Source organism: Suillus fuscotomentosus (assembly GCF_016647785.1).
Source record: "Suillus fuscotomentosus strain FC203 chromosome Unknown F5891scaffold_1, whole genome shotgun sequence".
Taxonomy (NCBI): domain Eukaryota; kingdom Fungi; phylum Basidiomycota; class Agaricomycetes; order Boletales; family Suillaceae; genus Suillus; species Suillus fuscotomentosus.
The window spans coordinates 2,142,439-2,678,463 of record NW_024539513.1 but is presented as its reverse complement, the minus strand read 5'-3'; the positions used below and the strand labels follow the sequence as shown (position 1 = coordinate 2,678,463).

Here is a 536,025-nt window from a genome sequence, read left to right as displayed (position 1 = left end):
CTCGAGCCCGTTCTCAATACGTTCGAGACACATTTGCTAATTCGAATTTCCACTATGCTTGGTCATTTCTGGAGTCTATTTTGGAACAGTAAGGGGACCAGTAATAAACTGTGCGCGTCCAGGCCATGACATTATGGAATCAAAAGTGATATCAAGCAGCGGGCAACAATATGATAAAAGTCTAGTGTAAAGAGTGGGTGATGGCAGTCTTGCAAAGTTTTCTTGCCATGTCGCAGTCTCGGTCAGGCGCTCGACAGGAAACTTGTCGCTCTCCTACTAGTCCTAACAATCCACTCTCTTCTACTCGTCAGCGCACTCGTGCACAGACTGCTGCGTATCTGCTTGGTATCCGTCCAGAACTACCCGATGTCAATGATGAAGGGGCCAATCGCATGAATGCAGTTCAAATATTTTACGAAGGAATGGCCGACCAGCCAATAAAATAACTTACCGCAGGACAGTACCAGGACACTAAGCTCGACAAAAGTAAGTGAAGCATATATCTTGGCAGATGGGCCCGATACTCACAGCGGAGTTGTATAGTCGAGTTCCAAGTGCCGTTACATACAACGAATGCGAACAAACCAACCACATATGTGGACAGGTTGCATTCTGAATCAGAGTCTTGGCGGGACATTTTTGATTCCATTAAAGCGACCATGGATGTTCCAGATAAATATGAACACTTAGGCTGGCGGTTGTCTACCGCCCGCCGCACGGATCCCCCCCACTGGCTTTTGACTGTCTATGATATCGATAGTGCATTCAGGGATGCGAGGGCGGCCCAGACCTCTGGGAGACAATGTAAGAAGATCACTATTGTAATCATCAATACGGTATGTGTTTAGATGTATGCAAGTAATCTGCAAGATATGACGTTACCTTACAGAAACCCACACCAAAAGAAAAACCAACTAAACAAAGCGCAGGCATATCTTCTGCAAGCAAGCAGGGGCTTTTACCGCCCAGGATACTTGTGATCTCCGACGAGGCACTTGTCGAACGACAAGGACACTCTGTCCCTCAATCGCTGAAGAGGACGTATGCACTTTACCTGGATAGCGATGAGGAATCCAGTAACGATGAACCGTCGCAAAATATCACGGACGTCATGACGAGTATCCACTCTCGCTATCCTGCCATGAACTTCCGTCAATATGATGGCAAATTGAAAGATCGTGGCATATTGTACCTGTCGACTGCAGCTCATTTTGATGTAAGTTTCTACAAGGAAAAGATTGGTATGTCAGAAGGCGCTACACATACTTTTCAGAGTTTTGTTGCAAAAGCTTACCGGAAGGTGGAACACACGAAGGGGAGAAGGAATGCTAAGGGGAAAAAGAAGGCACGATCTAAATTAGCCTGACGATGAGGACTCGCATGATCCGAATATCTCACCTTAGTAGTAGTACTTAGCGTCTGATCGACATGACTATCACACAGTCACTTAGCGCGTGGCCTGTATATACTTTGAATCAGTTACAGCTCAAAATGTTCGGGTTGAAATTACAGGCGCACGTATTTCCCTGCCAATATCATTGATGGAGTTCATCAAGTGCAGCTGCCAGGAGGAGAAAGTATTTGAGAATCTCGTTCGGGTATTCACTGCAACATAACACACGTACATGGCTACCGACAATGGGCATTCTCCCACCCTGATGCGGCCATTGTGGAGTGTCACGAGCAGCAGTGAGGGAAAGGGTGAAAAAGCTAGCGCCCCTCAGAAATGGTTTTCGCTCGACCTTGATAATGTACATTTATGAACGAGGCAGCACCAAGTAGCTCTCTGATGGAAAGATCTCCTGAGTCTGTAGACATACTAGTAGGAAAAGTACGAACACGAGTCGGGGGACGCACTTCCGAATGCGGGAACAGTGACAGCCTGAGGATCTGGGCAGCAACATTCTCAACGCCAAGTTTGGAGTGAAGAAAACAGATGTAGATATTCCAAGGGTGCTGAATAGAAACAGGAACAAAAGCAATCAGAGGTCGGAAAGGGTGCGGGGGCACACAAGTGTCCCATGGTAGGTCAAGGACATAACTATTAACACACACGACTCGGAAAGGTCCAAATAGGATGCCCGTGATCTCGATATTAGTCAAGTTCATCCGGGCTTTTCACTAGAACTGGTACGAGAGTCCTGAGGTCTTGCAATACGGCTTCACCAGCAAGGGAAGCTGGTCTTTGTTCTCTGATATCCTCTGGTTTTCGGGGATATCGGTTGCCATATTGGCATGAACAAGTAAACTAAGTAAATTGCGCCCTTGAAGACAACTCTTCTCAATGGAACCACCTTTTTCAGTGCTGTGAGAGGATATGACGGCGGCTTTAGCATCATGCAGGAGCTGGCTGCCGATGCGACCCATCGTCTTTTGGGCTGCATCTATCTTGCGATCGCGATCAGAGGGCTGAGGGGAGTTAGCAGCAATTTATGTCAGGTGGCGATGGTAAACTTACGATCCATCGGAGCAAAGGAATATGCCTTAAGTATGGGGATGATGCTAATCTGCTGACTGGCAGAAAACATGACTGAGAAGGCTTGGTTAAGTTCATTTGGTTTATCGGTTGCATTCAGGGCGTCGAACTCATAGTTGAAACCTACGACACTCATTCGGTATTGCTAGGAAGCTTCTTCGGAAAGGACATACCTACAAGCCCGATGTAGAAACAACAATACAATGAGGAACAAAAGAAGCTCCTGACTGTATCTGTAAAAGTTGTAAGGTCGCGCGCTGCCTAGTCTGCGTTACTTGAGAAGCAAGTGCGTTCGACCCTATAGGGGAAGTGAGTGCAGCAAGGATCTAGAAGTGTGCGCTTAAGCGAAGCGCGAGAAAGCGCAGGTGCGCGCAAGGTACGAAGGCGCGGGAACGCGCGCGCGTATTAGCGCAAAGCGCGGGAAAGTGCGCGCGTGTAAGCGGAAATAAGAGAGACTAAACTTATGTGAAGATATAAGCAAGATAAGAGATATAAGAGTGCAAAATGTAAAGGAATAGCTTTCTACTATATTCTGCTAAGTAGTAAGTGGGTAGTAACTAGTAAGTGAAAAGTAGGAAAAGTAGGTAAGTAATAGTATGTACTGCTGGCGCTTATATAGCGCGCCTAAGCGCGGTCAAGCGGAGCCGAAGCGCTACCGAGTAGGTATGTAAATATATATATGAGTGAGAATGCATGATAAAAATAAAGGTGGAACTATGCTAATAAAGGAAATGGAAATATACGCACTAGGGAGCTTGGTGGACAGTGGATGGATGCTTCTGGATGGCTGGCGCCATAGGGCGCGCAAGCGCGGGAACGCGCGCGCGCGTATACATCGCGAAGCGCGGGAATGGTGCGCGCATGGCGCGCGTTGCGCGGGAAAGCTGCGCGTCATATAGAGATAGCTGTGGGTAGTGCACAGAGTGACGCTACAAGTTCGTGCTATGTACTTCCTAGTGTAAAGCACCATATCACGCCATGAGAGGCATAATTCTCTACATCTCCCAGGGACTTAAATTCTGAGTGTCCCCACTCAGTGCGTGTGTGGTGAGGGTTTCGCGTGATAGTATGCATGTGCGATGCATGTACGATGCTTTGGTTGTTGGGCGATGAATGCGTGATCATAAGAATGGTATGTGTGAAGCGCGGGAAGTTGCGCGCATGTTACGCGCGAGGCGCGAGAATGCGCGCGCGCTATGCGTGAAGGCGCGGGAATGAAGCGTAGCATGGTGGATTGCGAGGGTGACTCTGATGTGATTAATGTGCCATGGGTGTGGGGCGATGATGCAAGGGTGATATGGATGTGGCGCGCAAAGCGTGGGCGAGATGCGCGCATATCCATATAGCGCGGGAAAGTGCGCGCGCGCAAGGCGCGAGAACGCGCATGAGTGTCGCATGTGTTGTATTCTGTGGGGATGGCGCGAAGTGGCGCAGTCCAGGAGCAATCCAATCCATGTCCAAACCAAGTCCTACTAGGCGTGCTAAATATTAGTTGCTAAAGGTTTGAACAGCATGAGTAAAACTATAAGTGAAAATATGAAGGGAAAATGGTAAACTTTGCGGATGTCCTATCCGACTTGTCTTCTTCGTGCAGCTGTCAACATCTACACCTTCCTATGAGAAAGGCGCGGGAAGCGCGCACGCGCGCGCGTGAAGCGTATGTGCGCGTATATGCGCGTGAGCGTGGGAAGACTGCGCGCATATGTGCGCGTTCTAAGGTAAAAAGGAGCATGGTGCCGCGTCATGCGTGCGAAGAGGAAATATACTATTGAGCTAGGCGGGCACGATCTATGGTTGTTTTTCTTCTAGGTGATTCCTATATGCATATATCAGTGTGTTATTAGTCTTTTGGACAGTGTTATAATGAGAGAAAATGAAATGAAAGAGCACTGGACGAAACCCAGGGTAAAACAAACAATATCCTATGAAACAGTGTTGGTATATGTTCCTCCTTTGATGCGCCGCTGAAGCGCTCGATCCTCCTCCTTGAGCACGTGCGAGCGCGCGTGACTAGCGCGCTTCGCGTCTCTTGCGAGCTGACGCTTTACCCAAGGTAGGGTTGGAATGCGCAAGGCTGGCGTATTTGGGGGGGGCTTGTAACTGGCAGAATGAATTCCTGCACAACGCGCTGCAGGTTGAAGGCGCGCCAATGGGAGGCGCTGCAAGGGGTGTAGGGGCGCCCTACAAGCTGATAGGATGCGCGCGATGTGCGCGCCTTGGTGCGATTTCGCGCGAATTTAATTATATTGGCCGAACACGCGAGGAACGGCCATTTCTCTGCAAATGCATTAGCGAGAGACATGTATAGTGAAGAATTAGGCGCAAATGTTGCGCCAATGGGCTGTAAGGGTGGTATATCAAGGCGCAATAGGCGCATAGGTGAAGGAGAATAGTGCGCATCAAGGCGCGCAGGAATGAAATTGACATGGTAAGCAAAAGCGCGCAGAATGTGAATAAATGTGGGAAGTGCAAAGTTAAAGATGATGATAGGGGAGTTAGGCGCATATGTATGTGTCAGGTGCGCGCCTAAGTCGCGCCTGGATGGCTGATTGAAATATACTTTGTGTTGAATGATAGAAATGCGGTTTAGAAGGGGAGAAGCGATAGAAATGCGGTAGCGTGAAAACTCTGCTAAAATTATGAGTGCGCGAGGCGCGGGAACGCGCGCGCATATTGCGCGATGTGCGTGATCATGGCGCGTGAACAAGGGGTAGTGCAAGGATGAAATTAAAGTGTTTGGAATGGTCATATAGCTCCTTAAGAGCTTTAAACATGAAAGAGACAAAAAGCGCGAAATGAGATGAGGGTAAATATACAATACCTCTAGGCGCGCGCATTGCGCGTCCTCAGGCGCAATATGGTGCGCCTGAGTTGCGCCAGGGTCGCCTGAGACATGCTCTGCTTGGTGGTTAGGTGGTATGATGCATGGATGCTTTACCGGCGCGCGATAGTCACTGGAAGCAAAATGTGCGATGTGCGCGTGATCGCGAGTGACATCTGGAATTTCCAGAGACAAACTCTGGTTGATGCAAGGTGCAACTTGAGCCTCTGATGCGGCAGAAGGCTCCTCTATAGGCGCGCCAAGGTGCAATGGATGTTTAGGGTCATCCCTGACCTCTAATGATGCGAGTGGTGATAGCGGTGATGGCGATGGTGCGATTGGCGAGGTTTCTTCCGTAAGCGATGCAATAGCGAGGGGCGAGCATGTTTCTAGTGGTGCGTTAGTGTGCAATGGATGTTTAGAGTCATCCCTGACTTCTGGTGATTCGATAGCGGTAGGCGCGTGCGATGCGATAGCGATAGGCGCGCGCGATTCGAGCGATGGCGCGTTAGTGTGCAATGGATGTTTAGAGTCATCCCTGACTACTAATGATGCGATTGATGGTGATGATGATGCGGATTGTGAAGGAGATGGTGCTGATGAGGATGATGGTGAAGAGGCGCCTGCAGTGCGCGTCTGGTTGCGCTTCGCGAGCGCACGCTCGAGTTCGTGATCTAGAGTGATACAGTCTGGTATAGTTTTGCATGCTGGCATAGTTGATGGTGGAGGTGTGTGTGAATTGCGCGAAGGCGCGGGAAAGGCGCGCGCGCGAGGCGCAAGAATAGGAACTGGTGGCCTTTTGTCAAGTGCAACTTCTGAGGGTGCGCAATAGAAGAGTCCTGCTGTCGCATTAGTACTGGTGGTCGTATCCTGGGTTGTGTGGCTCGCGTGATAGCGATCTTGGCACTTAGCCACTGGTGCGCTAACTGGCGTGTTTGGCGCTATAGTGGGCGCGCTAATTGGTGCGCTTACTGGTGCGCTTGGCGCGGGAAAAGCGCGCCCAGATAATAGGAACTGCGCAGCTGCAAAGACGTCCATAAATGGGTATGGGTCGTATGGGTGGTGGTCAGGGAACTTGATCATAAGGCGCAAGCGGATTTGCGCCTGAGCATCGCTAGGGATTCCTTCCATGAATAAGTGGTCGCGTTCGGCCTTTCCAATACGGTCTTCGTCCATGAGTGGCTGCATAATCTTCCTGAATGCGCGCAGGTAACTGCTTAGTTCTGTGCAAGAGGGCATTGGTTTGTTAGCGTATTCGCGCGCGATGGCGCGCAAGTCCGCGAGCGCGTAGCGTCTTTTACCATCCCATCCAGGATACATTACCTTCACCTCATCTAAAAAGGCGCTGTAATTATCTACTGCCGCTTCTGGCATGCCTCCCCATAGTTCTCGATCATCGCGCGCAAGGTAGCGGATGATACCTTTGATGCGGTCGAGTCCTTGGAGTCCTGCTTCATCAGCAAGCTGCTCATATGCGTCAATAAATTCGGCGAGGTTGTCTGTAGTGCCGTCGAACTTGGGCGCGTTTGCTGTGCCGCGGATGGGCAATCTATAAGGCATTTAGGCGCATGAAAGGTGCGCGCGCAAGGCGCACAGGCGTGGGAAAGCGCGCGCACAAGGCGCGAGAATGCGTGACTAGAAATTGGTTAGCTTTTGAATATGCAAAGAGATTGACCTTTATGCGTTAAATAGCGTGAAGTGTGAAGATGCGCAAAACTAGATCTTGCTGACTGCTCCCCTCGCGGTGGGCTCCAGTTGTAGAAACAACAATACAATGAGGAACAAAAGAAGCTCCTGACTGTATCTGTAAAAGTTGTAAGGTCGCGCGCTGCCTAGTCTGCGTTACTTGAGAAGCAAGTGCGTTCGACCCTATAGGGGAAGTGAGTGCAGCAAGGATCTAGAAGTGTGCGCTTAAGCGAAGCGCGAGAAAGCGCAGGTGCGCGCAAGGTACGAAGGCGCGGGAACGCGCGCGCGTATTAGCGCAAAGCGCGGGAAAGTGCGCGCGTGTAAGCGGAAATAAGAGAGACTAAACTTATGTGAAGATATAAGCAAGATAAGAGATATAAGAGTGCAAAATGTAAAGGAATAGCTTTCTACTATATTCTGCTAAGTAGTAAGTGGGTAGTAACTAGTAAGTGAAAAGTAGGAAAAGTAGGTAAGTAATAGTATGTACTGCTGGCGCTTATATAGCGCGCCTAAGCGCGGTCAAGCGGAGCCGAAGCGCTACCGAGTAGGTATGTAAATATATATATGAGTGAGAATGCATGATAAAAATAAAGGTGGAACTATGCTAATAAAGGAAATGGAAATATACGCACTAGGGAGCTTGGTGGACAGTGGATGGATGCTTCTGGATGGCTGGCGCCATAGGGCGCGCAAGCGCGGGAACGCGCGCGCGCGTATACATCGCGAAGCGCGGGAATGGTGCGCGCATGGCGCGCGTTGCGCGGGAAAGCTGCGCGTCATATAGAGATAGCTGTGGGTAGTGCACAGAGTGACGCTACAAGTTCGTGCTATGTACTTCCTAGTGTAAAGCACCATATCACGCCATGAGAGGCATAATTCTCTACACCGATGACGTCCAACGTCATTTTGCTCAGCCAGGGCATGATATCCATCCGAGCCGCGTGTTCACTGGCAACGGTCATGGTAGACCAGATGTCTCGAAGCTGAAAGACAGCAGCGTCGACATCTATATCCATATCTAGTAAGAAACAAGCCAAGCTTACCTTGATCGATTTGCTCAAGAAGATGTCCGTTAGTGCGCGGATCTGGGCGGGTCCAAAGGCGGGGTTCTTCGAAAGACATGATTTATTGATCCAAGGCAAACAAAGGCGAATCGTACCATGATCCTTCTCTGAGACATGGCATCAGTATGATAACACAGAGATGCATGTCAAAACAGACCTGCTGACGATGTTGAGCCCCTTGAGACCGGCATTAATGGAAGTGTAAATATTATGCAGCCGAGATCGCACCTTCAACAAACAGGACACCTGAGATGATTTCAGATGTGACTCTGGGATAACAGTAGACACACTGGCACGCACCTTCACCCAAAATTCTAGAGAGATTATACCGGACTTGTGACGGTTTCTGATAATCGCTACTATGGGTGAGAACATGGTTCAGTGCGCGGGTGTCCATCGTGAACAATCGGTCTGACTGAGAAAGAATTTCAGACGTGGTAAGTTTTGTAATGCAGGAGAAATTGAACATACAAAGAAGAACCCTTTGTATTTCAGGGTCGTCCCATATTGCTCCACCCATTGCTCGTGAAGGACTGAATTTTCCTGCAAGTCTTCAATGAGGACAGCGCAATGGTGAGTTCGATGGATAACTATACCGCCTTGAAAATGTCCTTCAAGTTTCCATATAGCCAGCTTGTTCCTTTTGGGCCTTGTAGTATGCGCAGTGGGGACCTAAGATTGTGCCATACTCGCTCTCCTAACTTCCAACACCCGAACGCAACGAGTGCGGAGCTTGCTGAAAGAACAAGTTTCGAAAGGATATGGGTAATTGGCATGCTAGGTAGATGAAGTTGCTCTTCACAAATGTTTAATCTGCTTATAATGTGTAAAGCTGTCCGTGCGCGAACGAATCTGTACGGATGTCCAGAACCGCATTTTCGAGCGTGAGTCCTTGACTCATCCGTTGAATGTGGTGGCATAAGCACGCACAGGTGGAGGAGTATGTAGTTAGGAGGACAATGATCGATAGACGTCAAGCGCACATGGCGCTAGACCAATTGAGAGGACAGGTGGAGCTCAGCACGAGCACAGGTGGAGCACAGACAGGAGAGTCACATGAATTGGTTCCGCGGGATCAACCGTTTCGTACTTATATATTGTAGATGTGGCAGCGCCACCTAATAGCAGTAGAGATAGAAGTATAGCTCTGTCCGGGCAGAAAAATATACGGCCATACAAATACGGCTTGCCTCTAAAACTTCATTGATGTCTGATTTCTGATATACTGCATGCATTTCAAACATAGTCATTCTCGTGGTTATTTGTTGCATGATATAGCGGTCACCTAGCACATCGAATCAGATCCGTAACATATGTACAATATCAACAGCATGTTACATAAACATACACTTGATAAATATCCGACTCCAGAAGGGTTCTGTATTATGATCAGGATTATACACAACGTCGATGTGATGATAACTCACCTCAGCTATCAAATTCAACCTCGGAGTCTGAGTCAGGGGAGCCCCCCTCCATATGGGCATCGTCCTCGGACAGGCTTGAGTCATCGTCCTCGGGAAGACTGGAGTCGCGCACGAGACATTCCATGTGATCGAGTTGGACATCAGCCACAACGAACGATGTGAGATCGCGGCTAAATGCGCCGATATTAAAATCAACCTCGCCTTCGAGGTCTGGCAAGGTACGTCCAACCAACATCTTTTTGAAAGATGAAGCTTCTTCGGCACTTTGGGCATACTCTAGAGCATCCTGCTCGAGAATCTTTTCAAAAAGCTTGGTATGTTGAACTGACGATTCAATCTCCCAAGCCGTCGTCAGGGCACGTAAGCGCTTGCATTCGCGAGTAGCTTGCATTGCAACGACAGCTTGATTGGTGGCCTCGAGAGACATACCTCTCATGCCACGCTCGAAGAGCTCTTTGCCCTGATATCAAATGCTTATCAGTGTGAAGTTATATCATTAAAGCCCAACATACCTCTTGAACATCAACCAAACTCAGTTCAGTCTTGCCGGAGTACTTCCTGACGGTCCTTTGAAAAAAACGAAGCTCTATTGCATTGGGCCCGTGGCCGCGGCGCCTGTCATAAGGCTTGAACTGTCTCTTGGCGCGTTGCACATAATGAGACAAATTTTTCAGGTGAGGGAGGCGTGGAAGGGCATGAAGCTCATCTTCTGACGACTCAGAGGTGTCTGATGATGGTGATAATGGTGGACGACGAGTGAAACGCCCGGATGATGCGTTCGTGTGATGGGACAATTTTCTCTCAGCGAGATTTGGGGAGTTGGAGCCAGGTGTCTTAACATTGCAAGACATAAGTCGATAAGATTCTACACTGTCCTCAAGAGCGGGACTAAGCTCTCTGATAGAGCTTGGAGGAATAAGACAGGCAAGCATACTTGACACGGCAGCAGTCATCTGTGCGTTGGGTGATTAATATCAGGAAACAAGAACTCCAGGACTGAAAGTTCAACAAAAGGATAGGCACTCAGGTCCCAGTTTAAGCCGCTTTGGGATTGAAATACCGTCCTGTTTGGGTACCTGCGGTCAGCAACGATGTATTAATTTCAAGAATGGATAGAAGTTACTCGCCTCATTTTGCTGGAGAATCTCCGCTGAAATAGTACTGTGGGCCGCCACCGCAATGATATGGTAATACCAGTATGGGATTGAAATATTCCTCTCATTAGGAAATGGCTGTGTCAGCCCTACAAATACGTTAGATAATTTCAAACCTTTGTGTCACACATGATTATCTGACGGTCAGAGTTCCAATTCTCATTGAGGCTTGCCGAAGGGCTTCCTGGAGGCAGTGATTAGTGACCATGCTATCAGGCCTTGTATCGGATTATAGGTTTCATGACTACCATATCATGGATCCATGAATTCACTGATCGGCACAGCCCCTTCTGCCACCAGTTCGAGTGTAGAGAGCAGACTGCGAGTGAGGTCATGGCAGGCCACAGTTAGAGAGCACGGCATGATGCTGACATATACATGACTACGTTGTAGTATGAACTTCAAGCTTCATGCCCGGTGAGTGTTGAGTAATACCCACAAAAAGTCCGAACACCCGGCCTCTTTAGCCCTGGGATGGACGCTGCGTTGGCAGTTACGTAAGTCAAATACTTCTATTCTATTTTCTTTTTCCTCGTCGTCATCCATGATGACAGCCTCCTCTTCACCCTCGGTTGTACTACGCATGTGTAAACTTGCACAATGCACTCAGATCATATTTTTACTGCTGACAATGTTTTAAGCAGGAACTCTCGTTGCTCGTTGCTCCCGCATTCAACTCCCAAACATCTGGTGCAGGGCCGCCCTCAACCAATTATCTGTACCCTGGGGAAACCTTCTGTCACCTCCCACTGTACGCCAACACACCCAACCAGGGCCCCTTCCCACCTTTTATTATCCTGCTGTTCCTTCCATTGCCCCACATATCCAACCAAGACCTTCCTCGTGCTCGCACTGACCCGGTGCTGCCGTCATGACATACTACAGCCCCCTGATTCCCACTTCGACTCCCTGCGCCTTGTCGCCTTTGCGCAGTTGCTCGGACCCTCAACTTATACTTCGACAGCACCCATGCTCCCAGGGCAACATCCTGCAACCTTTCACTACCCTGGTACGCCAACACCAAGCCTTCCTCGCCCTTCCATAAACCTGATATTGCGCACCCGACCACGACATTTCTCGTGCTACCGCTAACCTGGCGCTGCCGCCGTCCTACCTCACTTCGACCTTCCATACCTTGTGCCTCGCGCAGCCACCTGCAATATCTCGTTCTTGCCTGGTTAGCGTCTTGATTCTACGTTCGTCATCTCATTGAGTCATTCTCCTCACTACCCCCATACATTTGATCTATTTTATTGGATATATTACATATCATATATCATATAGTGTGACTTTTTTTTTTGAAAACAATGACTTGGGCATTGACTGGAATCAAATGTCGAGTGCTTGCTCATCATAAGTACAACCGCTCTTGAATGATACACACATTCTTCACCAAGGTATTCAATAGGCTGAAATGTATAGTAGTGCATATATATATATTGCCTGTATAACGATATACAAAAGTAATAGACGAAAAAAGCATATAGAAGAAGAATGACGCACGGCGGAACTTGAAATGGTGACTGACCCGGATATCTTGAGCAAATCGCGGAAATCAATTCGACGTGGTGTCGGGGAGCAAATTGGGGCGCAATTGGCACTGTTACAGTATTTTACTCAGCTACCTTACACTCACGCAAGCTCATGGTGTAGAATATTACGTGCAGCCTAATTTAAAGTTACAACTTTGAACGTAAAGAAGATGGCACCACAAAACCCAAAGGCTATCCTGCCATATTGGAAAAGATCTAGTCATTGATGATTAAGTGGCACTTCGTCGAAGGCGTGCTCAATTCTAAAAAGTTTAGTTCGTTTCATCTCCGAATATAGGAACAACACTGATTACCGACGCTTGTTGCCAGTTGTTATGGTATTCACGGGGCCAGAGGCCGGCTGTTGCTCTAAACTTGTCCTACTGAATCGGATTAGCATTGTACCAGTAAGTGTTCCCATAGGTTTCTCCGTGTCGCTGTTGCTGATGCGAGCGTGTTATGTGACCTGTATGGTGTATCGTGTTGTTGATGCCTGGACTTGGTTCTGGAACTGGCAGGGAATGTGTTGTTTGTCACTGTCAGCATGATAGTTCATTGCCGACTCTGAGAATGTTAACAAGTATGTTTGACCGGGAGACAGGTCCTTTTTCCGGCCTCGGAAATAATGTACGGAGCCGAAATGAAACTGTCTACTAACGTCAAATGAAACGAACTGAACTTGATGTTTTAGAATTGAGCATGCCTCGATGCGCATGAGTCACTCAACCTCGTTCAGATTGAAATACTCTCCGTATTTGGTAAGGTCACTTTAATGCTGTGATCCCTATGATGTCGTATCAATTTATTTCCCATTCGAACTTAGAAGAATAGCCGATGCGGACTGACTTTTCCCCCGCATCTGAAATCGAGGTCGCCGTGATGAGGATACGACAATTCGGAACCTTTCAGAGTTCACTAATGTTCACTGTCGATGGGGCTAGACCCACCAGAATCAGAAGCAGTGCTCGAAAAAAAATGTCTTGTTATCATTGGAGGAGCCTGACCACATAATGTCACAAGACCATCAGGCATGTAAGTACATAATACTACACCTCGTTTATGAGTCATAAAGAAGGCAGTATTACATGTTTAGTTGCAGCCCCAGCGACCGTGAACTTGGCCCCCAGTGCCGAGGGTCAGACACGGATTCGGACTCAGGGGGGCGATCGCACACTCGTTGAGGGCTGTATACGGATAATTAATCTTGAACTCGTGCTAAATACTAAGTTATCATCAGGCTGGTGCTCATAGTACTACTGGTACTGGTACTAAAGCCTACCTTCCGAGTCGCACCCTGCAGGCCAAATCCTGCCCAAGATCGCCTCCCTCAGACTGAATATCGCTATGATTCCTTCGAGCGACTTGGAAGTGGAAGATCGTGGCCATGAAGATGATGACGGCCGCGACAATTTTCTATCATCTCAAGCTGCCATGGACTGTGACTTACTAGACTTCGAACTGTGGTATGAGGCGACCTGTGCTTCTATAGATCAGGCTCCAAGTCCACTGCCGCAGCATCTGAGTCCAAGCGATTGGGAGGTGCTCCTCAGTATGTTTGACACACCTGGTGCCACTGGCAGTGCTGCCACTGCGGCTTGCCGTGAGATGGCTGGTGGTCACCGTAGTCAGGGCCTGGGCCAGGACATTGTAGCCTCGCTGCAGCATTCTACACAGACACAACTCGGAGCCACGAGTGATCATATTCACGATGTACACTCTTCCGGGTCATCATCTGTACCGTTACAATCATCGAGTCGATATTCCCCTTACAATTTCTCCGCCAGGCTTAATGCTCCTCGCAACCGTAGCCGCAGGGCACACCTTTTCGCAGCTGCTGATGGTGATCTTATGATGGAGCATGATCACAACCTAACAGCGGATGTACCAACTATGTCAGCATCACTACTTCTGCCTGCTCCGCCATCACTGCTGCCCACCCCAGCATCGCTACCACCTGCTCCAGCATCGCTACCACCTGCTTCAGCATCGCTACCACCTGTTCCAGCGTCACTACCACCACCTCCTACTATAGGATTGTTGACTACTAGTGCAATAGAATCCTCATCCTCCCTTGCGGGGAGGTTCGGTCTCGAAGACCTACCACAGGTGAAATTGGAGGCGAAAGATATTCTGAAACGGTCAACTTTTGACAATTCCTTTTTGCTTTCAACGAAAGCAAGAACAAAGAAGGTGCTCGAAAGCCTTGCTACCGTTGTTGCAGAATATAATAGTCGTAAGTCACAATATTCTTTCAAAAATTCTGATAACTGAAATTACGACCAGCCGAACTTACCCAATGGGCGAATGGGTCCGAAGCGTCGAAGGATGCTGAAACTATCGCTCATACCATCAAGAACCTGAGGAAAAAAATACAGGATATTGTCAGGATCGCAGTTGTATACGGCTACAATTTACACGAGGCTTTGGCCACTCAACCCCAGGCTGAGATAGTGCGTATCATCGACCAGCTTTTGGATAACGATGCTTTCCTGAATGGATCGATCAATGTAAGTCATACACCCTATTGTTCTAAGTTGAATGCTTATGGATTCATGGATCAGGTGGGGGGACAAATGATAGTTGTACCATTTGGCCACAGTGCATTGCGATACTTTATCAAGCACATCCTCTTCTACAACCTCAATTTCCAACAGTAGGTCAATGACACCAACCAAAATATTGGGCCGTTACTAGCTTTCGTTGGGACATTGTTTCGGTGGGCACTTCAGGAACTGTCCACAGGTACTTTTTTGCAGAGCGCCTTTGATTTGTCCCCAGCCAGGATAGCTGTGGACGAAGGGTTGTATAATGTCTACACAGCATTGTCGAGCGAAGTACGTGACACCTTGATTGCTGATATTTACTCGGGGCAATAGGGGAGCGTCCGAAAGTCTGGTATTGCCGCTTCAGCGAGCCATCTCAATGTATTACAATGTGTATCGTGACAGGACATGATTGAATTCCCCGACTCCCACTTTAGTGGGAACGGAGGGTTTTGATCCTTGCTGATTGATATTGATGAATGATAACTTGAATGTGCTGCAGAACACGATAATGATTTTGATAGTTTGGTAACTAGACTTCATGCACTGCTTCACACAAGTTCCCTTCAACGAACTTGGAAGCACTGAGAACGTTCAGGTTATAAATCTAGTAGTACGGTATGACCCGGCACCACGTGCTTCACAACTTTGACTTGGCAAGTCTTTGCCTGTGAGTTTGCAAGATCTACTACTACTACTAACACCACCACTGGCACCCTGGGCCAATCATCGAGTCAGCCTGGCGCGCACCTGAGTCGCTGAGAGCTGGTAGCACTGGTCCGACGAATGCACAAAAAACTTCTATGCCTTGTTCTTCTTTTGCTCTTTATTGATTATATGGTGATATCCTGCAACGCTCCAGGATGCACGTGGGAGAAAGTGGCCAGCGACAGTCGAGGACTTAGTAGGCACCGTGCAACATGCAAACCCTACCGCCTGTCCAGCGTCATGATCAGCCAGAAAAGACACGAGAGGGCAAAAGAGGCAGCTATGACTCTGGCATGACCGTTGCCAGCAGCAACAAACCGAGGCTCAGGCAACTCTTCGGTGAGCAACCTTTTGTATATAATTCGGAGCAGCGGGTCGAAGTTATCATAATGACAACTCAATTGTGTTTCTAGAGCATATCACCCATCCGGCTCCATATGGGGAGCGTCCGCATTAAACCCATCGTTCCGTGCCCTGGCAGACCATCAAGCAGATACTGGATTGAGGCTGGCATGTCTAGTGTCGGCTCAGCGGGTCCTGAGCATGGCCAGCAACCCGAGTCAAACTCGGACCTGGAGCGGCAGCAGTCTGATACTGACAACAATGTACTCAATACCAATGTTTTGGGTGTGTCATGACCCTTCCAAGTCAGTCACCTGAGTCGACTGATAACTTGTTTTTCTTTTCGCTTGTCAGAAGAACCTTGGCGCCCTCTGGGACGAATACCCAGATGTTTTGAGGATGTCCCTCTTTCTGATGAGGATACCAATGACTTGGAAAATACCGATGTTTCGCCTTCTCGACACCCAGAGCCACCTCAATATAGAATCCAGGGAGTTTTATTGACGTTACGAGATACATTTCAGACCACCTTCAACTCTCTTGGACTTTGCCGACTCTACCCTCGTCGCCCATCCTTCGAGCCAGATAAATTTGTCGCGTCCTCGCTACTTTCAACTATGTGCCCAATGGCTGTGCAAGAGACTGATTCAGGCATTCTCCCACCTCCGTATCCTTTCCCTAATATGTCCGTCTATCGACTCATGGCTTGGATGAATTCCGGCAGCAACAAGAAATCGGAGACTGAAGTTGCTCGTCTTGTTGAAGAGGTGATGCTGGCGGAAGATTTTGATCCAAAGCACTTGGAGGACTTCTCAGTGAGGAGCAGTTTGTGAGAGTTAGATCATGACCCTGGCAAAAGCAAAATTGAGTTTCCAGATGACTGGATCCAGGCCAGCGTCACCATCAAGATCCCTACAAAATCGAAGGAGGACGATGCGAGATCTTTTTCCGTTTCTGGATTTCATTTTCGCCCCCTCATTGAAGTCATTCGGTCAGCTTTCATGGACATCCAAGCAAGTGCATTTCACCTGTCGCCTTTTAGATGTCTGTGGAGGGATCCATTGGACAACCATCAAGAGCGAGTGTTTGACGAGCTGTATACTTCTGACTCTTGGCTGGATGCCCAAGACGACCTGCAAAAGCTCCCGAGGGAGCCTGGATGTAAACTGGAACGCGTGATCGCTGGTCTCATGTTTTTTTCGGATGCCACGCATCTGGCAAGCTTCGGAATGGCAAAGGCGTGGCCCCTGTATATGTACTTCAGAAATCTGACAAAGTACGCTCGCTCGGCACCAAAGTCTGGCGCCTGTCACCTTGTGGGATTTTTACCATCGGTGAGTTCTCCCCCTATATTTGTAATGATCTCTCAAACAACTGTTCATCAGCTGCCCGATAAAGTCAAAGATGTGCTCAGTGCCTTGCCTCGCATGTCCAAAAGTGGCATGGCTGCCCTTCAAACACACTGTCGACGTGAATTATTTCACACATGCTGGGACGTTTTACTAGACCAAGATTTTGTTCACGCATACCGCCATGGTATTGTGTTGAAATGTGCCGATGGTGTGTTGTGGAGAATATTTCCGCGTATATTCACATACTCAGCTGATTACCCTGAAAAGTGCGTTTTGTCCGTAAAACTTGGCAGATTACTCAACAACTTTTAGGGTTTTAATTGCCACCATCAAGGACATGGGCTCATGCCCGTGTCCCCGTTGTCTTACACCAAAAAACATGTTTCCTTTTCTAGGCCTCCTGAAAGACATGAAGAGCCGTGTCACCAATATTCGAATCTACGTCTCGGCTAATATTATCAAGGCACGGGAATATATCTACAATGGGGGTAACACCGTGGATGGCGTGAAGGTTGATGAGACGCTGAGAGAAGGTTCATGGGTGCCTATTCTGGTAAGCGCAAATTGTTTGTTGCCCTGGCGCACCTGCTCAAAGTGACTTGCAGAATACATTTGTCGAGAAGCTGGGAGCACTGGGTCTTGACCCATTTCGTATGCTGGTAGTGGACTTTATGCATGAGTGCGAGTTGGGCACCTGGAAGGCATTATTCAAGCACCTCGTTCGGATCCTTTATGCGCTTCCGGGGGGAAACCAGCTGGTTGCAACATTAGATGCAAGGTAGGCAGAGTTTATGTAGTACTAGTAACCATGACAAGTCACTAAGTCTATCTCATTACAGATTTCGTCTGGTTCCTACTTTCGGTGACGGGGTAATTCGAATGTTCGCAAACAACACGTCTGAGATGAAGAGGCTGGCGGCGCGAGACTTCGAAGATATCCTACAGGTTTCTTCTCGCTTTATTTGACTCCTATACCCAGTTTGCTGATGGCCTCTTATCAGTGTGCGATACCTGTCTTTGAAGGGCTATTTCCCACTAGCCATGATAAGATCATACAGTCTCTTTTATATAGGTTCACTCAGTGGCATGCACTCGCCAAGTTAAGAATTCATTCAGATTCGACGCTGAGTTTCCTCAAGGAAACATTCAAAAAACTCTCTAAGCAGTTGCGGAACTTCTGCGACTCAACCTGCGCTGTTTTCAATACAGTGGAATTACCAAAAGAAAGGGCAGCTCGCCAACAAAAATTGGCGCAGCGTGTTGGACCTAATGGCATTGCTTTGGAACCAAGTGTACCGAGGGTGAAAAGGTTCAATTTGAGCACCTACAAGTTTCACGCCATGGGTGATTATGTACGAACCATCAAGCTCTTTGGTATGACAGATTCTTTCACCACTCAAATTGTAAGCATCATCTCTTATCTCAAGGATGGTTCTGAAGTTATATTCACTAGGGGGAGCTGGCGCACAGAGCCTTGAAAGCATTTTATCCACTTACTAGCAAGGTGGATACTCCTGCACAGCTAGTGAAACACGAACGGAGGCGGCGTGTACTTCGGCGAGTCGCAGAAGCAGCAGGTGTTTCCTCCTCAAATATCCAATCACCAGCTGATTCTCCTGCTCCATCAATATCCAAAGATCATCATTTTATTGCGATCAGTCGAAATGTGCCGGTCCCTTTGTTCGCGTTTCTCCAGGAACATGATGGCAATACTGCTACTAAGGTAACGCTAATACTTTCGCCCAGTTGACTGCCGGTTCGCTCATGATGGCTTTCAGAACTTCATCCCGAAACTGAAGGACCACATTTTATATAGGTTGAAGAAGTTGGACGTTAGTTGTTGTGACCATATATTCACAGATGAGGAGCGTAACCTGGTCATAATTCCTAATAATACAATCTACTCTGTCCAGACGATGCAGGTACACTATACGACTTACGATATGAGGCGCGGATACGACACTATCAACCCCAGAACACACGCTGACATTATGGTGCTTTCAGGAGAAACCTCACCTTCCCACCCATACTGGTACGCTCGCGTACTGGGTATTTATCACATGGACACGTGGCTTGAAGGTGATGGTTCAGCCCGTGAACAGCACCTCGAGGTCTTGCACGTCAGATGGCTTGTGCCATTAATATCGTCAGGCTATCAGTCAGGCATACAGTGTGCTCGCCTTCCCAAGGTGGCATTTGTGGAGGAGTCAGATTACAACGCATTTGGATTTCTTGATCCTGGGCAAGTGATTCGAGGAGCCCATTTGATCCCTGTGTTCACTACTAAGCGCGGTGTGACTTCACTTCGCCATGGAAAATCGTTAGGACGTGCCCAGGACGAATTGGATGACTGGGAAGCATTTTATGTCGGCATGTAAGTGCAGCATGTCTTCTTGTGAATTGGTGACTGATATGTTAGAGCTAGCTTTGCTGATCGTGACATGTTCTTGCGTTATACGCATTTAGGTGTAGGCCACCCAGTGGCTTCGCGGAGGGTCGTCAGAGGCTGTCTTGGCCTCCGGTCAACAACAACGGTGAGCTCAGGAGGTATGGATGTTGATCAAGGCCGAGACGACGGTGAGTGCCGCGAAGAAGATAATGATGGCTCGAATGACGAACAGATGGATGTCGACCAAGTTTGTGAGGAGGTTTCAGACGACGAAAGTGATGAAGAGGAATTTGACTTGGGAGATGACCAAGATCTTGGCGATGAGTTTGATGCAGAGATGCTCGAGGAAATCTCTAATGACCTTTCTTTTTAAAATCATACTAACGGTCATGATAGGTACTGCGTTTTAGTTCAACCAGCTTTCAAGTGTAGGTTGACATAACATACATGTTTTTAGCTGGTGCGACCTTACAGTCTGCCGAGTTAATGTCACTCTCAGTTGATCCTCTTACTGCCTGAGCTTCAATGTCTCCTGGTGGTAGGTGGCATTTTCAATATCATCATCATCAGTTAACGTGACGGTGGCAGCAGCCCCATAATGGGTGTTCTGCAATCATATATATGTCATTCAGTTCCGGAGTCTGGCGTTTGTCAAGTCGCTCTGATAGTTTGACTACAATGATACCCGGCTCTAGCTAGGGAGCCAGATATAACATTTCATATTTATTTATTAATAGTCTCTACTACCACATGATAATAGAGATAACCCCCCAACGTGCAGTCGACAGTATTCAACATGCAATCCCCAGCATGCAGTCGACGATGGTCGGCATGCAACGCCAAGTCCAGGTCTCGAGTCAATATCGCACATTATGATAAAAATAACTCGACGTACAGTCGACAATAGTCGACATGTAACGTCGAGCCCATGTCCAGGGTCAATGTTGCACATAGTAATAGAAAACCCCCCGGCGTGCTACCTGGTTATGATCCCCGTCCATTTCTCTATTTCCGTTCCTGTTTACCCAGTCTCTGAGTTCATTTCTGTAGTTTTGCATTGTGAAAGTTGGATGAATTGAAGTTTCTGACTGCGGTCACTGAATCTTCGAATATCGAGCAGTTGATGGTATGCTAATTGGATAATCAATTATGTGTAACATCGAGGTGACAACTACCGTGACATCAACACTACCCGGACCGATGGAGTGATTTCTTTCTTTGTAATCCGCGTTATTGTCACATAGTCGGGCGTAGTACTACATCACCAAAAGTCCCAAATCTAGATATGGCAAGCGCTTGCCATATCATACGACAACACTGGGGAACAGATCCATCAGACAGGCCAGGTACCACCAGATCGAATTTGTCCAGATAATGTCTGCTCCTAAAACTGACTTTCTGCTCGCTGGCCATCATCCTGCTGAATTTTCCGCCACACGCTGGCTATATCTAAGTCATGCTCACCTTTCGTTATCTAGATGTTGTAAAGCCCATAAACTGGTTTGATGCTCGATGTCGTATTGTCTGGTGGCTGCGTCTAAGTCATGCCAAACTAGATATTGCAAGACTTAGAAACTCGTTTGACTCTCAATCACCAGTCATCTCCTGAACATCCCATCATCTGTTGGCCAGCATCTAAGTCCTGCTGAACTTCCATCGTCTAGGTATTGTATGAACGAGACGCGCTCAGTTGCTGAACGTTCACCTATATGCTAGTTCCTGCTGATGCCTGATCAGATCTGTCATACAATATAAGCACATATCATTCTGCTCGTACAGTAGTAGTTGAACATGTAAAAACACTCATAACCAGGGAAGTAGTACAACTTGAACTGAGGATGGTCGCAGTGCGGCAGAAAGCAAGTAGGATTAATATTGAAGATGCTGAGCAAATATGAGACACTCTGAGAGTGATAGTAATGATGTGCAACGAACGAGAGGAGGGCATAATCATGTCAAAACTGCATTGTTCATTCAGACGAGTCACTAGGCACAATAGGAGTAAGAACCAACCTGAACGCATCACTTTCTGCCCTTGCGTGTCTTCTTTGAGGTTGTGGTAGTCTTGCAAGCCTTCCTAGCACGCTTTGATGGAGCAGGCATGTCAGTCTCATCTTCAGTGAGAGGATCGTCATCTTGAAACTCCCCCAACATTCATTTCAGAGACTCTGGGTCAATGGAACTAGGTGTCGCAGATGGAGATGCGAGGGGCGGAATTGGTGGGTCAGCAGCCTTGGATTGTCGCATAGAAGTTGGGGGCACAGCAGTGTCTTCAGCGACGGCAGCAGCTGGGGTAGCAGCTGCATTCTCGGGCAATCGTGTCTGAGTGTTAGAGGCAGTTAGTATTGGAGAATGATAGAGTAGATTCGAACCTTCTGATGCACAGCCACCATGCGCATTTCGTGCTGTCTCTGCATGACAACAAGGTCATCGTCTTCATCATCCTCGGTCAAATCAATCACGATGAGGCCATGCTTGTTACCAAATACCGTTCTTCACAAAATTAGTGCGATGCCAAGGTAAGAGCAAAAATGGTACTCAACTGGTTCCACCACTGAAGCAGCGACTCTGCCCATGTTTGATCAGGTGCCTCTCTGATTGCCTTGATGAAGCGGGTGTATGCTTCATTGTACTTATAGCAACCATCGGTTTCATGCCACTTGTCGCGCGTGGCAATACTGAATCGGCTCTATGACATTTGTTAGATAGTCATTGAAATATATTAGAGCACGTACCTGGACGAATGCATAGGCAATATGTTCAGGCTCAACCTTTTCCATGCCGTGTAACTTGGCATTACATCCACGACTCGGAATAATCTCTCCATCTGGAACGAGCGCAGATGATGGAGATGTAAATATGTGACGAAAAACCTAAATACTACATGAGATGTTGTTGATAAGGTAATAGTAAGCTTACCCGTTTCAAATAATAGCCCTTTGAAAATCCCTCCTGAACATTGTCTGGGTCGAAGTCTTTTCCTGGCGGAGTACCTTCATATATAAATGCAGGCCATGCAGCGGAGTGAATCCTGATAACCCCATTCTGAAGTTCGGCTTGTACCCTGAAAGTCGTCAATAAGATGATGAACAATCATAGAATTCATACGTACTTTTTAGGGTCCTCATGATATGCTTTTGCATGCTTGATAGGGCACAGCATTGCAGCGAGTTGAGGGTGGTTCACACCAAGTAATGCGCGGGATTTGTTGTCAGCGTAAATCGGAGGTTCCAGCCCCTTGTCTGAAGGGTCTGGGGCTGCATACTGCGCTACACAATTCTTAAGGTGGCTAGCGTCGTCAGAGCGTGCCTGACCCATAATGACTTGCATCTTCTTAGGTTTAGAGGTAAGATCACCAAGGGTACATCACCAGAGGCTTACCTCGGTAAGGATAGCGTGCAGCTCCGTCTGTTGTTTGACGTTTCCATGCGCAAGTTTGCGCAAGTATGGGGCTCCAAGTAAGATCTTTGAGTAATTTCTCATGTGTCGTTCTTGGGCATCTTTACCCCTGTAAACATGGTAGTTAGGAAGTGAAAATAATGGAATGTCTAAAGTCATACACGTAAGACAGGACTTGGTCTCGCTGCGCCTTGACATCTTCATCTTCTGAGTGACCCGACACCTTAGAAGCCTCTTCCTCTTCCATTAGCATCGCAATACGGAATGTATCAGTTAAGCTACAAAACATATCGATGGCACGAGGGATCCAGCGTGCAAAGTGCAAGCACTGTTCCCTCGCGGTGATGCTGCCTTTCCTATTGGTAAAAGGTGACGCAGTGCCTTTTGCATATCATCAAGTCAACTTACCTTTGGTTATTTACCGTGCTGCGAATATAATAGATCAGCTCAGTTAGTATACCAGGTTATTGTGCGACCACTTACTTGTTATGCTTTGCTTTAGACTTGGCCTTTGGATCTTGTGTTGGTGGCGACGAGGCATCTAAGCTGGAGGCCAACTCAGACTCAGAGCCGCTGTCCAATTCGGATGGTGTCAGTAAGCGAGTGGCCGCACTGGAAGATCTGTGAGCAGACATGAGAGAAAATGTCGGAAGACGTTTGCATCAAACGCTCACTGACCACCACACTAGTACTACTAGTAGCATTATCATAGTTGCGGTACCATCAGGTACGTCATACACTTAACCATTTTCGTCCCAGGTAAGGTCGCCGCTCCTGAAACGGGATTTTTTTCAGGGAAGGGAGGTGGGGTGCTAATCCGGATCATTACCTTACAATAAAAAGTGGGGAGTGACCAGACGCTAGTTATTAAGCAATGAATCAATAAATCTATATGGATATAATTCAGCTCACCATGCTCCACATACTTTGGGATCCGACAGAGTGACGCATTACAATGCAGGGTCAATAATGACCCAAAAGAATTTCTGAAATGGAGCACAAGTCAGGCTAAGTCCCAATAATTTAAAAGCCTTACACTTGACGGAGTAAGCAAGAAACATGTCATCTGACTGTGACACCCTTAGCAACGACTCCCGCCCCAGCGACTTCAATGATGGGCTTGAGGCAATCTTAGCGAACGCTGACTTATTTGAGAACCATTCAAACAGGTCTACTCCAGAAAGTCACCAGGGATGCACTAGGCATCCTGGCCATGGGCAAGGTGCTCCAGTATATTCATGTGGATGCTATAAGCATGATACGCTATCCGGAGGGTTCGAACCTGATGACTGGCCTCCTAACAATGAGCAGGCGTTTCAGCTTGTAGATGAATTTCAACTTGGAGCTGAACAGCACGAACAACCAGAGCCAGTATGTATCTATGGATTATAGTTAGCTGCTTTGACGACTCCGATTTCAGCAGCTAGAAGCTCCAAGTCAAGATGGTCTTGAAGACACTGATGAATCTCATCGAAAGCGAAAAAGATCTGAAGATAATGGTGTGAGTGTGCTGGCTCAATTTTTCAGCCGATGCACTCACAACTTACATGCAGACCCCATGCAACTTAGGCCGTGACGTTACTAACGCACGAGCAACGTCAGTACCTATCATCGAACTTCCGCCTGAGAAACGCAGGAAGATCGGAATATTTGAAGGCGGATTGGTGGCGAAGGTCATGCAGGAAGTTGTGGGAGTGCGTGAGGCTATGAGTAGGATCGAAACAATCATCAACAGGCAAAATGAAGTTCTTCATGAAATCTGTAACGCTATTGAAAACCATGGGATGTGAATTGTTGTATATAAACTCACCATACTAGTGTAACAACAATCAGTATTTTAACGAAGGTGCATGCTGTTGGGCTGATAACAATGGGTAATGTCGAAGATACAATCCTCAAATATTTTCGAGGCCTGGCCAGTGGATGAGCGTGACAGAAACGCCCTTGAAGAAGTTCTTCAACTGCCTGAACTGCGGCAAATCTGGGCAGAGGTCCAGTGCATGAAGGTCGTTCTGCTTGAGAACAGCAAGAGCGGCGGTCTGAAACCTGCCAGCCTGTGGATGAGCGTGACAGAAACGCCCTTGAAGAAGTTCTTCACCTGCCTGAACTGCGGCAAATCTGGGCAGAGGTCCAGTGCATGAACATTGTTCTGCTTGAGAACAGCAAGAGCGGCGGTCTGAAAGCTACCCTGCTTGAACCTGAGATTTAGATTTACATGAGTGTTAAGTGAGACAGGCTTGCTTACATGACCACTGTCGACACATCAATGTTCTTTCCAATGGTAGGGTGAACACTCCTGATAATTGTATGTTGGTCAAATGTGTGTCGCCACAGAGATCCTGAGCTTACTGGAAGTATCCGCGCCACAGTTCTAAACCTTCACCCAGGGTCTGTATCCCGGCATCTAACCTCTTACGAGTTCTTGAAGGTAAGGGGCGCCTGTAATGATCTTCTTGAACGTCCGGAGCATCTGGTCCTGCATGTCTTTGGATCTTGTCACTGTTAGCAGTAAATAAACACAAAAATATCACTTACATGTTAGCTAAGAGAGTACTGTGTGTCGTCTGCATTAGAATCATTGTCCAAGTGAGCATGTGCATCCTCGATGATAGGTGCAATGCGAAAGACATCTTTTGTATGGCTAATATGCAATATTAGTCAATATATGCGTGCATATAGGTGAAAAAAACTTACGATCATGGACATTTAGTAGTCCAGACAGTTGCTTTCGTCAGGCCAGGGTCGGCCCGTTCTACTTGCACCTGAGCAGATGGCACCCGTTGTGCAGGAGTGATAAACGGTCCGCTAAGACTCAAACTCAATTGATTAGAACAGACGGGACGGACGGGACAGGCCGGCATGGACGGACGGACACTGATTCCCTCATTATTTGTACATGTTGATGCATTTACTGCTTGACCGGCATTTGCCGGCGGACTTCTGAAAAGTCACATGCAACATTTCGGACTTCGTCAGAAACTCCATCCTCGACATCTACAATTCTTTGTTGGCGGCGGCGGCCTCCTCCTCCTGCTTGCGCGTCTCTTCAGCTTTTGCAGCCTCTTCCACCTCTCCGAGTATGCAGGAGCTCGTCTTCGAGCTGTTTCCTGTGGGCTGAGGGACAGAGCAGGGCGCTGGATATTGTAGTATCGGTGAGCGTCCTTTCTTTTCGGTTTGCTTAAACTCCCCTCCCTACGAAGCCCGGTATGGCCCATCCCCGCCCCAAGGCTGAGTAGTGGAGCGCTGCTTCCCCTTCCACCACATCCACCTATTTTGACCGTTTTCTTTCTTTCTTGCTCACTCTCTATCTAGATTACGTCCTGACCAGCGACTGCTGCTACCCAAGGTCGCGAGGTGAGATCGTCCCTTCAATTCATCTGCATCACCAACACTAACGTCGTCCTGTCCCTCAGTGTCATTTCAACGCCGACGCTCCGTTCAAATCCGGGTCGGATTTGCTCCGTGCATTCAAGCCTTCCTGCCATTCCTGTATCCCGCCCTCAAAGCACACGAAGATACCCGGTGAGTTTTTTTTTTATTCTTATTTTTATTATATTTGCACTTCACTTCCTGGTCCAACACGCCTCTAGGAGGCGACTTGGACCAGAGGCTGTCAGGCTGCGAGGACACGCCTCTAGGAGGCGACTCTGAGCATTTAAGCCTGACAGTTTTTAACTTTTATCATATCGATTCCTACTACCTACTATGTGTACTGACTTCGTTTCTTGTACTAGGCTATCTATCTTATTTCCAGCCTGACTTCTGGCCAACTTCCACTGGCAAGGCCCTTCGTCGCATCTCATAAGGCGCTGCTTCCGTCCGCACCAAGGGCGAGGCAGGCACAGGTAACGTTGTTGAGGCAGTCCGCCACCAGCGATCGGTCATGAGTGAGATCCGAAAGGCTAGCATTATGAACGCCGCTGGGGGTATTGCCACATTGAGAGCGAAGTGCTAAATATTATTTATCTTGGCTGACGCTTCCATATGATATATATATTTAATATTAATATTATCAGCTTTGATCCGACCCAGGACTAACATTGAATCTTATTCAATAGCTCCGAGTGGGCCGAAGTTCCTCAGCCGCTGTCCGAGTCGCATCGCTCCGAGTCTGAGCCTTTCAACTCTTCGGTCAAGATGGAGCAGCCCTGCCTTGCCTGTGGTAAGACCTTTCACACACAAAGATCGCTCTCTGGGCATCGTTCCCGCTGCTTGCAGAACAAAGCTCTGAAGCTCTCGGACATTTTACACCGTGCCATCAAACGGCACAAGTCTAACGATGGAAGGAGGTCAAAACGGCCTCGGATTGAACAGGAGGAGGTGATGCAGGAAGCGAGGGATGGTGAAGCAAGGGCAATGGATGATAGCGGGATGGATGTGGATGATGATACAGCCGTGGTAGATCAGGTATGTTTTGTCTGGATCGTTAGAGCCAAATCTTACAATGCACTTACCAATTCCAGAATATTGGTGATCCATCAAATGTACCTCCAGCCCCTACGATCACATCAAAATGTTCTGGACGCACTATTCGCATGCCACGTCGATTCGTTGACTATCTTCCGGGCACACGTACACACCTTGCACACATGCCTTCAATTGTTCAACAGCGACATGCAGGCATGTCGGGTAATGAGAACGAAGCTCCCCAAAGCTGCATTGCTTCATCACCCCAGCCGTCACCACCACCCTTTGATCTACCTGATCCTCCCCAGCCTATACCCTTCCAAACACAACCGGATACGTTCGGTCTGTACAGCATATATCCAATGCGCCCCACTCTGGCCCCAGAAGCTAACTGCACACTAGAGGGCGTCACAGATGCTCCGACCCTTGAGGGTGCATGCGCTACCCCTCACAGAGTGCACCCAGGAGTCTCCTCCCCCGAAATCAGTGATGACGATCTGTTTGGAGCATTCACAAATCTGTCATCAGCCCTCTTGATGGCCTGGCACTATTCTGGCAGTAATGCAAAATCAGCAACTGAACTCAATCGCCTTGCTGAGTTCCTTCGTGATCCCAGTTTTAAGCAGGCTGACTTAGTTGGTTTCAATCACACACGCGAGAGAAAACGGCTAGACAATTACCTTGATGGTAGATCCAATCCCTTCCACGAACATTACGGCTGGCAAAGGTCTACTGTCAAGATCCGCTTACCCAACGAGAAGGCTAAGTTCCCATCAGAGACCGACGCTCCTGAGCTCGCAATCCCTGGCGTTTACCACCGTTCTCTAGTTGATATCATCACGCGTGTGTTCGAGGATGATGTGTCACTGCATTTCAACATGACTCCATTCCGCCAGTACTGGAATACCCCAGATAATCGAACGCTGGAAGTTTTCTCTGAATCCTATGCCTCCCCTGAAATGGTGAACGCTTACAAAGAACTGAATGCTCTTCCCCGAGATCCTGATGACAAACTCGAGCGTGTCATTGCCTCACTAATGGTCTGGTCAGACGCCACCCACTTAGCAAGCTTTGGAGACGCATCTCTCTGGCCACTTTACTTATTCTTCGGTAATCAGTCCAAATATACACGAGGAAAGCCTACGGCTCGTGCGTGTCACCACTTGGCATATATTCCCAATGTATGTATACATCTCTTTACAAACATATTTTACTGAACCTACCTGCAGCTGCCACATAATTTACAAGACGTTTATGTGGATATATTTGGTGAACCAGCATCAAGTAGCACGTTCACGCACCTCAAACGCGAGTTGGTTCACGCAATTTGGGAGTTAATTCTTGATGGAAAGTTTGTGGAAGCATATAAGCACGGTATTGTTATTCACTGTAGTGATGGGATTACACGAAGGGTATTCCCTCGGTTTTTCTCATACTCCGCAGATTATCCAGAAAAGTGAGTCCTACCTGACATTACTTGGCTGATATTGATGCATTACTCGAGGATACTGCTCACTAGTATCAAATTTTTGGGGCAGCGTCCATGCCCTCGCTGCCTTGTTAAGAAGACCGACATTCATATGATGGGAATGGTACTAGACATGAGGCGCCGGGTCACACAGGAGCGCACTGATAGCCTACGACGACGGCAACGAGTGGAAGAGGCTCGGAAATTGATCTTCGAAATTGGAGCTCCAGTGGACGGCAGTCGTGTCAAGGCGATTCTTAACGAAGAATCATACGTGCCAATTCGTGTAAGTGCTACTATATGCCTATTAACATTCACACTGACTGATAATTATCATTAGAACACATTTTCTGCACGACTAGCAGACCATGGCATCGACATGTTTTCACTGTTTGTGATTGACCAACTGCATGAGTTCGAGATTGGCGCTTGGAAAGCACTTTTCACGCACCTGATGCGAATCTTGCATGCAGCTGGAGGAATGGCAGTGCAGAAGCTAAATGAACGGTAAGTCATTTTTTGATGTGGTGCATCGGTGCCAAAGGCACTCGCCCACTTGCAGATTATGTATGCTAATATCCTTTCTAGATACAGAGGAGTCCCTACATTTGGTAGAGGAACAATTCGCCGCTTTCACCATAACGCTTCAGCCATGAAAAAATTGGCCGCTCGAGACTTCGAGGATCTTCTGCAGGTCAGTAGCCATACCATTGATATCGCGTATCATCTGAATTTTCTGTCAGTGTGCTATGGCTGTATTTGAGAATCTATTGCCCGAGCCTCACAATACCATAATCCTTGACCTTCTCTTTGACCTAGCGTCATGGCACGCATATGCGAAGCTTCGGATGCATACCACCGACACACTGGATTTTTTCGATATTGCCACCGTCATACTTGGTCAATCCATTCGCAAGTTCTACAAGACTACATGCAATTACTACTTCACAACTGAACTTCCTGACGAGTATGCAGCACGAAGTCGTCGAGAGGCTGCATTAGCTGCGAAACAAAATGTAATGTCCACCGCTCCAGGGAAGAGAAAGGCTGGACCAAAGTACAAGTCCCTCAATATCTCGACATATAAATTTCATGCGCTAGGAGATTATGCTAACACAATTAGGCAAAGGGGCACGACGGACAATTATACTACACAGCCAGTATGTTTCATATTGATTATCTAGTATCATTCTCTTATATCCCTGCTTAGGGCGAACTCGAGCATTGACATGTCAAGAGATGGTACCCAAGGACATCAAAGAACAAGAAGACCATGGTTGCAACGATGACACGCCTGGAAGCTCGTGAACGACTTGTTGCAAAGGTGCTAAATCAATGTCAGAAGACCCTGGCATCTGTAACGCAGCAAGAAGCGCGCAAACGCACATCACCCTCAGCACACTATCACATATCAAAGTATCCGAAATGCTCACATGATATATTTGCATGGGTTGGTGAGCATGACGACCCGGCAATCAAGGTGAGTACCCAAAGTATTTTCACATCCCCTACTAACTTCATGGCCTTGTAGGACTTCATTCCACGTCTTAAGGATCACTTACTGGCACGACTCCGTGGCATAGATTACTCTGGTGACGAGCACAATTTCTCTGATGAGGACAGGAATCAGGTGATCATTGTCAACAACCAACTCCGCGAGCACAGCGTACTGCGGATCAACTATACAACTTATGATATGCGAAGAGAGCAAGACTCAATCAATCCTCAAACACATGCGGATGTCCTGATGCTCTCGCATGAGAACGACAATGACCGACACCCTTATTGGTATGCCCGCGTCGTCAAGATTTTTGATCTTGATGTCTGGTATCGTGCTCAGGGTGCCACCAGCGTATGGGCCCCAACTCGTATGAATGTGCTTTTTGTTCGTTGGTTCGGGCGTGACATTGAATACAAAGCTGGGTGGTCAGCCAAACGACTCTACCGCATTGGATTCTTCAAGCATGATGACCCTGAAGGCTTCGGTTTTGTAGACCCTGACCAAGTAATTCGGGGTGTACATCTGATTCCTGGATTTGAACACGGACACACTGACACTCGGCTTGGGCCTTTGTTTGGATGTGCTACGGATGATGACAATACAGACTTCAAGTATTTCTACATGAATCAGTATGTATTCTCTATATATTGATATCACTCTGCTAATACGTCTACCCAGTTTCGTTGACCGCGATATGTTCATGCGCTTCTGAGGAGGTGGTGTTGGTCACAAAGTAACACGAGAGTGGGATGAGTTTTTGCGGAACGACGGTGCTGTGCCATCACATGAGGAAGAAGACGTTCAGCTTGACCCGGAAGAGTCTGACATGGAGGATGAAGCTGTGGATGATCATGACAGTGATGGGAGCGCACATGAAGACCCAGGCGACGATGAAGAGAATGAAGTTTGGGTTGACGAGGAGCTAGATGATGATTTTCTTGCACATGAGGGATATGGCGCCTTATAAACTGGTGAGGATCATATCTGCTTTTCCTGTGTATCAATCCTCAACTTTCGTACCTGCATTCACAGAGTTGCTCCAATCTATACTGGCGAACTTGCTCACACCAACTTTGCTTCTCCACACTCATGTCAGGCACTCATAGGTTTTATCCTAGCTTCTGTATCTATCCCACAATCGTCATTGCATGGCCATCAAACATAGGGTGATGTCTTGCCAGTGGGCCTAAGTTCTTGCTGCATCTGCCGAGTCACTGGTGGCCTTACATTAGCTAGCTCCAGGTATATCAGGCATCAGTCGGGCTGCAGGTGGTATAGCATAGTAGATCATAGTGCATCATTAAAATTTCATTATGACAACTGACTTATCATGTACTCGTCAGCCTGAACATTCTCCATCTATTGCATGATTCAGCCTGATTGTGAATATGAAAGTGATATTTGGTGATCTGTGCTCGCCATACATGAGCTAGACAACCACGGGACCAGAATCCCTAATCAGGTGGCGTCAGGTTTTTGGACTTTTGGTGATGTAAGCATTCCTTCTCCCCTTCCTCCTCCCAATTTATCCTTGCGACTCGCAACATATGAGATAGTCCAAGTGCCTTCGGATACTTCTCCAATAGATGTCTGCGTACTCGGGCCTCAGGCCTGTACACTTCAACTCGGATGCCGCATCATTAGTAGTACTACTATGACTTGGAGGTGACCGTGACTACTAAGTACTAAGTAAGTCATCCAGTCAACTGTCGTGAAGTATCTAGTAGCATTTTGACAAATTGTCTGATGGCACGTCACGTCGGCGGCTGAGACTACTACTCTGAACGCCATTACCATAGTGCCCGTCCTGATCGCCCTTACCCCCGGGCCTATGATCTTATAACAACTTCCTGCCGCTTCTTTCGAGATGCTGATCCAAATCTTCAGAATTAAAACCAACTAATCCTCCTGCCGGTGTTAGTGCTATCCACGAATACCGCTCATCCGAGCCTCCACGCTAGTTGTAAGTGACGACCTATGACACATGTCCGATACATCTCAGCTGAATTCCTTGTTAGATTGACGCTGGCCCAGTGGGTCTGGTAGCAGCGCTGACGCTCCTCCAAAACGGTATCTCAGTTTGCATCATCGATAATCTGGTAGCAACGTTGACGCTCCTCCAAAACGGCGTCTTAGTTCGCATCATCGATAAAGACCCTACCCTCGTGTCGGACAGTGTAGTGCTGGAACATGGGTTTGTGCCACATCCACTTGTCATATCTCCCCATGGTCTCATTGAACGCATTCTCTATGTATATTGTACTAGCCGCGCTCCCTCGAACTCTACAACTTCCTGGGCATTTCGGAAGTCAACAGTCTAGGAACACCAGCCCCTGTCATGCGTGGATACAAGCCCGGGATGTTGGAAGTTCTGAAAGACTCATTGATGGTCCCGCATATCGAACCTACTCCAGCAATACCATTCGTGCGCAACACCGTCGCCTGATCAAACCTTCATGCTCATTCGATTTTTAGTATTGAAGGGTCAGTAGCTCCTAGATGTCGTTCTGCGACGCCATCTCGAAAAATTCTCTTGTTCTGTCGAGATGGGCACCGAACTCCCGTCACTGCTATTCTAGCAAAGAATGGCATATCAGAAATTTTTGATACTGAGTCGATCATCGGCGCTGATGGTGCTAAAGATGAGATGCAGCTAAATCTGTTGGGATGCGCCAGACTAAAAGTGGCTTGGCAGGCATCGTGCGCAAGCAACTTGGCCTCACATTTTCGGGCGAGATTAGAAAGGATACTCGGATTGTGACCGGAGACATCAGCTTGACGCGTTGGCCTCGATAGACTGGTATGTCTTGTTTTCTACATATCTCATGGAAAGCTATCCTGATGCAGCCTTGAAGCATTGGCACCGATTTGGAAACTTCCATGAACCAGGGTATGTTCAGTTGAGGCTTGGAGACATGTATATTGACGATATGCAACCTCTCATTGCGTCCAACAGATGAAGTTGGCAATGACGGTTGACAATTTTTCTTCTTTGGTCATGAACTAGATTTGGCAAAGATTGCTGCGAGCAAAAAGCTCATTTTCGAGACTATTGCGTTGTTAATACCAACGGAGATTTCATTCAACAAGGTGGTTTGGATGAGCAACTTCCGGTGCGTTTTGTGTTCTATCACGGTGTTGATGCATGTTTATCAGTTTGTTCCAGAGCTAATATCTGGGTGGTGAATAAGTTTAGCGAGGGTCGAGTGTTCATTACAGACGGTATGTGGTTCTGTTTCAAATGCATATGACTGTACTCACACATGTCGTCGTAGACGCTGCTCAGTATGCTATCTTTGAAAGCTTCTTTGTAAACTGCCGCTAACACATATCCAAGCGTCCATCATAGCCCAACGGGTGGTCGGGTATGGTTGATCCGATCATTGTTGCTAATACTTGCTCATATGTCTACGAACAGGAACTCAATTCAGGCGTACAAAATGCAGTAAGTCGGGTAGATGCAGCATGTGTGTTACAACTGACCGCGCCCTATACCAGTTCAATCTGAGATGGAAGCTTACACCAAGTTCGGTACCGTCCACGACAAATTTTTAGCGCGGTGTTCGTAACGGTCAGCTTGAACTAAGTGGGTAGTAAGTCTTATGTTCTACTGTTTCGTAATCTTTATATCTAACGTGTTGCTACAAGACATAGCAAAACTCTTTGAACCCCTCCATCAGCAGCAGCATCGAAGCCTTCGAAATGCAGCAGGCTCGAATAATAGTAAGTTGTCATTACTGTCAAATTCCGTATAAGCCCCAAGCTCATTCTACATGGCTTCCAGCGATAATGTCGATCTGTATTTAGGCAGAAAAGGAAGCAGGAGCACAGATGAGCGGAAGGATAGGTGGTCGTGGGTAGAGTCCCTAGCATGCCTAAGTCTTTGCAGCTAGACTTTTGGAAAAAGATGTCGTATGAAAGGCCGCAGCCCCATCATCGTTTCATACTGTCATTAGTTCCTCTGTGCAACTCACACATCACATCCGAGTTTTGTGCACAAATTTACTTTTCACTTTTCTTTCTCTAATTAGTGTATATGCTAGGCAATACGTGAACGTATATATTTTAATGCTAATAAAAATCCAAACTTTGCAGTTATCGGCATTGTGTCTGGAAAGCCATGAAAAGCTTATCAGAACAAGGAAGAATGAGAATGAACGGCAACTTTGAGAAGAGTGCGCTACCACACCTGTCGTGTTGCGATGGCGCCATATCACGACTTCATGGTGGACTTCAATGACATTATACATATATATATATATGTTTAGCAGTGCCAAAGTTACTTTTCGCGAGAAGGTCATGGATAACCTCGAATAGTATCTTAACCTGGAAGAAAAAAGTCAAAAGTAAACGACGTCGAGAGAAGCGCGCTAACCTACCTTGCGTGTTGCGATGGCACCATGTCACAACTTCGTGGTGGACTTGAATAGCATTATACATCTGTTGAGCAGTGCCAACGCTCCTTTTCACGATAATGTCTTGAATAATGTCGTAATTCAATATATAAATCAGGCAAAACGACAATGCTCAAAATAATTGGCATAAGTAAGCTATCACCCCCCATCTGTTGCAAAGGAGGAATGGGATGACCTCGTTGTGAAAAGCTCATGTCACTCTACATTTACAGGTGTCAATGGCTATGTATCTACAACTCCAATTTCTCGCAGTATATATGATATTATTTAGCAGGAGCAGAATTGTATCCTTCTATAGTTCTCACGGGTACAATATCAAGGACTCATCGGTTCTCTGATGAAGGGCATGACATTTCGTGACCACTGACCAGTGATTCGATACAGTGGTAAGTTCTCCTGTATGACTATCATCACACGAGGAATACTTGCCTGAACTTGAACTTATGCACCTTACAATCTTATCCCGTCCCGTTTGTCGTGGTGCTAGAAGCTCTGATGTGTCATTTTTCGGATACTGCCACGTCGCGAGTGCCAATTCTATGGGAAAATTTGCCATCTGTATTGTGAGCTCCCGAGTTATTCCCCGAGTGATGTTTACATACTGTGTTGCCAGCGAAATTGGTTCGGGCAATCCATAATTCCATAATCATGGTGTCTTCCTCAACGCAAGGCCTCGTCACACAAGTTGAGCTCGAGAGCACATATGAAGCACTTTCATTGGGGCCATTATTGCAGCGATCATGATGTAAGTGAAGTTCGAACTATCCGCTTGCTTTTCGGACGAAACTGACACCACCTGTGTATCTTTCTTATCAGTCTTTTTGATTTAACCAACGTTAAGTTTTACTACGATGTATGACCAAGATGGGGAGTTTGCAGCCAACTGGATAGATGTTGACAAAATCGAAAGTTTCGTAAACTTTTTCAAGCTTTCATGTCATTGAATTTCGCGCCAGCATCCAATATTTGACATTCGAAATTCTGTAAATACATATAGGCAATGTGAAAGAAAAACATCGATGCGAGATAACAAGGGGAACCCGATCGACATCAAAGTATTCAATCTTCGATCAATGTTCAATGTTTTAACACTGCAAATTCTGAAAATACACAAGCGACATGAACACAGCAGGATAACAAGACAGCGTGGCATTGGGTACATAAAATCGACAGTTTCAGGCCTGGGACTAAGATGACCCTGTAGCTTCGATGAGGCGTTCCTTTGTGCGTAGGTCAGGTGCCGAATACACGAAAATCATTGAAAACACACCTCTGCGAGTCTCTGCCCTTCGGATAACATAAGGACGCAGGACCGTAAACCCTTCAAACACCATTGCCTTTCAAGCCAGGAGAGGAGGCAGCGATTCCAGAAGAGCTTGAATACACAGTTGAGCCTGTGGTCCGTTGGACCCGGAGCTCGCGAGAGATGGAAGACCCAGTTTTGACATGCATACTTCAGGGCGTCGGAAGATAATCGACTTTGATCTCGTGATTCATTTGCGAAAATCGTGAACGCGGTCATAGTATGAATGACCTCGATGTCTGGACAATCTTGTAGGGATGCAGAGATAGAATGATCATGGGGCCTTAACGCCAGGAATGCCGGAAACATCAAGAAATCTGGTAAGCTCTTGAACTCCTGGATTACTTGAAAGGCTGGCGGGAAAGGTAATCGTGGGATGATTGCGCTGATTGCTTCCAATGTGCCCGAAAAGTCTTCCATTGTCACCCAGACAGACGCTGTAGGAGTTAACCGCCATGCTTTACCATGGGGGGTCTGGAGCCACTCTTGTCCTCTCTCGGTCTGCAGCCACTCTCGTCCGCCCATGGTCGGCAGCCACTCTCGTCCGCTCTGGGTCAGCAGCCACTTTTGCCCACTTTTTGTCTGTAGCCATTCGTGGCCATGTCCAGTCTGCAGCCCACCTGGGGTCCGCAGCCACTCTCGTCCGTCCAAAGTACCCAGCCATTTTTGCCCTCCTAGGGTCAGGAACCACTCTTGCGCGCTGTGAATCAGCAACCACTCTCGCCCACTCTGGGTTAGGAGCCATTCTCGCCCGCAAAAGGTGTCCAGCCATGCACGCCTGATTGGAGTCTGCAGTTCATTTAGGATCTGTAGGCGGTCGTACCCATTCTGTGTCTCAAGCCACTCAATCGCACTTTGTGTCTCCAGCCACGCCATCCCATGCTGTGTTTTCAGCCACTCCCTCGCGCTTGGTGTTTCCAGCCACACCATCCCGTGTCCCGTTTTAAGCCACTCCCTCGCGTCTAGTGTTTGCAGCCACTCCCTCCCGCTCGGTGTCTCCAACCACTCCCCCCCGCCCGGTGTCTCCAGCCACTCCCTCCCGTTCAGTATTTTCAGCCACTCCCTCCCATTCAGTGTTCGCAGCCACTCCCTCGCATTGGATGTTTGCAGCCACTCCCTCCCATTCGGTGTTTTCAGCCACTCCCTCGCGTTTGGTGTTTTCAGCCACTCCCTCCCGCTGGGTGTCTCCGGCCACTCCCTCCCGCTGGGTGTTTGCAGCCACTCCCTCCCATTCGGTGTTTTCAGCCACTCCCTTGCGTTTGGTGTTTGCAGCCACTCCCTCGCGTTTGGTGTTTGCACCCACTCCCTCCCATTCGGTGTTTTCAGCCACTGCTTCGCGTTCGGTGTTTGCAGCCACTCCCTTCCGCTCGATGTCTCCAACCACTCCCTCCCATTCGGTGTTTTCAGCCACTCCCTCGCGCTGGGTGTTTTCAGCCACTCCCTCGCGTTTGATGTTTGCAGCCACTCCCTCCCATTCGGTGTTTTCAGCCACTCCCTCGCGTTTGGTGTTTGCAGCCACTCCTTCCCATTCAGTGTTTTCAGCCACTCCCTCGCGTTCGGTGTTTTCAGCCACTCCCTCGCGTTTGGTGTTTGCAGCCACTCCCTCCCATTCGGTGTTTTCAGCCACTCCCTCGCCTTTGGGGTTTCTAGCCACTCCCTCCCGCTCGGTGTCTCCAACCACTCCCTCCCAGTGGGTGTCTCCAGCCACTCCCTCCCGCTCGGTGTGTCTAACCACCTCCTCCCGTTGGGTGTCTCCAGCCGCTCCCTCCCGCTGGATGTCTCCGGCCACTCTTTCGCGATGTATGTCTCCGGCCACGTCCTCCCCCTGCGTGTCTCCAGCCACTCCTGTATCTCCGACCACCTCCTCCCGCTGGGCGTCTTCAGCCACTCCCTCCCTCTAAGCGTCTTCAGCCACTCCCTCCCGCTGGGTGTCTCCAGCCACTCCCTCCCGCTAGGCGTCTTCAGCCACTCCTTCCCACTAGGCATCTTCAGCCACTCCTTCCCGCTGGGTGTCTCCAGCCACTCCCTTCCGCTGGGTGTCTCCAGCCACTCCTTCCCGCTGGGCGTTTCCAGCCACTCCCTCCCACTGAGCGTCTCCAGCCACTCCCTCCCGCTAAGCGTCTTCAGCCACTCCCTCCCGCTAAGCGTCTCCAGCCACTCCCTCCCGCTGTGTGTCTCTATCCACTCCCTCCCGCTAGGTGTCTCCAGCCACTCCCTCCCATTGGACGTCTCTATCCACTCTCTCGCGCTGGGTGTCTTCAGCCACTCCCTTGCGCTCTGAGCCTGTAACCACTCTCGTCCAGGCGTGGTCTGCAGCCACTCGCCATGTGTTTGCAGCCATTCTCGGCCACTCAGGGTCTGTAGCCATTCTTGGCCGCTCTGAGTTTGCAGCCACTCTCGTCCCCTCTGGGTCTGCAGCCATTCTCGACCACTCGGGGTCTGTTGCAGCCACACTTGTCCGGTCTGGGTCTGAAGCCACTCTTCCCCGCGTCGGCTCTGCAGCCACTCTCCTCCAGTCTGGGTCTGCAGCCACTCTCCCCCTTCCTGCGTCTGCAACCATTCTTGCCCGGTCTTGGTCTGTAGCCAGCCTTGCCCACCGATGGTCTTCAGCGAGGCTTTCCCTCTCCACGTCTCCAATGCTATATACTCGCCAGAGTCTCCAGCAACTTGTCCCCGTCTTTGAGTCCACAGCCACCCTGGCCCACTCTGCAGCCACCCCCGCCCTCTCTCTGTCTGCAACCAAGTTCGTCCCGCGTGGGTCTGCAACCAATCCCTTCCGGCTTGAGTCTGCAGCCAATCTTCCCCCTTTTGTGTCTGCAGATAGTCTTCCCCGCATTGTGTCTGCAGCCACGCACGTCCGTCCAGAGTCCCTAGCCAGGACCGCAAACCCGACCCGCGAGCTCCCCGAAGCCATAATAGTCCCATGAGAACCGTCAGCGGCTCTGGTGGCTCAACGATGAAGGCTAATGACTGTTGCAAGTTCCGGGGGTCATGGGGTTGCATAGCCTGATTCTGCGATTTCAATTCTAGGAGCGCGTTCATGAGAGCAGTGCGTGCTGGAATGTCTTGAATCATCAAGCGGAAAGATGAATAAGCGAGCAGGGAATGTGGTAAGATGGGTTGTAATCCAGGGAGGCGGCAGTTCGAGGAGTCTGAAGCATAGTCTCGAATGGACGGGTGGTGGATTTTCACGAGATCGCTGCTGTCAGTGGGGATACCGATGAAAGAACGTAGCTGTTTCAGCGTGGTCTCTGCATCGCTGCCTTGACCAGGACCAAGGAGCTTCGAAATCTGTGAGATTGGCAGAGGGTCTGCGAGGGCAGCAACAATAGACAAGTGCTGGTATGCCCGATTGGGGTTCGAACAGGTGGAGAGGATGCGATTGTATAGCTCATATACTTCTGTCCCAGGTAGCAGTTCATTGGTCAGCTCGAGCATGAGCTCAAGGCGATCTCGGGGGTCGTTGTATCCGTCATCTACGAACTTCATCATTGTAGATGCCACGATGAAACGTCTGCCAGCTCGGTTCGCCAGCCGCGCAAGTTTATCCGCAGTGGGCTGAGGGAAATCAGGATGGCGATTTCGCAACTCCATGAAGGAATGCTGAAAGAATGTACAGATGTCATTATCCACATCTTCGCCGTCTAATGAAATAGTGCCAGCAACGCCCTCCCCAGAAGTGTTCACCGGTATCTCGTACACCAGTGTGCGCATCTCTTCTTTTTGAATGGCTTTACGGATGTGCTCCTCCAAGCGACTCGTGAGCAGAATGTGGAACACGGGGAGTTCAGGATCACGAAGAGCCTCCCCGAGGAGGGAAATCAGATCGGCGACCGTTTCAGGTTGGCATTCATCGAGGGCATCAACAACAAGCACCGGAGGCGGAAACTCGCGCAGACGATATTGCAGGTGCCGGAGAGGTTGGCGAAATAACGCAATCATCTGTGCGCGAAGAGACTGACTGGAGCCTAGAACCGCAGGATTCTCGCGGATAGCTCTGCTCACGTCGGTCTTGACGCTGGGGAAATTGATCCCAAGTTGGTAAGCAAGGGTCACAAAGAAATGACCAGCTGTGCTGCGCTGGGTGTGATTGCGCGAGAAAAAGAATGTTCCCGCAAGCCTTGTTTCGATTGTCGTCGTCTCCGTCATCATCAGACCTTTCATCTCCTCGGCCACAGTAAATGCCACGGCAGATTTTCCGACGCCCGCAGTGCCATGCAACCAAATGATCTGACTTGTCTCTCGCTTGTCCAACAATTCACGGATGAATGTGCGAAGGTTCACTCGGGTCCCTTCCAAACATTTTGGATGGGGCTGGCGTTCAGGGGAGTCATATTGAGCACCCAGGACAGCAACCTGGGACAGCTCCTTCCAAGTTACTTCGGTCATTGCTAGAAGCTCTGTCCGTCGGGTCAGAGAGCGGGGGAGGCGATAAGGGAAGGAGATATTTACATCGATCTTGGTCGCTTATCGACAGAGGTTGATGACAGAGTGCGACACGAAATGGGAGTTGGAATAGGTCAAGTCGGGGAAGCACTACTTCAGTTCAACAGTGTAATTAGAGATCACGATGGGGATGGACATCTCAGAGGGGACGACATACGGCGTTGATTGAGGAGTCGATTGCGACGATGTCTAAGTTGTAACTTCGTTTGAAATCAAAAGCGTTTAAGTGGTGATGGTGGAACGATCAAGCGACAGAGATATCACAGGATGCTTGAGATAGAATGGACGGTTGATTGCGATCGTATTCAAAGTCGATAGATGGCTCGTGGTTGAATTTTGCAGTTGAGTTGAAAAGATAAGCGGGCGCTTGTCTGGCTGCAGGTCCGACCTTGAAAGGCACGAGGCTGTTACACAGGACATTTAGGGTAAGTATTAAACTAAAATTCAACTTGGAGAATGTCGAAGTTGGATTCCAGACCTATGGACGCGTATTGTCGATCATGTATTGTGTACCAATACCAATAGTACCCCAAGAAAGGATGTTGTCATATAAATGGAGGAAACAACCAAACGGAAAAAAAAAGACAACGGATGGTGTAATATCTACTCATCATCACTCAGCGTCAGGCAATCATTACATCATCGCTGATCACTTGTTTGCGACCAGCATTCCGAGCTCTGCTCTGCTGCGGTCGTCCAAAGGCGTCAGCCTTTGAGATGCGATTATATTGAGTATAATACGAATTGGTGCATGTAAAAGTAGGGAATTATGTCCATGCTCCACGACAAACGCGTTGCGACACTCACCGTATGAAATACCTTCCACCACCGCTAACATTTAAGTGTCCATATCCGAGGGGATGCCAGCCATGGCGGGGAGATGGTGTGTGCATCGAATGTTATATAAGTGATTGCATTGGATGCAAATCTGCAGGTGACCGAGGTGGAACTCGGTCTAGTGGTGACATCAGAGCATGGAGACACATGGGAGCATACTGAAGAAGAAGAAACGGCAACTATAGCACTTCCTGAACCTTCCCGGGTGTTGCCGAAATTCTTCTGTTGTGGCTAAATATACACTCGGACTCCACGGACCACGACACAACAATTGCAATCTCTTGTCTCCTGAGACGCTCCTGCATGTATACCTCTCTTGCCATCTACCTGCACCACCCAGCACATCTCTTCGCCCTCAATCTTCCAGCACCTGCCACCAGTAGCCGTAGAATTGATGTATCCGAGCGCAACAAAAAGTTGTACATCAATGTAGTCAATGGTCATTCTGCATAGTGAGGTGACTTACAGCACTTATCGGATGTATCGGAGTGGCAGCACTGCCATTTACACAGTGAAGATTAAGGCTCTCTACACCCACTGACTGGTTTAAAGTCTGGCCTTAAGTTTCATGTGGGTGCAAGCAGCTTGAAGCTGCAGGGTCGCACCAAAGGCATGACATTTCGTGACCAGTGATCCGATATAGTGGTAAGTTCTCTGGTATGACTATCATCACACGAGGAACACTTGCCTGAACTTGAACTTATGCACCTCAGAATCTTATCTCGTCTCGTTTGTCGTGGTGCTAGAAGCTCCGATGTGTCATTTTTCAGATACTGCTGCGTCACGGGTGCCAATTCTATGGGAAGTTTTGCCATCTGCATGGTGAGCTCCCGAGTTATTCCCCAAGTGATATTTACATACTGTGTTGCCAGCGAAATTGGTTCTGGCAATCCATAATCATGGTGTTTTCCTCAACGCAAGGCCCCGTTACACAAGTTGAGCTCGGGAGCACGTATGGAGCACTTTTCATTGGGGCCATTATTGCAGCGATGTGAGTGAAGTTCGAACTATCCGCTTGCTTTTCGGACGAAATTGACACCATCTGTGTGTCTTATCAGTCTTTTTGGTTTAACCAACGTTCAAGCTTTCATCTACTTTCAGACGCATAGGGACACAGGCAGGACATTCTTCAAGCTAGTCGTGCGTCCATGCTACCTTCTTTTCAGTTCTGCATTTCACGCTATATCAACAGGTCCTCTTATTGTGGTAAGTCTTCCTTCGAGTTTGACTTGTCGAGCGCTGACATTCATGCCACACCATGAACTTTTACAGGATACTTGATGCTTTTCACCTGATCTTCATCGTTCATTGCATCTACTATTATTTAGTGACCCACTTCGCGAACATTGGTGCACTCACAGAAATTGTATGGAGTTTCAAAGTGAGTTCTTTCATGTAGCTTCTGTTATCATATTGATAAACTCGTGCAGCTTCAGATAATATTTGATGTAGGTCGTGTTTCCTGAACTTTGTATCCGCCTCAAGTACGCACCCTACAGGTCCCCATCATCCATGGGGTACAACTGTACGTATGATATGCAGTATCACATACAATGTAATACTTCCTCATTTTATAGCCTGTATGCCCATCGTATATGGACAGGTATTTGTTCTCTTATCTATGGAGTGGATACACAATTTATGGACCTAGTTAGCAAGGGCCGATCAAGAGTTCTCCCGATTACAGCGGTGGGCTTTTTATAGACGTTCACGTCTTCATTTTGGAATTTGATAATGTTGCACTATTAGGGCATATTCGCGGTCCTAAGTTCAAGTGAGTTTATCACCCTGAAATATTTCTCAATCGTGAATCATGCCATTCAGGTTTATCCATCCGTAAGAGTTCGAAATTGCTCTTGTTGGCTCATCCTTTTTACTTTGAATGTTAACCCGGTGATAGCCCTTCTTTGGGCGCTGTGAGTAGAACAATGGACTCTCTTACTCCACGAAGTGTTGATTGCGAGTAGATTTCAGTGTCACCTGTTCTCTGACTTGATTAGAGTCGAATGGGCGACATACATGGCCTTGACCGTGATTAGTTGTGGTGATGTTCTTAATGCATCATTACTATGCTATCTCCTCGCTACCTCACGTACAGGGTTCTTTATGTAAGAGCTGGGCCGTTCGCTGTCGGAATCTGATAAGCCAACACAGCGTCTTAGCACCGATTCTTCTATACAAAAACTCATCGGTTTAATAATCGAAACTGGCTGTCTTACGAGGTGATTCTCCTTACATCCTGTTCCGTATCTTAACTCATATTTCGTGCAGTGTATGTTCGATGACAGCCATCATTACAGTGAGGTTCCAGTTCCTGTGCTGTCCCTCGCGTCTCTGAGAGTCACCTACAGTGCGCAGTGATGCCGAAGAACTACATCTTTCTCAGTTTTGAATGTTTATTGGCTAAATGTAAGATCAAAGCATTATCCGACGATCGTGCTGACCAATGATATGGTGTTAAGTATATGTCAACTCGTTCATCGCACTCCTGAACTCGCGATACTACCTGCAGGCCAAAAGAGATAGCACCATTTCTTTCAATTCCAATGTCAGACACAGCGTCTACCTCTCGGAGCGGTACTTTCCATCGTCACAAGACGAGAGACTCAAAGGAGAACATTTTGATCATGCAGACAATGAAGTGACAGTGCATCCCGCTCGACCTGTCCAAACTGGTAGTTGTGTTAGTGTCGATGAAACAGAAGCCACAGCGTCTACTTGCGGTGATAGTAGAAAGATATCATATCTTGAATTGGTATGATGGGATAGATGGATCGTGACCCGCTTATTGTTACCTATCTATGTATTGCTGTTCCGAGAACACGTCGAGCCAAATCAGCGTGAGCAGCTACTATATGTCTCAGGTTGTAGATGACTTGAATCAGCCCATCAATACAACAAAGGACCAGTACTACAGTAGTGCCAGGAAGACGAGATTTGATGGTCGCGGAACTACAATGTTGAACTTGAGGCTTGAGGCCCTGACCAAGTTGGACTCGCTATCTATGTAGTGGTCTCATCCGAACACACTTGGAATGCCATCACAAATTTACCTAAGTACACTCAGCCGGCCTAGGCTAACCCGGACATCAACATTCGATGACCGCATAATAATTTTGCAACTCCGAACCCGGTGACCGGTCATTACTTCCTTCAAGTTCAAGGCTTAGTCTGACAGCGGTAGCTAAGTACCTGCTGCGCACAACGAAATATTGCATTCATTTTCTATCATTATTCCTATCGTTGAAAATCTGATGTTGCTGGAAGACAATCTTGAATTATAGAAGAATGAACTTTGAAAACTGCGCACCACCTCGGGCCTCAACCGCTACCAAATTTACCGATCAGTTTCAAGTTGAAGGAAATCAAACCCGGATGGTGCCTTTACGGAAGATGCAGCGCCCAGTATATAACTAAGGTTACGAGGTCCTTGGCCCTTTGTCGGAATGCTGTCTACAAGGAGAGCCGTTTGGCTTTTTCTTGCCTTTGAACGGGTTCTGACTGCACAGATACCTCTGTCGAGCCATCCGCCTCTATCCTTCTACCCGGGGCTCGAAACCGATCTTGGACAGTGGGACCTTGATGAAGGACCTGCGGTGAATGCGACAGGACATCTAGTGTTCGAAACGGTCAATTCTCTGCTTCAAGCCTGGCCAAATACACGTCATCGTATCGGTAGGTCTGGAAATACTGAGCACCGCGCAGATGAGTCATGATTGATGATATATGTCCTGCAGGTCATACGATAGTCCCAGGAATCATCCCCGTGGGCACTCTTCTCTACCATGGAGCCACCGGTCCCCATTTACCGACTGCTTTGGATTGGGTGGCTGTAGAGCCAGAACACTCCATGCTTTTCTGTCAAGGGTCAATCGAAAAAGGATGCTGGCACCTCACTCTTACAGTCACTAGACCGATGAAAGTGCTCTATTTTGACGGAAGCAGTGCTGCGAAACTTCTTGAAGGCACCATGGACACCCAAGATCTCGTGGCATGGTCGGAAATGAAACCCGAGTGGGTGGGAAATGAAGAGCAGCGCATAAAGGATCTGTGTAAATGGGGTGATAGATATGGGGTGAATGGCTTTGTGAGGTTCGTTATGTTAAGATGCGTCAATACCGATGCTGATTTGCAAATTATAGGATGCAAATGAATTTGTGCGAACTCATATGTAGTTCCTTGGGAATTTTTTTATTAACAATAGTTACAGTGAGATCATGATCTGCAACTTCACTTCTCACATGGAGGCCGTTTCGTTCTCGAATCTCGAAAGCACTCGGCTCAAGGCAGGACATACAGATATGCCCGAGGACCCCAATACTAGTGAGCGACCGACCATGTGTATGTTTTGACGTAGGTCTGATTTATTCTCGGACACAAGTGCATTACGCTTTTGAATTAATGCATTCTTCTTCATGGCACGATCATTATCCAGGAGAAACTCGAATTATGCTTGATTTTTCTGGGCTCGTCTCTTTCTACGACACCGCTCTTGTTCCTTCCTTGGTGCCGCGCCGTGTAGGCGTGGAGCGCTGGGATCATCGAGTAGCAGGAATCTCATCGGAGGATATAGAACGTGTCCGAGACAGGCTAGCTCAAGCGTTAGCACGATCATCCGTGACAACCAGCGGTATTGACTGGAAAACGGTCTTGCGGGTGGTTGTTGATCGATATGCCAGCCGCCTCGAGTTTATGCACCACCTTTTGAACCTGACGTTGGACGATGAGTCAATCTTTAACCACTCACAACAAATTCAGAGACAGCTGCGAACCGTGCTTCTTCCCTACACTGTGTTTGCAGCTTTACCTCCCAATAACTCCTTCACTGCCAACGCGACAAATTCGTGGGCTGTCCCAGTTTTTCGGGAATGTGCTACGTCGCACACGGCGTCCATAGTGTATCGTGGAACGACACTGATGCCCTCCGAACGCTTGCTCCTGCAGGCGGTGCGGGAAACTACGCATGAAATATGCCGCGTCGTCACGAAGATGTGGGCTTCTGGAATGATTCTTGGAGTCGATCCCCTTTATCCTACAGAACTACGCCCTGAAGCTGATCACATACGCACTCTCGTGGGCGAATGGAAGGAGGATGTGACACAGTTGCGCTCCTGGTTAGATTGGAGCGTGTGGGTGAAGTGTCGACCGGCCTGTAGTTTCGAGGTAACAAAGTCGAGTTACTTGTTTGCGAAATGACTGACCTCATCGTGTAGGAGATGTGCTACTTGCCTACTTGGCCCATAGGGTTTTTCCCGACTCCCGGTGCACCACCTCAAGCTCAACGGGATAATGCTTCATTATGGCCAGACCCAAACAGTGGGGAATGGAGGAGACCACAGCCGAAGTGCATCAGACGGCTGGAGCCATATGGTTTTTAGGATATATGATTCGCACGTACTATTGCTAACATATAGATCTCTTTGTATGTCGTCTGACTTGTAAAACAATTGCCCTGGAGTTTAAGCGCGCCGCGCGCGTGACGTATGTACTTTAAAGAAGGCTACGGTTTGAATGTTTTGACGTGTTGGCTGTGTTTTGCAAGTGAAGTCCTAAGACACTGATTCAAACTTTCCCTCATTCGTCCGCCAACTCAACATGTATGACTTTCACAAAACTTCTCATCTCTATGACGCCATCTCAACGACCTTAAGTCTTCTTACAGATACCATTGACAGGAAGCCATCGCTGCTGGTGAGGGGCATAATAAACACCAGGACACCATGCATTTATCTCAACGCGAACCCTAGTTGATGACACCCGACATACAGCACACCTTCAAAAGCGTGAAATCATATTCTATCCTACGGGAAGTCACAATATACTTCACATGAACTTTTGTTCTCGTACGACCTCCTTGTAGGCCAGCCTGTATTATGGGCGCTGAGCAATATCCCGAACTTGATGAATCATTTAGACAGTGAATAGACAGATAACGTGTTAGATGCGTACCGACACTATCATTCTGGGTGATCCCCTGCAAACTTGGGTGCCCCTCTGCTTATAGATGCGTTCCTCCGAGGGTATAAGTCAATAACGTAGTTCATGCCGATAGAGTCTGGATGGTGGACACTGATATCGAGCGAAGCATACCGTCTGAGTTGTTGCCGTCTAAAGACACAAGAACAGAACGCACCGAGTCTACCAGGCAATCTATCTCTATCAATCTCCTTGGAGAAGCCGCTGATTCGGTGCATGCTGTGCATTTAGAAAGCTCTCTAGCTTTGCCTAGCGCACCCGCGAGGTCAGGCAACAGCGCTTGCTCTATTCGATTGGGCTGAAGAATATCTGAATATTTGGGAGCGTGCGGACTCCATTAGCTCGAGCGAAGGCCCATCGATGTGTGACAAGCGTGTAAACGCATCGTCCATTTATTTAACCACCCTATACATGGATCAGTTCAACGACGGTCTGAGAATGAACATTAATCCTACCCCCCAACAAAACCATCTCCTTTGCTTCTTCCAGTTGCGCGCGCCGCTAGATCGGGGCCGACGAAATCTCGGACTATTTTGAGGTTGTCTTGGTCCCCTGGTTCGAAACCTTTGCTATTGTGGAGAACAAACCTGTCGTTCTGAGATGAGATGACCTCATCGTCGATGTTGGCGTCGCCTGGCTTATTGTGCGCAACGATCTATTGACAGTACTAGTATGAGTAGTTGTGTGTTGAAGCGTCGTGTTTAGCTCACCTCTTTTCCCACTCTAAATGCGCTGCCGATCAGCGATGACTTGCCGACGCCAGTCTATTAAACGCACGTCGTCAACACTGGCCTGAGATTGGAGAAAGCCATATACCTTTCCTATCACCAGAATTCGGAATCTTGGGAGTATCAACCTCAAAAACGGCACTTTATGATCATCCTGACTCACCGAGGACAGCCCTGGGATATTCCGGAAGTGGTAGGGAGAAGCCCGGGGCTTTGGCCAGAAGGGACAGACCGCTCGGCCTGCTAATCTACGAATTAGACGGGTTGGATGCCAGACATGAATCCTTACCTCGGTTGTTGTCTTCCTGGAAAGGTTGACGACGATCCTGATTTCTTTATGAAGCTTGATGGATTCTATGAATGCGAGGTTGAGTTTGTGAGTGATCAAGGTGAGAATGGGATGATTATTGCTCGCCATGATACGCGCGGAAGATGTCTTCGTGTTTGGTCTTCGCCCCAAACCATCCCTTGTACCGCGTATGTAAGGAAAATGAATCCCCATGGGAAAGCATCCTGCGGCAAAAAAACACAGGTGAGAACATGTATTGGAGTCAGACGTCGAGTACTTGCATAGGTGGAGAAAACGTCCGTCGCAGACTCTTTCCTGCTTTGCGTTCGATTGACGAATGTAATTTACCAATCCGTACTTCAACAGACTCTATATTCGGTTTCGGCTCACTGAAATACTCAGCAGGTTGATGATACTACTTGACGACAAGAATTGAGTACCAAGGGGAGGTCGAGCGTGAAAAGAATTAGCCAAGTTGATTTGATGATTCAGGGAAGAGCGGTCCAGTGATAAACACGACTTGCTGTGTTGAGCGTTACGTGTATCTAGATTTAGTACGGAAACCAGGGCTAACATAGAAATTCTACTTCGAGGCACTTAAGGACGCATGGTACACGGCTATGGATTGGGTATTTGCCGGATTCACACACTGCAATGATTATAAGGCTACACCAACGCTTCTCCATCACGACTTTCCATGGATCCTTCAAAGATAAGAGAGAAATTCGGTCGCTTTCGAATCCTCGTTGTAGGAAGAGCGAATGCAGGAAAAACTACCATCTTGCAGAGAGTTTGCAACACACGGGACAACCCAGAAATATACAACAGCGCCGGGAAAAAGGTGGGCATCGCAATGCTAGTAGGAGGATGGTACTGACCCATCGACATCAGATCGATTTAATGGGATCCAGAGGGGTGAGTTGTGCTCTTAGTCGATGACATGAACTGACGTGTTCTCAGCGCGGACTGCACGACATTGATGACGAAATGGTGTTTCGAAGCCAGCCAGGCTTCGTGTTTCACGATTCACGCGGGTTTGAAGCAGGCGGCCAATCTGAATTTGACAAGGTCCAGGCATTTATCGCTGACCGTTCCAAGGAAACAAAAATAGCAAATCGACTTCATGTTATATGGTAATTGCTACCGATCGATCGCGACATGCGCTATCTCACGGTTTCAACATAGGTTTTGTATCCCAATGGACGAGGCACGCAGGTCGTTCACTGCAGGCGAAGAAAAGTTTTTCTCAGAGTGCGACACAGCAAGCAGTAAGCTTTTGCATCCCACCCTCATCGACGTTCGACTAATGCGCAGAAGTACCTGTGATCGTTTTGTTCACAAAGTTTGATGCCCTATACGACGCCGCATACACACAACTGAAAATGGAAGGAAAATCTCGGAAAGACGCTGCAACACTGGCCCCCAAACACGCCGAAGAGTCATTTGCAAACGGACCGCAATTGAAGTTTCTCAACGATGTCCGAAAACCTCCACCATGTCACGTATGCCTTTCCAGTAAGCCAGTTCATGGTCTAGTTGCGATACACGATGATCATTGTTCCATCAGATATGAACCAAGATGATGCAGATTGCGGCGCACTGATCGAACAGACGGCTGCAACTTTGGATGATGAAGTACTGAAGCGATTGTTCGTCACGACCCAACAGACCAACTTGGAGGTCTGCATGAGACGTGCAGTTGAGAGGTGACCGCCCGTGATCTCATCTACCTACCGCAAGCGTTAGCGACTGATATTGTCCAGAACACTCCCGGGACATTTTGCCTCTGCAGAGACAACAATGGCTGAGGGTCATCAGAAGATAATAGGGACATTGGCCGCCTGGTTTCCCCATATTTTGGTAAGACTATCGAAAAGTTGAAAGGTTGCTCTCATTTACGCTGAACGTTTACTTGCAGGTAGTACGTCTGTTAATCCTCCTTCGAGCGCGAGCTGTGCTGATCGAAGTCGTTGCCCACCATTCTCAGGGTGTGAGTGTGAGTGTGTCTATCCTCCTTCGAGCTCGAGCCATGCTGATCGAAGTCGTTGCCCACCGTTCGCAGCCCGTGAGTGTGTTGATCCTCGTTCGAGCTCGAGTCGTGCTGATTGAAGTCGTTGCCTACCGTTCGCAGCTTGTGAGTGTGTTGATCCTCATTCGAGCTCGAGTCATGCTAATTCAAGTCGTTGCCCACCGTTTGCAGGATGTGAGTGTGTCGATCCTCATTCCAGCTTGAGCCATGCTGATCGAAGTCGTTGTCCACCATTCACAGGATGTGAGTGTGTCGATCCTCCTTCGAGCTTGAACCATGCTGATCGAAGTCGTTGCCCACCATTCGCAGCTTGTGAGTTTATCGATCCTCTATTGAGTTCTAACTTTCCTGAATTAAGCCATCCCTTGCCGATCCGTTGACAGATCGTGAGCGCATTGTTTTTCTTCGAGTTCGAGCATTCCTGACCAACGCAATTGAAGATCTATCGGCAAGAGGTCGGTGTATTGACCCTCTACCGACCTTGAGCTACTGACCGAAGTATTCGTCGATCTGTTGACAGCTTGTGAGTGTGATCATTTTCTGTCGATCACCTGCCTTCCTCACCGATGTAATTGTTGATTTTTTGTTAGGATGTGGGTGTGTTGATCTTACATTGCCCTCACTGACAGAGCACATTGCCGCTCCATCAACAGATTGTGAGTTGCTCGATCCACCATCGAGCTCGAGCCATACTGACAAAAGACATCGTCCATCCATTCACAGGACGTAAGCGCATCGATCCACAGTCGAATTGGAGCATCACTGACCATTAGAATTGCTGATCCCTATTGACAGTTTGTGAGTGTATTCAGCTGCTATCGAGTTCGAGCTTTACTCACCGATGCCATTGCTCATCCATTGACAGAAAGTCAGTGTGCTGATCCTCGGTCGAGTTCGAGATTACTTACCACTGAAATCGCGCATCCTTCAATAGAACGTGAGTCTGGAGCCTTGTCAGCGAACGACATCGCTGATCCATCAATAGAACGTGAGTCTAGAACCTTGTTCGCCAACGATATCGCTGATCCACCAAAAGGATGAGCTTCGCGATCATCACCGTGTAGAGATACAGTCTAGGTTGCTCTCTGTGGTATGTCTAATTGGTTACGCATTGTACACACGTTTCTCATGTTGCAAATCTGCCAGGCATATGGCTCATCGCCCTTGGAAAACATTGTTCAGCTCATCTCTGGTGAATTTTGAGGTTACGTTGCGATGAATCTGCTCATTATTGACCATTTAGCTGTTGTGATTATCCTTGAACACTCTTTCTACGTCTTCGACAAGCTGCGCTATCTTCAGGACCAGCAAAAATCTATTCCCTCTTTTTACGTCTCTCTGGAGCAGTACATTGCCTCTCCGCATGCAACTGCTGTTAGGAAAGCTGTGAGCGTTGCCGTCCAGATATGCGAAGAATATTCGTCTACTTCGAAAGTCAAGCCATCGTTTGGACGCTTCCAGAAGAGAAAACAAGCTATTGGTGACTCCCAAAAGATGGAGTTGATCGAGACGATTGTTGAAATCACTTTAGAGCATCGCCTGCGTACGTTTAGCTGTGATGTTGTGGCAGCAATTCCGCTGATCCGTCGTCTTTAGCAAGACCTTAGCGTTAGGCAATGTAATGCAATACAACGTAGATGGTATTCCGCAGTGGAGCTGACGTGTCTTAGTGAAGCGCAGAGTGTTTAGATTGCGGGAACTTGTGCTGGTTAAGGTGTTTGGATATAGTTTGGTCGAGGCCGCGTGTATCAAGTCCTTTCCTTGGCGTTCATGCGTATATGTGTTTGGTCATGCCTACTGAGACTGTGGGAATAGTTTCAGCTCAGATCTATGGAATGCATAGAAGGATGTGATTTTGGAGTATCCTCAAAGTGCCATATAAGTGTCTGAAGGTCAGAGTCTTTATCCAATTGCCTGGCTTTGTTTTGGAAAGTGCCTTCCACTTCTATTTCAAGGATTTGAGCTGGTATTCAGAATATCGTTGAGGCTCGCATCGAAATTACAATCCCTACCGGTGACCCAGGACACAAGTGTCACGAGGCATCACCAGCACTTGCAGTTTATGTGAAGTAAGAACAATAAGGGACCGCATTAGCAGACTTAAGCTATTTTGACACAGCCAGCTAGTCACACTGCATTTGACGCGTCCAGCATCATGGAAATTGCATCCTTAGTAAGACTAGTCCACTCGAGGAGGTGGCGTAACAATAAACACTCCCGAAAAAGGTGCGAGAAGTACTACAGAAAGGATCCATGCATACAGCTACAGTAAATCTAGTATCCTAATGTCCATCAAGTAGTTAATAGAATCTATGTCTTTAACCTGTGCAATAATATCATGATCAGATGCGATCCTCTTAAATTCTCCTTCGTGCTGCCGCTCTAGCAGAAATACACTAAACGGCTGTCCAAGGTTGACAATCAACCGCAATGCTTGCGAGTAAGAGTCCGAATAAATCGACCCAGTTTGTGCAGCGGGAGAATCGTGCAACAAAGATTCGAACACGGACCAATTGTCCACGCTCTCCGTATCGTTTGCAGTGTCATCCAGCCCGAGGAGATGGCGACTCCATGGACGAACGAGCAACATCGTCTGCCAGACAAGCAGCGGCCTTGTCGGCGAGAACGGAGTGAACCTATCTTCTGTCGTGATCTGCAGGTTGCAAAGTCCGTCTGACTTGAGTTCATACGTATATGTATTTCGGTCATGACCTGACTTCCGCCTGGCTTCTCTGACCGGAAATACAATGCAAGGCAGATGCAACCGGCGGTGCTCGAAACTGGGAGCTTTCAGGGAGTCAAGTGTCTTATATAATTGCAAAGCCAACTCTACATCCACGACACCTCGCAGTGAGGAGACCGATGACTGGATCTTTTCTTCGGATAGAGACTCGGATGGCACCTTGCATGGTGGAGCTTTGTATGAAGTGATGTCGGCTGGTAGACAGCTGTTGAACTCTGATGCCTTTCCGACCCAGTCCAAGGCAGTAATATCGCCAGACCGGGATATGATTTCCTGCAGGAGCCGCCCGAGTGCGTTCTGCTTCTTCTCGCTATAATCAACATTTAGGCGGATACCAAAGACACCGAATAACGAGTATGCGATGTCTTCTGGCAATGTGGTAGTACGTGTTGATGCCCACTGAAGTTTCTCTCGGGAGTTTTTCATTCCGGGACGGAAGGGTACGACAGCTTGTCGATCTATGCCCGTCGCCTTCTCCAACTCCTGCATGATCGCGATGGAATTCTTGTGATTGGAAGTGCGATCGTCGAGATAAGGAGTCCAATCATTCTGAAAGAAGATAATGATTTCGGGAGCGAGGAATTCTTGTACCGTCCATCCGCGGGTGTTCCAAGCGCTCTTTTCCAGAGCACCAGACTTTGACAAAGCCGGAACATCCGAGAGGTATACGACTGTGAGCGCGGAGTGATGATACCAGTCGAACATCGACTTAATCGACTTTTGGTGCTCAGCATCGATGTCCTTGTTAATACAACATGTATCGCTCCATGCCCAGCGATACGTCAAATCCCGAGCAGTTTCGCAGAAGGACTGCAACTTCGCGATACCGCCGGATGGATACAACTTATACACATCCTTACCCTGGATATCCTGCAGCAGCGGCTCCCCGACTTCCCACCTGTGGGATAGCATGACGTATTGGAAGAATGTCATCACCACTTCTTTGATGCGCATCGTTTGGATATCTTGATGTGTGATTGTTGATGATATAAGCTCCTTGTACTCTACGCTCATTTTGAAGGTGCGTATCTGCGTCTCTCGATCGCACAAGAAACCGGTGGTGGTGTCGATTACACGCAGCGGAGTATTTTGAAGATGATTATCGACGACCTCTTGAATAGCAAGGCCCACTTTGTGTGGGCGGAGAAGATACTGCTGGCGCAACTCTGCAAAAACAGTCAAAGCATGCTGACGCACAAGCTCTCTGGGGCTTACTTTGTGTCTCCCTGTCAGGGGTATCATCCAATTTTGAGAGCATCGTTTCGAAGGCCGCAATAGCTTCATCATAGCGTTGTGCACCATGAAAGGCTGCATGCTTCAACTTGTATCCAATATGAGATGAAGGGTTGAGTTGTATGACCTGTGTATCGCCACAATAAGCATAAGTGAAGAAACAATAAATGTCATCGCACCTCTTGCGCGTCGAGAAGTGCATCCTCCCACAGCTCTTTCTCCAACTTTGCCTTACTACGATATGCCAAGACAGCATCGGATGGAGAAGTCAGGTCGATCGCGGCCGAATATAAGTCAATCGCCTTGTCAAAATCGCTTGCAGCGAAGGCAGCGTCCCCGTCGGTAACAAAGAGCGCGCTGCATTTTTCCGTGAAAGCTGAGTGAAATGGGGGTGAGGATTGTAGCCTACGCGACATTACGAACTCCAGACTTGCCGTTGGACCATTCAAGGCAGCTGGCCTTCGTTGTTTCATCGATGTTGTCCATCATGTATCGGTATGATTTAACGGCATCTTGAAGTTTGCCTGCCCGAAAGAGTGCACAACAACGTTTCTGATTCGCAGTGAGCCACAATGATTTGAGATCCCAGCCAAAGAGCTGGACAAGGGACTCAGTTATGAGAAGGATTTCGAATGTGCATTCACGCACCACCACAAAGTCCTCGTACATAAAATGAATAGGTGAACTCCATGAGAAAGCGCTGGAGTTGAGAACGGCGGTGAAATGGTCAGCGGCTTCTTCGTGACGTGCGCCATCCAAAGCCTTGATTCCAAGTTGAACATGCCAATATGCCTGATGTGCGAGTTGCAAAGATCAGTGTCGATGACCAAGTGCGGATGCTACTTACTTGCACGACACAACACCCGATAGTATCAGCATTCGGACAACCAGTAACTAGTTCTTTGAGGAGCAGGTTTGCCTCGTCATGTTGATCTGCATTGAAGAGGGCGATGGCCTGAAATACGCGATGAAGCAGAGAGTGCGTGAGGCAAATGTAACATACTTTGATCAAGAGCAGGAAATGAAGGATTTGTGAATCTTGATCAGTGTACATTGATGCAACATCAAATGCCGCCCTCGCATCCTGGACGCGGCCTTTTCCGCAGAGGGCGATACCCTTGGAGATGTAGCCTATTAATGAGGGCCGAATGCTGATGGACTATGTCGCCGTCGAGTTAACCTGTTACGAGGGGGCCATAATCAATGCGTATGACTCACTTTGATTGCATCCTGAAGGGCGGGGTTCCAGTTGTTTTGTCGGGCCATCACGAATGAGCGATGAGCATAGAAAGTATGGTTATTGACATCGGTGATGATATCTTGCGTGAGTAGGTCTTCAGCAGTAGATAAGTCTCCATCTATGCATGCATCGCGGGCTGTCGTGATGGTTAAGATCTGTACGAAACATGCTCGAATTATGGTATATGAGTCAAGAACGGAAACATGCCTTCAAGCGACGGGCGTAGGCAGCATGGGTATTTGCATCGATATTTGAATTGATGTCCTTGGGTACTGCCCACTCCGAGATCATCTTATCCTGACCTCCGCTGAAGATGTGCCTGCCGTTCACGGAGAAAGTGACACAGAACGGCGTATATGAGTGCTTGAAGATGGCAACGGTTTGTCGGTTTGAGAGCCGCCAGATACGGACATGATTGTCATAGGATGCGGATGCGATGAGTGTGCCAGTGGGATGAACAGCGATATCAATAGCACCGATAGAGTCAGTGTGACCGGTCCAGGGATCGCCAACCTGCTGCCAGGTTGTCGTATCCCATTCGCGTATGGTAGGATCAACAGCACTGCCACCTGTGAGAAGGCGTGTACCATCTGGCGTCCATGCGAGTGACAAATTGTATATGTGAGCTTTGAAGAATGCGACGCGATATTCCCTGGTGCCTGTATTATAAATTTGTATATTGTCTTTTGTTGCGATGGCAAGAAGTTCTCCAGAGGGCGAATATTGTACGCAGCGGACATAACGACATTCGATTAGGTCTCCTTGTTGCTCCCAGGTTTTGGTGTTCCACAGTTTTATCATTTTGTCGTGATATGCACTAGTGGCCAGCACTGTTCCATCGGGAGAAAAATCCAGCGAGTAGATATAGTTAGAGTGGGTTTCGATCTTGGTGAGTGATTCGCCAGTTTCTCCGCGCCAAACGATGACCTCTCCCTGCAGAGCACCGCTTGCTATCAATCGCCCATCTCGTGATACCACCAATACAAACACCTGCCAGCTATGCCCCTCCATCTTCTCCAATACAATACCTGTCTTCAAGTCCCACAAACGAAGAGTTCTGTCATTCGAGCCAGTAACCATCCGGCGTTTATCGGGGAACACTGCGACCACTGTTACGTCTTCTTTATGACCTCCGAACTCTCGCAGGGGTGTAGTGATTGGAATGGGCTCCGACATTTTACTGGAAGTTGATGGCGCTGGGTGCAGTCAAAGTGACTTTTGAAGGTTTGCCAGCGTCTTTCTTCAGAGGTGCGTGTATTTTGCGGATGGAAATGTGTGTGACTGCACCCAGCTGCCTCATTTCAATAGACGCCCAGGGGCCAGGACACGAGGCTGTCTTCACGCCACCATCTCATCACTACCTCAGTGAACCGGTGAACAAATGGGAAAACTGTTCAAAGCAATAGGGTACGTGACGTTGGGTTTATCCAGTTGAATATGTCTTTCCGTCCAAACGATGCTTCATTCCTCCTAGGATGTACTCCATAAGTGCGTTCCCACTTGCGCTAGGAACGTCAATCCCAGATCCACAGCTGGTGAGTTCTGTGTGGGGTTATTCAAGAGGAAATGTGTATCATACAAATCAACTCGCAAAACACCATGTACCAACTGTATGCGTGTCGCGCCACAGAAAATCTCTGTAATCAGACAACACAGATTAGACACCAAAGATGGGCTCCACAGCCTGAGATGAAGCTTGTTCTATGATCCAGGACCTTAGGCGAGAAATGTGAATATTATTGGCGGTAAGTACGGGCCACATCGCCAGGACGAATACGGCGACCCAGACTGGAGATGCAATTGAAATGACGACAACATTAGAAGTGCGGAAGATCAGGGTGGACAATGCTCCAGCAAAGAACGCCATTCTGTAAAAAGGTTGAGCCACTAATCTGTGAAATGTAACCCGGAGACTGACCCCCAAATCAGGAGTGCAAACGGTAGGCTGAGCATCAGGGCAAGGCTTTCGAGGCCGAACATAGACTGTGATATTCCTACCATGAAAGAGGCCTGTGGACATAATCAATGTAGGTGATATGATCAAACAAAAAAAAACTTACTACGTCTGCAGCAGAACCTCGCCGACTGTCATTAACTTGGCCAGCCAAGACCAGCGAGACCACTAAAGAGCCCAGGGCGCAGATGCAAGACAGATATGTTAGAGCGATCGCGGCCGTTTGAGTCGCGATAGCTGGGACCGCGAGAAAACTAATATCAACAGCGAGCATCACAGTAGACTGAGATGGTCGTTTATTGCATGAGAATTTTAAACGAAAACGCAACTCACAAATATTGTATATCCATTCCATTCGGTGGTCATCCTATCTATAAAATCCTTCCATCGCGGTTGAACGATGGTTTCATCGACCCATATCCTGTGAATTGCCCTGCTTTGAGCAACTGGAGATCCAAACAGAATAACATTCATGATATAAAGGATGGGTTTATTCGAGCGGGTGTCATGTTCTCCATATAGCGATTGATCTACGTCAAGTCGGGCACCTGGTTGTCCACAGAAATTCACAAACTTTGCGTTGCCTAGTAAAGCAATCAGGAAATGGAAATGGAAATCGCAGACTACTAGACGAAACTCACAGAAAAGCCTCATCAATCGAGCTGAAATCAGCAAACGTATCAGGAGCAATCAGCTGACATTCCATGATCACACTTACCAGCAATCCACACGGAGTGCTCACGCTCCTTGTTAGTACTACCTGAAAAGGCGATCAACAACAACTTTCCTGCATCAGGTCACAATTCACCCTTGAGATGATCCACAAGGCCTAGCATACTTGCAACTTCACTAGAGGCAAAAGGTGCTAGGCACGTTTCAGAAGTGATGTTTTCTATTACGATGTCAATCATGTACGACGTGAAACGCTTATTGATCTTCACTCACCTGCATGAGCATGCATGACAATTTCTTTGAGCGTCACGACAATGTCTTCTGGAAGGATGCGTTTGTTTGGAAACAGCTCAATATGCCTCCTGCCAATGTCACGGTATGTAAACCCTGGAAAGTAAAAGGGGCTGTAACAAATGGTGAGCGCATTTACTTTGGTCGAGTGATGGAACGTGCGTACATCTAAATCATACGAACCAATACTGTGAGTCCAATGCATACTCTAGTAGCGACACAATTACATGAGCTCGAAACGAAAGCTTCCCGTGAAAAGAACTCACTGATGTGGCTTTTGCGCTCTACACCTCGAACATTATTCATAAGGTGAGGAGATTCGTAGTCTTCGAACCAGAAAATGACACGTCTGTCGTGGTCGACAAAGTAATAGCCCCAATTTTTTTTGTTCGCCTCCGTGATAAGCTCCAATGCGAGCTCGACGGATGGATCCAAGACGATGTCTGCCTTCCGCGCACCTTTGCGCGCCGTCTCAACAGCTTTGTTTATTTCGATATTAATTTCAGGATCTCGAACATTGGCATCAGTGAAAACTCTCTGGTGTGACTTGAATAAAGTCATATACTGGGAGCAGGCGGCGGACACACTTTACGGGACTGATAGAAGAACAAGGCGCCTTCCGGGTGCGTGAGCGGCTCCCATCCTTCTAATGCAGCAAGCTCCCTACGGGGAGTGTTTTAATCTCATCACTGGCTCTTTCACCAGCATGCTTACTCTGAACAGTCCAAAAGACCTTTCTCAACCTTAAATGACTTGCGATCACCATTTCTGTGAGTACGGATTAAAACAGCAGCTCACTCGACATAGTATAATTTGCATACATGAGAACACGCCTGTCGTATCGTTTGACCTGTGGGCCGGGCACAATGGGAGTTAGAGAGATATCAACTATCTGTCCTGGCATCGTGGAAGACGATGACATCGCGACCGCCACGGGGACGTTGGGCTCGGGCATATAGATTGGCGTGAACGGCACAGCAGAACTCCCGGGAGATTGTATACCATGAGTTGTGACGTTGATATTTGTCCCTTCGTAGGGCTCCGGAATTGGCATATGAAGGTTCATTCCGGGTTGGGATTCTTGGGTTTGCAAAGCTGCCTCAGGTATTGATGGTACTGCAAGGCTCACAGAAGGCGCGGGCTCGGGTTTGCTGGCCACTGACTGAGAGCTCAATGCTAAACCGGGCCGCTCGCGAAAATCCCCTTCCTTTACATTCACGACAGATTGACAATGCCGGATCAGGCGCATGAGGATAGAGAGAAAAGTCCTGTATGATTGAAATGCAGTTGTTTTGATCATGGCCCTCAACCAGGAGATGAACATGCGAATGTATCCTTCCCGCATGACGACAGAGGTAAACGGACTCGTGCAAGAGCTATAGGTTTTTGCTCGAGACCCAAATCAGACACCACGTGATTTATGGCTCATTGTTGACACGTGCCGCATCAGGATTGTGCCCTCGAAGTGAAGGTAAAAAAAAAATTATAGCTGATGGGGCTGTCAGTCGCGTTGAAGACTACCGCAACCGGAACCATGACTGGGAAGCACACAATGAAACCCGTGTCAACTTTGAGAGCAAAAGTCTGCTTTTCGAGTTGGCCAGCTATTAGAAAAAGAAACCGCATGCCAGGTGATGGAGGAATAATTAAATGGTAAAAGGATAGCACTTCAGTACCATACTTCATTTTGTCCGGGGTCTGTCTGTAAACGGTTCACGATGAGCCACACAACCTGGAGAGTATCGCAGTGTATCTACTTGATGCGTGGTAACACTAAGGGGTACAAGTTCATGATCACAATGGTACCTGTTTGAAGATATACAAAGTTAGGTGGGACTATGAGTTTGAGTCGGGCGGACAACGAAAAGACTCCAAAGCGCAAGACAAACTCCTCTGCACGAAGATTCAAGTTTCTAGAATAAACACCTCTTATTTGCTTGGTGCGCATAGTTCCCTGATCACGTTCTCATCGATCCTCTTCGCAAAACATATCTCAAACGGGGCAGCATGTACGTTTGCAGTGTCTGAAAATGCAAGCGTGTCGATCTTCGCCGCAGGATTCTCCGAAAGGCGGAAAGCCCACAGAGTAAGAGCCGTGTTGATGAAGACAGACCGATTCGCAACATGTTGACCGGGACACACTCTGACATTGTTGAGTAAGGCATAAGAAATGATCGAGAGATGAACGATACAAACCGACGGCCAAAGCCAAAAGGGAAAAACCGGAGATCACCGCGCACACGACCTGCATCGTCGATCCAACGCTGGGGATTAAACGTCTGTGGTTCTGGAAACACTTCAGGATCGTTTGCGATAGCCCTAGAACACGAGCGTCAGACCCAAAAGTTAGAGGACAAAAATGTTTGCGTACTGACCAATGGTTGCCAATCACAGTCGCACCTGCAGGAATCAGGTAGTTATTCCAAATTATGTCCTTGATTGCGCGATGGGCAAAGCCTGTAGTGCAAGGTGGGCGTTCAATATCACGTCATCACAGCTCAAATAACACGTACCTCCGAGAGTGACAGGTCTCCACCTAAGACTCTCCAGCATGAACGCAGTGACCTGCGGCAGCATTGCCTGATCAGAAAACGTCGGCACTGGTCAGGAGTTATTTGAGTCAGTTGATGCACAAAGAAAAGGGAAACCTACGCCGCGTACGCCCCACGACGTTATCGAGCTCCTCTTGTACGCGAGTCTGCGCATCTGCATGAGTGGCAGCAGCCATCATCATAAATGTGATTGCGGATGCAGTCTACAAAAATTGTCGAGCGAAGACGCGACGCAATGCAAGAACTTACCGTATCAGCACCGGCCCCAAATATCGCTCCTGCGAGGAATGCCACTTCCTTATCTCCGAGCTGGTACTGTGTCTGGTGCTCTATCATGAACCTCGCAAACGATGGCCTTGCAGTCCCCTCACGCTTCACAGTGGTGAGCGAGCATATCTATCATCACGAGAAAATCACGAACCATTTGTCTTTGCACCGCGTCTAACTGCCCGATATAGAAAGCAAGTTCTTCTTTGTGCCATGCCTTCAGCTGACTCAGGTAGCCTGGGACGAAACGCAGGATTGGATACGCATCCACAAGATATGCTCCCGGCTTCATAGCTTGGCCAAAACGCGCAGAAAGCCTGTTGATGGCAACGACTTCAGGATCTGTATATGAAGTCGAAGTGATTTTTCCATAGGTGAAGGACATGATCACGGAAGCTGAATAACTGAAATCATCGGATTATCACCTGTACCGCGACTAAGAGCTGATGTTCATACCGCATGGCATGTTTCTGGTGGTTCGTTGGATCATTTAAGATATCTAGAACTACATTCTTCGCATGCCTGGTCTGCATGGGCTCATAGGTCACCGCGACCTTAGGTTGCAAGTTTGCATGCAAGACCCTGCTTTGCATTTAGTCTCACTGATCGCACCTAGGAGAGACAGGACGCGTACCTGCGCATCCGGCGCAATCTCTCAGTACTGCCTTCAAGGACTACTCTGAATCCGCCAGACAACGTCTCGTGCACTGCAATAGAACGTGGGCGGTCGGCAACATTTGCTCCCTCTCTTTCCATGATATCCACTGCAGCCTGTGACGTGATCCACCTCATGCCTGGCTAGACAATGTATTGTTTTATGCTGACCTGATGACGTCCTATAACTACGAAAATCCTATGGCCTTGTTTGAGCGAGAACACAGGTCCGTATTGTTCTGTCCATCTCGCGAATTGAAACGGCGCACTGCGTGAGGGGTTAGACAGAGATCATGTTGGTATCCCTCGGCAATGACGTACTATGACTTTGGCATCACATTTCCTAATAGCCAACGTCCAGGTGGTCCAGGGGGTAACGGCAACCGTCTTGCGGCCTGGTATCGTTGTTTCACGATCCAGATGCTGGCTAAGATGATGATGAGGGTGCATGCGGCAATGATAATCGCCATTGAAATGGTCGAGCTTGCTGATAGTCACGATTCAGACACCCCGCTACTTTGCAACACGTTAAGTACAAGTACTCCAGAACAGAGAAGTGGCGACTTACTGTGATGAGCGACGGGTACGGTGAGGTTAGTGTGCATGATTACGCTCACCTATACTTATACAAACAGTGATTGAACGCCTGCGGATAAATCGGACCTGTGCGAATCACGTATTGCGGTCTTCCTATAGTAAGAACCTGATGCCTGACCACCCTGGTCCCTGGCGATAAGTTAATAGTGGACGCGCGTGTTTCAAGACATTTAGACTCCACCTGAATATCAAGGTAGATCTCCATGTCGTTCTCGATGACCCATTGGATTGCTCGTGCCACAAGGACCGTCGACCGTTAGGTTTACAAATATTGTAATGGAGGTCAACTCGGGCCACTCGGCTGAAGTAAAGTGGGTCATCATTCTAAAAATAGAACTTTGTACTCCGACCTTACAAGTAGCTGTCTACGCACGCTCAGCTCAACACATCGGAGGCCTTAGTCCCGGCCGGTAGACACAGGGAACAAGTTCTGCACTCTATTCAACACGCCCCCATCAATGAATGTGCAACAAAGCATGTGCAACCACGACCTAGCCTTTGTCGCTATAGACTGGACAATGTCATTGACTCATTGTGGCTTCTTGGACTTGCCTTGACGGTATTTAAGTTGGACTTCGTTGGCCATTATTTTTCTTGTAACCGCTCTCTTCTCAACAGGCCAATCACTTTCGAATACTCGCAGCTTCTGTATTCTTCTTGACTTCAACTTGCTACCTAGAAAGATCCTTGGTAACATGCAAACTGCAGTGCTCGCTCCAAATAATGCACCACCCGCCGCGGCTCAGTACACGGAAGCGCTTGGCTTGCCAAACAATACACCCTTTAACGTCATAAATCGGGCTAGCAAACTACAGCCCGTGCGCAAGAGTCCAATCAATACCTTGCCTAACGAGATCATCCTGCACATATTCAAGTTGGGCGTGTCCTGTCGCGACTCCCAAGAACGTATCGATTTTGCGGTCACAGCATCGCAAGTTTGCTATACATGGCGCGACGTCGCTTTCAGCTGCTCCTCGTTGTGGTCGGACATCACCATCACGACCGATAACATGTATAATATTGACGGAGGGCGCGCTATCGTAAATACATCTCTTCTTCGTGCAAAGGAGTTCGCCTCGCGTTCTAGAGTCTTTCCGTTGTCTGTCCGACTCAAACTCCTCGTTACACCCAACTTCGTATATCTTCAAACAGGCACGGTTATAATAATGGATTGGCTCCGCCTGGTGTTTCCACGCATCAAATATCTCTCGATACACTGCGATACTCTCCTAATCGCGCGGCTGGTCACGAATCGTTTACAGACAGTCCCCATGGAGAATCTGGAGACCTACAAAATAAAGTTTGGCACTGAAGTCATATCCTTTTACCATTCAATTATTTTGCCACCACACGTGCGCTTTCTTTTTCTGGCTGGCCAAAAGGAGGAACAGACACAGACAGGCGGACAACTTGGATTTGCTCCCGAAGTTGACACGGGTTTCATTGTCCGGGTTCCCAGTCTCATGGTCTCGGTGGTCTTTAACGCGTCTGACATCCCTATCGATTAATTTCATGACCTTGCATGACCGACCTTCGATGGATGTGCTGAAATACGTCCTTACATTGAACGCAGAGACTCTGGAAAAGCTCGAGATCCAAGGCGCCATTCAGCGGTTTGGGAGGCTACCCTGTAACGCGGACGAGTTGCCGACGAACTTGCCGAGGCTCACAGATCTTACGCTCGGTTATCTATCCCAGTGGGAAGCCATAATTATTTTCCTTCACTTCGAGGCGCCTGCGCTGAAGCACCTCAAGTTATGTGATGTCTCTCGCTCAATTCTTACTCGGCACTTCAAAGACGGATTCGACTCGAACAGCCTGATCATCCAGAACATGCCTGCCCTTCAACCCTTTAACGAGTTTTCTTCTACGATCCTCCTCGAACATCTGGTTTATGTGTGTTCACTACTCGAACAAATTGAAACGCTCGCACTTGAAAATTTTAGTCTACCACCTTTGGTCTCCGATCTCTTCCGGCAAGACAACGACCCTCTGAAAAATTTGCACGAGGCTCCTGTTTTTCTGGCTTACCGCATGTTACAGAAATGCTTGCGACTTCGACACCTCGCTCTCATCGACCCGGAGCAGTGTTTCCTCGATGCACTCAATATGTATTCCGACGATCCAGAAACCAGCAGCCCGGCCCCTGTGCTTACCCACTTGTGTCTTGCTTCGTCTGATTGTGACCACCTGAAGCTCTTTTTGGAGCGAAGGGTGGAAAACCTTGCGAAGGAACATGGTCCACGTATTTTGGACTATCTTGAACTGGCGACAGCGAAAAAAGATCTGCATGTGTTGGAGGATATCGTATCGCAGCATATTGATATGAGCTGTATTGCAAAGAGTTCGCTGGCGGCTGAATGGCATGGAAGCTGCCCTTCCAAATGTACTTAGACCTAGTGACGAAAAGGGAATGCGTTGTATTTGGTTCCTAATACGGAACAATAGTTTGGACAATTCTTTTTGTTCTTCTTTACATAAGTACTGTGTTTGACATGGCCTCATGCTGGCAGCGCGCTGCTTATTGTTATGTAACAAGGTTCTTGCTTGAATTGTCTTTCGGCTTATATCAACTGACCTCTCAATTTCACTCCCTTCGTGTCCGTCTTTCAAGACAAGTACTGTGTACTTGGTTTTTCTTGTTTCGTTTTTGTGAATCTTATTGTCACATTGGTTACCGCGTGCTCCTAAACCGCTCACTTTAAGACTCCTTGTCTTCTCTAGTAATCTCCTGCTGCGCAATGTCTTCTACCGCGATCTCGACGATCATGTATCCATGTCCCCCACCTACTACAAATGTTCTTGACTCACAACAGCGCATGCGTCTCATACGTTCTGCCCGTAAATTGGAGGCAGTTATGGGTACCACACCCTACCTCCTCGAGGCAGACGTTCCTATCGCACTCCTCCCCATCGGTGTTAACAAAAAAACAGTAACGGGAAAAGCACTGAAGCGCCAGGGTTCCATATTCACCCATCACCACAAGGGCTCTCCCTCTGTGACATCATTTAGCTCAGCCTCAACGGCATCCTTCCACTCCCCATCCGCCTCGCTCGTCTCGCTACCTTTGAGCATGCGGAGCACAGACTCCCTCTCGGTGACACCGCCAGGCCTGCCCGTGCGTGGCAGAAAGTCGGCAGATAAACCCAGACCATTGTACCTTCGCATGAACACCATCCCTGTATCGCCCACTGATCACCACCGTACTACATCACTACCGCACACACCTTCCTCAGCTCGTACGTCTGCTTATTTCCCCCCTACGCCTCGTACACCAAGTTTCGACGCGGCAGAATTGCGGAGAAAGCGGATGGCAAAACTTGCCCGTCATCTAGGCGAGAACGTGCCTCCTGAACTAGTCACAGCACAAGTGCTGCCCACTCAATTACCTTCTAAAGAAGGCGTGCCCAATGGGAAACGACGCAGTATGTCCGTCACGAGCCCACGAAATATACCTTTCGCTCCAAGGCCTGAAGTTCTCCCGGAGACTCAGACAAAAAGCGATTGGGTTGGCGGGTGGAATCGATCTGATATCAGAGATGTTCAGAGGGAACTGAGAAACCTCAAGGCTGTACGATGGTGATGGTTTCGCGATTTGGATGGCCTTCTGTTACCCCATCACACGATTTTGTTCTACGCCCGTATTATGACATCCCACTGGCTGGCTGCAGGCAGCCAGCTGGACGACATGTAATTCATCATTATTAGTCACATCTACATATGTACCATGTTGCACCACATTAACACTCGTAAGTATGTATACTACTGTCATTTGTAAAACATAACAATACATACGTGGACATCGATCGCAATTAACTCGCCACCCAAGTGTTGCATGTATTTGGGGTGGTTCCGAGTCAAAGTAGCCCTAACTATGCGTAACCTATTTATGAGCCGGGTGACTGTTTAGGTAGAGTGATTAGGCGTCGCTATTTATAAGTTCGGGGTGTAGATATTTTTAGAATAGTGACCCACTATACTTCCGCCGCCGCGTCGAAATGTCTTGGCACTCGCGCGTCCACTACACCAGAGTGCTTCCTATCCTACTATGCGAAGACCGCACTCACACAGGTAGCACGATCAATCCGCGCAGGTGTTCGATTCGTGTCTGTATAAGTATAAATCAGTGTAATCATGGGCTCTAATCTCACCCTACTCGTCGCTCATCACAGTAAGTCACTACCTCTCTGTTCTAGAGTACTGAACGTGTTGCAAAGTAGTGGGGTGTCTGAATCGTGCCTAACAACAAGCCAGACCATTTCAATGGCGATTATCATTCCCGCATGCACCCTCATTATTATCTTAGCCAGCGTCTGGATAGTGCAACAGCGATATCAGGCCGCAAGGCGGTTGCCATTACCCCCTAGACCACCTGGACGTTGGCTATTAGGAAATACGATGCCAAAGTCATAGTAAGTCATTGTCGAGGGATACCAACATGATCTCTGTCTAACCCCTCGCGCAGTGCGCCGTTTCAATTCGCGAGATGGACAGAACAATACGGACCTGTGTTCTCGCTCAAACAAGGCAATAAGATTGTGGTGGTTATAGGGCGTCATCAGGTCAGCATCAAATAATTCATTGTCTAGCCAGGCCTGAAGTAGATCACGTCACAGGCTGCAGTAGATATCATGGAAAAAGAGGGAGCGAATGTCGCCGACCGCCCACGTTCTGTTTCGGTGCACGAGACGTTGTCTGGCGGGTTCAGAGTTATCCTTGAAGGCAGTACTGAGAGATTGCGCCGGATGCGCAGGTACGCGTCCTGTCTTTACTAGGTGCGATCAGTGAGACTAAATGTAAAGCAGGGTCTTGCATGCAAACTTGCAACCTAAGGTCGCGGTGACCTACGAGCCCATGCAGACCGGGCATGCGAAGAATGTGGTTCTAGATATCTTAAATGATCCAACGAACCACCAGAAACATGCCATGCGGTACGAACACCATTTCTTAGTCGCGCTACAGGTGATAATACGAGGATTTCAGTTTTGCAGCTTCCGTGATCATGTCCTTCACTTATGGGAAGATTACTTCGACTTCATATACAGATCCTGAAGTCGTTGCCATCCATAAGTTTTCTGCGCGTTTTGGTCAAGCTATGAAGCCGGGAGCATATCTTGTGGATGCGTATCCCATCCTGCGTTTCGTCCCAGGCTACCTGAGTCGGCTGAAGGCATGGCACAAAGAAGAACTTGCTTTCTATACCGGGCAATTAGACGCGGTGCGAAGACAGATGGTTCGTGATTTCCTCGTGATGATAGATATGCTCGCTCACCACTGTGAAGCGCGAGGGGACTGTACAGCCATCCTTTGCGAGGTTCATGATAGAGCATCAGACACAGTACCAGCTCGGAGATAAGGAAATGGCATTCCTTGCCGGAGTGATATTTGGGGCCGGTGCCGATACGGTAAGTTCTTGCATTGCTTCGCGTCTTCGCTCGACAATTTTTGTAGACTGCGTCCGCGATCACATTTATGATGATGGCCGCTGCCACTCATGCAGATGCGCAGGCTCGCGTACAAGAGGAACTCGACAACGTCGTGGGGCGTACGCGGCGTAGGTTTCCCTTTTCTTTGTGCATCAACTGACTCAAATAACTCCTGATCAGTGCCGACGTTTTCTGATCAGGCAATGCTGCCGCAGGTCACTGCGTTCATGCTGGAGAGTCTCAGGTGGAGACCTGTCACTCTCGGAGGTCCGTCTTATTTGAGTTGTGATGCCGCGATATTGAATGACCACTTTGCACTACAGGCATTGCGCATCGCGCGATCAAGGACATGATTTGGAACAACTACCTGATTCCTGCAGGTGCGACTGTTATTGGCAACCATTGGTCAGTAGGCAGTCATTTTCGTCCTCTAACTTTGGGGTCTGACGCTCGTGTTCCAGGGCTATCGCAAACGATCCTGAAGTATTTCCAGAACCACAGACGTTTAATCCTCAGCGTTGGATCGACGATGCAGGTCGTGTGCGCGGTGATCTCCGGTTTTTCCCTTTTGGCTTTGGCCGTCGGTGAGTAGCATCGTTCATCTCTCGACCATTTCTTATGCCTTACTTAACAATGTCAGAGTGTGTGCCGGTCAACATGTTGCGAATCGGTCTGTCTTCATCAACACGGCTCTTACTCTGTGGGCTTTCCGCCTTTCGGAGAATCCTGCGGCGAAGATCGACACGCTTGCATTCTCGGACACTACAAACGTACATATTGCTCCGTTTGAGATATGTTTTGCGAAGAGGATCGATGAGAACGTGATCAGGGAACTATGCGCACCGGGTAAATAAGAGGCGTTTATTCTAGAAACTTGAATCTTCGTGCAAAGGAGTTGGTCTTGCGTTTTGGAGTCCTTTCGTTGTCTGTCCAACTGAAATCCACCGTTACACCTAAATTTGTATATCTTCAGACAGGCACAATTGTAATCATCAACTGGCTTCCCTTGGTGCTAGCTATCACACATCAAATATTTCTCGATACACTGCGATACTCTTCAAGTTGCGTGGCTGATCGTGAACCGTTTACAGACAGTCCCTGGACAAAATGAGGTATGGTACTGAAGTGCTATCTTTTACCATTTAATTATTCCGCCGCCACCCATGCGCTTTCTTTTTCTAGCTGGCCAAAACGAAGAACAGGCAGCAGACAACTTGACTTTGCTCTCAAAGTTGTCGTGAGTTTCATTGTGTGCTCCCCAGTCATGGTTCCTGTCACGGTAGTCTTCAACGCGGCTGACAGCCCCATCAGCTATACTTTTTCTACCTTCACTTCGAGGCACCTCCGAAGCACCTGATGCGGCACGTGTCAACAATGAACCCTATATCACGCGGTGTCTGATTTGGTGATGATATTCTTGAGCGAAAACCTATAGCCTTTGCACGAGTTGGTCCCGTTTACCTCCGTCATCATGCGGGAACTATACACTCGTATCTCCATCTCCTGGTTGAGGGTCATTATCGAAACAACTGCATGTCAACCATACAGGACTCTTCTCTCTATTCTCATGCGACTGATCCGACACTCCGAGTCAATCTGTCGTGAATGGAAAGGAAGAAGATTTTCGCGAGCGGCCCGGTTTAGCATTGAGCTCTCAGTCAGTGGCCAGCCAACCCGAGCCGACGCCTTCTGTGAGCCTTGCAGTGCCATTACTACCTGAGGCAGCTTTGCAAACCCAAGAATCCCAACCTGGAATGAACCTTCATATGGCCCTACGAAGGGACAAATATCAACGTCACAACTCATGGTATGCAATCTTCCGGGAGCTCTGCTGTGCCGTTCACACCAATTTATATGCCCGAGCTCAGCATCCCCGTGACTGTCGCGATGTCATCGTCTTTCACGATGCTAGGACAGATCGTTGGCATATCTCTGACTCCCGTTGTGCCCGGCCCACAGGTTAAACGATACGATAGACATGTTCCCTTGCACGCAAATTATGCTGAGTATATCGAGTGAGCCGCTGTTTTAATCCATACTCACGGAAGTATTAGTGAGTACAAGTCATTCAAGGTGAAGAAAGATCTTTTGGACTGTTCAGAGTAAGCAAGCCGGTGAAAGAGCCAATGATAAGATTAAAATACTCCACGTAGGGAGCTTGCTGCAGTAGAAGGATAGGAGCCGCTCATGCACCCGGAAAGCGCCTCGTTGTTCTATCAGTCATGTAAAGTGTGTCAGCAGATTCCGATCGTACCATGGATACTTGAGAAGCACATCAAGCGCTCGCCACGGTCTTGGCTGAGGGTGATTGACATGATTCTCTAAACATGTATACCCCATACCAGACAAAGCGCTATATCGCATGATAATACAAATACAGTTCCACATCCTGAATCTACCTCGACAACATTTCAAGCAACCTTCACAGCCCAGGCACCTCCGCTCCTCTCCGAACCGGAGCATTATTGATCATGATGGTGTGTTGCACTGCGCAGCATTAAGGTCTAGCTGAAAACAAGCGGATCAGCTGGAGTGCTGCCTCAACGTGATGGTGAAACATACGCAGACGATGATTTAGAGCGATTTCAAGAACAGCTTCAATTAACTGCGCCTCCGCCCGAGAGCATAAAGATTCTTTTTCTTTTGCCTTCCTTTTGAAAGATCCAAATGGCAGCTTTGTTATCCAAGAAGGCAGTTTCCCTTGATATGGATAGATGGCAGTCCTCACAGCTTCTTCATATGCGTGGGCGGCAGTAGCCACAGCTTCTTCATATGCCGGGATGGCAGCACTCACAGCTTCCCTGACAGTAGCTGCATGCGGGAGATGCCATGTACTGCTCGAGAGCGACATGAAACAAGGGATCAGACTCCTTATCCTGAAGATAGCGCCGCTTGTCGAAAATGTAGAAAGAGTGTTCGAAGATAATGACACAAGCTTGATGGTCAATAATAATTCATCGCAGCGTAGCTTCAAAATTCACCAGAAATGAGCTGAACGATATTATCCAAAGGTGATGAGTGGGAGGCCTGACAGAGTCGCAACATAAGAAATGTGTGCACAATCTGTAACCAATTAGACATACCGCAGAGAGTAACCTAGACTGTATCTCTACACAGTGATCGACTCGAAGCTCCTCCTATCGATGGATCAGCGATGACGTTCGTTAGCAAGGCTTGAGACCCACTCTCTATTGAAGGATGCACGATTTTAGTGGTAAGCAAACTTCGAACTCGTTGGAGGATCAGCACACTGACTTTCTGGCAATGGATGAGCAATGCCATCGGCGAAGAAAGCTAGAGCTCGATTGAGGATGAGGATCGAGACTCACGAGCTATCAACAGATCAGCAATGTAGTGGGTGAGCAAGGCTCGAGCTCAATGGCAGATGAACACACTCACGAACTGTCAACAGGGATGAGCAGTTTCAATGGTCAGTGGGGCCCCAATTCGACTGTGGATCAATGCGCTTACATCCTGTGAATGGATGGTCGATGTCTTCAGTCAGCATGGCTCGCGTTCGATGGTAGATCGAGAAACTCACAATCTGTCAACGGAGCGGTAAAGTTGTGGTCGGTCAGTGAGGACGACGTAGAATCAATACACCCACATCCTAACAATAAATCAGCGATTGCATCGGTAAGAAACGCAGGAGGTCGACAAAGGATAATGATACTCACAAGCTGTCAACGAATAGACGATATCTTGGATCAGTAGCTGAAAGTCGCTGGAGGATCAATGTACTGACCTCCTGCCAATGGATGATCAATTGCGTTAGTCAGGAATGCTTGAACTCAACAAAGAGTCAATGGACTCACATGCTATCAACGGATCAGCAGCGATGACTTGAATCAGCATGGCTGTTGCTCGAACGAGGATCTACACACTCACATACTGCGAACAGTGGGCAACGACTTGGATCAGAATGGCTGTTGCTCTAACGAGGATCGACACACTCACATGCTATCAACGGATCAGCAACGATGACTTGGATCAGCATGGCCGTTGCTTGAACTAGGATCGACACACTCACCGCCTGCGAACGGTGGGCAACGACTTGGATCAGCATGGCTGTTGCTCGAACGAGGATCGACACACTCACCGCCTGTGAACGGTGGGCAACGACTTGGATCAGCATGGCTGTTGGTCGAACGAGGATCGACACACTCACATCCTGCGAACGGTTGGCAACGACTTGGATCAGCATGGCTCGAGTTCGAACAAGGATTGACACACGTACTGCCTGCAAGTAAACGCCCAACGTAAATGAGAGCAATGTTCGAACTTTACGATAGTCTTACACGAATGTGTGGAAACCAGGTGCCCAGTGACCCCATCATTCTCCGATAACCCTCAGATGTTGTTGTCTCTGCAGAGTCAAAATGGTTTGAGAGTGTTCTGTGCAATCAGTCGTTAACGCTTGCGGCAGGTGAATGAGACCATGGATAGTTACCGCTCAACTGCATATTTCATGCAGATCTCCAAGTTGGTTTGCTGGGTCGAGACGAATAATTGCTGAAGCACTTCATTATCCAGAGCTCCAGCCGTGCGCTCGATGAGTGTCTTGCAATCTGCATCATCCTTCTCCATGTCTAATAGATCAAAGGTCATCATGTATCGCGACTCGACCACGAACCGGCTTACTAGGAAGGCACACATAACATTTTGGAGGCCACCGCACATCCTTGAGAAACTTCAATTGTGGCCCGTTAGGGAATGACTCTTCGGCTCGTTTCGGGGCCAGTTCCTTGGCGTCTTTCCGAGATCTTCCTTTCTTCTTTAGCTTGGCGTATTCGACGTCGTATAGGGCATCAAATTTGGTGAACAATACGATCACTGGAACTGAGGATGGTGATTCTGCGTATCAGCTGAACGTCAAGGTGGGTGGAATGCGAAAGCTTACTGCTTCCTGTGTCGCATTGAGAGAAAAATTTATTTTCACCTGCAGTGAACGACCTGCTTGCTTCGTCCATGGGAATGCAGTACCTATGTTGAATCTGTGAGATAGCACATCGCCGCGATTGATGGGTTGTAATTACCAGATAGCATGTAGTTGATTTGTTATTTTCTGTTCCTTGGAGCGGCTCGCGATGAATTCCTTGACTTTTTCAAATTCGGATGCGCCGCCTGCCTCAAAACCGCGTGAATCATGGAAGACGAATCCCGGGTTACTCTTGAACACCATTTCGTTATCGATGTCGTGCAGTCCGCGCTGAGAGCACGTCAGTTCATGGCATCGACTAGGAGCACACCTTACCTCTCTAGATGCCATTAAAACTGTAAGGTCAATCTAATGTCGATGGGTCAGTACCATACTCCTACTAGCATTGTGATGCCCACCTTTTTCCCGGCGCCGTCGTATATTTCTGGATTATCCCGTGTGTTGCAAACTCTCTGCAGGATGGTGGTTTTTCCTGCGTTCGCTCTTCCTATAACGAGAATACGAAAGCGACCGATTTTCTCTCTTATCCTTGAGGGATCCATGAGGGGGGAAGTAGTAGTAAATGTGAGTCACGGAGAAGCGTTGGTGTAGCCTTATAATCATTGCAGGGTGTGAACCCGGCAAGTACACAACCCTAAGCCGGCATCTAGATTTAGCACTTGGGCAATGGGCAATATTATCAATATAGGAGAGCTGTGTACCATGAGGCGTACGAAGTGTGTTGGCACTTTAGGGTTTCGATTCATATTTGAAATTAGTTGACTGTCGCAAGCGTGGCAGCTTGTAGTACTTGCTCGGGCCTATGATCATAATCTGGCTACGCTCGTCACGCTAGCTGAACTTTTTGCCAGAGATGTTGCGTCTATCATTAGACTAGTTTGATGGTGAGCTGTTGTGCTGAGTCCAAGTCTTTGTTCGCCATCTGTTTGCGCAAGCTTCCAGTCAGGCCTTGCGACTAAAAGATAGACAATTCCTTCATTCACCCTTGAACTTGAAGAACCATGGGTCCTCATGCCAGTATACGTGAATCTCAATGAGTCTCCGACTCATATCACATACCATGCTTTCTATGAGTCCGACAGTCTGACTGCACAGTGTTGGCCAGAAGCCCGATGGGCGATATTGATATTGATATGGTTGTGTACCATGGGGCAACCTCGTGCAATGCTGAGGTGTACACGACAAGTCCTTGCAAACGATATTTGAAATTAGTTCGCAAGCGGAGTGTGGAGTTATGTAACAGAGAGCTTCGTGCAGTGGCTGTGCAGCATGTGGGTTCTCTTCTTTGCCTACTACGTACCCTACAGCGCCCATTGGCAGGTTAATTCTAGCAAGCTCCGGTGCCCTGTCCTCCTTTCCGATTTTCTTTTCTGCCACGAACTCCGGTAAGCTCCAACGGCCCAGATCGTTGTGTGCAACAAAGGCAGGTTCTGGTGTGGAAGCTGGCCACGAGTAGCACTGGCACACCGACTCTCTCAAGCTCACTCGTGTAGGAAGTTCACCGTTGTGAACTCTCGTCAGGTTCCTCACCGCAAAACCTGATATGGGGAGGAATCATCCACCCAGTCACTATGACACCTTCTACCAGTGGCGAGCGTGTTCACCGTCCTTGCAACGACCTGCTGCCGTGCGCATGTAGATTCCCGCACTTCCGTGGACGCGGATACTTGCGTTGACGCAGGCGCTTGCACTGACGCGAACTCCCGCATTGATGCGGATGCCCGCACTTATGCCCACACGGATGCCTTCTTACTACTTTTGCTACTAACTGTCTCATGTAGCCTCACCTCGATGCATCCCCTTGCGGGCTCCTACAATTTAGGGATTCAACTTTCACTTTGGTGCGTCGCATTCACTTCTACTAATGTGGAATAGCAGCTCACCTCGGCTCACTCTTGCACAGGTCGGGATCATCATCAGGGCCCTACTTGCAACCAAGCAGACATTTTTCTCGTTCTCAGCAACACAACCACATCAGAGCACCCGCGGTCTGTATATACTAGTAAGCACTCCGTTCATAAATCACGCGCACAGTTCGATTAAAGCTAACAAGTCACCATGCCCAACGAAGATGAAGCAGAAAAGTTTAGGCGATTCTCTCCTTCCATCCCCTCCAATCTCACTACCAGCACCTGTGAAGAGACAGGTAAAGCGGGAGCACAAGTTTCTAGGCTCGTGGAAGGTCCCGCATGTCGTTGCAGGTGTTGCAAGGGATTTTTGAGCCAATGATATCTCGTCATATGAGAAAATGGGTCTAGGATTGTAGGTTCTTGAATAATGACCATTTTTACCTCGAACGCATGCATGCAGCATCCGTTCCACCATCATGATATAGGGCATTGTGGACCCGGAAATCCTCATCACGAATATTGCAAGAGTCCTGTAGATGTGGTGATATCTTCAGACTCAGCCGCTCTCGCCGCGAGATCACACCTGAGGCCTGAAGCTTTGAAGACCTGAAAGGTCCATTTTTCGATTACTTACATTTCCGGATCGACAACATAGTTTTAACATACGGGGGGAGTAGGAGAAAAGATATATAAAACTGAGACACGCGAAAAGGTTGGTTCGGTCGGGGATGGCTTGACTGTGCCCGTCGTCCGACGTCACTCATCTCCGGGTACGTGCGTTCTCTCAGACTCCAACATGAACGTACATAAACCAGATGTTTGCGGAGGATCGTAGAAGATAAGTCGTTACAGGATTGAAGGACAAGGATGTTCCGCAGGAGCAGACTGCGCGAATTGAATTCACCTTTGAAGTGCCGAATAAGAATCAAGCCAGGGATGTCACATAGCTTGAGGTGCTTCAGCGTAGGTGCTTCGAACTGAAGGGAGAGAAAGTATAGTTGATGGGGCTGTCAGACGCGTTAAGACTACCGTGACCGGAACCATGAGACTGGGAAGCACACCATGAAACACGTATCAACTTTGAGAGCAAAGTCATACAAACACAGATTGAAGACCTGTGCGGAGTATTCAGATCTGTGTGAATGACGATGCGATCTTCCTATCATGGTATGAGAAACTGATGTGACCACCCTAGTAGCAATAAGTTAGTAGTACTTGGATGCGCGAGTGCCAAGACATTTGGACCCCACCTGAAGATCAAGGTAGATCTTCATGTCGTTCTCGATAACCCGTTGGATGTCCAGTCGCGGCACAGGACCGTCGTCCATCGGGCTTACAAAACATTGGAATGAAGGTGAACGGGTCGGCGGGGTCACCATTCCAAAAACAGAACTTTGCACTAAGTAAGTAGCTACGCCTACTTACCATCACAGTCGTTTGCATAAAGATTTTCAGAGAAACCGCGTAACACGTGTTTGTGCATATTTGTCACAGTACGAGAATTCAGAAACCCTAATCTGTCTGACACAATCTATCAATCTGTACAGCATCAGAACCTCTGTGTGTTTCGCCTCATTGCCTCTCATTGCTACCACGATCTCCACCAGTCGGAAAGCTCTGAATCACTGGGCCGTAGGGAATCGTAAGGCATCAAGCATCTTGCACTAGTAAGTGAGAACTGGAGTGTTTCGCACATGCTAGTAATTAGGTTATCAGCTCGGAGTACAAATTTCTATTTTAGAATGGTGACCCACTTAACTTCCGCCGAGTCGACTTCCATTGCAATGTTTTGTGAACCGACAGTCCTGTACCATGATCAATCTAACGGGTCATCGAGAACGACATGAAGATCTACCTCAAATCTTCAGGTGGAGTCGAAATGTCTTGTAACACGCGCGTCCACTACTAACATATCGCCAGGATGGTCAGCATCAGGTTCTTATACCATAGGAAGACCGCAATACGTGACTCGCACAGGTCCATCGGATTTATCCGCGCAGGTGTACAATCCGTGTTTGTATAAATATAAGTCAGCGTAATCATCCACACTAATCTCACCGTACCCGTCGCACTGACTTGCACATCACAGTAAGTCACCACCTCTCTGTTCTGGGGTACTTGACGTGTTGCAAAGTAGCGAGGTGTCTGAATCGTGACTATCAACAAGCCAGACCATTTCAATGGCGATTATCATCCCCGCATGCACCTTTATCATTATCTTAGCCAGCGTCTGGATAGTGAAACAACGATACCAGGCCGCAAGGCGGTTGCCGTTACCCCCTGGACCACCTGGACGTTGGCTATTAGGCAATGCGATGCCAAAGTCATCGTAAGTCATTTTCAAGGTACACCAGCACGATCTCTATCTAACCCCTCACGCAGTGTGCCGTTTCAATTCGCGAGGTGGACAGAACAATACGGACCTGTGTTCTCGCTCAAACAAGGCCATAGGATTTTCGTAGTTATAGGACGTCATCAGGTCAGCATCAAACAATACATTGTCTTAGTCTAGCCAGGTATGAAGCGGATCGCGTCACAGGCTGCAGTGGATATCATGGAAAAAGAGGGAGCAAATCTTGCCGACCGCCCACGTTCTATTGCAGTGCACGAGACGTTGTCTGGCGGGTTCAGAGTGCTCCTTGAGGGCACTGGTGAAAGGTTGCGCCGGCTCCGCAGGTACGCATCTTTCTCTACCAGGTGCGATCAGTGAGACTAAGTGTAAAGCAGGGTCTTGCATGCAAACTTGCAACCTAAGGTTGCGGAGACCTATGAGCCCATGCAGACCAGGCATGCGAAGAATGTGGTTCTAGATATCTTGAATGATCCAAAGAACCACCAGAGACATGCCATGCGGTACGAACACCAGCTCTTAGTCGCGGTACAGGTGGTAATCCGAGGATTTCAGTTTTTCAGCTTCCGTGATCATGTCCTTCACCTATGGAAAGATTACTTCAACTTCATATACAGATCCTGAAGTTGTTGACATCAATAGGTTTTCTACGCGTACAGGCCAAGCTATGAGGCCGGGAGCATACCTTGTGGATGCGTATCCCATCCTGCGTTTCGTACCAGGCTACCTCAGTCAGCTGAAGGCATGGCACAAAGAAGAACTTACTTTCTATGACGGGCAGTTAGACGCGGTGCGAAGACAAATGGTTCGTGATTTTGTTTTGATGATATATATCCTCACCACTGTGAAGCGTGAGGGGACTGCAAGGCCATCCTTTGCGAGATTCATGTTAGAGCACCAGAAACAGTACCAGCTCGGAGATGAGGAAGTGGCATACCTTGCAGGTGCGATATTTGGGGCCGGTTCTGATACGGTAAGTTCTTTCATTGCATCGCGTCTTCGCTCGCCAACCGTTGTAGACTGCGTCCGCAATCACATTCATGATGATGGCTGCTGCCACTCATACAGATGCGCAGGCTCGCGTACAAGAGGAACTCGATAGCATCGTGGGGCGTACGCGGCGTACGTTATGCCTTTTCTTTGTGCATCAACTGACTCAAATAACTCCTGTTCAGTGCCGACATTTGCTGATCAGGAAATGTTGCCGCAGGTCACTGCGTTCATGCTCGAGAGTCTCAGGTGGAGACCTGTCAGCATTGGAGGTACGTCTTATTTGAGATGTGAAGATGCGATAATGAATGACCACCTTGCACTACAGGCTTTGCGCATTGCACGATTAAGGACATGATTTGGAAAAACTACCTGATTCCTGCAGGTGCGACTGTTATTGGCAATCATTGGTCAGTACGCAATCATTTTCATCCTCTCACCTTTGTGTCTGATGCTCATGTTTCAGGGCTATCGCAAACGATCCGGAAGTCTTCCCGGAACCACACAGGTTTAACCCCCAGCGTTGGATCGATGATGCAGGTCGTGTGCGCAGTGATCTCCGATTTTTTACTTTTGGCTTTGGCCGCCGGTAAGTGGTATCATTCATCTCTTGACCATTTTTTATGCCTTACTTGAAAATATCAGAGTATGTCCCGGTCAACATGTCGCGAATCGGTCGGTTTTCATCAACACAGCTCTCATTCTGTGGGCTTTCCGCCTTTCGGAGAATCCGGCAGCGAAGATTGACACGTCTGCATTCTCGGACACTGCAAACATACATGCTGCTCCATTTGAGATATGTTTTGTAAAGAGGATCGATGAGAATGTGGTCAGGGAACTATGCGCACCGGGCAAATAAGTTTATTCCAGAAACTTGATTGTTCCTGCAAAAGAGTTTGCCTTGCGTTCTGGAGTCTTTTCGTTGTCTATCCGACTCAAACTTGCCGTTACACCTAACTTTGTATATCTTCAAACAGGCACAATTATAATAATGAACTTGCACCCCTTGGTGTTACCACGCATCAAGCATCTCTGGATACACTGCGATACTCTCCAAGTTGCGTGGCTGATCATGGCGCCGTTTACATACAGCCCTCGGACAAAATGAAGCATGGTCCTGAAGTCCTATCATTTTACAATTCAATCATTTCGCCACCCCGCATGCGCTTTCTTTTTCTAGCTGGCCGAATCAAAAAACAGGCAGTAGACAATTTGAATTTGCTCTCAAAGTTGACACGGTTTTCATTGTGTGCTTCCCAGTCTCACGGTAGTCTTTAACGCGGCCCATCAGCCATAATGTTTTACCTTCACTTTGAGGCGCCTCTGAAGCACCTTAAGCTATGTGACATCTCTCGTTCAGATCTCACTCAGCACTTCAAAGCCGAATTCAATTTGGACGACTTGATCTTCCCGAACATGCCTGTCCTTCAACCCTTTAACAATTTTCTTTCACGATCCTCCGCGAACACCTGGTTTATGCATGTTCGTGTTGGAGTCTGGGAGGACGGATGCACCTGGAGATGAGTGACGTCGGACGACGAGCGCAATCAAGCCATCACATCGGGGTGAACGATATTTAAAAGAGGTTTATATGTTGTACAAAATGTGAAGACAATATTTAATATTTAAACTAACATAAAGATGGGTGCACGACTTCAAATTTTGGTGGTGTTTTGTGTGTAATCCAAAATATCAAATATTCACAACCATATTCCCACAGACAATATGTCAACAAACATAAGAAATATAGTCAGATTTTTCATGTCTGCTTCAACTTAAAGTTCAATTTCCATGTAAAACTTTGGAGAAAACTTGAAGTTTTACAGATGACATGACATTAAAACTCGATTTAAATGTCAAGCTTTGGCAAAACTTCAAGTTTTCTCCAAAGTTTTATGTAAGAATCAAACTTTAAATTGAAGCAGACATGGAAAATCTGATTATATTTATTATATTTGTTGACATATTGTCTGTGGGAATATGGTTGTGAATATTTGATATTTTGGATGACGCACAAAACACCACCAAAATTTGAAGTCGTGCACCCATCTTTATGTTAGTTTAAATATCAAATATTGTTTTCACATTTTGTACAACATATAAACCTCTTTTAAATATCGTTCACCCCGATGTGCATCCTCGAGTCCAAGAGATAAAGAACAGCGCATCAAACGTGACCCCGGCGGACGGATCTGCACTTGGACGCACCCAGCCGGACGGACTCAAAAAATTCCATTTCCCGGTGTCCTCGAAGAGTTCGGGTCCGAACCGAGGATCAGATGTATGGCACTAGAACCACCGGTGTGTCTCGGTTATAAGTTTGGCGTACAAACTTCTATTTTTAGAATGGTGCCCCACTGTACACTTCCGCCTTGTTGACCTCCATTACAATGTTTTGTAAACTTATTAATGGTCGACTGTCCTGTGCCACGACAAATTCAACGGGTCATAGAATATTTGCCCTGATCTTAAGGTGGAGTCGAAATGTGTTCGCACTCGCACGTCCAAGTAATACTAACTTATCGCCAGGGCAGTCACATCAGGCACCAAGTGCTTGGCCTATACTATAGGAAGACTGCAATACGTGATTGGCTTCATCCGCGCATGGCCGCAGGTGTTCCATTTGTGTGTGTATAAGTATAAGTCAGTGTAATCATGCACTCTAATCTCACTGTACCCGCCGCTCATCATAGCACATCACTACCTCTCTGTTCTGGAATACTTAGGTTGCAAAGTAGCGGGGTGTCAGAATCGTGACTAGCCGGACCATTTCAATGGCGATCATCATTGCATGCACCCTTATCGTTATCTTAGCCAGTATCTGGACAGTGAAACGACGATATTAGGCTGCAAGGCGGTTGCCATTACCCCCTGGACCGCCTGGGCGTTGGCTATTTGGAAACATGATGCCAAAGTCACAGTAAGTCTTTTTCAAGGGACACCAATGAGATCTCTATCTAACCCCTCACGCAGTGCCCCGTTTCAATTCGCGAGATGGACAGAACAATATGGACCCGTGTTCTCGCTCAAACAAGGCCATATGATTTTCGTGATTATAGGACGTCATCAGGTCAGCATAATACAACACATTGTCTAGCCAGGGATGAAGCAGATCACGTCACAGGCTGCAGTGGATATCATGGAAAAAGAGGGAGCAAATGTTGCCGACCGTCCGCGTTCTATTGCAGCGCAAGAGACGTTGACTGACGGGTTTGGATTGCTCCTCGAGGGCACTGGTGAAAGATTGCGCCGGCTGCACAGGTACACATCTTGCTACCAGGTGCAATCAGTGAGACTGAATTTAAAGCAGGGTCTTGCATGCAGGCTTGCAACCCAAGGTTGCGGCAACCTACGAGCCCATCCAGACCAGGCATGCCAAGAATTTGGTTCTAGATATCTTAAATGATCCAAAGAACCACCAAGGTCATGCCATGCGGTACGAACTCTTGCTCTTGCTTGCGCGGTACAGGTGGTAATCCGAGTACTTAAGTTATTCAGCTTCGGTGGTCATGTCCTTCACCTATGGCAAAATTACTCCCACTTCATATGCAGATCCTGAAGTTGTTGCCGTCAATAAGGCTCTTGCGCGTTTTAGTCGAGCTATCCAGCCGGGAGCATACCTCGTGGAGACGTATCCAATCCTGCGTTTCGTCCCTGGCTACCTGAGTCAGCTGAAGGCATGGCACAAAGAAGAACATGCTCTCTATAACAGGCAGTTAGACGCGGTGCGAAGACAAATGGTTCATGATTTTCTTCTGATAATATATGTCCTTGCTCACCACTGTGAAGCGTGAGGGGAATACGAGGTCATCCTTCGCGAGGTTCATCGTAGAGCACCAGAAACAGTACCAGCTCGAAGACAAGGACCTGGCATACATTGCAGGAACGATGTTTGCGGCCGGTTCTGAAACGGTAAGCTCTTACATTCCATCGCGTCTTAAGTCGACAACTGTTGTAGACTGCGTTCACAATCACAATCATAATGATGGCTGCTGCCACTCATACAGATGCGCAGGCTCGCGTACAAGAGGAACTCGATAACGTCGTGGGGCGTACGCGGCGTAGGTTATCCCTTTTCTTTGTGCATCAACTGACTCAAATGACTCCTGATTAGTGCCGACGTTTGCTGATCAGGAAATGCTGCCGCAGGTTACCGCGTTCATCCTCGAGAGTCTCAGGTGGAGACCTGTCAGTATTGGAGGTACGTCTTATTTGAGTTTGGTGACGCGATGATGAACGACCACCTTTCACTACAGGCTTTGCGCATCGCGCGACGAAGGACATGATTTGGAGAGACTACCTGATTCCGGCAGGTGCGACTGTTATTGGGAACCATTGGTCAGTAGGCAATCATTTTCTTCCTCTCACCTTTACGTCTGACGCTCGTATTTCAGGGCTATCGCAAACGATCCGGAAGTCTTCCCGGAACCACACAAATTTAATCCTCAGCGTTGGATCGACGATGCAGGTCGTGTGCGCAGTGATCTCCGATTTTTCACTTTTGGCTTTGGCCGCCGGTGAGTGGTATCGTTCATCTCTCGACCATTTCTTATGCGTGACCAGAGTGTGTCCTGGTCAATATGTCGCGAATCGGTCGGTCTTTATCACCACGGCTCTTATGCTATGGGCTTTCCGCCTTTCGGAGAATCCTGCAGCGAAAATTGACACGCTTGCATTCTCGGACACTGCAAACATACGTGCTGCTCCGTTTGAGATATGTTTTGCGAAGAGGGTCGATGAGAATGTGCTCAGGGAACTATGCGCACCGGACAAATAACAAGCGTCTATTCCAGAAACTTATCTTTGTGCAAAGGAACTCTTCCCGTTGCGTTCTAGAGTCTTTTCGTTGTCTGTCCGACTCAAATTTCTTGTTACACCTAACTTTGTATGACTTCAAACAGGCATGATTATAATAATGAACTTGATCCCCTTGGTGTTACAACGCATCAAGTATCTCTCGATACACCGCAATACTCTCCAATTTGCGTGGCTGATAGTGAACCGTTTACAGACAGCTCCCGGGCAAACTGAGGTATGGTACTGAAATCCTATCATTTCGCCACCCCGCATGCGCTTTCTTTTTCTAGCTGGCCAAAACGAAGAACAGGCAGCAGACAACCTGAATTAAATGGCAATCGCGTTCGCTCTCCCTTTGAATGATACTCCTAGGATGTGGTACAGAAGCGCGGACTATTACATAATACCACGATGTCTCAGACGTCGGACGCGCCGCTTGAATCGTCTTCCAATCCCTTCGAACAGGACAGCTTCAGAGTCTTAATCACTTTACATTGACACGCTCTGTCGCCCATGTCAGGTTCATCAACATCACAGGATCTTCCCATAGCACTCCTGCCGCTCACATTGCAACAACGTGATGAGATCGATAGTAGAGTCTTACTTAAGGGCCAAGACCAGTCCCCCATCCTGAAGATTATCAGTGAAGATAAAGAGGACACCACATCGTATCTCTTGGACTACATGCTTGTCTCGATCATGGAAAGAACTCTTTTGGCAGCCAGTAGATTGCTCAAACGTAAACACTTGAAGGACATCTTGACCTGGACATGGCACAGGAGGAAACACTGCAGAAACACCCTCAACTACGGGAAATCATCCGCCACGCCTGTCAGACGCGCTCGTTCTATCACATAGCTGATCTCAGTGAGTGCTCATGTCATTTCCATAGACGTCCCTATGCTGACAGTCGCTGGAAACGCAGAAATATCTCAAATACACCAAGCTAGCGATACCGTGCGGCCGTCTCACGGCGAGAGACTTCTATCTTGTCACATCTACAGTCACATCTCAGGTCAGTTGTATCCTAGATGAGCACCGGTCAGACTTCCTCTACGATTCATTCGGCAGACCGTACGTTGGCAAGGCTGTGGACGGGTTCTACGAGTACCTGAAAATAACGACATGAAGTTCACGGGTGGCATGCATAGGCCATACTATGCTAAGTTCTGTTCGATCGTCCAAAGTTCTGGTACAGGAAAATCAAGACTAATGATCGAGGTCAGCGTTCCATGTTCGTATCAGGTGGCTAAAGCTTCGAATTTAGCTCCGGAACAAAAGTGTCATTGTTTTGTCCATGAACCTTCGTGATCCAAGTGATCTGGGCTTCCCTATGAGACTTTGCGACACTGGCATCGCACAAGCGCGGTCCAATGTTGTCATCTGCAGCCGCTCGTCGACAAGATGATTCCTATCTATTTTGATGATTCTGCCCTCGACTCTGATGATCTCAATCGCGTCTCACAGATGTTTATTTCCGACAAAAAGGGCAAGAATTGCCATGAGCATGACTTAGGGTTGGTCACTTGCACACATGATTCAATCCAGTGCCTATCGAATATCCCCTACATCGCTCTTGTTCTCGACCTGAATGTGAAACCGAAGTTTAACGCTACGTTCCCGGAGAAGGAGCTAAATCACACCGAAACAAACCGATGTCTGCGGATCTACGCTTCTGGAATAAGCAAAACCACATTTCCATTCTCGAGCCAACATCCCGAAGTTGCGAGCCAGCTGCTGCGTGGGCTTGTCTCTCGGCAGAAGGAAACACCATCCCAAACCACTCTCGAAGCCCTGGTCAAATTTGGGAGTACCGATAGGCTACTACGCAACTTGCAGTGGGAATTACAAGATGCATGACAATTCAATACAACTCGGATCGTACTGTACGATGGTAGTCAAGTGAAAAGCGATGCAGGGTGATTGCGCGCATGTTACTCAGGTTTATGATAAACAATGATTGTAGTAGCGCTGCTGCTCTGTTCGATTTGTCTCCACCCTTTGTAACCTTGCAGTCTTGCGATTTTTCAAGGAACTTTTTCGACCATTTTCTTTTTTGATTTCACGTTTTTGTTGATTAATCGACACTTGTGAACACACTACGGCGAGCGTAAGTGGAGGCTTCAATTGTACTAAGAGATCCACCGAAACTTCGTCATGGGTCACTACAACTGAGTCGCTATCGAACAAGATGCATCCCACAAATCGCGTGTTGCACGAACTATATGTTCAACAAGAACTCATGACAGCCTGCGAGGACAAAAGCTTTTGGGAGAAGTAAAGCAGCACAAATGAAATCGCGGGTGATAGACAGCATCATAGTAATACGCTATTGGCTGCCCATCGTGACGTCAGGATTGCATCACAAGAAGCGTCTCTGAAGGCGAGGGACGCCAGCGCCATCACACATGATACGAGTACATTGACGGCAGTCGCGTTCTTGAATTCAACGACACTCGATAGATTGTCACTCCTTCAAAGGATAAAGCCCTGTGAATCCGAGTCTAGGACGTGCAAAACAGAGCATTGGGAAGGCCATTCAAGGGACACAACCTTTCCGTGAATTCAATCTCTACGTTACCGTGTATTATAACTTTCAAGTTCCTAGATAAACGCCTTTCATTCCCCCGGTGCGCACAGTTCCCTGATCACATTCTCATCGATCCTCTTCTCCAAACATACCTCAAACGGAGCAGCATGTATGGTTGCAGTGTCCGAGAATGCAAGCGTGTCAATCTTTGCTGCAGGATTCTCAGAAAGGCGGAAAGCCCAGAGAATAAGAGCCGTATTGATGAAGATGGACCGAGTGGCGACATGTTGACCAGGACACACACTGACATTTTTAAGGCATGAGAACGAGTCGAGACATGAGCGATGCCACTCACCGACGGCCAAAGCCAAAAGTGAAAAACTTGAGATCATTGCGCACACGACCTGCATCGTCGATCCAACGCTGAGGATTGAACTTGTGTGGTTCTGGGAAGACCTCAGGATCATTTGCGATAGCCCTGAAGCACGAGTGTCAGACCCAAAGATAAGAGGACGAAAACGATTGCCTACTGACCAATGGTTGCCAATCACGATCGCACCTGCAGGAATCAGGTAGTTGTTCCAAATGATGTCCTTAGTCGCACGATGCGCAAAGCCTGTATTGCAAGGTGGTCGTTCATTATCACGTCATCACAGCTCAAATAGAACACACCTCCAAGAGTGACAGGCCTCCACCTGAGACTCTCGAGCATGAATGCGGTAACCTGCGGCAGCATTTCCTGATCATCAAATGTCGGTACTAGTCAGGAGTTATTTCAGTAAGTAGATTAACATAGTATAGGCGCAACCTACACCGTGTACGCCCCACGACGTCGTCAAGTTCCTCCTGTACGCGAGCCTGTGCATCTGGGTGAATGGCAGCGGCCATCATCATGATTGTGATCGCGGACGCAGTCTACAACAATTGTCATATGAGGACGCGATGCAATGTAAGAGCTTACCGTATCAGAACCGGCGGCAAACATTCCTCCCGCAATGTATCCCAGTTGCTTGTCTTCGAGCTGATATTGTTTCTGGTGTTCTAAAATGAACCTCGCAAATGATGGCCTCGCAGTCCCCTCACGCTTCACAGTCATGAGTGAGGAAATTTGTCATCGCAGTAAAACCACGAACCATTTGTTTTCGCACCGCGTCCAACTGCCCGTTAAAAAGAGCGAGTTCTTCCTGGTGCCATGCCTTCAGCTGACTCAGGTAGCCAGGGACGAAGCGCAGAATTGGATACGTATCCACAAGGTATGCTCCTGGCTGGATAGCTTGACCAAAACGCACAAGAGACTGATTGACGGCAACGATTTCAGGGTCTGTGTATGAAGTCGGAGTAGTTTTTCCATATGTGAAGGACATGACCACAGAAGCTGAATAACTAAAATCCTCGTGTTACCACCTGTACCGCGGGAGTAAGAGCAAGAGTTCGTACCGCATGGCATGACCTTGGTGGTTCTTTGGATCATTTAAGATATCCAGAACCAGATTCTTCGAATGTCTGGTCTGGATGGGCTCGTAGGTCTCCGCAACCTTGGGTTGCAAGCCTGCATGCAAGGCCCTGCTTTACATTTAGTCTCCCTGACTGCACCTGGTAGAGACAAGATACCTACCTGCGCAGCCGGCGCAATTTCTCACCACTGCCTTCGAGAATCATTCTCAACCCACCAGATAATGTGTCTTGGACTGCAATAGAACTTGGGCGGTCGGCAAGATTTGCTCCCTCTTTTTCCATGATATCCACTGCAGCCTATGACGAGACCTATTTCATGCCTGGCTAGCCGATGGATTGCTTGATGCTTACCTGATGACGTCCTATAATCACGAAAATCCTATGGCCTTGTTTGAGCGAGAACACAGGTCCGTATTGTTCTGTCCATTTCGCGAATTGAAACGGCGCACTGCGTGGGTGGTTAGATAGAGAGCATGCTGATATCCCTCGACAAAGACTCACTATGACTTTGGCATCACATTTCCTAATAGCCAGCGTCCAGGTGGTCCAGGTGGTAATGGCAACCGCCTTGCGACCTGATATCGTTGTTTCACAATCCAGACGGTGGCCAAGACAATAAGGGTGCATGCAATGAGAATCGCCATTGAAACTTTGAATGATTGAGCTTACTGATAGTTATCACAACCCAGGCCTTTGCATCATGTTAAGTACTCCAGAATCGAGCGGCAACATGTTGTGATGTGCGACGGGTACGCTGAGATTACAGTGCATGATTGCACTGTCAAGTTCGACACCTGCACGGATCCATCGGACATGTGAGTCATGTAATACTGTCTTCCTTCGACACGTACGTACTAGTCCGATGACTGCCTGATTAGTGTGGACGCGTGATTGATCGGATTGTTGGATTAGAGAGTACCGGCTCGAGCGGCGTCGAGACTGACAAAGCGTCTGCGGCAGCGCGATTAGTAAGTCGGGCCCTACTATCGATGACCCGGTAATGCAAATTGATACACATAGAGCCTTGAAAGTTAGTGCAAATTGTAGCTAGAAGCTTAAAGATTTACTCTAAATATGATTTATGATTAAGAAATACCATAGTACATGTTTTTGTGCAAGAATTATAGTGGTATCACAGTGAATATAGTACTTTATGGGTGCCTCTTGGACTCGAGGATAGCTTGATTGCGCTCGTCATCCAACGTCGCTCATCTCCAGGTACGTCCATTCTCTCGAGACTCCAACACTAACATGCATAAACCAGACGTTCGCGGAGGATCGTGAAAGAAAATTGTTAAAGGGTTGAAGGACAGGCATGTTCGGGAACATCTTGTCCAAATTGAATTCGGCTTTGAAGTGCCGAGTAAGATCTGAGCGAGAGACGTCTCACAGCTTCAGGTGCTTCAGAGGTGCCTCGAAGTGAAGGTGAAAAATTATGGCTAATGGGACTGTCAGCCGCATTAAACACTACCGTGACCGAAACCATGAGACTGGGAAGCACACAATGAAAACCGTGTCAACTTTGAGAGCAAATTCAAATTATCTACTGCCTGTTTTCCGATTTGGCCAGCTAGAAAAAGAAAGCGCATGCAGGGTGGCGAAACGATTGAATGGTAAAGGGATAGGACTTCAGTAACACATTTCATTTTGTCCGGGGGCTATCTGTAAACGGTTTGTGATCAGCCACGCAACTTGGAGAATATTGCGGTGTATCGAGATATACTTGATGCGTGGTGACACCAGGCAAAACCAGTTCGTTCATAGTATGCCTGTTTGAGGATATGTGGAGTCAGGTGTAACAAGGAGTCCGAGTCGGACAAATAACGGAAAAAGATTCCCGAACGCAGGACGAACTCCTTTGCACAAAGATTCAAGTTTCTAGAATAAACACTTTTTATTTGCCCGGTGCGCACAGTTCCCTGACCACATTCTCATCGATCCTCTTCGCAAGACATATCTCAAATGGAGCAGCATGTATGTTTGCACTGTCCGAGAATGCAAGCGTGTCAATCTTCGCTAGAGGGTTCTCCGTAAGGCGGAAAGCCCACAGAATAAGAGCCGTGGTGATGAAGATTGACCGATTCGCGACATGTTGACCAGGACATACTCTGACATTTTCAAGTAAGGAATGAGAACGGGTCGAGAGATGAACGATGCCACTCACCGACGGCCAAAGCCAAAAGTGAAAAACCTGAGATCACCGCGCACACGACCCGCATCGTCAATCCAACGCTGAGGATTGAACCTGTGTGGTTCCGGGAAGACTTCAGGATCGTTTGCAATAGCCCTGAAATACGAGCGTCAGACACAAAGGTCAGAGAATGAAAATGATTGCCTACTTACCAATGGTTGCCAATCACAGTCGCACCTGCCGGAATCAGGTAGTTCTTCCAAACGATGTCCTTAGTCGCACGATGCGCCAAGCCTGCAGTGAAAGGTGGTCGTTCATTATCGTGTGATCACAACTCAAATAAGACGTACCTCCAAGAGTGACAGGTCTCCACCTGAGACTCTCGAACATGAACGCGGTGACCTGCGGCAGCATTTCCTGATCAGCAAACGTCGGCACTAATCAGTAGCTATCTCAGTCAGTAGACGAACAAAGAAAATGCATAACTTACGCCGAGTACGCCCCACGACGTTATCGAGTTCCTCGTGTACGCGAGCCTGCGCATCCCTGTGACAGGCAGCAGCCATTATCATAAATGTGATTGCGGACGCAGTCTACAACAATTGTCAACTTATGACGCGATGCAATGTAAGAACCTACCGTATCAGAAGCGGCCCCAAATATCCCTCCTGCAAGGTATTCCAGTTCCTGATCTTCGAGTTGGTACTGTTTCTGGTGCTCTAACATGAACCTCGCAAAGGATGGCCTTGCCGTCCCCTCACACTTCACAGTGGTGAGCGAGCATATCTATCATCACAACAAAATCACGAACCATCTGCCTTCGCACTGTGTCCAAGTGCCTGTTACAGAGAGCAAGGTCTTCTTTGTGCCATGCCTTCAGCTGACTCAGGTAGCCAGGGACGAATCGTAGGATTGGATACGTATCCACAAGGTATGCACCCGGCTGGATAACTTGACCAAAACGCGCAAGAGCCTTATTGATGGCAACAACTTCAGGATCTGTATATGAAGTCGGAGTAATTTTTCCATAGGTGAAGGACATGACCACCGAAGCTGAATAACTAAAATCCCCGGATTACCACGTGTACCGCGCAAGCAAGAGCTAGACTTCGTACCGCATGGCATGACCTTGGTGGTTTTTTGGATCATTCAAGACATCTAGAACCAAATTCTTCGCATGCCTGATCTGCATGGGCTCGTAGGTCTCCGCAACCTTGGGTTGCAGGCCTGCATGCAAGACCCTGCTTTACATTCAGTCTCGCTGATCGCACATGGTAGAGACAAGATACCTACCTGCGCAGCCGGCGCAATCTCTCACCAGAGCCCTGAAATAACACTCCCAACCCGCCAGACAACGTCTCGTGCGCCGCAATAGAACGTGGGCGGTCGGCAAGATTTGCTCCCTCTTTTTCCATGATATCTACCGCAGCCTATGACAAGACTCATTTCGTGCCTGGCTAAACGATGAATTGCTTTGTACTTACCTGATGACGTCCTATAATTACGAAAATCCTATGGCCTTGTTTGAGCGAGAACACAGGTCCGTATTGTTCTGTCCATTTCGCGAATTGAAACGGTGCACTACATGAGGGGTTAGAGACTATGTTGATATCCCTCGACAAAGACTTACTATGACTTTGGCATCACATTTCCTAATAGCCAACGTCCAGGCGGTCCAGGCGGTAACGGCAACCGCCTTGCAGCCTGATAGCGTTGTTTCACTATCCAGACGCTGGCTAAGATAATGATAAGAGTGCATGCGGCAATAATAATCGCCATTGAAATGGTCCGGTTTGTTGATAGTCACGATTCTGGTACCCCGCTACTTTGCAACCTAAGTATTCCAGAACAGAGAGGTGGTGACGTGCTGTGCTGAGCGACTAGTACAGTGAGATTAGAGTTCATGATTATACTCATACAAACACAGATTGAACACCTGCGCGGATAAATCGGACCTGTGCGAGTCACGTATTGCGGTCTCCCCATAGTATAGGAACCTGATGACCACCCTGGTGACAAGCTAGTAGTGGACGCGCGTGTTCCAAGACATTTCGACTCCACCTGAAGATAGATCTTCATGTCGTTCCCGATGACCCGCTGGATTGATCGTGGCACAGGACCGTCGGTTCACAAAACATTGTAATGGAGGTCGACTCGGCGGAAGTGAAATGGGTCACCATTCTAAAAATAGAACATTGTACTCCGAACTGATGAAGTCATTTGCAAAACATCCCCAGTTCTGACTTCCTAGTGCAAGAAGCTTGATGCCTTGCGAGTCCCTACTCTCCAAGTTGCGTGGTTGCTCATGAACCGTTTACAGACAGCCCCGGACAAAATGAAGTATGGTACTGAAGTGCTATCCTTTTACCATTCAATCGTTTTGCCACCCTGCATGCGCTTTCTTTTTCTAGCTGGCCAAAACGAAGAACAGGCAGCAGATAACTTGACTTTGCTCTCAAAGTTCACGCGGGTTTCCTTGTGTGCTTCCCAATCATGGTTCCAGTCATGGTAGTCTTCAACGCGGCTGACAGCCCCATCAGCTATAATTTTTTTCACGCTCCCTTCGAGGCACCTACGCTGAAGCACCTTAAGCTATGTGACACCTCTCGCTTAATTCTTACTCATTTCAAAGGTGAATTCAATTCGGACAACCTGCTCCTACAGAACACGCCTGTCCTTCAGCCCTTTAACAACTTATCTTCTACGATCCTCCGCGAACATCTGGTTTATGTATGTTCATGTTGGAGTCTGAGAGAACGGACGTACCCAGAGATGAGTGACGTCGGACGATGAGCACAATCAAGCCATACCCGACCGAACGAACCTTTTCGTATGTGTCAGTTTTATATATCTTTTCTCATACTCTCCCCGTATGATAAAACTATGTTGTCGATCTGAAAATGTAAGTAATCGAAAAATGGACCTTTCAGGTCTTCAAAGCTTCAGGCCTCAGGTGTGATCTCGCAGCGAAGGCGGCTGAGTCTCAAGATATCACCACATCTACAGGACTCTTGCAACATTCATGATGAGGACTTCCGGGTCCACAATGTCCCACATCATGATGATGGAACGGATGCTGCACATGCATGCATTCGAGGTAAAAATTGACATTATTCAAGAACTTACATAACCCCCCTTCTACAGCGGACTCCTGGCCATCATCGTAATCCTTTTGCATCCCGTTCTCTGGGTCACCTATCACCATTCGCGGACATCTGACATAGACATTGTACAGTACGACGTTGCTCACAGTACTTATTTCTCGCTGCTCACCCTAACGTTCTGTTCGGCTGGCTCCATTTGTTATTCCCATTACTTGTAACCCTTCTGATCTGCGCAAAATTACTGCAAAGCAGTCTAGACACTCCCGTAGCAGGTGATCGGCAAAATGTGTGCGTTTATGCCTCAGGGAGCGTGATTGAAAATGACTCCCTGAAGACATACTAGCACATGTAAATGGGTGAAACGATAATGGGAGGTGCAGATATGCTGCGCTTTGCTTATTTGCGATATCTGGGCTGGATCCACGTACCCTCCTCAAATGATTTGCCGATAGCTCTATTCTACCTCACTTATATCCCTAAGAGAGTCAGACCAAAGCAATCCTATTCATCAACGCACGCATATGCAACAAAAGAGACAGAACAAAACGTAGTACATATATGCAAAAACACATTCTATAGCTCAGCGTCGGCATGCCTCCGCAAGCTCACGGTGGTACCTAGTGGCAAAAACTAGACAACTGGTTGGAGATCAGCAACACGGGTAAATTCCCACTGCTGGCGAGAAGTTCCTGAGACGTGATTCTCGAGTTTCGCCTGTGAACGTTATGAGCAAAAGGGTTTGAAAAAATCCACCAACTTACTTCATAGTGCGTCGCACTTGGAATGGATATCACAAGGTTCGGGTCCCCGAGAGTGTAGCTAATGCTGTACATTTGAGTCGTTAAATTAGCAAAAATAAGATGCTAAGCACTGAGTCAGATTCTCACGTATAAGTATCATCCTCGCGTGGAACAAGATCGACGATAAACGCCTGCCTGGTGTAAACGACTGGTTCATCCGAATCCTGCGCAAGTCTACATCAACCAACAAGCAAATGAATGAATGTCGGTCTAGCATACCTGGGTCGCAGCAGCAAAGAATCCATTTCCATTGCTGCCGTTGATGCTGGACTGAATGGTGACAGTCTTGTTGGAGGACACTGGCCCGTATTGTTGCTTGACCACCCACTGGTAGATGTGATGCGTAAGAACTAGTCAAAAGGTGGGTGCAAACGCATATAGATACCTGTTGAGCCACGCTGCTATTGTTGTGCCAGACTTGAATGGTGTTGCCTTCAGTGGTATGGAAGTCCCTTAGATCAAGCAAGAGGTCTCTGCCAACGTTTCGGATAGTATACACTCCATCGGTGGAAAAGGGCATTGTATAAGATGTAGGTTGCGAGCAGTGTGATGATTCGATAGTGAGACGAAGAATTGACAAGGAAAATGTTGGGCTTTTATACGAAGTATCTTGGGCTATTTTCGACAGATGGGGCGGCAACAACACTAGTCTTGTGGACCAGTGGCCTTGTCTGAGAAGGGAATGCAAGTCAGTGTGACAAGGCGTGCGTCTAAAAAGTCCTATCGCATGAACGCGTTGTATCATCCCCTCGGAGCACATAGAGGCGAAAATATCTTGTTTATCTGGCAATGTCGTCCCGATGTGCCTGTGATGTGTGGGCTGTCAACTCTGTTGCTGACATGATTGCGAGGGAGGGCAAATTATTAGGAGAATTCTTGCGACCGTCTCGCGGGAAAGATGTTTCCGAGATTTGGGGCAGGTGGTATTTCAGGTGAGAGCGCAAGACATAGCACAAATTTTGTGCAAGCTGCTGGAGCAGGATGGTTCAATACGAGCCTCACCTATGATAAGTATACATCACTTCAAAACATGCATAACAGTTCGCTGCTCAAATTATCCGTAGTACTAGTGTATAGGTCAAACCAGTCACGACTCACGAGCCTAACATACGGTACAGCCTGTCCTCGTTCCTTGTTTCTGGTTTGTTTGTCAGGACGCGACGCGTTCGTGAGGACTTCTTAGAAGCACGTACTGTTTTTGGTATGTGCGGAGTTTTAAAGCTGGCACTGGTCCATGAGACTTATTGAATTGAACGATGTTGAATTGGCTGACTACGCTACTGATGGCCTTCGCAGCTACAGTTTCGCATGGGCCACACCACCTGTACTCACGGAGGATTATATAACATTACCCTCCGAGTGCTATATATCGCATCTTGGCTATATCAGCTCCACCGGTGTTGCTGGTCTACCGGTAGCATCATTTCTGTCTCGGACATCGTGACATTACATGATAGTCAACGTTTGCATCGGTTGTCTCATGGTGAGTATTTAAATTTCTGGCAGTCCAGCAGCTCAAGCTGCAGCTTGGCACGTGCTACTGCAATGCGGATGGACGAGGGAATTCAAGGCTGTTGATCACGAAAAGGTGTGTATTCATGTCGTTTTTACACTGCTGACAAGTTTTTTATGCTCTTCCATCGCTTCCCCTTCACATGTTTGTGCACGTTGGCACACATCTCGGCTCACTCTTGCTCATATCTGCATACTTGCGCACATCTGCAACTGTCCCTGCTTATCTGCGCTTGTTTGCCCTTGCCTTTGCTGTCGTTCGCACCTGGTGATTATGTCCCAGACTCATTTGCATTAGTTTGTGCTCCAGGTCGTTCGTGCAATCTACGCGCATCTTTTTTCACGTATCTCTGTATGTACATCATTGACAAGTATCCACATATCTATCTGTCAGTCACTACTTGCGCGCTGCGCCTTTCACTTTACGTGCTTGCGCACATCTGTGCTTAACATGTCTTAGGCTGCGCTCTGAAATTTAAGGTTTAATTTTCACTTGTCTACATACTTGTTTCCGCAGGCCATCACTCACCTTTGCTTGTCTCTCCATGCTGCCCCTCATTTGTGCTTACCTGCAGCTATCTATGTACATTGTGTTGGCATCACAGCAAATCAGCATGGCGAGCCTAAGCCGAGCTGAAACATCACTAATGTGAGTCATGTAATACTGTCTTCCTTCGACACGTACGTACTAGTCAGATGACTGCCTGATTAGTGTGGACGCGTGATTGATCGGATTGTTGGATTAGAGAGTCCCGGCTCGAGCGTCGAGACTGACAAAGCGTCTGCGGCAGCGCGATTAGTAATTTTATTTCGGCTATGTAGAAACCCGACAGCATTAAGTAGTTTACAATTTGTACACCTGTACTTCGATCGACGGACGGTAAACTCAGCACAGATTTGTCGTTCGTTGGATTGCACAAAACCGTGCGGTTCACAACACGTCATCATGATAACGAAGGTCACCATTCTAAAAATAAAATGTTGTGCTTCGGCCACAGTGTGTACTAACAAAAAATGCATGCATCGGGCCTCTGCATGGAGCACTTAAAGTTATACGCGACCGATGGGCCTCACGTGCGCGCACGTCTTTCATAGGCCCACATATTCCGGCGCATCTCCTTCCACCCGTTGGTCATCCGGAGATTCTGACGAAGACGAGTGACACCGGCTCTGCCACCCAACCTTACTGCCTCCCGCGCAGCTGAGCCTTTGTTGCCCTCAAACAGCGAATCGAATGCACCGGCGGCATCCAAACCGACACTATGTAGGACCATCATTACCTCACTCACAAACTCCTTACGATGATGACTCGCATTCAGATGTTGGGCCTCAATCACTTCCTGCAGCTTATGCTTCACAAATAGAAGGAAAGTCAGGCGTGGAAGAGTTCTTGGAGAGAGAGGAAAGGAGAAGGAAACTTCAGGAAGAGGCGAGCGAACCGGTGATTCTCTCGGGAGCTCTGCTGTGCCGTTCACGCCAGTTTCTATACCCGAGCCCAGCATCCCCGTGGCTGTCGCGAGGTCATCGTCTTCCACGATGCTAGAACAGATCGTTTATATCTCTCTAACTCCCATTGTGCCCGGCCCAAAGGTCAAACGATACGACAGGCATGTTCCCATGTACGCAAATTACACTATGTCGAGTGAGCTGCTGTTTTAATCCATACTCACAGAAATAGTGTTGAAAGTCATTCAAGGTTAAGAAAGGTCTTTTGGACTGTTCAGGGTAAGCATACCAGTGAAAGAGACAGTGATGAGATTAAAATACTCCCCGTAGGGAGCTTGCTGCAGCAGAAGGATGGGGGCCGCTCACGCACCCGGAAGGCGCCTTGTTCTTCTATCAGCCATCTAAAGTGTGTCCGCCGCCTGCTCCCAGTACATGACTTCACTCAAATCACACACCAGAGGATTTTCACTGATGCCAATGTTCGAGATCCTAAAATCAGTGTCGAGATCAACAAAGCTGTTGAGACGGCGTACGAAGGCACGCGGAAGGCAAATATCCTCTTGGATCCATTCGTCGAGTTCACATTGCGGAGGGGAACAAAAACTGGGGCCATTACTTTGTCGACCACGACAGACGTATCATTTTCTGGTTCGATGATTACGAATCTCCTGACCTTATGAATAATGTTCGAGATGTAGAGCGCAACAGTCACATCAGTAACTTCTTTCCATGGAGAGCATTTGTTTCGAACCTGTCGCTCCTAGAGTATGCATTGGATCCACAGTATTGGTTCGTATGACCTCTAGATGTAGGCATGTTTCATCATTCAACCAAAGTAAATGCGTTCATCATTTGTTCCAGCCCTTTTTGACTTCCCAGGATTTACATACCGTGACGTTGGAACTTGGCAGGAGACATATTGAGCTATTTCCAAACAAACGCGTCCTTCCAGAAGACATTGTCGTGACGCTCAAAGAAATTGACATGCATTCTCATGTAGGTGAGTACGGATCAATAAGCGTTTCACGTCGTATATGATTGACATCGTAATAGAAACCACCACTTCTGAAACGGGCCTAGCACCTTTTGCCTCAAGTGAAGTTGCGAGTATTGGCGACCACCCTTTTGAAGAACTTTATTGTTCTGGTGATCCTATTCCATCACAAGTGTCCCAGTTTGCACTTGTGGATTATGACGTCCTTGACACCAGACACGCATCTCCGACAGCCAGGGTTGTTGCAGTGATAGATCATCACGAAGATGAAGGACAATACAAGGATACTAGTACAACTAATCCCAGGATAGTCGAACCGGCCGGAAGTTGCTCGTCTCTTGTTACAAGATTGTATCAATCGTCTTCCAACCTTTCCATACCCCCAGAAATGTCCACGCTCTTGCTAAGTGCTATTTTAATCGATACTCGAGGCCTGAAAGATGGGGCAAAGCTCTGGGTGTTGGCAGGGAGGCAGCTGCGTTTTTAATTCCCAATTTCCTTGTGGCGCACAAGGAAGAAGTCTTCGCATCATCAAATAACTAGACAATCATCCACCTCCCTTCTGTCCAGTCTCTGTCCGAAACGTTAGGGGAGAAGAAACTCTCTGTATTCCATCTCAGCACGCGGGACATGCTGCGGAGAGACTACAAAGAGTACTCATTCAGCAGGCCTGCATCCGAGGATGCGACCCAATCTTTCAATACGATAAGAGTGGGTCTTGCCACCGTTCCACGTCGGCTTTCCGCATTCTTTACATCATCGAGTTATCCTATAAAAGAAATTCAAGATTTGTTCGACGAAAGAGATCTTAGTGTTCACGGGATACTCACTACTTTTCGGAACAAGACAGGCAAGGGAAGGCGGGAGCAACTTTGGATAGTCAAGGCAGATGAAGGCATCGCAGAGAAACTTTTGCAAGGTCTCGAATCAAGCGAAGAGCTTAAACTGAAAAGGCTCGATTTCTCAAAATTCGTGGGCAACGCCAACACGGCTAATGAATCTGAGGATGATGATGCTGAAGAAGTAACGGCTGATGAAGCGCGATTCGGGGATTCGTTTGTTGCGAGGGCGTACAAGCAGGGTAACGTGAGTGCGACGAGGAAGCAGACTGCCCTCATTCTCCGGAGGCTTATGGAAGGGGTATAAACTCACGAGGTGATTGTTTGACGCAGTTTGAAACTCTCTCATACCTGATATATCCGATGCATATGTATGAAGGCACGCAATGAAGCCATGCAAAGTTAACGATCACTGTCGGATTGTCCTTGCGTTTCTCCGCAAGCAATTAGAACCTTTGCCCCCTCGTTCATGACACGGTTGCATATCCAACTAACGCGTTCAAGCGTGGTAAGCTCTTGGAGCCTTCCTTCACACAGGATCCTTGTCAAAACTGTGGTTTGTGCAGGCTATGGCTCGCATTCAGCAGCCCACTCTCCACTCTCCACTCTCCACCGTCCACAAAATCCACATTTTGAGTCACTTCTATGGCCAGTGGAAAGCGTGTCTGTTTGTCACCCAGGTAAACAATAAGCACTTCATATCCCGTGTTGTCAGTGGTTCTCTTCGTTCTACCTCTTACCATCTTTCGAACTGTTCGCACCTCACATCATGAACAACCACATCCCTGCACTCGATTGTCCAGCAGTCGTCAATGATTTGGCTGATCGTCTGGGCTCTCTAAGCCGTTTTCTCGACGGTATCAATGACCTTATGAAATTCAGTTCCTTAGGAGATCACGAATTGCAGCGCTACGGTCGAAAGGTCTTGCCCTCACAATTAAATCATCTTTTATAGTCAACTGACGATTATTTTCCCGTGCAGATCATCGCTCTGACTGAAGTAAGTATAGTTTGAAATTTCGCAAACTCTTCCAATACTAATGCTTTCGGTATTTAAGGGCGCACGTATGACATTGAGACGCGAGGGAGTGGCCCTGTACCTCTTCGTTCTTTGTTCAGAGGAACTTTTGCCGTACAAGTCGGCGTACTTCAGGTTTCTTCTTTGGATCAGACGCCGCAGGCCCGCGTTTCCTGCCGACATTGGGGGTAAGCATCAGTTGTTATTTCGTTGGATTTCCTTATTCACCGTTTGTACAGATCGAATTACTTCTCTCTTGTCTGTTCTAAAGACTAATTTCACTATACGGTTCGGGGGAGTTGACACTCGTGCCCAACTGGGCATCGAGGAGTTACTAGTGCCAAATGACGCACTAACCCCTTGTGAAACCGCCATCCAGGCTGCAGGACATGCTGCTATTGCGTTGTCGCCACGGAAATCATATGCGGCGTCGGACGTTATGTTACGTACGTGAAGCTGCTGCGATAAGTATTCAGGGGACCTATATTGACCAATATTTTTTAGCACCGGATGCTTTGGCGAAGAACAAGCGGAGAATCCAGGAGCTCGCACGTTATGTGAAGTCACCAGCTGCGAATATGCCCCCACCAGTTTCTCGGGAGTACCTGCCGAGCAAGAACTGGGAGGCTCCTCAGCTTCGAAGGCCATTCGTTCGAACCAAAGCTATACGCTGCGAGGTTGTCCCCGAGAATCAATCATCGGTGGAAGATCTGGACGATTGGGAGCCTCCTGGCGTTCGAACAGAAGCCATATGCTGTGAGGTTGTCTCCGAGATTCAATCATCGCTCGACGATCTGTTCACCCTGGACTGATTGCTACCACGTTGTATTTCTATTTCATCAAAACCAAAACATCAGTCCCCTTTCGTTACATGGTTGTTCCTCCAAGTTTGAATTTGTAATTATATATCCATCGCCCATCCCATTATCGACGGACAATCCTCTTTCTTCGGCTGCGACACCACTGGTATCTGAAGTCTAGAGTCCTTTGCCCCATCCCATCTGTATGTCATGTATATATATACCCCTTTCGTTTTCTCTGCTAGAGCCGCCTTGGGATGTCATCTCATCGAAATTAGTATTCAAATCACTCTGATTGTTGTCCAGCTTCTACACGGCACGCCCAAATATTTCACATCACAATCAGTGACTCGAACCCGGCCGGTTGGGCGCCAAAAGTGCGCTGAGATTTTGAGTTAGAACATCGCCTGCTCAAGTTTTCACATGGAGTGGCATTTCTGACCCAGAAACTCGGAGTCAGCTATGGATAGAGAGGATGGTGCACTGGTGATAAGAACTTTTAGACACTTAGATGAATGTACGTTTAGCGCAGAACAACAACGGCACGAGTCTCGACGAAAGGGGGCATATCAGAAGACCGCAGAATTGTGTTGGGTCAGCGGAGAGAAACAGGATTTCAAGCTCGAGGGATAGAAAGACTACCGGACACAACGCCGAGGGCTCAAAGAAGAAAGTGGGCATATTGTCAGAAAAGAGAGTTAGGCGCTTAGTCCAGTACTGAAGCAGGGAAGATGTACTACTGCGGACATAGCCAACGACCTCCCTCAGAACTGGACTAGGACTGACCGCCCACTTCGTCGCAGCTCAACTTATCCGTCTTTATGTATACTAGTCCATATCCTAATCCTGTAAGTAATTCGTGCGGGATGATGGTACTAAGAGGTGAAATTGCCCAATGACCATTAAGCCAGATGCCGTATCCAGCCCCTGCAAAGCAAGAAACTTCAACGACAATGAAAAAAGATTGGCATCGAACACAACTTACACCTACCTGCAGGTGGACAGTAAATCATGATATGATCATTCGATGGCTCATTTCGAGTCTAAGACAGATAGGGGCGTGCAGGTTGGCATGCCAGAGGCGTACATGGTGGTTGTAAGATATGCGGGTTGCCAGAAGTAATTACAAGATACTGCCCAGTGCGCATATGGCCTTTCCGTGACTCCAGGTCCGACACTAGGGTGAGTCCTGTACGGCGGGATTGTAAGACCCAGTGAACAGGTTTTCGCACTACATATTTGAAGCAATTTAGTAATTGTCTGAGGGTGCAGGAAATATGGACGAGACCGTAACGCATGAGCAAGATTTCAAACTCAGACAAACCTTATTCATCCCGGCAGCGGCTGAGCCTGGAATAATAGAAAGCGGCTCAGACATTCTCATATGATGATCCAATTTGCATGCATACATTTGCCCAGTCGTTTTACCTATACATCTGACCTGCGATTATGCTGATATGGTCTGAACTTTGTCACTTCATTGCACAACGTTTTCTGTTGTCTGATCTGGAGGCCAAGATTTCGTTCGACGTTCGTTGATTTGGTTTCCTAACTTTGATTAGTTGACGAGCTATAGTTGACTCACCTCGAGTCGTTTAGCTCAATGCTGGGTGTATCTATAACTCTGGACATCGACTTGGGACGCCTATGGGTGGTTACGAATGCGCATCCGAGTCGTCGACGACAATAGCAAGGCGGTCCAAGGGGACGGATACGCGATTTTCGTTACGATGCGGCAGATCTATGGCTTTATCGTCCATGACACATCAATGATATTGACATTATTCAAAACGTTGGAGTGCAACCCTTGTAGCTTAGTCTGTAAGTACTCTCGTTCTCAAAGTAATATTCTTTCGCACATGGCTTTCTTCAGTGCTCTGCTGTATACATGCTTGAGCTATGTTTTTGATTATAGTGGATCTTGCTCGCATTCTTGTACACTTTTCTTCAAAATTTTGATGTCTGATGTCATCACATAAGATTCGGCATGATACAGCATGATAGTGTCTACAAGTCACAACCAGTAGCACCGAACAAATGAGCAGATACATACACCACTGGGGCAGCAAGGATAGTTCCCAGGTAACACCGCTTGAATCATATACTACGGCCGCGCCTAACGACTTGGAACTGCGACGATGCAGGAGTAGATTGGATTTATTCAACGGAACGCAGAGTGTGGCACTAGTACAGTACAGAACAAGAAAGTATGATGCAGAAATAAGTAAACAACGGCAGAGGGAGGGAATGAAAACAACTAGAAATCCAGCAAATAGAATAATATAGCGAATCGAGTCTCTTAACTACACACCTATGTGAACAAATACAATCTGCTGTTCCAACGGAATATTCTTCTTGCGCAACGATCTCACAGCCTTGTGCAGCGCTACTGCAGCCCCTGTGCAGTCCAGTCTTTTTGAACCACCAATCAACTTGCGGTAAAAAGCAGATACGACTTCGCGTGCAACCTCGTCGTCAACAGACCACATGGAACCGATTACACTGCGAAATCCGCAGAATTGCATGGCCGCAGCAAGATGGATCGACTCATCCGGGCTCTTTTTATCGCCAACGGTAGTGTGGCAGGCTGATAAGAATGCAAACTGTGGGTTCTGCGAGTTGGATCGGATGATAGCCTTGATCATTAAAGGCCCGTCGTGCATGGCGAAGGAAGACTCAAACGGCTGCGTCCGATGCGGCATTCCATGGCAGGCAAGATGGAGCCATTGATTACGGTCGAGTGCATCGAGTGCACCCTCGACTGTCGCGTCGCCATCCTCGAGGGATGTGAAGGAGATGACGGGAGTAACGTGGCGAGCGACGACGGCTAGCTCAGGAGTGACACATTTGAGCTCCTTCCCTTCAACCGGGTTGCCTTGGCCGATGGCAACGAAATGTTGCGAAGACGCATCTCGAGAAATCTGCTGTCTTGCACGAACGAGAGTCGCCACAGTGGGGGTGTAAGAGGATATGTAAATGTCGGACAAATTGTCTCTCCCCTTCTCGTATGGTCCTGCTGCATGGAGGGGAAGCAGCGTGAACTCAGCAGTGGGACACCACCAGATACGCGAACCAGGGCGAACTTCAGACTCCCTGAGAGCTCGGACTACGGGGTCAACGACATCATTCCAAAGCTTGCGAAGTATGCCGACAAGCGTAAGTTGATAATCAGAAGATCCAAATTGCTCTGCGAGTGTTTGGAACTCTGAGGAGAATTCGAACACCTCGACTTGTTTAATGTCAAGCGGAACATGGACAGGATCTCCGGCACTACGGATGATCAAGGCGTCGCAGCTGTGCTGACCAGCATTGACGATTATCACTGGGCCATCTTCAGCCGCCTTCTGGAGGTCAGAAAATAGTGGAGGTAGGAGAAAACGCGAAAAGTCGGAGAGCATGCGAACGCGCGAGACAACTTCATCCCATTGCATTGTCAGTTGTCGGATTTGCGGAGACTGGTCTTCAGACTGATCGAACGCGTTACGAAGGCAAAAACTCAACCGTTTGAACTCCTCTGCCAAGACCATGCCGGCGTCACCTGAAACAGAAAGTTCATCGAGTGATGTGCTGAAGCGTGCCAACTGGGTCCAGAATACTGCACGACCTTGCTCCACCAACTCCACCGCAGTCGTCAGCGCACCACGACGAACACTGCATGAAAAAGCATCTGTGGCGAGAGAAGAAACATCCTCTCTGATGACGTCGAAATGATGCGAAGACGACGACAGGAGAGCAACTTGCTGATCCAAGGAGTTCAGTGCAATCTTATAAGCAAGCAATACAGATGGGTGATTGAAGATGTCGGCGGAGGCCGCCCATGACTTGGCAGCATTAAGACGTCTGCGAGATACTGCATGCGATAGGTAGGAGAGTTGAGAGTACAAGCTGAATGCTTCTTCAAGGTCAGACTGGACGCCCCGTTTCCGGAATCTGTCTTGAAGGCTGTTTGCAAGATTGCTCAGAGAAGAAGATCGATCTGCATGACCGGGGGGACGGAGGAGTAATCCAACTCGATAGAGCTCGATGGCCTCATCAAGGTCAGACATCATGCCCCGCTGCTCGAATCTGTCTTGAAGGCTGTTTGCAAGATTGTTCAGAGACGAGGATCGATGTGAGTGACGGGGGGGACAAAGAAGTAATGCAGCGCGATGGAGCTCTATGGCCTCATCAAGGTCAGACATCATGCCCCGCTGCTCAAATCTGTCTTGAAGGCTGTTTCCAAGATTGTTCAGAGACGAGGATCGATGTGAATGACCGGGGGGACGGAGGAGTAATGCAGCGCGATGGAGCTCGATGGCCTCATCAAGGTCAGATATCATGCCCCGCTGCAGGAATCTGTGTCGAAGGCTGATTGCAAGATTGTTCAGAGACGTGGATCGACCTGAATAACCGGGGGGACAGTGGAGTAATGCATCCCGATGCAGCTCGATGGCCTCATCGAGGTCTGACATGATCCCACGCTGGTGAAATCTGTCTTGAAGGCTGAGTGCAAGGTTGTTCAGAGACGACGATCGATGTGAATGACCGGGGGGACGGAGGAATAATGCCTCCCGATCCAACTCGATGGCCTCATCAAGGTCAGACATGACCCCATGCTGCAGGAATCTGTTCTGAAGGCTGATTGCAAGATTGTTCAGAGACATAGATCGATCTGAATGACCAGAGGGACGGAGGAGTAATGCATCCCGATGGAGCTCGATGGCCTCATCAAGGTCAGACATCATGCCCCGCTGCAGGAATCTGTCTTGAAGGCTGATTGCAAGATTGTTCAGAGAGTTGGATCGATCTGAATGACTGTGGGGACGGAGGTGTAATGCATCCCGATGGAGCTCGATGGCCTCATCGAGGTCAGACATCATGCCCCGCTGCTTGAATCTGTCTCGAAGGCTGATTGCAAGATTATTCAGAGAGTTGGATCGAAGCGAATGACTGGGGGGATGGAGGAGTAATGCAGCGCGATGGAGCTCGATGGCCTCATCAAGGTCAGACATCATCCCCCGCTGCTGGAATCTGTTTCGAAGGCTTTTTGCAAGGTTTGTCACAAACACAGCTGAAAGACTGATGTGGATGGAGGAGTATGCGACTCGATAGCCTCGGTTAGTGAATGCAAGATAACCACTGCTAATCCCGCTGTGAAATGTATTACATGAGCGCAAAATGGAGTGAGATCGCAAGCAATACACACTTAGGGAGCTGAAACTGCAGTACTTGTACACTGAAGGCCTGCCAGTGCAAGGGAAATGATATGGTAAGTGCTCAGCGATCCCTAGAATTTAAGGGCGAGCTGCAAGGCCAACTTGTGAGCTTGAGGCTGTGTTAGAGAACTACACGAGGCTGTCACGTTGCAGCTTGTCAAGAAAAGGCATCCAAAAATATGCGAGGCCTGATAGAAAGCACTAGTACTAGGCCTTCACCGTGACCATTTTATTGGCAATGTAAAAACAGTTGTCCAATCGAGCTTGGACTCTTAGAGTCCATTTGTGGTACTAGCGTGATGCTCTATGCTTGATTTAGTAGAAGGAGACTCGAACGTACGGGTACCATGAAGTAAGTATGCCTAGATCATGGAGGCTGTGAACACTGAACGTTCAACAACAGGACACGCCTAATACATACAGCGGATGAATGACGTGATCATCCGCATAAGCGCCCGTGATTCACTTTTCCAAACACTTCCTTAGAGCTAGTTCGGCAACTCGATATTTTCGATATTTTTCAATATTTGCTTTGGCATGTTTGCGAAAATGTTCACCGGCATCGTTCCGAGATGTCGGAGCTCGAACCTTGCTTCTCTCCTACTGTACATATTATCAATGGATGTATACCCTCATCTAACCCTAGAGCGGCGTAAGAGGCTTTTTGCTGGTGCGGTCGCGATCACTGCGATCTGTGCACAGTACACTACTCTTCTCATGGCCCAACCTGAAGTCAATGCTCCCCCTAAGTCCAAGGCGATTCGGAGCTTGAATTTGAGCTTATCAACAAGATCAGTGATAATGAGGGTAGGGTATATACCTTGATGGATCCCCAACCACTGGGGTTCGCGATGGAGCGCCAACGCCTAGCAGCGCTCATGACGAATCCTCGGCCAGAGGTCCGGGAACGACTCCTCAAATGCATGGTACTCGTAATCAGCATCGTTGTTGCTTCTACGCACGGCATCCTACAATCAATATATCCCAAAGATCCCGAGCCCTATCACACTTCAGCGCTAACTGGGCAAGACTGGGTGATCGAGTTGCTCACTGGTCACCCAGAGCGCATCAGGTGTGAGCTTGGCATGCGCGCCAATGCATTTGTGGAGCTTATCTCCGAGCTTCGCACCATGGGCCATTCAGACTCCAAGTTTGTGTCCCTCGAGGAACAACTTGCGATTTTTCTTTACACCTCTGTGACTGGCCTATCAATCAGGCATGTTGCGGAGAGATTTCAACGCTCGAACGAAACGATTTCACGGTGAGTTTATTTTATTTTATTTCAAGTGACAGTATCTAATAGTATGTAGTTATTTCCGCAAGATGCTTATCATCTTCACGTCGGACCCGTTCTATTCAAGATACGTGCGCTTTCCAGATGGTTCGGTCCCCCGCAAAATTCGGAAGAACCCCAAATGGTGGCCCTTTTTCAAGGACGCTATTGGGGCGATCGACGGCAGTCACATCCACGTCACGCCTAAGGCCATCGAACGTCCGGTGTATCGTAATCGCAAGGGCTTCGAGTGGAGCTAGTGATGGACGTAGAGGTGGCGGCAGTGCTTAATGGGCCTGCAGAAGCGGGAACAGCAGCAGCGCTTGGAGCAGCAGGAACAGCAGCAGCGCTTGGAGCAGCAGGAACAGCAGCAGTGCTTGATGGGCCAGCAGCATCCGCAAGATCGTTATCAGCATTGGTGGTGGAGGGAGCAGCGCCACCTGGACGGAAGACGTGCCGCCCTCTAGCGCCGCCCAATGGGATGATGGTCTGCATTTTTTCATAATGCTCCCATCCCCTGTTGCGGAAAGGACGCATGAGGTTATTTGCCTGACAAAAGTCAGCGCTCAAATCAATATGACGAAGAGGGGACATACCTTGACATACGATGTCCATACAGCCGCAGCCGCAGTTCCTTCAATCCCAGCTCCAGTCTCATTGTCCCAGTGGACCCCTGTCTGGTTGCGGTACTTCTCGATAGCATGAAATATGTTTTTAAGCTAGATGAGACTCGTCAGCTTAGATCAGATGAGATCAAATAGGGCTTACTGATGTCCACTTGTTTCGAGTTGATTTCGCTGTCTTCAGTGGACCTGCGCGAGTGGATTGAAGCGCCTCATGATTGTTGATGAACTCTGCAGCAGAGCCAAGAACCTGCTGCTTGAAGTTGCCTGCCCCTTCAGCCTCTGAGCGATGATCATAGAGATAGTCTACAAGGGTAACAGTCTCGACATCATTCCACTGCGCTGGTGGGGCCTTGGAGTGAGGGGGAGCATTGACTTCAGGTTGGGCCATGAGAAGAGTAGTGTACTGTGCACAGATCGCAGTGATCGCGACCGCACCAGCAAAAAGCCTCTTACGCCGCTCTAGGGTTAGATGAGGGTATACATCCATTGATAATATGTACAGTAGGAGAGAAGCAAGGTTCGAGCTCCGACATCTCGGAACGATGCCGGTGAACATTTTCGCAAACATGCCAAAGCAAATATTGAAAAATATCGAAAATATCGAGTTGCCGAACTAGCTCTTAGGGTTTCGATCCATATTTTGAATTAGTTGACTGTCGCAAGCGTGGCAGCTTGTAGTACTTGCCCGGGCCTATGATCATAATCTGGCTACGCCCGACACGCTCGCTGAGCTTTTTGCCAAAGATGTTGCGTCTATCATTGGACCAGTTTGATGGTGAGCTGTTGCGCCGAGTCCATGTCCAAATTGTTGCACCACCTGTTTGCGCCAGTTTCCGGTCAGGCCTGCAATGCGACTAAAAGACAGACAGTTCCTTGATTTACCCTTGAATTTGAAGAACCATGGATCCTCATGCCAGTATACGTGGATCTCAATGAGTCTCCGACTCATATCACATACTGGCATGTTTTGAATTTTCTATGCGTCCGACTGCACAGTGTTGGCCAGAAGCCCGATGGGTGATATTAATATTGATATGGTTGTGTACCATGAGGCAACCCTGTGCAATGCTGAGGTGTACACGACAAGGCCAACGATATTTGGAATTTCTCGCGAGCGGAGTGTGGAGTTGTGTAACAGAGAACTTCGTGCAGTGGCAGAGTGGCTGTGCAGTATGTGGGTTTTCTTCTCTGCCTACTAGGTACCCCACAGCGCCCATTGGCAGATTAATCCTAGCAAGCTCCGGTGCCCTGCCCTCCTTTCGGATCTTCTTTTGTACATGCTACAAACTCCGGTAAGCTCCATCGGCCCAGATCGTTTTGTGCAACGAAGGCAAGTCTGGTGTAGAAACCGGCCACGAGTAGCACTGGCACAGCGACTTTCTCTCAAGCTCACTCGTATAGAAAGTTCACCGTTGTGTGAACTCTCGTCAGGTTCCTCACCGCAAAACCTGATAAGAGGAGGAATCATCCACCCAGTCACTATGACACCTACCAGTGGCGAGCGTGATCACCGTCCTTGCAAAGACCTGCTGCCGTGTGCATGTACTTTCGTGGACGCGGATACTTGCATTTACGCAGGCGCTTGCACCGATGCGAACTCCTGCATTGACGCAGATGCCCGCATTGACGCAGATGCTCACACAGATGCCTTCTTACCACTTTTGCTACTAACTATCTCATATAGCCTCCCCTCGATGCGTCCCCTTGCGAGCCCCTACAATTTAGGGATTCAACTTTTACTTCGGTGCGTCACATTCACTCCTAGTACTAATGTGGGAATAGCAGCTCACCTCGGCTCACTCTTGCACAGGTCGGAATCACTATCAGGGCCCTGCTTGCAACCAAACAGACATTTTTCTCGTTCTCAGTAACACGACCACATAAGAGCACCCGCGGTCTGTATATACTAGTAAGCACTCCATTCATAAATCACGCGCACAGTTCGATGGAAGCTAACAAGTCACCATGTCCAACGAAGATGAAGCAGAAGAGTTTAGGCGATTCTCTCCTTCCATCCTCTCCAATCTCACCACCAGCACCTGTGAAGAGACAGGTAAAGCGGGAGCACAAGTTTCTAGGCTCGTGGAAGGCCCTGCATGTCGTTGCGGGTGTTGCAAGGGATTTTTGAGCGAATGATATCTCGTCATATGAGAATGGGTCCAGGATTGTAGGTTCTTGAATAATGACCATTTTTACCTCGAACGCATGCATGTGCAGCATCCGTTCCACCATCATGATGTGGGGCATTGTGGGCCCGGAAGTCCTTATCACGAATGTTGCAAGAGTCCTGTAGATGTGGTGATATCTTGAGACTCAGCCGCCTTCGCTGCGAGATCACACCTGAGGCCTGAAGCTTTGAAGACCTGAAAGGTCCATTTTTCGATTACTTACATTTCCAGATCGACAACTTAGTTTTATCATACGGGGAGAGTAGGAGAAAATATATATAAAACTGAGACATACGAAAAAGTTCGTTCGTTCGGGGATGGCTTGATTGTGCTCGTTGTCCGACGTCACTCATCTCCGGGTACGTCCGTTCCCCCAGACTCCAACATGAACATACATAAACCAGATGTTCGCGGAGGATCGTAGAAGATGAGTTGTTAAAGGGCTGAAGGACGTGCATGCTCTGTAGGAGCGGGTTGTGCGAATTGAATTCACCTTTGAGGTGAGTAAGAATCAAGCGAGAGGTGTCACATAGCTTGAGGTGCTTCAGCGTAGGTGCCTCGAAGTGAACGTAAAAACATTATAGCTGGTGGGGCTGCCAGCCGCGTTGAAGACTACCGTGACTGAAACAATGACTGGGAAGCACACAAGGAAACCCGCATAAACTTTGAGAGCAAAGTCAAGTTATCTGCTGCCCGTTCTTCGTTTTGGCCAGCTAGACAAAGAAAGCGCATGCAGGGTGGCGAAACGATTGAATGGTAAAGGGATAGGACTCCAGTATCGTACTTCAAACGGTTCATGACTCAGTACTCATGAGCAACCACGCGACTTGGAGAGTAGGGATTCGTAAGGCATCAAGCTTTCAAGTTTCTTGCACTGGTAAGTCAGAACTGGGGTGTTTTGCAAATGACTTTATCAGTTCGGAGTACAATGTTCTATTTTTAGAATGGTGACCCACTTAACTTCCGCCAAGTCGACCTCCATCACAATGTTTTGTGAACCGACGGTCCTGTGCCACGATCAATCCAGCGGGTCATCGAGAACGACGACATGAAGATCTACCTTAATCTTCAGGTGGAGTCGAAATGTCTTGGAACACGCGCGTCCACTACTAGCTTGTCACCAGGGTGGTCATCAGGTTCCTATACTATGGGGAGACCGCAATACGTGACTCGCACAGGTCCGATTTATCCGCGCAGGTGTTCAATCTGTGTTTGTATGAGTATAATCATGAACTCTAATCTCACTGTACTAGTCGCTCATCACAGCACGTCACCACCTCTCTGTTCTGGAATACTTAGGTTGCAAAGTAGCGGGGTGTTTGAATCGTGACTATCAACAAACCGGACCATTTCAATGGCGATTATCATTGCATGCACCCTTATCATTATCTTAGCCAGCGTCTGGATAGTGAAACAACGTTATCAGGCTGCAAGGCGGTTGCCGTTACCGCCTGGACCGCCTGGACGTTGGCTATTAGGAAATGCGATGCCAAAGTCATAGTAAGTCTTTGTGGAGGGATATCAACATAGTCTTTAACCCCTCATGTAGTGCACCGTTTCAATTCGCGAGATGGACAGAACAATACGGACCTGTGTTCTCGCTCAAACAAGGCCATAGGATTTTCGTAATTATAGGACGTCATCAGGTAAGTATAAAGTAATTCATTGTTTAGTCAAGCACGAAGTGAGTCTCGTCATAGGCTGCAATGGACATCATGGAAAAAGAGGGAGCAAATCTTGCCGACCGCCCGCGTTCTATTGCAGTACACGAGACGTTATCTGGCGGGTTGGGAGTGTTGCTTGAGGGCTCTGGTGAGAGGTTGCGCCGGCTGCGCAGGTACACATCTTGTCTCTACCAGGTGCGATCAGCGAGACTGAATGTAAAGCAGGGTCTTGCATGCAGGCCTGCAACCCAAGGTTGCGGAGACCTACGAGCCCATCCAAACCAGTCATGCTAAGAATATGATTCTGGATATCTTGAATGATCCAAAGAACCACCAAGGTCATGCCATGCGGTACGGACTCTAGCTCTTGCTTGCGCGGTACACGTGGTAATCCGATCATTTTAGTTATTCAGCTTCGGTGGTCATGTCCTTCACCTATGGAAAAACTACTCCGACCTCATATACAGATCCTGAAATCGTTGCCATCAATAAGGCTCTTGAGCGTTTTGGTCAAGCTATGATGCCGGGAGCATACCTTGTGGATACGTACCCAATCCTGCGTTTCGTCCCTGGCTACCTGAGTCAGCTGAAGGCATGGCACAAAGAAGGACTTGCTCGCTATAACAGGCACTTGGACACAGTGCGAAGGCAGATGGTTCGTGATTTTGTTGTAATGATAGATATGCTCGCTCACCGCTGTGAAGCGTGAGGGGACTGCAAGGCCATCATTTGCGAGGTTCATGTTAGAGCACCTGGAACAGTACCAGCTCGAAGACAAGGAACTGGGATACCTTGGAGGAGCGATATTTGGGGCCGCTTTCGATACGGTAGGTTCTTACATTCCATCACGTCTTAAGTTGACAACTGTTGTAGACTGCGTCCGCAATCACATTTATGATCATGGCTGCTGCCATTCACAGGGATGCGCAGGCTCGTGTACAAGAGGAACTCGATAACGTCGTGGGGCGTACACGGCGTAAGTTGTGCCTTTTCTGTGTTCGTCTACTGACTGAGGTAGCTCCTGATTAGTGCCGACGTTTGCTGATCAGGAAATGCTGCCCCAGGTTACCGCGTTCATGCTCGAGAGCCTCAGGTGGAGACCTATCACTCTTGGAGGTACATCTCATTTGAGTTGTGATGACGCGATAATGAACGATTACTGCAGGCTTTGCGCATCGTGCGACTAAGGACATCATCTGGAACAACTACCTCATTCCTGCAGGTGCGACTGTGATTGGCAACCATTGGTCAGTACGCAATCATTTTCGTCCTCTGACCTTTGTGTTCTGACGCTCATGCTTCAGGGCTATCGCAAATGATCCCGAGGTCTTCCCAGAACCACACAAGTTTAATCCCCAGCGTTGGATCGACGATGCCGGTCGTGTGCGCGGTGATATCAAATCTTTCACTTTTGGTTTTGGCCGTCGGTAAGTGGTATCGTTCATTTCTCGACCCGTTCTCATTCCTTATTTAAAAAATGTCAGCGTGTGTCCCGGTCAACCTGTCGCAAATCGGTCCATCTTCATCAACACGGCTCTTATTCTATGGGCTTTCCGCCTTTCGGAGAATACTGCAGCGAAGATTGACACGCTTTCATTCTCAGACACTCCAAACATACATGCTGCTCCGTTTGAGATATGTCTTACGAAGAGGATCGACGAGAATGTGGTCAGGGAACTATGCGCACGGGAAAAATAAAAGAAGTGTATTCTGAAAACTTGAATGTTTGTGCAAAGGAGTTCGTCCTGCGTTTTGGAGTCTTTTTCCGTTGTTTGTCCGACTCAGACTCCTTGTTACATCTAATTTCATATGTCCTCGAATAGGCACGATTGTAATCACGAACTGGTTTTGCCTGGTGTCACCACGCATCAAGTATATGTCGATACTCTCCAAGTTGCGTGACTGATCGTAAACCGTTTACAGACAGCCCCCGGACAAAATCAAGTGTGGTACTGAAGTCCTATCCCTTTACCATTCAATCATTTGCTCTCAAAGTTGACATAGTTTTCATTGTGTGCTTTTCAGTTTCGTGGTTCCGGTCACGGTAGTCTTTAACGCGGCTGACAGTCCCATAAGCCATAATTTTTTACCTTCACTTCGAGGCACCTCTGAAGTACCTGAAGCTGTGAGACATCTCTCGCTCAGATCTTACTCGGTACTTCAAAGCCGAATTCAATTTGGACAACTTGATCTTCCCGAACATGCCTGTCCTTCAACCTTCTAACAATTTTCTTTCACGATCCTCCGCGAACGTCTGGTTTATGTATGTTCGTGTTGGGGTCTGAGGGAGCGGACGTACCTGGAGATGGACGACGAGTGCAATCAAGCCATCCTCGAGTCCAAGAGATAAAGATTGCCAACAGCGCATCAAAGTTCCGATGTCGTGAACCGGACGGACTGAAAAAATTCCATTTCCCGGATTTGTCCCGGATGTCCTCAATCTTGTTTGACACGATCTATCAATCTAGCATCTATGTTTCGCCTCATTGCTACCACGATCTCCACTAATCGGCAAGCTCTGAGATCTGAATCACTGAGCCGTAGGGATTCATAAGGCATCAAGCTTCTTGCACTAGTAAGTGAGAACTGGGGTGTTTTGCAGATGGGCCTGTTATCAGTTCGGAGTACAAAATTCTATTTTTAGAATGGTAACCCACTTAACCTCAGCCGAGACTCGAGTCGACCTCCATTACAGTGTTTGTGAACTGATGGTCCTGTGCCACGATCAATCCAACGCGTCATCGAGAACGACATAAAGATCTACCTTGTGTAATCTTCAGGTGGAGTCTAAATGTCTTGGAACACGCACGTCTACTACTAGCTTATCACCAGGGTGGTCATCAGGCCGCGTTCCTATACTATAGGAAGACCACAATACGTGACTCGCACAGGTCCGATTTATCAGCGCAGGTGTTCAATCCGTGTTTGTATAAGTACTAATAAGTCGGTGTGATCATGCACTCTAATCTCACTGTACCTGTCGTTCATCACAGCACGTCACCACCTCTCTGCTCTGGAGTACTTAACGTGTTGCAAAGTAGCAGGGTGTCTGATCGTGACTACCAGCAAGCCGGACCATTTCAATGGCGATCATCATTGCCGCATGCACCCTTATCATTATCTTAGCCAGCGTCTGGATAGTGCAACAGCGATATCAGGCCGCAAGGCGGTTGCCATTACCCCCTGGACCACCTGGACGTTGGCTATTAGGAAATACGATGCCCAATTCATAGTACGTCTTTATCAAGGGACATCAGCATTATCTTTATCTAACCCCTCACGCAGTGCACCCATTCAATTCGCGAGATGGACAGAACAATATGGACCTGTGTTCTCGCTCAAACAAGGCCATAGGATTTTCGTGGTCATAGGACGTCATCAGGTCAGCATAAAACAATTCATTGTCTATCCAGGCATGGTGTAAATCACGTCACAGGCTGCAATCGACATCATGGAAAAAGAGGGAGCAAATCTTGCCGACCGCCCGCGTTCTATTGCAGTGCATGAGACGTTGTCTGGCGGGTTGGGAGTGTTGCTTGAGGGCTCTGGTGAGAGATTGCGCCGGCTTCGCAGGTACACATCTTGTCTCTACCAGGTGCGATCAGCGAGATTGAATGTAAAGCAGAGTCTTGCATGCAGGCCTGCAACCCAAGGTTGCGGAGACCTACGAACCCATCCAGACCAGGCATGCGAAGAATCTGGTTCTAGATGTCTTGAATGATCCAAAGAACCACCAAGGTCATTCCATGCGGTACGAACACTAGCTCTTTCTTGCGCGGTACAGGTGTTAATTCGAAGATTTTAGTTATTCAGCTTCGGTGGTTATGTCCTTCACCTATGGAAAAATTACTCCGACTTCATATACAGATCCTGAAGTCGTTGCCGTCAATAAGACTCTTGCGCATTTTAGTCAAGCTATGAAGCCGGGAGCATACCTTGTGGATACGTACCCAATCCTGCGTTTCGTCCCTGGCTACCTGAGTCAGTTGAAGGCATGGCACAAAGAAGAACTTGCTCTCTATTACAGGCAGTTGGATGCAGTACGAAGACAAATGGTTCGTGCTTTTCTTGTCATGATAGATATGCTCGCTCACCACTGTGAAGCATGAGGGGACTGCAAGACCATCCTTTGCGAGGTTCATGTTAGAGCACCAGAAACAGTACCACCTCGAAGATCAGGAACTGGGATACCTTGCAGGAGTGATATTTGGGGCCGCTTCTGATACGGTAAGTTCTTACATTGCATCGTGTCTCCACTCGACAACTGTTGTAGACTGCGTCCGCAATCACAATGATGATGATGGCTGCTGCCACTCATACAGATGCGCAGGCCCGCGTACAAGAGGAACTCGATAATATCGTGGGGCGTACGCGACGTAGGTCATGCCTTTTCTTTATTTGTCTACTGACTGAGATAGCTCCTGATTAGTGCCGACATTTGATGATCAGGAAATGCTACCACAGGTTACTGCGTTCATGCTTGAGAGTTCCAGGTGGAGACCTGTCACTCTTGGAGGTACGTCTTATTTGAGTTGTGATCATGCGCTAATGAACGACCACCTTTCACTGCAGGCTTTGCGCATCGTGCGACTAGGGACATCGTTTGGAAAAACTACCTCATTCCTACAGGTGCGACTGTGATTGGGAACCATTGGTCAGTAGGCAATCATTTTTGTCCTCTGACCTTTGGGTCTGATGCCCGTGCTTCAGGGCTATCGCAAATGATCCTGAAGTCTTCCCGGAACCACACAGGTTCAATCCTCAGCGTTGGATTGACGATGCGGGTCGTGTGCGCGGTGATCTCAAGTTTTTCACTTTTGGCTTTGGCCGTCGGTGAGTGGCATCGTTCATCTCTCGACCCGTTCTCATTCCTTACTTGAAAATGTCAGAGTATGTCCTGGTCAACATGTTGCGAATCGGTCGGTCTTTATCACCACGGCTCTCATTCTGTGGGCTTTCCGCCTTTCGGAGAATCCTGCAGCGAAGATTGACACGCTTGCATTCTCGGACGCTGCAACCATACATGCTGCTCCGTTTGAGCCATGTTTTGCGAAGAGGATCGATGAGAATGTAATCAGGGAACTATGCGCACCGGGCAAATAAAACGCGTTTATTCTAGAAACTTGAATCTTTGTACAAAGGAGTTTGTCTTGCATTTCGGATTTTTTCGTTGTCTGTCCGACTGATTTCTCGTTACACCTAACTTCATATATCTTCAAACAGGCACGATTATAATAATGAACTTAATCTCCTTGGTGTTCCCACATTCAGTATCTCGATACACTGCGATAGTCTCCAAGTTAGTGGCTGATCATGAACCGTTTACACACAGCCCCCGGACACAATGAGGTACGGTACTGAAGTCCTATCCTTTTATCATTCAATCGTTTTGCCACCCTGCATGCGCTTTCTTTTCTAGCTGGCCAAAACGAAGAACAGGCTCAAAGTTGACACGGGTTTCATTGTGTGCTTCCCAGTGCTTCCGGTCACGGTAGTCTTCAAAGTGACAGCCCCATCAGCTATAATTTTTCTTTGAGGCACCTGCGTTGAAGCACCTTAAGCTATGTGACATCTCTCGTTCAATTCTTACTCGGCGCTTCCAAGGTGAATTCGATTCGGACAACCTGATCTTCCAGAACATGCCTGTCCTTCAACCCTTTAACTTTTCTTCTACGATCCTCCGCCAACATCTGGTTTATGTATTTTCACTATTTGAACATTCTAGACTTTAGTCCACCACCTTTTTTCTCTGACCTCTTCCGGCAAGACAATGATCCTTTCAAAAACCCAGAGGAGTGTTTCATCGATATACTTAATATGTATTTCGATGATGCAAAAATCAGCAGCCCCGCCCTTGCGCTTACTCAACTGTGTCTTGCTTCGTCTGTGACGGCTGTTAGGCGTTTGCATCACATTAATAATCCATACGTGAGACATCGGTCGCGATTATTTGCATAATTCGCTAATCAAGTGCATGCACATGATGCATTTTCTCTTACATAGTACGCATGCCGAAGTTCGGAGCACAACATTTTATTTTTAGAACGGCCGGTGACCTCACTTTGGCACTTTCGCTTCCAAATCGGCGTCCATTCTCGTGATCAGCTGTGTGTTGTAAACCGGACGGTCCTTGTGCAATCCAACGGGTTACCGAGGACGACGAGAACGACAAATCCGATGACGTCAAAATATCTTGGTACTCACGCGTCCACCACTAATCACCAGGCAGTCATCCGACTATTACATTTCGTACGTGAACGTGGAAGGAAGACGGCAGTACATGACTCACATGTCCGATTGATCCGTGCAGGCGTCGAACTTGTGTTCATAAGACGGTGTAATCATGCACCGTAATCTCAGCGTACCCGTCGCACATTACAGCAAGTTCAATGCCGCTCAGTTCTGGAGTACTTAACACGATGCAAAGGCGTGGGGTGTGCTGGCTATCAGCAACCTCAATCATTCAAAGTCTCAATGGCGATTCTCATTGCATGCGTCCTGATTGTCTTGGCCACCGTCTGGATTGTGAAGCAGCGATATCAGGCCGCAAGGCGGCTGCCGTTACCCCCTGGACCACCTGGACGTTGGCTGTTAGGAAGTGCAATGCCAAAGTCATAGTAAGTCTTTATCGAGGAATATAAACATAGTCTCTAACCTCTCACGTAGTGCACCGTTTCAATTCGCGAAATGGACAGAACAATACGGACCTGTGTTCTCGCTCAAACAAGGCCATAAGATTTTCGTGATTATAGGACGTCATCAGGTAAGCATCAAGCAATTCATCGGCTAGCCAGGCATGAAATGGGTCTCGTCATAGGCTGCAGTGGATATAATGGAAAAAGAGGGAGCAAATCTTGCCGACCGCCCAAGTTCTATTGCAGTCCAAGACACATTATCTGGTGGGTTGAGAATGATTCTCGAAGGCAGTGGTGAGAGATTGCGCCGGCTGCGCAGGTAAGTATCTTGTCTCTACCAGGTGCAATCAGTGAGACTAAATGTAAAGCAGGGCCTTGCATGCAGGCTTGCAACCCAAGGTTGCAGAGACTTACGAGCCCATCCAGACTAGACATTCGAAGAATCTGGTTCTGGATATCTTAAATGATCCAAAGAACCACCAAGGTCATGCCATGCGGTACGAACTCTTGCTCTTACTCCCGCGGTACAGGTGGTAATACGAGGATTTTAGTTATTCAGCTTCGGTGGTCATGTCCTTCACATATGGAAAAACCTACTCCGACTTCATACACAGACCCTGAAATCGTTGCCGTCAATCGGTGTCTTGCGCATTTTGGCCAAGCTATCCAGCCGGGAGCATACCTTGTGGATACGTATCCAATCCTGCGCTTCATCCCAGGCTACCTGAGTCAGCTGAAGGCATGGCACCAAGAAGAACTCGCTCTTTTTAACGGGCAGTTGGACGCTGTGCGAAGACAAATGGTTCGTGGTTTTACTGCGACGAGAATTTTCCTTACTCATCACTGTGAAGCGTGAGGGGACTGCAAAGCCATCATTTGCGAGGTTCATTTTAGAACACCAGAAACAGTACCAGCTCGAAGACAAGCAACTGGGATATATTGCAGGAGGAATGTTTGCGGCTGGTTCTGATACGGTATGTTCTTCAAGTTACGTTGCATCGCGTCATAAGTTGACAATTGTTGTAGACTGCGTCCGCAATCACATTTATGATCATGGCTGCTGCCATTCACAGGGATGCGCAGGCTCGTGTACAAGAAGAACTCGATGACGTCGTGGGGCGTACACGGCGTACGTTATATTTTTTTATTTGTTAACCTACCGACTGAGATAGCTCCTGGTTAGTGCCGACGTTTGCTGATCAGGAAATGCTGCCGCAGGTTACTGCGTTCATGCTCGAGAGTCTCAGATGGAGACCTGTCAATTTTGGAGGTACGTCTTATTTGAGTTGTGATGACGCGATAATGGACGACCACCTTTGACTACAGGCTTTGCACATCGTGCGACAAAGGACATCATTTGGAACAACTACCTCATTCCTGCAGGTGCGACTGTGATTGGGAACCATTGGTCAGTAGGCAATCATTTTCGTCCTCTGACCTTTGGGTCTGACGCTCGTACTTCAGGGCTATTGCAAATGATCCTGAGGTTTTCCCAGAACCACACAAGTTTAATCCTCAGCGTTGGATGGACGATGCGGGGCGTGTGCGCGGTGATCTCAAGTTTTTCGCTTTTGGTTTTGGCCGCCGGTGAGTTCATCTCTCCACCTTTTCTTATGCCTTACTTAACAATACCAGAGTGTGTCCTGGTCAACATGTCGCGAATCGGTCCATCTTCATCAACACGGCCCTTATTCTGTGGGCTTTCCGCCTTTCAGAGAATCCTGCAGCAAAGATTGACACGCTTGCAATCTCGGATACTGCAACCGTACATGCTGCTCCGTTTGAGGTATGTTTAGAGAAGAGGATCGACGAGAATGTGATCAGGGAACTATGCGCACCGGGGCAGTAAAGTCGTTTATCTAGGAACTTGAAAGTTCTCATTGTACTCGTATCATATGTGTTGGCGCCGGCGTCCATCGTCTTTTCACAATAATAAAGGCTTTCTTGCCTCTCACCAAAAGCTTTTGACCTTGGTTGTCACGAGTTTTTGTCGAACATAGCTTTATTTGTAGTTCATGCAACACGCGATGCGTCTTATCTGATGTAGTATACTGTGTTATGTCGATTAACCAACAAAATTCTCGTCCACTTTGGGAGTCGAGGATCGCAACAACCGATGAAGTGGAAGCGTGATCACGTGAGATAAAGACAATGACTGACAAAGGTTCCTTGTAAAACTACAAGGTTCACAAAAGATGGAAACAGATCGAACAACGATCATCATTTATCATACACAGGAACATGCGTGCAATCGCTCTACATCGCTTTTCACTCGACTACAACCGTACAGTCATGATCCGAGTTGTATTGAATTATCATGCATCTTGTAATTCCCACTGCAAATTGCGTAGCCTAGCAGTACTTCCAAATTTGACCAGGGCTCCGAGAGTGGTTTGGGATGGCACTTCCTTCTGCTGAAAGACAAGTCCATGCAGTTCCCTCGCAACACCGGGATGTTGGCTCAAGAATGGAAATATAGTTTCACTTATTCAAGAAGCGTAGATCCGCAGACAGCGGTCCGTTTCAACAGGATGTGGCTCATTCTGCGGGAATGTAACGTTAAGCCTTGGTTCCACATTGAGGTCGAGGAGAAGAGCGATGTAGGGGAGATCCGATAGGCACTGGATCGAATCATGCGTGCGAGTGACCAACTTCAAGTTTTGTTCGTGGTAATTCTTCCCCGCTTTGTCGGAAACAAACATCTGTGAGACACGGTTTAGATCGCCGGAGCTGAGGGCAGGATCGTCAAAATAGATGGGAATCATCTTGTCGACGAGCGGCTGCAGGTGACAGCATTGGACCGCGCTTGTGCGATGCCAGCGTCGCGAAGTCCACTCTTTGGCGCTGCATCTAGCACTATACAGAGTGATAATCTTGGAATTAACAGTCGCAATGCCTCGAAGCTTGCTTACCTCAACGAATCAGTATCAGTTTGATCGGGAACTGGCGGTGAGATGAGCTGTCATAGACACCCAGTGCGAGAAATTGATGTAAACATGCTGAAAAGTTGCCTTGGCCTCCTCAACTGTCCTCGACCAGAACGTCTGGTCAAATAGGTACTCCAGGAAATCAATGACGGAGACCTTCCGGTAGTCCATCAGTTCTGCATCTCCACTTCCGTTATAGTATAGATCCCGGATCACGCCTTTGGAGGGGTCCTTGCGGACAAAGAGATCCTTAGCGAGAAGGTCTGACGAATGAATCGTAAAGAAAGTCTGACCAGTACTCATTTAGAATACAACTGACCTGAGATGCAACTGTATGATGTTACAAATCTCTCGCCTTGAGACGACCGCACGGGATCGCTAGCTTGGGGTATTTGAAGTATTTCTGCATTTCGAGCAACTGTCGACAGAGGGACATTTATGTCGCTCGCTGACACGAACACTCACCGAGGTCAGCAATGTGGGAGAACGCGCGCATCTGGCAGGCGTGGCGGATGGTTTCTAGTAGTCGAGGGTGTTTCTGTAGCGTTTTCTTCGTCGATTACACTTCCGTGTCAAGACTACCCTTCAGGTGTTCGCGTTTGAGCAATCTACTGGCCACCGAAATGGCCGCATAGTTTATAACATGATCACAAAGTAGCAATTAGCCCCTTCATCTTCAAGGTCAGCTTCTTCAAGTACGATTCGATCGATCTCACCACGGTGTTCAGATGTGAGAGGCAGGAGTGTTATGGGAAGATGGTGTAACCTTGATGGACCTGACATGGTGTCGAGCGTGTCGATGTATAAGTGATTAAAATTCTGACCTTGTCCTATTCGAAAAGGTTGAAAGATAATTCAAGCGACGCGTCTGAGACCACAGCTGCCTTAGTATTAACAGTCCGCGCTTCTGTGCCAGCATCCCCAGGAGGAGTACCAAACTGTATCATTCGAACTTGAAGCTTCATGAAGGGAGAGAAATACTATGTTACGTAATGCGCGATTCATTGGCAATTATGTGGCGTGATTCTCGAGGAAACGCCTGGTGCCCCACCTCGAAGTCACATCGAATATCGATCAAACCAAACCCGATATCAAAGTTTACGAACAATGATCCGTTACCAATATAGACACCATCATCAAACCAATAGAAACGAACATCAAAGCGAGCTTTGATTTGGGACAGCGTCGATGAAAAGTATTTATACTCAGGTGAGCACCCCCTTCGTCAAGCTGACCTTCATTCCTATCATGACATTTCATAGCAAGGCTTATTTCAACGCACGATCGAGGGTGCAGCAGCAGAAGTGACAGGATATGAATTCAACGTTTACGGGCATATCAAGTCAACGTTTGCCAGGCGTCGCTGAACTCAGTCTTGCAGATGATGTCTGCATTCCTTTAGAAAGGGATACCCACGCTCGTGTTTCGGTCACCACCTTCCGTTATCTCATTTTCAATGATGCTGCTAGCGTTCCCAATGATCCCGTCCTCCATCGTCTCGCGCTGAACACGATGGGACGCTCCTTTTTGGGATGCTCACACAACGAAAGACTTCATCTTAGGGTTTCTCGCTGCACTTTAAAGGTTCGGCATCATTCAGTTAGTGCGCTGATCACCTTCCTGAATCATTTTCAGGACATCAAGGACTCGTAGAGCAAGGCATTTTCATTCAGATACGAGTCCAGGCGATATCTTTGTCGGTGTTCCGGATTGTGCTGAAGGCTGGGAGAGGCTTGTCGCAGATCTCAAACCTTCCTCGGTGGCACAGCCATAGACTGAAACCGTAGTCTCATTGCATCTGCTCTCCCTCGCTATGGGCCAGGTGAACACTATAAGTGTCTTTCTAGAGGAACCCGTTCTGTCGAGCTCAAGGGCTCCTGGCTCAGAGATCACAGTACATCTACTTTGCGACTTGACTGCTTTGTTTGTGGCTGAAGGACTTCCACCCATGAGGACAAGAAGAAAATTCGACCGGCGCAAAATGCAGCTGTTCGCAAAAACGGAGCGAAGTACTGTCATCATTTTTGCAAACAGCTGTAATCGCGAGGTACACCACGACCTGGAGTCATCTATTCTTGTTCTTTTCCATTCGGTCATGAAACGTGATCTGGAGCGCCGACTCTGGCATTCTCAGATCCAAGAATTTTATGGCATCGTGCTTTGTTCGGCTGTCATACTATTCGGCTCATCCGACAAGGACGTCCTGTTCTCTCGATGGGAGCGATCTCCTTGTGTATCTTTTAGGTGTTCTGGACTTGCCAACGGCACAACTATTTTATGGCTGTCGGAGGCTTTTGAAAATTCAGCGATTCTTCAACTTTCCTACAATGAAAGTATAACAGAAATTGATCAGAAGATGCAATGGCAGAGCGGCTCGGAGGAACTGAAGGTAATCACTCATGCGGCATGCCCAGTTGTTTGTCGTCAAAGAAGAGAAGGTTAGGCAAAGTTAGGCATAGGCGTAGTCAAGCGGCTACTGAAGTTGGCAACGATTTATTTTTAGAATGATGACTCACTTTAGCTAGACTCTGAGCACTGTCATAGACGGTCACGACTCTACTAGCCAGTACACTTTGGCACTTTCGCTTCCGAGTCGACCTTCATTAAAATGTTTTGTAAACCTTTGTTGGTCGACGGTCCTGTGGCACGACCAATCCAATGGGTCATAGAGAACGACATAAAGATCCACTTTAATCTTTGGATGGATCATGGAGTTGATATGTTTTGGCATCATTCGCGTATCCGCTACTAATCACCAGGGTAGCCATTAGGTTCCTACTATACTATAGGAAGACCGCAGTACACCACATCCGATTGATGGCGGAGGTGTTGAACTTGTCTTTGTACAAGTCAGTGCAATCATGCAATCTCACCGTACCCATCGCTCATCACAGCAAGTCACTGCTCTGTCACTCTGGAGTACTTAACATGTTGCAAAGTGGTGGGTTGTTGTAACTATCAGGAAGCTCGACCATTCAACAATGGCGATTATCATTGCATGCACCCTTATTGTCTTAGCCAGCGTCTGGATTGTGAAACAACGATATCAGGCCGCGAGGCGGTTGCCCTTACCGCCTGGACCGCTTGGACATTGGCTATTAGGAAATACGATGCCGAAGTCATAGTAAGTCTTTGTCAAGGGATATTAGCATGGTCTCTATCTAACCTCTCACGTAGTGCACCGTTTCAATTCGCGAGATGGACAGAACAATACGGACCTGTGTTCTCGCTCAAACAAGGTCGTAGGATTTTCGTGATTATAGGACGCCATCAGGTAAGTATAAAGCAATCCATCGTTTAGTCAGGCACGAATGATTCTCGTCATAGGCTGCGGTGGATATCATGGAAAAAGAGGGAGCAAATCTTGCTGACCGCCCGCGTGCTATTGCGGCGCAAGAGACTTTATCTGATGGGTTGAGAGTGGTCCTTGCGGGCAGTGGTGAGAGATTGCGCCGGCTGCGCAGGTACGCATCTTGTTTCTACAAGGTGCGATCAGACTAAATGTAAAGCAGGGTCTTGCATGCAGGCTTGCAACCCAAGGTTGCGGAGACCTACGAACCTATCCAGACCAGTCATGCGAAGAATCTGGTTCTGGATATCTTGAATGATCCAAAGAACCACCAAGGTCATGCCATGCGGTACGAACACTAGCTCTTTCTTGCGTGATACAGGTGGTAATACGAAGATTTTAGTTATTCAGCTTCGGTGGTCATGTCCTTCACGTATGGAAAAATTACTCCGACTTCATATACAGATCCCGAAATCATCGCCGTCAATCAGTCTCTTGTGCGTTTTGGTCAAGCTATGAAGCCGGGAGCATACCTTGTGGATACGTATCCAATCCTGCGTTTCGTCCCAGGCTACCTGAGTCAGTTGAAGGCATGGCACCGAGATGATCTGGCCCTTTTTAACGGGCAGTTGGACGCTGTGCGAAGACAGATGGTTCGTGTTTTTTTGTAATGTCAATATCCTCGCTCACCAGTGTGAAGCGTGAGGGGACTGCGAGGCCATCATTTGCGAAGTTCATTTTAGAGCACCAGAAAGAGTATCAGTTCGAAGACAAGGAACTGGGATACATTGCAGGAGGAATGTTTGGGGCCGGTTCTGATACAGTAAGCTCTTACGTTGCATCGCGTCTCAACTTGACAACTATTATAGACTGCGTCCGCAATCACAATTATGCTCATGGCTGCTGCCACCCACACAGATGCACAGGCTCGCGTACAAGAGGAACTCGATAAAGTCGTGGGTCGTACGCGGCGTAGGTTATTCTTTTGTTTTACTTATCTGCTGACTGACATAGCTCCTGATCAGTGCCGACATTTGATGATCATAAAATGTTGCCACAGGTTACTGCGTTCATGCTTGAGAGTTTCAGGTGGAGACCTGTTAACCTTGGAGGTACGTCTTCTTATTTTAGCGGTAATGACGCAATAAATGAACGATAACCCTGCACTACAGGTTTTGGGCATCGTGCGACTAAGGACATAGTTTGGAGAAACTACCTCATCCCGGCAGGTGCAACTGTTATTGGGAACCATTGGTCAGTAGCCAATCATTTTCGTCCTCTCACCTTTACATCTGACACTCGTATTTCAGGGCTATCGCAAACGATCCTGAGGTCTTCCCAGAACCGCACAAGTTTAATCCTCAGCGTTGGATTGACGATGCAGGTCGTGTGCGCGATGATCTCAAGTTTTTCGCTTTTGGTTTTGGCCGCCGGTGAGTAGCATCGTTCATATCTCGACCCGTTCTCATACCTTATATAAGAGTTTGTCCCGGTCAGCATGTCGCGAATCGGTCCCTCTTTATCACCACGGCTCTTATTCTCTGGGCTTTTCGTCTTTCTGAGAATCCTGCGGCGAAGATTGATACGCTTGCTTTCTCGGATACTGCAAACATATATGCTGCTCCGTTCGAGATATGTTTGCAGAAGAGGATAAATGAGAATGTGATCAGGGAACTGTGCGCACCGGGGGAGTAAAGGCGTTTATCTAGGAACCAATTTCATACAAATTTCATAGTATATATAGTCAATATTAATGTTTTGTGCGTGGGAATCTATTTAGGATCTTGTTAGCCCTGTAGCGCCGGCTTCAAACCTATACGCACAACGCTGGATTATCCACATTCGACATGGGCAAACTGAACATCGCTCATCATAAATCATACCACCCCTACCGCCGGGATAACATCGAACGCGTACGGAAAGATGAAGAGGAAGCTGCGCAAAAGGAGGCCGAGGCCGAGGGAAGGGTGGTGTTGGCTGATGCAGAAGCTCGGTTGGACCTCCTCCGAGAGCGTGCAGGACTCGGGAAAGGAAAGGGAAAGAAGAAAGAGGATGATATGAAGGTTATAGAGGATGCTAAGGCCTCCATCATTGCCGGGGATTCGAATCAAGGTCATATCAATCTATTCGAGGATCTAGAACAGGTTGGTTTGTTCCTGACGTTTTGTGCGCATATACTGATATGGTGCTAGCAAGAAATGATTACTTCAATACGAGCGACGAAGAAGACTGCACAGCTGGAGACTGAGAAGGGTGTGCCACTGGCTCCCAGTGCTAAGGACCTCAACCCATGGTACAGCGAGCGCGATAAGGGAAAGGAACATGAGGAGGATGAGAAGAGCAAACGCTTAAGGTATGCAGTTCATACTGCTCCAGCCTTATATTCATGACTTCCCTTCAATATCTCAGATTGCGGGATCTTGCTTCAAAAACTATGAATGACCCTCTCACAGCCATCACACATCAGCTTGCATCGAGCTCTTCGTCGAATAATTCGTCCCCTGTCCCTCGGCCGTCGTGGCATCGTTCCAAATATCGCACCCCACCTGATTCAAATGATAAGATGAAACCGCCTCCCCCACCCTCGGATGCAACGACCATGCGCCTCACACGTGAATCATCAGAACGCGAACGCGCGCTGGCATTGATTCGGCGCAAGCAGCGTGAAATGAGAGGCAGCGAGACGCCGAGCACTGTGCATGGTGGCCAGGATGAAGGGTATGGGGACGTATTCAACCGGCGGGAAGTCGAAGAAGCGCATTCATATCGACGAAGGCGGTGGTAAGTACATTCCTTGTTCATGAGACCTATATATTGCGTTGTATGCTCTACATCCCACGGTGGCGCTACTACGGGTTGTTCTACCGATGATTTAGGTATATGGCTTGTTCCTGGAGATGCTAACGGGTGACTTGCCCTGTCATTTGGCCAATCAGGAAAGACCCATTTTTTCAAGAAAGAAGTTTGATGATTACGGTGAGCTTACTGCGCCGGTAGCGTTATAATGTTTAAACAGATGCTCTCCTCTCGTCACGGAACCTATCTGTCGACAAATTCAAAGATCAAATTCCAGACACTCTACCTGGTGATGACCCTGAGTATAGACGAACGCTAAAAAAATTGTAAATTGCTATTCAAGTTCGCACATCTTAAAAGAAGCAGACCACGCACCCATTGACGCGCCTGAACAAACACCAGAAGACTCAGCAATGCTTACTCCGCCCGGGATCTTTCGCCATCAACTGGATCTCAAAATAAATTGCGCATGCGCTATTCAATGCGGTCGAGAGGGGATTGGTGAGAAATGCCCGAGTACAAAACTCGTCGAAGTCCAGCTACTCAACAATCTCGAGAACCACTGCATTCCACGTCTCACGTTTTCTTTTCATCCTTACCTCCAATTGGACAATGAATCTCCTTTGTGATTAACTTACGCGGCTAATTTCAATAGCTGCCCGGCATGGTCTCACTCTCGCACAGTTCTCGATCTCAGAACAGATCCTTTTGCTCAAAGTTCAAGATAACATATCGGACATGCGGCCGCGGCTGCAGACGCAGACCAATGTGGTAAGGAATTCTCAAAGCGAATTACTACTTATTCTTCTCGTTAGCGTTGTACCTCCGAGTCTTCCCCCCTCCGCCCACCGCTTTTCACACAGTAGTCATGATTTTACGCATCTATCAGTTCTTGAGATCGTTTTCTACACATGGCGTTACTCGAAATCGCTGTTCGTTTGTGCCCGCCTACCCGGCGGCGGCTTAATCCTTCAGCGTCCGGCCCGAGCTGACAGCTGCTGCTCAACCTCACGACGCCTTCGCACTCGATCCGTTCCATATCATCGCAACAGTCGAAGTTGGAATGAAAGACACGCGATTATGCCATTTGCAACAATGGTTCTGCCAGTTCTGCCAGCAGAACTATCCTCAAAATGATTTTGTCCACAATACTACATGGTATAACTGTGTGACGGTAACTTGACGTACCAAACCAGGGCAGCCATATATACACAATGAGGCGGCTGTCCTTCATATATATGCATCTTAACCAATTCATAACTGGTTATGGCGTTCGACGTGCCCGAGTCGTTCTCGCTCGCACCTACCTGGATTTTCATAGGAGCAGTAATTGTGGTTGTGCTTGGCGAGTACTGCAAAGGAAGATGTTTTGCCAAACATGCATTCCCACTACCCCCTGGACCTCCAAGGAGTTGGTTCTGGCGTAGTGCTATGCCATCAAACAAGTCAGTTGTGTTCGTACTTCCTAAACAAACTATTGAATTTCTACTTCAGTGTGACCCATATAATCACACAGTGGATACAACAATATGGTCCGGTCGTCTCTGTACGCCAGGGAAATCAAGTCTCGGTCATCATCGGAAGTGTAGAGGTACGTGGTCAGTTGCTGGATATTGTACTTCACGAGGACTGACGGTTCTCTAGACAGCCAACGATATTATGGAGAAAGAAGGGAGTGCTCTCGTTGACCGCCCTCAAGCCATAGCTGCTGGTGAAATGTTTTCTCAAAATATGCGTCTTGTGCTTATCCGTGTCGGGTCACGATTTCGTCGGTTTCGCAAAGCGGCAAATGCACAGTTACAACCAAAGGCAATTGAAGCCTACCGAGACATACAATCAGAGGATGCGAGACAGCTTGTGTACGATATTTTGAAGGCACCAGAGAAACACCAGGAACATGTGAGACGGTGGGTTATTAGTATCGCTCCTGTAGTCATTGATTTTGCCAAACCACAATGTAGATTTTCGAATTCGGTCATCCTGCGTATGACATATGGGAAGTCGAGGCCAACCGCGTACACGGATCCTGAGGTAGTAGGTATGAAAATTGCAGCAGAACGTTTTGGAATTGTTATGCAACCCGGTGCTTTTTTGGTTGATCGCATCCCTATTCTGCGTTACGTACCCTGGTACGGACGTCAATTGAAGGCCTGGTTTCGTGAGGAGTATGAACTGGTACTAGGGCAGATGGAGCGGGTACAAAATGAGATAGCGAGTCGTATTTCTATTGCGGTGTGTTTTGTGCGCTGATATCTTTTTCAGGCAAGTGGTCTCGCTGGGCCATCTTTCATGTGTACACTTCTCGAGCAGCATGGGCATCAGCTATCGAGAACTGAGATGTGTTATTTGGGAGGAACGATTTTTGGTGCCGCTACTGACAATGTAAATAATTTACGTATTGGTCAGTGAACGGAATTGATAGTTCATGTTTAGATTTCCGCGGCCATCACCATTGCTATCCTGGCAGCGGCTTGTCATCCCGAGGCTCAAGCGCGTGTACAAGAACAGCTAGATACAATCGTAGGTAGAGAACGAGGTATGTCCCGCTTTTATGGTTCAAATGCGGGATGGAGTTGGTATGAGATACTCAATTTCTTATTCACAGCCCCATCTTTCGAAGATGTTCAGCGTCTTACTGAGTTGCACGCATTTATGCATGAATCGTTGCGCTGGAGGCCTGTTGTCCCGCTTGGTAGATTATCTTCCTTCCGTTGTCAGCGACATCTAACTGTTAGCACAGGTTTTCCCCATCGTGCCACGAGGGATATAATATGGGTGTGTAAAATTGGTGTTCTTGAAACTCGGACTAGATATCATATTGTGGATTAATACTTGTGCGTACAGAAAGGATTTCGGATCCCTGCTGGCGCAACAGTCTACGGCTGTCACTGGTGCGATCGTTCATCCGTCCTCTTTGACTTATCGGGTGACTGTTGCACATCACAGGTCTATTTCTCATGATGCAACTGCTTTTCCTGACCCCGAAAACTTTGACCCCCAGAGATGGGTTGAACCCTGCGGGCGCATTCGTCCCGATCTCAAGTCTTTCCCATTTGGCTTTGGCAGGCGGTCAGTTGTCTGATCGAGTCGGCGATATTCGGCTAACAGATAAATCAGTGTTTGTCCAGGACAGTATCTCGCAAGTGATTCTATCTTGATCACTCTTGCGTGTTTGTTCTGGGCTTTTCGAATCTTGGAACCCAAGGATGCGCCCATAGATAGGTGGGCATTCAAAGACAATGTTGTTGCACACCCGCAACCGTTTTCGGTCATGTTTTTCCCAAGGTGGGATGTGGGGCATTTGGAAGAAATCGTGGGGCAATCCTAGTCACGCACTATGATAACCTTTTGAAACTATGTACTGTCAGACGCGTCCACTATGATCCATTCCGTTCGTAGTAGCTTGGTCCGGAAAGCGATGGTAAATCAATAGTGCAATACATCAAAGCAGGCGAATATCCTCCTTGACTGGTCAACAAACAACGGATACGGTATAGACAACACCATTCTGCACCCCAAGTGCCTGCCGTTGGACACCTTCGTCGATCGGCCTGCACTTTCTGCTTATAAATATTACTCTGCATTCCGGTCGGAACTAACGAGTCGATACAAGAGCAATTCTGTGACCCTGTAAAGTGACACAGTACTAGTGGGTGTTGTCTCATACTATACTTACACCAGTTCCATTCAGCCCCCTGCTGGCAGAAGATCAACGTTCAATGCTGCTGAAGATATGTCGGCATCTACCCAATCCCGTGCAGTCCCGGGGATTGTGAGACAGCTTCCTGATTTCAATAAAGACCAGTCAGAAGACGGCTCGTGGCTCGTCCAATATCAACTGCAAGATGCTCACCACTTGAAGTGAATGCGCGATGTCAAAGCCGAGTGTGCCGGTGTCCGGATAACAGGAAAGGCTGAAAAGAGTTATTGCTGCAGCCAAGACACTTGGACCTCTGCAAAGATCGATTCTCAGGGGAGCAGTATTAGAAGGAACGAAGGTCTTTCTTCAATAGGTCTGACAAGTTAGGAGAGACTCAGGGACAAATCTCATGTGCACTGGCAACCTCGCGATGCTGCAAGGCAAGTGTCTGTAAGATTACTCATATATTACTATTCCCATATGGCACAGATGAGCTGACTAGTTCGGTCAATTGCCAGGAGGCCCTGACTGAATCCGGAATCATGATGATGATAAGAGTTCTGGGCACTCACTCATCGAAAGACGAAGTTGTCTTGCATCGACTTTCTCAAGGTATCATGTTCATCTGGCAAATGAATGAGCGTCCAGTGCAAGAGCGGGCAGCCTTGGGCACTCACGGAATGATGAGCACCATGCCTTTTCAGAGCGAAAGACTATCCAGGCCCACAAGGGTCCAGGGAACGAATTGTGGTTTCTAGTAGGCAAGATTTTTCCTGTTGTGGGACCGCGGAGTTTTAAAAAGTAGCCTCTGACACTACCTTTTTGGTCTTGCACGTCGAGCAGCTTTAGCAACGAGTGAAGCACACTCTTGCCCTTTTCTCTGTTATCAGGTGCACGACTTACTTGCAGATGGCCCGGAATGTTTTAACTACGCTGTACCCGGTCGCACCACGGATTTGATAGCCGAATTATCCGGACAAGCTGATTGTGTACTTGAAGTAAGAATGCAAGTCTAGGACTCTAGCGGCAATCTGCTGGTTACCGCGTGCTAAATTGTTCAGCATCTCCCGCGGTAATGATGATGGGCTAGGTTGCGCTAGGTGAGCCCATTCCGAACGTAGTGAAACGCATATTCCATGTGTTAGAAGGAATCACTTACATGGACAAATTGTAGTTCCGTGGCACCTCGTGGTACACCTGCTCCAAGCCTTGCTGTCATACTGCGGATTCCCCAAAATGCAGGCGCACTGTTCGGAACTGTATGTCATGAGTTTGTTCATAACCGCATACCTCTCCTGTCAGCTCTTGAGGTACTGCTAATCAAGAGGTTACCCAATTCCGCTAGTCGTCCACTTCATTACCCTCAGCAATATAAAAAGGTGTTGGGTTGTGTCCACTTTCCTCATTACTTTCGCTTTTATCACCCGAAGGAAGCAATGTCGCATTACTCAAAGTCTCTCCTGTTGAGTTCACTGTTAGCGTTATCTACTCTTGTCTCAGGGTTGGGCAGATCCTGCTCAGCACCGTTGGGTGGTGGAACAGCGGCTCCAAGTGATCCGTATTGGCTTCAGACTATCAAGCATCAAGGAACTTCGGCTTTCAACTCGGACCCCAGTTCTTACCAGGTTTTCAGGAATGTCAAGGATTTTGGAGCCAAGGGCGATGGTATCACCGACGATACTGCTGCTATCAAGCAGGTTATTTTTCTTTACCCCAAACATTAACTTACTCATATCCCAGCTCGGCCATGTCCTCCGGTGGACGTTGCGGCGGCGGATCTTGTAATTCTTCCACGTCAGTGCAGAGCGTCACTGATTCTCTGCGAATACATTAACCGATTGTGGCATTCAGTGTTACTCCTGCCATCGTGTATTTCCCTACGGGGTAGGTCTGTTCGTTCATATCACGAGATTGCCTGCTGACCATCGGACAGGACTTACCTCGTCTCCTCGGCGATTGAGACGTACTATTACACGCAGATTATTGGGGATGCAAAGAAACCCCCAACCCTCCTTGCCAGCTCGTCTTTCAATGGATTTGCAGTCATCGGTACCTGATCCGTCATTTTCAATGTAGACGCCACCTTACGGAAAATTTTACCCAGATGCTGATCCTTACATTCCCGATGGTTGGGGTGCTCAATGGTTCACTAACCAGAACAACTTGTGCGCTATTTTTTCTGCGAACGGTGTAGCATAGCTCATGGGCGTCTAGCTATCGTTCCGTTCGCAACTTGATAATTGACCTTAGGCAAATCCCTGCATCAACTTCTGCAATTGGTTTGCACTGGCAGGTTTCGCAGGGCACTTCGCTCATCAATATTGTGGTCGAGATGTCCACCGCTTCTGATAACAACCACCAAGGAATGTTCATGGAGAATGGGAGGTGAGAGACTCGCTTTCTTATCTCAGACCTTACTTCTCAACCTATCACTATCAGTGGCGGTTTCATGGGAGGTGAGCATTTTGAATCTGTTTTGATACGAGAATAAGAATGTCAAATTCGCATGGCAGACATTATGTTCAACGGAGGTAAATCCATGTGATTGCTTTTATTATTCTTTTTGTAACATTCCGCCAGGAAAGTACGGTATTCAAGTTGGTAACCAACAATTTACGGTCCGTAATCTGACCGTCAACAATGCCGCAACTGGTTTGTCCTCTCGTCTATCAATATGTGATGATACTAAATACCCATATCGATCGACAGCTGTCTCTGGCATCTGGAATTGGGGTAATGATCAGCTTATTGAAATCTATGCAGTTCTCATGTTCTTCCAGGATTCACGTTTCAAGGAGTCACGATCAATAATTGCAAAGTATGTGTTTAACTTGTGAATATTACCAGTGAGAATTGACAGATGACAGATCGGCTTTGATTTGGCGACCGGTGGAACGTCAAAAAGCAATCAGGTTCGCCTTCGCGAGTGTTTGAATTTGCAAATAGCTAAATACTATCTAGACCGTCGGTTCAGAGGCTATCATCGATGCAGTTGTGACCAATACCTCCATTTTCGTTCGCTCTTCGGTAGCGAGCAATGGTCAACTGGCTGGCTCCCTCGTTCTCAACAACATCAAGCTGAGCAATGTTCCCACCGCAGTTGGTGTTGCAGGTGGAACTAGCAGTTCTCGCTGGTGGTACGACGACAATCGCTTCCTGGGGTCAAGGAAATGTGTATTCCGGAACCAGTGGGTCCAAGACATTTACACAGGGAAACATCGTCTCTGCAAATAAGCCCTCCGTACTTTTGGATAGCGCTGGACGAATCTTCGGAAAGGCTCATCCTCAGTACGAGAACTATGCTGTCAGTCAATTCATCAGCATCAAGAGCCAGGGTGCAAAAGGCGACGGCCACACAGATGACACTACCGCTATTCAAAACGCTCTTGATGAGGTGTGGTTTGTTACTTCCTTTGTTGAAGTCAAGTTGACGACTGTTATCAGTACGCTGGATGCAAGATCATCTTCTTCGATGCCGGAACGTATTATGTGACCGATACCATCACCATCCCCGCTGGAGCTCAGATCGTCGGTGAAGCCTGGTCAGTCATCATGGCTGGTGGGAGTGCTTTCAGCGATCAGAAGAACCCTCGTGTGGTTATTCAAGCAGGCGCAGCAAATTCTCAAGGTGTCCTGGAGATAAGCGATATGGTCTTCACCACTGCAGGCCCTAGTACGTGTGGAAATAGTCTACCTTGTTTCTGAACCTGATCTCTCACAGCTGCCGGTGCCATCATGATCGAGTGGAACGTGCATGATCCATCTGGTCAGCAAGCAGCGGCAGGAATGTGGGACAGCCATATTAGGTTGGTTTTGGTTCTCTCGTGGATTCGGGATGCGCTAACGATAATGGTACAGATTGGGTGGAGGTAAATCTTTCGAGATTTGTTAATGCAGAAACGTTCTAACTTCTCCTTGTTAGCTGCCGGAACAAACATGCAGTATTCACAATGTCCCCCAGGCTCTGTCAATAGCGCCTGTCAAGCTGCTTTCCTTGGGATGCATTTGACTTCTGGATCGAGTGCATACCTTGAAGTACGAGGATTAGAAGCCCAAAAAGCTTCTCTAATTTGATATTGTCGCATAGGGCACATGGGTCTGGACCGCCGACCACGACCTTGATACTTCCGGCTCCTCTAATATCTCGATCTTTACTGGTCGCGGGATTCTTTCCGAGTCTCGTGGCCCAGTATGGCTTATTGGCACATGTGCGTGGCTTTTGTGACTCTCGTGACCTCACCCTGACAACTTGACCTAGCTTGTGAGTGATCACCAAACTGGGACATTGTCGCAATGCTTATTCGAGCAGCTGAACACGCTGTGCTGTACCAGTATAGCCTGGTGAACGCTCAGAACCACTATATTGGCTTTGCCCAGACTGAAACGGTATGAACTGATCTTCCTATCAGGTTCATTCTATCTGATGCCGCTCAAGCCGTATTACCAACCCTCTCCGGCTGCTCCAGCACCTTATAACACTGTCTCGACCTACAATGACCCTACCTTTTCGAGTTCGATCGACATGGCCTGGGGAATGTACATTCAGTCTTCGAACAACATCATCATATTTGGTATCTACTCTAACTTTCCCTGTTCTTGCACGCCATTAATAATCACACGCACAGGAGCGGGCTTCTATAGTTTCTTCCGGGTGAGTGGACTGCGCTATCCGGATCTTTTGTTGCTTATCCGAATCGATTATTCGTTCAGAACTATAGCCAGGACTGTTTGACCACCAACACTTGCCAACCACAAATTTTCAACGTCGACTCCGCGTCAAACGTCACTGCATACAGTGTGTCAACCATAGGTACTACATACCAGCTCAGCGTGTCACAGGATGGGGTCATCCGCTCCAGCGATAATGCCGATGGGTTCCAAGAGACTTTCACAGCTTGGAGCAAGTAGGAAGGATTAATTGAATCCGGCAGTGCTAAATTTGAATACATCATACGAGAAGTCTGTGGTTTCCAGTAATACAAGTCCCTGCGCGAGAGAATACGAATTCATAACTACAAAAAAATTGAGTAGACGGTGGGCTTCATAAAGTAAGGTAAAACAAGTTCTGGGAAATTGGCTAGTTGAGAGTGAGAATTTGCATGCGTTCCTCTCGTGTAGCATACAACAGCAAATAAGGGAATCCTTCAGCTTTTCGCTTAGCAGCTGCTTCGCGAATTTGCTGAGCATACGTCATGTAAATAGTAGGCATGGACGCTGTGATTCCCTTCCAAGTCTCTTCATCGGTGATCCAGGAGGCATTCTTCACCAGGGTATCAAAGACCGCATTCGGAACATCAACAGCAAGCATCGGCAATCCATTTTGCACTGCCGTTTTGAGATGCTCGGCCCTTTCGTACGCTAAATAAACGTCAGTCGACTTGAAATTACATCTGTAATTGGCATTACCTCGATCGAGAAGGATTTGTTTGACATGCTTTTTCTGCTTCTTCGTATCGACGGGTAGAATGAGTTGTACTTCAGGGGCGGATGCGTCCTTGGATGGTGCAGGAATCGTAAGAGTATCAGGGTAGGCAGATGAGCCTGAAGTAGCCAAGTCTACGCGTTTCTGCTCAGCAATCTGGTGTTGAAGCCAGCCGACAAGATCTTGGCGTGAAACTGCCCTTCGATCAGCCTCGAAAGATGGAAAAGTTCAAAAAATTCAAACCTTCATAAATCGTGCCCTTCAAGATGCTTTTCACTTTGAAAGCGGGCTGCTCGCGGCGCACGGTGCGGGGTCGAGGATAAATGGCAAATCTTATGCCAGACATCAGTGTAGATGTTTTAGGTAATTCTGGTTTTGAACTTACAATATTCCTTCGCGTGAGCATGAGTCGACGTGACTTTCATGTTCATATTCCAGGAGATTGGCATCGTACATGATATCGGCGCTGATGTTATTTTGCCACAGTAGAGAAGCAACCTCCAAACGGTCCTGCAAGTAGCCTGTCTGATATGAAAGGACGTAAACGTCGCATCTCCGAGGGCTCCAGAAACCGAATGAACGCTGTTCCTTAACGAGTGCTTTGACAGAGGTGCTCTGGAAGGCCGCTAAGGCCATCGCGATCTTCTCAAGAGCGATTTGTACGGCGAATGCACAGATAGGATCCGTTCTAGGTTTCAGATTGGAATACTGAGCGATAAGATTGTCGTATCTGTTATAGATGTCAAGTAACATCAATTTCAACATTGGATTCCATACCGTCCGGCTGCAGCGAGAACATCCAGCCGCCTAGTTCGTCTGACCACTTCGATACGCACTCCCTCCTTGAAATGCATGTGATGAGCGCCCCACATCAATGGATGGAAGAAGACGGGAGCCGAGAAACCCGCAGATGTGGCAAATTGAATTGTTTGCTTGATTTCCTCTACAGCGGGCTTCATGACCGTAACAAGGGTGGGCGAAACCTTCTCAAGTTTGGATAGGAGGGTGTCGATGTCCTCATCTATTCCTGCAATTAGCTTATGCGCATTGACGCCTGTTTTCAAATCACCTATTTCAGCAAGGGCTTCTAATTCATCCGTCGTACTCCTCAAGAGGCCTTTCTTCAACAAAGAGACTCGCTTTTGTGGAGCAGTGGACTTCGACTGGTTGATGATTTCTATCACCGAAGAACGGAGCTCCTCCGGAATACGATTCAAAGCAAGATCCGCGACTAGTTCTATGTCAGTGAAAGTCGAGAAAACACAAAAAGCTTCATACTCTTAGAATGAGAGATATGGATCTCGTAGTTCTGAGCAAGATTTGGGAAACTGTTCAAGCAATTGCTGAGAAGAATGAGGAACTCGGCTCCAGCCGCCATCAGCCCATGCTTGGTATCGGGAGTGATGATGTCAAGAACCGCTGCTTTTGTAGCCTTTGGATGTCCTGGGGCAGAGCTGCGGATAGAACCTTCGTTAAAAACACGTTTTGAAGAAGCTTGGAGAGACTCACTTTGGCCGATAGATATTCGTGATATGGAATCGCTTGATTCTTCGCAGGCCGGCTCGTGCAGCCAACCGAGCGAAAGGTACTAGCGCGTTGTTGGGCAAGCAAACCATTTCTCCGTGACGATCAATGAGGGTAGCATGATTCTGGCTCTCTTCGGGATTGGATAATGGTAGCAAAAGCGGAGGTTCCATGTCAACTGCGCCATGAAGTCGGAAGATGGCTGCGATTCGGTCCTCAACGATGTCGTTCAGGTACGCGTGCTCGGGAATTTCAGCTTCAATGTCGTACAAATAGCTTCGAGCCTGATTTACAGGCTGATTAAACAAGGCAGACAATACGCCCTGGTGGTACGGAGAGTCTGGTTTAGCTGCCGTTTGCGCATAAGCATCATCGATCTTCGTACAGATATATACATACTCATCATCCGTAGAGCTCCTTTGAAGTATTCATCCTCTACTCTGGGAGGGAGAAGAGAGCTCTGTGAGAGTTCCAGTGCAGATGGGCGCCCGGCAGGGTCATGGCGAAGGAGCGCAGAAATAACTACGATGGTTCAGCGCGTTAGACTACTTTTGATCGATTTGAACCAACTTTGTTTTTGGCTAGAACGGTGAGGCTCCCAATCTCGAGGGAAGTATACCTCCTGCTTCCTTAGGTCTTCGAGCACAGCTATACGCTCCGCTCCCGTGGAGAAAAGAAAGTTCATCTCGAAGAAAACAATCTAAGAAGATTCAGGCTATGTTCGACGGGTTCTCAAAGCTTGCTCACCCCCAAACTGTACATGTCGGCTTTGTTGTGATTGCGAGGTCCTCGTTTCCTAGACTGGACTTCTGGAGCGATGTACAACTTAGTTCCGACCTCTGTTCAGCGTCAGCGATAACCATTGTTGAACGATTTGAGACAAACCGAGTGTTAGTTCAGAGTCTGAATGGACGACAGACGGTGATAGATCTGAGGGGTCAACAGCAGCTAAGCTCGACGTGGCCAAACCAAAGTCTCCGACTGGTCACAACGTCAAATATAGCACTCGAGAGCACAATAAAGTACTTGCCTTTGCAGTCCCCTTTCCCATCTGAGTGAAGGGTGAGCGTATCGGAACAGATAGTAAGAGTAGTGCATACCAATGAAGATATTCGTGAGCTTGATATCTCGGTGAAGCTGGCGTGACGTGAGAACAGACAGTAGATCAAGTGAGACTCCACATACAATACCCATGCTACCCATGTGCACCAAGGCATCGAGGATTTGATAAAACAACCGCCAAGCCTCTTCTTCAGACAAACCCTCTGCCACTCGCTAGACAATGATTATTCAATCGATTCATGTAAAATATGGGTAACGAATGTCGCACCTCTTTCAGAGTCTGACGCTCAACAAATTCCTGATTGAAGACATAAATTTAGTGAAGACGCTTATGGTGTACAAATCTTACCATCTGTATGTACAACGTTCGGGGCTGGATAGGATCTTTCGGAGTATCTTCGTCTGTGGTATACTCCGAGGAAAAGAGGTTTCCGAAATCTCCATCGCTGTCATCATCCTCTTCATCCTCTTCGTGGTTATCATTCTTGATCTCGGGTCGTGTGAAATGAATGCTCGGAAAAGACGTCTTATTGGACCCATAATCGTCCAACTCTTCCAATTTTACCTTGAATGGATCGGATGTCTCGCTCTCGTATGCTTTGGGTACGGATGTCATGGCACCCTGGGTCCAAGAATCAGATCCAGTGTCGGAATTTGAAGACATTCTGCTTGAATTTGACTCGTTGAATTCAACCCACGTCGTGTAATATCGGACGATGAAACGATGCGACAGCCGACTTAAAGCGTTCACTTCGCGGAACAGCTTGTTGTCGTCCTTATCTGATCGTAAGCGAATCTTTTTCACTGTACGTCGACGCAAAGTCTATCAGATATTCGTTTCTTGAATTTGAAACCACGTACCTGCATAGATGCGATTATCAATCTTGTTTCGAGCTTTGACCACAGATCCAAAGGCACCCCTGCCCTGGATACTAGCGTAAGCGAGAGAACAGGGAATCATATACATTTAAATACCAAGAGTTCGAGCTCCTCCCAATCCTCCTTCCAACGACTGGCCGGAGCAGTGCGCTGAGGAACTCGGAAGTAGTCATTCTCTGGAGAACCAAAGTATCCATTGGATCTCGGAGTCCTGAGATCTGGAGAAATAGGTGAGATAAAAGACACGGAAATGAACTATCAGGTGTTACCGTTGCTAACGACTGGAATTGTTGTGGGAATTCCAATTCGTCGTGGGCATTGGAGAGGCGCTGCTGATGCCAGTTCCGCTAAAAGGCTCAAGCAAGAAACTTTCTTCGCATGCATCAACATATTCAGTGCGCATGTTTGGAGAGTAGGAGAAAGAGCCGCTGGAAAGCGGAATAAGCTCTAGCACAACAAAGCGTGACAAAACATGGGTTACCAGCTTGCACAGCTTCATTAGGATCACTAAACTGCCTCATGACGTCTCTTCCATTGACCATTTGCATGAAGATTACTCCAACGCTGTGTATATCGCGTCCCCGAGTGTATGATAGAACCGACTCAAGGACATCTTTGGATAACCTGCAATGGTCGTTCAGATGATGAAAATCCCTAATGTACCATCCCCACAACACTTACCAAGGTGTAGGACGTATATACTCTTCCTCATTTACGTTTGATATGCCGTTGCCAAACGGATTAGACTTGTGGTAGTCCTTCAAGCGTGCATGAAACCCAACTTTCCCTATCCTGACCATCTTAGCGTGGGTTCTATTCTCTCTCGTAGCAAGATAAATGCAAGAAATGTCAAGACCTAGAACGATATGAGTTGCTGTGTGGGTCAAGACACGGGTCGTACCTCTGTGAATTATATCTGCTGAATGGACCGCGTTCAGGGCAGACAGAATCTGACCAAGATATTCCTAGAAGAGTCAAAGCATTTCAATGCTACGATAATGTTTAAGAGACTTCATGACAAACTGATGCGCGATCTTCTCGAAGACGTTCACAATCCTCAAGAACGTCTTGCAATGTTAATGCAGGTCTTTGTTCGGAGAGAATAGTCAAGCGCGGTGGAGCGGCAGAGTAAGGAAAGTGCAGTTTGACAGCAAGAGTACTTAGAAGGTTTGGGTGCTGGATATTGATCAGCTTCTGGATCTCAGCTTCTGCTGCAAGTAACTTTTTCTTCCCTAGAAAAAATGAGCCAGCTGACTTGGAATGAGGCGTGTCTATCGCACCTTGAGTAGTTATGTAGTAGTCCGAGTTAAAGCTGATGGTGTGAACCTCGAGCGGCAGTGTCGCATTCACGTCGTCACACAACGGATCTGCAATAGTATGTGATACCAAGACACTCTTCCTCGACGGTAAATATTCTAGACAATACAGATATAAAATTAAACTGACCTTTTCGTGGATGAAACATCTTGACGGCATTAAAACGTACTCCCCTGAATTCGATTTCGTTTGGAAAGGACTCCGTGAGGGTGTCTCCTGAAGAGGGAACTTCAGTAGCATCAGACTGCGCCCTTCGTCGAGCTGCCTTGTACTGCATCTCCTTGGCAAGCATATGTCTCTGCGCATCAGCCTGAATCTGTTCTTGAAGTTCTTCAGCACGTTGAGCTGCTAACTCGAACTCCCTTTCGGCCTCTTCCTCCTCTCGTCGCTTTCGTTCCTGATCCAGATCTCAATACATTTCAGTAAGACAATAATGGTGATCGTACCTTTTCTTCTTCCAAGGCACGCTTCGTCATCTCAGTGGCGAGAGAGCCGGAGGATTCAATGGCGGGATGGACATGATCAGCTAGCCATTCTTGAGCCGACGTGATGATCTGGTCGCAACAAAACGCGCCATAAGTGGCACGAACATAGCTTAGACTGTGGATATATGCGCACCTGAAAGACCATTTCAGATCCTCGGAGCATCTGAGCCTCAGAATGAATGGCTTTCTGAAGAGTTATCTCATGATCATGGTTGATACCGCGAGGCTTCTGTATAGTGAATACTGGAGTTGCAAGGGTGGGATATGTTTTAGGTAGTCTAACAAGACGTTTGTTAGAACGGATATATATATGAGCACTAGGATCGTCTGACTTGATATGCAAATGGAAGTAGACCTTGGAGGCATGGATTGGATCGGGATGTGTGACTTTGATGATGAATTCGGGCAATCTGGTGGCTCCCTAGACATGCACATACACATACACATTTACGAACTAGCTCAATAAGACGAACAGACAGACCTTCCAAGCCTTTGGCGGTGGGGGCTCAAAGAAATCTGTATCATAAATGGATTTTAACGCTGTGATTTCGAGTTGTTGGAGTTCTTCAGTTGTTTCCATTGTGATCAATATGGATGAAAGGCAAGAACGCGCGGCGCGTGGGTAATGCTAGATGTGTATGAGGGTCCTGTGGACCTCAGCACTCAAGCAATCATGACCAAAACTCTGTGCTGAAAAGGCGTGGTGATAAAAGCGGTCTAAAAACAGAAATTGATTGATGTAATATGGCTCATGGCCGACTCATGTAGAGTCACTTACGTATATGGCTGTTTGGCTTTGTCTGTCAACGGCTTCTAATCCTAATATGTGTCAACAAACATCTACCTAGGCTACGGTTCTAAAATCAGCACGATCTTTTGCAACTTGACATTTTGAGGACCAATCCAAACTGGCAGCATGCGCAAATCTAGGTATCCAGACATCGGAATTTGAAGATATCAGAAGGACCATTGGTTGATGGTCCTTCTGACCTCTTCAAATCCTGAAGGTACTAACCGTAATCAACGACTCGGAGAGCAACGATGCGATTGCGCCGATCAAGTGGTTTGTTCTTGGTGCGCAAGTGTGTCGTCTTGTTTGCTTCTGTGGGCTTGAATACATGATACAAGCATAAAGGTGAGTCTTGTCTGTATCCATTAACGTACAGACCAAAACTCCCGACGATCTCTGTTCTTCAAAAGGCATATACCTAAAATCATCCGGCGCCCACCACCACGCAAACATGAAAGTCATATCATTCACTTGTCTCAGTGTAACTGGCCATTTTCTCCAGGACATCCGAGAAGTGCATCCAGGAATGAGCTGGAACTAGCTATCTCAGGTGGGGGAGAACCATTCATCCAACCGGCTCAACTCGGACAGAAAAGGTTCGCATAGATCTGGCCAGAGTGCTAAATGCTTGAAGCCTGAAATTCTATCATCAACGGACCTCGGATAGACTCTGTTCGTGCAAATCAATAATTTACAAGGACTGATCCTTCGGGCCTTGGACATACGTTCGGTATGTTGACGGTAGATGACGATTTACCTTTTAGACATCGCATTACCTTCTTGTTCTTATCGCTATCGACATCACATGCAGCGCACTCGTCTTCGAACTTCTTGCTTCTTGACCATACGAGCCCTCCGCTAACTTCTTCGCCGGTTCATTACCTAAGCTCACTTTATCTTTCGTATATAGCTCGTATCGGCCTGTAGCACACCTCAGTATTGTTCTATGCATACTGAGGTGACACTCGTATCGCACTCGCACTCATGTACCCTAGCGTCTCTCCCCGCTAGTTCTCTCAGCGCGTATACGGTATAGATCAATAACAGCCCGGAAAATGCGGCGTGAGACCGACAACTTATAAGTGTGTTCTCAGATCACGATATTACTTAGAACGCACGTATAAGTTGTTGGTAATTCGAGCTGCTCGTCTCAGTGCCAAAACCTTTGAGCCTACCCACTGCCTGTGCTTCACATGTATCTACTAGTATTGATCGTGTAGAAACTTTCATTCTCTTGTTCATCCATGACGCTACATACAACTTATCTCGGGTTCTTGTATAGAATGCATTACCATCCCTTTGCTTCATAGTCTGCCAGCGTGTCCCTCGTCATCTCTGCCATAGTTCGGTACTTGAGCCCCAGGATTCGCGCAGCCTTCGAGGTGTCGTATTGAAGGAAGTGCACTGTGGAGGGGTGTCCAGTACCAGCACCGGGGTTACCCTTCGGTAGACCACCTGTGGCGAGTTTCGGTGGCGGCGAGATTGTATTAGCAGCGTCAACTACAAGATATCATGTGAATGATAAAGCAACAGCAACGGATAGCACCTACTGAAATCTTGCCATTTCCAAAGTCCTGGAGAAAGGTAAGTGCACGATCATTGCTGGATAGACGGAACTACCGTACCTGCACTGACGATAATTCGTTCGCCACCTGCAGCTTCCTTCTCGAGCGAGATGACATGCGCTTCCGCAAGGTCACGCACGTCGATCCAGGTTGTACCGAAGGAAGCAAGGAACTCGTTTGTTGCTCCGCTAGAGTTTGGTTGGGCGACATAGTTGTAGAATAGTTTTGAGGACGTGCCCAATCCGGATGGTGCTGTGGCTTCATTGATAGCGGGCTATTATGGAAGTAGGTTAACTAAGGGAAAGTCAACGAGAAGCACGTCTATGACATACCCCAAAGACCTATCATTGAGAAATGGGTGAGCTCGTCCCGGTTAAACTTCCTGACATTGAAAAAACTCACATAAGGTGGGTTAAGGACAGTGAGATCCCAGCCAACACTGGCTTTATGTTTGTTCCAGAACTCCCAGGCCGCTGTAAGAATATGAGAATCGCCACTTCCACGATAAGTATGCTTGATAGCCCGTACCTTTCTCAGCGAGAGTCTTCGAAGCACGATACTTCATCATATTAGGCGCGTCACGACCTTTTTCCTTCAGAATTTCCAGACATTGCTCATTCCAGTTCAGTTCGGAGAAAGTGAATGGCGTTGTCGTGTCACGCAGAACCGCAGCTCCCGATGAAGTGATCACGATACGCTTGACGGATTGGCTGACGCGCATCAATTAACAGTGCACATCTTCGGCGACGACGAAGCACCTACCCATACTTGAGAGCGCTCTTCAGCATCCCAACTGTGCCATTAACTGCGGGAATGATAAGTTCTAGAAACAGGTGAATAGAGATCAGCGCATTAATTTGTGACAATGTACCATCCGGGTCATCTGCATTCATGTGAAAAGGGGAGGCTGTATGCTCAATAGCATCAACGCCTTTAACTGCCTCGTCAAAGGCTCCTTCCTATTTGAAATACATCACCGTAAGGTCCCGCGCGATCACTTTCTTGAGTATGAGCACCTTTGTGATATCTTCAACAACGACGACCTCATGCTTATCACCATACGAGCTGAACAGTTGCCTGAGGTGTACTGCCTTTTCCTCAGACCGAACTGTTCCACGGACAGAGTACCCTTTCTCGAGAAGGGTGCGCACAACCCAGACCGCGATATAGCCGTTCGCGCCAGAGACGAGAACCTTGCATGGAAGTTGGACGGTCGGCATGATGAAGTGTTTGGGGGGAAAGATAAGGTTGCTTATGACTGCACTATCCTTATTAATATGTGCCGGAAGTTTAGCGGAAGTCGAGTTCCCGGATGATTGATAACCTTTCATGTGACGCTTGGTCATCCGACTCGGATTAATCAGAGTTCTAGTGTATTTAACGTTCAAATCAACATTGATATTGAGAATGATTCCTAGCTGGCCACGTCCCGCACTCCGGATGCATGCATGGGTCACATTTTCTCAGCACATGTAGGCAGGTTGGGTGACGAGCGGAGGGGGGTGTCCGAGAAGGAAGGATGTGGAGGTGGACACAATTCGGATGCAAGCGCAAGCTAGGAAGAATCCGAGTCAACACCTCAAAACAGATCGGTTATTCGTACCCAAGTATTTTCCCTTTCCTCGCAGTCACTACCCCACAGGACAGCCCATAGAGAGTACCGCGTTGTTTGTTGCGGCATATAAATACAGCATCTCTCTCAGCACATGCGGCGGCCCCGTCTCAGATCTCATCAAGCTCGTCGCGGTAAATAGGTCAAATTTCAAATTTCAAACTGAGTGACCGTGGCATGTTTGACCACCAGACGGGCCGACTCAGCCGAGTCACTTGGTAGCTCGACCTGTTGCGGTTCAGTTTATTTACAGGCACGTATTCTCAGTTCTGCAGTTACCCGGAAGATTGAGCACGGTCGGGGTGGACTGACAACTTCATTTAACTCCTCCCCAGGATCAATTGCTGAACGCTCAACCTGGAGATGGGTGGTTGTATTGATTTTTCCACCAACCTTTCATTGCTGAGTCCTGACGCGGCTGTGAAAATCCTTGCATTGTTTGGACTGCAAGAAAGTGAGTGATATTTCGTTCTATTTAGCTCGTGACGCCCCCGTCTTGTTGGAAAGGAAAGCGAAGGTTTATGTTCATGTCCAAAACAGAAATGGAGTATTGGAAAGCCGAAGTCCAGATGACGTAGAACCTCAAGGCTTCGTTCGTCGTTCAACGTTGCAACCTTAATGTGGTATAGCTTTGGCTTGGTGAGCTATATCTGACCCATCTCGAGTCGTTTGATGGTTACGAAATGCGCATCAACGACACCGACGATAGCAAAGCGGTTCAAATGGACGGACAGACCGACGAGCTAACAGTACGCGGTCCTGTGAATTTCGTCACGATGCGGTAGGAACGTCTTGCAGCTTTTGTTGTTCGTAACACATCGGGGATGTCATTATCTAGAACGTTGGAGCACAACCCGTGTGGCTTAGTCTGGAGCACCCTCCTTCTTGAAGCAATATTCTTTCGCTTGCGACTTTGTTCAGTGCTCTGCTGCATACATGTTCCAGCCATGCATATGATGATAGTCTATCTTACTCGTATTTTGGTAGAGTCTTCTCATATTTGATGTTGTCACAGAGGATCCGGCATGGTGCAGTGTAATGGTGTCTATCACATATATCATGGGGGCAGCAAGCGTAGTTTGCCAGTAGCACCACTCACCGGATGATATTCTACGACTACACTTAATAACTCAGGACTGTGACGATGCAGGACTAAATCAGATTCATTCAGCGAGACAGCGTGTGACACTAGTACAGTACAGAATAACAAAGTATCGTGCAGAAATAAGTAAGCAACAACAGAGCGAGGGGATGAAAACAACTAACAAATACAGCAAATGGGATAATATAGCGAATCAAGTCTCCAACTACACACCTATGTGAACAAATACAATCCGCTGTTCCAATGGAATATCACTGCGCTGCAATTTCTTCAAAGCCTTGTGCAACGCCGTTGCAGCGCGCGTGCAGTCCAATCTCCCTGAATCATCGATCAGGTTCTCGTAAAAACCAGACACAACCTCCTGTGCGACATCATCCTTGACAGACCACATGGAACCGATCACACTACGAAATCCGGAGAATTGCATTGCGGCAGCGAGATGGATCGATTCATCGGGACTCTTCTCATCGCCCACGGTAGTGTGGCAAGCCGATAGGAACGCAAACTGCAGGTTTTGCCAGTTGTATCGGATGATGTCCTTGATCATCAATGGCCCATCACGCATCGCGAAGGAAGATTCAAATGGTCGTCGTCGATTCGGCATACCGTGGCAGGCCAGGTGAAGCCACTGGTGATGGTTCAGCGCATCCAATGCACCCTTGACCGTTGCGTCGCTGTCCTCGAGCAACGTGAAGGACGACACGGCGGGCACGAGACGCTTGGCGACAACGGCTATCTCGGGAGCTACACATTCAAGTGGCTTCCCTCCATCGGGGTTTCCTTGACCAATGGCAACAAAATGTTGCGGGGACGCATCCCGTGAAACCTGCTGTCTCGCACGAACAAGAGTTGCCAAAGTGGGGGTGTACTGAGGAGATATAGATGTGAGACAAACAATCTCTTTTCTTCTCATAAGCTCCTGCTGCATGTAAAGGAAGCAGCGCGAACTCAGCAGTGGGACACCACCAGATACGCGAACCACGGCGAATATTTGATACCTCAAGGGCTTGTACTACGGGGCCAACGACGCCATGCCAAAGTTTACGAAGGATGCTGACAAGCTTGAGTTGAGCATCAAGAGAACCAAATTGTTTTGAAAGGGATTGAAACTCGGAGGACAAATCAGAAACTTCGGTGTGCGTGATACCGATTGGAACGTGGACAGGATCTTGATCGCTCAGGACAATCAAGGCGTCGCAGCAATACTGGCTAGTATTGACAATGATGACAGGACCGTCTTCAGCTGCCTTCTGTAGGTCGGAGAAAAGGGGAGGGAGGAGAAACCGAGAAAAGTCGGGAATCATGCGGATCCGTGAAACCACGTCATCCCATTGCATGGCAAGTTGCCGGATTTGCAGAGACTGGTCTTCAGTAGACTGATCGAACGCGTTACGAAGGCGAAAACTCGACAGTCTGAACTCTTCTGCCAAGGCCGCGCCGGTGTCACCTGAAACGGAAAGTTCATCCAGTGGCGTGCTGAAGCGTGCCAACTGGGTCCAGAACACTGCACGACCTTGCTCCACCAGCTCCACCGCAGTCGTCAGCGCACCATGACGAACACTGCATGAAAAAGCATCTGTGGCAAGGGAAGAAACAGCCTCCCTGAAGACATCGAAATGATGGAAAGAAGGCGACAAGAGAGCAACCTGCTGATCGAGGAATTTCAGTGCAGTCTTATAGGCAAGCAATGCAGAGGCGTGATTGAGGGTGTCAGCGAAGGCCGCCCATGATTTAGCAACACGAAGATCTGAGCGAGATGCTGCATGTGATAGGTGGGAGAGTTGAGAATATAAGCTAAATGCTTCATCAAGGTCAGACTGGGCGCCGCGCTGGTGGAATCTGTCTCGAAGGCTCAGTGCAAGATCACTCAGAGACGAGGATCGCTCTGGATGACCGCAGGGACGGAGGAGTAATGCATCCCGATGCAGCTCGATGGCTTCATCAAGGTCAGACATCATGCCCCGCTGCTCGAATCTATCTCGGAGGCTGATAGCAAGATTGTTCAGAGACGAGGATCGATCTGAATGACCGGGGGGACGGAGCAATGATGCATCCTGATGCAGCTCGATGGCCTCATCAAGGTCAGACACGATCCCAAGCTGCTGGAATCTGTCTCCAAGGCTGTTTGCAAGATTGTTCAGAGACGAGAATCGATCTGAATGACCTGGGGGACGGAGGAGTAATGCAGCCTGATACAGCTTGATGGCCTCGTCAAGGTCAGACATGATCCCACGTTGCAGGAATCTGTCTCGAAGGCTGTTTGCAAGATTATTCAAAGACATGGATCGATTCGGATGACCGGGGGGACGGAGGAGTAATGCATCCCGATGCAGCTCGACGGACTCATCAAGGTCAGACATAATCCCACGCTGCTCGAATCTGTCTCCCAGGGTGTTTGCAAGATTGTTCAGGGACGAGGATCGATCTGGATGACCGGGGGGACGGAGGAGTAATGCATCTCGATGCAGCTCAATGGACTCATCGAGGTCAGACATAATCCCACGCTGCTGAAATCTGTTTCGAAGGCTGGCACCAAGATTGCTCAGGGACATGGATCGATCTGGATGACCGGGGGGACGGAGGAGTAATGCATCCAGATGTAGCTCGATGGCCTCATCAAGGTCAGACATGATGCCACGCTGCCGGAATCTGTCTATAAGACTGATTGCGAGATTGTTCAGAGACGAGGATCGATCTGGATGACCGGGGGGACAGAGGAGCAGTACATCCCGACGCAGTTTGATGGCCTCGTCAAGGTCAGACATGATGCCACGCTGCTGGAATTATCTCCGAGGCTGAGTGCAAAGTTGTTGAGAAATAAGAATGGAATTGAATAGCCTGGAGGATAAACCTGCAACCCAGCTCGATACACTAGGCTAGTAGTGATGCTGTAAAAGGTCTCATATTGAGCGCAAGATGAAGTGAGATCGGGGTCAATACACACTTGGCGAGTTGAAACTGCAGTACTGGTACACCGAAGACCCGCTACTTGAGAGAAATGACACGGTGAGTGGTCAGCGATCCCAGGAATTCAACGGCGAACTGGAAGGCCACGGTGAGATCGAGGCTCTGTTGGAAAACTATATGAGGCCGCTAGGTGCAAGTTGCAACTTGTAAAGTACCTGTGCACGTCGCAAGGTGAATACATGAGATCGCACAAATGTTGCAGGCTTGTTTTACCGTCAATCTGCTGCAAGCCCTTGCCAGCGAGCTCAGGAAAACGCGTGCATTGACAATATGGGGGGACATCACTGAACCGAACTTGAACTCCCTATGACCTGATGTTGATTACATAACGTCCTCTATCAAGGCACACCGTTACTCCCACCTTAGGCCTTAGGCCTTAACGTCAACCATCAATACCATCACCAGCCTTGTCTAGTGTGTTGTCCCATTGTCTTGGATTGCGCACATGGAGATATGTAACATCTATTTCAGACACTGACAAGAATGTCTTAAATATCCTTCACGCTGTAGGGCACTTGTGCCAAAATACCAGCCCTCAGCACGAAAATAATACCACACCCCAAAGCTCATATATACATACGTGATACATCACTGCAAGGTCCTACAACCCCTCTCCATACTTCAACGACGCCTCCTCTCCAAACCGTGGCTCGAAGCGCGCAGCGAAGCGTTTTAGGTGCGCAATTACGCCATCCACAAAGCCCAAATGGTCAATAGGATTCTCCGGGTCCTGTGTGATCTTTAACGACCATAAAAGGTATGAAGATCGAGCAATTCGGAATGTGTCGCCCGGGGCAGATTTTGCATGTCGTTTTTCAATACTACGGCACAACGTGGTTTATCAGGAAAAGGTATACCTGCATCGAAAACCGTATGAAGGGAACTTGAGCTTGAGGTCTTTCACGGTTTTTTCGTCGAGCCATCTCTCGGAATCAAACTTGTCAGGGTTGGGATAGACGTTCGGGTCGAGCGAGATAGCCCTGTCAAAGCATGATCAACGCGCAGACGTGCCATCAGCTGTTATGCTCACCGGATCTATACTACCTTCGACAGAATGCCACAAACCCCATACTTCCGGATATTGTCACGGTTAGTTTCATTCTGACGGTGCTGTTCCTCTAATGACGCTTCAACAGGGCATCGCCCTCATGGGAGCAGGTATCATCTTAAATTATCACTGCGTACAGCTTGACATCGTCGATTGCTTTACGCCTCGTACTACTTTTGATGCTTTCCCCATGCGTTCGATCACACCTATCTAACGCCTCGTACTACTTTTGATGCTTTCCCCATGCGTTCGATCACACCTATCTAACGCCTTTCGTAGTCAGCGCTGGCTGCCGTCTGTTTTCTGCGGTCATTAGCTGGCTTCGGCTTTCTGTCATCTGCTCCAACGATATACAGCGCACTGAGATTCAAAATTGCGATCAAGTCTCCGCTCTTGTTCCTTTCCCTGTCGCCGCTATTGATTGTACCTGCAGACCCTGAATTATGGGGAACGAATCCGGAACCGCAGTCGATATGCGCAGCGAACCTAGCTGCGTGCGGCTGTATGATAATCAAATAAACGGTCCGTATGCTAATCATGTGTATCATATCTCCTCCATTCCAGAACCATACCCTACTATAGAACTACAGTGTCTTGAATGATGTATATGCTAAACCATTGTCCAGATTGCGATGTAAGCCAAAGTAGTTCGCAATAGTGAATGGACCACCCTAGTACAACATGTGGGTAATTAATGATTAAGGTTGAATTATAGATATCATAGGATAAAGGATAGCATGTGTGGTGCTCGAACATCGGTGCGCCTTTCTGCAGAATTCACTTCCTAAGCTATCGTGATACTCCGGTGCTCCTCCCCTCGCCCTGGACTGAGCGGCCTACGGCTGCTTGTTTGCCCGCTTATTCATGCCATCCGTCAGCGAAGAAAAGACAGGGACCGAGAAGCGGCGCGCCTTCGTGCCGGGTGCACGAGGGCCAAGCAAGGACATACTCCGCATGATGCTCTTCCTCTTTGATTTCTTTTCCGTGTTGGGGACGTCCTCTCTGAGAGGTTTTGCTTGCTCAGGCATTTCCACTGCGGCCGCGGAGGGCTTGGACGAGACCTGGCCCACGTCAATGACGTTGACAGGCTTCACAGGACGCGAAGGTGTGGCACAATCTGCGAACGATATGCGTCGGGTGTGCGCAGCCTCATTGACAGATGGGTAGAGCTGCAGAATTGAGGTTGGAAACCCGGGCTTTGAAACAACGTTGACAAGGGTTTCAGTGCTGTTATTTCCTATGAAAACGACTGGCTCCAGGGGTGTCTGCGGGGTGGAAGACGCAGGCAAAGGTACCGTTGATTTGGAAATGGTGGGAAGTGTTGAGCGGGATGTTGGAGACTCTGGCTTGAGCTGGATTGCCATAGTGGCTTTGGACTCCAAAGGTGTTTCAAGGACGAAGCCCTCTGGGATGAGAGGCGTTTTTCTCGCATTGCGAGTAAAATAAAAGATGTCGGAGAACGAGATCCAGGAGGACATGGTAGTGGCTGGCATGTAAGTCTCTTAGTATGGATGATGACCTCGAGAAAGATGGCCTGCACCCTAGAGATATATACAAGTAATGATCCAAGACAAAAGAAACGAAAGGCGTTTTTGAATGAAAAAACGAGAGAAGCATGACGGCGCAGAAACCGGAATTTATATAGCATTCTCTCCTCTCAGCTAACGCTGTGCTATCCGTTCCTATTGCCGACATGCATAGGAAATGTGATGGTCTGGGCTGTGAAAGTCACGGTTGTGAACGTTATGAATCGCTATCATGACTGATAGCCTTTGGGTGGTTGGTGACTGATTGAACCGCTGCTAACTTGTTTAGAGATATAGGCTTTGAACAGGACCATAGAAGGAAATTCGAGTTGACGGCTTTTGGGTTAGGCTGTATCGCGGACTAGCGGTGTCAGGCAACCGATGTTGGATACGTGAGCGCTCCACGTCGCACGGGAGATTTCACGAACGGCGTAAGATAGCCATTGAAGCGTGTATTGGCAGTTAACGTTACGAGAGGCTCGGAGCAGTGGGCGCTTAGTAATTGCCATAACCAGAATTATGTAATGCCTTGTGGGAATCGCGTAACTGTATTCGGTGCGTCTCGTTTTTGTCTCTCCCTTCGAATGATACTCCTAGGGATATGGCATAGAAGCGCGGACTAGTAACACGGGTGGTCCCAGACTCGCCGCTCAAATCAAGAATATCCTCATCCCTTCGAACAGGACAGCTTCAGAATTTCAACCAATTATACATCGACGCCCTCGTTGCCGAGCCAGGTTCATCAACTTCCTACATACGATACTCCTGCCACTTACACCGCAACAACGTGATGTCAAGATCGATCAAACCGTACTTGAAATATCTGGCCCCTTCGTGAAGATCAGATTCCTCGGACTGACTGCTTAGCCCGATCATGTTACAAACTGTCTCCGCGGCCAGTATATTGCTCAAAGGCAAACACCTGAAAGACAAGCTTAATATGCGCATGGCGCAGGAAATACTCCAGCAATACCCTGAACTACGGGAAATAGTTTGCTACGTCTGTCACACGCGCTCGTTCTCTCACATCGCTGAACGTTGGGAAGGCTGCGGATGGTTTCTACGAGTACCTGAAAATAACAACATGAAGTTCAGGGGTGGTGGCATGCACAGGCCATACTATGCTAAGTTTCGTTCGATCGTCCAAAGTTCTGGTGCAGGAAAATCAAGACTAATGTCCGAGGTCAGTGTTTTATAGCCAATGTTCATATCAGGTAGCTAAAACATCGAACTAGCTCCGGAACAAAGGTGTTATTGTTTGTACATGAACCTCCGTGATCCAAGTGATCTGGGCTACCCTATGTGAGACCTAGTGCCTGCGCGTATATATGGATGGAAAATACAGGCTGCGCTCAAGCCAAGTATACCTGTTAATGTATACTGTGGGTAGTATTATTAGCGCGAGTGCCCGAAGAGTAACGTAGGGGCTTACATCTCAGTTCCAGTGGAAAAGACTGAGATGTTTCAACGACGGGGCGTATAGTTTTATCATACGGGTAAGACTGAGACATACGAAAAGGCTCGTTCAGCTGAAGATGGCTTGATTGTGCCCGTCACTCATCTCCGGGTACGTCCGTTCTCTCAGACTCCATCATGAACATACATAAACCAGATGTTCGTGGAGGATCGTAGAAGGGTTGAAAGACAGGCATGTTCTGGAAGATCAGGTTGTGCGAATTGAAACCACCTTTGAAGTGCCGAGTGAGAATTAAGCGAGAGATATCACATAGCTTAAGGTGTTTCAGAGGTGCCTCGAAGTGAAGGTAAAAAAATATAGCTGATGGGGTTGTCAGTCACGTTAAAGACTACCGTGACCGGAACCATGAAACTTGGAAGGACACAATGATACCTGTGTCAACTTTGAGAGCAAAGTCGAGCTGTCTGCTCTTCGTTTTGGCCAGTTAGAAAAAGAAAGCGCATGGGTGGTGGCAGAATAATTGAAGGAAAAGTCAGCACCATACGTCATTTTATTCGGGGACTGTCTGTAAACGGTTCACGATCAGCCATACGATTTGGAGTGTATCGAGAGATACTTGATGTGTAGTAACACCAAGGGGTACAAGTTCATTATTATAATCGTGCCTGTTTGAAGATATACAAAGTCAGGTGTAATGGGAAAATTGAGTCGGATAGACAACGAAAAGACTCCAGAATGTAAGACAAACTGCTGTGCACCAAGATTCAAGTTTCGAGAATAAACGCCTCTTATTTTCCCGGTGAGCATAGTTCCCTGATCACGTTCTTATCCATCCTCCTCGCAAAGCATATCTCAAACGGAGCAGCATGTATGTTTGCAGTGTCAGAGAATGCAAGCGTGTCAATCTTCGCTGCAGGATTCTCAGAAAGGCGAAAAGCCCACAGAATAAGAGCCGTGTTGACAAAGACCGACCGATTCGCGACATGCTGACCAGGACACACTCTGATATTATCAAGTAATGCATAAGAAATGCTCGAGAGATAAAGAATACCACTCACCGGCGGCCAAAGCCATAAGTAAAAAACCGGAGGTCACCGCGCACACGACCTGCATCGTCGATCCAACGCTGGGGATTAAACCTGTGTGGTTCAGGGAAGATTTCAGGGTCATTTGCAATGGCCCTGAACCACGAGCGTCAGACCCAAAGGTGAGAGGACGAAAATGATTGCCTACTGACCAATGGTTCCCAATAACAGTCGCACCTGCCGGAATGAGGTAGTTCTTCCAAACGATGTCCTTAATCGTGCGATGCGGAAAGCCTGTAGTGCAAGATGGTCGATCATTATCACGTCATCACAGCTCAAATAAGACGTACCTCCAAGACTGACAGGTCTCCACCTGAGACTCTCGAGCATGAACGCGTTAACCTGCGGCAGCATTTCCTGGTCATCAAAAGTCGGCACTAATAAGGAGCTATGTGAATCAGTAGATGGACAAAGAAAAGGCATAACTTACGCCGCGTACGCCCCACGACGTTATCAAGTTCCTCTTGCACGCGAGCCTGCGCATCTATATGAGTGGCAGCAGCCATCATCATAATTGTGATTGCGGACGCAGTCTACAACAGTTGTCAACTTAAGACGCGATGCAATGTAAGAGCTCACCGTATCAGAACCGGCCCCAAACATCGTTCCTGCAATGTATGCCAGGTCCTTATCTTCGAGTTGGTACTGTTTCTGGTGCTCTAACATGAACCTCGCAAAGGATGGCCTTGCAGTCCCCTCACGCTTCACAGTGACGAGTAAGGAAATTGCTTGTCGCAGTAAAACCACGAACCATTTGTCTTCGCACAGCGTCCAATTGCCCGTTAAAAAGAGCGAGTTCCTCTTTGTGCCATGCCTTCAGCTGACTCAGGTAGCCTGGGACAAAACGCAGGATTGGATACGCATCCACAAGGTATGCTCCCGGCTGGATAGCTCGACCAAAACGCGCAAGAACCTTATTGACGGCAACAACTTCAGGATCTGTATATGAGGTCGGAGTAATTTTTCCATAGGTGAAGGACATGACCACAGAAGCTGAATAACTTAAATGCTCGGATTACCACCTGTACCGCGCGAGAAAGAGCTAGTGTTCGCACCGCATGGCATGACCTTGGTGATTCTTTGGGTCATTCAAGATATCTAGAATCAAATTCTTCGCATGCCTGGTCTGGATGGGCTCGTAGGTCTCCGCAACCTTGGGTTGCATGCCTGCATGCAAGACCCTGCTTTACATTCAGTCTCGCTGATCGTACCTGGTAGAGAAAAGATGCGTACCTGCGCAGCCGGCGCAATCTTTCACCAGAGCCCTCAAGGAGCAGTCCCAACCTGTCATGCAATATCTCTTGCACTGCAATAGAACGCGGACGGTCGGCGACATTTGCTCCCTCTTTCTCCATGATATCCACTGCAGCCTATGATGTGATCTACTTCATGTCTGGCTAGACAATGAGATGTTTTATGCTGACCTGATGACGTCCTATAACTATAAAAATCCTATGGCCTTGTTTGAGCGAGAACACAGGTCCGTATTGTTCTGTCCATCTCGCAAATTGAAACGGCGCACTGCATGAGGGGTTAGATGGAGATCATGTTGGTGTCCTTTGCCAATGACTTACTATGACTTTGGCATTGTATTTCCTAATAGCCAACGTCCAGGCGGTCCAGGCGGCAAGGGCAACCGCCTTGCGGCCTGATATCGTTGTTTTACAATCCAGACGCTGGTTAAGACGATAAGGATGCATGCAATGATAATCGCCATTGTTGAATGGTCGGGCTTCCTGATAGTTACAGCACCCCACCACTTTGCAACATGTTAAGTACTCCAGAGTTGTGACATAGCAGTGACTTGCTGTGATGGGCGATGGGTACGGTGAGATTAAAATGCACGATTGCACTGACTTGTACAAAGACAAGTTCAACACCTCCACCATCAATCGGATGTGGTGTACTGCGGTCTTCCTATAGTATAGTAGGAACCTAATGACTACCCTCGTGATTAGCAGCGGATACGCGAATGCTAAAACATATCAACTCCATCCAAAGATTTGTCGTTCTCTATGACCCATTGGATTGGTTGTGCCACATGACCGTCCACCATCAAAGGTTTACAAAACATTATAATGGAAGTCGACTTGGAAGCGAAAGTGCCAAAGTGTACTGTGACCGTCTCTCACGACTCCACGAGTCTAGCCAAAGTGGGTCACCATTCTAAAAATAAATCGTTGCCAACTTCAGTAGCCGCTTGACTACGCCTATGCCTAACTTTGCCTTACTATCCCACCCCACAGAAGTCGGCAGTCACGCTTTTTCGCAGGGTTTGGTGTGACGGAATGTGACTACTTGTAACAAAAGCGTAACGTTTTCCTGCCAAAATGTGTGACCTGCCGACTTCCCTGGGGTGCCGATTGCACCGGAAGGGATAGTATAACTCCTCTTCTTTGACGACAAACAAGTTACAACTAGGCATAAGTGATTACCTTTAGCCCGATCATGTTACAAACTGTCTCCGCGGCCAGTAAATTGCTAAAAGGCAAACACCTGAAAGACAAGCTTGATATGCGCATGGCGCATGAAATAGTTTGCCATGCCTGTCACACGCGCTCGTTCTCTCACATCGCTGAACGTTGGGAAGGCTGCGGACAGTTTCTACAAGTACCTGAAAATAACAACATGAAGTTCAGGGGTGGTGGCACGCACAGGCCATACTATGCTAATTTCTGTTCGATCGCTCAAAGTTCTGGTACAGGAAAATCAAGACTAATGTCCGAGGTCAGTGTTTTATAGCCCATGTTCATATCAGGTAGCTAAAATATCGAATTAGCTCTGGAACAAAGGTGTTATTGTTTTGTACATGACCCTCCGTGATCCAAGTGATCTAGGCTACCCTATGCGAGACCTAGCGCCCGCGCGTATATATGGATGAAAAATACAGGTTGTGCGAATTGAAACCACCTTTGAAGTGCCGAGTGAGAATTAAGCGAGAGATATCACATAGCTTAAGGTGCTTTACAGGTGCCTCGAAGTGAAGGTAAAAGATATAGTTGATGGGGCTGTCAGCCACGTTGAAGACTACCGTGACCGGAACCATAACACTGGAAAGGACCCAATGAGACACGTGTCAGATTTGAGAGCAAAGTCAAGCTGTCTGCTCTTCGTTTTGGCCAGCTAAAAAAAATCGCATGGGTGGTGGCGGAATAATTGAATGATAAAAGGATAGGACTTCAGCACATACTTCATTTTGTTCGGGGGCTGTCTGTAAACGATTCACGATCAGCCATACGATTTGGAGTGTATCGAGAGATACTCGATGCGTGGTAACACCAAGGGCTACAAGCTCATTATTATAATCGTGCCTGTTTGAAGATATACAAAGTTAGGTGTAGCGGGAAATTTGAGTCGGATAGACAACGAAAAGACTCCAGAATGCAAGACAAACTTCTTTGCACGAAGATTCAAGTTTCTGGAATAAATGCCTCTTATTTGCCCGATGCGCATAGTTCCCTGATCACGTTCTCATCCATCCTCTTCTCAAAACATATCTCAAACGGAGCAGCATGTATGATTGCAGTGTCAGAGAATGCAAGCGTGTCAATCTTCGCTCCAGGATTCTCAGAAAGGCGGAAAGCCCACAGAGTGAGAGCCGTGGTGATAAAGACCGACCGATTTGCGACATGTTGACCAGAACATACTCTGACATTTTCAAGTAAGGAATGAGAACGGATCGAGAGATGAACGATGCCACTCACCGACGGCCAAAGCCATAAGTGAAAAACCGGAGATCACTGCGCACACGACCTGCATCGTCGATCCAACGCTGGGGATTAAACCTGTGTGGTTCAGGGAAGACTTCAGGGTCGTTTGCGATAGCCCTGAAGCACGAGCGTCAGACCCAACGGTGAGGGTACGAAAATGATTGCCTACTGACCAATGGTTCCCAATCACAGTCGCACCTGCCGGAATGAGGTAGTTCTGCCAAACGATGTCCTCCATCGCGCGATGCGGAAAGCCTGTAGTGCAAGGTGGTCGATCATCATCACGTCATCACAGCTCAAATAAGACGTACCTCCAAGAGTGACAGGTCTCCACCTGAGACTCTCGAGCATGAACGCGGTGACCTGCGGCAGCATTTCCTGGTCATCAAAAGTCGGCACTAATCAGGAGCTATATGAGTCAGTAGATGGACAAAGAAAAGGCATAACCTACGCCGCGTACGCCCCACGACGTTATCGAGCTCCTCTTGTACGCGAGCCTGCGCATCTGTATGAGTGGCAGCAGCCATCATCATAATTGTGATTGCGGACGCAGTCTACAACAGTTGTCGAGCAAAGACTCACGCGATGCAATGCAAGAACTCACCGTATCAGAACCGGCCCCAAACATTGCTCCTGCAAGGTATCCCAGTTCCTTATCTTCGAGCTGGTACTGTTTCTGGTGCTCCAACATGAACTTCGCAAAGGATGGCCTTGCAGTCCCCTCATGCTTCACAGTGGTGAGTGAGTACGTATATCATCACAAGAAAACCACGGACCATTTGTCTTCGCACCACGTCCAACTGCCTATAATAGAGAGCAAGTTCTTCTTTGTGCCATGCCTTCAGCTGACTCAGGTAACCTGGGACGAAACGCAGGATTGGATACGTATCCACAAGATATGCTCCCGGCGTCATAGCTTGACCAAAACGCGCAAGAACCTTATTGACGGCAACAACTTCAGGATCTGTATATGAGGTCGGAGTAATTTTTCCATAGGTGAAGGACATGACCACAGAAGCTGAATAACTAGAATCCTCGGATTACCACCTGTACCACGCAAGAAAGAGATAGTGTTCGCACCGCATGGCATGACCTTGGTGGTTCTTTGGATCATTCAAGATATCTAGAATCAAATTCTTCGCATGCCTGGTCTGGATGGGCTCGTAGGTCTCCGCAACCTTGGGTTGCAAGCCTGCATGCAAGACCCTGCATTACATTCAGTCTCGCTGATCGCACCTGGGAGAGACAAGATGCGTACCTGCGCAGCCGGCGCAATCTTTCACCAGGGCCCTCAAGGAGCGGTGACAACCCGCCAAGCAATGTCTCATGCACTGCAATAGAACGCGGACGGTCGGCAACATTTGCTCCCTGTTTTTCCATGATATCCACTGCAGCCTATGATGTGATCTACTTCATGTCTGGCTAGACAATGAGATGTTTTATGCTGACCTGATGACGTCCTATAACTATAAAAATCCTATGACCTTGTTTGAGCGAGAACACAGGTCCGTATTGCTCCGTCCATCTGGCGAATTGAAATGGCGCACTGCGTGAGGGGTTAGATAGAGATCATGTTGGTGTCCTTTGACAATGACTTACTATGACTTTGGCATCGTATTTCCTAATAGCCAACGTCCAGGTGGTCCAGGCGGTAATGGCAACCGTCTTGCGGCCTGATATCGTTGTTTCACTGTCCAGACGCTGGCTAAGATAATGATAAGAGTGCATGCGGCAATAATAATCGCCATTGAAATGGTCCGGCTTGCTGATAGTCAAGATTCAGGGACCTTGCTACTTTGCAACACGTCAAGTACTCCAGAACACAAAGGTGATGACTTACTGTGATGAGCGACGGGTAGGGTGAGATTAGAGTGCATGATTACACTGCCTTATACTTATACACATGGCACGGACCGAACACCTGCGCCTACTATTAATGAAACCTGTGTGACAGTGTGAATCATGTATTACAGTCTTCCTATAGTATAGGCCAAGAACTTGATGACCACCCTGGCAAGAAGTTAGTAGTCCTTGGACACACGAGTGCGAAGACATTTCGACACCTGAAGAACAAGGTCAATCTTCATGTCGTTCTCGATGACCCACTAGAATCTGGATTGGAGGACCCGTCGACCATTACATAATAGGTTCACAAAACAGGTCGACTCAGTGGAAGTAACAAAGTGGCTCACCATTCTAACAATAGAGATTTGTACTCCGAATTTATAACAACCCGCAGTGTGTTGTATATGACATTTTTTTAAGTGGTGGTGTACTAGTACGGGGGGAGGTGCTGCGGATGTTTCGGGCTTCAGTGTCACGTCATTTCCGAACCGATCAAGGCTCCGAGTTGGAACAGGACACCTGACACTCGATCGTGGTAGCAACATACAGAAATTGTACAGACTAGCAACGGAATTTGGATGGGGGATAAGAGGCCAACTGAAGACAACCACAATGTTTCGTGAACATCCTACGCTCGATCCCTGAGATATCGACGTGAGGAAACTTGTCCAGCATCCATGTTCGGCGATCATGAAAGGATATAAGGCGGCAGAAATTGCATTGATAGGATTTTCGTAAGATGGACGAGAGATGATCGAGCGGGATGTCCTCCGTCTCTGGGATGCCATTAAGGAAGATCTTATAGAAATCGATATTCGCACAGATGGAACAGAGTAATCCCTCGTTGTCTAACGTGCTGGCATGATCCCTCTGTTCGCCCTCTTCGATCAGTCCTGCGACGCTGGGTGAGCATGAATGGCAACAAATTCCTCACCTGGAGGTCAGCTCTTAGGAGAAGGGAAGATTCATCGAGCGTGACGTTTGACTTGAGTTTGTGCGTGCGGATGAACCAAAGAACCCAAATTTCAAGAGCAACCCCTCCAATAATTCCAGCAAGGGCCAAACTATGTACGGAGACCGGACTGAGAATAAGACTTCTGGTTACACTGCCATGGTAACCTGAGCCGAGAGTCAATAAAAAAACATAGATGGTGAAGGACACCCACGTGGTTGAGTTGCATTAAAGCTGGGATGAACCATACAAGTACTCTGAGAGCACGAACAACTTCCGAAATTCACCACGAGAACTCTGATTTAACTTGGCTCCTTGGAAGTGCAAGTAGGCAGTGTGAGGCCATGCATTTGTGACCAGATAACGTTGACTTACCATGAGCGGCCGCGGCGGTGCCAGATGACAGACATGCCACAAGCCACCACCGCCAGTTTTCCTTGACTCCCCTTGGTACACTCCTCATCTAGCCAAGTCCAAGGCTGTGGCTCCTGCGTATAAGGTACCCAGTCGGAGTAACCAAAAACACATGCTTGACGATTAGCAAAGCACATTCTTGTCAGGTCAAACCGTTCAATGTTGAGATAGTCTGCGAGGACCAGGATAATGAGAGAATGTTGATGGGATAGCAACACAATGCGCATCTCACAGAGTCCGTTGAGTATGAATCAATCAAATATATTGAGATACTGAAGTATCTTGAACAGTTTCGGTGTAGTAAATGATTATTCGAAATCAAGCATTTCGATGCTCTGTGAAGTATCATACATACTGTTTCCCTGCGTTATTATAAGTGCCATGTCCACAATCAGTATCCGATGATGACTCACGACTTTGAGGGATAACAACGTTATCCTGTTTGCTTCCATGGTCATATCATTCGCAAGGAACTTTTCTTGAGAAATCGTTTCGATATACGGGAGACCAGGTCCCAGTGGATCCAAGAAAAGGGTCGAATTTGGTGATTCCCCTTCGACAAGTCGTTGATGAGATGTAGATAGGTTCCCAGCCTTGAAGTCCGTCACCCTATGAGGGTTGAAGTCGCGGATGCGCAATGGTCGAGGCTGTAGCACCCCATCACGAGAGACAAGGTCGCCAATCAACTCCGCACTACGGAATCCGAAAATGCGGTGTGCGCAGGAGCTGTAGGAATTTTCAAAGAATCGGGTGTACTTTGGGCCCCAGGCGGACCAAGGCAGACTAGGAGAATCCTGGCTTGCTTCTCCATAACGGCCGATGAAGGTGGATTCGAGCTCCAAGAGGGTGTTCCGCTCGATATAGAAGGTGAAATACGGAGATTTGGTGGTTGTGGGGGCTGACATGCACATGTTGATAGCAATGAGCTGATTATGAGTGTTGGCGTGGAATGGAATGGGACTGAAGGTGATGTAGTGAAAGATGAAGGGGTCCTTCAATGCAGGGAAGGAGAATTTGGCAACGAGCCGGATCACATTGACCGAATCGATAGTGTCGAGGGAGAACAACTTTAGTTCCCTCGAGCCGGCGACGAGGAATCTATCGTTCGTTAGAAAACTGAAATTCGTCGTTCCGCAATCCACGTCAAAAATTTGGAGGCACTGCAAATCCAAGTTGGTCGTAAGTCATAGCAAAACAGGGGACTTTGACTCACCTGAGAAGCTTCCTTGGATTTCCAGTTCCAAATTTGCAGGAAATCGACCACATCACAATCTACTTTGCGAGCGTATTTGCAGAACAAGCCATAATAGTCTCCGAAGATCATAGATTGCGTGTAGGGGGATTCGAAGAGTTGTGGATGGATCTGATTGTCCAGCGCTTTCACGAGGGGGGATCCAGCATCAGGATGGGGTTTGTCCTCAGACAATGATCTGAAAGTGATGTCATATGCATGACTCTCTCTGTTGTCGTCAATATAGTCCATGGTCATATGCAAGAAGACACTCACCCGCGGGTTGCTTTGGAAAGGATAGCCACAAGATCCTGTGCGGGCGAAAAACTATAACCCTCGAATGCTGTACTGTCGATTTTGCAAATGCGTTGTCGCAAGTCGATGGTGTGGGTGTCGCCATCTGACAGTGAGGGCTGGATGAACTTGAGTTGCTCGATGGATTTCGCTGGGATTCCGAGAACGCCGCACGACCAACGAAAGTTGTCGGGAGAGTAAGACATCGGAATGGAGTTTCTTTGAGAGTATTCAGCTCCCTGCCACGCAGTTTCGCTTTTTTGAAGCAATTGACGACGTGTTGCAACGGCGATGTCGCCGCCAGGTAACGAGGCCGGAATCGCATTGAAGTATCGGACATCAATCAAGTATTGAAGTTCCGAGGAAGAGTCGATGAGTTGTCGAATATCACTGCATACCTGGAGATTCTGCATTAGTAGTGATTTGGGCAAAAAAGACTCTGCGTACTTTGCGTGCTCGGACCAGATCGTATACGTCTAGGTGACCAAGAATATCCAACAGTAATTCGGCGGGGACATCCATAAATTTTATGGTGATGTTGTTAACTTGATTCATTGTCGACTTGGGAGGTGAGGTTTGTAGAATATATGGATAAAGGCTTGTTGCAAGAGTTAGTCGACGAATGTAATGAAGATTTCGAGTGAGCAGTGATAACCAGCGTGCCATGTTTCGTTTTATACGATGTTGATGCCAATATAATTGCGGATGTGTGGAACGGAATGACTATAACGTCATTGTTGTTCCGACCCGTTTGAGTATAACGGAGGTCTCGGAGATACCTGTGGCGTTAGGGTCCTATTCCAACTATTTCTAACTTTTGTTTACATAATCAACAACTTGGTACGCCAAATAAACTATCGCAGCGGTGCGTGCGCATCAAATCTCTGACTGCCTCGGGTGTGTGCCCTAGTCTATATATAATGGTCACTGGTCGTCGAACATTCATTCATCCTTGCAAATCACTCATGGGTCTGCTAAATCAGCTCGGACAGCATAAATCAATACAACGGCATCAGCCAAGTAAGCTGTTAAGTATCCTTGCTCGAACCAGCTGTCTGCTGTTAGTGGAGGTGCCCAGGCAACCTGGTACACCGACCTCTAATCATAAGGGCTACGTGGGTGTCACAGCTGGAATGTGGAGTTGTTGTATCAAGGGCTTCAACTTCGATATACAAACTTGAAGGGAGAGCAGGCAGGCATACTACTTGTCGAGAGTATCTGCGTGAAGGGTGAAAGTTGGCTGTCGATGTCCTCAGCGACCATTGGCGTGATTAATCGTAACACCAGGTCGTCAGATATCCAGGTCCATTCTTGTTTCAGGCGTTACTATATTACTGATCGATGTCTGTTCAAGCGTGATTCAACGATATTGAGTATGACACTTTAAAATATACTCACGAGGTGAGTATTTGCCTCTGACATGAATGAATACGCATGGCAAGGAGATGAGAATCACTGATAGGGAAGTAGAGAAGATAACCGGGGCTTCAAGTCGGAAGGCATCAAGCGCACCTGGAAAAGTATTAGTAAGGCGCTGATCACGATATTCTAATATACGGAATTTTGATCAGATCGCAGTGGCTCTATCGTGCACCTGAGCGAAGCAAAAGAAGAAGTGATAGCGAGTCGTGAAACCTTGGATGGCTGATACTGTGTCAGATCAGCGAGAACGTCTGGCCATCTTCATGATCCATCTCGGCCGCAGAGAAGGAGTGCTAAATCGTGCATGAATGGTGGAGCAGGGTGTCGATGTCCTGGAGACCACCGGTCTATCGATCATTTGATTGAACCAACCAATCGCTGGCTACTGTCAAATGGTTATATGTTAGACAACAATCGTCTGGTTTCAAGCACAATTCAACGATATGGAGTATGGTGATTCTAAGAGGCTTACGGGTAGAGCATATAACTCGATCGTGGATATACACGTTGAAGACTACTGTGACCGGAACCATGAAACTGGAAAGGACACAATGAAACCCGTATCAACTTTGAGAGCAAAGTCAAGTTGTCTGCTCTTCGTTTTGGCCAGCTAGAAAAAGAAAGTGTATAAGTGGTGGCGGAATAATTGAATGGTAAAAGGATACCACTCCAATACTATACTTCATTTTGTCCGGAGGCTGTCTGTAAACAGTTCACCATCAGCCACGCCACTTGGAGAAGATCGCAGTGTATCAAGAGATACTTAATGTGTGGTAACACCAAGGGGAGCCAGTTCATGATTGATTACAATCGTGCCTGTTTGAAGATATACAAAGTTAGGTGTAACGATGAGTTTGAGTCGGATAGACAACGAAATCACTCCAAAACACAAGACGAACTCCTTTGCATAAAGATCCAAGTTTCTAGAATAAACGCCTCTCATTTGCCCGGTGCGCATAGTCCCCTGATCACATTCTCATCGATCCTCTTCTCAAAACATATCTCAAACGGAGCAGCATGTATGTTTACAGTGTCCGAGAATGCAAGCGTGTCAATCTTCGCGGCAGGATTCTCAGAAAGGCGGAAAGCCCACAGAATAAGAGCCGTGTTGATGAAGATGGACCGATTCGCGAGATGTTGACCGGGACACACTCTGGCATTTTCAAGTAAGGCATAAGAAATGGTCGAGGATAAACGATGCCACTCACCGACGGCCAAAGCCATAAGTGAAGAACCGGAGATCACTGCGCACACGACCTGCATCGTCGATCCAACGCTGAGGATTAAACGTCTGAGGTTCTGGAAAGACTTCAGGGTCGTTTGCGATGGCCCTGAAGCACGAGCGTCAGACCCAAAGGTGAGAGGACGAAAATGATTGCCTGCTGACCAATGGTTCCCAATAACAGTCGCACCTGCCGGAATGAGGTAGTTGCTCCAAACGATGTCCTTACTCGCGCGATGCGCAAAGCCTGTAGTGCAAGGTGGTCGATCATTATCGCATCATCACAACTCAAATAAGATATACCTCCAATACTGACGGGTCTCCACCTGAGACTCTCGAGCATGAATGCAGTAACTTGCGGCAGCATTTCCTGATCAGCAAACGTCGGCACTAATCAGGAGCCATCTCAGTCAGTAGACGAACAAAGAAAAGGCATAACCTACGCCGCATACGCCCCACGACGTTATCGAGTTCCTCTTGTACGCGAGCCTGCGCATCTGTATGAGTGGCAGCAGCCATCATCATAATTGTGATTGCGGACGCAGTCTACAACAGTTGTCGAGCGAACACGCGATGCAATGTAAGAACTTACCGTATCAGAACCGGCCCCGAACATCACACCTGCAAGGTATCCCAGTTCCTTATCTTCGAGCTGGTACTGTTTCTGGTGCTCTAATATGAACCTCGCAAAGGATGGACTTGCAGTTCCATCACGCTTTACAGTGGTGAGCGAGCATATCTATCATCACAAGAAAATCACAAACCATCTGTCTTCGCACTGCATCTAACTGTCCATTATAGAAAGCAAGCTCTTCTTTGTGCCAGGCCTTCAGCTGACTCAAGTAGCCTGGGACGAAACGCAGGATTGGATATGCATCCACAAGATATGCTCCCGGCTTCATAGCTTGACCAAAACGCGCAGAAAGCCTGTTGATGGAAACTACTTCAGGATCTGTATATGAGGTCGGAGTAATTTTTCCATAGGTGAAGGACATGATCACGGAAGCTGAATAACTGAAATCCTCAAATTATCACCTGTACCACGAGTATGAGCTGGTGTTCGTACCGCATGGCATGTCTTTCGTGGTTCTTTGGATCATTTAAGATATCTAGAACCAGATTCTTCGCATGCCTGGTTTGCATGGGCTCATAAGTCTCCGCAACCTTAGGTTGCAAGTTTGCATGCAAGACCCTGCTTTACAGTTAGTCACACTAATCGCACCTAGTGGAGACAGGATGTGTACTTGCGCGTCCGACGCAATTTCTCATTACTGTCCTCAAGGGGCATTCTGAACCCGCCAGATAACGTCTCTTGCACTGAAATAGAACGTGGGCGGTCGGCAACATTTGCTCCCTCTTTTTCCATGATATCCACCGCAGCCTGTGACGTGATCTACTTCATGCCTGGCTAGACCATGTATTGTTTTATGCTGACCTGATGACGTCCTATAACTATAAAAATCCTATGGCCTTGTTTGAGCGAGAACACAGGTCCGTATTGTTCTGTCCATCTCGCGAATTGAAACGGCGCACTGCGTGAGGGGTTAAATGAAGATCGTGTTAGTGTCCCTCGACAACGACTTACCGTGACTCTGGCATCGCATTTCCTAATAGCCAACGTCCAGGCGGCCCAGGCGGTAATGGCAACCGTCCTGCGGCCTGGTATCGTTGTTTCACTATCCAGACGCTGGCTAAGATAGTGATAAGGGTGCATGCGGCAATAATAATCGCCATTGAAATGATCCGGCTTGTTGATAGTCACGATTCAGGCACCTTGCTACTTTGCAACACGTCAAGTACTCCAGAACACAAAGGTGGTGACTTACTGTGATGAGCGACGGGTACGGTGAGATCAGGGTGCATGATTGCGCTGACTTATACTTATACAAACACGGATTGAACGCCTGCGCGGATAAATCGGACCTGCGCGAGTCACGTAGTACGTACTTCCTATAGTATAGGAACTTGATGTGACCACCCTGGTGATAAGTTAGTGGTGGACGCGCGTGTTCCAATACATTTTGACTCCACCTGAAGATTAAGGTAGATCTTCATGCCGTTCTCGATGACCCATTGGATTGCTCGTCGAGTCGTACCACAGGATCGTCGACCGTTAGGTTTACAAAACATTAAGTAATGGAGGTCGACTGGGTCATCATTCTAAAAATAGAACTTTGTACTCCGAACTTATAAGTAGCTACGCCTAGTTACTCTGCCTAGAAGGTTTTAGGAATAACGAGATTCGGCGGATGGGCGCTGCAGCGCTCCGCTAGCTATCCGCAGTTACTTATCTCATCAGACAAGGCAGCTTTTCAGTATGCCTACATCAATTTCTCGCGCTGGGTGTCTATGACAGAGTTTATCTCACTGGCAGTTCCCGATCGAACTACGCCGATTTGTTGAGGTAAGCAAGCTGGTATTATCTAAGATTCTCACCTGAGATATAGTGCCAAAGAGTGGACTTTGCGATACTGGCATTGCACAAGTGCGGTCCAATGCTGTCATCTGCAGCCGCTCGTCGACAAGATGATTCCCATCTATTTTGACGATCCTGCCTTCGGCTCCGATAATCTAAACCGCGTCTCACGGATGTTGATTTCCGACAAAGCGGGGAAGAATTACCATGGGCAACACTTGGGGTTCGTCACTCGCGCGCATGACTCAATCCAGTGCCTATCGAATCTCCCCTACATCCCAAACCACTCTCGAAGCCCTCGTCAGATTTGGAAGTACTGCCAGACTACGCAACTTGCAGTGGGAAGCGCAAGATGCATGATAATTCAATACAGCTCGAATCATGACTGTACGAATGTAAAGCGATGTAGGGCGATAATTGCGCGCATGTTCCTGTGTATGATGGCGATGTCAGATTCTTTGAATAACAGTTTCGAATTCCGCACCGATTGTTATATTGACCATGAAGCAGGGAAAATTGCCCATACTCCAGGAGCAACAACCACATCGACCAAGCCAGCAATGAATCACGTATTGTGCCATTAGCCACGACATCAGTGAGAAAGCCGAAACACGACTCGCTGAGTAAGAATTAAATGAGAGATGTCACATAGCTTGAGGTGCTTCAGAGCTGCCTCGAAGTGAAGGTAAAGAACATATAGCTGATGGGGCTGTCAGCCACGTTAAAGACTAACGTGACCGGAACCATGAGACTGGGAAGCACACAATGAAACCCGTGTCGACTTTGAGAGCAAAGTCAAGTTGTCTGATCTTCATTTTGGCCAGCTAGAAAAAGAAAGCGCATGGGTGGTGGCCGAATAATTGAATGGTAAAAGGATACCACTTCAATACTATACTTCGTTTTATCCGGGGGCTGTCTGTAAACAGTTCGCGATCAGCCATGCAACTTGGAGTATCGCAGTGTATCGAGAGATACTTGATGCGTGGTAACACCAAGGGGAGCCAGTTCATGATTACAATTGTGCCTGTCCTGACGATTCGAGAGGCTTGGACTAGAAATGGGAACGAGACTTTTCATTGGGTCAAAAGACTAAGGAGGATATTCGACGGAGGGAAGTCATAATACGCTAATTGGGACGGAGAATCAAAGGAGAACGTGTATGAGGCATGTAACAAAGAGTCGTTGAAGATGTAAAGAAACAGATGAGGACGTACGAGAGTGACGTCGATAGTCATATCTTGACACCTGTTTGAAGATATACAAAATTAGGTGTAACGACGAGTTTGGGTCGGATAGACAAAAAAAAAACACCAAAACGCAAGACGAAGTCCTTTGCACAAAAATTCAAGTTTCTGGAATAAACCCCTCTTATTTTCCCGGTACGCATAGTTCCCTGATCACGTTCTCATCGATCCTCTTCTCAAAACATATCTCAAACGGAGCAGCTTGTATGTGTAAAGTGTCCGTGAATGCAAGCGTGTCAATCTTCGCGGCAGGATTCTCAGAAAGGCGGAAGGCCCACAGAATGAGAGCCGTATTGATGAAGATGGACCGATTCGCGAGATGTTGACCGGGACACACTCTGACATTCAAGTAAGGCATAAGAAATGGTCGAGAGATGAACGATGCCACTCACCGACGGCCAAAGCCATAAGTAAAAAACCGGAGATCACCGCGCACACGACCTGCATCGTCAATCCAACGCTGAGGATTAAACGTCTGTGGTTCTGGAAAGACTTCAGGATCGTTTGCGATGGCCCTGAAGCACGAGCGTCAGACCCAAAGGTGAGAGGACGAAAATGATTGCCTGCTGACCAATGGTTCCCAACAACAGTCGCACCTGCCGGAATGAGGTAGTTGTTCCAAATGACGTCCTTACTCGCGCGATGCGCAAGGCCTGTAGTGCAAGGTGGTCGATAATTATCGCATCATCACAACTCAAATAAGACGTACCTCCAAGAGTGACAGGTCTCCACCTGAGACTCTCGAGTATGAACGCAGTAACCTGCGGCAGCACCTCCTGATCAGTAAACATCGGCACTAATCAGGAGCTATCTCAGTCAGTAGACGAACAAAGAAAAGGCATAACCTACGCCGCATACGCCCCACGACGTTATCGAGTTCCTCTTGTACGCGAGCCTGCGCATCTGTATGAGTGGCAGCAGCCATCATCATAATTGTGATCGCGGACGCAGTCTACAACAGTTGTCGAGCGAACACGCGATGCAATGTAAGAACTTACCGTATCATAACCGGCCGCAAATACAACACCTGCAAGGTATCCCAGTCCCGCATCTTTGAGCTGGTACTGTTTCTGGTGCTCTAATATGAACCTCGCAAAGGATGGACCTGTAGCAGTTCCCTCACGCTTTACAGTGGTGAGCGAGCATATCTATCATCACAAGAAAATCACGAACCATCTGTCTTCGCACTGCGTCTAACTGCCCGTCATAGAAAGCAAGTTCTTCTTTGTGCCATGCCTTCAGCTCGCTCAGGTAGCCTGGGACGAAACGCAGGATTGGATACGAATCCACAAGATATGCTCCCGGCTTCATAGCTTGACCAATAAGCGTAGAAAACCTATTGATGGAAAGGACCTCAGGATCTGTATATGAAGTCGGAGTAATTTTTCCATAGGTTAAGGACATGATCACGGAAGCTGAATAACTGAAATCCTCGGATTAACACCTGTACCGCGAGTATGAGCTGGTGTTCGTACCGCATGGCATGTCTCTGGTGGTTCTGTGGATCATTTAAGATATCTAGAACCAGATTCTTCGCATGCCTGGTCTGCATGGGCTCGTAGGTCTCCGCAACCTTAGGTTGCAAGTTTGGATGTAAGACCCTGCTTTACATTTAGTCTCACTGATAGCACTTAGTAGAGACAGGATGTGTACCTGCGCATCCGGCGCAATATCTCATCCCTGTCCTCATGGGACACCCTGAACCCGCCAGACAACGTCTCTTGCACTCCAATAAAACGTGGGCGGCCGGCAACATTTGCTCCTTCTTTTTCCATGATATCCACTGCAGCCTGTGACGTAATCCACTTCATGTCTGGCTAGACAATGTATTGTTTTATGCTTACCTGATGACGTCCTATAATTACAAAAATCCTATGGCCTTGCTTGAGCGAGAACACAGGTCCGTATTGTTCTGTCCATCTCGCGAATTGAAACGGCGCGCTGCGTGAGGGGTTAGATAGAGATCATGTTGGTGTCCCTCGACAATGACTTACTATGACTTTGGCATCGCATTTCCTAATAGCCAACGTCCAGGCGGTCCAGGCGGTAATGGCAACCGTCTTGTGGCCTGATATCGTTGTTTCACTGTCCAGACGCTGGCCAAGATAATGATAAGGGTGCATGCGGCAATGATGATCGCCATTGAAACGGTCCGGCTTGCTTATCGTCACGATTCAGATACCCCGCTACTTTGCAACGCGTCAAGTACTCCAGAACACAAAGGTGGCGACTTACTGTGATGAGCGACGGGTACGGTGAGATTAGAGTGCATGATTACGCTGACTTATACTTATACAAACCCGCGGATAAATCGGACCAGTGCGAGTCACGTATTGCGGTCTTCCTATAGTATGATAGGAACCTGATGTGACCATCCTGGTGATAAGTTAGTGGTGGACGCGCGTGTTCGAAGACATTTTGACTCCACCTGAAGATCAAGGTAGATCTTTGTGTCGTTCTCGATGACCCGTTGGATTGCCCGTGCCACAAGACCGTCGACCGTTAGGTTTACAAAACATTGTAATAGAGGTACAGGCATCATTCTAAAGATAGAACTTTGCACTCCGAACTGATAATCAGCTACGGTGTACGCCTCTGAGATGCAGTGCCGAAGAGTGAACTTTGCGATACTGGCATCACACAAGCGCGGTCCAATGCTATCATCTGCTGCTGCTCGTCGACAAGATGATTCCCATCTATTTTGACGATCGTATCCTTGGCTCCGAAGATCTAAAACGCATCTCACAGATATTTATTTCCGACAAAGCGGGAAAACAATTACCATGGGCCAGACTTGGGGTACGTCACTTGTACACATGATTCAATCCAGTGCCTATCGAATCTCCCCTGCATCGCTCTTCTCCTCGACCTCAATGTGGAACCAAAGCTTAACGTTACATTCCAGGAAAATGAGCCAAATCTTGTTGAAACGGACCGATGTCTGAGGGTCTACGCTTCTGAAATAAGCAAAACCACATTTCCATTCTTGAGTCAACATCCCCAAGTTGTGAGCGGGCTGCGCAGGCTTGTCTCTCGGCAGAAGGAAGTGCCATCCCAAACCACTCTCGAAGCCCTCGTCAAATTTGGAAGTACTGCCAGACTACGCAACTGGCAGTGGGAAGCACAAGATGCATGATAATTCAATACAACTCGAATCACGACTGTACGATCGTAAAGCGATGTGCACGCATGTTCCTGTGTATGGCGGTTATGTCAAACTCTTTGAATTGTGGGGCGATAACAGTTTCGAATTCCGCACCGATTGCTATATGATGCGCAATAGTATAACTATACTTTGACTATATTTCGTGCTCATGAGGCCGCCAATATGATTGTTTTGCAGATTGATTCGTACTCGTGAAATGCCGGCTGGAACCTAGGCCTGAAACCTTGCTTGTGATATTCATTGTAGCAGTGTGACCTAGTAATTGCCTTGGTGCGATATTAGCGACGAGCGTGTCTCGTTTGGATTGGCACTTTGTTGATGTGAGTCAAGCATTGCAAGGAGACAACAGTACTTAAAAGTTGGTCTGCGCGCCGCAACTCGTGAGAGTGAGTAACCAAATATAAAAAGAAACTTTAAATTATGTAATAGTCAACAAACTTACTTCATGAGCCTGTACCCTACGTCTACACGATCTCTGAGAGACAATGCCGATTCATTGCATAGCAGCACCATTCTGACTTTTCCAAGTCAGTAACATGATATCCTTCCTTTGTCTAACACTCCCTTTCACGCTGAATCACGGTCTTACACCTTTGTTTATGAAGCAGTGATAACCTGTTTGCGTGTTTTGACGATGACGATGGGCAGCCACAGCAGTAACTCCTTGGTCTTTCATAAGCACCAGTTTTCATTCAGCAGACAGAACCACTTATTTTCCTTATCACTAATCTCACAGTATGGTCAGAAGAACCACTCGTGTCCGACGCGCTACCTCAAACTTAGATACTGAGTCATTCACCTCATCACGAACAACCCCTCCCTCGAATGATAAGGATGAGGAATACCAGCCTGGCATCAATCCTATAACAGTACCACCCACCACAGGCGCAGATTCATACTACTCTTATGATCCTTCTGATACCACAACGCCAACTCTCATATCATATAGTGGCATGTGTGACAACGTATACTCCACTCTTCCTGGCCAACCGCGCGGGCTCTTGCCTGGTGACATGGGCTCATCTACTCAGCGCTTACCATCAACCATTTGCCCACCGCTTTTGCAGCCCACACTCCAGGAATTTATTTCGCTACCTAAAAAGAATACTGACAGGAGACGTTCTGCTGTCGCAAAGGGCAAGGGGAAAGCTTTGAGAGAAGACAAATTTTATTCTGGCCAACGTCCAACTGATCTCGGCCCGTTGGACGATGAAGATCTATTTTATCCATCACCCGATTTTTCTGTGAGTCATGGCGTTCCGTCTACTTGTCAGCATGTTACGACTCAAGCTTCCAGTCAACCGACGAATGGATTGCACATACTCGGCCCATCCTACAAGATTATGCCAACAGGCAAATTCCTCTGCCACTCGGTCAGAGGGTCAGTGTATCGGTAGGTTCTTTCTGCTCATGTCACAGAAACACTCCATTGACGGTTTCATAGCTCAACGAGCCTTCTCAATTTATCCAGGGGGCCCTGCAATTGCTTGCCAATCGTGACCACCCCAAAAATCCTCCTATTGATCCATCTCGCCAACTCGGTCCTCAGTTGATCGAGAGCTTCACGGACGTGCACAGATGGGCGACAGAGTACTTCCGCGCGCGTTTTGGGATGTCAACTGTGGGAAGCGACATACCTGTGGTAAGAGCCACTTCAAAGAATACCCAGAGTTCTCGATATGATCGCCCCTCTAGCTTTTGACGATCATCACGAACACTATCTATGAAGCTCACACCCAACTTATTGATAGTATTGCAGATGCAGCAGTTGAAAACATGCATGGTCGTGGAGCGTCTAGTCTGGACATTGAGGACTTTGCGTTCGGATACGGTCGGGTGGCTCGATCAGCGTTCTAAATTTATACCTGATTTCTTTTCATCAGACTTCGAGATGAGCCAACAATTGCCTTTTGCTGTGGAAGCCAGCTCTCGTATTCACGACACCCTTGAGCAACACCGGCGTAAGTCATCTCTGAGATACTGGTTGTAGGACGGTTATTTATAGCCTTCCGTTGCAGCTCGGTCACCACTGAACCTTCCTGTGGACCTTCCTACGACGACAAGATTCGGCAGACAAATCAAAGTTCCCAAGCAAGCGCAAGCAGCGGCACTAGCTGAAAGTGAGAAACAGACCAAAGCTCGCCAGCGCAAGAAAGAACAGGCGAAGAAAGAGGAAGCGAAGAAAGATCAGAATTCGACAACTTCGAGCCACGAAACGTACAAGGCTGTCTCTGAAGTTACACAGAAGAATTCAACAACTCCTAACCCTTCTGTAGCGGGTGTGATGGTGTGCACACGCTCTGCCAGTATCTATCATACGCCTAACAATGGGAGTTTGTATCATACGCCTCTCCGTGGGATTGATAGGATCTTGCGCAAGGTGGAAGCGAATACAGTCGTGCTTACAGGCGTCAAGTGTCCCACATGCGGCAGAGTGATGCCTTCTCGCATGCCTGTGACTCCCACTAATACCCATTCAGCATCTCAGTCCACAGCTAGCTCAAATATCTCGATTAATTGGAATTCGGAACAAACGATCAGTGGTACTGCTGCTAGCTCGAGTCTGAAACTGGCGCCCGTTACCGTGCGGCAATCCCCTTTGACCGCGCCCTGGTCCATCGAACTCCCACCCTCCGCATCCCACGCATCATCGAAACCCGACACTACCGGACATGTGAATACTACTGCAACGCTGTCGGAGGCAACGACTGGTACCCAGGACTTGGCGCAAGTACAAGCAGCCCCTGCTAGAGGTGGTCGTATCTATTTGCGTGCTAGGGGTGCGAAAGGGAATAGAGGCGACGCACAAGGGCGTGGTCAGGGTCGAGATGGGGAGACATCGACTCCCATCACTATCGTTATACCTGCCCGCCCACGCCCTGTTACCCCTGCATCCACAGTAGCTCCACCTACGAGTGCGTCAACGGCAGCCATAGCCCCCACTGATGCTGTAGAGTGTGACCCTTCGCGCAGATCTACCAGAGGTGCCGGTACTACGTCTACGCACTCGGCGAACCCAGTCCCAACTACCGTAGCGTCCTCAGAAGCACACGTCCCCACTAAAAGTGTGCGCCCTGGATCTATGAACACAACAGGCGGTGCTGCTCACGAGGTTGCGGTCGCTGCTTTTGCACATGCATACTACTCTCGATGTAATACGAAGCAGAACGTCGCTGCGGGAAGCAGTGCGGACGCCGCCGCTAATAGCACTAAAAACACCCATGCGTATACCTCCGGTCCATCTGGTGCATTCACCTTTGGCTCTACCTCTACTGGGGCACACTACCCTCGTCACTATCCTTCCATCAAGGGCACTGCTGCAAACGCTGCTGCCGGTCCCTTGCGTGGCAAGGCGATCGACTTTTCTGATCCGAAACTCTGGATAACGCACGCGCGTGCTGTAGGTGGCTTGCCTGGCTTGTCTGACTTTGCAGCACAGATGTCGGACAGCGTCGCAACGAATAGAAATAGAGTTCACACTACGGTGGCGTCGAGTGTCAATACTAGGGGGAACAAGAAGCGCAAACTGGGCAATAGTGAATAGAGAACAGAAGTTTTTTTTCCTCCAGAGCTGAATCATCGTCGATTTGAAATTGTCAGGGGAGCTTGCAGCCCTGATTATGATGTTCGACACATTGTCATTGGAAATTCTGGACATACACGATATACTTAGAACTCAGTTAGCGATGACCGATCATTAAATTGTTCGAACGTTTCGGCGGTGAGCACTATGTACGTTGTTCCACCAATGATGATCAAATCATCTATCGAAGATTGATTGAAGGCTTCAACTTGATAAATCAAGGGTTTCAAATGGACAATTGAAAGAGTTCCTATTGGCATTGTCCGGGGCCAGTGCCACCATGAGTCGTCGTGACAGTTGTCCATATTTTCCGAGACAAAGTTGAGATGAGGTAAGGCACTCGGACAACTTGGTTTTAGTACTGCATGATGCTCCCCGAAATCACCCGTAGGCTATGATTGCTGGCGCTAATCCCGCTGACGCCTACATTACCGCCTCATTCTCGGTGACCCTACATCAACCCAGTTCCGATGATCCAGGAACTTCGAGGGAGCATTGACTCTCCGAGGCTCCATTCTCCGAGTCATCGGGCCTCTATTCAAATCATCCATTTTTAGTGGAACATCGACACGGAGCGTCCTGGTTTGAACTTTGAACTATTATAATGTACTATGGCTCCACATGCGCAGTAAGTGGCACGTCCATTATGATCATCTATCAGATTTATATTTGTCGCATCCAAGCTCCGTTAGACTGGAGATCCGAACAAGGCGAGGTTGCGGCTCGAATGAGCTATCTACCGTACAAGTGAAACATATTTTACCCGCTACTAGGGACTGCAGTCACTGAGGATCCCTGTCGTGGGTGTATGACCCGTATAAGTGCCTTGATCTGTAGTGCTTTTCTTTCCGAGCTCCCTTACAAGAACGTGGTCTTTATCCTACGCGCTCATAGTGGCGGTCGGGAGGAGCGTCAAGTCGGGATTCTTCCGCAGCTGATGGGTCTATTCCAGTAGTCCTTGACCCGAATCCCGGCACTATTACTAGACGAACGTGCTATGAACGCTAGTACATACTTGGGAAGAGTGGCATGTAAGTGAACCTTCTAGCTTCAAAGCTTCAGTAGCGGGGCTCAAGTGCTCATTCCCAGGTAAAATCGAGCTCCGCGACGACTATTCTTCAAAATAAGGAATTTTACTTCTGCATCGGCAAACGTGCGTTAATATAATTTAGTATTGGTACGGCGTTTAGTAGGTGCTGGGCCCTAGTGCACCGATGACACAGAGATCACTTGGCAGACTGCGATAACGTTCCCAATTGCTCATAAACGTGGATGCATAGTTTGGGCAACCCCAGCGCTCCTTCAATATTGCTCCCTCCCTACTATCATTATACCATCCACTTTCGTCAAAACGGCTAATACAAGCAGGAAACCCCACTTACTAGTAATATGAGCACTATCTTCAACGGTGATTCCCAAATGGAGGTGATTTATCTTATTCCTGCGGCGTCCATGCTCATACATACTTACTATGTTAGGTTATCACCGTGCTTGCCAACTGCGGGACTGACACCGACAAGGCTAGGCAAGCTCTCACGAGGTACATAACACGAAAGCAGGAGAAAGGAAGGCCGACAGAACACATTCTGAAAAAATTGCGACAGCTGGAATTGAAAGTCGGTAGCCTTGATATTTTACCATCACCGCCCTCTGTTAACACAACTTCCTGCACGCAGTTCATCAATGACACCACTTTGCACACCGCTTTCCGAGATGCTAGAGCATCTACGTGTCTTCCACGATCACCAGATGTACCCCTGCCTGACTTTGTCCTCCGTGAAACGGCTGCGAGGACTCGCCGGGATAGTCGTCAGAGCCTGTCGGCGCAGCGAGATTTTGCAACTCCAAGTCCTAGTCCCTCCACCCCCAAAAGCTGGTTACAACCATCTTACTCGCCCGTTCAACATGTAGGCACATCCATAATAGAGGAAGATCGGATTCAACCCGAGGAGGCTTTGCACAATACTTCCGAGACCTCGTTGAGGAGGCCTTCGCTGCCACCCATCAATGCCCCAGGAAGATTGCCCGTACTATCGCCGTATGCTTTTCAGATCAGCTCCGGTCGTTCTCGCTCCTCTACTCTCCCATCATCGCCGATGTCATCAACGTTTACCCATTCTCCAAAAAAACTCCGAACTTCATACAATTCTCCACCTCCGACGTCTCCCCTCCCCGATATTCCACTAGATGCAACTGACGACTATGATTTGCATAGCCCGCGATTTCACTCACCGCCGCCAGCCAAATCTCGTCCCTTTTCGTCTAGCTCCAAGAGCTCTTCTAGTTCGCATTCTAGTTATCTAAATCCTCGTACACCCGAGATTGTCCAACAACTTCATCCTGGATTCTCTTCACAATCAGCTATGACCACCCGAGGCGATATCAGTTATCCACCACGGACAGGAAAAGATTTACCCCAGCAACCGCTCGTCGTTATGGAACAATACCCTTCGGAGACGGACATTCCTAGCATGTTTTTACCCAGTCGGGAAGGCTCTTATGAAGCATCCGAAAACTCAGGGGGTGACTGTCCCGTACCGTATCGCGATTCACCTATACTCCGCGAACGGCCTGCCAGTCATAACCACAATTTCAGTTTTCCGCTAGACAACGCTCTGCAGCTGTGCAATGCTTCTCTTGTTGTTCGGCGTGAGGTGACCCGGTGCCTCCAGCAAGACCAAGGCTACGAGCAATATAACTGGCCGACCGTCTTGCAGGAATGCGGTATAGCTGAAGATGACATTCCATTCCTTCTGAACGAGATGGCTCGGGAAGTGGAGTTCACGGTATCCAGGGCGTGATTCATACCTTTATATTTATTCTTATTTGTCGTATATTTATGGGTTGCCAGCGTTCCGCTGAGCTGTTATCTGATTTTGGAGTGTGTACTACTTTTGGGAGTTCGGTACTAGCGATATTAATGTTTGGGTGAGTTGCAGTTTGATTGTATGTTTAGAAGCGCTGGTTATATATTGTAGAATAACATTACCCGATATTAGGCATAGCAGGTTGGCAATATCTCGACTACGTAGTGAAACTCATCATTCCAAGAACTAGTCACTGAGATCGTTTGGGACTTCATATGTAATCAGAGGCACTGAGTGGATGCGGCGGCACAAGGACCCGACGAACTTGAACGTGAGCACGGATTATTCTCGCTTGGAGTTTCGCCGCTTCCAACATCTCGAGATAGATGCTTTCTACATATGTATTATAGTCCAAGACATATCATTTCCCAAGCCTTAATCGACTCGGTGTTCACAATGTGATCTGGACGTGGGCAGTTGGATGCTGGGAGACTACTTGCCGATCCATCAGGTGCCACGTCAGGGGCTTGACGATTCGGAACGTATCGCCGATCAGAGGGATTCTGTGTATAAGGCAGTAGTGATTGGTCCCTGGAGCAGAGGCCAGCGGCCTAAGTCCAGCAAAGCATCGTTGATGATCCGAAGCTACGCACATTCTAGTCTATGTGCTGACTGAAAGCAAGACGATCATTGATGATGCGAAGCTACGCACATTCCAGTCTACGTTCTGATTGAGATAAAAGCGCATATCGATGATCCGAAGCTATGCGCATTCAGGTCTACGTGCTGACTGAGTCGTGGAAAGGCCGTGGAGACCGAATAGGCGCCCTTAGACCCCTATTAGCCCCGTGCCCGGCATCACGAATTATGCAGCGGAGAGATGACATACCATATAAACGAGAGCCATGCGGTACCCCAGATGCCAGCTGATTGCTATACCCACACCTCGTATCTTGTTGACGGAGGATATGCTCACAGATGTCAGTAATTCGTGAGAAGGCCGCCGCATCTCCAAACAAGTAAAAAATTCATTCGCGAGTTCGCTATCTTGACAATGTCGCTAAGGAAGAAAGGGAATGGGAGTCTAGCGCATGAGAAAGAGGCAAAGTCCATACTACTACTGATGCCTGCTTTTCTATCCCCAAACCCGTGGCCGGCTAGGTGAAGGCGGCCGTACTATGCTGTTGTCAATGAACCGCTTCCCAAAGTTTGCCATCAGGAACTGATGGATCGATCCCGTCCCAAACATCATACGAGGTTTGGGGCATTCATAGAGGATCCACTGTGTGCCATGTCCATCATCCAATAAAGGTAAAATCATAACAAGAACTCACGTGGGCAGTGTCACCACGGTGGTAAGTGGTGCATCTCGACTACTTATGTCTTCTGCGCAGGAGCTGGAAATGTTGAGAGTATGGTTGAAAAATCCATCTTGTCACTCGTACCTTGACTTTAGGTCTAGGAAGGCAACAACTATTCGACCCGATGCGACAGTGCTACAAAGTAATTGAATAAACGGCGAGCGTGATAACATATGCAGATCCAGACCTGATAGCAGATGCTGGTATGACAATGATTAGATAGTGATTGGAAATTTTCTGCAACAACTTACCCGGCATCGCAAATATAACGTTCATGGCAGCTAGCGTGCTATAAATTTCAAAATGATATCAAATAGCAGGAGGTCACTTACTATTCAGATTCAACGAAGCTACAGCCTTTGCAGGAGACATGGAATCAGATGGATCTTGGATTCTGTTCATTTCCACGTACGGCTGGTATGATATTTGCTACGCAGGTGATCAGGACATATGTTATCCCCTGTTTGCATAATAGTTTCCACAATGCATTAGACGATGGCATATTTCGAAGGCCGATGATAGTCAAGACAAGCGCCAGTATATCATAAGCCATCGCTGTGCAAGGCGTCAGTGATGGAATAGAACACTGTCTCTGGGACATACTGTAGACAAATATAGTGGTCATATCAGTATGGTCAATGACCATGAAGCCACAACTGCCATTCACTTTCATGACGGAGAAGGCAACCATTACTGTGATGGCGGTGTTAAGGATCAAATTATAGTATCGCTTCAGACAACTCACCCCGTAACAGGATGATCCAGTGGCCAACCGTGGCTAAGACCAGAAATATACGGATACATCTGAATGCTCTCCAAATTACGAATCTGTGCATGTTGAGGTAGGGCTTCGAGAATCGGAATTGCTACTGAAGCTCACGGTCGTAACATTAAGTTCAAGGAAGAACAACCAATGGATGCATTTCCTGCAAACTGTCACACCAATTGAGACGATGAATCAGCGGTACATCATAGCACACTCACAGAAAAGGCCAAAAAAGCGCCTGTCATGAAGAACCTGAGCACGCGTCTAGTAGATTAAAATTTAATGAAAGATTCACTGTGGCAATCCACACTAGAAGGGGTCGGGCTGCTGAGCCAGCAACTGATGTTCATGAGAGTCTGCTGCGACAGTCGATGGATAGATACGCACATCAAAGTCATGGATGACAGAAGAAGAATACGACCGGTGATGTATGGTAGCTGATGAGATTGGCATTTCTGTGACAATGGACATGTATACAAACTGCTGCTTACTAGAGGCCATCTAGGTGGTATGCGTTTGCAAATCAAAGCAAGTTCAACTTGCCATGATCCTGCGTACTCCCACCTACAAGTTGGCCATGAGCAGGAGCTCTTGAATATGAGAAGTAGCGATACGCACATGTACATACCAAGACATAAAAAATTAGTGTGCTCTACAATACTGCTGCATTTTGAGATGACACTGGGATCCGACCAGTTGACCATTCGCCTGCTGTGTCTGTAGCTGTAAATTGCCGCTAGCCACTTGTCGGTCACTGTCTTCGAGAGGCGAGAAGGGGAGCTGGTTCCAGAAGAGATGAAGGGAGGATAAGTAAAAAGGAAAGGGTCACTACTGACATAACCCTGTCTAATTTCTATGGGGCAACTGGCAGTGTGGAGAACGGTGACTTCCGGTAAATATCCCCAGTCAGAAGCGAATCCCGGTGTTGCGCGTAGACGATCTAGAAGAGAAAACTGCCAGACAAGATGAGCTGGTGTGAGCAGAAGATGTAATTGGCGGTTCTGAATTGAATCGTGTTTAAACGGTTTTCATGAAGAGTCGGACGACGGGTGCTTATGATTAGTACACATGAGAATTATACGCCAGGCTCTGGTGAGAACAGAGTTTATGGAGACGAAATGAAACCCAGTGGCTTAGTGGCAGTTGCTGACACTGTGTGAACTAAATGTCTCAGGGGCGATGGGAAATTACTGTGAGACTTCCGGTGGCCGCCAAACCTTTCCTCATCTACGGTATGTCCATCTATTCTCGCCTTATTCTGTTTTTACAACCGGTTCGGTTCCCGCTAACTAACCCTTGCAGGGCCTCACTAGCACTTGGGCCTGGGACTCGTACCTAAACCTTCCCTTCCAGTTTTATGTAAAATACATCACCAGTGCTCCTATATGCTCGGCTTCCAAAAGTTGCTTTGCTATGTAACCTTGTGGCAGGCTGGCGCCGTACCTAGCGCTTCCTTTTCACCCTGCTGCGCTTGCCCCGCGCCACCTGCCCGCCAAATTCCGGATCCAACACCCAGTCGTTCGTTTGTATTCCAATATGATAATACCATCCGGTTATATTCCCCGCCATTCACACTATTCGCCGTGTTTTTGTACCTTCTCCCAATTCACCACTGATGTAGCGCCGTAAGTCATTCAACTTTGTCCGCGCTCACTCTCCGCTGCAGACTAGATTAAATTGACTGCCAGATTCAAGGCCAGTAGTCTCACTCATGCTGCCCGACAGCTCACTTCCCTCCTTTTCCAATAGGTTCTTATATTTGTTCAGTTGATTCTGGATTGGCTTTGTCTCGCTGCTAAATTGTTACAGTCTCGTGCTTACCTGGCTTTTTCATATTATCCGTTCATCTGGTGTCTCAGTGCTTCCTTTGTTCTGCTCAGCTGTGCGTCGTAATCTGGTAGCCCACGTATCACTACTTCCCTATTTGTCCTTCCTGTAGTATCCGGGACCAAATTTTCCTATGGTACCACCCCATCGTTATTTGAATAAGCATCTTACTGCATCCCGTGAGTACATTCCAGCCTTCATTTGGCTCTGATTCGCTCATGCGACATTCGGGCCTTTACTAATTTGCATAGATCCGACTCTTCTCTGTATATATCATACACACAAGCGGTGTATTCAGGTCACTTCCTGGCTGCTCAACTTGATTCATATAATGCTGAACAGAGGTTCGGGAAAATTTTAGACTCGACGAGTGCACCCTGAAAATTAAACGATAAAAGATGTTTGTTTGAGTGATTGACCTCTGAGTTTTTATAGGAGATTCATTGTGAACATGACCATTTTATTTTATTGTTACGGTGATATTCTTTTGACAATAAACGTATATATCTTGCAGTCCTCGGAATCCTTCGAGTCAATGCCCAAGATCCTATTACTACACTGTACCCCTGGCGATATGCACGGCCGTCAGAGCCCGAGTCAGGGTCGGGCTCATCAGTAAGTCCGGCAAAGTTCAGCTGAGTTTAAATTGACAAAGCACAACTTTGCACCGCAATACGCATATTATTGGCCTCCCGCCGCTGCCTGCCAACACACCCGCCTGCTCGTCGTCGTCAGTAGTGTGGCTGATCCCGGGGCGACTAGGATCCCGCTGCCTACGTGGTATGTTAGCCATATGATGTTGAAACTCTGATTGGAAAAACTAAGTGCCCCAGAGTCTGCTCCAGACTTTGGCCCTAAAGTGTTCAATTTCTAGATGCTTCTCGTCAGGGTCGGGATATACGGGTCGCAAGGTATAGCCCTGCCAAAGGGTGATCAGAACATACATTTTTCCTAGAATGCACACCGTCAGGTACCAGTGGTTGCCAAAGACGATAGCGCCCTCTGGTATACAAATGTCTTTCTGCTCAACCAGTGAATCGATTTTAGGAATCACGTCAAAGTACAAACAAGCAAGTCCAAGACCGTCGATATCAGGTTACTTAGCTCCTGCAGTAAATGCGGTCCTCGATAATATCAATAAGTACTGCAGCAGTCACACACCTTACTCTCCAATCAATAGATGATTATGACCAGCCATAGCTCGACTCTATCGCATTTTTCGTTCTCGACCGGTCATCGATCCGAATGGAAGCATCTAGCCCCTTCAGCTCAGTACTACTGTATGGGCACCCTTACCCGCGTCATGCTGGATTGCGCAAGCCCACTAGTTCAGTCATTGCTCTTTATCTAGAGTGAGCTTGACGAAAATGAGTCTGTTGTTTGGGACTGTCTCTTTGTACAATGCACCTCATCCTTTCGACCTTTCCTTCAAGTGGCATCGCAGGGAGCATCATGTCGTTCATATCAATAATCTATCTTCGTTCGCCATCTGGATTACCAATAAAGTCAGAACACTCTAGGTGAACTTCCCTCAGCATTTCGGAGGTTTTGGAGCTCGTGGCGTCTGCCTCCGAACTATATTGACGCAGACAAGTCACTCATACAAACGAGCGAACGAATACCCTTCTCAACTTCTCACTCAAGTGAGTTCCTCAGGCTCCACACCAATCGAGTCCTTGCTTTACGCTCTTGAAGGATAGGCGTATCGTCGAAGATCGACGCACTCGACGATAGGTCTTATTAATATTGTCCGGCACCAGTAATTCTTACATTCCGTCAAGGATCAATCACGACTTTGTTCCTTGCTCGTTTATGGCACCCACGTTATTTGACGATTCCACAATGTCCACGCTTTTGTTATCCTCTTCGTTTTGTCCTCCGATTAATCAGAAGTCGATCAACTTGGTCTTGTGGCCGAATTCTTACTTGAAAAACGCACACCGGACTTGGGAAAAGATGTTTGATCTCACCGCCGATGCATTCAACCACCCGTAAGTTCTAATAACAATGGAAGGAAGGCTGCCATTTTGAAGGTTACTCAAACATTGTCGCCGTCCTCAAGAACTTCTCGAGGCTCCATTTGTCATCCAACCATAACATATTCTTTTGTATATGATTATAGTATATCTGGCTTGTATTTTTGCAGAGCGTTCTTGACGATTCTGATACCACAGATGATCCGACATGGTACTACGTAATGGTGTCTATAACATGGGAGCAGCAAGGGTAGTTCGCAGGCAACACTACTCACTCAATCATATGCTACGACCGCACTTAATAACTTAGGACTGTGACGATGCAGACGTAAATCAGATTCATGTAGCGGTACACTGTGGAACTAGTACAGTACAGAACAATAAAGTATCATGCGGAAATATCATACATATATAAGCAACAGGAAAGCAACGGAATGGAAATACAGCAAATGGAATAACATAGCGAACCGGATCTCTAACTACACACCGATGTGAACAAATACAATCTGCTGTTCCAATGGAATACCACTGCGCCGCAATTTCTTCAAAGCCTTGTGCAATGGCATTGCAGCGCGCGTGCAGTCCAATCTCCCTGATATGTCGATCAGATTCTCGTAAAACCCAGACGCAGCCTCCTGTGCAACCTCATCGTCGACGGACCACATGGAACCAATCACACTGCGGAATCCGGAGAATTGCATTGCAGCAGCGAGATGGATCGACTCATCAGGACTCTTCTCATCGCCCACGGTAGTGTGGCAAGCCGATAAGAATGCGAACTGCGGGTCCTGCCAGTTGGATCGGATGATGTCCTTGATCATCAACAGCCCATCACGCATTGCGAAGGAAGATTCAAATGGTTGTCGTCGATTAGGCATTCCGTGGCAGGCCATGTGAAGCCACTGGTTACGGTTCAACGCATCAAATGCACCCTCGACCGTTGCATCGCTGTCCTCGAGCCGCGTGAAGGACGACACGACGGGCGCGAGACGCTTGGTGAGAACGGCTATCTCGGGAGCTACGCATTCAAGTGGCCTCCATCCGGGTTTCCTTGACCAATGGCAACAAAATGTTGCGGAGAGGCATCTCGAGAAACCTGCCGTCTTGCACGAACAAGTGTCGCCAAAGTGGGGGTGTACGAGGAGATGTATATGTGAGACAAACTATCTCTCTTCTTCTCATAAGCTCCTGCTGCATGTAGAGGGAGCAGCGCGAACTCAGCAGTGGGACACCACCAGATGCGCGAATTAGGGCGAACATTTGACACCCTAAGGGCTTGTACTACGGGGCCAACGACCTTATGCCAAATTTTACGAAGGATGCTGACAAGCTGGAGTTTAGTATCAAAAGAACCAAATTCTTTTGTAAGGGACTGAAACTCGGAGGACAAATCAACAACTTCGGTCTGCGTGATATCAGTTGGAACGTGGACAGGATCTTGATCGCTCAGGACAATCAAGGCGTCGCAGCGGTACTGACTAGCATTGACAATGATGACAGGACCGCCTTCTGCAGGTCCGAGAAAAGGGGAGGCAGGAGAAATCGAGAAAAGTCGGGAAGCATGCGGATCCGTGAAACCACGTCATCCCATTGCATGGTCAGTTGCCGAATTTGTGAAGACCGGTCTTCAGTAGACTGATCAAACGCATTACGAATGCGAAAACTCGACCGTTTGAACTCTTCTGCCAAGGCCGCGCCCGTGTCACCTGAAACAGAAAGTTCATCCAGCGGTGTGCTGAAGCGTGCCAACTGGGTCCAGAAAACTGCACGACCTTGCTCCACCAGCTCCACCACAGTCGTCAGTGCATGTTGACGAACGCTGCATGAAAAAGCATCTGTGGCAAGGGAAGAAACAGCCTCCTTGATGACGTCGAAATGATGGAAAGAAGGCGACAAGAGAGCTACTTGCTGATCCAGGAATCTCAATGCAGTCTTATAGGCAAGCAATGCAGATGCGTGATTGAGGGTGTCAGCGAAGGCCGCCCATGATTTAGCAACAAGAAGATCTGTGCGAGATGCTGCATGTAGGCGGCGGGGGCGGGGCGGGCCGGCGGCGGCGGCGGCGCATCAGAGAACCTGTGAGAAGAAGATATCGTCATATATCGTTATATATCGTAATATATAGGAAAGGTTTTCGTCACATTGTAATATAAAGTGATATAAAGCAATATATGACCATGTAAAAGCACCATAATCAGCATAATCCCCAGCAAGAACCTGCAAGAACTCACCAGTTTACTGATGCACCCTAATAGGTGGGAGACTTGAGAATAGTGATGTCTCAGCTCCAAGCTGCATTTTTCAGAAAATGAGCATAACATGCTGAATAAAATTCCTAAATTCATGAAAATATTCATGGAAATAGATTGAGCCAAAAGCCGGGAGGCATCTAAGGGGAATTCGTACTATAATGCATCATTGTCTTGCTATGAAGCAGCTCAGAAAATGACTCAAAATCCAAGCCATTTGCTGAGTTGCTTCATAGCAAGACAATGATGCATTATAGTATGAATTCCCCTTAGATGCCTCCCGGCGTTTGGCTCAATCTATGTCTATAAATATTTTCATGAATTTAGGAATTTTATTCAGCATGTTATGCTCATTTTCTGAAAAATGCAGCTTGGAGCTGAGAACTTGAGAATATAAGTGAAAGACTTCATGAAGGTCAGACTGGACGCCTTGCTGATGGAATCTATCTCAAAGGCTGAATGCAAGATCATTCAGATGTAGATCAATTTGAATGACCGGGGGGACGGAGGAGTAATGCATCCCGATGGAGCTCGATAGCCTCATCAAGGTCAGCCATGATCCCACGCTGCTCAAATCTGTCTCCAAGGCTGACAGCAAGATTGCTCAGAGATGAGGATCAATCTGAATGACTGAGGGGATGGAGGAGTAATGCATCCTGATGCAGCCCGATAGCCTCATCAAGGTCAGACATGATCCCACGCTGCTCAAATCTGTCGTGAAGGCTGACAGCAAGATCGTTCAGATACTATCATTCCCTGTAATATGTCCACAGTTCCTAATATGCAAAATGTTATAACAATTCAACATCATGCTCAACTGGCTTCGAAAAAATTCAGGCATATGCAGAATACATAGAAATGATGTTCTGCGCAAGTAGAATAAAATATTCTTAGATGTTGCAGTTCCAAGAGACGAAATTGTGCCAATTTACAACCTTTGTCCAACACAAATCACCCAGATTCCGAAGATCCTGCACAGGTACTCATAAAATTTTGCCCGGGACATGAAGGACACCTTCTTGAGATGTCATAAAACCAATTCGATAATAGTTACTCTCCTGCACTGAGGTGCTACAGTGGTATAATCAACAACAAGTCTGAAAATGTGACACCAGACAGGGGAGGTGCACAAATAATTCAATCTCCTCCTCGGCACATGCAGCATCTACCTTCTGCTCGAGTCTCCACATTGTATTGTATCATTCTCTCCAATGGCACCACACCGCAGGAAGGCAACACATTCAAAAGCTGAAGAAGATGCCACTCGCGAAGCCAATATTACAGCTGCTATCGAGGCTGTCAGAGAGAATCGGGCTAAAAACCTCTTGGCAGCAGCTGGCCAGTTTAATGTACCATACCAGTGACCCTTCGGCGGCGTGCACAGAACCTCACAAAACCTCATTTGAAGGCCCACAAACATCAACAACTACTTAGCCATGACAGGTCACCCTCTATCAAAGCGCAACCTTCGTGCAAAGGTAACCTCAGCCTCAGCCTCCACATAATTGGCACCCTTATTTTGCACCAGCGCCGAGTCACGGCAGTACAGATTTTTGAGTTGGCAGCACAGTGCGGACTGAGGATGTGTATGCAGGAGGGCACCAATACATTCATAGTAATTATTACCGTCAGTATTAGATACTCTGAGTCAATAGTATTTACCGTTTTTGAGCCTTTCCGAGTCACAACGCATGCAGAGTTTGAAGACTTCAGAGAGTGAAAGTTGAGCGTGCCGCTACTATGGCAAGGCTGTGACAAGCCGTGACCAGAATTGTGCAGATTGGAGGGTAACCCTGAATTTTCTCGGGCTTGCTCCGACACTGCACTACATTATTCTAAAAATCAGTAAAAATAAGGTCCATTTAGAAGAGATATAGATCTATGACAGGTAAAATTTTCAAAAGAAAAAGTGATGTGGTCGAGGAGCTAGAAAAGAATTTATGAAAATGTTACATATTACAGGGAATGATAGTATGTGGATCGATTTGAATCAAAGACAGAGGAGTATTGCATCCCGCTGCAGCTTGATGGCCTCATCAAGGTCAAACATGATCCCAACATTGCACTAATCTGTCTCCAAGGCTGACAGCAAGATTGTTCAGAGACATGGATCGATCTGAATGACCGGGGGGTGTTACAATCACTCTACTTCCTTTACTTCTTGCGTATCTGCCATTATGCCCTACATTTTCCTTAGCGACTTAACTTTCCTTTCTTGGTCTTACTCCCGTATTTGGCTCTTGTACTATTATCTCACCGTAGCCCTGGTCCGTGCGCATATAGTTTCCTATTTAAGCACGTGTACTTTACTTAGGAACGTCACTTCAATCTTACTAGGTTTTGTCCAGAACTTCCTTCGCTTAAGACCACCAATCTTAAGTCGTCTGAACCGATCTCTTAGTTAAAGCACTCCTTTAACTAAGTCTAAGAACCTCTTCTTATTTGAAGGGCTTTACGAATCTCAGCAACACGAACGCTCTATCGAGCCCTTGCTGTTAGAACTATCCTAGTTCGTAACAGGGGGACAGAGGAGTAATGCATCCCGATACAGCTTGATGGCCTCATCAAAGTCAGCCGTGATCCCACACTGCTGGAATCTGTCTCCAAGGCTGACAGCAAGATTGCTCAGAGACATGAATTGATCTGAATGACCAGGGGGACAGAGGAGTAATGCATCCCGATACAGCTCGATAGCCTCATCAAGGTCAGACATGATCCCACACTGTATGAATCTGTCTCGAAGGCTGTTTGCAAGATTGTTCAGAGATGATGATTGATCTGAATGACCAGGGGGATGGAGGAGTAATGCGGCCCGATACAGCTCGATGGCCTCATCAAGGTCAGACATAATGTCATGCTGCCCAAATCTGTCTAGAAGGCTGTTTGCAAGTTTGTTGAGAAAAAGGGACCGAAGCAGATGGCTTGCAGGACAAAGCCGCAACCTAGCTCGATACACTAAGTTAGTGATGCAAGATGACCACCGCCCCATCTCACTGTCAAATGTCTCGCGTTGAGTGCAAAATGGAGTGAGATCAGAGTCAATACATACTTTGCACCACATGATGGCAGAAAGATACATCAATATGGTTAATGATCCATAAATTGTGATACATACTTTACTATAGTTATCCTGGCTTCTAAAAGCAGAAATTCACTCCTATTTGGCTCGTCAGGACTTCCCACAATATTGCCACACCGCATTTTTAGCCCCACAGCGTGGGAATTACCCCACAACGCCCAAAACATCGACCATTTTTGGAATCTCCACAATATCAATTATTCCCTCACTGCAGCTTCACCACTACACCACAACAGGTCCCCCTTCATATATAAGTAGTAGTTTGGAATATATATGTATAATATAATATAATATAATAGACCGCTTTTTTTGCTCATTTATATACCTGCTCCTCCTCCAGAGACCATTTAACATATAATAGGATACAGAATACTTTCGCATTTTTGCCCCTATGATAGGGAAGTGTCCCAGGTTATTCAGAACATGTTTAGAAGTATACATGAAGAGATTCTCATCTTTATTTTACCTCCTGGAGCCTTCTGCATCAATAGATATAGCATATATATGAGAAAATACAAAATATGTTCTCATTTTAGTATTTCCAGGTGGATAGACTTCAAAAAATGATCCCCAGCATCTATTTAACAGTAGGAACAATGCATCAGGAGCCCAGGACCACAGGACAAGACCTTGTTGTGTTGTATATCTCCCCTCTCCTGGTGGTTCACCCCCTGTGAAAGGTTTTCCTGCAGTACTGGACCTCAAGCATGGTAGGGGGTCTATTTCTATTCATATTTGGAGTATATATATCATATAGCTAGCTCATTACATCAACAGGATACTTCTACAGGAACAAAAACATAGAAAATCACATTTTTGATGTTTTTGATGTTTTTCAGCATCTTACCCTTGCATCTTACCCTTGCACATATGATCCAACCTGCTCATATACAATTAGTGTAGCATATATACTTGCTTTTTATGACCAAGATCAGCTACATAAGATCAGCTACATATAGGGCGGAAGTTTGGGATCTGATGTAAAGGGGACATTTTTACTGATTAGAGGCCCATATGTTCAACTTATCAATTTTTAATGATCAGACACCTGGAGCACATTTTAAATATATTCAATATCATAGACCCTAATTTACAGAAAGATCCACCCAGAACTGAGAGTTGTGGAAGTGAAGTAGATAAGAAACTGAGTGTGGGAAAGTTCAAATGCTCAAAACATCGAAAATGGTCAGTTAAGCAGTGGTAGGACTTTAATACTGGGTCAACTCATATCTACACTACATTCTTTCCACCTATCCTCTACTCTCAGGGCAGTATGTAGCATAGGTTCCTTAGGTAGTCTACTATGTATCCTACATATTTTTAACAAAATCTTCGACCTGTATTATATATAAATATGTTTTTGTGTGAAAAGATGTGTATTGTCACTTTTCACACATATATCATTTTGCTTCTCATTCACTCAATACTTCATGGATCTTTCTGAAACTTCAAGGTTATCTTCAAATATATATATGAGAGGTACTACAGGCCTCTGATCACTAAATATACCCTTAATTATCATGGAGGTCTCTTATCAGTAAAAATGTCCCCTTTACATCAGATCCCAAACTTCCGCCCTATATGTAGCTGATCTTATGTAGCTGATCTTGGTCATAAAAAGCAAGTATATATGCTACACTAATTGTATATGAGCAGGTTGGATCATATGTGCAAGGGTAAGATGCAAGGGTAAGATGCTGAAAAACATCAAAAACATCAAAAATGTGATTTTCTATGTTTTTGTTCCTGTAGAAGTATCCTGTTGATGTAATGAGCTAGCTATATGATATATATACTCCAAATATGAATAGAAATAGACCCCCTACCATGCTTGAGGTCCAGTACTGCAGGAAAACCTTTCACAGGGGGTGAACCACCAGGAGAGGGGAGATATACAACACAACAAGGTCTTGTCCTGTGGTCCTGGGCTCCTGATGCATTGTTCCTACTGTTAAATAGATGCTGGGGATCATTTTTTGAAGTCTATCCACCTGGAAATACTAAAATGAGAACATATTTTGTATTTTCTCATATATATGCTATATCTATTGATGCAGAAGGCTCCAGGAGGTAAAATAAAGATGAGAATCTCTTCATGTATACTTCTAAACATGTTCTGAATAACCTGGGACACTTCCCTATCATAGGGGCAAAAATGCGAAAGTATTCTGTATCCTATTATATGTTAAATGGTCTCTGGAGGAGGAGCAGGTATATAAATGAGCAAAAAAAGCGGTCTATTATATTATATTATATTATACATATATATTCCAAACTACTACTTATATATGAAGGGGGACCTGTTGTGGTGTAGTGGTGAAGCTGCAGTGAGGGAATAATTGATATTGTGGAGATTCCAAAAATGGTCGATGTTTTGGGCGTTGTGGGGTAATTCCCACGCTGTGGGGCTAAAAATGCGGTCACATATTGGATAATCCGTTTGAGCAGTGATTTGTAAGCTGGCAAGTGCCCAAAGCTTCTATAAATGATTCTCCTCAAGGATACATCCTGTTGGACAATTGGATAGTTATAGGTAAGTATGTATTGGTATTTATGGACTGTTGTCCATTCAAGATGTATTAATATAGTGCTATGGGCTGTACTTTGAGAGTTGAAACTGCAGTAGTACTGGTACACAGAAGACCTGCCAGTCGAGGGGAATGATACAGTGAGTGCTCAGCCAGCCCAGGAATTTAATGGACAGTGGACTAGAAGGCCATGGTGAGGTTCAGACTTGCTAGGATATCACACCCTATAGAGTACATGTGCGCACCTGCACAGCCTGTGCACTGGTATTGGATTCATGTCCGAGATATGCCTCCCACTGGAATAACATGAGAAAATGATGAGTTCATTGCAATTGACCTTCAATTACATACTTCTGTGACTTCTGGAATATTGCAGGCGTGTTTACCATTGGTCTTCTGCAAGCCCTTGCCAGTGAGCTGAGAGCTCAGGAAAAGGCCGCCACGGCCATTCATTGAAAATATGTGAGGCGAATGTGAAGACTTTGTTGATTACATAACGTCGTCTATAGGAACACGACACGCCTATTTCAGAAGAAGAAGAATCAAGTATCATTTACGCCATAGGGCACTTGTGCCAAAATACCAGCCCTCAGCACGAAAATATTACCATATCCCAAACTCATATATACATACATCACTACATGCCCATCTACAACCCCTCTCCATACGTGGCCATAATGATGCCTTCCGTGGCTGGAGGCGCGCGCCGCGCAGCGAGTCGTTTGGGGTGGGCAATCACGCTATCCACAAAGCACGGTCGGTCAATAAGGTTTCTGGGCCCTGCGTGGTCTTGGATAACCACAAGAGGAGCGCCAGGTCATGAAGGGAACTTGAGGTCTTCCCGGATTTTACCATCGCTGTCGAGCCATCTCTCAGGATCAAACTTGTCAGGGTTGGGATAGCGTGCGAGATAGCCCTGTCAAAGCATGATCAGCGCACAGATTTCGCCTACATGGACTGCACATCAGTCGGTACCCATTGTTGCCAAAGACGATAGCGCCTCCTGATATGCAAATGACTTTCTACTTAACCGTCAAATCAATTCAGGAATCATGCCGACCCATTGGAAACGTACGTACAGGATGTCGGTCAAGGCACGGTGAGGGAATACAAGGAATCGTCACAGGCCTCCAGCGAAGACACCAGTACGAACTTGAACGCCTCAATCTGCGGAAGGGAACCGTAGTCGTCCAACGTGGGAGCTATGATAACCGGGCTGAGTTTCATGAGCTCACATGCTAACCTACACCTGTCACGACCAATGATGGTGTCCAGTTCCTCTTGCACTTTCTCCTGCACCTTGGGATAGCATGCAGCAGATGACGACAACCATAATTACTGGCGCTAAAGAGCGAACCGGCGAGATAGGCCATTTCTTCGTCCGAAAGCTTGTGCGAAGACTGATTCTCGAGAAGGTACCGAGAAAATGAGGGTCCAGCTTCACCAGTCGCCTATGAAGAACTGGTCAGGTGGGTACTTAAAAGAGATATTCGAAAACCGACCCATTCTTTCGAAAGACGATTGAGCTGATCATGGAAGCTGACTCTCTTCCCTTTTCTATTTCTCTAACTCGATTATATATCTTGGGAGGTATCTGATTTTCGGGAAGCATTTTACCAATAACGCACCAGGTCGCATGAGATTCTGGAAGCGCTTGAACATTTTGTGGATGATGACGATTTCGGGAGCAAATATGGTGGGCCTGGACTTGCCATACATGACATGCATGACACGCAAGATGACTGAGAGCCAGTTCGTCTACCAGATGTTGACGAACATTTGGCAAAACAACCTGCGCAGATTGTCGGCTTGGGCCGACGGAGATTCGGAACTTGAATATGCTATCTAGCCGCATCGTAGGTACAATGTATGCCCTTGACAATGGATGCTCTACCAGCCGTCCCTGCTCCCATGGATCTTCGATTGGATGTCCCGCTATTCATGCCCCATCGTCCTGAAGTCCAGCAACGTCTCATACGATCCACGATCCTTTTGATCAGCATCTTGATTAGCGCTACCACTAGTATATTACATTCAATCTATCCAAAAGATCCTGAGCCATACCACACGTCTGCTCTATCGGGAGAAGAGTGGGTCATAGAACTATTAACTGGTCACCCTGCGCGAATACGATGCGAGCTTGGCATGCATGCGCATGTCTTCGGGGAGCTCATATCGGAGATGCGTACCCTTGGGCACACGGACTCCAAGTTCGTCTCGCTAGAGGAACAGCTAGCAATTTTCCTCTACACGGTAGTCACGGGCTTGCCCATCAGACACACTGGTGAAAGATTTCAACGCTCCAACGAGACTATATCTCGGTGAGGGTGATATTTTTAATTGTGTGCTATATCTCATTGTACATAGTTATTTTCGTAGGATGCTCAATATATTTTCGTCCCCCCCCTTCTATTCAAAATACGTTCACTTGCCGGATGCATCTATCCCACACAAAATTTGCCAGAACCCCAAGTTCTGGCCGTTTTTCAAGGATACTGTTGGGGCTATTGACGGAAGCCATATTCACGCATCGCCTCGTGCGTTTGAACGCGGGCCTTATCGTAATTGCAAGGGGTTTGTATCTCAAAACTGTCTTTTTGCTTGTGACTTCGAGATGAACTTTACATACGCACTTACTGGCTGGGAAGGGTCGGCCACGGATGCCCGCATCTATGAGGATGCCCGTGCTCATGACCTTCACTTACCTGCAGGAAAATATTTTCTTGCAGATGCTGGCTTTCCTCTACGGCCAGAGTTACTCGTACCATATCGTGGTGTCCGCTACCACCTTGCGGAATGGGGCCGCGCGAGCGTAAGGTGAGTTTACAAACATTTATTTTTTCAGCCACCAGAGTGTACTAATTTTTGCCTACAGACCAGCTAACAAAAAGGAACTATTCAACTTGCGTCATGCGTCAGTGCGCAATGTCATCGAACGAATCTTTGGCGTCTTGAAAAGGCGCTTCCGCATTCTCCTTCTATCGCCGTCGTATTCAATGGTGGTTCAGGCACAGATCCCCGCTGCTTTGTGCAGCATACACAACTTTATCCGTTTCCATGACCCTACCGAGGGCGCCATCCCTGTTGATGCAGACAACGACGCTGGTGATTTGCACACCGGAAACTGGGAGCAACCGGCAGTAGCAGATGACCATCAACTCGCTGATGCAGATGTTCACACATCTCGCGATCGCATCGCAGAACAGATGTGGTTAGATTATCAGCGGGTTTTGCGAGAAAGAAGTGTTCTCGAAGGTGATTCAGACAGTGATCTATCAGACCAGGCTTTATCAGAGGACGAGGATGGGCTGGGGCGGTTCTAGTCTTAGAATAGGTGACATTGAGCACATGTAACTGGCACTTGCACGAAAACGATTACATTGATATGAGAGCAGGAGTGGTATGAGAACAGTACATGATATAGTAACTACATGTTAGTATGAGTATGAGGCAAGTTACAACACAACACGAGTGGTACATGATACCTATACCTCCGCCATGAGCAAAGTGATATATAATGAACGTGTCTCAAAGTCCCCGTCGAGCGAAATGTAAGCGGCAAGAGAATTCTCATTTCCCTGACGGCTGAAGATCTGCATCAACTTTGCTCTCTCCATGACCGACAGATGTCCATCTTGGATACGCATAATCTCCAAGGCGCGGGTCATGCTGTTCGTGCTGGAGTTCAAGGTAAGCGACGGCGCAGAAGGTGTAGATGGGGAAGCCGTCAATGACTTCTCCAGAACGTCAGTCAAGCGGTTGATTGCACCCTGCATACCCACGACAGCGACTGCAGGGGTGATCTTTGCTGCCCTGGCGGCACTGCTCATGAGTTCCTGAGCAGTCTGCTTGGTCACACGGGCCTTCTTTATGGCTGGCTGTGCAGACGACACCAGAGTCGCAGAAAGCGGGAGGGATGCCGGCGGTGGCGGGAGGGATGACGGCGGTGGCGGGAGGGATGACAGCGGGAGGGATGACAGCAGGGGGCTGTCATCATAGAAAGTAGTTGGTGGAGCACCCGTGGAGGTGTAAGATGTCACTTCAGCGGAATCGAGTAGAAGAGTGTCGGTGCGCAGGCGCTTGTTGCCAGAGGACTGAGAGGTTGTAGTAACACCGGTAAGAGGAGGTACACGGACTACTTGCAGGGTGATTTGCGGGGTGGTGCTGATGTTCCCCATAGGATCCATGCTGGCAGCTGTCGGAATAATAGGCCCTTCGGCCTCAAGATCTTCGTCCTCAAGTTCTTCGGCCTCGGGTGCATTGGCTGATGAGGTGGGGGGTGGACCCGCGGAGGTAGGGTGGAAGGCATAACTTCCACGAGCACTGCTGTTCGTCCCCAAGATCTCCAGCATCTTGTCGTAGAATACCCAGCCCTTGTTCCGGAAGGGACGCATTGACGAATGAGACTAATATCATCAGTCTGTATACAAGACACATACGAGCATGATAGCGTACCTGTGGCTCAACATAGGCCTTCCACACAACTCCCGCGTCTGTACCTTCGATCGATGCTCCTGTGTCCTTGTCCCAGTGACAACCTGATTGGTTGCGGTATGTCTCAATGCCACTGAATGATTTTTTGAGCTAAAAACAAACATCAGTTCATGATAGATTAAGATCAAGATAACATATTACCGAGGTCCACTTAGTCTTGACCTTCTTCCCAGTCTTCAGTGCCCCCACTGATTCGAGTGTTTCATCGGCATTCAGGAGAACTGCCACTTTGTTGTAAGTTTCCTGTGGAAAGTTTCCTCCGTCGCCACCCTGTGCACGATTAAGGACGAGGTAGTCAAGTAGTGCGTGAATCTCGAGGTCATTCCAATGGGCCTTGTCGGCAAACTGAACTGGTTGGGCCATGAGAACACTGGTATAATGGGCACAGATGGCAGTAATAGTGACCACCCAAGCACAGATCTGTGTACGACGTTGATTGTCAAAGGAATACGAATTCATGATGATGTACAGGTGCAAGGTGAAGCAAGGTTCAAATTTCGGACTCCGACTCTCGGGACGGCCCAAGCCGACAATCTGCGCAGGTTGTTTTGCCAAATGTTCGTCAACATCTGGTAGACGAACTGGCTCTGAAGCGACATAGCTTGTATAAGTGGTCATAAAGTCAATCATAAAGCAAAACACTGATTCGCGGCCACTTGGTGTTCTTTTTCACCATAAATAGGCTGTTGTATCAAATTTAGGTCAACTCAAGTCGTGATTTATTGTTGTCCAGTGGTGACTGTCAGTAAAGACCCAACATGATGAGATCGGGCGCCAGCGGATGAGCATCTGAGAATTCCTTCGTAGCTAGAAGATTTCCCGAGCTGAGCAATTCTAGAATTCACTTGAGCACAAATCGATCGAAGCTCCATGAGTCGATGTGTACAATTTTAATCAAAATATGATGTCATGTTTTCCAAGCGCAAACAAACACACCTAATTATGTAAACGCACCAAACAATCCTAGCAAATGCTCCCTTCGACTATTTATCTTTTTTTCTCCCAATCTCGAACTAGCGCTATTTCTTTCGAAAAACTTTGAAACGCGGCGATAAAATTGACAACCTATCCTCGGTTGTCCTCGGCATACAACATCATCCACGGACCACTAGTCATGACCTCTTGTCGATTTTCACTAGGATTTACTGCAGACCAGCGGGGAAGGTTGTATATACATTCAATGAGATATCAATTTCGTCGACCGCTTTGGTGATCGAAGATCAGCGCATTGCGGAGTTCTTACAAAGGTATGTCAGAGAGTCCAAAATGGGCAATTCTGTTGGGCGGAAGTGACATCATCAGCTGTGGAACTTGAATGACGTCGTGTTGTGGTCACATAAAACCAGTTGGGAATACAAACGAGAAATCCAAAAAATCCTCTTTACCTTACCATGTCTCTCCCGCCAGCAACCCAAGATATTTCAGAACACCCCAAGGCAGGCTCTGTTGCCGCACCAACGGACAAAGCTGCCAAGGAGGCTGATGTCTCCAGAAAGGTGTGCTTTTTATTTACATAATCGTAACAATCTTCGCTCAATATTCTCGTGGACCAGATCAACCTTTATGGCGTGATTGAAGCATTTCGTCAAGGTCGTATGCCAGACAATCATCAAATAGACGAGACACTGCAGTATTTGCTCAGATCATCACCAGTGGATGAGACCAAGCTGTCTCAAGACGGGCGAAAACTTGTCCAAGATTCCCGTGAAATTATTGAAACTGCGCGTATCATAGTCAACGAGAAAAATACCGACGAACTTTTCCAGAATTTTATCTGGAATACTCGCGATGTTTCTCTTGACAGTGTAAAGACGGACCCCGGCGCAGTCGCACCTGATCAACCTAAAATTGATGAAGACCGCCAGACTGGTGCGTGTGCGTCCATGATCTGTTTGAAAAGTACTCAATGCGATGCACTGCTAGCCGTTCGCCATCTGCGCACTATTCTTTCCCTTATCCTCACCAATTCCGAAGTTCGCAAGTTACTTTCTGATTTCTCGGTCATCGGAAGAGACATACTTGCCAAAGGAGCTTCGAAAGTTGCGGAGAGCTTGCGTCCCGGCGAGGAAGAGCTTGCCCGTGTCGACGAGGCTGCTCCTCAAGATGAGTTCGTTACCAAAGGTGAACGCAAAGTTGGCCCTGGTGAAACACCAGTTCTGGAGGCGAAAGTTCCCGTAACGGATACGGTCGTTGCGCATGACCCCCGCGCCGATGATGTCACAGTAACCACAGGGGACAGCTCGCAGAAATCTGGGAAGCAGATCGTTGGCGAGGGCCGTGCTACTGTTGATCATGCGAAGGACAACGCGAAAGACAAAGCATCTCAGGCTCAGGATACAGCTCAAAAGAAAGTAAACCAGGCTCGTCAGCAAGGGTGTGTAGTTCTTCCTGATCCAGGTCATGTGCTCATTCACCTCTCAAGCAGCGTGGAAGGCGCTGGACCTGACACTTCATCTTCAGAAACTGAGGGGAAAAAACGGGGGTTTAAGGAACGCATTCGCGGTTATGCAGTATGTTGATATTTTCTTCATCTGAGTCGCCATTTCTAATCATTCTGCCGTAGGGTGGCATGTCTGATCGCTTCCCCCAGCAGCACCGAGACCGAGCCTCCGAGCACTACGAGCGAGGACGCAAGTTCCTAGCTGAGGAGTACTTCCCCGTGGAGCGCCGTGATCAATTCATTTATCGTGGCAAGAAGGTTATAATTGAGTGCCAAAAGCATGACGATTACCAGGACGCCATCCGATGGCTCCTCGACGAAGTCGAGCGCTATGTTTCCCATGCGCAAACTACTGCTGGTCATGGCAAAGAACGCGGCAGTGTCATCACGCAGGTGTGTTTTGTACCGGTGTAAATGTTTTGACTCCACCTAATCCTCGCGAAGGATAGAGATCTCAATGCTGCCGTGTCTGAGCTTCGTACCCTGCTCGAGCGCTTCGCGAACAGTCGCAGCATGGATGGTATTTTTGACGCTTCCAATGCTCTCATCGACGACGCTCGTCGCGACGACGAGTTTAGGAACTGGTTCCATCGTTTGAACACGTACATTCGCAAGGTAAGTATCATTATAGACATGGTATAACATACTCACGGCAGTGTAGGTTTTACTTGAGGCGGGCTTCGTGCTGGAAGATAATTGCAACCGCGAGGGTCACGAGATTCTCGAGTCAGGTCGTCACTTTTGGGACCACAAGTACAAAGAGCACTTCGACAACCTCTTTGATACCATTGGAAAATGGTTCTCGGCGATGGGAGAAGATCCTTTGAACAAACGCTTCGGCGAAGACTGGGCTCGATTGACGCATGACTTACTATTCGATAGTGAAGGTAGCTTGAAGTTTAAGGCCGATCTCTGGAGCGATATCAGAAACCTCATTTTGCCTACGATGATGAAAGAGGTATGTCACTGTTCAGCTGTTGGGGTAAGAGGCTAATAAGACTGGTACTCGAGGTTGGATATGTACCCATTCCGCGTGTCGAATACACCGACGATGCGCTTGATCTTGTCGTTGAAAACCTCACCCTTCAAGGACGCAACATGTTCCCCAACGTTATATCTATGGAGGCATTTAACTTTTTGAAGTTCAGCCCGCATGACGCCATTCAAGATGAGCGGCATCACGAGTTCACAATCACACTTGCACAGATCCAGGCGGACATGCGAGACGTTGCCGTCTATTACAACAAGAAAACCGGATTCCCCAAAGTGAAGGACTCTGGCTTAGCAGACATTATCCTCGGTGGACAAGGCATGACAGTGACTATCCATCTCGTTTCTGCCGACAGAGATCGCAGCTCCGTCTTCAAAGTCAAGAACGTGCACGTCAAAGTGGATTCGCTGAAGTTTAGCATCCGCGATTCCAAGTATAATTTCTTGTATACGACTTTCAAACCTATCATGACGACTGTAGTGAAGAGTCACGTCCAGAAGGCGGTTGCACAGGCAATCAGGACTGGTCTGGAATATCTTGACGGACAGATTGTCACTGTGAGGGCTCGCATGGAGGAGACGAAGACGAATGAGGAATTGAGTCGCCGTCAGGTTCTAGAAGATGTAGGTCTTGACCGATTTCGCGAGTTATCCCGCTAACCATGGCGTTAGCTATTCAAGCACAAGAAGGACGAATCTGGATTGATCAAGACATCGGAGAGCAAGTCTCATTTCAAGGTTGTCCATAATAAGCGCGCTTCGATGATTCAAGAAGGACATCCATCCGGGTGGGTCAATCGAACTACCGAACGCGAGGAGAAGGCGAAGGAGGGCAAGGAATGGAGGAGCAAAGCGTGGGTTCACCTTTCGATCACCAAGCCATCGCGGCATGCACTGATTCTCGCTTGCACAGCTTCTCGATTGTGCCTGATCCTACCGCCTCTTGAATATGTACCGCTTCTCGGATTTTGGAGTGTGAGGTGTCGATATATTTATGTGTTACCTGCCGGAGTCCAAACATGATCGCTCTATGGTAACCGGTTTCTGTAATTATGCGGCCTATACCTGTATCATCTATGTAATGGTGTGGTTAATGCATTTCTTGTGTCGTCTGGACCTGTTGAACAGTCTCGTTCCCCACTTAGTAGGTTGAGGTGTTGTGCCAACCTCGGCGATGGCTTAGATGTTCCACGAGCCGAGTGTGTTCGTTTCGAAGTGATATCTACCATACGTAAGGACGGAACGTTTGATCCTGCGGAAGCAATTTGTGTGACTCTCCCGTCTGTGCTCCACCTGAGCTCCAGCTGGACCGCCCCGTTCATACTCACGATGAAACGTTTTATCCCACGGCAAGTGCGTCCACCTCATATACATGTTGCACCTGAGCTCCACCGTGGAGTCAGTGGAAACACTAGCTCCTTGATCATGTTCTCCGAATCGCTCAAGCGTTATAATTCATTCATAACAATGACGATGCAAAGCTCCAAGCTCCATAACGAGATATGATAGTGACTAGCCACTTCCAACTTTCTTCCCATAAAATCCAGCCGTATGTAAGATGGACCGAGCATCATGGTAAGGTACGATAGCCACGTCCAGCGTGCAATAAAGATAAACCAATAACCATATAGAAAGTTACACTGAGCAAGGACGAAAAGAGCGAATATTCGAAAGGAATGTCGGTGATAGAGTCAAGCGAGTGTGGTTAATCGTAGAGAGAATAAGTTTCCGAAGGAATGTTGGTAATAGAATGAAAAGAGTGTCGTTAGCCGTAGAGAAAGTAGTCTAAAGGAATGTGGGTGATAGATATGGAATGAGTGTCATCAGCCGTAGAGAGAAGTTGTCAAGAATTAGATTCAACACTAGAGCACGGAAATGAGGAGTAACATTAGTAGCAGCGACAGATGCGGGGTAAGGGGGACATACATATTCAGACGCTGACCTAGGTCGCGTTCTTGGCAGGTACGATATATCCAGAAACTGACCTGATCATCTCTTGGAGACGGAACTCGTACTTTCCATGCTCAGCATGGGCCCTGCTAGCAAGCAATGGTTTGCACCCCTTCTGATGCCGAGTCAAAGAATCGGTCCTCGACGACAGCTTCTTGCAATAGGGGCATCGATAGGACGCAGAGAAGTGGATCCCTTCGATGTGACGGCTCAGAAACTTCATCGTCTCTGTGTCCGGGCAACCCTTGAATCGGCAGGAGCTCGGAGTGGTTCTCGTCGGTTCAACCCCATGCCAGAACCACAGGTGGTCGTCGATGCGGATCTTGTCCACCTCTATGAACAGACCACACGGTTGGTCGATCCAAGCGCATGAGCGTACGCAGGTCAACTGTGGCGAGTGGTAGTCAGAGGCGTTTCCGGATTCTTCGGGATAGGTATCGTCCAGTTCCATAACCCCAAATCTCCTCGTTCGCAGGGGATTTCCGTTGGGATCGTGGGTCCTGCGGCTACGGATGTCGACAGGCTTTGGGTCGTGAACAGGCATAGTCGTGATCGTGGCACTAGCATCCGCTAACGTATACAGACCAAACTTGCCCGGTCCGTAGTCGTCGGTGGTGTTCGGGCGTCTGCGCTTGTGCATCGATTGTGTAATGGACAAACTCAAACCATCCGAGGTGAGGAAGGTTTTACGCTTACGAGGACTGGTAGATGCTGTCTCGCCGAGAGCAAAGGAAGTTGGCGCCACGTTTGAGCCACCACTGGATTCCGTCTGCAATGGAGCATATTGACCTTGGGGGAATGTCGCAATGGGGTAATTCGCGTTGGACGGGCCCGCAATGATGGATGGTTGCTGGTAAGGGTAGGAGGGAGCAGGATGATATCTATAATGGGCCAATGCATGGCCTTGCGGCGGTGCTGGAACAATCGCAGAGGGTTGCGGGTAATACGCACCAGGGGGTCCATAGGCATTATATCCAGGATTGTATCCATGCTGGGACCATACGGTGCCTTGCGGTGCGGCAGAGGGCTGCGTATGTGTGTTTGGAGGCCTGTTCATGAAGTATCCAGGGTTGTATTCATGCTGGGACCATGGATGACCTTGCGGGGGTGCTTGAGGGACGGCAGAGATCTGCGGAGGATAGTGGAACCCCTGATCGATGTGGGGAAACTGGGGGAGACCAGCCACCGGGGCGGTGAAATGCTTCAATGTCGGAACCAACTCGGACATCTGAGGATTTCGAACATCATGTGAATCGGCCCCAGTCCTGGAGAAACATATGAGCTATGACGAGGACTCAGTTGCGAGTACACATACCCTTGTTGCGTCGCTGGTAATTCATCATAGTATGTCCTGTCGTTGGACGTGAGTTCCTTGGTCCTGATTGGCTAATTAGGTTGGCTTACCCGTCAACGTGAGCATCAGCTGGGCCTGCCAGCACGTCTTCGTTAATTACACTACGCATTAATTCATCGCTCTCTTTCAACAATCTGTACGACCGTGAGTTTGAATAAATGATTTAGGCAGAACCACATACTCATCCAACTGAGCGCACACTTCGAGGGACATCTCACCGCTGTGGTGAGCTGCGACCAACTTGCCCAATTCTTCGAAGGACAACGAATCGATGTCAGGATCGCCGGGGAACGGTACATGGTCGTTTAACATAGGCATAGACTCGCTAAGAACATGATGAGATGAAGCGCGTCCTCGAACTCGAGATAGAACACTAACCTATCGAATGGCGTGTGGTGGCGCGAGGAACTAGATGCGTAAGGTAGTGTTAGCATATCAAGCTACCCACCTGACGTGCGAGTAGACTTACATAGACATATAGATGAATTGGACAAGTGAAGTGGCTAAGATGATGAGACACAGTTGGAAAGTAAAGACGAAGATGAGAGAAATAGAGCAGAGAACGACACCAGGTCTTATACCTCTCGACGGGCGGGGAAACGATGGACAAAGGACGACTGTGGTCGTGCATTGAGGCCACCGATTTGACATTATACCCCGACAACACGTCGGGAAAATGCAAGCGTCTGTGGACACATTCCTATAGGATATGCACCTGTGGAATTCACTGCTTTGTAGCGCCACGCGTGCATCAGTCCACAAGAACACTGAGATCACTGACCCGAATGTGATGATCAGGCGAGTACTGGTCCTTCTCCACTAGAGGGTGACATCACATGTGGAGAAGTACAACTCAGATAAGGTTCCAATTGTAGAGAAAACGGGATTCTCGTAGACTCGAAGCATTGTCGCGGCACACTCGACCACAGCCATAAACTTTGGCAGCGGTACCTGCTCAGGACAGTGGCGAGCGAGCTGGAGCATAAGGGGTAAATTTATATATTGTTGCGCCGTAAAGACACGGCAGACACTGAGGTGCGTCACGGTAGACTCACAGAGATCTGAAAGTTTTGATGCGTAGGGTCAGTCGCGTTTTTATTGTAAACATGCAAAGACGCTTACCTTGTGTGTCCACTGCGTCGCAAACCAGCTTAGCACTTTCTTTTGATGCGGTAATCTGAAGGGGTGATATAGTGGAACCATCCAAAGCATCATACCGCAATACTTTTGAGATGGAAACCATGGTTTTGACCTAGCGCTTAAATGAAGATTCCACGATCAAGCAGGGACAGAGAGAACACAGCCCGTAATAGCTCCATATGACGCAAGATGAAGGAATCATTCTAAATTTCTATGTGCTAGAGGGTCCGTCAACAGTTATACAGTATGCTCTATGATACGTGAGTCACATTACATATCGGTTTGAGATACACGCTTACGGTGACTTTTCAGGGCTGCACGCATCACGCTTGGATTAGAATTCGCCGTAGCCTTCAGTTGTGCCAGACCAGTACTAGTGCAGAGTTCAGAACACGAAGGGTAAGCGTTGTTTTAGTCTGTTGTGCAATAATAGTTTTGAAGACTTTCCTTATTCAGAAGCTTGCCACTTTGCAAAACTTACCTAGGTCGTGGTTTGTCATGAAGCCATGGTCTGAACGTTGAACTCTGCCGGGCTTGCCGATGACGGTCTCCTGAGGTACATAGCTACATTTGCGAATGTGAAGGTATTTACCAAGTACTGCAATAACAGTTCCAGTCTTGTTCTTGTGCAACCTCAAGTATTTCTCCCCAAAGTTTCCAGATCGAATCACGATGGCTACCCATCATACACCACCATCACAGAACTCACTGGTACCACCCCCAGATACAGCCCTAGTCCCTCGCCACACCTCGCAATCTGATTATCGCATGGCGGATCTGGAGCTAGGCCGCAACGCTTTTCTCGCTGGTTTGAGAAGCTATCTGCAGGTCCCGTTCGTTTCCCTAGCGAAGTGTGTTGGTGCCGTGCCTTCCCAGCAGCGTCTGGAGGAGATGCGCGACCACTTAATTCGGAGCAAGATTCTCACCGACGACGGCCTGAAATGGAAGAACTTCATTCGACCTGCGAACTCGAAGAGGTCCGAAGAGGGGGAACTCATTAATCTCGAGCTCATCCCCTCCAAGACTGCTATGGGTGATGTACCCGATAGTGGTAGACTGTCTGTCTTCCTTCCCTCACAATTGGGCATTGTTGGGCGAAAGGATGCACAGATCGCACAGAGAGTCCACGCGCGCATTGTTTTTGATGATGGTGGTGTCGCTATCAAGATGTGATTCTCTGGCCGACACCCTGAGATGCTTGTCTGGCGGACTGAAGGGTAAAGCAATCTTATTCTCCTTACCTCGATCACTCATGCCACCCTTAGGCCTCCATTATTTGCATAAAGCAGGTTGGATCCATGGCGATTTCAGCGTCGGGAACGTGATTTGGGTCGTCGGAGACAACGGGGGTATAGGCAAACTGGTTGACTTCGAGTACGCGCAAGAGATAGATCCAAACACTTCTCACGACGTTCGAATGGTAAGAATTTCTGAAGATGATACCTCTCGCTGATAACTCGTCGGCAGGGAACCATGCATTTCATGGCGATAGAAGTAGAACGTCAGATGTACATGTTCCAACCACGAATTCCCCCTCCACCTCGTGATGCAGATGTCGTGTCCCTACCTCCATTCCGCATTAACTTCCTGCACGACATTGAATCTGTATGGTGGGCATATACGTGGATCTTCTTTTATCACACGGACACCATCACGGCGAACTCCAGCGATTCCTTTGATGTGGATGCGCAGTTGAGACAATACCAGCTGGCGTTCCCTGGTGCGATTAGCCGGGAAACACGCCGGGACTTCTTCACTCGCATCCCAGAACTTCAGCGCACCTGCGAATCTGTCCTTTCAGATAGATGCCTTGATGTTTGCCATAATATTGCGCATTTTGCAAGTACTCTCCAAGACAGTTATGAAAAGGCAGAGAAAAAGTACCCCTCATTTATGCTTGATGACTCCCTTCTGGAAGATATGCATACAAAAGCCGCAGAATATCTCGATGATGCGCAAAAAGAGGCTGGTGATATCAAACTTTGTCGGCTCCTCGACCTCCGCAAGCAGAAGAGGCCTCGAGAAGAAGGTGAAATGTTGCCTATGCCAGATAATGCAGGGAAGAGGACCCGATACGGTTGATTTTTTTTATTGATTGTATGATAAAGACCAGAAGATGCTAGACGGAGTATGCCGTTGCTGTTGTGCTTGCCAATAACAATGAGCTGGCCAACATTTTGCCAGGTAGCCAAGATCCATTGACTCTGCTAAACCGGCACCCTTGGCGCGCTTTACATTTTTGAGTGAGTCTTATTAGAAAGTTTTATTACACACCGATCATCATGTGCTGGTACAACGAGGTCGTATAGGTCCAGCGACATTTCTTGCAACTGGAACACGACGATTCGCTGAAGCTGAAGGAAATGTAAGGTATATTATATTGACTCAGCTCTCCACTTCATCTCAAATTTCTTGACTCACACTTGCGATCGCGTCATTATCTGATGTGCTTGCAAAATATCCTCCAACCCTTTCATCTAGTCCACAAAAAACGACAGAGTATATGAAAACAAGATAGCTACGGCGCAAGAATATGTATCAAGGTCATTTTTACAACAGGATGAAAGAGAATCGCAGATCAACAACACGTGAATATGTACTAGACGACAGCAATACGACATAGAATTACACACCAATATGAACAAAAACCATCCTCTGCTCGAGCGGCACTTTCGTTTTCACCGCGTGCGTAGCACAGTTGAGCGCCCAGGCCGCCTTCGTGCAGTCCATGACACCACCATCCTTCAAATCTCCGAACATATACTTGTAGAATGCTTCGACGACGTGTTTTGCGACAGAGTCGTCGACCTCCCACAACGTGCCAATGACGCTCTTGAAACCCGAAAACTGGAGACCAGCTGCGAGGTGGATCACTTCGTCGGGCGTCTCCTCGTCGCCCACGGCAGTATGACAAGCCGATAAGAACGCGAACTCGGCCTGCGGAAGATGTCTCTCCATGATATCGAGTAGCGTCAGATGTTCGTCTCTCATGACAAAATGGGAATCGTAAGGCTGCTCAAGGTCCTGCTTCCCATGACAAGCAAGGTGCACCCAAGTGTTCTGCTGCAAAGCTGAGAGTGCACCTGCTCGTGTGGCTGCGTCACCAGAAATACTGGTGCGGTTGGCAGTCGCAGGGACGAGCTTATGGACAAGCTCGAGCTCGCTGTCGACAGCCAAGAGCGCCTTGCCCTTCCCTGCACCTGGCTGACCCTGTCCAATCGCTACAAAGGACGGAGGCACGCGCTTCTTCATCAACTGTCTAGATCTAATCAGAGCAGAAAGCGTCGGCGTGTATGAGCAAATGTAGAGATCCCCCAGGCATGGCTCCTTCCCAGAACGATCCGCCTTTGTTTGAAACGGATGAGCTGCATGGAGAGGAATGGACGTGAAAGCTGCAGTCGGACACAGCCAGATGCGAGAGCGGCGCTTTAGTTTGAGGACGTGCTCGAGCAGGTTGACGATGGGTAGCATGATCTGGTCCCATATTATGCGCGAGAGCACTATCAGATCCGTCCTCGACTGCCTTGGGTTCATCCGAGATGAATCTCGTATTGCCCTGGCGAAGCGATCCTTGAGATTGGTCAGATCTGCGAGGGAGACAGACGGCAGAGGAACATGATGGGGGTCTCCTGACGTGGGGACGATGATGGCGCTGCATGAGTATTGGCTGGCAATGAGGATGATGACCGGGCCCTGGAGCGCTGCCGGTTGGAGGTCTTCATACGAAGGTGGAAGCAGGAAGCGCGAGAACGCCGGAACATCACGTATCTCAGCTACCGCGGCTTCCCATTGCCTTGTGAGTATCCTATACTCTGTTGCTTCCCGATCAGCAGCAGCTCTGTCGGTGATGGTCGCAGAACTCTGAGCTGCATTGGAAACGCGCTTGCTCAGCTCCAAATAATTGCACGCTAGTGTCGGTTTTGCTGACTCGAGGTCTTCGACTGGAGTCCTGAGTCGAGATGCCAGCGACCACTGCTGGCCACGGCCCTGCTCCAGAAGTTCAACTGCCCGTGGTAGATTATCACGACGTATAGCACATGAGGCTGCATCGACAGGTAGTGATCTGGCATAATGGAAGGCAGCGGCAGCTTCGCGCCGTGAAGTTGCCGACGATCGTGTTGCCAAATGAGCATCCAGAAGCTCGAAAAATGTCGAGTAGGCCTCCAGTGCGGATCCATCACCATGCTGCTCTGCTGCAACGGCCCACTTATATGCCAGAATGATGCGGTGTGGAAAGCCACGAGTGGGGTGTCGTGATGCGAGTCTGAAGTTGTCCACTGCAAGTGCTAGATCGGCAGGCTTGTACTGCACGCGGTAACGAGACATATAGGCTTCGCGTAGCCTTAAATATGAGTGGTGTCTGTCTGGGTGGAGTGAATGCAAAGCCTCCAATGATTGTTGGCAAAGAACAATGGCCTCCTCGACATCTTCATTATTCTGAGTTTGCGTGAAACGAGAGCAGAGCACCGAGCTCAAATTGAGAAGAGTTTTATGGCGCTCTGGATTGTCAAGCCGCACTAATCGAAGGGATTCGCGATACAAATCAATGGCCTCGTTAAGATCCTTGCTAACATGCGTTTCGTCGTATCTGGTTTGGAGCGTGAGGGCAAGGTTGTTAAGCGTGGTGTCACAACGTGGATGTCCAGGTGGGCACAACGTCAGTGCCTCGCGACGGAAGCTGATAGCTCGGGTGATGTCATCAATGTCGCCGCGTTTGTTGAAACGTTTGACGAGAACGCCCCCTAGGTTGTTTAATGAGAAATCACGAGATTCGTGCCCAACAGGGCGCAGGCGCAACGCTTCTTCGTGCAAAGAGATGGCCTCATCGAGGTCATTAGGTTTGCCTTGATGATTGAAGCGCGACGCGAGTAACAACGCCAAGTTGTTCAGGAGGGTATCACGGCCAGTATGTCCCTCGGGGCACAGAGACACGGCTTCACGACGAAGTTGTATGCTCATGTCAAGATCATCGATGCTGCCGTGCTGATCAAAGCGTGCTTTAACTGCTAGCGCAAGCTTGTCGAGGGCTCTCCGACGGAGTTGATGGCCCAGAGGACAGAGCCCGAGGACGACTCTTCGAAAGTGGATGCCTTCATCAGATGCGTCTATTGGAAGTTTGTTGCATCTGCCGATCACATAATCAACACCATTCTTCCCTGCCGCGATGCTATGAAGGTAGGTGCCCTCTGGACAGATAGGCAGTAGTTCATGATAGAGTTGGGCGGCTTCCTGGATGTCGGCAACAGTACCTTTCTTGGAGTGGCGCCAAATCAGCGCTCGGATGAGGTCGTATAGAGATAAGGGATGATCGGGATGGGGCTGCGGACGCAATGCAAGGGCGTCGCGGAAGAGGGACGTGGTGGCATCGATGTCTTGAACATCATTTCGGATGTAGCCTGAGAGGCGGGCCCACGCGAGGTTGGTGAGAGCCGTTGCATGGTCTGGATGGCTGACCGGACACCGGTCCAGAACCAACTGAAAATGCTCTACAGCGTCGTTCAGGCGAGAGACTGTCTTTCTCGTCACGTATGCGGCAGATTGTGCGTGACCCGCATCTGTGTCTCGACCAATCTCGCAGTCTACGAGGGACTGCAGTTAGCGTTCTGTCAGCAAAAGCTAACAGGACAAAAACCAGCATCACTCACATCAAACAGTGCGTCGTCCTGCTCATCGCAAGCATGCACAATGGCGGCCTTCAGCTTAAGGGAAGGGTGGACACCACGCACGGGTGGGAAGGATAAATCTACAGGACGTGGGTGTATGTGCATGAGTGAGAAGCGAATCACTCACCGAATGGCTCATCTCCATGATGGAGTAGCTCATCCCATGACATTTGAAGTCTTCCAACAACCTCTCCACCGCCTAGCATTCGACCAAGCTCATAAGACGCCCTGATCTCCACTGACAATGCAAGTGAGGCATGTGATATTCTATAAACCAAAGATCAGCTCTTGCATAGCGTCAGAAGGTCTCCATGGACTTTACAGAGTAACAGAATTCCCCCACGTTACAGAGGTATTAGATGACAAGACACTGATGGATGATTTCCAGCGCCTCCGAGAGTCGACATTGACGGATATGTAGATGCCAGCAGGAATGCGGCAGGAAGGGACCCGAAGATTATTTCCGCTGATGACTGTAGATATTGTGTGAGGATGACAACAGATACGAAGGTGGTTCGGAAAGACTTGCCTTCCAGTCTGATATATCGGCTTTCTGAGGTACCAGGCATGATGGTGGATGTAGGAAATTGATTAGGATCGAGGATGGGCTGAATGGGCTACGGAATCAGTGAGAAGGAAGGATGGGGGTAAAGATATGGGGAATGTTGATAGAGTTCAGCTGAGGGGGAGGTTGAGGGTTCAGGTCATGCTACACGTGTATTTCTGCATTGTCGAGGGCTGTTCGGCACGATATAGACGCTGGTATAATTGCACTAAGCGCTGGGAAGGGAGATCGCCGACCAGTCTTCAGTGAAAGTGGCCAGCCGAGGTCGAAGAGGGGATGCGAGTCTCAGAGTGATTGGAGTTGTATCGTTACGCTACTCAGTTAGCACACCGAGGCAAGATGTAGAATCGAGTATATTTTCGTATGGTAATGCGAATAATGTTAAAACCACTGAAGACGTCACGCTAAGAACCGAATGATTGTATACGACTCATCCAATTGAGCTGATAATGAAGGGAGGATGATCTTGACTGGATATCTAGAGGAATGACTCCGAATGAGAAAAGAACGTTCACTTGAAAAGCGAGGATGCAACCTACTGTATATGCTTATTTAGTGAAGAACGATTGACGAATGTTCAGGAAGCTGTGACCGCTGCCGGATTGCCCACAAATATGAAAGCAAGCACTGTGGGACTAATATATCATTGGCACCGGGTGGAGAGGCCAGCATATCAGTGTTGCTTACGTGATGCCACTGCCACCGACATCAAGTTTTGAAATACTTACTACATGGCTCCTGGACTTGTCCTGAATGCTGCACCTCGTGGAATTTCAAAGCAAGGCGCACTTTTGATGTGTCTTTTTTGTTCGCGTTCTGAATCTTGTCCAAGGGCGTTTGGGTTTGTTTTTGCGTAACAAAACCACTTTGCTGACCACCTTTGCAGCGTGTGTATAGCAGGTGTGTAGCGACTTTGAGCCAGAAAAAGTCTTTGCTCATTCTAACTGTTGTTCCAGGTCTCAATCTTGTTCTTTGTCACTCATAATATCGTCTGTTGCACTTTGCTATTCCTTCTGACATGCTCTCGCAAACCCTCACTGGTGTTTTCACTTTTTGCGCGTCCTTTCAGCAGTCTATATTGTCCTAGCATGAAATACACTGAATTTTACATTCTGCATTACGATGTGTATAAGTGAATGGTACGACTCAACGATAAAATTCCAGGAGTAGAAAGCCTCGCAGGATGCGCATGTTCCCTTTCAACTTGGCGCGCTACTTTCACTGACGACTGACCTTGACGTTGCCCACTTTTTAGCATGTACAGGCTCTCCTGCTAACATTCAATTGTCGGCCATCGTTCTCAGCGCTTTGTATAATCACATATCTATCGTGTCAAACATACAAATGCCATGGAAATCTACGTGCAACAAGACCTGGACCACCCACCTCTTCTCCCTATCTTTCCATACTCCTCACTCATCACTGCACCTACCACTAAGCACATCCTCATTTTCCTCCATCGCACCACCATGTCTGGTGACTTGAAGGTGAGTCACTGCACATTACCTTCGTAGCCGTTTCGTGATCCTTATGCTCAACTCAGATACTATACAGTCGTCGGCGCGAAAATATGAATCTCCCCTCCTGGTGTATGCCCGCTGCCATTTACCTATGCGTCATCGTCGGCTGAAGGCTCAGATCACTGCGAACCCCATATATTATCACCTGTAACTAAGCTGTCGTTATGTGGGAGTGACAGGTGGAGCGGCGGCGGCGGCGGCGGCGGGCACATTGGCGGGATTGATTGACATGGTCGTTTGAAACATGGAGCGAAGTTCAAATCCCACTCGGAGGATGCCGATGTTCCGTTACTCGGACTCGGACTGTCCACTGGCCAAATCTCTGACGTCACATTTGCAAATCCGAAGGTATTTAAGTGCTGCAATAACAGTTTCAGTCTTGTTCTTGCACAACCTCGTGCATTTATCGCCAAAGCCGAACTGTTTCGCAGATCGCATCACGATGGCCACCCCTCATACACCACCATCACAGAAGTCACAGCTACCACCGCCAGATACAGCCCCAATCCCTCGCGATACCTCACAATCCGATTATCGCACGGGAGATCTGAAGCTAGGCCGCGAGGCCGTTCTCGCTGATTTAGGAAGGTATCTGCAGGTCCCGTTCGTTTCCCTAGCAAATTGTATTGGTTCCATGCCTTCCCCGCAACGTCTGCAGGATATGCGCGACGACTTAATTCAGAGGGAGATTCTCACCGACAACGACCTGAAATGGAAGGCCTTCATTCCACCTGCGAACTCGAAGAGGTCCGAAGAGGAGACATTCGAGCCCCTCAAGGAAATCATCTCTGGAATCTTGAACCAAGTCCCGAATTGTGGAGTATCCTACCTATCGATTCCAAATGAAACGCCCCTCTCAGAGCGCCGCAATACTTCCCGGCCGGATGGATACCTTGTGCGGGCGAACGATCGAGCTGCACCCAGGATGCATTGGTTCGATATTGGTGTACCCTTTGAATTCAAGAAGGGACAGGATGCCAAAGCTGTCCACGATGTAAGTTGTTGTTACAGATATCTTCGCTGCCAGCTTATAAACTCTGCTCTAGAACGAACACAAGATAATCTGGAGCCTTCACAATATCATGCGCGAGGACCCCTGTCGTCGGTTTGCCTTCGGTATCACAATCGAGGACACGCAGTTGAGACTGTGGCTTAGTAATCGTGGGTTCCTCGCAGTCACAGAGCCTATCAACTGCTTCGAGTTACGCTTCCTTATCATGCTGTATGTCAGGGAACTAACTGGTATAATACATCTAGAACATTGATGGTGTGATCTCTCTCTTTTATGCTCTTGGATTTGCGTCTGCGTCTACCTCCTTGAAAGGGCTCGGATGGGATCCCACTGTCGAGCGGATCTATGTAGGAGGGAAAATGCAATACAAGTTCACAGTAGGGGACGAAGGATTCACCACGACACGGGAACTTGCCACCTACGGCGCGGACTCTATGGTTGGGCGTGGAACCCGTGTGTACGAAGCCACGGACGCTAAAGGGAAGAAGGTTGCCATCAAAGATTCATGGAGAGAAATTGACCGCCAATCTGAGGGCGAGATTCTAGAAAAAATCTTGGCCTCCTGCGAGAAGAAGCTGGGAGCGGAGGATTTTGCCGATGCCAAGAGACACTTCGTTGGAGTCCGGCTTTGGAAGGATGTCACAATCGACGATGCCTCGGATGAGACGGTAAACCCGGTGGTCGGAGATGAGTATGATGGCACCTGGAAGTGGAAACATATTGATATCGGTCCCATCCTCTCCGAAAGGCTACATTTATCTGCTACGGGCGACGTACCTGACAGTGGTAAACTATCTGCCTTCCTTCCCGCACAACTGGGCATTGTTAGGCGAAAGGAAACACGAATCCCACAGAGAGTCCACGCGCGCATCGTTTTCCATGATGTTGGAGTCAATGTCAAGGATCTAGTCCTAATCTCTCTGGCCGACACCCTGAGTTGTTTGTCTGGCGGACTGAAGGGTACAGCAACCATTCTTATTCTCCTTACCTCGATCGCTCACGCCACCCTTAGGCCTATATTATTTGCATAAAGCAGGTTGGATTCATCGCGATTTCAGCGTCGGGAACGTGAATTGGGTAGGGGGTATCGGCAAACTGGGTGACTTCGAGTACGCGAAAGAGATCAATTCAAACATTTCTCACGACGTTCAAACGGTAAGAATTTCTGAAGATGATGCCTCTCGCTGCTAACTCGTCGCCAGGGAACAATGCATTTCATGGCGATAGAAGTAGAACATCTGAAGTACATTTTCCCACGAACTCCCCCTCCACCTGGTGATACAGATGTCGTGTCCCTCCCTCCATTCCGCATGAACTTCCTGCACGACATCGAATCTGTATGATGGGCATATACGTGGATCTTCTTTTATCACACGGACTCCATCACGGCGAACTCCAGCGATTCCTTTGATGTGGATGCGCAGCTGAGACAATACCAGCTGGCTTTCCCTGGTGCGATTCGCCAGCAAACACGCCAGAACTTCTTCACTCTCACCATACAACTTCACAACACCTGCAGATCTATCCTTTCAGATAGATGCTTTAGGGTTTGCAAGGATATTGCGCAGTTTGCATATACTCTCAAAGAGAGTTATGAAAAGGCAGAGAAAAAGTACCCCTCGCTCATGCTTGATGACTCCCTTCGGGAAGATATGCATACAAAAGCCGCAGAATATCTCGATAATGCGCAAAAAATCGCTGGTGATATCAAACTTTGTCGGCTCTTCAACCTTCTCAAGCAGAAGAGGCCCCTAGAAGAAGGCGAAACGTCGCCTACGCTAGCTAATGCGGGGAAGAGGATCCGACAGGGTTGATTTTTATTTATTGTATGATAAAGACGAGGAGATGCTAGACGAGTATCTCGTAGCTGTTGTGCTTGTCAATAATAATGAGCTGGCCAACATTTTGCCAGGTAGCCAAAATCCATTGACTCTGCTAAACGTCAGATCACCCTTGGCATGCTTTACATTTACATTTTGTGAGTGAGTCTTATTGGAAAGTTTCATTACACACTGATCTCCTGAACGTCTGCGCAACTTAGACTCGTAACCAGTCTGACTATGCGTCAATTTGAGATGGTGAGAATTTATTGGCTACACCACTTGTGCAACCGTGGTAGTATACGCCAGGCTGGTCACGAGCCTATGCGCAACTGCATACTGTCGCGTCTGATAAGCCTTTGTAGCACCATATCCAGGGTTTTGCCGCGATTTCCCCCCTGAATCATGCTCGCGTTGCCAAAGCTATACGACATCAAGGTTGAATGACGAATGAAACTTTGAGAGCTTCTCGAGGACGGCGACAGTGTTTGAGTAATCTTCAGAATGGCACCCTTCCCTCCATTATAACTTACGCGTGGTTGAATGCACCAATGAGATCAAACCTCTTTTTTCCAAGTCCGGTATGGGCTTTTCGAGATAAAAATTGGCCTAAAGGCAAAGTTGATGTACTTCCGATTATTCGGAGGAGAAATTGAAGAGGGTAAGAGATGATAACGGAAGTGTGGACATTGTGGAGTCGTCAAATAACGCGGGGCTCATAAAAGAGAAAAACACAAGAGTCGTGATTGATCCTTCAAGGACGGGATGTAGAATCACTGTTGCTGGACAATATTCATAAGAAGACCTACGGTCAAGTGCGTTGAACTCGGATACACCTGTCCTTCAAGAGCGTAATAAATCAAGGATTTGACGTAGGTCAATCAGTGTGGAGTCTGAGGAACCCAGTTGAGTGAGATGTGGAGAAGGATATTGCCTTATCGTTCGCTGGGCTGTATGAGTATAATTTGGAGGCAGACCCCACGATCTCCAAAACCTCCGAAACGCTAAAGGAGTTCACCCGGACAGCTCCGACCCTATAAGTTGGCAACACCGTGATGGCGAACGAACATAGATTAACAACATAATACTACCTTGCGATATCAGTCGCATTTTTATTGTAAATGTGCAAAGACGCTTACCTTGTGTGTCCACTGTGTTCCAAACCAGCGTAGCCCTTACTTTTGATGCGGTAATTTGAAGCGATGATATAATGAAACCATCCAAAGCATCATATATCATATCGCAATACTTGTGAGATGGAAACCATGGTTTTGACCTAGCACTTACATAAAGATTCCACGAGCTAACTGGTGATGGGACAGAGAGAACACAGCCCGTAATAGTTCCATGTGACGCAAGATGAAGGAATCATTCTATGTGCTAGAGGTCCGTCAACGTTGTACAGTATACTTCTGAGGGAAATCACGATACATTTTGAGATAATGGACGATACACGCTTACAGTAACTTTTCAGGGCTGCACGCATCACGCGTGGGTTGTATTTATATTAGAATTCGCCGTAGCCCTCAATTGTACCAGACCAGTGCAGAGTTCAGGAATCAGAAGACGAAGGTATGCGTTATTTTGGTCTGTTGTGCAATGGCTTCGAGGAGTTTCCTTATTCAGAAGCTTTCCACTTTGCAAAACTTCAAGACCTCGCGTTCCGAGTCGTACCTCGAACTTACTTGAAATATAACAAAAGTCATGCTTTGTCATGAAGCAATGGTTTAAACTCAGTTGAACTCTGCCGGGCTTACCGATGGGTCCCAGACCAAATCCCTGACTTTCTAGGTCCATGAGGTACGTAGCCACATTTGCGAATGGGAAGGTATTTAAGTGCTGCAATAACAGTTTCAGTCTTGTTCTTGTGCAACCTCGAGCATTTCTCCCCAAAGCCAAACTGTTTCGCAGATCAAATTATGATGGCTACCCTTCATACACCACCATCACAGAAGTCACAGGTACCGCCGCCAGATACAGCACTGGTCCCTCCCCACACCTCACAATATGACTATCGCACGGGGGATCTGGAGCTAGGTCGCGAGGCTGTTCTTACTGATTTGAGAAGGTATCTGCAGGTCCCATTCGTTTCCCTAGCGAAGTGTGTTGGTGCCGTGCCTTCTCAGCAGCGTCTGGAGGAGAAGCACGACCACTTAATTCGGAGCGAGGTTCTCACCAACGACGGCCTGGAATGGAAGGACTTCATTCGACCTGCGAATATGTCCGAAGAGATGACGTTCAAGCTTGAGGGAATCATCTCTGGAATCTTGGAACAAGTCCCGGATTGTGGAGTATCCTACCTATCGAATATGCTCCTCTCAGAACGCCATAATACTTCCCTGCCGGATGGATACCTTGTGCGGGCGAAAAATCGAACTGCAGCCAGGATGCATTGGTTCGATATCGCTGTACCATTCGGATTCAAGAAGGAACGGGATGCAAAAGCTGTCCGAGACGTAAGTTGTTGTCACAGATCTCGTCGGCGCCGATTTATACACTTTGCTCTAGAACGAACACAAGATGATCTGGAGCCTTCACAACATCATGCGCGAGGACCCCTGTCGTCGGTTTGCCTTCGGTATCACAATCGAGGACACGCAGTTGAGATTGTGGCTCGGCAATCGTGGATTCCTCGCAGTCACAGAGCCTATCAACTGCTTCGAGGTACGCTTCCTTATCGTGCTGTATGTCAGGGAACTAACTGGTATAATACATCTAGAACATTGATGGTGTGATCTCTCTCTTTTATGCTCTTGGATTTGCGTCTGCGTCTACCTCCTTGAAAGGGCTCGGATGGGATCCCACTGTCGAGCGGATCTATGTAGGAGGGAAAATGCAATACAAGTTCACAGTAGGGGACGAAGTGTTCACCACGACACGGGAACTTGCCACCTACGGCGCGGACTATATGGTTGGGCGTGGAACTCGCGTGTACGAAGCCACGGACACTAAAGGGAAGAAGGTTGCCATCAAAGATTCGTGGAGAGAAATTGATCACCAATCTGAGGGCGAGATCGTAGAAAAAATCTTGGCCTCCTGCGAGAAGAAGCTGGAAGCGAAGGATTTCGCCGATGCCAAGAGACACTTCGTTGGAGTCCGGCTCTGGAAGGATGTCACAATCGACGGTGCCTCGGATGAGACGGTGAACCCGGTAGCCGGAGACGAGTATGATGGCACCTGGAAGTGGAAACCTATCGATCTCATGCCCATCCTCCCCGAAAGGCTGCATTCATCTGCTACGGGCGACGTACCCGACAGTAGCAAACTATCTGCCTTCCTTTCCGCACAATTGGGCATTGTTGGGCGAAAGGAAACACGAATCCCACAGAGAGTTCACGCGCGCATCGTTTTCCATGATGTTGGAGTCACTGTCAAGGATCTAATCTCTCTGGCCGACAGCCTGAGTTGCTTGTCTGGCGGACTGAAGGGTAAAGCAACTATTCTTATTCTCCTTACCTCAATCGCTCATGCCACCCTTAGGCCTGTATTATTTGCATAAAGCAGGTTGGATCCATCGCGATTTCAGCGTCGGGAACGTGATATGGGTCGTCGGTGACAACGGGGGTATCGGCAAACTGGGTGACTTCGAGTACGCGAAAGAGATAAATTCAAACACTTCTCATGACGATCAAACGGTAAGAATTTCTGAAGATGATACCTCTCGCTGCTAACTCGTCAGCAGGGAACAATGCATTTCATGGCGATAGAAGTAGAACATCAGCAGTACCTTTTCCAAACCCTAGCTCCCGCTCCAACATATGGTGATACAGACGTCCCGTCCCCCCCTCCATTCCGCATGAACTTCCTGCACGACATCGAATCTGTATGGTGGGCATATGCGTGGATCTTCTTTTATCACACGGACACCATCACGGCGAACTCGAACGATTCCTTTGATGTGGATGCACAGTCGAGACAACATCAGCTAGCGTTCCCTGGTGCGATTCGCCGGCCAACACGCCGGGACTTCTTCACTGGCATCACAAAACTTCGCCACACCTGCAAATCCATCCTTTCAGATAGATGCTTCAAGGTTTGCGATAATCTTGCGCTTTTTGCATGGACTCTCCAAGCCAGTTATCTTAAGGCAGAGGCTGAGCACCCCTTGATTGTGCTCGATGACTCCCTTCGGGAAGATATGCATGCAAAAGCCGCAGAATATCTCGATTATGCGCAAAAAGAGGCTGGTGATATCAAACTTTGTCGGCTCTTCGACCTCCGCAGGCAGAAGAGGCCTCGAGAAGAAGGTGAAACGTCGCCTACGCCAGATAATGCAGGGAAGAGGATCTGATGCGGTTGATTATTCATTCAAGATCCCCCCTTGGTAGATTTCATATTCCTCGCACACCTCGGTGCGTTTTCACCGCTTGGAACTAGACATCTAGTTGACGAGACCAAGACTGATACATAAATTGTCTGACACTTAAAACACTAGGTTAGTTAATATGATATAAAAAGTAACGAACACCGGACGATAATGCTCTCACTAGAAAATGGGGCGTAGATTGGTATCTTGAAAAAGTAGTGTTAATCTGAATCCACCACGCTATAAACTACAAATACTTATGCGAGCTCACCAGTTGCGGTTTCTGTTGATAATGATGCTTCAAACAGACTTAAGCAGCTCTTGGTACTAGATGATCCACAGAAACCCACAAAACTCGCATTTCTAGCTATTTAAAGACAACATTCCTAGCATAAACACCATTCTCTCTCTAACACTACAACTCTTTACGATGTCATGATCGAAGCAGAAAGGATGGTTAAACGTGAGCAGGAGCAAACTCGAATAGAATGTTGTGTTCCTCTCACAAGGCGAGCCGCACAGCGGCAACCACTTGCGCATGATAAAAAGTAGGTCTCGCCCATCAAGAATAAAACTACAGCTCTTCCTCATCCTCAAGGTCGTCTTCGAGCTCCGACCTTCCGGTGAGATCAGCAGCATCGATCGCGTTCTGCTTGTCCCCCAAGTACCAGTTCGGCATCGCGAGGGCAAGCAAGATAGGTATCACGCTCAGTATGGTTGCTGTGGTTACCATGATCTTCATCGTGTCGTCGTACGCTGAAACATGATCGGTGAATATTTGCATTGATGTGTGCATGGCAGCTATTTCAAACGCACCGTTGATGACGCCCTCTCGTATGGGGTGGCCGAGCGGATAGGAAGCTGCTGACCTTATGCTCCCAAACAGCTCTGCACGCTCCTCGTTGGTCAACGATGGCAGATACTTCTCTAGGTTACCTGGCATCGTGTTCGACCAAATCGCGCCGGCTGTGTTTCCGTCTAGTCGACGATTCTAGATATGTATGAGAGTGGACATACCGCATGCGTTCCCAACTGCGCCCCCGATTTCAGTCACTAGGAGCACGATCGCCGTGATGATCGCCACGTCTGTGTGAGGTACGGATGCTTGTGCTCCTACTTGGGAAGAGACAGCGGCAAAACCTCCGCCGAAACCTTGAAGGATCTGGGTCCACACGAGTTCAGCATTTGAGGCGTTGGCACCACGCGAGTGGATCATCATTGCAACACCCCTGACAAGAATACGTGGGTCGGGAATTTTGGTTGAAATGATTGAGAGGCTTACGCTAGACGGATTACGAGTCCGACGACGAGTACGTACTACCGCGCAGGGTTGAGCTGGACTGCGGTATTGAATGGATCAGTGACAGTGACGTACCTTGTAACGATGGAGGAAACGCATGCTGAGACCCGCGAGAATGCCAAATAATGTCAGTGCAACGGATTGCACCTGAATGAAGTACGTCGCATTCACGAGTGACCTTCAGAGACTAGGTTAACACACACTCTCACAAGCAGAAGGTGAAAGGTACCAAGGTTTCACCACTAGGACAAACGAAAACAGATACGCGTACGTAAGGAAGAACGACATCTATAACATCGAACGATCAATCTCACCAATAAATGACGACGCCACTTGACACTTACGAAGTCAAAAAAGCCTATGAATGCCGCACATACGACACTTCTATTCTTGACAAACCGGGGAGCGATCACGGGCATACTGGCGTAACGTAGATCCCAGACTGCGAACAAGACAAGAAACACAAGTCCCATGAAAAGCATTGCGATGATCGAACCTACATTTTGTGCACATTGGTAAATCTCTCTCCGGGAAGATAAGATATTGAACACGAACCATTCTTCCAGGATCCCGACACTGCCTGACTAATTGTCAATGGAAGTAAGGTTAGTGAAACTGCGGCTCCGAGAAGGACGAGTCCGACTAGGTCAAGCTGTTCAGCGGACCGAAGGAAGACAGCCATGGCGGATACAGATTTATCTGAGAGGCTTCGCTGTGTTGAGTTCTCGCGACTACGTGATTTGTTGGAGTCGAGGAGAGCGATCCTTTTGGCCTTGCGTTCCGCCCACAGAAGAGTGAAAATGAGGGGTGCAAGGGAAACAGGGACAAGGACAGCAAACATGGCATCTGTGGATCACAATATGAGAAGATGACAAGGTGAAATGATGGGCAAGACTTACAGCCCCATCTCCAACCGATAGTGTTGAGGACTGCGGTGGATATGTTTGAGCCAATAAATGCATTGATCAGGAATGGTGTAGAGACGAGGGAGACGACAAGCCCACGCCACGCAAGGGTGGTGATGTCAGCAATGATAATCTGTGTGAGTAGTTGCAATCCACTGAGCGGAGTAAATCAATGCCCAGGATAGTGGCGTTATCGGCGTATGCTCACGTATATCCACTAGAAGAATGAGTAAGATAGAAAAAGAAGAAAAGAATTGACGCTCACACAGCATATAGTACAATCCCCCCAGCAATAAAACCGACATTAGGGGCAGAAGCTATTACGGTATAGCCTAGTAGTGGGAGATCATGATAGTGCAGCGAGTTAGATGCAAACGACATACCGAGAACGTAAAAGATCACTAAAAGTGCAAGGTCAGACAAGGACTTGAAGATGCAGTGCGCGCACTCACAGACACTAACGTAAGCGGTGCCTCGTGACGAGACGTCCGCGACTTTAGCGATTACAGGTTTCCCAACAGCGACTGTGAATATTCAGTCAATAATCACTGTCAAGGGTGACGAGAAGGAGAAATTACTAATAAGTGACTGTGCGACGGCGATCGAGCTGAGAAAGGCGTGCTCGCCAAAATATGAAGTAGCGAATGTAAGGTATGCATAAGTTGTGGATGCATCAAGGGAGTATATATATGACGCAAGTCCAAGGCTATCGATTTATTAATTAGTATACGAGGCGCAACTTGAAAGTGGTTTCACGCACCCAATGAAGAGACACCAACGAGAGTAACGCCCATATACGCGTTGTGCGGCCTCGACTTTCATGACGCCAGCATGTGTTTCCTGGTCTGCAAGGAGAACTGAATGTTCGATGTCATCGCGGTCGTCGTCTAGTTGTTAAAGCATTGTGAGCGGACACAACTTTTCTTGATCGTGAGACTGATTCATACCTTGGGGGTTCTGAGGGAGAGGCGTGTAGCCTGCTGTAGACATGACTTGTTGCTCGAATTTTGATATTAATATTGAGATCTGAGAAAGGAGTCTGGGGAAAGAACAGTGGGTAGCTTGCAGTTACTTGGGACGCAGCACTTCGGTGATAAGGGATTCTCACACTGGTCGTAGACAAAGATACTGCGATCTGTATGTACGGAAGCCGATGCAACGTTGGGCCCACGCGCTCACCGGCCAAAGATCCAATAAACCCCAATCGAGTTACGTAGTCGCACGGATCTTGGCACATGGCACAGGCTCGGATCAGAACATATTTAGAACAACCAGCAGGCGATGCTACACATCCATAACGATGTCCTCCTGCGCGATGTCCTCTACAGTCTCAGATTATATGTTACCTGATGTGCATGGTCTAGCCGCGATAGTCATAGCTTGACCACGACATAGCGCCCGGTCCGGCGGCTCTTGCCGCGGCTTTCATTATAGATGCCGCGATGTCAGATCGATTATCACTTCAACAGTCAGCCCACTCTCGGCGCTACGAGCACAACTATCACTTTAACAGTACGGATTCTCAGCACTACCACGTTCTGAATCAAACCCATATCTCAATCAGTTCGATTATCACTCCAACAGTCCTCCGAACGAGCCTACTTCAAATTCTCGGCGAAAAGTACCGGCCATCGAAATCATGTGCTTGCTTGTTCAAATAACGCTACGATGGGCTACTAGCCTCAAAATCTAGTGTTATCGCAGCCCACAATCACAAAACAAGGTTTGCGGCCTGACTGCGCAGAATCAAGTTCTACATCTCATCAAAACCGTGAAGAGCTGGTTTTACGAACTCTATCGAAACTATCGAGGTTGCGGGTGTCGATGACGGTGTAAGTGACTTTCACTCACTTCGAGGTCGTTTGCTGATTGCTGTTCCTGTTAAGATCGATATCCAGTGTGGGCGGCTTCACTGGCTAACTCATTATGGCAGGCGTTCGTCTCAAGAAACCCGATCAGCGAGTAGCGTAATTCGCTGAAAGGAGATGTTGTCGAGGCCCTGCCGCAATTCGCTAAATGTTATCTTCTATTCCGGGCGCCCGGTCCATCATCTCTTGAAGGTGAAGAATCCGAGGTGTTAGAAGTCGAACCGGCAGATGACAAGGGGTGATATACACTGATTTCGAAGGAATCGGAGGATGACTCGGACAGTCTGATATTCATTCAGTTGACGACGACTAAGTACTGTACAGCTACAAATATACTTGTAATCAATATCGTCCTTGAAAGAACAAGTCCAGCCACTCCTCAGCTGAGGTTTTACAAAGCCCAAGCCCGGGTCCCCGAGCCGCGCCCGCACATCGCTAGAATAGACTACAGTATTGAGTACATGGAATCCAAGAACACATCCTAAGTATCAGGTTACAATGTCCACATGCACCCAATATCAATACCAGAGAATGGGTCCACCAAAGTCGGAAGACACAAAGACAGGCATGATTTTTGAACACGAAGAACCCCGATTCGCGGGGTCATCGTTCGTCTTCGTCGCTCCATATCAGATCATCGACGTCATCTTCTGGCAGACCGCAATTGCCAGTCGACCTGAATGATGAGATGACGTTCCGTCTACAAACATGATAATGCATGAGGTTCTGAGAATGAGAGATAAGATCAGTTACCTTGCAAGCAAATCCTCAACACCCGCCTGCCCTGCTTCCCAGTCTACGCGCACCCAATTATGCACGAGCTCACCGTCGCGGTAGACCAGTAATGTTGGTAGCATGTCGGTGTCGACGTCCTCTTCCTGTCCCCCCTCATCCTCCTCCTCCTCGTCATAATAAGGCTTCTCATCAGCCCCATCAGCATACGGATCCTCGTCATCATCATCAACAAACCGCCCAGGCATCCCATTCACCTTGGACCGCACCCGAGTCGACGACGACGACAACGCAGTCGACGCAAACCCAAGCGCAGCCGCCCGCGCACGCACAAACTTCGTCTCAGGATACATCCTCGCAAGCCTCGCCAACACCTCATCAAGCGCATAACACCGATCCAACGACTAAAAAAGAAAAAAAAAACCCCCATCAAAAACCCACCCACCCACCACCCCCAAAAACCAACTCACCGACTCATACAAATGCACAACAACCCAAACACCTCTATCCTCCCTCTCCACAGCGCTCACGAACCCCCCACGGCCGACCTCCCTGAGATGCCCAAACCGCCCCGTCTTGGGCATCCCAAGCACATTCGTCCGCTTCTCAGGATCCAGCGCGTCTTTCTCCGCTTCCTCCTCTAAGAACGTTTTCCCACCGAGATCAGCCCTCTCCATGCGTCTCCGCACTTCTTCCATTTCGCGTGCGCGCCGTGAAGCTTGGAGCGCAGCTGCTTCGTGTTGATCGCGGATGACGCCTTTTACGCCTGTGCGCCCGGGCCCCATACCGATGGACTCTTGTTGTGCTTGCGCCGTGGCATCGCGGTCGTGGTTGTGGATGTGGCGGTGGGAGGAGTCGGAGGATGCGGATGCGAAGGAGAGGGTTGGGGAGGGGCTGCGTTCGGGAGAGGAGGAGCGGGAGTTTGTGCCGAAGAGCTTGCCTGAGAGGACTAGGTGCTCGATGTCGGCGTCCTGGAAGGCGATGAGCGGATGATGGGTATGAGTCAAGTGCGCTTACCATTGTTTAATTAGTCAGGTTGCTAGTAATTACGATGAGATGATGCGCCAAAGGGAACAAATGGTTGACAAGTGCTGTGGGGTGTGGAGTCATCTAGTCATCTAGTCATCTTCGGATCTCAGATCCTAGATCTGGCTGATCAGATTTTCCAGTCATCAAGCATACACAGCGCTCATGCTAGACCAAAAACATTCTCCAAAAAATTGTCATTTCCATCCTTCTACATGATATAGGCCACAAAGATGCATCCAAAACCAACCAGGAAAGAGAGTGAAGAACGAATGACGACGAAACGAGCGTATGATAGTATGTACGATGTGATGTGATGCGGTGGTAATGCTACAGTCATCGAAGACCCTAGACCAAGAAAATGGAAATGGAAATGAGAGACTGTCCGACAGAAAGGCGTCCAACTCCACGAGGTATGCGCGCACGGATGCTGGGAGCCCGAAGAGGGATGTAGAATGGGTAGAAAAAAATGAAGAGGACCGAGAAACTAGTGCTATGGTATTCGCAGTATGTGTGGTTATGGGGTGAATGAAGAATGCATGTACGGGTTTTTGATACAGTGATAGACGGACAGTGACGCAGATAGATAGTGACGCAGAACGGAAGATAAGGAGGGTATGCATGTAGAAAGCACAGAAGTAAAGGGAATAAAAAAACACTAGACAAGAGTGCCAGCACCTCCTATACGGTCAAGTCCTGCCCGTTTCAGATCCCGTAACGTAATGTTGACGCCTCGGAAATCCTCGAGCCAGACCTGCCGCTCACCACAACGGGCAAGAATCTTGGCCCAGAATTTCAAGATTCGCGTCTCGGGACGTTGTCCGACGCGCATCGAATGGGATCCCCGGCTCAAGTCACGGATGTACCGTAAAGACGGGAAGGCGTCATTGAAGAGTAGCGACGAGATTTGCTCCACCAATGGGAAAAATGGCGCCTCATCTTCCCTGTCAGCAGGGAAAGCATATGCGTCATCCATGAGGCGCTTATCGATATCTCGGATGCCAATGAATTCCAGGCTTTTGTGCCCAGGAAGGAGGACGTGTGGAGCTATCCAATCTGGATTCTGCCAGCTCCACTCTGCATCCGCTGAACAGATGAACTCTTTGAGATTGGGGCACCACTCTGCTAGTGGAATATGTTGTACAGGCCGAGGATGAAGTGAGAGGTAGTGTTCGACGACGAGCGAAGAAGAGTGTCCCAGTTCCAACTGGTGTAGTTTTTTGCCATGTGCGGCAAAGAAGTAAGCGAACCCGGGTCCTGCGTAGCCAAAATCTGAAGAGACTACAGAGACATTTCGCAGATTTGGCATGTCCCATGCCGCAAGTACCGCAAAGGTTGTGTTATCGAGGGTCAGTTTGAGGGATTGAAGTACAGGAAGGGAAACGATGGGGGATTTTGATGCGAAGAGGTGACCAGAAACGAGGGGTATAGTGGATGATGAAAGTTCCAGGTATTCGAGGTTAGCTGCAGTGCGCCGGAGGAGCGGCGACACATGTTTTGGGAAGGGGTCATCACTATAGTTGGTAAGAGAGAGTTTGCGGAGCTTGCTATTCGAATTTGCAAGAACAGAAACCATCTGTTCCGGGGAACAGCGCACATCAATAAACTCTGAATACCGCATGCATCGCACAGAGTGATGATCAGAATAGATGACGAGATGGGGGGCGTAATCAAGAATGGTACGGATATCATCCGTAGCGCACCGCATGAGGACGGGCGTTTCCATGTGTAATCGGCGAATGTAGTTGCCGCTGGAGGGCTTACCCTCGATAAATTGTGTGAGTAAGGTGAGTGCGAGCGCTTTTGCTTGGCTGGCTCGACTGATCCAAACAAACTCGTATAGGTACTCCTGCATGTATTTATTCCACATTTTGCTTACAAGCGATAGGTCCCGCTTGATCTTCATGGAGGCGTGGTATTCTGAGACTTCGCAGGTGGTTTCCAAAAATGATAGACCAAGGGAGATATCGAGGGGGTCTGAGTTCATGGTTGTGGCTTCGCGCAGAATCATGAGCCATATTTCCGTTGGTAGATATGGAAGGTCGAGTGCGGGTGAATGAATGAATGATGTGCGGGGGCTATCAGAGAAGGCGTTTCGCCTGTAATAAGAAAGGTTAGACAACAACAAAAAATTGCATAGGTGGTTGCCCGACGTTACTGAGGGCACCATCCCACGTATGAGAAGATGAAACACTTACCGTTTCGCATGGACCTTGGAGGACATTGCTGTCAATATACAGCGAATCTGACGGACAATCTTGGGACCGTCTACGGAGAGCATTATCGGACAGGATGGTTGAAGAAAGAGAGAAAACGATAATGAAAGGGAGAGTTAAAAAAACTGTGGCTCGCTGTAGATCTTGAAGGTAGTAAGGAACTAAGTAGGGCGTCTATATACCCAGACTCTGCCTCATTGATATTTCCCACGGTGACTGTATGTAAAGGTATTCCCATAACTTGGCTGAGATAAGATGCTGTACTTATGTCCATATTCTTAGACAAGGAACAGTGCCAACTTCATCAAACCCACGAATCCTACCAGGAATATGTTCGAGTATTTTCAAATCCTTCCAACTATCCTTTGAACAACTCAGACTGACTCTGAGGCTGAGGTGGCTTGTCAATTGAATCCGACCTCCGTTTTCGCAAGGGTCCACCCCCGGATGCAATAACACAAAACGCCGTAGTACCTACGGCAAGTCGCATAAATGATATAGGCTCCGCGGTTGGTCTTAACGTTAACTTTAATGAAAAAAGCATATCTAAAGGCAACCGCATGGGTTTTATGATTATCGGAGCTTGGTAAAAGCTTCGCCGGTGTGGAGAGGCCCAACTAAGCTGGAACGTTCGATTATGCCTTTTGTCTAGCAAGGCAGAACGCTGGCGAATGCCGTCGAATTCAAATCCAAATCCCCCGTGAAGTTTACACTTTTTTTTTACCTTCGCGACCTGGATGTCAAACAAGGTTCACGATCGTTAATATTGAATACAACTGCTCGCAAAACCTGGTCCAATGATCCGTGGTCATATCGAAGCATAGAGATCGGAACTTCAGGTACTCGTTGTCCAGTAAACACCTCGCTAAAGGCACTCTTCGGGTATTGGTACGATAGCAAAATGCGGGCAGCCCCGGTGTTCATGTAGACAAGTAGGAACTCGAAGGTTCTATGCCCCCTGGTGCACATTGACTTTGGCCATCTTAGGAACTATTAAGTACTCACATTTCAAATTTCTTCAGGGCTTAGTCTTCAAGTTTAGGCGAGAGGGACCGTATTAAATGCGAGTTCCGGCATATATCATGCGAGGGTCCAGAATCTACTTGCGCCCACAACAAAATGTGGGCCCCGCCCCTTCACCCAACTTGTATGCGTCACTGTCTTATCAGATCGGCTAAGAAAATCATAATTCCATTGCCGACTACCGGGCATTAACGTGATAGCTAAGTACAATAGAAGCCTTCACTCGTGCTTACTATGCGAAAGTTCAAAAGGTTCAACCTTACGAAGCGAAATTCATGACCAGTGGCCACGTACGGTCGGCTGTGCGTCTGATGCTGTTCGTCGGACTGTTGACTCACTCACCTAATACTTGGGTAGTAGTCAGCATCGTAACTCACAGATCTTAAATTATCCAAGACTAGCATTCACCAGAGTGTAATCCTGCAGAGCTTCTGCGCTTACGTTGATGAGTAAAGTTTTCCTGGGGCGGTCCCGATGATTGGTGGAGACTCAACTGAGCTCGGCTGTTGCAGATTATTTGTTACGGCGATTTGTTAAGCATAGTCGTAATTCTTGAATACGCGGTTATGTACACTGCACATACTAGTGTTGTTGCCGTGAACCTAGTTGAATGAAGTAAAAAATTGTTTAGATTCGATGCCACCTTCGCTATCAGGGTGGGCGCCGGGCACGGGGCCATTGGTTTGTCGGTCGAAGGTAGACTCGTTCCATCCAGTGTCTCACTCGTGTCGTGGCGCATTCTAGTCTTGATGTTGTTTGCAATGCACTGCTCTTCATCCGGCCTACGGACATGATGACGTCATGAGTGGTTTAGGCGCTGCTACCGAAGACAACTGTTCAGTACTCAGTGGCTTGATTTGCTTACAGCGTTCGTACATTAAAAGGCCAGGTTTCATTGTCTTGCAAGTTGTGCCACTCCTGTCCTTATGCCAAAGAAGATTGAATATTGATCGCCTATCAGTGGACAGGTTTCGGGACTCAGAGTTGCAAGTAAAGCCATCAACAAATGAGAAAACCGCACCAAATCATGAATATTAGTAACAGGGTTACTCGTATGACCGACTTGGGTATGATGAAGCCTGTGGGTTACTAATGTTGATCACCAAAAGTTGGGACGTCAGCAAGTTGGAATGTAAGACATTTCCGCTCACTAATCTTGGTCAAAAGGGAAAAAAGGTGCACCATCAAACAGGAACTTGAACAGAAGGTAGCAGAAGGTGCTTACACATTTGAGGTTGATCATCCTTAGCCCGGGTGGATGGACTTCTCTTCCGCTCAAAACAACCTACGGGTCCCGCGGCGCCCGCGATACTCCGACGTGGATGAAAAGGTACAGGACCAGAGGAATTCCGAATATCCGGACACTCTTGAGACTTGGATGCGGGCATATAACCCAGGTTGACAGTCATACCGTATCCTACCGTATCCCTGTCAAATTCAGGCTGGTCCTGGCCTTTCACTGATCACTAGTGTCCTTTCAGGGACTAGAGTGTTTTCAAATTTCAGAGGTCTTGGCGACGCCTAAACACGTTCGACTCTTTCCGCACAGGAGCCACGGTGTATAATGCCTGGTAACGCCGACCGTCACCTGGCTCCAGGAGACGTGCTCAAGGTGGCGGTGAATACTAAAATAGGGTGGGAACTTGCGAATACCATATCAAGGTAGTAGGTTCGTCGAATGCGGGCACCATATCAACTACCATGTGTCAACTGCGTACTAGTTTGGTACCAGCAAAGCACTAGCAACCGGTCTGCTAGTAAGTGGCTATAGCATCGTCCTTGGTCTCTAAACTCTAAACCGTCTTTGAGGGCTGGTGAGCACGCCTAAAACTTGAAGCTTTTCACCAACCCGATCAGGTTGTGCTCGAATCATATTGGTCTCAAACACGCTAATTGATTCCATATGACATATATGTCCACTGCGAACACCGCGGGGAGATCACTGCATCGACCATCAATTCAGCGTACTAGTTGCATCTCATGACGTGCATGACGACTAGGCATAGCGTTAGCCTTCTAGAGCCAGCACAGGCCCCCTGAAACATAGATGGGGATGCCTGTTTCAGGTTGTTTGAATGTTTGGTGAAAAAGTCTCAAACCTCGGGCGTCTGGGCCTGTGTATGATGCGGACTATGTGCGGAAATATTGTCCAATTCAACTCATCATAGACACGAATTACTAGTATAAATAATGAGCTCAATCATGTCCCCTGCGCTAGTACTTGTCATCGAGACAGACCAAAGCCTCATTACAACTCATGATACAGATTGTTCATGATAACTAAATTTCGAAATTCATGATACTAAAACATGAGCGCAGTCTACGCGCGTGGGAACAATCAGGTCAAAATCACATTTTGACCCAAATGTCTTACGTACATGCTGTCATGTCTGGATAAATAAAATATCAGGCCCAAATTGATAATAGCAATCTGGGGGCCTTGCATTAACCCAAAAGGTTTGGTCTGCACCATTGTCGGCGCTCCAGCACTGCTCGATTGCCAGCTCGTCAGCTATAAGATAAAACATGATTGGCATGATTCGCCGCACTACGTATTCACCGTTCTCTCTCCCTTCCACTAAGTTACTGTATTTGCGCTTATAAGATATGCTCGACTTAACATTTGGATTCAAGGCCTTGGGAGCATTGGTTGCTCTCGTGATGGCGGGCGGTTTGCTCCGCGTCAAGATACGATCAAGGTCACGTTTGCCTCTTCCCCCTGGGCCCCCTGGACATTGGCTATTGGGAAACGCTTTCCCAAGAGAAAAGTGAGCACATAAACTCTGAGTCTACGTGGACGTGGACACTAACAGTGAACGCATCACAGGCAATCTCAACAATTTGCTGAATGGATTAATACCTATGGACCAATCATCTCGCTCCGGATCGGGCCTAAGGTCATGATTATCATCGGTAGACATCAGGTAAGATGATACCGAACTAATGGCTATCTAGAGCACATACTCACTTGTACAGGAATCCGTTGACATTATGGAAAAAGAAGGTGGTCTGCTAGCGGACCGTCCTCGTGCAGTTGCAGCAGGAGAGATTCTGTCTGCCGGTTTACGTATGATCCTCGCACCCGCAGGAGAGCAGTTCCGGAGACTTCGCAAGTTGAGTGATATCTTGTTTTGTCGACTGCTTTGCTGAAGTGACATCATCCAGGGCCGCGCACACTCACCTTCAAGCAAAGGCCGCAGAATCCTATGCGCCCATCCAGATGGACGCCGCTCGTGATGTCATCTTTGACATTCTTGATAACCCTAAAGAACACCAAGCGGCCGCGAATCGGTATGTCTCACTTTATGGCTCATTTTACGGCCACTTATGCATTCAACCCAAGCTATGCCGCTTCAGTCGTCTTGCGTGTCATGTATGGAAAGTCTACGCCCACCGCCGTAGATGCTCCCGAGATCATTATCATCCACAAGATGCTTAAGCGCTTCCAGAATCTCATGAGACCTGGTGCGTTATTGGTAGAACGCTTCCCAATAATTAGATACCTTCCGGGATACACAACCGAGTTGGAGGAATGGAGAAGGGAAGAGAGCCAGCTCTTCCACGATCAACTCAATCGTGTTTCGAAGGAATTGGTAGGTTTCTAAACATATTTTTTTTTAAATATACACCTGACCAGTGCTTCGTAGGCGACCGGCGAAGCTGGACCCTCATTTTCTCGGTACCTTCTCGAGAATCAGTCTTCCCACAAGCTTTCAGACGAAGAAATGGCCTATCTCGCCGGTTCGCTCTTTGGGGCCGGTTCAGACACGACCGCTGTCGCTGTTATGGTTGTCGTCATGGCTGCTGCCTGCTATCCCAAGGCGCAGGAGAAAGTGCAAGAGGAACTGGATACCGTCGTCGGTCGTGACAGAGGTATGTCAACATGTGAGCTTATTTGATCAAACGAATCTCAACCCGGTCATCATAGCTCCCACGTTGGATGACTACGGTTCCCTTCCCCAGATTGAGGCGTTCATGCTTGAGTGTCTTCGCTGGAGGCCCGTGACAACTCTTGGATTCGCCCACCGTGCCCTGACCGACATACCATATGTACGTTTCCAATGCTTTGGCATAATTCTTAAATTGATTCGCTGGTTGAGCAGAAAGACATTTGCATACCAGAAGGCGCTATCGTCTTTGGGAACCACTGGTACTGAATGATATGCATTTTAGGCGAAATGTGTGCGCTGATCATGCTTTGACAGGGCTATCTCGCGCGACCCGAACGTGTATCCCAACCCTGACCAGTTTGATCCCGAGAGATGGCTCGACAGCGAGGGCAAAATCCGGGAAGACCTCAAGTTCCCTTCGTATGGTTTTGGACGCAGGTATGCATTTCCCTGATGAACCACTGACTATAGTGCTGAAAAACAACGTACAGAATCTGCCCCGGGCGACACATCGCAAATCGCTCGATCTTCATCAACCTGGCGCTCCTTTTGTGGTCGTTCAAGATCACGGAGGACCCAAAGAATCCTATTGACCAATCGGGCTTTGTGGATGGCGTGATTGCGCACCCAAAACGCTTCGCTGCGCGCTTCGAGCCACGGTTTGGAGATGAGGCGTCGTTGAGGGCCGTTATGGCCAAGTATGGAGAGGGGTTGTAGGATCTTGGTCGTGAAGTAGTGATGTATGTATATATGAGCTTTGGGATGTGGTAATATTTTTGTGCTGCGCGCTGATATTTTGGCACATGTGTCCAACGGCGTAAAGGATATCCAAGACATTCTTTCTAGTATCCGAAATAGATGTTACATGGTCTCCGTATACGCAGTCCAAGACAATGGAGCAGTACTAGGTGAGGCTGATAATGCATTGTTGGTTCAGGTCACCTAAGCCTAGTAGGGTTGGAGGAACGGTGTGAAGACGTTATGTAATCAACATCAAGTCATACCGAGTTCAGTATGGCACAGCTTCAAGTTCCATTCCGTAATGTCTTCGCATATTTTCAATGCATACGTTTTCCTGAAGTCGCTGGCAAGGGCTTGCAGCAAACTGACGATAAAACACGCCCGCAATATTCCTGAAGTCATAGAAGTATGCAACTAAAGGACAATTGCAATGAACTCGTCGTATTTTCGTATTGTCCTGGATAACATATTAACGTGATACCAGTGCACAGGCTGTGCACTGCTGCTGTACATCACTGAAAACCAAGATCTATGATAAACCCTTATATACACATTATAATCCCAACAATGTCTATAATCGTATAAAATATGGCAGTGCAGAAGCCATAGTCTTGTATAGAAATATATTGTTATCCCTTGCGACCAATCTTTATCATGATTACCTGTGCCCGGCATTAGTTGAATGAATTTGGCTGTGTAAAAACTCAAACAGATTGATAAACACGCTAATTGCTGAAAACAAGATATATATGTGTAGAACGCTATCCCCTATGACCAATAATTATCAAAATGGTTTTCATTTGGCATTGGCTGCATGAATCATGTTGTGACAATACTAAAACTGTACTGAAGTGATGATGCATGTTCGAAAAAGTGTCTCTCATTTAGCATTTCTAGCACAGCGGCTCTCCTGTCCAATAAGTAAAAGAGATAGAAATTCTTGCCATCTGTACCATCATATGGACAATTGCTTCATTGGCATCATGGTATTGCGGGTTTTATACTTGATTGGCCAGGAAGTCACATTGGGTTGTATAGGATTATACAGAGACACTCGGTACAATACATGTAGTTTATCAATGCCTCGCCAATTCTCTACCCTAATCTCATCATCAACACCGTCTGCAGGAACAATAACATGGGTTGAACCACAACAGATATCGTTAGTGCCTTGAAGTCCAATGAAAGCAAGGTGTCGTGGCAACTTGACACTATTGTTTCCTTATGCAAAATTTGCACTGCTCAAGTGGTTGACTGAGTTTGGCGGTGCCGGTGTACAATCAAGCTCGGCGGTGCCAGTATAGGATCGAGTTTGGTGGTATATAATCGAACTCGTGGTACCATAGGATGTAACAGGATCGAGTTCAGCCATAGGATCGAGTTTTTGGCCATGGAATAGAAGTTGGTCGCAGGGATCAAATCCAAATATGAGATCGAGTTCAGCCATATCATCGAAGACCAGTCATCCTTAGACAGAAACATAGACCACAACATGACATATCCTGTTGCCAGACCATGTAGTACAGTGCGACTTTCTGGATGGCATCCTGTCGAGAAACTTGCAGGAAGTAGCGTTAATGAGTGATTGAAGGCAGAGTAGGTGATAGTGGGGATTGTAAATAAAATCTGAGTCGGATCCTTACTTATCAATGACCGGAAGATATGCTCGGCCGGTGGTGACTGAGGTCTTGACCCTTCCCAAGGGAGTTGTACCTCGTTCGTTTTGAGATCCGGTGGTCAAACTATTTCAGAATAGGAAAAGAGAAGGAGCAGGGTCGGAGCCGGGTAAGGCTGCGAGCTTCGGCGTCAGTTGCAGACAGCTAAAACCAACAGAGATAACGGCAGTTTCGAGCATCGGTCGAGGACACATGGCCAATGTTGACTTTGAAGAAAGGCCAAAATGCAGAATAGGTTTCAAGTGGGATTGAGGGATCATCCAGACCACCATTCACTACTGCCCGATCCCAACAACCGCCAGTGCTTAGCGCACATGCCCAGCGCATGTCAGCAAATGCTGACGTGGCTCGAACATATGCGAACCACACCGGAAGGCGCCAGAATGAGAGGAGTGGAGGAGGGCGAGAAGGAGATGAGGGAGAGGTAAGTTTAAGTCTTGGGTACCTATGGAAATGAGGTAGTTAGCAGCATAAAAATGCACAATACATATTACACGCACCTCTGCAGCTTAGAGAAAGGTACCCACAATCCCTCGGCCGCATTCAACACCATCAATCTCCAGTAAAATGTCACAGCTCATTCCAAGCACCACATCCCTTCGAGCTTTTGACAGACCGGCAGTGCCTGTTCGAAAAGTCGGCTCAATGTCAAGTAAGAGATGTTAGGACCTCAGAAGCGAAGAAGGATGGCACTGACTGCGTCTTGAGATGAATTGTTGAATCAGAAAATATGACAATGACAAGCAAATGTAGCGAAGCCATGGAGGACGAGTGCAACTCACAGTGGTGTGTGTGAGTTTTGTGTGTCTAGAATTTTTGAATAGATCAGCGCCATATACGTTGAGCGTATGCCTACAGCATCGACGTCTTCCTATCATTCTGCACTGCTATATAGTATTAAGCAATTTTTACGCATGAATGCAAAAACTATACCACCAGCTTAGAATTCGACATACTGTTAAATTAATGTGTCGAAACGACAAACAAGCTCACGGATCAGGAAAATGATGCTTGATAAGTAGGCCAATACATGGGCATATAAGGACAACACAGATTTCGCCAACCTTATAAGGTAAATATTGTCATACCGGGTTATCCGGTTTTCAGTGATGTAGTGCGATTCTATGTATTCGCCTTGCAACCTGCACAGGTACTTTACAGGTTACACCTCTCGGTGCCATATAGTTTTCCAACCGAGCCTCGATCTCACTGTGGCCTTTCACTTCGCCCTTAGATTCGTGGTATCGCTGAGCACACACCGTATCATTTCTCTCGAGTAACGGGTCTTTGGTGTACCAGTACCGCAATTTCAGCTCGCCAGGTGTGTATTGACTCTGATCTGACTCTATCTTGCGCTCATGCGAGACCTTTTACAGCATCACCAACCTAGTGCAGGGTTGTCCTCCAGGCCATTCGCTTCCGTTGTTGTTTCTGAACAACTTTGCACTCAGCCTGGAGATAATTCCGGCAGCGCGGCGTCATGTCTGACCTTGATGAGGCCATCGAAGTGGATCGGGCTGCATTACTCCACCGTCCCCCCGGTCATCCAGATCGATCCTCGTCTCTGAGGAATCTTGCAGACAGCCTGCACGACAGATTCCTGCAGCGTGGGATCATGTCTGACCTTGACGAGTCCATCGAGCTGCATCGGGATGCATTACTTCTCTATCTCCCCGGTCATTCAGATCGATCCTGGTCTCTCAACAATTTTGCTGCTAGCCTTGCAGACAGATTCCTGCAGCGTGGGATCATGTCAGACCTTGATGAGTCCATCGAGCTCCATCAGGAAGCATTACTCCTCAATCCTCCCGGTCATCCAGATCGATCCTCGTCTCTGAACAATCTTGCTGCTAGCCTTGCAGACAGATTCCAGCAGCGTGGGATCATGTCAGACCTCGATGAGGCCATCGAGCTGTATCGGGATGCATTGCTCCTCCTTCCCCCCGGTCATTCAGATCGATCTAAGTCTCTGAACAATCTTGCAATCCGCCTTCGGGACAGATTCCTGCAGCATGGGGTCATGTCTGACCTTGATGAGGCCATCGAGTTGGATCGGGATGCATTACTCCTCCGTCCCCCCGGTCATTCAGATCGATCCTTGTCTCTGAACAATCTTGCACTCAGCCTTCGAGACAGATTTAAGCAGCGAGGGATCATGTCTGACCTTGATGAGTCCATCGAGCTGCATCGAGATGCATCACTCCTCCGTCCCCCCGGTCATTCACATCGATCTTCGTCTCTGAACAATCTTGCACTCAGACTTCGAGACAGATTCCAGCAGCGTGGGATCATGTCTGACCTTGATGAGTCCATCGAGTTGGATCGGGATGCATTACTCCTCCGTCCCCCCGGTCATTCAGATCGATCTCCGTCTCTGAACAATCTCGCAGTCAGCCTTCGAGACAGATTCCAGCAGCGTGGAATCATGTCTGACCTTGATGAGTCCATCGAGTTGGATCGGGATGCATTACTCCTCCATCCCCCCGGTCATTCAGATCGATCTCCGTCTCTGAACAATCTCGCAGTCAGCCTTCGAGACAGATTCCAGCAGCGTGGAATCATGTCAGACCTTGATGAGGCCATCGAGCTGCATCGGGATGCATTATTCCTCTGTCCCCCCGGTCATCCAGATCGATCCAAGTCTCTAAACAATCTTGCTACTAACCTTGCATACAGATTCCGGCAGCGTGGGATCATGTCTGACCTTGATGAGGCCATCGAGTTGCATCGTGATTCATTACTCCTCCGTCCCCCCGGTCATTCAGATCGACCCTCGTCTCTGAACAATCTTGGACTCAGCCTTCGAGACAGATTCAAGCAGGGTGGGATCATGTCTGACCTTGATGAGTCCATCGAGCTGCATCGGGATGCATTACTCCTCTGTCCCCCCGGTTATTCAAATCGATCCAAGTCTCTGAACAATCTTGTATCCAGCCTTCGAGATAGATCTCACCACTGTGGCGTCCAGTCCGACCTTCATGAAGCATTTGGCTTTGGTGTTACCTGCAAACTACGCTTGCTGCCCCCATGACATATGTGATGGACACAATGACACTGTGGTACCATACCGCCGGATCCTCTGTGATAACATCAAATATCAGAAGATTCTATAAAAATACGAGTTACATAGACTGCTCGATATCCTGCGAGTTGCTTTCTGTCCTACTCACTCATTGGCACTGCATGCATTGGACTTTGCGGTTGGTCTTTAAATTTGATTGTTGTTCTTGATTGCATACTCATAAGTTATATCATATTACCTCCCCAATCTCCGACCAACTCACTCATCCTGGACTGACGTACGACACGCACTGTTGGTGCTATCTACTTTACCTGCTCAACAAAAGATGACCATGAACGTTATCGACGCCCACCTTTGTCTCAATACCCTTCGTCGCGGCCAAAAATCTTGCATCGTCAAATGATCGTGGTACGAGCCTGACCCTTATCGAATGCATTGTTCAGACTTCTTGTCTGCTCCTGCTGATCATCTTCTTCCTCTCCGCAGATCTCGCAACCTTCATCAACTTCTCTCTGAAGATCTAATGTCCGGATCAAACAATGACCCAATACACTGTCCTTTGACACGCAATACCAGCTTCTGGTACAATTCACCCTGCGTTCCTGAATAATCCGGCAATGCAATATCGAATGTCGAGTCTAATCCTCCAGTAACAAGTAGTACTGTGACGAATGCCATCTTCTCGTACGCAGAACGATAATGGTGAATTTTGCATGCTCGCCATAGAAGACTGGAAAAGGTTTACTCCTCAATATTCAATCTACGTCCCTCCACTAGACGTACATAAATTTTGAAGATGAATTTTGTCACTTTGCAGGAAAAGTCGGTTTATTCCATAGCCGACTCGGAATTATATAGCGTCATCAAAATCCAAGTTGGGGCCTGCGTATTTAGTAGTTATTTGTTCCAGCTAGCTGCTTCAACACGTTTAACGTTTGCACACGACAAGACCGGTACATGGAGTCACCAGTGAAACAATATTTGGTTCTTCACTGGCACTTCGTTTAGTTCATGGTTCGGCATAAATAACCGTGAGTGTAAGTACTCGACGTTGTTTCTGTAGCAGAGAGTGAGCTGCATGGCAAATACGAAGACTAAACGCTCGTCTCCACCTTCTTCTATATCGACGTTATCATCATCCTCCTCTGAACTTGTGCTTCAGGGTCAAACAGAGACAGATTCCTGTGTCAGGGTCACTTTCCGCAAGCTGAAAGCTGAAATTGCGTGCGCCTCGGCATCCTTGCCTGGGCAGTGTCAGAGCGAAGGTACACTTTGATGCTCCCTACGTAGTTGAATGGTGTAGCACGCTCTGGATCGAGTGAAAACTTGGCATTGAATGGTAAGGAACGGTTTCATCGTATGATGATGTGGTAAGGTCCGGTACAGAGATGCCGTGAGGAAAAGTGTCCATCAGCTACATGATTTCAAGTTATAATCCACCAAAATTACAATTGCTTGAAGGTCCGATCGAAAGTGTTTCCACTAAAAGTTGTCCCAGACTCGTATGAATGCTATAAGAAGAACCAACTGGAATGCAGTAGATAGCATGAAAATCGCATGTCTCGTTCAATGGCATGGCTGATTGTGTGCACCGTGAATGCATCGCCAGCCTGACATGGATATACTTCTCTATTTAAAAAAGAGAAATCAGAACACTCCCTCTAAAAAGTCAGGCGAGTACCTCTCACGAGAGGGGTACCGGAGACCCAGCAACGGAACCAGCATAAACGCAGTCCATCTTCACGTCCGGCAGCGGGTGATCGCTTGTCCCTTTTCAAAAGTGTCAATATAGTATCACTGTGAGTATCCAAGTACCCTACCAGCATGACAGTACGGAATTCCATTCTCCTTGTGTCCCCACCACATCACAGGGGACCACTCATCCACGAGGTTGGCGAGCGTCTGGAGGTGGCCATATGCAGCTGGCTGGGGACCGTGCGGTCGGCGTAGTGCGATGAAGGTGAAGAAACAGGAAAATATAAAGAGCGCAATGCATAAGTTCCAGATCTGCGAGAATGTGTGAGAATGTTGTAGCAATTTTACATGGGCAGTAAGTACAAACCTGGGCAGTGAACATAGACATCACCAGAGCGTTTATATTCTCGTCAAAGGCTGTCAAAGCTAAGGAGAATGAGAGCCCAAACATCCAGTCTGTGATCATAGAGGATAGTGTTCAATAACGCTGACAACAAAATACTAGGCGTGAATGACTCACGCAGGAAAGGCTTCGCGATGAAAAGTATGAGACACATCGGATGAATGAAAATTGGCTTCAGCGGGTTCGTCGCCACACTAAGTCCTTTCCTTTTGGTAGCACATCTCCACTGTCTTTCGTCTCGGATGACATTCGCGATGAGCTCTGAGCAATGCAGCCCAAGCGTCAATGGTCCCTGGACTACTGCAGTGAAGACAAAGACCACAATCCATGCCTCAAGATTGACACCTGGCAGATCATATATGACGTAATTGCCCATAAGATTCCGGAGAAACGACCACGTTTGGAGTGTAAGCGGAGAGGTGGGAACAACTTGAGCGAGGTGGAAGTGGTCCCAGAAATACATGACGAGTACAGCCCATCCAGCGCACGCTGCAACGATCAGCCAAAGATAAATGACAACTTTACGGATGCTAGGGTGAGCATGCCACGCAGAGGGCTGTGTCTCTGGTGGCTTCGCTGGACCACCATACATGTCGAGGTCAGACACAGGACGCATGCACCGGAAAGTAGCAGGGGTCAATTGCGCGTGGTGGACGAGTGCAGCAGTCAAGTCGAAAGGTGAAGAACTCCACGTCAAGATTTTGACAGCCCGCATCGCTGACAATGCGATCATCACCTGGAGGAGTAGTGCGACGCCCAAAATGAGGAGCGGAAACCCTGCGATACTAATACTGTCAGAACTTCCACCTGCTGGTGTCATCCAAAAGTCCTGGCATACAACGAGTGAGGCCGCGCTGTAGGATATGGACAGCTGAGATACCGTTAAGGAAGGCGCTATTAGGGTTATACCATCCACGGGCTGCGGTCAGAAGGCGCAGATTGGTGTTGAAACGAAGCCGAGACTCTGAGGCTAGCGCAGAGCGCAATGAGATGCCGTGTACGAAGCCTATGGACTCGGTACATAACGTGACAAATAAGTCAAGTATCAGGGTCAATATCTCCCCCCGCAGCGGTAGTACTTGGATGGGCCCCACACCGATGGCCATCACATCATGATACTCGAATATGTTGAGCGGGGTTACTCCCGAGATTCCGTGGTTGGCTAAAGTGACAATCCCTGCAATGATGCATAAGCAGCTGAAGATACTTGAACATGCCACTCCGACAAGGGCATATCTGCGACTCGTCAGACTGCGATCGTAGAAATCGGCTCTAGCATCAGCAGTGGACTTCGCATCAGATATTGTCAAGTCAAAGTCTTGGTGACCCGGGAGTGGGTTATATACAAAAAGGCTGGATGGATGCCAATTTTCTTCTGTCGGTTTGGAAGAAGCTGCCATCATTATGGGAGACAGGAAGGCCAGCGCATTATTGACATGCAGATTAAATATATTTCATTTATGACCATAGCTTCTGGTGCATGTGGCTTGGTGATAGAAGAGCATTCGTGCACCATAGTATTCACATGGATCCTGTGTAGCGGTGATTTACGTCGCATTGCAGTGCATACTGAAAGTGTACGTGTCAGGATGGTGATCACTGAAAACCAATCAAGGCTAACCACTAATGTACTGTACACATATCCGTGCACAGAGTGACTGCTGTCCGTTAACCAAGAGAAGTAACAAGCAAGCTTAAGCAAGGATCATCGAGGCCAGTCAGCGTCCGTGTGTCCTGATATAATTCTGATTGCTGAGTTTCAATCGAGGTGTTGAATGAGGGTGAGAAGATGCCGGTGTCAACTGAGTGACCGTTACAGTCTGCCGCTACTTGAACGTTCGAACTACAATTGAAGCGCCCATATAACACACGCTCGAAGCTATTCATAATCGATGGGTCACCTGTCTAATGGAACCAGCTACATGAGTAGTAGCATTGAATTTTTCACACTTCGACACTACTGGGGCCGTTATCGCCTGTTAATCGTCTGGTTATCCAAGTAACATCACACCGATAATATAGCACATCATGGATCTTGGATTGCAAGGAGTGCATGTCGTTGTAACAGGTCGTATTCTACAGTATCCTATCGCACTATTCACCTGACAGTACTCGAGCAGGGGCAAGTGGTGGCATCGGGCTAGAGACCGTGAGATTGTTTTGTGGTGAGTAATTTACTCTCGAGTGACGACTACTGAGTTGAAACAGACTCGGACATCCAGCATTGGGGGCGAACGTAACCGCACATTACAACTCCCAATTTGATCCAATCCAGGAGCTTCTGGCATCGAACGCCAATCTTCAACATGTCCAGGCGAATCTGTCTCAAGAGGATGCCGTGGTGGCTATGTTCGAGTCGCTATCTGCTATGCCTCATGGCCCCGTACAAGTGGTGATCGTCAACCACGCTATATATCCCACTGCAGATGTCCCAATCGCAAAGATGACGCTGGACCAATGGAATACCACCATGACTTCGAACTTGACGTCATCATTCCTGGTGTGTAGAGAGTATCTGAAGCACCTTGAAAGTGCATCCTCCACCATCAAGGAAAAGGCAGCGATCGTGCTTATCGGAAGTACTGCTGGAAAGTATGGCGAAGCCAATCACGGGGACTATTCTGCAACAAAGAGCGGTCAGTAACGATTCTGTCTGCAATCTGGCATGGACTCATCATGTTCTAGCAATGATGTACGGTTTGAACCTTACTCTCAAGAATGAAATCGTGAAGATAGCCCCAAAAGGCAGGGTCAACTGTATTGCGCCTGGCTGGGTCAGAACACCCATGGCTGAAGAGGCCTTGAAGGATCCTCAAATGGTGTATCGTGCATTGTCTACGTTAGTGACACCATCATGATTCATGATCCATGTTGAATTTCGTGTCACCACAGGACTCCACTTAAAAAGTGGCCATGCCGATCGACGTCGCGACGCAGGTCGTAGTCCTTGCATCATCCACTCTCTCCGGTCATGTCACTGGTCAAGTAGTGATGGTTGAAGGTGGAATGGAGGGGAGGTTGCTAAACAGACCGGAAGATTTGCAGGGATCTTAAGCTGGATTTTGTCACGAATGCCTTGTTCGAATTTGTAAGATATAGGAGATGATGAAGTGCTTGAATTCCGCACATGCAGATACTTATTACTAGGTGAGAGCTTGAGAGTCTCGAAGTGAATTCTTGCCGATTTATACTCTCCGCAAGTTGAACCAACTCGGAAGAAGCGGTCCCTAGAGTCCCCTATGCGTCCGTCATCGTGACTTTGTCGTGAATCGCAAAAGCGTCGCAACTTATCATGTTCCTTTGAGTTGGTTGCATAATAGCGATCCCTTCGAGGGTTTTGTTGGATCCGGCACTTATCTATTCTCATTCAAATTGCTATATCTCGGGCTTTGAAATTTTAAAATTTGAGGGCCGTGATAGTTCGCTCGACTTCACGTTTGGATTCAAGATCTCCTTGGGAGCATGATTAATGTGGTGGCTTTCGTAGTAGCGGGCGGTATCCTCCGCATCAAGATACGACGTTTGCCTCTTCTCCTTGGACATTGGCTATTGGACAACGCTTTCCCAAAAGAAAAGTGAGTTCATAAAAACAATACTCTCCGTTCGCTAACAGTGAACACATCCAGCCAATCTCGACGCTTTGCTGGATGGATTGATACAACCATCTCGCTTCCGGGTTGGGCCCAGGGTCATGATCATCATTGGCAGACTCAGGTGAGATGGTTCCGAACTAATGGCTACCTAGAGCACATACTCACTCGTACAGGAATCCGTTGACATCATCGAAAAAGAAGGTGGTTTGCCAGCGAGCCATCCTCGTGCAGTTGCAGCAGGAGAGATTCTGTCTACCAGTCTACGTATGATCCTTGCACCCGCAGGAGCATCCTTGATGACCCTAAGAACACCAAGCGGCCGCGAAACGGTGTTTTACTTGATGGCTGATTTTATTACCACTCATGTATTCAACTCAAGCTATGCCGCTTCAGTCATCTTGCCATGAATGCTCTCGAGGTCATCATCATCCACAAGATGCTCAAGCGCTTCCACATTCTCTTGCGTTACTGGTAGAATGCTTCCCAATAATCAGATACCTCCCGCGATACACGACCGAGTTGGAGGAGTGGAGAAGGGAAGAGAGTCCTCTTCCATGATCAACTTGATCGTGTTCCGAAACAATTGGTATATTTTCAAATATCTTTCCTGAACACCCACTCAACTAGTTCGTAGGCGACCCGCGAAGCTGGACCCTCATTTTCTCGGTACCTTCTCGAGAATCAGTTTTCGCACAAGCTTTCGGATGAAGAAATGGCCTAGTTCGCTCTTTGGTGCCGGTTCAGACGCGACTGCTGCATGCTATCCCAAGGCGCAGGAGAAAGTGTAAGAGGAACTGGACACCGTCATTGGTCGTGACAGGGGTAGGTCAACATGTAAGCTCATAAATCTCAACCTGGTCATCATAGCTCCCACGTTGCACGACTACGGTGCTCTTCCCCAGATTGAGGCGTTCATGCTTGAGTGTCTTCGTTGGAGGCCTGACCGACATACCATATGTACGTTTCCAATGTTTTGGCATAATTCTTAAATTGATTCGCTGGTCGAGTAGAAAGACATTTGCATACCAGAAGGCGCTATTGTCTTTGGGAACCACTGGTACCGAATGATGTGCATTGTAGGCGAAATGTGCGCGCTGACTATGCTTTGACAGGGCTATCTCGCGCGACCCGAACGTCTATCCAAACCCTGACAAGTTTGGACCCGAGAGATGGCTCGACAGCGATGGAAAGATCCGTGAGGACCTCAAGCTCAAGTTCCCTTCATACGGTTTTGGACGCAGGTATGCCTTTTCCCGAAAAATGACGTGCAGAATTTGCCCCAGGCGACACATAGCGAATCGCTCGATCTTCATCAACCTCGCGCTCCTCTTGTGGTCGTTCAAGATCATACAGGACCCGGAGAATCCTATTGACCAATCGGACTGTGTGGCAAGCGTGATTGCGCACCCAAAACGCTTCGCTGCGCGCTTCGAGCCACGGTTTGGAGACGAAGGATTGTTGAAGCCAAGTATGGAGAGGGGTTGTAGGATTTGGGGCGTGAAGTCGTGACGAGTATCACGTATGTAGTATATATGAACTTTGATATTATTTTCGTGCTGAGGGCTGGTATTTTGGCACAAGTGCCCTACGGCGTAAAGGATATTTAAGACATTTTTTTAGTGTCTGAAATAGATGTGCATGGTCTCCGTATGCGCAGTCCAAGATAATGGGGCGGCAAATGACAACGTTATGTAATCAACATGCGAGTTTCAGTTCAATCCATCAATGATTCAATTATGTCCTCCCATGTTTTCAATGCATGCGTTTTCCTGGGCTTGCAGTAGACTAACGGTAAAACGCGGCTGTAATATTTCCTAAGTCACAGAGGTATGTGACTGAAGGGCAATTGCAATGAACTCATCATTTTCTCAAGTTATCCTGTAATGATTAACGTGATACCAGTGCACAGGCTGTGCAGTGTGCACCTAGCGGCCCCATATAGTGTTCCACCTCACCGTGGCCTTCCAGTCCGTTGTCCGTTAAATTCCCTGGACTGGCTGAGCACTCACTGAATCACTCTTCTCGACTGGCAGGTCTTTGGTGGACCAGCACTGTAGTTTCAGCTCTTTCAGTGTGTATTCACTCTGATCTCATTCCATTTTGCACTCAATTCGAGACCTTTCACAGCATCACTGACCCAGTGTATCGAGCTGGGCTGCAGCTTTGTCCTCCAGGTCATTCTCTTCGGTCCTCGTTTCTCAACAATCCTGCGCTCGACATTGGAGATAGATTCGGGCAGTGTGGCATCATGTTCGATGTTAATGAGTCCATCGAGTTCCATCGGAATGCATTACTACTACTCTGTCCCCCTGGTCATTCAGATAGATCCGAGTATCTGAACGATCTTGCACTCAGCCTTCGAGACCGATTCCTACAGCATGGCACCATGCCTGACCTTGACGAGGCCATTGAGCTGCATCGGGATGCATTACTCCTCCGTCCCCTCGGCCATTCAGATCGATCGTCGTCTCTGAACAATCTTGCAATCAGCCTTCACGACAGATTCGAGCAGCGTGGCATCATGTCTGACCTTGATGAGGCCATCGAGCTGTATCGCGATGCAATACTCCTCTGTTCTCCCGGTCATTCAGATCGATCCTCATCTCTGAACAATCTTGCTAGCGGCCTTCAAGAGAGATTTCGGCAGCGTGGCATCATGTCCGACCTTGATGAGGCCATCGAGCTGCATCGGGATGCATTACTCCTCCGTTCCCCCGGCCATTTAGATAGATCCTCGTCTCTGAACAATCTTGCAATCAGCCTTCAAGCCAGATTCGGGCAGCATGGCATCATGTCCGACCTTGATGAGGCCATCGAGCTGCATCGGGATGCATTACTCCTCCGTCCTGCCGGTCATTCAGATCGATCCTCGTCTCTCAACAATCTTGCAATCAGCCTTCAAGCTAGATTCGAGCAGCATGGCATCATGTCTGATCTTGATGAGGCCGTCGAGCTGCATCGGGATGCAATACTCCTCTGTCCCCCTGGTCATTCAGATCGATCCTCATCTCTGAACAATCTTGCTACTGGCCTTCACGACAGATTCCGGCAGCGTGGCATCATCTCTGATCTTGATGAGGCCATTGAGCTGTATCGGGATGCATTACTCCTCCATTCCCCCGGTCATCCACATCGATCCTCGTCTCTGAACAATCTTGCTACCGGCCTTCACGACAGATTCCTACAGCGTGGCATGATGTCTGACCTTGATGAGGCCATTGAGCTACACCGGGCTGTATTACTCCTCTGTCCCCCCGGTCATTCAGATCGATCCTCATCTCTGAACAATCTTGCTAGCGGCCTTCACGACAGATTTGAGAAGCGTGGGATCATGTCTGACCTTGATGAGGCCATCGAGTTGCATCGGGATGCGTTACTCCTCCATTCCCCCGGTCATTCAGATAGATCCTCGTCTTTGAACAATCTTGCAATCAGCCTTCACGACAGATTCGAGCAGTGTGGCATTATGTCTGACCTTGATGAGGCTATTGAGCTGCACCGGGCTGCCTTACTCCTCTGTCCCCCTGGTCATTCAAATAGATCCTCGTCTCTGAACGATCTTGCACTCAGTCTTCAAGAGAGATTCCAGCAGCGTGGGATTATGTCTGACCTTGATGAGGCCATTGAGCTGAATCGGGATGCACTATTCCTCTGTCCCTCTGGTCATTCAGATCGATCTTTGTCTCTGAACAATCTTGGACTCAGCCTTCGAGACAGATTCCTGCAGCGTGGGATCATGTCTGACCTTGACGAGGCTATCGAGCTGCATCGGGATGCATTACTCCTTCGTCCTCTCGGTCATTCAAATCGATCCTCGTCTTTGAGCAATCTTGCAAACAGCCTTCGAGACAGATTCCTACAGCGTGGCATCATGTCTGACCTTGATGAGGCCATTGAGCTGCATCGGGATGCATTACTCCTCCGTTCCCCCGGTCATTCAGATCGATCGTCGTCTCTGAACAATCTTGCAATCAGCCTTCGAGACAGATTTCAGCAGCATCCAAACATGTCCGACCTTGATGAGACTATCGAGCTGCATCGGGATGCATTACTCCTCCGTCCCCCCGGTCATTCAGATAGACGCTCATCTCTCGACAATCTTGCAAACGGCCTTCGAGACAGATTCCTACAGCATGGCATCATGTCTGACATTGATGAGGCCATTAAGCTGCATCGGGATGCATTACTCCTTCATCCCCCCGGTCATTCAGATCGACCCTCGTCTCTGAGCAATCTTGCTACCAGCCTTCACAACAGATTCCAGCAGCGTGGCATTATGTCTGACCTTGATGAGGCCATCGAGCTGCATCGGGATGCATTACTCCTTCGTCCCCTCACTCATTCAGGCAGATCCTCATCTCTGGACTATCTTGCACTTAGCCTTCGAGATAGATTCCGCCAGCGGGGCATCCAGTCTGACCTTCATGAAGCATTTAGCTTATATTCTCAACTCTCCCACCTATCGCATGCAGCATCTCGCACAGACCTTCTTGTTGCAAAGTCATGGGCAGCCCTCGCCGACACCCTCGATCACGCATCTGCATTGCTTGCCTATCAGACTGCACTCAAATTCCTGGATCAGCAAGTTGCTCTCTTGTCGTCTTCTTCACATCATTTCGACGTCATCAGGGAGGCCGTTTCTTCCCTTGCCACAGATGCTTTTTCATGCAGTGTTCGTCATGGTGCGCTGACAACTGCGGTGGAGCTAGTTGAGCAAGGTCGTGCAGTGTTTTGGACCCAGCTGGCACGCTTCAGCACGCCACTGGATGAACTTTCTGTCTCAGGTGACACCGCCACGGCCTTGGCAGAGGAGTTCAGACGGTTGAGTTTTCGCCTTCGTAATGCGTTCGACCAGTCTACCGAAGACCAGTCCCCGCAAATCCGACAACTGACCATGCAATGGGATGATGTCGTTTCACGGATCCGCATGCTTCCCGACTTTTCTCGGTTTCTCTTGCCCCCCCTTTTCTCCGACCTCCAGAAGGCAGCTGAAGACGGTCCTGTCGTCATTGTCAATGCCAGTCAGTATTGCTGCGATGCCTTGATTGTCCTTAGCGACCAAGATCCTGTCCACGTTCCGATTGATATCACGCAGACCGAAGTTTCTGATTTGTCCTCCGAGTTTCAGTCCCTTATAAAAGAATTTGGTTCTTCTGATACTCAACTCGAGCTTGTCAGCATCCTTCGTAAACTTTGGCATCACATCGTTGGCCCCGTAGTACAAGCCCTCAAGGTGTTGAATGTTCGCCCTGGTTCGCGTATCTGGTGGTGTCCCACTGCTGAGTTCGCGCTGCTCCCTCTACATGCAGCAGGAGCTTATGAGAAGAAGAGAGACAGTTTGTCTCACATCTACATCTCCTCGTACACCCCCACTTTGGCCACGCTTGTTCGTGCGAGACGGCAGGTATCACTAGATGGGTCCCCGCAACATTTTGTTGCCATTGGTCAAGGAAACCCTGATGGAGGGAGGCCACTTGAATGTGTAGCTCCCGAGGTAGCCTTTGTCGCCAAGCGTCTCGCGCCCGTCGTGTCGTCCTTCATGCGGCTCGAGGACAGCGACGCAACGGTCAAGGGTGCATTTGATGCGCTGAACCGTAACCAGTGGCTTCACCTGGCCTGCCACGGAATGCCTAATCGACGACGACCATTTGAATCTTCCTTCGCGATGCGCGATGGGCCGTTGATGATCAAGGACATCATCCGATCCAACTGGCAGGAGCCGCAGTTTGCATTCCTATCGGCTTGCCACACTACCGTAGGCGATGAGAAGAGTCCCGATGAATCGATCCACCTCGCTGCGGCAATGCAATTCTCCGGATTTCGCAGTGTGATTGGTTCCATGTGGTCTGTCGACGATGAGGTAGCACAGGAGGTCGTGTCTGGTTTTTACGACCATCTGATAGATGATTCAGGGAGACTGGACTGCACGCGCTGCATGCGTGCACAAGAAATTGTGGCGCAGTGATATTCCACTGGAACAGCGGATTGTATTTGTTCACATCGGTGTGTAGTAGTCAGAGACCCGATTCGCTATATTATTCCATTTTCTGTATTTCCATTCCGTTGCTCTCCTGTTGCTCATATATGTCAGATATTTCTGCACAACACTTTGTTGTTCTGTACTAGTGCCACACACATTGTCCCGCTGAATGAATCTAATTTACTCCTGCATCGTCACAGTTCTAAGTTATTAGATGCGGTAGTAGCATATGATTCGGTGAGTAATGTTACCTGCGAACTATCCTTGCTGAAGACCCTACAGAGTACGAGCGAGATAGACTATAACCCTATACATAACTGACACATGTATGCAGCAGAGCACTGAACAAAGCTGCCGAGGGTGCTCACTAAACCACACGGGTTGTACTAATACTCCAACGTTTTAGATGATGACATCACAGATGTGTTACGAACAACAAAGGCTACAGGATGTTCCCGCCGCATCATGACGAAAATCACGGGACTGCGTACTGTTAGCTCGTCGGTCTCTCCATCCCTTTCGACCGCCTTGCTATCGTCGGGGTCGGGTATGTGCATTCGTGACCACCAAACGACTCGAGATAGGTCAAATATAGCCCACCAAGCTAAAGCTATGCCGGACATTGTGAGATTCTTAAGGACGGCGACAATGTCTAAGTAATCTTCAGAACGGCAGCCTTCCCTTGATTGTTACTATAACTTATGCGTGTGGAATGCATCGATGAGATTAAACTCCCATTCTATGCCCAAATCAATGGAAATAACTAATCCAGTGATCACCACGCGTGGATCTCCATGTAATGATCACCGCACTTTGGTCGTCATGGGTGGATGAAAGCTACATTAGCGACAGACATGCCACCCTGCACTCTATGGGTCTTGTTCACATAACCTCGTGTTCTTTGGATATCTTCGCGAGTTCGTCCCTTGCTGTCTTGTACATGATCTGATTGAACGCCTCCGCATTCTGATCACTGTAACACCAAAGGTCGGCGTGTGAGATTGAGCACCCATAGATCAATGGAGGACGTACTCATCAAAGTCAACTTCTACGGATGAACCAGGGGCCGCCAGGGCAACCTTCTCGTAATCTTTTCCATAGTCCGAGGTCCACTAGACGTACAATCAAATTGAATATCTAGCAGCGAAAACCACACACGACACACCTTGGAAAACAGTCTCAATTTCCACGCGCTCCGTGGGGTATTTACGTTGCAACCCTGATCTGTAAAGAGGATGTATTCGTACAATGTCTGCACCTTCATCCAAGTCCATGCAGCCTGCGGCACCCCAAGCTCCTCCGTCCGGCACGCACGACACGCAGCTAAGTTGGAAAAAAGCCTCGTGAACGCCATGGCTAGAGAGTTGATGTGCCCAGGGTCGAAGTTACACTCCAGCCACGAAGGACCAAACTCGACCATCTGGATTGAGGAAGATGGGAGGCTGTGGTTTTCTTCTGGAACGTACTCCTCGCAGGTGTCCACGGCCTGCATACATGCATCGACACTGGCTTTCGTAGATGCATCGAGGCACAACCCAAGCGCTTTCAAGCGGCGACAATATCGTGCATAGTGCACCAGAGACGCAATACTAGCCGGAGGCTTGTGTGCCAAGACAACACGCTGGACGATCGAAGACATGTATAGTAACTGCACGGAGCGCCATGTTTGTGCGATGCGCAGATGGTCTTTGTCTGTGAGATAAAGTGGGACGCCGAGACAAGCCGAAAAGATCTCGAGATTCCGGAACTGCAGGGCGGGCTCGATGGCGTGTATGTCTAGTATGAATTGGCGAGTGTCGATTCCCGAATCAGCATCCCAGCGTGCAAGGTCGCTTGTTGAGAGCACGGAAGTTATTATAATCTTCCGTAATGACTCCTTGGACACAGCTGCAACAACCGCCGAGAGTACCAGTGCAATATCGGCATTGGTGTAAAGACCGTGCATTCGTAGAATCACTGATTGGATGAAGCTATTGATTGGGAATGCGGAGAATATGCGGCTGATGATATCAAGAGAGCCATCAAACGCGACGTTCTTCAGCGAGCCGAATGTCTCTGACGCGAAGGAGGAGAGGTGGGGAATTTCTTCGAAAGGTTTCTCGCAAACCTGAATGGTCAGGTCCTCCAGCTTACGAAGCTGTGACATCAATTCGAGAACTTGTGGTAAGGAAGCGGCAGTTATGTAGAATACTGCATGTGTCAGGCTTTGGAGACATGCTATATCCATATGATCTTGACCCGGGGCCTTAGTAAGTGACAACAACGGCAGTGCTTCGTACAAATCAACTACAGAGAAATGTACAAGCTTGGGCGCACACCGAAAAATAGTCGTGTAGACCGACTTGATGAGATCGCCAAGGTCTAGCGGACGATTGAAAATATATAAATTTTCATCGAAAGATAGGGAGATGTCGGTCAATTCGGGTGTGATAAGGGCTGGGAGAAGACGAAGGCCGGCCTCGGATGATATGCGAAAGTGGAGGACATCTATGCGAGGAGTTAAGAGGAGATTGTATTCAATAATATCATTTATTAAATTGCGAGGGATAGGTTCGTGTGGTTCCGAAAAGGATAGAGTGCGCACGCGGTTGGATATTGAGATATAACACTGGCGCTCTGTCGACTTCAGGTCCGCAAGAACCTGCGGCAAAATCAGTAAACTGAAGGTGGCTAGTAATGGGCTGATGAGACGACCTTTGAAAGTCGAGCTTTATCACTGTGCTCTTCAAGAGGAAGCACCCGAAGAAGCGGGAGCAGGCTGTCGAGATTTCTCCAAAGGAGATCCAATGCAGGATCTCGGAAAGTCTTGCAGACCTGAGAAATCCTAGCCATGTCCTTGATCCCCGGGCGGAGATTGAGTCCCTCATCATCATTGTACACATCGCGGAGGATGTGCGTGAGTAACTCGGTGATTGCGAGGGCGCGATGCATTCGGTTGCATGACTGCAAAGGTCACCTGAACATCCTCATAAAGGACAATCGCTATCAGGTTAATATGATGTTCCATTCGACTGACAGGTCATGCCAAGTACCACGTGCCAGGAAGAGACTTATCAAGGCCTTGTACGTACCTTGTTGGCTTCGATCAAAGGTCTCGAAGTGAGACATTGATCGTGTTGCTGAAAACACAACCTGGGACACAGGAGTAGGTTATGACGGTACACGTATCGTAACGTGCACATGCCGCACCGAGAAGACCGATGCCAAGGACCAAGGAGTGTAGTATGATTGGAGGATAGGAGGATTTCGAAGAGTTCGATGAGGACATCGACCTCCATGGGGATGATGTGATGAGGCTAGCGGACCTTCAATGTTGATGGCTCTTGGTGGTTAGTCCTTGTTTTTCGACGCACTGCAGTAGAATCTATTCGGTTCTTTCCTTTTGGGACTTTTGACGCCGTCTCAGATCTAGTTGATGACAAAAGGCCCGAGCGCTGGGCACGGGTGTAGCCGGCAGAGGTTTCGGGAGATGGGCAACCGATCATGTTCGACAAGAGCCCTCCTCGCTAACTTTGGGACTCTGACTGTCAGGGATGTTCGGATGCCCGTTGAACCTAGCCTGATTTGAATTGACAAACTTTGAGGTGAGCGCTGTAGACTCAATGTAGACTTACGACAAATTTTAGATGAAAATGATGGACCCGACAATGTATGATCCTAACAAGTGTCAACAATTATGTAATGCAACACTTGTCCTTCTACAGTGTACACTGATCTTTCAGACTTCCCGACGAAGCGAGTTACGGAGACACATTTCAGTCGAGTTCAATGTCTCCGAGAAAAGGAAGCCAAATTTGATTTATGAGCACTCAAACGTTAGAATATAAAACGATTCCCAGAAAACGTCGCCTTTTAACATAAATGTAATACATGTCATCTTGAAGACCGATGATTCTCGTGTTATGATTCGTCAGTTGAATTATAAACATAACGATACGCCTGGGGATACTCGCCCTGGCTTGACTCAGGAAGGAGGGGCACGGTCTCAATATTCACAGAAGCCACCTGCGTAGGTTCAATAGTGGATGTACGCGTGAATATAGTTCTCTCCCGTTCAACAATGCTAGATAGAAGAAGGGAGTTATGATCGAGCCCAAATAGCGAGATACAGACGCACTCTCTCATGACAGTATCATTGATCATACGCTCAGCATGCCGTTTGCTGTGGTTGTCCTCGTACTGATCAGTTTCATCGACAATTTCCTCTGAAATAATTTCCTGGGAGAATGTCATGGCATATATCTAGTAAAGCTAAATGAATACCATACTTCGATAACATCTAACCCAAAAACAATAGCTGTTAGGCAGTGACAAGTGCACATGATTGGTCTAAGTTACCTTCTAGAGTAATCAGACCAATTGCGCCGCCCTGTGAACCAGGTGTCCGACTGATCAATAATAAATGCGCGCGCCCTGTCTGGCTAAAAAAATTGTTTCTATTATCGCCTGGCTTGCATAAATAGAAGCATGAAGTGAGGGCGTACAAATAGTCGAGTGCTTGGAAACAGTTGATTGATGGTAGGGCCTCAGGTAAGATGGACAAAGGAAAGTGTGAGACTGGGAGTGCTCGTGCGGGGTCGTACATCAGCAACTGTCACGCAACTGTCAACAAGCTATTCAAACAAAGTGCGGCTTCAGATGCACCTTCTTGATCAAAAGAAGACCCTCAAATGCGAGCGGATTCCCTGGCTTGTGCACGGGAAACCGAGAATAGCCGCTAGTGAGGCTGAAAGAGGTGTAAGTGCGCTCCTGCGAAGACAAAGGCAATTATTCAAATACATAGCGTCAATAGTGGCGTGGTCTAGAATTGTATCCGAGCTCAACATGACAACATCCTGCAATGATGAACACCCGCCGTAAGTGTTGGGCCCACCAAAAGGAAATATCAGAAATACTGACACAAATCGAAGTCATAATCATCTCCACGTTCTTACTGCTGAGCTCCAGGACGCCATTGAGAATGCCAATCTCGTCATCACGCAAAGGCTCTTTGCCAGTACGGTGGAATTGGAGAAAGGATTTCAGTTCAGCTTTCTTGTAGGTGTGCGTATCGTGAACTCCTAAGGCACGGTCGAGAATTTTTGCGACTGGATATGCGATGGGTGCTGTGCCGGGTAGAGGTTACTTACAAACTCCTAGGAGTCAAAACTGCCTACACACCAAGGAGGTACATTAGAAGGAGAACAAATGGCGCAAATCGTGCGCCGATGGCGAGACCGTGTCTCGCGCAAACTGCTTGAGGTATAACCCTTTTGAGTAGGTCAAAAACAACTCCATAGCGCACGACACATTGTACTTACTCTCTGTCCGTCAAAAAAGTAAGATTTCATCAACCATCATGTTTCGTGATGCTCAAAACAAATGGCATGCGTACCCAAATATAACTGAAGTCGGTCCGATCAGTTGTTGAACCTGATGCGTGGACTTCGCTACTTACCAATGGCAGTCGCGGAAATTACTATAGCAAGTAAACCTCCTCCAATCTGAGTGTCAATAAGGTTATCTTGCTCTGAACCAAAAGGGGCTATATGCCGAGCATGTGCTCACCGCGCTGTCAAGAAAGATTGGCAAGCTCTCGTTGATGATCTAAACGTGACCCTTCATTATGCAAGACGAAACCATATGTATACTCAATGATACGAACAACGTTACCTGAGAAGAAGCACCTTGAACGAGCTTGAGAATGAGAAGGATAGAGAGCAAGTAAAGACTTACCACCAGCACCCAAGTGGCGGCCCCTTTGCATGAGGTTCAACACTAACCATCGTCGACTGAAAGTTGGGTGACACCTGTCAGATACTGCACGCACCAGTTTGTGCATTTGTCCGTTCCGTCTTTTCTTCTGACGAGGTGGCCAACACACGAAGATGAAGTTCGTCAAGTCCCATAAGCCCAATTGATAATCTGTTGATACATTGGATCAACATCTGCTGTACTCAATGTGCGACCCACCCAGCGAAGACACCACCCGCAAGAACCAGAATTGCGCTGGTGGTCATTTTCCAGCAAAATTCAAAAGAATCAGGCGAATCCTTGGTAGGAATCTTGGGGATGACCATGGTACAGCGTAAATCACTATGATAATATGCAGATGGATGTAGGCTTTGACTTATACCAGTGAGTCTAGATTGCGCCCTTTATGCTATCTGCCGTGTGCCGCGGACATTCCAGAAGTCTGCGCCGACCGTCTGACGCCGTTATGTTGTTCCGATATCTTTTATGTAAACGTATACCAACCATTCGGGGCCTTTGCAATAGGATCGTTGTCGCAAGACCAAGACAGGCTGCGAGCTGCTGGAGCTGAGAGATTCTTTTGATGTTAACCTTATAATATTGATCGATATAGCAAAGAAAATTACTTACTTACTGAATGTATTGACGTCTTTTTTAAGACTAGTAGAACCGATCTGCCATGTGAGTGACTGTCAAAGCATCAGAGGACTAGTGAGTCGCAGATATCATAATATGATGACGATATATGATCGCATATAGAAAGGTTCTCGTTATATTGGAACGTAGCCATGTCTAACGTCGTCCTTGGCCCGGGAGAATGAAATTATAGAAGACACGCTCCTTGATGGATTGGCTTAGTTTGCCGATATGAAGCCCCATGGCGGTCACTGCGCTGGAGTAGCCTGAGTATGAGGCTATGGGGTCGTACACGCAGAGTCGTAATCCATGGTACATTCGTGGCCTGTTCCAAGAGAGTATTCGTGTCCGACAACACCGCTCTCCGCGAGGAAATGCCTTATGCAGCAGCATGACCTCACTGCGCGCTGTCCGTCGAAAGATAAGAGTAGTGAGCCTAAGCGCCTGCCAGGATGACTCGAAGTTCAACCGGTGTAGAGCAATATGCGTGCCAGAGCCAGCTACTGTGAAATTAATGAAAGTCTTCCCAGTCGCCGTCACTTGAATGCCGAGAGAGGCTGGATTGTAGGATTCTCTCGAACTTAATATCGGTCTTTGAACGAGTGGAAGAAGCCGGCGTTTCTTGTTCCCGCTCCTCCGAGTGCTCTTCGATGTATCTGTCGTCTAGCTTCTTATCCCCACCCGCTCCCAGTTCACTACCACTCTACCATATTTCATGACGGTGCTTCACATTAATGTGCCAAACCGCTCCTGTGGGCTCTATCAGCATAATCTCCCATTCAGAATTCATCCGAACTTGCTGGCCGCCCACCTTCGCAGCTCACTTCCTCTCTTTTGATCGGGGACAAATAGCGCCATTCTCTTAAGTTCTCGCACTCTGCACTTTGTAGTCCCGTCCCAAAATATATTTGCTTTCTCAAATACCCTCATTACACGAACGCTATGGCGTCAACCAAAGACTAGTCACTTGAGAACTTGAATATTAAATGGCGGTACAGAGTTAACCGAGAATCCGAGATGCAACCAAAAATGTACACGTGACAAAAACCTTCCCTTGCACATATTCCACATTGACACTGATCACTATCAGACATTTTTCTCATGCCCAAAACTGCGACACGAAGTAGCAGGTATCATCATGAAAACGAAAACATGGATGTAGCGGGAGACGAGGAACGGGAAGTTGATGAACTATTAGAGGATAAGACAGATACAGTCACGGATAACCCGGAGCTGATGGCAAAACTTCGCGAGGCATGGCAAATGATATGGCCGGTGCATGTCATCGTGGAATGGGTCGAAAGACAGCCTGCGGTACGCTCTCCTAAGAACTTGTGTCCTCGGCTCACAGCTCATGAATTTTCTTATTGCGCAGTGTGCAGCGTGCGTGTCACAATCACGCAAGTGCTACCCTTCACCGCAACAGGGTTCATTGCGTTGTATGCCATGTGCACGTTCAAGGGCCAAACCGTGTCCACTAAAACGCCAGTTCCAAATTGAAAAGTCGGCTGAAGTGCTTCAGCTGACGGTTGAACAGGTCAAAGGGCTCGTACAGCAGGCGGACGCCTCTTCTTCGAAACTGCCGGTTTGTGGCAAACTGTGGAGGAAGTACCAGCGAAAAAAACCTTCGTCGTATTTCACTCAAGTCCGCACCTAGAGGTTCGCGAGCCAAGAATGATCAAGAACCGGCTCCCTCGCACATTATTTCTGCCCCTGCCCCTAATCTCGAACCTCTTTCTCCGGCCTATCCTTCCACCGTTCAAAATACACCGCAACTACCCCAGACCGCTCCTACTGGCTTAACAGTCAAACTTCGATCTTTTACCGGCCGGGGTGTACATGAACAAAGAACCCACCTGGTGGAGCCCGATCCAACACCTGGAACTCCCATTCATCATTCCCAAGACTCCCATGTCACCTTCCAGGATGTATCACCTGGCGGACGGGCGCTCAGCATTCTTAGTTCACCACCCTCTTCTGTAGCAGAGCGCCTGTCATCACCTGATATGAATAACTCATCCGTCAGAGAGGTTCAGCTCCAACCACCGGTGTTTCAAAATGGTAATCCAGCACCCACAGTTGTTACACTTGCTGGAATCGATGCTGGAATCGATGAGGAATTCGACGAGATTCCGGTTGTTTTCGCAAGCGAATTGGATCGCGCTGAAGAGGAGATTGCACGACTAAGGTCTGCCTTGGAAGCACAGGAGAAGGAAGTCGCAAGGCTCCAACGTAACCTCAAACGACGAGACGAGCAACTCGAGGACATCCGCGAGGAACTTGACGAAGTCATTCATCTCCCTACTCCTCGCGCAACGCCAGCCTCAGAACATGAGAATAGCATGCGAAAGTACACTGCCTGTCAGTATGTCGCACGAACTCTGAGAGCCCTGCGCGTAGATGCTGAGACGGAAGAGGAGCGAGAGGCTTTGTTGTTAAAGGCAGAGCGTCATCTTGGCAGACTTGCTAATGTGGAGATGGATGGGATGTGGGATGCTGAGGCCGATGCAGATGCCCTCTTCACTGGTCTTGTCAATGGGTCTTCTGCAAGAGCTGCGAGACACGCGCAAAGAGGAGCGGTCAATCCTAGTTCAGCCAAGACTTCTGTGTCTGCATCCACGATTGCTCAGCAACGCCCGTCTAAACGGAGACGACGGGGGGACTCAGATTAGCCATGATATTGTTAATATCAGTGCAAGGTATCCAAACCCATGTTTCGATGCGTGTACGATGTTGTACACTTGCGCACGCATGATATACGCACGTAATAGCAGATATTTAGCTCGAGTATTGTACGGAAGTGTTGTGCAAGTCGTTTACTACGGTGGATGTGTATTGTTATGCTACTGATTTACGCGGCTCTCTACACAGTTGTAACTTAGAACCTTCAAGTTGACGTCGACATGGATTATGATTCGGGGCAATCAGGCTCGCTGACCTCGCATCTTGTCCGTACTCCAGTGTGCTTCCAGTGATTACACCATGACCAGGTGTTTCTTCGGGTCATACTAATCTTGAGTCAAGTTGCTGACGATAATTTAGACTAGCGTGTTCCAGCAACTGCAGGAGTCAGGACATGTGAAATCTGCACTACGATTCTATGTAAAACACCACAACGTCGGTGATGAACTCGGGCTTCAAACTCTCGCGAACGTGAATGAACGTTGGTGCATTATGCAAACGCGGATTTCACGAGTTATTGGCTTCGGGAATGACTATAGCCGAGCCGAATTCTGATAAGAAGCTCGAATGAGTCTGTTCGTGACTTTGAACAATTGTTGACGTAGCACACTCACCGACGAGTATATACTTATGGCAAACCGTCTCGCACAGGTGTCCGGTCACCTTAGCAATGCACATGGACGAGGGCTTCTCTCTGGAGAGGTAGCTATCATTACTGGTGAGTTTGTGTCACACGGTGCTTGTCATGCTAGACACTGTCTAATGTTGCCACGTATGGTTAGGTAGCGGACAGGCAAGGAGTTTTGTGTTTGAGAGGGGGATAATATTGATGAATATATGAATTTGTAGGGTATCGGGCGCAGCGCAGCGCTGCTGTTCGCAAAGGAAGGTGCCAAGGTTGTAGTCAGCGAGTGAGTTCCGAATGCATTTTAGACCTACAAAGTCTAACTGGTTATTCTGCTTAGTATTGACGCCAAGAAGGCTGCGGACGTAGTGAACGAGATCAAGGCAGCAGGTGGCGACGCAATATACGTTGCAGGAGATGTTGGAGCAGACGACTTCCACAGACAATCGTGGACGCAACTGTAAAGTCAGTGCCGTTTCGCCATACGAGTAGGCAGCCTCGTTTCTGACTGCATTCTAGGCAGTATGGCAAGATCAATCACATCGTGAACAACTGGTCAACGCTTTCGAGTTGTTATGAAGTGCCTTCTGTTCTGACATGTGTATAGCTGGCTTTCACATACGACAAGATGATTCACACCATGCCAGACGAGACATACGACGTTATCATGAAAATCCACGTCCGCGCACCCTTCCGCCTTATTCGTGCTGCTGCACCTTATTTCCGAGTCAAGGTTCGTTCAAGTTCACTTAATCTAGTTATTTCCGTGTAATGACAAGCTCCTAGAGCAATACGCCTGAAAACCGTTCCATCATCAATGTTTCTTCGACGTCCGGTCTGCATGGAAATGTTGGCCAAGCAAATTACGCTGCTGCCAAATCTGCGGTTGTAGGTCTCACCAAGACTATTGCAAAGGAGTGGGGACCATTTGGTGTTCGTGCGAATACCATTGCATTTGGCCTCGTGCACACTCGGTATGACATGTCAAACTTTCACGTTATTGTACCTGACAGGATGCAGGTTGACCGCAGCAAAAGAGGACGGTGCAACCATTGAGATTGACGGTCAGAAGGTTGCACTGGGCATTCCCGGAGCAAGGCAGCGCGCTGCTGCTCAGAACACTAATGCTTTCGTGGATATTCCTCTGCAGAGAGGTGCCACTGCTGACGAGGCGGCCGCAGGCATGCTTTTGTGCGTTTCAGTCTCTATCTTGGTACCCTAGCTAACTGATGGTCTGTTCAGCCTTGCTTCACCGCTTGCGTCGTACGTGTCTGGCCATACGCTGGAGGTGACAGGCGGGCGAGGAATCTGATGTCGCGTTCTATTTCATAGCAACCATATGCTGTGCAGTTGTATTATTTTCCGACGTTCCTTCATTGCTAGTAGGACTTCATCGAAACTTCAGACAATTCACAAGGCGAACGATTATCCACTGAACGTCTCGTTCTCGTTTCTTGTACTGATGAGCACATCAAGGGAAGTGATAGGTCCACCGGCAATCTCACCTGGTAGAGCCAAGTACTCTAGAAATTGAGAGTATAAGTTGGGTGGTACATGTTCCATTTCAGAAGTGTCGCACAACTATTTTCTTCGCAGATCGGATTATGTGCTGTCCTGCTCTGTGGCACGACCAGTATTCTAGAGTCGGGACTCCATCTCCATCCCATCTAAATCGACGTTGTACTCGAGACTGGCCAGCAGGACTACTCGACGCCGAAATTATGGTCGCGACAATAGAGCCTAACGAGACATAACTCGCAGATTGACCAGCTGCGTTCAATGATGACTGCGCAGGGTGGGTGGTTGACGTTGACGTGGCGGATGTAGGTGGTGCAGTTGTCAAAGCGGCATTGATATTGAGTACTGAGTACTGAGTGGTGAGCGCTAGATAACTCACTCCAAACGACAAATAAGATTGAGCTACAAGAATCGTTATTATTGGCAAGCACGACAGCTGTGAGATATTCGGCTAGCATCTTCTCGTCTTTATCATACAATCAATAAAAAAATCAACCGTGTCGGATCCTCTTCCCTGCATTATCTGACGGTTCACCTTCCTCTCGGGGCCTCTTCTGCTCGAGGAGCTCAGGGAGCGGACCAAGTTTGATATCACCAGCACTCGGTTGCGCATCATCGAGATATCCTGCGGCTTTTCTATGCATATCTTCCAGAAGGGAGTCATCAAGCGCAAGCAAGGGGTATTTAGACTCTGCCGTTTCATAACTGTCTTGAAGAGTCTGCGAAATGAGGAATATTTTTGCAAACATCAGAGCATCTATCTGAAAGGATAGATTTGCAGGTCCACTGAAGTCCTCGGATTTGAGTGAAGAAGTTCAGGCGTGTTCCCTGAAAAATCGCACCAGGGAACGCCAGCTGGAATTGTCTCCACTGCGCATGCACATCAAAGGAATTGTTGGAGTTCGCCGTGATCGTGTCCGTGTGATAAAAGAAGATCCACGTATATGCCCACCATACAGATTCGATGTCATGCAGGAAGTTCATGTGGAATGGAGGGAGGAGCGGGAAGTCTGCGTCAAGAGATGAAGCAGGTGGAAGGGAAGCTCGAGGGAGGAAAAAGTACTCCTGATATTCTACTTCTATCGCCATGAAATGCATTGTTCCCTGCCAACGAGTTAGCAACGAGAGGTATCTTCAGAAATTCTTACCGAACGTCATCGTGAGGAATATCTATCTCTTTCGCGTACTCGAAGTCACCCAGTTTGCCGATACCCCCGTTGTCACCGACGACCCAACTCACGTTCCCGACGCTGAAATCGCGATGGACCCAGCCTGCTTTATGCAAATAAGATAGGGCTAAGGGTGGCATGAGCGATTGAGGTAAGGAGAATAGAAATAGTTGCTTCACCCTTCAGTCCGCCAGACAAGCAACTCAGATTGTCGGCTAGAGAGATCACATCCTTGATAGCGACTCCAACATCATCAAAAACGATGAGCGCGTGGACTCTCTGTGGGATTCTGCAGTCCTTTCCCCTAACAATGCCTAATTGTGCAGGAAGGAAGGCAGAAAGTTTACCACTGTCGGGCACGTCACCCGTAGTAGGTAAATGCGTCCTTTCGGAGAGGATGGGCTTGGGTTCGATGGGTTCCCGCTTCCAGGTGTCGTTATGCTCATCTCCGGCCATCGGGTTCACCGTCTCATCCGAGGCACCGTCGATTGTGACATCCTTCCACAGCCGGACTCCAATGAAGTGTTTCTTGGCATCAGCGAAATCCTCCGCTCCCAGCTTCTTCTCGCAGGAGGCCAAGATTTTTTCTACGATCTCGCCCTCAAATTGACGGTCCATTTCTCTCCACGAATCTTTGATGGCAACCGTCTTCCCTTTAGCGTCCGTGGCTTCGTACACGCGAGTTCCACGCCCAACCATAGAGTCCGCGCCGTAGGTGGCAAGTTCCCGTGTCGTGGTGAACACTTCGTCCCCTATTGTGAACTTGTATTGCGTTTTTTCTTCTACACGGATCCGTTCGACAGTGGGGTCCCATCCGAGCCCTTTCAATGAGGTAGACGCAGACGCAAATCCAAGAGCATGAAAGAGAGGGATGACACGATCAATGTCCTAGATGTATTATACCAGTTAGTACCCTTACATACAGCACGATAAGGTGGCGTACCTCGAAGCAGTTGATAGGCTCTGTAACTGCGAGAAATCCACGATTGCCGAGCCACAGTCTCAATTGCGTGTCCTCGATTGTGATACCGAAGGCAAACCAACGACAGGGGTCCTCGCGCATGATGTTGTGAAGGCTCCAGATTATCTTGTGCAATGTGTTCGTTCTAGAGCAGAGTTGATAAGCCGGCGCCGAAGAGATCTGTGACAACAACTTACGTCTCGGAGAGCTTTGGCATCCTGTTCCTTCTTGAATTCGAATGGCACAGCGATATCGAACCAATGCATCCTGGGTGCAGCTCGATTGTTTGCCCGCACAAGGTATCCATCCGGCAGGGAAGTATTATGACGCTCTGAGAGGGACATTTTCTTCGGATTCGATAGGTAGGATACTGCACAATTCGGGACTTGTTCCAAGATTCCAGAGATGATTCCCTCGAGCTTGAACGTCATCTCTTCGGACATTTTCGTGGGTCGAAAGTCCTTCCATTCCAGGCCGTCGTTGGTGAGAATCTCGCTCCGGATTAAGTGATCGCGCATCTCCTCCAGAAGCTGCTGAGAAGGCACGGCACCAACATACTTCGCTAGGGATACGAATGGGACCTGCAGATACCTTCTCAAGTCAGTAAGAACACCCTCGCGACCTAGCTCCAGATCCCCCGTGGGATAGTCAAATTGTACGGTGTGGCGAGGGACTAGGGGTGTATCTGGCGGTGGTACCTGAGACTTCTGTGATTGTGGTGTATGAGTGGTAGCCATCGCTGCGAAACAGGGGAGAAATTCTCGAGGTTGCACAAGAACAAGACTGAAACTGTTATTGCAGCACTTAAATACCTTCGCATTCACAAATGTGGCTACGTACCTCAGGGGATGCAGAAAGTCAGGGATTTGGACAGAGCCTGAGGCCCATCGGCAAGCGCGGCAGAGTTCAACTGAGTTTGAACCATTTAATTATTAGGGGAGCTCAAAGTTGAACGCCCAACGCCCAACCTCGTGACCTATCTAGAATAAATAGAAATAAATACAACGCAAACCACACGCAAACCCTAACACCAGAGACATTGCCGGATTGGCTGGAGGCTAATATGCGGAACATATTTGTAAAATATTTTACATCTATTGTTCGATGTTGAACCTAAACAAATAGAGCACAAATGTAAAAATTGTGGTTGAAATTGATTCCCTACCAGATTTATCTCCAAATGAAGAATATATAGACCACAATATTGAGAATTTGAAAGGAAGGCTTTGTTTGTGCACCAGATCCATGCTCATATTGAAATTATGACAATAATATTTTGTATGTGCAGATCTGGTTTGTATTATTCTGAATTTGTTCGATGACTGACCAATAAGAAATTGTTATACCAAATATGTATAGGGTTCATATTTAAAATTTGTAATTAAAATTGATCAGCCACCATATTCATACTTAAATTCTATATATGACACGTATCTTAGAGCAAAACAGATTTTATTTCAAAGTTTAGATATGTGATGTCATCAGATTTAGGATATTGTCCCCCCAATTTGGCTATATGTCATATCACGAACATATGTAAAATTTGATATCCAATACTACTGCAGTACAGATCCTATCACCAATGCAAAATATTTCTGCGGATATGATACCAATCTGTGCTTCAGACAGATTCCGTCCTGCCTCAGGTGTAATAAACCCTACACATTACATCATCGTCCGCGCGCTACTATCCTTCCCGGCTGAGTCATCACTTCCACAAGTCGTCACGACCTAAATATCTCAATTCTTACTTCCACACATAATTTAAAATCTCAATCAATATTTCTAACATGTGAACGACTGATTTTTATGAAGAAATGGTGAAGTTCTTTGAAAGCAGCCAAAGTCACGCAAGACTCATGCTGGTGACAGCCAGCCGAACGTTGCCATGGCGGAGCTTTAAATAGATACTACGACTGGCTGTGACGACTTGTCAGACTCGGAGATAGCCGCTCGAAAGGTAAATCACGATTCACGAGCATCACATGATCCTGCATATGAGCAGTGGATTCAGGCAGCTTTGCAGGGTGTCACAAATAAGATCTACAAGACCATCAAAGAAGCTGCATTGGCTCCCAATGTAAGCTAGTATTTTACCCTCACATGATTTTTTGCTCTAAATTAAGGGTGATGATGTATTGCGTAGGGTTTATTAGGGTTTGCGTGTGGTTTGCATTGTATTTATTTCTATTTATTCTAGATAGGTCACGAGGTTGGGCGTTAGGTGTTGGGCTTGAGCATTGGGTGTTCAACTTTGAGCTCCCCTATTGCTTTGTGACAAAGCACGACTTCATTATAGAGGCAGGTCTAAGTTTTGCAAGGTGGAAAGCTTCTGAATAAGGAAACTCCTCAAAGCCTTTGCACAACAGACCAAATCAACGCTTGCCCTTGTCTTCTGAACTCTGCACTGGTCTGGCACAACTAGTTGAGGGCTATGGCGAAATCTAATAAAAATACAACCCACACATGATGTGTGCAACCCTGAAAATTTACTGTAAGCGTGTATCGTCTAGTATTTCAAACCGATATGTCATCTAACTCATGTATCATGATTTTCCTCAGGGTATGCTGTATAACTATTGACGGACCATCTAGCATATAGAATAATTCCTTCATCTTGCGTCATATGGAACTATTACAGGCTGTGTTCTCTCTGTCCCATTACCAGTTAGCTTGTGGAACCTTCATGCAAGCGCTAGGTCGAAACCATGGTTTCCATCTCAAAAGTACAGTTGATATGCTCATACTGCATATCGTCATCATGCATATATGTCATAATGCACGAACTTTTGAGGATCCCAGCATGGGCGGACCAAAAATGCAGACATATTGCATAAGGAATAATGCATTATCAGAGGGTCGTAACTAGCGCAACGAGACATAGTAAGTAGCGCCCGAACCATTGTTCTACAAGCATTGTCCTGCTCAGCTATGTAAGTGTGGAATGAATTGATGTCCTGACTCATAAAAATGTCCTTAAACTTGAAATGGAAGCCATGCGACAAGCCTGCCGCATACACTTGACCTGCAAAGAAGCAGAAGACGATGGGCCATCATTCACGCATGCAGAAGTTTTCAAACTGTGTCAGCAGCTTGAAACTACATGCATGCAACATTGTGATCCACAGGTTTCCCTTAATTTGTCATCACAACTCCACATTTTTCGTGCTCAGTTATGGCGATGTCTTCTTAGATAGATGATCTATAGATAAACACCTATAAAACAAATATCTCCACGGTCAGCGATTCAGACAAATACCAATGACTGATAATGTGGTCGTTCGTGGGTGGCTAGTTGTATACTACCCAAGGTATGTTCAGCTAAGGATACTTCTGCAAGATCAGTAATACGATGGTCAATCCAATCTTTGGACTTGACAGGAAAACAAACAAACAATGGTCAGCCCGACAGTATGGCGATGACCAAAAGAATATACGGGTTTCTTCCTCAAGTTCCCTTTCAACAACAGTGCCTCGTGCCAACTATACTCCAAAAGAAATGGTGCAGAATTACAATGATAAACTCCCTCAGCACAAAACAGGTAGAATCAAAGGTCAAGACTAGTCAAATGCTTTATTGTAGAACTCTTAGCTCGATATTGAACCTGCTGTCAAGGAACTCTTCTTTGAGTATTCAAACAGACTCAGGAACGGACGTCCTTGGGTTTACTACCAAGTCCCCTCTTCAATGGCTAAAGCCTAGCAGGCACAGAATATCTTGGCTCAGTATCACTACTCAGATGAGTGAGGTCAAGCTTCACTATCAATTCCTAAAGTCTCCCCACTATGCTACTACTGAGTCTTAGGTGGACGTAGAGACAACACGAATATTTTGGATCAGTATTTATGGACAAAGAACACCAAAGGTCAGTGAAAGTAAAAGAAAAGAAAAAGAATAATAGAAATCAGAATAAAAGTGTGGCTGTACCTTGCTTGCTGGTTGTTGCACACAGTGAGCTCACAGCGGGTCGTTCAGTATGATGGGCTTGCAGTATTACTGTCTCTTGAGAGTGTTCCTCTCAGTCTTGAAACAGTTCTTGACACTGGTACTGACACTTATCACACCTTACTTCACAACTTAGTGTTAGTTGGGCTGAGAAACACCCTACTACCTGCTGGTATCTGCTTCTTATTATTTCAAAAACTGGGGTCATTATATACACAATAAATGTGGCTGTGCTACTAGTGTATTCAAGAGTCATTAAGAGTCATAATGAGTCATATGTGCAAGGTGAGTCATAGTGAGTCATAGTAAGTATTTTAGAGTGAGTCATAGTGAGTCATATATTCAGAGGGAGTCATAGTGAGTCATTGGGTATTTTGCTAAGTCATGTGACCTGTCCAACCCCTGATGACAAATCCAGAAAGAGAGTAAGAAGTGTCACATGATATGAATCCTGTGTGTGGCTGTCTTTGCTTTGCTTTGTTTGAAGGGTGAGAATGACGCGAGCCTAGTATTTAGGGGTTTACTAATGTTTTTCCAGGACAACATATGTGGGAAATATTTTTCACAGTCACCTGACATGTGTGGGATTTTGTCTGAGTCATCACCATGGCTGACTAAGCAAAACTCATCGCAGAATTAAATGTACTAAAATATTCAGGCTGCTGGCATATAGACTTGAAAAATAAAAAGAAAAGCAAAAAATATTCCCTTAGCCTCAGTCCAACTTCAGATAAAAGGGAAAAGGGTTTCATAGTGGTATTTCAGGGTATATGACTCATGAGAGAGTATTGGTCGTCCATGCACTGAACCGGTTTGGTGCAGGTCAGCGAGAGGAGCTACTGAATGCCAAGTAGACTTCTATAGAAATCTTTGTTATTTCAAAGCATAATACACATAGGCATTGTGGATACTGTACTTTTTGTGTCACAAATTTGGCAGACATCACAAAGGTCACACCTGTGTGACATATGTAGTCATGCATATGTCTTATAATGCATCAAGTTTTTGCCGCCCCAATGATGCTTACTATGTACTTCGTTCGCTGTAGGAGGTGGAATGGCTCGCAAATAATAGATGACAAATGTCTTACATAATCTATTATTTTGCGAGCAGGTCGCACACAAGAGTGCGACAAAATTGTGTGATGTGCACACATAGATTTTTAGCTCGAGATGACATGCTTCTACATCAGTTGCGGGGGGGTTTGGTCTTATTTTTAGCTTTGATGAAGTGTGTGTCTGTGTTTGGCTCAGTAAGTGCTAGATCTCAGGGAGGATGGTTTTGACTCTTAACGGCCTGCAAGTACACGTGTCACGTGATGTGCATGCAATCAAGTCACATGATCTGCAGAATCAGACACTAGCATCAAAATTGAATCCCGAGAATGAGATATGTGCTTCGAGCAAGATAAAGACTGAGACAGGGACAATCAGAACTGAAGACCTGAAACCTCGAGTGTGAGGTAGCTTTGGGATAAACAAAAACCTGGGTGCACAATGCTACCCACCCTGAGCAATACACTCACAACCCAGTCGTGACCCGGCACCCACGACTCCCCCTTATTACTGGTATTGCGACGAATAAAAACACTGTGTTACAAGAAAAAACTGATATGTTATTACAGCTATTTGTCATGACAAGCATACAAGTCCATCGATGAGTGTACTAACAATATGCGAGTGTCTGAAAATGACGATGTGACAAAAAGTGGTAAAATAGACTCTATCTTATGCCAATAGTCCAAGAATGCATGCGACTTCCAATGTCCTTGCATTGCCACCACATCTGGTGGGATGCCTCGCAGCAACAGCTCTGATGTGCTGCCAATGTGGAAACAGTGCCCCGTCAATTCTAACAAGCCAGCACTCCTCCATATCTGGTTGCAATGCGTGAGGAACCATGGCCTTGTCATCGGCATCCATCCTCCTTTGGCCGTTTCATACGTGCTGTGGCCAGTATGTTTGAGTTTGCTGAGAGGTGATGGTTGAGCGCTGTTACAGGATTCGTGAGATCATCAATCTTCGATGCTACAATATCTGTGCCCTCTCCATGCATAGTCTTCATCCATGGAATGTGGAAGACTGTAAACGGGATCTGATTTGGCAGTGTACGGTGACGAATGGTTGTCGAGCGGGACACATGTTTAATTGTGTCGAAGGAGTTAAGAGAATCAAAGACTAGTTCACCCAGTCTACTATCTGTAAGTAACAATCCAAAACCGTGTATCAGGTTCATACCTGCAACAGCACCAAAATGCAATGCATGCGACCGTGAAGGCAGCCGTATCAAATTTGTTCGAAAGATCAAGTCCACAGAAAAGTGCATGCATGTATTCAAGCGTGATGGGTGGCCATCAGGGATGTTTTGACGAGGCTGGAACAACTTTAGTGAGGCCGGCGGTCACTGAACGGAGTATACTATGTATGTCCAAACCATGGCGCACCGTGAAGGTTGTGCCAGAAGTGCAGACCTGCCAGCCAGTTCTGCACTGTTGTGGCCGCAACTTTCCTGGCCAAAGAGGTGACAAAAGATGCAAGAAGATGGTCTGATGCAGGCATTCTGTTCTTTTCTGGTATCGAGTGTGAATCACAATATTGATGGAAGCGCAAACAGCCTGTGCCGTAGTTTTCTTGTGTTTTGACTTCAACAGAGACAAGCATAACGTCAAAAAGCTTCAAGACATCTGCTAATGGGAGTTCTTCAAGAATTGAGTTGTGAAAAATATCTGAGTGTGGAGCGACCCATCTGCAGAGACGGTTGCATGCAAGAACATTAGGGCGCAAGGAAGATGAAGCGATCTCGTTTCCTGCTTTTGGTTTTCTCAGCTTTATCATTTTGTGAGCAACAGTGACCAGTACTCTGACTGAGGGAGGAAGAGCCAGTGCCTCCCTAAGCCGAGCCAAAGCTGCCACGGCGTTGGCTGTAGCCGATGCCACAGAAGTACTGTCACTGGACATATGACACGAGGTATGGTGTAAGCTCCTCTGGGAGCTGAACATGGCTGAGACAAAATGCGGGTGATCCAGTCTCACCGTGAGAGACTGCATCAGCCCGGTTGTGGGCAGACTCAACATATGAAAGCACAAGAAAAATGTTTGAAGCCATCACAATGGCTTCCACCCTGTGAATGCATAAGTTGACTTGAAAGTTCCTACTTCTTCCTCTTCGAAAGGCACCTATTACTCCTTGGTTGTCTGAGTGAATGATCACTGATGTGTCCTTCCAGCCCCTGTCAGACAGAGTGCGAACAGCCAATTCTACAGCGACTGCTTCAAGCCATCCAATATCTCTACCACTCCCTTTCCATCCTTCGCACAACGATCACGCATTCCAAAACTTTCTGAGAATGAGACCTATGCCCCAGTCTGTGGATGCGTCGACCCACAGATCCACATCCTGTGTTGCTCCTCTTGGCGATAGATTGCGGGAGAGTGTTTTTGTGATAGTGTGTTGAGCCACCATCTAAGATCATTCTTGACAGATGACAGGGGGTGTCTAGCTGCAAATTGCACATGCGACTTTGAGTATGTGTGAAATTGAGCGATAAAGCTCGACAGGTTAGCCAAGTATGCTCGCCCATGAGGGATCATGAAAGACACATGCGACAGTGTCCTGTTGTTGCTCAACGCATCCATACATGAGAGCTGGTTACCATTGTCAACGAGTTCCATGATGAGCGCAAGTTTTCTGACATATTTCTCATGTTTTCGGTCTGGGAGTTCCACCATATGATTGACGAGGTTCCACAGGAAACCAAGGTATATAAAAGCCACTGCAAAATTGCACCATTTCAAAGGGTGCCATGGTACGCCAAGCAGGTGTGAGTGCTCATACACCTCTTTCAGACTGTGTGCATAGAGGAAAGGTGACCAGGATCCATCCAGGAGCAGCTCCCCCCCTCCAGTCGTGAATCGAAAGAATGTATGATCATCGACTCATTTTTAATGGATCCGAGCTCCAGGTTGTGTAGAATGTCGACAGCAGTGTCTGCGACATTTCCTTGTACACCTCCTGCTGTCGTCAAACCAAACAGGAAAACATGGTCAATGAACAAATCGTCATCGACCACGACTACTAGGAAACACTTGTGTGGGGCCATACAGGTATGGTCCTGTATGCTGCCTCGATGTCCAGAGTTGCTGCCTCTGTCCCTGGAGGAGCTGATGCGACCTGCCAAAGGTGAAGTGTCAACGTGAGCACTCAATGTATGTATGCATAAATATGCACTCGGGGAGGGGTCCATGACACCATGTGAAACACCCAAATGGCTGATGCACTCACATCACCAAACAATATCATGTGCCGTCGCGTGAAAGACAAGTGTGACTACACACAACATAGCGCACACCATCACGTCGCTGAGCTCCACCATCGTGCGAGCTTTGACAAGGTAAAAGGGACTTACTATTTCTGCAACCTGTGCTGCAGTTCCCCATTCAGTTGGGAAATTATCTGTGTCAAGCCAACTATTAACAGCATAACTGTCCTCATTCACAAAGGATAAGTCTCGCACTATGTGGTACTTCCCCGGTTCCCCGACTTCTCTACCAGGCCGAGCGGAGAAGTGGCAAAGTGACCCCCAAGTAGGCGCCCTACCTCTTCTTTGGAAAAGGGTCCAGACATGCGCCTGAGTTTCACCTCCTCGTTGCAATAGTCTCTAATAATGTCAGGTTTTTCTACCACAGATTTGTGGTTTTTTGGAGTGTATGTCTGCGTGAGGGGGGGGGATGTCCCCAATTGGGAAGCTGTGGCGCAAGTTGAAAGTGAGATCTGGGTATTTATCAGTAAGGTGAAACTTAGACAAGAAGGAATCATAAGCGTCTGCGATGTAAAGGGTGATGATGATGACACGCATCAACTTTGTTTTGTGCATGGTCATAGCTACTTTTGAGCCTTATTGTTCCTCACTTTACCCGATAAAAATTCTAAGAAAATTCTACAACACATTAAGAATTGATTTGAGAAGTTTCGGACTTAACAAACCTATAATACTTCATAACAAGTTCAAATTGGCACTTATCCTATTCAAAGATAAGGTCCAAACATATCATAATACATTACTCAGCATTTTTCCTTACACACTCTTCACATGTCTTTTGCATGTTCTGAAACATATTCAATATAACATTTCAATGTATCAATAGTTCATAGGTGATCAATGGCTTAGTCAGATGAAATGAATTAGTAAGATGAGATGGATTAGTCAGGAAATTGAATGGAGAAAGTTGATATTTGAGAATATTTGAGATATGACTTAGTTTGAGTCATGATGAGTCATTTTGCCATCTGAGTCACAATGAGTCATCTTCATATGACTCTGTATGAATCAGTATGAGTCATATTTCCTTATTTAGATAGTTATGCAGCCACATTTAGAATAGTATATAAGGGGCTCTATTTCCCCTCTGAATAATGACAATCTCCCTTTTGAAATCAATTTTCCTTTGAGAGGACAGACAATCCCCCTTTAAGAGAGAGGGAGGAGGATTTGAGTATCTTCCTGAATTTCTCACCTCATACTTGTGTGAACATCTGAGTGAATATTTGCATATTTTTAAACAATTAGGAGGACGATAAATAAGACTAGCACTTTATTCAACAATATTAAGAGCTTGGCTGCTTTAAGACTACATCAAGAGGGTGTACTCTGTTCTGATTCTGTGTCATACTCATTGTGAGTGCCTGAGCAGCAGAGAAGTTAGTTTTGAAGCCACATATTTTTGTTGATTCTATTGTGTTAGAGGCTTAGTTTGATCTCCTCTAAATTTGAGAATAGGGAGTGTTTACAAGATATTACCCATAATTTCATCTTCATATTGCATATCTTTGCAATCATCTTCTAGTAGCATCCTAGTACTGCATCACACCAGTTATCAATTTAGCTACACTATTTACAACCTTCATCTCAAGAAATCCTAAGTACTGCATCAAGCCAGTTAACGGACTAGTGATCTTCAAGTACCTAAACACTGCATCAAGCCAGTTAACGGTTACTGTCTCAACCCATCCAAAGTCATTAGAAGTTTGTTTAGAACGACCTTGCTATTTACACCTCCCCCCCCATGAACGACCACATTATCAACTGTTGGTATTTGTCTGAACCGTTGATCATGGAGGATAGTGAGAACTGGTGAATTTATTGCCAATCACATCCTAGTAAGACAACGCGGTGAAGCACATCGTCAACAAGATTTGGAAGAGATTCCATGTGATGAGTTACCGCACTGTGAGCATACATGGAGGATTTCGGGGCCATGGCATGAGGGACAGCATCCGAGGTTGAAAGAGATACAGACGATCTCCTTTGTAGACTTGAGAATGATTTTGTTGTCTTGTGACATACAAACCGGTGCTGTTCCTTTGACTGTTTAAGTGTGGGTACACCTGCTAGACTTGTGTCTGGTCCAACCACAAATGACACAAAGGAGGTTGTCAGGCTGGCCATCTCCTTTGCCCCTCCAAAAGGGCTTGCCATCATTGGAAGCACCCGTTCCAGAAGGGCCATCTGGTCCACAAGGAGGGTACAGATTGTACCTCACCCCCCCCCCCGATGTTGCCATGTTCACAGTCCATCCTCGAATCTATTTTTACCTCACTCCAGTGTTCCTTGTACGCATTCATGTCAAGGAAAACAGAAGTGTTGAAGAACCTTCTGCAAGTCTCAATATCGAATCTGAGGACAGCTGAGAAGTTAGAGGTGAATTCATCCCGTGATATGCAGAACGTGCAGTGATTTGTGAAGCAAAATACCGTGTCATCATCTGCGACCAAAGCCAGCAACTTCAAGAAATTGCTCGACACTTCAAAAAATATGTCAGCAGTGAGTGTCGACTCTGGGGGGAAACCACTGGTCATATCCATAACGATCATCTTTGGGTCATTAAGCCCAGTGAGAACCGGACCTCACCATATCAACGGAAAATGGCCGAAATATTGATGAGCCACAGATGTAAGATTTCCGTAGATGAGTGTAGAGAATGGGACTTATAGTCGATTTTCTGGCGATGCTGTTCGACAGAGATCTCACAATTTCACACCGATTCTCGCATATGATATTTCCGTCGACTATCGTAGATTCTTAAATGTAGTCGTATTGCACAATGAAACTACGGAAATCGCATGAAAATGACGCTAATATACATTGCGAGAACAAATGAATGTCACCGCAAAAATGAAATATACATAACTATACTGCCTGCTGCAGTCTGTCCACCTGGTCCTCGCCAGCAACCCACCTGATGTCAACCGCTGCACCCATGGTGGATGCCAACTAGTATAGGCTGCCGGAAGAGATCTTGTTGATGATGTTGACTGTATTGCCGTTCCATATATTGTCCTTGACCTGAGAAAAAAAATGTAAACAGCTGTATCAGGATGAGTGCGCATTTAGTTGAGTTCATTACCAGCTTCAGCGCGTCGGGATCATAAGCCTGCAAGACATAAATCAATCATGTGAAACATGTAGCATAGGAGTACGTACCAGCTGCTTCTCTTTCATCAGGCCAGACCAGTAAATCCTGAAATTGGCTGATGAGCCATTTGCGACAATCTGCTTCAACCATCGGTGTGCGCAGAGTGACCTAAGCCCAAAATTCCAGGTCAAAGGTTGATACAGTGTTCTAGATCGACACATGACATACCTTCCGTTCTTTGATGTACTGGGTCACTGCAGGATTTGGAACAGTAGATTCGCGTTTTCACTCAGCAAGCTTCGCACTGTATGTACCCAAGTCAGTGCCAGTTTGAACAAGGTCTTTGAAGACTTACAGAGGGTTCTTGATTACAGGGAAGGAGGTCTACAATACCATCAGTATCTGTGAACATAATCCAAGCACGAGTTGGCGACTTACCATGGTCGCACATGTTACTTATACAGGTGTTTCTGTGTCCTCGGTGCTCATGTCGACAGTGTCATTGCCATGATCGAGATGGTCTTGAGGAGTGGTATCTGCTGTGTTTGCACAGTGGATGAAGCTTCCAGAGAGTTGCTCGCGTCATGAGTAATCGATAATCAGCGAAACACAGGGCACAGGAAGAGACACGGGCCCAGGACCAGATCAACCTGGGATGAAGCCATCGTACTAGTATGTAGTTGAAAGTAAGGACGCGCGTCGCGTACACTTATCAAGTTAAAAACAACACAAACAAGTGACAAGTGATTCGAATTTCGCTGTGTTCGATTGATTGATTGACCTATGTCTGCAAAAATGTGCAAGACAATATTGACAAAATTGTGTGTTTGCTTCTTTTGATCGAGATGACGCATGTCAACTTTCTCGATAATATGCTGAATTCACGATTTGCGTAGCTTTGACAATATTTGTAAATATATCCATCGTTTTCCATCAATACGGTGAGGTCCGGTTCTCACTGGGCATTAAGGACCAGGCCTTTCTTCAGCTTGACACAGGAAGGCTCTTCATGCATCTTCCACAAAGCCGCATTCATGAGTAAAGTGAGTGGAATGTGAACCTTGGCCTTGGCCAAGTTAAGGAGAGGCCTAGGGATCCCGAAAAGGCCTTCCATGCCTTGAGCCAAGATTGTGTTAGCGCTGGTAAAAATCTTCACCTCTGCAGAAGAGGACAATGATGGTTCCTGCATTGATTTCTCGACGTCTTCACCAGTAATCCTTTCCACAATCTTCCTCATTGTAGGAGTAAGCGTCTTCAAAAAGGCCGCAGCCTTTGTCATCTTCCGCCCTATTGCGGTTTGCGCAAAGGGGGTGGAAGGCTCTGACATTGGTTCTTCCAGTAGGTCTTCATCATCCGAAAGCACTTCGATATAGTTGGGATCTTCTCATAGCCAAGCCTTTGCCGAGTTCCTTTCAAAATGCCAAAGATTCTCTTCTACTACCGCCTCATGGTCGTCTAAATTAACATTAAGTGATGTACTCGTCTGGCTGATAAACCTGGCGAGGCGCGCCGCCTCGTTTTCAGTCATTTGACCCGATTCCCCCGTGGGGTTAAACGCATCCGCATTTTTCCCACCTGCTCCAGCGGGAGGGCCAGAATTTGAAGACTCCATCATTCTACGAGATAATACGTGTAATAGTGAAAATTTATACTAATGGTTGCATTCGAATTCTCAACTTGAGAAAATAATCGAGGGAGCGCGAGGAGTAGTCAGAAGGTAAAGAACAAGGGACGCGTAACCGTCGCGCCAATCCTAAACGCGCTTCCTCGATTAGTAAGCACTGGTTTGAGCTATTTGGCTCACGCGTTCGCCAATTGCTCAAACCAGTGCACACTCGCTATCAGTTCTGCACTACTAATCTAGCTAGGCCTCCATCACAGTCTATTCTGATCATCGAACTTGCATGCGTACGGACAACATACGTACAATGTACGTGCTCCGGGTCTCAACATCCGAGTTGCCTACAGCACTAATGGTCACCCTCGTACTTATAGACATGTCTACTAGTGAACACCGTACGCACTGAACGTTGAATCCGCGCTCTTGCGTCGTCGGTCGAGCTCAGTGACTTTGAAGCCGGTTATATTATGTGACATGCTGTACAGTGACATTGTCGACCTCGGAAGGGATAGTACCTGGTTGTCCTGCCAGCCACATCACGGTTAACCTAATGATCGGCTGTGATCAAGGGCCGACAATACTAATACAGTGCGCAGTATTACTTCAACTTTCCGCGCAGTACGAAATTCGGAATCTGCATCCGCTTCAACCTTGCTTCCGATATCACAGCCTCTCGCAGCTGCTAGCCTTCTGTCAAATCCAAGGAAGTTTACCTTTTTGGAGATGAATACAACGAGGCAGCACAGGCAGCGCCCACTGCCCGCTGTCCAACTGATTCCGCTATGATTTCATACAAAAGGCAGACAAGTCTGACAACTACTATCCCATCATTTTCCATATTCAATTTCTTCTTCCTCCTTCCTCAATTCCAGTCTCTCAGGAAAAATGGCTCTCGACACTCAGGGCATCCTTGCAGCGGTGACCATCGCAATGTATATTCCCTTCCTATTCGTTTCCCTCAGGTTGGTGATGAAGTACGGAATGTCGCGAGGTGATGGTTGGGTCTTGTTGTTGGTATTTAGCATCAGTAAGTTGTTTAATTTATCGCAGTTATAGTTTTAACCCTGTTATACCTTCAGTCCGAGTATTGGGAGGCGCTTTGCTTGTCGCAGCTGAGGATATCACGCCTGCAAACATTTCACTTTACATCGGCGGCTATGCCCTAGAGTCATCTGGCCTATCCCCACTGTTGCTTTGTACGCTGGGTCTGTTGCACTCAATGTAAGTTGATCCAGTTGTCATCGTAGATGGAATGCGCTGAACACTATTATAGGTTCCAAACTCCCGATGGCTTTTCGAGATATAACAGACAATTTCGCCTTCTTCAGATCCTCGGCATGGTCGCTCTCATCCTTACCATCACCGGCATCTCCAATGAGACAAGTTCCAGTTCAAGCTCGAGTGGGAACACCATGCGCAGGGCCGGTGTGATACTCTTTTGCGCCTTATACATCATCCTTGTCGGCATTTGCGTCCACGTATGGACCCAAGTTGGCTTTGTCATGAGATACCGCAAGCAGGTGAGCTTTCCGGAACGCCGTCATCTGTTCGACTTATTTTCTTACGCCTTATCTTTAGCTCTTGAAGGCCATCTCTATCGCACTTCCATTCCTGGCCATTCGGACGCTCTACAGCGTCTTGTCCACGTTCTCTTCGGATTCGTTCTCGATAACCGGAACCACCGAGCCCAACACTAGCGACCTGGCAAAATTCAATATTTTGACGGGCGAATGGCAAATCTACCTCGTAATGGACATGCTCATGGAGTACGCCGTTGTGATCATCTATGCTGTTGCAGGCATCGTACTTCCCCTCAACGAAGATTACAAGTCTGCAGATTCGTATCAAGATGAGTACCCCTTGAGTAGGCCCCAGATGTGAGCATCGAGGCGCCAGTGAATGAGAGTCATGTCCGGTTACGAAGCGGAATGTCGGTTTAATGTACCTAATAATACCATTTCCATAATTCGTCTGTCTACAAGGTTACCTACCGCTCGTAGATATGTTAATAAGTCTTTTATTTAACGGTGTAGTGGTGTAGTGTTGATTTATATCATGATCTGGATCTATGATGATGTCATTACCTCTGAGGGAGTAGGGACACTGAAAACAAAGAACGAAGGCCTTCAGGACATCCTTACCAAGTTGACTGACATTGGCCTGGCAAATAGCTCACTGACAGAAATGGATGTCCGAGTCCGATCGAAATCTGACGGTGCGCATCATGTCCTTATAAAACACGTTACACAGTAAATAACCATGTCGATAATGAAGCTGGAGCCCAGACAGGATACTGTACTTTGCGTGTCACAAATTTGGCAGACGTCACAAACGTCACACCTGTGTGACATATGTAGTCGTTTGCCGCCAACGGTATGCGTTATGAGCATATCAACTGTATTGTGATATGATGCTTTGGACGGTTTCATTATATCACCCCTTCAAATTACCGCATCAAAAGCAAGGGATACGCTGGTTTGCGACGCAGTGGACACACGAGGTAAGCGTCTTTGCACGTTTACAATAAAAATGCGACTGACCCTACGCGTCAAATCTTTCGCCCTCTGCCGCACCACAAAGCACCGTATGGTCCCAGCATGAATACAATCCTGAGCATGATGCCAATGGACCCCCTGGTGCGTATCATCCTCAACCCTCTGCGATCATTCCAGCACCGCCGCAAGGCCACGCATTGGCCCAGCATGGATATCATCCTGCTCCCTCCTACCCTTATCAGCAACCTTCCACCATTGCGGGTCCGTCCAACGCGTATTACCCCATTGCGACATTCTCCCAAGGTCAATATACTCCAGTGCAGACGGAATCTAGTGGGAGCTCAAACATGGCGCCAACTTCCTTTGCTCTCGACGAGACAACATCTACAAGGCCTCGTAAGCGTAAAACCCGCCAGACCTCGGATGATTTAAGTTCGTCCGTTGCACCATCAATGCGCAAGCGCAGACGCCCGAACGCCGCCGATGACTACAGACCGGGCAAGTTTGGTCCGTACACGCTAGCGAATACTAGTGCCACGATCATGACCATGGCTGTTCACGACCCAAAGCCTATTGGCACCAGTAGCCGCAGGACTCATGATCCCAACGGAAATTCCTCTACGAATGAGGAGATTTGGGGTTATAGAGCTGGACCCGATGCATCCGGAAACGTTCCTGACCACCACTCGTCACAGTCGACCTGCGTACGTTCATGCGATTGGACCGACCAGCTGTTTGGTCTGTTCATAGAGGTGGACAAGATCCGTATTGAGGACCACCTGTGGTTTTGGCATGGGGTTGAAGCGAAGAGAGCCACTTCGAGCCCCTGCCGATTCGAGGGTTGTCCGGACGCAGGGACGATGATGTATTTGAGCCGTCACATCGAAGGGGTCCACTTCTCTACGTCCTATCGATGCCCATATTGCAAGAAGCTGTCGTCGAGGACCGATTCTTTGGCTCGGCATCAGAAGGGATGCAAATCATTGCTTGCTAGCAGGGCCCTTGCTGAGCATGGAAAGTACGAATTCCGTCTCCAAGCGATGATCAAGTCAGTTTCTGGATATATCGTGCCTGCCAAGAACGCGACCTAGGACAGCGTCTGAATATGTATACCCCCCTTACCCCGCATCTGTTGCTGCTACTGACGTTGCTCCTTATTTCCGTGCTCTAGTGTTGACTCTAATTCTTGACACAACTTCTCTCTACGGGCGATGATACTCATTCCATTTCTATTACTGACATTCCTTTAGACGATTCTCTCTACAGCTAACGACACTCATTTCATGCTATGTATATGATTATAGTGTATCTTACTCGTATTTTTGTCGTCTCGAAATTTTTGATATTTGATGTCATCATAGAGGATCCGGCATGGTACAATGTAATGGTGTCTTATTGGTGTCTATAAGACATACTATACGCGATGGGGGCAACGAGGGTGGTTCCCAGGTAACCTACGACTGTACTTAATGACTTGAAACTTTGACGATGCAGGAGTAAATCGGATTCATTCAGCGGGAATCCTAGTGTGTGCGACTAGTACAGTACAGAATAACGAAGTATCATGTAGAAAAAATTGACATTAAATAAGTATTAAAGTAACCAACAGTAGAGCGAGGGAATGAAAACAGTTAGAAATACAGCAAATGTAATAATATAGCGAATCAGATCTTCAACTACACACCGATGTGAACAAATACAATCCGCTGTTGCAGTGGAATATCACTGCGCCACAATTTCTTCACAGCCTTGTGCAACGCCATTGCAGCGCGCGTGCAGTCCAGTCTCCCTGAACCATCGATCAGGTGGTCGTAAAAAGCAGACACGACCTCCTGTGCGACCTCATCGTCGACCGACCACATGGAACCAATCACTGCGAAATCCGGAGGATTGCATCACAGCAGCGAGATGGTTCGATTCACCGGGACTCTTCTCATCGCCCACGGTAGTGTGGCAAGCCGATAGAAATGCAAACTGCGGCTCCTGCCAGTTGGATCGGATGATGTCCTTGATGATCAACGGCCCATCACGCATTGCGAAGGAAGATTCAAATGGTCATCGTCGATTAGGCATTCCGTGGCAGGCCAGGTGAAGCCACTGGTTACGCTTTAGCGCATCAAATGCACCCTTGACTATTGCGTCGCTGTCCTCGAGCGACGTGAAGGACGACACGACGTGTCCGAGACGCTTGGCGACAACGGCTACCTCGGGAGCTACACATTCAAGTGGCTTCCCTCCGTTTCCTTGAACAATGACAGCAAAATGTTGCAAGGATCCATCTCGTGAAACCTGCCGTCTCGCACGAACAAGCGTGGCCAAAGTGGGGGTGTACGAGGATATGTAGATGTGAGACAGACTGTCTCTCTTCTTCTCGTAAGCACCTGCTGCATGTAGAGGAAGCAGCGTGAACTCAGCAGTGGGACACCACCAGATACGCGAATCATGGCGAATATTTGATATCTTAAGGGCTTGTACTACAGGGCCAACGACGCCATGCCGAATTTTACGAAGGATGCTGACAAGCTTGAGTTGAGTTTCAAGGGAACCAAATTCTTTTGAAAGGGACTGGAACTTGGAAGACAAATCGGCAACTTCGGTCTGCGTGATATCAATCGGAACGTGGACAGGATATTCATCGCTCAGGACGATCAAGGCGTCGCAGTGGTACTGACTAGCATTGACAATGATGACAGGACCATCTTCAGCTGCCTTCTGTAGGTCGGAGAAAAGGGGAGGCAAGAGAAACCGAGAAAAGTCGGGAAGCATGCGAATCCGTGAAACCACGTCATCCCATTGCATGGTCAGTTGCCGGATTTGTGGATACTGGTCTTCAGTACTAGACTGATCGAACGCATTACGAAGGCGAAAACTCAAGCGTCTGAACTCAAGGCCACACCTGTATCACCTGAAACAGAAAGTTCATCCAGGGGCGTGTTGAAGCGTGCCAACTGGGTCCAGAACACTGCACGACCTTGCTCCACCAGCTCCACCGCAGTCGTCAGAGCAACATGACGAACACTGCATGAAAAAACATCTGTAGCAAGGGAAGATACAGCCTTCCTGATGACGTCGAAATGATGCGAAGAAGGCGACAAGAGAGCATCATGCTGGTCCAGGAATTTCAGTGCAGTGTTATAGGAAAGTAATGCAGAGGCGTGATTGAGGGTGTCAGCGAGAGCCGCCCATGACTTAGCGACACGAAGATCTGAGCGAGATGCTGCATGTGATAAGTTGGAGAGTTCATATATACAAATTAAATGCTTCATGAAGTTCAGACTGGACGCCGCACTGGTGGCATCTATCTCGAAGGCTGAGTGCAAGATCGTTCAGAGATGAGGATCGACCTGAATGACCGGAGGGACGGAGAAGTAATGCATCCCGATGCAGCTCGATGGCCTTATCAAGGTCAGACATGATACCACGCTGCTGGAATCTGTCGCGAAGGCTTGAGTGCAAGATAGTTCAGAGACCAGGATCGATCTGAATGACCAGGGGGACGGAGGAATAATGCATCCCGATGTAACTCGATGGCCTCATCAAGTTCAGACGTGATTCCACGCTGCCGGAATCTGTTGTGAAGGCTGATTGCAAGATTTTTCAGAGACGAGGATCGATTTGAATGACCGGGGGGCGGAGGAAGAGGGTCGATGGCCTCATCAAGGTCAAACATGACGCCATGGTGCCAGAATTTGTCTAGAAGGCTGTTTGCAAGACTGTCGAGAAAAAAGGATCGAAGAGGATGTCCTGCAGGACAAAGCTGCAACCCAGCTCGATACACCAGGTTAGTGATACAAGATGACCACTGCCCCATCTCGCTGTGAAAGACCTCGCGTTGAGTGCAAATGGAGTGAGATTAAGAGCACATACACACTGAGAGAGCTGAAACTGCAGTACTGGTACACCAAAGACCTGCCAGTCGAGAGGAATGATACAGTAAGTGCTCCGCCAGCCCACGAATTCAACGACGGCGGACCGGGAGGCCACGGTGAGGTTGAGGTACCGTTGACATGGAGGCCGCTAGGGTATTGCATCGTATAAAGTACTGCATGTGCACACCGGCACAGCCTGTGCACTGGCCATGGTATCTTGTCCGAAACATGTCATCCAGAATACCATGAGAAAATTTTATGATGAGTTCGTTGCAATTGATGATGACTTTCAATTACATACTTCTGTCACTTTGGGCCCATCAACTTTCTCTTGAAGATCTCCCACGATGAGTCATGGTGCCGAAACAAAAACTTTGGTATCCCCCCCTCTACTACCTACAGAGGCGGCGAAAATATGTATATAAGACCTTCCCACCGTGGTTGCTGCTTTAGCCAAACATCATGTCTAAGTTTTGTCGTCAGCTGTCTCGGTATCATCGATGACAATCACCCTAGCACCGGGTGCACCATTGGCATTGGACAGCGAGTGGCGCCGCCCGTGGACAGGAACTCAACTTGATGAAAAGAATGAGCTAAGTTGTTGGGACGTATTGATTCTCAAGCATGCAACTTCCAGATTGTTATGCTTGGCCCGTTTCCCCAGCTGCACCTCCGGGACATGCGCAACTCGTGGGCTACATACCGAGCCTCACAAGCTAAGTTTTGATTCTCCTCTCATACTCGCAAAGAAGTTGACCTATATACTCACTCAAAAAATAACATGTTTCCTTTGCAGAGAGGTGCCACCGCTGATGAGACGGCCGAAGGCATGCTTCTGTGCGTTTCAGCCTCTATCTCGGTACTTTAGCTAACCGATGTTCAGTCTTGCTTCACCACTTGAGTCTTGCGACGTATGTGACTGGCCATACACTGGAGGTGACGGGAGGACGAATAATCTTATGTTGCATTTTATTTCATGGCAACCGTATACTGTGCAGTTGTATCATCTTGCGACATCTCTTCGTTGGCATTTCTTTTCCATTTCACAGGTATTGTACAGGTAATATTCTTCTTCACAGGTCGGGGTATGTGCCGTCCTGCTCTGTGACCGACTAGTATTCTAGAATCAGGACCCATCCCACCCAAATCGACGTCGTAGGCGAAACTAAAAATTTAGTTCAATCACAAGGTCTCAAAAATGCAGCATCCAGGCCCATCCGCGCGACTCTAGCAACATCACCTCTACTCAAGCCCAGGCCTAACGGAGGCTGTGCTAGAAGCAAAGAGTACTCTCCAAGACAAGACGTTCTGAAAGGGAGTGTGTCGTCGGTCTATTGGTAATGTCAAACGTCAGACGAAACATTTTATGACACGCAAGATAGCGTACTTACACAGATGACAATAGGATGGTCATTCTTCAGATAATAGTGAATATGATGCGCGTCGAGAGATGCGGCGGTTTTGCCTCTAAAAGAAACATTGGATTAGAGCTCGCAGAGTCGATGCATGACCCTACAGAAGATTTGAGCTTAGGCATATCTCGATGCACGGCTTGTAGTGTCTGTTTGCACGTGCGTTACTCTCTTCGATATCTTTAGACGCAAGTTTCTCATAAAATTTCTTTGCGTAGGCCCAGAAAGACATCTGCATTTTCGCTTCCTCAGACTCAATGCTATCTGAAATGAAGCGTAGAAAATAACCCACTTTGAGAATTTGAAATGTCCATCCGGCTGTCGTGTAAGGGTTTGTTGTGCCCGCAGCACATTCAAACAACGAGCCGCATTCCGTCCCAGACTGCGAGATATCCTCAAAGAACACAGCCTTGAGTTCATCTGAAAGGAATGTCGCATGTCCGAGTCGGTCCGGGCGACAACTAAGGAGTGCCAGAGAATCCTCAGTTGTATTCTCTGTGCACTACAAATTTGAACATCCGAGTCATCATTGAGTTGACCAGAGTGAATATCACAAGGTACCTCCGCAATGTGCACGGTCAATCCAAGACCGGCACCCTTGGCTCTTGATAGGTGCCGAGTGAAAGATTGCATGTCGCCCCTGCGTGGATCCCCACATACATCAACGCCTACGACTCTTCTACCCCTGTTCTTCATCTTGATGGCAAGACTAACGCATTCCTCAAGGTCCAAGTCGCTCATGCGACGATCGACGGATACAATCAGGGCAGCCTGAATAGCAGGATACATCTCTATTTCATCAAGCACAATTGTAAGGTACCTCTCTCGCGTTATGTGTGTCGTCGCGCGAGGTGTAGTTCGTAGTTCAAGGTACGTGCACTGAGGGCTTTCCGCGCCATCACCTGTGGGGTTCAAGAACGACTGGAGGACTGCACGAGTAACGGTCGTGACTGCCTCCGGAGTCGATGTCAGAGCATAGATGGCGGGCATGAGAGAGAAAAAGTCATCTATTTCATTGAAGACGACTCCAGACCTGAGTTTCTCGAGAGTGTCTGCGACCTCAGTCGTCTGTGCGGCGGTAGAAGGTGAGTATTGCTGCGCAAGTTCCAATATTGTTTTAATTGGTATAGATCCATTAAGATGAGCATGAAGTTCTGCCTTAGGGAGTGCCTGAAGGAAAATTAGGTCGTCAGGGCATAGCGATGCCAGGGCAGTAGCAGCAGGACCTGCGATATCTGACATGACGACTTATCGATAAGCGACCGCTTAAACAACAAAACCGGATGGGGCAACGTCAACGAATATGAATATTATGGAGATAGTACTGCACATGCGGCCCTAAGTACTCGGAGAGTCCATTCGGAGGACAACCTGAAGGATAACTACATTTGAATTCAAGGTGCTTTGAATTTGAATTTGAATTTGACTTTGAACGCACAGCCGCGAGTTGGAAAATCAAATTAAACACTACATGCATACTAGCAGCAGGGCTCAGTGCTCAGCTCTAGTTGCTCGAAAAATATATTTCACTCGAGAACGTGTAGACCAGTGGGACTACTTGTAGACGCATTTTGATTTATGAGATCTATACACCAGCTATCTTTATCAATTTTCAGATTCAGGCTGCTCGCGAGGAAATCAGCAACGGTGGTCATCATTTGAGAATTGACTAGGCTTTGAGAAATGGTTCGAATCAGAATTCGAAGACCCGATAACGATTATTGGATCTGGGTGCGAGCGAGGACCGGGCAAGTTTATTAATCCCGTATGAGACACAAATATGAGTGCGATGGAGCGCTGACAAACAGTACTTGGACCGGCTAAGTGATATTCTATATGCGAACGAGAACATTGGTGTCCCCTTGCGTTAATTTTGTTTAGCGGTCGCCGATATTTCGTCTTCCTGCCGTTGGGACAACTTGGACTACGGCTTTGATTGAAATTGGTTCACATCTATAGTGGCAAGCCGCTCCTCTGACAAACGGCGGAGGCCCAGGCCATGACGCACGGCAGAATAGACACAAACTCCAGTGCTTGAAGAGGGTCTCTGATATCATACTGTGGGACATCATGGTTCATGACGTAGATCTGCTACATTGATCACTCGTGAGCCGGTTTGAAAATGGTGAACAAAGGCAGTACATACGTCGTTTGCCTTCCTCGCCATCGTAACTATTCCAAGTGCGCCGTCAACGTTCAACAACAAGTCCAAAGACAGGCTGATCTGTGATGCCGAGCTCGGAAAGGAAGGAACCGCCGAAACCAGGTAAGTCCTGGTCTGGTTCATGGCTGTCGAGTTGGTGGAGTGGTCCCTTTTCTTGTACTGGGCCTACAGCACTAGGAGAAGTAGGTCCTGCCTACCAGGTTCATCACATGAGGTTTTCATGTTCATTAATCCTGCGTCGTTTGATTGCTATCAGGACAATAAAGAAACGGGTTCTGCAACTGAGCGTGATTGATCTCTTTCGTTTCCGCAGACATGGCCTCTCGGGTGTGACCAGCGGTATTTATAATCTACTTGGCCTGTCGGAGAATCGGAATAGTGGAATGGCGACAACAAGAAGCGATATCGCGCACTGGCCCAGGTTCAGGCTAGCCTGTAGTAGACTGGGTCCGACTCGGGCCTCATGTATTGGTCACGTAGTGTACAACCTCGTCGAAAGTCATCACAAGTAGAACTGGGGAAGCAGTTGGTGGTAAGATCACTAGTACGGATTACTTGATAACTTGAAGTTCAGTTGCATGCAATGATCGGAAGGACAATTCAAATAACGATCCATTTTAGTCATTATGCGGTCACGTGCACTTTGTACGCATTTTGTCTGCGCGCTTGAGGTGTATGCTTTCACTTGCTCTGAAGTGCTTTTGAAATACTTTATCTGCGGAATTTGCGCAAGGTCTATGACAAGGACACATAGTTCTTTTCAGCTTTCACTCAGGTTTGTTCAATTAACACGTTGAATATGACACTCAGGCCATCAGAATCTCGGAGATTATCCAGAAGACTGGTGTCCCCCCTCCACTGCCTACAGAAGTTGCGGAAATACGCGTAGAAGACTTTCCCAACGTGGTTGCTACTTTGGCCAAAAATTATGTCGCCAGCTATCTCAGTATCACCGCTGACAATCACACTGGCACCGGGTGGACCATTGGCATTGTTGGGACGTATCAATTCTATTCAAATTGGAAAGGAACTCACAACAGTTTAGCCTATCCGCTCGCGCCAATGTCCTGAATATATCCTTATATCTTACAGCGCTCAAGGGTATCATCTACAAATAGCCGCGGCCTGCGCCTCCAACACAGGCACCACTCCATGATGCATGAGCCGGGTTTCACGGTCTGCAAGCTTCGCCGCGTCTTGATTTCTCCAATTTGTATTTTCCTCAGATAGCATTGCGTCACCATCTCATCAAGTTTCGGAAATAAGGCCGTGTATTGTGGAAGTAGTTCTGATTCGTATCGGCCATGGCTAGGTGAGTTCGATCATTCATCAAACATCTGTTGCGGGCGGGTCCACTGTATCTGAAACAGGGATGTGACGACCCTCTGGCCGCAACTACTAGTCAAACAGCCCGATTGCACGGATAGAGAGAAATCACATGATGACCGTCATGCACTTGAGGCTTATCTTGGTGTCCGGCCCTATGGGTGAGTTCACTCTGGACTTCAAGGTTCAAAGGTCGTGGCGCAGATAGGCCAAGAAGCCTCATCTAGGCATAGAAAACCTTGCTCTTAGATCTTCGCAAATAGCCATCATCAATCGCCAAATGGCCACTGGCCAATTGATAGCATCTTCTTCCCATGGATCTGGCCCACTGGGAGCCAGTTCGTACCCGAGGAAACACCGCATGGCATTTTAAGTGATTGTGGTGATGTCGGAACAGAGCTAAGAGCTCACTGATTTCATTCATTAATTCAGCGCTTACTCGAATGTATTTCCCAGACATTCGCCGACGGGCCACATCAGTCATGGCAAATGGGAAGAAGTCAGCGGTTCGCGAGTTAAAATACCCTTTTTCTCCGTAGGTACAAGCTTCGAACGCACGCGAAGGGCGCACTGTAACCTCGGATCAAAGAGTCACATCGATAAAATTGTCCAGTTCGGCAGCACCAAGGTTGTATGAACGGATCTTCAATGAGCACTCACGCGCTCTGTCCCGGAACGTTCAAGGACCTCATCCAGACTAGTCTATCACAGGGAGCCGATCTACTTTGTCATAATTCTTGCCAAAATATTATAAAGACCAATACAAAACCGTTAGCTAGAGCAAATGCAAAAAGAAGCGAATGAAAAATACATCAAACTAAACCAAGACGCAAACAGCGTTCGGTGAAGATAAATACCATAAGCAAAGCAAACAGTACATGGCCCAGTATCCTATTAATACATAGTAGGTGCGGCATGTATAGCAGTTTGATCACGATAGCTCTGGGAGAAATGTCAAAGGGAAGACATACGACATGTGTGAAGGACGACAAGTGAAGGCACATTGCTCTGTAATGAGTGAAAAAGTGCTAACCAGTCGTTGAGGCGAGCGGGGTGTCTTCCTGTTTTAGATGGTATGCTGCCACAAATGGGTTCCGCTTCCTGGGTACTGCTACATTGTGCCTGCGGCCTAATCATCATTAGGCTCCAATTGGAGCGACAATCTTCAGAGCATGATTTCGCGGATCTGGCGACAAGGTAGCCGGCATCAGCGTTCCTGCGAAAAAAATTTCGCAATCGAAGAGGGGGCTAACTCACGTTTTTGCTTATGACAGCACTGATTTTTTCGAACAATGCAAAAGAAGCCCGCAGAATCGGACAGTTACGTGATGGGCCAGTAGAGATTGGTTGCAATGGTAAGATTGTAGAGGAAAATTATAGTTGAAAATTGAGTATGCAAGTTTGTGTCCCGGCGATAGCATTATGTTTTTGAGCACGATAGCGAGATGCGTTGATGATGACATGGATAAATCGTAAGATGAAGAGCAAAAAAAGAAACATCAAATTAGTGCCGCGATTTGGAGATTGGATCGAAGAACGATGCTATGAAAGGAAAGGGAAGAGTGGTGGGAAATGGATGAGCGTACGGTTGGACGACATCACTGGCGGGCGGGGGAAGGATCAATAGAAGGACGAACTTACTCTGGGAGGAAAGAAATTAGTCACTCAATCCTAAAAATATCCGCATAGTAACTAACCTTCAACAGCGGCCATCACTACTCTCAACATTTCCGTGTCTGTCGCAGTCGTTACACTTTCTAGCGTTAAGGTTGCGACTTCAGTGAATAAGAGAAAATGCGTACTGAATGTAGATTTCGCGTTCTTTGGAACGTCCAGCTTTGTGAGCGAGTCGCGTGAAACGTCGCCGGAAATAGTCTCGTCCAGCTTTTGCGTCCCCTGATTCACCCTCGTAGTCCTGAGGTAAATTGAGTACGATGAGCCAGTCGGAGGAAAAAGACTCACCGGAAAGAAGTTTTTGATGTCAGAGTTCACGATCTTCTTTTGGAAGAGGTCATCCTTGTTAAGGAAGAGAATCTAATGCGGTAGCACGCGTGAAAGGCATTCAAAATAACGAGGACAACCTGACGTACTATCGATGTCTGCTTGAACCATTGCGAATGGCATATTGAATCCCATATTGTCATAGCGTCTTGCATTTGGTTCTGGAATAAGAAACCGAAGGTTCGTCTTCAGACAGAGCACAAGGTGTAAAGCAACTCACCGCATCTCGATCCTCGACAAGGCATTGATCATACCCGCTTAGACTGACGAGAAATAGAATACTGGTGACATCCTGGAAACAGTGAATCCATTTCCTCCGCTCGCTCTTCTGACCACCGACGTCGACCATGAGCATTTCGTGGTCTTTAAGATGGAAAGTTGTCTCGGTTATTCCAATAGTGCGAGCTCGGCACTGGACGATATCTTGTTCGGTTGGATGATATGATGGGTCGAATAATCTGTCCAGCGAGGAGAAAAAGTACGACAAGCTGTGGTTGGAATTGTAAGGCGTGGAGGAAGCAAGGCACAAAACACGAGGCTCACTTTTCAGGAAGAGCAGCCTCGTTCCCTCTTCCATACGCCTGTTGTACCCCGCTGTCAGCCCAAAGATCCCTCAAGGGCTCGTAGTATAACATAGGAAAAGGCTCTTGTTCACGAATATCCCGAGCATTCTGAATGAGTTCCATGTGTGGTAAGTTCTCCTCCGCAAGGTGGAGCTCCATATCTTCCATGGCCTCGAACACGTAATTCAGACCTGTCGTCAGGTTGTTGAACACTAGTTGACGATAAGTCTCAACTTCTCCTGGTGAGAAGGGTACCCGATGAATCAGTCGCATTTGCTACGAAATAAGCCTCGTGAAATGACAGCAGGTGACTGGTAAAAATGACTTACCTTTAGAACTGTCGATTTTCCTGAGTCGCCAGACCCTAGGAGAAGAACCTAGGTATTATACATAATGGTGAATAACATACGAGAGCTGGGCGTCAACCGTACCTTAACCTGGGAAGCCATCTTGGCCTTGGCCTAAATAATAGATATGGTCAATATCATGTTACCAGGACATGTGCAGAATGCATCGTCGCATTGCAGACTCACTTCCTTGAGATATTTCTCCGCTTCTCTATGCCTCCGCTTATCATCATCCGAGATATCCACCATCCCCCCTGTCGACATGCATGCACCCATGATTTCTTAGTCTAGAGCAGAAATGAATGTGAGGCTCTAGAGCTACGAATGCAATAGCGAAGTCCTATAATTGAAGAACAGATTGAATGATGGATGAGGCAGTTGAGTGGGAGTCGCGCTGATTCAGATGCTCCAGAGTAAAGCAGTAACAAGTATCAACACGCTGGCAGTGCTATTGATTGGCGTGTCTCGGATGATTCCAGCGCAGGAAAGGACAATGTGCTGCTACGAGAGAAAAATAGAAGTACAGATCACGGTACAGTCTGGCTGGCAGCTGGCTGAGACTGAGTGGCCTTGAAGCTCAAATGGGCGCGGACCGGGGGAAAGCGGCTAATAGTAAGTCTGCCGTCTTCTTTCAAACGGAGTAAACCGCGGACATTCCTTAAAATTTCCTTGACGCTGCAAATCGCAAGTCAGTGGTCTTCATCGCTCAGCTGAACCCTCCATACTAGTAAAAGCCTTGTTAATGCGTTAAGATATTTTGTGCTGTACGTTTGCTAATAGCTATACGTTGCTCCAAACCGACTCATATCAATATCTCATATATGGGTACGTACAGATGTCAACTCTAATTAGGATTGTAGTAACTGGCAACAGGGCTGACAAAAAAACCAAATGCAGTTCAACTGGGGAGGCCGCGATTCGTCACGATGCTATGGTGGCAACAAATTTGGCCAACTAAAAAACTTCACTAAAACTTCTCGTGTAATGAAATCAAAGTGCCCTTGTGCTCTTGTGATGCCGGCCTACTCCATAGGAACGCCCGCTGTGCAAGGAAGTCGACCCCCAAGCGCTCGACATCGGAACCACATCATACCCCCAAAACCCGATCATCCCGCCCTTTCCTGACTGGGAATAAACTCGTGAGACGGAACTACCACGAAAAAGGTCCCATGAGAATGTAGCTGCCTCAAATCAAGCGAGGTGCACTCAAGTTGATGAGTCTACTCGAGTAACCCACGAGAAGGAATCGTCATCTCTCACGGAAAACAGGTATGAGTGGGATGATTTGTCTATGGCTAATTCTGCAGGTTGCACGATTTCGCCGGACAGCATGGAGTCCGCCTAGTGACTATAGCTCCTCCTGCCGACAACCACGTATTGCTTACATATCGGAGTATCCTACTACGAAATGGCTGGTGCGGTTCAATTACGGAGCATCCGTGAATACCGCGGATGTCACCTATGTCGTCTGGTACCTGGACTAGGTTTGTGCACAACAACTCCAAGATCAGTACTCAAAGGAAGTCTTGTGCTAATGCAAGGGCCGTCGTGGGTTTCTTGGCGCGATCAAGTACTCTGACAGACAGCCAAGCCGATCATGGTCTCACGAGTCGCTTCAAGAGAAACCATTATGTTTCCCTTTGTTAGTGATCTCGACCCTTGACTTGTGTGGATCGTACCTAATGCTTGTCAAAGAACGCAGCCCGGATCTTCAGACCATTCATGCGGCTAGACATCTTGGCAAATCGCTTGAATCATCTTCCAGCCGCACGTTAGGCGCCGTGGTGTCATATCGTGATCTTGTCCTTTTGGTTATGCGTACGGCACCAAATAAGGAACAATGTGACAATACTAATTCGAGCCTGCAGGGTAACACAATATCCTGCTTGCAAACTGCGTGACAACTGTACATTCAGAGCCTGCAGGCCACGACCATATCTCGTAATGGTCTCTGCAGGTTCTTCGTCGCAGGAATTGAGAAAGTGCCGGACAACGTTAATGGTGTCCTATAATATTTGGCGTCCTGCTCGGCGTCACAGCATCAATATTGTGAAGTATCGGATCGGGAGGAACGAATAGTCTGATGTCGTGGCTTTGAACACTTGAAATGGCGGCCTTGGGGTCGAAAATTTTGACCAGAAGACACGCTGGCCATTCAATCATTACTTTGTGAGGACAGACCTCTATTAGTGCAACTTCCCTAAGCTAACCTCATACATCATCATCTGTCCCCGACTCCAGTATTTGCTATCAATTTAAAAGCAGTATCTCGATATTTCTGAAGGGATGTGATACCGTGGTTATGGGGCATGATGCATGATGGGTCGTCTGCAGTGACTACTACACCTTTGTAGTCCAGTCGGAAGTCTGTCTCAGTGCCGTGAAGTCCACTTAAGAAGTAATGTGTATGCCATCCACAACATATTGTCTTTGCACATGGGAATGCTGATTCGACGAGCGTTCAAGGCAGACTGATCTGAGCTAGCCCAGCAAGATGCTTCGTCGGTAATCCTGTCACGTAGTGAGCTTGGGTCGCAAGACCCGTTTTAGTTGTAACAATGTCTGCGACACAGTCATTATTCACTGGCAACTGGGAAGCTTCAAAGTTGTGTTTGAATTGTTGATTTCGCTAGACTTGAGTATATCTCCGACTCGGAGTCCCTAGAACTGAATAGATTATGATGAGAGCGAGATAATGTGGTCTTGCTCTCATCATAATCTGTTCAATTGCATTAGTTGCATCGGAGGCTTGAGTCATACGGAGGGTTTCTGCAGTAAGGGGCTCAGCCAATTAAGTTGCCTGCACTAATTCGACGGTCGTAGGATGGAATGGATACACTATAACGTGTGGAAATTGTAGTGAACAGATTCTTCTCTATAGCGTAGCAAGTGCTGTAAATGAGCTTGGCTCGTAAGTAACAGAAAATTGAAGGAGGTAGTACATCTGCCAGGTACAACATGCTTTGGAATTGGGGGGGATATTATGATATGCTACACAGCCCAATACACACTGACCCTGGCCTGATGAACTTTACCTTCAGAGTTGGGAAACCGAGAATGAGCAAACAGGGACATGCAATCTCCTACTCGCAAGCTGCGCACCATTTTCCCCACCTCTGCTGTCTTGGCGTCTTGCCTGTCAAAGGTATTGTCAAGAAAATGCCAAAAGCAGTCACCGTCAGCATCCTTGTCAAATGCATCGCTGGCGTGCCAAAACATGGTGTGATCTGATCCCGAGGTCTTTGCCGCGAGATTTTTTGAGAGTTTCGTGCTGAGGGGAAATAATGGACTCCCGGTGTCTTGTGGGATAATTGATAGTTCTGTTTTACACTCGTTGAAAAGAAAGCGCGCCGGCCATTCGATGGTGTCAGAGATGGGCGTCTCCAATCTCTCTATGCTGACATCGCACCATACGTATGATGCGGTGAAGGTATGAGGAAACTGCTTCCTCAATCTTTGATCATGAGTCCAATTCTGGAACTCTATCTTTCTGCACGGATGCGATGATAGCATCGGCGCGGATGGTAAGGTGTCGTCTCGTCCGCCAAGTAGCAGCTTCCTCTCCCAAGCTGCCCCATCGGCCTCGAAGTCTTTCTCGAGGATCCTGAATTCGCCCTCAGTACCGTGAACGCCAAGAGGGAGCGTCCTTATAAATATCCCTTCTTCAGAACGCTTTCCTTCCCTGTAAAGTGGAACGGTGATAGGCCGCTCGATGTAAAGCGTACTGTGTGGCCAGTAAGATGCCTCGTCGATAATCCTCTCAATAAGCTCCATAGGAAGCTTGCGTTGCAGGTACCGTTTTAACCGTAGGACATCCGCGACAGACGGTTGATACTCAGTTGGTTCCGGGTAAAGACAACCTGATGAGATCGTGATACATGCCTGATGACGATCTCAGTAAAGGAGCCACCGCACCTGACTGCGAAGAACTCTGATCCTCGACAGGTTCCATATAGATTTGAAAGTTATGTGCGGCGAATGATCAGATTCAAGCCTGTATATAGAACGATGGCGAACTAGCGCTTGATGTTGATTGATGGTAGATGGCAGAAATCGTTAAGTTCTACACAGCCACCCGGTTTTCGATGAATGTTATTGCTCACAACATCCACCAAGCCTTACCACTACCACTAGTGATAACATTGTGTCACGATGGTCAAAAATCCTCGGAAACGTCAAAAGACAGGAAAACCACAACATAAAATAGTCCCGCTTGGTGCTGACCTGCGCAATGACACCAGTAAAGACGACGAGGAGAGGCGTCTCGAAAACTTGCTATTCGGCGTCCCGTATGCTCCTGAGAAGGCTGGGAAGGAAATTTTGGTTGTGTCCGATGAGGAAGCAGAGGATGGGCCACATGAAGTAGGACGAGAGTTTGAAAATTTGCTCGACTCGGATGTATGTGCAGAACTACTTGGATTTACCCTTCATTATTCACGTTACCTATAGCTTTTTTTCGTGGACGATAACGCTGGACTATCCGAGCTTAGCCAAGGTCCTCAAGACCATGTACAGTCTGATGCGGATGATGACGAAGAACCCATAATACCGGAGGTTCCAGAAAGTGATGAAGACGAAGAAATCTCCATTATTCACCAAGAAATTCCCCAGCAGCCCCAAAAAACAAAAGCTCCCGCATGGACAGACCCAGACGATGTAAACGTTCAGGTCTCACTCGCATCAAATAACCGTCTTCGCAAACTGCGCGATGCGCCGTCTGATGATACAGTGGGAGGACGCGAATACGAACGCAGATTACGCAGGCAATTCGAGCACATAAATCCCACTCCAGACTGGGCATCCATTGCGCGCAAGAAAAGGGAACGTGGAAAGAGACGACGATCATCGGTTTCTGGATCTGAGAGTGGAGAGGATGTTGTGCCGGAGCTACTGGCATCAACGGCTGGAATTTTGGCGACTGCCAAGTCAAGAACTATACCCCCAAGCACGCTTTCTATTGAGCGATTGCGAGATGCTAATCAAGCTGCGCCAGCGGACGGCGAAATACAAACGGTCGCATTTCATCCTTCTCCTCACATTCCCGTCCTTTTGACTGCAAGTGCAGACCGCCGCCTGCGACTTTTCCACGTGAGTATTACTTCTCATGTTTTCGTACTTGAACTTGAACTCGGTCGATAGATCGATGGCCTCACAAATCCTCATGCCCAAACTCTTCACGTCCCATCACTTCCTATCACCAATGCCGTTTTCCACCCCAGCGGCACGTCCATATTGATGACTGGGCCACGACCTTTCTATTATACGTACGACCTTCAGTCTGGAGCGTCCCACCGCTCCCCTCGAGGTTTATGGGGTACCACATTCTCTTCGGGTCGTGGGGACCAGGGCGCGAGCATGGAGATCTCTTCCTTCAATCCGACAGGAGAAATTCTTGCTGTTGCAGGACGGCGAGGCCAGGTTCATCTTGTCGATTGGCGGTCAGGTGCAGCGCAAGTCGTGGGCGAACTCAAGGCAAACACGAATGTGAAGTCACTGTGGTGGTCGAAGGCCGGAGCAGGCGAGCTTCTGGGCTTGACGGAAGATTCACAAGTTTATGTTTGGAATATTGGCCAGCGCAAATGCGTAAAACGATGGCAGGATGAAGGCGGATTCGGCAGTCGATTATTTGGTGGAGATAGCCAAGGAAAATATCTGACCGTTGGGTACGTTTTCATTTTGTGAGGCGGGTGTCCCATTGACAAATGGCCCCAAGTTCAAATACAGGTTTGGTCAATGTCTACAACGCAGAGAGTACGATCGATCTTGAGGGAGGCAAACCAAAGACTCTAAAGACGATTGGGAACTTGACAACAAGTATCTCAACGTTGCGGTTCAATCATGACTCCCAGTTACTTGCTATCGCAAGCAACGATAAAAAAGATCAGATGCGGATGGTGCGTCAATATTGCATCTTTCCCAAGCTTTCATTCATTCAACTTCCTGCATATAGGTCCATTGCCCATCATTGACAGCGTTTGGGAACTGGCCCACGTCAAGTACCCCTCTCGGACATGTAACCTCTGTCGATTTCTCCCGTGAGAGCGAGTATCTGGCTATTGGCAACACTCGCGGTCGTGTACTACTCTATCAGCTGCGTCATTTCTCACAGCAATAAAAAATGCAAAGTCCATTGGTCTTTGTTAAGATACAAGAACAAACACACATAATAATACACAGTCGCGGTGTTAAAGCTGTTTGATGGTCATGTAATCGCTTCATCTAGTCGGGTAGCGTGCTAAGAGGTCGCTATAGGTTGTCGATATCTGTTGCGGGATGCGGTAAAGTCTAATTTCACATTGTATTTTGCCTACCTTTTCTGCACGTTGCCGACCATCGGGAACGAAGCGACAGATAATGGTGGAGCATTCGAACCAACGCTTTGCTTCATCAACCATGGACGCACTGAGGTAGATGAATCATGTGTCAGCATACATCCCATGAGATATTCACTGACTGGAGACACTCGAGGCCAGTGTTGTACGCTGTGCTCAGAAGCCACTGACGCTCGTCCAGAGGATAGAGCTTTCCGTATTAATAAGTGAGCCAGGATACACTGCGAGACCGGAATTTTACCAGTTCACCGCCGTTCCTAGCGTCGCCGTGCTCCTCCAGGACAGCGATAGCTTGATCCACGTATCTAATCGCCTTGGATCGATCGGCTCCTGTCGCTCTTGTCAGTAGTATAATGCACATCGCTCGTAACCAACGAGCAAATTTCTCCAAAGAAAAGTGTCCGCGGGCCAAGCACGCATGAAGTGTGGCCTACAACGCATAATCAAGTTGAGGAATTGACGACTTCCGCGCGGACCTACCTCTAGCGCTGTGAAAAGGACTAGGTTTGGTTAGCATGAATTTGATCGCGAAGTTGAAAATGATATCTACCGTGTATGGGACAGTTTTTGTCTTCCCACTAGGAGTAACATTGAAGAAGTCATGCGCAGAAAGAGCTATTGTGTCTCACTAGAGCGTCCGCGAATGCCTCGTACGTCTCCAACGAATCGCGATCAGAGCGAGATGCTTCCTGCATGTAGAATAAGTTGTCTGACCTGTAAATGAGGGAATTATAACGTTCCTCAATGGTGGCCAAGACCGTGGTCCAATCTGACAGGTGAGATGCCACTTCGACTATGAAAACTCGTAAAATCTGCAAGGATGATTCAAGTCGAGGAAGGTCTTCTTGTGATACCTTCTCTTCTCGCAAAACCTTGCTAATACGTTGTAATGATTGATTGATGTTGTTAAACAAATCGCGGTATTTTCCAGACTGAAATAAATCAGTAGAAGGTTTCGAAGGAGGATCTTGACTGTACATCAATCGATTCCGTCTGCGACCGCAAACGTCTGAAAGACATAACTGTGCAGATGGTTATGGCCGCCGTAGTTTTCCAGGTAGGATTGAGGGTACGTACCACGGCCCGAAGCGGATGCAAATGAGGCATTCACCAAGTAAATATAGATAGCTTGGTCCACGTCTACAGTTGCGTGTAGAGTGTAGAGTTCGAGAAGCTGCGTGATCTGATTAACCCCAGGAAGAATAGTCGTCAGAAAGTCACTGACTCGTCTCGCTGCGTCAAAGATGTCAGATATTTGATCTTCTCTGTCTTCCCAATCGGAACAAGCTTGGATAGCACAATTATATGCAGTCCTCCAGAGCCAGGATACATCTCTTGAAAGCATGGCTGGCTGTTCACAGGATTCTGCCACAGTCACCGCTACCACCGTGTTAGAATACGTGAGTGGTTCCATAAATTTCGACCAACCAATGTTCAGGTGGTGAAGTAATGCCGCCACTAAACGGTTCCTGATACGATTTCAGCCAGTATCTCGGTGCTCGACGCCACAAAAACGCACAAATCGGCAGCAGGTTCTCCAAGGAGTTTCACAATAAGCCTGATAATACATCTTACCAATGTCATGGCTTCAGTGCTGTTCCCCACGTTCTCTCGGAGGTTTAACGTTTCAAGAAGAGCCTTCAGCACGTTTAGAAGAAGATTTTTCATGTCCAAGTCATGTGCAAGCCGGCAGGCCAATAAAATCATCTTGCGATCGAAGTTCACGGCGTGAACCATATTGCGTATTGTATTTATCGCTGATAAGTGACCGACCGATTAGAGGCGACCAGCTGTGCTTCAGAATGGAGATACCTTCGTCTTCCAGTCCTGAAATTAGAATAAAATGAGATAAAATCACGCTATGAGGCAATGCCCCTTGCAGACCTTGATAAACCGCAATAAGAAACTTTACATATTGTGTCGTGGCTTCTGTGTCAGGACAGCTGGCGGATGATGGACCCCGCGTGAGCGTAGTCCTTTTGCTTAAGATGCGCTAGGGCAGCCTTCCGAAAACACTTTGAGCTGCTGACAGGTCCTAAACTTGTAAATATAGAATGTGTGCCACAGGTGAACCAATCCGCAGCTTCGTTCCATCGCCCCGCATGGTAATGGCGATCACCGTATTGCCATAAAAGCTATAGAAATGTTTGAAAATTCCGGTATAATTCAATGAGCCGAATGGAGCAACCACGCACAGTGATGCAAGCTGTGGCCGGAGCTTTGAGAAGCTCAAATTCCACGTCACGTAGTTCTACACAGAAAGGAAAGTAATTCGCACAAAGCCGTACGACAACAAAGTTAGAACAAGACCTACCTTTGAAAGATGCATGCAGATCTTGTATGGCTCTGTCGTGTTTGTCATCTTTAGAACAATGGAATATGAGGGATATGAGAAGCCTTTCCACGGCGTCTGGGCTCCAAGAGCACTGCAAGGCACGATGAAGGCAGTACTGAATTGTACTCGTGACTAATTGGCTACGCCCACATTGAATCAAAAGAACACTGCACCGTATCGGACAACTTACTGATGCTGAGAAAGCGTCCGAAGTTCCTGTAGGACACTTTGAAACGTGATATGAGGAAACGGAACATATTACAGCATTCCCATAAACTCACTCGGTAAGATTGCTTTCTGAATATGTCAGGTTGTCAATGATGGCTTGTAAAGCTAATGAAAGAACGTGAGTAAGCCAACTCGCCACTATATGTGGAAGATGCCGGTCCAGGAAAGTTCACCTTGAAGAAGAACAGTATCTCCAGCTTTCCGCCGCTTTATGACAGCCAACTTCATCCATCGGAGTTGCTGGTATTCGGAGCTTACCTACAGGAACGTGTGTAAATGCCGCTTGAGCATGTCACTGGCAGTACTGTGCTTACGTTGTCTACAGAAGAATCGATAGTTGCAATAACTTCTTCTAGCGCGGTTTCCGCTCTGATCAAATTCTCTGGATCCTGGGATGATGACAAGAAGTAGCCACGGGCTAATAGGGGGCCGATCAGAGCCCTGTTGCGTTGGAGAATGGAGTCAAGTTCACTTACCCAGACTCCTGAGAACCGATCTCTGACTAGAGTTCAATGAGGAGTGACTAGCTGACTGAAAGTGCTCACCTTGAGCTCAGCGAGCCCGGCATTGGCCGTACAATCCAGAGGCTCGATGACGGAAAAAGCCTTCTGCATCCATCGAATAGCCTCGTTAGCCTTACTTTCTTCTGGTGTCAATTTGTTATCCTGATAGCAACTTCTCAAAAGTGATTTGCCAATGTCAAGAAGCTTAGTCGCCAGCGTCTCTCGCTGAAAATGTTTACCATGAGAAGTTTGTTGACTGAATAGGACTTACGTCATGATTTGAAAGGAGCACGAGCCGTCCGTCATTCTCTAAGAGGACAATCAGAGCGGTTCATATCAAAAAGGACTCAGGGACAACCTGTGACTTTGTCAGCCATAAAGGCCGCTAACCCTTCATTTCCTTCCCTCCAAGCCTATTTCACGAGGTCCTAAATATATCAACGCCTCTACATCACGAGGATTAGAGTCCTCACTGCTTCCATTCTAGTTGAGAGGTAGACAGTTGTAACACATGCCCTGGCTTGCTGATTTGTGCCACTCGTGTCGTCAATATTTCTCAGCGCTTCTTCATACTTTGAGAGAAAATTAATAACGAACCACCACTAGCAAGATATATCACCTTCGCCGCACAACTCAGCACGCCCGATGCAGTGTCATTGTGGCCGAGTTCTGGATCCGTGGCCGCAATGTTGATATTTGGAGATACGAGATATTGGGCTCAAAACACACCGGACAGGGTTGCGCCAGTCTTACTCGCGATTTGAAGAATATGTAATAATGCTGATAGAACATAAATGAGCGACAATCACGCAAGAATTCTGATCTTCTCCCAACCTTCAGTCCCAGGCTTAGGTTCTAACCCTGCTTCCATGAGGCGAAATCCAGCTAGCCGCACTGGCAAGCCTGGATTAAAGTGAGACCAATCATAGAAAACAAAGAAGCATACAAGCGGCGACGACAACGCGGCTGTCATGTGCAGAGCCTTGACGGATCCGCACCGGACGCATTCCACAGGCTGACACCTAAAGCGAGACACTTGGGTTTCATGTTTGTTCGCACAGATGCCGAAAATGATACGAACCTTCCTGATCAAGGAAATCTGATAACTGGCTCTTTTTGCTCAACTTTAGGCGCTGTTCTGTGAATGTCTGTGCAAGCGATGCGATCTTATGTAACTCCCTCGTTATGGTTTCATCCCTGGTAGTTCCGTCCTTTAGCTTTGGTTTTGTCTTGATCAAGAGTTCTTGGGTTACAGTGGGAAACGTTAGATGTATGAATGCGTCTGATGGGAGCCGGAGATTGATACCTTTTATTTCGTCATAAAGTTCCTGTGGACTCCGAGCCCGACTCTTCTTCCCTCCAGGGGACATAACACTATTCTGAATCCTGATAACAAAACGGGAGTAAAGGCGTAGAAGCGCGTCTCGTCACAACGTAACGCGTACCCGTGGCGTGACAAAACGCGTTCAAATCAAAGTTGTAACTCCAAATCCGGTCGGTTAACTCATTGGACCCTTTTCTGATTTTTTTTCGAGTTTACCCCTTCAAAAATTATTTTAGAATTTCGCTTACGGCCGCCGCCTTGTTGCTGCACGATCAAACACAGACAATGGAGCTGGATCACAAGCCTGGTGTGGATGAGATCAAAGCGGCCGCATGGAGGGTTCGTGTTATTTTGCTTGGAACGTTGAAATGATGGTATATCGTTGGCAGGAGGCTCGCAGAGACGGGATATTCGCTGGCTTGACGTCGGGCCTGGCAGGAGGTAAGTTTTGATATTATGCCATGTCCCTTACACGTCCGATAACTAATGGTTGCGTCACAGCATTAGTAGGCTCCAAATCTATGGGCTTTGGCCGGAATAAAACTATTATCAGTGGTGCTTGTGAGTCAAGAATCATCGCCCATACTAAGTCATGACTGATATGAAATTCGATCGAATCGAAACGAACTTGTCTTTAGTGACGGGTTTGTTATCCGGTTACTTCTTCACCCAGGCTTTCCTGTCCTCCAACCTGGCTCAATTGAGATCAAAATATGTCTCATCAGACACTGAAACCGACCCCTGGCCCCGCAAATAATTCGGAAGGCCATCATTATTAACCTGTGAGTTGGCAGTCGTACATGGCATTTGTATCAGGCGTCGAAATCTGTCAAATGTAACTCCAAATGGCCTACACGCTATTACTAGGCGTGGTAAGGAACAAGTCCGACATGAACCGTCGATGCTTTTGTGTGACGGAAAAGATCCATGCGTATCTATCAGACCGGTATCCGTCTGATTCATTGACATTCAGATGCCTACACATGCCATTCTGGTTGCAGTGATGGGCTACTCCGGGATGAACGCTAAAAATTCTCGTATGAAGTTAGGTTGTCTCGTCACACCCGGCCAAACCTATTTCTGAGCTGGACCGTTCCATTACGGTGAGAACCACTTCCAGAACTTGAGTCTGTTAACAATGAGGACATAGGGGCACAAAGTAATGGGAAATGGACGTGTCGGACGGACACGGAGCCCATCCGTGACATATCCACGCAGATCAACTCGTACTTTTAGCAGGGACATCAAAAGTCTTGCGAGCGATCTGTAACAGGGCTCCGATGACAGGGTGGACCGCGGAGTGCGGAACTGAGCATGATCAGGCATGATACCGTCATTTCTCACTGACCTATGCGGGAAAAAGATGGCTTCTGCGCACATGCGCTTCCAGACTCGGAAGATCATTGGCATCGAAATTTTAGGCTGTTTCGGTCATAGATCTGTCAGGCCGCACCAATAACAGCACAGTTGCCAACTTGCCGTTGTTAGTAGACTTGATAAGTACATCACATCAGGTTCATATCATATAGCTTGTAATTGGTTCATAAGTAATCCCACGAGTTCCGACGAGTTCGGAAGTCGGAAGTTCGAAGTATGGTCGATTTATCATTCTTTCTCGTACAGTAGTAGCTAACTATGAGGGTAATGTAAATTCTTGATCTCTGCTAACAGAACGTGGAAATGTAAGTGAAATACAAATGAAAATGCCGAGAATGTATGTCAGTGTCAATGAATGAATGATATTGCGTGCAACGAAATGATATGGCCAAAGTGCTAAGTAAGTTGAAGGTTCGATGTGAAAGGGGAACCGATGAGATGCAATAATTGTGTGCAATAAACAGAAATGAGTAGGACTATCTGCCATAAGACCAATTATAAGGATATACGGGTGATTCCCGCTGACTAGAAGCTGAGTAAAAATGGACGCCAGGTGGTCCTGCGTTGGCGAAAGGAGCCGACGGAACTGCGTTTTCCCGTAAAGGAGGTAATTGCAAAGAACTTTCGCCATACGAAGGAGGACGAGCAAGCTTACGAGACCAGACAGCATCATGTAGGTGAGGAAGAGGCACCGCTCGCACGTCCACATGTATTTCGTAAGGGCTGACAGACTCGGACTGAATGTTCTGTGGCATGTATGATGGGGGCGGATTAGATGGCGCAGACGAAGGCTGAGGCTGATAGCACCGCAATCGGGCTTTGCGCCGGACCCTTTCCTCTTCCGCTGCATAGTCAGTTGATGACCCAGCAAGCGAATAATAATAAAGGTTCTACCACGAATGTGAGACAAATTTTATGGATTAGGGTGAAAGCACATACTTGAGGGACGTTAACGGGTCCTTCCGCACAGTACGCAGCCACCAGAGTTTGCGGGCGTGTATCGCCTTTGTGCGACTGATTGGACTGTGCGGTCCGTACCGAGTGTGGCGATGATGCTGATGATAACGACATCTTGGCGAAGGACTGCAGAGATTCAACTGGTGACGCCGAATGAGGGGCAGCTGGATAATTGGTTTCCGGAATTTGCAAAGTCATGCCAGTGGGACGCTTCAAGGGCGGTAACTCGTGGAACGATGACGAAGTAGGTGAGAACGCATCAGCAGCCGAGCGTTTCAAACCGGGTGCAAGACACGGCGAGACAACGGGATTGGATGGTGTCACGTGATAAGAGGATGAATATGTACGAGGATGAACGGGTTGCTCAGGCGAGGTTGAACGTGCCCGATGCGATGTCGAGTGACACCTCCATCTGTAGGAACGAATTGGTGCTGCGGACATCGGTTGAGTATGGCTGTAACGAGGCGTCCGATGCCGGGTGCGAGTATGACGCCATCTACGGCACTCCCTTTCTTTGGCGTGGACAAGTCCCCTCAATAAGTGCATCCATGAATCATACGTTTTCTTCGAGATGTAAAGATTGAAGTCGATTCCCATCAGAAACTCCTTCTCCATTCGGGAAATTTCAGCCAATTCGATACCAGAAACCTCCGACCAAGTCTTATTGGTGTACGTGTTGCTAGAATAATACTTGAGAACACAATGACGTAAATAGGCACATTGAACTCACTCGTCAAGAAATTTATTTGCCATCATGAGCGCGGCGACTGCGATGCGAAACTCACTTCCCGGTAAACCAGCGGTGAAACGGTTACGTTCCTTGAGTCGCCATATGTAATGGAGAGACAAGACGATCACCGACTGGCTGACCTGGGTAGTTTCTAGCAACTTCTGCATGAAAGACACAAAGGTAGGTGTTGCAGCAAGCTGAAGAGAGGAGGTGGCGGCAGGAATTTCAGGGGAATAGGGAGGAGTGAGGGGTTGGGTAGATGTAGAGCTCGACAGTGAGACAGAGAACCATAGGTAGCATATCATTTCGCAAGTTTTCTCTGCGATATAATGTGACGATCTCTTTAAAGAGTCGTCAAACCAATCAATTGGCCGAGGGACATCTTCAGCAGGCTTTTGCTGAAAGGGATGTACATGCTGGTCCATCTCGTGCACAAACGGTTCAGGTGACACGTTCGCGACGTGTACTGGTCGCGACCAGGTGGACGCGTCCTGAGTACGCGGAGGTGTTACTTTGACTAGATCAAAAACCAATCGTGACAACAAGAGCGAAAAAACACGTACTGGGATGCATGTAGGATACCTGACGATCAAAGTGAGCAATGGGGGGCAAGGACGTCACCTGTGGTGCACCGAGCCTTGGTAGAGAAGCTGACATTGGGGGAGTCAGAAGACCTGTCTGTCCCAAAGGACGCCAAGCTGACCAGGTGGCTAGGAGTTCAGTGGGGAGTGAGGGACGTGATGATGAGCCCATTGTGCAGGGAGTTAAAGGTAGAGATGGTGGAGTATAAAGGGCCATGAGGAGAAGAGAACTTCAGTTCGGGAGGACCAGAGATAGAGGTGTCGGGATTATGAAGATATATAAAAAGGAAATGTCGTATGTATTGCTTGGAGGTGTAAAATTGGCGGACATGGTTGACATATTCCGCTTAGAGACAAAAACAGGGGATACCGTGTCTAGCCACCCGGAATGCTAAGGGTTGAAGTGAGTTGATTGAATTGGAAGAACTTACAAAATTGTAGCGCCTCCGAGCCCGCTTCGTAGTCTTTAGTAACAGTTCGCGCTCCGTTAGATCTTGGACGTTTTTTTGTTAAGATTGACTTACCCGTCAAATTTGTCTGATTTTCACAGATTTAACCTTAATTACTTGACTAACATTTTCATCGGCATAAACGGCATGGGGGAATCCCCAGGGATTCCCCATAGCCTTACCACCAACCACTTTCCTCTTTTAGTAACTCATAGTCACATGACCATCTTTTTGCCGCTTTTGTCAACTTCCAGAACTCATTCAATACTCACTATAAAAATTTACTGACCGCGGTCGACTCGACTCCATCGTCTCCTTTGTTCATACTACTGGCCATGATCTCGGTTTCACCCCTTCTCGGCACCACGTGACTTGGCGTCCTGTTCCACTTCTTTTGCAGAAATTACTCAATTCGGCACGCGGCAATTTCGTTAAAAGTCGGTGTTTTTGTAAAATAATTATGACAGCCTCCGGTACAACTTGAATGCTCTTTGTCGCCGATCTGAATCCAAAGTCTACATTGTTAGGCTAACCTGTGCGGAGTAATCATCTATCAGATTTCTTGCACCGAGAATCAATAGTACAGGTAAGAACCCAAGCAATGTTTTCATCAAGCCCGCGGTGCTCTAGCTGTGACGTGAGATTTCTGCTGAGAAACTACCAACGATCCATAGCAATGGCATGCGACTTCGGAAAGTGATTATACTACCTTCAAAGGCGGTAAGTTTCCGGACCTGGTTCATCCAAAACAGTCTTTTCTATTAATTTTACAGTCACCCTTCTCCCGTGATTCAGTCGGATGCTGTGTCGATCGGGCACAGCACAACCTGGACACACCAATTACCCTTTGTGTTAAAAATGGGGGTCCTCCTCAACATGAAAAAAAAAAAGTTCTGGCAGAGGTAACTTACGGTAACGTGGAGGTTGAAATGGATGTGAATTACTGAGATGTCAGAATGTCATGGTAAACGCTCGCGGCAGAATTAACCCCTTGGCTGTTTCTACTAGGAAAATATATAATATCGATATGCAAGGTTCAATGTGACATGGAGTACCACCTTTTGATCAAGGGCCAGGTAATGCCATGCCGTTTCCACAACAAAACATCCGATTCAAATCACTTATGGATAGCACCAAGATAGCTACAGCATGCCGTGGCACGCACACTCACAGTCAAAGCCCCGAGTAGCGATACGAATCTTCTTGGTCAACCACGCGTGCCCAAAGTGAAATATCATAAGATTACTACAAAGGCTCAACAAAAGCATTGTTTTCATATTGGGTGCCTTGTGGCGCACAGCCACCAGTATTTGACCTGAAAAAATAAAATAGATAAGATAATATTAATATAAGATATACAACGCCGCGTCAGGCCAGGCCAGGCCAAGCCACGCCGCCCATTGTCCGTAATTATAAGCTTAGCGAATCGTGGCTCTCAGGAGTGTTTCAGGAGAATTCGACCATGTTCCACTTAGTACACGATACAGGGAGACGGGATCAGTGCACGGGCTTTTCTCACTATTGACACCTTGTGGCTAAGGTACGTGAGGGTACAAATAATTGTTCGTCACGGAAGGCTGTTTTACATTTGGGGCGTGAGTTGGCTAATGTAGCACATACGTTCTCGCTTGATTGATGAAGCTGAGGCAGGTGGCAGGTACTAGTGGGCGGCGGTTAGCAAAGATGGTAAGTAGTAAGCAGTCGTCAAACGCTAATATCACTTCTCTTCGATATCAAGCCAGCCGCAGCGCCAGGCGATGGCTTAATTGAACGTAACTTGATCCGGTAAGCCCATTAGACAGCAAGTCCCCGCACGGCGCCATCTCCCTGATTCCATGATCAATTGGCACAAGTCGATTACTACTGATTTCCATGCGCCAGAAGCGGACAAAGTGGCGTACATACGAAGATTTCGACCCAACGCCGCATCATGGACTTTCAGCGGGTTTGCTGTACTGAGTCAGTGTCCAGAATCAACGGCAATCTACTTATAGGCGCTCCCCATGAACTTTCACTTATTTGGCAAACACCCATGGCACTATCGCTACGCAACGGGCAAACCGGCCCAAGTTTGTCGTCTTCTCTGCCGCATGCACATGTCTGTATGACTGTCACGCGTGATCCAGCCCATGGAGGCGAGCAGACCGTAGCCAAGTAGCCCGGGACGCAAATCACAGAAACCATATCGACATTTGACAATGCCACGTTCAATCATCGGCCCTGTTTGGCTGACAACGATATTTGCCGCTACTTTCCGCAGCTCAAGCCAAATGGATCCTACGCTTGTACCCATAATCACCGAGGCATTTCACTGTCGCTAAAATGACATCTTGGTCGAATTTCGCCCGTGAAATGAGGGTGGACCCGTATTTTGAAATATCGGTCGAAATGGACTTTGTGAAGGATGCGCGGCTTCGGGCTGCACATGGGTTCCGCTGTAAAAAGTCTCCGAGCGAGAAGCTGCCATTGCCATTGGTGCTATCCATAGTGGCACACCAAAATGGCCAAGCCAAGCCATCCGGATCTGAGTATAAACAAACCTTCCCAAACTCGTGAGTCCATGACCCTGCGGTGTCATTATACATTTGATGAACGCAAGGAAAAGGACACTTTTGATATTCGGCTGTGGCCATTGATCTAGCGGTAACGAACAAGTGACAGGGCTCATTTCTGGGTGATAGAACCACGGAGGTATCTTAGTACTAGACGAACTAGTACCTTCTAGTATGTACTACTGTAACTCTGTAGTCAAACGTTAGGAAACCAAAAAGCTCAAAAACGCCACCAAGTAAGGTTCTGCACCAACGCGGCTGTTGGCCATGCTATCGGCGTTGAAAACTTCTTGCCAAGAATATCAGCCGGTGTGTGCGTTTATTTGAAACAGACTATCCGAAACTATTCGCCTGTGAGCTTGAGAACCGTGCCACGAGCAAGGTCGTTACCCCATCCATGGGAGTGGGCGCACAACTCAAGGCTCAGTTAGCCATAGTCTTTAGATACTAACGGCTTACTCCCAAAGGAGATACTTCTGTTATGCTCCAAACTGAATAGTCAAGGTGACGCACTGTATTCCCGAAATTCCCACATAGATCAGCATGTACGATGTCGTCAGTACTAATATTTAGTGTTCCGGTGTTCGCAGAAGTCAGCATCAGACTATACTAGTAAGTAGAAATACGAGGCCATATGGATTCGAGAAACTGAGTTCCAATACTATGAACTGTTGTAGTAATTACATACACGTGTTCGTGCATAGGTACTATGATACCGGGGCACGTGGTATCCAGACTAAGGATATCAGAACAGTTGAACAAAGGTAATGCAGCGTTTGAGCGGTGCACGTACAATTCTGCTCACAGTGCGGCGAAATCGTGAGACATGTGTAGGCGACCCGTTATTTACGTGTGGGAGATATCAACGTGTACAGGCGCACGTTTCGTAAAAAAAAAAACGCGGATCTTGCAGTCACCGGTTACTCTCAGTCCGCAAAGGGCCATCCAAGAACCGGACCGTACAACGTTGACAGTCCGTCTTGGGCGGGGGTATAGGCCAGGGCGACCCAGTCCTATACAATGATTTCGCAGTACGTATATGCAACGCACCTAATCAGACCTAATCAGGAATTGCCTTGCAATGCAGCGACTGGAGGCAGGCCGCGGCGTCCTCTTCTAAGCAGCTGTACTTAGTGTGTCACATTGTAATCAGAACCAAGTGTCCTCGATGTAAAGTCCTTGAGGCCTTGAGGAGCCATATTGAAACGTTGATGCAAGGGCCCAAAGGCAAACCCGAAGTCTTCGCCCAGGTGTAGTAGTAGAGTGGCGCCGTGTCGTGCCATTGACTTCATTTCAGGTAGATGGACATAATGAGCGCACCGGCTGCCTTTGATCGACGAGAACAGGTTCTAGAAGGACCACAGAGCACAAGTCGTCGATTCTAATTTACTGTGTGGTGGGTTCAGGGAGAGACCAAGCATGCTTGACTCGTCTGGAAGTGGCGTGGGATCGTAATTCAACCTTGCCAGTCGTTGTCCGCCGCATTCACATACTCGTAGGGCGACGAGCCCGCTCTCTGTCTTTTTACACAATACCCGCCGGGTGGTTTACTTGCAGGCCAGTTACCTGAAAACTCGCCAGATATTCTGTTTGAATAGTTTGAACTAATCACGTTTCGCTCGCTTTTGTTCAATCTCTTCACAACGCACGTTGAACGTAACCAGGCCAGGGCCCTGCCGCTGCATACACCAAATATCACCCGACATTCACCTATCGAACGCTCACACAACACCCCTTTAATTGCTCATATCTAGACGGCGCCATGGCCATCACGTTTGGCTCCTTCGATGGAGTGTGCAGCACTGCTGCTCTCGTCATTTGTCCATTGATGGGCACCTCTGGAGAAGGCGTAGAGCCCACTTGCTACTCGCGCAACGTTCAAATCGGCCAGACCCTCATCTTTCAGCCTTGTATGTATTCCAAGACCATGAATGTGGCGTACTCACCGATCAAGGCTGACTTTTATCTGCTTAGCCACATGTTTTGTTCACATCGTCGCAATAATCATGACTGCAATTATGATCTACCATATTCGCTCAAAGTACACTGCAGTGGGACGAAAAGAGATTGTGATGTTTTTTTGGATGTACATGGTCATCGAACTTCTCGCAATGTTCCTAGACTCGGGAATCATACCGACTTCAAACGTCAGCTATCCTGTGAGTTATCGTGCAAAATCATGTGATGATCTTATACCAAATGTACGTAGTGGTTTGCTGCAGGTTATACAGGTCTAGTAGCAGCTGCCTACTGCTGTCTGCTCATCAACGGCTTCGTTGGATTCCAATTCGCTGAAGACGGGACGCCTCTCTCTCTTTGGCTCCTTCGGATATGCTGTTTCGCCGTCTTCGGAGCATCATTCTTCATCGCTATCGCCACCTTCAAATCTTTTGTTTCATTCTCCCCAACGAAACCTATCGCGCTCTTCGTTATTTACCTCATCTGGCCCATCCTGTGCGTCGCCACATATACTATATTACAGCTCGTTCTTGTATTCCGGACTCTTGACGACCGCTGGCCCCTCGGCGACATCATCTTTGGAATCTCGTTCTACGCGATCGCTCAAGTTCTCCTGTTCGCTTTCAGCGTCACCATCTGTGACGCTATCAAGCATTACTTGGATGGCCTGTTCTTCTTCACTCTGTGTGTCTTGTTGAGTGTTATGATGGTCTACAAATACTGGGACAGTATCACGGTGAGTTTGTTCGCCAGTCATCCGTTTCACGTATCCTTATATAATGTTTTACACAGCGTGAAGACCTCGAGTTCTCTGTTGGATCTAAAGCTGCGGTCTGGGAAGTCAAGGACCCACTTCTCACGGCTTCAGCCACAACTCCTAGTGCAGACTACGAGGAGGACGCATCAAGCTACCATGCTGGAGCTGCGAGCCTTGTGGGCGGTGTTAGTGGTACACAGTATTACGGCGGCAAGCAAGCATATGGTGCCCAGGGTGGTTACGGACAAGGAGGCTATGGTGGCGCGCGAAGGGCTTATCCACCGACGTCTGAAGGCTATTGAGGACTTTAAAAAGGACTATTACGCAAATGTAGATATGGACGACAGTGAATTCACGGTACTTTCTACAGACACTAGCTTTAATTCACTCTCATGATCAGGAAGCTTACGAGTGAATCGGTCATGCAGATAGATACTCCACACTATTTCGAAGAGTGCGGCCGCCTGATTCGATGATCTCGCAGGACTCGGATATTGCTCTGGATATCTAGATGAGCACAGATCTGAATATAGATGGAACTCATCTTTGAACGTTTCATGCACCAAATCGATGATCACGCCACTTTGCAGTCTGGGATCAAGTGCGAACGCATAGATTCCGTACACATTCAATTATATGCTTCGAATCTGATGAACGCGCCGTACCATCGTAACAAACAATGCGCTGAATATCGAGGGTGTCAAGAATATGGATCAGGCTGTACGCGGGCTGTTCAGATCGCCGTCGTTGACGATATTATATTATTGTATTCTATATGTACGTGTTTCCTTGGAAGATTGCGGCCAAAGACTTGTTAACGACCCCATGCAGCGATATAGTCCCTGTCAACTTCCGATGATCAGATGCGGGTGCCGGAGATGCACCACCATCTGCTTGGCAAGACCACCCAGAGTCCGCAGCCTCAGTGAGTCCGCAGTGCGCACTGCAGTTTGGGTATCGGACCGAGTGAGGGGCTGAAGTCTCAATAGGGGATAGGGATATTTTGCAGGATGATACAAGGTGATGAGTCTACGAAAAAGGAGATATGTAAGGTGTACCTTGAAACAGAGCTACGTTCACAACACCTCCATAAACCCCATGATGAGATATGATATAATTCGATCTCATGTCAACGTTGTGCATAACAGCGTTGCAAGTCTCCTTTAGAGAGGTTACTTTTAATGGCTGAGGCTAGAGCCTAGCCCCCAATGAAAATTTGAGATCTTGCTTAGGGTTACGTCCGGGGCTACTAGATTTGATCGTCCACCGTCGCATGCTACGCCCATCAGCCGCAAGAAAGTGTCGGCACTTGAAAAGCTCATTGGGACGAATACACCGATCGCGCACTTGTGCCATGTTTGTATTGTAATTTGAAGATGGTGAATAGATTATCAAGGGCAGCCATGTGCATGATGCATGAGTCGTGACGATGATGTACTTGTGCTGCGTATGAGTAAGACTCTCCGCGCTATACGCCGGCAGATCCATAGCGTTGGTAAGGCCGAGGCCATCAATGAAAAGGTACCACCGGTATGCAGGTTTGCATGCAATTTGCTTCCAATAACCTTGAACAGTTTTTCCAGATGCTGTCACAAGATCGAGCCATAGACAGCTTACCTCGTAAGTAATACTGAAAGGAACAGCCACGAATTGATGTGTCCGTTTTGGATGGCTTCGACGAGCTCCTCGAATGCAAAAATAACACCAGCGGATGTGTCAAAATGGCATCTAGTCTTTTGGAGGTGCTGTGCGGCCGAGACTATGTGTGCATTGTCCAATCTAGGGCCTAGGCCGCCGAACCATTGTCTTTTGGAAGGTATTTAACCATTTTGTTTCAGGTGACATCAATCACTACGTACTGAGAACAAGAACAGGGATCCGATCTCGAAACGAGACACCTAGTTGCGATGGTTGTTGTATCGCGTCGTTCAAGACGAATCGACTCCCATATTAGAAACCACCAATCCTTCACGTGCTGGAAACGAACAAGATGTCTGAGCGCTCGAGAACAATGCTGCGCCTTGATTATACCTGTCCATCTTGCGACACTTAACAATGAAGACCTTCGATGGGGTAGGGCAGGGTGGACCGGCTGGGAGGCTCGTATCAAGACAGGCCTAAGTCTCACAACTCGAATGTGGCAACTATCCCGAGATAGTTTGAGTCAACGACTTCAAAGTGGGGCAAAATTCTGCATTTGACATAACAAGCCAATCAGTCTGCGTATGAGGAAAGCAATAAACAATCACTGTCTATCGCATTTTCAACTTTCCATAGTCGTGCCGCCGTCGGGCCATGAGCGAAAAAAAAGTTAGAGGTGAGTCATATAAAGCTGAAAGTTGCGAATCGATTGATCGAGTATAGCTGTGACAAGCATAACAACCACATTCGATCATTCGACTGCTCCTGGCTTTCGCGGGCGGGAGGAAGTCGAGCTTAAATTCGAACTGACCGTTGGCAATTGCAGTGGGTGTACCCGCGCAAACATCATAGTTGATTTTTCAACACGTGACTGACGCATGGGGTTTGTTAATATGGCCGCTGATATCGATAGTAGCCGCCGGTCTACTACATCATGATTCTCAAGATCTCAAGCTCTCAAGTCAAGCAAGGTAGACGAGGAAAGCTACGAGATTACAGCACTAGTGGGTCACTTTCGTACTTGGACATAGCTCCTATCAATTAGTAGTGAATACTGCATTTGCTCATTCACACCGAATACTAACTGACTTTGCCTTCTTGCTAGCAGTTTGACTGCTCAGTTGACTTTGAAACCGGCCTATGTAACATATCGTAACATTTGCATCTCTGCCGACTTCTGTAGGTGCCGATTAAGCGGCGCGGTAGAAGTGATGGTACGATTGCTGACGAGACAGGGATGAATAGTTGAAACGCGGCGTTTATCATTATCGCACCCACAGCGGAAACCGGCCGGATTCAATCAAGTCGGGCCACGAAATCCCTATCTACGAGTTACTCACTATTCAAGTACTCAAGTTTCAAGTTCACCATTCACCGACCCCACTTTCCTTCAGTATGACCGTAGTTTCAAATAGTCCTGCTATGTGGCCGTCTATCGGATTTTATAGCGGTGAAAGCTATTATACAGGTTCGTGAAGCAAGCCGGTTAATGTTGGCTCTATCATCGACTTTTTAGTAATTGGTTACGCAGTTGTGTCCAGTGTTGCGGTACTATACGACTGGGGTGAGCAGGACATGGGGTGCCACTAGTTACCAAGAAGTTGCTGATGTCTCCATACTACTCCCAAGTGCTGACATTCGATCAAGAGGTAGGTTGATGTCATTGCCAGAGCTGCCGTCTCATCACTAATGGTTTTGTAGGTTGAACTAGTTTGGGTGAGTATAGTACTATGTTAGAAGTCCAAGGACTACTGGACGACTTTCGGTATGGATCCCAAATAGAAGCGACGCTGGTCCGTCATGAGTGTCTTGTATCTCGCTGTACGTACTTTCTCAAGTTACAATTGGCAAGTGCGCTTACCTTACGACATTCCAGTTGCGCTATGGTGGAATAATGTATGCTGTGTACGTTTGCAAGGCCAACACGTTAGCACTGTACTAATAAGCCATCTCTTGTAACCAGCTTCGATATACCGGGTGTGTGTCTCCGACTCTTCGTGTCTTTTCAAATATACCAAACTGGGGCATGTAGCAAATATCACGACAGTCTACGTGACAGATGCTGTGAGTAATCCGAGCAATGCGTCCCATTATCGTCCAGCTCACGATTCTCTCATGTAGGGGTGAGGAAATTTTTGATATTGTTGATTAAATGTAACATTTAGACAGCTGTGAGATCGAACTTAGTCCCATATAATGCTCATTACTGATTGTCTTGCAGGCACGTTTTTCGATTTCGAACAATGGTGGATGTTTAGCATCGCAAACATCATCCTGGGAGGTGAGCTACTTGGCTTCAATATATCACTAGTGCTATTGACTTGACTGAAATATCATGCTAGTGATCATGATTTTTCGGCTGCATGCCATGTATCAGCGATCGAGAAAGATGCTCATCTTTCTCGTTGTATTCTTCTTTACCGTGACGATCAGCAGCGGAGTGATCACGGTAATACAAAGCACACATCTTACAGCAGGTAGGCTTCGTTAATGCACGAAGGGCTTCAGAAAGGTTAGGCTCACAAGACAAATAACAGAGGAGCTCGTCCTCTCCGGTATTTATCAGTGCAATTACGGGGGAAATAGCCTTCTTCTATCAGCCATCACTTGGATACTCGGCACTGTATGGGAAGTTTCCGCGTTGTATCTTTCAGTCAGGGTTGCTATAAACCATTTTCGTGAACGACTATCGACAGGATCGATTATTGAGGACTGTTTCATGATGTTAATAAAAAGTCATGTATTTTACTTTGCAAGGTGAGCTCGTAACTTGAGCGACTTATCGTTTTAACGTTGATGTTTTCATGTTCTAGCTTTGCTGCCGTTGCTTCCTTCCGCATTAGCTTGCTCTCTCCAAATTTACCGGTGGGCCCATCCGTTACTGACTCACATCCATCTGACTGCTCTTCGATTGTGCAGAGCGGAAATTCTGCAGGAGCTGAGCTTTATTACGCTATTGCGCTACTTTCCGCACTCTTGCAGATGTTTTTACTGGGACCGCGCCTCGTTCTCAGCGTTCGAGAACACAGCACTAGGCTCGTGAATAACTTCGACGAAGCAACTGGCGCGACTACACTTGCCTTCCAGGAGAGTGCAGTCGTGTCGACTGGTGGTGATGAGTAGTAGGGGAAGATATTGATATCTTGGCGTTGGTGTATTGCAGGGAGGCTGTTTGGATTTCGGAGTTTCATCGTGGTACTGATTGATATGTTTTTTTATGTTTGAGAAATAGCCTCGTCATATGTTTCCATACACATTCAATGATGCTTCGAATCTGATGAACGCACGTACCATCGTAACAAATATTATGCTGGATATCGAGGGTAACGGGAATATGTATCATGATCAGGCTGTCCAGATCGCTGTTGTTGACAATATTATCATATTCTATACAAGTGGTCGCTCTATTGCAAAAGCAGACTTGTGCATGCTATATTTGCGCTGTCTTTCTTATCATTTCCTCCTGCAAATAAGCATAACGTATCTCGACGGCTTTTGACTCGGGATAATGCAGTATATAGTTGACCACGAGTAAAAGGATCTGTTGTAAGATTGAGAACTGTGCGAGAGAAAGAGACCTAGGCTGGCAGCCATTGGAAGTAGTCGCGCAAGCTAGTTGCCAAGGAATCCAATTGGAGCGGTAAGTATGAAAAGAAAACGCAATACGTCGAATGCTGTGGTTCCCGAGATTGTTGAGCAGTTGCACTTCGAGAATCGACGACGTAGAGCTGTTACTGTACTCATACATTTCTCACCAAGCCCTTTCCCTTTTCGACCGAGAGGTTGCGTTGAATCGCGCACACGCAATTTATCTCGAGATCCAGTCGATGAGGAGGGATTCCGGATGCAGGAAACATTGCTAAGTACCCTGGTGTTTATCCAGGCGCGTCAATAGGTGCATGGCCCGCTTCTTTTACGATGTAATAGCAATCTGCGAATCTTTTAGCATTTCATTCAGTGCATCGTCATTCTACACTCACAGTAGTCACCAGGTAGCTCGAGTGTCTAGAATTTGATCGTTGAATTCGTCGACCAATAGGTTTCGTGAAGTACGTCTGTGAATGACCTCAATTCTGAATTCTCAACAGGGAATAGGGATGTTTTGTGGGATGATATAAGGTGATGAGTCCACAAAAAAGGTCATATGTGAGGTCATACCTTGTAAGTTATACCGGAAGGTACATGATGTGTCCGTTATGACGAGCTCCTCGAACTTGAATGCAAACAATAACACCAGTGGATGCGTGCTGTAAAATGGACAGCAAGTCTTGAGACGATGCGTGCGTTGTCCAATCTAGGCCAAAAAAACCATTGTATCAAGGTATTCGAATGTTTTATTGCAAACATAGGTTAATTTTTCAACACGTGACTGACGCGTCGTGTTTATCCAGGCAAGCACGCACAAATATTCGTAACCGGTGGGATATCCTGGAATCGGCTCCCCGTCGAATAAGTATCTTGCCAGCATTACCCCACATTCAACGATATTCCGCCAACATTATGATTTCTACTACCTTTTACGTTGCTTCACGTTTCACCATTACGGCCTTAATCTCGGTATCGTTCTTCGAGGAAACGGTTCTCCGTCCAATCCGATCTGGACCAAGGAAGGGTACCGCCGGCCTCGTCGTGTCGGCATTCAAGTCGACAATTATCTTGATCCTAGCTGCCGATGAGGCCGCTTCAATGTATCTGAGCAACGATACCAGTGCACCCTCCACTGGCGAGCATGTTCCCGATGCAACACCAAGGCTGCTGAGAACGACGTGCCCAGCGTGCAAGTTACATCAAGGTACTCCGGATCGTCACCCACCCGTGAATTTCGTGTTGCCAGTTCCAGCCCGGAGGTCTTTTCTACAGTCATCTCCATCTTCAGTGTCATCTTCACCTGTATTCAGATCGACAATGTCGCACAACATAACTACTCTCGATTTGTCATACTCAGGCAATTGTAAGCGCCTCTCCATCACATCGAATACTACCCTTGTAGCCTGCGACGGCGACCGCTTGAAGGACGTCTTGCTACCATCCTCATTGTCATCGTCACCTGTATTCATATCAACAATGCCCGACGACATCACTACTACCCTCGATTTGTCACATTTCAACAATTGTAAGCGCCTCTCCATCGCATCAGATACTACCCTTGTAGCCTGCGACGACGACTACTCGAAGGACGTCTTGCTACCATCTTCATTGTCATCGTCACCTGTATTCAAATCAACAATGTCACACAACATCACTACTCTCGACCTCTCGATCATATCAGATACTTCCTTGGTAGCCTGCGACGACGACCGCTTGAAGGACGTCTTGCTACTATTTTCATCATCATCGTCACCTGTATTCAGACCAACACCCAACGACATCACTACTACCCTCGATTTGTCACATTTCAGCAATTGTAAGCGCCCCTCTATCGCATCAGATACTACCCTTGTAGCCTGTGATGATGACTCAAATGACATCTTCTCTGACAAGGTACGGAGCATCATATCTAACTTTTCATTGCCTAACATTCGGTTTGCTCCAGGTCAACTACGCTATGCCACAGCCTGGGGTGCAAGCACCAGCGCACACTACAGATAATGTCCGCATTGATGTCCCAGCCTCAAGCACAACTATCGACATCATTAGCCCCTTCTGTATGCCGTATGTTCGGCCACTTGTCCTAGTCGACAAATGTCAGACAATGCCTACGTGTACTGCTAACCGGTCTGTTCCTGGATCCGTACACCTCATGGATGCCTTGCTTCAGACGACAAATTCCCTCTGTAGCAGTCCATCTGTAGTCCCCAAGGATGACTGCATACACGTGGAGGGCGTCTTCACTGGCACTGATGAAGCATTAGACACCAAAGACGTCGAACACCACATCGACACCCTGCCCCCATGCATGCCAGCTCTCATCACCAACAATGGTCTTGTCATCGAAAATGCTCTCCCTGTCGAAAATGCTCTCGCCATCCGCAATGTTCCCTCTCATCCGCTAAACTTTCGGCCACTTGCTCTACTCAATAGCCTCCCAATGTCGTTGTCTACGAAAACTGACACTAGCCCATCTGAATCCGCCCGACCCACTCACGTGCTAGCTCAGAAGACCAAGGCTGCTGCTTCCTGGCTAAAGCCTCTGATACTCGTTACTAAATATGCCGCTGATCGACTCATCCCTCTACCTCTCACAGCGCTTCCTGAGAAGTCGCGCCCATATAAACTGCAGCAGCAGAAGGTACGGGCATATTCATCGTCAGGCTTGGCATGTCACTCATCATACTTCGTTAGCGCAAACCTGCTAGATCTTTACGAATGGACTCTGCTTGCCACAGCATCGTGCGTTCTCGCCTCCGGCGACACGCTCACAGGATCGGTCGGTCATTCCTTTTCATACCGTAATTGCTTATTGATTTCGGTATTACTAGTCGGCCACCTTGCGCAAGTCTGCAAACAGATTTGTGTCGATCAATTATCCCTCATGGACGGCTGGGTCACTGTCATGGCGGAGGTGGGGCTCACCTCGATGCTGGTCGGCAACCACCGGAAGTCGCCAGGATCGCAGCTCCCTCTTACATTAGACGCATTTTATATTTTAGAGCCTGGCTCGCGAATCAAGGCCCGTCTTGCGTCACTTTGCCATCGAACAAATGCAGTCGTCGCCATGATTCCAGCTACCACCACTTTTCCACCTTTGCTACCCCGGCGAGACACTTGCTGACACCTCCGACGTTTTACGCCCCTCCGCTGCGGCTTCACTAATACCTACAACACTGACAACTACCGCCTACTGACAACGAACACTGATAGCCCGCCAAGGTCACAGGCCACATACCAACGAGAAAATACGACGCCATCATGACATGCATCATGATACTAACGCCATGACACTATCAAGCGAGATCACTCTCATGAACGACGCTACGACGCTCAGACAAAGACCCTTTCATGATACTTACGACAGACAAAGCCTATCACCGCGGTTCACGACATTCTGGACTTGCTCAACACAGGCCACAAGCTGATGAGAAGAGTACAACATCATCACGACCATTTAATGACATGCATCACGATAATGCCACAACACTACCAAGCAAGACCACTCACGACACTCAATTTTGCGATACTTACTACGGACAACACCTATCACCACGGTTCACGACATTTCAGACTCACTCAACATAGGCGACAAGCTGACCAGAAGAGTATGGCATGCATCACGATACTAACACCACACCACTGGCAAGCAAGACCACCCACGACACTCAGACAAACACCATTTCACGACACTCACGACAGCCAACACTCACCTCCATAATACAACGATATCCATGACGCTACGATGCCATCAGAATGTTTCGCGAGACTCACGCTACCACAATACCATCAACAAGGACCACTTTCCGTTGCTCACTACTAATCTCATCGTGACCCACGTCCCAGTCATCATTGGCAAACATGATGCTGACAGCGAAACAAATTTGACTTTTAGAGACCGAGTAACTTCATCAGTTTGCTAATCATGCTCGACTCAGATATCTGCATTACTTGTTTTCCTGACTCGCACTGCCTACTCTACGTCATCTTGTATTTACTGAATAATCCTTGATGATAAGATTCTTTGCCTCAGGCTGCTCACGTATCTTTGGAATGAATGCTCGCGACCGGATTCGTCCGTGGAGATTGAAAAATACTTTTCCTCTTAGAGCTATTTGCTGTGCAGTAGTACTATCGACACAGTTTCTTCAAGTTGTCGACCCGGCATTCTCTTGACGTTGGTTTCGCTTAGGCTGTCTGCTACCTGCTCCAGAGGTTTACCACCAATCAAACCGTTTTCGACAGCTTACTGGCAGGCCAAAGAGTGAACCAGAATCTTTCTTTCAAGGATAAGCTTCATTTATCGAGCCTTGCCAAGTTGCGGCCGTGCCTCAGACTCCAAGGGCTACCGGTCATCATGATCTAATTCGATTACAGAATTCCTATGATGTTGTAAGTCCGAGTCTGCTGTCAACGTTTCCGGTGGTGGGACTCGGAGTTAGGTTGATCTAGGCCTGTATTGTTAATGAATTAATTATTCCGCTGACGCCTTGAAAAAACTCGAGTCCTGATATCCCTGACAGCGAGCTGCAACACGAATAGCTTTTTGAGACAGTATCGATAGGTCAGTGACTTCACCTTGATTTCATACAACAATAAACTCAATGCATGCACAGCCAATCGGAGAGCCGATAGTTCGAGTCCTGGATGTTCCGATCATAGGACAGCATCATTAGAAGTCCACCTCGGCTTTGCCACACACCGACACTATCCCTCAAATAGGACGGTGTTCTCAAACGAGTGGTCAAACCAAATTTATCGGATGGTAGCTATTATGCAAGTCTGTGAAACACATCAGATGTGAATGCCGCCTACAATCATGATCTCACAGCATTTCCCTGATCCGTCGGCGCCAGCCGCAATGTACAAGAAGCTCTCGGCGAGAAACGGCATCGATATGAACAGTTGTTGCAATTGCGCATAAATCCATCAACAGGTTTTAGAAACGCGGTGTCTATATCGCCACAGCGAAAACCAGCCTAGATTCAATCAAGTCTGGCCGCGCGATGTACTATATTAGTACTCATTACTCAAGTTCGCCATTCACTGACCCCACTCCCTTCAATATGACCCTAGTCTCAAATAATCCCAACATGTGGCCATATATCGAATTTGATCGAATGGGCAGCTATTATGTAGGTTCGTGAAGCAAGCTGGTTGTTGTTGGCTATATCATCGACTTTTTAGTAATTGGTCCCACAGTTGCGTCCACAGTCGTGGTGATATACGATTGGGGTAAGCAGGACACGGGTTACTAGTTGTTGAAGAAGTTCCTGATGTTTCTATGCCACTCTCAAGCTCTGACATTCGAACGAGAGGTAGGTTGATGTCATTGCCAGAGCTGCCGTCTCATCACTGACTGTTTTCCAGGTTGAACTAGTCTGGGTGTGCGCAGTACTACTATGTTAGAAGTCTAAGGACAACTAGATGATTTCTGATATGAACTCGAAATAGAAGCGACGCTGTTCTGTCATGAGTGTCTTATATCTCGTTGTACGTACCTTACCAAGTTACAATTGGCAAGTGCGTTTACCTTACGACATTCCAGTTGCGCTATGGTGGAATAATATATGCTGTGTACGTTTGCAAGGCCAACATGTTAGCACTGTACTAATAAGCCATCTCTCGTAACCAGCCTCGATATACCGGGTGTGTCTCTCCGACTCTTCGTGTCTTCGTACATATACCGAACTGTGGCATGTAGCAAGTATCACGACAGTCTACGTAACAGATGCTGTGAGTAATCCGAGCAATGCGTCCCATTATCGTCCAACTCACGATTCTCATGTAGGGGCGAGTGACATTCTCGATATTTTTGATCAAATGTAACATCTGAACAGCTGTAATATTGGACTTAATCCCCTATAATGCTCATTGCTGATAGTCTTTTTCAGGCATTTTTTTCGATTTCGAACAATGGTGGATATTTACCATCGCAAACATCATCCTGGGCGGTGAGCTACTCGGCTTCAATATATCACTAATACTATTAATTTTGCTGAAATATCATGCTAGTAATCATGATTACTCGGTTGCATGCCATGTATCAGCGATCGAGAAAAATGCTCATCTTTCTCGTTGTATTCTTCCTTACCGTGACGATCACCAGCGGAGTAATCACGGTAATACAAAGCATACATATTACAGCAGGTAAGATTTGGTAATGCATGAAGGATTTCAGAGTGTCAGACTCACAAGACAAATAACAGAGGAGCTCATCCTTTCTGGTGCTTATCAGTGCAGTTCCGAGGGAGGTAACCTCCTTTTATTAGCCATCACTTGGATACTCGGCACTGTATGGGAAGCTCTTGTGTTGTATCTTTCAGTCCGTATTGCTATCAAGCATTTCCGCGAACGACTATCGACAGGATCGACTATTGAGGACTGTTTCACGGTGTTAATAAAAAGTCACGTATTTTACTTCGCAAGGTGAGCTCGTAACATGAGCGACTCATTGTCTTAACGCTGAAGTTCTGCACATCCTAGCTTTGTTGCCGTTGCTTCCCTCCACATGAGCTTGCTCTCTCCAAATGTACAGGCGCGTCCATCCGCTACTGACTCATATCCATCTGACTGCTCCTCGATTGTGCAGAACGGAATTTCCGCGGAAGATGCGCTTTATCATGGGGTTGTGCTACTTTTCTCGCTCTTGCAGATGTTTTTGCTGGGACCGCGTCTCATCCTCAGCGTTCGAGAACATAGCACTAGACTTGTGGACGGAGAAACTTCCATGGCTACGATTGCATTCCAGGAGCGCACAGCCGTGTCGACTAATAGTGGTGTGTAGTATGGGAATACTCCATGGCATTGATATCTTGGCATCGGTGTATTGCAGGGAGGTCGAGAATGCTGCTTGGATTTCGAAGTTTCGCCTGGTACCGTATGGTTGATATGTAATTTCAATTATGTTTGAGAAATGGCCTCGCCGTGTATTCAACACGTGTAGTAGATGTGACTGGCTAGGCGTCGGCGCGCATCCCTAGCCCTAAAAGTTATAACTAACTAAGCACTTATCGTCGATTAGCAAGTTTACATAATGAGCCTTCCGACGAAGTAACTTTCAAACTAGAATCAATTGCGAGATGACCGATGTGATCAGCTTGCTCACATTTTCAGATACATCCAAGGCATTTACAGCTTACCGGTCCACAGTAGTCGACGTTGATAATCAGTCGGCATCTCATCCACGCAAAACCCCACGCTTGGACGCTGACTCTGACTCCGGTTCTGCATCCAGGTCGCGCGATAGTGGTAAAGGCAAGAATGTCGACAGAGGTGGCCCAGTAAGTATTCAGGTCCATGGTTTTGCAGGTTTGCATTCCATTTTTTTCTCGAGGTGTGGCGCTCATGTCAAGATGGTGGGCATTGTAGGCGGTATCATCGGATCTGCGCTGAACAAGGTTTCTGATAACTTGTTTGTGCGGCTATCTCGCAGCATCAGGGCACTCTTGGAGAAAGGATCTAATGAGTTGAGTACGACGTATGAGGGTGTCTACACCGCATGTCGAGGCGTTGTGTGTGTTGCTGGGAGGGGCGAGGGGTTGTATGAGATGTTGAAAGCCGAAATCCATAGATGCGTCAATCGGCTGGCGGAAGAGCTTGAGAAGACCAATAAGGAGGGTGTAGAGTGGATCGGACATTTCGTCGAGACTTGTGCATGGTTCGAGGGACAAGTGGTGAGTGACATACAATGAGTTTGGGGATTTGCCAGGTTATTGATTCACGGATTCATGTCAAGGCACTGCTGGAATCACTCCTTACCTACCTCGATCGTGCTTACGTGCTCAAGAATCCTAGTCTTCCTTCCATTCAGTGAGTTTTCCTTCATGAAAACTCTTTGCACGTGCTGACGCTCAGAACTTCAGCGACCTCGCATTCACTCGTTTCAGAGAGCGCATATTTAGCGGTTATTTCATCGTGGAAAAGCTTCAGAAAGGCATCTCCACATGGGTCACATGGGAGAGGAACGAAGGGTACGTTCTTCGATGTTCATTCCATTCGTCTGCCTATACACAACACTCACCCATCAACCAGACAGGTACACATCCACCGCCCCTTCCTTAAAGAGCTCGTCTCCCACCTCATCACACACCACGTTTACGATGCCATCTTCGAGCGACACTTCGTCGAGCAGACTCGGGAGTACTTCTCAAAAGAGTCGTATCAGATGGTCGAGGTCGAGAAAGCCAAGGCGAAGGTATTCCTTGCGCACTGCAACCAGCGGACGAATGAGGAGCAGGGTAGAGCAAGGGATGTGATGCTTGATGGTACGATTGCGCTTGTAAAGGATGCCGCTATTCGGGCGCTGTTTGAGGGGAGGCTAGAGTGGATGGCTAAAGAAGGTTAGTATGCCTGAGTTCATGGAGTCGTCGTGCTGACATTGCATTGTGCAGTCTTCATGGAATGCAAGGGCACTGCTGACTTGAAGAAAGCGTATGCGTTGTTTTCATCGGTAGACGGCCTGCCCGTGCTTTGCCGGGAGTTCAAGGCTTATGTCCAGGCGGGTGTCTCGTCATCTCTTTCCCCAAACTCGCGCTGATATATTCATGCTCTAGAAAACAGTTCAAGATCTCGTGAAAGATGCATCCAAGGACGACGAGATGGTCAACCGTCTCCTCGAGTTCAAGTCCTTTGCAGATACGACACTGAAGGAAGCATTCCTCGATCCCTCCACTAAGCAAAACAACCAAGACTTTTCCTACGGGCTGATCGATGCGTTCACCAAGGGGTTCAAGGCGCGGCGCAACAAGCCTGCCGAGCAGATTGCGAAGCATGTCGATAGACTCATGCGCCACGGACAGCGGGGCATATCGGATGCTGCGTTTGAGGCATTGCTGGATGCTGCTCTTGCTCTCTATAGGTTTACGGATGATAAGGATGTGTTTAGGACGTTTTATCATCGGGCGCTAGCGAAGAGATTGTTGCTGGAACGCAGTGCATCTGATGATTTTGAGAAGGCCATGCTCAAGAAACTCAAAGAGAGTATGTGATAGGATACCTTTTGTTTTTGAAGTCGCGTGCTGATCATTGGTGGGTAGAATATGATCCAGAGTTTGGGATGGGAGATCATATGTTCAACGACCTTGCGCTTTCGCGAGATATCATGCGGGAGTATCACGCTCGTATCAGGGATGACAGCTCCGCAAAGAAACTCTCTGTCATGGTATTGCAACGCAGCGTCTGGCCGTTCCTTGCGCGAAAGAAAGATGTGGACTTGCCTTCTTCGGTGAGCGATACGGTTTCCGGTGTCCGCATGAGCTCATGACAATGACTAGATGCAAGCAGATCTCAATCATTACACAACTTTTTACAAGATCAAACATCAGGGGCATAAACTCGATTGGGATCATTCGCTTGGGACAGCTACGGTAAAGGCGCGGTTTGCGGCTGGCCCTAAAGACCTCACAGTCAGCTTATACCAAGCTGTTGTGCTACTTCTCTTCAACAAGGAGACAGAGATCGGGTATAGGTACATCCTAGAGGAGACGCGTATGGGCAAGTATCGGTTAATTTTCACGATTGTTATGAGATACTGACGTGAGTTCTAAAATAGACGACGGGGAGCTGAAGAGGACGTTGCAGAGTCTGGCATGCGCGAACAAGAAGGTGTTGAAGAAGCGTCCGGTAGGGAAGGACGTGAACGATAACGACGTCTTTTACTTTAATCCGGAGTTCACCGATCCGCGGGCGAAGGTGCACATCAACTCTATTCAGGCGAAGGAGACGGTAGGTTTCTCTTCTTGTGATGAAGCGCATCTACACCTCTTATTCGGTTGGTTGTCTTGTAGGCCGAGGAAAACCAACGGACTCAATCGCACATCGAGGGAGACCGGAAGCACTATTTGGATGCAGCGATTGTGCGGATTATGAAAGCAAAGAAGGAGCTTTCACATGAGCAGTTGAAGAATGAGACGATTGATGCTGTGAAGAGTCACTTTGTGCCGGACGTGAGCGTTATTAAGCAACGGATTGACGGGCTTGTCGAGCAGGAGTATTTGAGACGAGATGAGGAGGACCGCAATTTGTATATTTACGTAGCGTAGGGACATATGATGTGTACTAACGACGTGATATAGGTGCATCGTTTGTTGGCGATCGTGGCTCAACGTTCAACGCTCATGTCTGTTTTTGAGGCTCATTTAACATCTGCACATGCACGAGGAATCAGAAGGAAGAACACTTTCCTTTGTTGATAGCGTAGCTCGACATCATACACCAGCGGTTTTCACGGCTCTGTCACTACCTTTCCTTTTTGGATGACGATGAGATGGAACTATTGGCCGAACGGTATTCAAAATCTGTCTGGGCACTGTCGTATCATGCAATTGGTCCACTGAGACAGGTCTAAATCAGCGGATGGATTCGACCGGACCATCAGCGTTGTCCAACATGGTCCTCAGAAATTCGGATATTTTTCGATGGAGGTTCTCTAGGTAGCGGTAAACTGTTTGCAGACCAGCGAGAAAATGATGGCTTACTGGCACGGTCGACCGCTTGGATATATTCTTCATTTGCGTCTTGCGTTTGTTGTTCCAGTGCTTGAAGTCGGTTTGCCTGTTCCACAGTTATATTTTAGCTGTATCAAAACCTGCGTGCGCCTGACCTGCTGCTGTTCTGGTTCAGGGACCGGTAACGACTGAATGAGATATTCGATTTGTTTTGCCTTAACGATAAGATCTTGAACGAGCTCGTTCATGTTTGCTAAAACGTTGTTTAATCACCACGACTGCGCGCATGCCCAGTCACACACCTTCGAATAATCCGGGGCATCGTACTTATCCGGATTGCGAATCTTTGTTATAGGTATCCGCTCGCTGACTTGCAGGAACGTAGACCTGGCAGTAAGGTAGGTGATAGTGCTTGACATGATTGTCAGGAGCTGAAACGTGCTGCTTAAATTTTTTGATTGAGTTAAAAGGGAATGGAGCGCCCACGCGTTGGATCTCATCTTGAAGTTGAGTGATACGGTCCATGTGCGAGAGTTCCTGCAGCATGGCGCTGCCGGAGGGGCAGGGAGCTTGTGTGGCGGAATCTTGGCTGTAGGTTTGACAGCTTGGATCGTGATGCTTACTCATCACACTTGATCTGCTACAACCAACATGGGGAATGATGGAGGCAGCATTCCCGACAGACGCGACCTCGTAAAGAGCAAAAAGAAGGCAGAACAAGCAGACAAGGCAAATCAGACTCGTGCTGTATGGTTTTTCTGTGCTCTTTCAAAGGTGAGCATCTTTTGTTTCGGCGGCTGAATGCTTCTCATGGACTTCCTAGCGTCCCTTGCAAGAGCCTATCGTGTCTTGTGCTCTTGGGAAACTGTATAACAAGGATGCCATAATTGAACATCTACTTGATAAGACCGCCTATGGAGATGCGGCGAAAATATGCGGACATATACGTTCGTTGAAGGTACGTGATAGCTCTGGTATCACCATTAGCATTTAACTGACCTATCACTCGTTAGGACATCAAAGTCCTTAAACTAACACAAATATCTCCACCTCCTCCGCCTGATTCATCTGCTGATGTCGCCAAGTTCGTGTGCCCGCTGACGTTCAAGGAAATGAACGGCGGACAACCTTTCGTTTACATCTTGACTTGTGGATGCGTTTTCTCTCAATCTGGTCTACGTACCGTCCTTGGTTCTTCGCCTTCGAACGGAAATACTACCGCGGACGAACAACTAGAAGTCTGTCCACAGTGCGCGACCAAATTCTCTAGGTCGTCTGACATTTTTATGATAAACCCACCCTTGGAAGAGGAGGAACGTATGTATGCTACGATGGAACTTCGTCGTTCACTAGAGCCTGTGAAGAAGTCAAAGAAGCGTAAGGCTGGTGCAGATGCTGTGGCTGACGAGGTCGGTACCAAGAAGAAGAAAGCATCCCCAGAGGGTCATTCGCCTTCTCCGGCACCAGGTTCGAACCCGAAGATATCTGCAGCGTCGCGATCTCTTGCTCAGAGTCTCGCTGTGGAAGAGGCGAAGAGGAAGGCTGGCATGAGCGATGCGGTCAAGTCGTTATACCGGGACAAGAACGATGCTCCTAGGAAGGAAACATTTATGACTATGGGTACTTTTACAAGAGTGAGTCGTTCATTTGCTCATCGCATTGGTTCGAGACGCTGACTTGAGTTTTGTACAGTATGCGTAAATACCGACTTTTATCGGGTGTAGCTCTGTGTATAATACTACATTAATTCATCCATTTTACGGCTCCTCATGGTAACCAGGAGGTTGCATTGTAGATGGTGGGTAAAAGTGGTCCCAGGAATCAGCTTCTTTTCAATACATTTCAATTGAATCAAAGATGTCTGCGATAGGAAAAGATTCACTTATGAAACTGTGACACTAATGTACAAAAAAGCGCAAAAAACGAGGCACGAGGGTAGTTCAGATCGGTCATATAGCTGGGTACATCTATTCTGAAAAGAACGTCAATGATGTAAATTATCACTTGATAAAATCTACTTACCATGCATGGGCTCAGATGGCATTCGATATGTCGGCATCCTGCACCTTTCGACATTTTAAAACACTGAGCTCGTCGTCAACACTATGGATAGCCTTCCTGCTTTCATTGCAAGAGACAACAAGAGCTTCGGGATCTCCGTGAGCAGTAGACAGTGACTCCCGGTCGAGTAACACATTGAGTAACCATTGTGATTCTTTCTCTGCCCTACGGAACCTGCCCTCTGCATCACAAGACAATGATGTCAAGACAGTCTCCAGCCTGTTCGATACTTCGACCTGCCATTGTTTCGCATAGTATTCCATACGAAGAAACTCGCGAACGGCCTCCTTGTAATGGACAACACAACGGAAGGAGTGAGCGCTCATTCCCTCTACGTATTTTAGAAACGTCTGCTTCGACTAGAAAATATGATGCATGTCATGAATATTATGAATTTGGTGTATGGCATACCTCGTGGCTCATAGGTTCCAATGAGTCGCTGTCGTCGTAGATATGTCTGAGCAACATTGTCTCAAAGTGGTACTTCTCTTGGAGAGACAGTGACGGGAGATAGGGATGCGTAGAACTTGGTGTCACAGGAAGATCATACTCTGCATCCGAGTCTATCGTTGTTATATGTAAGTCTTATGCACTAAATGATCATGAGTTCTTAATACCTGACTCGGTCAATCTGATTGACCGGGGAGAGCTCGGAGGTGAGATTGAATGCGATGAACTCAGTACAGGAGGAGGTGAGCTTGGCTTGTGGCTGGAAATGGTGGGAGTGTAAGGACGGGGGCTCTGAAGCTTGGGTGCGGAAGAACGTAGACTCGGGAGGTCGAGATCACAGGGAGAGTTAGTAGCGACCGAAGCTATTGGATCCATTTTTCAGCGGGGAGTTACTTGGTCGGCTTAAGGGCGGCTGCATACTGTGAGTACTAATAGGTAAGTGACTAGTGAATAGGAATCGGAGTTTGAAAGCTTCTGATGCATTTCTCGATTCGAGCCCTTTGCGGCAGGTCGTGAGGACAGTAATCTGATAATTTAGATGTTGTATGGTTTGTTTCTTTTGCTCAAATGTATAGGTTCTGGCCGCTGAATTTTTCAGCTTTAGCAAGGATCTTGATCCTTCCACCTGCAACAGATGTAATGACTCGTAATTTGGAAAACAGCTACGACAAACAAATGGTTCGGCTCAGGGTAGGATCGTGCCATTGCAAGGGCTCACTCAAACTCTGCCGGTCTTTTTGTCCAGGCCCCTTCACACGACAGGCGCATTTTCCACCTCCGAGGTGCGGTCAATCGACTTCCACAGCCTCGCTTGCGCGCGCGGCATTTATACACTACGATACAAGAGGGAGGGTTGGCACCACCGTTGAGGTTCTTTACTATCCCGCAGAATGCCAGTTCATTATCTACAAACTACAATTCGTTGTTCATCCGTCCCAGAATGTCCATGACCGCAACTCGTTCAAATAAGGTTGACTTCCCTAGTGCTTGTGAAATGAATTTATCTCTCGATTTGGGTGTCATGCGAAACAGTTGACGTAGATGTTCGTCTGTGCAGAGGCCAGCCCGGACGATGGCTGAATGGAAATGAAGAAGACTTGGTGTTGCTGAATCTAAGCGAGCGGATAGGAGAGCTATACGTGACGAGGCAGACCGGGTACGTCTGCCTATCAGGCCGAGTTCTGGAGAGACGCAAGGACAACTGGGAAGCGGCTTTCGACGACAGTGACACTGTAGGATATGTTGGGCAATAAACTTTACAGTGGAATAGGAAATCCAAACCTGTGTCTTCCGAGCCAATTTCAGCTGATTGTCATTTGTTAGCACGATCCATTGGCAATCCTCAAAAGATGATCAAAATCACCTTTTCTTCAACCAATTTAAGACGTTGGAAATACAGGTTACGAACCAGTACATCAACCGCCCAGCCGTCTTCGTATTGTATCATGAACGATAATTCTGCGTCCAGTAGTACCTGCAATCCGGATTTCAGACTCGAACATGACCGCGCTTTGTCAAAGTACAATGGAATAATATATCTCACCTCGCGTTTTAGAAAATCCAAGCGAGATTGAGGCAGATCTCCGTACAGTTTGGATAGGTCCAAATGACGAATAATCAATTTTCGAATTTTTCTCTTAATAGAGGCAATAAGCTGAGCCTTCAACACGATACAAATTTCAACAGTCACTTGCCTTGGCATACCTGAGGGTACATTGGTCGATGCGTAACGCTGAATTGAAACAGCGTATAGGAGTTCGAGATTGAAAGAGTTTTCTGAAGGTTCTCTGCGAAGGGCGCTTGATAACGAAGAAATCTGCGTCTGGCGATGCTGCTCAGCCATCGTTATCATGCACGAGTATGATGATAAGTTGATTGTCGTCCGAACAACAACGGTGCACAAAACCCACATCTTCTGGAGTCGCCTATACTCTGCACAGACCAGGCGGAGGAAGACATTCTTTGGTAGGTCTGTCTGCAGCGGCTGCTCAACGATTATCAATTTATCACGATAGTCTTTGATGATTTGGCAGCTGAGTCGCGTGCATTCTTTGTTCACTATGATCTCAGCGCGTGTGCCCGTCTTCTCGGCCTGTTCTCCTATTAAGGCTATCGTAAAATGGATATAAAATACCTAAATGTATATGACTTGCCTCGATCCCTCTTCTTGCGGCTGCCGATGTTTAATGTCCGATGAGATACCCAGTCGATGTGCCAGATTTTGCCTATCTTTGAGGAATCGAGCGCGATAACTCGAACGCGAGGAGCTAAGGTTGAGAACCCTCGATTCCGGACTTCAAAATGACCCTGATAACTCCTTCGAAGACACCGCACATCCCCTTCCGTTCACCCTCGTGTCAGTGATTAATCGATCACCCCATACCAAGTACCGAAAACTGTGACTCAACGACTAAGAGGCGGGTGCGAGTCTGTCTGAGTGAGTCGACTTGAACACGTGAATCTCAAACGATCAGTGATCATGAAGAGTTGTTCTGATCGGGAGAAATGTTCTTCATGCAACTAACTTCAAGTTGGATGATTCTGTCGTTGATCCGGATCTGCCTCTGCGTGAGTAGTTGTACAAGTCAAGCTGCTGACTCGGAATTGCAGTGACCTACAATTTGTGGCATTAATGAGGTCGCAAGTGGCATTCTGTGACAGCCTCGTGCCTCGGCTGTCACAGAATTTAGTCTACGCGTGAGTTTAGTAAGGTGGCGTAACGCACCTTCATCTGCAAAACCACTGAAATGAACGCTTAACTTACGCGCGTTACGGACACTTACGAACGCTTACGACTTCAGTAGCGCACTCATGCGATTGGTGGAGATGCTGAACACCAATATAACGCACTAGTATCTGGCTGATAAAACTCAAGCCTGATTATCTTTCGGTGATAAGATGCGATAGCAATAGTCAATACAATTGATCATGCTAATCTAGCCATGGTCTATGCAAATTCAGTACTAAATGTATGGTAGCTCTCTTTGTCCGCAAAGTTGTTCAAAAAGAAACGCTCGTGGCGTTCCAAACAAGTGGCTGACGAAATATCACTGGCCACTTTCTCGCCGAAACATGGTATGAGTTCAATAGCGTGTGTTACGTCTGTAATTTGCACCACAGCGCCCTGCCTATAACGATTACCAGTATTATCTTGAACGTATGAACGCTCCACGGTCCACATTGAAAGTTCGGGTTGTTCGTCAGGAGAGGCGATAAAGTGGAAGTATTGGACGTAAAGAAGCGGAGTAGAAAGGTATGTTGGAAGGTCTAAGTTGGATCCTCGTCGAATTATTGGCTGGAAAACCAGTCGGACCTGTGCGACGCGACTGCCTGGAAGAAGTGATAAAATCAGTACTAAAAACCAGTACAAAAACATACATACTCGTTTGGCCATCATCTCTCATGGTTTCAATGAGAACTGTATCACAGTTGCTGAAGGGGAAATCCTCACTAGGTGGGTAAGCTTGTATCACTCTGCTTGGCATTATGATTCGTGGCTGGAATGCTGAGTGAAGCTGTAGTCAGAATTTGTTCCATGTAGAGAGGCGCCCATATTTGTCGTCCCAGAGGCTATGCTCGCCCATGGACTGGGATGAACGATGCATGAAATCGGTGAGCATGATATCAAAGTCAGGGAGCGAGTATTTTGTGCGAATCTCAACTGGGGACAGAGATTTGTAATCCAGCGTTACATTCAGTTGAAAGGCGGTGAGTGCATCTCCAGAGAGAATGCCTTTGAGGAAGTGGTTGCGGACAGGTCGAGGACCATGGACGGACTTCGCTTCGTCAGGGAGAACTCGGGAAACCCAGGAGAGCGCAGGGTTGGTGGTTATGACATCTTCATCCTCGGCGTGTATAGCATTGACTAGTGATGCGCCGCGAGAATGCAACAGCGCAAACAGGTCAAAGATCTCCATTGCTTCTTGCCGGTTCAGGATCCGCACACACTGCAATGCAAAATCTTTGCTTTGCCGACTTGTCCGACTGAACAGATCCTTACAGTGTGTGATGAGCAAGCGCTCCGTCACATCAGCCTGAAAACTGCATCAGGGAGCCCAGTCTCTCCACCGTCCCACAAAAGCTTTGCAGTAGCTCGAGTTTAGGGATGAAAAAATCTTCTTTCGCACCATTCTTCCCCCTCCTTGCCTCAGCATCAACGATGGCATCCTTGAAGGAGTGGAAATCCGCAAGTGCCTGTGCCATGGACTTCAGTGAGTCAGGTGAATGAACTGGATTTTGTGCGAGGTAGATGAAGTCTATGAGAGCATGAATTGCACGAATGAATCTGGGTGGAGTGGCCCCTGCGATTGACGCTGACAATAGTGCGTTGGATATCTCTGTGCTCACGCCCGGTCATTTGCTTAATGTGGGTGACACCTTTTGCAAAGTGGCGTGTCCCAACACGTTTATGCTGAATGGCGAAGCGGGCATTGAGCTCATGCTTGCCCACTGGCCTCCTTGACCCAATTGAGTGGATGATCAAAGAAAAACTTATGGCAAGTATGGAGGATTTCAGCAGCAAGGAAGACAGACGGACAGGCGTACTTCCAATCACGCCAAAATGGCATATGAACTCTGGAAAGATAGATAGCTTTAGCCACTTTCTGGAATTTGTCCAGGTCCCAAGGATCAATTGTTTTGGATATGTCGACAATGAGTTGTAGCATATGCCGGCCAGTACGAGGGGGGTGGAGTGTGCCATCACCGAATTCCTTTTGTGTTGCCATGGTCAGAGGGGATGCACTTTTACTAGTTGCAGCGATCATATTGGCCTCTGGCAGGTCGCATACATGAGCAATGAGAGGTGTAAAGACATAACGAATATATCGGAAGGGATCTGACATGAAACAGCCTTCTGCTGCTGTGGCCTTGAGATTGGCTAAAATGAGATCCATACATTTGTGCCATAGTCATGCCTGTAGGATTGTCTGATAGTCCGGATGCACTTTGAACTTGACAATGGGCATATAGCCTACACAGCGCCAAGCTCGTAACGTTGCCTTAGAGCGAACTTCGGAGTCGATATTGCCGATGGTGATGAAGACCGGATGCATCTCGAGCCCACCGGTGACTCGTGTTACAGGAGTTTTATCGGAACCTAATATGATTGGGACTTGAGTTGTGCCCATAGGAAGATGATCCTAGAAAATCCATCAAATTACAACCAGTAGACTGACAGCAAATATACCTGAATTTTCCATGCCATGTCAGCGCTCATATAATCTCCATATTCGTGCTGATCTCCAGCTTGGACGACATGTGGGTCAAATGTCATATGATTAGCAAAAATTGGATCACTGAAAAGTTGCTTGACCACATCTAACGCATTGCGCCAAATGAGCTCTATAGGCTGAGATGTCTTGTAACCGGTGAATGCGATTTGAGAGACTTTCCACTCCGTGAAGCAGGGTAGCGTATCCATCCAGCCTATGAGTTGATCCTTCGAAGTGAAAGATGGTCTTTCACGAGTGTCAAACTGTGGGCATAGGATCAGACTTGAAGGTAGGAGCTTAAGTTCATGGTTACCCATGTCAGCTTCAAGAACTTGGCGATCTGAGTTTGAGTAAGATTTTCGACTAAGAACTTCCCCAATTGCCATTCGGCTTCGTCATGAAAAGGGTAGTAAGTGTTTTCCTTACGCCAATATGCATACTCGTCGTCTTCCAGCTTATCAAGCATGTTTTTGCCAGTTCCAAAAATGTATCCAGAGTGTGGATGACAACGACCAGTAGCGGGTATATAGCCAGTCGGATGGTTACCTTGACGAAATGCAGGAGGGAGAGGCAATTCTTGTGGACGTGCATCGGATGGCCAGCAAGTAGACTGAGAATTGAGATGGGCTGTGATTAATTCAATCGTTGGAAAGGCTCCTTGACAGTTGGGACAAAGCCTGTCAAAGTATGAAGGTATGTCTGTTCGTTGAGCAAAAATTGTACGCACATTGTAAGCTTTGCTTTGCGGTATAAAGTTGTATACACTCTGGCAGCACACTGCAAATAATCTTCAAGTCTTTGAAACTCCGCTGACCTGCGCATTCGCTCAGAATCATTAGCAAAGTACTCAGTAATACTCGACTTCTGGATGATGAATACATCCTCTCCTCCATGCTCCCCCCCTCAATCAAGCAGTCCCTCTAATTCTAGTGGAGCTTCTAGTGGTGGAACTCTTGTCGAATCATCAACATATGACCTCGCCAAATATAAAGGCATATCATCATCCAGAATTCACGTTCTGTCCAAGCAGATAAACTCAGACAAATCCCCTGAATTGATGATCTCTGTGCTTTCTCCAACTGGGTCACACCATTCTCTCCCCTTTATGGATGAAGTGCCGAGCCCTCCAGATGGCAAAGAGAGCCTATTCTTTAGGCATTCTGATACTCCACCTCCAGGTGCTTCCCCTCGTGCACAGTACCTGCGGGAACGAATGTCCAGGAAACATCAGCCATACCCTCTCCACCCAGCTCCACTAGAGCTTCAGTTTGCAGCTCGTGTAACAGGGAGGGTACGCCAACCAGAATTCACTCCCGAAGAAACTGAACAGGTATTTTTTCTTACAATCGTTCATTCATTCTCATGTTAATTATTGCAAGAATGAACAACTAGCAGAGAGAGGCTTGTCACAATTGAGCCTCGCAACTCTGTACAAGGCATACAAAGCGAAGCTGGCTTCCCGTGAGACTGCACGCCAACGTCTGTTGACGACAACATGGGAGATTGAAGAGGCCAATGTAGAGAATCATGCCTCTCATGGTGTGATATGGCACTTTACACTAGGAAGTATACAGCACAAACTTGCAGTATCATTCTGTGTGCTATCTGCAGCGATTCCTATACAAGGCGCAGCTTTCCCGCGCAACACGCGCCATGCGCGCACACTTCCTGTGCTTCGCGATGTATATGTGTGCGCACGCGTTCCCGCACTTGAGCGCCCTATAGTGCCAGCCATCCAGAAGCATCCATCCACTGTCCACCAAGCCCTCTAGTGCGTATATTTCCATTTCTTTTATTAGCATATCATTCCACCTTTATTTTTATCATGGTTTCTCACTCATATATATCTTTACATACCTACTCGGTAGCGCTTCGGCTCCGCATTACAGCGCTTAGGCGCACTATATAAGCGCCAGTAGTACATACTATTACGAGGGACCTTTTCACTACTTACTTTTTCCTACCACTTCACCTCTCACTTTACCTAGTACTTACTACCTAGAAAGTCGCAGTAGAACTCTATTCCTTTACATCTCGCACTCACATCTCTTATCTTGCATTATATCATCACTTAAGCTTAGTCTCTATCATTTCCGCACACGCGCGCACGCTTTCCCACGCTTCGCGCTAATACGCGCGCGTGTTCCCGCGCCTTGCGCGCACCTGCGCTTTCTCGCGCTGCGCTTCAGTGCATACCTCTAGATCTTTGCTGCACTCACTTCCCCTTTAGGGTCGAACGCACTTGTCTCCTCAAGTAACGCAGACTAGGCAACACTCGACCTACATCATTTTTATAGATACAGCTAGGAGCCTCATTTGTTCCTCTCTGTATTGTTGTTTCTACACCGAGCGCTATACAGCATTCCTTGAAGCACTCCATGTCGAGAGTAAATGGTTCCTGGGGTTAGAGGATGCCAAGTTGGAGAAAATGAGAGAGTGTCACAACCCAATAATGAATTAACGCTGGGCAGAGACTAGGACTCAAACAACAGAATAATCACAAAGAGAAGATAGGCAGCAGGTACGTCTTGGTATTGCTCACTTGGAGATACAAGAGGTTTGAACTAAAGAACTACTGACTACGATGAGCTACCTATATACACATATTGAAACTGAGATTGAAACTGAGTATGAACTAACTAACCAATCAGAATAATTAAAGGTATCGTATGATTCTATATATAACTATGATGTCATAACATGTGCCGCAGCCGCAGTAAGACTCTGGAACATTCCAAGAGTGTCGCGAGGCATGACGTCAACATCTTTGGCATTGTCTGATAGATCACGTGACTCTGGTAATTCTACAATAGACGCAATAATAGGAACTTCTTCAACAGTAAACACATTCTTAGGAACAGGCGCTGTGACTGGGCGCTTAAAGGACTTAGAATTTAGGAACAAATAATGGTTTGTATTTGGAACTCGTGACAGAGAGTGGTTTTCTTCCCGTAACCTGACAGAAGTTGCAGACAATACCAACTACCTTCAAGCTGTTTACGATGACGAATGCGAGATCCTCCGATCTCTATCTACTCAGGCACGACAAGTCTCAAAGATCTTAGGAAAACATTCCGATGATATATTCTCGGCATCCACAAGTGAATCTACCAGCAAATCGCCCTTAAACGTGCTCTCGGTCATAGAAGATGAGGATGATTTAGATGATTTCTCGGACCTCGAGGCCTGATAAGATCTCCAAACGTGGTATGTACATGCGCATGTGACGGCTGATCTCCCACGCTGATTTCATATCTAGTAGATAGCCCTGCTTCTTTGCCGTTTCGCTGTTTCATTAATTTTTCCTGTCACTTATGATCTTTCGTTTTGTACAGCTTGTACAGTTTGTACGTGTTATTACCTGCATACCAGAATCAAAGTGTCTGTTACATCAATAACCGATGACTTGATTGTTTCCTTCCCCTACTACAATCGTATCTGACTTGCTCGTTCCCCTCTACTAATTCTGCTCGCCAAATGCAAGGTACTGGACGTGGTACCAATACCAAGCGCAAAAGCAAGGCTACCGTCCCAAAACCATCTCGGGGATCAGGGCTTAATCCGTCGGGACAGCCAGCCAACGATCAGCTCAACATTCCCTCAGAACGACTATGAATGCCCGACAATATGTTCGATCCGTATGATAGAGGTGGAGGTGGGCAAGGGAGACATTGTGAGTGAATTATGAAACTGCGGACTCTCGATGCTGACGAAGACGCGCCCGACACTTAAGCTGGTTCAATACTGCCACACTTTACCCTTGGGGATGACGGCAACTTTGACATAGACGCATTGTATGGTCAGGCTGGTAGGTCGCCGATCACACTCAATGATGCCTCAATGCTAACAGCATCAATTCCAGGTAGACAGACACTGACAGACACTTTGAGGTCAGATCCCTACACAGATGCAGACCTGCCCATGTCGTGATGGACTGGGCATGCGCCAGATCGCGGAGTACATCTAGTGCCGGCATACAAGCCAACTGATCTAACAACGATGCAGAGAGGTGAGATACCTTCATCCGATGTAGTGCATGTGAGTATCGATTCATTTGTTGGATGCACCCTGCTGACACATTTGACTCTAGACTACAGGGCCTGCAAGGACCGTACGACGTGTGACCCGGCAGGTGTCAATGCCCTCAACACCATATGCGGTTCCACGAACTCTGGTGAGTTCTGATGCGCAAAGCCCTGTCGCCATCGAAGTGTGCGCTGGGCCTTCTGTGATGGAGCCGTCATCGTCATCACAGCCTCAAGACATTACGCCTACAAAAGAGGTCCATCAACAAATCATATGCAAGGCAAAACATGGGGTTGTTGGTTGGCTTTTCACGAAGTATGCGATGTCGCAAACTGCAGCAGATCGGAAACACCTCATCAAGAAAGCCATTTTAGATGCAGTCCCAAGAATTTTCTCGTTGACCGGTGAGTTTTTTTATTAGATTCATCCATTACATGCTGCTAACAGGCTTTATAGTTTCATTCAATTCCCTAGTCACTAAAGAACAATATCGTCCTGTATCCCAAGCACTTACAAATGCACGTGGCAAAATTATCGACATTGCTCGCAGCGGTGTACCTCATGCGTACGAGCTATACTGCCCGAGTGGATATATGGAACGGACACCAACTCAATACCGGGTGCATATAGCTATGACACTTACCCGTACAGGCTCGTTGACGGTCATGCACTCGCATCATTTTGATCCGGTATGCGCATTTGTTTTCGGTGCAACGAAATGTCTAATTTTCAATTAGGATGGTAACATACATGTTCACAGTCATTTCGACCATTCGTTCATCAAGCACATCATGATCCGGTTCATTTGGTATCTTCGACACGAAACCTTCCTTGGCGAATCCCCCCTCACGAAGATCAACTACATCATCGCGATTGCCGTAGCGGCTGTTTACTGTGTACTGCAGGAACAACGGATGCCGATGCCATCCATTGATCCCTTCACAGGTCTGGTCCATTACAACAAATTTGTTGAGGTCATTGCCGTCCTCGATGGTCTTGATGGAGAAGATAAAAAGGCGCTGGAAAGTTTTAAGCTTGATATGCTCGAAGTTGGACCATCGCAGATGCACACTAATATTGAGGCTGATGATGATGATGATGATTTACTATACGAGTAGATAACATAGATCAATACAATGATTGTTTTCGATAATCTTGATAACGCATCTTTGCATAAATTGCCTGATATTACTGGCTCAGGGTGTAATATAACTAAAAGTATGCTTTACGAACGCAAACCTGAGCTAGTCCAAAAATGAAATGCTCAAAAGCACTTTAGAGCGAGCGTCGACCAACTCGGCTGTTTAGATGTTGTTCTGACCCACGTCGGAAGTTCGAGTCTTTGATTACTACATTAGTAGTCATCTCTCAGTGCCTTCTTTATATCTTTCTGTCTTTCTTTGCACCCGCCCACCTCTCCCTCTCTCAGGATACAAACAAAACCAGTATATACACTTTCATTTTGTCCGATGTACTGCGTCTTAGCTTCCTAAAGGCTTCGAGCTTCACGCAGGGTAACCTGATCGGTACCCTCCTGCCCATCACAGCTCATCACTGAAGCCCTTAGGTCCAGACGCATACGCCGGGCCGAAAAGCCCTACGGGCTTTTACCCAAACTACCTATCTCTCCCACTCATTAGTACCCACTGCAAGATTCATGTATCTTCCTTCTCCTACCAATTAACTTGTTCATCGTCCTTTACTTTCGAAGAGCCACCGCACATCGAAAGCATAGATTACTGCAATTCCGTACTTACCGGACTTGCCGTGTTCCGGTTACCACACGCACGTGATCGCGTCACTAATGAACTCCGCTTGAAGCGAAGGACCGAAAGTGGGACTTTACCATCACCAGCACTATATATATCATTACTTCTCAGGTCAATCAAGTACTGATTCATCGCCACAGCATAGCCAGAAATCAGTGATATTCGTGTTACAAAATAGTGGGACTCACAGTAGCTTTTGGGAAACTCGCTAAAGCTCGCTAAACTCGGGTCGAGTTTGCAGGAAACAGCGGCTGAAAAGCTACATAATACTCGGCGCGCATCGGCACAATAGCGGAGTTAGAAACGACACTTGTGCATTTTCAAAGGTTGTGATACACAAAATGAGTAAATTAGATAGAGTAGGCAATCCGAGATATGTACTTGTGAGGAGTAGTGATAAAGTAGATCCCCCCAAGGCGCTTTGTATTTGAACTGACGTATATCAATAAATTTGTGAAAATAAACGAAGTCCACTGAGATTAGGGTGCATGCCGTAGGTGGGGAGCACCGGAGGGAGCTGAATAAGGCTCACTGCCAGAGGGAGCAGGCTGAGGTTGCGTGCCGGGGGGAAGAAGCTGAGGCTGAGTGCCGGGTGAAGGAGGATGATGAGTGCCGGATGACTTACCTCCAGTGTGATTGAGACCGTTGGTAATTGTTTGATGCTTGACGGCTAGCGAGAGATTGAACTCCTTGTGCGTCTCCACACACTATGAAATAATAAGCATAGAGAAATGTGCAACTAGACAGAGTGACGTACCTTCTGGAGATAACGGTAAACATCCCTCGTCAACTTCTTGAACAGCATGCGGAATAGACCAGCGAGTAGAGGACCATCCAGCTCTCTCCGTTCAAGAGCAGCAAGAAGTAGTCTGTGGATCGTAAGATATGACGCCGAGAGCACGGAGAACTGGATCTTTGCCTTCACGTTGTCGATGGTGTCTGATGACTCCATCTCCAACGTGATGGTCTTGACGAAGATCTGCATACCGCCACGAAGACGGAGAACAAGGTGGAGTGAGGACGGCGATAGTAAAGTCTTTGTGCCGGAGGAGATTGCAAATGAGAGCCTGGATAAGAACGTGTGTGAACGGTGAAAGTAGAACACATTCGTTTGGCAGATCGTCGAGGGATAGCACAGATCTGTGGAGCTGGTGCACCCGTGGTCGTCGTTGACGTCGTGGATGTAGGTCATGAGGTGCATCTAGGCTTGACCTAGGCTGTGAGCTGGACTTGACCGGAAATTCCCGAATTTTTAAACTCCGCCGTAACCAACATCATATCAGCCAGCGCAAAAATAGGGGAATTGATCCCTCGAACCTCACTATGCCTCGTCCAAGCAACCGTGCACAGATACTGCATGACCTTGACATGGCTGCGCTTGCCGTAGCCAGGGCCACTTATGAGCACGTAGTGCAAGATACCTGTTCTAGTACGGACTCTCTCTCAAGCCCCTCTTCTGATTCGGAACTTGGCGATTTCATGAGCATCATGGCTATCACACCTCCTTCACCTATTTCACCATTCCTTTCCGACTTTTCTGAATCAGACTTCGACTCATCCAGCGATGAAGCTGATCGTATTACAGCTCGTTATAACCGCCTTCAAGACCAGATTGCTGCTCTCCGGGATGAGGTGGAAAAGGCACGTATACTCCACTGCCCTGACGAGCCTATGCCACGAGCCAGTCAGCTGCACCTCCTTGTGCATTTTGGGGAACATCGTCCCCACCTTTTTCGGCAGAAGCTACGTGTCGAGCCTGAAATCTTCGATGACATCCTGGATTTAATCTCTGACCATCCCATCTTTCACTCACACAATTCCCAACTCCCCGTCTCTATCCAGCTCGCCATTTTTCTCAACCGCGCAGGCCACTACGGTAATGCCATAACGGTGGAGGATGTGGCCCAGTGGGCAGGTATTAGTGTTGGATCAGTTGTGAATTGTACGAACCGTGTTATGGTTGCACTGCTTGATCAGCATGATGCATTCATGAGTTTCCCTCCTCCTGACTCAGAGGATTTCCAGCACGCCCGGGAGTATGCAGCCAAAACTGTTTGCCCTGAGTGGCAGAATGGGATTCTAGCTGTGGATGGCTCCACAATTAATGTGTATCAGAAGCCTGGTTTTCACGGTGAAGTTTTTTTTGATAGGAAGTCAAGATATTCCCTTGGCTGTCAGGTGTGTTTCCTTCCTGTCTGTCTCCTGTTTGTAATTAAATTAAGTTATAGGCCATCATTATGCCCCATAATCTTCTTATAGTCGACTACGCTCTTGGTCACCCTGGAAGTGTCCATGATGCCTATGCTTTCAGGGCCACTCGCCTTTATCGAGAACACGCCACACTTCTTCCTGACGACCACTGGGTCTGGGCAGATAGTGCATATCCTCTGGAGCCCTGGTGCATCCCCCCTTTCAAGAAACCCCGCAATGGCAGGCTCACAAACAATCAGAGGACATTTAATTATCACCTTTCTTCAGTTTGTATTTTTTTCTGTTGCAGTTAATTTCTGATTTAAAATTTATTTAGATCCGAGTTCGTGTAGAACACGCCTTTGCAGCTCTCAAAGGACGCTTTCAATCTCTTAGGGACCTTCGACGGAATATCCATTCAGAAAATGACCTTCGTATGGCCGTTCATTGGATCCAATGCTGCCTAATACTCCATAACATGATCATTAGGCTAGAAGAAGCTCGAGGATGGAATGAGGACACTGGTACAGTAGCATGGGCCCATCAGCAGGGCAGAGGCATGATAGATGAGGAGTTTGAAGCCCCTGATGGTAACCAGGTGGTTGGTGACAGATTGTATGATGGCACACCAGGTCAGGCTTCCCGCGCGAAGTTGATGGACCTACTACTTGATAGCCCCGCGTCGAGAGCACAGCGCCGAGAAGGATAGGGAACTCACACAATCAATCACACAGCACATAAAGTTCAACATATAGTATTAACAAGACCTACATACATGACATGAGGGAAGGGGGCAACAGGGCAACATACTATGATGATAGGTAGAAGAGTAGCTACAGGAATGTCAAACAACAGAACTAGAAAGACAAAATACAACGCGACACACAAATATAACTAAAATTGGAATGATGACATACATTGTGACAGCGCGCGAACCTTCAAGGCCCACCTGTGAGCTGGCGGTACTGGATCTTGAGGCGCAGCAATGCTGCCTCCTCAGCATGCACTTTCGCCAACGACTCGTGCATCCTGGCCTCCGCTTCGCGGAGGCGGATCTCAGTGTCCTTCGCCTCTTGCGAACGTTGATGGACAGTGGCGGCATCCATGCGCTCGTCCTGGCGCTCAGCTTGGAGGAACCGGTGTTCGTTTTCCTGCTGGGTGAGATTGAGCTTGGCCATGTACCGATCGTTCTTGAGTTCCTCGCGAGAGACCTGGGACAACTTCTCCAACTTGATACTCCCGATCTCGTCGGTGATGGCGCCAACTTGGCTCAAGATGTCCGAGCGCGCCTTCTTCGACGGCCGACCCTTCCCCTTCTCAGAGCCCGTGGACTGTGACGTCGGAGTCGTCGACATCGCGACTGACGGTGTCGATGTCGGTGTCGACCGCGAACGCGAAGACCCCGACAGAGGCTTGAGCGACCCCCCGCTCACACGTCTCATAGGGTCAGGGGTGGCAAAGGCAGCGCGGCTATCGTGCTGCATCGTCTGCGGCTTCTCGGGGAGTTTGAATTCGGTACGAGGAGGGGGGGTGATAGAAGGCGATGGGGTGGATGGGGGGAGCTGGCGTTTGTGGGTGGACTGGCACCTGGGGGGGCTGTTGAGGTCCGTGATGTTCTCGCCGTAATCAGCCGTCACACGGGACCCAGTTATGCGCACGTCGTCGTCATCGTCGTAGTCCATTCCCCCGTCCTCGTGATTGAGGGGGGAAAAGAGCTGGCCTTGGCCAGGATGAGAGTGGGGGACAGGTGTTTGGATGTGATGGGGGGTGGGCACTGAAGGGTGGGCGCTAGGTGCATAGTGAGGCAGGGCGCTAGGGCCAGGGTGATGGACGTAGCTGCCATAGCTAGCGCCAAGGACATTGGAATGGGGGGCAGGCTGAGCGCTGAGAGGAGGGGGCTGGGCACTGAGATGAGGGGGCTGGGAACTGAGAGGAGGGGGCTGGGCGCAAGGCGCCCAGCCCCCAAACTGAGCACTGGGAGGAGGGGGCTGTGCGCTAGGCGCATAGCCCCCATATTGAGCGCTTGAAGAGGATGACGCACTACCGGCAGTGCTCACCTGCACGAGGGAAAAGTATTTGGACGCATGGTCCACCCCCGGGGCCGATGATATTGTCTTGAGGGACAGGGCTGGGTTCCCCCCAAGGATAGCAGCGAGGTCGTCATACCAGGAGAATTCCTCCAAGATTTGCGCTATGAACATAGTCAGTAGTAAAATTAAATTAAACAAAGCACGTACCGTGCAAATTTGCTGCAGTCGTTTCATCAAGTGGCGTGACGCCAGCGCCCGTCGAATGTAGTTTATCGTGGAATTCACGATATTTTTTCCTCAGGCTGTAAAGGAGATAAGTTTACATACATACAAAAAAAAATAGGAGGGCACTCACCCAGAGATATGGCTGTTTGTGGAGTCACGGAATCTTTCAGGATCGTCGGGATAGTAGTTCGCATATTCGGGATCGTTCTCAAAGACAGACTTTGCGATGATTTGGCAAATGGATACCTTGTCTTTGGCCGAGGGGCGATCACCGTCAGCGTGCGACTTATTGTCAGAGTAGAATAGGACGCGACAGTCAGCAGGATGTGTGCGAAGATGTTCCATGATTTTTTCGGTGCGCCTAGGGTCAGCTTGCCACTGGACACTGAATTTGGGGGCGCGCACTTGGTCTTGACCGCTAGTACAAGTACTAGTGGTCGAACGTACTCGCGATCCTCGAGCTTTCCCTTTCCCACGAGTGGTATGTGGCTGGGTGGGTTCCATGGTGGGTACGACCTTCCGCGAGTAAGTGTGCAAGGCTTTGAGTCGCGCAGAGCGACGAGGACGTGGTGGTCGAGAAGCAGGCATAATTTCGAAGTCCGCCGTCATGCCGAAGGGTGCCGCATGTCTTGCGCGTGTTGGGTGGGCGCTCGGCCCAGCTTTATCCGAGTTTAGCGGGCTTTAGCGACCTTTAGCGATTTTCCCAAAACCTACCGTGAGTCCCACTAATGTGTTCACATGTGGTGCCAACACTGCTTCTGCCAAAGATGGAATCTATCTACTATTGTCGCGTCCACGTCAACACCTACTGAGCTCAAGCTTGTACCGTTCCTTTCTCCTCTGAATCTCGTACTCGTCTGCTTGCGAAGAGTTATAATGTAACACTATAGGCATAGCTCAACCTAGCCGCAGACAGAGCTTCCAGGGAACAAGTTCATCAATTTTCTATATAAAGAATACAAGAACCGCAACCGCAGCCTGATCCCTCTCACCCACACCCATTCTCTAACAATATGGCCATATTTTCAAATGATCCCACTTGGTGGCCGTCCATTAGTGCGTATCGTTTTTCCAGCTATTTTGTAGGTTCGTGGAAAGCAGTCGGATCTTAAAGCTGATGTCTGAATCTGACCTTGGCTACGGTTTTGCAGTTGCTGCCTTCGTTGCAGTAACATATGATTGGGGTGAGCATGATGACATTAAAGAACTGCTGACATCTTACAAGTGTTTTTCAGCACTAACATTTGGACAAGAGGTATGTCAATACCATCACCGGAACCCGTCTCGCTGATAATCCTTTTTTAGGTCGAATTGATCTGGGTGAGTACAGTCTCATGCCAGAGGAACATACATAAAAGTACACTTAATTACAGAGACAACGGTGGTCGCCCATGACAGTGATGTATCTCAGTGTATGTAGCTTGTTTGTCGTAGTTGCCATTTTGTGCTGACTTGAAAGTATACTAGGTGCGCTACCTTGGAATCCTATCTGCTGCGTATGTTCGGAAGGCTAAACATTCGGTGTTGTGCTAATCATCTATCTCTTATAATTAGTCTGTACATAGTTTGTATGTCTCCTTAGTACATCTACTGTCTTTTCTTCTTCTGACCAACGGCAGTCAGGCTATGTTCCGACCATCTCGCTGACAGATACAGTGAGTCTTCTGTATAAATGCCTGCATCCCCCTCAAATTAACCGTGGTATTCTGTAGCAGTGAGTGTGGTTCTTTGCTGACTTCTCAGTCCACTAATAACTGCCACGCTGTACTACCAAAGATGTGAGTCTGTTTGGAGTGTGTGCTACCTGAGACTGGTTACTGATCGGATTTGTCAGGCTGGATGATGTACACTATATGGTATTGGATGGGTTTTGTGATATTTTCGATACTGTGGGGTGAGCTTTGCACTTGCGAGATCTCAGTGATATTGGAATGACTGAAACATGCTGCAAGTCATCATCATCACTCGGTTGCATGCCATGTATCAACGATCCAGAAAGATCCTGATATTTCTCGTTGTCACCTTCCTGGCAATCAACACTTTTAGTGGAGTGACAGTCTTAATGTCAACGATGCATACTTCAGGAGGTACGCTTAATTATGGACGAAAACGAACGTGCATAGGGCTCATTGATGGATACCAGAGGAATTCATTCTCTCCGGCACCTACCAGTGCACCATTGGCCATTCAGGAGATTCCCTAGTTCTGGATTCTGTTGCTTGGATACTCTCCATTGTTTGGGAGGTCCTCACACTATGTCTCGCAGTCTGGATCGCGGTAAAACACTTCCGTGAATTGCGATTACATGCTGCAGGAGGGATTATCGGGGACTGTTTTACGGTGTTGATTAAATCTCACGTGGTTTACTTTGCGAGGTAAGTTCATATTGTGATTATTGTCCTTTTTTCCACTGAAGGGTCGGACTTGGTAGCTTTGTCGCTGTTTCGTGTTTCGCCCTCATCCTTGATTTCTCTCCGGCATCATCAACGGTATGTCAATCATTCACTTATCTCTACATGTGACCACGATCTATCATTTCTATAGAGCCAAAATCCCCTAGAAGATCAGACTTTGTTGGGCTTGTTGCAGATTTTGGAGGTCGTGCAAATGTTCGTGCTAGGACCACGGCTGATCCTTGACGTCCGGGAATATAATGCCAAACTCGTGGATGACTCCGATGCAGCAACCGGCATGACCTCAATCGCTTCAAGTCCAAGAGCGCGTGCATATATCGACTAGCAGTAGTGTGTAATGCTCGTTGACGAGAACCGTTGTCTAGTGCTCGCAGGGAGCATGGGAAATTTGTTTTTTTTTGTTTCTATTCCAAGCCTCGTTGCAGCGCTCAAGTACTTATTTAGTGTCACAAAATAGATGTCAAGGAGACATAGGTTTAGGCAATATTTTCGTCGTAGTATTCATTCGAATCATTTGCTATAGGTCTTGAGTCTTGACATTGACAATGCTTCAACCAATGTCCTGGATATCTCTACTGTATCAACAAAGGAAAGCAGTTTACAGAACGGAAAGTTGAGGAGTGAGAGAATGTTTATAGGCGATGTTGCCGGAACGTTAGATGCAAGTTTCTGTTTTCTCCTGCTTCTCATCTAGCTTCGAGGACAACTCGTGAGCCACCTCTCATCGTATCGGAAGCACTAAGGGATATTGACTTTAGTAATATGGTGTGGCCGTCTTGTAGCATATATAGGTATCGTGCTTTTTCAGGCTTCATGAGCGCACATACATGGATAGTAGTGCACGCGTGTAAGCCAGTTGGAGTGAGTCGAGAATGGGAGGTTCAACGTCGAAATTGAATAATGGCATGGTGTAGCAAATGAATGAATTGTGAACGTCTGATACAGACCACTGGATAGGCGGAGTGGTGTAACGGGACGGATTGGAAGGGGAACCAAGGCCAGACCTCCATAGCGGGAGGCTGCGGCTCTCTCTATCCGGGACTGACTACAACACAAACGCAGAACTACTGACTACGGGCCAGGACTCCTGCTACTGTGCCAGGACCCCCAGCACACCCGACGACCTGCACCAGACCACCCTGGTACAGTGGTGATTGCGGGCTTTGTTGATCATGCGGCAAGGCCCTCGACACCCTCCTCATGTACTTCGACATTGCTTCGGTTAATTCAAGTATTCCAAAAAGCGGAGGAGATGCGTCTGGCAGGTGCCGGTGAAGGTGGGCCAAAGAGTCCAGTGCGGGGTAGGATGGAAAATTCTCGGGATAATCGGAACAGATAGAACAGTTGTTAATGTGGCTTTGTTGAGCTGCCAAAGCTTTTTGAGCGGTACGAGCGTACTTCAGAGAGTTCAGACGGCGCCTCGCCACCATGCGGAGTGCTGCTGAGGATATCGAACAGGGGAAACTGAATATATCCAGGGTACTAACATCTGGGTATCGCACAACAAATATAAAATGGCTTGTCAGTGTGGTTCCAAAACAGTTGCGCCAACACACTCAGAAAGGGGCATGCAGGGACCAGCACCAGCGATAGTACAGGAGTAGAGCATCTGCTGCTTGATGTTAGGTTGTGGAGGTGATGGCGACTTCGAGACAGGGAGGGGTAAATCCCCAGTCGATGTGGTTGGTATGTGGTAGAGACCTGCCTGTAGGACGTAGCAGGGTTTTTGAACTGATTACATGAATGCAGCCAAGATATTTTCAATAAGTGGATCGACGTTTGGGCCATGATTGAGGGTTTCGAATTTGGAAAACGCATGCGAGAATCAGGTTGTGGTCATACTCTGAGAGATTTGAGGGCACAAATCGAAGTTGAAGAAGGGAAAGTTCCATGATCTTTGAAGGGTGCTGTATTGCGAATTTTCATAAGAGCATATGTGCATGGCACGCCTGCAGCAGTACTAGTGATAAGACAGGAATCAAAGCTCAAAGGTACAGACATCAAGTCAGTGCAAGAGGTCATTGTGTGATGAGTCATTATTTTGTTTCCGCTTCCTCCCGAACACCAAACGCGCTGCTCAAACGTTCGACTACGCTCATATTCAAGACGATCTCATAGATGCAAAGTGTGTATTACTTTACCAACGTCCAATTGCTGCACAATTTTTATTTCTCAGATGGAGCGGACTTTGCAACTGAACTTTTTCAGGTTCGTCAAGGATCAGTCTTTCTTGCGCCTGCGAAGGGTATAATGTATGATTGCCATATGCTCGTCCATATCTCGTAAATCAAACACAACTGACGATACCTGAATGTAGGCAGATAAATACGGCAAACAACCCCCCGAGTAATGCTAACGCGGCAGTCCTTCCCTCTCGTTCTATTCTGTCCGTCCCGTTGTTGTCCCACTGCTCGTCATGTGTGCTTCCGTAGCCATTATGTACTTCTCGGGTGCCCCCCGTTTTCCCTAGACTCCACCCATTCTTTCCTTTATCTGTGTTTTGGCCCGTCGCGTTCACATTTTGCTCTCGCAAGAGCTCCCTCAACTCCGCCAACTTCCCTTCCTCCCGGATGATGACGGCCGCACCAAGTTTCGCCTTGATCAGCTCTTTAACAGCCAGCTTGGACTGCTCGTATTGCTCGTCGTGCCGGTGCCCAGGACCATCCCTGAGTGGTTTCCCTCTTGTAGTGGTGATGCAGGCGTGCCCATCGAACGTCAGCCCATGCCTCTTAAACTCAGCTTCGTTCTCCTTCCACCACCCCTCCATCGGATCCTTGTCCTCCAGACCTGTCACGATGAGCACGATAGGCACCTTCTTGCCTCCGATAATGCTATAAAATGCATCGTAATTGATTCCTAGAGCCTCACTTACGCGCGCGGCGTTGACACAAAACAGAAGGAGGTTGAGGCCGCTATGAATGTTTTGTATCAACCCCTGCAGGTTCCTCGTAGCACCCTCGGACAGCGTATCGTGATGTTCTCCCTTCTGCAGCCCCACCGAGTCCCACACTACTACCTCCCGTCCGCCCACATCGACAGCGTACCCCCTACTCGCAAACGGTGCGAGGTCTGGGTTGGATGGAGATGATACATCATGGCCGACAAGCATGTTGATGAGTGAGCTTTTGCCCGCTCCTCGTTCGCCGAAGAGCACGACATTGGGGCGGGAGGGCTGTGGAGGAAGTCGGCCGCGCGTGCGTGTGTTCGTGGGCTCTGTCTCGCTTCTCTCTTTTGCAACACCTGTGAGGCGCGCCCAGAGGCCTGGTTTGGGTTGGGACTCTGTGCGATTATCTACCATGACGATGTCATCTGAGTCGGCAGGCGAGTGCTGGCGGTGACTGAATGCGTCGTGCCCGCGGCTTGGGCCCGCATATCCGCGCACCGACTGAGGGGGTGTGAAGAGAGGAGAACGCTCATTGTATTGTGGGGCTTGCTGGACTTCAGCGGGGGTGCGTTGTCTGTTGCGGTCTTCTGCGCCGGGTGGGCGCTGTCTCATGCGGTCGCGGTCATCTACTGCTGGATTCGGGCTCCGCCTGGCGCGGTCCTCAGAGAGGAGCTCTGCTTGTGCACGTTGTGTTCCGCGGTCATTTACTGCTGGGTTTGGGCTTCGCCTGGCGCGGTCCTCAGAGAGGAACTCGGCTTGTGCACGTTGTTTTCCGCGGTCATCTATTGCTGGGTTCGGGCTCCGCCTGGCGCGGTCCTCAGAGAGGAGCTCTGCTTGTGCGCGTTGTTTTCCGCGGTCATCTACTGGGTTTGGGCTCAGCCTAGCGCGGTCCTCAGAGAGGAGTTCTGCTGGTGCACGTTGTTTACCCTTGTCTTCTGCACCGGCTTGGCGCTGCCTCGAGCGGCTGTACTCGCGGTCTTCTGGAGTGAGCGCGGCCGATGAAAGCTGTCTGCTGGTATCATCGGGCCGTGAAGAAACATCTTTTGGTGGGACATCTGTGGGATGATGGTCTGTCAGCGGTCTTTCATCACTCATTTCTGGGTGGCTCGCACTTGGTGATGGTTGCTGCTGAGGTTGCTGTTGCTGCGGTTCAACCACCTGAGGCGGTGCGGTAGGGTCTGAAGGTGCGTCTTCTCGCCTTTCGGGATTGGCGAATCTTCTCATGTGCTGGGAATGGGAATCGACAGCTATAGATTCAAAATTCATGGGCGTTGGGGGCGAAAGGTCATGGTATATGTACAATGCGCCACGCGGATGGGCACATGTTGTTCACGAGCCAAGGCGCGTGCGTGTTGGATGCGTTTTGTGGTTCTCGTGATGTACTTGTCAGCCTCACACGGGAGTGCCTTTGTCCGGCATCTAATAAGGTGCAGGGTCTGTTCAAGCATTAAGTGCTGTGCACATCTATTCATGTCCGTCAATATCATGGTAGAACTGATTCTGTGATGTAGTGCTGTGACTTTCTCTGATATAACATGCATGCATGGCTAAGTGCTGACGGTTTATATTGTGCGGCTACGATACACAGGATATCACGTTGAATGGAAGTACCACCATGTAGCCATATGTCAAATCACCCTCATAGTCGTGTTGTATTACCTTGCGTTTCGTGATATCGAAGCTGCGAGCGAGACGATACAATGGGGTGTTACATATTCATGTATATTTGAGTTCATCTGCATTTAGACGTGCGCTAATGATCCCCGTGGCATGTTGCCTCGAGTCATGCATCGTGCAATATTATCAGGACACGTAAGTTGATTCACCTCGTGTTTGCCAGGGCTCAACGCAGTGTGCGCAGGATTTTCAAGGTGGCAAAAGTACATTTACCTGTGCATATTCTTTGCCATGTTGCTAATGAAGATCTTGAATCATATCTATACCACGAAGCTCTAAAAATATTGCAGCAAAGGTATGAGCAACGTAACATGTGCACCGATCACTCCGTCAATGTACCAATGTCCTACTACCCAGGCCTTACACTCGCCCATTCCTACCTGAGTTTGGGCATTTCTGCGCGCGCACTGTTCCCGCGATAAATTCCGGATCGAACTTTCCATTATCGTCCAGCTTCACATCGAAGTACGCACATCCGCATGGCGCGCACCGGTTATCGATCCTCCGGTACGGCACCCAGTCGAGCAAATGGGCGTCTCGTTCCGCGCACGTACGTCGTGGCGAACTCTGCCGCACTAAGCTCAAGTAGATTCTTGCCCTGTGGCATGTCTTCGAGGCTGCCATACACCGTGCTCGTAAACACACAGAACACGGTGTGACCGCATCCGTTGTTAAAACTCAGGCATTGTCCAATCCATAGCACTGTATCAACCATGTGCGTGCGCATGAAGCCCGTCTTCCGGCCGGCTACGAGCACAAAATCAGCTATGTTGCTATTTCGATCTTAACGACTACAAGCACGCGCGATGAATCGTGCGGTGACGTGGTTCATCAAGACTGTGGTGTGGAATTGTAGGATGGACGTAATTGTGCAGCTCTAGTGAATGAACACGAACACCAAGCAGGTGCGAATAGTCGAGGACTCGTAAAGAAAAAAAGAGAGACTAACTAGACAAATTCGGGGCTCGTCGGACCATAAATTGTTACATGTTGCGCGACATGTTATCTACCTGATCAATGATCACCCAACCTACCTTGCGCTTCGAAGCAATCCTTCAGTCCAGAACTGGGACCGGCCGCCACCTCCAATGTATGGTCAGCTATGTTTTACTTGATCGCAGGACGACTCATCTTTGGATGAGACCGTTAATGTATGGAATGTCTTCCTCTATGCAATCGACAACCCTTGTTTTCTCGAACATGTTTTATCGCCAGCAGGTTCCCGGTCATGTCTATGTCATTGCCCGCAATACCTGCGAGCTCACATATCAAGGCGTTGGGTGGACTGTGCACCTTCGGATGCTCCCTGAAGAATGTGTACCAATAATTGCCAGTGTGCACAGGAATCGGACTCTCAGGGTATACGTTATAAATTATACGTCTTCCAAAACTGTGCAGGCAACGAGGTAAACTAGTCTGGGCTGAGCTGGTCAATTTACACCCGGCATGGCACAAGGGCACTGTGCCCTGCACCCGCGTTAGTGGCACACAGCACAATACGTTACGTTCCTTGGTATGTCTACAGGTCCTCGACGTTGGATTCATATTTTGAGTCTGTCAGCCAGATTGCTCATGAACTCGTTGCCCTGGATGAGACCCTCCTAGTTGCAAACGCTTCTGCTGTCTTGTGATATGGGTCTTCCGGATAGGCAAGCACTTTGCACGTTGACGGAGAACAAGGCAAGAAGAATGTTGATAGTAATAGTGTCACACGGGCCCGGTGCTCCCCGGGCCGTCTATCATGGCCTTCGTGCTTTCGCCAGATATCCCGACATGATTCACTAGACATAAAACCAAAACTATAACATTAATATTCGTAAAGCCCGTCAAAAGTCCGTGTGATATAACCTACTAGGTATCTGGGTTTTCTGCGACAGCAGTCAAGTCTGGCTCGTAGTTGCAACCAATGGCCCTGAAGAGTAAGAAGAAAGATAACATGCTCCTTGCGCAGTCTCGACGGTTGGTCGCCGACGTTTGTGCCAAAAATAAATATGTCGATGAATTGAAAGTACTAGCCATGTCCATTTACGGTTCCACCGATCAACTATCGATAGAGGTCTGTAGATCTTGAACTTCATTGTCTTCGGAGACTCTCCACACATTGGCATCTAATCACTAATTTACAGCGCGCGAATTCTATATGTCGTAGTTGTTGTAATGGTGCAACGAACGTTTGCCTATCATACTTGTGGGCACCATCTTTCATATTCCAATCTCCCATGTAATCTTGAGACGATCTCCATATAATCGGGCTCGTCATCGGGTGTCAAGTGGCCGTGTCGGACAAAGAAGTCGATGAGGACTATGGCGTCAATAATTTAATGAAGATTTTGTAGGCCATTTGTATTAGTATTTACCGGCAGCGCAATTGGGCTTGAAGATTCCCTGCCTCAACTTTGATTTTACTTCATCCAGCGATAGCAACTAGTATTCCATGAGATCGTTTGGCATGGTCAAGACACACACAGATATACGTACATCAAAAGACTCCACCTCGCCGTCTAATGGACGGGGCTGGAATGGAGTATCATGTGGTACCCCAAGATCGTAAACGTATCTGGAGAGCGTGTTGTTGAGATCCTCGCGCACAGAATCAGACAGCACTTACTTGATCTCTGGTTGCAAGAAGTGCATTCTGTTCCTGCAATTATCTCATGGTTATACTTTGTAATTCACCCCAAAACCTTGCAGAGCAATACCTGAAGAAATAACTGATTGCTCCGACAGGTTTCGCATGTTTCCTCGCAATGTCTGCTTCCATACTGGCCTCCTCCTCACATTCCTTGGCGAGGCTCTCGAAAACAGGCATGCCACTGGGTATCCCGCCAGCAACACTATTATCCAACCAGCTCGGCCACCTGACGTGGCCATTCAGCTATGTACTTTATGAATATAAATCAATCAAACACACGTTTGCTTCGTCTTCGCCCGCGTCGGAACCCAGATCTTCACTTGTGGGCTGCTAGCTATCCCTTGATAGACAGTCATATGTATCCCATAGGTTATGACACCAAAAAGAGCACACGCAGCACGCTCCATCTGAAAGGCGTAGTTTCCTTCTCCCTCATCGGAATCATTCTCAGGATAGTACTCGTGCACTCCAAAGGGATTCCGGTACACAGGGAACATCTCGTTTCGCCATTTTCGGGGTCCGATGCTCGCAGGGAACCCACCAGTGTCGCGCCAGCGCTCAGAGAGTTCTTTCAGCACTGCAGTGCGCTTTCTCGGGGTATTGACTGACGCATCAAAGCTGACACGGTACCCGGCCTGAGGTTCTGGAATGATCCATGTCCCAGGTTTCTCCTTTCGAAGGAGATCTACTATGTCAAGCCTCAAGAGCCCAACAGCAGGACTCCCTGGAGATTGCGATAGTGTCCAGGGTACGAAAGAGTCTGTGTCGGAAGGCTTTTGAAAGACATCAGTAGAGCCAAAGTTAGGTGGTAGGCGAAAATTGTCGCATATCTTGACGAGCTCGAGATAAGAAAGTGGTGAGGATACGGGAGATGGGGGGTCGTTAGACATTCTAAACTTCTGATTCACAGAAGTTGTAGTGCCCTATTGGTTAATTCGACCTTATATACATACATACAGGAAGATCGCAGCGGGGTGGCTGACGAGATGATGTCAGAACAGACAACAGAATACACCCAGATAATGATGTCCCCGGGCCCCCGACTTTGGGGCGGAGTCTGCGCAAACTTAACACAGACCGGCAAGCTCAGGTAGACACGAATTGGTTCCGCGAGATCAAACGCTCCGTGCTTATAATAATCCACAATATATAATCTTATGTATATGTTAATTATATGTAGTGTAAAGGACGTTCTGTATGATCTACAAAGTTTCACCATGTAGCTTACTGCAAACCAGGATAGATGTTCTCAATTCGGATACAGCCAGTCGCATCCCCAGCAGGCCGTCAGCATTAACCACATGCTACTTGGGGGTACCACATCGCATATCTTGATAGCACACACCGATGAATCCAACCACGTTGGGATGATTCAGCGTACTCCAAGCTTTTGCCTCTCGTAAAATTTTCCGAAGGCAGACTAAGTAAAAAGGATGACCCATGAATAAACAATCTACGTACCCGTATGGTTTTCCTCGCAAGACGCATGTCTGACAGAAGTGGTGGTCTCAATATCTTCACAGCTACCTATATCGACGAGTGAATATGAGTACGTTATACGTGGCACAGTGACGGAGTAGCGCGTACGGTATTACTATGACCTTGCTGGGTGTAGATTCCCTTCCGAACGTCTGCGAAGTTTCCACTGCCGGATGCGCGATTGTCGGTGGTCACGACTCTTCCCGTCAGCTCAGGTACATGGATATTTGCGAGATTACAAGCCATTGGAGGATGGTATGGGTGACTACAAAAATGAGTATTGGTGGATAGATTTCAAGTTGGGATGGATGGCAGACAGGAAGCAGAATCTAGATGATGAGTGTCATACTGCCTGAGCGGGTCCAGCTTAAGTATGTTTCCTGGACAAGGTAAAAGTCCTCGTGCTCTGAGTGGGGGAAATGACCATAGTGACGAAGTTATTGTACATGGTAGATAATGTACGTCAAAGCTCGCTTCAAGGATCGCCGCATTGGGTTCATCCTGTGTTAGATATCGAGTAATGAGGATTCAATAGATGAGTCAAGATTCAGACGATTTTTGAGGTACTGTGGGGCCAGTTGATGATCAGTTACATGTGTTGATGGAGACGTTGTACATAGTACAATGGTAGTCAGAGTACTTGCTAGTGAAGCGTGTGGTTGCATTACGAAACAAGTCATGTGAAAACCGCGAGCCACTTTGAGCACGTGCACCGACCCCTATTAAGCGTCTTCGATACTGACGTTGTGATTCCATTGCACCTCACGAGACAAGCTCAGATTCCTCGTCCGACTAATGACAAAGCTGCTGTTGGGCAATGTCAAGTTTCTACCGATGTCATTCCGCTCTGCCTTAGCAATCACCGACCTGTACCACACTCAGAGAATATGATGATTTGTCCATATCTCGTGAATTGGGCTGTCAGCCTCCTTGTAATCGTTAATGTGTGCATGGAAGGAGAGAATATCCCGACTTTTCCGATCATCACGCTGTATTTCCTCATGCAGCCTACCAAACACATACGTGTACCAGTGCACTATGCAGATACATTAATAATACATCAAGTGAAGGTATAGAAGACCCTATGTCTTGTTTGCTCATGGTACGAGCACCAATATCGTAGGTATTGTGGCAACATATCACTAATCGCAGACCACGCCCCATCCTTTCCACTCTGTTCTACCCTCCTGGATATCAAGAATCTTTTTCCGGATTGCCGTGCCAACTGGACCCATCCCATCTCCAGGAATTACAATGTCCTTACCCTCATACCCAATTCTATCGCAATGGCCAACAATGGCCGCCGTGCCTATGGCTAATGCTTCAAGCAGTTTGCCCTCCGACGACCATTTGGCGAGGTCACTCATGGTATACACCGTTTCTTGTGGGTGTAAGCGGATTGAAATTTCTTTGTGGAATTCTGGATCGCCCGCAAGGGCAAGACATGATGCTCTAGTCACTCCAGGTAGAATAGTACCGTCCAGAGGGGCGGTGATAAGGTCCACGCCTTCAACCAATGAGTTCATTTATATATAAGACCATGTTCAATTCAAACTCACCGTCCTCATCATCCCTCTTGACTACAACGAAGAAGTTCATCGCTCCAGCCTCTGTGACTCTTCTGTCATCACCAAACAGCCAAAGAATTTGATCATAGCCTTTCTCTGCAGCAGTGCGTTGGGGCAGGAAGCCGGGTGAGTAGTTGCCAGCAACTTTGTGTCCTCCAGTTCCACCTGGCCACGCGCGCACATTTTCACTGACTGCAAGAAGATAAATAGGCTTCGCAAAGTATGGCCCAGTTGGCGATGCAATGACGTAAAGCATCGCATGGTCAGACGCCGTCAGTCCCAGACCTATATGCCAATTAGGTGAATACTTATACATTATCAACCTATTCCACGAACCTGGACTGGTTCCAATGACGGTAGGACGGATATACAAACTGTATCCCGATTCTTTGGGTATCCAGCGCCTATCAAGATTCACCAGACACTTTATGAGTTCTAAAACAGCATCCCCGTCGATGGTCTGCATGGGGCAACGAAGTCAGAGACACTCCTTGCATGAACGTCACAGTACTCACGGGAAGAGCGAGACGTGCACAAGACCTCTCCAGTCGACGCATGTTCATATCTGGGCGGAACAAGCGTATCTTATCGTCAGGCCCAAGATAAGCCTTCATACCCTCAAAGATATTTCCGCCGTACTGAAAGCAAGAGCACTGAGGATCAAGTGTAATGGGCCCATAGGGCTTGACCTCAGGCGCGGACCACCCTTTTTCAGGGTCATGAGTTGCAACAACCATGTGGTCCGAGAATGTCTGGTATCATTATCGTTGAGCGACATGAATATGATTGTCAGAAGTACTTGCTCACCTGGCCGAAACATAATGTCTCGATGGGCTGCAGGGGCTTCAATGTCGGTGCGAGCGTGATCTTAAGCTTGGATGCCTGCAACAGCGTTGGAGTTACACATGACTACGTTCAGCAGGCGACACTCACATCGAGTGCAGCAGGGCTTCCCGGGTTGGGAGACTCTCCCGTTTGGCCTGGGGCTGGAGAAGTGACGCTGTTTCTGTCACCCATAGCTATTGTGACCAAAGGAAAATATGCGAGATCATATAAGTACACTCACAGCATGACTATGAAGATATGACAAGAATAATGACTCGATCAACGTCGGTTCCGAGTCAGAAAAGTCTCGAGCTTATCAATATATGAACGGATCGGATCGGCTACTCTTCCAAATGGAGATCGTCTGTGCATTACGACACAAAGCAAGACCCCGCTACTCTCCGGTTGATGATCAGTTACTTGTGTTGATGGAGACATTGTACATTGTATAATGGTAGTCAGAGTCCTTGCTAGTGAAGCGTATGATCACGAGATAAGTCACGTGAAACCCGCCACTTTGAGGAACACCTGTGACATGTGTGCACTTAAGGAGTTTTGGAAGGAGGCACCGCAAGCTATTGAGGAGCTGAAGGAGGGAGAGGTGCTCGTCACGAGGATTGTGAAGGATGGTCAGTTGCGGGTGGTGTTTTGGAATGAGATCAAGCCGGGCGATGAGACTGCGGGGAAGCATGTTGAGAAAGGTGAGTTTGGTAGTGTGGGATACAGCGTGCTCACTTTGTTTTGAACAGAATTCTTTGATTCGTGGCATTCGTTGAAGGTGCCGAATGATGTTGATTTGTTGAAGGCGCTTGCATACTGGTACGTGTTTTGAAGTATCTCTTCTTGTTTGGTGTCTGATAGGTACGATCCAGAGGGGCTTCAGGCTACTGCAGAAGGGATACCGATCCCGAAGGCGCCGTCAAATGTAAAGAAGGGAAATGCTCGGCACCGCGACAGAGACAAGCGAAGATCACGAATACACATTTGAAGGAAGAGATTGGCCTTTCGAGAGATTATGAGAGGAAATGATCTGAGGATGTGCGTTTCTATGTTTCTGCACATATTCCTCCTCTTTACTGTGTCATGGGCGTACCGTTCGTTCGAGGCAGTGTCCAACATTTTTATTGGATACAGTTATCAGTTGTACTGCGAGGCGGCAGCTGCAAATGTGTGTTCTAAAACCAAAATAGGTCATTTCTTGGCAACAACTGTAGCTATATCAGCTATGCTTCTTCCCGCAGCCACGTTATGCAGCTCTCCCTTTGAGGGATAACCGAGGTGGTCGTATTTCCATCCCAACACCTTTGGTAAACTATTGTCCTTTTGTAGAAAGCGCAGTGTTTTCACTAGTGACTGGATTCATTCATTTGTTGAAATGACAGGTTCGAGGGAGCTAGATCGAACGTTCCGTCCTTAAATATATTAGATGAGGAATAAGGGAGCAAGCCGATACTGACGTTGTGGTTCCTTCGCGTATCAGATAAGGATACTGCCGGACCTGTCGTCAGTACTTAGTAATAAGCGTGTCCGAAGGTCCCAATGCAATGTCTTTGACGGTCACAATGCAGTAATCTCCTGTGATACTTTGCGGTGTCCTGAATGACGACGTGCTTGCTGGCAGCAGGTAAGAAAGTTTCAGTGAAACGCAGATGACCTTCGGGATAGTAACAGCGAGCGAGCATATTCGGCCGGTGACATATCGAGACATCCATGTCAAAGCCATTTTCCTGCTGGACTGAAAAAGTACTGCACGAAACTTTACCTGCTATGATGACCGTCGGAAAAGTGCGAGCACCATCAGGAAGAGGTTGTAGGTCCTATGCACATATTTGCCTTCATCGTCAATGAAGTTGTCTGCTCATCCAATAGTGTCTATGGAGTTGCGGTAGTGTGTTTCTGACGCTGTACAGAATGAGGATTCAGTCCGTGTCACGTTGTCGAAGCGCAAGGATAGTCTGGGATGCTCACTGAAGCATGTTTGCTATTCATGATTGCACTCAGCAAAATGAGATTTGACTGGGAATTGTACACGATCTCTACGCCATCATTCTGAAGTTTGAATTGAAATTTTCAACTGAAGACTCTATATCTCCCACCTTTTAAAAATGTCGGAGAAAGACTCGGAGCCGCACTCGAGTGCGTGACATGGATGTTTAGTTGAGAATTTGAAGATGCTGATATCCGATGGTCAGCTGGGTGTATCCCGTCACCACGAATCCACAACAAGGCATATTCCATTCCATAGCTAGACCGTTTAGTTATGACTGTTTTCTTCTTATACCTTCTTCATAATCGTGTTATATGCGTTAATATTGTCGTCGTCGTCGTCCTCGCCGAGGTGGTAAAGTTAATTAACTTTTCTGCCGTCGGAGTGTGAAATTGGAGTTGTCTCTCGAAACGCGACTGGGTGTCTCAGCAGCTAAGTACATACCAGCTCACGCGCTCGCGCCTCGTTCTTGTGGAACGTGGCAGATCAAGGTAATGAAACCCTTCTACAACATATGCGTATCTTTCATCCAAAAAATGGGTACTGACAACGCTCTTGGTCAGGTTTACTACACAAGCCACCGGAAAGCTATCCCGAGACGCTTGGCAGGTGCTGCTACCGGGTTTTGGAAAGGAATAGGCTTTTCAACACCAAGGTTTTCAAATTCTTCATCTGCTTCTGTCTCGTCTATTGAACCGCTGGATCGTCCTGAATCACCCGCCATGTCCACTCCAGATGTCCCCACAACCCCTCTGACGAATTCAAACGGTGCCCTCCCACATGACAGCCCTGTAGATACACCTCCTCCCTTTGACACCTCACTCTTTAGGTCATATCTCGTGTCGCTCTTGCCACCGGTACTTGGCGCTCTACCCGAGGACTTTGTAAGCATGTTTGATGAAGAATTCGACGAGAGGGTCACTCGCTTTGCGGCAGAGGGCGGAGGCGTGATTTACGTGGTGAAAACGAGGGACGAAGCAGAGGGTGAGCTTTTGCATCCAGTTTAAAACCTAACCTGACGTGTACTAGAGGACGCGCCGCAGACTTATTCATACCACCTAACTTCGCATCTGACCTATTCTTCTACGAGTGTTACATCACTTGCACTCATCAAACGTGGTCCTACCCTGGATCCTCTGACACCTCTTGCCACGCAACTACATATCCTCAATTTGTTTGGAGGCGAAGAAACGCCGTACGAGAGTCTACATGCCGTCGTGAGCTGTGGTGTTAAGCCCTGGTTTGATGCTTTTGTCGGAGCACGGGGTGGGGGCAAGGATGGGGATAGTAAAATGGGTATGTCTCAACTTTATTGCTTTGGCTTCACTCACTTGTGTTTATAGGGATACCCATGACCAAGAAGAAGTTTGCCGAACTGGAATTGTCATTATTGCACCTTCAACAGAACGTGGAAATACCTGAGACGCATTTGATCATTCATCCAGCCATCCAGCGCGCTGTAGAACAGGTCGGTTTCTCAGTGACATCAGTTTTCCGAAGGCTGAAGACGATCACATTAGGCTCATGCTTCAGGCGCACGTCCAAACATATCACACATACCTCAAAAGCTCCTAAACGAAAGTTCATTCCTCAACACTTTACACGGACACGTCAACATGTGGATCAAGGCTATTCAAGCAGTCACTAAGCTTTCGCGCGACGTTTCCTCTGGTACTGCTTCGCAAGAAATCAACTTTTGGCTGAGTCTTGAGCGGGCACTGGAGGGTATTGAGGCGCAGCTACGCAGCGATGAAGTGACCATGGTCATGGAATGTCTCCGAAACGCGAAGCGATATCTCGCAACAGTCAGTTTCATGACGGATACTGGCCTGAAATCTTCTACGGATCTTGGTGCGCGTTGTTTCTGGCATTGTCAGTTGGATGCTGACGAGTATCATCAGTGCACAAATACAACCAATTGATGAAAGATTTCCCTCTCAATGAGCTGTTATCTGCGACAGATCTTGAAAAAATCCAAGAATCACTGGTACTCATCTTTGGACACATCAATCGCAAGCTCAAGCTCTCGCCCTACCCAATCCGTCGGGCACTACCCCTCGTTGAGGCAATTTCTCGTGATTTCAACGACCAGCTATTGCGCGTGCTGACGTCGCATAGGCTGTCGTATACTCCGTACGAGACCTTTGACCGCCTACTCGGACAGACCATGAACATCTTCCGGACGTGGGATGATCTTATCAAGGAGTTCACAAATGTCGCTCGCGAGGTTATGCGCAAACGTGGAGAGAAGTTTGTCCCCATCAAAGTTGTTGCTGCACACGCGAAACTACAGGAGCGGACGAGGTATCTGCGTGACTGGAGGAAGCAGCACGAGCAGCTGGCGGTGATGACCGGGCCCACGAAGGGTTTGGGGAGCATGGCTAAGGAGGTGGGCGGAATGGACATGGAGGAAGAAGTGAAGGAGGCGTATGAGGTGGTGAAACGCATCGATGTTCTCGATGTTTCTGTTGGTGAGTATCTGACTTTGATATGTCGCTGTTGAAGTCACCTCACTCTCTTTGCAGAGGGCACGGAGATCTGGGTGGCTGCTGAGAACGCATACAACGAACGGGTTGCAAGGGTTGAGAACCAAATCATTGCACGGCTACGCGACAGGCTAGGCACGGCAAGAAATGCGAATGAAATGTTCAGAGTATTCTCTAAGTTCAATGCACTTTTCGTTCGCCCAAAGGTAGTTCATTTCGTGGGACGGTGTAACACATGTCTAAGCCCGTATCCCACAGATTCGTGGAGCTATCCAAGAGTATCAAACTCAACTCATCGACTCAGTAAAAGAGGATATCAAGCGCCTTCACGATAAGGTAGGCAGCACACTCTTGTATTGTCTCCGTTACTCATAATGACTATCAAGTTCAAAACGCAATATCGGTTATCTGAAGCCTATCACATGTCGCAAATGCGCGACCTCCCTCCAATAGCAGGTGCCATCATCTGGGCTCGACAAATTGAGCGACAATTACTCACCTACATGAAACGAGTGGAGGATGTGCTTGGCAAGGGCTGGGAGCTCTATGCAGAGGGTCAGAAGCTTCAGTCAGAAAGCACCGCATTCAGGAAGAAGCTAGAGACACGGCCAGTGTATGACGCCTGGATGCAAGACATCAACCGACGCGACATGGGTGTCAATGGCCGCCTCTTTGAGATCGTGAGATTACGGGGAGGAGGGTTCCAACTAGCGGTAAACTTCGACCCCCAAATAATCACACTTTTCAAGGAGGTTCGTAATTTGCTATGGCTAAACTTCCAGGTCCCACACGCGATCACGAACATGGCGAAGGATGCGAAGCGAGTATACCCTCATGCTGTCAGTCTTATGGAGACTGTCAGAACCTATGGGCAAACTCTGGATCTGGTGGAGAATAACATGGGCATAGAGTGGTTGGTTGCTGAATATCGGAATGAGGCTCAGCGGATGGTTGCCAAAGGTGATCAGATTCGAACCGTTGACACATCGGCGACCTGACATTTTTTGTCCAGGTATGAACATCAAGTGGGATTACTTTGTCAACCAGTACGATACCGCGCGGTACGTAAGCAGTGCCGATGGACGCGAGAACCGACATATCCAATTCGTGCGGGAATTTGCGAGTGTTGTGTCTATCCTACAAGATAAGACCAACAACGTGATTGACCTTTATCGCAACATTCTTCGAGCAGTCGAGGATCTCGCAACATGCCCTTATACTAGCGAGGCATTCTTATACTAGCGAGGCATTTTCAGATCTTCTGGGCAAGATTCAAGCTGCTGTGGGTTCCTCTTCGTCATTATGGTCTATGTGCTAAGTGTATGCAGATTGATCGCCTGAATCTGGAAGGATACGCTAATCTTGAACACTGGGTAGCTGACCTCGACAAGCGGATAGAAGGGATATTGCTTCAGCGGTTGGGTTATATCATCCAAGTGTGGTGTTCTGAGTTTGATCGGACAGATGATGTTGATGCTCGCCGGGATCCAATGCCTTTGCGTGACATCACCAACAAACGACGGGCTGGCAAAGGCGGGAACCAGGAGAGGGTACGACATGTTGCTGCTCGCAACGCTAGTACTGACCCAACTTCACAGGCCGCCGAGGGCAACATGACCGTAAAACCTATCGTTCACGAAATTCGGATACAAAACCAAGTGATCTTCCTTGATCCGCCTATAGAATATGCACGTGCGACTTGGATAAAGCAATTGCATGACTGGTTAGGTACGTATGGTATGGTGTCTCCAATCGTTCAAATCCTTAGTGATTTCTTGAATAGGTGTTATCTGCCGATTGAGACGTATTCAAAGTTCTCGATACGAGATTGGTTTGCAGATGCAGGGCACGCAAGTGTCAGAAACAACATATACTTCTCTGGTACGTATCTCCCACAATATGTTGAGACTATCACATTCTTAGGAGCTCTACCCAGCTCACACGATTCTCCGACAACACCCTAGAGCGACCATTTTCTCTCATAGAACTCAAAGTTCAAAAGCTCAAAGACTATGTCGCCAAGTGGTTACAGTTCCAGTCGCTGTGGGATTTGGAGGCGGAATATGTCTTCAATCGATTAGGGGACTCCCTCGCGCATTGGCAGCAACTTCTGACTGAGATCAAGAAAACACGGGCGACATTTGACACGTCAGAAACGCAACTAAGTTTCGGTGTCTGTGTCGTCGATTACGAGCAAGTCCAAGCCAGAGTCAACGCCAAATACGATGCGTGGCAACGGGATATTCTCAGTCGTTTCGGTGTGAAGCTCGGAAATGCGATGAAGGAGATGCATGCCTCGATCATGAAGGCGCGAAACGAGCTGGAGCACCATTCGATAGAGGGTTTGGTTGGAGGAGCACGAAGATTTTAAGTTGTGGTACATGCTTTTTTTTGTGATACCCATCCATATATCGCGCCGTTCGTTACTTGGACCTCACGCTGTTTCGTTTTTCATGCCCTTCATGTTCTATTGTATCGGTTACACGTAAATTTCTGTAATGGATCCTGAGGCCTTGAGGACAGCCCGAGTTTGGCCCGAGTGATGGCGTCTACGCCTTCCCTGCCACTCCCTTTTTTCTGTAAAAATGACTCGAATTACCGTACGTATTATAATAGAACACTTCAAGTTCAGATCGAACATAAAATTTGGGTCAGCATCGTTTATTTTGCTTTGTCATTTCGCCGTCTGCCGAAATGTGTTTTTGTTCCAGTGTTAAAATTCGAAGTGAAAATGCCTAATCTTCCAATTACATTTTGATTTCAATCTCCCTCAAAGCAAAACTCCGATGCCGCCGATGTGTGAGGTATCCGCGCCGTCCTGTACGCTTCGCATTTAATCACGCAGCATCACATGCACCCCCCGTTTTTCGCACACTCAGGTTCTGATTACTCAACGTGGCCTAGCAAAAGCAGTCGTTATCGCAATTCATCACGGTCTTAGAACGCAGCCCTCTCTGGCATGCTTTGTAAAGATTGGGCGTGTGCTATGCCCGCACCACCTGGTCATGCAGTAAGTAAATGGTGTTAATAGCCAATTATACACCAACAATGGCCTGAGCGAGTTCTGGAAGGGGTTTGGACCTGGTACTTCATTGTTCCGATCGTATCTTTTTCGATGGCGCAGCGTCTTGGTAAGTGGAGCCCATTGTTTGTTCCGCTCGGATCGCCGTGTCCCTTGCTGATTTTAATCCAGCGCGGAGGTTTCATCGACAGATATTCTTATCGGTTGATGTGCTTGATCATGTGGTTCGTAGCTTGTTGCAAGGCCACGTGGGCGTAATGTTGGTATCTCACTTAGGTGAAGGTTATAAAATGAAGCAGTGAATAGCGGCCTGAAAGTAACCCTGCATATCAATGTCTCATCCAATCCTGTCAGAATTCGATATCGTTTTTGCTGGAGGTGAGAAAATATTCTCTTGTGGTGGTTTTGCCTCTTCACACATTATGTATAGGTGGTGCTACAGCCTGTGTTGTTGCAGGTCGCTTAGCTGCATATGATCCCTCGCTGAGGATCTTGATTCTGGAAGCGGGTCAACACACCCTTAACAAACCTATTCATGTGCAACCCTACCAATATCCCTTTAACCAAGCACCGACGAGCACCACGGTCACGTTCAACATCGGAAATCCATCTCCTCGTCTCAACGGCCGTGCACCAATCGTTCCCTCCGGTCGTTGCGTTGGTGGAGGCTCGTGTGTGAATTGTGCGTAGCATACTTGTAACGATGGATACGACTCTGATGATGAGACAGTCATGGTATACACTCGTGCACCTGCTTCAGACTATGATGATTGGGGAGTCAATGGTTGGGAATCTGAAAATTTGATTCCCCTCATGAAGAAGGTCTCGAATGCGTTTTCAAGTTATTTGTTCGAATTACTTATACTTTCAATTTATAGCTAGAGACATATGAAGTGCAGCCCGGTCATCCAACTCACGGCTATAATGGGCCTATCAAGGTGTCCTCTGGTGGGTGTGAAGTAGGTGTCTCCGACGAGTTCATTCAGGTCGGCACGACCTATCACAAGAGGCACTATGCCGACGACACCAATGATCTGGAAACATGCAATACATACAGTGTGAGCCATGGTTTTTTTCTCTGACGGCGATTATTAACTAGATGTGTCTTAGCCATGGCGGAAGTGAGTTGCTGCATTCGTAGGTTTTGCTAATTTTTGGCTCATGTATAAAAGGTACATTGATGGGACAACCGGAAGGCGTTCGGACGCGGCTCACCACTATGTCTACAACCAAGCTCACAACCCAAATTTACAAGTCTGGGACGGAAAGCGCGTGAAGCGTATCATCTTTGAGTAAGTAGGTGCCTGAGATCGCGGTTGCAACACACCATTGACGTCTTTTCCCAATGAAAGAGACAAGCGTGCTGTAGGTGTTGAGTTCACCAGTGACCCAGTATCTTGTCCAGACGCGGATCAGTCGTCGAGTATTGCGAGAGCACTGAAGCTCGTTGTTATCTCTGGTGGAGTATTCGGTTCCCCGACCATTCTGGAGAGATCTGGGATCGGTGCCGAGGCGGTTCTCAAGCGATGCGGTATCCAGCAATTGGTGAATTTGCCTGGCGTCGGAGAAAATTATCGAGGTGCACACTTATCTATATATTCTATGAGTTTGACTTAGGACGGTCAGATCACAATATCGTCTTTGTTCCATACCTGGCTGCCGACGAGGCTGTTACCATGGACGCTCTCTGGCGCGGGGAGAGTATTCTACAGGGTAAGCATGTTCTCCCTAAGATTTCAGCAATTTACAACTACCCAAATGTAGAAAGTCTTGCACAATGGAACAGCAGCGGAAAGTCATTGGTTGCACAAAAGTTAGTGCAAGTCATCGCTGCTAGTATTGTGCTGATTGGTATCTCAGTGGCATCGATTCAAAAATCAAGTGGCGTCCTGATGATGAGGAATTGAAAGTCATGGATCCAGTTTTTCAACCACGCTGGAAGGAGTTCTTCAAGAACCGCCCAGACAAGGCTGTTGCAATATTTAGTGCTCTTGCGGGGTGGGTGTATATTGCCTGACTTTGATGATATGGAAATACTCATAACAGTTAGATATGGTGCACAACTCTCGAGGCCTCTCATCCTTCCTCCTCGCAACTACATGACCGCCGGTTATTATACAGTACTGCTCTCCGTCTATCTCATGGTTTCTTTCTGAATCTCTTTGATAGCTTTACCCCGTGTCTGTTGGAAGCGTTCATATCAATGTAACAGAGAACGGCAAAGAAGGAATGGACTTTACTACAGGCTTCCTAGATGAGTGAGTGGACACATTCATTTTAGGGCACTTTGTGTGATTATAATACTCCGCGTAGTTCATCTGATATTGTTCCTCTTGACTTCGGGTACAAAAAGACACGCGAAATATTTCGACGCATGGCTTCCTATCGAGGTGAAATCGCTGCTGGCCATCCTGATTTCCCAGAGGGAAGCGCTGCAGCCTGCAGAGAAGCGTCTGGGCCGGTGGACATCAATGCACCTGACATTGTTTACACTGCCGAAGATGACGAGGCGATCAGTCAATTTCACCGCGACGTCGGTAAGTCCCGACTTGCCATCTCCATCGTCACGGTAAAATACTGAAGTGAACTTTAGTGCAAACAGCATGGCACTCGGTGTGTACAGCTAAACCTTCCATGATTTCATATCTGATCTTTGTATTTGATCTTTGTATTTGTAGCTTGGGACATGTGCCATGAAACCAGAGGAGGATCGGGGAGTCGTCGATGCACGGCTAAATGTATATGGTGTGTCAATTTACAGTGTTCTGCCGGTCAGTGAACCAAGTTCACGGTCATTGACCGGATTGCGTGGGAAAGCTGGCGAACTTCGTCGACGTTCATCTGAACACGACTTTCAGGAGTTTCCTGGTCCTACTGTAACGAACTATACTATATCTGGTCAATGCTAGAATCTTTGATTATCCTCGTGCCGCTTCACATATCATTACTCACATAAACGCATGGTTTTCGTGTGTTCGGTTCAAGGGTACGTTTTAAGGCTTAGAACTCGAAGATGGACTCCCGACTTTTGACACACCATGAAGATCGGCAAGAGATCAAACCAAGGATGGTGGTGGGATCACTTCGTGGAGCACCCAGGTTATGCTGTCAAAGACCCAGCTTCTATGGTCAGTGGAAAGGCAAAGGTAGTGTGTGCAAGGCTCTATGAGCAACGTGTTGCGCATGAGCAGGCAATGGATGAGCAGCAGGTACACTTGGGCCAGCGAGATGCACCAAGGGACGAAGTGGCAATAGCAGGCACTCGTACGCAAGTTTGTTTTATAGCTTTCTGTTACTAACTTAATGTACTAGTTTGGGCTAGTGGCCCGAATGATCCCCAACGCAACTGAGACACTCACCCTTCTGGCAGAACTCAAGATGTATGTTCACGAAGAGCATGTACGCAACGATGTGGTCAAGAAGTGGCTTCAACGCCGGTACTGTGACACCGAGGCCACTGACAAACCAGAGCCTACTCAAGTAGTTCATGCAGTTGGCGACAATCTATCAGGAGAAAGCAGCGAACGGGAGCCACGCAGCCTCGCTTTCGAGAGGCGAGGGATAAGTGATGTTGCAGCAGACCTTATCCGAGCTGTTCAGGAGGAGAAGGAGATTTCCACCACAGAATCAATGCACTCAGTCCCCATTGGTGCTGCCGGTGCCGGTGGTTCATTCTCCCGCATTGCTATCAGTGACTTACTCGACTATTCTCGTGCGGAGGAATAGTTGGGATCTTTTTATAAAGTCGCTATTCGAGGTTTGGATGCTGAGCTTGAGTTATATGAGCTTCTTGACTTAGATGCCGAGGGAATTGATGATCCAGACTTTCCTCAAGTTGATGATGTTCTTGACGAGTAGATAAATGAGCAGTGCTACCAGATGTTATAGTAGTAGTAGTCGAGTACTATCCATTCTGCGATTGTTGACGCACCGTGTACTGCGGCACTTTGAACCTGCTTCATCGTCCAATCAGATATGATTATCTAATATTCAAGCAGGACATCTGGCACTGCACGAGTTCAGTTCACTTGCATTCATGGGAAAGTTCGCGGCTGAACGTACGTTAACTTTGATAAACGTACACTGACCGGCAGAACACTGCGCAGATATGTCCATTTCTCCATTGAATGTTGGCACGGTGAGTACTGAACAGGGGATTTGTTGATGTGCGATCTCATGATATATACAGAACACGTATTCGACGGCACTTCTTATCGGCGAGCGGGCTGCAATGATCATTGCCGAAGACTTGGGTATTGATTGCGTGGACGTGACTAGGGCTCAGTTTAGGTGATTTCTCGTGTGTCATATCGGCGACTACATGCGTGTACTGAGCCGAGCTCAATCTATCACACGTTCAATCCAAGTGCATTTTATCTCGTAAAACACTACGCAATCATTCATGTCTTCAGGAGCGAGTCGCGGTACTTTATTTTTTGTTTGTCAAAGTTTCAGTGGCCACAGGAATATATGGTGCTGGATCAGTTCAAATATTATACACACCCGAAACTCTCTCACACACATACATACGACACACACACAGATGCTGAACACACACAAAGCTCTTGTATTGCAGAAAATTCAGTAATCTTTAATTCTACTATGTCGTTCTAGCTAAGGCGTCTTGAATCATTAGGCCGCTGCAGCCCTGGCAAATATCTCACTAGACTACCTGCCAACCAAGCCATCAGATTCGTATACACATGTCTTGTATTGTAGAAAATTGAGTACTACCAATGAAAAAAAGCAAAACTGGTGTGTTACGATCCACACGGGTAAACCTGCGGGTGTCTCAAGGTCAACCTGTACCCGTACCCGCCATGGGTACGGGTATGGATACAGGTACATACCCATGGCGGATGTACCTCAGTGCTTAGCGCACACGCCCGGTGCACGTCAGTGAATGCTGACGTGGCTCGAATGTATGCGGAGGACACTGGAGAGCGCCAAAAGAGTGGAAGGAGGGACGAGACAGGAAGAACGAGATGGAGGGTAAGATGCAGTGTAGGGCGCGAGTGGTTGTAGTAGCATGCTGCAAGGTTAAAGATAGTAGTAAGCAAGGGAAAAACATGCGCACCTGGAACAAGCGGCGAACGACTGAGAGCAATGAGCGAATGGGCGAGCAGCGAATGACTGAGATCAGCAAGCGAGAGAGTGAGAGCAATGAGAAACGCACCTTTGCCGCTTAGAGCCTTAACTGCACCTAATGCCATCAACCTCCAGTGGAATGTCAGACCTCATTCCAATCACTACAACCCTGCAAGAGTTAGCTTGAAGGGGTACTGGTATTGGTGGTTATCATGAGATGAGAGTCGAGCGGTGGTGAAACAAATATTTGTAAGCACGCTCGGCAGTACCCGCGCGTGGGTAACGGGTACTCAAGACTCTGACCTGACCTGTGCGGGTTACCTGTACCCGTGCAGATCCCTAGCTAGAATGACATGCTTAGTAGACTTAAAGATTACTGAATTTTCTGTAATACAAGACCTTTGTGTGTGTTCAGCATGTGTGTGTGCGTTCAGCGTCTGTGTGTGTGTCGTATGTATGTGTGTGTGAGAGTTTCGGGTGTGTATAATATTTGAACTGATCCATATGGTGCTGGATTCATTCAACTATTCAAACACATGAAATACACATACAGACACACGTCACATGCACACACAGTCATGCATTCACATACTAGGGGCCGGCGTTGCCGACTGATAACCTTGCTCCGGTTGTTCCCGCGAACGAATCTAACTTTCGAACTTCTGCATAAGTGGTCATTACTGGTACGTTGTTCTTTCTGTTTGGTTTGCTTCAACCTCCCTCCCTATGATGCCCGGTGTAGAGAATTATGCCTCTCATGGCGTGATATGGTGCTTTACACTAGGAAGTACATAGCACGAACTTGTAGCGTCACTCTGTGCACTACCCACAGCTATCTCTATATGACGCGCAGCTTTCCCGCGCAACGCGCGCCATGCGCGCACCATTCCCGCGCTTCGCGATGTATACGCGCGCGCGCGTTCCTGCGCTTGCGCGCCCTATAGCGCCAGCCATTCAGATGCATCCATCCACTGTCCACCAAGCTTCCTAGTACGTATATTTCCATTTCCTTTATTAGCATAGTTCCACCTTTATTTTTATCATAGTTTCTCACTCATATATATCCTTACATACCTACTCGGTAGCGCTTCGGCTCCGCATGACCGCGCTTAGGCGCGCTATATAAGCGCCAGCAGTACATACTATTACTTAACTTACTTTTTCCCTTTAACTTACTAGTTATCACCCACTATTTACTTAGCAGTACATAGTAGAACTCCATTTTGTCTACACTTTGCATCTCTCTTTTCTTATATTGCATCATATTATCACTTAAGCTTAGTCTCTCTTATTACCGCTTACGCGCGCGCGCTTTCCCGCGCTTCGCGCTAATACGCGCGCGCTTTCCCGCGCCTTCGTACCTTGCGTGCACCTGCGCTTTCTCGCGCTTCGCGTTGCCGCGCATACCTCTAGATCTTTGCTGTACTCACCTCCCCTTTAGGGTCGAACGCACTTGTCTCCTCAAGCAACGCAGACTAGGCAACGCGCGACCTTACAACTTTTACAGATACAGTCAGGAGCTTCTTTTGTTCCTCATTGTATTGTTGTTTCTACAACTGGAGCCCACCGCGAGGGGAGCAGTCAGCAAGATCTAGTTTTGCGCATCTTAACACATACAGGTCAATCTCTTTGCATTTTCACAAGCTAACCAGTTTCTAGTCACGCATTCTCGCGCCTTGCGCGCGCGCTTTCCCACGCTGTGCGCCTCGCGCGCGCACCTTTGCACTTAGCACAATTCGCACATATAAGGTCAATTTCTTTGCAATTTCAAAAGCTAACCATTTTCTAGTCACGCATTCTCGCGCCTTGCGTGCGCGCAATAGTTCCCACGCCTCTGCGCCTTACGCGCGCACCTATACGCCTCGCGTGCGCATGCGCCTTCGCACTGCCTCAATGCCTTATAGATTGCCCATCCGCGGCACAGCAAACGCGCCCAAGTTCGACGGCACTACAGACAACCTCGCCGAATTTATTGACGCATATGAGCAGCTTGCTGATGAAGCAGGACTCCAAGGACACGACCGCATTAAAGGTATTATCCGCTACCTTGAGCGCGACGATCGAGAACTATGGGGAGGTATGCCAGAAGCGGCAGTAAGTGATTATGAAGCATTCATGACAGAAGTGAAGGTAATGTATCCTGGATGGGATGGTAAAAGACGCTACGCGCTCGCGGACTTGCGCGCTATCGCGCGCGAATACGCTAACAAACCAATGACCTCTTGCACAGAACTCAGCAATTACCTGCGCGCATTCAGGAAGGTTATGCAGCCACTCATGGATGAAGACCGTATTGGAAAGGCCGAACGCGACCACCTATTCATGGAAGGAATCCCTAGCGATGCTCAGGCGCAAATTCGCTTGCGCCTTATGATCAAGTTCCCTGACCACCATCCATACGACCCATACCCATTCATGGACATCTTCGCAGCTGCGCAGTTCCTATTACCTGCGCGCGCTTTTCCCGCGCCAAGCGCACCAGTAAGCGCACCAGTTAGCGCACCTGTGGTAGCGCCAAGCACACCAGTGCAAGCTAAGGTAGCTAAGTACAAAGATCGCTACCACGCGTGTCGCGCAACGCAGGATACGACCATTAGCGCTAATGCAACAGCTGGACTCTTCTATCGCGCACCCTCAGATGTTGTACTTGACAGAAAGCCACCAGTTCCTATTCACGTGCCTCGCGCGCGCGCCTTTCCCGCGCCTACGCGCGATTTACGCGCACCTCAAGCATCAACTGCGCCAGCATGCAAAGCTATATCAGACTGCATTACTTTAGATCACGAACTCGAACGCGCGCTCGCAAAGCGCGCTGCAGGCGCCTCTTCACTATCATCCTCAGCAGCATCATCTCTTTCACAATCCGCATCATCTCCATCACCATCAATCGCATCAGAAGTCAGGGATGACTCTAAACATCTATTGCACACTAACGCGCCAGTTGAAACACGCGCACCTATCGCTATCGCATCGCACGCGCCTATCGCTATAGCCTCGCCATTAGTCAGGGATGACTCTAAACATCTATTGCACACTAATGCACCGCTAGAAACACGCTCGCCCCTCGCTATCGCATCACTTAAGGAAGAAACCTCGCCAATCGCACCATCACCATCACTGCTCGCATCATTAGAGGTCAGGGATGACCCTAAACATCTATTGCACCTTAGCGCGCCTATAGAGGAGCCTCCTACCGCATCAGAGGCTCAAGTTGCACCTTGCATCAACCAGAGTTTGTCTCTGGAAATTCCAGATGTCACTCGCGATCACGCGCACATCGCACTTTTTGCTTCCAGTGACTATCGCATGCCAGTAAAGCATCCATGCATCACGCCATCTAACCACCAAGCAGAGCATGTCTCAGGCGACCCTGGCGCGACTCAGGCGCACCATATTGCGCCTGAGGACGCGCAATGCGCGCGCCTAGAGGCACGGTATATTTTTCCTCATCTTGTTTCGCATTTTTTGTCTTTTTCATGTTTGAAGCTCTTAAGGAGCTATATGACGCTTCCAAACACTTTAGGTTCATCTTTGCACCACCCCTTGTTCACGCGCCATGATTACGCGCATCGCGCAATACGCGTGCGCGTTCCCGCGCCTTGCGCACTCATAATTTTAGCAGAGTTTTCACGCTACCGCATTTCTATCGCTTCTCCCCTTCTAAACCGCATTTCTATCATTCAACACAAAGTATATTTCAATCAGCCATCCAGGCGCGACTTAGGCGCGCGCCTGACACATACATATGCGCCTAACTCCCCTATCATCATCTTTAACTTTGCACTTCCCACATTTATTCACATTCTGCGCGCTTTTGCTTACCATGTCAATTTCATTCCTGCGCGCCTTGATGCGCACTATTCTCCTTCACCTATGCGCCTATTGCGCCTTGATATACCACCCTTACAGCCCATTGGCGCAACATTTGCGCCTAATTCTTCACTATACATGTCTCTCGCTAATGCATTTGCAGAGAAATGGCCGTTCCTCGCGTGTTCGGCCAATATAATTAAATTCGCGCGAAATCACACCAAGGCGCGCACATCGCGCGCATCCTATCAGCTTGTAGGGCGCCCCTACACCCCTTGCAGCGCCTCCCATTGGCGCGCCTTCAACCTGCAGCGCGTTGTGCAGGAATTCATTCTGCCAGTTACAAGCCCCCCCCAAGCGCGCCAGCCTCGCTCATTCCAACCCTACCTTGGGTAAAGCGTCAGCTCGCAAGAGACGCGAAGCGCGCTAGTCACGCGCACTCGCACGCGCTCAAGGAGGAGGATCAAGCGCCTCAGCCGCGCATCAAAGGAGGAACATATACCAACACTGTTTCATAGGATATTGTTTGTTTTACCCTGGGTTTCGTCCAGCGCTCTTTCATTTCATTTTCTCTCATTATAACACTGTCCAAAAGACTAATAACACACTGATATATATGCATATAGGGATTGCCTAGAAGAACATAGAAGAAAAACAACCATAGATCGTGCCCGCCTAGCTCAATAGTATTATTTTCTCTTCGCACGCATGACGCGGCACCATGCCCCTTTTTACCTTAGAACGCGCACATATGCGCGCAGTCTTCCCACGCTCACACGCACATACGCGCGCAATATTCACGCTGCCCATACGCCTCGCGCGCGCACACATGCACGCTTCCCGCGCCTTGCTCATAGGAAGGTGTAGATGTTGACAGCTGCACGAAGAAGACAAGTCGGATAGGACATCCGCAAAGTCTACCATTTTCCCTTCATATTTTCACATATAGTTTTACTCACAATGTTCAAACCTTTAGCATCTAATATTTAGCGCGCCTAGCAGGACTTGGTCTGGACATGGATTGGATCGCTCCTGGACTGCGCCACTTTGCATCATACCCACCATACAACACATGCGACAATCACGCGCTTTCTCGCGCCTTGTGCGCGCGCACTTTCCCGCGCTTTACGCCATATGCGCGCATCTCGCCCACACCTTGCGCGCCACATCCATATCACTCTCGCATCATTGCCCCACACCCATGGCATATTATTCACATCAGAGTCACCCTCGCAATCCACCATGCTATGCTCCATTCCCGCGCCTTCATGCATAGCGCGCGCACATTCTCGCACCTCGCGCATACCATGCGCGCGCACCTTCCCACGCCTTTGCACCTTGCGCGCGCCTGCGCTTTCGCATACATTGCATATCACGCGATAATTCCTGCACTCGCACATTCATCACCCAACAACCAAAGCATCGTACAAGCATCGCACTTGCATACTCTCACGCAAAATCCTCACCACGCGCGCGCTGAGTGGGGACACTCAGAATTTAAGTCCCTGGGAGATGTAGAGACTCGTGTGTCTCATGGTGTGATATGGCAGGTTTCACTAGGAAGTATACAGCACAAACTCGCAGCGTCATTCTGTGCGCTACCCACAGCTATCTCTATATGACGCGCAGCTTTCCCACGCAATGCGCGCCATGCGCGCACCATTCCCGCGCTTCGCGATGTATACGCGCGCGCGCGTTCCTGCGCTTGCGCGCCCTATAGCGCCAGCCATTCAGATGCATCCATCCACTGTCCACCAAGCTTCCTAGTACATATATTTCCATTTCCTTTATTAGCATAGTTCCACCTTTATTTTTATCATAGTTTCTCACTCATATATATCCTTACATACCTACTCGGTAGCGCTTCGGCTCCGCATGACCTGCGCTTAGGCGCGCTATATAAGCGCCAGCAGTACATACTATTACTTAACTTACTTTTTCCCTTTAACTTACTAGTTATCACCCACTATTTACTTAGCAGTACATAGTAGAACTCCATTTTGTCTACACTTTGCATCTCTCTTTTCTTATATTGCATCATATTATCACTTAAGCTTAGTCTCTCTTATTACCGCTTACGCGCGCGCGCTTTCCCGCGCTTCGCGCTAATACGCGCGCGCTTTCCCGCGCCTTCGTACCTTGCGTGCACCTGCGCTTTCTCGCGCTTCGCGTTGCCGCGCATACCTCTAGATCTTTGCTGTACTCACCTCCCCTTTAGGGTCGAACGCACTTGTCTCCTCAAGCAACGCAGACTAGGCAACGCGCGACCTTACAACTTTTACAGATACAGTCAGGAGCTTCTTTTGTTCCTCATTGTATTGTTGTTTCTACACCGGTATGGCCCATTACTGCCCTGAGGCTGAGTAGTGGAGTACCACTTCCCCTTCTGTCACATTCATGTTTTTGACGGTTGTTTTTGCTCACTTTCTATCTAGATTATGTAGCCTAGACCCAACTCAATGCTAATTTTTAACAAGTCAATTTTGAACTTCAGAACCCAGTGTGATTTTGAAGCCGTTCGAAGGCCTTGTCGTCATCTCCTACCACCCTCCTGCCTCCGCCGCCATCTTATGTCCCCCATCCAGCTTCAATCCAGAGCCCAGTGTGATTTTGAAGCTGTTCGAAGGCCTGTTGTCTTCTCCTACCACCCTCCTGCCTCCGCTGCCATCCTACATCCCCTGTCCAGCCTCGATCCAGAATCCTGTGTGATTTTGAAGCCGTTCGAAGGCCTTTTGTCGTCTCCTACCACCCTCCTGCCTCTACCGCCTGAACTTTCAGGTGGTTTCAGAGCCGTTTGAAGGCCTAATATGCGCAACTTCATGTATTGCTAGTATACTTATGACAATGTAAAAAAATGTTCTCTGATCACACCTCTGACATTGCTTTATTTACTTTGTGACTTTTTTCAGGTGAGTAATATGGAGGAGGATTAGATGGAGGAACGAGGAGAATTAAACTGTGGATTAGAGCTAAGTGAAGGGATAGCAAAGGAAATTTTCGAAACCATAGTAGTAGGGCGCCCATTGTAGTCAAGCATAGTAGTGTCCAAGTTGTGGCCAGTGCAAAGTGATTATGATAAAATATTTATCAAAGGAAGCTTCGAATTCTATGGGACAAAATTAAAGCCAAAGTTTAATGGAACCAATGAAGTAGTCAGTTGTCCAAGGGTTGTGGAATGGACGCAACAACGGATCATTAACATCCGGGTGACCACGCAAGATATCATTCCTTGTTGGTTCAACTGAAACGAGAGGGCGGAAGAGTGGTCGATTAGGTATGGACATTGCAGATGAATGATTCCAAGTCTACAGGCCTGTGAAGACTTCTTGTAAGTCAACTTTCTGTTCTTCATCTTTAATTGAAGGCATCACAGTCAGAGAGCGTAGAGCGCATCTCTGAGTCTGCGGTGAGAGTGACATTCCCTTCAGACTAATGGGCAGCATGTCAAGACCGTTATCTGAATCTGAATCGGAAGCGAAAACTGTAAAATCTTGAGTGTTAGACGTCCACTGAGCAGATAGAAAAAAGAACTCAAACTTGCGTTTAACGTGACTTGAAGAGCTTTCCTTGTTCTCCAAATTTATTCGAGATGTTGATGCGATGGGCTGACCATGAACTGGTTTATTTTTTTGATACAATGTAAGCGGTTTGTTCATGTAGCAAAATTACAAGATAGTACTTACTTCCGTGCAGTCTCTTTCGAGCTGGTTCTTCGTGTTCGGTGTACCGGATTGAGTGTTTTGGACACGCTGAAGTGAAAAACGATTCAGTGACTGTGATGGTGCATGTGAGCACTTTCAAGTCCACCAACCAGTCTTTGGAGCATCTGAATCCTCAGGCTCATCATTTCGATCTTCTCCTGCCTCGGAATCTATATCAATGATGATCACGTCTGGGTCCCATTGTGCGCAAATGTGCTCAGGTATGTACTTCTGGTTAGCTGTTGCATGTAGGTCGGTTAGAAAATCTCATCCATGATGAGCCATTGATGGCAGGCTCACCGATAAAAATATTAGTCGCTGCAAGAGGTGCGTTATTTCTGCCTCTGTACTGCTCAAGATGTTTACCGTTCGGCAGTGGCTCAGGTGCAACACTCAGCCAGCGGTTTTCTTTCGAAATCAATGCCCACGATGCTCCGTTATCGACAGCCTTCCCCTTTACATCATCATTCTTTATGGAGTCCAGGTACTCAAAGACTTTTGGAAAAAGTCTCCGAAAATATTCTTCGACTTCTTCAAATGTCCAGTCTGGGCAAAAGCTGAAATCCACTTTATTGTCCTCAGGCTCGTCTTCGTCAAAGTGAGCACATCCCCTTCGCTTGAGTTTTGACATCTCTGTCTTCACAGGTGGGACCCTGCGCACCAATTGTCCTTTGTCCTTTCAGTTGCTGAGTAAGCTTCGAGTCGTAGCATCGGCTTGTTCAGGTCAATGTACATCGAGGTAATTGATCAAGACAGTGACAGTGCCAACTCTAATCTGGACCTGTTGTTGCTTCAATGAGCTGCTGGCCATGGCCCGTCTTGAAGATACAACCCTGCTCCCCTAAATGAAAGCTGAGTATGCTCAAGGTAACAAACATTAGGCGATTTTGCTCACTGTGACTTTCTGCTTTATAGTTGGGCGGAATCCTGCCATAACTTCACTTCTCGTGGCTGTGACTGTCTTCCGACTGTCAGTCAACACCTCACATTTGAGTTCCGAGCCTTGCCTAGCACGTTGGGCAAGTGATTGCTTGTATATCGCCATCACTCCAGATCGTTCCTTTGCTGTGGCAGCTGCTGGTTTGGATGGCTTCAGAGCACCTGGATTCAGTGCAGGAGGCACCAATGGCTCGGCCACTGATGCAGGCTGTTGAGGTCGAGGATGTTTGCTCTTCCCATGCAAACATTCGGTGCAAAGCTCTCTTTGGCCAACAGGAACATTGGTGGGTGCAGAGTACTCTTCGCAATAGCACATTTCTGGTTCGAGATGATTACCTTTGCAATACACCAGATCTGACATTGCGAGTCGGACAGAAGAGAGAACCGGATCAAAAACGGGTCGGTCAAGTGCGGGATTTATACACAGTGGGTTCCTGGCCATTGTAGTACTCCGACCATGATCCATTAATATATTGAATTAGAAAAATACATCTGCTTCAAAATGCTCTAGCACACTAACTGCCTGAGCCCATAGCATCAAACGAGTCCTCCAGATAGGGTCTGCCAAAGATACTTCAACATATATCTCCCTCCGTCTACCGACTCATAGATGTTCTGTTGTGTTTTCGTCATAGTCATCCTCACCCTCCTGCAAATTATATCCCACTGGTATGGTACCCTCAGTAATAACCTCGTCGAGTATCTCGAAGAATATATTTTCATCATCTTCATTCAGAAAAGGGGTATTACCATCAGGAACATCAATGGCATCATGTTGGACATTGTTTTCTTGATCCTGCTCGATACGATGAATAACACCATCTTCCTCATTCTCTAACTCATCATTTGGGTGGCCAGCACCTGTCTGATTGAGATGGCGGATTGTCTCTCTGCCATGAATACCATAATAGCGCTGCAGAGTTGCAGGATGGATCCCCTCAAACTCATCTTCATAGATGCCTAACAATGCCTGTCCTAGAAGATGCATATCCTTCATAGTTGTCAGATAGCAATTATGCCACTGCACCAGTAGTTGCTGAGTAAATATTGACCTGAGGGCTTCGATTATTGGTCTCAGAACCACGAATCGGATGGGAATTCCATTCTTGTTGAAATTGTTGGCAATCATCATTGAGTGCACTTGAGAAGAGCACACTAAGCAACCAGATGTGCCCAGGTTTGTCAATGTCGAGCTTATGAAGTCGTTCGAGCCTGGTAAAAAATCCACGCCATCGGTGTGCAAACTGTGTGCCCACTTCAACCCACAGCCATTCAATGTGAGAATTTCGTGTTGATCTAGTATCATGTATTGTTAGTCATGGAATTTTTCAAGAGGCTACACTTACGATCCCCATAAAAATGAGCCACGATTGTGGCCATTTGTTGCAACTAAATGTGTAGCGACCTGAAGGTTCTCCCCTCCACGATCTCCACGAACACGAGATGGCATACCATATTCATCTCTTGCGTGCATGAACAGTTCCAATACAGTTGATGCATGATTATTTGTGCTGGCCCGTAGCGCTGTTATCTGTTGAAATATCAGTGAGTTACTATGCTTTCCTTATCATTAACAATAAATTCACAGTGCGACAATACCCATCAATAAATCCATGGACAACAAAACCCCACTGAATGAGCTTGTGATGACCATCTACATGCCAAAGCGCATTTGGTCGAGCAACTCGGTATTTTCGTCGTCTGGTAACACGTCGTTCTCTCAGCCTTTGTCCTAATCTATCAACTCGGCGCAAGGACTGCCAAACACGGTGCTGCTGGGCTCTAACTCCTTGGTGCTGAAGGAAGCCAACAAGGTAACGGAATCCTGATTCTGGTTTGCGTTCCTTGAAAACCTTCACAAGTTGATCGAGATCAGCATCACTAATTGTTGTGAAGCATTTTTCAAGACCATGTCGGCGAACAAATTTCCACACAGTCATGCGAGACACTTGGAGGAGTCGGGCAAGCTCTGTGAGTGTGATGTGGCGCTGGTTAGACAGGGCTTCACGGACAAATTCAAGGTTGATATCTTTTCTTGGATGCCCTCAACGTCCATGACCTCGGTCCTCAGTCACAAGCTGTGGGATGATAATGTTCGACTGTTCAACATTTTCCCTACATAGACCAAAGTGACAGTATTGTCAGGTCAGCGGATCTAAATGAGTACCATGAGTATCACTCACACATGGGTGTTTTGGCTGATCTCCTCGAGCATTCCAGCTGCTTCGCCCACAAGACTAGTAGCCACTCATGAAGAAGCTGGTGATCAGCATCACTTGAATCACTTTCAATGGCATCGAGTAAGGGTAGGGCCTCTGAAGACAGTGTATCGTAATGATATGCAACTCTGGTTGGTTCTGCATCATTTGACCGAAGCATTCTGATTGCACCATTGTAGATATTACGAACGATACCATCCGCAGTATGGATATTGTGTGGCCATGGATGTTCACGTTCCGGTAAAGCTGGAAGGTCCATACTAGTCCGCCAGCAGTTGCATTCTAGACATGATGAAGCGAAAAAGAAGCAGTGAACCCTTGTGTGGTAAGCGTGACTTGTCTACCGCACCTCCCACTAGCTCATACTACATTTACATTCTTCAAGTTTGTGCTCTGAACTAAAGCCTCATAATATTCCCATCTCACAGATAATCAGCCAAGACATGTTCGAGGCTCAAACAGCCACATTACTAGCTCCAAGCCTCCTGAAGTTTCGACATCGTCGTTTTTATATATACGATGGTACTCACATTTTCCTGGTGCAGATTGTTCACATATATATGCACTCAGTGATTCCCCATGACAATACTAATAACTAAATGCAGGTCGAAAACACATTATTCAAAGTCCACGCGACTCAGTTATCGCGCACATCAATCACATTTGAGGAGATGTTTGCTGTCGGGGGGCAATCACGACCAACAGAGGGCACAGACGGCTCGAGCGACGATCACCCAATTATAATTCCTGAACTCAGCATGAACATGTTCGAGCTCTACCTTTCAGTTGCATATAACAGGTAAGATAAATTTTCATGTTAGTACACTGTCTTCTAATGCAGAATTGCACAGTTGGAAATCAGGTCCTACCCATGGTGATGTTATTGACCTCCTATGGTTCAGCAACAAGTTCATGAGTCAAAAAACTCGTGATGTTGCCATTCATCACCTTCATGAACAACGATTTCGACACAAACCATACGACCTTCTCGCACTCTGTCTCGAATTCTCAATTACAAAGTTCTTTGTTCCCGTGTTTCAACATCTCGTTGAATTTCGCATCCGAGACATTCCAGGACCAATGCAAAAGAAGCTCGGGTTTGAAGTGTGGAATGCCCTTGTCGATGTGAAAGAGCTTCTTGATGAACACCGTCGCATTGTTGCCTGCGAGGAGCCGCCTCTTATTGAGCACACTGCATGCTGCACCGACAACACTGCATGTTCCATTGACTGGCGACAACTCTGGTGGAACTCAATGGCCCGTTTCCTTCTTGATGGTCGCAACCCGCAAGCCTTCCATGAGGCCGTCGATCGTTTCCAGGAGCTGGGTTCTGAAATTGGGAGGGTGAACCCAGAGTGTTGGAAAATGCTGCTTCAAACAGTGAAGAAAGGAACAGCATTTCATCTCGCTTATGATCTCGTTGAGGAGACGGCTCAGCAGCTGTCAGCAGCTCTGATCACAGAGCCTGACCAAATGCTGACACGCGCAGAATTAGATGCTTTTTCATCAAATTAGTAGTCTCATCGTGGAGAAACTTATAGATGACTACATAGTAGGCTATATAGCCCTGTACTACCTAAGTACTATGTGCATCATGTTGTCTTCAAATGTTGTGTGTATGTGTCGGTGCGTTGTCGGTGAGTGACTGTGTGCGTGTATCGTGTGTCTGTATGTGTATTTTATGTGTTGAATAGTTGAACGAATCCAGCGCCATAGATCCAGCACCATATTGCTATGGCGCTGGATCTGTTCAACTATTCTTCACACACAAAACTCACACACATGCACAGATGCGATGCAACACACACACAAACGAGACGCACACACATAATCACTCCTTCGCATACACACTCTTGTATCGTAGAAAAATTAGTACTGCACTATGATCATTCATAAAATTCATTGATGCCCCAAGGTATCCAACTCTGCACGTGTCAACATTGAGCCAGGCTCTGTGATCAGAGCTGCCGACAACTGCTGAGCTGTCTCCTCAATGATATCAAAAGCTAGATGGAATGCTGCTCCTTTCTTCACTGTTTGAAGCAGGGTCTTCCAGCACTCTGGATTCACCCTTCCAATTTCGGACCCAAGCTCCTGGAAGCGCTCGACAGCATCATGGAAATCTTGAGGATTGCGACCATCAAGGAGAAAACAGGCCATTGAGTTCCACCATAGTTGCTGCCAGTCAATGGAACATGTGGTGTTGTCAGTGCAGTATCATGAGTGCTCAATAATGGGCGGCTCCTCGCAGGCAACAATGCGGCAGTGCTCATTAAGAAGCTCTTTTAAATCTACAAAGGCATTCCATACTTCAAACCCAAGTCTCTTTCGCACTGGTCCTGGAATATCACGGATGCGAAATTCAATGAGACAGCGAAAAGCAGGAACAAAGAACTTCTGAATTGAAAATTCAAGACAGAGTGCCAGAAGTTCATATGGTTTGTGTTGAAATCGATGTTCTTGAATGTGATTGATGGCAACATCACAAGCTTTTTGACTCATGAACTTGTTGCTGAACTGAAGAAGGTTGACAACATCATCATGAGTGGGACCTTTGGGTTTCCAACTATACGGTAATCCCACATTTAGAATAAAGGCGGAAGCTTGAAAACTTGTCTTACCTGCTGTATGCAATGGAGAGGAACAGTTCAAACATATTCATGCTGAGTTCGGGAATGACAATTGGATAGTCATCACTCAAGCCTTCCAAGCCTTCCATCGGCTGAAATTGGCTTCCAACAGAAAACATCTCCTCAAATGCAATGGATGAGCATGATAATTGAGTTGCATGGACCTTGAATAGCGCATTTTCGACCTGCATTTTGATTGTTAGTATTGTCAAGGGAAACCAAGTGAACAGAACAATCTGACCAAGAAAATGTGAGTACCCTCAAGTATATGTTACAAGTAACATCGGCTACTCTGCCCCCTATCATTTTTCCTTCATCCTCGTCCTTGCCTACCTTCAGCTTGTACCCCTTTACCAACTATCCGTTGACCGGATCCTCGGGACCGTTCCCATCCCTCGTCTCCCTCCTATCGCACCAATGTGTGCACGTGCCTTCAGGCTATGACTTGTCCTGACTCGTGCCACCAATGTGGCTTTCCTTATCTGCTCTTATCTCCTATCCGACTCATGCGTGCTGCGCATTGTATCTCTTACCATTGGTTCATTCCAACGTTTCTCGGTCTCATTCCGCATTTGACCTCCCATCACTAATCAGGCTATGCTGCCATCGTACCTATACCCTTTATGTTTCCCCTTTGCCCTTACACTGCTAAGTGCTGCTTTGGCCTGAACCGAGGTAGTGCGAAAGTTATATAACACACATAGCAACATGCTAGGTACTAGTTCGATTGGAGCCTTGCCACATAAGTAATAAATTTAACCTGCACAGGGTACATATGCGGTATCTATGAAAGGTTTTATCCCAATCCTGGATGATGACTTGGTTACAGCTGGAAATTCGTCCAAATCAGGGCTAGTATACACCCTTTGCAGTGCATATATCGGACACATCGAGGTCAGTCATATAGAACAGTCAAAAATTAGACCCTGTGATAGACCTGTGACCCAGCTAGTGCTAATATCTGAGTGGCCTGTCTCACATCTGTGTGCATATTATACGCTACAACCGCTGCATCCATGAAAGCACCGACAAATGGATGATCTAAATCACGATCTTGGGCGTTAATGGTACCATTGGCACAGTAGGTAGTATACATATGATGCAGACTAAAATCTAATTAACAAATACATATTGGCGCACAAACAAAAGTGTCATAGGTTAGTCGACAGCAAGAAGAGGCAAGGGGTGAAAGAGCACAGTATGTCTGTTGAATTCGGCCCTTATGTCATTGAGTAGGGCCACGAGAGAATGTTCGCCCTCAAGTTTCATGGCATCAATATCATTTGACCGTCCCAACCACTCCTGAATAAATGTCCCCTCCACAGGAATGCGAGGGTCCCACATTGGCCATTTGCCTCTGGGAAATAAAGGGTATGCTGCGACAAACGTGAGCCAGAAAGCATCGCATCCCCATGTCCATAATTGAGACCTAGTGTCTACATCGTTCACCAACCATTCTTTGATCTCCTTCGATAGTGTGGCCCATTCCATCGGATTAATATAGTTGAAGATTCGTTGGAGTGGGAGGAATGGAATAATGTCATCCGCTTGGGAGGAAAGATTGTTGTTGGCTTGACTGGGAGTTGACTGCACAAGGTAAGATCTACAAATATTCAGTGCAGAATTTAGAACTCACATCATCCATTAATGGTGAATTTGAACGAGTAGAGCAAAGATCTACTGATATGGCCTCCATAACTGGGGAGGTAAATGGTCCATATTCTTCGGCAACAGAGACCGAAATGTGGACAGGCTATCATGCATAATAAAGAGCAAGCATGTTTATAGCGACAACAAGTACTCACAATATTTTTCTGTCGAACTGTCTGCTTTGGGAGCTGGCCCGAAAAACACACCATAAGGAGGATGCGCTGCAACAGTGTACCGTCAGAACTATCTGACTGACTTTCTGGATTGATAACGGTCGAAAAATGGGTGACTTTGTTGCTCATTGTGCAGAGTTGATGAAGATCAAGTTGTGATTGGAGACATCACGCCGTGGGACTTCAGACTTGTTGATTTCAAAGACAAAAGCTCACGTGATCATCAGCGACTTTCGACGCTGATCAAGTCGCCAAGTCCAGACTTCAGTTCGGCATGACACTAAATAATGCAGACTTGGTTGATGGTATTGGTGCGTCTTTCGTCTCGTAGTATGAATGTTTTAATGAAATGATACTGCAGTCCTTCGATATTCCGATAACACCCGAAAGCGCATCCAATGCACGGTCTGCCCTCTCAAGCATGGCAAGTATCGTTTGATGGAGTTTCGACATATATCCAAACACATCGTACAAGGAGTCCATGTCCATCGCACTCAAATAAAATGTTCCAAGCAGCGCCGAAAAGTCGTTCAGGCCACCGCCCATACTAATGATGTTGACGCCAATGACTCCTTTGATATGAATACCGACTCTCCGATGGACACGAATTTCTATGACGCGCCATCATCTATGGTGCCTGTGTCAGTGGAAGATAATGGGCCCTCCGAATCTGAACTTGGATTATCTGAGCTTTTGCACGAAATTGGTGACCGGACGTTCGGATTCGACAAGGGACCTTTGGACTTGTTTGCAGAACTCAAGGCAATTATTACTACGGGTGAAGTACCGTTCTCAACACCACTTGCCCCAATCAACGACGAGCAAGAACTTTCTGATGACAGCGCTGATTTCGGGATAGAGCTTCCTGGTGAGTGACATTATGATTAGTTTGGCAAGCCTACATTACACTACTAGATGATATCTACGAAAGAACGAACATCAAGGACACTGTCCCGCTGGATAGTCCAACATATCCTTGGCCGTCAAAAGTGGTTTGTCTCTCTTTGTGTTAGAAATATTGTTGTACTTAAATCTACATTAAGCATTTCGTGACCTCACTCCTTTTCAGCTCTCTGCGTCTCCCATTTTCTGATGCCCAGAAGAGGGCCATTCTCAGTTGGGCGCAAGAGCTCGGCGCTTGAGATGTCCCTTCACTTGGCGCCATCAAAAAATCCCATATGTATCTGGATAACATTGTTGGCGGTTCAATGGAGAAGGTGACAGCTCGCTCTGGGAGTGTATTCTATATTAATGATGTTGTGAAATCAATTGCGAAGGTATGTTCGGTGTGTTTGTATGCAACAGTAACTATGACGCCATGATTTAGGACTATGCAAATCCCCTCACTTGTTTTGCAATGGAAGATTATCCGGAAGATGGCAGGGAGGGGATGTCGCAAGTGTTCAACAGCAAGAAGATGTTGCTTGACCTGCCCTCACCACCCGCGGCTCGTGTGGATGGAATGATCTATTTCACAGGTGAACTATTACAGGATGATTCTGGAGGGTATTTTATACCAGAGCACTTTTTTCATGCCTCACTACCTGTAGATTCAAGTGACGATGGCTCTGACCCATGCGAGCAGTCAGATGGCAAGGCCTTATATGCGCTTGGTCGGGTGGTTGAACGAACGGAGGTACGTCTCCTTGTTGTGAAGGTATCTGGATATACAAAGTCCTCACTATATTAGGCTGGATTAATCGTTAACAAGCAACACGAGATCATCTCAACGTCCATGTTTGTGCGATCGTTTGAAGAGATTGCTGCAACTCCAGGCGAGCTCGACTGTGGCCTTACACGTGTGTTGATTTACATTCATCGCACCAGTGACTCGCTACTCACAAAACAACAGCTTCGTCAGGAAAATATGCATCACTATCTCCGAATCCACTGCATGCTAAGTCTAATGGCCGGATGGTTCATACGGTTCCTCTCATCATTTTTATGGACGATGTTTCTGGCAATGTCTCCAAACAATGGAACAAGCACCACACGATCTATATGTCAAATGCCAACCTACCGCGCGAGATGCTCGAAAAAGAATTTTTTGTACGATTTGTCACATTGTCGCCGCACGCTGCTCCCATGGAGCTTATGAGGGCCATGAAAGAGTCGATATGGTATGTTGTTTCCTTTATCTGCTGAAGTTGAAGTTCTGACTCAATCTGCAGTAACGCCGCCAAATCAGGTATAATTGCCTGGGATTGCAAGTATAACGAAGAGGTTTTGTTGATTCCGTACACGCTCTTCCTCACTGGAGACAACCCCATGCAAGCAGAAGAATGTAGCCATGCCGGCTTAAACTGCAATTACTATTGCAGGACTTGCGATACTGGTGGGATGAAAGAATATAAGGTGTCTGGTGACGGGTACAGCAGTCTTTTCATGGTAGGAATATATTTGAACTACATTCTAATAGCTAATATTGTGCTTACAGTCAGGTAACCTACAAACGCCTGAAAATACAATGGCAGAAGTCTGAAAACAGTTTGAGATTGCGCTGAAGTCAGGAGCGTCGGAGAAGATCAAGAATTCGGTATCATCGACTGGTATTCGTGATTCCACTTCTAGTTCGATCCTCAATGTGTTAGTAGAGCTCGGAAAGAAACTTCGAAAGTGTGCCGCTGGTACCCAAGCAATGCCAGAAGCCGAAGTTACAGCTGTCCTGGAGAAAGAGTTCATATAACTTTTGCAAGGTCACAAGCTTGATGACGCTATTAACCCATTGTTGGGAATGGAAGGTTAGTTTAGTACTCTAGTGATTTTGAACTCTCATTCATGCTCTTAGCAGGCCTCGATATACACATGGACACTCCAACGGAAATTCTGCACACAATACTGCTTGGTATCGTCAAGTATTTTTGGGGGCAAACCGTGTTTTTGCTCGACAAGGCAAAGCTCATGGGCATCTTTCAGGTCCATCTCGAGTCTGTTGATAAGGACGGACTCAACGCTCCATGCTTGAATGCAGACTATGTCTGTCATTACAAAGGCAGTCTCATAGGGAAACATTTCAAAAGCTTGGCGCAAGTGATGCTGTTTTTGATTTATGATCTCGTCCCTTCAATTGTTCTCAATGCATGGACTGTGATAGGAGAGCTCGTCGTACTTGTCTGGCACACGAAGATTGTGGATACGGAAGCTTATCTTGTAGGTTTATGCAGAAATATGTGATAACTTTAGTTCATTCTTTTCTAGGCAAAGCTGTCTCAAACAATTCAAGATTTTCTTAATGTTACAGCACAGTGCGCGCCTAGCATCATTATAAGCAAGCCCAAATTTCATTTCTTAGTTCATCTCCCGGCATATATTCGACGTTTCGGACCAGCAGTGATATTTTTGACCGAACGATACGAGTCCTTCAACCATGTATTTCGTTTGTCGTGTGTATACAGTAATCGCCAAGCACCAAGCCGCGACTCCTGCTGAACATTCGCTCATAAAGATATCGTCAAGCACATTGTCACGGGTGGGTATTGGTACGATAACAAAGCCTCAAAATGGGTCCAGGGAGGAGCGCAAGTTCTAGGGTATCTCGATGAATACCCAGAGCAAGCACGATTGCTCAGATTATCGGTCTTCAATCGTAATACTCCAGTACCTGGTAGTCCTAGCTTATTATTTCACTCTATCACTACTGACTCTTTTCACACAGGTTCTGGGAAAGTTCAGACTTCTCTTGGTGCCAATGGAAAAACGGCAAGAAATGATATAGTAGCCTGGAAAGAAACTCATTGCTTGAAGATCCTGAAAACTGCCCAGCCTGACATCACTTACTATCAAGGCAAATCAGTCGTAGCGAGGGAAGGGGATATCGCATATCTGAATAGTCATGTTATTTTCCACCAAACGACCGATGGTCAGGTGAGTGAATTCCTCACTGTATGGTTCTTGATTAATTGTTAGACATGCATTGGACGTGTTTGCGAGATCCTCGTATCATCCGAGAATCCGAACACCGTTGTTCATGTTGGACTCCAGCTCTTTTCATTCACAGACACTTTACATGCTTCTGTCCATCTACCCTGTCTGAACCTGATTGATGACGAGGTTGTCACACCGGTGGCGGTAAATTTGATATCCCATTGATCGTGTGTGCTATTTCTGACCCTTGCGAGGCTATAGGATATCATATGTGTCATTAATCTCCAGCACAACTGTGTTGATTCACAGTGTACAGACACCATCAAGGAACCTGTGCGCCAAGAATGGCTCGAAACTTCTCATACAAAACCTATCATTCAGCACAAGTCAACACCACACTACTTCATCAATGCCTACTCTATTCATAACTACGATCATATCAATTATGTAATTCCTGAGACACTTCGTGAATCACCGCTGAGGGTTATGAATGTCGCAGAGGTTCGGGAAATGGCCGTACGACAAATGAAGCAGAAGAAGACTCTGAAGAAATCCGATGACGTACCTCAACTAGATGCTAATATAGGAACATGATACCCAGATCCCTCTGGTGGCAGTTCCCTCCTTCAATCGGGCCCCTCCCAAGTCAAGGACTGCTGCAAAATCAAAGGCAAAGGCAACCACTTCCGGCATGCGAAGGAAGGCAGCAACATTGAAGACTGGTCAAGCAACTGCCGGACCCTCTAGCCAGCTTCCGCCTGCTCAGCAAGACTCAACGATTCATATTGGAGATCACCAAAATCAAGCCTACTTTGCGCCGCCACCAGGATTCCCTCCTCCCCAGTACTACTACCCTCCTCACCATTCACAACTTCCTCCACCACAGCTATATGGTCCGCCGCCACTAGCTCTGTATCTTTACTCCGGAGGTTCACAACAACGTCATGAGGTTTTAGAAAGGTCATATACCGGTGAGTTCTTCGCCATTATTATAGCATAAAAAATCTAACTACACTCAGGCTATAACATGTACCCAAATCAACCCGAACTGCTACATCTACAGCCACAGCCACATCAACAGCAGCAACAGCACCTGCAATTCCATCCGCACCTGCACCTGCAGCTACACCTACACCCCCACCCCCACCTGCAACATTAGTTAGTGGTGGTGGCATACTGCAACTGCGACAGTGCCTGCTTCCGCCACCACAACAAGCCTTAATCCACTTCTCACCCGACTGTGACGATGCCTGCTTCCACTACCGCAACAACCCTTAATCCACTTCTCACCCAACTGCGACAGTGCCTGCTTCCGCTACCGCAACAAACCTTAATCCACTTCTCACCTAACTGCGACAGTACCTGCTTCCGCTACTGCAACAAGCCTTAATCCACTTCTCACCCACAGCACCAGGTGGAGGAAAAGCAATACTTGCTGCTCCCAGCGGTATCGAGGTTCTCTGGTATCTGTCACGCCAACCTGTCCTGTAGATGGAGGGACTTTGCTTTGCAGCCTCAAGAAAGTATTATCATATGTACTTATAATATGAATTTGGACCCCATCTCCCTCCTGTCTGATTTGTCTTGATGTGTGAGAATTGACGAATCTCGGTTGGGTGAATTGAATTGAATTAACGTAAACTCAATTAAGTGTGTTTTAGACTTTTGAACCAACTTGCAGCACTGGTTGTCCTGCTCCCTCACTGTCTGCAACATCATGATCTCACAGCATCCTGTGCATGCTCGCAGGAAACCACAAGCTAGGCAAACAACAGCAAATGGTCTACTCACACCTGGTGATGCCCTGCTTGGCCGAGGCAGGAGCATGTCAGCCAGCAGCAGACGATCTCGACCGCCTTCAGCATGTGGTTCACAACCGCGTGGTAATATCAGTCGCGCACGCTCACCTCTAGCAGCCCATCCACCATTGGCCTCAACTGAGATAGCTCAGATTGCTGCCATAGCTCCCATCAGCATTCCATGTACACCATCATCTGATGGCTCCCTCAATGAACCTATAACTATCGGTGTGCGTCGCCAAAGGGTGGATTCCAGTGTGAGTCTGGGTTGCCCTGTTACCCTTACGCCCCGCAGCACGAAACGGCTTAAAGTCTATGCAAATCAAGTTGCGGAGGAAGTTGGTGTTCCAATCACCAGTCTTCACGAGTTTATCAATGTATGTATTTTTTTTAACTTGCTGTAAATGTACATGATTTAATGTTCCTTCAGTGTGGAGGCATATACCAGATGCTTGTCAGGATTGTAGCCCTTGTGCTCAAGAACGACGGTGACGAAAAACTTAGATTGCTCGCCAATCTGAAAGAGTTACTGGGCTCTAAAGATTTCAAGGTATTATTTGCCGTGTCTGCACACATCACAAGTCTGACTTATCATTTAATGAGTCTGCACTTCAAAACTGTCTGACCGCATGCATGCTTTCGCCCAATATCACTGCATACGTGACAGATACACACCCACAGATCTTGGTAGATTCTTTCCAATGCTACGAATGGAAATTGAAGCAAACTGACACCGTGACAGAAATTCATCAAGAAACACCAAGATGTATTCAAAGTTCCGGTGTTGCTGTTCGAAGACGTGGAACTCACCGCACTTTTTGCTAAGGTTGTCAGCGAGTCTCTCTCTACAATCTGTGGCAATATGAAATCTAAGGTGCGTAGTGCTAATAATAATCACAAATTATTCTGAAATGATATTTTTTCAGTTGACTGCATCTATTGCTAAATGCACCAGTATCACAGACGTGGCCAGATCCTTCACCCATGGTTGTATTGAAGTTGACGCAGCTCATTGGAACAGGCTCGCGTTTTTGGTATGTTTTTATCACAACGAATATTATATAGATAGTAACCTCTTGAGACTAGCAATGCTGCTTGCGTGTCTACTTACTCGGCACTGATAACTACAAAACTGTGCCTCTGCGTACTCTTTACTCCCCCCTGCTTGTACCTTCTCTTCCGAAAGAAGTCCGCCAAAAAATCAGACCACAGCTTGGCATCGACATCAACAAGATAGAGCACAACATGCTCGACAGTGACGCCGAAGAGGACAACAATGACACTGATGCCTTTCAAGATGATATCGCTCATGAAAATGCAGCCCCCAGGAATGTTGATGGCGACGATGGCCATGATGGGAATGAGAACGTTGATGCAGATGCGGACCACGATAAGGACGACGCAGACTTCGAGGCTGATGTGAACGATGCGGCGGACATTAATGTGGACGGATCGATCGTCACAGAGAAAGACCTCTACACGGCGGGAAGGTTTTGGAATTTTGTAGACTCCTCACTCGCAGGCGTGCACAAGGCTGCGAAGGAACAAGCGATGGAAGACAAGGGTCTAGCGTATGAGAAAGCATATAGTGAGTAAGTTTCTTGTTACCAGGTGTTGCGCCTTGTTCCTGATTATCACGAAGCATCCTTGTGCAGTACCTACAGCAGGATCTTTCTGATTTTCCTGGAAATACCAAAGTCCCAACGCTCCTCTCCACCAACCGCCCCCAGTGGCAATTGACCATTCAGAACCAACTCCTTTGGAGCCACGTGTAACACTCGTTTATACTCTGCCTTGACACCATAGTAATCATGCCTGTATCTACTATCTACCAGTAATCTAATATTTTGTGTGGCTCGTTCCATTTATTGTGCACTCTTTCAGTGTGAGGATGGTGTGCGGGTGTCATCTAAGTATATTATATCTGAGAATTGAATCATATCAAGGTATCAAGCATATCTATATACAACATATGAAAGCTACCCTGTGTGACAGGTACGAATGAGATGTCTGTGCTAGATGTGGTATAAGATATATTCAGCACTTGTCATTTCCTATATAGACTAAAGCTCGGGTAACTAATATATTTTGAGTGTCTTGGTGATGTGTCTCAGTGGTCGTTAGTATATTTCTCAAGCCCCGCACATTCTCTCTTCACTAGGACTATAATATATTTATCTCCAATAAGTGGTGCGAAAGTTATGTGACTAAGGTCGTGGAAATATGCACTACAGCTTACTATTTTTGGGACTGTATAACAGATTTTCGGCAGCAAGTAGTGTACCTACAGTACGGTAGCCTTGCCCTTAACCCTTTCCACTTAGTATAAGTAGTTGGTCACCTTGTACTAGATTCCCTAACTTGAATCTACTCAATCTTCCCTCGAACATACTTCCCTCTGAAGCCCCCTCAGCTTCAGTCTCTAGTATCTTTTCTTAGGTGCTCATCGTGCCTAAGTCCACCTTGATTGACTACTCATCGTTCAGACAAGACAGTCCTTACTTTGAGAATGTCAGTGACTTTGAAGACATCCATCTTAGAAGTCACGTGACACGCGCGTCTCTGATATCTGCTGACTTGATGTCGCCAGTCTCAGTCGCTACACTGGACCCTTCTGGTTATGTCACAAACATTAGTGGACCACACCCCTCTTAGGGCTCCACCTAACAGATCTATTTGAGTGCATAACAGTATATAGAAATGGCGGTGTCGAAACTTGAGAAGACTTGGAGCCGATGTGCCTATTGTTGGAATCCCAAACATGGTGGTCTACTATCTGTGAGATTCTGGGGCTTGGAGTCTGAGTCAGAGCACAAAGGACGTAAATGTAGTACACTTACCACACCAAGTTTTTCACTTCGAGCCCCTTCAGTGACAAATTCCATATTATATGGGCCACCCGACCTCCATAATATCCCATATGAGACGGGCCAGCAGATTATGGGCCCATGTTGTGTATATTCTCGATGATGACGGATGGGCCAGGACACATATTATTTCCGATGGAGACGGGTGGGCCCATGTATGCCAATGATATATATATCCTTGATGTTGACAGATGGGCTGGGGGAATATGATCATTCATGGAGATGGGTGGGCCCATCTGGGTAATATGTAGAGTAGGATATTATAGACAGCTGGGCTGAAGAGAGATGTAAGGCAAATATTGTTATATAGATGGGCGGGCTGACGGGGGTGTATTACATATATGGGTGGGCCGAGGTAGGGGAATATTACATAGACGGGTGGGCTGACGTGGGGTGTATTACATATACAAGTGGGCCGATGTGAAAAGTATTACATATACAAGTGGGCCGATGTGAAAAGTATTACATATACGGGTGGGCTGAGGGTGCGATAAAATATTTATTACATAGACAGGTGGGCCGAGGTGGGGTATAATTATATAGATGGGTGGGCTGACGTAGGATGTATTACATAGATGGGTGGGCCGAGGTGGAGGATAATGCATAGATGGGTGGGCTGACGTGGGGGAATTGTACATAGATGGGTACATATATGGGTGAGCCTAGATATGTTCCATCAAGACATACAGCTGATGTAGCCACCAGCGAATCAAACACATAGGATACATGTACACTATGAGTGCATATACCTACCGTCGACCACCAAATCTAAACCCCTAAGCACAAAAACATGAATCAACCATGTGTGGCATTGACCAATAATCGAGGACGACTCATAAGAAAGCAATTACATGAAAACCAACAAACATTGAGACACTTTTTTGAGCCACTGTAAGCATGGACACCAGAAGCACAACACTCACAAAAATATATATATCAAATTTTCAGTGCCAAACCCCAAACCGAGATGTACCAACCCCCAAATCCCGAAACCTGAGACTGCCGGGTCTCGGGTTTCAGGGTTCGGGGGTCCCGGAACTTGGAACTCGGGAAATTTGGGGAGATCAATAAAATTTGATTTACAATTGAGTTTATTGACAAACACCTTGACTTACCCATGTTTGAAATATATTGTGTTTACACATACCAAGTTCCGAGTTCCGGACCCCCGAACCCGGAGACCCAGCAGTCTCAGGGTTCGGGGGTCCGGAACTTGGAACTTGTGAAAATTTGTGGAGATCGATAAAATTTGATTGACAAACACATTGACTTACCCATGTTTAAAATATATTTTGTTCTACATACCGAGTTCTGAGTTCCGGACCCCCGAACCCTGAACCCCGAGACCCGGCAGTCCTGGGGTTTGGGGGTCCGGAACTCGGAACTCGGTATGTAGAACAAAATATATTTTAAACATGGGTAAGTCAATGTGTTTGTCAATCAACTCGATTGTCAATCAAATTTTATTGATCTCTCCAAATTTTCACAAGTTCTGAGTTCCGGACCCCCGAACCCCGAGACTGCTGGGTCTCGGGGTTCGGGGGTCCGGAACTCAGAACTCAGTATGTGTAAACAAAATATATTTCAAACATGGGTAAGTCAATGTGTTTGTCAATCAACTCGATTGTAAATCAAATTTTATTGATCTCCCCAAATTTCCCGAGTTCCAAGTTCCGGGACCCACGAACCCCGAAACCCGATGTAGAAACAACAATACAGAGAGGAACAAATAATGCTCCTAGCTGTATCTATAATAGTTGAAGGTCGTGCGTTGCCTAGCCTGCGTTACTTGAGGAGACAAGTGCGTTCGACCCTAAAGGGGAAGCGAGTGCTGCCAAGATCTAGAGGTACACGCTTCAGCGAAGCGCGAGAAAGCGCAGGTGCGCGCAAGGCGCGGGAACACGCGCGTGTATTAGCGCGAAGCGCGGGAAAGCGCGCGCGCGTATGCGGAAAATGATAAAGACTAGACTCAAGTGATAATATAATGCAAGAAAAGAGAAGGGAGATGCGAAGTATAGACAAATAGACTTCTACTCTATTCTGCTAAGTAGTAAGTAAGTGATAACTAGTAATTGGGAGGTAAAAGTCCGTTAGTAATAGTATGTACTGCTGGCGCTTATATAGCGTGCCTAAGCTGCGGTCATGCGGAGCCAAAGCGCTACCGAGTAGGTATGTAAAGATATATATGAGTGAGAATCCATGATAAAAATAAAGGTGGAACTATGCTAATAAAGGAAATGGAAATATATGTACTAGGGAGCTTGGTGGACAGTGGATGGATGCTTCTGGATGGCTGGCGCCATAGGGCGTGCAAGCGCAGGAACGCGCGCGCGTATACATCGCGAAGCGTGGGAATGGTGCGCGCATGGCGCGCGTTGCGTGGGAAAGCTGCGCGTCATATAGAGATAGCTGTGGGTAGTGCACAGAGTGACGCTACAAGTTCGTGCTATGTACTTCCTAGTGTAAAGCGCCATATCAGACCATGAGACACATGAGTCTCTACACCGAGACCCGGTAGTCTCGGGTTTTGGGGTTCGGGGGTTGATACATCTCGGTTTGGGGATTGGGGGTTAGTAAAAATGTTTACAGATATACGTAGATTGATTTAAACATTGTCTGAGAGATGTCGTTCGTCTCAAATGTCAAATCCTGAGTTCCAAATTTCGGGACTCAGCACCCGGCACCCGGGACTCGGGGTTTGGCACTGAGAATTTGACATTCAGGTGTTCGGGTTTTGGGTGATATCTACCTCAATCTACAGTTTTGAGTTCTGGATATCAGGACTGATCATTGAATCATTCAATTGTGGCATAGGTAACACGCATTGAAAAAGATTTATGTACATCTATCACTGAGCAATTATGTAGCCATTTCAACCTCCTCACCAGGAAGATCAACCTTTCCCTCAACATCCATCTCCTCATCAGAAGAAGCATATTCTGGCAGGAGGTTACCTGGTTCATTAGGGACCACAATATCGCTGGAGGATTCTGGCAAGAGGTTGCCTGGTTCATCTGGGAGCACAATTTCACCAGAGGATTGTGGACCCTCAGGCTGAACTTGGGTGGGCTCAACCATGGGACCTACCATAGCAGATCCATGCTCAGGCATCACGGGTGTGGGTTCCATCACTGAAATGTCCAAATCAATGAGGTTGGAAAGTGCGGAGGGGAGGGGTGACATGGACGGGGGGGACCTCCTTGATCAAGCAACATTGATCCATCAGCCGGTGTGTCCGGAAGTGAAAATGAAGGGTGCCGGTCAATCACTGTGTGCCGGAGGCTCTCATGGAGGCATTGCAGGGTATCAATCTTAGTGTCCTGCTCCTGCACCCAAGCCTCAAGAATCGCGATGCGAACTGCACCATCCCGAATCGTGATTGCCATGGAATGGAGATCCGGCATGGGAACATCGAGTGCTGCACAAGGCACTGCGACGCTGGAAGACCTGACTGCTAAGTAAAAAATTAGGTCAGCCGGTCATCAAGGGTTTGGGTGACTTACCAGCTGGCGCAGGTGCAGGGACAGGTGCAGGGACAGGTGCAGGTGTCTTCTTGATGGTGATGGTCTTGCTGTGACCACGTGACTGCACCTGGGGTGTAGTTGCAGCAGGGATGGCTGGAGGTTGGGATGGGCCACGAGATTGACTATGAGTTCGGGCCCTTGACCGGGAGGGAGACGGAGCATTGAATGGAGCAGGGGCAGGTGTCTTGGAACATGTCCGGCCGGTGGTAGACTTCCCTCGGATCCGTTTGGGTGGGGATCCCAGAGATGCAGGGTTGCATTTGATCTTCTTGGTGGAGCAGCAGATGCAAGACAAGCAGGGGAGACTGGTCCTCTTGTCCAAATGAGTTGCACAGGGCCAATTCTCCTTGACACAATAATGGCAGGGGTTGTTCTGTGGTATTCGTTAGTAGATGGACGAAGGGGAATTAATTGGAGTACTCACTGGGCTGGGAATGGTAATATCAAATGTGGTATTGGCTGGCGGGTCACCATCTGAAGCACTGGAAGTATCTTCAGAGGGCTCCCCAACTTCCGGACGACTGCCGGAGGTTGCCTGACGGATTGTGAATACACATATGAGTTTCTGGAGAACTTCTAAGACTTACCCGAGCCTCTGGACAACTGCCCTGAGCCTCCAGACGACTGATGCGAGCCTCCGGACGACTGATGGGAGATTTCTAATGTAATGGGAATGAGTGACAATTATACATGGGAGGTCCGGACAAGTCCGAACGACTCACCATGACCTCCGGACGACTGCCGGCAGTCAGCTGTGGACACATGAGCATATATTTAAGGTCCAAACAGATAAATCAGACTTACCGAAGCAGGCCCAAATGATTGCTTCTTGGGGGAACCGGGTGACCGAGGCGACTGGGGCTTCCTTACAACAATGGTGGAGCGCTGGGGAAGGACGACCTCCAGCACTCCACATGAAATCGGCTGCAACAAATTGAGAGCATGTCACAAATAAGCCAGAACACATACCTGAACAATTGGGTCTTCATCATCTTTCAACTCCACAAACAGCTTCGACTTCGGGAGTTGAGTTGACTTGACACGCTTGCGTGCCTTCATCGCCGACTTTGGAGGTTGGGAGGAGTGTCTGGAAATCATCGGAGACTTCCTTTTGTTGCTCCCCCCAACTTCCGGCTCCAGGTTGACAGAGGTGGCCTTACCTTTTCCTTTGTCCCGGACCTCGGGGGTCGTCTTGCCGGAAGGTCCGGCGACGACCGGAGGTGAGGGAATGATGGGGGTGGGGGAAGGGACAGGTGCAGGTGAAGGGACAGGTGGAGACAGAAGGTTGACAATCAGTGGGCCAGTGGAAACGTTAGGGACAACAGGGAGATCACAGGAATTGTCACCCAATGCCTCCCAGGCATGGACTTGCTTGCGCCAGGTGTGTCTAGCCACCTGGGGGTCATCATGGCCAATGCTGTGCCAGTTGGGCAATGCACGGGGAGTCATGGAATGCACCCTCATCAGCTCCTTGGAGCAGGACGCCACAATTCCAGGGATGTATTCCCCTTTCTCATAGGCCCGGATGATGTCAGCCTACCCGGACATTGAAAACATTAATGTTACACTAATTTAATGAGTTCAACATACCAAAAGAGTGGTGACCTGCTTTGTCAGAGCAAGGTGGACGTCCACTGAGCTGGCCGGGATGTGCCAGGCGCTGGCAATGATGCCCACAAGTTGAGCAGTGGGTGCCTTGAGGTCGGCCAAGGAAGATTGAACTTGAGTAGACATTTGGATTGAGTTGACAGATGTGAGAATGTTGAAAGCAGGGTGAAATCTGTTATCACTAGAATGAAGTTTCAAAGAAACAATACAATTGAAGGACAATGTTGAAAATCGTTCATTGTTTGTGTTTGTTTGGTCATGGTTCAACTTTCGGCAATTACCGGCCATCTGTTGAACTTTGACGTTATCAGTTATCAATCAGTTCATCAGTTCATCAGCTCATCAGATATCATGAGTTCTCAACCTGGGGTCAGATTTCATGACCCTCCAGTCACTGAATTCACTTCAATGGATGTGGATGAGTCCTCCCAGTCCCGGATGTCTCTTGGTATGTTTTGTTTTTTCTGATTTCAGTCAATTGATCTGACATGGTTTAGATCCATTAGATGATATATACCTTGGGCCGGATGATGAGTTAGACTCTGATTCTGGGTCGTCTGGTGGTTTGGATGTGTTGAATGCACAAGTAGCTGGGAGAATGATGTATCATTTACTCATACTGTAGTAAAAGTGTGATACACGAATGGCTCTGAGCTGCAGCGCCCGGTGATACATCACTCTACTTGACTCTACAGTCCGTGTCTGTCCTATAGCCCTAAGTTTTACTAAGCATAGAATCATTTCTCAATCTCTTGACAGATCTCATATGTTCTCGGTACCTTGCGATCTTCATCTGGTTCCTAGTGATCTGGTTCTTAGTGATCTTCTGATGCCAGTGACATTGATCATTAATGTCAGTCCTCAAATTCCTCGAACAATGATGTATCAATAGATTACAAATCATTGTGTAACTGCGGCCATGCATCAATGGTAGGTGGGACATCCTCGCTGTCCATCGGAATGTTCAAGGTCCACAGGTGCTGAAAGGAGGCAACAAGAGATAGACGCAGTGCAGCCTGACGACAAGCATACGCAGTGACTCCCTCCTGTTCAGCTGTAGACTCCAGCACTCGAGCACTAGCCCGTTCACCCCACCACTCTGCCTGCCACTTCAAGAATTCTATGACCCTTCGCATCTCCTCGAGTAAGAGTTTGACTTCCTTGGACCACCAGTTTGTGCGCGCGCGCACTTTACACCACTCTACTCGAACACCTATAATATAAGTCAGAATCATGTCAACCTTGACCTCAGAGACTTACAGTCCTGAACTCATTCGTTTTCTGAGCTACTATTATCTGCACGTGAGTCTAGCCAGATCCACGAGATGGTGCCAGTCCCTTGTCTCTCCATATCGCCCATAGGTCTGACGTCTGTATCCAAGAGCCGTGGAAGGAAAATTTCCCAGCCAGGCTTGTCAAGACGAAGACTGAGAGCTAACAGCGCATTCCGCGCACGCCGGTACTTCTCGACACTAGCCTGCTTCCTCAACTCCACACTATCAATGAGGGCCTGTGCACGGGTAGAAGCAGCTTGACCCTGGACATTTCTGTCCTTGTAAATGTACATGTGAGCTTGAAGGCGGAGATGAGAACGGACTTCATTGAAAGTGTCGAGTGCCTGTGCGTGCCGTAACTCCCATTCATGTGCAGCCAACCTCTTGTCGCATGCAGCTGTTGGTTCCAGCTTGGATGGAAGCCATAGCTTGAAGGCCTTGGGTCTTAGCACTGCTGTATTCGACACGCTAGCGTCAGATGATCAATGGCGAAGTTGAGAGACAACAGGAATGTATAATTCCTGGATATGGGCCAAGGCATCAATGCGATGTTGAAGGGTGGTGATGCGTGCCTGCATATTAATCTTCTGGTTGTCTGTAGGGTGAAGAGATGTGTTGGCGATGTCCACCTTGAGGTGCTGTCTGTCAAGTCTTTGATTAGCATAGTTCTCAGCGCGCTTAGCAAACTTACTGTTGATCCTGTAGATCGATACCACTAGTAATTAGCCTGCTTGGAGAAATGTCAGTGTGCAGAGACATGTTGGTCCCAGCCTGAAGTTTGCGAGCTTCGAGCTCAACGAGCTGCAGACGAACAGCAGCCTGTGTAATAGCTGCCACAAATTAATTTGTGAACTTGAAGAAAAAGAACATGACTCACAAGTAAAATGACTTTCGAAAGGATTGCGCTGAGAGCTGTCATCCTCCCAGGCTTCCACTTCCCTCTTCCACTGAAGGATCAGTGTAGGTTGGATAGTCCTCTCTAGTTCTTCTAGTGCCTCTCCATGCTCCCTCTTCCACTTAATGGCGTCACCCATCTTGCGGAGTAGTGTACGGTCTATTCCTGGGTAAGGCCAAGATATTGAATGAAAAAAATACATAACATACCTAACACTGTGACCTTCTTCCAGTTCCAATCTCCAAAATGATCGTCAAGAGTATCCCACTGTGACCCTGGCCCCATCTCTTTCGTACTCGTCATGACACGATTAATATTTGACCATCCGCACTCAGGAGCTTCCCCGTCTGTTTGTCCCACATGTTTAGTCCAGTTGAATGAGAAGTTTCTCTGACATTTGGCAATGTGCGCCTTCAGATGAAACTTTGGGACGAAAAATCGGATGGCCATCGAGCGATGAGGGATATGCAACCTTGATGGCATGCCTTCCATATGTGTCCAGAGCTTCTTATGCCATTGACAGGCAATGTCATATGAGATGATGATCATGGTTACTGTGAAGGCCAACAGTGCTGAGAACATGAGGTAGTCCATATTAATATATCTATATATTAGTTAGTATGTGCTTGATATAAGAGGAAAATACAACAGACTTTTCACCCTTCTGTAAATCTCCAACACCATTGGCGAGCTTCATGTCATGCCTGGCACAGTCTACCGTACCAACACCTGTTGCAGCCAGACCATGCAAGGACTTCGTGTCTGCCATATTGAAGGCATTGTGACTGACACACATGCTGCGCTGTATACTAGTGAGATATCGCATCACATAATAGTAGGGTCATGTACTTACGTCTTGCTTGACACCAGCTTGATGGGCCAGGTATGACTTGTAGGCAGCCTCCTCGACAAACTATGCCCACCCACAGTTGAGACTAGGGTCTACGTTGTCCGACGACACTGCCTTGCGTTTCAGCCTGAAGTTGGCGTCAATCGCAATAAATAATGCGTATTTCCACCTGAATAAAAAATAGGCCATCAACATGAGTGCGCTGTTGTAATCGCCAGTTGAGACTGACCTAACCGATAGTGGCTCGTCCTCCCAGCCTCGTGGTAAATTTTTCCCTTGGTGGGGACACGCTGGGCACAGCACAGCCAATTCGCCAGTGGTGGTGGCATTGATGCCACCAGGATCATGCCCTCTTCCTGCACGTCGAAGCTGCCTGAGATGCCGCCATTCATGGACCATACACATGAATGCAGAGTAGCGGTCCTAAATGTCTCATGTCAGTACCCCATAGTCATCATATTTTCTGGATACATACCCTTATATCAGATAGGCCAGCATTATTGTTTCGTCTTGCCAGTGAGTGGTAAAATTTGTAGGCAGAAACCTTGCTCTCGAATGACAGAAGGTGGAAGTGTTCCAGTAGAGTGAATGTTGCCGCAGTGCGAGGTTCTGATGTGGTGGCTGGATACCAGTGTGTGCGGAGTAGCTGCTTGTAACGAATTTGAGCGCTTGCACACCCACAGAAATCCAGTGCAATCTTGTGGACACCATGGACGTCAATGACAACAAAGTCATCACTGGAGGAAGGATGAGGATTATAACACTTCTCGCTAGGGGTGTGACCTAGCTGTACATGTAGACCCATTTTCTTCAGGGAGGTGGGCTGAAAAAACGAGTCGTTCCACATCTTGTAGGCACCTGTCAGTCTTCAATAAAGTAATGAAAATATCTATGCACATCAATCCTATGTAAAGGATTCCATGTGTGGCTGCGGAGTATGCACTCATGGCAAAACATCTGTGTGCCGAAGCAGTCACAACATCTAAAACTGGGGGCAGCAAGACCACAACAACAAAGACTTTCTGGAGTCCCGCGACCCTCCAGGCAAAGGGTTTCATCCAGAAATGTTTGACGTTCGGGGATCCATGCTAACAGCGGTGTATCCTGAGGCATGATTGTCAAATTAGAATAACAACCATAGACAATACTACTCACTGCAGCAGTGTGTTTGCGTCTGTCAGACGATGGTTCACAAAGGTTTTGTTGCAGCCCCTCTTGTTCTGGGGGAAGTTCATCCCAGTCACCCCCAAAAAATGGGCCTGTATCAGAACCAGTATCCAGGGAGTCAAATATGGGGAGTGAGGGTGCAGAAACATAGCGAGTGTGCAGTTGCGTGCGACCCTCAGTGGTGATTTCTCCTGTGCGAAGCTGCAACAGCGGAGCACTGACGGCAGAGGGTATGAAACGAGTTCGTTCTATGTGGGAATACTTTGCTGACCGTCCCCGAGACATTGCACCTGTCGAACAACAATCAACCAGGGCCAACATTCAAGTCTCCAAAGCCCAAAAGAAGCTTGGAGAATCAAGCTTCTTTTGGCTTTGGGTATAAAATACACTTACTGACATTGTCATTGTGAGCGAATCTTGTTGCACTACCACCACTTGTAAGTACAACAAAAATGCAGATAAAAATACTAAACGATGCTCACAGGTAGCATGCAACCCTCGCAGTCGTCCTCGCCCAAAATTGTTTATGCACCTACCAGTGCCGCGTCCCTGATACGTAGACACCAAGGTGAGCAAATAAACCTATATTGTCTGAATCAAGCCCATAATCAAATGTACCTACCAGATGTAATTTCGCATGCCCATTACCTCATAGCCAGGCATTATCGAAGACCGATGCCTGGGCCCACATTTACCTCGGAACAGGTGGAATGGCTCAATGAACGCATACCTCACTACATGCAATATGATACGAAGTCTGATGAAACCCGTCGCTTCATCAGATCCACAATGACGGAGTTTGATGTATTATGGCCAGTTCAACTTAAGTTATGGCCAGAATACCCCCCTGAGACTCGATACACTGATGAGATGTGTTCGGCGATGTTAGCACAGACTTCAATACTTTGAGCGGTAAGCAAACAACCCACGTAATAGTAATGAGCGTAAAGACTCACTGGCCTCGGAGTAGAACATAACTAGCTACCTGTTGTGGCAGACACGATATAAGCTTCGTCATGAGAAGAACAAAACAGGAATCAAACCTGCTAAATGGTTCTGGTACTGGGGCGTTGGGCAAACTTGAAGGCTTGAAGTAGTAATATCAGTACCTGTAAATGGTAGATGGTAAATAACAGTCAGTTTTTCGAAGGTGGAAATACAAACAATGTGGTCGAGTAGACGTGATGATCATTGCGCGAGTGACGGGAAAGGTGAATAACAATGTGGTTGAGTAGATGTGATGGCCATTGCGCGAGTGATTGGAAAGGTGAATCAATTGATCCGTAGACATGATCCGTAGACATGATGATCAATGCGTGAGTGACGGAAAAGGTGAATCAATTGATCTGTAGACACGATCATCATTGCGCGAATAACGGACTTCCAATTGATCCACATGAGCTTAGTCAGCCATTCTTGTCTGCTTTGCAGCGTTATATGGACAATTCAGTCCTCATTCCTCCTCTTATATCCATGGACTTGGCTGCAATGTGTTCTTGAGGATCACATATCACAAACAACAGCTACATCTGAACTGCATAAATACCTGTCCTGGTGAGTGATACATTAGAAGTTCAGTGTCGCATACTCCTCTGCTCAATATCCAGCCTTGTTATAATGACTCAAGGTTTATCTCCCTCCAGTGAGACGGACAACCTGGTGTCCATTCGACTGGATGGTCTCATTGGCATCCTTCAGGGACTTTGTCTCGACGACAGGAAGGCGATATCCGTTGCATTGCTGGCTGGCACCAGCCAAACTGTTGCCAAAGGTGAATCCGTCTGTTTCTTTGATATATTATGACTAACATTGCTTCTACAATGTTGCAGAACCTGTTGCTAATCCTATGGGTGCTTCTAGTACTGACAACATTTCTGTTCAAACTGTTACCAAAGGTGAATCCGTCTGTTTCTTTGATGTATCATGACTAACATTGCTTCTACAATGTCGCAGAACCTGTTGCCAATATGACAGGTGCTTCTAGTGCTGACGACGTGTCTGTACCTGCTCCAGATGATTCACCTGCTGCCACCACCGTAGCTCCTTCCCCTCCTGTCACCGCAGCCCTTTCCCTTGCTACTACTGCAGCTTTTGCTCCTGCCCCCACCGTAGCTACAAGATACGTGTATGGGCCTGTCACCGTCGTTGGGGACTCCAATGACAAGGAAGACTCATCTGATGATGAGGATGCAGCTAATGCAGCGGTGTCTCTCACTGAGGACTCCACTCTTCGTTACTACAATGGCAAGTACTTCAATGTACCTAACAAAGTCAAGGCGCCACTCTACTATATAACGAGGGGTCGTTATATTGGGGTCTTCTCTGGGTGGTAAGCCTAGATGTGCTTCATTCATTGTGTTCACTAATTGTGTTTGGGCAGGGACGCTACCGGCCCCAAGGTGCTTGGTGTTTCACGTGCCATATATCACAAGGTGGAATCTGTTGAGCAAGGTGCCGGGATTGTGGAGCGTGCCATTGAATGCAGCGAGGCGGTGCAGGTAGTTTAATCTTAGTCACACATTGTTCAGTTGTCAATACCAAGCTATTTTTTGAGTGTGCATGGTGTAACCTCGAAGCCAGAGTATGAATAGAACTCATAGCTCCAGCATAACATGTTGCATGATATATCTGCATGAACCGAGCTCTGGCAGCTTGAACAAGCTCTATGAGGGATGGTGTTTTGGACTGGAATGATTCAGCACAGCGTGGGATGGAAGAGATAGAAAGATACCTTGTGAAAACTGCGAATCAGTATTGATACTGTCGTTGTCGTGGAGTGCAACATTACCTGAGATATGTGCTGTGTATTTAGTGTAGCTAAAGCAAACGACCAACTTGAATATTTAGCTCGCTTCAAGTTTGAACAGGACGAATAATAGATTAAATGTGTAAATCTCCCAATTTATCTCCTACCGCAAAAGTGTTTGAAACTCCTATGCAAATACTGAGCACACCAAGCCAATACGAAGCCACTTACTTTGACACCATATTTCGGCACATGGCAAAACCACGGCTATACAACACTACAGAAGAGAAATTACAGGCCGCACGCTCTTACCAACGTGCTTACAACACACAGTATGTTTCGATGATTGTCCTTGGGTGCAAGTGATAGTTGAATTAATGATGCTTTTCAGTCAACGCAACAAGTTACCCGATAGGTGAGAGATGGCACATACTACCTGATGAGAACTGTACCTAACTTAATCTATGCAGTGCTCCATTGATGCCTGTAGGAAGGCCATGCCTACATGATACCGATGCCAAGATACTTGAAGCAAAATGCAGTTATAGGCGGGGGTATTACCAACGGTATGTTGCAACTCACTGGTAAGATTGGTCACTGACTAGGACCGGTCGTCCAATTCGTCCAATTGCTATTTATTTAGTCACCGTGACAAGATATGTGCTAAAAAACAGGAAAAATTAAAGGAGAAGTCAAAATTGAAGGGGTACGTGGCTCCACCATATATACAATGTTTCACTGATAGTAAGATAGTCCAAGGAGCCTCAAAGTCTCATCATCCAAGAGAGATTATGGTAGCAAAAAATGTTCTCGCAATAGCTGGTATGTTGTTCAATGATTCATTTCGGGAGCATTCCATTTATCTTGATCAATCAATTTAAGGACCAGACAGTGCGATGATGTCGATGCCTGCTTGCAGGTAATCATTGGGTCTTCGAGCACAGAAAATTTTATTGAGGGCCTTTGCATGCACTTCATTTCTAACCTGGACGACCCTGATACATTGGACGTTATGCGGGGGGCTATTGACGTCTTGCAAGACCTCCATCAATGTGCGCAGTTTGTAGTAGATAATGTCATTGAGGAGTGTGGGATGATCGGTGACCTCAGTTGTACACAGCAATCTCTATTTCAAATCTGCAGAGTTCTGACAGCCTTGGAGGATGTATTCACTCATGCCATACTGGGGGTCAGCTACTTGATTGACGTACACAAGCGACACGGATTGAAGCACCAAATTGCTCCAGACAACCAGAGTTGTGATATACCTTGGGTGTACCTACATAATGTATACTATATTTGGTCTCATAGTATGCCTAAGAATTCTCTAGTAGAATGATAGAGGAATGACTGACTAATAATTCGGGAGTACTCCCATCTGTGGCTTGCGCATACTTTTCATTTCACATCTGACTTCTATCTAGGGCATCTCACGCGACACGACAACTCAACAAAAGCACGTCCTTCTCGTATCTGTGGCTGACGTTGTAGGGATTCATTTCTGGCTGGGCTTGTAGAGACTGTTTTTACCTTACCTTATGTTGGCACTTTTGTAGCTTACATAATAAAGCAATCTTTTCACCAGTTACCAGTATGAGTCTGAGTGCTGAGCAAGTTTTCATGATATTTCCTCTTCTCTGAGCCTTGAGCCTGGTCCAGAAACCCTTTAGGGTCGAATAGCAGCTAGGTTCTGCAAGACCCAACATTGTTCAGACTCATCATCTGAATTGTTGTACCTTCAACGTGTCTGACTAATTTTGCATCTGACTTTTATCTAGGTCATCTCACGTGACGCGACAACTCGACAAAAGTACAATCCTCCTCGTATCTGTGGCTGACGTGTCTGACTAATTTTGCATCTGACTTTTATCTAGGTCATCTCACGTGACGCGACAACTCGGCAAACAGTACGTCCTCCTCATATCCATGGCTTATGCGTCTGACTGATCCTTTTCATTTTGTATCTGACTTTTATTTAGGTCATCTCACGTGAATGCGGCAACTCAGCAAAAAGTACGTCCACCTGGTAGCTTAACTCGATGTTAGTGCACTGAACGGTATAGTCATTTGAATTTATGACAGATGGCACCACGTAGTTGGCTTTTGGAGGACCAGCAGGCATTTGTGCTCACCTACCATGAAAGTTTCCTCAAGTGCAAAAAAAACGGGAACTATGCTAGTTTCTGGCCCCCGTTTTGCGAAAAATGGGAAGAAAATTGGCCAATTACTCTGGCAGAGGAACCCTTAGATGAAAACGCAAAGCTCGAGCAGATAGCTAAGGCAAGGAATGCCCTTCAGATGGTATTTTTTATCTGAATCAGTATATTCAAATATTAATTACATACAAAACTAGTGTTTGATCGTCAAACTACGCAATGACTTTGGTAATTCGAAGGTGGGCTGCTGGGCAAATGCCGCTGGGAACACCATCGTCAGCAAATTGATTGGCGATATTACCATCAAGTCAGGCAAAAAGAAATCATGCCCCCTCAATGCAGCTGAAGTTTACGCCAAGAAATATTACGCGTCGCGTGTGCAGCCTGCAGTCAAGGAGGAACTTGACGCTATGAAGGATGCACTGGATGCACCAGAACCGAAGAAGCGGGCTATGCAGGTTGTTCGCAAACAGCTAGCATCCTACTGGGAGAATGAAACCCCGGAGGCGAAGGAGGAAGTCGCCAAATTGGCCCGAGAAATGAAGGAAGAGAGGGAGAAAGACGTGAATCATGACAAGAAGGAGCTGTCAAAGGAGCTGTAAGTGGCACTCACTATCTGACTTCATCGTCACTGATGGCAGACAGGATCATATCCAGGCTCACAGAAATCCTGTCAATATTTTTCACTGAGTTGCACGATGCGACAGGATGGACTTTCAGTGTTTTGCTCACTGGCCCTGACCCTACGAACACCGGCAAACTTGATGTCAGTAGCTTGCATATTGGGACAACTACTGCTGGTAATCAGTTCAATCACGCATTTCCAAAGTTCGAGGAGAGTATTATGGTGCCTTATTTTGAATTTGCATCTCGAGCATTTCGTGAGTGGTCCAATCATTGATGTCTCTGTTTTAAGCTGATCAAGACGTAGCCGATGCTGCATCATTGTTATCGAATAGAGCTACACCTGATACACCTCCTGATACACCCCTTCAGAATGATACATCGCTGCCAGATGCACAGGCACAGGGAACCCTGCCAGCCCATAACTCCCTCGCATGTTCTCCAACTCCCATGGACGTCGCAATTGATACATCACTCGCTATTGTCCCTTCTGCATCTACTTCCACGCCTGATACATCACTCACTACTGTCCCTTCTGCATCCACTTCCATGCCTGATACATCACTCACACTGTTGGAATCATTGCCATTGCTGTCGCAACTATCAGCCGCACTTTTTGGACAGGGAATGTCTCATGCTGATACATCACTCACTCATACACCGCAGCCAGGCTACAACTTCTTCCAATATCCCCCCCCCCCCAGTCTTGAAGATGACAGTATCGATCTAGACTTCAATAACACAATTCTACCCATGCCGCCCAACTACAGACCACCATCTCCGCTACCTCCCTCTTCTCCACTACCTTCTTCGTCCCCTTCCTCTCAAACAGATTGGTTTCCTTCTTTACGGTTCTCAGCAGACTTTAGTTTCTCTGATACTTACAGAGATGGCTTTGACAACACCTTCGACCACACAGTTTTACAGAGCCTAACGTCTCCTCCTCGTCTTCAGCACTTATCATCAACTCTCGCAAACACCGCTCATGACCAATCTCGTACTTCTATTCCATACAACAACACTCCTACTCCCATGGCAATTCCTGCCCCTGCCCATACTTCTACTCCAGTAGAAATCCCTACTTCTGTCCAACCATCTACAGTTCCGCCTGAATCTCTCACTGTGGGACCCATTATGGCTGCTTCTGCTGTGCCAACTGCAGTTGCTGGGACGTTGCCAATGACAACGAAGGCTTCCAAATGTAAGTCTAAGAAGAGCAACATGGAGGCAGTTTCAGCGAAGCATCAGAAGAAGGGGGATGCAGTGGCCGTCCTCACTGAGAACTCACAGCATGTCGAGGGAGGTCGAGGCAAACAACAGCGCTTTCAGTCGTCTCGGGCAGCCGCTGCCAATGCCATTGGCACAACTTAGCAGAACCTTTCATGTTCATTCATAGCTGCTCTTGTTAATGTACCATATTGTTTCTTGTTAGTGTGCTGCATATGCATAGGTTTCGACGCTGCTGCCATCTCTCGCAACGACGACACTGTCAACTTTAATGCTAGAGGAAGAATTTTAAAGACAAACACGTGAATTTGGCCAAGAAGATGTAAAAGGAATACTTGCACGAAGTGTTCATGTACAGAACTCAGTTGGATGTAGGATAGATAGCACAGCAGTTTTTGTGATCTTTTCTTGGTGCAGTCTGTCTCTCCCAGGACTGCAATTGTCAGTAATAGGCTATAGCACAGAAATGCACACTGGGGTTAACATTTGACTTGGTGGACTTAGCCAAATTTCTCAAGCACGGACTTGGTCAAATTTCTGCAGCTCGACTGATACATCAATGATCTCAGTACCTAGATCCCAGGCTTAAAATACCAGGTGCATGGGTGATATAGCACACTGACAAATAAAGGAAGCAGGATAAAAATAAAGTAGGAACAAATATAACCAGTATAGCGCGCTGACAAATAAAGGAAGCAGGATAAAAATAAAGTAGGAACAAATATAGCCAGTATAGCGCGCTGACAAATAAAGAAAGCAGGATAAAATAAGGTTGGAACAAATATAGCCAGGTAGCCCATATCAGAAGCGAAGGAAGTAAGGTACAAGCCTGACTAAGCTTGATGGAAGCTAAGAACCCGGACCAGCAGCTGCTAAGTAGGATCCTCCACTGATACATCACTGATACATCACCACTATACCCGCTAGTTATCCTCAGGAGTACAACAATTCATGTATCACCCTTAAACTGGCATCGCCAGTTATATAATGTATCATTATCACAGTATAGCCTGTTGAATGTGATTCCCAGTATGTTTCCAATTCAAATGTACATATTCCACATGTGCAAATTCATCACATACTTCCAAATCCATCATCTCCGGCTCTGGCAGATGGACTGGCCCTATACGATGACCCGGACTTGTATCTTGGTCCGGAGGATACCTTGATTTCATCTGATGATGCTCTGGTTGTACCCGATTTTCCTATGGCTGGTGAGGTCATTCTTTCTATTTCATGTTCACCTTTCATGGCATTTCCCCAGTGAATGAATTGACTCTGGAGCCTCATCCGGCCACTTCGGTTGTACCAGAGGCACCCATACCTTGTAGGTATAGTCATATCATTTCATGTTCTTTACTCATGTTATCTCCCAAGCTATTTCAGAAACTGCCGAACGTCAATCGCCCAAGCCGGAACTCAACAATGAAGCACTGTGTGCCATGGTTCAGGAGTTCATGCCAATCGGATCTTATGATCAAGCTGAAGGTAAGTATGCAACATTTGATTATTTATCTCTGCTAATATCCTGCAAGTTCAATCAATTGTAGATCGCCTGGGTGATTACCAACAACGTCATGAAGATCTTCCTGCCCCTACCTACAGTAGCACAAATTCTTGAGGCTGACAGACCATTCAGGATGGCATGGGCTGAAACATGCGACAAGCTGCGGAAAGCAGATGCTGACCTCCGGAGGATGCAAAGGATAAGGGAGTCAACCTCCGAAATGCTGAAGGTATTAGATACCATCATTGAGACCTTTGAGGACTCAAGTAACATGTAAATATTGATCAATGTCTGATAGTAGACACATTGCAGTATACTTTACCTGCTAAGTACTTAATACTTGGAATCCCAGGCCCTGAAAACTCGAGCTTGGTCCCAGGTGACGTTGGTGCAGCAGACAGTCTCCCTCCATGCCAGCATATATACAAAGACAAGGAAGCAAATGATGAAACTTGAGCTGGGCAAGACCAGCTTCAGAAATACAAACCCCTGCTTCGCAAGCAACTCAAAATCAGCTCAACAAAATGAATCTTTGGCTTGGTTTTGGTCTGTTGAAGTCGACCTCGGGGGTCCTGATCAATCGTGGAATGAGGAAGGTGAGTTTCTGCTTGCATGTCATATCCTGCGGTTACCTGACTGGACCCATGCCAAGTTTACCGAGTCCATTGGCTGAGGGCAAAGGCACTACAAGATCGATGGAGGGAAGAAATGCTATTGGTCAAATTGGAGATGGATTGGACATGTAAGTTCTTTTTGTGGAAAACAACCCAATGGGGCGACCACATGCAGGAATCATTGGAGAAATGCCTTCCGGGTCACAGATGCTATGCCGGAAGGCAATCCCAAATGTATTCATTGCTCGCACAGGATGCGCAGGCAGCTTTTCAAGACCTACAAAATGTGTTGATAGAGGCTAGAGATGAATGAACATTGTTTTCTCATGAAGTCCCTTTTTCCACATACACAATTGAGGCCTGGGAATTGTCCAGGTCAGCCCATGTCGGAGTTTGAATTTTGTATCCATCCATCAGTGATTCTTATCTTCACATCTTCACCATCTTTCACTTGTATTGCCAGTGCCATAGTCCTGTATTAGCCATGTCTGCAACTCCTGCATCCACTTCTGGCACTCTGAATGCCAGAAGCCATTACCGACCCCTGAAGCTGAGCCTTACAACTATTCCTGCACATTGGCAATGGCTGGATCGCATGTCCATGCATGCATCTCTCAATATCAGACGGAAGCTGCCAACAATGGTGTATCTTCTGACTGGATCAAGTATTTAAAAGCCGGGCTGCAATGGGAGATGAATGTATGTTACCACTGCCCTGATGACTTTGTTGGTCAATGCTAAGAATTTGAGCAGACTTTTGTCACACAACTCCTGCAGTACTCCGCTTCACAGAATATTGTGTCGGTGGTTCCGGTCCCTGTCGCTTATATCCTTAAGTTGTATCTCATGCTAACCTGGAACACGGTTCTGGATGATGTCTTTTCATTCCACCTCCTTTCATTTCATGATGAGCCAATTGCAGGACATCTGTCCTGGATTGTGTTCACATATACATGTCCATGGTGGATGGGAAATACCACAATCCCTGATCAACCATGGCAGTGGGATGAAATAATGGCTTCCTGTGTCTCTCACTACCAGTATTGGGCGGTAAGATCTTAGCTGAATTACCTTGATTGATGACTTATCTGTTTCAGCTTAATGTTGAGGATGATGCTTTGGTTCTTCCAGAGAAGTTGAAAAACACTTCGACTCCACCACTCATGGGACTGAGGTTCATTAAAGAACGCATGGAAGCATTGATGGAGGAGCAAGATCAGGGCATCAAAGCCAAGATGGGAGAGGTGAAGATGTATACTGACATGTTAGAGAAATTGAGGAAAGGCAAAGGAGTGTAGTCCCATTCAGTCTTCATTGTATACAAGATGTAACATATTCTATGCATTCAAAAATCTCACATCCGAGTCCTGAATTTCAGAGGTCGGGGTTTGGCGACACGGAGCTCGGCCACTGGGTTGGGTGTCAGGATATCCAGAGCATTGGAGATAGCATGTGTCAGTATTTTGCATTTCATGGTTCATGTTTCGTGGTTATGGAATCGGGCATCAGAGACTCGGTATTGAGAACAGTGTCAAGTCCCAGGTCACGAGCTCTGAGTCCCAAGTGCTGAACCCTGGGTCCTGAGTCCTGAATTTTGGAGGTTGGGGTTCGGCGACCCGGAGCTCGGCAACTATATTTGGAGCATTGGAGATAGCATTTGTCAGTATTTTCCGTTTCATGGTTCATGGTTCATGGTTATGGAATCGGGCGTCAGGGACTCAGTATTGAGAACAGTGTTGAGTCCCAGGTCGTGAGCTCCGAGTCCCGAGTCCCAAACTCCAGACCCAACAGTTGCTGAGCTCTGGGTCGCCGAACCACGACCTCCGAAATTCAGGACTTGGGACCTGGGGTTCGGCACTCAGGACTCAGAGCTCATGACCTGGGATTCAACACTGTTCTCAATGCCGAGTCCCTGACGCCCGATTCCATAACCATGAAACATGAACCATGAAATGGAAAATACTGACAAATGCTATCTCCAATGCTCCAAATATAGTTGCCAAGCTCCGGGTCGCCGAACCCCAACCTCCAAAATTCAGGACTCAGGACCCAGGGTTCAGCACTTGGGACTCAGAGCTCGTGACCTGGGACTTGACACTGTTCTCAATACCGAGTCCCTGATGCCCAATTCCATAACCACAAAACATGAACCATGAAATGCAAAATACTGACACATGCTATCTCCAATGCTCTGGATACCCTGACACCCAACCCAGTGGCCGAGCTCCGGGTCGCCAAACCCCGACCTCTGAAATTCGGGACTCGGTATCCAGAACAGTGTCGAGTCTGGAGTCCACAATGTCAGGGCTCAGGGTTTTGTCAAATGTGTATGGCAATAACAAATGTTAATTCAAGCGTATTTATACATCTTCCCCCAGTCTCAAATATCACGTTCTGAGGTCCGTGTGTCAGGACTCAGTAACCCAGCACTCGGGACTCCCACATGTCAAGTCCCAAGTTCCAATTATTGAATACCGAGGCTTGCATCCAAATTATTCAGTCCCACATATCACTTGGGAAATGCTCAAAATTGAGTATTGAGGTCCGGATAACTATTAGTACATGGTATTCATTTGTTGGAATGTATATAGGTCACAATGCTTGCTCTTTGTTTGATCTTTTACACACTGTATGGACCATCCACACTAGCCCATCCACATGATGGAACACCAGCGTAAATGTGAACAGCATCCCTCATATACCATGCCCAAGCAATCCGATCCCCTTCCACATCATAAACCCCATGTCTCACAATCCTTCTGTAAAACGCAATCATACAGCTGGAATTGTACTTGAACTCCAGCTGAAGGCTTGGCATTGTCATCCGAGCATTAGAATAGTTCTCCATGGTGGTGAGAATGTCGAAGCATTTAGCAATGGACATGTGGTCTTGATGATGGGGGGTTTCCCGATTGGAAATGATGGAGAGGGTGTTAAACACGGATGCCCAGTACTGCAGGGCCTCCGGCATCTGTGGCAGATCCTTGCTTAGTGCTATATTTCCAAGGTTTGACAAGGCCTCAATCCTGCCCAGTACTGCTCAGGATGCATGACTCTGAGTGCCACGGACACAATGGCTGCTGGCCTTGCAATGGCTTTGAGGATATTCTCGCAGGAAGGTCCCTTCAATGATGCAGATACCTCCGGATCTGACACATTCTTTGGGATTGGTGAGTATGACTGCCAGAATCACCATCTCATCAGATCCTACCTCGTGTCCCTGTTGAAACCATGCCAGAGATAGATTGATGCATCCAGGAGTTGGTCCAACATCTTCCGAACCCCAGTTGAACAATGTTTGATTAGTTTGCCAATTGTCATCAGCCCTTACACTTTTTTCGAGGCTTGGAGCGAGCAAATCGGTGGCCTCCCTGATTTCCTTCTGTAGGTTCCATTAATATTCAATATCCATTGAGTAACAATGTATATTACACACCTGGGTGGTGTCGGTCAGGGTGTCTGGGAGGTACCATGCAATGATGGCACCAGATGCATCGACAATTGTGGCAGGTTCGTCAACCAACCTTTTGCCTTCATGGCCAGGAGGACACCTCTCAAGCAACCTCGCCTCTCTATGTTCATTATGCCCGGTGTCCTTCGGGGAGATCAATTTGCTATATCTTGCAATATCCATCTGCATCTGAACTGTCATGCAGGAATTTGAATGATAAAACAAAATTTCCGAATCTGCACGAAGACCCACTGGGATTTTTATATGCCTTTATGAGTACATCAGCCAAGCGATTGCATGCCATCACCAGATCAGTGTCTAGGTTGGGAGAAGGTATGACTGGGCCTCCTCTCAACTTCGGTTGGCCATTTAACACGGAAAGTATTAACTAAATTATGTGTTGAGTTCTGGGTCCCAGAACTTGGAACTCAGTACAGTTGACCCAAATTCTGGTGGTCGGAACTTGGCGTCTCGTAGGGCAACACAAGCTTTCGCACTGCCATGTCAGGAGATCACCTGATGCTCCGGGAACTTGGTAACTTTGATTTATTACCTCCTCTGATTTGGTTGATGTACAACTACCTCAGCTCCATCATGTCTACAATTATGATACACATGGGCCCACTCATCTATATTTTATACCACCCTCAGCCCACCAGTCTAATACAACATCCCATACAACACCCTTGGCCCACCGGTCTAATTAATATGTGTCTGGGCCCACCCATATAATACAATATTTTATAATACCCTCGGCCACCCATATAATACAATATCTTATAATACCCTCGGCCCACCCATCTAATTTAATATCTTATAATACCCTCGGCCCACCCATCTAATTTAATATGTGTCTGGGCCCATCCGTGAATGTGATAACAAGTACCTACACATCTATCTCATACACATCTACCTTAATACACCCATCTGCATAATATCCAGCTACCTCGGCCCACCCGTCTACCTAATATTCATGTACATCGGCCCACTCATCTACTCTATATATTCCCTGCATGGGCCCACCCGCCTCCATTGGGAATAATTTGCCTGCCGGCCCATCCGTCATAGTCAAGGATATTTTTATCCTGGGCCCATGGTCCGCTGGCCTGTATCATACGGGATATTATGCATGTCCGTTCCCTCATATTATACGGAGATAGGTCACTGTAATATGTGTAGATGCATGGTTAGTGTTAAGACCGTGCACAAAGGGTAGCACTGATCCAAAGGGGCTTGGATTCAGCTCATGTGCTGTGCCCCTTACCTGAGTATGTGCTCTTAATTTCAGAATAATGTCTGGAGAAAGTCTGAAGGACTTCTGGACGAGCATGGGAAAGTTTTGAAGGACTTTCTGGACGAGTGCAAGCAACTTCTGGAGGAACTTCTGGAAATTACCATGGGGTTTCGTCCTGATATGGAGGTGTGCAATGGCTACTCAGGACTTGTCCTGAGTAGAAGCAAACAGAGGAAAGGCTGCAAGGACAAAGTCCGAAGCAGAATAGGTCCAGAGGACTGCAGGAAAGTTCCGGAGGAACTTCTGGAAACTCGGAGGAATGGAGGATCAGATGAGCAGAGGATCGGAGGAGCAGAGGAGCAGAGGAGCAGAGGAGCAGAGGAGCAGAGGAGCAGAGGAGCAGAGGAGCAGAGGAGCAGAGGAGCAGAGGAGCAGAGGAGCAGAGGAGCAGAGGAGCAGAGGAGCAGAGGAGCAGAGGAGCAGAGGAGCAGAGGAGCAGAGGAGCAGAGGAGCAGAGGAGCAGAGGAGCAGAGGAGCAGAGGAGCAGAGGAGCAGAGGAGCAGAGGAGCAGAGGAGCAGAGCTCTAGCCTAGGGAATTCCTCCCTAGGCCTGAGATGGACATTGACTAAGTTGGAGGACTAGGACTTAAATCGAGGACTTAGTGTGAAGACTAGTGCAAGGACTATATGTGATAATCAGACTAAGGAAGTACAAATATTCTACAGGGTTTATATACTACTGAGGACTTAACAGAGAATCAGTCAGTGCAGTCCGAAGCTATGTGAGGCTGTGGACGGAGCATGTAGAAAATAGTAAATGAAGACAGAGATGAGAATATGGGAAAATAGAGCCAGAAATGAAATGAGGTATGGAAAATGAGTATAGTCCAACTCAAGAAGGAACATACAAAGGGAAAAGGCACAGAAGATAGACACAGGTCAGATCCAGATGTTCGGAAGTCTGGAGACAGGGCGATTACCATAAGGGGATGAGCACTGATTTAAGGTCTGGGTTCGGATATGAAGCATAGGTCGGATCCAGAGATCCAGAGATGTGGATATTAGATCTGGCATCCAGATATCAGATGCAGGAATACAGGGATCCAGACAGATAGAGGATTGTATCTGGAGACATGGACAGGAGGTCTGGAGGTCCAGATGAGGCATGGGAACATTGTCGGATGTTGGTCTGGAATGCAGGATATGACATTAGGGCGATAGGACAAAGGATGAATAATGCAGACTAGCTGCGGAGATATGGAGGTCTGATGTATGGAGGTAAAGGGATCTGGATGTGGATGTGCGGATGTGGATGTGCAGAGGTGCAGGGATCCGGATGGGTAGAGGACCAGAGACATGAATAGGGCATCCAAAGGTCCAGATGAGACATGGGAATATTGTTGGATATAGGTCTGGAATACGGGATATGACAGTTAGAGAAAACATTCAAAAGTGAATCGGTAAGGCAAGTCTACTGTTCCCTGTCACTCAAAATGTTTTCCTCAGCTGAACAGATGAATTGAATACAGACTGCAATACAATACTTTCAAAAAGCGAGAGAAGAGCAACATGATGATGAAAGGTCTCAAATACAGTACACTTCAACCTTGTACATAAGTGAGCGGTGGCCAGATGGCTCTTTTGAAAAATTGCCTTAAATCCCAGCCTTTACAGATGTGTATTCTTCCTCATTCCCCAGGTCATTAGGATCAAACTTGACAGTTTGATGTGTAATCTGCTCTTCTTCATATAAAGCAGGTGTTTGGGAGCACAAGCTACAATATGAAAGTACACATGAGTCAATGTCAAGGTGTGATTTCATAAAATAAAAATGTTATCACTGGCAGGTTTGAAACCTGCATTGTCCAAGAGAAACAGATTTTGACTCTGATGATTACTTGACAATTTCATCTTTAGCAGGTTTTGAACCCACACAGACAGATTTGGATTCTGTCACATCAACTGCTTTGCTAAGGCCAGTTAGATGTACTTCTAATGAATCCATTCAGAAGTTGATCCTCAATATACATTTATCTGCATTTTGTCAGCTCTAACATTAATTTCTAACATCTCCCTTGAGTCCAATCATATGTGATCCTTCATGCTATTGAAAAAACTGCCTTTAGGATTCACTTGTGAATGGGTCCATTGGAAGTGCATCTCACTGGTCTTAGCCAAGCAGTTGATGCGACAGAATCTAAATCTGTCTGCATGAGTTCAAAACTTGCTAAAGATGAAATTATCAAGTGATCACCAGAGTCAAAATCTGTTTCTCTTGAACTGTGCAGGTTTGAAACCTACCAACCTTAACATTTTTATTGTTATTCTATGAAATCACACCTTTACATTTCCACATGAATCTTAAAATGAATTAAAAGGCCTCAATTTTCTGGTGGCATTATGACTTTCTTGGAAGAGAAACCAAAAAAGTTGAAAGCTGGTGTATGGAACTATGTTCCACTGCTGACCTTGCAGCAACTTGTTTTATGATCCACGCTAACTGTTGAACATTGTCTGAGTCACTCTCTATCAATGATATCAGAGACTGATTCAATATTCAAGGCATGTTCTAATAGAAAAAATTGCAGCATTCAATGGGTTTCAGACAGTCAAGGTGCATTTTTATAAAATAAAAATGTTATCATCAGCAGGTTTCAAACCTGCACTGTCCCAGAGAAACAGATTTTGACTCTGATGATCACTTGACAATTCCATCTTTAGCAGGTTTTGAACCCACATAGACAAATTTAGATTCCGTCATATCAACTGCTTGACTAAGACTAGTTAGATTCACTTCCAATGAACCCATTCAAAAGTGAGTACTCAAGGTACATTTATCTGCATTTTATTAGCTCTTTCAATAGTATGGTCAGTGTTGGTTTTTTATCCTACTCTTATTGCAAAAAACACAGACTTCCTGCTGGAGCTCTTGACTTCAAGACCTGTTTATTTAACAATGTCCCTGAAAAAGTGCTAATGGAAGACCACCATAGTGGGTTCATGAGTGAAAACTGACAATGAAAGGATCACACAGTGTATTTTTGACACATAGTTCAATATATGACCAAAGTCTTGATGCAAACTTGGAAGGATAAGTACAATAACAATATAATTCCTTCTAAAGGTCTTGACTCGGTCGAAGAAGAAAAAGAGCAGATTACATATCAAACTTTCAAGTTTGATCCTAATAACCTAGGGAATTTGGAAAAACACAGATCTATTAAGGCTGAGATTCTTTATTATGCTTATTCAAGTGATTGCCAGAATCAAAATGTATTTCTCTTGAACTAAGCAGGTTTGTAATCTATATAATGATATGTCTTTTGCATTAACTCATGATTCATCACATTCCACCATTTTGGATTTCATAGAATAAAAATATTGTTATTGGTGGGTTTTAAACCTGCACAGTCAAAGAGAAACAGATTTTAAATCTGGTAACAACTTGACGCTGCAACATTCGACAAGTTTCAAACTTGTTGCACTCTGATGGAAACAGATTTTGATTCTGTTATGACAGCCACTTAGCTAAACACAACTGTGATCAGCTTACAAGCAAACCAACTATGGGCAGATTTTTCAAGCTGTGTTTTTATGGAAAATAAAATTTATCACTGGCAGGTTTCAAACCTGAGTAGTCCAAGAGAAACAGATTTTGACTCTGATGATCAATCACTTGACCAATTCATCTTTAGCAGGTTTTGAACCCACACAGACAGATTTAGATTCTGTCGTATCAACTGCTTGGCTAATACCAGTTGAATGTGCTCCCAATGAACCCATTCAGAAGCAACTTACATATTTTTGCCTATTTGCTGCACTTCTGACTTGCTTCTGCACACTGAGAACACACTTAGAATTATTTACATAGTACCATGTATCTTTTGACTCTGAAACAACTTTCCACCACTATCTTGCATATTGTGGGACTCAAAGTCTAAAATATGCTATAACTGCTATTTGACACTAAGTGCAGAGTGTTGCACTATTGTCTAAATACTTCTGGTTTATCTCAGAACTTCCTCAGGTCATTAGAATCAAACTAGAAAAGTCTGATGTGTAATCTGCTCTTTTTCTTCAACCAAGTTGAGACCTTTAAAGAGAATTAAATTGTTCTTGTACTCATCATTCCGAGTTTGCATCAAGAAGACTTTGGTCATACATTGAACTTTTGTGCCTTGAGGGTTCACTTCTGAATGAGTTCGTTGAAAGTGCATATCACTGGTCTTAGCCAAGCAGTCGATACAACAGAATATAAATCTGTCTGTGTGGGTTCAAAACCTACCAAATGTTAAATAGCCAGGTGATCACCAGAGTCAAAATCTGTTTCTCTTAGACCATGTAGGTTTGAAACCTGCCAAGGATAATTCTCATTTTCTACAAAAATGCACCTTGATATATGCTCATGATTGGTTTGCTTGAAAGCTCATCACACCTGAGACACACCCGGAAAAGTTCTGTAACCAGATGTGATACATATCTTGAGAAAAATAGTGCATATTTCAACCTATTTGTCTATTGTGCCAATGATGGACAGTCTTTGGATAAAATCACAAATATGCATAAGTGTCAAATTTTATTGATTAAATTCAGAGTAAGTTTGGCAAAAACAGGGAGAATTCTTTTTGTAATCTGCATACATTGCATATTAACTTCATTTTCTAAATTTAGTTACAAATATTGAAACACCTTCAAGGATACAATTGTTTGTGCATATTTCACACAGCATTTCTAAAGCCATATGGAGGATTAAGTCAGATATCAAACTTAAGGTCTGCCTAACTGATAAGTCCGAAAACAAAATTTAAAAATTATCATTATCTGTCAATGTGATACATTTGGTTACATTTTGTAGATATGTGAAACATATGTATGAGTGGCCCTCTGAGTACCCCTCTCAGACCACTCCCCACTTCAATTATTAGTTGTGACCACAGTATGATTACAAATATTCAATTCAACATCATCGATGGTCCACAGTGTTCACTACAAATCAACAAATACAGACGTCTTCATTTTTCTCCTACAACTATCACATCACCTTTTGACATACCTATCTCCTACTACCACTACTACTTGCAATGACGCAATGTGTAACCACACGCAAGCCAAAGTGAATCGAAGGTGCACCACCAAAAGTCAAAATGTTTGCAAGGATGTCAGTCGTGTCTAAAAAGAAGGGCAAAAGAGCCCCAAGGAAAACAGTCTGTCCTGACAAACCAGTTAACACGCAGCATGAGGGTCCAGCTGACCTGGCATATTTCCAGACTGCAGCGGAGAGAGTCAAAGAAAGATGGAGGGCGAGAGATGATGCCGTTGAGAAGATGCCGTTGAAGAGTCTGGCAAAGAAGAGGGCCAGGCCCATGGATGAAGAAGAAGAGCTGGAAATCGTGGAACCCCCTGCCAAGAGGGCACTCATAGGAAAGGAGGGGGCCTTGGATGAGGAAGACAAGGTGGAAATCGTGGAACACCCCGCCAAGAGGGCATTCACAGTCAAGGACAGGGCTGCAGATGAGGACAACATAGTAATTGTTGAACCCCCTGCCAGAGATGACAAGGAGCAGGAGGAAAGATGTTTGAGAAATAGACAGGAGAGGCAGAAGAGATTGTTGAGAGCTGGTTTGGTTTAGTACATGAAATACCTACAAGTTGATACAATTTTGCTAGAACATGAACCTTCCCGGTAAGATAGGCCTCGTTCATACTCTGGTTCATCACGTGACCTAAGAGGTCAAAAACACATCTTTGCCTCATAACTCTGCAGCAACGTACAAGTAGCGAAGACTGTTTCGTGATTTTGCAAGCATGTGCTATAGTATCAGAACGCTCTACTTATAATTTCAATTTTCAGACAATCAAAGGAGGAGTAGGCATTTTGGCGGCAGATGCACTGTTGTGACTCATTGTGACTTTGGTGACCATCTGTGACCGTCTAACAGCACCACAATCAGCGGTGGAGCGCTCAGCACTACTTCAGTCAATCACACATAGGTAGCGGTATAGAGCATTTCCATTCACTGGTGCTTCCGTGGCATGTTGAGGTTGGTTGACCATTCAAGATGCTTGCCAAATTTCTTTTTTCTTCATTTCTATCTAACCCATCTTGGTATGCAGGTGGTGCTGATGTCACTCATTTTGCACATTTAAGCTTTTTGATAACTGTAATGCCTACTTGTTCCTCATTTTCTCGATTAAACTCATGAAAATTACATGGGTGTATTGCCACATACTATATGCACATAATCATGGAACCATTTTCAATCACACTTCATGTACAGTGAGCTACAGGTAAATTCAGTGAAATGTCACACTAAAGTCACGTGATGAACCAGAGTATGAATGAGGCCTATCTTATGAAATATGATCATGCCCAGGGATGAGATGTGTGAGGGGTGTGCGGTTGCACCTTTGATCATCTAGTTTTTATTGCTAGTGTTGCCAACATGCGGGTCAATTGTGCCCTAAAAGAGGTGGTTCTTTGGCATTGTGCAAGAGCATCTCATATCCATATTTCTTCTATCTATTTGCAATTGACTATCAATTTAATATACACACTTGCTTAAAAGCTCATCAGAGTTGTCTTTAGCCAAGTGGTTGTCATCACAGAATCAAAATCTGTTCCCATTGGAATGCAACAGGTTTGAAACCTGTTGAATGTTGCATTTTGTTCTATTAGAACATGTCTTTAATATTTCCTCATAGACAGCATCTCAGACACTGATCTATATGTTTTTTTCCTGTTAGAACACACCTCAAAAAGGACACATGTGTACTTTCCTGAGAGCACTATCTCACTAGTTGTGCAATTTTATAAAATAAAAATGTTATCACTGGCGGGTTTCAAACCTGCACAGTCCAAGAGAATCAGATCTTGACTCTGATAATCAGTTGCAATTTTATCTTTAGCAGGTTTTGAACCCACACAGACAGATATGGATTCTGTTGTGTCAACTACTTGGCTAAGATCAGTTGGATGCACTACTAATGAGCCTGTTCAGAAGTGAACTAGCATACTCCCGTTCTGCCTTCAGCGCAGGTCGCAAAAAAAGAGCACTTCCTGGCCTCAGCTTCATCCTAATAATTCTGAAGGTTCCTAATGAGTATTGTTCCTTTGGCTTCCTGGCCTCACACTGCATCCTACTAAATTGTGCATTTTGAATAAGATCACACCTCAATAGTGGATTTAAAAAGGAGGTACATTTCTGAGTAGCATTTCAAAAAAACTAAAAGTACATAGTACATAAAATCAGTCGGTTCTATATATATAAGTACATCAATCATTGATATGATCTGTGAGTCCTCTAAGCACTTCTGTATATACTACATTGGTTGTGTTTGAGCCTTCTTCATGCTCTGGAAATATTACATACACTCTTGCTGAGTGAGTGCAGCGAGATAAAGCCACATAGAGTTGTCTGTGGCTGAAGACAGGAGTCTGCAAATTAAGGCCAACCCACTTGACACTTTGACCTTGTGCCTTGTTGATTGTCATAGTGAATGCAAGATGAACAGGAAACTGGCGACACTTGAGGGGGATTGGATTCTCTTCAGAGCTGGATTCCATAGTGATGCAAGGGATTAGGACTATGTTTTCATTGACCTGCTGAACTTCATCACCTCCATCCCTAAGAACACGGCACCTAAGGACACAGGTGGTCCAAGACAGGAGTATCATGTGAGTTCCATTATAGAGTCCCTGCAAGGGGTTCAAATTGTGCAGAAGCATTAGAGCAACACCTGCTTTGACCTCCAATTTGTGCAAAGGGAAGCCTGATGGGGCAAGGGTATGAAGGAACTCTGGGGGAATGTAATCGTATTCTCTTTCCGTGACTGAGTCCACACTGGTGAAGACTGCTTTTTCTCCAGGGAATGATTCAAGGATAGTGGCATTGATTTCATCCATATCAGTGTTCTTTGCAGAAAGAATGGTGTGATCCAGAAAGTATGAATCATTTAAGGGAGGACAATTAGGGAGCAGAATTCTTGAGTATAGGGCATTAATGAGAGACTGGAGATTATTGTTGAGACATCACATGTGGGCAGGGAAGGTCACAGTTTCATCTTCATTTGTGCCCCTACCAGCTCCAATCTCAAGAAGCCACCTTGCAAAATCATCAAAAGCGGGATCTTGACCAAGATGTATATTTCTCTTGAGATGGAATATATGAAGCCTTGATCAAATGTGAGATCTGCAAAAGGTATCACCCACTATCTGCTCCCTGGATCCATGAGGCACCACTGGCAGGGTCTGTCTGAAGTCTTCTTCAAAGAGCATGGTTATTCCTCCAAAATCAGCATTAACATTCAGAAGATCACATAATGTGCAATGAAGGCATTCCAGGATGTGGTGGTGTAACATCCGAATTTTATCACAGATGGTTAGGGAGGTGGCCTTAAGAAGCTCATGAAGAATGTCTCCTTTCTTTATGTTGCAAGAGCTGTCTTCATGAATAGGGATAGGGATTTTGAATCACAAATGAGCTATACATCCACCTGGCAGGAAGAGAGAAGTGATTCCAGAGGAAGCCACACATAGGACGATCTTGCCTTCAGTATGGAGTTTTGAAGTAATGAGCTTGCAGAGATATGTCTTACCACATCCACCTGCACTATGGACAAAGTATGAATGTCCTGGTCTGCGCTCATCCTGATGCATTGCATCATCGACTGCTCTCTGCTCTTTATTGAGAGAAGGAACTCCTCTATCTACCATCTGCTGAAGCTCTTCTTGGTTATACTGGAGCTGCTCAGCAATCAACTAGTTACCCTCCATGGCTTTCCATCTTGCTGTCATTTGAGAGACAGGCATGTGGAGAATGGCATCCAAAGATGTTCCATTTTTGTGAAGCACTCTATCGATGAGATAGAGACCATAGTCATAGACCTCCTCCTCGGTAGCATCTGGCATATTACATGGCATATGAGCAAGACGATGGTGCAGATCATCACAGAGATTATCCTTGAAGCGGTTCCAAAGGTTGTCAGGGCTTATAGAGTTGCAGAAGAGGAGGATGATGACAAATAGATTTCATGTATGGTATCTAGTGCACATATGAGAGGCATCCTGCAAGCACTGAATCCATTCATTATCATCATCTAGCAGACTCCTGAGTTGACATGTGTCCTTGAAAGTCTCACAGACAACATCGTCAACAGTCCAAAGATGCTCATAGGAGGTACACCTTTGAAAAAACACATTAAGTTTGATTCATAAAATCCATTGCAGGAATCATATCTTTCACTACGGTCAAAAGCATCTTAGATAAAATCTCTCTCCAGAGCCAGGGGCAGCAGATTACATCCTTCCAATTGCAACTCCACGCTGATGTATCTTCCAAGCAACTTTTTGCCACACAAACTTTGAGAAATCCTGGTAGAGGAGATCACAGGCTCCAGCTGCCACCATGTTTTCATCAGCATTGGCTTTGAGCCATTCAGTGAGGTGAGTCTCCTTTGCTGCTGCACGCTCAACAACATCCTCGGGATCATCCTCAGGATCATAGACAACCATGTGTTTACCTGGGAGTTAGACTGGTAAGCAGTAGATAGCAGGCCATTCAAGGTGCATCTCATTTTCTATGATGCACCATGCAGCCTCAATTGAGCTAATATACCTGGAGTCAAGGTATAATTTGACCTCATCCACCAGTCCTTCCATCTCCAAAGTCACACAGTCATGTCCTTTGTAGATATACTTGTGAATGTACTTGACAGTTTTGATCGAAGCACAGACTTCCAAATTGATGTGGCAGTTGAATTCAACCAGCAGTTGTGGAGGGTGAGGAACAACATCTTTATTGGTGAAGACATCCTTATTCTTTTGGATCGTGCAAGCATTATATGGTCTTGCATACTCTGGGTAGCCATCATCCTTTAAGGATGTCTCACCACAGAAAGACTTTGGAAAGTGCATTTTGGAGCCCCTTCAGTGACAAATTCCGTATTATACGGGCCACCCGACCTCCATAATATCCCGTATGAGACGGGCCAGCTGATCATGGGCCCATGTTGTGTATATTCTCGATGATGACGGATGGGCCGGGACACATATTATTTCTGATGGAGACGGGTGGGCCCATGTATGCCAATGATATATATATCCTTAATGTTGACGGATGGGCCGGGGGAATATGACCATTCATGGAGATGGGTGGGCCCATCTGGGTAATATGTAGAGTAGGATATTATAGACAGCTGGGCTGAAGAGAGATGTAAGGCAAATATTGTTATATAGACGGGCGGGCCAACGTGGGTGTATTACATATATGGGTGGGCCGAGGTAGGGAAATATTACATAGACGGGTGGGCTGACGTAGGGTGTATTACATATACAGGTGGGCCGACGTGGAATGTATTACATATACGGGTGGGCCGACGAAAGGGATATCAAATAGACCGGTGGGCCAAGGGTGCTATAAAATATTTATTACATAGACAGGTGGGCCGAGGTGGGGTATAATTATATAGACGGGTGGGCCAATGCAGGATGTATTATATAGACGGGTGGGCCAACATAGGATGTATTACATAGATGGGTCGGCCGACGTGGGGGATAATACATAGATGGGCGGGCCGACAGGGGTGTATTACATATATGGGTGAGCCTAGATATGTTCCATCAAGATATACAGCTGATGTAGCCACCAGCGAATCAAACACATAGGATACATGTACACTATGAGTGCATATACCTACCATCAACCACCAAATCTAAACCCCTAAGCACAAAAACATGAATCGATCATGTGTGGCATTGACCAATAATCCAGGACTGAAGTGGAAAAACCCCACACCTGAACCCTGGTGTGCAACAAATCCTATTTCTAAGCATGGACACCAGAAGCACAACACTGACAAAAATATATATGTCAAATTTTCAGTGCCAAACCCCAAACCGAGATGTACCAACCCCTGAAACCCGAAACCCGAGACTGCCGGGTCTCAGGTATCGGGTGTCCGGAACTCGGAACTTCGGAGAATTTGGGGAGATCAATACAATTTAATTTACAATCGAGTTGATTGACAACACATTGACTTACCCATGTTTGCAATATATTTTTGTTTAGACATACCGAGTTCCGAGTTCCGGACACCCGAGACTGCCGGGTTTCGGGTGTCGAGTGTCCGGAACTCGGAACTTGGGAAAGTTTGGGGAGATCAATACAATTTGATTCACAATCAAGTTGATTGACAAACACATTGACTTAACTATGTTTGCAATATATTTTTGTTTAGACATACCGAGTTCCAAGTTCCGGACCCCCGGACCCCGAAACCTGAGACTGCCGGGTCTCAGGTATCGGGTGTCCGGAACTCGGTATGTCTAAACAAAAATATATTGCAAACATAGTTAAGTCAATGTGTTTGTCAATCAACTTGATTGTGAATCAAATTGTATTGATCTCCCCAAACTTTCCCAAGTTCCGAGTTCCGGACACCCGACACCCGAAACCCGGCAGTCTCGGGTATCGGGTGTCCGGAACTCGGAACTCGGTATGTCTAAACAAAAATATATTGCAAACATGATTAAGTCAATGTGTTGTCAATTAACTCGATTGTAAATTAAATTGTATTGATCTCCCCAAATTTCCCCCGAGTTCCGAGTTCCGGACACCCGATACCCGAGACTGCCGGGTGTCGGGTGTCGGGTGTCCGGAACTTGGAACTTGGGAAAATTTGGGGAGATCAATACAATTTGAGTCTCGGGTATCAGGTGTCCGGAACTCGGAACTCGGGGGAAATTTGGGGAGATCAATACAATTTGATTCACAATTGAGTTGATTGACAAACACATTGACTTACCCATGTTTGAAATATATTTTTGTTTACACATACTGAGTTCTGAGTTCTGGACCCCCCAACCCCAAAACCCGAGACCCAGCAGTCCACAATTCTGGGGTTCAGGGGTTGGCAAAATGTGTATGAATATATGAAAGGTTGAATGAAACATTTTTGAAAGATGTCTCATATCAAATGTTAAGTCCCGAGTTTCGAATTTCGGGTTTCAAGACTCCAGGTTTCGGGACTCAGCACTCCCGAAATCCAGAAGTTGAAACTCGGGATTTGACATTTGATATGAGACATCTTTCAAAAATGTTTCATTCAACCTTTCATATATTCATACACATTTTACCAACCCCCGAACCCCAGAATTGTGGACTGCCAGGTCTCGGGTTTCAGGGTTCGGAGGTCCGGAACCCGGAACTCGGAACTCAGTATGTGTAAACAAAAATATATTTCAAACATGGGTAAGTCAATGTGTTTGCCAATCAACTCAATTGTAAATCAAATTTTATTGATCTCCCCAAATCTCCCCAAGTTCCGAGTGCCGGGACCCCCGAACCCCGAACCCCGAGACTGCCGGGTCTCGGGGTTCGGGGGTCCGGAACTCGGAACTCGGTATGTAGAACAAAAATATATTTTAAACATGGGTAAATCAAATTTTATTGATCTCCCCAAAATTCCCGAGTTCCGAGTTCTGGGACCCCCGAACCCCGAGACCTGGCAGTCCACAATTTCGGGGTTCAGGGGTTGGTAAAATGTGCATGGATATATGAAAGGTTGATTGAAACATTTCTGAAAGATGTCTCATATCAAATGTCAAGTCCCGAGTTTTGATTTCCAGGTTTCAGGACTCCGGGTTTCGGGACTCCGGGCTTCGGGACTCAGCATTCTTGAAACCCGGAAATCGAAACTTGGGACTTGACATTTGATATGAGACATCTTTTAAAATGTTTAAACCAACCCTTCATATATCCATACACATTTTACCAACCCCCGAACTCCGAAATTGTGGACTGCCGGGTTTCGGGGGTCCGGGGTCCCGGAACTCGGAACTCGGAATTTGGTATGTAAGACAACAAAAATATCTTTCAGGGTTCAGGGGTTAGTGAAATGTATATAGATATACGTAGATTAATTCAAACATGTCTGAAAAATTTCGTTCATCTCAAATGTCAAATCCTGAGTTCCGGACTTCGGGACTCAGCACCCGGCAGTCAGGGTTAGGGGTTCGGCATCGAAAATTTGACATTCGGGTGTTCAGGTTTTGGGTGATATCTAAATCAACAACTTCGAGTTCTGCCAAAGCGTGAAACTTGAAACCCAGTGTGCAACATGTTGATTTTTCATTTATATCACACAAATAATCGAGTTCCGAGTGCCGAGGGCTGAGACCCAAAGCCTGAGACCTGAAAATATGTACACAACATGTCCATTTTTCACTCACTGCACAAATCACCGAGTTTCGAGTGCCAAAGCGTGAAACTTGAAACCCAGTGTGCAACATGTCCATTTTTCATGTACATTACACAATTCATTGAGTTCCGAGTGCCGAGGGCCGAAACCCGAACCCCGAGACCTGAAAATATGTATGCAACATTTCCATTTTTCACTTGTTGCACAAATCACCGAGTTTCAAGTGCTGAAACCCGAAACTCGAAACCCGGTGTGCAACATGTTCATTGTTCATTTACATTACACAGATCATTGAGTGCCAAGGGCAGAATCCTAAAACCCGAAGCCCAAAAACATGTATGCCACATGCCCATCTACTCATTGCACAAATCACCAAGTGTCGAGTGCCGAAACCCGAAACCCGGTACTTCAAATCAGTAGTCGGGTACTTGGTACTTGGTTCTGATACTTGGTACCCGAGAATCAGTAGTCAGGTACTTGGTACTTGGTTCTAATTCTCGGTACCTGGGAATCAATAGTTGGGTACTCCAGCCAATAGTCCCGAGTCCCGAGTACTGATATTTGGTATTCGGTAGTCAGGTTTGGAACTTGGGTCTTGGTTTGGTTATCATTTGACTGAGATATTGGTAGGCAATATTGGCACTCGGAGCTCAAATACTGACTATCAACTATCAAGTGTCGGGACTTGGTAATCGGTAGTTGAGACTTGGTGCTTAAATGGATATTGCATATATACATAAAAATACAAAATATGTTCCTATGTGTTCATTTCTAGGTGAACAGACTTTGGAATTATATCTCAATCATCTATTCAACAATAGAAACAATGTATCAGGAGCTCAGGACCATAGGGTAATCCTTTATTGTATAGTGTACCTCCCCCTCTTCTGGTGGTTCACCCGCTGGGGGTTTTTCCCTGTAAAGCTGGACCTCAAGGACTGTAGGGAGTCTATTCCTGAGCATATTCGGAGTAGATATATCATATAACCAGCCCAGGACACACAGGATCCTTCTCCAGGAACAAAGCATAGACAATTGCACTTGTGACATTTTTTCACAATTTTCAGTATCTTGCCCTTGCATCCATGATCCAACCTTTTAATATATAATGAGCATAGCTTATATTCTTGCTTCTTATGACCAAGATCAGCTCACAATAGGCTGGAGTTTGTGAGCTAGTGTGCATACTTGCCATTTTGCCTGATAAGGGGCCCATGCCTTCAAAACATTGAATCTTCATAATCAGAAACCTGGGGTACATTTCAAATATCTTAAGTATCATAGACATAAATTTACAGACAAATCAACCAAGAATTGAGTACTGAGGAAGTGAAATGGGTAAGAAATTGAGTGTGGGAAACTTCAAAGACCCAAAGCATCGAAAATGGTTAGTTGAGCAGTGGTAGGACTTTAATGCTGGGTCAACTCATATTTTCACTATATCCCTTCTACCCACCCCCTACCCTCAGGGCAGTAGGCAGTATGGGTTCCTTGGGTAGTTTACAATCTATCCTACATATTTGTAATGATATTTTTGGCCTGAATCATATATAAATGTGACTTTGTATAAAAGATGTCTACTGTCACTCTCCACACATCATTTTGCCTATCATTACATCAATCCTTCATGAATATTTCTAAGCTTTTAAGCTATTATAATGGATGTATATGGGTGTTATTCCAGGTCTCTGATCACATCATAGGCTTGTCATGTTGGATATCTCGACATAATGTGCAAGTCTCGCTATTAATATTCATTCTTTATCTTTAGACTCACTTACTGCACACATGTATTTCATTTGTCATTATTGATGTTTTGGATTTCTTTAGCTTATATCTTGGTCACATGGTAACCAATGGACGAGAAAAGACTACAAATAAACTCACCTAGACTCAGACTACAACCTTGATTAAGCTGACTACTGATTCCCAGATACCGAGTATCAAAACCAAATACTGAGTACCAATTACCATGTACCAAGTACTGCGTAATGAGTAACAAGATAACCAATTGACAAGAAAAGACTACCACTACACTCACCTGGACTTGGACTACAACCTTTGGTAAGGAAGTTAAGCATAATAACAACTTTCATTTTTTCATTATTGCTGATGTTTTGCTGAATGACAAGGAAAGACTACCAAATCACTCACCTTGACATGGACTACAACTGTCATTTTTCATTATCATTTGCCTATATTGACTACCGAGTCTCGAGTACCAACCACTGACCACCAATCACCGAGTGCCGAGTACCGAGTACCGATAGGGAATAGTGTGGGTGAACCCCGGGGTATGAGTAGCACTACCCCCACCCATACCCCATGATATACCCACACCCACAAGGTGGGTGTGGGTTTTTTGGTGGGTATCAGGGAGAAACTACCGAGTCTTGAGTACCAACCACTGACCACCAATCACCGAGTGCCGAGGACCAAGTACCAAGTACCGAGTCCCGAGTCCCAAGTCTCGAGTCCCGAGTCCCGAGTCTCGAGTCCCGAGTCCCGAGTCTCGAGTCCCGAGTCCCGAGTCCCGAGTCCCGAGTCCCGAGTCTCGAGTCCCGAATCCCGAGTCCCGAGTCCCGAGTCCCGAGTCCCGAGTCTCGAGTCCCGAATCCCGAGTCCCCGAATCCGAGTCCCAAGTCCCAAGTCTCAAGTCTCGAGTCCCGAGTCTCGAGTCCCAAGTCCCGAGTACCGAGTCCCGAGAACCGAGTACCGAGTACTGAGTCCCAAGTACCAACCACTGACCACCGATCACTGAGTGCCAAGTACCAAGTACCAAGTACCAAGTACCAAGTCCCAAGTCCCAAGTACCGAGTACTGACAAATACAATTCCCAGGTTATTTGAGCCCTACACCAATGGATAATACATACAAATACAATTTGTGTCCATTTGAAGTACCGGGTTTCAGGTTTTGACACTCGACACTTGGTGATTTGTGAAATGAGTGAAAAATGGACATGTTGTGTACATGATGTTGGGTTTCGGGCTTTGGGTCTCGGCCCTCGGCACTCGGAACTCGATGATTTGAGTAATGTAAATGAAAAATCAACATGTTGCATGCCGGGTTTTGAGTTTCGGGTTTCAGCACTCAAAACTCAGTGATTTGTACAGTGAGTGAAAAATGGACATGTTGTGCACATATTTTCGGGTCTCGGGGTTCGGGTTTCGGCCCTTGGAACTCGGAACTTAATGACTTGTGTGATATAATTGAACAGTGGACATGTTGCACACCCGGTTTTGAGTTTCAGGTTTCAGCACTTGAAACTCGGTGATTTGTGCAACAAGTGAAAAATGGAAATGTTGCATACATATTTTCGGGTCTTGGGCTTCGGGTCTCGGCCCTTGGCACTTGGAACTCGATGATTTGTGTAATGTAAATGAAAAATCAACATGTTGCATGCCAGGTTTCAAGTTTCGGGTTTCAGCACTCAAAACTCAGTGATTTGTGCAATGAGTGAAAAATGGACATGTTGTGTACATATTTTCGGGGTTCGGGGTTCGGGTTTCGGCCCTCGGAGCTCGGAACTCAATGACTTGTGTAATATAATTGAACAATGGACATGTTGCATGCCGGGTTTTGAGTTTTGGGTTTCGGCACTTGAAACTCAGTGATTTGTGCAACAAGTAAAAAATGGACATGTTGTGCACATATTTTCGGGGTTCGGGGTTCGGGTCTCGCACCTCGGACCTCGGAACTCAATGATTTGTGTGACGTAAATGAAAAATCAACATGTTGCATGCCGGGTTTCGAGTTTCGGGTTTCAGCACTTTAAAACTCAGTGATTTGTGCAATGAGTGAAAAATGGACATGTTGTGTACATATTTTCGGGTCTCGGGGTTCGGGTTTCGGCCCTCGGAGCTCGGAACTCAATGACTTGTGTAATATAATTGAACAATGGACATGTTGCACACCCGGTTTTGAGTTTTGGGTTTCGGCACTTGAAACTCAGTGATTTGTGCAACAAGTGAAAAATTGAAATGTTGCATACATATTTTCGGGTCTCGGGGTTCGGGTTTCGGCCCTCGGCACTCGGAACTTGATGATTTGTGTAATATAAATGAAAAATGGACATGTTGCATGCCGCGTTTTGAGTTTCAGGTTTCAGCACTCAAAACTCGGTGATTTGTGCAACAAGTAAAAAATGGACATGTTGTGCACATATTTTCGGGGTTCGGGGTTCGGGTCTCGGACCTCGGACCTCGGAACTCAATGATTTGTGTGATGTAAATGAAAAATCAACATGTTGCACGCCGGGTTTCAAGTTTTGGGTTTCAGCACTCAAAACTCGGTGATTTGTGCAATGAGTGAAAAATGGACATGTTGTGTACATATTTTCGGGTCTCGGGGTTCAGGTTTCGGCCCTCGGAGCTCGGAACTCGATGATCTGTGTAATATAAATGAAAAATCAACATGTTGCATGCCGGGTTTTGAGTTTTGGGTTTCGGCACTTGAAACTCAGTGATTTGTGCAACAAGTAAAAAATGGAAATGTTGCATACATATTTTCGGGTCTCGGGCTTCGGGTTTCGGCACTTGGCACTTGGCACTTGGTTATTTGTGTGATATAAATGAAAAATCAACATGTCACACACTGGCTTTCCAGTTTCATGCTTTGGCACTTGAAACTCAGTGATTTGTGCAGTGAGTAAAAAATGGACATGTTGTGTACATATTTTCGGGTCTCGGGGTTCGGCCCTCGGCCCTCGGCACTTGTAACTCTATGATTTGGGTTATATAAATGAAAAATCAACATGTTGCACACTGGGTTTCAAGTTTCACGCTTTGGCACTCAAAACTCAGTGATTTGTGCAACAAGTGAAAAATGGAAATGTTGCATACATATTTTCGGGTCTCGGGGTTCGGGTTTCGGCACTTGGCACTCGGAACTCAATGAATTGTGTAATGTACATGAAAAATGGACATGTTGCACACTGGGTTTCAAGTTTCACGCTTTGGCACTCGAAACTTGGTGATTTGTGCAGTGAGTGAAAAATGGACATGTTGAACAATGGGTTTCAGGGTCTCGGGTTTGAAAAATAGCATAATAACAACTTTCATGTTTTCATTATCATTTGCCTATATTGACTACCGAGTCTGATAAGAGACCCCTTGGATGATTCATTGCTCAATGAAATACTACCTGATTGGAAGTATGCTGGTTATCAGATATTCATTTGTCGACTCCCGGGACGGTTGACCCAAATTTGGGTGGTCGGAACTTGGCATCTCATAGGGCAACACAAGCTTCACACCCTGGATTCCAAATTCTGCAAGACAACCTGTGCACCATCAAAGGCCATGTCAGGAGATCACCTGCTGCTCCGGGAACTCAGGAACTTTGATTTATTACCTCCTCTGAGTACGGTTGACCCAAAGGTTGGTAATCGGAACTTGGCTTCTCATAGGGTAACACAAGCTTCGCACCCCGGATTCCAAATTTTGCAAGACAACCTGTGCACCATCAAAGGCCATGTCAGGAGATCACCTGCTGCTCCAGGAACTTGGTCACTTTGATTTTATTACCTCCTCTGATTTGGTTGATGTACAACTACCTCAGCTCCATCGTGTTTACAATTATGATACACATGGGCCCACCCATCTATATTTTATACCACCCTCGGCCCACCCGTCTAATACAACATCCCATACAACACCCTCGGCCCACCAGTCTAATTAATATGCGTCTGGGCCCACCCGTATAATACAATATTGTATAATACCCTCGGCCCACCCATCTAATTTAATATATGTCTGGGCCCACCCGTGAATGTGATAACAAGTACCTACCCATCTATCTCATACACATCTACCTTAATACACTCATCTGCATAATATCCAACTACCTCGGCCCACCTGTCTACCTAATATTCATGTACATCGGCCCACTCATCTACTCTATATATCCCCTGCATGGGCCCACCCGCCTCCATCGGGAATAATTTGCCTCCCGGCCCATCCGTCATAGTCGAGGATATTTTGATCATGGGCCCATGGTCCGCTGGCCCGTATTATACGGGATATTATGCACGTCCGTTCCCTCGTATTATACGGAAATAGGTCACTGTAATATATGCATTTTGCACTGTCCATTCTCCAAGCAATGCTCTGGACTGCCATGAAGCATGTATTTTAATACAGCTTCATAGAGTTGTGGGTGTACATTTCTATCCGGTATCTGAGCGGAGATAAATGAGTTTACTTGCTCCACAGTCCTTATCTTATGATCCGATGCAGAAACAACAATTCAGATGGTGATATTCTGAACTATGTGTTAGGTCTTGCTTGCCTAAGCTGCTATGCTTGTAGTGACAAGTGCATTTGACCCTAAAGAGGAAGCAAGTACAACAGGGATCTAGAATTTGGTGTGGAAGGTGCCATTCGTTGGCCGACATGAAGCGTGGGAAAGTGTGTGAGGTGCGAGTGTGAGAACAAAGCACTCAGGGTGGCCAATGCACAGGAAGGTAGCGCTTGGGCAGCATGAAGCGCAGGAAAAGCGCAAGGTGGGTTTACAAGAAGAGATTCGTAATAGACATTGAGGATATTCTTATTGCCAATAGCTACTAACTATGGCATGTGACGGATGAGCTTTGAACTGATAGTGAGGTGCAGGGAGCTTCTATATGATTTGATGATGTAAAATATGAACTACAGGCACTTATATATGTCTAAAAATGTGCCCCTGAAGTGGAGCTGAAGCAAGTAGGTAGAGTATGTAATAAGGGTCCATGATATGAGAATTGAGCAATCATTAAAATATAATATGGTCTGATATGGAGAAAATGATATGAACATATACCAGTGAGGTTAGTTTGGAAAATTGATGGACATGCAACATAGGGCACTTCAAACACGGGAAAGCATGCTTAGCGTGTACACAAGAATGCAGCACTTGAGGCGGCCAATGTGCGGGAAGGTAGCATGCACTTGGCACTTGGCATGGGAGAGTTTCGCTTCGCATAGGAAATGATGGGAAAGGTAGTGGCACGAGTTGTGCACCAAACTGTAGTTTAAGATAGGTCACATATATAGCCTCTGCAAGGCCACAGAGATATCAGTCTCTACACCGAGTCAAGGAACATAAGCAGATGCATGTGAGGGAGACCACACTTCTGATATTTGATGATGTACACCAATCCTGCAACTTTTCTGTAGTAGCGCTTGCGAACCTTCTTCAAGAGCGCCTGTTGCTTTTGGTAGAAGATGCAAGCCACCAAGTCTGGATGATCCACAGTGCTCTGACCTACATAAGCAATATTAGTAACAACATCATTAATCGATTATTATAATTTACCTGGAAGGAGGTTTTCAGTGATCTCAGGCTAACTCCCATTTGCAGTCATTATTAGGAAGAGGTCGGGCTTCTTGCAGGCACAGCAAATGGCCAATGAATCCTGAAGCAACCAGTATGCGATGATGGGAGAATAATTGAGCAACCTGTCTGAGCCAGATCATCTGTGCCATCATTGAGAATGTTATCTGCTAGGCCTCAGTAGTAGTCCGCCCTAAGCTTTTTTTGGTTCTTGGTGATCTAATTCAGATTGCTTTGTTCAATGGAAACCCAAGCATCAATGATATACTGCTGGAACAGTCTTCCATCATGAAAAATGTTGTTGTTATCAATATGATTGGGGCGGGGATGAAGACGGAAGGTATAGTATAACAGCTGGGTCACTTCTTTTGAACATGTACATCCACCTTGAGGGATGTTGAGAGGTATTCCAAGGTGCTAGCCTTCCTCACCAGAAGGAAAGAAAAGTACATAGTGAAAGGATTGAGTATGCATGGCTGAGATGACTGATGCATCGCAGCTGACCATCTTGAAGTCACAAGACAATATCTTGTTTGTCAGATACCTCCTCAGATCCATCTCCAGGAATAATCACAGCAATTTCATCAGCAGTGGGAAGATTATATCTTTAATCATCTGTGCCCTGCTGAAAGTGAATGCGTGCATGAACTTCTGTGTGCTGCTCTGGAGGCTTTTCTCTTATAACTTGATAGGCCTGCTTATAAAGAGCAACATAGTGATAACTTTGATAAAGCATATCATGAAGCTCTCTAAGAATATGACGATTAAGGTTTTTGTTTCCTGGTCAGTTGGCGCAGATGTCGGTGGCATTTTCGGGATCATAACCATAGATTTGAGTGTATGAAGGCTGAATTCCTTCAGGGGCAATCAGGCTGCCCATAAGGTGGTGAAGAGATCCATGAATACAAAAAGCATATGGGCCAGAGCCTTGAAGGGCCCTATCCTCAATGGTGATACCTACTGAAGTAAATACAAGAGCACTATTGTACTGGCAAATCTTGGAGACAAATGCTCTGTCTCCATATGCCTGTTGCAGCTTAAGTGGCCATGCTGGAAAGGGAGGAAGGTCGACTTTTCCCTCCAAGCAGCATGTACCAAAGCATGGGTTTTGTGCAGATGATTTGGTCAGTCTTTCACATGCAAAATGCATGGCATGACAGTTGGGGCACTCCACATTAAGAGGACCAAGAGTGTGACAATCAATGGGCTCTCTATATGGTTGAGCTCCATCTGGGATAGGGATATTTCAGATGGGTGCCCAGTTAATATGTTCATCATCCTCTGCATCGCGCTGCTGGCGACATTCTCACTCTTAAGTTCTTATTTTTTCCTCATTGTCTTCATGCTGCTGCTGCTGAGAAGCAGGATTATCATATTTGCACAATGCCTCTTCAAGACACTCCTGTTGCTCACAATCCCTCTGCTCCTGGCGGTGTTGGTGCTCTTCTGCCTGTTGACCTGCTCACTAAATATCCCAAGCCTGTCTATTGCGTCTCTCAGCTTCCTGCTGCTAGAATTTCTGCTGGATCTGCTGTTGATGAAATGCCTCCTGTGCTTGTCTCTGAAGCAATTCTTTTCTAATCCGCTCATTTTCCATCTGCTCCTCTTCAAAATAATGCTGAAACTGGACATTAAATTGATGATAATCATGTTCAGCAGGTACAGGCGGTATAGGATTAGGTGCAAAGTAATGGGGAGGATTTCCAAAGTTGTGAGGACCAACTGTGCCCTCATAATGAATAGGGCCATAGACAGGAGCAGGAGCAATGAGGGCAGGAGCAAAAGCAGGAGGGGCATGTTCATTAGGAATGTGAGACACTTGTGGAGGCTACAATCCAGCTGCCATAAGCTTGCCTGTGCCTACTGTCTTATCTCATCTCTATCCTGTTGACAATAGAGATTCCACTGACAGCATCTGTTGTTTCCAGCTGCATTCATTTGCTCATTCAAGCGGGCATTATAATCAAAAGAAGGAAGATGATGAGCATGCTCCACATGTGCAATGGCATTTCATGGCAAGCCAGGACACTACTCAACTGGTAGTGGTTGATATGGGAAGTGTGTGTGTGTGGGGGGGGGGGGGAGGGGGGGTTGCCATGCAAATGGTCATAGAACAGGGCCTGCTTGTGGCTCATCGGATGGCATGAAATTTGGTTATTGTATAGCAGGCAGAGGTATGTTCTGATTGTCATGAGCAGCATGATGATGATTACGCCTGGCTGGAGAAGTCATTTGAAGCTGATTGAGTCTATCATGTTCTCATTGTGACTAACGATCATGCTCAGGGGTTATCTGTCTGTTTCTAAATGGCATATGTGCAAATATTATAGTTGGTGACTCACTGAATAGGAAAATTTTGAGCCATCTTTGTGATGTTATTCAAACAATTGTTTAGCAAGTGCAAAATTTTGAGTTGTCTAAATTCATTAATAAGTCAAATTTTTTTATCATTGTTGATAAGAAATAACACCTACAAAAAGTGTATCATGCACTGTATTACACTTAGCTGCAGGGGAGGGCAATTTAACTTGAAAATTCTATTTAAAAGCAGCAGCCAAGTTGTGTAATGATTTGTGTCACCAAATTATGTAACCAAATTTCTATTATTGCTTGTGTTATGCTCAATGCTTTTCCCTCATGGTAGGAAACATGAGTTGTTTGACCGTATTGTACCTGCAGCGCAGTAAGCATGAGGATTACTATCCAATATATCGCATTTTGGACTCTGTAGAATTTTGGCATCTGGAAATCTCAATTTGGAATTTCTTTTCACACATTCACACAAGAAAACCATGTGAGTTGCCAAATCAAGGTTAAGTGAGCTAAGTGCTCCTATGTGGCCTTTAGCGAAAGGCACACAAGCTAGTGAAACTGGTTCTACTTTACTTCTTAGATCCTCAAGGTACGTTTGTCTGCATTGTGTCAGTTCTAGCATTAGTTTCCAATATCCTCGAGTCCAATCATATGTGATCCTTCCATTGTCAGTTTTCACTCATGATCCAACTGTGAATATCCCGAGACATCACAAACATCATCGGCCCACTATAGTGGTCTGTGATCAGCACTTTTTCAGAGCAATTGCTAGATAAACAGGTCTTGAAGTCAAGAGCCCCAGAAGAAGTCTGATGTTTTTTGCAATAAGAGTAAAATAAAAAAATAAATCATGGAAACCATACTATTGAAAGAACTGCCTTGAGGATTCACTTTTAATTGGGTTCATTGCAAGTGCATTCAACTGGTATTAGCCAAGCAGTTGATATGACAGAATCTAAATCTGTCTGCATGGGTTCAAAACCCACTAAAGATGAATTTGCCAAGTAATCATCAGAGTCAAAATCTGTTTCTCTTGGACTGTGCAGGTTTGAAACCTGTCAATGATATATTTTATTTTCTATAAAAACACACCTGGTCTTCTGAGAAACTCATCTTAAATGATCTTAGCCATGTCATTGCCATGACTCTGGTCTGCATGCTTTTTGAACTCTACACACTCTCCTAAATCCCTCTGAGTAATCATTTGCCCATGGACATTTCCTATATATATCTTTGTTAAACCAAGCAGGCTTAAAACCTGTATAATAACATGGTTTTGTTTTGCCATTAATTGCAAATCTGTAGGCTTTGATCGAAACATATCCCAAATCTATTGTGGCAATGATGTAGAAAGAGCATTTATGATGGGTTTTGAAGAAAACTACCTATGAGGAAATATCAGGGTTTAATTTCATAGAATAAAAATATCATCATTGGCAGGTTGAGTGACAACTGACAATGGAAGGATTGCATATGGTTGGGCTCAAGGGGGATGTTGGAAATTAATGTTAAAACTGACAAAATGCAGGATAAATGTACCTTGGGAATTCACTTCTGAATGGATTCATTGGGAGCATCTCTAACTGGTTTTATCCAAGCAGTTAATACAACAGAATCCAAATCTGTCTGTGCAGGTTCAAAACCTGTCAAAGATGCAATTGCAAGTGATCATTAGAGTCAAAATCTGTTTCTCTTGGACTGGGCAGGTTTGAAATCTGCCAATGATGACATTTTTATTTTATGAAATCACACCCTGTCCCATATCAAGCACTGCATTTTTGTGCATGCCCTATATCACATGTCCAATCTAATACTACTAGTATATTTTCATCATTTGATTTTTATGTCATGCTGAAGGATACTCCCAGCTATAGACCACAATGTATAGATGCAAGAGAAGCATTCTTGCTACATTCTGCTGCAAACCTAGTACAAAGCAGTAACACCTGGGCTGCATTGAAAAAGATAAAACAGACACAAATGATATCACTTTGATGAATACTTCAAAATGTCTAACTGTCCCTATTTTCTTGCACTTTGGTCTCTGAGAATCTATATACTGCAAAATATTTTGCAAGCAGGTTTTGAACCTGCATGGTTTAAAAGAAACAAATTTGGACTCTGTTGCAACATCTACTTGGCTAAGACCAGTGATATGAAGCTCTCAGGAAAGCACACATGAGTCGATGTCAAGGTGTGTTCTAATAGGAAAAAAAACATATATCAATCATGAGGAAATGTCAAGGTGCAATTTCATAGAATCAAAATATTATCATTGGCAGGTTTTAAACTTACACATTCCAAGAGAAACAGATTTTGACTCTGGTAGTCACTTGACAATTTGATCCTTGGTAGGTTTTGAACCCACACAGACAGATTTATATTCTGTTGTATCAACTGCTTGACTAAGACCGGTGAGATGTACTTCTAATGAACTCATTCAGAGGTCAATCCTCAAGGCACATTCAACTGCATTTTATCAGTTCTTTTGATAGCATGGTCGCTGTTTATTCTTTTATCTTGGATGCAAAGTTCAATATATGACCAAAGTCTTGATGCAAACTTGGAATGATAAGCACAAGAGCAATTTAATTCTCTCCAAAGGTCTTGACTTGGTTGAAGAAGAAGAGCAGATTACACATCAAACTTTCAAGTTTGATCCCAATGAACTGGTTAATGAGGAAGAATACACATCTGTCAAGGCTGAGATTCAAGGCAAATAATCAAAAGAGCCATCTGACCACTATTTGCTCATGTATAAGATTGAGGTGCACTGTGTTTGAGACCCTTTGAAAAGCATCATCATATTGCTCTCCTCTTGCTTTTGAAAGTGCTGTATTGCAGTCTATATTTAATTCATCTGTTCAGCTGAGGGAAAACATTGTGAGTGACAGAAAATGTGGACTTGCCTTGCGAATTCACTTCTGAATGTTTTCTTTAAAGATACTTCCAACTGTTCTTAGCCAAGCAGCTCATACAACAGAATCAAAATCAGTCTGTGTGGGTTCAAAACCTGCTATAGATGAAATTGTCAAGTGATCATCAGAGTCAAAATGTCATATCCCATATATTCACGCTTCTCTTCCGGACTTCGGACCCTGAGATCCGGTCCGGTCCGATGTATAGATCCGCTTCCGATCCGATTTACGATAAGCTTTCTAATTCATTTCCTGTTTCATATAACGTTAAACACAGCCTATTCGGTATTTCCTCTTCCCGGTGTTTCGGTTATGCTTATTACCGGTATGATTACTGATCCGTTAACCTATGTCTCATTTCCGACTCGCGTTTGATAACCTTTGCACATGCTTCGTACATAGCCTCGGACCCTTGCTTACTGATACTTCCGTTATCCTCATAGTATATAAACTCGTGTATATGTCCTGTAGTACCTCAGTTCGAATATCATCTTAGTTTGTCCTCTTTCTGTCCTCCGGACTTGAGTTCTCCTTACTCTTGTCACTCTCCGAGACTTCGGATAGATTCCGATAGTCTATATCCTCGGCTCTACCTTCGGGTAGTCTTTACTCTGTTAGTTTCTAGTTCGGATACGTCCGGATTAGCCTTATACGCGTTTCCGATATCCGGAAGACTTCCGGATATACTACGAGACCCGTCCGGACCTTCGGACGCGTTATCGTTAGTACTTTGAAATAAGGGACAGTACTTGGGAAAGGGGCACAGCGTACGAGCTGAGGCCGAAGTCCTTCGGATCCGATCTTACGAGAGTACGACCTTAACAGTATATTCGAACTCACACCTTTCCAAGTACACTTACTCATATCATGGCTCCTACTAAAGTAAACCAAGCCGCTTTGCACGCTGTCGGACTTTCGTCCACCCGACGCGATCCGACATCCGTAGTTAACGCCTTCACCAGTTTCTCTCAGCGCCGTGTATCACGCGGTCCTGCTCAAAGTATTTCGCAACTCATGAATCGTCCGCATCCGGAAACCCCTACGCGCACTCCTGCCGGAGGTGATCCGGATGACGAAGGACCTCCGGACGATGAAGATACTCCTGGTGGAAACCCTCCGGATGACTTCGGAGGTGATCCGGATGATGAACCGGATGACAACGATGATGAATTTGACGGGTTAAACCCACAAGACCGTGTCATGCTTCGGCTTTCTCAAGCCATCGACAATCTCGCACGCAACAATCGTCGTCCGACCTCGTCCGAAGATTCTAAAGTCAAGATCCGTGAGCCCGATACTTTCGATGGCACTGAGCCTCGGAAGCTTCGTGCATTCTTCGTCCAATGCGAGCTCCACTTCCAAAGCAAACCCAAAGCCTTCCGTTCCGGACGGGCAAAAGTCAACTTCGCCCAATCCTACCTTAAGGGTATGGCACTCGAGTGGTTCGAACCGGATCTCCTAGCCGACGAGGACGATGATCGTCCGGATTGGATGGATGATTACTCCGCGTTCATGCTTGAACTCCAAACCAATTTCGGACCGCACGATCCGTCCGGAGATGCGGAAATGCAATTGGAGCAACTTCATATGCGTGACGGACAACGCATTAATAAATATGTTGTTGAATTTCAGCGTCTTGCTTCACAAGTCCGTGGCTGGGGTGACGGTGCCCTAAGACGCCAATTCTATAACGGACTTCCGGCTCGTATCAAAGACGAAATCAGTCGCATGGGTAAACCTTCCACCCTTTCCGAATACAAGATCCTTGCCCAGACTATCGACGCTCGATACTGGGAACGGAAGGGAGAAGTCGCCCGCGAAACTAAACCCACCACCTCCATTCCTCCTAAGCAAACCACGTCCGATCGGACGAATTCCAACTCGTCCGGACCTTCGAGGTACAAATCCGACAAACCCGCTACTTCCGCATCATCCTCCGTTTCTAAACCTCCGGACCTTACCTCCAAGTTAGGAAAGGACGGGAAGCTCACGTCCGAAGAACGTAAGAGACGGATGGATAACAAACTCTGTCTATTCTGCGGTGGACCCGGCCATTCGGCTCGGGAATGCACCAAGTCTACTTCGCGCGCTGCCAAAGGCCGCGCTGCAGTAGTAACTCCGGAAGACAAACCGGAGGCTTCGGATGAAGCAAAAAAATAGTCCGCAACCCTCCCGACTCCGCACGGGATGAGGGTTGCGTTGACTCTACCCGTGCAACGGAGCTACGTCTCAATGCTGTTTCTCTTTCCGATCCGAACTCTCTTTGTCCATACGTTTCTATTCCTACTTTTCCTGATATTTCTGATTTTCCTTCACTAATTGATTGTGGTTCCTCTCACTGTTTTATAGACTCTGATTTCGTCCGAAAAAATAAAATTCCTACATATCCGATATCTCCGCTTTCTCTCCGTTTGTTTGATGGTACTTGTAATAATATGATTTCCGAAGCTATAGATTTGCCTATCTGTTTTCCGTCCGGTGTAGTTACCTCCGATACGTTTTACGTTACTCCGTTGGATTCTTCTTGTTTTATCGTTCTTGGATATAGCTGGCTCACCCTACACAATCCGTTGATTGACTGGGTTTCGGGCAGCATCGATTTCCGAACGACTTCTCATGGAATGCCTTCGACACCTCCGACGTCGCTTCCGTCTCCGGATCCGCATCCTCCGATGGAAGATTTACCTCCTCCGACTACATCCGGAACCTCCGCTGATAAAACCATCCCCAACATTTCCTTGATCAATGCGGTTGCCTTTTGCCGGGCCTGCAAATTGGAAGGATCGGAACAGTTCAGCATCTACCTTCGTCCGACCGGTGTAGACCTCCGGTCCGCTTCCCTTTCATCCGATCCTCCGGACCTGTCCGGAATTCCTCCGGAATATCACGAATTCTCGGATGTGTTCGATAAGGGCAAAGCTAGCCAACTTCCTCCTCATCGTCCCTATGATCTCAAAATCGAGTTAGAGGAAGGAACTAGTCCGCCCCTCGGAACCATTTATTCTCTATCTGCAGTTGAGCTTGCAGCCCTCCGGAAGTTTCTTGATGAAAATATTTCCTCCGGACTCCTCCGTTCCTCATCCTCTTCTCACGGAGCTCCTGTCCTGTTTGTCAAGAAAAAGGATGGCTCCCTTCGCCTCTGTGTAGATTTCCGTGGACTTAACCAGATTACCAAGAAAGACCGATATCCGTTACCTCTCATTACCGACCTCCTAGACTCTCCGAGCCGCGCTAAAGTCTATACCAAAATCGACCTCCGATCCGCTTATCATCTCATCCGGATAGCGGACGGAGACGAATGGAAGACCGCGTTCCGAACGCGTTATGGCTCATATGAATGGTTGGTAATGCCGGAAGGTCTCACTAACGCTCCGGCTGCATTCCAACGCTTTGTCAATAGCGTGTTTGCTGATATGCTGGATGTATGCGTTATCGTATATCTGGACGACATCCTCATCTATTCCCAAGACCTTGCATCCCATAAGGAACATGTCCGAGAAGTCCTTCTCCGTCTCCGAAAACATCGACTCTATGCTAAACCCGAAAAATGCGCGTTCCATACCACATCCGTTGAATACCTTGGTTACATCCTATCTCCGGACGGCTTGACCATGTCGTCCGAGAAGATCCAGTCCATCGTTGACTGGCCGGAACCTCGGAAAGTTAAGGATATTCAATCCTTCCTCGGATTCGCAAATTTCTATCGTCGATTCATTTTCAATTACTCGGACATCGTAGTTCCGCTCACCCGTCTTACCCGCAAGGGGGTTACTTGGGATTTTTCCGATGATTGTCGGAAGTCTTTTGAAACACTCAAGAAAGCTTTCACGTCCGCTCCGGTGCTTACGCACTGGATTCCGAATGTTCCGATAGTCGTAGAAACCGACGCCTCTGACTACGCTATAGCCGGAATACTTTCCATAGTATGTCCGGACTCAGAGCTTCGTCCGGTGGCATTTTATTCTCGGACGCTTACCGCTCCGGAACTCAACTACGACACTCACGATAAGGAACTTCTAGCCATCCATGAAGCTTTTCGGACGTGGCGACATTACCTTGAAGGCTCTGCCGAGCCGATAGACGTTGTCACGGACCATAAGAACCTTGAGTATTTCTCTACCACAAAACTCCTCTCTCGCCGTCAGGCCCGCTGGTCGGAATTCCTCCATCAGTTTAACCTAGTCATCCGTTTCCGTCCCGGAAAACTCGGAGCTAAACCGGATTCCCTTACTAGACGCTGGGACGTCTATCCCAAAGAGGGGGATAAGGACTACGCTCGAGTTAACCCTCACAATTTCCGTCCGGTATTCACTTCGGAACAGTTAGCTTCGTCCCTCCGAGCCTCAACTCTAGTAACTCCGGTTCTTAGGGCAGCCGTTCTGATTGATATCGACCAGCTCCGGAAAGACATCCTGACCGCACTTCCTAATGACCCTATCGCATCCGAACATCTTCCGGAACCTTCGGATCCGAGATGGACGGTGGACGATAGTGGTTTCCTCCGCTGCGACAACCGTATATATGTTCCGGAATCTAATAATCTCCGTCTTCGCGTCCTCCAGAATACTCATGATCATCCGTTGTCCGGACACTTCGGACAGAACCGGACGCTAGATATCATCCGACGCGAGTACACTTGGCCAGGAATCCGTACCTATGTCAAAGACTACGTCAAGTCTTGTACTTCCTGCGGCCGAGCTAAGGTTCCGAGACACAAACCTTACGGATTGCTCAAGCAGTTACCCATACCGGAAAAGCCTTGGAATTCTATATCCATGGATTTCATCGAGCACCTTCCGGACTCATCCGGCTTTACAGCCATCCTCGTCGTAATCGACCGTCTATCCAAACAAGCTATATTCATCCCTACCCACGACACCATTACCTCTCCGGATCTCGCTCGTCTATTCGTCCTCCACGTGTTTTCCAAGCACGGAGTTCCATCCCATGTCACTTCGGACCGAGGAACAGAATTCGTATCGCATTTCTTCCGGTCCTTAGGAAAAGCATTAGATATGGTCCTCCACTTCACGTCCGGATATCATCCGGAAGGAGACGGACAAACCGAACGAGCGAACCAAACCCTTGAACAATACCTCCGGATATACTGCAACTATCAGCAGGATAACTGGTCGGAACTACTTCCCTTGGCAGAATTCGCTTATAACAACGCTCCGAGTGCTACTACCGGAGTATCACCCTTCTTCGCCAATAAGGGATATCATCCGAACCTATCCGTTCATCCGGAACGTGACCTCTCATCCGCCCGCGCACGAGACTATGCAGTAGACCTTGACGAACTCCATCAGTTCCTCCGAGAAGAAATGGCCCACGCACAAGAAAGATATCAAGGACCTGCGGACGCCAAACGGAAACCTGCTCCGGATATGAAAATCGGAGATCCGGTCTTCGTCAAAGCAAAATACTTCCGATCCACCCGTCCGTCCAAGAAACTCTCGGAAAAGAACTTAGGTCCGTTCGAAATCATAGCTCGTCCGGGTACGCATTCTTTCACCATCCGACTTCCGGATTCCATGCGCTCCGTACACCCAGTTTTCCATGTCTCGCAATTAGAACCAGCCACACTCAATACCATTCCTAATCGTATCCAATCGCCTCCGCCTCCGGTCGAAGTCGACGGAGAACCCGAATATGAGATATCCGAAGTTTTGGACTCAAAATTAGACCGTCGGAGAAGACAATGTCAACTCCTATACCTCGTCCGATGGTCCGGATATGAAGGAACGGACGAGGAGACTTCATGGTTACTTGCTACGGAGCTCGGTAACGCATCCGAACTAGTTTCGGACTTCCACGCTGCATATCCGAACAAACCCGGTCCTATTCAACTTTGAAGTACATAGTGTGCATACGAAATACAAGTACATTTAGAGAAGAAGCATAAACGGACCAGAAATTCCTACATCTCCATAGACCCATCCGCCTCTCCGGATCCGCCTGCATCACTTCCGGACGCCCTTTCCATCACCTCATCTTCCTCCTCCGGACCCGGAGACGTCCGAAATCCCTTCCGAATATGTCCGAACAACATGGCTTGAAATTCCCTCTGTTGCTGAAGGAACAGCTCAATTCCGGAGCTCATCCGGTCCGCTGCAGCCCTGCTGCCTTCCGCCGCCTGAATACTTCTCTCCAAAAGGGTGTTAGTCCTAGCCAGCTCCGCCACTATACTGTTGGCTGCGGCCACCCAAGCCTGATCATCGTATTCCGTCTCCATCTCCTCCGGATCTTCAGGAGTCGGACTCTTCTGACGTTTCTTACCTTTACCTTTCGGAGATGGAGATCCGGCAGCATGCTTCCTCTTCTTGCCCTTGGGCACCTTGACAGTTCCGGGTCGTCCGGGGCACGTAGCCTTGTCCTTCCGGCAGATATCGCAAGACTTGACCTATCCGGACGTCAAAACACTCGGATCCGAAAAAAAAAAACACGGATTAACTCACCAGAGCATTGCTCTCCGCATCCGTCCAAAGGCAAGTCCGGCCTCTGTCGCTGCAACGCTTGCAGGATCCGTCCTTGTCAGCGGAAATGGCACGAGACTTTTCATCCGTCAGGCAAAGCCATCATAACCATCCGAAACTCACCATTTCCTCTACTATCTCCCTGCGCCGTTTGTTTTCTGCCTCCACCCGAATTTCGGACTCTCGAATCCTCTTAAGATCCTCCTGAATCTTCCGTTCCTCTTCACGCTTCCGCTCCGCCTCCTGACGCTTCCGAATCTCCTCCTCCTCCTTCCGAGCCGCAGCTTCAGCGTCCGCTAGTTGCTGTTGAAGCTCCAGCAGTTTCTGCTTAGCAGTCTTCTGAGATCCGGAGGTGTTGCCAGACATTTTCGATAGAGCGTTATAGAGAGTAAAAAGTGGGAAAGGAAGAATCATCCTGGGACGTCCGCCCTTGAGTATACCTGTCCGATTCTGAACTCAGACGCTTCTCCATCATCTCGCGATAATCTCGTCCGGTCCGGACCGATGGTTCTTGTGCCTCTAGGGATCGGCCCTAAGGGGGGGATACTGTCATATCCCATATATTCACGCTTCTCTTCCGGACTTCGGACCCTGAGATCCGGTCCGGTCCGATGTATAGATCCGCTTCCGATCCGATTTACGATAAGCTTTCTAATTCATTTCCTGTTTCATATAACGTTAAACACAGCCTATTCGGTATTTCCTCTTCCCGGTGTTTCGGTTATGCTTATTACCGGTATGATTACTGATCCGTTAACCTATGTCTCATTTCCGACTCGCGTTTGATAACCTTTGCACATGCTTCGTACATAGCCTCGGACCCTTGCTTACTGATACTTCCGTTATCCTCATAGTATATAAACTCGTGTATATGTCCTGTAGTACCTCAGTTCGAATATCATCTTAGTTTGTCCTCTTTCTGTCCTCCGGACTTGAGTTCTCCTTACTCTTGTCACTCTCCGAGACTTCGGATAGATTCCGATAGTCTATATCCTCGGCTCTACCTTCGGGTAGTCTTTACTCTGTTAGTTTCTAGTTCGGATACGTCCGGATTAGCCTTATACGCGTTTCCGATATCCGGAAGACTTCCGGATATACTACGAGACCCGTCCGGACCTTCGGACGCGTTATCGTTAGTACTTTGAAATAAGGGACAGTACTTGGGAAAGGGGCACAGCGTACGAGCTGAGGCCGAAGTCCTTCGGATCCGATCTTACGAGAGTACGACCTTAACACAAAATCTGTTTCTCTTGGACTTTGCAGGTTTGAAACCTGCCAATGATAAATTTCATTTTTTAATGAAACCACACCTTTATATATGCTCATGGTCAGTGTAGGAATACAACACAGAGTGGGGCTATACAAAGATGGCTCCAAACTGATATCTTTATGTTGTGGTCTTGCACTGCCTAGTCTGCTATACTTGGTGAGACAAGTGCATTCGACCCAGGGGTCTGCAGTCTGGGAAAATAGTCCGAGCATGGGAAACAATGTCTGAAGGTATAATTACAATGTCTGATGCAAAAGTGTCGGGTCCAATGTTTTTAGGTTTTGGGGTTCATCAGGTTCGGGTTATCGGAAACTAATAGTAACATGATAGTGAGCGTCGGAAAAGCGAGCGGTGTGCGCAATAATAACAATGACAGATACAGACAGTGAAGGAACGATGATATTTGCAATGTCAACTAAGAACTACAAAATATCGGATTTGACCCCTAAGCGTCGGAGAACGACTCTCCTCTACTTGGATGATGATGATGCTATGGGGAGTGTTACGACTTGGATAGGTTGAGCCTCCCAATGCCAAATGGCAGGTCTCTAAGTGATCTCACGAAGATGGAAGAACAGTGGTCTAGCCTTGGATGAAGCCCAAGGGATCCTCCGACAAGCTTGGTAAGCATGGCGGCTCGTCAAGCTGTAGGGCTAATGGATATACGGCTAAGGTAGCGTCGGCTTGCCTTAGAAGTGCGGTCAAGACAGGGGGACTGGGGTCACTCTGAAAAGATGAACAAATACTGGGATTGTACTAGTTTCCAGGATATACCAAGTAGATCAAAATAAGGAATACAATGATATCTAACTAGTTTATATAGAGTCTGTTCTACATAGTTCAGGAGGAGTTCATATCTATGGATCTATCTGAGTCAGAGATAAGATGCATGAGGTGCCCCTTCTATGTCAAGATACGTACATGAGGCGCTCCGGCCTAAAGGTCCATCAACACATGTGAAGGCATGCATTGATCTAGTTCTACATGAGGTGTACAGCCATCATGATGAGATCGGGAGGCCTTCCAGGCCATAGTGAAGTCACAATGGTTCCAGACCGCTGTCAGTCAGGACCTAGGCTAGGTCTGGCAATGTTATTGTAACATTGAGTCCAATATTTATGTAGATATGTAGAAATCCAGAACCCTATAGGCGAAAGTAGTAGCGCAATATTTCGGATCTGATGTCCTATGTAATAAGACATGATGTACTGTGGACCATGAGAATACATAGTATAACATGGTCCAAAATGTTAGGGATGTGAAAACAAGTAACTTGCACCTAATGAGGCTAGCAGAATGAGACTGGACATAGGTAGGACGAGTGTGCGCGATATCCGATAGTCCGATGCGAAACCCTATGCGATGTCCGATAATCTAATGTCCGGTGTCTGATGTTTTCAGATTTGGTACATATTGAGTCGGATACAATAGGAATGATTTGGGTAATGATTAGCATGTCTACATGCATCGGAAAATAGACCTCTATGAGGCCACAGAGATGTCAGTCTCTACATCAGTTTGCTTACAAGCTCATCTGAGTTGTGTTCAGCCAAGTGGTTGTAGTTTCTGAAACTATACAGATGTCCAGTCTGACTTTTCTTCTTGGTTCTTCTGTCAACTTCTTGATTATTATATTCCAATAGCTACTATCTATGGCTCATAATGACAAACCATACAGTGGTAGTGCACTGTAGAAAGCTAAGTTACAAAAACCAGAAACAGAGGCACATATCATTCATGATGAGATATCAAGGTGTGATTTCATAAAATAAAAATGCTATTGCTGGCAGGTTTGAAACCTGCGCAGTCCAAGAGAAAGAGATTTTGACCCTGATGATCGCTTGATAATTTCATCTTTAGCAGGTTTTGAACCCATGCAGACAGATTTGGATTCTGTCACATCAACTGCTTGGCTAAGACCAGTCAGATGCACTACCAATGAATCTCTTCAGAAGTGAATCCTCAAGGTACATTAATCTGCATTTTTTCAGTTCTAACATCAATTTCTGACATTCTCCTGGAGCCCAATTGAATGAGACATTTCTTTTTCATATTGCAACATGCTCAATTGAATATTTGCTCATGGACGGTTTCTTAGACTTTGATCTTCCTTGTTTCTAGTTCATGATTTATCAAAGTCAAAATCTGATTCTCCTGGACTGAGCAGGTCAAAAACACGTATCACTCAGCATATTTCAAGCATGCACAGTCCAAGATAAACAGACTTTGAATCTGTTGTAACAATCACTTGGCTGAGACTGGTTATGATGAGTTTTTGAGACAACCTTTCATGAGCAGATGTTCAAGGTATATTTCAATGAAAAAAAATGTAATTATATAGGTTTCAAACCTGCTGTAGAGACTGATATCTCTGTGGCCTTGCAGAGGCTATATATGCGACTGTCTCAAAGGTCAGTTTGATGCACAACTTGTGTCAATACCTCTCCAATCATTCCCTATGCGAAGCAAAACTCTCCTGCACCAAGCGCCAAGCACACGCTACCTTCCTGTGCATCAGCCACCCCAAGCGCTGGATTCTCGCGCGCTTTCCCATGCTTGAAGTGCCCTACGTCGCATGTCCATCCATTTTCCAAACTAACCTCACTGGTATGTGTTCATATCATTTTCTCCATATCAGACCATATTATATTTTAATGATTGCTCAATTCTCATGTCATGGACCCTTATTACATACTCTACCTACTTGCTTCAGCTCCGCTTCAGGGGCACATTTTTAGACATATATAAGTGCCTGTAGTTCATATTTTACATCATCAAATCATATATATTCAGGCACTTAGTGTTGGTTGGTGATTTATGATGGAGAATTTAGACTTAGAGTCTAATGATGTGTGGGAGAAAAAGATAATCATCATACAGCAAGATGGGAGTATATATATTCTATCTAAGTGGTGCTAAAGTGAACCGGGAAGTGAAGTGAGTACATGATAACATGTAATATAAGGGTCCATACACAACATACAGAACGTGTGTGCAAGCACCAGAGATATGTCAGAATAAATGGAAATATGATATGAATACTTATAGAAAAAAAAATGCAATGTTTCACTGGTTTCAAACCTGTTGCACTCTGATAGAAACAGATTTGGATTCTGTTATGACAACCACTTGGCTAAATACAGCTGTGATCAGCTCGCAAGCTGACCGACCATAAGCATATGTCAAGGCATGACTTCATAGAATAAAAATAAAAATGCTATCATTTGCAGGTTTCAAACCTGTGCAGTCCAAGAGAAACAGATTTTGACTCTGGTGATCACTTGAAAATTTCATCTTTGGCAGGTTTTGAACCCACACAGAAAGATTTAGATTCTGTTGTATCAACTGCTTGGCCAAGACCAGTGAGATTTACTTCCACCGAACTCATTCAGAAGTGAAACCTCAAGGCACATTTATCTGCATTTTGTCAGTTCTTAAATCACATGGTCACTGTTGATTCTTTTATCCTGCTTTTATTGCAAAAGACATCAGACTTCTTCTGAGACTCTTGACCTCAAGACCTGTTTATCTAGCAATTGCTCTGAAAAAGTGCTGATGGCAGACCACCATGGTGTAGAGACTGACATCTCTGTGGTTTCATAAAGGTCTAATTCCCCAATGTTCCAATCATCTTCCAAATATAGTGTGACACATATCTCGTTCCCATGCTCTTGGTCCTTCATTAGCTGTCCACACATACAAGTGTTTCAGACGCTGACCTGCACCAAACTGGTTCGGTGCATGGATGACTAATGCTCTCCCATGAGCCTAATACCCTAGAAATCACTACAAAACCATTTCCCTCTATTCTAAAGCCAGAATGCAGCTCAGACAAATATTTCATTTCATCTTTTCAATGGAACTCAGACAGGCTGAATATTTTTGTATATTTAATTCTGCGATGAATTTTGCTTAGTCATCCTCAACAATGACTCAGGCTGAATCCCACACATGTCAGGTGACTGTGAAAAATAGTTCTCGCATGGGTTACCCTGGGAAAACTTCCTCAAAACCCTAAATACATGCCTCGCGTCATTTTCTCATTCAACAAAGTGACATCAGAATGGAACACCAATGATCATGAATATTTCTCTTGCAGTGCACAATCAGCCTGTCACATGACCCTTCAGTCACATGATGCTAAATCACATGATCTTAAGTCAGGTGACTTTTGATCCAAATCAAGTGATGACAGAACACTCAGCCCAAGCATGCTGACTAATGCTGACTAATTATGGTCTCATTTGGTGCAACATAAGCAACCCCTGCAAAATGATTTTTGGTACCGCTGACTAAGCCCACCCCTCATAGATGGCGGGAAAATGTAGCACAGCCACCCTTTTTTTTGTATATAAGACCCAAATTTTTGCCCAAAGAAAAGAGCTTTTAAGCCCCACTTTCAGAATAAAATTGTGTGTGAAGTGTGATCATTGTCAACAACAGTGACCAGGGCTGTCAAGTACCTTCAGCAAAGTCATTGTAACCAGTAGTCAGCCAGCAACTTTCAGTAACCAGCAAGCCCCTAAGCTCATCAGCATCAGCATTCAGCAACACCCTTAGCTCATCACCACCAACAACGACCAAGACCTTGAGCTCACTGTGCTCAACGACTGACAGAACTTTTTTTTATTTTTTTTCTTCTTTGATTTTCTAGTTTTCTTCTTTCTCTTTTTTTTCTCTTTTTCTCTTTTCTCTCTCTTTCTTTCTTTGTCTTTCTTTTCTGTCACTCTTTTGTTTTAGTCTTTCTTTTTCTTTTGTTTTTGTTTTTGTTTTTGTTTTTTTTCGTTCTTTCTTTCTTTCTCTCTTTTCTCTCTCTCTGTGATCCTCTCTCTCTCTTCTCTTTCAAGTTTTAGTGTTAAGCTTTCATTCATATTTTCAGAAGCTTTTGTGTTGTCTCTTTCGTCCATCTAGACTCTGAATAGTTTAGTGGGGAGACTTTAGGGATTGACAGTAACGCTTGACCTCACTCATCTGAGTAGTGATACTGAGCCAGGATCTTCCTTGTCTGCTAGACTTTAGTTGTTGAATAGGGGACTTGGTACTGAAACCAAGGACGTCCGTTCCTGATTCTGTTTGATACTCATCGTGAGTTCCTTGGCAGCAGGTTCAACAGTGAGCTAAGAGTTCTACTGAGCATTGATTAGTCTTGACCTTTGATTCTACCTGTTTGTGCTGAGGGGGTTGATTGCTGTAATTCCACACAACTCTTTTGAGATACGATTGTTACAAGGCATTGTTGTTGAAGGAAGGTTTGAAGAGGTGTCTTTTTTTCTTTGTTTCTTTTTGTCATCACCATACTATTAGGTTGACTAGTTTTCTTTCGTCTTTCAATCACTGCCATACTGTTGGAGTGATTTCATTTCAGTTTCATTTTTGTTGGATTGACTGCATTGTTGCTGACCTTACAGAAGTACTGTGGTCTGACATAGCTTGGGAAGTGTAAACAGCCACCCACGAACGACCACGTTATCAGCCATTGGTATTTGTCTGAATCGCTGACCGTGGAGATATTTGTTTTTATAGGTGTTTATCTATAGATCATCTATCTAAGAAGACAACGCGCATCAGCACACACATCCTCGGTTCCATCACTTGTCCTCTGTCCATCCATTCAATGTCCGTTTGGTTCGTTGGTGCGTATTCATATCATATTTCCATTTATTCTGACATATCTCTGGTGCTTGCACACACGTTCTGTATGTTGTGTATGGACCCTTATATTACATGTTATCATGTACTCACTTCACTTCCCGGTTCACTTTAGCACCACTTAGATAGAATATATATACTCCCATCTTGCTGTATGATGATTATCTTTTTCTCCCACACATCATTAGACTCTAAGTCTAAATTCTCCATCATAAATCACCAACCAACACTAAGTGCCTGAATATATATGATTTGATGATGTAAAATATGAACTACAGGCACTTATATATGTCTAAAAATGTGCCCCTGAAGCGGAGCTGAAGCAAGTAGGTAGAGTATGTAATAAGGGTCCATGACATGAGAATTGAGCAATCATTAAAATATAATATGGTCTGATATGGAGAAAATGATATGAACACATACCAGTGAGGTTAGTTTGGAAAATGGATGGACATGCGACGTAGGGCACTTCAAGCATGGGAAAGCGCGCGAGAATCCAGCGCTTGGGGTGGCTGATGCACAGGAAGGTAGCGTGTGCTTGGCGCTTGGTGCAGGAGAGTTTTGCTTCGCATAGGGAATGATTGGAGAGGTATTGACACAAGTTGTGCATCAAACTGACCTTTGAGACAGTCGCATATATAGCCTCTGCAAGGCCACAGAGATATCAGTCTCTACAGCAGGTTTGAAACCTATATAATTACATTTTTTTTCATTGAAATATACCTTGAACATCTGCTCATGAAAGGTTGTCTCAAAAACTCATCATAACCAGTCTCAGCCAAGTGATTGTTACAACAGATTCAAAGTCTGTTTATCTTGGACTGTGCATGCTTGAAATATGCTGAGTGATACGTGTTTTTGACCTGCTCAGTCCAGGAGAATCAGATTTTGACTTTGATAAATCATGAACTAGAAACAAGGAAGATCAAAGTCTAAGAAACCGTCCATGAGCAAATATTCAATTGAGCATGTTGCAATATGAAAAAGAAATGTCTCATTCAATTGGGCTCCAGGAGAATGTCAGAAATTGATGTTAGAACTGAAAAAATGCAGATTAATGTACCTTGAGGATTCACTTCTGAAGAGATTCATTGGTAGTGCATCTGACTGGTCTTAGCCAAGCAGTTGATGTGACAGAATCCAAATCTGTCTGCATGGGTTCAAAACCTGCTAAAGATGAAATTATCAAGCGATCATCAGGGTCAAAATCTCTTTCTCTTGGACTGCGCAGGTTTCAAACCTGCCAGCAATAGCATTTTTATTTTATGAAATCACACCTTGATATCTCATCATGAATGATATGTGCCTCTGTTTCTGGTTTTTGTAACTTAGCTTTCTACAGTGCACTACCACTGTATGGTTTGTCATTATGAGCCATAGATAGTAGCTATTGGAATATAATAATCAAGAAGTTGACAGAAGAACCAAGAAGAAAAGTCAGACTGGACATCTGTATAGTTTCAGAAACTACAACCACTTGGCTGAACACAACTCAGATGAGCTTGTAAGCAAACTGATGTAGAGACTGACATCTCTGTGGCCTCATAGAGGTCTATTTTCCGATGCATGTAGACATGCTAATCATTACCCAAATCATTCCTATTGTATCCGACTCAATATGTACCAAATCTGAAAACATCAGACACCGGACATTAGATTATCGGACATCGCATAGGGTTTCGCATCGGACTATCGGATATCGCGCACACTCGTCCTACCTATGTCCAGTCTCATTCTGCTAGCCTCATTAGGTGCAAGTTACTTGTTTTCACATCCCTAACATTTTGGACCATGTTATACTATGTATTCTCATGGTCCACAGTACATCATGTCTTATTACATAGGACATCAGATCCGAAATATTGCGCTACTACTTTCGCCTATAGGGTTCTGGATTTCTACATATCTACATAAATATTGGACTCAATGTTACAATAACATTGCCAGACCTAGCCTAGGTCCTGACTGACAGCGGTCTGGAACCATTGTGACTTCACTATGGCCTGGAAGGCCTCCCGATCTCATCATGATGGCTGTACACCTCATGTAGAACTAGATCAATGCATGCCTTCACATGTGTTGATGGACCTTTAGGCCGGAGCGCCTCATGTACGTATCTTGACATAGAAGGGGCACCTCATGCATCTTATCTCTGACTCAGATAGATCCATAGATATGAACTCCTCCTGAACTATGTAGAACAGACTCTATATAAACTAGTTAGATATCATTGTATTCCTTATTTTGATCTACTTGGTATATCCTGGAAACTAGTACAATCCCAGTATTTGTTCATCTTTTCAGAGTGACCCCAGTCCCCCTGTCTTGACCGCACTTCTAAGGCAAGCCGACGCTACCTTAGCCGTATATCCATTAGCCCTACAGCTTGACGAGCCGCCATGCTTACCAAGCTTGTCGGAGGATCCCTTGGGCTTCATCCAAGGCTAGACCACTGTTCTTCCATCTTCGTGAGATCACTTAGAGACCTGCCATTTGGCATTGGGAGGCTCAACCTATCCAAGTCGTAACACTCCCCATAGCATCATCATCATCCAAGTAGAGGAGAGTCGTTCTCCGACGCTTAGGGGTCAAATCCGATATTTTGTAGTTCTTAGTTGACATTGCAAATATCATCGTTCCTTCACTGTCTGTATCTGTCATTGTTATTATTGCGCACACCGCTCGCTTTTCCGACGCTCACTATCATGTTACTATTAGTTTCCGATAACCCGAACCTGATGAACCCCAAAACCTAAAAACATTGGACCCGACACTTTTGCATCAGACATTGTAATTATACCTTCAGACATTGTTTCCCATGCTCGGACTATTTTCCCAGACCGCAGACCCCTGGGTCGAATGCACTTGTCTCACCAAGTATAGCAGACTAGGCAGTGCAAGACCACAACATAAAGATATCAGTTTGGAGCCATCTTTGTATAGCCCCACTCTGTGTTGTATTCCTACACTGACCATGAGCATATATAAAGGTGTGGTTTCATTAAAAAATGAAATTTATCATTGGCAGGTTTCAAACCTGCAAAGTCCAAGAGAAACAGATTTTGACTCTGATGATCACTTGACAATTTCATCTATAGCAGGTTTTGAACCCACACAGACTGATTTTGATTCTGTTGTATGAGCTGCTTGGCTAAGAACAGTTGGAAGTATCTTTAAAGAAAACATTCAGAAGTGAATTCGCAAGGCAAGTCCACATTTTCTGTCACTCACAATGTTTTCCCTCAGCTGAACAGATGAATTAAATATAGACTGCAATACAGCACTTTCAAAAGCAAGAGGAGAGCAATATGATGATGCTTTTCAAAGGGTCTCAAACACAGTGCACCTCAATCTTATACATGAGCAAATAGTGGTCAGATGGCTCTTTTGATTATTTGCCTTGAATCTCAGCCTTGACAGATGTGTATTCTTCCTCATTAACCAGTTCATTGGGATCAAACTTGAAAGTTTGATGTGTAATCTGCTCTTCTTCTTCAACCAAGTCAAGACCTTTGGAGAGAATTAAATTGCTCTTGTGCTTATCATTCCAAGTTTGCATCAAGACTTTGGTCATATATTGAACTTTGCATCCAAGATAAAAGAATAAACAGCGACCATGCTATCAAAAGAACTGATAAAATGCAGTTGAATGTGCCTTGAGGATTGACCTCTGAATGAGTTCATTAGAAGTACATCTCACCGGTCTTAGTCAAGCAGTTGATACAACAGAATATAAATCTGTCTGTGTGGGTTCAAAACCTACCAAGGATCAAATTGTCAAGTGACTACCAGAGTCAAAATCTGTTTCTCTTGGAATGTGTAAGTTTAAAACCTGCCAATGATAATATTTTGATTCTATGAAATTGCACCTTGACATTTCCTCATGATTGATATATGTTTTTTTTCCTATTAGAACACACCTTGACATCGACTCATGTGTGCTTTCCTGAGAGCTTCATATCACTGGTCTTAGCCAAGTAGATGTTGCAACAGAGTCCAAATTTGTTTCTTTTAAACCATGCAGGTTCAAAACCTGCTTGCAAAATATTTTGCAGTATATAGATTCTCAGAGACCAAAGTGCAAGAAAATAGGGACAGTTAGACATTTTGAAGTATTCATCAAAGTGATATCATTTGTGTCTGTTTTATCTTTTTCAATGCAGCCCAGGTGTTACTGCTTTGTACTAGGTTTGCAGCAGAATGTAGCAAGAATGCTTCTCTTGCATCTATACATTGTGGTCTATAGCTGGGAGTATCCTTCAGCATGACATAAAAATCAAATGATGAAAATATACTAGTAGTATTAGATTGGACATGTGATATAGGGCATGCACAAAAATGCAGTGCTTGATATGGGACAGGGTGTGATTTCATAAAATAAAAATGTCATCATTGGCAGATTTCAAACCTGCCCAGTCCAAGAGAAACAGATTTTGACTCTAATGATCACTTGCAATTGCATCTTTGACAGGTTTTGAACCTGCACAGACAGATTTGGATTCTGTTGTATTAACTGCTTGGATAAAACCAGTTAGAGATGCTCCCAATGAATCCATTCAGAAGTGAATTCCCAAGGTACATTTATCCTGCATTTTGTCAGTTTTAACATTAATTTCCAACATCCCCCTTGAGCCCAACCATATGCAATCCTTCCATTGTCAGTTGTCACTCAACCTGCCAATGATGATATTTTTATTCTATGAAATTAAACCCTGATATTTCCTCATAGGTAGTTTTCTTCAAAACCCATCATAAATGCTCTTTCTACATCATTGCCACAATAGATTTGGGATATGTTTCGATCAAAGCCTACAGATTTGCAATTAATGGCAAAACAAAACCATGTTATTATACAGGTTTTAAGCCTGCTTGGTTTAACAAAGATATATATAGGAAATGTCCATGGGCAAATGATTACTCAGAGGGATTTAGGAGAGTGTGTAGAGTTCAAAAAGCATGCAGACCAGAGTCATGGCAATGACATGGCTAAGATCATTTAAGATGAGTTTCTCAGAAGACCAGGTGTGTTTTTATAGAAAATAAAATATATCATTGACAGGTTTCAAACCTGCACAGTCCAAGAGAAACAGATTTTGACTCTGATGATTACTTGGCAAATTCATCTTTAGTGGGTTTTGAACCCATGCAGACAGATTTAGATTCTGTCATATCAACTGCTTGGCTAATACCAGTTGAATGCACTTGCAATGAACCCAATTAAAAGTGAATCCTCAAGGCAGTTCTTTCAATAGTATGGTTTCCATGATTTATTTTTTTATTTTACTCTTATTGCAAAAAACATCAGACTTCTTCTGGGGCTCTTGACTTCAAGACCTGTTTATCTAGCAATTGCTCTGAAAAAGTGCTGATCACAGACCACTATAGTGGGCCGATGATGTTTGTGATGTCTCGGGATATTCACAGTTGGATCATGAGTGAAAACTGACAATGGAAGGATCACATATGATTGGACTCGATGTAGAAACAACAATACTGAGAGGAACAAAAGATGCTCCTAACTGTATCTAAAAAATGTCGTAGGTCGAGTGTTGCCTAGTCTGCGTTACTTGAGGAGACAAGTGCGTTCGACCCTAAAGGGGAAGTGAGTGCAGCAAAGATCTAGAGGTATGCGCTGAAGCGCAGGTGCGCGCAAGGCGTGGGAACACGCGCGGGAAAGCGCGCACGCATATGCGGAAATGATAGACTATGCCTAAGTGATGATATAAAACAAGATAAGAGATGTGAGATGTGATGTGCTAATGAATAGGTTTCTACTGCGACTTTCTAGGTATTAAGTAGGTAAGTAAAGATGGGTGAAAAAGTTCAGTGAAGTAATAGTATGTACTGCTGGCGCTTATATAGCGCGCCTAAGCGCAGTCATGCGGAGCCGAAGCGCTACCGAGTAGGTATGTAAAAATATATATATGTGAGAGTCCATGATAAAAATAAAGATGGAATAATATGCAATGAGAGAAATAGAAATATACGCACTAGGGAGCTTGGTGGACAGTGGATGGATGCATCTGGATGGCTGGCACTATAGGGCGCGCAAGCGTGGGAACGCACGCGCGCCTATATGTCGCGAAGTGCGGGGATGGTGCGCGTTGCGCGGGAAAGCTGCGCGTCATATAGAGATAGCTGTGGGTAGTGCACAGAGTGACGCTACAAGTTCGTGCTATGTACTCCTTAGTGAAAACTGCCATATCACGCCATGAGAGGCATGATTCTCTACATCGAGGATATTGGAAACTAATGCTAGAACTGTGTTGAAGGTGTTTCCAAGGTGTGTCCTCAATTGACCGTCATTGCTGGGCTGCCTGGAGATATTCCCCAGTGCCAAGGTTGCCATGGAACAGTACAACGTACTCTGACATGTCCGGTATGTGTTAAGACCATGCACAAAGGGTAGGACTGATTCAAAGGGGCTTGGCTTCAGCTCATGTGCTGTCCCCCTCACCCAAGTATGTGCCCTTAATTTCAGAATGATGTCTGGAGAAAGTCCTAGAAAGTCCAAAAGACTTCTAGAGGAGTGTGGGAAACTTTGGCAGGACTTTCTGGACGAGTGTAAGTAACTTCCGGATGAGTGCGGGAAAGTTCTGGAAATTACCATGGGATTTTGTCCTGATACAGAGATGTGTAATGGCTACTCAGGACAAGTCCTGAGTAGAAGCAAACAGAGGAAAAGCTGCAAGGACAAAGGCCAAAGCAGAATAGGTCCGGAGGAACTTCCAGGAACTTGGAGGAATGGAGGAGCAGAAGAGCAGAGCTCTGGCCTAGGAAATTCCTTCCCAGGCCTGAGATGGATATTGACTAAGTTGGAAGACTGGAACTGATGTGAAGACTTAGAGTGAGATCTAGTGCAAGGACTAATATGATATTCAGACTCAGGGAGTACAAAGTTTCTACAGTGTTCATATACTACTGAGGATTTAATGGAGAATCAGTCAGCACAGTCTGAAGCTATGTGAGGCTATGGACGGAGTGTATAGAAAAGTCAAACACTAGTCTATCAGAAAATAGTAAATGTAGATGGAAATGAGAACATAGGAAAATAAAGGCAGAAATGAAATGAGGTATGGAAAATGAGTATAGTCTAACTCAAGAAGGAATGTACAAAGAGAAAAGGCATGGAAGATAGACGCGGGTCAGATCCAGATGTTCGGAAGTCCGGAGCCAGGTGATTACCATAAGGGGATGAGCGCTGTTTTAAGGTTTAGGTTCGGATATGAAGCATAGGTCAGATCCGGAGATGTAGATATCAGATCTGGCATCCAGATATCAGGTGCAGGAGTACAGGGATCTGGACGGATAGAGGATTGGATCTGGAGACATGGACAGGAGGTCTGGAGGTCTGGATGAGGCATGGGAATATTGTCAGATGTAGGTCTGGAATGCAGGATATGACAGTATGTCTGGATCATCCATCTCATCTGGATCCTCAATACCTCCCTGTCACAGCAGCTCTACTTATATTTTCAGATACTGTGGAATTGCTAAGATGCATAGCATGTGCTGTGAGAATGGGTGTCTTTATGACAGGGATAGAATCAACTCTCTCTGGATAGCCAAGTTGGTCCTTGAACTGATGAAAGTATAGAGGACTGTGATTGATTAGGTCAGAAAGCATTTTCGATGAGTTAAAGCAGTCTCCATGAGACAAACCAGCTGCATTCAAGGAGTCTAGATGCAACCACAGTAAGTCCTTCTATCCTCCTTTCATTATGACAGTTGATAAATTGAGCTCCAGGTTGAGGGGAGACTTTTCCCACAGTGTCATTGAGCACCATAAGTCTTTGCATGTGACACCATGCTGCAGTGGAAATAGCAAACCAGAGGTGAGGTGTACCAGCATGTCTTCAGATTCACTGACAGTGTGTACTGTTTTTTTTCAGGTTAACATTGAAGTTATCATATGCATAGGAAGCAAGCAGTGTTCAACCAAGGGCATGAATAGCACAATGGAATTCTGCAGATAATGACAGTACAGCTGTGTTTATTGTGTTGACAGACACACTGACACTCATTCTTGATAGTGTATTGATAACCTTTTGAGGTGTGTGCATGGACTGCAGGAATACGCCAACAATGCTCTGCAACATATTCGAATTTTGGCTCAAGCTTTGCATCAATATACTCAGAATAACAACCTTTTTCTGCCAATGTGAGTTCATGTTACGACAATAGTCGTGTGCGGGCTGGGGTAATCTTAACAGCGACGATCACAACAGTGATACCTCGTGCTGAGAGTCCAAGGTCGGCTCCTACAGACAAGTAAGAGTTGTGTATGCTAGCAGAGGCGAGCGATGATAGCGTTTACAGACAGAAGGAGTCTCGAGTCCTTCTGAAGGTGCGAGTCGGATGTCAAGCAGGTAGCTTTAGCAAGACAAGGAGTTCAAGGTAAAACCCAGTAAGATTAAAGTAAAGAACATCTACTTTAATCTTCAACCTTATATAAGGCTACTCTATCGTATCTAAGCTCAGCTTGAAGCTGGGTTCTAATCTGCTTATCTATTGAGTTAGAGATACCATGCATGAGGCAGGCTTCTATCTAAGATAAAGACCGCGAGGCGTCCTTCTATCAGTACATGAGGCAACCATGAGGCTTTGCCTTCTATCTTGATAACATGAATAGGTCATCTAGACCTGTGTTGTCATATGCAGTCCAGACTACTTATCTAAGCTGGCATCTTCCGGGCTTCTCTCCTAATCATCATCTGTCATCAAGGCCTAAAGGCCTGGGTATCGTATCATTGCCGTGCAGGGTGGCAGAGGGCTATCTGTAGCTAGGGGCTCACATCATGTTACTGTAACAGTTCACTTGAATTCTGTTCATTTTCTTTGATTCAATGTATAATTCTAGTCAACTTATTTTAATGTGCTATGATCCTGTCCTTTTTCTTCAACACAGCCCTCTCCAGATTAGTGATGTGGAAGTCTGGTTCAGTCAGGTGTAGAGACTAATATCTCTGTGGGCTTGTAGATTCCCCATTGCCCCAATCACTTCCAAACATAGTGATGAACTACAGGCACTTATATATGTCTAAAAATGTGCTCCTGAAGTGGAGCTGAAGCGAGTAGGTAAAGTATGTAATAAGGATCCATGACATGAGAATTGAGCAATCATTACAATATAATATGGTCTGATATGGATAAAATGATATGAACACATACCAGTGAGGTTAGTTTGGACAATAGATGAATGTGTGACATGGGGCACTTTGAGTGCGGGAAAGTGCACCTAGCGTGCACACGAGAGAATGCAGTGCTTGGGGTAGCCGATGTGTGGGAAGGTAGTGCATGCTTGGTGCAGGAGAGTTTCACTTCGCATAGGGAATGGTTGGAAAGATATTGGCATAAGTTGTGCATCAAACTGTACTTTGAGACGGTCACATATATAGCCTTTGCAAGGCCACAGAGATATCAGTCTCTACACCGGTCTCTTTCGCTGACAGTATTTGTACCTCCCATGCATATCTCCCTTTAACCATTTCAGACTAGACCATGAGAAGTTCTGCAAGTTGCTATCCATATCCTCTTAGATTGATTACTGTCTCGTTGTTGATGTAATAATGATCATTTAGCAGCTTGATAATAAATTCTGATGGTGAGATCCCAACAATGTCAAAGGATTCCAAGATAGCGTCAACTTGATCAGTTGTCTCCATTGAGTGATGCAGTTAAACAATTGGTTTATTTAATGTATATATTCCTTTCAGATAGGTATATTTTTTACACTCCACACTGTGTTGGCAGAGTTTAGCCGCTGTGGCTGACAATGTTTACAAGGCAATGCCATTAGGAAATTCAGGAGTCACTGGTATGACTAGACGGAGTTTGAAACCCTTCATCAGTCAGGTAAGACTCAATAAAATATTATAATATGTTGTCAAGCAAACATCAAACTGATAGAGGGGGATCAAGACTTTGTCAGCCAGTCAGGTGATAGTTAGGCCTAATAATTGGTTATCAGACAAACACAAAATTGATGGAGGGTGATCAAGTCTTCGTCGACCAGCTGAGCAATAGTGAGACTCTGTAATGATTTGATAAAATATTATAATGTGTCGTCTGGTAGTCAGACCTAATAATTGGTTGTCAGACAAACAACAAGTCTCAGGGTGATCCAACTAGCTGAGTGATAGTCAGACATTGACTCGGTAATCTCGGACAATACTTGGTTCAACAGATGGGAAACTTGGCAGATATTTGTGCCAAAAAAGGCAAGTATGCATGTACTAGCATATAAGTAGGACCTTCAACTCGATCATCATCAATGTTGTATATTACAATCCTCAAGTCTACATACAAGGGAAAACTACTTTTAAGCACAATCAGAACCCAAGGTAAGTCAATTAGCGAAGTATCATGCTGCCTACTAAATGCTATTAGCCAAGTACTCAACTGAAACCTGTTGTGCCAGTGATACCAGGACCTCTGATCATAAATGAATCAGCAATCATACATATGCATAGTATTCGGATGTCACGCTAGACTGACATTGTATTAGGCGATCTGGAATACCACTATAGAATTAGCAAAAGATCGCGTCCAAAACTACCTTTCAATGTTGCCAATTGATCCTATTTGCACTACAACAGAGGAGAGATGCTGAGTTACATTGATGGCACTTAAGAAGGAGGAAGAGTTGTGGGAGAGTTTCAGGGAGCTAGAAAAAGCTTGGTGTGAGCTCAATGAAACAAAGAAGGTGTTAGGGATTGAAAGGAATTAGCGACTGGACGAAGTTGAGAGGGTTTGGGGGATTGAAAAGAATCAGCAGGAGCATATATAGTCGGAAGGTGTCATTGACAGAAGGAATGCCAAGCTTGATGTGTATTCTTAAGATCCTGCAAACATAGTTGCTGTCTATATGTTGCATTAGCCTGGCAAAACTGTAAGGCTAATGTTGAGTTCAGAAGGGAATTGATTGAGAATGAAGTAGATAGGTAATAGGAAGGATGACATTAGAGACGAGAATGCGACTGTCTACAACAGACTTGAGACGAGCTAGACAGAGCAGCTTGTTAGAGACGTTCTGAGGACACATGGAGTGGGGAATCACTGCACCAGATTCTACTACTGAAAATGAGAGTACATGTGCCATATATATACATTTGAATGAGTTGACTAGTCCTGAAGGAGCGTGAAGAGCATATGGAAAGTGAAAAGATATTGGTGAAACAAGGGTATCGTGTAAAGAGAGCACAAGGTGCGATAACGACAAAGAGCAAAAGGAGATGTAAGGAATGTATGAAGGGAATGTATTCACATGACTTGGATGTGAAGCATGATGCTTCTTCACATCAGTGAGTTATGTGGCTTTGTTTGGCTTTTGCAAACTCACATTTCCTATTGGAGCTATGGTTGGGGCGCAAAGAATATATGATCCTTACATCCCCTCCCTACTTCGAATATCGACCGTTCTCGGTCGATCTTCCAACTACTGAAAAATTACTGTATCATCATGCTATAGAGTAAGGTAGAGAAAATTTAGAAAAAATGAATGAAAAATGATAACACATCTAGTCCAGTTCTTTGTCAAGTCCTGTGAGTGCTTGCACATCAATGAATTGAGTAACCTCAATTGAGGTGGGGGAGCTCAGATAATAGGGAATGATGTGGAATGCTGTGAACTTCAGTTTTGAAACAGCTCCATCAATTTCTGCGAGTCAATACGATCCACCATCCGATTGTGATACAATAACCATGGGTCCAAAATATCTGGGCTTGCACTTAGTGTTAGACACTGCTTCTATCTTCTTGTTGAGTATGAATATGAGATCTCCAGGTTTGAAGGCATAGTCCTGGATAGTGTTGGTATAGCAGCGCTGGAAGTCTTTAACAGATGCCAAAAGACTCTTGAGAAGATGTTTGTGTGCTAAGGCTAAGTCTTCGTCTCATTTCGCCAACTGTCTGGCATGAATGAATATTAGGTCTGAAGTTGAGATGATGCTTGATACAGCGGGTGACATGAACATTGCTTCTGTGATGTCAAATGGAAGCAAAGGTTCAAGTCTGTGTGCAAGGAAGAATGGAGAATGATTGGTGGACCTGTGAGTAGTGATACAATCGGCCCAGAATACGTGTGGCATGATGATGGGCCAACAAGTGATATCTCCATTGCATGTTTTGACGAGGGAGTTGTGGATAGTTTGGTGCGACCTTTCGACGATTCCGTTTGCCTTTGAATTGTACACAGATATTTGGATGTGCCGGATTTTGTATTTTGCTGCTAACCAGTCTAAGGCCACAATGAAAGGTGTTCCATTGTCCGTTACTATCTCTTCAACTCCTCCCCATCTGCATAAGACTTCTTTGAAAAAGAACGCACCCAAGGTGCATTCTTTTTCCTTCCTAAGCATCCTCCATTCAGGCCAGGCTGACAGAGAGCAGCATGCTTGCACAATATACAAGAATCCATGGGCTGTTGGCATGTGCATCGAGTCAGTGTAGGCCTTGCGAAATAGAGGTGTGGGGATAGTAACGGTAGGTGGAATGACGACTTTCTCTGTTGATCAAAGCTGGCACTGATGACATGTCTTGATATACCAAGCAATGTCTTTATCTAGTGATGGCCACCAGAATCTATCAGCAATTGTATGACAAGTGGCATAAATGCCCTTGTGTCCAAGTTTGTTGTGGGCTTGCTGTAGGATGCGAAGTCAGTTGGTACTAGGAATTACCAGCTGGTGTCGTCCTGCTGCTTCTTTGCACCACAAGCGATCGCCCTTGACAAAAAAAATGATGCGCATGCTTGATGAGACATGTGCGATCATGGCTAGAGATGGTGGCTGGAAGGGATAGGTTACTGAGGTAAGCTTGGATGATGCAAAGCTCATCATCTCATTGCTGAGAGAGTAGATTGGTAGGAATTCCGATGGCATCATATGATTGGCTTGTGGACTGCAGGACAAGCCATGAATCCACCTGGATTTCCTTGAAAATTCTCTCTAAGTCCTTCTCAATCCAAACTGTGCAGCCTAAAATTTCATCTAACCATTCCTCTACTTTTTCGGAAGTCTCCTCCAATTCTTCATCATCTGTGGGTGTCATGTGTCATTGAGAGAGTCCATCAGGTCCACAATGATTGTTGCCTGGAACATGCCATAGTTTGAAGTGGAATAGGGTGATGCCTACTAACCAACGATTCATAGCAGTGTTCGGCTGTATGTCTGGATTACTAAGCATGCCTTTGATATATTTGGTGTCTACTTTGATGGTAAAGAATTTGAGACCGATTAACCAGACTTTGGCAGCGCAGAGAGCACGAAAGAGGCCATACAATTCTATCTTAGCCTGGGAGTACCTTGACTCTCTATCATTCCTAGTGATGGAGCCAAAGCATGATGAATATTGTTTGCCTTTGAACATTTGAGATAGGATCCAGCTGCAGACTATGTGTGAAGAGTTGACGGCCAGGGTGACTTCTTCTTGCGAGGTATAGTCTATTGGGCAGATGGCAAGGGATGAGCTGATAGCGCTTTTGATAGAATCCATGGCCTGTTGTGCTTCATCATTCCAGATAAATGGAACATTGTTATGGGTGAGGTTGGTAAGTGGACGTGAGATAAGAGCATAGTTCTTGATCCAATTCCATATGGTTCCTGCAGTTCTGAGAAAACCACAAACTTCAGTTCACATTGTGCAAGGCAGCCAGTTGCTAATCTTTGAGACTTTGAATTTGTCTAGTATCTGCCCTTCGTAATTGCAGAGTTGACCGACAACAAGAACTTTGGAAACACATAAAAACAGTTTCTTTGCAGAAATGGTGGCTCCCATGTATTTAAGACGATGCAGAACTCTATTTATGTCAATGCAATGCTCCCAAATGAACCTTCTGATGCCAGGATTCTCAGAAATGAGTTCATATGATGACCTGCACCAAACTGGTTTGGTGCATGGACAACTAATACTCTTCTATGAGTCCTATACTCCAGAATTCACTATGAAACCATTTTTACCTTTGAGCTGAAGTCATACTGAGGCTAGGGAATATTTTTCGCCTTTTTTCTTCATTTTTTCAAGTGTGTATGCAAGCAGCCTGAATATTTTAGTACATTTAATTCTGCGATGAGTTTTGCTTAGTCAGCCATGGTAATGACCCAGACAAAATCCCATGCACATCAGGTGACTGTGAAAAATGTTTCCCACATATGTTGTCCTGGAAAAACATCAGTAAAATCCTAAATACTAGGCTCATGTCATTTTCACCCTTCAAACAAAGCAAAGCAAAGACAGGCACACAAAGGATTTGTATCATGTGACATTTCTTACTCTCTTTCTGGATTTGTCATCAGGAGTTGGACAGGTCACATGACTAACAACAAGCCAGGATGACTTAGCAAAATACCCAATGACTCACTATGACTCACTCTAAATACTTACTATGACTTACTATGACTTACTAATGACTCACCTTGCATATATGACTCATTATGACTCTTGATGACTCTTGAATATACTAGTAGCACAGCCACATTTATTGTGTATATAATGACCCCAGTTTTTGAAATAATAAGTAGCGAACAGCAGCAGATAGTAGGGTGTTTTTCAGCCCATCTAACACTAAGTTGTGAGTAAGGTGTGATAAGTGTCTCAAGACTGAAAGGAACATTCTCAAGAGACAGTAATACTGCAAGCTCATCATACTAAACAACTAGCTGTGAGCTCACTGTGTGCAACAACTAGCAAGCAAGGTACAGCTACAGTTATATTCTGATTTCTATTTTCTTTTTCCTTTTGTTTTACTTTCACCAACCTTTGGTGTTCTTTGTCCAAAAATATATTTCCAAAATATTTCTGTTGTCTCTACGTCCACCTAAGACTCAGAAGTAGCATAGTGGGGAGACTTTAGGAATTGATAGTGAAGCTTGACCTCACTCATCTGAGTAGTGATACTGAGCCAAGATATTCTGTGCCTGCTAGGCTTTAGCTGTTGAAGAGGGGACTTGGTAGTAAACCCAAGGATGTCCGTTCCTGAGTCTGTTTGAATACTCAAAGAAGAGTTCCTTGATAGCAGGTTCAATATTGAGCTAAGAGTTCTACAATAAAGCATTTGACTAGTCTTGACCTTTTATTCTACCTGTTTTGTGCTGAGGGAGTTGATCATTATAGTTCTGCACCAATTCTTTTGGAGTATAGTTTGTATGAGGCACTGTTGTTGAAGGGGAACTTGAGGAAGAATCATGTATATTCTTTTGGTCATTGCCATACTGTCAGGCTGACCATTATTTGTTTGTTTTCCTGTCAAGTCCACAGATTGGATTGACTATCATATCTACTGATCTTGCAGAAGTATCCTTTAGCTGAACATACCTTGGGTAGTATATAACTAGCCACCCATGAATGACCACATTATCAGTCATTGGGATTTGTCTGAATTGCTGACTATGGAGATATTTGTTTTTATAGGTGTTTATCTATAGATCATCTATCTAAGAAGACACCGATGTAGAAACTACAACACAGCAAGGCGTGAACGAGGCTCCAGACTGTATCTATAAATGTTGTAGGTCGTGTGTTGCCTAGTCTGCTATACTTGAGACGACAAGTGCATTTGACCCTAAAGGGGAAGCGAGTGCAGCAAGGATCTAGAGGTATGTGCTGAAGGTGCTACTGGTCGGCCAATGTGAAGCGTGAGAAAGCACAGGTGCGCAGAAGGCGTGGGAACACGCACATGTATGGCCTGAAGCACGGGAAAGTGTGCACGTGTATGTGGAAATGAGAGAGAGTAAGAATAAGCTTGCTTAAGTGATAATGAGATACTAGACAAGAGATGAGAGTGCAAGGTGTCAAGGAATAGATTCCAACTGTGACTTTCTAGGTAGTAAGTGGTAGGTAAAGTTGTGTCAACCAAAAGGTAAGTAATAGTATGTACTGCTGGTGCTTACATATATATGATACCTAAGTGCTGTCATGTGGAGCCGAAGCGCTACCGAGTAAGGTATGTAAAGATGTATGTAAGTAAGGGTCCATGATAAAAATAAAGGTGGAACAATATGCAAATAAGGGAAATGGAAATATATGCACTAAAGAGCTTGGTGGACAGTGGATGGATGCATTTGGATGGCTGGTGCTATAGGGCATTCAAGCGCACGTGCATATACATCGCAAAGTGTGGGAAGAGTGCGCAGGAAAGCTGTGCCTCATATAGGGATAGCTGCGGATAGCACACAGAGTGACACTACAAGTTCATACCATATACTCCCTAGGGAAAAGTGCCATATCAGACCATGAGAGGCATGGGTCTCTACACCAATTTGAACAACTTTAGTTATTACAACTACCACTATCATAAAGTTGACGAAATTTGCTCACCTTTCACATCTTGCTTCTTCCACCACTCCGACTCACCAATATGTCTACTCACTGTATTACCCACACCAAGAATGCAACTCAGCATCCTGGTCTTGCAGACATGGTCCCAAAGAAGAAATGTTGTATGGCTGCAGAAGTAGCTGCTGAGCGTCAGGCTAAGTTAGATGCCAAAGAAGAAAAGAAACATGCCAAGGCTGCTGGGATCAAATGTGTCGCTGAATATGAGAAGAAACAAGCAGACAAGGATGCATCAACCAATACTATCCTGCAGGCTGCAGCCTTACCAAAGTCAAAGCCCTGTCCAAGGCCCATTCCAAAGAAGATTCGTGCAAAACCCTCTCCACCTCCTGAAGATGATGGATTCATTTCTGATGTTGAGATGGACGATGCTGTCATTGACACCAGCGCCTTCAACTCAGATCCATCCCAAGCCTCAGAAACTGACACCCACATGGATGGCTCAGAGCTGAGTGAAACTTATACTTTGCCACCAAAAAAGAAGGCGAGGGTTGACAAACGGGAGGGCAGAAAAACACTTCTTGGTCCCACACCAAGTGGCACCCCTCATAGGATCACGAAAAGTTTCCTATCAACATGGTGCCCAACGGCGTCAGAAGCTAAACCCAAAACCCTATCAAAAGAATCTAAGTCCCCATTATTATCGTTTAAAACTAAAAATACTAGAAAATGGCCACTGGAAAACTGCACAGCATGAGCTTTGGCTCCAAAACACCAGTCTCCAGGAATCCCTCCCCCACGATGCCAGGAGGACCATCTATGAAAAGAACAACCAGATCTTTGAATATCACACTGACCTCACCAGAGATAGAAGCACAACCTAGCACCGTCACAGACGCTGCTAGCGTGCACTCATACCTCAAAAAAAAAGAGTCTCTGCCATGCAACTGAACCTTATACCCTAAACCATATATTTTCGGTCCTTTCACAGATCACACAGGTATCCGGTGTAGAGAATTATGCCTCTCATGGCGTGATATGGTGCTTTACACTAGGAAGTACATAGCACGAACTTGTAGCGTCACTCTGTGCACTACCCACAGCTATCTCTATATGACGCGCAGCTTTCCCGCGCAACGCGCGCCATGCGCGCACCATTCCCGCGCTTCGCGATGTATACGCGCGCGCGCGTTCCCGCGCTTGCGCGCCCTATGGCGCCAGCCATCCAGAAGCATCCATCCACTGTCCACCAAGCTCCCTAGTGCGTATATTTCCATTTCCTTTATTAGCATAGTTCCACCTTTATTTTTATCATGCATTCTCACTCATATATATATTTACATACCTACTCGGTAGCGCTTCGGCTCCGCTTGACCGCGCTTAGGCGCGCTATATAAGCGCCAGCAGTACATACTATTACTTACCTTACTTTTTCCCTTTAACTTACTAGTTACTACCCACTTACTACTTAGCAGAATATAGTAGAAAGCTATTCCTTTACATTTTGCACTCTTATATCTCTTATCTTGCTTTATATCACTACTTAAGCTTAGTTTCTCATTTCCGCATACGCGCGCGCACTTTCCCGCGCTTCGCGCTAATACGCGCGCGCGTTCCCGCGCCTTTGTACCTTGCGCGCTCCTGCGCTTTCTCGCGCTTCGCTTAAGCGCACACTTCTAGATCCTTGCTGCACTCACTTCCCCTATAGGGTCGAACGCACTTGCTTCTCAAGTAACGCAGACTAGGCAGTGCGCGACCTTACAACTTTTACAGATACAGTCAGGAGCTTCTTTTGTTCCTCATTGTATTGTTGTTTCTACACCGGGTCTACACCCTTGCCAGTTATCACCGCCATCAGATCTGTTGTCTTCCTACTCAAGCAACATGTAGTAGACGAGATCACAGACACAGTGGCCCAACAAATCACGATGACAGTAGCACAACAAGTCACGGAATCCATCACTGCAAAACTGGTGGACCATGTGATAGCCGCAATCGCCCCGCAAGTAGCCCGGATACTATCAGCCTCCAAATCTCTTGAAAACTCTGTACAAGAAACTAAACAACAAAAAATGCCATTAGACCACCCAGACGCAGAAACAGAAAAAATAACACAACTAACTGAACTAACGCCCCAAATCATAGACCATATCATGACAGCCATTAATCCTCAAATTGAACAACTCACCTCAACATCAGACTCACTCTCCACCTCACTAGAAAACACCTTGAAAATCCATCAGATGTTAGGAGAATGCATAGACCTAGACTGAGGCATCAATGCAGCGGCAGATCGAATTACTAATGCTACGGACATGATTTACAGCGCCATTGAAGACTGCCATAGCTCTATCAACTGTCTCTCTCCCTCATTAGAAACGACACAGGACCAAATCCACCTTCTCTCCTCGAAGCTCCTAGACCAACAAGATGCTCATCCCCCTCCCCCCACTCCTCCATTTGAAGCCCCAAAACCAGCACTATTCAGCAACATAATGACAGCATGGACTCCAGGACCTACTCATCTACACACCTCATGCAGCTCTCCCCCGAACATCCAAGCCTTCACGCCACAGCCACCCCCAACACAAAGTCCTCACAACAGTAACACACAGCACCAGATACCTCCAATTGATGAAGCCCTGGCTTGGTCTGCTATTTGAGCAAGACAGATCCTATTAGACCCTATAATCGGTAACCCAGTATTCCCGCCCAAAATCAACCACAACAACACTCTAGACAAAATTTATATCGCCATCAAAGCAGCCCTGGCTCCCAATGGCCACAATAATAACATCAAGGCCCTCCTACAGCTACACAACGGGGGGATCATTGTCGAACTAGACAACAAAGAAATAGCGCTCAGACTGTGGGACAATGCCACCCGGAAGAAATTCCTCCACACATTAGACTACTCGGTAACATTTAAAGACAGAACTTATACTTTAGTAGCCCAATATGTCCTAACCAACCTTCTCATTGAATGACCAGGACTCCTCCGACTAGCTGAAGGCAAGAATCACCTAGATGACAATTCGCTAGTGTCTATGTGTTGGATCAAGCCCCCACACAAGAGGCCCCCAAGGCAAATGATGGCGTTTGCGCTGCTACAAGTCAATAACGCAGAGACAGCCAACCAGCTAATCAAGCAAGGCCTTTACATTGATCACCACCTAATACAAGTCAAGAAAGATCGAAAGGAACCAATCCGATGCGCAAAATGCCAATGCTACAGCCACATAGCTTGTAACTGCAATGTAAGTAGAGACGTGTGCGGAGCATCCGCAGACAACCACCAGACAACTGAATGCAACTGCGTACAAGACCCTATGATGTGTCAGTTGTCGCAATGACAACCACGCCAGCTGGAGTCAAAACTGCCCGGAATTCACTCACAAATGTGCAGATCTCAATGTCAAACACCCAGAAAACTCTCTACCCTACTTCCCAACCTGTGAAGCTTGGACTCATGCACTAACTCCCCCCAGAGCAACACAATATGAAAGGACAGCCACAACCCCAATATCAAGCAACAAGAAAGCACCACCTCGATTACGCCAGACTACCCTCACCTCCTCCTCCATCATCAACACAAAAACACCGATCCTCAGACAGACAATGAAGCCTAACCCCACCCAAGATCTCCACCTAACAACCCCACCACCTACTAACAGATACGCCCAGCTTCCCACAGGTAATGATAATGGTAATGACATAGATGACAGCGACAACACCAACAACAGACTTATGACAATAATGTCCCCACTCCCATCATCCAGCATAGCCTCCAGCCCAACCTCAGCCTCACAAATGCCAACTCCAGGATCACCGCCCTTATGGTTCCCATCATCATCTCAGCCACCGTCACCTTCTCCATCAACTGCAGCCTCACCCTCAACAGTAGATCATGTCTGAACACCTGGAACCACAACCTGTTCGACTACAAATCTGGCAACAAAACCCCAACAACTCCTGAGCAGTACAGGAGTCCATCCTCAATGGTCCGATGGCAAAAAACTAGGACATCCTTGCGCTCCAAGAGGCCTGCGAAGATTGCCTCTGAAACATGAAATCTAACCGACAGTGGCACACTCTTTACCCAACTCAACACTATACCCACCCTGAGCAGAAAACCTGGGCCGTCATGCTCATCAGCACCTCACTTGACACCAACAACTGGCAACAACTCTCATTCCCCTCATCCGATGTCGTGGTCGTCCAACTATCGGGACCATTCAGAAAATGTACAATTTTTAATATCTATAATGACGGAAAATGACAGGACACCATCCACGCCCTAGATAACTACCTCATCGCCAACATTGCAAAAGTCCGACCATCGAACAGCGATCATATGATCCGGCTCAGAGATTTCAATCGCCATCACCCACTGTGGGAGGAAGACTGGAACGAACACCTAATCAACTACAATATGTCACAGCCCCTCATCAATATTATAGCTGACTACGGTATGAATCAACCCCTACCCAAAGGACAACCCACTCTTCAATCATCAAGCACTGGAAACTGGACAAGACTGGACAATGTGCTCTGCACAGACCACTTCATGGAGGTATTTGTATCATGCGAAACTAACCCAGCACTATGAGGGCCAAAAACTGACCACATGCCTATCCTCTCCATACTAGAACTAACTGTATCTAGAATCACTCAAGATCACACGTGCAACTACCAAGTGACAGACTGGGACAAATTCAAGGAAGTCCTAGCTGCACGACTAGACACCAGGCCAATTCCTGCACCTCTTCTCAATGATACTGACTTCCAGAATGCTGCACGAGACCTAGCACTAACACTTGATGAAGTCATCTCCGAAGTAGTCCCACTTATGAAACCCTGTCCCCACTCAAAAAGGTGGTGGACTCACGAACTAACCCTCCTATGCTGCCAAGTAAACAAAGCCACTCACACCGCCTTCAAGATGAGAGCCCTCCCCTTACATCCATGTCATGCTGAATTCAAGCACATCCACAATCATTATGCTGATGAAATCTTCAAAACTAAAAACAGCACTGGGTCGATTGGCTGGAAGAAATCTCTGGAAACAACATATGGATTGCAAATAAGTACATTTCCTCCAACCCAACTGATGGCAGCAAAACTTGAATCCCCACCCTCTCCATCCGATAGGCGGATAGCTCCATGCTCGAAGCCACCAGCAATGCCGAAAAGAGTGTCTAACTAGCTAAGTCTTTCTTCCTGCCATGCCCTAACACCTCCTCTGTTCCAGAACTCTATGAATACCCTGAACCCATTGCCTCCATGGTCCCAATCACGACAGACAAAATCTCATGCAACATCAAGAAACTAAGTCCCTACAAGGCCCCCAGACCCAATGGTATCTGCAACGTGATCTTCAAGGAATGCGCAAACCTACTCATCCCCTTCCTCCTCCCACTCTTCAACACCTCCATTGACCTCCGCACCTACTACCAACCCTGGTGTCAATTCATGATGGTAGTTCTATGGAAGCTGGGCAAGCCAGATTATACCATAACCAAAGTGTATCATCCCATCACTCTTCTTAACACCACTTGCAAGCTACTAACAGCAGTAATTGCAGACCAGATGACTTTCTATCTCGAACGTCACCAGCTCCTACCAGCAACTCATTTCGGCGGGAGACCCAGCAGGTCAACCACAGACTCCCTCCACCTCCTGGAAGAAACCATCAAGAATGCCTGGCGGACCAAGAAAGTAGTGTTGGTACTCTTCCTCAATATCAAAGGAGCATTCCCGAATGCAGTCACAGACCACCTATTGCACAATATGAAAACCTGACGCCTCCCAAAGGCAATGATCAACTTCACACGACAAGTACTCACAGGACGCCAAACCTGCCTGCAATTCGATGACTTCAAGTCTGAATGGTTCCCAGTTACAAATGGTATAGGTCAAGGAGACCCTCTTTCAATGATTTTGTACATTATATACAACACTGATCTAGTAGACATGGCTAAACACAGAGGTAAATGGGAGTCCACCCTCACCTTTGTCAACGACACAGCATTCATCGCCGTCGGTGCCTCCTTCCATGAAACGCACCATACTTTGAAGAGCATGCTCGAAAGGACAGGCGGAGGATATGACTGGTCACGAGACTACAATTCTAAGTTTGAAATGACCAAATTCGCACTAATTGATTTTTCTATGAATAGGACCAAACTACGCCCACACATGATCATTAGAGGGAGTACCATCCGCCCAACTGCCACTCACAAGTTTCTAGGTGTAATATTAGACCAAGAACTACGCTGGAAAGAACATGTTCCCTATGCAATCACCAAGGGAACTGCTTATGCTCTGCAACTACGCTACCTTTTATCAACCGCCACCGGTATGCTCATGAAACTAACATGTCAGCTCTACCAGGCAGTAGCAGTGCCGAAAATGCTATATGCCGCTGACGTGTGGTTCACACCCATATACTACACTGGATCAGATGAAAGTCAAAGAGGTTCTCTAGGAGTAGCGGGAAAGATGTCAACAGTGCAACAGATAGCAGCAATCGCAATAACAGGAGCCATGAGATCCACCGCAACTGACACACTTGAAACTCATGCTAACCTTTTACCTACTCCCCTTCTCCTACAGAATACCTGTCATCGCACCATAGTCCAATTAGCTGTCCATCCTCCAATCCACCCACTCTATGAACATGTCAGAAGAACCGCTAAGTGCTATGTCCAACAACACCGTACCTCGCTTCATTGACTAACCCACTCCTTCAAAATCGATCCCAAGGAAATAGAAACTCTCACGGGTGCTGTCCAACACCCATCATATAGTAGCCCATATTCAGTACATATCACCAACTCCAAAGAAGCATCCATCACCGAGCAAGCTCTACTCAACAACGACATCCAGGTCTTCAGCAATGGCTCAGGACATAACAGAAGAATAGGCGCAGCAGCCATACTAACCCAAGAGGGACAAGAACCTCACATCCTCCGATTCTATCTAGGCACAGAAGAAAAACATACAGTATATGAGGCTGAGGCAGTGGGACTGACCTTGGCAGCCCATCTGCTAGCTACAGAATGCCAACTGACTTTCCCATCCTCCATCCTAGCGGACAATCAAGCAGTTTTGAAATTTGGTGAGCGCATAGCACCAAAAGCAGGACATTACTTGGTCGAGCATTTCAGATGAATGATGAAGAGACTCAAGAGAACCAATCAAGGATGAGGATACTCAGTGATGGTCAGATGGATAGCAGGACATAGCAAGGTCAAAGGCAATGAACTCGCGGACCAGGAAGCAAAGAAAGCAGCAGAGAGTTGGCAAAACAATAGCATGGCTGATGAACTATTTTGATACCTGTCAATCGGACATCTCCCTAGCAGTCTCTCAGCCATCAAGCAGGCCCTCAAGAAAGACACCAAGTGGAGATGGGAACACACATGGAGCAAGTCGCCATGATATGCATGCATGATGACACTAGATCCCCACCTCCTCTCACAATCATTCATCAAACTCGTTGAAAACCTTCCTAAGCGCCTCATCGGTCTTTACATGTGTTTTTGCACCAGACACATTGCCCTGAACTTGCACCTCCACCACATCAATTGTAGTGCTACCCCCAATTGCCTCATATGCCCACACACAGAAGAATCGATACACCACTTCCTCTTCGACTGCCCTCAATATGACCAAGAACATTTCATCCTCCACCAGAAACTAGGCCACAAATCCACCTCCCTCCCCTTCCTGCTCACAGACCCAACAGCAATGGAACACTTCCTCAGATGCGTGAATAGCACAGGTCAGCTGAAACCCACCTTCGGTGACATGACTCTTCTCCCTCCACCTGATAGACAATGACTTCACCCACACAGAATGAATCCCTAGAGCAAATGAACTCACCCACACACCTCATGACACATACAACCTCACGACCTTATGACTCTATGACACCACCAACGCTCCTCAAACACTCATATTTAAAAAAAATTCAAAACTTACCCACATGAAGACAGGCCCAGAGAAAGGAATGCTGCGAGAGAATCAGACGGGAGACGAGAAAAGGGAACAAACACCATTCTATGTCACTTACGCAATTCTTTTTTAGCTTCATGTACGGACTGTCCCTAGGGACAGTCAAGTACACGCTTCAGTTCACCACTACCATGCACTAGACACACACTTACAATAGGAAGAGAGCAGTCAAACTTATCTTTGAATGGACTGCACGCCTAAAATGGCTGGCAGGAACGGTGGACTGACAGGGAACATCCTTATGTCAGGGCATTCACAAGTCCAGAGATGTAGATAGGGCAGGGGCCCTATAGGCTAGATAGAACTGTCTGACATAGGGTACTTTACCTCAATGGACAGAAATTGGAACTAAAAAAAAACAGGAGGGCAGGAAGGTGCTGGCTGAGAAGCCTAAGGTATGGGATGCAATTAAGGCAGTGCAACTGGAAGAGGCAAATGAGCAGGAGAAGAGGAAGAAGAGGAAGATAGCCCAACCTCCCAGCACAATAAGCATTGACTCAGATATGGAGTCAAATGTCCTGGTCATTGATGCAATACCTATGGCGGTGTAGAGACTCGTGTGTCTTATGGTCTGATATGACAGCTTTACACTAGGAAGTACATAGCATGAACTTGTAGTGTCACTCTGTGCGCTACCCGCAGCTATCTCTATATGAGGCGCAGCTTTCCCGCACAACACACGCCATGCGCGCACCATTCCCGCGCTTCACGATGTATGCGCGCGCGCGCGTTCCCGCGCTTGCGCGCCCTATAGCGCCAGCCATTCAGATGCATCCATCCACTGTCCACCAAGCTCCCTAGTACGTATATTTCCATTTCCTTTATTAGCATAGTTCCACCTTTATTTTTGTCATAGTTTCTCACTCATATATATTTTTACATACCTACTTGGTAGCGCTTCGGCTCTGCATGACCGTGCTTAGGCGCGCTATATAAGCGCCAGCAGTACATACTACACTTTACCTTACTTTTACCTCCCAATTACTAGTTATCACTTACTTACTACTTAGCAGAATATAGTAGAAGTCTATTTGTCTATACTTCGCATCTCCCTTCTCTTTTCTTGCATTATATTATCACTTGAGTCTAGTCTTTATCATTTTCTGCATACGCGCGCGCACTTTCCCGCGCTTCGCGCCAATACGCGCACGTGTTCCTGCGCCTTGCGTGCACCTGCGCTTTCTCGCACTTCGCTGAAGCACGTACCTCTAGATCTTGGCAGCACTCGCTTCCCCTTTAGGGTCGAACACACTTGTCTCCTCAAGTAACGCAGGCTAGGCAACGCACGACCTTCAACTATTATAGATACAGCTAGGAGCATTATTTGTTCCTCTCTGTATAGTTGTTTCTACAGCGGCTCACAGCAAAAGATCAGCCCTTCAGCAGGCTGATCACTCAGATGACAAACCTATGGATACCGATATACCATATAAGCCTCAGTGGGCAATGCCAACCTTAAGCAATGAGAATACACCTAAGGTGCGGTCTCGTGGTAGTCAGACTGAGGAAAGGAGTAGCAGGAAGGAGAAGGAGAAGGCAACAGAGAAGACAACAGAGAAGGCAACAGAGAAGGCAGCAGAGAAGTCGGATGATAAGGGGAAGGGGAAGGGGAAGCAGCAATGTGATAAGAAATCAGTTCAGCCGAAAAGGTATAAAGTTCCCTTCTTCTTTTCCTGTTGTCACTTGTCCATCAATATCATGCTCACTCTTGACGAAACAACACTTTATTATTTTTTTCTCAGTGATTCTACTAGTACTATGGACTCAAAGGAATTTTCAACCAGCATCAATGATTGTGCTGTGGGCATTCCAAAGAACTCAAAGCCTGGTAGCAAGGCCAACACCAGCCAGCCCAGCATTTTTAAAAATAGCTCAACCTTGCGCTGCAATGGATCTGTTCTTCCCCCCCTGACCAAGGGCAGCACTCAATCATCGTCCAATTCAGTCCTGACTAACAACATTTTGATTTCTCACGCAGAGCTGGTGATTCACATCAAAGAAGAACCCAAGAAGAACTATCGCCTTGGAGTCATTGATGGAGGGCTCTCTGATGAGGATGAGACCCAAGGTTTCGAATGTGAGGCTGCAGTCGCCAGCCCTCCCAAAGGGAAAAAAACAGGTTAGGAGCTCAGTAAGTGCCTGTTTTGACATCATGTTTATTTCTACTACTACTACTACTACTACTACTACTACTACTACTACAGGCTCTTGTTAAAGATTCCCCCATCAAGACCACAGCCTGTCAAACTGAATGAGCAAAGAAACCCAGCAATGACAACCTCCCCGAAGGCATCGATCCCAAAATCTGGTGTCATGTCTTTATCTCATCATACATACAATATGTTGTGACATTGGCTAATCCCTGGGAGGTTCCCTCCAAGCTGGCCTGTGAGAAGATGCAGGTGATTTGGGATGCAATCTTTCCCAATATTGGCCACAGAGTGACAAGCCTTAGTTCAGTCTACTACATTGTAAGGGCACTCAATTTCATCAACACAGTACTAACTTAGATCTACTTCAATATAGGCTGTCCAGCGAGTTGCTGACTCCTACCGCAGCAACATTGGCTCAGCAGCTATTGCAATTGTCATTGCATACCTTGAGTCTTAGGACTCACTGAGAGACTCTGATGACAATTGTGCAGAATTCGCAGAGTACGCACTCAGCAACCTTCGATTCTTATACAAGAAGGCGAATAGTGATGACAAGTCTGTATGTACTCCTTCCATCTCAATCAATTTCCAAGTTGTCGTCATGCTAATGCTTAGCACAGAAATTCCAGGGCCTTTATCAAGGTGCATTTGTTGTGCAAACCTTCGGTGCACACTTCACCGCGACCTGTGGTGCCCAAAAGATACCTGGGGTAGACAAGCCAAGTGTACTAGCAAATCCTGCTGGGGGTCTCGCATTGTCATGTGCCGCAGTAAATACTTGTCATATTATTTATTCTCAAATCTCACAAACTGACAATTTTAACTAGGTCGAACGAGCTTTAACTCTCTGGTCTACTCATACTCTCACTATCAAAATGGTTCAGGCCACAAAGAACAGAACCAGCATTTCTTTGCCGAAGACAATGAATCAGTCGACTGGCAAGGTGTCCTGTCGGCAAACAGGATTCAATGACATCTCCTGGGGTACATTGATGCATGCCTATGCAAAGGCTATCATGAAGAACCTCCATGAGGACAAGTTCGAAGTCATCATTGCATCTGCCATGGAATTCTCAAAGAAGAAGAAGAGTCTTGGCGATGACATTGATGATACTGCCATGGAGGATGACCTTGATCTGGATGAGCATGCTCAGCTGGTGCACATATCTGACACCAAGTCTAAGGGAGATGATGGCTCTGATGTGGAGTAGGAGCCTCAAAGCAGCTTGTGCATTCCTCCTTGAAGCCAACACCAGTGATTCTTAATTTTTTTCATTGTTATTACTACTGAGGCTAATGTTTAAGGCTACTAGTACTACTGCTGCTGCCGCTGCTGGTGTTAATATTTAAACCAAGTCTTCCTGCCTGGGCCATCACGTGTAAATGAGCCTGACTCATTTCTTCCAGTTGTTCACTGTACTACTACTAGCAGTAGTACCCTTTCTCTCTCTAATAACTCCAAATCAAAGACTTGGAAAGCCGCCACCGCCACCGCCATTTCAGGCTGGTGATACTATCATGGACCTACTACTACTAACTAGTCGAAGTACTATAGCCTAGTACTACGTTCTTGCACAATGCTACCAGTACTTCACCATGTGACTTGAACCAATGCTTTCTCACCACTTGAAGGCTTCTACTGTTGTGCTGCTATTGGCTTATCTCACTTTGTGTGCTTAAGGGTGTGCTCAAGCTCAATCAAAACCACTCAGAGAGTAGTAAAGTAGTATGAAGTACATTAAGTGGTGCGCATGCAATAAACAGCACTAAGTCACCCATGCAAAAATTCAGTTGTTTTTCACTTAATATTAACTTTTTGAAGCTTTGGAGCCTGAAAGTACTTTGAAACAGTCTTCCTGTTAGTACTAGTAGCCTAGTACTACTAGCCTTACTAGTACTAGTAGTAGTACCTTTCACTTAGCTCTAATAATAAGCACAGCAATCAGAGCAGCTAAGTCACATTCATCGGAAGACCCTGCTTGTGGCAAGTCACAATCCCCTTAATGTTTTTTGGCTCAATCCAAATCAAAATATTTATTAAGTGATGCTAAGTTTATCTAAGGTTCATTAAGAATTTTCTTGATTTTCCTGATGACTTACAGTTGCGAAGCTTACCTGTTTTGCCATCCAGATGTTCCCCTAAAATCCTTGTCACTGTGATGACAATTATGAGTTCAATAAAGGCAAGCATCTATTATAATTCAAGGCAGTACAATCCACATATGTGTCACAATTGTAATACTAGATGTTATGTTAGCAATCTATGTTCCTTTGATGGCATCTTGACAAGTGATGTCTCATTCTTGTATATTTGGCATGTTCTGCCATGTCTGTCCTACAATGTAAGACTTAATAATGTGATCTATCATTGTTGCACTTATTGTTTGTATTTTACTTAATATAATTATTTATATACATCAGTAAAACCTCAACTTACTTAATCAGACTTTTTGGACTTTTTGATGGTTTTCACGTCTTTTCACTTCTTTGAATCAACTTGCACTGGTGATGGGCGCTCGAATGAGTTTAGGGCAAGCAGGGCCCTCCAGCTCAATGCTCGGAGGGTCCGCGATCAATTTTAGCACTGAGATGTGACAGCTCATAAGAAAGACAGTAGTATGTGTATCGTACAAATTGTAGCTATCACTTTGAGGGAAAAGCTAATATACAAGCCATTGAGGTGGCTGCTGACCGAAAGAATCAAGGGAAAAACTAATATACAAGCCACTGAAGTGGCCGTTGACTGAAGGAAGGTCAAGTTTTTGACTGACCAAGCGCTATAGGGCTATCCTTTTTTTTGTTTTTTTTTTAGTTAATAGAAATATAGTAATTTCAATGCCCAAATTCAAATGAACACTTGAAACCAGATCAAAACAAGAATGGAGCTGTCCATCTCGGTGAGTTAATGCCTTTGCGAACTGTGAACCAGAAGGTGAAGCAAGAACAGGTGCTTCCGAATGTATTTTTGGAATTCATCAGACGACCAGCATCCCGCTGCCTGAATCAGCACAGGTGCAACACCGGTCCCAGCAAGAGCTGTTGCTCCTCCGGCATGCATGGAGTGTCCTGAAATTGTAGGTGGGAAGAACCGCCTTAAACAGTGCATGAACCACACATGAGTGGGAATGGTTCCACCAGCGGTGAGCCACAGCTGAGGGTGGTGTATGAACTGTTTATCTCGAGCAGACACATACCGGCGAAAGATCTCCAAACTGTCTACTCGTCCCTGTCATCCTTCCAATACCAAAATCTCACAACCTTCTCTCGAAGTCCCACTTTTGTGATGAGGCAGAGTGTACAATGCTGAGCTGTCTGTGAGTATGAGAGAGTGCCGGAGGGGAACTTTGCGATATGATTGATGTTTCTTAGTGTTAGGCCAGCATAATTCTGCTAATCATTGCAGCGTCTTCAATTCAGTCACAAGTAAGGCCAGAAATAATCCATCGTCATATCTGTCTGATGCGCTGAGAGCATCCATGACGCATTCCAGATCTTCCACAGTCAAAGGCTGCTTCCATTGGATTGGTTTTGAGAGATGATGTTTGCACCCTTTCAGCGTCCGTGTGACCAGAAGTGACTTGCGCACTTCGCGCACGTGTGGGAAGTGGGTCTCCAGACAATTAACGATGCCTGATATGTAAGAATCTACTGAGTGGGGTTTGATATGGTGTGATAGCCAGACAACGAAGAAGGAGACAGTGTCTTCTGTAGGTTCCACTGCACAATTGTGAAGGCGACAGAAATTAAGGTAAGAATTCAAGTGCGAATCATATGCGGACGTGGTCGTGGATTCAACTGCAAATCCAAGGGCTAGTGAGCGTTCTAGCTCCAACCGCTCCAGTGTCCAAGCTTCCCGTATGGGCTGCTTGGACCATGTCTCACTAGATATCATTTTTTCGACACTCCCAGCGCATCCCGAGGGGGTTCAAAGTCACAGATGTCAGCTGTCAGCACGAGATCCAACACAAGTTCGTTATGAAAATGGGACAGTGCATCTGCGATGACATTCTGCTGTCCCAGGATGTGTTGCATGCGAAGGTCCACTCCATATCTGATTAAGATGTCAACCACTGACCGCTGTAGAGACTCATGCCTCTCATGGCATGATATGGCAGTTTCCACCAAGGAGTACATAGCACGAACTTGTAGCGTCACTCTGTGCACTACCCACAGCTATCCCTATACGAGGTGCAGCTTTCCCACGCAATGCGCGCCATGTGCGCACACTTCCCGCGCTTCGCGATGTATATGCACGCGCGCTTTCCCGCGCTTGAGTGCCCTATAGCGCTAGCCATCCAGAAGCATCCATCCACTGTCCACCAAGCTCCCTAGTGCGTATATTTCCATTTCCTTTATTAGCATATTGTTCCACCTTTTTTTTATCATGGATTCTCACTCATATATATCTTTACATAACCTACTCGGTAGCGCTTCGGCTCCGAATTACAGTGCTTAGGCGCGCTATATAAGCGCCAGCAGTACATAGTACAACTTACTTTTCCTTCAACTGACTACTTACTACTCACTTACTACTTAGCAGAATATAGTAGAAATCTATTTGTTTACACTTCACATCACTCTTCTCTTACCTTGTATCATATCATCACTTAAGTTTAGTCTCTCTTATTTCTGCATATGTGCACCTTGTGTGCACCTGCGCTTTCTCGCGCTTCGCTTTGGTGCACACCTCTAGATCCTTGCTGCACTCACTTCCCCTTTAGGGTCGAATGCGCTTGTCATCTCAAGCATAGCAGACTAGGCAAACGCACGACCTTCAACATTTATAGATACAGTCTGGAGCATCATTTGTTCCTCTCTGTATTGTTGTTTCTACACCGCAACAATGAGTTGTACCCAGGTTTTGCCCGTAGCAAGTCAAACATCACCACGGTATTTGAGTTGTCGGTGTAGATTAGGAGTTTGTTTGGGACCTCTGTCATGTTCTCCACTGAATGGATAGCTGAACAGACAGTGAGTGCTTCGAAGAAGAATATTGTGTCGCGGGGAGCCTCAACTGGTAGGTGGCATTGACACGCGAATTGGGCATCTGGAAACCACAATCCTAATCCAATGCCCAATGCATCAGTGTAGATCACTGCGACGTCATCACTTGCTGGGTTAAAGTCTAAGCTTTTGAATAGGTATAGGCCATCAGCCCATTCCACATGGTTTGCGAGCCAGTGCAGCTCGTCAAGTAGTCCGTTATTGACATGTATCATAGCCAGTGCATCTGACTTCCCCCGGATTTTGTCGTAGAGCACCGACAACCCGGGTTTTAACAGAGGGAACACATTTAAGCTCCATTTGCACCATCCTGCAAGGCATTGATAGTCCCATAACGACCAACAGTGATTCTTGCGAGCAAAATGTCGCAACTCTGTGACGAGCGCATCCTTTTTCTCAGGTGGCAGCATGACCAACATTGTGTTTGGGTCGACGTCAAACCCTATCACTGTTAGAGTCAACCCAAAGAGCTTTTGCTCTTTCATGTGGTAAGTTCAGTTCATCCCACAATTGCAACAGGTGAGTTTGTTTTGCAGGGAAGTGGCAATCATATGGTGCATAGTATGCTCAATCATCGAGTTTAGTGAATAATCACCCGCTGTGTGATCAACGACTAATCGCAGCTTATCCAAGTTAGGCTTGGGCACAGTGTGCATCGGCACACTATACATTCCCGGGTAGAGTTTGGTACCGAAGCTCTCTGAAACACAGCCCAAATGTATCTCCTCACACATTTGATCCTCAATGAATTGTTGTTGGTCGTCGGTTTTTGAGCATGTATGTGAAGAGTTGTCATTAATTGAAGGGTACAAGCTGTCTGAGGTATCGGCCCATGGCCAGAAGCCTAGATGTAACACTCAACATATGGACTTGACAAAGGGTTGGTTTGGATGGTCTGAAAGGAACATTTGAAAGTGGTCGACGTTAATGGGTGTTACAATGCGAAACAAATCAGGATTCTGCGCAATCATGTGAGCAGCATCACTTCCTTCAACTTCATTCAACAGCGGCATAGGTACAGGTTCTGCGTACTCCATGGAGCATGCAGTGGGACTGAAAGATATATCTGTTGGTGACCAGATCAAACCCTGCCTATGACGTGGACGTTTAAGTGATGGTTCAAGTAAGTTTGGACTTAGACTCCTCGTGATGCTTTGTTTCTGTGTGCCGATGTGCACAGAGTCTCCTGTCTTGTTCGTGTGAGCAGATGTGTGTGTAACAACATGATTGGGCGCTGCGGGAACATTCTCCTGAATTCCACTTATGACAGGGCTCACATCGGTTGAAAGTAGACTTCTCTCGTGCAGGTGCACCGAGTTTAGAGGACTGCTTGTCTTCGTCAAAGTGGATGCCGTCGGACTGGAAGTGGGACTCATAAAGGTCGGTAAAGGCTGCGAAGTCTGAAAGTTCAACTCTTCGTGAATTTGTGGCTCTATTCCAGACAGCTTTGTCAAATCTAATGATCCTCTCATGCGTTCACTGGAGTCTGCGGTCAAACTTGTCATTGATATATTCTCTGTAGGAGGCAAGCTCATCCTCTCAATGAGGGAACACAAATTTAATTGCTCTAGCAGCTCTGTTCCATGCTGCAGACCACTGTGTAGCGGAGGTGATTTTCTTGGAGGTTGCTTCCGAAGTTCCGGAGAATTTGATCTCAATATCTCCAAGTGTTTCTGTGCATTTGTCAATGGTTCGCAAGGAGGAGATGATGGAGTGAACTGCGTCGAGGTTGATACTCTTTCCAGCAATGATCTCCGCCCATCCAGCTTCATGAAATTTGGGACAGTAGCAGTGATACATGAGTTGACGTCGCACTTCTTTGGGATCTTGCAACCAATTGAGGAGGATTTCGTTAGTGCGTGTAAGATTTGCGGAGAGTTGACCTCCACTGAATGACTGCTCTGCACGTTTGAGACAGGTAAGGTCAAGTTTGGAGCGCTTTTGAGCAGGTTCTCCTTGCTCAAAGCTTTGCTCTCGCTGAAACTCATTCTCTCTAGGAGGGATAGACTCCCTGTCTTCAGATTGTCGCACGACATCTGGTTCCCGCTGTCCCCTGCCCAGTTCGAGATCTCTGGACCATTCTTCGACCATGTTGAAGTACGGAGTCGCGACGAAAGACTCTGCTTGGTCCGTGGCTTCATCTGATGCTGATGCGATAGCCTTGGTGATTGAGATGAAAGCTTCTTGTTTAGAAATGATGGCGTGCTTGTAGTTTTCAACAATGTTGAGGCACCTCTCCACCAACTCTTGTTGGGATAAAGACGATCTTGAAGGGTTGGTTTGAGCCAAAGTCCCTTCTTGTCCGGGTCTAGAGAGAGTGTTAGATGAGACATTTTGAGAGGTGGACATGGAGGTTAGGACAGAATTGAAGTTAAATGAAATTCAATAAATAGCTTAAATTATGGCGCAGAGTGTGCACGAGCAGATGGTGCTCAATGTTGGATGACTGCAAAGACGAAAGATTGGTTCATCTTGAAGTCCGAGTCTGTGCTACCAACATTTAGGAGACCTGGTCACAGGTATACGTCAGATATGACAAATGTATGCACAGACCAGTGGACTCGGCCTGGGCCGAGTGCGATCGTTGATTCAACTTGTTTAAACCTATTAAAACTCGATTCAAAAATGAGTGGCCTTTTTTTTCTTAATTCACTGCCTGGTCCCAACTTGAGTATCAGGAATAGTTTATTATTATTATTTCATACTGTTGCAATGGTAGAAGTTCACAATTTGTAAAGATTACATCAGGAAAACGACAAGTTCCTTATTTCACCTTATTGTCACTTTTTCACATTCAATAAGGTGAAATAAGCAAAGGCTAAAATAAGTGGCCATGAAGCGGAAAAAGGCCACTCATCGTCTGAATTCTCACTTATTTCTGACTTAGTTTACTTTTCGCATCAGAAAAAAGGCATTGTCCATTCAGAAAAGCACGACACAAAAGCAATTAAGCAAGATAAAACCAGAAAAAAATGAACGTGAACTGATAGTCGGAAAGCAGTACCAGTAGTCTAGTACTGGTAGAAAATAGCACAGGATGGGATGTATAACAAGTGGTGATAATAGTAGTCCGCCAAGCAAGTTAAGGATGGTATCAGAAGGCCCATGGACAGACGCCATCAGAGAACAGCTCTGCCAAATCAGCAAAATCAGCAAAATATATAAAAAAAAAAATTTGCAAACAAAGACAGAGGCACAGCTTGAATAAGATAATGTCATACATACATAAGAAGGCACGGTCATCGTCAGAGCTCTCAGAGATGCCTGCATCCACAGCGTTACTTTCATTCAAAGCTGACCGCGCCATGTCTACTGTGGTTTCGACGAAGTCCAGGCCCTTCTTCTTGATGCTCTTCATGTACCCAGTGTTCGCTTTACCCCAGAGATCACGTGAAAACAGATACGGAGCGCTTGTCACCTTCCCAGTGACCTTGTTGAGTACTTTGGGAAGCTTGATGTTCAACTTGCTGTGTGCTGAGGTTGATGCTAAGATGTCCTTGACTTTGATATCGCCATCTGAAATCAATGTGATGGCACGCTCAAGCTATGTGAATTATTTGAGTGGGACTTGGAGCATTGCTAACAAGAAAATGAACAGACCGCTGTAGCACAAAATACAATAACACCAGCGATCCCTTTTGTTGCAAGGTCCTTGGTTTTCAACGTGGGAATGGTAGCATGGCCATTAATGGTGCTAAGGTGGGCCTTTCCAAGGAGCTGCAGCATAAATGCAGAGTGGAACGCCCTGTCAGGCTCGCGCTTGTCCATGTCCTTGAAGATGAAGGCGAAATTCTTCAAGAGGAGCCCTGCAAGAACCTCTGGGTCACAGTCATTGTTGCTCGTCAGAAAATCAAAGATGATTGCAATGGCCGTAGAGCCGAAGTTGCTCCGCCACTCGGAAAGCCGTTGGACAGTCTGTGAGTCAGAACAGATAAGTAGTAAGGAGGTGTTGTAGACATCTGGCATGACAAGAGCGTATGAGTGAGAAAACAGCACCGTTCTGAACAATGACAAGGTTAAGCTCCAGGTAGACTGCCTGAAATGCAATTTGGATATGTGTCAGTAGAGTTTCATCTGGGATGCTCCAGAGGGATTCTTGGCTGCCAGCCCACAACATCATTGTTGGAAGGAATTTTTTAGCCCAACGGTGGTCTGTTTGGACTTGTTCAGGAAGGTCGGTGTTTCGATATTGCGCTCGAGGCTTCAAGTTGTCATGTGGCGTGTCAACATTGACTGACTGCTCCTTGGGCTTGGCAGGAGTAGCGTGAAGAGATGTTGAAACCTTGAGTGATTCTACCTTTGCCTTCTTAGTGAGAGCAGGTTTGACGTCTGTGGTCACGACTGATGTCTAATAAAAAAATTGCATCAGAAAGGACAACTCTATATCATTAAATTCTCACTGAGCTTGTGGTACGGGGGGGCTTTCCAGGCTTCACTTCATACATCAGATCACTCTTGTCTGGTAGGTCGATTTCCATTGTATTGTCAATTAAAGGTGCAGTGAGTCTGATAGCATCAATGTCAACGATCAGTGTTGACTCACAGGCATCAACCAACAAAAAATCTAAATCTTCAATTTCACTCCCTTCAGAGGCCTTCCTTTTGAGGTTGCCAACTGCAAAGGAAGCCTTAGGCAAGCCTACTGGCGAAGGCTGGGTGAACGGAGCACGAAACTCTGCTGGAATCTCCAACTCATCATCAGAGTCATCAATGGTGAGAGTCAGCACCGTCTTTGAATAATAATGTCAGATGTTTTTCGAAAGCTAAAAATTAAAACATTACTGCTGCAGCTGACCGCCCTTCCTTGGTAGTGATTCCATGTGCAGCCAGGCATTCCAATTTGTCAATCTCATCCTCATCCTCGTCATCAGCAAAACCTCCTGGTATATTCTCATCTACACCTGAACATTGAGGACTGTTAAAAATACCAGTTGGGATTTCACTGTGAGTTGTCTTGGAAGAGCCCGTAAGACGAGAAAAAACTGTTGAAGGAGGAGGCAATGTGTGAGTCACATGACTCGGCGGTGCATTCTGGTTCTTGATGGGTATGTCGACGTCTGAGACCCAGCTCTTAACTTTGCTGTGAAGAGTATACTCAGGCTTGTTCCTATGGTTCAAAGTTAAATTGAGGAAGAACATTGTTTATTCAGTGAGCAGGAGCATGATGAGAAGGTTCAGGGAAACCCACACTGTGACATCCATTGAGTCGCCCTTCTTATGGACACGTGCATCCTTATCTCCGCCATCAGCAGAAGTTGTCTGTTTGATTTGCTCACACGCTTGATTGACAGCATCCTTCATCGAAACTTTGGTAATCTTCTTTTTGGAGTCATCCTTGAGACCCATCTGCACATGAGCCGGTAAGAATCTCTGGCTCTTGATTCAAGTTGGTTCTGACCTCATTGCCTTCACCATAGGCTGCTGTGACATCCGCCTGACTCAGACCATCCTTTACAGCCGCTGTAGAGACTCGTGTGTCTCATGGTTTGATATGACAGCTTTACACTAGGAAGTACATAGCATGAACTTGTAGTGTCACTCTGTGCGCTACCCGCAGCTATCTCTATATGAGGCGCAGCTTTCCCGCGCAACGCGCGCCATGCGCGCACCATTCCCGCGCTTCATGATGTATGCGCGCGCGCGCGTTCCCGCGCTTGCGCACCCTATAGTGCCAGCCATTCAGATGCATCCATCCACTGTCCACCAAGCTCCCTAGTACGTATATTTCCATTTCCTTTATTAGCATAGTTCCACCTTTATTTTTATCATAGTTTCTCACTCATATATATTTTTACATACCTACTCGGTAGTGCTTCGGCTCCGCATGACCGCGCTTAGGCGCGCTATATAAGCGCCAGCAGTACATACTACACTTTACCTGACTTTTACCTCCCAATTACTAGTTATCACCTACTTACTACTTAGCAGAATATAGTAGAAGTCTATTTGTTTATACTTCACATCTCCCTTCTCTTTTCTTGCATTATATTATCACTTGAGTCTAGTCTTTATCATTTTCCGCATACGCGCGCGCGCTTTCCCGCGCTTCGCGCTAATACGCGCGCGTGTTCCCGCGCCTTGCGCGCACCTGCGCTTTCTCGCGCTTCGCTGAAGCGCATACCTCTAGATCTTGGCTGCACTCGCTTCCCCTTTAGGGTCAAACGCACTTGTCTCCTCAAGTAACGCAGGCTAGGCAACGCACGACCTTCAACTATTATAGATACAGCTAGGAGCATTATTTGTTCCTCTCTGTATTGTTGTTTCTACACCGCCTTCTTGCCTTTGGCGGGAATTGAACGAGGCCGAACTCCCTTAGCCTTCCTTGCCAGCGTGCTCGTCTGTTTGGCTTCCATCTCCAGCTCTATACCAGCAATGCACTTAGCTCCTGCTTCAACAGCTGCGGCCTGTGCTGCAGCCTGCTCTGCCTTTTCTGCTCAAGCAGCAGCAACTTCTTCGGCTGTATGTCGGGTCTTCTTTGCCTGCAAGAGGATCGCACCAGGATGTGCAATCGCATTGGAGGGACGAGTACGATGAGTTACGGTAGTGTCAGCAGGTTGGGAAGGCATATTGATATGAAAGATGCGGGTGAGGAGCTGCAAGTGAGATGGGCAGAAATTTGCAGGTAGCAGAGAGCGGCAGGAAATGGTCTAGGTTCGGTGAAAACTTTTAAGTGTGTTACCCTTATCCCAAACACAGACAACGTGTTATTGATTACGACCATGGCACTCAGGCTCGAAGCATGGTTTACTTTGGACCGAAACCATATTTTCTTGGTGCTAAGCATAAACTATGTACGTGCCCCGTTTTTTCATGCTTTTACACACAGTTGATATTCTTCAAAGGAACTGGAACTCTCGACCAGACCATAATGCACTCCAACTCCCTTGTGGACGCTCCAATTGTCAGCGCTATTTCAAAACTCAAGCGGGACGAACCAAACATTGGAATTCAGCCCATCCTACAATCACAAAGCCACCTAACTCTTACCGTGCCAGTGTTTCTGAAGAGCCAGAAGAGCCTTACTATCCGGCCCCTGTGCAACCACATGAGCCACAGTTTGACTTTCAAGAAGTCGAGAACGATTGGTTGAATCTGACAGGACATGATGGGATGCACAACTCACCAGCTCCGAGAATTGACACTGAGTTTTGGGGGCCAGGAGACTGCTTATATCGGAACTTTCACAAGGACCTTGATGGTAAATGCTTCACTTTGTTATTAGATCAATTTTCTAACAATGTACATTCTTTTAGCCCGCCCTTGTGATGATAATGGTGTGTTTCTCCCCCCTGGAAGCCTACCTAAACCACTCTCTGATAAATCCTCCTCTGACTGGACTCCTTACCGAAATCGTGTCGAATTTGAAATGGCAGAGTATTTATTTACCGAGAATCAGACGCCTGCAGGTCAGATCAATACAGTGGCTCAAAAAAGTGTCCCAATGTTTGTAGGTTTTCATGTAATTGTGTTATTGCGAGCCAGGGTGTGAGAATCTGACTAAGTCAAAGGGAGGTCCCAAAAGGCTCCGCTTCTCGGCTACAATTATGTCCCCTATAGCGTGAGAATCCATTGACGCCGTGCGAAGATATGGCTATTTTAATTAGGTGACTCATTGGGACACTTTTTGAGTTTCTATTAAAATATGAAAATCAGATCATTTAGACATGACACCATTTACAAATATATATATAAATGGTCCCATATTGACAATATGGTCTCATTTTAATATCCTGTACATATATAAACCCTTCCAATAACATCATGTCCCTCATAATCAGCATGAAGTCTATTTCCTCTTCTCAAAGAGATAATATCCTTTTTCTCTCCACCTCTGGTCTATCTATCAGGCAGATTGCCTCCAAAACTGGTCTGGGGAAGTCAACTATTGCCAGGGTCATCAACCAGAATATTCCCAACAAAGAAAATGTCAAAATGGGTCGTCCTTCTAAACTTACTCTGCATGACAAAAGAGCTCTTGTTCATCATATTATATCTGGAAAGGCCTCTACTGCTGTTCAAGCCACAAAATACATCAATTCCATCATCACTACCACTGTCTCCACTCAAACAGTCAGGAACACCCTCAAGGAAGCCAATCTTAAAGCTGTAGTCAAGAAGAAGAAACCCCTACTGTCACCAGCCCATAGGAAAAGGAGACTAGCATTTGCTTTAAAGCACCAGCACTGGACTATAGAGGACTGGAAGAGAGTTATTTGGTCAGATGAAACTAAAATCAATAGGATGGAGTCAGATGGTCAAGAGTATGTTTGGAAAAAGGCAGGAGATCCACTTGGAGAAAAAGAAGTGAAAGGTACTCTTAAGTTTGGAGGAGGAAATATGATGGTGTGGGGCTGCATGGGGTGGCATGGGGTGGGAATTCTATGTGAGGTGGAGGGGAGGATGAATGCAGAGCAGTATGTCTCCATTCTGGAGGAGTGTCTGCTCAAAAGCATGCAAGAATCAGGTATTGATGAAGAAGACATTATCTTCCAACAAGATAATGACCCCAAGCATACCTCAAAGTTGGCCACCAAATGGTTTGAGGACCATGATATTACTGTCCTATCATGGCCAGCACAGTCTCCAGACCTCAATCCCATTGAACATCTTTAGGAATTACTCAAGAGAATGCTTGCTGCCTATCAAGACCCACCTAATGGACTATTTCAGTTATGGGAGAGAGTTGTAGTAGAGTGGGGAAAAATTGCTAAGGAGGAGTGTCAGAAATTGATAGAAAGTATGCCTAGGAGGGTAGCAGCAGTCATTAAAGCTAAGGGAGGAAACACTAAGTACTAGAATTATAGAGATTATGTATAATTGATTCAAACTCAAAAAAGTGTCCCAATGAGTCACCTAATTAAAATAGCCATATCTTCGCACGGCAGTCAATGGATTCTCACGCTATAGGGGACATAATTGTAGCCGAGAAGCAGAGCCTTTTGGGACCTCCCTTTGACTTAGTCAGATTCTCACACCCTGGCTCGCAATAACACAATTACATGAAAACCTACAAACATTGGGACACTTTTTTGAGCCACTGTAAACTCCTTGATCTCTGGGCCTCAACCCTCAAGAAACATGACGACAAGCCTCCATTTGCTGACTTTCGTGACCTTTACAAAACCATCGACAGAACACCGCTTGGGGATGTGAAGTGGCAGTCATTTTCAGTTCGCTACAATGGTGAAAAACCAGACACTGATGCACCACTATGGATGGATCAAGTCTTTGACGTCTGGTACCATGATCCACGAGAGGTCATCCGCAACATGCTTGCAAATCCCGACTATGCCAAAGAGTTTGATTACAGACCCTACTGCAAGTTCTCAACTGATGACGACAAGCATCAGTGGAAGGACTTTATGTCTGGTGATTGGGCATGGGATCAGGCCGTAAGTCTTTCAATTTCTTGATCACTCCTTTGAATCTAACAATTGCTGCCAGGACATAATCTCCGAAGATCCAGAATCACATGGATCCATGTTCGTACCTGTTGTTTTAGGCAGCGACAAGACTACAGTTTCCGTTGCAATGGGAAACAACGAATATTGCCCGCTCTATGCATCTATTGGCAATGTTTGCAATAACGTTAGACGAGCCCACCGCGACGCAGTTAGTATTATCGCCTTTCTCGCTATTCCCAAAAGTAAGCTTGGTTTTTCTTAAATGTGCTGTTTGCTTATCTGAGTTAGCAACGAAGGAACATGCGACTAGTGATGTGAAGTTCCGAAAGTTTCGCCGGCAATTGTTTCACTGTTCACTCTCCAAGATTCTCAAAACACTTCGTCCTGGTATCACCAAGTATGAAGTTGCACATTTTGGTGACGGACATTTCTGCCGTGTGATATATGGTCTGGGAGCATATATTGCTGACTACGAGGAGCAAGTCTTATTGACATGCATCGTGCGTGGTTGGTGCCCAAGGTGTGTAATTGTTTATTTCTTTAATCTACTTAAATTAATGATTGTACAGATGTTTGTCTTCACATATCAATCTAGACGAGCCAGCCGGTTGGCGCTGTCGTCATCATACAGATGTGCTTGTCAAGGAGGGTACTCTCGATGCCTTATGGGACGAATATGGCATTGTTGGTGATCTCATTGTAAGCCCTACCTTTCGCACTATGTTTCATGATGCGTTAACACTTTATATCAGCCCTTTACGAATGATTCTGCTCGAGCTGACATCCATGAACTCATTGCCCCCGATATCCTTCACCAGCTTATCAAAGGGACGTTCAAAGACCACCTGGTTGATTGGATCGAGAAGTACCTATACCAGACACACTCGAAGAAAGATGCTGAGCGCATCATAGATGATATTGATCGAAGGTAAATGATTCATTTCATCATGGGTACTATCTATTGAACTAGTTGTGTCTAGAATCGCTGCTGTTCCAGCCTTTGCTGGTCTTCGGCGCTTCCCACAAGGACAAGGCTTCAAGCAGTGGACGGGTGATGACTCGAAAGCACTTATGAAGGTATGTTTCTTGTGTATCAGACTGCTAATATCTTACTGACATATTGTTATAGGTATACTTATCTGCTATTGAGGGATATGTCCCTGTGGATATGGTCTGGACATTTCGAGCCTTTCTCGAATTTTGTTATCTTGTCCGACGCAGCATAATCACAGAGAAGATGCTCGAGCAAATCCAGGAGGCACTTGACTGGTTTCATCGGCACCGGCAAATTTTTGAAACACTCAACGTTATTTCGACATTCTCACTCCCTCGCCAGCATTCCCTTCAACACTACATACACCTCATTCGACTTTTTGGGGCCCCGAATGGTTTATGCTCTTCGATCACCGAAGCTAAGCATATCAAAGCAGTGAAGGAGCCATGGAGGCGCTCCAGTCGGTACGAGGCGCTGGGCCAAATGTTGGTCACAAATCAACGCCTTGACAAGCTCGCAGCATCGCGCGCTGATTTTACTCAACGCAAAATGCTTAATGGTACGTGCCTTTCTGCAGCTGTCCTTGAAGTGGGTAAGTAAAATACTATATTGTTATTGTACTCTCACTGATACTCAAATAGAACGACTGCGCGCCCTCAATCTCACGGCACCAGATGAAGCTGCCAACACTCAGGCTGTCAATACCACAGTGGACAATGACAACGACAATGATAACGAAGTTGACGACAGACCAACAAATGTCAAAGCGCACGTGGAGTTGGCCAAAACACCTCGTGAGTCATTAAGCACCTGTCACTTTCAAACTACACTAACATATGATTTAGAATATAAATGTGCTCGCACCATTGCTGCATTAGCAATTGAATTATCAATCCCACATCTCAGGCTCTTGAATCTTCTGCAACACTTTCTCTTCGGTCAACTCAACCGCAACGATCCCCATGATCCATCAGAGGTTCCCCTAGCTTACTGTCTCCAATTCAACGACAAAATCAGTGTTTTCAACTCTGCTTGTTCAAGATTTTTTGCGCCAAGTGATCTCAGCGGTATTGGGGGCATGCGCCATGAGTATATTCGTGCATGTCCGATATGGAGAAACGAGCATCCTCAGTTTGATTGTGTCTTCGTCAACACGAATCCAGGTCTTGATGGTATGAGGGGCATGGATGTCGCACAAGTACTGACATTTTTTTCTTTTACTTACAAGTGAAAATTATACTCATGTGCAGTTGTGCGGTGGTTTGATACCATTGGAGACTTGCCAAACGAAGACACTGGAATGTGGGTTGTACAGCCTGCTCATAATAACAACAACACGCCCCATATTTCTGTCATACATATTGATTCAATCTACCGCACCGCAGACCTTATTCCTGTATATGGTACTCGAGTTATTCCTGCGCAACATCACCACCATCAGACCTATGATATTTTCCACCGTTTTTATGTTAACAAATATGCAGATCATCACTCCTTTGAAATTGCATTTTAGACTTTTTTCGGTCTAGCATTTGCTTATGACACTTGTTTCCAGCTTTTTTGAACTTCGCACATGAACTTGTTTAGAAGCTCGAACTGCTTTTTCACAAGTAGAAAAAGTGATGATTAAGTCGGCTGAAAAATCTTCCCAACAGAAATTAAGTAACATAAGGTGAAATAAGGAACCTGTCGTTTTCCTGATGTACCACTTCAGGAGAGGATTTGAAAATGAAAATAATCAGTACTCTGTGTCACTTACTGGTAACAAATTTCTGTTTTTATGTTTTCAAACATGTCTCTTAGGTTTATAAAACATATTGGAACACATGAGTTTGGATCAGGCAGTGAATTAAGAAAAAAAATTGAAAAAAAGGCTGAAAAGACGTGAAAAGTCCAAAAAAGTCTGATTAAGTTGAGGTTTTACTGATGCCTACCTATATCATTTCATCATTGAATGTCTGATTGCAGAGCCTCAGAGGCGCATTGAACACGTTTGTTTAGGCCCGCTCCGATCGACGGCATTTCGCATGAAGCATTATAATCGTCACATACTCTCAAAAGTCTATCGTCCAGTCGCCTTTCTGACACGACGTACTACCCGAATTCGAATGCAATGCTACGTAGACGCATACTACACCTAAGTCTATACCGGAGGCCGCCGAATCATTTTTTCCGCAAGCATCGGCGTTTTTCCCAAAATGGACAGGCATTCTTTCTGCGTTAGGCTTTGACAGTAATCTTATGGCAACCACTGGCAGAATCAGCGAGGTCATGTTCCAGCACGAATGAAGGCATGGCGTACTAACGGCTTGCTCGTGATTGGATAATGCGGTTACTGCACGGTAGCAAGTACGGCAGGTGCAAGACGTTGCCTTGTGGATCTGCGCTGAGGTACCCTGTATTTTGAATTTTGAATTTTATATTTGACCCGCACCCCCGTTTTTCGCATGCTCAGGTTAACGTGGCCTAACGAAAGCAGTCGTTCTTGCAATTCATCGCAGTCTTGGTCATACGATTCGTAGCGTACGTTGCAAGTCCCCGTGGCCCGTGGGCGTAATGTTGGCATTTCACCTGGGTGAAGGTTATAAGATGATGAAGTAGTGAATGGCGGCCTGAAAGTAACCCTGCATATCAATGTCTCACCCAATCCTGTCAGAATTCGATATCGTTTTTGCTGGAGGTGAGGAAATAGTCTCTTGTGGTGGTTTTGCCTCTTCACACATTATGTATAGGTGGTACTACAGCCTGTGTTGTTGCAGGTCGCTTAGCTGCATGTGATCCCTCGCTGAGGATCTTGATCCTGGAAGCGGGTCAACACACCCTCAACAAACCTATTCATGTACAACCCTACCAATATCCCTTTAACCAAGCAACGACGAGCACCACGGTCACATTCCACATCGGAAATCCATCTCCTCGTCTCAACGGCCGTGCACCAATCGTTCCCTCCGGTCGTTGCGTTGGTGGATGCTCGTGTGTGAATCGTGCGTAGCATACTTGTAACGATGAATACGACTCTGATGATGAGACAGTCATGGTATACACTCGTGCACCTGCTTCAGACTATGATGATTGGGGAGTCAATGGTTGGGAATCTGAAAATTTGATTCCCCTCATGAAGAAGGTCTCGAATGCGTTTTCAAGTTATTTGTTCGAATTACTGATACTTTCGATCTATAGCTAGAGACATATGAAGTGCAGCCCGGTCGTTCAACTCACGGCTATAACGGGCCTATCAAGGTGTCCTCTGGTGGGTGTGAAGTAGGTATCTCCGACGAGTTCATTCAGGTCGGCACGACCTATCACAAGAGGCACTATGCCGATGACACCAATGATTTGGAAACATGCAATACATACAGTGTGAGCTATGGTGTTTCTTTCCTAATGGCGATCACTAATCAGATTTGTTTTAGCCATGTAGGAAGTGAGTTCCTGCACTCGTAGGCTTTGCTTATTTTTAGCTCATGTATGAAAGGTATATTGACGGGACAACCGGAAGGCGTTCGGACGCGGCTCACCACTATGTCTACAACCAAGCTCACAACCCAAATTTACAAGTCTGGGACGGAAAGCGCGTGAAGCGTATCATCTTTGAGTAAGTGAGTGCCTGAGATCGCAGCTGCAACAAACCATTGACGTCTTTTACAAATGAAAGAGACAAGCGTGCCGTAGGTGTCGAGTTCACCAGCGACCCGGTATCTTGTCCAGACGCGGATCAGTCGTCGAGTATTGCGAGAGCATTGAAGCTCGTTGTTATTTGTGGTGGAGTATTCGGTTCCCCGACTATTCTGGAGAGGTCTGGGATCGGTGCCGAGGCGGTTCTCAAGCGATGCGGTATCCAGCAATTGGTGAATTTGCCTGGCGTCGGAGAAAATTATCGAGGTGCACATTTATCTATCTATCCTATGAGCTTGACTTAGAACGGTCAGATCACAATATGGTCTTGGTTCCATACTTGGCTGCCGACGAGGTTGTTACCATGGACGCTCTCTGGCGCGGGGAGAGTATTCTACAGGGTAAGCATGTTCTCCCTATGATTCCAGCAATTTACAACTACCCAAATGTAGAAAGTCTTGTAAAATGGAACAGCAGCGGAAAGTCATTGATTGCACAAAAGTTAGTGCAAGTCATCACTGCTGGTATTGTGCTGATTGGTATCTCAGTGGCCTCGATTCAAAAATCAAGTGGCGTCCTGATGATGAGGAATTGAAAGCCATGGGTCCAGTTTTTCAACCACGCTGGAAGGAGTTCTTCCAGGACCGCTCAGACAAGGCTGTTGCAATATTTGCTGCTATTGCGGGGTGGGTGATTGCTTGACTTTGATGATATGGAAATACTCATAACAGTTAGATATGCTCCACAGCTCTCGAGGCCTCTCTCGATTATCCTTCCTCGTAACTACATGACCGCTAGTTATTATACAGTACTGCTTTCTGTCTACCCCATGGTTTTTTCTGAATCTCTTTGATAGCTTTACCCCGCGTCTGTTGGGAGCGTTCATATCAATGTAACAGAGAACAACAAAGAAGGAATTGACTTCACCACAGGCTTTCTAGATGAGTGAGTGGACACATTTCATTTTAGGGCACTTGTGTAACTCTGATACTTGATACTCCGCACAGTTCATCCGATATTGTTCCTCTTGACTTCGGGTACAAAAAGACACGCGAAATATTTCGACGCATGGCTTCCTATCGAGGTGAAGTCGCTGCTGACCATCCTGATTTCCCAGAGGGAAGCGCTGCAGCTTGCGGAGAAGCGTCTGGGCCAGTGGACATAAATGCACCTGACATTGTCTACACTGCCGAAGATGACGAGGCGATCAGTCAATTCCACCGCAACATCGGTAAGTCTCGACTTGCCATCTCTATATCACGGCGAAACACTAAATTAACATCAGTGCAAACGGCATGGCACCCGGTGTGTGCAGCTAAACCTTCCATAATTTCATATCTGATATTTGTATTTGTAGCTTGGGACTTGTGCCATGAAATCAGAGGCAGATCAAGGAGTTGTCGACGCTCGGCTGAATGTATATGGTGTGTCAAACCTGAAGGTCGCAGACATGTCCATTTCTCCATTGAACGTTGGCACGGTAGGTACTGAACAGGGGAGTGTTGATGTGCGATCTAACAATATATACAGAATACGTACTCTACAGCACTTCTCATCGGAGAGCGGGCTGCAATGATCATTGCCGAAGACTTGGGTATCGATTGCGTGGACCTGACCAGGGCCCAGTTTAAGTGAACTCTCGTGTGTCATTACATGCGCGTACTGAGCTGAGCTCGATTTATCACACGTCCCATCCAAGTGTATTTTATCTCGTAAAACACCACACAATCATCCATGTCTTCAGGAGCGAGCCACGGTACTTTATTTCTTGTTTGTTAAAGTTTCAGTGGTTACAAGAATGTAGAACCTCATCTGCCTGAATGTTAGCACGTTTACTCTCAGAACAAGCTTCTTTTAATGAGGCTTTGATGATATGGTAATACTCATGACCACGACGACAGATGAGCAGTAAGCGGAATACATTTCCCTCGTTCCGTTGAGGTAGTGTCTAGGATCCCAGATCCAATTTCCATTTCAAATTCACTTCCGTACGTTCAATACGTTAAATATTTAGGTACCAAGACGAATAAACAAGAACCGAATTCATATCGAGAATCTTTCTCCCGTTTCACAAAGTACTGCTAGTTGATACTGACGCTCTCCTGGAAATCGATTGAAGTCACAGCAGTTGCTGCATCGGATTGGGCCACAAGCCTGGCATGATATTCTCGAATGCTTAGGATGAGGCGTGGTCCCAGTACAAACATCTACGTGAGCATAAATATTTCAGAGAAACCACTATAAGTTTGAGTCTCCGCGGAATTTGAGGACTATGAAAGTGATGAATCGGGGTTGCATGCAAAGGTCAGAATAGGTCGGCGTACCACTGAGATCTTCGGAGACAGATAACCGATGGGCTCGATGCAAGTAAGAGCGACAAAACTAGCGATGGTGCAGACTTAGATGAGTGGAAAAAATAGTATACTCAGATCATGAACTCACCTCGCAAAGTAAGTGACGTGAGTTTCTATCAAAATCGTGAAACAGTCCATGATTATTCCTTCTGATGATTGTTGTCGCTTTTCACGGAAGTGTTTTAGAGCTATCCAGACTGCGAGGCAAAGTGTGAGGACCTCCCATGCAGTGAGGAGGATCCAAGTGGTGTAGTCCAGAACTCGTAGGACACTTCCCCTAAAAGCAACAGTGCATTCATAATTGCCAGAAAGAACGCGCTCCTCTGATATTTGCCAATGAGCCAGGTGCACTTGAATGTTTCATCCACAATCAATGCTTACCGGCTACAAAATAGCTCACCATTATTGCGATCATCACTCCGATGGCGATTCTTATAGCCAGGAAGACGACAACGAGGAATATCAGCATACGTCTGGATCTCTGGTACATGGCATATAACCGAACGATCATGATGACTTGCCTGATGTTTCAGTCAAGTCAATATAACAAAGATGCATAGCTCACCACCCAGCATTATATTTGCGACATCATTGATGTATTCTATTGCGTCGGACATGATATGGCCTGACAAATCAAGTGTTATGAGTTGTTAGTCTTGGAGGAGCACACATTTTAAAGAAACTTACAACTATGGAAGTCATTATCTTGATCCAACAAGTACTTCGAGAATCTCACTCACCCCTGCATAGCAATGTGTTGGTTGAACGAGAATGACTAGTAGGGTTCACGAAGAATACTCACTGCATCGGTTACCGAAATTGTCGGAACATAAACTGCATGCCCTCGGTCAGAACACACACGACGACATTGGAAATATGAAGAGACACACCCAGAACACAGATGCTGGTCGTGAACGATGGCTATTTAGCACAACGCCGATTGCATATCTTCCGAAACGTACATGGCATATATCATTCCAATATAGCGCACCTAGGATATTTCGAAGTTAGTTTCACGACTTGCCAACCATAGTTGAATTGTCACGTCGCTCTTTCGATACAAAAGTCTACCCACCCAGATCAACTCAACCTGCAAATCATCGTTAGCGGGATGGGTACCCTAATAATGGCATCAACCTGACCTCTTGTAAGTTGTCCGAACGTGAGTACTGGCGATACCTAAGGCCATCAGTGGTTTGTTGATACTCGTTCTTGCTCACCCCAGTCGTACATTACACAAACAAAGGAGGCAACTGCGACACCGTGAGCAATGTCAGATTGACATTGTCATGATCCCACTGGCTGTCCACGAACCTACAAAATAGCTGCTTATGCGATGTGGATCTAGGAGTGGCCCGGACCAACTGGGATCATCTGAGACTGTTGGGGTCATGTTACCAGAGAATGGAAGTAGATGAGTGGAGGAACTTGGGAGGACGTATGATGAAGGCATTCATTGATATACCATATTCAAGTGCTTGCATCGCCGAAGTGAGATTGAGGGATGGTATCTATTCTTGCCTTAGTGAGCATACACGTAAAGTATATAAGGGTTTCATCAGTGAAATGCTGTAGAACACATACGCAACGTAATCATCGAAAGAGCTCGAAGTCTCGCAATTCAATGACATTGAATTCAGTAGTCCCTCTGCCTCACTGGTCCAATTTGCGAATCTCTTGACAAATGGCTTGGTTGCATTCTACCAGAAACGGTCAATGATATTCCTAAAGTCGGTCGTATCCTCGATTGATCATCGGTCACTCCATGCGACCTACGGCGGGCGGCGGGCGGGCGGGCCATCAGAGAACCTGTGAGAAGAAGATATCGTTATATATCGTAATATATAGGAAAGGTTTTCGTCACATTGTAATATAAAGTGATATAAAGCAATATATGACCATGTAAAAGCACCATAATCAGCATAATCCCCAGCAAGAACTCACCGGTTTACTGATGCGCCCGCCCGTCACAGCGCTCATGGATATCTTCACCGGGCTACAATGTCCACAAGGACTCTTATGCGGTAGATAGCTTTGTTACCGATGAAAAATTCAAATACTGTTAGTATGGGTGTCGGTAGCTTGTATAGTAGGTACCTATGCCTGCGAACCAAATAGAGGGAGGGACAGCTGCTCCGTTTTGTTACGTCAGATGCGGGTTCCCGGAACGTTTCCTTCGGTTCGTGTACATGAGGAGTACAGATGGGACCAAAAGTGCATACATGCGTTGTTCCCAATTCCCGGTCACTAAGACACGATCGGCTTGTATAGTGATGAGGGCAGTCCTACAAAGGTGGATAGTTGGCCAAAGATGGGAAACGGGGGATGTGGTGAGCGAGCATATAAAGACAAGGAAAGAGTTCGGCTGTACGAAGAAAGAACAATAGAGAAGGAACAGGAACGCGGAGCGAAAGCCACTAGCAGGTGTGGTGATGCTACATGCTTCATGAATGTGCGATGACTCCAGTTGAGTGATTCATAAGTAGTGACGGGATTGAATGCACCAGTGAATAAATGCTGGTGAATGTATTTAAGAGTGTGTACATGTTGGTCGAATATCTGGGCCCATTTCTTTGAAAGTTGAGAAACTTCGCAAGGAGCTCGAGGCTATTGAAAGAACCGTGATAGACACAGACCAATATTAGGATCAGATGGAACCGAAAAATAGGTGTCAGATAGTGCTTGTACTTTGTGCATGTCTGGCATCATACTTACTCTGCTGCAGAGAGGAGTCACTAGTCAGGCCTGGAGCGAAATAAGTTTTCCTGGTAGGACTCGGAAGCACAAGCTCAAAAGCAAGTGCGCGGAGTTTAAAACGTTCTCATTACTACACCACCAGTTGCAGGTTTATGTAATTCGTATGTATTCGACTGTTCCTCTGTTTCAAGATCTCCATTGCTCGAGCAGCAGCGAAATTTGTTCAGAAACAAATACAATAGATTAATTCTGCAACGAACTATCCACGCGTCGTGCCATCAATCATACGACACCAATGCGAAAGCAGAAACACGACTCACTGTAATTCACTTTGTGACACACTACTCACTCAGGCTGACAATAATCGATGATTGCATTCTATCACGTTGGTGAGTATTGTAGACGAATTCAGGACGTAAAATTCTGATACTCACAATCTCTTGGACAAGTGTCGGCACGCACTTCTGACCCGCGCAGCAGTTGACCTCACTGCAAATATTGGGACATCTACCATCAGCATCACTGGCAGACACTGTTACCGTCAGAGCAACAACAATAGTGAGAATGGAGGAGAGATGCATTGTTTGTGAGTGCGTGATATGGGATCAAATCAATCTGAAGGGGACGGAAGAAAAATGGCTCACTTTTATGTGCTGCATTTTGTCGTGGCAGAACTTCATGGTAATACACGATCCCCTTGCTATTTGCATTGCCAGCAGACCTCAACTTCGATCCGCACTCACATAGGCTGACCTTATGCATACGAAGTCGTGTCAGCGGAAATTACTGAAGAATGATTTTATGATCTCGAGAACTTGGACCACGCACGGTTATACAATTTGTCTTTGTTTAAAAGGAATATAATCAATTGTGTAGATACGCTACGTCGTATCGTCATCACCTATGCATTCGTGCTGCCAACGCATATCGAGCTTGGAGAAGCAAGATGCACGAGTCAACGACGCACCACGGATGAAGGGTTGTTGAGTTGTGGCGGCTTTAAACTTTGTAATGAGGCCACGTGTAGGGGTTTGCTTGAGGAGGAATGAAGCGTGAAATTGATCAATTGGTGGACTTGATCCATCAATGTCAAAGTTTCGTGCGCGGCGTCAATAACTGTGAGCATTTGAGTGAGCATTGAAGGGAGATATCAGTGCTGTAGATAGGGATACGCACGGGTAAACCCGCGGGTTTCCTGAGGTCAACCCGTACCCGTACCCGCCAAGGGTACATACCCATGAAGGTTATACCCATGGGTATGCAAGCATGTACTAGCTCCACCCAATCCCAACAGCCATCAGTGCTTAGCGCACATGCCTAGCACACGTCAGCGAATGCTGACGTGGCCTGAACATGTGCGAACGGCACCCGAAGATGCCAGAATGGGAGATGGAGTGGCTGCGGGAGGTGGGCCGAGATGGGGGGGTCGGAGTGTGAATGAGGAGGAGTGGTGCAGGGTGCCTCGAATGAAATGTCGAGGTCTAGGTATGGGAGAGACACTGCGCAGTGCGCGTGAGTGGGAAGAATAGATCTACAAAATATTAGTATATATAAATCACTCACCTAAAACTTCTGTTAGAATGAAAGGAAACACTGTTAGAAAATCAATCATTGAGAATAGTACACCTAAGTTACACAGACAGTTAAAGTGCTGATGCGCAGGGTTGAGTTTGGTGCGTAAGACGCAAATGGGCCGCAACAACAATTGTATCATTGTTTACTTTCATGAGCTCAGTTTCTTCCTCTATGATCGCGCCTGCTACAAAGTAGCGTCTGCCTTCAAAATTAATGACGGAGCTATACTAGCACTCACAACATCCATGTATGTGCTTCCATGGTAGGCCAATTTGGTGGATGCTGGATATCACACTGATCTTAGACTCGTAGCCAGTCTGACTACGTCCATTTGAAATGGTGAGACGCAGTCAGACTGGTCGGAGTGATTTGGCAGGCGAAGCGAGGAGTTTGAAATTTGGGAGATGCCGGTATGCCGCTTTGGGTAACATTACAACGCAAACTCTTTCGTTCGTACCGTGAAAAGTACAGTATCCTCAAATACAACAGTACATCGCGCCGAAGCACTAATCATTGATCAGGACAATTAAAATGGTTCCATTTCATGCATCATACCCACCCATGATGATGTATAAGCAGCTGTACATTTGGCTTGGATGATCAATCCTTTCAGCCTCGACGAGGAAGGAAACATGGTTGAAACTTAACATAGTGTACAGTGTGAGCGAGAGCAGACGCATCACTTGTGCTATATGACCAGCCTGGCTACACCACTCGAGTATCCGTGGTAGTATACGCCAGGCTGGTCACGAGTCTAACCAGGGACGGGATATTTGTTTCTGGGTCCATTGAACGAGATTTACGGACGGTCACACGTTTTGCAATGGGCAAATCTATGGTACATCGGTATGCGACTTTTACAAGTCAACCCATCGTCTCACCCCCATTCTTAAAATGTTGGTATGGAATCTTGCCTGTGGATTCGCACAATCAGAATTCCAGCTTCTCGCCTTCCGATTTTTACTGGCCTCGGAAGCAGCGCGCCCATGTCGGTAAGGTTTCATTTTTTAACTAGAAAATATTGTTTCTGAATAACTTGCCTTTTCAGATCGGCAGCGGCTTTCTTGGGGACTGCTGGCAGTTGCTGGCGGTTAAATGAATGAGGGAAGGCTGTTAGCATTTACACCTTAGCACCGTTATTGGGTCCCGTCCTGGGACCTATCATAGGCGCCTGGTTAGTAGCCATCTCAGGTTTAATGTCACTATCTGAATTGTGACCAGGATCGCTGAACGGTCGACCTGGAGATGGGTGGTACATGATGCCTTTGCCAACTGAGGACAGTTCTCATTTCTCTGACAGTTTTGGTTTATGTCCATCGTAGATGCAAATCATCGGAGTGTTTTCATTTCAATATGTATTCTTCCACAGATTTGATCTCACATCTCACAGTCTGTCTGACGACGATGTCATCGATCTTTCGGGATGTATACCAGCAGTCGGTAGGCGTCGCCGGCCTCCATTACATTGTACTCGACATAGGCATGGTAGGGGTGGCCCAATTAAATGCGAGAACGATGGACAAGAATTACGTTCATTTCAAAGATAAGAACGGTGGAGTTGCGAAGCCGGAGTTCCGTTATTTTGTTTTATTGCCTCGTTTCTTGAGTGCTCATATAGCATCACCAACAGCTATGATGGTTCTCGAATCTGTGCTACTTCCAATAGGATGTTCGATTGTAGGCTGGAACTTGTGAAGCTTATACTAATTGGATTGCATCAGATATTGTTGGTTTGATCTTCCCGGTATTGTTTTTTTGATAACGATTTCCACAGGGTATTGCGCTTGTAGGAGCAGGCATCATTTTGAGTTTCCAGTGTATCCAGGCATACATTGTTGATTGTTTTACGCTTCATGCTGCTTTCGGTACGTATTACCACCCTCCCATTTCTCATCTCAAAATTTTCGTATTCAGCGCTGGCCGCTGTCTCCTGTTTGCGATCACTAGCAGCCTTTGTATTTCCCCTGTTTGCTCTAGTGATGTACATCACACTTGGGTTTGGGAAGGGCGATACTATCATGGGGGTCGTAGCGATCGTCATAGGCTGTCCTGCGTACGTATTCGTTCCTCTTCGTCACCCTTCATGATAATGATACAGACCCTGTATATTTTGGTATTACGAGCAGATACGGAACAGCAGTCGATATGCGCGGCGATAACGCTAGACAAACGAGCAGCGACCGAAGTAAGGCATGGTCCGCGATAACTCACGAATTATGAATCCTGCTGGCAGCTATACGGTATTCTTGTTCTTGTTGGGCGCAAATAATACAGGGAAAACTCCGCTCTTGACTTCTCCGTTCCTAATTCTAAATCATGAGATTGCAACTGTAACAAACGTAAGAAGGATCATCACACATGAGATACACCAGCGTGCGGCATGCTCGATTTAGCGATTTCGACTGGTAGCATATGGCTGTTGTTGCTAAGGTCTATCGACGGGGGCTCGAGTTTGTTGTCCCGCGAGAGCATAAATAGGATTCACCGACCAATCATATCTAGGGTATAGGTGCAACACAGACCGGCAGAAAAGAGCTTGGCTAAGCTTTCATACGCCTTCACGAGAAATTCTATGAGGTACGCAATGCGCTATTAGGAAAGATTGGGATGTGAACTGCGGCGTCGTTGTCGAAGCAGTGGGAAGAAGTTGTGACTTGAGTACCGCTCAAGATTTTTGAATACATGTTCAAGTTGTGGGGCGTTGACTGTACACCAGTGATTCTAGTTTCCCTCATTTTGAAGTGCGGAGTGGAATCAGCTCCAGTAGTTTAAAGGTATAAACATGATTGGAGTGAGACAGAAATCAGATCGATACAAACGACTTGCAATACAGAGGACAGATCAACAAAAAAGGCGACAAACTGCCGTTTGTTCTATGTTCCGAACACGCCGTTCACTAAACGCTCTCTCCACGCACTCCCTACACCGTATCCGGGAAATATGTCGCTCGACAGGACCTTACGCTGAATGACGACGCTCGGAACGACGCTGAAAGCACGTAATCGGCCACTTTCGATAAGCCAACTGAAAGCTTGATCAAGAGCTCGGGAATACGCGAACGGTGGGTAGCGAAGATGCTGCAAAAGACGCCGAGCACCGGACAGGGAAAGTGCGTAAGCATGAGTACAACGTGGAGAGTAAGATGGGTGTATGTGTGACCGTGTTGGCAGGTCATATAACGGAGACATGACCTGAAACGATGGAAGTGCAGAGTAGAAGGATTCATTTGACCAGCAGTGACCTGAGGAACACAATACAGCATCCATTGCGAACAACGTAGCACTGGCGGCTTACCCAGAAAAACCATGTCCCAGCCATGTGGGAGAGAGGGCCAGATATGACGCATTCTTATCTCGATGTCCCTTTCCATATCGATATCGTCTTCCAAGAAAACCGCGACATCCTCAGGAGTGGTATTCACTCTACCGATGAACTGGCGAATAGCAGAGACATGGGAATACCAGCATGAGATCTTTGGCGCAGTGAGGATCATCCAGTCCGGAAGGCTAGGTTTGAAAGGCGGTACTGAGTTATCTTGAGTTGCACACGTGACATTTGGATGGTGCGAAACACTAAGAGAGGACAAGGTGGTATGTCTGCTATTTTGAGTGTCCACAGAGGTCCAGAGGTCGGAACCAGAAGCTCCAAAGTACTCTGTGGAAGAAGCAATAGCGTTGATATCAGCAGGCCAACGGAAGATTGATCCCAAGTCGTCCAAGGGTCCTTTGGAGGGCTGCAGCGAACGCTGAGAGACGACCTGCTCGAAAATATGACCAATAGTGATATCTGAAGGGTCGAGTGCGTCAACAACCGTCCAATTGATTTCTTTGGATGCTTGCAAATGTCCCATCTGTTTTCGTCGGTCTTGTCGCCAGGGCAGAGATATGAGATATACCTCAGAAGCGATACCCAGCTGCGTCGATGAGGGGTAGAAGAACGTTGTGAAGTTCTTGGTAGAACATGAAACCTTGCTGTAATCTCCTTCTTTCCAATGCACACGAGAATGGACGAAGGATGGCAACGAGCTCAGTTGCGGAGAGACGACTCGGAGCACAGGGATCCACGACCATAAAACTAGAATAACACCCAGAACGAGGTATACATATCTCGCAATACCCACTCGAGACACGAAAAGGTTGGTAACCATGGTTATGGGGTAACGCACAAAGCCGTTGGGTATTAGCAGACAGTCACGTGAGGGCGTGTGCAAAAGTAACGATTACGTAGGTAGCGTGTCCTGTTCCTGGTTTAAATCTACACCTCATATCAAAAACTGGCTCAGCTCTCCGAGCTTGCCAAAATAAGCAGGAAAGTGTAGCATTTCTTTTGGCATGCATTCTGCACTAATTCTCAGTACTCGGTCTCATTGCAATCGACTCCCTCGCACAGACTCGTCTGGGCACATCACATGCGACAGTATCATATTACGAGAACTCCTTCGGTTCTTTGTCCCCCCTATTAGGCTGTGCCGTCCATCCTGCAAATAATACAGGGTTGAATTTGACGTTTATAATTGCCCAGCCTTGAAATCAACGACAGCATATATATATATAGAAAATCAAGCAGCGCTTCACCTTCGATTATGCCATCTTAGTCCCACCGTGGGGTCTCGATGTCAGTTTTTATCACTGTGTGAGTGATATCCTCAACTTTAAACTTCGTGCGCGCGGCTGCCAATTTTTATGTCTCCCTAGCGGAAATTTTATCTTAGGTTCCCCATATAACCTTTGCATCTCCCCTGCCCGTCCCTTGCGGCCATTCACTCGTTGTCTCCAACATCTTCCGATAGGGCACAACCTGAACGCTCGAACATCTATTTCGTCTTAACCACCCTTCTTTGGTGAACTATTTTTCAGCCATGTCATCCTACACCTCGCAGACAAATCTCTCCATAGAAAGATTTCGCCTTGATGGAATGATGCTCTTGTGTGTGTGCTACGGTATGTTCTCGGTTGACATGCGATGCCCCAGAAGTTGACTCATGTATCGCAATAGGCATATTTTTTATCCTTACAGTGCAAGCCTGGATTGCTCTCATGCAACGGCCTCGATACGGGGGGAAAATAGCAGATCATCGTCACGTACTTCTTTTCTACGTCTTTATTACGTTCGTATTGGGATCGATAAGCTTTGGTATAAACGCAAGGTATACGGAGATGATCTGGATTGATCTTCGTAATGCGCCTGGTGGCCCGCTCGCACTAATTGAGAACTACATGAGTTATCGTATCAACTTTGTAGCGCTTGCCAGGTGAGTGTCCTTGTCCATCCACCTCCGGATCTCTAATATCGGTGCCCCATCTAGTGGTCACCTCCAGGAGTGGTTCATGCAAGCTCTGCTCGTGAGCCAATTAGTTCCCCAGATCGTGAGCTACAAACCTCATGCTTAAAAATCTTAGCTCCACCGATGTTTTTTGATATGGAATTGGTCAAGATGGGTGGTGGTCCCAATGATCTTACTCTATGTTACTATGATCGGTACAATCTATCATTCACCAAGCGACACCCATCGCTGACATCTTGCGCAGCATTCTCCATTATCGTCCTGGTCCAAGCGGGCAGTGGTGTCAGATTTTACAACATTACCATGGAGATTGCCTACCTCTGTGTCGAAGTAGGGCTCACCGTGATCTATACCGTTCTGGTGATAAATCGCTTGTTCGCCATGCGAGGGCGTATGCGGCAGGTCATGGCCCAGTATGATTCAAGCACATACAATACCATCGCCCTCATGGTTATCGAGTCCGCAGCACCATACACTGTCTTCGCTATTGTTTTTATAGTTGCCTTCGCTATGTATTCTACCGGTCTCACCACTCTATGTTTCCTGTCTATCGGCAAAATACAGGTAAGCAAACAAATTCTGGTCAACTACGGCTCTGATGCTAGCTATTCCAGGGCATTGCCCAGTTGTTCATCATCATTCGTGTTGCACAGGGGCGGGCAGTCACACGCGAGTGGTCGACCCGAACTCCCGCAATACATACAACCTTAGCATTCTCAGGGACTGTATCCGACTGCACAGAGGGGACCGACAATGAACGAATAGGAAAGCCAGAGCAGACCGTTCAGTTGCATGCTGATTCAGAGCAGGCGATAGAAGTTACTGTGTCTGCGGTGACGTGACAATTGTTGATCTTTGAAGCAGCGATAGCATGGGACAGATACCGGTATTCATTGCAGAAATGAGAAGTTTCCTCTATACTCCACAACATCGTGATCATACACATCGGACCAACCTCCAACTATCACAGTTATAGTCCCCCCCAGCTCTGTGCACGCTTCGCCCTAGTATATATAGAGCTCATACAACTCATGAACAGTATATAGCCTGTTATAGTAGATATGGTGTACTACTTATATATGGTTGGCATCCCGACTTGCCGCCCTTCTGGCCATCCTTATCCTTATCCCTTCATGATACGCGCATTCCATCATTTGCATTCATGTGAAACTTGTTAGATAGCCTGGTTCGGGTGGATAACCGGTAGGTTACCGGTCAATGTAGCCGCCTTTGAATCCAACAAGACCAAACGACCACCATTTACCGAAGTAGTATTGCATCTGCTATCAACGCTGCTTGCGACGCATCTCCAGAGTGTTTGTTGCATAGCAATGGACTTGGATGAAACCGACTCACTGTCTCAGCTCTCTGACCAATTTCCTGGCTATGAAAAGTTCATCTCACATATCACGAGTGTCACATCAACCTTCGTCCTCCCATTCTTGTACATTACCGACCGCCGCAATCCCCGCATCACTGCCTCACTGCTCAATCAGATTTGCTGCAACAGCGGAGACTGTTCTCCTACACATTTTGCGCACATAAACGCGACCGCTTGCTTTACAGCACGGTTGTTGTATGATACCATACTCAACGCACTGGCAAAATGGGAAGTGGCCTGGGAGAATGGTTGTCAAAATTGGCCTGGTGAGGATGGGAAAAGATACAACGACAGTATCGATAGCTTTTTACATGGACTCCGGAATCTACGCAACAAATCCTGGGAAGGAAAGGCTAAAGGAAATGGTAGAATTGTAGATGAGGAACCGAACATGGTGCTCCTCATCGAGAGGGCTGAAAGGCTGAAGGACAACCTCCCGGACCTTATCGTTCCTCTCACACGTCTCGCAGAATTGGTGAGTGGTCTGATCTCATTTTTGCCAAACCGTGCGTCTCACATCCCAAGGGCAAATATTGACTGACAATATGTGCTTGCAGTCACAGGTGAAGATAACGACCATATTTCTATCCTCTGTGCGATGGGAGGACATCAAGCCACCTCTTGGCGCATCCCCAGATCCTTACTTCATCGATGTTGGTCCTCCAAGCAAACAAGGTAAAGTATCCAATCATGCGTATCCAATTAGTATGATCTCAGGGTCATTGGCGTCTTTTCAGATACAATTGACAGCCTTCTTTTTGAATTCATTTCTATGCCTACAACGCAGCCAAGTGCAGGCACACAAGATAGGACATACCATCCATCGCTGCTGCCATTGTATGAACAATATGTGGAACACGTCTACAATGTTTGCTCTCTCTACACAACCGACATCCGAGAACTGCAGTATATTGCTGCTGCACGGTGGCCTGGGTTTGTTAAGCCTGTGCTACAGGAGCAAAGCGAAGTTAATGGGGATGGGGACCCAGATCCAGACGGAACACGTAATGAACTGACACTCCCTGCTTCCGACGGCCGCATGAGACTGCTCAAGTTCTTCACCCCTTCTCTGACGGCGGCACTCGATGTACTCTATCCACGCTTGACCAATGCTACGGACTGGGCGTTATCCAATGACCCTGACATGCAAGCGCCAGAGGAGGCACAACGTCAAATAAACACGGAAGGGCGCATCACTGTTGACCACCTACCGCGGATGTCCAAGTTCATCTTACTCGCAGCGTTCCTGGCTTCGACGAATCCTGCCAAGAGTGACGTGCGAATGTTTGGTCGCGGAGCAGATAAACAGAAAAGGCGACGTCGGAAATCTGCCTCGCCAAAGAAAGCTGGGGCGCAGACAACTGTTGCAAAGGTATTTCCATGTTTATTTCACACTGTATGTAATTCAAAAGCAAATCAAAGATTACACAAAGATTACTTGGCCCTGTAGTATTTCCACTGGATAGACTTCTCGCAATTCTTGGTGCCCTCCTAGAGGAGAATGATGTTGAGAACCGGCCTCACGAACCTTGCTTTGAACTTCCAGGGGAGCACACCGACATGGAATTGGGGCGAGTGCATATTTACGCTGCTGTAAGTGCCACACCTGATCCCGTGATAATCTTGTCTGACCCTACATTCCCAAGATTACTGAGCTTACGTCTATGCGTGCTCTACATCGCACGACTGCTGTCGAGAAACTAGAAGGACCGCCTATGTATAAATGTGGGATTTCATTTGGGGTGGCAGGGGCACTTGCCAAGGACCTGCAGGTACCACTGAATGATCTTATGTGGGATCCGGTGTAGTTTTTCGATAATATGGCCACTGCGCATTATTCGTATATATTATAGTGTGTGCCACACCAAGCATTTACCTTGTGGGAGTCATCAGCTAACGGTGCGATTTCCTGTATTGGTGATGCTGGCACAAATATAAGTTCACCGAGCCTCTGAGCCTGGCTGCATAGCTGGGGACGGCCCGGCCGGATAACTCACCTCAGTTTGGGCAGGTTTTCACTGAATCTCGGGGATAAGCTATAACTCATATGTGCTATCAGCATTGCTTGCGAGTAACAGAATATGTACTTGGTAAGTAATATTACATAAGTACTGTACTACAGATATGATATAGTACTTACCTCGCGGCCCCCCTCAACTTACCATGTGGGAAGATTTAATCTCTCTAGAATCCGGAGCCGAATTACAACCACCAATCAGCTGACACTAGTGCTATCGCTGAAATCCAGTCACAACCGCCGGTGCGAAAATCCTCAAGCCCGTATCAGACAAACGCTCTTCTCCAACAGTCCAACTCCTGCATATCTATGACGAGGCCCACAGAGTTCGTCTCTGAACCTGCGGCATTCCCTTTACAATTACTCAACCCAAAGCCGGCGCTCAAGAATTCTGCCAACCTCAGGCTCGGTAGTGAGGTCACTGACAAACAGGTTGACGACCATCATGATGTGCAACGCTCAGCTCGAGTAAGTTTTCTGTGTAACAATGCCTTATAAATATCATGTTTATGAAGTCGAACGGAGCTCCCAGCTTTTGCATTCGCTGTACGTCTGCCTTCCGCGCATTATGCGATCATCCTTGAATTTTGAAATGAAACATCCTACTGCACAGACTCGGGATTCCATGGATGATAGTGCGGACTTTGACGACCCGAACCTCGACCCTTCACAAGGCCCAGAATTTGACGACGAGTCACCCTATCCAGAAGTTCGGTCCGCTGTCGCAAACACAGATGATCCGTCCATACATGTGACAACGCTTCGTACATGGGTTTTAGGCTTGGCCTGGGCAATTATTATGCCTGGTGTCAATCAGTTTTTCTCCCTCCGCTATCCCAGCGTGCCCATCACTGGCATAGTTGCTCAGCTACTCTCGTTTCCAATAGGCCGCTTCTGTGCTGCTTATATTCCTCGAAAAACAATCTTTGGGATTTCACTAAATCCTGGTCCCTTCACTATCAAGGAGCATGTGCTGATAACAGTGAGTCCTCTCTTTACAACCCTGTTAGCCTAGTTTTATCATCACCTGCCCACGATAGATCATGGCTTCGGTAGGCGCATCATCTGCTTACGCAGTAAGTCCTTCCCGAAGTGTCACAAAGCATACATTCAAAACACCAAAATCAGACAGACATTGTCGCTGTGCAAAGAGTTTTTTATAATCAGAAATTCGATTTCGGTTGTTCGTCTTCCACACCACCTTATCAAGATCAAACGTATGCTCATGAACTGTTCCTCACCAGATCAGTGGTTTTTGGTGATGTCATCACAACTCATTGGCTTCTCCACCGGGGGAATCACACGACGGTTTCTTGTGTCGCCTCCAAGCATGATCTGGCCCGTGACTCTAGTCAGTTGCGCACTCTTCAATACTCTTCACTCCGAACAGTATGCGGGCATTGGGCGATTAGGCGGCTTAAGCCGAGGACGCTTCTTCGTCTATGTTTTCACAAGCGCATTCTTGTGGTGTATGAATTTCACAATCCCCATTCTCGTCTAATCTAACTTTTTGATGCACCAGACTTTATCCCTGGTTACCTATGTAAGGCATATTTCTTATAGCGACTTTGTTTTGTCAAATTTTTTTGCAGTCCTGTCCCTTTCGTGGTTCTCTTGGGTTACATGGATTTGGCCTCACGATCCTGGTGAGTCTCCAGATACCAATCTATGGTCCGTCCCTCACGCAGAACCCCTAGTCGTCTCACAGCTCTTTGGGTACGTCTTTTTGTTCTCTAAAGAAGTATCACCATGCGCTGACAAATCTAGCTACGTCCACGGTATGGTATGTTAATGTTTACTTGGTCCCTGTCATGATTTGAGAGTTTTGAATCAGGGAATGTCCGTGATAACATTTGACTGGGCCCAAATTGCGTATGCACTTGGTTGTTCCTACTTTATTGTCCTTCTAAGCCTGGTTGTCCAGATACAATGGGTCACCACTAGCCATGCCTTGTGAGCCTCCTGCTATCTCTTCAATGCTCAGTCTAACTTTGATCAACATCAGGGTGGGCAACGGCGAACGTTATCGTTGGCTTTGTAATTTTCTATTGTGAGTCCAAGGTATTTATTTAAACTGAGTATTGAACCATTATTCTAGGGATAGTAACACCTATATTATACGTCAGTGATCCATGAAGATTTCACGACTGAGGATTTGACACCTTGGTAGTTTCAAAATACCTGGTATTCTCTTTACATGCCGTTCGTCTGATCACTGTCTCTCTGTATGACGTCAGCTCAATCTCTGTTAGTATTTCGTCAAGGACCTCCTTCGACAACACACAGCACGCATACAACGTTACCCGGATATTGACTCCAGAAGACACTTTCAACGCGACAGCATACAAGGAGTACAGTCCAATATTTATTCCGTAAGTGATCACACTCTCAGCTCTGATGATATACTCACTTCGATAACAGAACAGCGTTCGTGATGTCTTATGGGTACGTTCACTAATTGGCGATCGATTTTGTCTTCTGTTGAGAAACCCCATTTTCATTAGTCTCTCGTTTGCCTCTATCACTGGTAAGGAAGTATGCATTACAGCTATGATACAGATTGACAGAAATATCTTAGCAACTATCGTTCATTGCTTTATCCATTTTCGGAAGCAAATTTGGTATCAAGCGCGACGATCACTAAGGGAACAGGCAGACATTCATGCTCGCCTTATGAGTCGATACCCACAAGTTCCTGATTGGTATGACAAAAAAAATATCCCCATAGGGGTCCTGACTCAATGCAATTCCCCACCCAGGTGGTACTTATCCCTATTCACTCTCATGTTTGCATTGGGTGTCGTCAGCATCGAGATTTGGCCTACAGAGATGCCGGTTTGGGCTTTTGTCGTAGCGCTCTTAATTGGTGAGTCTTCGAAATATCTGCGTGAACGTGTTATTTAAACGTCTACATGCCCTTTAGCATTGACCTATGTGATTCCATGCGGTATGATACAGGCAATCACCAATCAACAAATTGGGTTGAAGTGCGTCACATGATCATGGATGGAATCTTATCATAACTCAAACATACCCTAGCGTGATCACAGAGCTGATCATTGGGCAAGTTCACGCTAGGACCGTGACCTCAATCTATCTGACAGCTTACTATCCAGATATTCGCTACCTGGAAAACCAGTAGCAATGATGCTGTTTAAGACTTTCGGCTATATCGTGTGTCGCATATTCTCCAGCCTTTTGGTGTATTAACTCTCGTAGTCTATGGCTCAAGCCTTGACATTTACGTCCGACCTCAAACTTGGTCATTACATGAAAATTCCTCCTCGAAAAATGTTCTGGTGTCAGATTGTGGCTGCGATAGTCGCTGGAACCGCGCAACTGGGTGTTCAATCGTGGATGTTCTCTAACATACCGTAAGCGTTAACGTTGTTGATCATTTGGTGGGGCTGAGTGCCTTGTAGAGACATGTGTAGTCCCACTCAAAAAGACGGGTATGTCCGAATGTTTAGTATGGCATCTATGCTCAACATCATGTAGTTTCACCTGTCCTAACGTGGAGGTATTTGGCACTGCATCCATCATCTGGGGTGCGTTTATGAGTTTAGTAATCCGAGAGAAAGATGAATTCACTCCAACGAACAGGTGTGATCGGCCCAGAACGTTTGTTTAGTTCTGGGCAATTATATCAGTAAGTTGTCACTTTACCTTCAATCTTATTAGGGCTCAATGTCCTCTTGCAGCTGTACGTTCCCGTTAATAACTTAACAGTAGCAACGTTACAAACATACTTCTAGCCGTGTTGGTGTTCTTCATTATCGGAGCAGTCAGCCCTGTCGTGGGTTGGCTGGCGATGAAGCGGTATCCAAACAGCTTAATACGATACGTGAAGTGGGTCATTATCTTGATCGCAATTTCATAACTGATTAACACTCTGACTAGTTTGTAAGTCCATAGTATCATCTCATTCCTCCGGACAGCATTGCATCATACACCATAGTCCGCTTATATTTAACGGTACCTACAAGATTCCCCCTGCTTCTGCGCTCAATTATGTACCGTGGGCGTACGTGCGCAGCGCTTGGCATGTGATGCATTGACTTACTGATGTACCACAGGCTTGTAGGTTTCATCTTTCAGTATGTAATACGAAGGTTTGTTTCTCGTTTGTAAACCTTTGCAGCATTTCCTGATGTAGTCGGCAGGCGCAATTTTGCATGGTGGACGAAATACAATTGTAAGTGGATTAATGGCAGTATTCGCGCTGTATTTCACGAGAGCTACGCAGATGTCTTGTCGGCAGCCCTGGATGCTGGGCTAGCTGTTTCTATAATCTTCATATTTTTCGTGTAAGTCCGCTTAATCACAGTTTTAGCTGTCATTCATCGAGGTGCACAGATTGCAATATCCGGCAAATGGGTCGGTAAGTAAAAGGTTGCCACACTTACTGACAAGCGTTCATACAATTCCACTAGATTGGGGAGGGCTTGCAACACTGGTGGGGCAACACCGTAGGCTCTCCATTGAACTACCAGCTCAAACGACTAATGCGTTTACCCATCAAGGTATATTATGAAACTGCTGATGGTATGGGCACCCCAGTTCGCCAGCTACACGGCTCAGAGACATTCGGGTACGTTGACTTACATGATGATCACTTCAGTTGTTGACGAGCAAAATCAGTCCTAGTATAGGATCTTGGTAGTCACCGTATATTCTGTGCTTTAAATGTAGATTCATCTTGTTGTATTGATTGGTATAGTATGGACTTGTCCTGCGTTCCCGCATAATGACACACATCGTTGCAACTATCGTTTCGGTGGGCGAATGGTTTATGCGAAAGTATCATGAACGTTCATCATTAATTTGTCATGAGATGCGTCAATGTAGATCGTCTGCGGCAAGCGACCGGAATTCGGGCACATCTAGTCGGTCTTCACTTTGCCAACCGCCGCAGAATCATTGGGGGTGCCACCGAGGCGGTTTCCAACCTTGACTTTCTGCCCAGCTTTGAGGGTGAACTCGAACGTCTTTGGGGCTTCGAAAACCAATACGATGGTGCTTCCCAAGCAAAATCCGCCCATCTCTTCACCTGCGGTCAACGGTTGACCGTTGAGGATAGGAGATGCCGCTGAGTAGACGGCCTCGTTATAAGTCCCGGGAGGAGGAGGTCTGCCTCGGACGTTGGTGCGAAGAGCCTTTAAATACGACATCAGCATGAAGTACACTTCTATACCAATGGAATGATACATACGGTATCAAAGTTGATCTTGATGCTGCCTACGTTAGTGGCGCCAACGGGGATCATACCAAAGAATCCAAATTTCCATCGACCGAGAAGGGCGACTCTTTCATTCAGGACGAAGAGGTTTTGCAATCGCTTTGCCATCCATGGGGAAACAGAGAAGAGTTCGCCTTGAAGCCACATGCCGTCAGCAGCACGCGAAGCATGTACATGAGGACTTACCAACGAAATGGCGCCGTTTCTCCACTACCCATGCGGTGGGGCTGTGGAATCGGTGATAATCGCCCGGAGCGAGGTAAATGACGGTGAAGTAAAGTGCATTGCCTTCTTTAACGCTTGTGCCCGAAGTACTTCTCTTCCGCTCGAGCGACGGTCTGACGCCCATTTCGCGAGCGACGGAGGCATCATGCGCGATAGTTTCTTGGAGGGATCCTGGATGCTCCACAGACGCGTCAACCTGCTCGCCGAACTTCTTCGGCACGGAAGACGTTTCTACCTCGGAGGCGGACTGAGTTCTTGTGATTGGAGGTGTCACGGTACCCGGAGTGGAAGGTGTGGATGCACCCAGGAGTTGGTCTAAGCTATACTCGATACCGTTCACGTTAGCAAATTCTTGGTCCGTCACGTGTGACATTTCTCGGTCTCGGAATTCGATTACCGTCGAAGTTGGGCTTTCTGGATCTGAACGATCCACGCCGAGGAGAGCATCCAATGAGTAGGTGATCCCCTTGACCTGCTCCACTCGAAGATTCTCAATAGTTCCGAGATGTAAAACGGTGCCGTCGGCGGGGCTGACCTATAACATAGTTAAGATAGAAGTTTATTAACAGAGATAAATTCTTACGAGGATAGCGTTGTCTATGGGCCTAGCACCAGGTTTGAGCTTTCGGTAGAAAAATTGACCCAGGCTGGTGTATTGCGTTAGATCGTCAGGGTCGATTTCCTCAAGGTTGCAGCCAAAAACATATGCATAGAGCCGGAAGCCATAGGGCCGTATCCAAACAGGAAGTTCAAGTGAGTTCACGTAGCCCCAGACGCGCGACATGTTTCGGAGAGGAAGGGCGCCTAATACGTGGACCTGCACGAGACCAGTTTGACAAACGTAGTACGATAAATAATCAGTGATACGCACATGCCATGGACCTTTGAGCTTAATGACTTCACGACCTTCATCATCGACATGAACCTCATTCTCTAAACGTGCTACTTTCTTGCGGTATTGGATGACGACAAGGAGAATGGCCCCGACGGCCAAGGGAAGCGGGTACCATTTTGTTGGAGTTTTCGTCCATGCAAGCATAAGACGTCCTAAATTCGGCGAGGTCAGAAGTGCACATACTCTCTTATCCACGAAAAGGCCTACTGTAGAGCGGAACGCCATGCGAGCTTGGCAGCGGTGGCGGCGGTGGTGTAGTCTCTGGAGGAATACCGCTTCTGGTTGAAATCGATCGTCTCAATGCGCCCCGCTTGAGACAACGCACAGTGCTTGAGAGACTGATTCTACGCTTGACAAAGACGCGTGAAAAAAGAGCAGAAGAGCTGTTCGCAGTAGACGTAATAGCATGAGACGCCGCCTGAAGGGGCCTCTTCCCCTTCACGATGGCTTTATAGAACATTTAATAGGGACACTCAAAAGTTAGGTACGCACTGCGCACTTCGCACAACGCACACGACCCCCTCGTACATGCACCCCTACTAAAATGGTAACCTTAGATAATCGTCGGACTTTGGACTAAACTTTGCGGCACGCAGCGCCGAACAGTACTAGTTACTTACAAGTTATATGTCTGCTCCTGTCTGCTGCTCTCGCTCGAGCAGACTATACGCCATGTTAAGTTTCAAAAGTATGATTGAGAAGCGTACAATACTTTGGTTAAGGAGCGAACTAAGGATAGTGTTGCCAATGGTTCGGCTATAATTGGTGAACCGGCACAACTGAGCCGAATTTTAGCTGAGTCGAGCTGACTAGACGGCTTACACCACCAATCGTCAATTTCACACGTTGAATATTTGACGAAAAATAATTTGAATGTGTAGTATCAATATAAAACCTATACATATACAGGGTCTGGTACGTACTGATAATTTTTTAATTTCTGTATATCTTCTGGGACAATGGTGAGGTAAGAGGATATAATTACATTACAATCACCGGTCCTGTATATAGTGGACGCCACCCAGACATAGAATCTATATATTGAGTTATCTCATGGCTTCCAAGGTCTTCATACCACAGTCTGCCTACACCATGACCAGCGGTGATATTCACTAAGACAGACATATTTAATATATGAATTATGCGGCAAGCTTTAGAATAATGACATTAGTACTGCATAGCTATTAGTAGCTGTTGTGCTGGGCCCTACAGCTGCAATCTACAAAATTTCTCCAAGTCCATGGTAGCTTGCTAAATATTATTCCTTACAGCACATTTCAATGGTCTAATGGCTCAGTGGTTTGTGCGCTGTCATAAAAGTGTTCCCTACACAAAGCAAAGCCGAGGGTTTGAATCCTGTTGATTTTTATGCTTTTCAGGTATATACCTATTTGCCAAGGTCTGCACCACAGTTTCAGATATAGCTCATATACTGAGAAAATGTATAGCATGTGTATACAATGAAAATTATGGTATCGGCATTGTGTACGTATAGTTACTATCTTGCCAAAAAAAAACATAGATTCTATGCTTATGTCAATTGGCGGTGTAAGTGATTGGTTGAATTTTGAACCGAAGTTTATGGTTTCCTAAAGCTCAGCTACAGTCGAGTCTCTGGCTAATTCCGATAATGGAAATGGATCGTTTGACGTCGTCCAGCGTCTCCAACATGCTCTATACACCAACAAAATGCTCGTAACAAGTACCACATGAGTGATGGTGAGTGTAGTGACTGCACTTTTTCATTTCTAGGATGCTTATTTCAAGTTTGTTATTGTCAGTCTTGGCCATATCTCCCATATCCAACTACAACAATTTCTCGCGAGCTACCATTAATAGCCAACGGGGCTGCTATAATGTATTCCTACTATTGGGATCCAGAAGAGGACAAGTTACCTTCATCCACACTGTTGAAGTATTACATCTGTGAGTGTGTCTTGCTGCCTCTCTCTCACAGAGCACCCCAAGTTTAACCTCATGCATCATCAGTGCGGCATTCATGCTTGTCCCTGTATGCACTTTCAATTCTAGGATGATTACTTGCTTGATTCATTCTCCAGCTTGCTACTCTCACTCTCTTACTCGTCGCTCTCACTCTTTTGCTTGTTGCTCTCACTCTCTTAGTCATTGCTATCACTCTCTCCGCTATCACTCTCGCTCGGTTGTCGCTATTACTCTCTTGCTTGGTCATCACTATTACTCTCTTGCTTGGTCATCACTATCACACTCTCAGTCGTCACTATCACACTCTCGGTCATTGCTATCACTCTCTCGGTCATTGCTCGTTACTCTCATTCCCTCGGTCATCGGTCATCAAGTGCAAGCCTTGTGATCATAGCTAAGATGTTTCTCCTTGCTGATGTTCCATGTTCAGCATCAATGGAAGATTACAAGCACATGTTTGGAGAGAGGTTCTTTCAAAGTGGACAAGCAAAAGTCTTCTTACTCTCAAATGGTTTGCCCTGACAGATAGAATTCTTGTATCTACTAAGTTGGTTAAATTCAATCCTAATTCTTTGACTGGAGTCTTTGCATTTTAAGTTCATGATGTCTGCATGGGAGGTCGTGGTTTTTGACTCAACAAACTAATGATTCATTTAGGAACATGGAGAAGGATTTTGACGGCATGCTTGTGAGTTTAATCTAGCAGATCACGAGTTGCAGCGTGCTAATTGGCTTCAGACCTTAGAACAGCTGCTCGAATGGAGTGTGTAGTGCCCTATTAGCATTCCAAAGTAGATCGGCTCCCAACAGTGGGGGAAACACGAGTCCCTGAATGGATCAATTACATCAGCGGTGAAGACCTCAACCACCACTCAGTAAGCATATTTCCTCATCATTCTTAAGTCGAAACTCACTGCCCTCACGCAGACCTACTCTGCGCTGTCTTGCCACGTTCGCATCACCCCCTCAAACACTCATCACAGAGCTGCCTGACGACCAGTACTTGATATTGACATCCCCGACTTCAACTCCCATAGTGCTGCCAGCTCTGACGCCACTAACAACAATTGCCGCTGCTCTGAATTCTGCTTCCAAGCCCTGCAGCATACACCAATTTGGCTTCCTCATCTTCGTGTCCCACTCTCTCCCACAAAACTTGGGTGTGTAGTGCAGTCTCTCCTTCACAGTACAGTACACTTTATCATAATGCATGGCCTCATAATGCATAATTTTCATAATGCATCACCTTTGGGTGGGTCCTGTTGTGGGATGCAGGCAATATGCATGCAAAACGCATAATGCATAACGCATAAGCCTCCGGGCTGATTTATGCATTATGAGGAGCCTTGGTAACACATCAGGTCGTGTTCGGATCAGCATTGGTCACTGTCAGCACCTATACTAATGTAGTTTAGACTATCTAAAGTGGATAGTGGTGTCAAAATTTGTCTTTGTTTTCCTCTCGCATGCCCAATAAGACCCGCAAACCGCAGGAGAAGCCGGCTCCCTACAAGCAGTGCTTGCAGACAGTCACAATGAATAGCCCACAATCGAAGAGCTTTTGGACCCTGTTGAAGAGAGGGAAATTGGTGATCATGATTATGAGTTTCCAGGTGGGGACAACAAGATTGTCGAGGAAGTTCAAAGACAAATGGCAATTGAAAGGGGGGATATCATGGAGGTGGATTCAGATAGTGAGGAAGACAAAAACGTCACACCAAAGTACACTTTCACGCAAGTTTTCATGCCGTGCCAGCAACTCAAAGATGCTTGCCTTCAATTTGGTGAACTTGAGCTCTCATTTGATCTCTCAAAATGGCTGCAGGCATTTAGGGCTTGTGTGCACAGAGAGGAATTTCATGGAGCAAAGCAGACAACAATAGATTCGTACTTCGGTAAATAGAAAATGATATGTTCTGTACCGCTCTCAGCTGTCACACTCTTGAGGGAGGTCACATGGCATCACAATGTGTCACATATGTCACACAACTTGGTTATGCATAAGGGGTGATAATGCATAGCCTGGGAGGGGTCCCGATGTTATGCATTATGAAAAAGTGTACTGTATCTTGTTATTTACATATCATGAAATTTTAACTATGAACCAACTTAATTTTTTGGTGTCTGCCTGACTGAGGGAGCACTGAGATGAAGATGCAATATACAAATTATGACTACAAATATTTGACAGGAACATGTATATAGACAGTAGGGTGGTATGCATGAGGTGGGAGTGCAAGAAAAATCCAGGATGAAGTGGAACACTGGAAATCACTGAAGAAAAATATGAAGGCAAGGTAGCGGTAAGAGTCAGCTGGTGGGGAAAGACAAGATGTTGACGACGAACACGAAGGGGATCCGACACTAGATCTTGACGCGGACGTACTGCCTGGTCATGATGTGCTGTTCCAAAAAGATTTGGCTGGCCGCAACGGCATACTTCATGGCAAGGCAGGCACAGATTTGGTGTTAAGGGTTATAGGGAGGATGCAGAGAGGTGGTGCCATTCATGAGCACCAGGGTTGAAAAAAAAGGCAGAGACTGCGAGCTCGATGAGTAGGACAATGAAGACGACAATACATAAAAAAATATTCGTACCTTTCTCGGGCACAGTTTGTGGGGTCCAACCTTTACTAAATAACGTCAGTCAAATGCTAACATGGTTTCTGAAACATAGAGAGCCGATCTATTTCGGAATGCTAACAGGTCACACATCACTCACTCGAATGTAAAAAATCATCTACATTTTTACGTGGCAAGCACTATATTGGTTGGTTCATGACTCAATGATTGGTGGGGCATCTCTGAGTCTCAATTGTGGCATATTTATAGCCTGTAATTCATGCAGCTTCATCTCAACATTACCTTGCATTATATCCTACATCAGAAAACCCACTGCTGAGGGAAGCGATGTAGGGATTCATTTCTGGCTGGGCTTGTAGAGACTGTTTTTACCTTACCTTATGTTGGCACTTTTGTAGCTTACATAATCAAGCAATATTTTCACCAGTTACCAGTATGAGTCTGAGAGATCAGCAAGTTTCTATGATATTTCCTCTCCTCTGAGCCTTAAGCCTAGTCCAGAAACCCTTTAGGGTCAAATAGCAGCTAGGTTCTGCATAGACCCAACATTGTTCAGACTCACTATCTGAATTGTTGTACCTTCAGCGACTTGTAGCAGTGCATAGCACAGTGCTTCTTTTGAAAGGACTATAGCAGCAAGTAGTAGCTAGAAGAACTAAAACCTCCACATTGGCTCTCGTACTTTTGTACATGCCACAACATGTCCGCAATCTTCAGTAAGCGATCATGATTAAGAGTTTATCATGATCTTTGCGGCATGATAAGATGACAGTAGTACTACTCACTAGTGATCATGACTGCTCACCATTCAACTTGAATAAATTTGCCAGCCAGGAAACTTGGGATTGAGGGAAACTAGGGATAGTACAAACTGCTGAAGAAACTACTACTGGTAACTAAGAATAGCATGAAAGGTATCTTTATCTGCAAAGTTATTTGCATAAAACTTGCGCGCCAGCTGCCAACTATTGTTACAGTTCATTGACGGTGGTACTGCTTGACTGAACTTGGGAATAAGTTCGATGACCTGACACACACTGCTCAGAGGCACTATATCTCCTGACAGATCCTGGTTCGATTGAACATGGCGTTGAACTGAAAACATGTTGGTTACAGGAGCTGGAGTAATGAAACAGATGTCGTTGATAGTGGCGAATGATGAATGAGAGAAGTTAAAAAATTTGACATAGAGGAATGGTTGATTGATGTGGGGTGCTTCAGTAATAGGCTGGATGATAGCTTTTACTTGGACAATGAGATACCCTAGGATTCTGAAGTTGAGACATGAATAAGTTATAGAAAAAGCATATACATATGTTTGGACGCTGCTGGGGAAAGAAGTTTGCCACTTTCATGAGTAATCAAGACAGTATCTCCCCTTCCAAACGGCATGGAAGAGCTTGGTGATAGTGCCTGGATGGTCTGAGCAGGACTAATGATACGGCTATCTTGCGTAGAGCACTGCTGCATACAAAATTTTTGCCAAACATGAATGTAATCAAAGGAGAGGGAACAGTTGGAGCGACAGAATCACCTTCCATTGCATTCAAGGTAAGATCTACCAGAGATCAAGTCACCAAGCGCTGGACAGAGATCAGGAATGTGGAAACATTGGGAAGCTTCTTCAATAGATAGGTGAGGAAAATGCAGACGGCAAGTAAGGAGGATGGTGACAGTGTCATCAGAAGAAAAATGAGTGCGATTGTTGGCGAAAAGGGAGGTGATTGGTTTGCCAGCGCCAACATACTGCTCACCAGGCAGAACAGTAGAGATCCAGGTTGCTTCGGGATAATGGAGTGCCATCGTGTTTGCTTCCCTGGACATTTCATAGATCAAGCTCGCACGCTGCGACTTCAGAACTGTGTAAAGCTGGAAGAATTGCAGTTTTTCCTGCCAGTTGAGGAAGCAGCAGCACTGGCCATGGAAATCCCTGTGATTGGACATGTGGTAAGGCCGTTTCACATGGGTGATGTGGCAACTGCTCAGTGATATGGAGCACCCATGGCTCGAGTACTCTGGGCGACATGCTGCATTAACTCTAGCTTGGGGATCTGGAAGTGATTGAGGGGACCGTTGTAGAGACTCATGCCTCTCATGGTGTGATATGGCACCTTTCACTAGGGAGTTCACAGCATGAACTTGTAGTATCACTCTGTGTGCTACCCACAGCTATCCCTATATGAGGCGCAGCTTTCCCGCGCAATGCGCGCACCCTTCCCGCACTTCACGATGTATATGCACGCGTGCTTTCCCGCGCTTGAGCGCCCTATGGTGCCAGCCATCCAGATGCATCCATCCACTGTCCTCCAAGTTCTCCAGTGCGTATATTTCTGTTTCTCTCATTTGCATATTGTTCCACCTTATTTTTATCATGGACCCTTACTTATATATATCTCTACATACCTACTCGGTAGCGCTTCGGCTCCACATGACAGCGCTTAGGCACGCTATATAAGCGCCAGTAGTACATACTAGGAGGGGGGCACTTGACTTTTACCTTACTTTACCCCACTTTACCTAGCACTTACTACCTAGAAAGTCGCAGTAGAACTCTATCTGTTTACACCTCGCACTCTCATCTCATATCTTGCATTATAACATCAATTAAGCTTAGTCTCTCTCATTTCTGCATATCTGCACGCACTTTCCCGCGCTTCGCGCAGCACGCGCGCGCGTTCCCGCGCCTTTGTGCCTTGCGCGCACCTGTGTGCCTTCTCACGCTTCGCTTTAGCGCATACTTCTAGATCTTTGCTGCACTTGCTTCCCCTTTAGGGTCGAACACACTTGTTGTCACAAGTATAGCAGACTAGGCAACGCACGTAGAGTTTCATCATAAACAAAGAGGTTCTGCGCTTGGAATATAAATTCGGTGATAGCACGTAGTGCACATGCAACTTCATTGGGAACAGCACCGATAATCACACCAGGAAGAAGCTTCTCGGGGTCTCAGTGTTCTCGACCAGTAAGCTGCTTCAGCATGGAGATGCCATTCACCTAGTGACACACTCATACATGAGGTTGAAGAACTGACAGTCGATGATCAAGTTCTGCTCCCTCCATAATGTTTATTGACCAGTTGACAGGGTGGTCAAAGAAAAATTTGTGCCACTGATGGAGGCCATCTGGTGTCAAAAGAAGGATGGGCATGCACGGCCCCAATCCTTCCAGTACAGCTCAACAACACCATTCAGATGAAGAGATTGACACATCTTGTAGAAGGATGGGATGTTGCAGGGGTCAGAAATAGTGCATGCCCTTTTGATAGCATCAAGAGTGCAAGAACGAGTTCAAGGAGGATGCAGAAGAGGATCCCCAAATTGGGCAGCAATAGCAAGAGAAATTGGAGAACATTTCGAGGCCGTACATGCGATGAGTAGTTGTTCAGGGTAGTCGGCTATCCAGGCTACTAAAGGTGTGTGAATCATACGTAAATCTCCTCTTGGGTCTGACATAGGGCATCCATCGCGAGCAGCAAGCTTCAAATTATGCATGACAATTGAAATTGCGAAATGATAAACTCGTGTAGATAAAATTGCTTGGACAGGTTGTGAGACATTGAGAAACTTTGGTATTGGCAGGTAAGCGACCAAAGCGAATGCGTGCAATGTTGCCTTCATGCAAACACCTGCATGGATATTGGCGAGCAAGATTAGTAGGGGGTGCATCTCCTTGTTTCCAGTCCCAATGGTAAGAGGTGTTTTGTCCGAAGCACCAATCACACCAATGAATGAATGACCAGGAGGAAGCTGATCCTAACAATTACTACAGTGAGCCTAAGTTCCCACCATTGGTGACACCACCTACCTGTATCTCCCATGCAAGATCAGCGCTCATAAATTCTCCATAAGCTCGTTGATTGTCTGGGCCTTCAAATTCCCAGTATGGCCAGAAATCCATACAAGGCGCAAAAACTGAGTTGGCGAATAGATGCTTTACGACCTTGAGACCATCCCTCCAATAGAGCATTAAGGGCACTTTTGTCTTATAGGAACCCACTTGGATTTTTTGGTGGTACCATAGAGGTACTTCAGGTAGTCCTTTGATCCAAATGCGCAGATCCTTCGATGTGCTGAAAGAAGGTGGATTATTGCCAGTCTGTATCTATGATTAAAATACTGATGCAGCATGAATTATTGTCAGGCAACTTACGTGCTCGAGGTGGAGGAAAACATCAACTTCTTTTTGCGATAATGCCCCCACTGAAAGCCAATATCCCAGGTTGAATTTGGCTTTTGACGCAAAGGGATAGTAGAGGTTCTCTGTGTGATGGATAGCAGCATGTACATTGTGGTCCATTTTCTGAAGATGGTTCTCCCCTACAGAGTAGGTGATTGGCACATTTGGGTGATAATCCCTCGATGTGCCAGGACATGGGCCTGCAGAGGGGTCGACAGATGTGAGTGGGGTGTCATGGTCTAGCTCAAGTGTACTGGGATATTGCTCAGGATGTGGTGCAGATGAAATGGGCAGGTTATTGAATGATGCATTATCATCTTCCACATCATCCAAAGGATCATATTCTTCATATTCTTCATAGACTAGGTGCATAGTAGTAGAATTTAACCTCCATTAATCAAGTGAGATACATGTACCATTGTGTGCGAGGAATGATAGCTAGATGAGAAGGGGTGAAAGGGGAAGAAAGGGTGAAGTGGGGTAAAACTCAAATAGACCTCTGGATGCGAGTATATGATTTGGCCCAAGGGGATTGCTACTGAGAATGATTCCTCTATGTAAAAAGTAGAGAGAAATCACTGAAACTAATAAGAGTAGTTGAGAATGGATGGAATGTGAATGCGAGCGTGAGCAAGCCACCATTGACACGGCATGAAGTGAGGTTGAGCGGCCGAAGATACATTAATGTGCGATAAAGCGCAGCTGTGCGGAAAGATATGCGGGCAGCCGCGAAGTGTTACAACGAAGCGGCCGAGCGGCAAAGTGACAAGGACGGCAGATTTGTAAGTAGCGCAAAGACTACTGAAGCAAGGAACTGATGGAATAATGTGAAAGGCCGATAGATACGTGTGGCAGTTGATACAAAGTTTAGACTTTAGGTTTGGACAGTAATGTGTGCAAGTGGATAATAGATTCTGTATGGGAGGTCTGAGATACATGAAATTTGTAAGTACAAGTATATATGAGGATGCGCTGAAGTGCTGTTCAGAGCCGAGTAGGTAGCGGCTGTAGGTAATAAGGGTCCATGACGAAAGTAATAGTGATATAAATGAATTAGCATCAGAAATATGGTCAGTCTATTCCAAAACAAGTGAAATACACACCGATAGACCAGCGGAGGACATGGATAGGACAGGATAAGGACACACGACGGAGCCGAGTAAAAGCCGTTATGGCCTGATACACATGCGCGAGCCGCGGCCGTCGGCTGATAGCAGAAAAGATGCATGCCGCATTAGCATTAGCGCGTGCAATGCGAGGACCTATGGGACGACGCAAAACTAGCCTTTATGAGGCCACAAGGACTATAAGTCCTACATCACATACAAACTTTGAATTCTGACTGTCCCCAGTCAGCCTCTATAGGACGGAGGGACTTAGCGAAATTTCGATGAGATAAGTCATGTGACCGTGTGCATTTCGCGCCGTATGTGGAGAACAAAATGAACCGCGGGTTGTGGACCTTAGATTGTGGGAACTGTGGACTTCTTGATGTATTAAGACACATCATGTGTTGCGCTTCTTCTTCCTCATCTTCATCATTAACCCCTGCCATTCCACAATGTCTCACTTCAACCCTGCCATGTTGACTGCCTCTCCGGAGCCTGAGACTCCTCCGTCGCCTACTCATGACCAACTGATGATGGATGACCCTGTCCCAGAGGAATCACCCGCCGATCACATCAATCATGCATGGAGCCTTATCTGTGAGACTCTGCATTCATGTGCACTGACTGTGCCTGATGCAAAGGAGGAACTCCTGGAGGACCAGGAGATTTGGATGCGCGATTGGTGCGCTGTTTTGGTGAGTGTTTCTTCTTTATCTGAATGTTTGCCTTTTGTGTACTGACGTCACTGACAGGAACAAATGAATGAGTGCTTCGGCTGCATGCAGGATGCGCAGGTCGAATTGACATTGGATGAGCAAGGCACTGAAGCTCTGGAGGACGGGAAGAAGGAGTACCATAAGTTAGATAAGTTGGTGAAGGAGAGGAAGGTGAAGGTATCCGAGTCGCTGTGCGAGAAATCTGTCGCGCCCACTAACGATGCGAAGGCACCGGTGCCCACTGAGAAAGAGGCATCGGTTGCTGATACTTGGAAGGAAGTCACTGACATGGGTGTGCCGGTGAGTGCTTTATGTGTATTGCTCTTCTTGTTCAGCTGCTAACTAACTTCTGACCTTGTTTTAGCGATTTGGCGGCCGCATGTCTACCACCAGAGAGAAGTGCATGTGCTGCCAGAAGTGTCTTGGACTATGTGACAGATTGTCTGGTGTCCAATGCTCATACTGCGTCGGCATCAAGCAAGGATGTTCATTCTCAAGTGAGTGCTTTCGTCTTCTGGTATCATTTGTGATGGCCAACTAATTGTGCATTTTTATTTAGAGAAAACTGAGGCCAAGACCAAGCCGCAGGCCAGGACACGTGCTGTGCTGCCGCACGGTGCTGCTCCTTCAAAGAAGGTGTGCACAGAATCTATGAGTTCAGCTCAGCCGACCGTCCCCATCACCGCTAATGACGGCAATACTTCGGGTGAGGAGTCGGAAGTGGAGATGCAGGTGGAGATTCAGGACAGATCGGGTGAGAAGGGGGCAGAAGATGTTGCAGGTGAGGAGAACTTTGTTCGCTGTAGGTTTACAACTCAGTGTGGTGCTATAAGGCTCCAAACCGATATCTTTATGTTGTAGGTCATCCAACACCTAGTCTGCTATACTTGTGGAACAAGTGCGTTTGACCCTAAAGGGGAAGCTAGTGCAGCAAAGGTCTAGAAAATGAGTGCCGAAGGTGCTGCTTAGCAGCTGATGCGAAGCGTGGAAAAGCGGCGGGTGCGTGCAGGGGAACAAAGCGGCAGCTGATAGCCGAGGGCACAGGAAAATGCAGCTGTGAAGCGGCTGCAGTGCGGGTGGTTTGTATGATAATAGAGATGATAGATAATGGAAATAGACGTAAAGCAGAATGGTAACGGACGCGGTGCGGATGGTAAACGGATATGGATAGCCAATAGCTACTAACTGTAGGCTAGTGGGAGTTGCTACTCCAACGTCTGGGAAACAAGCTACTGAAGGATATGTACTACTAGTGTTTAAGTATTGCACTAAGCGCTGTCATGTGGAACTGATGTAGAAACAACAATACAGAGAGGAACAAATGATGCTCTTGACTGTATCTGTAAATAGTTGTAAGGTCGCGCGTTGCCTAGTCTGCGTTACTTGAGGAGACAAGTGCATTCGACCCTAAAGGGGAAGCGAGTGCAGCAAAGATCTAGAGGTACGCACTGAAGCGAGGTGCGAGAAAGCGCAGGTGTGCGCAAGGCACGAAGGTGCGGGAATGTGCATGCGTATTGCGCAAAGCGCAGGAAAGTGCGCGCGTGTATGCGGAAATGAGAGACTAAGCTTAAGTGATGATATAAAGCAAGATAAGAGATGTGAGATGCAATGTGCTAATGAATAGATTTCTACTGCGACTTTCTGTTACGCACTCAAATAGATCTGTTATGCGGAGCCCTAAGAGGGGCGTCGTCTGCTAACGTTCGTGACGTAACCGGAAGGGTCCGGTGTAGCGACTGAGACTGGTGACGTCGAGTCGGCAGATATCAGAGACGCGCGTGTCACATGACTTCTAAGACGGATGTCTTCAAAGTCACTGACATTCTCAAAGTAAGGACAGTCTTGTCTGAACGATGAGTAGTCGATCGAGGTAGACTTAGGCGTGATGAGCACCTAAGAAAAGATACTAGAGACTGAAGCTGAGGGGGCTTCAGAGGGAAGTATGTTCGAGGGAAGATTGAGTAGATTCAAGTTAGGGAATCTAGTACAGAGTGACCGACTACTTATACTAAGTGGAAAGGGTTAAGGGCAAGGCTACCGTACTGTAGGTAAGGGCAAAGGGGAAACTGGAAAGGGTATAGGTACGCTGGTAGCAGAGCCTGATTAGTGATGTGAGGTCGAATGCGGAATGAGACCGAGAGACGTTGGAACGAGCCAATGGTAAATGATACAATGCGCAGCACGCATGAGTCAGAGGAAAGATAAGACAAGATAAGGAAAGCCACATTGGTGGCACGAGTCAGAACGAGTCATAGCCCGAAGGCACATGCGCACGTTGGTGTGATAGGAGGGGACAAGGGACGGGAACGGTCCCGAGGATCCAGTCAACGGATAGTCGGTAGAGAAGTACGAGCCGGAGGCATACGAGGGTGAGGACGAAGGGGAAAAATGATAGGGGGGCCATGTAGCCGATGTTACTTGTAACATTACCCCTGTTTCAAGGTAGAGTTCCATGAACTCTTTTAATTGTCGTCCAAGGGAACGTAGTCGTCCTGGTTGTTATACCACTCGGGGTCGAAGTCAAGGTCTTCGAGCCAGGAGGCGGCTTCGATTGCGTTCTCTTCGCGTTCTTGCTCAAGGCGAGCAGCGTCCTGGTCATACACAGCTTCGAGCTGGCGCATGTCCCTGTAGAACCGGTCAGAAGAGGTTCCACAGCGAAGGATCTTTCTGCCGTCAAGTCGAGGGCAGAAGGGGGTGAGATGTTTTTGGGGCAAATTGCCCACAAATGCGGCAGAAGTATTGCGCGCAGTGTTTCTGTTTGTGTCCAAAGACACGGCACTGGCAGCAGACAACATTGCTGTGGTAGACCTGGGTGGTCTCGGTGGCATCACGACGCGCATCGTTGATGGCGTCTTCCTGGGCTTCCTCGCGAGGATAGTGCCTAGTGAAGTTCTGGGTGCGCAGGCGATGCGCATGGGAGAGGGGTAGTCCTAGGGACAGGATGGATCGTGCACGAGCACGGTGATTTCGGCGTTGCGGAGTGGGAAGAGGTTCCGGAGAACCAATAGAAAGGTGTGGGACCACCTCAGTGGGTACCCAATCGTCGGGGTTGAGAACAGGTGGTTCGGGAGGGCACTCATCCAACTCCGGGATGGTGATAGAGATGGTGTCGACATCAAGAGTGGGGGAGGGGTTACGTGGAGCATAGAGCTCGCGTTCGTATTCTTCGTAGAGACGGTCGATCTTGGGGTTGGTCAGCTGGGTGACATTGGGGATATGCTCTGGTGATTCAGAGCGGGGTAGTTGGGGAAGGAAGGGGGTCGGAGCTCTGTCATAGACAGCACGCTCGACGACTGCAAGCAGGTCGGGAGGGGGATTAAATGCCCGCTCCTCCTCGACGGCCATGACAGCGGCATGGAAGTTCCTGAGCTCGAACAGATTTAGCAAGGCTCGCTTGATCTTGCCTTGGTTATATCTGATTGAGACGGTGGATAGGGAAGTTTCCCTAGCCAGGTCAATCCTAGCGATATCGCCGGTGAGGGTGTCGGTGGCCCTAAAGGCCTGGACGAGGTTCATGGTGATGTCGTCGT

At 47.0% G+C, this 536,025-nt stretch overlaps 146 protein-coding genes across 146 annotated transcripts; 71 read left to right on the top strand and 75 right to left on the bottom strand.

Moving 5' to 3' along the window:
* Positions 1-227: 227 nt before the first annotated feature.
* On the top strand, positions 228-1,366 carry F5891DRAFT_974199 (uncharacterized protein; the record flags this gene model as incomplete). The annotated part of the gene is made up of 5 exons (XM_041376430.1): positions 228-401; positions 462-486; positions 673-836; positions 890-1,216; positions 1,274-1,366. 5 exons carry the CDS (start codon positions 228-230, stop codon positions 1,364-1,366), a joined length of 783 nt encoding a protein of 260 aa, XP_041234489.1.
* A 6,248-nt stretch (positions 1,367-7,614) lies between these two features.
* Positions 7,615-8,823, bottom strand: F5891DRAFT_1206696 (cytochrome P450; the record flags this gene model as incomplete). The annotated part of the gene is made up of 9 exons (XM_041369045.1): positions 7,615-7,773; positions 7,844-7,966; positions 8,027-8,092; positions 8,143-8,154; positions 8,205-8,224; positions 8,276-8,293; positions 8,348-8,462; positions 8,519-8,590; positions 8,644-8,823. 9 exons carry the CDS (start codon positions 8,821-8,823, stop codon positions 7,615-7,617), a joined length of 765 nt encoding a protein of 254 aa, XP_041234488.1.
* Positions 8,824-10,509: 1,686 nt separating this feature from the next.
* On the bottom strand, positions 10,510-11,760 carry F5891DRAFT_974198 (uncharacterized protein; the record flags this gene model as incomplete). Its single annotated transcript, XM_041376429.1, has 6 exons — positions 10,510-10,550; positions 10,598-10,717; positions 10,901-10,947; positions 11,068-11,205; positions 11,394-11,464; positions 11,509-11,760. The coding sequence occupies 6 exons, from the start codon at positions 11,758-11,760 to the stop codon at positions 10,510-10,512; spliced, it is 669 nt and encodes a 222-aa protein (XP_041234487.1).
* Positions 11,761-13,504: 1,744 nt separating this feature from the next.
* F5891DRAFT_974197 (uncharacterized protein) lies at positions 13,505-15,159 on the top strand (the record flags this gene model as incomplete). Its single annotated transcript, XM_041376428.1, has 6 exons — positions 13,505-14,393; positions 14,444-14,667; positions 14,722-14,813; positions 14,943-14,994; positions 15,037-15,084; positions 15,109-15,159. The coding sequence occupies 6 exons, from the start codon at positions 13,505-13,507 to the stop codon at positions 15,157-15,159; spliced, it is 1,356 nt and encodes a 451-aa protein (XP_041234486.1).
* Positions 15,160-21,648: 6,489 nt separating this feature from the next.
* On the bottom strand, positions 21,649-23,528 carry F5891DRAFT_1180475 (uncharacterized protein; the record flags this gene model as incomplete). Its single annotated transcript, XM_041365936.1, has 10 exons — positions 21,649-21,816; positions 21,867-21,987; positions 22,038-22,183; positions 22,230-22,367; positions 22,414-22,558; positions 22,607-22,827; positions 22,876-23,002; positions 23,055-23,249; positions 23,302-23,319; positions 23,377-23,528. The coding sequence occupies 10 exons, from the start codon at positions 23,526-23,528 to the stop codon at positions 21,649-21,651; spliced, it is 1,431 nt and encodes a 476-aa protein (XP_041234485.1).
* A 424-nt stretch (positions 23,529-23,952) lies between these two features.
* F5891DRAFT_974195 (uncharacterized protein) lies at positions 23,953-24,683 on the top strand (the record flags this gene model as incomplete). The annotated part of the gene is made up of 3 exons (XM_041376427.1): positions 23,953-24,264; positions 24,314-24,394; positions 24,447-24,683. 3 exons carry the CDS (start codon positions 23,953-23,955, stop codon positions 24,681-24,683), a joined length of 630 nt encoding a protein of 209 aa, XP_041234484.1.
* A 105-nt stretch (positions 24,684-24,788) lies between these two features.
* On the bottom strand, positions 24,789-25,523 carry F5891DRAFT_1180473 (uncharacterized protein; the record flags this gene model as incomplete). The annotated part of the gene is made up of 5 exons (XM_041365935.1): positions 24,789-24,947; positions 24,992-25,091; positions 25,139-25,189; positions 25,243-25,392; positions 25,429-25,523. 5 exons carry the CDS (start codon positions 25,521-25,523, stop codon positions 24,789-24,791), a joined length of 555 nt encoding a protein of 184 aa, XP_041234483.1.
* Positions 25,524-32,287: 6,764 nt separating this feature from the next.
* Positions 32,288-33,358, top strand: F5891DRAFT_995890 (uncharacterized protein; the record flags this gene model as incomplete). Its single annotated transcript, XM_041378334.1, has 7 exons — positions 32,288-32,376; positions 32,424-32,463; positions 32,536-32,694; positions 32,762-32,809; positions 32,854-32,902; positions 32,965-33,159; positions 33,206-33,358. Coding segments are annotated over 6 exons (486 nt in total), but the record flags the coding sequence as incomplete, so codon positions are not given.
* Positions 33,150-33,824, top strand: F5891DRAFT_1206691 (uncharacterized protein; the record flags this gene model as incomplete). The annotated part of the gene is made up of 7 exons (XM_041369044.1): positions 33,150-33,159; positions 33,277-33,382; positions 33,436-33,491; positions 33,545-33,554; positions 33,607-33,634; positions 33,688-33,714; positions 33,768-33,824. The coding sequence occupies 7 exons, from the start codon at positions 33,150-33,152 to the stop codon at positions 33,822-33,824; spliced, it is 294 nt and encodes a 97-aa protein (XP_041234481.1).
* A 1,797-nt stretch (positions 33,825-35,621) lies between these two features.
* On the bottom strand, positions 35,622-40,376 carry F5891DRAFT_974192 (uncharacterized protein; the record flags this gene model as incomplete). Its single annotated transcript, XM_041376426.1, has 3 exons — positions 35,622-35,665; positions 36,608-38,164; positions 38,843-40,376. 3 exons carry the CDS (start codon positions 40,374-40,376, stop codon positions 35,622-35,624), a joined length of 3,135 nt encoding a protein of 1,044 aa, XP_041234480.1.
* Positions 40,377-42,099: 1,723 nt separating this feature from the next.
* Positions 42,100-44,311, top strand: F5891DRAFT_32378 (uncharacterized protein). Its single transcript, XM_041371346.1, has 16 exons — positions 42,100-42,261; positions 42,329-42,410; positions 42,463-42,476; positions 42,543-42,651; positions 42,701-42,718; positions 42,770-42,795; positions 42,848-42,873; positions 42,922-42,959; positions 43,020-43,044; positions 43,095-43,106; positions 43,171-43,186; positions 43,238-43,378; positions 43,433-43,492; positions 43,542-43,569; positions 43,622-43,679; positions 43,733-44,311. The coding sequence occupies exons 1-16, from the start codon at positions 42,170-42,172 to the stop codon at positions 44,029-44,031; spliced, it is 1,044 nt and encodes a 347-aa protein (XP_041234479.1). The 5' UTR covers positions 42,100-42,169; the 3' UTR covers positions 44,032-44,311.
* Positions 44,312-44,677: 366 nt separating this feature from the next.
* On the top strand, positions 44,678-46,648 carry F5891DRAFT_1098543 (uncharacterized protein; the record flags this gene model as incomplete). Its single annotated transcript, XM_041363545.1, has 6 exons — positions 44,678-44,945; positions 45,008-45,362; positions 45,413-45,427; positions 45,481-45,593; positions 45,652-46,433; positions 46,484-46,648. The coding sequence occupies exons 1-6, from the start codon at positions 44,717-44,719 to the stop codon at positions 46,646-46,648; spliced, it is 1,659 nt and encodes a 552-aa protein (XP_041234478.1). The 5' UTR covers positions 44,678-44,716.
* A 768-nt stretch (positions 46,649-47,416) lies between these two features.
* F5891DRAFT_32353 (uncharacterized protein) lies at positions 47,417-48,841 on the bottom strand. The gene is made up of 8 exons (XM_041371344.1): positions 48,545-48,841; positions 48,390-48,487; positions 48,264-48,328; positions 48,138-48,217; positions 48,063-48,087; positions 47,957-48,010; positions 47,702-47,901; positions 47,417-47,651 (listed from the first exon to the last, which is right to left on the bottom strand). Coding segments are annotated over exons 1-8 (537 nt in total). The 5' UTR covers positions 48,547-48,841; the 3' UTR covers positions 47,417-47,638.
* Positions 48,842-48,960: 119 nt separating this feature from the next.
* Positions 48,961-49,973, top strand: F5891DRAFT_974188 (uncharacterized protein; the record flags this gene model as incomplete). Its single annotated transcript, XM_041376425.1, has 6 exons — positions 48,961-49,104; positions 49,155-49,178; positions 49,224-49,396; positions 49,449-49,531; positions 49,578-49,778; positions 49,831-49,973. The coding sequence occupies 6 exons, from the start codon at positions 48,961-48,963 to the stop codon at positions 49,971-49,973; spliced, it is 768 nt and encodes a 255-aa protein (XP_041234476.1).
* Positions 49,974-52,424: 2,451 nt separating this feature from the next.
* F5891DRAFT_995821 (uncharacterized protein) lies at positions 52,425-53,286 on the bottom strand. Its single transcript, XM_041378333.1, has one exon. The coding sequence runs from the start codon at positions 52,880-52,882 to the stop codon at positions 52,556-52,558; it is 327 nt and encodes a 108-aa protein (XP_041234475.1). The 5' UTR covers positions 52,883-53,286; the 3' UTR covers positions 52,425-52,555.
* A 3,753-nt stretch (positions 53,287-57,039) lies between these two features.
* Positions 57,040-59,813, bottom strand: F5891DRAFT_32125 (uncharacterized protein). Its single transcript, XM_041371336.1, has 13 exons — positions 59,247-59,813; positions 59,140-59,193; positions 59,013-59,088; positions 58,692-58,962; positions 58,609-58,633; positions 58,408-58,496; positions 58,271-58,354; positions 58,181-58,222; positions 58,104-58,124; positions 57,796-58,046; positions 57,569-57,745; positions 57,427-57,518; positions 57,040-57,376 (listed from the first exon to the last, which is right to left on the bottom strand). The coding sequence occupies exons 1-13, from the start codon at positions 59,768-59,770 to the stop codon at positions 57,166-57,168; spliced, it is 1,917 nt and encodes a 638-aa protein (XP_041234474.1). The 5' UTR covers positions 59,771-59,813; the 3' UTR covers positions 57,040-57,165.
* A 257-nt stretch (positions 59,814-60,070) lies between these two features.
* On the bottom strand, positions 60,071-62,293 carry F5891DRAFT_1098539 (cytochrome P450). The gene is made up of 11 exons (XM_041363544.1): positions 62,220-62,293; positions 62,070-62,166; positions 61,879-62,015; positions 61,701-61,826; positions 61,399-61,648; positions 61,227-61,349; positions 61,078-61,180; positions 60,939-61,025; positions 60,801-60,882; positions 60,622-60,744; positions 60,071-60,568 (listed from the first exon to the last, which is right to left on the bottom strand). Exons 1-11 carry the CDS (start codon positions 62,231-62,233, stop codon positions 60,355-60,357), a joined length of 1,356 nt encoding a protein of 451 aa, XP_041234473.1. The 5' UTR covers positions 62,234-62,293; the 3' UTR covers positions 60,071-60,354.
* A 484-nt stretch (positions 62,294-62,777) lies between these two features.
* F5891DRAFT_1206638 (uncharacterized protein) lies at positions 62,778-64,003 on the top strand (the record flags this gene model as incomplete). The annotated part of the gene is made up of 1 exon (XM_041369043.1): positions 62,778-64,003. Exon 1 carries the CDS (start codon positions 63,191-63,193, stop codon positions 64,001-64,003), a length of 813 nt encoding a protein of 270 aa, XP_041234472.1. The 5' UTR covers positions 62,778-63,190.
* F5891DRAFT_1273347 (uncharacterized protein) lies at positions 63,968-64,889 on the top strand (the record flags this gene model as incomplete). The annotated part of the gene is made up of 1 exon (XM_041370135.1): positions 63,968-64,889. The coding sequence occupies exon 1, from the start codon at positions 64,008-64,010 to the stop codon at positions 64,887-64,889; it is 882 nt and encodes a 293-aa protein (XP_041234471.1). The 5' UTR covers positions 63,968-64,007.
* A 74-nt stretch (positions 64,890-64,963) lies between these two features.
* Positions 64,964-65,595, top strand: F5891DRAFT_995769 (uncharacterized protein; the record flags this gene model as incomplete). The annotated part of the gene is made up of 1 exon (XM_041378332.1): positions 64,964-65,595. A coding segment is annotated over exon 1 (272 nt), but the record flags the coding sequence as incomplete, so codon positions are not given.
* Positions 65,596-66,487, top strand: F5891DRAFT_995767 (uncharacterized protein). Its single transcript, XM_041378331.1, has one exon. The coding sequence runs from the start codon at positions 65,663-65,665 to the stop codon at positions 66,077-66,079; it is 417 nt and encodes a 138-aa protein (XP_041234469.1). The 5' UTR covers positions 65,596-65,662; the 3' UTR covers positions 66,080-66,487.
* Positions 66,488-66,834: 347 nt separating this feature from the next.
* On the top strand, positions 66,835-68,983 carry F5891DRAFT_1206632 (cytochrome P450). The gene is made up of 11 exons (XM_041369042.1): positions 66,835-66,908; positions 66,962-67,058; positions 67,113-67,249; positions 67,299-67,427; positions 67,480-67,729; positions 67,779-67,901; positions 67,948-68,050; positions 68,103-68,189; positions 68,246-68,327; positions 68,384-68,506; positions 68,563-68,983. The coding sequence occupies exons 1-11, from the start codon at positions 66,895-66,897 to the stop codon at positions 68,774-68,776; spliced, it is 1,359 nt and encodes a 452-aa protein (XP_041234468.1). The 5' UTR covers positions 66,835-66,894; the 3' UTR covers positions 68,777-68,983.
* A 1,436-nt stretch (positions 68,984-70,419) lies between these two features.
* On the bottom strand, positions 70,420-70,819 carry F5891DRAFT_1273344 (uncharacterized protein; the record flags this gene model as incomplete). Its single annotated transcript, XM_041370134.1, has 2 exons — positions 70,485-70,819; positions 70,420-70,430 (listed from the first exon to the last, which is right to left on the bottom strand). Exons 1-2 carry the CDS (start codon positions 70,771-70,773, stop codon positions 70,420-70,422), a joined length of 300 nt encoding a protein of 99 aa, XP_041234467.1. The 5' UTR covers positions 70,774-70,819.
* A 1,114-nt stretch (positions 70,820-71,933) lies between these two features.
* F5891DRAFT_31897 (uncharacterized protein) lies at positions 71,934-73,441 on the bottom strand. Its single transcript, XM_041371334.1, has 7 exons — positions 73,260-73,441; positions 72,959-73,209; positions 72,823-72,905; positions 72,564-72,761; positions 72,373-72,511; positions 72,154-72,317; positions 71,934-71,955 (listed from the first exon to the last, which is right to left on the bottom strand). The coding sequence occupies exons 1-6, from the start codon at positions 73,401-73,403 to the stop codon at positions 72,206-72,208; spliced, it is 927 nt and encodes a 308-aa protein (XP_041234466.1). The 5' UTR covers positions 73,404-73,441; the 3' UTR covers positions 71,934-71,955; positions 72,154-72,205.
* Positions 73,442-76,611: 3,170 nt separating this feature from the next.
* Positions 76,612-78,910, top strand: F5891DRAFT_1206612 (cytochrome P450; the record flags this gene model as incomplete). The annotated part of the gene is made up of 11 exons (XM_041369041.1): positions 76,612-77,040; positions 77,094-77,190; positions 77,251-77,387; positions 77,439-77,564; positions 77,617-77,866; positions 77,912-78,034; positions 78,081-78,183; positions 78,237-78,323; positions 78,380-78,461; positions 78,518-78,640; positions 78,697-78,910. Exons 1-11 carry the CDS (start codon positions 76,892-76,894, stop codon positions 78,908-78,910), a joined length of 1,491 nt encoding a protein of 496 aa, XP_041234465.1. The 5' UTR covers positions 76,612-76,891.
* A 1,822-nt stretch (positions 78,911-80,732) lies between these two features.
* Positions 80,733-83,016, top strand: F5891DRAFT_31707 (cytochrome P450). Its single transcript, XM_041371330.1, has 11 exons — positions 80,733-80,971; positions 81,025-81,121; positions 81,176-81,312; positions 81,362-81,487; positions 81,542-81,791; positions 81,841-81,963; positions 82,010-82,112; positions 82,166-82,252; positions 82,308-82,389; positions 82,446-82,568; positions 82,615-83,016. The coding sequence occupies exons 1-11, from the start codon at positions 80,955-80,957 to the stop codon at positions 82,826-82,828; spliced, it is 1,359 nt and encodes a 452-aa protein (XP_041234464.1). The 5' UTR covers positions 80,733-80,954; the 3' UTR covers positions 82,829-83,016.
* A 345-nt stretch (positions 83,017-83,361) lies between these two features.
* F5891DRAFT_1180453 (uncharacterized protein) lies at positions 83,362-84,708 on the top strand (the record flags this gene model as incomplete). Its single annotated transcript, XM_041365934.1, has 3 exons — positions 83,362-83,679; positions 83,759-83,863; positions 84,238-84,708. 3 exons carry the CDS (start codon positions 83,362-83,364, stop codon positions 84,706-84,708), a joined length of 894 nt encoding a protein of 297 aa, XP_041234463.1.
* Positions 84,709-85,467: 759 nt separating this feature from the next.
* Positions 85,468-87,477, bottom strand: F5891DRAFT_1180452 (cytochrome P450; the record flags this gene model as incomplete). The annotated part of the gene is made up of 11 exons (XM_041365933.1): positions 85,468-85,681; positions 85,734-85,856; positions 85,913-85,994; positions 86,051-86,137; positions 86,191-86,293; positions 86,340-86,462; positions 86,512-86,761; positions 86,816-86,941; positions 86,994-87,130; positions 87,185-87,281; positions 87,335-87,477. 11 exons carry the CDS (start codon positions 87,475-87,477, stop codon positions 85,468-85,470), a joined length of 1,485 nt encoding a protein of 494 aa, XP_041234462.1.
* Positions 87,478-88,727: 1,250 nt separating this feature from the next.
* On the bottom strand, positions 88,728-90,903 carry F5891DRAFT_1273339 (cytochrome P450; the record flags this gene model as incomplete). Its single annotated transcript, XM_041370133.1, has 11 exons — positions 90,595-90,903; positions 90,449-90,545; positions 90,258-90,394; positions 90,080-90,205; positions 89,776-90,025; positions 89,604-89,726; positions 89,455-89,557; positions 89,315-89,401; positions 89,177-89,258; positions 88,998-89,120; positions 88,728-88,941 (listed from the first exon to the last, which is right to left on the bottom strand). Exons 1-11 carry the CDS (start codon positions 90,741-90,743, stop codon positions 88,728-88,730), a joined length of 1,491 nt encoding a protein of 496 aa, XP_041234461.1. The 5' UTR covers positions 90,744-90,903.
* Positions 90,904-92,552: 1,649 nt separating this feature from the next.
* Positions 92,553-93,446, bottom strand: F5891DRAFT_1273338 (uncharacterized protein). The gene is made up of 5 exons (XM_041370132.1): positions 93,254-93,446; positions 93,088-93,195; positions 92,956-93,032; positions 92,830-92,893; positions 92,553-92,782 (listed from the first exon to the last, which is right to left on the bottom strand). The coding sequence occupies exons 1-5, from the start codon at positions 93,386-93,388 to the stop codon at positions 92,699-92,701; spliced, it is 468 nt and encodes a 155-aa protein (XP_041234460.1). The 5' UTR covers positions 93,389-93,446; the 3' UTR covers positions 92,553-92,698.
* Positions 93,447-94,133: 687 nt separating this feature from the next.
* Positions 94,134-95,183, top strand: F5891DRAFT_995632 (uncharacterized protein). Its single transcript, XM_041378329.1, has 3 exons — positions 94,134-94,848; positions 94,910-95,013; positions 95,070-95,183. The coding sequence occupies exon 1, from the start codon at positions 94,498-94,500 to the stop codon at positions 94,828-94,830; it is 333 nt and encodes a 110-aa protein (XP_041234459.1). The 5' UTR covers positions 94,134-94,497; the 3' UTR covers positions 94,831-94,848; positions 94,910-95,013; positions 95,070-95,183.
* A 1,357-nt stretch (positions 95,184-96,540) lies between these two features.
* Positions 96,541-97,471, top strand: F5891DRAFT_31463 (uncharacterized protein). The gene is made up of 3 exons (XM_041371319.1): positions 96,541-96,661; positions 96,706-96,826; positions 96,880-97,471. Exons 1-3 carry the CDS (start codon positions 96,641-96,643, stop codon positions 97,305-97,307), a joined length of 570 nt encoding a protein of 189 aa, XP_041234458.1. The 5' UTR covers positions 96,541-96,640; the 3' UTR covers positions 97,308-97,471.
* Positions 97,472-98,428: 957 nt separating this feature from the next.
* On the top strand, positions 98,429-99,545 carry F5891DRAFT_1135045 (uncharacterized protein; the record flags this gene model as incomplete). Its single annotated transcript, XM_041364785.1, has 6 exons — positions 98,429-98,581; positions 98,642-98,659; positions 98,718-98,865; positions 98,917-99,123; positions 99,182-99,378; positions 99,463-99,545. 6 exons carry the CDS (start codon positions 98,429-98,431, stop codon positions 99,487-99,489), a joined length of 750 nt encoding a protein of 249 aa, XP_041234457.1. The 3' UTR covers positions 99,490-99,545.
* Positions 99,546-101,780: 2,235 nt separating this feature from the next.
* On the bottom strand, positions 101,781-104,939 carry F5891DRAFT_1135043 (CHAT domain-containing protein; the record flags this gene model as incomplete). The annotated part of the gene is made up of 2 exons (XM_041364784.1): positions 104,663-104,939; positions 101,781-104,607 (listed from the first exon to the last, which is right to left on the bottom strand). The coding sequence occupies exon 2, from the start codon at positions 104,469-104,471 to the stop codon at positions 101,781-101,783; it is 2,691 nt and encodes an 896-aa protein (XP_041234456.1). The 5' UTR covers positions 104,472-104,607; positions 104,663-104,939.
* A 4,994-nt stretch (positions 104,940-109,933) lies between these two features.
* Positions 109,934-112,101, top strand: F5891DRAFT_1273335 (cytochrome P450; the record flags this gene model as incomplete). Its single annotated transcript, XM_041370131.1, has 11 exons — positions 109,934-110,239; positions 110,289-110,385; positions 110,440-110,576; positions 110,629-110,754; positions 110,809-111,058; positions 111,108-111,230; positions 111,277-111,379; positions 111,433-111,519; positions 111,569-111,650; positions 111,708-111,830; positions 111,888-112,101. The coding sequence occupies exons 1-11, from the start codon at positions 110,094-110,096 to the stop codon at positions 112,099-112,101; spliced, it is 1,488 nt and encodes a 495-aa protein (XP_041234455.1). The 5' UTR covers positions 109,934-110,093.
* Positions 112,102-113,469: 1,368 nt separating this feature from the next.
* On the top strand, positions 113,470-115,506 carry F5891DRAFT_1273334 (cytochrome P450; the record flags this gene model as incomplete). The annotated part of the gene is made up of 11 exons (XM_041370130.1): positions 113,470-113,635; positions 113,689-113,785; positions 113,840-113,976; positions 114,029-114,154; positions 114,209-114,458; positions 114,508-114,630; positions 114,677-114,779; positions 114,833-114,919; positions 114,976-115,057; positions 115,114-115,236; positions 115,293-115,506. Exons 1-11 carry the CDS (start codon positions 113,487-113,489, stop codon positions 115,504-115,506), a joined length of 1,491 nt encoding a protein of 496 aa, XP_041234454.1. The 5' UTR covers positions 113,470-113,486.
* Positions 115,507-116,877: 1,371 nt separating this feature from the next.
* F5891DRAFT_1206571 (cytochrome P450) lies at positions 116,878-119,117 on the top strand (the record flags this gene model as incomplete). The annotated part of the gene is made up of 11 exons (XM_041369040.1): positions 116,878-117,020; positions 117,070-117,166; positions 117,221-117,357; positions 117,410-117,522; positions 117,569-117,840; positions 117,890-118,012; positions 118,065-118,167; positions 118,222-118,308; positions 118,365-118,446; positions 118,503-118,625; positions 118,674-119,117. 11 exons carry the CDS (start codon positions 116,878-116,880, stop codon positions 118,885-118,887), a joined length of 1,494 nt encoding a protein of 497 aa, XP_041234453.1. The 3' UTR covers positions 118,888-119,117.
* A 374-nt stretch (positions 119,118-119,491) lies between these two features.
* F5891DRAFT_1206557 (uncharacterized protein) lies at positions 119,492-120,461 on the bottom strand (the record flags this gene model as incomplete). Its single annotated transcript, XM_041369039.1, has 4 exons — positions 119,492-119,950; positions 120,011-120,228; positions 120,285-120,383; positions 120,431-120,461. 4 exons carry the CDS (start codon positions 120,459-120,461, stop codon positions 119,528-119,530), a joined length of 771 nt encoding a protein of 256 aa, XP_041234452.1. The 3' UTR covers positions 119,492-119,527.
* A 2,370-nt stretch (positions 120,462-122,831) lies between these two features.
* Positions 122,832-124,949, top strand: F5891DRAFT_1206529 (cytochrome P450; the record flags this gene model as incomplete). The annotated part of the gene is made up of 11 exons (XM_041369038.1): positions 122,832-123,089; positions 123,143-123,239; positions 123,293-123,429; positions 123,478-123,603; positions 123,658-123,907; positions 123,955-124,077; positions 124,124-124,226; positions 124,280-124,366; positions 124,427-124,508; positions 124,565-124,687; positions 124,736-124,949. Exons 1-11 carry the CDS (start codon positions 122,947-122,949, stop codon positions 124,947-124,949), a joined length of 1,485 nt encoding a protein of 494 aa, XP_041234451.1. The 5' UTR covers positions 122,832-122,946.
* Positions 124,950-125,035: 86 nt separating this feature from the next.
* Positions 125,036-126,389, top strand: F5891DRAFT_30827 (uncharacterized protein). Its single transcript, XM_041371293.1, has 3 exons — positions 125,036-125,398; positions 125,447-125,607; positions 125,664-126,389. Exons 1-3 carry the CDS (start codon positions 125,102-125,104, stop codon positions 126,037-126,039), a joined length of 834 nt encoding a protein of 277 aa, XP_041234450.1. The 5' UTR covers positions 125,036-125,101; the 3' UTR covers positions 126,040-126,389.
* A 927-nt stretch (positions 126,390-127,316) lies between these two features.
* F5891DRAFT_974170 (cytochrome P450) lies at positions 127,317-129,378 on the top strand (the record flags this gene model as incomplete). Its single annotated transcript, XM_041376424.1, has 11 exons — positions 127,317-127,495; positions 127,545-127,641; positions 127,695-127,957; positions 128,012-128,282; positions 128,313-128,432; positions 128,484-128,586; positions 128,656-128,742; positions 128,791-128,825; positions 128,899-128,941; positions 128,997-129,119; positions 129,179-129,378. 11 exons carry the CDS (start codon positions 127,317-127,319, stop codon positions 129,376-129,378), a joined length of 1,521 nt encoding a protein of 506 aa, XP_041234449.1.
* Positions 129,379-131,126: 1,748 nt separating this feature from the next.
* On the top strand, positions 131,127-134,598 carry F5891DRAFT_1124451 (glycoside hydrolase family 55 protein; the record flags this gene model as incomplete). Its single annotated transcript, XM_041363893.1, is given in 22 exon segments — positions 131,127-131,383; positions 131,431-131,484; positions 131,542-131,574; positions 131,624-131,739; positions 131,795-131,855; positions 131,905-132,075; positions 132,130-132,146; positions 132,204-132,221; positions 132,271-132,342; positions 132,400-132,423; positions 132,471-132,508; positions 132,558-132,602; positions 132,652-132,793; positions 132,813-133,084; positions 133,135-133,363; positions 133,412-133,500; positions 133,633-133,725; positions 133,778-133,898; positions 134,000-134,076; positions 134,126-134,261; positions 134,316-134,341; positions 134,401-134,598. 22 exon segments carry the CDS (start codon positions 131,127-131,129, stop codon positions 134,596-134,598), a joined length of 2,289 nt encoding a protein of 762 aa, XP_041234448.1.
* On the bottom strand, positions 134,595-141,135 carry F5891DRAFT_30754 (kinase-like domain-containing protein). The gene is made up of 30 exons (XM_041371292.1): positions 140,861-141,135; positions 140,712-140,800; positions 140,513-140,657; positions 140,341-140,448; positions 140,024-140,291; positions 139,858-139,944; positions 139,601-139,809; positions 139,479-139,542; positions 139,259-139,433; positions 139,059-139,201; positions 138,847-139,005; positions 138,674-138,795; positions 138,560-138,623; positions 138,048-138,502; positions 137,967-137,996; positions 137,822-137,911; positions 137,737-137,773; positions 137,667-137,678; positions 137,522-137,617; positions 137,384-137,475; positions 137,207-137,336; positions 137,036-137,158; positions 136,622-136,985; positions 136,391-136,566; positions 136,182-136,343; positions 135,890-136,133; positions 135,498-135,842; positions 135,356-135,444; positions 135,097-135,306; positions 134,595-135,048 (listed from the first exon to the last, which is right to left on the bottom strand). The coding sequence occupies exons 1-30, from the start codon at positions 140,957-140,959 to the stop codon at positions 134,768-134,770; spliced, it is 4,668 nt and encodes a 1,555-aa protein (XP_041234447.1). The 5' UTR covers positions 140,960-141,135; the 3' UTR covers positions 134,595-134,767.
* Positions 141,136-142,457: 1,322 nt separating this feature from the next.
* Positions 142,458-143,954, bottom strand: F5891DRAFT_1180436 (uncharacterized protein; the record flags this gene model as incomplete). The annotated part of the gene is made up of 9 exons (XM_041365932.1): positions 142,458-142,669; positions 142,720-142,743; positions 142,795-143,008; positions 143,067-143,075; positions 143,137-143,207; positions 143,263-143,444; positions 143,497-143,557; positions 143,606-143,693; positions 143,751-143,954. 9 exons carry the CDS (start codon positions 143,952-143,954, stop codon positions 142,458-142,460), a joined length of 1,065 nt encoding a protein of 354 aa, XP_041234446.1.
* A 1,697-nt stretch (positions 143,955-145,651) lies between these two features.
* F5891DRAFT_995479 (uncharacterized protein) lies at positions 145,652-145,926 on the bottom strand (the record flags this gene model as incomplete). The annotated part of the gene is made up of 1 exon (XM_041378328.1): positions 145,652-145,926. The coding sequence occupies exon 1, from the start codon at positions 145,873-145,875 to the stop codon at positions 145,654-145,656; it is 222 nt and encodes a 73-aa protein (XP_041234445.1). The 5' UTR covers positions 145,876-145,926.
* A 209-nt stretch (positions 145,927-146,135) lies between these two features.
* On the bottom strand, positions 146,136-148,405 carry F5891DRAFT_30697 (uncharacterized protein). The gene is made up of 2 exons (XM_041371290.1): positions 148,393-148,405; positions 146,136-148,336 (listed from the first exon to the last, which is right to left on the bottom strand). The coding sequence occupies exon 2, from the start codon at positions 148,211-148,213 to the stop codon at positions 146,201-146,203; it is 2,013 nt and encodes a 670-aa protein (XP_041234444.1). The 5' UTR covers positions 148,214-148,336; positions 148,393-148,405; the 3' UTR covers positions 146,136-146,200.
* Positions 148,406-149,967: 1,562 nt separating this feature from the next.
* Positions 149,968-151,447, bottom strand: F5891DRAFT_995464 (uncharacterized protein). Its single transcript, XM_041378327.1, has one exon. The coding sequence runs from the start codon at positions 150,954-150,956 to the stop codon at positions 150,300-150,302; it is 657 nt and encodes a 218-aa protein (XP_041234443.1). The 5' UTR covers positions 150,957-151,447; the 3' UTR covers positions 149,968-150,299.
* A 1,673-nt stretch (positions 151,448-153,120) lies between these two features.
* On the bottom strand, positions 153,121-155,209 carry F5891DRAFT_1273323 (cytochrome P450; the record flags this gene model as incomplete). Its single annotated transcript, XM_041370129.1, has 11 exons — positions 153,121-153,408; positions 153,465-153,587; positions 153,644-153,725; positions 153,782-153,868; positions 153,922-154,024; positions 154,071-154,193; positions 154,243-154,492; positions 154,547-154,672; positions 154,725-154,861; positions 154,916-155,012; positions 155,066-155,209. Coding segments are annotated over 11 exons (1,486 nt in total), but the record flags the coding sequence as incomplete, so codon positions are not given.
* A 1,456-nt stretch (positions 155,210-156,665) lies between these two features.
* Positions 156,666-159,110, bottom strand: F5891DRAFT_30390 (cytochrome P450). The gene is made up of 12 exons (XM_041371283.1): positions 159,042-159,110; positions 158,801-158,992; positions 158,651-158,747; positions 158,460-158,596; positions 158,282-158,407; positions 157,978-158,227; positions 157,806-157,928; positions 157,653-157,755; positions 157,513-157,599; positions 157,375-157,456; positions 157,196-157,318; positions 156,666-157,139 (listed from the first exon to the last, which is right to left on the bottom strand). Exons 2-12 carry the CDS (start codon positions 158,947-158,949, stop codon positions 156,926-156,928), a joined length of 1,491 nt encoding a protein of 496 aa, XP_041234441.1. The 5' UTR covers positions 158,950-158,992; positions 159,042-159,110; the 3' UTR covers positions 156,666-156,925.
* Positions 159,111-159,479: 369 nt separating this feature from the next.
* On the bottom strand, positions 159,480-160,513 carry F5891DRAFT_30588 (uncharacterized protein). The gene is made up of 4 exons (XM_041371288.1): positions 160,374-160,513; positions 160,213-160,312; positions 159,981-160,165; positions 159,480-159,916 (listed from the first exon to the last, which is right to left on the bottom strand). Exons 2-4 carry the CDS (start codon positions 160,244-160,246, stop codon positions 159,608-159,610), a joined length of 528 nt encoding a protein of 175 aa, XP_041234440.1. The 5' UTR covers positions 160,247-160,312; positions 160,374-160,513; the 3' UTR covers positions 159,480-159,607.
* Positions 160,514-160,644: 131 nt separating this feature from the next.
* Positions 160,645-162,492, bottom strand: F5891DRAFT_1273321 (uncharacterized protein; the record flags this gene model as incomplete). Its single annotated transcript, XM_041370128.1, has 5 exons — positions 160,645-160,774; positions 160,826-161,572; positions 161,626-161,872; positions 161,920-162,335; positions 162,385-162,492. The coding sequence occupies 5 exons, from the start codon at positions 162,490-162,492 to the stop codon at positions 160,721-160,723; spliced, it is 1,572 nt and encodes a 523-aa protein (XP_041234439.1). The 3' UTR covers positions 160,645-160,720.
* A 1,842-nt stretch (positions 162,493-164,334) lies between these two features.
* On the bottom strand, positions 164,335-166,228 carry F5891DRAFT_921922 (cytochrome P450; the record flags this gene model as incomplete). Its single annotated transcript, XM_041373797.1, has 11 exons — positions 164,335-164,512; positions 164,568-164,690; positions 164,747-164,828; positions 164,885-164,971; positions 165,025-165,127; positions 165,174-165,296; positions 165,346-165,595; positions 165,648-165,776; positions 165,826-165,962; positions 166,017-166,113; positions 166,167-166,228. Coding segments are annotated over 11 exons (1,371 nt in total), but the record flags the coding sequence as incomplete, so codon positions are not given.
* Positions 166,229-168,365: 2,137 nt separating this feature from the next.
* F5891DRAFT_974161 (cytochrome P450) lies at positions 168,366-170,384 on the bottom strand (the record flags this gene model as incomplete). The annotated part of the gene is made up of 11 exons (XM_041376423.1): positions 168,366-168,579; positions 168,634-168,756; positions 168,813-168,894; positions 168,951-169,037; positions 169,091-169,193; positions 169,240-169,389; positions 169,415-169,577; positions 169,717-169,842; positions 169,895-170,058; positions 170,086-170,182; positions 170,236-170,384. 11 exons carry the CDS (start codon positions 170,382-170,384, stop codon positions 168,366-168,368), a joined length of 1,458 nt encoding a protein of 485 aa, XP_041234437.1.
* Positions 170,385-171,876: 1,492 nt separating this feature from the next.
* F5891DRAFT_1098489 (uncharacterized protein) lies at positions 171,877-175,116 on the top strand. The gene is made up of 6 exons (XM_041363543.1): positions 171,877-172,651; positions 172,705-172,800; positions 172,852-173,049; positions 173,103-173,238; positions 173,291-173,368; positions 173,426-175,116. The coding sequence occupies exons 1-6, from the start codon at positions 172,145-172,147 to the stop codon at positions 174,949-174,951; spliced, it is 2,541 nt and encodes an 846-aa protein (XP_041234436.1). The 5' UTR covers positions 171,877-172,144; the 3' UTR covers positions 174,952-175,116.
* Positions 175,117-176,379: 1,263 nt separating this feature from the next.
* On the top strand, positions 176,380-177,791 carry F5891DRAFT_1180426 (uncharacterized protein; the record flags this gene model as incomplete). The annotated part of the gene is made up of 2 exons (XM_041365931.1): positions 176,380-176,415; positions 176,469-177,791. 2 exons carry the CDS (start codon positions 176,380-176,382, stop codon positions 177,789-177,791), a joined length of 1,359 nt encoding a protein of 452 aa, XP_041234435.1.
* A 1,016-nt stretch (positions 177,792-178,807) lies between these two features.
* F5891DRAFT_995325 (uncharacterized protein) lies at positions 178,808-181,063 on the bottom strand. Its single transcript, XM_041378326.1, has 16 exons — positions 180,761-181,063; positions 180,543-180,704; positions 180,416-180,488; positions 180,312-180,361; positions 180,220-180,263; positions 180,143-180,162; positions 180,039-180,091; positions 179,904-179,986; positions 179,762-179,851; positions 179,571-179,713; positions 179,491-179,515; positions 179,410-179,439; positions 179,346-179,358; positions 179,243-179,293; positions 179,132-179,194; positions 178,808-179,079 (listed from the first exon to the last, which is right to left on the bottom strand). The coding sequence occupies exons 2-16, from the start codon at positions 180,626-180,628 to the stop codon at positions 179,046-179,048; spliced, it is 858 nt and encodes a 285-aa protein (XP_041234434.1). The 5' UTR covers positions 180,629-180,704; positions 180,761-181,063; the 3' UTR covers positions 178,808-179,045.
* Positions 181,064-181,151: 88 nt separating this feature from the next.
* F5891DRAFT_995315 (uncharacterized protein) lies at positions 181,152-182,015 on the top strand. Its single transcript, XM_041378325.1, has one exon. The coding sequence runs from the start codon at positions 181,310-181,312 to the stop codon at positions 181,538-181,540; it is 231 nt and encodes a 76-aa protein (XP_041234433.1). The 5' UTR covers positions 181,152-181,309; the 3' UTR covers positions 181,541-182,015.
* A 2,191-nt stretch (positions 182,016-184,206) lies between these two features.
* On the bottom strand, positions 184,207-186,533 carry F5891DRAFT_1180424 (CHAT domain-containing protein; the record flags this gene model as incomplete). Its single annotated transcript, XM_041365930.1, has 4 exons — positions 184,207-184,745; positions 184,784-185,132; positions 185,207-185,733; positions 186,473-186,533. 4 exons carry the CDS (start codon positions 186,531-186,533, stop codon positions 184,207-184,209), a joined length of 1,476 nt encoding a protein of 491 aa, XP_041234432.1.
* A 1,949-nt stretch (positions 186,534-188,482) lies between these two features.
* Positions 188,483-188,959, bottom strand: F5891DRAFT_1206469 (uncharacterized protein; the record flags this gene model as incomplete). The annotated part of the gene is made up of 1 exon (XM_041369037.1): positions 188,483-188,959. A coding segment is annotated over one exon (477 nt), but the record flags the coding sequence as incomplete, so codon positions are not given.
* Positions 188,960-192,600: 3,641 nt separating this feature from the next.
* F5891DRAFT_30031 (uncharacterized protein) lies at positions 192,601-193,367 on the bottom strand. Its single transcript, XM_041371257.1, has 4 exons — positions 193,201-193,367; positions 193,086-193,148; positions 192,712-193,034; positions 192,601-192,605 (listed from the first exon to the last, which is right to left on the bottom strand). The coding sequence occupies exons 1-3, from the start codon at positions 193,309-193,311 to the stop codon at positions 192,822-192,824; spliced, it is 387 nt and encodes a 128-aa protein (XP_041234430.1). The 5' UTR covers positions 193,312-193,367; the 3' UTR covers positions 192,601-192,605; positions 192,712-192,821.
* Positions 193,368-197,069: 3,702 nt separating this feature from the next.
* Positions 197,070-200,632, top strand: F5891DRAFT_995295 (uncharacterized protein). The gene is made up of 10 exons (XM_041378324.1): positions 197,070-197,573; positions 197,631-197,946; positions 198,001-198,451; positions 198,500-198,587; positions 198,641-198,910; positions 198,962-199,132; positions 199,179-199,475; positions 199,529-200,131; positions 200,180-200,361; positions 200,421-200,632. The coding sequence occupies exons 1-10, from the start codon at positions 197,469-197,471 to the stop codon at positions 200,452-200,454; spliced, it is 2,517 nt and encodes an 838-aa protein (XP_041234429.1). The 5' UTR covers positions 197,070-197,468; the 3' UTR covers positions 200,455-200,632.
* A 907-nt stretch (positions 200,633-201,539) lies between these two features.
* Positions 201,540-201,836, bottom strand: F5891DRAFT_934352 (uncharacterized protein; the record flags this gene model as incomplete). The annotated part of the gene is made up of 1 exon (XM_041374016.1): positions 201,540-201,836. A coding segment is annotated over one exon (297 nt), but the record flags the coding sequence as incomplete, so codon positions are not given.
* Positions 201,837-204,813: 2,977 nt separating this feature from the next.
* F5891DRAFT_29959 (uncharacterized protein) lies at positions 204,814-206,084 on the top strand. The gene is made up of 3 exons (XM_041371251.1): positions 204,814-205,168; positions 205,238-205,371; positions 205,419-206,084. The coding sequence occupies exons 1-3, from the start codon at positions 204,988-204,990 to the stop codon at positions 206,031-206,033; spliced, it is 930 nt and encodes a 309-aa protein (XP_041234427.1). The 5' UTR covers positions 204,814-204,987; the 3' UTR covers positions 206,034-206,084.
* Positions 206,085-206,354: 270 nt separating this feature from the next.
* Positions 206,355-210,183, bottom strand: F5891DRAFT_1168818 (CHAT domain-containing protein; the record flags this gene model as incomplete). Its single annotated transcript, XM_041365470.1, has 5 exons — positions 206,355-206,428; positions 206,585-209,540; positions 209,597-209,694; positions 209,742-209,881; positions 209,984-210,183. The coding sequence occupies 5 exons, from the start codon at positions 210,181-210,183 to the stop codon at positions 206,355-206,357; spliced, it is 3,468 nt and encodes a 1,155-aa protein (XP_041234426.1).
* Positions 210,184-212,141: 1,958 nt separating this feature from the next.
* On the top strand, positions 212,142-214,525 carry F5891DRAFT_1180414 (uncharacterized protein; the record flags this gene model as incomplete). The annotated part of the gene is made up of 6 exons (XM_041365929.1): positions 212,142-212,693; positions 212,746-212,925; positions 212,957-213,671; positions 213,724-213,866; positions 213,914-214,048; positions 214,136-214,525. The coding sequence occupies 6 exons, from the start codon at positions 212,142-212,144 to the stop codon at positions 214,523-214,525; spliced, it is 2,115 nt and encodes a 704-aa protein (XP_041234425.1).
* Positions 214,526-216,453: 1,928 nt separating this feature from the next.
* F5891DRAFT_1168815 (uncharacterized protein) lies at positions 216,454-218,833 on the top strand (the record flags this gene model as incomplete). The annotated part of the gene is made up of 5 exons (XM_041365469.1): positions 216,454-216,987; positions 217,040-217,195; positions 217,251-217,959; positions 218,012-218,166; positions 218,214-218,833. The coding sequence occupies 5 exons, from the start codon at positions 216,454-216,456 to the stop codon at positions 218,820-218,822; spliced, it is 2,163 nt and encodes a 720-aa protein (XP_041234424.1). The 3' UTR covers positions 218,823-218,833.
* Positions 218,834-219,169: 336 nt separating this feature from the next.
* Positions 219,170-222,217, bottom strand: F5891DRAFT_995260 (major facilitator superfamily domain-containing protein). Its single transcript, XM_041378323.1, has 16 exons — positions 221,990-222,217; positions 221,803-221,929; positions 221,621-221,748; positions 221,495-221,566; positions 221,426-221,443; positions 221,308-221,374; positions 221,251-221,259; positions 221,037-221,197; positions 220,693-220,983; positions 220,482-220,633; positions 220,367-220,425; positions 220,213-220,315; positions 220,120-220,154; positions 219,855-220,066; positions 219,654-219,803; positions 219,170-219,593 (listed from the first exon to the last, which is right to left on the bottom strand). The coding sequence occupies exons 1-16, from the start codon at positions 222,030-222,032 to the stop codon at positions 219,412-219,414; spliced, it is 1,809 nt and encodes a 602-aa protein (XP_041234423.1). The 5' UTR covers positions 222,033-222,217; the 3' UTR covers positions 219,170-219,411.
* A 1,049-nt stretch (positions 222,218-223,266) lies between these two features.
* Positions 223,267-224,875, bottom strand: F5891DRAFT_1134991 (thioredoxin-like protein). Its single transcript, XM_041364783.1, has 4 exons — positions 224,660-224,875; positions 224,113-224,613; positions 223,664-224,046; positions 223,267-223,610 (listed from the first exon to the last, which is right to left on the bottom strand). Exons 1-4 carry the CDS (start codon positions 224,660-224,662, stop codon positions 223,514-223,516), a joined length of 984 nt encoding a protein of 327 aa, XP_041234422.1. The 5' UTR covers positions 224,663-224,875; the 3' UTR covers positions 223,267-223,513.
* F5891DRAFT_1134990 (uncharacterized protein) lies at positions 224,846-227,034 on the bottom strand. The gene is made up of 2 exons (XM_041364782.1): positions 226,866-227,034; positions 224,846-226,765 (listed from the first exon to the last, which is right to left on the bottom strand). Exon 2 carries the CDS (start codon positions 226,677-226,679, stop codon positions 225,327-225,329), a length of 1,353 nt encoding a protein of 450 aa, XP_041234421.1. The 5' UTR covers positions 226,680-226,765; positions 226,866-227,034; the 3' UTR covers positions 224,846-225,326.
* A 3,316-nt stretch (positions 227,035-230,350) lies between these two features.
* F5891DRAFT_995223 (cytochrome P450) lies at positions 230,351-232,710 on the top strand. The gene is made up of 10 exons (XM_041378322.1): positions 230,351-230,675; positions 230,735-230,831; positions 230,884-231,020; positions 231,073-231,198; positions 231,251-231,500; positions 231,555-231,780; positions 231,836-231,957; positions 232,011-232,057; positions 232,113-232,235; positions 232,289-232,710. Exons 1-10 carry the CDS (start codon positions 230,515-230,517, stop codon positions 232,512-232,514), a joined length of 1,515 nt encoding a protein of 504 aa, XP_041234420.1. The 5' UTR covers positions 230,351-230,514; the 3' UTR covers positions 232,515-232,710.
* Positions 232,711-234,358: 1,648 nt separating this feature from the next.
* On the bottom strand, positions 234,359-234,767 carry F5891DRAFT_1180408 (uncharacterized protein; the record flags this gene model as incomplete). Its single annotated transcript, XM_041365928.1, has 2 exons — positions 234,359-234,659; positions 234,715-234,767. The coding sequence occupies 2 exons, from the start codon at positions 234,765-234,767 to the stop codon at positions 234,359-234,361; spliced, it is 354 nt and encodes a 117-aa protein (XP_041234419.1).
* A 621-nt stretch (positions 234,768-235,388) lies between these two features.
* Positions 235,389-237,443, top strand: F5891DRAFT_29694 (TPR-like protein). The gene is made up of 2 exons (XM_041371237.1): positions 235,389-235,535; positions 235,591-237,443. Exon 2 carries the CDS (start codon positions 235,695-235,697, stop codon positions 237,243-237,245), a length of 1,551 nt encoding a protein of 516 aa, XP_041234418.1. The 5' UTR covers positions 235,389-235,535; positions 235,591-235,694; the 3' UTR covers positions 237,246-237,443.
* A 1,477-nt stretch (positions 237,444-238,920) lies between these two features.
* F5891DRAFT_974143 (uncharacterized protein) lies at positions 238,921-240,737 on the bottom strand (the record flags this gene model as incomplete). Its single annotated transcript, XM_041376422.1, has 6 exons — positions 238,921-239,006; positions 239,057-239,243; positions 239,299-239,387; positions 239,452-240,141; positions 240,173-240,511; positions 240,542-240,737. The coding sequence occupies 6 exons, from the start codon at positions 240,735-240,737 to the stop codon at positions 238,921-238,923; spliced, it is 1,587 nt and encodes a 528-aa protein (XP_041234417.1).
* Positions 240,738-241,152: 415 nt separating this feature from the next.
* F5891DRAFT_995199 (NAD-P-binding protein) lies at positions 241,153-242,628 on the top strand. Its single transcript, XM_041378321.1, has 6 exons — positions 241,153-241,402; positions 241,455-241,499; positions 241,557-241,970; positions 242,020-242,160; positions 242,243-242,481; positions 242,536-242,628. Exons 1-5 carry the CDS (start codon positions 241,363-241,365, stop codon positions 242,386-242,388), a joined length of 786 nt encoding a protein of 261 aa, XP_041234416.1. The 5' UTR covers positions 241,153-241,362; the 3' UTR covers positions 242,389-242,481; positions 242,536-242,628.
* A 168-nt stretch (positions 242,629-242,796) lies between these two features.
* On the top strand, positions 242,797-248,892 carry F5891DRAFT_1180404 (CHAT domain-containing protein; the record flags this gene model as incomplete). The annotated part of the gene is made up of 8 exons (XM_041365927.1): positions 242,797-242,909; positions 242,961-243,048; positions 243,101-243,256; positions 243,307-243,398; positions 243,562-243,711; positions 244,040-244,168; positions 244,211-244,395; positions 244,961-248,892. The coding sequence occupies 8 exons, from the start codon at positions 242,797-242,799 to the stop codon at positions 248,890-248,892; spliced, it is 4,845 nt and encodes a 1,614-aa protein (XP_041234415.1).
* Positions 248,893-249,789: 897 nt separating this feature from the next.
* Positions 249,790-252,162, bottom strand: F5891DRAFT_1206412 (uncharacterized protein; the record flags this gene model as incomplete). Its single annotated transcript, XM_041369036.1, has 4 exons — positions 251,602-252,162; positions 250,073-251,548; positions 249,940-250,019; positions 249,790-249,880 (listed from the first exon to the last, which is right to left on the bottom strand). Exons 1-4 carry the CDS (start codon positions 251,836-251,838, stop codon positions 249,790-249,792), a joined length of 1,884 nt encoding a protein of 627 aa, XP_041234414.1. The 5' UTR covers positions 251,839-252,162.
* A 730-nt stretch (positions 252,163-252,892) lies between these two features.
* On the bottom strand, positions 252,893-254,966 carry F5891DRAFT_1124435 (uncharacterized protein; the record flags this gene model as incomplete). Its single annotated transcript, XM_041363892.1, has 16 exons — positions 252,893-252,912; positions 252,939-252,970; positions 253,025-253,125; positions 253,220-253,328; positions 253,392-253,498; positions 253,552-253,633; positions 253,687-253,742; positions 253,807-254,012; positions 254,068-254,156; positions 254,282-254,291; positions 254,345-254,390; positions 254,455-254,493; positions 254,552-254,559; positions 254,623-254,664; positions 254,717-254,811; positions 254,860-254,966. 16 exons carry the CDS (start codon positions 254,964-254,966, stop codon positions 252,893-252,895), a joined length of 1,149 nt encoding a protein of 382 aa, XP_041234413.1.
* A 1,363-nt stretch (positions 254,967-256,329) lies between these two features.
* On the top strand, positions 256,330-258,232 carry F5891DRAFT_995152 (uncharacterized protein). The gene is made up of 3 exons (XM_041378320.1): positions 256,330-256,590; positions 256,652-256,861; positions 256,923-258,232. The coding sequence occupies exons 1-3, from the start codon at positions 256,378-256,380 to the stop codon at positions 257,946-257,948; spliced, it is 1,449 nt and encodes a 482-aa protein (XP_041234412.1). The 5' UTR covers positions 256,330-256,377; the 3' UTR covers positions 257,949-258,232.
* A 356-nt stretch (positions 258,233-258,588) lies between these two features.
* On the top strand, positions 258,589-259,895 carry F5891DRAFT_1180400 (uncharacterized protein; the record flags this gene model as incomplete). The annotated part of the gene is made up of 9 exons (XM_041365926.1): positions 258,589-258,676; positions 258,741-258,763; positions 258,808-258,869; positions 258,924-259,043; positions 259,103-259,127; positions 259,191-259,316; positions 259,370-259,557; positions 259,604-259,774; positions 259,826-259,895. The coding sequence occupies 9 exons, from the start codon at positions 258,589-258,591 to the stop codon at positions 259,893-259,895; spliced, it is 873 nt and encodes a 290-aa protein (XP_041234411.1).
* A 603-nt stretch (positions 259,896-260,498) lies between these two features.
* F5891DRAFT_1206366 (uncharacterized protein) lies at positions 260,499-262,968 on the bottom strand (the record flags this gene model as incomplete). Its single annotated transcript, XM_041369035.1, has 6 exons — positions 260,499-260,820; positions 260,849-261,205; positions 261,255-261,397; positions 261,450-262,158; positions 262,214-262,357; positions 262,429-262,968. 6 exons carry the CDS (start codon positions 262,966-262,968, stop codon positions 260,593-260,595), a joined length of 2,121 nt encoding a protein of 706 aa, XP_041234410.1. The 3' UTR covers positions 260,499-260,592.
* Positions 262,969-263,813: 845 nt separating this feature from the next.
* Positions 263,814-264,571, top strand: F5891DRAFT_974138 (uncharacterized protein; the record flags this gene model as incomplete). Its single annotated transcript, XM_041376421.1, has 4 exons — positions 263,814-263,877; positions 264,169-264,311; positions 264,378-264,399; positions 264,432-264,571. The coding sequence occupies 4 exons, from the start codon at positions 263,814-263,816 to the stop codon at positions 264,569-264,571; spliced, it is 369 nt and encodes a 122-aa protein (XP_041234409.1).
* Positions 264,572-268,594: 4,023 nt separating this feature from the next.
* On the bottom strand, positions 268,595-269,134 carry F5891DRAFT_1180398 (uncharacterized protein; the record flags this gene model as incomplete). Its single annotated transcript, XM_041365925.1, has 1 exon — positions 268,595-269,134. The coding sequence occupies one exon, from the start codon at positions 269,132-269,134 to the stop codon at positions 268,595-268,597; it is 540 nt and encodes a 179-aa protein (XP_041234408.1).
* Positions 269,135-274,544: 5,410 nt separating this feature from the next.
* On the bottom strand, positions 274,545-275,701 carry F5891DRAFT_974136 (uncharacterized protein; the record flags this gene model as incomplete). Its single annotated transcript, XM_041376420.1, has 5 exons — positions 274,545-274,969; positions 275,069-275,205; positions 275,394-275,449; positions 275,517-275,551; positions 275,614-275,701. 5 exons carry the CDS (start codon positions 275,699-275,701, stop codon positions 274,545-274,547), a joined length of 741 nt encoding a protein of 246 aa, XP_041234407.1.
* Positions 275,702-276,095: 394 nt separating this feature from the next.
* F5891DRAFT_1160685 (uncharacterized protein) lies at positions 276,096-277,300 on the top strand (the record flags this gene model as incomplete). Its single annotated transcript, XM_041365237.1, has 4 exons — positions 276,096-276,237; positions 276,290-276,431; positions 276,484-276,730; positions 276,789-277,300. The coding sequence occupies 4 exons, from the start codon at positions 276,096-276,098 to the stop codon at positions 277,089-277,091; spliced, it is 834 nt and encodes a 277-aa protein (XP_041234406.1). The 3' UTR covers positions 277,092-277,300.
* Positions 277,301-279,381: 2,081 nt separating this feature from the next.
* Positions 279,382-281,855, bottom strand: F5891DRAFT_1168805 (uncharacterized protein; the record flags this gene model as incomplete). Its single annotated transcript, XM_041365468.1, has 7 exons — positions 281,762-281,855; positions 281,577-281,722; positions 281,176-281,418; positions 281,050-281,150; positions 280,602-280,922; positions 279,811-280,533; positions 279,382-279,578 (listed from the first exon to the last, which is right to left on the bottom strand). Exons 1-7 carry the CDS (start codon positions 281,819-281,821, stop codon positions 279,382-279,384), a joined length of 1,791 nt encoding a protein of 596 aa, XP_041234405.1. The 5' UTR covers positions 281,822-281,855.
* An 897-nt stretch (positions 281,856-282,752) lies between these two features.
* On the bottom strand, positions 282,753-284,228 carry F5891DRAFT_937521 (Metallo-dependent hydrolase; the record flags this gene model as incomplete). Its single annotated transcript, XM_041374104.1, has 5 exons — positions 282,753-282,905; positions 282,966-283,041; positions 283,091-283,135; positions 283,370-283,488; positions 283,548-284,228. 5 exons carry the CDS (start codon positions 284,226-284,228, stop codon positions 282,753-282,755), a joined length of 1,074 nt encoding a protein of 357 aa, XP_041234404.1.
* A 3,747-nt stretch (positions 284,229-287,975) lies between these two features.
* F5891DRAFT_937924 (guanine nucleotide binding protein, alpha subunit) lies at positions 287,976-289,663 on the bottom strand (the record flags this gene model as incomplete). Its single annotated transcript, XM_041374135.1, has 10 exons — positions 287,976-288,018; positions 288,170-288,229; positions 288,279-288,391; positions 288,439-288,510; positions 288,567-288,638; positions 288,698-288,965; positions 289,021-289,316; positions 289,370-289,417; positions 289,472-289,501; positions 289,574-289,663. The coding sequence occupies 10 exons, from the start codon at positions 289,661-289,663 to the stop codon at positions 287,976-287,978; spliced, it is 1,092 nt and encodes a 363-aa protein (XP_041234403.1).
* A 2,715-nt stretch (positions 289,664-292,378) lies between these two features.
* F5891DRAFT_937579 (uncharacterized protein) lies at positions 292,379-293,215 on the bottom strand (the record flags this gene model as incomplete). The annotated part of the gene is made up of 1 exon (XM_041374109.1): positions 292,379-293,215. A coding segment is annotated over one exon (837 nt), but the record flags the coding sequence as incomplete, so codon positions are not given.
* Positions 293,216-293,465: 250 nt separating this feature from the next.
* Positions 293,466-295,663, top strand: F5891DRAFT_28880 (WD40-repeat-containing domain protein). The gene is made up of 5 exons (XM_041371222.1): positions 293,466-293,785; positions 293,837-294,475; positions 294,527-295,050; positions 295,101-295,281; positions 295,338-295,663. The coding sequence occupies exons 1-5, from the start codon at positions 293,540-293,542 to the stop codon at positions 295,500-295,502; spliced, it is 1,755 nt and encodes a 584-aa protein (XP_041234401.1). The 5' UTR covers positions 293,466-293,539; the 3' UTR covers positions 295,503-295,663.
* Positions 295,607-297,456, bottom strand: F5891DRAFT_1180389 (uncharacterized protein; the record flags this gene model as incomplete). The annotated part of the gene is made up of 12 exons (XM_041365924.1): positions 295,607-295,633; positions 295,699-295,789; positions 295,842-295,909; positions 295,961-296,049; positions 296,095-296,149; positions 296,200-296,219; positions 296,270-296,297; positions 296,349-296,651; positions 296,698-296,741; positions 296,797-297,099; positions 297,148-297,188; positions 297,239-297,456. 12 exons carry the CDS (start codon positions 297,454-297,456, stop codon positions 295,607-295,609), a joined length of 1,287 nt encoding a protein of 428 aa, XP_041234400.1.
* Positions 297,457-297,523: 67 nt separating this feature from the next.
* On the bottom strand, positions 297,524-300,066 carry F5891DRAFT_29118 (meiosis protein SPO22/ZIP4 like-domain-containing protein). The gene is made up of 18 exons (XM_041371228.1): positions 299,867-300,066; positions 299,732-299,807; positions 299,620-299,679; positions 299,515-299,565; positions 299,405-299,454; positions 299,259-299,357; positions 299,144-299,198; positions 299,057-299,094; positions 298,828-299,010; positions 298,759-298,780; positions 298,597-298,700; positions 298,456-298,540; positions 298,336-298,387; positions 298,245-298,280; positions 298,034-298,194; positions 297,915-297,970; positions 297,604-297,854; positions 297,524-297,546 (listed from the first exon to the last, which is right to left on the bottom strand). The coding sequence occupies exons 2-17, from the start codon at positions 299,790-299,792 to the stop codon at positions 297,654-297,656; spliced, it is 1,314 nt and encodes a 437-aa protein (XP_041234399.1). The 5' UTR covers positions 299,793-299,807; positions 299,867-300,066; the 3' UTR covers positions 297,524-297,546; positions 297,604-297,653.
* On the bottom strand, positions 299,829-300,155 carry F5891DRAFT_937328 (uncharacterized protein; the record flags this gene model as incomplete). Its single annotated transcript, XM_041374093.1, has 2 exons — positions 299,829-300,028; positions 300,092-300,155. 2 exons carry the CDS (start codon positions 300,153-300,155, stop codon positions 299,829-299,831), a joined length of 264 nt encoding a protein of 87 aa, XP_041234398.1.
* A 73-nt stretch (positions 300,156-300,228) lies between these two features.
* On the top strand, positions 300,229-300,741 carry F5891DRAFT_28586 (uncharacterized protein). The gene is made up of 3 exons (XM_041371204.1): positions 300,229-300,279; positions 300,346-300,550; positions 300,611-300,741. The coding sequence occupies exons 2-3, from the start codon at positions 300,442-300,444 to the stop codon at positions 300,703-300,705; spliced, it is 204 nt and encodes a 67-aa protein (XP_041234397.1). The 5' UTR covers positions 300,229-300,279; positions 300,346-300,441; the 3' UTR covers positions 300,706-300,741.
* A 906-nt stretch (positions 300,742-301,647) lies between these two features.
* On the bottom strand, positions 301,648-304,259 carry F5891DRAFT_1273284 (cyclin-domain-containing protein). The gene is made up of 4 exons (XM_041370127.1): positions 303,737-304,259; positions 303,174-303,684; positions 302,426-303,122; positions 301,648-302,376 (listed from the first exon to the last, which is right to left on the bottom strand). The coding sequence occupies exons 1-4, from the start codon at positions 303,969-303,971 to the stop codon at positions 301,963-301,965; spliced, it is 1,857 nt and encodes a 618-aa protein (XP_041234396.1). The 5' UTR covers positions 303,972-304,259; the 3' UTR covers positions 301,648-301,962.
* A 3,923-nt stretch (positions 304,260-308,182) lies between these two features.
* Positions 308,183-310,177, top strand: F5891DRAFT_995015 (chitin synthase III catalytic subunit-domain-containing protein). The gene is made up of 4 exons (XM_041378319.1): positions 308,183-308,665; positions 308,730-308,914; positions 308,965-309,450; positions 309,507-310,177. The coding sequence occupies exons 1-4, from the start codon at positions 308,518-308,520 to the stop codon at positions 309,771-309,773; spliced, it is 1,086 nt and encodes a 361-aa protein (XP_041234395.1). The 5' UTR covers positions 308,183-308,517; the 3' UTR covers positions 309,774-310,177.
* A 5,435-nt stretch (positions 310,178-315,612) lies between these two features.
* F5891DRAFT_1180385 (uncharacterized protein) lies at positions 315,613-317,824 on the top strand (the record flags this gene model as incomplete). Its single annotated transcript, XM_041365923.1, has 4 exons — positions 315,613-316,593; positions 316,646-317,341; positions 317,395-317,479; positions 317,532-317,824. The coding sequence occupies 4 exons, from the start codon at positions 315,613-315,615 to the stop codon at positions 317,822-317,824; spliced, it is 2,055 nt and encodes a 684-aa protein (XP_041234394.1).
* Positions 317,825-321,741: 3,917 nt separating this feature from the next.
* On the top strand, positions 321,742-324,837 carry F5891DRAFT_27631 (Cullin family-domain-containing protein). Its single transcript, XM_041371178.1, has 11 exons — positions 321,742-322,011; positions 322,072-322,376; positions 322,439-322,512; positions 322,566-322,673; positions 322,735-323,042; positions 323,094-323,200; positions 323,256-323,682; positions 323,739-323,926; positions 323,976-324,195; positions 324,254-324,426; positions 324,489-324,837. Exons 1-11 carry the CDS (start codon positions 321,783-321,785, stop codon positions 324,741-324,743), a joined length of 2,394 nt encoding a protein of 797 aa, XP_041234393.1. The 5' UTR covers positions 321,742-321,782; the 3' UTR covers positions 324,744-324,837.
* A 212-nt stretch (positions 324,838-325,049) lies between these two features.
* Positions 325,050-325,694, bottom strand: F5891DRAFT_937985 (uncharacterized protein; the record flags this gene model as incomplete). The annotated part of the gene is made up of 5 exons (XM_041374143.1): positions 325,050-325,129; positions 325,179-325,254; positions 325,304-325,401; positions 325,447-325,579; positions 325,635-325,694. 5 exons carry the CDS (start codon positions 325,692-325,694, stop codon positions 325,050-325,052), a joined length of 447 nt encoding a protein of 148 aa, XP_041234392.1.
* A 105-nt stretch (positions 325,695-325,799) lies between these two features.
* Positions 325,800-326,849, top strand: F5891DRAFT_1180382 (Rtf2 RING-finger-domain-containing protein; the record flags this gene model as incomplete). The annotated part of the gene is made up of 4 exons (XM_041365922.1): positions 325,800-325,922; positions 325,972-326,106; positions 326,162-326,782; positions 326,841-326,849. The coding sequence occupies 4 exons, from the start codon at positions 325,800-325,802 to the stop codon at positions 326,847-326,849; spliced, it is 888 nt and encodes a 295-aa protein (XP_041234391.1).
* Positions 326,841-328,103, bottom strand: F5891DRAFT_27788 (uncharacterized protein). Its single transcript, XM_041371184.1, has 4 exons — positions 327,827-328,103; positions 327,621-327,772; positions 327,171-327,568; positions 326,841-327,120 (listed from the first exon to the last, which is right to left on the bottom strand). The coding sequence occupies exons 1-3, from the start codon at positions 328,032-328,034 to the stop codon at positions 327,182-327,184; spliced, it is 747 nt and encodes a 248-aa protein (XP_041234390.1). The 5' UTR covers positions 328,035-328,103; the 3' UTR covers positions 326,841-327,120; positions 327,171-327,181.
* Positions 328,104-328,144: 41 nt separating this feature from the next.
* Positions 328,145-329,903, bottom strand: F5891DRAFT_27390 (uncharacterized protein). The gene is made up of 7 exons (XM_041371157.1): positions 329,813-329,903; positions 329,570-329,759; positions 329,354-329,481; positions 329,203-329,295; positions 329,023-329,133; positions 328,941-328,964; positions 328,145-328,889 (listed from the first exon to the last, which is right to left on the bottom strand). Exons 2-7 carry the CDS (start codon positions 329,616-329,618, stop codon positions 328,572-328,574), a joined length of 723 nt encoding a protein of 240 aa, XP_041234389.1. The 5' UTR covers positions 329,619-329,759; positions 329,813-329,903; the 3' UTR covers positions 328,145-328,571.
* A 500-nt stretch (positions 329,904-330,403) lies between these two features.
* On the bottom strand, positions 330,404-333,338 carry F5891DRAFT_1206313 (uncharacterized protein; the record flags this gene model as incomplete). Its single annotated transcript, XM_041369034.1, has 11 exons — positions 330,404-330,467; positions 330,624-330,989; positions 331,042-331,164; positions 331,258-331,693; positions 331,728-331,972; positions 332,007-332,100; positions 332,123-332,263; positions 332,450-332,527; positions 332,606-332,800; positions 332,848-333,135; positions 333,186-333,338. The coding sequence occupies 11 exons, from the start codon at positions 333,336-333,338 to the stop codon at positions 330,457-330,459; spliced, it is 2,130 nt and encodes a 709-aa protein (XP_041234388.1). The 3' UTR covers positions 330,404-330,456.
* Positions 333,339-336,186: 2,848 nt separating this feature from the next.
* F5891DRAFT_974120 (uncharacterized protein) lies at positions 336,187-338,016 on the top strand (the record flags this gene model as incomplete). The annotated part of the gene is made up of 7 exons (XM_041376419.1): positions 336,187-336,219; positions 336,357-336,545; positions 336,906-336,910; positions 336,970-337,046; positions 337,084-337,302; positions 337,355-337,587; positions 337,636-338,016. 7 exons carry the CDS (start codon positions 336,187-336,189, stop codon positions 338,014-338,016), a joined length of 1,137 nt encoding a protein of 378 aa, XP_041234387.1.
* A 5,222-nt stretch (positions 338,017-343,238) lies between these two features.
* F5891DRAFT_974119 (uncharacterized protein) lies at positions 343,239-343,721 on the bottom strand (the record flags this gene model as incomplete). Its single annotated transcript, XM_041376418.1, has 1 exon — positions 343,239-343,721. One exon carries the CDS (start codon positions 343,719-343,721, stop codon positions 343,239-343,241), a length of 483 nt encoding a protein of 160 aa, XP_041234386.1.
* Positions 343,722-346,434: 2,713 nt separating this feature from the next.
* On the bottom strand, positions 346,435-347,521 carry F5891DRAFT_27341 (uncharacterized protein). The gene is made up of 2 exons (XM_041371154.1): positions 347,083-347,521; positions 346,435-347,015 (listed from the first exon to the last, which is right to left on the bottom strand). Exons 1-2 carry the CDS (start codon positions 347,342-347,344, stop codon positions 346,591-346,593), a joined length of 687 nt encoding a protein of 228 aa, XP_041234385.1. The 5' UTR covers positions 347,345-347,521; the 3' UTR covers positions 346,435-346,590.
* Positions 347,522-348,122: 601 nt separating this feature from the next.
* On the bottom strand, positions 348,123-348,701 carry F5891DRAFT_899941 (uncharacterized protein; the record flags this gene model as incomplete). Its single annotated transcript, XM_041373444.1, has 1 exon — positions 348,123-348,701. A coding segment is annotated over one exon (579 nt), but the record flags the coding sequence as incomplete, so codon positions are not given.
* A 1,465-nt stretch (positions 348,702-350,166) lies between these two features.
* On the top strand, positions 350,167-351,718 carry F5891DRAFT_974117 (uncharacterized protein; the record flags this gene model as incomplete). Its single annotated transcript, XM_041376417.1, has 7 exons — positions 350,167-350,222; positions 350,251-350,382; positions 350,445-350,637; positions 350,788-350,802; positions 351,136-351,182; positions 351,209-351,493; positions 351,613-351,718. The coding sequence occupies 7 exons, from the start codon at positions 350,167-350,169 to the stop codon at positions 351,716-351,718; spliced, it is 834 nt and encodes a 277-aa protein (XP_041234383.1).
* Positions 351,719-352,164: 446 nt separating this feature from the next.
* Positions 352,165-353,808, bottom strand: F5891DRAFT_994894 (NUDIX hydrolase domain-like protein). Its single transcript, XM_041378318.1, is given in 7 exon segments — positions 352,165-352,389; positions 352,445-352,511; positions 352,566-352,644; positions 352,681-352,682; positions 352,698-352,728; positions 352,787-352,945; positions 352,999-353,808. 7 exon segments carry the CDS (start codon positions 353,607-353,609, stop codon positions 352,268-352,270), a joined length of 1,071 nt encoding a protein of 356 aa, XP_041234382.1. The 5' UTR covers positions 353,610-353,808; the 3' UTR covers positions 352,165-352,267.
* Positions 353,809-353,824: 16 nt separating this feature from the next.
* On the bottom strand, positions 353,825-354,843 carry F5891DRAFT_994891 (uncharacterized protein). The gene is made up of 3 exons (XM_041378317.1): positions 354,307-354,843; positions 354,181-354,246; positions 353,825-354,113 (listed from the first exon to the last, which is right to left on the bottom strand). Exons 1-3 carry the CDS (start codon positions 354,442-354,444, stop codon positions 354,024-354,026), a joined length of 294 nt encoding a protein of 97 aa, XP_041234381.1. The 5' UTR covers positions 354,445-354,843; the 3' UTR covers positions 353,825-354,023.
* A 328-nt stretch (positions 354,844-355,171) lies between these two features.
* On the bottom strand, positions 355,172-357,273 carry F5891DRAFT_994888 (aminotransferase). Its single transcript, XM_041378316.1, has 7 exons — positions 357,166-357,273; positions 356,700-357,115; positions 356,574-356,648; positions 356,282-356,518; positions 356,103-356,226; positions 355,758-356,051; positions 355,172-355,705 (listed from the first exon to the last, which is right to left on the bottom strand). The coding sequence occupies exons 2-7, from the start codon at positions 356,781-356,783 to the stop codon at positions 355,341-355,343; spliced, it is 1,179 nt and encodes a 392-aa protein (XP_041234380.1). The 5' UTR covers positions 356,784-357,115; positions 357,166-357,273; the 3' UTR covers positions 355,172-355,340.
* Positions 357,001-357,499, top strand: F5891DRAFT_994885 (uncharacterized protein). Its single transcript, XM_041378315.1, has 3 exons — positions 357,001-357,268; positions 357,327-357,410; positions 357,464-357,499. The coding sequence occupies exons 1-2, from the start codon at positions 357,043-357,045 to the stop codon at positions 357,365-357,367; spliced, it is 267 nt and encodes an 88-aa protein (XP_041234379.1). The 5' UTR covers positions 357,001-357,042; the 3' UTR covers positions 357,368-357,410; positions 357,464-357,499.
* Positions 357,500-358,960: 1,461 nt separating this feature from the next.
* F5891DRAFT_994878 (dynein heavy chain, N-terminal region 1-domain-containing protein) lies at positions 358,961-363,865 on the top strand. The gene is given in 15 exon segments (XM_041378314.1): positions 358,961-359,069; positions 359,142-359,562; positions 359,608-359,874; positions 359,922-360,046; positions 360,099-360,429; positions 360,480-361,049; positions 361,104-361,270; positions 361,323-361,400; positions 361,451-362,024; positions 362,077-362,291; positions 362,311-362,346; positions 362,393-362,614; positions 362,663-362,792; positions 362,848-362,945; positions 363,001-363,865. 14 exon segments carry the CDS (start codon positions 359,301-359,303, stop codon positions 363,433-363,435), a joined length of 3,510 nt encoding a protein of 1,169 aa, XP_041234378.1. The 5' UTR covers positions 358,961-359,069; positions 359,142-359,300; the 3' UTR covers positions 363,436-363,865.
* Positions 363,866-364,418: 553 nt separating this feature from the next.
* On the top strand, positions 364,419-368,380 carry F5891DRAFT_938447 (GMC oxidoreductase-domain-containing protein; the record flags this gene model as incomplete). The annotated part of the gene is made up of 16 exons (XM_041374163.1): positions 364,419-364,464; positions 364,517-364,768; positions 364,817-364,908; positions 364,965-365,142; positions 365,228-365,378; positions 365,439-365,665; positions 365,713-365,799; positions 365,851-365,899; positions 365,947-366,071; positions 366,133-366,206; positions 366,256-366,344; positions 366,400-366,623; positions 366,680-366,699; positions 366,765-366,846; positions 368,181-368,224; positions 368,276-368,380. 16 exons carry the CDS (start codon positions 364,419-364,421, stop codon positions 368,378-368,380), a joined length of 1,845 nt encoding a protein of 614 aa, XP_041234377.1.
* A 7,909-nt stretch (positions 368,381-376,289) lies between these two features.
* On the bottom strand, positions 376,290-377,985 carry F5891DRAFT_974111 (uncharacterized protein; the record flags this gene model as incomplete). Its single annotated transcript, XM_041376416.1, has 6 exons — positions 376,290-376,600; positions 376,668-376,733; positions 376,796-376,924; positions 376,986-377,361; positions 377,419-377,526; positions 377,581-377,985. 6 exons carry the CDS (start codon positions 377,983-377,985, stop codon positions 376,290-376,292), a joined length of 1,395 nt encoding a protein of 464 aa, XP_041234376.1.
* A 243-nt stretch (positions 377,986-378,228) lies between these two features.
* F5891DRAFT_937297 (uncharacterized protein) lies at positions 378,229-379,074 on the bottom strand (the record flags this gene model as incomplete). Its single annotated transcript, XM_041374089.1, has 3 exons — positions 378,229-378,615; positions 378,677-378,920; positions 378,971-379,074. The coding sequence occupies 3 exons, from the start codon at positions 379,072-379,074 to the stop codon at positions 378,229-378,231; spliced, it is 735 nt and encodes a 244-aa protein (XP_041234375.1).
* A 1,440-nt stretch (positions 379,075-380,514) lies between these two features.
* F5891DRAFT_1124417 (uncharacterized protein) lies at positions 380,515-381,358 on the top strand (the record flags this gene model as incomplete). The annotated part of the gene is made up of 2 exons (XM_041363891.1): positions 380,515-380,642; positions 380,695-381,358. The coding sequence occupies 2 exons, from the start codon at positions 380,515-380,517 to the stop codon at positions 381,356-381,358; spliced, it is 792 nt and encodes a 263-aa protein (XP_041234374.1).
* A 384-nt stretch (positions 381,359-381,742) lies between these two features.
* F5891DRAFT_1180362 (uncharacterized protein) lies at positions 381,743-382,664 on the bottom strand (the record flags this gene model as incomplete). The annotated part of the gene is made up of 3 exons (XM_041365921.1): positions 381,743-382,021; positions 382,154-382,409; positions 382,465-382,664. The coding sequence occupies 3 exons, from the start codon at positions 382,662-382,664 to the stop codon at positions 381,743-381,745; spliced, it is 735 nt and encodes a 244-aa protein (XP_041234373.1).
* Positions 382,665-383,631: 967 nt separating this feature from the next.
* On the bottom strand, positions 383,632-384,425 carry F5891DRAFT_1180361 (uncharacterized protein; the record flags this gene model as incomplete). The annotated part of the gene is made up of 3 exons (XM_041365920.1): positions 383,632-384,060; positions 384,110-384,226; positions 384,279-384,425. 3 exons carry the CDS (start codon positions 384,423-384,425, stop codon positions 383,632-383,634), a joined length of 693 nt encoding a protein of 230 aa, XP_041234372.1.
* A 145-nt stretch (positions 384,426-384,570) lies between these two features.
* On the top strand, positions 384,571-385,438 carry F5891DRAFT_1180360 (uncharacterized protein; the record flags this gene model as incomplete). Its single annotated transcript, XM_041365919.1, has 4 exons — positions 384,571-384,607; positions 384,658-385,164; positions 385,212-385,288; positions 385,340-385,438. The coding sequence occupies 4 exons, from the start codon at positions 384,571-384,573 to the stop codon at positions 385,436-385,438; spliced, it is 720 nt and encodes a 239-aa protein (XP_041234371.1).
* A 772-nt stretch (positions 385,439-386,210) lies between these two features.
* On the top strand, positions 386,211-387,470 carry F5891DRAFT_1124416 (uncharacterized protein; the record flags this gene model as incomplete). The annotated part of the gene is made up of 5 exons (XM_041363890.1): positions 386,211-386,416; positions 386,468-386,684; positions 386,785-386,958; positions 387,001-387,037; positions 387,088-387,470. 5 exons carry the CDS (start codon positions 386,211-386,213, stop codon positions 387,468-387,470), a joined length of 1,017 nt encoding a protein of 338 aa, XP_041234370.1.
* Positions 387,471-387,560: 90 nt separating this feature from the next.
* Positions 387,561-387,716, top strand: F5891DRAFT_906493 (uncharacterized protein; the record flags this gene model as incomplete). Its single annotated transcript, XM_041373552.1, has 1 exon — positions 387,561-387,716. A coding segment is annotated over one exon (156 nt), but the record flags the coding sequence as incomplete, so codon positions are not given.
* A 705-nt stretch (positions 387,717-388,421) lies between these two features.
* Positions 388,422-388,754, top strand: F5891DRAFT_937536 (uncharacterized protein; the record flags this gene model as incomplete). Its single annotated transcript, XM_041374106.1, has 1 exon — positions 388,422-388,754. A coding segment is annotated over one exon (333 nt), but the record flags the coding sequence as incomplete, so codon positions are not given.
* A 1,123-nt stretch (positions 388,755-389,877) lies between these two features.
* F5891DRAFT_1180358 (uncharacterized protein) lies at positions 389,878-391,734 on the top strand (the record flags this gene model as incomplete). Its single annotated transcript, XM_041365918.1, has 7 exons — positions 389,878-390,336; positions 390,390-390,509; positions 390,563-390,646; positions 390,702-390,833; positions 390,886-390,993; positions 391,046-391,551; positions 391,602-391,734. The coding sequence occupies 7 exons, from the start codon at positions 389,878-389,880 to the stop codon at positions 391,732-391,734; spliced, it is 1,542 nt and encodes a 513-aa protein (XP_041234367.1).
* A 7,117-nt stretch (positions 391,735-398,851) lies between these two features.
* Positions 398,852-402,090, bottom strand: F5891DRAFT_1124415 (uncharacterized protein; the record flags this gene model as incomplete). The annotated part of the gene is made up of 12 exons (XM_041363889.1): positions 398,852-399,171; positions 399,249-399,669; positions 399,736-399,874; positions 399,924-400,062; positions 400,110-400,292; positions 400,337-400,731; positions 400,781-400,929; positions 400,981-401,040; positions 401,074-401,146; positions 401,207-401,400; positions 401,453-401,824; positions 401,875-402,090. 12 exons carry the CDS (start codon positions 402,088-402,090, stop codon positions 398,852-398,854), a joined length of 2,661 nt encoding a protein of 886 aa, XP_041234366.1.
* A 1,671-nt stretch (positions 402,091-403,761) lies between these two features.
* Positions 403,762-404,902, top strand: F5891DRAFT_974105 (uncharacterized protein; the record flags this gene model as incomplete). The annotated part of the gene is made up of 5 exons (XM_041376415.1): positions 403,762-403,915; positions 403,974-404,039; positions 404,098-404,473; positions 404,525-404,642; positions 404,849-404,902. 5 exons carry the CDS (start codon positions 403,762-403,764, stop codon positions 404,900-404,902), a joined length of 768 nt encoding a protein of 255 aa, XP_041234365.1.
* Positions 404,903-405,079: 177 nt separating this feature from the next.
* On the top strand, positions 405,080-409,041 carry F5891DRAFT_974104 (uncharacterized protein; the record flags this gene model as incomplete). The annotated part of the gene is made up of 12 exons (XM_041376414.1): positions 405,080-405,222; positions 405,282-405,305; positions 405,413-405,456; positions 405,565-405,596; positions 405,810-406,178; positions 406,669-406,700; positions 406,765-406,797; positions 406,870-406,903; positions 406,973-407,191; positions 407,244-407,644; positions 407,704-407,927; positions 407,963-409,041. 12 exons carry the CDS (start codon positions 405,080-405,082, stop codon positions 409,039-409,041), a joined length of 2,634 nt encoding a protein of 877 aa, XP_041234364.1.
* Positions 409,042-410,849: 1,808 nt separating this feature from the next.
* Positions 410,850-411,331, top strand: F5891DRAFT_937918 (uncharacterized protein; the record flags this gene model as incomplete). Its single annotated transcript, XM_041374134.1, has 2 exons — positions 410,850-411,000; positions 411,057-411,331. The coding sequence occupies 2 exons, from the start codon at positions 410,850-410,852 to the stop codon at positions 411,329-411,331; spliced, it is 426 nt and encodes a 141-aa protein (XP_041234363.1).
* Positions 411,332-411,600: 269 nt separating this feature from the next.
* Positions 411,601-412,316, top strand: F5891DRAFT_1180353 (uncharacterized protein; the record flags this gene model as incomplete). Its single annotated transcript, XM_041365917.1, has 3 exons — positions 411,601-411,717; positions 411,772-412,068; positions 412,116-412,316. The coding sequence occupies 3 exons, from the start codon at positions 411,601-411,603 to the stop codon at positions 412,314-412,316; spliced, it is 615 nt and encodes a 204-aa protein (XP_041234362.1).
* Positions 412,317-413,638: 1,322 nt separating this feature from the next.
* On the bottom strand, positions 413,639-414,670 carry F5891DRAFT_1180352 (uncharacterized protein; the record flags this gene model as incomplete). The annotated part of the gene is made up of 4 exons (XM_041365916.1): positions 413,639-414,044; positions 414,089-414,177; positions 414,230-414,400; positions 414,455-414,670. 4 exons carry the CDS (start codon positions 414,668-414,670, stop codon positions 413,639-413,641), a joined length of 882 nt encoding a protein of 293 aa, XP_041234361.1.
* A 1,195-nt stretch (positions 414,671-415,865) lies between these two features.
* Positions 415,866-416,345, top strand: F5891DRAFT_1180351 (uncharacterized protein; the record flags this gene model as incomplete). Its single annotated transcript, XM_041365915.1, has 1 exon — positions 415,866-416,345. One exon carries the CDS (start codon positions 415,866-415,868, stop codon positions 416,343-416,345), a length of 480 nt encoding a protein of 159 aa, XP_041234360.1.
* Positions 416,346-462,213: 45,868 nt separating this feature from the next.
* Positions 462,214-462,965, bottom strand: F5891DRAFT_1124414 (uncharacterized protein; the record flags this gene model as incomplete). Its single annotated transcript, XM_041363888.1, has 4 exons — positions 462,214-462,284; positions 462,307-462,541; positions 462,566-462,717; positions 462,779-462,965. 4 exons carry the CDS (start codon positions 462,963-462,965, stop codon positions 462,214-462,216), a joined length of 645 nt encoding a protein of 214 aa, XP_041234359.1.
* An 8,228-nt stretch (positions 462,966-471,193) lies between these two features.
* F5891DRAFT_1180341 (uncharacterized protein) lies at positions 471,194-471,868 on the top strand (the record flags this gene model as incomplete). Its single annotated transcript, XM_041365914.1, has 1 exon — positions 471,194-471,868. One exon carries the CDS (start codon positions 471,194-471,196, stop codon positions 471,866-471,868), a length of 675 nt encoding a protein of 224 aa, XP_041234358.1.
* Positions 471,869-481,391: 9,523 nt separating this feature from the next.
* On the top strand, positions 481,392-482,494 carry F5891DRAFT_937477 (uncharacterized protein; the record flags this gene model as incomplete). Its single annotated transcript, XM_041374100.1, has 4 exons — positions 481,392-481,628; positions 481,786-481,842; positions 481,904-482,053; positions 482,111-482,494. Coding segments are annotated over 4 exons (828 nt in total), but the record flags the coding sequence as incomplete, so codon positions are not given.
* Positions 482,495-489,588: 7,094 nt separating this feature from the next.
* On the bottom strand, positions 489,589-489,831 carry F5891DRAFT_920858 (uncharacterized protein; the record flags this gene model as incomplete). The annotated part of the gene is made up of 1 exon (XM_041373779.1): positions 489,589-489,831. A coding segment is annotated over one exon (243 nt), but the record flags the coding sequence as incomplete, so codon positions are not given.
* A 35-nt stretch (positions 489,832-489,866) lies between these two features.
* On the bottom strand, positions 489,867-490,491 carry F5891DRAFT_937724 (uncharacterized protein; the record flags this gene model as incomplete). Its single annotated transcript, XM_041374120.1, has 2 exons — positions 489,867-490,246; positions 490,284-490,491. Coding segments are annotated over 2 exons (588 nt in total), but the record flags the coding sequence as incomplete, so codon positions are not given.
* A 2,059-nt stretch (positions 490,492-492,550) lies between these two features.
* Positions 492,551-492,853, bottom strand: F5891DRAFT_1180334 (uncharacterized protein; the record flags this gene model as incomplete). The annotated part of the gene is made up of 2 exons (XM_041365913.1): positions 492,551-492,717; positions 492,784-492,853. 2 exons carry the CDS (start codon positions 492,851-492,853, stop codon positions 492,551-492,553), a joined length of 237 nt encoding a protein of 78 aa, XP_041234354.1.
* A 244-nt stretch (positions 492,854-493,097) lies between these two features.
* F5891DRAFT_1124413 (uncharacterized protein) lies at positions 493,098-498,198 on the top strand (the record flags this gene model as incomplete). The annotated part of the gene is made up of 12 exons (XM_041363887.1): positions 493,098-493,485; positions 493,541-493,734; positions 495,362-495,679; positions 495,732-495,933; positions 495,980-496,211; positions 496,261-496,390; positions 496,444-496,619; positions 496,672-496,768; positions 496,821-497,244; positions 497,327-497,479; positions 497,564-497,857; positions 497,936-498,198. 12 exons carry the CDS (start codon positions 493,098-493,100, stop codon positions 498,196-498,198), a joined length of 2,871 nt encoding a protein of 956 aa, XP_041234353.1.
* Positions 498,199-499,319: 1,121 nt separating this feature from the next.
* Positions 499,320-502,128, top strand: F5891DRAFT_1134930 (GMC oxidoreductase-domain-containing protein; the record flags this gene model as incomplete). Its single annotated transcript, XM_041364781.1, has 15 exons — positions 499,320-499,365; positions 499,418-499,669; positions 499,718-499,809; positions 499,866-500,045; positions 500,147-500,280; positions 500,341-500,567; positions 500,615-500,701; positions 500,753-500,801; positions 500,849-500,990; positions 501,049-501,108; positions 501,157-501,245; positions 501,308-501,531; positions 501,586-501,605; positions 501,658-501,780; positions 501,831-502,128. The coding sequence occupies 15 exons, from the start codon at positions 499,320-499,322 to the stop codon at positions 501,933-501,935; spliced, it is 1,830 nt and encodes a 609-aa protein (XP_041234352.1). The 3' UTR covers positions 501,936-502,128.
* A 7,493-nt stretch (positions 502,129-509,621) lies between these two features.
* On the bottom strand, positions 509,622-511,065 carry F5891DRAFT_994827 (uncharacterized protein). Its single transcript, XM_041378313.1, has 2 exons — positions 510,221-511,065; positions 509,622-510,167 (listed from the first exon to the last, which is right to left on the bottom strand). The coding sequence occupies exons 1-2, from the start codon at positions 510,774-510,776 to the stop codon at positions 509,800-509,802; spliced, it is 924 nt and encodes a 307-aa protein (XP_041234351.1). The 5' UTR covers positions 510,777-511,065; the 3' UTR covers positions 509,622-509,799.
* Positions 511,066-511,600: 535 nt separating this feature from the next.
* On the top strand, positions 511,601-513,320 carry F5891DRAFT_26810 (uncharacterized protein). The gene is made up of 7 exons (XM_041371143.1): positions 511,601-511,766; positions 511,822-511,866; positions 511,922-512,177; positions 512,232-512,268; positions 512,326-512,404; positions 512,455-512,774; positions 512,825-513,320. The coding sequence occupies exons 2-7, from the start codon at positions 511,842-511,844 to the stop codon at positions 513,050-513,052; spliced, it is 945 nt and encodes a 314-aa protein (XP_041234350.1). The 5' UTR covers positions 511,601-511,766; positions 511,822-511,841; the 3' UTR covers positions 513,053-513,320.
* Positions 513,321-513,541: 221 nt separating this feature from the next.
* On the top strand, positions 513,542-520,294 carry F5891DRAFT_1180327 (OPT oligopeptide transporter protein-domain-containing protein; the record flags this gene model as incomplete). Its single annotated transcript, XM_041365912.1, has 40 exons — positions 513,542-514,066; positions 514,149-514,244; positions 514,298-514,963; positions 515,014-515,184; positions 515,238-515,363; positions 515,780-516,076; positions 516,134-516,154; positions 516,222-516,590; positions 516,649-516,684; positions 516,737-516,791; positions 516,853-517,077; positions 517,131-517,151; positions 517,201-517,254; positions 517,306-517,324; positions 517,376-517,391; positions 517,443-517,480; positions 517,533-517,561; positions 517,614-517,658; positions 517,707-517,729; positions 517,779-517,810; positions 517,861-517,980; positions 518,030-518,053; positions 518,113-518,135; positions 518,187-518,310; positions 518,368-518,474; positions 518,532-518,595; positions 518,725-518,782; positions 518,828-518,982; positions 519,031-519,060; positions 519,107-519,156; positions 519,212-519,229; positions 519,290-519,311; positions 519,364-519,457; positions 519,517-519,632; positions 519,685-519,720; positions 519,772-519,803; positions 519,855-519,915; positions 519,965-519,989; positions 520,042-520,199; positions 520,261-520,294. 40 exons carry the CDS (start codon positions 513,542-513,544, stop codon positions 520,292-520,294), a joined length of 4,215 nt encoding a protein of 1,404 aa, XP_041234349.1.
* Positions 520,295-520,491: 197 nt separating this feature from the next.
* On the bottom strand, positions 520,492-522,427 carry F5891DRAFT_1180326 (phosphatidylserine decarboxylase-domain-containing protein; the record flags this gene model as incomplete). The annotated part of the gene is made up of 6 exons (XM_041365911.1): positions 520,492-520,764; positions 520,821-520,981; positions 521,034-521,607; positions 521,656-521,889; positions 521,944-522,119; positions 522,175-522,427. The coding sequence occupies 6 exons, from the start codon at positions 522,425-522,427 to the stop codon at positions 520,492-520,494; spliced, it is 1,671 nt and encodes a 556-aa protein (XP_041234348.1).
* A 1,396-nt stretch (positions 522,428-523,823) lies between these two features.
* Positions 523,824-524,309, top strand: F5891DRAFT_1180325 (uncharacterized protein; the record flags this gene model as incomplete). Its single annotated transcript, XM_041365910.1, has 3 exons — positions 523,824-523,897; positions 523,957-523,978; positions 524,028-524,309. 3 exons carry the CDS (start codon positions 523,824-523,826, stop codon positions 524,307-524,309), a joined length of 378 nt encoding a protein of 125 aa, XP_041234347.1.
* Positions 524,310-527,380: 3,071 nt separating this feature from the next.
* Positions 527,381-527,964, bottom strand: F5891DRAFT_937599 (uncharacterized protein; the record flags this gene model as incomplete). Its single annotated transcript, XM_041374111.1, has 2 exons — positions 527,381-527,765; positions 527,819-527,964. The coding sequence occupies 2 exons, from the start codon at positions 527,962-527,964 to the stop codon at positions 527,381-527,383; spliced, it is 531 nt and encodes a 176-aa protein (XP_041234346.1).
* Positions 527,965-530,114: 2,150 nt separating this feature from the next.
* F5891DRAFT_917610 (uncharacterized protein) lies at positions 530,115-530,859 on the bottom strand (the record flags this gene model as incomplete). The annotated part of the gene is made up of 3 exons (XM_041373735.1): positions 530,115-530,246; positions 530,299-530,589; positions 530,644-530,859. Coding segments are annotated over 3 exons (639 nt in total), but the record flags the coding sequence as incomplete, so codon positions are not given.
* A 1,372-nt stretch (positions 530,860-532,231) lies between these two features.
* On the top strand, positions 532,232-533,437 carry F5891DRAFT_1180323 (uncharacterized protein; the record flags this gene model as incomplete). The annotated part of the gene is made up of 5 exons (XM_041365909.1): positions 532,232-532,474; positions 532,532-532,795; positions 532,860-532,992; positions 533,055-533,290; positions 533,357-533,437. The coding sequence occupies 5 exons, from the start codon at positions 532,232-532,234 to the stop codon at positions 533,435-533,437; spliced, it is 957 nt and encodes a 318-aa protein (XP_041234344.1).
* Positions 533,438-536,025: the final 2,588 nt, after the last annotated feature.

Bases quoted from the DNA above. Each gene is read 5' to 3' on its own strand.
- F5891DRAFT_32378 (XM_041371346.1), top strand. From the start codon at position 42,170: ATGGTGTTTTCCTCAACGCAAGGCCCCGTTACACAAGTTGAGCTCGGG. The intron at 43,379-43,432 runs GTAAGAGCTGGG...ACAGCGTCTTAG, and splicing joins TCACGTACAGGGTTCTTTAT to CACCGATTCTTCTATACAAA. The intron at 43,680-43,732 runs GTAAGATCAAAG...TATGGTGTTAAG, and splicing joins TGAATGTTTATTGGCTAAAT to TATATGTCAACTCGTTCATC.
- F5891DRAFT_32353 (XM_041371344.1), bottom strand. The intron at 48,329-48,389 runs GCGAGCAATAAT...TCGCATTCATAG, and splicing joins CATCTTCCGCGCGTATCATG to AATCCATCAAGCTTCATAAA. The intron at 48,218-48,263 runs GTAAGGATTCAT...TTCGTAGATTAG, and splicing joins CCAGGAAGACAACAACCGAG to CAGGCCGAGCGGTCTGTCCC.
- F5891DRAFT_995821 (XM_041378333.1), bottom strand. From the start codon at position 52,882: ATGTTGCTCGTTCGTCCATGGAGTCGCCATCTCCTCGGGCTGGATGAC.
- F5891DRAFT_32125 (XM_041371336.1), bottom strand. From the start codon at position 59,770: ATGCGGGAAGGATACATTCGCATGTTCATCTCCTGGTTGAGGGCCATG. The intron at 58,223-58,270 runs GTGAATTGTGAC...TCGCCTTTTCAG, and splicing joins CCTTGTGGATCATCTCAAGG to GTAGTACTAACAAGGAGCGT. The intron at 57,377-57,426 runs GTCAGTCTCCGG...ACCTTTTTACAG, and splicing joins TTTGCACTCCTGATTTGGGG to AATGGCGTTCTTTGCTGGAG.
- F5891DRAFT_1098539 (XM_041363544.1), bottom strand. The intron at 61,026-61,077 runs GTAGGTTTCCCT...ACTCCTGACCAG, and splicing joins CGTCGTGGGGCGTACGCGGC to TGCCGACGTTTTCTGATCAG. The intron at 60,883-60,938 runs GTACGTGTTATT...CTTGCACTACAG, and splicing joins GAGACCTGTCACTCTCGGAG to GCTTTGCCCATCGCGCAATC.
- F5891DRAFT_995767 (XM_041378331.1), top strand. From the start codon at position 65,663: ATGAACACCATCCCTGTATCGCCCACTGATCACCACCGTACTACATCA.
- F5891DRAFT_1206632 (XM_041369042.1), top strand. The intron at 67,059-67,112 runs GTCAGCATCAAA...ATCACGTCACAG, and splicing joins TGGTTATAGGGCGTCATCAG to GCTGCAGTAGATATCATGGA. The intron at 68,507-68,562 runs GTGAGTAGCATC...TAACAATGTCAG, and splicing joins CCTTTTGGCTTTGGCCGTCG to AGTGTGTGCCGGTCAACATG.
- F5891DRAFT_31897 (XM_041371334.1), bottom strand. From the start codon at position 73,403: ATGGATCCCTCAAGGATAAGAGAGAAAATCGGTCGCTTTCGTATTCTC. The intron at 72,512-72,563 runs GTAAGCCGGTTC...TTGATCTATTAG, and splicing joins ATGTTATGTGTGCCTTCCTA to ACATGGAGAAGGATGATGCA. The intron at 72,318-72,372 runs GTAACTATCCAT...CTGATTGCACAG, and splicing joins ATGAAATATGCAGTTGAGCG to AACACTCTCAAACCATTTTG.
- F5891DRAFT_31707 (XM_041371330.1), top strand. The intron at 81,488-81,541 runs GTACGAACTCTT...CGAGTACTTAAG, and splicing joins CACCAAGGTCATGCCATGCG to TTATTCAGCTTCGGTGGTCA. The intron at 82,569-82,614 runs GTGAGTGGTATC...ATGCGTGACCAG, and splicing joins ACTTTTGGCTTTGGCCGCCG to AGTGTGTCCTGGTCAATATG.
- F5891DRAFT_1273338 (XM_041370132.1), bottom strand. From the start codon at position 93,388: ATGCCCTTTTCCACCGATGGAGTGTATACTATCCGAAACGTTGGCAGA. The intron at 93,033-93,087 runs GTATGCTAGACC...AGACTTGCGCAG, and splicing joins TCTTTGCTGCTGCGACCCAG to GATTCGGATGAACCAGTCGT. The intron at 92,783-92,829 runs GTAAGTTGGTGG...TAACGTTCACAG, and splicing joins CAAGTGCGACGCACTATGAA to GCGAAACTCGAGAATCACGT.
- F5891DRAFT_995632 (XM_041378329.1), top strand. From the start codon at position 94,498: ATGCTCTTCCATCGCTTCCCCTTCACATGTTTGTGCACGTTGGCACAC.
- F5891DRAFT_31463 (XM_041371319.1), top strand. From the start codon at position 96,641: ATGTTTCATCATTCAACCAAA. The intron at 96,662-96,705 runs GTAAATGCGTTC...TTGACTTCCCAG, and splicing joins TGTTTCATCATTCAACCAAA to GATTTACATACCGTGACGTT. The intron at 96,827-96,879 runs GTGAGTACGGAT...ACATCGTAATAG, and splicing joins TGACATGCATTCTCATGTAG to AAACCACCACTTCTGAAACG.
- F5891DRAFT_30827 (XM_041371293.1), top strand. From the start codon at position 125,102: ATGGGCAAACTGAACATCGCTCATCATAAATCATACCACCCCTACCGC. The intron at 125,399-125,446 runs GTTGGTTTGTTC...ATATGGTGCTAG, and splicing joins TATTCGAGGATCTAGAACAG to CAAGAAATGATTACTTCAAT. The intron at 125,608-125,663 runs GTATGCAGTTCA...TCAATATCTCAG, and splicing joins GAGAAGAGCAAACGCTTAAG to ATTGCGGGATCTTGCTTCAA.
- F5891DRAFT_30754 (XM_041371292.1), bottom strand. From the start codon at position 140,959: ATGGAAACAACTGAAGAACTCCAACAACTCGAAATCACAGCGTTAAAA. The intron at 139,202-139,258 runs GTAAGTGTTGTG...CGACCATTGCAG, and splicing joins TATATACGTCCTACACCTTG to GTTATCCAAAGATGTCCTTG. The intron at 137,159-137,206 runs GTTGGTTCAAAT...GAACCATCGTAG, and splicing joins CCGTTCTAGCCAAAAACAAA to TTATTTCTGCGCTCCTTCGC.
- F5891DRAFT_30697 (XM_041371290.1), bottom strand. From the start codon at position 148,213: ATGTCTGACCTTGACGAGGCCATCAAACTGCGTCGGGATGTACTGCTC.
- F5891DRAFT_995464 (XM_041378327.1), bottom strand. From the start codon at position 150,956: ATGCCAGCCACTACCATGTCCTCCTGGATCTCGTTCTCCGACATCTTT.
- F5891DRAFT_30390 (XM_041371283.1), bottom strand. From the start codon at position 158,949: ATGGCGATTATTATTGCCGCATGCACTCTTATCATTATCTTAGCCAGC. The intron at 158,597-158,650 runs GTCAGCATAAAA...ATCACATCATAG, and splicing joins TAGTTATAGGACGTCATCAG to GCTGCAGTGGATATCATGGA. The intron at 158,228-158,281 runs GTGCGAACACTA...CGAGGATTCTAG, and splicing joins CACCAAGGTCATGCCATGCG to TTATTCAGCTTCTGTGGTCA.
- F5891DRAFT_30588 (XM_041371288.1), bottom strand. From the start codon at position 160,246: ATGGTTCATCCCAGCTTTAATGCAACTCAACCAC. The intron at 160,166-160,212 runs GTGGGTGTCCTT...CTCTCGGCTCAG, and splicing joins CTTTAATGCAACTCAACCAC to GTTACCATGGCAGTGTAACC. The intron at 159,917-159,980 runs GTGAGGAATTTG...GAGGGCGAACAG, and splicing joins TCCTAAGAGCTGACCTCCAG to AGGGATCATGCCAGCACGTT.
- F5891DRAFT_1098489 (XM_041363543.1), top strand. From the start codon at position 172,145: ATGGTCAGAAGAACCACTCGTGTCCGACGCGCTACCTCAAACTTAGAT. The intron at 173,050-173,102 runs GTAAGAGCCACT...TCGCCCCTCTAG, and splicing joins TGGGAAGCGACATACCTGTG to CTTTTGACGATCATCACGAA. The intron at 173,239-173,290 runs GTCGGGTGGCTC...TCTTTTCATCAG, and splicing joins GGACTTTGCGTTCGGATACG to ACTTCGAGATGAGCCAACAA.
- F5891DRAFT_995325 (XM_041378326.1), bottom strand. From the start codon at position 180,628: ATGGTCAACTGGTCGGATCCCAGTGTCATCTCAAAATGCAGCAGTATT. The intron at 179,987-180,038 runs GTGAGCTTCAGT...CAACATGCACAG, and splicing joins TTGAACTTAATGTTACGACC to ATTCGTAATTTGGAGAGCAT. The intron at 179,440-179,490 runs GTAAGTGACCTC...ATAGCACGCTAG, and splicing joins AGCTTCGTTGAATCTGAATA to CTGCCATGAACGTTATATTT.
- F5891DRAFT_995315 (XM_041378325.1), top strand. From the start codon at position 181,310: ATGCTCGGCTTCCAAAAGTTGCTTTGCTATGTAACCTTGTGGCAGGCT.
- F5891DRAFT_30031 (XM_041371257.1), bottom strand. From the start codon at position 193,311: ATGCATGTCATGTATGGCAAGTCCAGGCCCACCATATTTGCTCCCGAA. The intron at 193,149-193,200 runs GTAAAATGCTTC...TAATCGAGTTAG, and splicing joins TGCGACCTGGTGCGTTATTG to AGAAATAGAAAAGGGAAGAG. The intron at 193,035-193,085 runs GTCGGTTTTCGA...AGTTCTTCATAG, and splicing joins ATCGTCTTTCGAAAGAATGG to GCGACTGGTGAAGCTGGACC.
- F5891DRAFT_995295 (XM_041378324.1), top strand. From the start codon at position 197,469: ATGTCTCTCCCGCCAGCAACCCAAGATATTTCAGAACACCCCAAGGCA. The intron at 198,588-198,640 runs GTATGTTGATAT...ATTCTGCCGTAG, and splicing joins AACGCATTCGCGGTTATGCA to GGTGGCATGTCTGATCGCTT. The intron at 198,911-198,961 runs GTGTGTTTTGTA...ATCCTCGCGAAG, and splicing joins GCGGCAGTGTCATCACGCAG to GATAGAGATCTCAATGCTGC.
- F5891DRAFT_29959 (XM_041371251.1), top strand. From the start codon at position 204,988: ATGTACCCGATAGTGGTAGACTGTCTGTCTTCCTTCCCTCACAATTGG. The intron at 205,169-205,237 runs GTAAAGCAATCT...ATTTGCATAAAG, and splicing joins CTTGTCTGGCGGACTGAAGG to CAGGTTGGATCCATGGCGAT. The intron at 205,372-205,418 runs GTAAGAATTTCT...ACTCGTCGGCAG, and splicing joins CTTCTCACGACGTTCGAATG to GGAACCATGCATTTCATGGC.
- F5891DRAFT_995260 (XM_041378323.1), bottom strand. From the start codon at position 222,032: ATGTCTACAGCAGGCTACACGCCTCTCCCTCAGAACCCCCAAG. The intron at 220,316-220,366 runs GTACCTTTCACC...TAGTCTCTGAAG, and splicing joins GTCCTAGTGGTGAAACCTTG to GTCACTCGTGAATGCGACGT. The intron at 220,067-220,119 runs GTAAGCCTCTCA...TATTCTTGTCAG, and splicing joins GGACTCGTAATCCGTCTAGC to GGGTGTTGCAATGATGATCC.
- F5891DRAFT_1134991 (XM_041364783.1), bottom strand. The intron at 224,047-224,112 runs GTGAGTTGGTTT...TTTCTTTTTTAG, and splicing joins TTGTGCATTTGTATGAGTCG to TCGTTGGATCGGTGTTATGC. The intron at 223,611-223,663 runs GTAACTGATCTT...TCATGTTTGTAG, and splicing joins GTTGAGGATTTGCTTGCAAG to ACGGAACGTCATCTCATCAT.
- F5891DRAFT_1134990 (XM_041364782.1), bottom strand. From the start codon at position 226,679: ATGATTCTGCGCGAAGCCACAACCATGAACTCAGACCCCCTCGATATC.
- F5891DRAFT_995223 (XM_041378322.1), top strand. From the start codon at position 230,515: ATGCTCGACTTAACATTTGGATTCAAGGCCTTGGGAGCATTGGTTGCT. The intron at 230,832-230,883 runs GTAAGATGATAC...TCACTTGTACAG, and splicing joins TTATCATCGGTAGACATCAG to GAATCCGTTGACATTATGGA. The intron at 232,236-232,288 runs GTATGCATTTCC...AACAACGTACAG, and splicing joins TCGTATGGTTTTGGACGCAG to AATCTGCCCCGGGCGACACA.
- F5891DRAFT_29694 (XM_041371237.1), top strand. From the start codon at position 235,695: ATGTCTGACCTTGATGAGGCCATCGAAGTGGATCGGGCTGCATTACTC.
- F5891DRAFT_995199 (XM_041378321.1), top strand. From the start codon at position 241,363: ATGGATCTTGGATTGCAAGGAGTGCATGTCGTTGTAACAG. The intron at 241,403-241,454 runs GTCGTATTCTAC...GTACTCGAGCAG, and splicing joins AGTGCATGTCGTTGTAACAG to GGGCAAGTGGTGGCATCGGG. The intron at 242,161-242,242 runs GTGCATTGTCTA...CCACTTAAAAAG, and splicing joins GGATCCTCAAATGGTGTATC to TGGCCATGCCGATCGACGTC.
- F5891DRAFT_995152 (XM_041378320.1), top strand. From the start codon at position 256,378: ATGCCCAAAACTGCGACACGAAGTAGCAGGTATCATCATGAAAACGAA. The intron at 256,591-256,651 runs GTACGCTCTCCT...CTTATTGCGCAG, and splicing joins GGGTCGAAAGACAGCCTGCG to TGTGCAGCGTGCGTGTCACA. The intron at 256,862-256,922 runs GTTTGTGGCAAA...ATTTCACTCAAG, and splicing joins CCTCTTCTTCGAAACTGCCG to TCCGCACCTAGAGGTTCGCG.
- F5891DRAFT_28880 (XM_041371222.1), top strand. From the start codon at position 293,540: ATGGTCAAAAATCCTCGGAAACGTCAAAAGACAGGAAAACCACAACAT. The intron at 294,476-294,526 runs GTGAGTATTACT...CTCGGTCGATAG, and splicing joins GCCGCCTGCGACTTTTCCAC to ATCGATGGCCTCACAAATCC. The intron at 295,282-295,337 runs GTGCGTCAATAT...TCCTGCATATAG, and splicing joins AAAAAGATCAGATGCGGATG to GTCCATTGCCCATCATTGAC.
- F5891DRAFT_29118 (XM_041371228.1), bottom strand. From the start codon at position 299,792: ATGCGTCCGGTGCGGATCCGTCAAGGCTCTGCACATGACAGCCGCGTT. The intron at 299,199-299,258 runs GTGAGGACTCTA...CTCGTGAAATAG, and splicing joins TCTCAACTAGAATGGAAGCA to GCTTGGAGGGAAGGAAATGA. The intron at 298,281-298,335 runs GTGAGTTTATGG...CACGTTTCAAAG, and splicing joins TCAGAAAGCAATCTTACCGA to TGTCCTACAGGAACTTCGGA.
- F5891DRAFT_28586 (XM_041371204.1), top strand. From the start codon at position 300,442: ATGGAGGGTTCGTGTTATTTTGCTTGGAACGTTGAAATGATGGTATAT. The intron at 300,551-300,610 runs GTAAGTTTTGAT...GTTGCGTCACAG, and splicing joins GACGTCGGGCCTGGCAGGAG to CATTAGTAGGCTCCAAATCT.
- F5891DRAFT_1273284 (XM_041370127.1), bottom strand. From the start codon at position 303,971: ATGGCCCTTTATACTCCACCATCTCTACCTTTAACTCCCTGCACAATG. The intron at 303,685-303,736 runs GTACGTGTTTTT...ATCTAGTCAAAG, and splicing joins GGTATCCTACATGCATCCCA to TAACACCTCCGCGTACTCAG. The intron at 302,377-302,425 runs GTATGTGCTTTC...CATTCGTGGTAG, and splicing joins GACCCGTTAACGTCCCTCAA to AACCTTTATTATTATTCGCT.
- F5891DRAFT_995015 (XM_041378319.1), top strand. From the start codon at position 308,518: ATGGCCATCACGTTTGGCTCCTTCGATGGAGTGTGCAGCACTGCTGCT. The intron at 308,666-308,729 runs GTATGTATTCCA...TTATCTGCTTAG, and splicing joins GACCCTCATCTTTCAGCCTT to CCACATGTTTTGTTCACATC. The intron at 309,451-309,506 runs GTGAGTTTGTTC...TGTTTTACACAG, and splicing joins AATACTGGGACAGTATCACG to CGTGAAGACCTCGAGTTCTC.
- F5891DRAFT_27631 (XM_041371178.1), top strand. From the start codon at position 321,783: ATGACCGATGTGATCAGCTTGCTCACATTTTCAGATACATCCAAGGCA. The intron at 322,012-322,071 runs GTTTGCATTCCA...TGGGCATTGTAG, and splicing joins TCAGGTCCATGGTTTTGCAG to GCGGTATCATCGGATCTGCG. The intron at 322,377-322,438 runs GTGAGTGACATA...ATTCATGTCAAG, and splicing joins CATGGTTCGAGGGACAAGTG to GCACTGCTGGAATCACTCCT.
- F5891DRAFT_27788 (XM_041371184.1), bottom strand. From the start codon at position 328,034: ATGGATCCAATAGCTTCGGTCGCTACTAACTCTCCCTGTGATCTCGAC. The intron at 327,773-327,826 runs GTATTAAGAACT...TAACAACGATAG, and splicing joins AATCAGATTGACCGAGTCAG to ACTCGGATGCAGAGTATGAT. The intron at 327,569-327,620 runs GTATGCCATACA...CATATTTTCTAG, and splicing joins TGGAACCTATGAGCCACGAG to TCGAAGCAGACGTTTCTAAA.
- F5891DRAFT_27390 (XM_041371157.1), bottom strand. From the start codon at position 329,618: ATGTCTTCCTCCGCCTGGTCTGTGCAGAGTATAGGCGACTCCAGAAGA. The intron at 329,482-329,569 runs GTGGGTTTTGTG...CAGCATCGCCAG, and splicing joins TATAGGCGACTCCAGAAGAT to ACGCAGATTTCTTCGTTATC. The intron at 328,965-329,022 runs GTGATTTTGATC...AATGACAATCAG, and splicing joins TTAAATTGGTTGAAGAAAAG to CTGAAATTGGCTCGGAAGAC.
- F5891DRAFT_27341 (XM_041371154.1), bottom strand. From the start codon at position 347,344: ATGCGTTTTCCAAATTCGAAACCCTCAATCATGGCCCAAACGTCGATC. The intron at 347,016-347,082 runs GTGTGTTGGCGC...TGCGATACCCAG, and splicing joins CCCTGCATGCCCCTTTCTGA to ATGTTAGTACCCTGGATATA.
- F5891DRAFT_994894 (XM_041378318.1), bottom strand. From the start codon at position 353,609: ATGTCTAACGACCCCCCATCTCCCGTATCCTCACCACTTTCTTATCTC. The intron at 352,946-352,998 runs GTGTGTTTGATT...TGGCCACGTCAG, and splicing joins CGGGCGAAGACGAAGCAAAC to GTGGCCGAGCTGGTTGGATA. The intron at 352,729-352,786 runs GTATTGCTCTGC...AGATAATTGCAG, and splicing joins GCAATCAGTTATTTCTTCAG to GAACAGAATGCACTTCTTGC.
- F5891DRAFT_994891 (XM_041378317.1), bottom strand. From the start codon at position 354,444: ATGGCTTGTAATCTCGCAAATATCCATGTACCTGAGCTGACGGGAAGA. The intron at 354,247-354,306 runs GTACGCGCTACT...TCGTCGATATAG, and splicing joins AGCAAGGTCATAGTAATACC to GTAGCTGTGAAGATATTGAG. The intron at 354,114-354,180 runs GTACGTAGATTG...ATTTTACGAGAG, and splicing joins TTGCGAGGAAAACCATACGG to GCAAAAGCTTGGAGTACGCT.
- F5891DRAFT_994888 (XM_041378316.1), bottom strand. From the start codon at position 356,783: ATGGGTGACAGAAACAGCGTCACTTCTCCAGCCCCAGGCCAAACGGGA. The intron at 356,649-356,699 runs GTGAGTGTCGCC...ACGCTGTTGCAG, and splicing joins GAAGCCCTGCTGCACTCGAT to GCATCCAAGCTTAAGATCAC. The intron at 356,227-356,281 runs GTGAGTACTGTG...TGCCCCATGCAG, and splicing joins GTGCACGTCTCGCTCTTCCC to ACCATCGACGGGGATGCTGT.
- F5891DRAFT_994885 (XM_041378315.1), top strand. From the start codon at position 357,043: ATGGTAGTCAGAGTCCTTGCTAGTGAAGCGTATGATCACGAGATAAGT. The intron at 357,269-357,326 runs CTGCGGGGAAGC...CAGCGTGCTCAC, and splicing joins GATCAAGCCGGGCGATGAGA to TTTGTTTTGAACAGAATTCT.
- F5891DRAFT_994878 (XM_041378314.1), top strand. From the start codon at position 359,301: ATGTCCACTCCAGATGTCCCCACAACCCCTCTGACGAATTCAAACGGT. The intron at 359,563-359,607 runs GTGAGCTTTTGC...GACGTGTACTAG, and splicing joins AACGAGGGACGAAGCAGAGG to AGGACGCGCCGCAGACTTAT. The intron at 362,946-363,000 runs GTACGTATCTCC...AGCTCTACCCAG, and splicing joins AAACAACATATACTTCTCTG to CTCACACGATTCTCCGACAA.
- F5891DRAFT_994827 (XM_041378313.1), bottom strand. From the start codon at position 510,776: ATGGGACATTTGCAAGCATCCAAAGAAATCAATTGGACGGTTGTTGAC. The intron at 510,168-510,220 runs GTAAGCCGCCAG...TGTGTTCCTCAG, and splicing joins CTGGGACATGGTTTTTCTGG to GTCACTGCTGGTCAAATGAA.
- F5891DRAFT_26810 (XM_041371143.1), top strand. From the start codon at position 511,842: ATGATGCTCTTGTGTGTGTGCTACG. The intron at 511,867-511,921 runs GTATGTTCTCGG...GTATCGCAATAG, and splicing joins GCTCTTGTGTGTGTGCTACG to GCATATTTTTTATCCTTACA. The intron at 512,775-512,824 runs GTAAGCAAACAA...TAGCTATTCCAG, and splicing joins TGTCTATCGGCAAAATACAG to GGCATTGCCCAGTTGTTCAT.